Source organism: Argiope bruennichi, chromosome X1 (assembly GCF_947563725.1).
Source record: "Argiope bruennichi chromosome X1, qqArgBrue1.1, whole genome shotgun sequence".
Taxonomy (NCBI): Eukaryota; Metazoa; Arthropoda; class Arachnida; order Araneae; family Araneidae; genus Argiope; species Argiope bruennichi.
In genome coordinates, this window is record NC_079162.1 from 99,703,452 (window position 1) to 100,280,167 (window position 576,716).

At 29.1% G+C, this 576,716-nt stretch overlaps 6 protein-coding genes across 11 annotated transcripts; 3 read left to right on the plus strand and 3 right to left on the minus strand.

Annotated features, from left to right (window-relative positions):
* The first annotated feature begins 14,056 nt into the window (after nucleotides 1-14,056).
* LOC129958848 (jouberin-like) lies at nucleotides 14,057-61,455 on the plus strand. Its single transcript, XM_056071569.1, has 21 exons — nucleotides 14,057-14,328; nucleotides 18,212-18,371; nucleotides 32,383-32,478; nucleotides 33,880-33,973; nucleotides 35,760-35,852; nucleotides 36,037-36,135; nucleotides 36,849-36,971; nucleotides 38,222-38,301; nucleotides 39,227-39,361; nucleotides 42,426-42,480; nucleotides 44,068-44,183; nucleotides 45,109-45,404; nucleotides 46,665-46,714; nucleotides 50,765-50,859; nucleotides 53,513-53,646; nucleotides 55,989-56,129; nucleotides 58,004-58,236; nucleotides 58,720-58,807; nucleotides 59,486-59,544; nucleotides 60,722-60,807; nucleotides 61,132-61,455. Exons 1-21 carry the CDS (start codon nucleotides 14,316-14,318, stop codon nucleotides 61,232-61,234), a joined length of 2,349 nt encoding a protein of 782 aa, XP_055927544.1. The 5' UTR covers nucleotides 14,057-14,315; the 3' UTR covers nucleotides 61,235-61,455.
* A 26,575-nt stretch (nucleotides 61,456-88,030) lies between these two features.
* LOC129958976 (microtubule-actin cross-linking factor 1-like) lies at nucleotides 88,031-408,825 on the plus strand. Of its 6 annotated transcripts, XM_056071738.1 has the most exons (93): nucleotides 88,031-88,241; nucleotides 165,665-165,726; nucleotides 211,734-211,751; nucleotides 213,858-213,911; nucleotides 215,960-216,049; nucleotides 217,701-217,778; nucleotides 221,007-221,099; nucleotides 286,831-286,997; nucleotides 290,332-290,447; nucleotides 292,863-292,966; nucleotides 294,423-294,542; nucleotides 295,524-295,619; nucleotides 295,932-296,062; nucleotides 296,350-296,443; nucleotides 298,589-298,752; nucleotides 299,935-300,139; nucleotides 300,232-300,360; nucleotides 300,525-300,590; nucleotides 301,042-301,203; nucleotides 304,303-304,407; nucleotides 305,072-305,167; nucleotides 306,487-306,756; nucleotides 307,349-307,411; nucleotides 308,074-308,165; nucleotides 309,015-309,129; nucleotides 309,236-309,413; nucleotides 312,265-312,428; nucleotides 312,511-312,671; nucleotides 314,150-314,288; nucleotides 314,924-315,114; nucleotides 315,860-316,022; nucleotides 318,237-318,320; nucleotides 319,153-319,371; nucleotides 320,609-331,303; nucleotides 335,808-335,954; nucleotides 336,699-336,923; nucleotides 337,553-337,666; nucleotides 337,904-337,987; nucleotides 338,512-339,150; nucleotides 339,282-339,482; nucleotides 341,061-341,522; nucleotides 342,255-342,408; nucleotides 342,769-342,900; nucleotides 345,011-345,243; nucleotides 345,353-345,479; nucleotides 347,562-347,749; nucleotides 349,298-349,621; nucleotides 350,605-350,767; nucleotides 350,992-351,158; nucleotides 351,921-352,087; nucleotides 353,524-353,683; nucleotides 356,946-357,096; nucleotides 359,987-360,156; nucleotides 361,326-361,541; nucleotides 361,967-362,080; nucleotides 362,604-362,717; nucleotides 363,579-363,791; nucleotides 363,919-364,080; nucleotides 364,577-364,747; nucleotides 365,280-365,606; nucleotides 366,978-367,304; nucleotides 368,387-368,471; nucleotides 372,211-372,437; nucleotides 373,004-373,210; nucleotides 373,507-373,626; nucleotides 374,358-374,684; nucleotides 375,680-375,886; nucleotides 377,370-377,598; nucleotides 378,468-378,694; nucleotides 378,843-379,067; nucleotides 379,172-379,273; nucleotides 379,883-380,053; nucleotides 380,149-380,304; nucleotides 381,421-381,621; nucleotides 383,469-383,597; nucleotides 383,769-383,939; nucleotides 384,021-384,176; nucleotides 384,955-385,161; nucleotides 385,355-385,641; nucleotides 388,082-388,241; nucleotides 388,540-388,737; nucleotides 389,858-390,130; nucleotides 390,439-390,627; nucleotides 391,794-391,969; nucleotides 392,550-392,679; nucleotides 393,458-393,502; nucleotides 393,585-393,702; nucleotides 393,796-393,908; nucleotides 394,059-394,172; nucleotides 395,241-395,358; nucleotides 398,244-398,404; nucleotides 406,180-406,336; nucleotides 407,641-408,825. In XM_056071738.1, the coding sequence occupies exons 1-93, from the start codon at nucleotides 88,145-88,147 to the stop codon at nucleotides 407,922-407,924; spliced, it is 26,103 nt and encodes an 8,700-aa protein (XP_055927713.1). In that variant the 5' UTR covers nucleotides 88,031-88,144; the 3' UTR covers nucleotides 407,925-408,825. The 6 variants fall into 6 exon arrangements, with proteins under 6 accessions (XP_055927713.1, XP_055927716.1, XP_055927717.1 ...); XM_056071741.1 differs by lacking the exon at nucleotides 213,858-213,911; XM_056071742.1 differs by lacking the exons at nucleotides 211,734-211,751; nucleotides 213,858-213,911.
* A 34,866-nt stretch (nucleotides 408,826-443,691) lies between these two features.
* Nucleotides 443,692-489,305, minus strand: LOC129958039 (U1 small nuclear ribonucleoprotein A-like). The gene is made up of 5 exons (XM_056070191.1): nucleotides 489,122-489,305; nucleotides 450,766-450,938; nucleotides 449,099-449,351; nucleotides 444,523-444,682; nucleotides 443,692-443,936 (listed from the first exon to the last, which is right to left on the minus strand). Exons 1-5 carry the CDS (start codon nucleotides 489,192-489,194, stop codon nucleotides 443,777-443,779), a joined length of 819 nt encoding a protein of 272 aa, XP_055926166.1. The 5' UTR covers nucleotides 489,195-489,305; the 3' UTR covers nucleotides 443,692-443,776.
* Nucleotides 489,306-530,300: 40,995 nt separating this feature from the next.
* On the plus strand, nucleotides 530,301-537,029 carry LOC129959333 (uncharacterized). Its single transcript, XM_056072151.1, has 4 exons — nucleotides 530,301-530,380; nucleotides 531,832-531,852; nucleotides 533,820-533,925; nucleotides 536,146-537,029. Exons 1-4 carry the CDS (start codon nucleotides 530,301-530,303, stop codon nucleotides 536,971-536,973), a joined length of 1,035 nt encoding a protein of 344 aa, XP_055928126.1. The 3' UTR covers nucleotides 536,974-537,029.
* Nucleotides 537,030-537,568: 539 nt separating this feature from the next.
* On the minus strand, nucleotides 537,569-550,469 carry LOC129959467 (uncharacterized). Its single transcript, XM_056072306.1, has 3 exons — nucleotides 550,307-550,469; nucleotides 546,677-546,774; nucleotides 537,569-538,030 (listed from the first exon to the last, which is right to left on the minus strand). The coding sequence occupies exons 1-3, from the start codon at nucleotides 550,347-550,349 to the stop codon at nucleotides 537,734-537,736; spliced, it is 438 nt and encodes a 145-aa protein (XP_055928281.1). The 5' UTR covers nucleotides 550,350-550,469; the 3' UTR covers nucleotides 537,569-537,733.
* Nucleotides 550,470-552,960: 2,491 nt separating this feature from the next.
* LOC129959068 (facilitated trehalose transporter Tret1-2 homolog) lies at nucleotides 552,961-563,124 on the minus strand. The gene is made up of 2 exons (XM_056071863.1): nucleotides 562,295-563,124; nucleotides 552,961-554,737 (listed from the first exon to the last, which is right to left on the minus strand). Exons 1-2 carry the CDS (start codon nucleotides 562,773-562,775, stop codon nucleotides 553,554-553,556), a joined length of 1,665 nt encoding a protein of 554 aa, XP_055927838.1. The 5' UTR covers nucleotides 562,776-563,124; the 3' UTR covers nucleotides 552,961-553,553.
* Between the last annotated feature and the right edge of the window lie 13,592 nt (nucleotides 563,125-576,716).

Consider the following 576,716-nt stretch of genomic DNA (forward strand, 5'->3'; position numbering starts at 1 on the left):
GTGTGTGTGTGTGTGTGTGTGTGTGTGTGTGTGTGTGTGTGTGTGTGTGTGTGTGTGTGTGTGTGTGTGTGTGTGTGTGTGTGTGTGTGTGTGTGTAAAAAACATATTTTTGCAGTTGCGTGTCCGAGTAGAAGAAACTTTTCAGATTTTCAAGCTTTGATTTATTTCACCACTGTAGACATAATTTACGCACAAAGAATAAGTGGCAAGAAGTACGTCAGTTTACATCGCGACACAAGAGCAGAAGAAGCCAAAATTTTTCTCTTCGGTGGTTTTGCTCTGAGATTTTGATAAAGATTTCTTTGGTACGTGTCCGCAAGGGAATTTTAAGTATATATAAAAGAATGCTGAAAGCATTAACAATTTTTGTACCTTCACTCAGAACGAGAGAACCTGCTCAATTCTGCAGTTTTACAGAGCGCGTGCAGAATTAAATAAATAAAAAGTGGGAAAATTAATAAAATAAAAGTAAATAAGTAATAGATAGATAGATAGATAGATAAATATATTTTTTGTATTTGCGTCTTTCAAAATCTAAATAATGTAACTTTCATTGTATGAGCTGGATTGGTGATCTAGACAGTCATCACTAGCACTCTCAAAAATACCAAGCCAGCACTTCATTCGAGAGTTCCCCGTTGCTGAAGTGTAAAACTTCAACTATTTTTTATGTGTTTTTGTTACGATTTGATACATAATAATAAGTACCGCCATGGCGCATAACATTTCCACAGTGGTAATGACATGGAATCGTTTAAAATATCTTTTTAAATTATTCGACATCATTTATATAGTCTCGCCGATTAAGAAATATGTCAAAACTAAAAAAAATTAATCGGAACGACTGCCAAGACTTTGAAAGACTTAACTTTGATAACTGAACTCCATTAATTTTACTTGTGTATTTACATATTTTTTACAAAAACGACAGGTTGATGCTAAAACTTTTAAAACATAAAACAGTAATTTTTTAACTATTTACGATCATTTAAAAAATGCGAACTAGGCTTGTCAGTCTGACGCTTATTCAGTTTTTCATCAAGATAACTAAAAAAAAAATTTAATATCACTTCTATTTCTCTATATGAAAAGCTAAACGACACACACAAAAAGAACTAGTCGAACGATTTTAATTTTTCCCACGTCACAAAATCTCTTCAAATCATGAAAATGAAAGTGGCTCAAATTTTATCAACATGAATAATATGAAAAACCCATAGAAATATAAATTGAAAATATTTCAGCGCCCATAATTTGAAATCTAAAACATCATGTAAATGTATTACAGTATATTCCTTACAATCAATCATATTTTCTGTAAAATGCATGCTTAATGTAATTGATAATCTGTTATTCTTAATGAAGTAATGTAAAGAGATTTTTTTTAGTATAGCATTTTTATATAGATTTTTTTTTTCAAAACGTCTTGTTTTTTCACGCAGATAAGAAAAAGTTGTTTACATTTAAGACCAAACAGCGGTGTTTACCCCCTAAATAATATTCTTGTCCATTCAACATTCACGTTCAATTATTCTTTTCAAAACAATATGAAATAGAAACTGGACATTTCAGAAAAACATTCTGCCATTTCCGTCAACAAGATAATAAAATACCTTCATATTTTGCGTGATTGTTCTTACTGTAGTGTTTTCTACTGTCAAATAACGCGCAATAATAATAATAAATATTTGGAGTGTATCATTCATCGACGAATAGATATGTTATACTAAACAGAATAAAAGAAAAAGGGCAAATTGATGATGCAACGATATCTATCGAAAACATTCTATGATGTCTACGAATTAATATTTGCTTTACGAATGATTAGAGGATGGAGGAAGCGATTTCTGTTGAACGTTTTTTTTTTTTTTTTGATAATTTTGTAAATATACATAAGTATAAATAATTTTAGTTTTAGGACACTGATAACAACATAGCTTCGCACGAATATTTTTAGGAAGGTATCTCTTGAATATAGTTTTATTTCAATAAATATTGTTTTTTAGCATAATAAAATACTTGGCAGTCTAAAGTAATTTTAAATAATATATTTTTTAACAAAATGTGATATTCTTATAACAAATATCTCTTCATAAAAATTATCTGAGAAATCAGTAGGGAGTATTCTTCTTTCGACTATCTTTTATATATATATAAAATAAGGTTCATTTTACGTTTAACTTCGCTGTAAAGTGAAGAGATTCCAATGTGCCCTTTTCTATCAGATTTTATAAACTTCGTAACAAGATATTATTCTCATTAAATGGAATAAATAGCTCTAATGTAATTATCTGAAACAAAGCACTGCAAAAAAACATAATCAATTAAAAGCATTTTAAAAATTAGAAAAATAATTTAAATGTACGATTTTTTAACTTCTTAAAAAGATATTTTTTTAAAAATTCATCATTCAAAAAAAAGTAGTCATCCAGAGAAAAAAATGCATGTGTGCTATATAAAGGATTCTAGTGCAGTGGCGTACCTAGATAAAAGGGCATCCAGGGCAAATTCCAAAACTGCGCCCTTCCTTCTATCATTTTTTTTAAATGCAGCTTTATTTTTTTTACTTACTTTTTATACCGAGTGCAAAAACTGATAGAGCAAGTAAGCCTGAACAATAATACATAATATATTCAGGAACTGAAATGATTTAAATATTACAAACAACCTCACAATGATCCTATATATAGACTGCTATTGAATATAAAATGTTATTTTTATATTATTTTATATTATGTCACTTTTATATGTATAAGCATTTTTCGAATATCATAAGAATTCTTCAAAAAATGTTTGGAAAACAAATTTTATAAAATCAGTCCGAAAGTTTTAAACTAAACTTATTCACAGAATTTTCGGTATTCTGATTTTGATCATTCAAATAAAGCCCAAATAAAAAAATCAAATAGTTGTTATTGTGAAACTTTAAATTCATTAGCGGAAAACAAATCAAAAATATTTTATACTTATATTATACTTTAAAATATATATATGTTTTGTAAAAATTAATTAATCTATCAAAAAGGAATACATATACGAATAATTATAAAAAAGTTATAAATATTACTTTTTTGTCCGTAGGCATTATACAGAAATTAACTGAATATCGAAATAAATTCTTTGTTAACGCATATACAATCATTCATAAATCTTCGTAAGTAAGTTAATATTTATTATAATATGCAGAATTATTTCACACTTACCTTTAAATTTATCAGTCAAAATTTACAATTATTTACATTTAATAATGTATTTAGAATTTTGCGACAAAGTCAAGACGTGCAAGACAAAGTGCATGAATCGAAAATGTATGCTATTACACAAAAACTCAAAAATAAATTAAGATTAACACTATTTTAATGTGTAAATTTTGTGTGAAATAAAAAACGTGTGTCTAAGACATAAAATTGCATTTTATTATAATGTTAGTAAAAAATATTTACAGGCATATACAAACAAGAGATGCATTACTTCTGAAAAATATTTGGCATCGGAAATATTATAAATTCATCTTCCTCGCTTTTATCGATACGAAAGTGTTTATGATTTAGTTGAAGTCAGTGTATGCTCAAAAGAAGTTAATCAAAGTATTTTTTGTAGTACTGAAGCTATGAGGTATGGAAATATAAGTTTTGGTTAACTAAATGATCTTTCTCAATTTGCACTTGATTCTTTACTGATACTTTTGCTATCTTCAAAAATATCAGTATAGTTGCTTGGCATAATTTAAAAGTACAGAAATAAATTTAAAATATGTGGGTGTGAGATAAAAATATCCGATTGATATTTAGTTATTATATATAACATCTTAAATCATAATATAGATTTTTGTTGTTTATAATTTCCATGATAGGTCCTTTTACTTTTAATGAAAATTATTTCCATTTTTTTTTTTTTTTTCGTGCGAAAAAAAAAATCCAACTTCCAAAAGATCAGTCGTTTAGAATACCATTGATCTTTTCTAATTAATATAGGTTTCAATGAATAAAAATAAATGCGATCTTTCAGCATATTTACATCTAGCCTGGCGCTGAAGTCCCCCCCCCCGTATTCTTTTGATACTCCAAATAAGAAAATTGAAAAATTAATTTTATTATAAGTGATTTCCATTCATTATTTTACTTTGAGATATATGTCTCGACTACATCAATCAAAAAAATATATTTTTTTAATATTCATAATTCGATTTTCTGGAATGTGTTTCCAATAATCAGTTTTGCTGCCCAAATATTTGAAAAACGACTCTTTTCCGAAACACATATAATACTCTTATTAAAAGATTCTGAAAATTATTTAATCTCTTGTTATGCTGTTGTCACTGTTTTAATGACTCCATTGTATATAGATAAAGGAGTAGGAAATCATCTTTTCTATTACTCTTTCCGATTAAATTGTTCGATTTTTTAATAATTCTTCAACAATGTTAAAGTTTTCCTTGCATTCCAATATCACGAGATTTCAACCGGCTTCCTGGCATAGGGGTAGCGCGTCTTCCCCGTGATCTGCGCGTCCCGGGTTCGAGTCCCCGTTTGGGTATGGTTGTTCTTCCGTAGTTCTATCTGTGAGATGTGTGAATGTGCCCTCCTGTAAAAAGGGGTTGTGCAAGCGAATGAGTGATGCTTGAGAAGCAAAGTCGTACTTTTGGCCCTAGTTGGCACTACTATAAAAACAAGAGACTCACCCCGTCCGGCTTAAATCGCTGTCTTCGTAACAGCGGGCTTGCCCATGGCAAGTGCCATAAGAAACAACAACAAGATTTCAGAATTCCTGTCAGAAACTTCCGGAAATATTCGGAATTCTATCTGTCCAAGTATCGAGAAACTAGACATGGGCTAAATAAGTGTTTCCTGGCAACGTTAGATTAAATGGAGGTATGGAGATTGTAGTATGGAGGTTCTTCATTACTCTCTGCCATGAGAATAAGATGATACAATATGACTCCATTCAGCAATCACTAAATTAGCAATTAAAAATCAATATGACTACAATCAGCTTTTGTGTACTCTGACTACTCTTAAAGTTTGTACACATGATAAAGAAACAACTTACAGATATTTGAGAATTATTAATATTTTGGCCTCTGGATAGGAAAATTAGTGCATTTCAATTCATTCATGGTTAATTATATTAAAAGTGGAAATTTTATTATTACAACTGTTTTAGTGATTTATATACATTTTTTTATGATTTCAGTATTTCAAACATATGTCAATGGTTCACAAAACTATTAGAAAAGTAGTTAAAAATTAGTAAATTTCTACAGAGCATAATAAACTTCTATCGATTCTTGTTTTGAATGTCATACGAATATTCGAACGCAAAAAATATTTCTTACATGGCATTTATTAAATAAATAATGCTTGAATTTTAATTTTCATTAAATCATTTGCATAATTATTTGTAAGCGTAAAACTTTATTTAGTTGAGAAATTTAAGAATCAAATCATATATACTATGCATATGTCATATTCAAACCATATCGAATATTGATATGTCAGCAATCAATAACAGAAGCGAGCAGCCTTCTGGGTATATTTATCCCACAAAGGAAAAAAAATTCTTTCAATATTTTTGTTGCGTCGAGTCCAAATGATGATCAAAAATTCATTTCATTATCCAGAAAAATATTTGTGGTTTTGACAGTCACCAACTCAATTATTTTCATTTTCGGCGTTTGAAGCAGCTTTTTTCGAATTCTTTTTGTTGCTGATTTATATTTTTGTTTCAATAAGTGTATTTTCAAGAAATAACACTTCTGAATCCAACAAGTCATAATTAGTTTTACAGTGAATATGTTGAAGTATTTTTATACTTATTCCAATATTTCCAACAATTAATTTTTTATTTCATTGTGCATGATTCCATGAATCTTCTAAACTATATTTAATTACAATTTACTAATAATTAGTGGGTATTTTGGTATGTGTTTCAATTCCACAAACAGTAAACAGCCCGTTTCTTAGAATTCCATCTTCTGTCAGTAAAAGGCCTGTTAACAAGAAGTATGTTCTGTAAAAGCTATATTGAAAGGGGATTGGATAAAGTTAACTTTTAATGTATTCTAATGACATACTATTGCTATTCTTGCTTCGATAGGGTTTTTTAATGATTTAAAAATAGATTTTAGGTTGAAAAATAACTTTAGGTTTAAAGATAGCTTTTCTAGCAATTAATATGCAATGTGCCTTCAAAAATGGAGCAATTATAAATTTAAAATAAAATCAAAATGAATGAATATTACAAACGTTAAATATATAACTGAATCGTGTTCCTAAAGAAAAAAGTCATTCTCAAATAAAATATATTATTTCCAATTTCATGAACATTCATAACAGCATATAAAAGGATTTAGATCAATATCTGTTGTAATTACTTCCATTAAAGAAATTTAAATGTTTAACCATAATAAAAGTCGAAATTAATTATTACTGATTTCATACAAAAATGAAAATTAACTTTCAGCAAAGAAACAGAAGTTCGGATTTATTGCTGAAAGAGCAATCGTAGGTATTATTCCAATACTGGTTTTCTACCCACAATAGAAATTTAAACCAGACATCATAAGATCGAAAGCTGCGTATCTCGTTAAAAAAAAAAAAAAAAATTACTTCCACTTTTGTCACATGCTTACTCTTAAGAATAGTACACCCTTTGTAGGGTTTACTTGTTGATAAAAACAAGTTAATAACAATGGCAATATTAAAATGGATAAATATGGTGGGCTGCTAGTTGACAGAAAACAACACTGAAATCCTTTCTTCCCATCTAAATTTTCGAGGTAGCCCTTAGCATGAATTTGGAAAAGGCAATTAAGATTAATCCATCCATGAATCGCAAGACTGGGCACTGTGACAATTGCAAACTCTTGGCTCTTGCATCACCGTCTACCCACGGTTAATTCTTATTCATACGAAGCCATTTATTTTCTAACTCCGAATATCGATTTAAAAAAATGTAGAGAATAAAATGAATTTATTGCCAAAGTTATGAACTTTTAAGACTTTTAAGCAAAATCACCATAAAGATGTAGGCATTTGTCAGATCAATGAATCAGGTTTCCTTTCCCCTCTTCCAAATACGTTGTCGTCAGTAATGTATATGAGCCTTAACATGCCTTTGAAGCTCCTCATCAGTTTAGAATTATTATTTTGACGCCATGGCCAATTCTTCAATTCAAGGAAGAGATGAAAATCACTCAGCTATAACAAGAGATAATACAGGTCCATAAAGACATAAACTAGTTTTTTCATCCCCGGTTTAAAGCATGTGAATTGATTAAATGATCTGCATGACGCAACAACATTGTTGGAACTGTGGTTGAATCCGAAGGGCCATCACCGGCCATAATACAGCCCCTTCCGTAGGAGGCATGTTGAGCTATTGGCAGAAGGTAGCCACAACCCTACATTGTTATTATACCTACCAGAGCAGTGAGAGCAAATCGCCACTCCGGAAGCATCTCATCCCTACGTTTGAGGACCGTGGCGAGGGACAGAGGCGAAGGATTGTCGTTCAAAAGAAAAGAAGGATGCTGGAATCCCAAGCAACGAGCTAGCCGACCGCAATAACAAACTTGCAAACTTTGAAAGATGAATGTTTAGACATTACTGCTCCATATCCTTTCCGTCGAAGAAAATTGAAAGAGCTCCAAAGAACCATTAAGGCCCGTCCATATATCATTTGCAGCAACATTCTTTGAAAAGAAGATCGCCCACCGATATGATAGAACCTTATTTCCGTTTTTGATTTATCGCGTTCACGTGCATGTGGACTGAGGAGGTGAATTGGGTAGGATCGAACTCGTAACAAGACCACTAGACAAAAGTACACACTCCAGTCCGGAAGTTGTTATCTGGCTTATAAGCTTCACCATAGGACGGGGCAGCTAGTTTTCCTTTAGACGTATTAGGATCAAAAATTGAAAGGAATCTAATAATATGGGGTTTCATACAACTATTCATACAAAAGACAATTAGTCCTGCCTTATCAATCATATATATTATAACAGAGGTTTAAATATTTTGTTTGGTTACTCAGGGTATTATGCTATGTCCTTGTGAACACAAATTACTTGTATGATTCTGAGAAATTTTATATCATTGAGAAATTATTCATTTTATATTCTTTTAAGAATTTTGACCATCAGTTTTGCTTTTTAGATATTAAATGTAACTTTCCTGCATTCGTTTCAATAAAAAATTCAGTTCTATCTTGTGTGCGTGCGTGCGTGCGTGTGTGTGTGTGTGTGTGTGTGTGCGTGCGTGCGTGCGTGTGTGTGTGTGTGTGTGTGTGTGTGTGTGTGTGTGTGTGTGTGTGTGTGTGTGTGTGTGTGTGTGTGTGTGTGTGTGTGTGTGTGTGTGTGTGTGTGTGTGTGTTGAATTCAAGAAGGTTTGAATTGTAGAGATTGACAAGTTTTTAAACAATTGCTATACTGTTTTAAAAGATTCCTGTAAATTCCAATTTGTCGACCTTAGAAAATCAACCTGATGATAAAAAAATATATTCGTTATTTCGATGTTTTTCAGTGAATAATTCTTATGAAAAGAGAGGGAGTGATTATTCCCATTGTATATAATCTATCTCTCCATAGCACACTTTTTCTGCACCCATCTGTCAACTTCTGTATAGAAAAACTAAGAAGACCTCGAATCGTGTGATATAAGAATACATCCTTTATCAAACGCTATTGCGCTGAAAAATCAAAGAATGCAACATCTAAGTTTGAGATGTAAAAGAAAAGAATGATATATTAGAAATTCGGAGTAGGCAAGACACGATCGAATATATGCGATGTTATAACGTTTCTCTTTTATGTAGTATATAAGTACATATAAAATCGAGATGAATAGGAATAAACTGAGAACAAGACGAACGGCGTTATGAAGAGGACGGCACACTGAACAGTAACGCACTATTTCATTGTAATACCATTGTACTGTTGATGAAACAATATAATTTATTTCCAGAAGTGAAATATTCTAAGCGATAATTTTTGGGAAAAAAAATGTCCACAAATTAAATAATAAATATTAATTTAAAGTAATAAAATAAAAATGAATTTTATAAATTTTGAAAACTGTAGCATAAAGCAGTTCATATTTTCTTTTATGAATATGTATTTAATTTATATTTGTTTCAAATAATAGTTATAGTAACTATAAGTATTTCATTATTAATATTATTTTAGAAACCAATTCAAACGTGTCTCACGTCATTAACGAATCCTCTAAAATTAAAAATATCAGTTGTGCAATTAACATTCAAAAATTTGTTTCAATGAAAAAGCATTAAAAAATTATTCAAGAATTTATTTAACTTTCATGTCGTGTATAAGAAAAGATATTGAATTGTTTAGTAGGCTTTAAATATAATTAGATTTTTGTATATCCAAGCCCTTTTTGAGTTTCACATATTGAAAAGCATTACGTAAGGTTTATAAAATAAAACAAAAATAAGTACATATTAATTTGAAAACAAATAAAATAATATTTTAGATATTAGACAAATATGGAGACAATTTATCCGAATGAAATCACATTTCGCCCAATTATGATAATAAAGCAGGGTTTTTTTTTAATAGGTTGATTTATTTTGTTCTTGCTGTTCATTGACAATCATACAGATAATATTTTCTTTGCGACTAAACATTATGTTTGCAACAGTTGCGATAGAAAGTTTATTCAATTACGGACGAAGTTATCTATCTATGATTGCAAATTACATAATGCGCATACATTCTAACAATGTCGCTGAATATTTGTGAATAGATAAAGCATTGAAAATATCTTCAGAGCACATGAGTTTAACGTAGTTTCATTCTGACGATAGCAAATGCTATGCTATTTACTATAGCAAAAGCTACCTTTTGTTAAAACAGGGTAGCAAGATATATAAATAAATAGTATTGTCCTGGTCGATTTAAAATCAATGGGATCTAGGATGGAAGTTGATCTAAAAAGCCTCCGGAAAACCACATAAACAATATGATATATTAGTTTAGTGTTCATTTTTTGAGTTTACATGAAATGATCAGACAATTGGATACATTTATAGATATCATGGTTTTCATTCTCTGTTCTAGTTTTAAAAAATGTCTAATTTTTAATAAAATATTTTAACTTACTCTTTATTTATTCATTTAAAGTAAAATAAATTAATGTTTAAAAAAAACTAACCAAAACAGATATTAAAATTGGGCTTTTGAAAAATTCACCAGCGCTTAAGTGAACGTATTACTTTTAATTATGCATCAAGCGAATTTATTATCTTTAAGAAAACTATTAAGAACTTGAATAAGCAACTCCTATTTTACAGATAATCTTATTTTACCTTTTTCTTACTATTAAAATTTTAATTTTCATTAAATAAGTCAAAAATCCGTAAATGTTATTATTTAGGGAAAATAATAACTTTCCTTACGTCCTCATTTTTAAAAGCGATTACTTTGACGCTAACTTTCATAATTTATTCCAAAAGCAAATCCGAGTTGCGAGCTAAAAATCACATTCTCTTGGACATCAATTTACTTACAAACTCGAAACAGTAAAAATAATAATTATTATAATAATATTTAAAGGAAAAGTTCAAAATTATATGCAACAGTGTATGATACCTCCTACAAAGCCAAACACTCCATTACCGTAATTTACACTTTCAGTGTCATGTCTCACTCGATCCAGTGAACAAGATAGCAATAACAAAAAATCTCAAAGGAAGTAGGAAAAAGGAAATATAATGAACATGGATTGAAAATTAATCAAGAGATACTCTAAAAACTTTAATTATATTTTATATATTATAATAGGTATTTAGATTTATCTTTGGTAATATTTATAATATTGAGAACTTTATTTTAAAACCCAATATTGACAGATATAACAAAAATCATACTTTACACTGTTTCAATATTGTAAAACCACAATATACAATATTATTTTTCCGAATCTAGTGTGGTGATTGATAATGTTAAAAAATGTTATTCCAGAAATATTTTTACAGCCAAAAATTTCATGCTTTTATATTTTACACTGTACATAATACATTTTTCTCTTTGTGCATGTTATTATGAGAATATAATTTGTGTTTCAGAACCCTTTACTGAACATGTATCTTGATATCCAGATAATGACTTAGATGGTTTCTAGACATATTTTATTGTCTAAGAATACTATTAAGTCGCTTTTCACATAAGAAGTAATTTTGCTTGATCTGTCTAGGCAACAACTGCTATGCGGAAGCATTACAAAATGTGTGTGTGTTTTTGTCAATGAGTTTATATCGCAATGAACCTCAACATTGTATGTTAAAAAGCTTTAAATATTTCAAGTTTCATTCATTTCACAGCATGGGGAACAGATTTTGAAGCTTCTCTTCTTTTTTTTTTTTTTTTTTTTTTTTTTTTCAGCTCTGCTGACACCATTTTTAATATGTTCTCCCCCACATTTACCTGTCGCCCCCTTTTGGGAGAGGCCTTTTCCAGAAGACCTTGATTTAAAATTTCTGGTGCAGCAGATCTTTTGTAGCATTCAGTGCTTGCCGAAGACTCTGGAACAAAATCTGCTGTACATCTAGGAACAAAATTGTCCAAAGACTCCGACCCCAAGTTTTCATCAATTTCCTACATAGAAATCTAAAAAAATTAGATTTTCACTATACAATGGAATATTATTAATCAATGGATATATTTAAATAGGCATAAATATGCCCATGCTAAGAATAAAGGTACCACTTAACTCCTTCAAGAGATTAAATGCTGAACCCTTTTCTAATATTAATCTATTGATTGATATACTGTAAATTAATGATAATATGATTACTAATGATGTATTTAAAAAAATTCAGTTACATTAGGTGTTAATTAGTTATACATTTTATTTCAATTCCCTCTCTTGGCCAGCTTTTTTATCATTCAATTTTAAAAATTAAAACTCAATAATTAAGCCTAATTATGACTAAATATACATATATAATATATAAGTTATTCATAACTAATAACATATGAACATAACTAATGACATACAAGTTATTCATTAACTAAATAATAAAAGCATGATATAAGAATTAAAAATATTTTTGCAAAATATACCATTGGTTCTGCGCACCCTGCATCAGTCGTAAAAGACTCGTCCAAATTGGACTCCAAAGAGCCTACAAAAATTGTATCTTTCAGGAGCAGCAGTCTTTGATAATGCACCCATTTTGGTGCTATATCAAATCTGCTGAGCCTGAAGGTAATCAGTACTTTGTCTTCTCGCTGAAAACAGGACCTCAACCCACAGAATTTCTTACGAAGTATTTCTGGAATAAATTAAAAAGAATTTAGTATTAAATATATATATATATTTCTTTATATAAATGTGTGTGTGTGTGCATCATAATAATGTAGTTTTACGTAGCGAAATAACTAACTCAAAAAATTATTTTAAGCAACGCCAAATTTAATTTTGTATAATTTGACCTGTAAATGAATATAGAATAAATTCTTCAAAATTTTGCTTTTAGTTTCATGAATAATAGGCTATATTTGTAAGAAAAAGTATTGCTGCATGTTAATACACATTTACATAAGTGAAACACAATAATCACAAATGAAAATCAATAATGAATAAGGAAGTAATAAGTTAAGAGCTAACTGGCCACATTATCATCTTGTCTACTCTAATAAATTATGCGATTATATAACCTGTGTATGGCTCAATATAGAGTTAATAAATTGCATCCCAATATTTAAATAATTTATAACCTTCTTTATGTGTTTCGTATTTTTCAACTATTTCAGTTAGGATTAAAAGAAATTCAAGATAAAATAATTCAGCAAAATTAATGAGATGCTTATAATATGTTTGACATATACAAACTTTTTTGTACATATTTAAAATAATTTTAAATTGATTAAATCCCCTCTTTTGGCATTGTAAAGTTCTCTCATAAAATGTATGCGCATAAAACGTTTTTTGATCACAACGTCATACCGAGAAACATAGAATATTTCACCTACCTGATGTTAAGAGGTCCTCATCTTCGGACCATCTCGATTTTAATTCCCTCATACAAGGTTTTTTTTTTAATAGTGGGTACCCAATGGATTCTGAAGAGCCGGCTTCTCGTGAACAAGGTCAAAAAGAGCCGACTCTTTATCGGAAAACCATAGAATTATTAATATATATATATATTTTTTTTTTCACAAAGCGAAGTTTCACAGCAAGGAAGGAGGAAGGAATGAAGATGTGTTCTCCGGCGTATGGTCCAGAATCGTTGTTCTTAGCTTTTGCCGGGTTAACAATAATCAAAATTCACTAATACTACAAAAGTTGCTTAAACTCTATCTGATACCACCAAGGTGCCAAGTTACCTATAAACCTTTCACAGCAAAGTACAGAAGAAGCGGCGGAAATAAACAAACTAGTTGGCGTCAATGGCGCCATTCTTGGCAAACTACGTCACTGTCAAAGTCTCACATGAATGGTTGAATTTCATTTGCAAACGATATTTCCGACACTGTCGTCTACGTTTTCAAGCTGGTTGAAAAAAGCTCGCGATGACGAACATCTTGCTTGATCGGTTTTCTGCTGGCATAAACGGAAAACTGTCCACAAAAGTGTAGACGGTATTTGTCCTTGAAGGTAAGGCCTTTACATGGACTAAAGCTAAATGCTATATTGTCTAGCAGTACTGTGGAAAGTGCAAGACATTCACTCGATTGAAATTTTGTTTGGAAAATTAAAAACTATTCAGTTATGTTAAATTATAACGTATTAACAAACATTTGAATGACCATTCTCTATGATACATGAAGTTATTCAAAAATATAGGAATAACAAAAAATTTCTTATCAATATTTTAGAAGTTAAGACCAGGAAAAAGTTCAAAAGTACAGTACAAAAAATGTTTTTTTTTATAAAAACTAATTTAAAATTCTGTCTAAATAAATAATCATTTCACTAAAATCAATTTTTATCTGGATTTCAAGCTTCGTCACTTTTATTTATGGCGTGCAAAAATTTGAATACAATACAACAACTCAACTCCTTTCAATTTTCTTAACAACGGTTGCGGAGTAAACAATCGCAAACGTGATCGTTGTTTACGTTCCAATAACAGCCATTATTGCTTCAAATCCCTAACTAATCAAACTTTTAAATTCAAGTTGATAGTAGTCTTTGTTGTCTTTTAGCCATCCACAATCTTTATCTTCAAAATGTTTACAATTTTTATTTCTTCTCCTAACCAATGTGTCATTAAATTTGTTCAATTAATGGCTGTACTCTTATGATGAAAGAAGTCCTTAATTACAGCAGTATTCTTCACAAATTGACATGGAAAATAAAGGTTTGTTTTTAAATTTATGTAATAAAATTCAATCATCATGAAATTTCTTCGCAAGTCTCCTGCAGTAATGAAAAATATCCTAAATATAGTTCATCTTGATTATCTAAAATATGCATTTTCTGAACTGATAAATCTAAGTTATTCAAAAAATTCATCAATTCTGTATGGATTTTTTCTTATCTTCTGGGAAAAATTTGAATAAATAAGCTTTTCAGCACTTATGGGAATGTTAAGGTGTATGTTTTAGCTTGTATACAACAAAGGACAAGAAACATTTATTAACTGGAATTAGATTATAAATAATGATATAAATATTTGTGCTAGTATCAAAAAATTAATGCTAAACAATGGTGCTAAAAATGCAATTTTCTCCCTAACTTAAGAATTTTTTTTTTTTTTTTTTTAAATTTTTGAAAGGCAATGAGTTATTCAGTATTAATCACATAAAATTTTGTTCTGTATATTATTATAGAAGATATAATTGTTTTGTTTGGTTACTCAGTGTATTGTATTATGCCCTTGTGAAAAATTATGTGCATGATTTGAGAAATTTTATATCAATAAAATTTATCCATTTTATATTCTTTTTTATAATTTTTTACTATCAGTTTTAATTTTTAGATATTAAATATAACTTTCTATCATTCATTTCATTATAAACTTGATGTTATATATAACAATTTGCTTAACTGATTGAACTAAAATTGAGTTCAATAAATATTAAAAGTAGACTTAATAATTTAATATTACTATATCAAAAATTCAAAATAGATATTGTGATAGTTTAAGCTGTAGTGTCACTAAACAGTATGAACCCCATCACAAATGTTTGGAGTGGGGACCTTGAAACATTTTGTAAACAAAAGACTTTTCATCAGTTTAGCAAATATCGATAGTTTTAGCAAATAAGAACTCAAACTATTGATTAATGCTATTAATTGTAAATGCTGATAAGCTTATATTCATTTATTTTGTTTGTTAATTTTGCTTAAATTTGAAATGTTTATTAAAAACATTTATTTTTTTTAATCCATCTGATTGTAGGACTCAACTTAGCTGCTAACTCACAGTTTAACAATTTATTTTAAAAAACTAATGGTTAAATTATTTTAATCTTATGATTATTTGTAGGCTACAATATCAAAAATGTTATCAAGTACTATGGAACATTTTGCGATAATTTAGACACTAATGTAAGTAAGCAATATGGACCGCATCGCAAGAGTTAAAAGTGGAGCCTTAAAATATTGAACTCATTTTTATCACTAATTATATAAGTATATCATTTTTTGATATTTTTAATCATTTCTTATAGAATTTGGTTTTATCAACTTTTGCTTGAAGTGCTAGTTCCACATTATGTTGTTATCTTTAATGATTACATTTTAGCCAAACCCTGACTATAAGCATGTAATACAAAACTGTAATTTAATTTTGTGCTGTTCATCATAGCTTTGATTGTATTAATACATTTATATATATATAAATTCTGGAAAGTTGAACAGTTCAAGTACCATTTCAGGTTAGGGCCCCATGCATTTTGTCTATCCTGCCACCCTATAGTTATGCTAGCGAATCCAGGTTATATACTCTATGAAATATATTACAATGTGTTAGAAAAGATTTAAAAAAGACACTTATTACCAATTGCTTAAGCTGAATATAAAATTGAGTTGTAGTTGCTTAATTAAAATTTTTGTATTAAGGATTACCTCAAAGCTAATCAAAATTTGTTTATATTTTCCATTTTAATAGCAGAATGAGAGTGTGTTGATGAAAATACAAATAAAAATATATTATTAAACAGAACATGTAACAAAATAATTGCAAATGGAAGATTTATTTTGATTGTTTATATATATATAAGTAACTATGATTATAATTTAAATGAGAAACCTACAATAAAATGGGTGATTAAACATAAATAATTTAATAACATTAAAGTGGAACTTTCAATATGAAACATTTAATGATTTGTAAGCAGTCTTTTAATAATCAACCTCGTAACATAAAATCCATTGCAAATTTCTTTACCTGGCCTATTACAGATAGTAAATTGTTAAAGCAATGAAATAGTATGACCAATTCCTTATCAAAAATGTTAATCCAGTTGCATCTGATTATGTACACATATATTTGTGAAACACACATTACTATCAGAATAATGAAATTCTGTATGCTTTAAATTTTATTTCGAAGTATCTGCTTTTAATTTCAAAAAGCTGAAAAGCCATTGCCGTAGAGGCTTGATTAAATATCCAGAGGAAGAATATAAATGGGTTAAATCATAGCCATACATATTTAAATATTTGTATATTAACCTATTAACATGGTGTCTGAGTGTAGTTCATGCATCAAATAACCATATTTTTCAAGTACTAAGCAAAAATTGTCATTCACGGGCATTATAATTCAATATATATATATTATATGGAATCTATAAACATCTCAAGTGAATCAATGCAACATATCTTTCCAAATCCACATATATTATTTAATTAGATTGTGGATAAAATTAGATTGCTAATGGGTTGCATTCTTGTGAATTCTTTCTGAATTGGAAGTATTTTGCATTCCAAACTTCTTAATAAGTCTGTGATTTAATATTAGTATACATCTCAGGTTTTGTCATGCGTACTTTATATTTTGCTCAATCTATATTAATTCAAAAATTTCATTGATTTTTTTTTTTTTATTTTGTTCTAAAGAACTGCAAAGAGTTTTGAAAATTAGTATTTTCTGCTTTTAAAAAGTAGTAATTTTTAAATAAGTTCAAATCCATATGTTCATTTCATATGAAAAATATTGCTGTGCAAAGCATAGTTTAGCCTTACAATCATATTGCAGGTATATTATACAATATTAGGATATTGTATTCTGTCTACTCTTTTTACGAAGGCAGTTGATATGATGTATCACTCACCAAATAAAGAAACTATGCATGATATCTAACATTGATTGTATTTTAACTTAACTGTGTTCTGATGTAACATCCCTTCCAACTGATAAGATATATATAAAATACCAGAATTAGATTCACATATTGCATTTATTATGAATTTATGCGAGCATGAATTCACTCTATTCCGTTAATATTAAGTTAATTTTTAATTCATATCATGTATTCATTCTTTAAAATTTCAAACATGAGTGTAAATCTTTGTGCTTCAAAAACAATAATTTTTTTTTTTTTTCAGATATAATATTATTCATGTAAATGTAATCAGAAGGAAATATTATTACTTGAATGATAACAGGGATTATTTTGCAGTTATTTGTTACACAATCAATACAAAGGTTGTAGTATTTAAAATAGTTTTCATTTAAATTAAATTCTTTCTTGGCATAATAATTATAATTTTGTTGATAACGAAATCAAATATTTTGATGGAAAGTCAAAGAAATTAGAATTTGTGTTTTTTATGATGCTCCATTAGACTGACTAATGGAGCTCTTCCATTCTGTATTATGTCTGGTATCTGTCATATTCTAGATGTCTTATAGAAAGCCTGAAAATAGAATGAAATAAGAAAATTTATTCAGAAATAATGATGAATCTTCAAATTTAAAAATCTTAAGAAATATGATAATGATAGTTCATAGATTTCTTGAACATTATAAATAACTATTTGCTATCATAAATTTATCATTAGATTTTGTTTTATATTAAAATATCTTAAATGTGTTGTTAATATAAATATTTTAAATGTAATATCAAAGCTTTTTTTGCTCAAATGGCTATCCCAGAGTGTTATTTTAGATCATGGCTATGAACCGAAAATTCCATATCAAAGAAAAATGACCATTGAGAAGAGTGGCTGATAAAAATGTTTTAGTCTGATACATTACCTGTGTTTAATTGCTGTTATTCTTTTCTGTATAGGAGATCAATCATCAAACACAGACATGCATTCAAATGATGGTGTGGTGAAAATAACTGTGCATCACTGTGAGCTGAAATTAGAGAAATTACTAGTGCAGCCTGTTGTATGTATGCATGTTGTCGATTCTAGTCATGGATGCTATGTTAAAAAGCAAGATAGGTAAATTATTTAATATTCGTTTGTTTATTATGCTATTCTTGTAAATGATTTTCTAAACAACATATTTCCAAAATATAATTTAATTCTGTAATTTTTTTTAATTTATTTTATATATTTCTGTAATTTATTTTGAATCCATTAATTCAGTCCAGATCTACTTTTTCTTGTTATTTTAAATGTATTTATTTTTGTTTTAAGAAAACTGTGCAAAATTAGAAACGTGTGGTGTCATTTACATTATATAGAATATCCATTCTAACCTTAGCCCAATAACTAAATTCTAATGTGTTAATCAACATACTATCCTAATAGAAAAACATTATTTAAAGCCTTTTTTTTTTTTCGGCTTTAAATGATATAAAGAATTTGTTTTATGTTTTATATTATTTGAGTCAATAAATATGTTTAGAAATTCAATATAATAAACAGAAAGTCAATAAATATTCTTGAATATGTTTAGATATTTAAATTTTTATACAGTTCTCTGGTTCTATTAATCATATTTAGTAAAATATTCTTGGCACACTATTTCAAATAATTAGGTACCACTTTTGGGGGATTAAAGCTAATTGAGTTACAAAGCTTTGAATTTCCTTATTTTAAACCAATCAACGTCCGCCTCAGACCATGCTCGATTCTACCATTGTTGCAAAAAATAGAAAGCAGCCAAACATAAAATGCGACTGCCTTCACCAAGACGCATTTATTATTTTGAAAATGTCGTATTTATTTATTTGAAAAGGTGTACCACATAAAAGATTCAATCGCAGTATCGCATGATCAATATATATGTAAATGTGGCTTATTCGAAAAGTAAAATCCGAATCGCGAGTTTCAATGTTGCGCGAACATTGAAACGTGTATGCACACGGGTTCCCTGCATGCCTTGCTCGTCAAACGATGCCATTTGCCTTAGTATTGTTGCAGTGTACTATTTGCAAAACCGAAGCAAATCTTTTTTTTTTTTTTTTTTTTTAATTTTGAAATAGTTTTTTGTCTAAAGCTCTGTTCAACGTCCTATTTTATTTCCCAAGCTAATCCCATCAATAAAAGCAACGGTGATTTTAGTGGAAAAGGACATGCGCGCTACAAACACCAGAAATCGATGACTAATGGAAATGATTTTGGTATCAGATTATTGAACGATTTCCATTGATTTAATGGGAATAGTTTGATAATTCCAATGAAAATGAAGTATTAAATCCATGAAATTTATTTTTCTTGGTTCCTAATCAAGAGCATAATTCATCACATTTGAAAGATAAAATATTACTTCTTTTGAAAAAAGCATGTGTAGGTATTAAATTTTGTAGAGAACAAAGTTACACATTACATCAAACATATCTCGGAAGTTCCCGTGCGATTTAGAGAACACATCCCAAATACGAGTTTTATTCCTTGTGTTGCCCATTCTTTAAATTTAGTCGGCATCTTTTCTGCGGATAGCTGTAATTCAGCAGTTTAAAAATTTATGTTTGTACAAAAATTATTTGTCATTTTGTCTGCATTCACTTATTGCTGGCAAATATTAAATAAAAATCTGGAGAATTGGCTTTAAAAATTGCTATCTCTAGATGGTCGGCTAGGGCTGATCCAGTGCTTGCTTTAATAATTAGTTTTAAAACATAATAGAAGCTTTGTCAGAAAAATAATAATCGCTAGCAAAAAAAAAAAAATCCTGTTGCAGCTGAAACTGTAGATTTATTTAAGAAAATGTTTAAGTATGAAACGGTACTCATGGCAGCAATTTGGAATGCCATTTTTAGAAGAATGAATGAAACATTCTTACAATTCGTTGAAAGTACACTTTTTCAAGAATTTCCCTTATTAAAATCATTAGAAAACTTTATTAGACAGTTTCAAAATGAATTTTCAAATGTATAAGAACAAGCCAATTCCATAACAGTGTTAACTTATAAGGATCATATTCATTAAAAACATGCACGGAAAATTTTTTTTTTACTGAAAATTCGTTTTTCTGCATGAAAAATTTATTTATAATATTTTTATTGTTATTTGTGACAATTTAACTGCAGAAGCTTCTAGAAGAAACAAAAATTAGGGGAATAATTTAGAAATATTCAGAATATTTTTTTTTTTTTTATGTTAATACATCTAGAGCAGAAAAGAACACTTGTCTTGATAAACTTAAATCTATTTAGATGTAGATACTATCTATATCAGCCGCAAAACCACTAAATTTTGTACGGGGACTATTGACGACATGGGCAAAAGGGATCCGCAAAGAAAAAAAAAATAGTTCGAAAAGTTACCGATTGGGGAAATGTGGCGCTTTTGATCTAAATTTTAATTATAACTGCACGATAAAATTTTAAAAAGATACAGTAAACAGATAAACGAACAACAAAAAATTAATTTATTTTTTCACAAATGTGCTTTATTCGAAAAAATAACTTCTGTAAATGGTTACAAATTTAAAAAAAAAGAGGAGATTCTATTTGACTCCTAATTTTTCTTTGTTCTTTTGTTTTTATTAAGTAGAATCGCTTTCCCGGGTAAGACATCGGCTATTTTCGATATGACCTCTATTTTCTTGGACTAAGCATTGCATTCTGTACACCATACTCTCTACGGCTGAATGCAACATTTCAGGAGGCATGTTCATAACAGTCCGTGTTATGTTTTCCTTTAAAGCTGGTAAGTTCGGGACTCCACAAGATAAACCTTCGATTTTAAATAACCCCAGAAAAAAAGTCACATGGGGTTAGATCCGGGGTGCGAGGTGGCCATGCAACACGAAAACAGCGACTAATGATTCTTCCTTCTGTAAAGTGATGGCGCAACAGTTGCTGTACGTGTGTACCAATATGTGGGTGTGCTCCATCCTGCATAAAGACAATTTTATCAAAGCATTGCCTTTGTTGAAGTTGTGGCATTGCAAAACTGCTCAGCATATCATGATATCTTTGAGCGCTTACAGGTCTGCGATCCTGCTTGAGTAATAGTCTCAAAAAAAGTATGGTCCGATGATAAAATCTGCTGTAAAACCACACCAAACTGTTATTTTTTGAGAATGGAGTGAGATTTCTTGAAATGCATGGGGTTGTTCAGATTCCCAAATTCTAGAATTCTGTTAACAGTCTCATTCAAATAAAAATGGGCCTCATCTCTCTAGAGAATTGCCCAAGGCCAATCCTCGTTGACCTCCATCTTGGCAAGAAATGTCAAAGCAAAGGTTAAGGCTGTAGGTTTTAATTCATGCAAAAGGCTAATTTTATATGGATAAAAGTGAAGAATTTTTCTTAAAACTTTCCTTACTGTTGAAGCACTAACATCCAGTTGTCGGGCAACTCCACGTGTACTGCTATTACCAGCAGTGCTCGTCTGATTTCTTTCAACGATGGCAGTCGCAACATCTGTCATCGTATCCTCCGATACCGGTTTTCGTCCTCTACCAGGCCGAGTTGCGAGAGAACCTGTTTTTTTTTTTTTTTTTTTTTTCCAAATTTTTTAATCATTGCTTTCACTGCATTAAGATAGAGGTCTTTTACATAAATTGTTTCCACTTCTAAATTCGCGAAGAGCGGCCGCTGCCGCTGCATTGGACTGATTAAGATAAAAGAGCCTCACAAGTAATGCACGCTGTGCTAAAGTGAGACACATTTTACAAATCAACTGATACTTGAAATGATTTTCAATGCCCCACTTCTTTTTTATAACTCAAAATACTGGCGCTGGTGTCGACTACGTAATAGGGATATTGCATTTTACAATTTTTCCCTGTGTTTTGTGCGAAATTTTAGCTGTCTTAAAGTGTAAAGCGCCACATTCCCCCCTATCGGCATTTTTTTTTTTTTTTTTTTTTTTTTTAGGATTTTTTTTCCCATGGCGTCAATAGTCCTCGTACAAAATTTGGTGGCTTTGCGGCTGACAGTTCAAGCTACAGAGGTCTCTGAGTACCATTAGTTTAAAAAAGATCACCCTGTATATGTGATATAGCTAGTACAGTATTTTATGGTGGATTACAGCAGTTCTTATTGCTTGTAAAAAACAATAGAGAAAAATTTAGTAACCCAACTGAAATGTGTAAAACCTCAAAAGTGCTATCGTCAAGATTTCTGAAAATTTTGTTGACTCTCCTCTGAACGATCTCATCAGCCGTGAGATAATTTTCTATTTTGAAAAGAGTTAATTATTATTGCAGAAGTTCAGTGTCAGAAGACAGATTAAATACCACGTCTTTACTGTGCATAGAACAAGAATGGTGAAATAGCATTAACATATCTAAAATAATTAAAGTATTTTCTAGAGAAAAATTTATTTTGATTCCTTATTTTATTTATAATTAGCTTATAAACACTTATAATAGCTTTTTTTCAAGGCATTGTGCATTTCCTTTACATGATTTTGAATCTTATTACTTAGAATCACTTTCTAAAGAGTGCTTGAAAAACGGAAAAACAATTTTTGTATTGATCATAACTAATAATTTTTTCTTATATTCATTAATTAAAAGGATGGAAGGTTTGAAATATATGTTCTCATGTAACAGAACCTAATTTCATTTATCATATTCTATTCAAATTATTCCTTTTGGTATTTTCGAAGGAAATATTTTAGGTATTTAAAAATGTATTAATTTATCATGATTGTCTGAACAAAGTAATCTAGTTTCATTTTCTTTTTGGTAATAATCTAAGCCATTTTCAGAATGATCCGAATTTGCTTTCAGTCTTCAGTTTACTTTAAAGTACTTTATGGATTACTTTTTCTAAACACTTTTGTACTGTTCGTTTCAGTATCCTGAGACTACCACGTTTCGACGGTTCTATCTCATTAAGGAGTGAGGCGCGGAAGGATGAGCGCATTTCCGGAATTTAGCTTTGACCTTGAATTGCCCCTATCAGATACTTTTTTTTTTCACGTGTATCTGAGTGTTGTGTCTTTCGGACCGTATTTTAACTCAAAACTGTGTATTGATTGCTTTATGGCTAGTTCAAGTGGCAAAAGGCTTTCAGGAGTAGTACGAAGAAATTTGATATAATATCATTAAATATTGTGACCAAGAAACAGAAAACAGAGAATTATTTATTCCTATCACACATTCTTCGGAACGAGCCAGCCAAGATACCGGCGTTTCTCTTAGTGCCATTAAGAAGATTGGACGGGAAGCAAGAGATGAACTTCATCCAAATTTTGCTTCACCTAAAAGAAAAGTGAAGTTCTTGAAAAAACATTAGTTGATGAATTCGACTGTGGCATTATATGACAAATTATGCATGACTTTTATGTCAAGGAACGAAAAAGCCCTTGTTTGAATAAACTGCTTCCAATTTTGATAGAAACAATGAACTTTATGTGGAATAAGGAAACTAGAAAACATTCTACATAAAATTGGCTTTAAACGGAAACGATTTCAGAATAAACGAAAAATAATAGTTAAACGAAAGGACATAATTTTAAAGAGCAAGAGATGAACTTCATCCAAATTTTGCTTCACTTAAAAGAAAAGTGAAGTTCTTGAAAAAACATTAGTTGATGAATTCGACTGCAGCATTATATGACAAATTGTGCATGACTTTTATGTCAAGGAACGAAAAAGCCCTTGTTTGAATAAACTGCTTCCAATTTTGATAGAAACAATGAACTTTATGTGGAATAAGGAAACTAGAAAACATTCTACATAAAATTGGCTTTAAACGGAAAAGATTTCAGAATAAACGGAAAATAATAGTTAAACGAAAGGACATAATTTTAAAGAGCAAGAGATGAACTTCATCCAAATTTTGATTCACTTAAAAGAAAAGTGAAGTTCTTGAAAAAACATTAGTTGATGAATTCGACTGTAGCATTATATGACAAATTGTGCATGACTTTTATGTCAAGGAATGAAAAAGCCCTTGTTTGAATAAACTGCTTCCAATTTTGATAGAAACAATGAACTTTATGTGGAATAAGGAAACTAGAAAACATTCTACATAAAATTGGCTTTAAACGGAAAAGATTTCAGAATAAACGGAAAATAATAGTTAAACGAAAGGACATAATTTTAAAGAGAATTCAATTTTTGAGAACCAAAAAAAGATATCGTATAGAAAATAGACCAATAATTTATGTTGATGAAACTTGGGTCGATAGTAACTTGACTTTTAATATATATTGGCAGTCGGAAAATGTAGATGGCATATTCCAAACAGGAAATGCTTCACGTCGCATTATTGTGCTGTATGCTGAGGGCTTCATGAGATTTTGCATAAAGCAAATCTTATCTATAAAGCCAATGATACGAACCACCAATGATTCTAACACAGAAAGCCAATGATTCTAACACAGACAGATGAACTGGCAAATTTTTGGAAGTGGGCAAAAGAAAAATTTATCCTTAATTTGCCAGAAAATGCTGGGGTTGTTATTGATAATGCTCCATATCATACTGTACAGATTTTAATAAAAGTTCTAAATTCTAATAGCCGCAAAAGAGAAATTTTAATTGGCTGGCAGCAACTTCTATCATTCATTCGCCTGAGTTCTTAAAACTAGAATTATTACTACTTATAAAATTAAATGATCCCAAATTTAAGACTTAAAAATTTGATATTATGTTACAAGAACACGGTTTTCAAGTACTTCGCCTTCCACCATACCATTGCGACATCAATGCAATCGAATACATTTGGGCAGATATAAAAAGACAAATTAGAGATATCAACCCCATAGAAGACATGGATATGAGTAAATTACTCTGAGAAATGGAAAAGACCATACATGAAACGTCCAATAATAGGTGGCAGTCTCATTGTAAGCACATTGAAAAACTTGCAATGAAATAGTGGGAAAAGGACGTTATTAATGAAGAAATGTGCGAAACCCTTCAAATTTATTTAATGAAAGAAGAAGAAAGTGATACCGAAGCCACCCTTTCAGCGGAAAGTGAAGAGACGATATTTAAAGGTAAAATTTTGCTAATTATTTCAAATAATATATTTAAAAATAATAATATTCTTAAGTTGAAAAATCATTAATAATAATGTTTTTTTAATTTCAAAATATATAAAATATCATATATTTTAAAAATAATATTTTTTTAAAACGTTTCGTATTTACAGCAATTCCTTAAATGAAAATAAAATGTTTTAAATAGAATAAACTCTCGATTATCGATTGTTGTTAATCTGAAAATATCGTCACAAAATTCAATAGCATAAAAGAAAAGCATTTTAACATAAAAAAGATCATTATTATTTTGTAATAAAGTGAATTACCAAATTTTAAGAACAGAATTTTTTTATTTATTCATTATAATTTAATGTTTATGCCCCTTACACTAAATAAAAATTACTCTGAAATATTTTATTGTGCATTAGTACCTTTTTTCATCAGTATTAAAAATTATTTGCAATGTTTACGCCTCATAAATTCGCGAGCAATCCGAGTTTACTTTATTGCTGAATGTAAATATCTCCTCATTTCATCTTTCCTCTCCCCTCTATTTTGACGAATTAAACCCAACCTAACGCATGCACAAAAACGCGGAGGATTTTAAAATCCGTTGTCAAACAGTATATAATTTTATGCCTCTAAAACTTCTACATTTTTGAAAAAGGAAGAAATAAAATGATTTATAATAGATTGTGGCACATTAAGAAGAAGAACGGAGGGGGGGGCACACCAGTATACGGATATGAAGATTTAAATCTTGTCATTCTTGTTTTTATCATTATCGTATTTAAGTTCTTAGAATTATATTATTATTTTTTATCTTAATTATTTGTTGAATATAATATTCGTTTATTCGGCAATTGTAATCAAAGTAATTTTGGTAGGAAATCGCCTTTCTTTTATACAATGGATTATAAGTTGTTTCGGTGATACTTAATATAAATATTTTTATATGCGAATTACAGATATAATGCCGTAAATATATATGATTCCAAAATATATTACTTATTAACAAAGATTAATTAAGCTAATTACTAGGCAGTTAAAATAAAATAATATATAAATTGTAAAACGAAATTATTATTAATAGAAATGTTATTATGAATTAAAATATGTGAATTAATTTAAAATATTATATCTTAGAAATCGAAATTTATAAGTTATATGTGTGATTCTTTTAGAGGGCCCCCAAGAACTTTAGCGCCAAAAAACCCCAGTATGCTTGATACGTCCCTGCCATATAATAAGAAAGGTCATCAATTGTTTGAGAACATTGTCACAGGGGACGAGATGTGGATTTCTCACATGACTCCATAGTCAATACACCAGTCAACGGAATGGCGACATGCAGCATCACTCAAGTCAAGGCCAAGCAGACAATCTCAGTACGCAAGGTTACGGCAACCGTATTTTGGGATAGGCATGGAGTCTTGTTAGTCGAGTGCGTGCAGCAAAGGCTAACAATTAATGCAGCCACTTACTACACTATCCTGACTAAACTTCGACGTCCGGTACAGAATAAGCGACTTGGCTTTCTGGAGTTTTGTTGCTGCATAATAGTGCTAGATCCTATTCCGCCCTTCACTTCCAAAATCTGATAAGATCTTTTGGATGGGAACGGATTGTCCACCAGTCGTACAGTAAAGACTTGGTGTCGAGCGACTTTCATTTGTTCTGCTATCTCAAGGAGTTTCTCATTGGCAAGTACTTTTCCACAGATGATGAGATGAAAGAAACAGCTAAAGATTGGTTATCCTTACAGGAGGCAGACTTCTATGATTTGGGCTTACAAAAGCTTATAGGAAGTTATAACAAATATTTACACAAATATGAACACTATGTAGAAAAATAGATAAACATGTAAGGAATTTAATAAAAAAAAAATAACTTTTGAAAAAAATCTGTGATGGTTTATATTTTATAAGAAATTGGATCTTATATATATATATATATACACACACACAATAATAAAGCACAAATACACACAAAAAAAAACATTTGCATTTCACAGAACAATATAAGAATATACCAATAAATTAACCTCAAAAAATTTGAATGCTATATAAAAAACATCTTATTTAAAAATTCATTAAAAGCTTATAAAATTTATATAAAAAAGTTGTCAGTCTAATTAAATTTAATAAAACATCCAGAAATAGTAATTTGTTTTTGAAAGTTCTATGAGCGCAGCAAAACGTCTGCAATTGAATATTTTTGGACAGCCAGCCATGTTATTAATAATTTTATAGAAAAATAACTTGCAATGAATACCACTTCAGAATTTTAAACTATGAGTATTATAACTGTTATACAAATAAGTAAAAGCTGTAACCAACGAAAAATACTGTTAATTACTGATCCCAAATTCCATATTTCAGCAGATAATACAGAAATATCAAACCTTTGAGAATATTCAATAGAAAACGATTAGTTTCAAGTTTAAAAAATTGAAATTATTTTATGAGTTTGAAATAACACTATTACTATACGGTCAGAACGTTTTGCATCGAAAATAGCACCAAAATCAGTAACTTTATTATTATTGTTATTATATCTTTTTACACTCAAGATGATAATCAGACGCTTAATTCACTGATAAAAAAAAGTTTCTATCAATTAAAAAAATACTTAAATCTTATTTAAGACCATCGCTGTGGCAAGAAAAATGGGGTAATTCAGGTTTAATTGCATTAGGGAAAGATTTTTTAATAGATATCACCCTTTGATGGTATTATTTACGAGTTCGTAAATAAGAAAACAAGGAGAGTGCAATCTTAATATATTCAGTGGAATAATTATATTAAATGAGCTTGATAATACTTTTTAACTTTTTTACAATATCTACGTTTTTATATTTTGTTCCTCTATATATATTTTAAATTCAAAGAATGCTGATTTAAAAAAACAAAGATTTAAGATGATTTATAATCGCTCGATTAAATTTCTCGTTTCAATGGACTATGAATGCAATGCCGTTGTTCAAGTCTTTAGAATTCCCAAAAGTTTGCAAAACTAGGAAAAGAGCGAGGAATTAAAATTTTTGCCTTAATCTGAATCTAATATCATAGATGCAGCATTACGCAAAATCCGGCTTCGAACAAGTTTCTCGGCTACAGTCGAGGCTTCCCGAATTGTTTCTGGCCACTTAATAAAATAGTTCAGCGACACTTGGACATATCGATTGGCCTTTGAAGTTGCCGAAAGAGGTCCTAGAATATTCAAAACCATTCTCTCGAATAATACATCCGCATTATAGCGCTGCAAATGGCCTTTAATTCATTTGTTTCGTGTCCTTTTCTAAAACTTTGATGTCGTTCTCTGCATCACATTTTAAAGTGACGCGAAATCAATCCCAGTAAAATGGCTCCAAAGTTTTACTTAACGTTCTCCGTTTGCGCTTTCATAAGTTTGTTGCAGACCTTGTGGGACTCTGCTCATCGGGAATCACTTGTTATCGTCAAGAGCTTCCATCCTCAATTTCCCACTTATGGAACACCATTCTTAAGATGTAAAGTGTCCCAAAAAGCCCAGTATTTTTGGGCCTACCCAGACATGATGCTTTGAAAACAGACATACCCAGATAGGATTTTTTGAAGCTATTTCTTTCTAAAATGGTCGATCCACTAAATTTAATTTTTTCTCCAATATTAATCTAATGCTAGGATCTTCTATCTGCGCTTTTTGGATTTCTCTTGAAGACCAGAGTTCCATAGCTGTCGTTGTTAAAGCTTTCACGGATGTATCTTCCATTCCGAGCTTCTCTTCGAATCGTATAACGTTTGAAACTTTCAATTATTGGCCTTTTAGAGAGAGCATTTGCATTTCCTTGAGATGGTCCTTTGCTACGCTGTGTCCAGAAACAAAAGAATCACCTCTTCGGCTTTTCGTATATTTTTCTTTAGGTCTGAAATGAAACTAAATTTCTAGAAGAAATCCAAGCCGGAAATGCAGGGATCGTCAATTTCAGTCACTTAAACTATTCATATATTGAAATCTACTGGATCCATATTCGATTGATGCATTCATCTTATCTTGTATCTTTCCTTTTCCTCCAGCACCAGTCTTCAAGGAAATGCTTTAAGGCATGCAAATGTGCTGTTCCTTAAATTTTTAGGTCAAGTTTGCATTTAATAGAATTACATTAACACTAATAAAATTACATGTTGCTAATAGATCTTTCCAAATAGAATCCATTTTCGCCTCCGCGAAGTACGGAAACTTTCAGTACTTTTTTAAAAGTTTTATTCTTAGAAGACAGTTTCATTCCATAAGGCAGCCGAAAAATGGTTTCCTTGTAATTACTTGTATTTTATGTATATGTGTTTCTTTTCATAGCACTTGATTCATTCTCAGTTTCACGGTCATTTTCTATGATGTTAAATTCCCTTTTGAACTTGGCCCTTAAAGTTTTCATACTCGACTTTTACTACTTCAGTCTCGCCTTTTGCAGCTTGCATACTTCCATTCTTTTTACGCATTTAGCTTTCATTTCTTTATTCCCAAAACCCAAATACTCACGTATATGTTTAACCAAAACAGTTAGCTCGCTGCTCTGAGCCATCTTTTCTCGAGTTATCATCATCATTATACAATGTGGAATGCCACTTCTGTCATCAATATTACGGAAAAAAACCGAGTAGTGAAAAGTTCAACAGCCTCAATTACAAAAAATGACACTTTATTCTACAAGAATACACAGTAGGGAAACACAGCCGAAGCGTACACAAGAATGGCACTTGCAGTGAAAAACTGCATACATGTAACAGATCACTATTAAAAAATCGCAGCAGCACAAAGCGCTCAGAGAGAACTCAATTACTCTCAAGTAAACCACTGACTGCTGATCCAGCTCCAGCTCCTGGCTTCTTTTTGTTTCAGATCAAAGAAACTTTTAAAAGGATATCACATAATTTCTTCTGATTGATATCTCGCCAAAATTCTTGAATATTCTTTCAATTTTATCGCCAAAGTCGAGAGTCATTAACTCAGCATCTGTTCAACATCTGCTAGAGCTATCTGTAAATCTCTCTTCCTTATTAGGAATGGCGCAATATGACCAAGGCCAATGCGCTAAAAAACCCAATCACCCAACCAATCCTTATTAGGAAACAAACTGCACAAGGAAGCAATGTTAAAACAAATCGTAACAATGTACTTTTTGTATGCACACTATTGCTGCTGTATAATTAACAGTAAATTTTTAAAAGAAAATAAAAAAAAAATGAAGTAGGCATGATTCTCATGCTAAAATGAATTTGAGGTTTGAATCTCTTTTAAATTTTTTGATGATCTACCATCGGCAATCGCGTTATATTCGGAATTTTGCTGAGGAATTGATTTTTAACCGATTCTCAAATACATAATGATACGATTTTCTACTGATTTTTTTAACTGTTAAAAAATTGCATAGTTTTTTACTTTTAAATATATCGGGTTGGAAAACAAATGAAAGTATAATTGCGTGTGGAGGTGGCTGAAATTAAATGTTACTATAGAAATTTGAACCAGGCTTGCCTTGAAGAAACACTGCTGGTTGGTAGATCTTCGACCATTGAAATATCCTAAAATAAAGATGCTCAAAGCTTCTTTATTCAATCAATTTTAATAACAGAAGATTTGAACCTTTTTGTTTGAAATGTTAGTGGGTCAAGGTCATTTTACTAATTATGACTAATGGTGCTATGGGGCTCTAAAAATATCGCTTTCATAATCTTTTCATTGGTATATTTAGTGGCACAAATAGAAAACGTAATTCTTTACAGGGCATTTAAACTATTTTTCTAATTGAAAATATATACCTATTTGTAACTGTTTAGAAATCAGTTATTAGACCACAATTAAATCGAGCATCCTATGTAATGTTTCATGGGGTAAATTGGGCATGGAGTACATGACTGTATTCCTAATTCTACGTTGATAATCTTTCTTGCATTTTTATTCCAGTATTACATGTGGAAATCTGCTTAGTGTTATGTTTATTTTTATCAATTTCTGAATGTCATTGAAATCTTTCTCTTTTAATTTTTTAACTTTATTGTTAACCCTTTTCAAATCAATATTTACTTAATTTTAATCATATTTTAGCTAGCTCATTCAGTTATGAAATACGAACCTGAAAAATACTCTAATTTACTTGTATATATTAATTCACTGATATCCAGAAATCTAAAATTACTAGATGTTAGTGCAGTGAATCTTGCTTCTAAGTTGTTTAACCGTTTAACAACTTCGACGAATTTTAAGCTCGTAGGCCATTTGCCCCTTTTACTTAATACAAACTACTAATCCTATTAGCATAAAATATTATGCGATATTTCCACCATGTTATTCGATATTTTGAATGCTGGCTAGTGTCATAAAAATATCGAAATAATGTTGGGCATTTTGTGCTATTAGGGAACAGTTACCTCTTTTTAGGAACATTTTTAACTGTATTTTTAAAAAAGAAATGCAACTTAAGCAGAACATAAATTAAAACATTCTTTTTTATTATTTTGCTTCTTTAGTTTATTTGTTATTATTATGGTTGTTATTTAATTTCATAACTTCATACTTGGAGATATCTTTTCTTTATTCAGATATCTTTGTTCATTCAGATAAGTTTATATTTCAGAATGCTACATTTTGCTTTTTACTGTACTAACATTGATAAAAGAGTTTTGGTTATTATTTACATACTGAAAAAATAAAAGGACAATCACTTCATCATGAATATCAGGTTTCAATGATGGAGTTTCTGATTTAAATGACAAAAGATAGATTCGGTTATAATGAAATCAATAGTACAAAGGCAAAAGCTCTTTTTCTGGAAAATATTTTTATTTAACCAATAAGCTATTTCTGTTTATTAGCTTTTCACTGAAATTTTGTTGAGAATTACATTTTAAAATTGGAAGATAAAATACCAAGTTCCAAGCATCAATATGCACTTAACTTATCCGATGAAATCTGTAATGCATAAATTTTTTTTATCTGTTAGTTTTGGATGTCATTTGGGATTTTCCTGTTTAATAAAATTCTAAAATTTGGACAAAAATATGTTTAAATGCAATTTTTATTATCATTTATTATTATTATTATTACAAAAGAAATTATTTATTTATATTTTTAGCAAAAGAGCTGTTACATCTTTTTATGAAAACCAACGAGGCGATATTGATTATATTTTACCCATAATGACTCAACCATGTACAATTCAAGGAAAAAAGTAAGAATAGAAAGTACTTTCTGAATTTTAGTACTTAGAATTTTCATACATATCACTTATCTAGAAAAAAAATCATTGATTAAAATTTTTTTTAAACATTTTGATTGCTTTATATTTTACGAAAATCACTTTCTGATATCTAGTCAAATTTGATAATTTGTTTTTTCAAAAAATTCTAGTTCTAGTTTTCCCCTTCATATAACATTTGGCAAAACTTTTTAATTTCTGTTAAAATAAAGTTGTTTAGCTTGGTCTTTTTTAAGAACTTATAATAAGATATATAGCAACACGATAATGATTTTCAGTATTTAAGCTATGAAACTTCTTTAAAATTGGCATCCTAGTTCAAGTTACAATAAAACATTTTGTTTTTCATATGTAGTTGATAAATGAAGATTTCATGAGATAGGATAAATATTTTAAATATATATTAAATGAGATTGTTTACATTTATATAAAAAAAATCTAATAATTTAATAAACATTTTGCTGATAAGAGCAACTAACCGATGCTCAGCATCATCCTAGTATATTTTAGAATACAAAATTTCTTGTTAAATAACCCTGGTATAAGGAAGCCATGGCCATCTGGAGACTTGGAAGATAATTATAAACATTATTTATTTTAGATTATATTAGTTATACAACACTTTATCCATTTTAAGTTTATATCTTTTCTTTTTTAGAGTTGATTTTCTATTTTAATGCACAGTGCATTACAAGAATGTAAAATTAGGTTTAAAAAATATGAATAGATAATTTTCTATAGATTATTGTAGTGATCATTAGAATTTTTAATGGGAATGGACAAAATTTTGTATTTTCAGAATTTTAAGTTGATTATTTTTAGTTAGTTACTACTTAAATAATTTTTTTAATTATTTGAAAACTAAGATTATTTATGAGGAAAAAGTGAAAGAAGTAAGCCGAATTTTCAAAATTTTACTGCAGACAATTATTTCTCGCCAAAATGTGAACACATTACTGTGAAGTCCACTATAATATTATGTGGTGAATTTCTTTCCCCCCACCTCACTTTTTGTATAGATATAAAGAGCTCATAATATGAATTTCTAGCTTATTTTGTTAATTATATTGCAATTTCTTTATTTCAAAATTATGTTGGTTTTTTTTTTATTTATTTTAATGAAATACAAAACGTGAATTACTTACTTTTCAAAATAATATTTTCAAGCTTTTATTTGGACCATAATAATAGAATCGTTGAATGATGATTCTTATTAGGGTTTTTATTGAATATTCTGAAACTATTGGAATCACCATTTAAAACTTACTAAGACAAGCATTATATCACAGAAACTTAAAGATATTCATATGAAATATATTAACATAGCTACTAACTTATAAGTTTCATTATTTGTTTTTTTTTTGTTTTTTTTAGATTACAACTACTGCAGTGGGAAGAATCTTTCATTTTAAATGAAAATATGGAACACCTATTGAAAAAAGAAATAAGCACTATCTTATTTTTTGAGGTAATGCTAATAATATCATACAAGCCTGAGTACATATACAAGTAACCTATATATGTACTATATACTAATAAGTTCTGCATTTTTAACTTCATTTGAAAAAGATTTCTTAAAGCAAAGTTTATTTATATATAAGATATCCCCCAAAAAAAGGGAAACAAACGTTTATTTCCCAACATTTGCATTTATACATATATTTCTAGTTACAAATTATCATTAAATAAGATGGATAATTGTATGAAAACGCTTTGGTTTTTTTTCGGAAAATGATAATAAAAAGTTTTAAAAAATTAAATTTTACACAGCACCCATAGTATAAAAAAGTCAATTAGTAAAATGTTTCTTTTATATTCATCTCTGCACACCACAGTTTCATGCTTCTATTTAAAACATTAACAGAGATATGCTTATTTTTAAATTTAGAAGGTTTAATCATAAATTTAGATGAAAACATTTGTTTCAGGTATGCAAATTTATTCATTACAGAAAATTTTTTATATATAAATATTTATGTAGTAACACATTATATAATCATCATGACTTGAAAGACCTTTGCTAATTATGCATATTGTACTTCGCTATGATTAGTTGGGGTTGGAAAAAAGAATGGAAATTTGAACAGTTAAAATATCTCAGAGAAGTTATGGAATACTGGACAATAAAATAACATAAATTATTTGATAACAATTGTGCATGAGACATTAAGCTTTCTTAAAGAATGTCGTATATTTTAGTAACACGGAACATTTTGAAATGCTAAAGATTTAGGCATTTTGAATCATAATACTGCCTTAGTTACAGAAAATAAAGGAGATAAATATTGTGGAGGTGATAAAAGAATTAGTACAAAAACAATTTAAAAAGGAAAAGATAAAAAATATAATATGGTAATTTTTTCCTTTATAAGAAATTAAAAAAATGTATATTATTGTTGCATTTTATATAAAAAGATAGAATTTGGTAATTTAACTAATCTAATATATGGTGGGAAAAAAAAAGGTTTTCTTGTTATAATTGCCAGAATTGTAACAAATACTTTTCAATTGTGAGTTTTTTCTGTGTCACACAAAATGTAAATTTGTTTATTTATTCTGTTTCAGTTAAATAATCCAGTCCTTCTTTTTCTCTGCTTTACGTATTAATTGTTATTTCAAAGACCGAAAAGAATTAAAAAGAATGATTATTTCAATTTTTTTTTCTTTATTAACTAATTCGGTTAGAAGTTTATGGAAGCTATTAAAATTTACATATTTATTTTGATTTTATCATGTTCTTGAGTGCAATGTAAACCTCGTCTCTTTGGTACATTCCATTCAATTAAGAAATATCACTAAAATTTTCTGTTCTTTAACCACTCAGTAATAATAAAACGAAAAAAAAAAACAATGCTGTATTAAAAATCTGCAAATTTTAAATACTGAATTATTCTGTATTTTTCAATATAGCCCAGCCTTTCTGGCAAGATTAAATAAAATCTTGTTATGCATTATGTAGTTTTGGTTTATATCTGCAATTGGAAATGTTTATTGATTTACTTATTTATTTCTTTGTTATAGTTTCTTAAACAAAATTTATATTTTAACAAACAATAACATGGCTCTAATTCCCCCCCCCCCATAATTTTGATCTCCTACCTTACCTATATGAATTTCGAGTGCTTAGGTTTTGTTTAACTCTGTGCTGCAATTTGCAGTGTATTGTATGCATTCATTATCACCATTGTCATTTAAAATTAAAACAATTTTCTTTTAGAATTTATAGTTGTGTTACTGAAAATCAACTTTTTTAGGTCATAGATTTAGTACCTTTGACCTTCACAAAATATCACTATGAAAGATTAAATGAAAATGGTATGCAAAAGTTAGGATGGGCATTTTTAAAGGTGTGTATGGTTTTGTGTTTGAACTAAATTAAATTTAAATATTTCATTCAAAGTACTTAAATGTACTTTTAATTTTCTTAAAAATCGTGATGTGCATTAAAAAATAGAAATATTTTTATAACATTTACTGTTTATTAAGAAATTAATATTTGGTTGCTAAAATAGTTTTCAAAATTTATTACAGGTTTTAGGATCAAATGATGCAGTTAATATTGGGAATAAACTGCGTCTTCAGTTATACAAGCCTCACATTTCGCGTAAAAAGAAAACTAGTCAACTTGAAGTGAGTAGTATGTTGATCACTTATTTATATCCAATAAAGTGACTATCATCTGTTTAAAAGTATTTTTTTTTCAATTTGAGATGTTACAAATAGAAATCCTTCATAATATAGATTGATGTAAAAAAAGAATGCAAAATTCGCTCATAGAGAGAAGTACTGAAGAAAACTCACCGATAGTGCCGAATTTTATAAATATAAGCGAGAAAGCTCATTATTTTGTTAGTTGAAGTGCATTCTTTAGGATACAAGATTAATATTTTTCTCTATTTTTATATGCACTGTCATATAATCAATGATTAATATTTCATTGTTTATCATTTTCTAATATAGTGTAAATAGGATATATAATCATATACTACACTGCTATGGCTTTAAAATATGGAATCCTTAGGCAAAATTAATTTTTTTAAACCCTGTTTTGGACATTGCTTAGTTCATGAATTTCTTTAACTAAACTGAATTTAGAACTTGTGATTATAATCTTCATTTGATTTATTATTTTCATGATTTGACAAGTTTATTTGAACGTTTGAATTTGAATTTCAGCGCAGGTTATGTTTCTGTATCAGTAAAATGTGAAAATTTATATTACTTATTAATATATTTTTTGATGTAATTCGTTTCCTTTTTTTATTTTATTATTTATGTACATGTCAAAATGGCTTATTTCTGTATTGTTTTATAGTTAAAATATATTATATCTTTTTTTCAAGGTATTTAAATGGTGGTCCTCGAAACCCAGAATTCCTCTTCCAGCATCTCTTTATATTTCTTTTGAAAGACATAACATATCTACTATTGAACCAGCTCTCCGTTCTATGTTACCACTGCAAGAGGTTTTAATAGCATTTTTTTAATTATTTTATTCGTTATTTAATCTTTCTCTAGTTTGTAGTAACGGTAAAAATGCTATTGATTGAAAATTATCAAAAACAACAGAGAAACTGACATCATTTCAATGTAAATAATTTCCAAAAATGAAAAAATGGTGGGTGCTTTTATAATATCTTAACTCCGTCTTTTAATGTAATTGTTAATAGTATAATTGATTTTGGAAATGTTTCTGACGTGAGACTTTTTTTTATAATCATGTTTTGTAGTTAAGTAAATTCATTGTGTTTTTGTATTATTTAAATTAAAAATACATTATTATCATTTTTTAAATTTTAAACTGATCCTTCAGTTTAATTTATTTTCTTTTTCCTTTTTCCTTTATTTCCTTCAGTTTAATGAGAAATATAATTACTATAATACCGTGTATGTTTTCCTTACTTCTGTTAATACTGATTATAAATTATCTATATAGAGAATTTGTTCTTACATATTTTACATATTACTTTTAGATGTTTTTCTTATTTCTGATTTTTTTACTGATTATAAATTATCTCATGTAAAAAAATTGTTTTCCTTCATCTTAAATATTTTCACAAAAAATCCATAACTTTGGTTTCAAGAATGATTTTCTTAATATTTCAGAGTAAAAGATAGCAATTAATTTTTGCTTAAATGTTTTTTGAGTATTTCGCCAGCATGTTGTTATATTTCATTTACATTAATTAGAAAAAATTTATCCCTATTGTGTATGTGATGAATGATTTATTATTTGAAGCAGTAATAGAGAGATAGAATCATATCTCTGAAAATATGTTTGAAACTTCGATTTTTCTATCGGATTAGTTTTATTTTTACTTCATAGCTATAAAAGTTCTTAATTTTGATTATAATAATAATTTATATGTCACTGAGTTGTTTTTCTGCTGTACATCAAAATTATCATTATCTTCAATATCAATACTAGCATATGTATCTAAAGAACTTCAATTCTGTGAAAAAACTTTTTTTTTTTTTTTGCATGATATTGTGCCAGTAAAGTTAGATGGCATGCGATAACTTTCAATATTGGGCTTGCTGTGTTAAGATTTGAAGCAAATTTATTTTTCGATCTTTAGGAAACAACTTTAATTTTGGGCATGGGATTTAAAAATTTTGAATAAAAATTCCGAACAAATTTTTGTTTTATTGATAAATTTCGTTATTAATTATATAAATTTTGTGTCTTATATTTTATCGTGCGATAATTTTATAGGAAACTGGCTCATCTGTTGGAGGAAAAGGGTTGGGAGCATCTAATGAATCTGCTGTTCCCTCCCCGAATGACAATGCTAGGTGAAGGATTTTCTTTCTGCTATAGGAATTTCAATTTTTTTTTCGTTTGTTCATATTTTTGGAAGTTTATTCATAATTTGTTTCATAATTTTTATGAACTTGCTTTTTTTAAATGGATAACTTTCTGTGTTAAAAAAAATGACATCTAAAATTATTATTCTACTTGATATTCTTTAATAAAGCAGATAGCAATTTTTTAATTGAAACTTTCTGCATAGTTTTGTTATTTCATGTACGGTTATAGATACAAAACATTTAAACTTTTTCGAACCCTATTTTAGTGATGAAAAAAAAAACCTGTTGTTTTTTATATATGCAATGGTTATATTTATAATTTAAGAATTGTCATGATATAATGTTTTAAAGCAGCTAAACCTTCCATATTTGCTGTGGAAACAAAATTAAACCTTTGAAGCAAGTAGTGTTTTCTTTTTATTCATATATCTATATGCTGTTAACAAAACTTTTGATTGATTTATAAATTCTGTTATACCATTGATTTATTTTTTAAAGTGTTAGTAGCTTCTAAGTGAATATTTTTCAAATAATTGATGTAGACTAATTTAAATATAAATTTTATGATATCTTTATATGCTACAATTTTATCCAAAGATCCGTCTTATCTCTGAAAAAAAAACATTATTATTGTTGTTTTTTTTTATGATATTCTTCAACTTTTCAAAGGCGTCGATTAAAAAATTGGCAGATTGCATTTTGCAGAATCACTTGTATGCCGTTATGGGTCCTATTTCATTACAAGCTTCTAACATTTTTGAAAATGTTATTTAAGATAATTAGAGACTACCTATTTAGATTTATAGAAAATCTGCATCTTCATATGTCAATACTTCTTAAATATTTGATATAAAACTCATTTTCACTTCTTGCTTTTGCTGTTGCTTTTTACATTGTTTCCTTTTTACAGTGTTTCAGGCAATAATAATAGTGAAGTTAAATGGTCCAGAAAGATGGGTGAACCTTTTAAAATACCATTCCATCATACTCTAATGCTTGAATCTGCAACCAAGTGCCAAATACTAAAATTCAGCTCCTTGGGCCGGTAATATAAGTTTTTTGTTTTGCACTTTGATCTTTTGATACCTCACTGATCATTTCCTGTGTTAAAATGTCTTCATTTATTGGTTTAGAATGAATTATTGTTTGTTAATTATCATCCCATTTATTCTTCTTTGTCAGAATTTCATGCATATCCTGGTACTAAGTTAAATTTGTCTTGTAGCTTCCTCCAAAATTCTTGAACCATAGATGTATTTATTTATTTATGATTGTTGTATAAAATAAACAGTTTATAAAAAATGTTGTTTTTCTGTAAAAAAAGACGAATTTTTTATTGATTTTATGATGTGATAAACTAAGATATTTGAAGTTATGTAATGCTTTTACTATAAAACCATGTAAATTAGCATGTCTAATAATGTATCCTTTCCTTTAAAAACAAAAAATAATAATAAACCTGGTTAAGAATTTACTTTAAAAATGATATTTTAAATTAACATATGTAAAATAAAAAACATTGTTATTTGTAATACAATAGAATTCCTGTTATCCTGATTAATTGGAAGTGGACTCGATCTGGATAATAAGATAATCAATGAAAACAGATTGTTTCTAAAAGGAAAAAGTGAAACTTAATTAAAAAGTATTAATTTCATGATTCTGAAAAGGATGTTGCCTATAATTTGTATACTTACATAAATGTATTAAAGTAGCAATGCTTGAACATATCAGTCAAAATCAATTGTTTTACCGTTTTCACTCAAAAAGATTTTGATTGTGGCTTGCTTTGTTCCTAAAAGCTTTGTAGATATTTGGAGTTCTCTTGTTATTGATGGACTTGAAAGTGTACTAATATGAAATTCCTACTTTGGCTTAACAGCTATATAATATATAAACATCTTTAAGGTATCAACTACAAACCTGTTTCTCTTATTTTTATTGTGGCGTTTAGTTTCACATTCTTTTTAATTAAAATAGCCTAGTAAATTTCATGTATGTTTTGTAATAAACTGAAATATCTTTATAAATTTTATGTGCATTATGTAATAGATTGAAGTAGCGTGATAAATTGCATGTACATTTTATAATAGATTAAAATAGATAGAATTTGATAAGTTTATGTCCATTTTCTAAACTTAACGATATTTTTTCTTAGTACAAAAAAATAATGTGCTTTTTTAAATTTCGAAGCAACTGCTTACCTTAATGGAATTTTCCCTCTAATTTTATAATCAAAAGAAGAATAGACTGATATTTATTCCTGCATCCTATTAGCTATAATATTGACATTGAACAATATTTAATACCGAAAAAATATCTAATCGTTATTTGAAACTGAAGTCTTACAGTTTTTAAAATACTTGTGACTTTACCACATTTACAATAATAAAATTTTTGAAAATTGCCAATTTCTTACAATTTGTTTACAATAAATTTTATTTGAATTAAAATAAATATATGGGAGTGGTAGACTTGAAGTTTGCATTATTCATTTTTCATCTATGGTTGTCAGTTATATTTGCTTGGTTTTAGATTTTAGTATTGTAAAATTAACAAATGAGTTTCAGTTTCACTAGGAAAAACTACATTTACTTTCTTATCTGTATGCTTTCAAAAATATAATTGTGTAGCGTTATGTTTCCTCATGCAATGAAATAATAAGAAAACATTTTTATAATTCCTATCCCATATTTTTTATTAATTAAATATTTATTAAATAATCATATTTTTAATAATCGCCTTTCATGACCAGTTAGATCGCCTGAATTAAGGGTTGCAAAAAAAAGATCAATTAAATTTTATGTTTAGTTATATTATGCGTAGGATTATTCTTCAGCAAAATATTTTTAGACTTCAAATTTTGATGGACATATATTCATAGTATTCCGAAGCCTTATACGTTTCTGGAGCTTTCTGTGTATATTTTTATACATCCAGTTATATTACAAGAATGAGCAGTAATATTTAAAGATGAATGCATTATAAAATTTTGATTTTAAAAATAAACCTTAATTGTAAATGCAAGTAACACACATTCCTCTTTATTATTTGTAGAAATTGATGGATTATTCAAACTGAATCAGATGAACTTTCAAATATCCATTTCTTCAGTTTGTTGTACTGGAGCCTACTGAAGATGGAAAAATAAGCTTAATTTCATTTCTTGATCATCAACAATCGGAGAAATCCAGGATTAAATAATAGTAGCAAGAATGAAAACGGATGCAGTTTCACCTCAAAAATGAAATATATTGTTATAAAATACGCTTAAATAATTTTAGTTGAAAAATCGTTACCATTGAATCGAGAATAACGATAGCTTTGAAAATATGTTTTAAAAATTTAAATATGATGTAAAAATCATTTTTGTGCTGTAATAGTTTCGGAAATTACTATGAAAAACGTCAAAATTTGGTTTAATTTTAATTAATTACAATTCAATTAAAATTTCAAAATCTTTGCTCCGAACTCCTCATTTCCGCTTTCCAAAATATATACGAACCAAATTTGATAGTTCTATTTTGAAAGGTCTGGCCATAGAGCGCCAACACACATACAGACGCGCATATTCCTCTTTGTTATTAGTTGAGATTGATGGATTTCTCAAAATGTATCAAATGAGCATTCAAATTTCCATTTCTTGAAGTTGTCTTGTCATGAATTTTTTTCTGTCATTTTTTTTTATTATTATTTTTTTATTATAGGTTTAAGGTTTTGTGTACACTGACATACTTACTCGTGATCTTTTCTTATTTACTCCACATCATTAAGAAATAAATAGAAACTTTTTATTTGTTCTGTCCTCTGATTCTTTATTAGCTCGCATAATTCGAATAGTAATTTCTAATTTTCTAAACGGTTTATTGCATTTAAAACAGGCACTTTCTTTCCCATTTTGATATTTTAAAATTTGTTTGCAAATTTGTACCATTTCATTAACTTCTTACTATTTATAATAATGCCTTCATGATTAAATTCTTATGGTAATGATGAAGAATATGGTAAATAAAACTGAAAAATGAAAGTGTGTAAATAAAACTGATGACTACTTTAAAGTTATTTTATTGTTTTTAACTGATGATTTTAATTTGAATATGATTTTATAGTTTATTAATTGCTGGCTGTGGTACAACGGGGCAGCATTCTCTCTTCATTTATGAAGTAAGTTCGCTACACCTCATTTTCTAGTAGTGAAGAATTCGCATGCTATATATTTATATTTATGAAAATTTAAATAATCTTTGTTCACCCAACTTAGATGCTGTGACTTAGATACCCTTTATCTTCATTTGCATTAATTAAAATCTGTTATGCTAATATATGTAAAATCAGTAGCAGAATGTGTATCGTACATTATATAAGTGACAAATTGTTTCTCATCTAAACATGCTAATTTAATTCTTTCATTTCTGAGTCATCATATTCTTAGTGTTGAAATATAGAATCAAGTAAGATTGATTCTATTTTTGACCACATGGGATTTATTATTAGTAGTATTATTATTACTTATATTTCAAGCCCATTGCCACCTTCCATAATCCTTTTTAAATTCGAGGCTTATTTTCTGGAGTATGGGTTTGATTCAAATATAACTGTTGAGAGACAAGGATATTATTTGTGTTGTTGGACTAAGAATTTATTCAATAATATTGCAACTTTTAAAGATATGTTTCGTTATAAATTCTGCAATGAAAGCCATATTTTGTACTTAAACTGCTTTTGGAATAATTTAAATCATTTGAGAACCATGTTTAAATGAAAGACTGCAACATTAATATGCTGGATGTTTTTTTCTATTACTTAATATATGTATGATATTTAATGTATTTGAATAACATTTTTAATTATTTAATTTTTTCTGTTTATCAAATTAATCTTTAAAACAACTATTGTATTCCGATTTAAATTTATTTTATTATAACTGAAAATAGTTTCAAGATGAATTCATAATAAAACTGTCTGCAGAAATTTTATTTTAAATGTAGATTGTCTTTCAGAATGATCATGGATAATGTCAAAATATTTCTTGAAACTATATATTAAATATTTCAAATTTATCATAGATTTAAATCATTATTTCAAATAAGTGTAAATTAATTATAATTCAGAAGTCGACTTTTAATTTAAGTTTAATAAAATATCATAAAACATTGCATTAATAAAACAGAAATTGATGACTGCTTATACTTGATATTTTCATATTTAATACCTGTATTGAACTTTAAAAATTTAGCATTTGATTCAAATGTTGTCGGTAGTGTCCAGAAAATTAAATTTGCTGTTCCTTATGAAAGATTACTTCATCAACTGCCGCTCCATATGAAAAAATTTCAGATTATTGATAATCCTTTCTCTTTTTGTTTCGCTCTCAGATTAATAATTTGCTCTGAACTCTTATTCCAATTTAAATTCGAGGTTCTTGTTTGTTTTTAACCATAATTTTACCTTCGAATACAAAGAAATACCAATATTTGGGAAGCAAAAAATATCTATAAAGAAATGGTTTGTAAAATGGCATTATGTTGCAATAAAAATAACTTTTTGATAATTGAACAAGATCTGTTTCCTACCAAAATAGTTATCATATTGTGATTATATTTGCTTTGCAATGCAAATGATAGCAGAAGTAAAGAAAATGAAAGGCGCTCTATTGTTTAAATGACGTGAATTAATTTTTAAAGTCAGTACATTCTTTGCATTTATTTAATTTTATCATCTTGATGTAATTACTTCTGAGGTTCATTTTAGATTCCATCTGGTAAATTTTTACGAAAAATGTTTGCCCATTCTGATGTAATTTATGATTTTGATTGGTCTGAAAATGATGAACGGCTTTTAAGTGCCTCTGCTGACTATTCTGTGAAGTAAGATATTGCTTTCATGAATTTGTTTAACTGGTGCTTTAAACTGATTATTAATGTTAACAGCCTTCTAAAAATTAGAATTCAATGCTATTTTTTAACACTGCATTTGTAAAAGAATTTCTCAATTTTTAGTGCTCTAGAAAACTATACTGTAAGTTTTAAAAAATTCATCATCTTTATTTGTTTGATATTATGTTAATTTCCTTCTTGTATAAATGGGATCAGTTTTCACGATTTAGAATTATTTTTTATGTTTTAGAAAATTTATGAAAGAAAAAAAAAAACTAATTTACATCAGCAACAAAAAATTAAGTGTTTATATTCTTTGTGTGTTTTTGTACTATTATGTAATTTTTTTTTCAATCTGTCTTTGTTTGAAATTTTACTTTCAACAATGTCATCATACCATTTATTTTCAGTTAACCCCTTCCTATATTTAGACTACGGTTTTAAATGAATTTATTTGTGTATCACGTTAGAATTATGTTAATGCTTTTTAAAAGTTTTTTCAGTCTTGCTTGTTTTTTATCCATATTTTTATTGCATTTTATTATTAGTGCTTCTTTTTAAATTTGCCTCTAGCTGATTTAGAAAAAAAGGAGAGGGAGAAGCTAAACTGAAATTGTTGAAAGTAATTTTTATATATTACACTTTTTAAATTGATAAAGGAAGTTTTAACAGGAAAACTTCGTTTAACTTTAACATTTTTTTATTATTGTTTTATTAATTTTACTTCAATTTGCAGCCTACCTTAATTGTAAAATTTTATGCTTCCTATTTATATAAAGAATTTTTGTTGTATTTGAATTTTTTTTAATTATAATGAATTTATATATACAAGATCTTCTTGTTATTTATAATAGATTCAAATTGATGAAGGATTAAGATATTATTTTTGTTGATGTGCATGTTAATATCATTTCAGATTATGGAATGCCAAATCATGGAATCTAATATCTCCATTCCCTCATCCATCTTTTGTATATACTGCAAAATTCCAGCCTTCTATGAAGAATAATATAGTTACTGGATGTTATGATCATGTCATTCGTATTTGGACATTTCATAAATCTCCTCAACTACTTCAAGAGCTAGAAGAACATAATTCGGCTGTGAATGCTCTTTGCTGGCATAATAAAAGCATGAAGTTATTTTCTGCTGATAGTAATGGTGAAATAAAAATGTGGAGGATTCCATCTTATCAAAGAAATTCTAATAAAGGTAATTTTATCTTTCTGATTATTCTTATACAAGCATAATTTGTGTTCTTTTAAAAAAATGGATATGGGGCATATACTGTGGAGGAGATTTATGGCCCTGTAACTGTCGGGAAAAAAAACTCTGGAAGTTTTAAATGTAAGCATTCTTCAGGGATGTTTTTATTACTTGTTTACCTGTATAGTTTTCTTTTATATAAACCTGTTGTTTATATGAATTTTATATATTTGTCTGTTCATGTGAATTTATTAAGAATATCAGGTTTTTTTTAACCAACTAATCTTTATTACCAAAGCATTGCTTTTATTTAGAAATAAAATGTATTTAAAATGTTAAATTTTCTACAGTCTTTTATTGAATAACGGTGAAAATCATATTTGGAAAGTGTTTATAGTAATAATTTTAATAGTTGCCTTTCATATATTCCTTTTTATAAATTAACATCAATGATGAGAGTATGGTAGTTAATGAAGTGCACAAGCTCATGATGCAAAACCTCTGAAACAAAATCTTAATTTCTATAACAAGAATCGATTTAAGATCATTTTAATGAACTTGATGGAAAAGAAAATTTAGATTGTCTGCAATAATGATATAACTAAAACTTGAAGGCGTTTACTTTAGATGCTTCAATATATTCACCTTTTCACCATACAGTTATTTACATTCAATCTTTTATCCTTTCACTCCAGTAATAATGATAAACAAAATAGAAGACCATATATTACTATTGATGTAGTTTTTCCTATCTGCATAACTTCCTTTAGTATTGTTATGAACTAGTTTTTTTTTTTTTTTTTAATGTTTCAAACACGTTTTGCAAATAACAAAAAAGTACACAAAATGGATTTATTAATGAGTTATTTTCGTCATTGTTCGCATTTAAAATTCATTATTCAGGTCTTTTAAAACTTATACCACTAAGAAAATAAGGGACGGTTTTCTTGTGCATTTGCTGTAAAACATGAAACGTTATTTACTTTTTTATAGAGATTATTGTACTTTAAAATGACTACAGCAAAATATTACTTATGTGGGTTATCTCTTTAAAAATGAAAAAAAAAATTAAAGTATGCATTTTGTTAAACATTTTTCCTATTCTTACTATTTCTATTTTAATTTAAAATTGGTTTATTCTGTTTTATTTTCCCCTCTTTTTCATACATGTACTTCATTTCTGGCTTCTATATAATTTCAATTTTTTTCTACAGCTTATGTATATCGGAAAAGACAAATGTAAGATCCTACGATTTCTCTTTTCAGATTTTAATAATTATGTACTGGATAAAGAGCTCTGTTTCCATGAAGTAAAGGTAAAAAAATTTTTTCTTTTGTTAAGTGTATTCAATGTTGAATATTAGAACTGTAATAAACCGTAAATTTTATTATTGTGAAACACATTAAAGGTGGAAATTGTGATTTAACTGCTTTTTGGTTGTTTTCGGCGCTTAAAAGCAAAATTTTAACTGTGATAAAAAAAAAAAAAAAAAAAAAACCTTCGAATTTATTTACTCCCAAAATAGGGCAATGAGTAACACGCATTTTGACTTTATGATGTGCTTACGTATGTGTTTATTGGATACGCTTATGAGCAGACTTCCTTATTTAAAAACTGAAGAAGTAGCTGTATGTTAAGTGTCAGTAATGAATAACCCTTAAGAATGTCTCGTTTCTGATTACAACAGAATGCACATTTCTAATTGTAGCCCATGATTTTATATTATTTCCTTGTGTAAAGCAATTTCATATAATATCAAATTTTTAGCATTGTATACTGAGAAGATATGATAGTTAGTTATATTGCACACTATGTGACTTTTTAGTCCTCTTTCTAAAAATTTAATACAAAACTTGCCTGTTCCTCACGTACTTTAAATGGTAAAAATAATGGTGCTTTTTCTGTGTTATTTTTTCGAGCTAGATTACGCGGTTTTCTAAAAAGAATGACAATGATGAATTCAGCTGGTCCTTCAAAAGTGTTAAACTATTTGAAATTTGGTTTGTAAATGCAATATTTCATAAATCTTGTAAAATATTCTCTCACCATGACTAAGCTGATGATCTTGCTTGTGTGGAAAATAACCTGAATTTGTGACAAGGATATTGTAGTAAAATAGCATAAACAGTGGACTCTGTTTAATGTGATCGCAGTTAATGTTATTATTTTGATTATATTGACAAAATCGTCAGGTTCCAAACCCCGCTATTCAATTGTACATAAAAATATTCTAGTTTTAAAATAGATAATTAACTGATCCTTCATTTTCAAGAAGCATTAACAACTGACGTTCATGAAATTTCTTACTCCCCTTGCAAAGAAACAGCTGGGAGTTATCTTTCTTAAATGATGGTGTTCACATTCTTTGGTCTGGACTAGTCCAGCATAGATTGGTTTAAACGGATAACTTAGCTTCCGGATATGGCTTGAAATTTGTTGAAATATCACAAATCACTATCGCTTGCGATTGAATTATAATAGCAAAATGGATTTTAAACAAGGAACTGATCTGGGTTTGTAAGATGGTCGTTCAGTAAATTTTTAAAAAAATTCAAGTACAAACAATATATAAGTAAACTGTTAAGGAATAATTCTTGATAGCAACAATTAATAATTTTTTTCTATTTTTGAAATAATTTATTCATAGATCTGAAGTTAGTGGAGTTTTTTATTTTGATGTGATAAAAAGATAGTTGATTTTATCCTATTCGGTTATTGTTATCAATCTGTTAATGTTATCAAAATTCTTGCGTTCGGAAATGGTCATATAAAGCGACATTTACTATACTTTTAAAATTATTCCTATTGATTTTCAGTATATTGGGTGTTTTAGAAAACTTTTGAAAGATGACAAATCAGAATTTTATAGGATTTTTTTTTTTTTTTTTTTTTTTTTTTTGTCGTCGTCTAGGGTGGCAGCATTTATATTATATGCATTGTAATGTTTTAAATGTGTTTCAATAAAGTTAATTCTTTTATTAAATCGTTTCAACCTCCATAATAATCCATTCTGTCATTCATATAACATCGTTAATATTGATGTATAATTCTTTCTTGCAAAAAGCATACTTGTTATAGAGACATACTGTGGACAAAACTACAATTAGATAAGCAAGATAATATTTCTTTAAAAAAACTTTCTGGGTAAAATAATTTTAAATAAAGCCAATCTCCCAATTTCTCTTCAAGTATTGAAGCCCTTCAATATCTACTAATTTCGGCAATCTCAACCATCAAGCATTTTGTATTCGCTTTTTAAACCAAATCTTCTCTCCTTGTTGCTTCAACTCGTCGATCTATTGTACCTCTTCTTCTGGTTTAAAACTGTTAATTGACTGAAACTTCCTTTTTGTTGTGATTTTTTTACGTTCGTGCGTGCGTGCGTGCGTGCTTACACGTTTCTGTGTGTGGATGAACTTACTCAGTGTTTACGTCTGAAAATCAAGGAATTGTATCCATTGTTGCTACACATCCCAAACTTTCAAACTTCAAAGTTAATTCTTGTCTTGCCCCCGGTGTGTAATGTGTTTTCTGACTCCCTCCCTATATGTAGCTATTCTCAGATATGTGTTCTGATTTTGTAATTTATAGCAACGTGGAGTTTAGAATGTGATCTTTATGTGCTTGTGTGCTAAGAACTTGTGAAATGGACATTTGAGTGCACAGCAAGTAGGCTATTAATAACAATGGGAATGCATTTTCAAAATGCATAGATGTTACAGAGGAATTTGAAGTTGTAATATATACCTGGTACTTGTTACGCCTTTTCCCTTAAAAAAGACTCGTATTTAGCACTTGGAAATCTTAAACATTCTGAAAGACGGAGCGTACTTTGTATGAATGCAACTTCTATGGACGACTATGGAATGATCTGGTCTATCCAGTGTATTATACATAAAAGATTTTAGGTGATTCCAGAAAAAGTAATAAAGGCAGGATTGATCTGTTAAATTTGCTGGCCAATACTATCAACCTTTGTGAGTTATAAGCAACGTTCAACCGTCTCTTTTAAGAGTTATTGGAATTGGGTTGGCCCTCACTATGCTGCAATCACATTTTCTGAGTGGATTTAACACAGAGACCGTTGAATCTGTTTTTCATCCAAAAATTCTGAAATTACTTGTACAATAACATCCGATAAAACTACCGATCCAAATGTTCAGATATGAGATATGGGTTTACTAAGTAATCCCTGACAATCCTATGACAAACATTTATTGCCAGTCTTAGCGTAGCATCTCCAATATCATTTATATCATGAAGATGGCGTTTCTGACGCCATTGGACTATGTATTTCGGATTTGTCTTTTAACAATCTGCCTAGACATTATGATATAATGGGAAAAAGAAGCAACTGCAACTCTTTTATAGGAAAAATATTTTATTTGTAAAGAATATAGCAATCAGAATTAATTTGATACTGATTATTCTGCTCTGTAGTGACATTCCTTTTTGAAACATCATTAGAGTTGTTTATCAAAGAAAGTTCAGAAATTTGTACATGCTGAAACTCCTTGTAGTGAAGCACAAGGTTAAAATTATCATTTACAAAACCTTAAAGAATAACTTATTTCAAAGAAGTCCTCTTTAACTGAAACCTTGTTTAAAATGAAATAGATTTGTTTACTAAACTGACTTAAGAAGAAAATTGTTAGTGTTTTTCTCCCCCTCTAATTTAAAGTAATGTGTAATAAAATGTAAACAATATATAATAAAATTTGATATAGTTGTGTTAAACTTTCTGATTTCAATCTAAATCAGTGCTGTAATTTATTTTAAAATGTTTTTGAAATTAAGCGCTTCTGCTTTTTCGCAAAATTGAGTGTTTTATTATTATTTTTATTTTTGCATAATTATTGAAATTTAAATGATTTCAACATAGAAGTTATTTTTTCAAATTATTTTATTGTTTTTTTTATGATTCTGATTTAACTATATCTCATAATAGACAAATTCAATTAATTTTCTTACTTTTAGTATATCATATCATATTAAATGTAACATTTCATTATATGGCGTATTATTTTTTTGAAGAAAGATATTTTAAATTTAATGAAATGCTTATGCCGTTTTCCTCATAATGTGCTGTTTCACAGTCCAGTATAAACAAGGATTTGTCCATAATTATTTTTCTATGTAATGATATTAAATGAAATTCTCATATTATCGTAAGTTACTCTCGTTCCTCTGTTCTTCGGTATTAAGTTACTGTTTTATAAATTCTACAGTATCATCAAGTTAATCAATAGGATGTTTTAACTTTGTGGTCTGGAATATTTGAATTGACAGATTATAGTGATTTTATTTTGATGCTTTACTATTGTGATTTTTATAGTTTTTTATAAAATTTCTTTCACATGGATAGGGAGTATCAGTCAACAGATTGGTTACTAATACTAATGAAGATATTCTTTTCCTCTTTTGTGGTGATGGTAGCATTAGGCTTATAGATGTATCTATGTAAGTATTTTAAATTTTTATAAGTGTGTCCTTTTTATAATTTTAGATTTTCTAGGTATTTAAGACAGGTATTATTTTATTAATTCTGCTTAATTTTATTAGTCAAATTATTGTAAGGGCTGTAGAATCTTACTTAACAAGTATGACTTACTCCCGAATCGCACTCGTAATGCGAAATACTCATTAAGTGAAAACATTTTTTTCTGCAAGATCAATGTAAAATAGGATAATTCATTCCATTCCGAAAAAAATTATGATAACATTATTCATTATTTATAATATGAACAAAATGTTGTTTGTTAAAAAGTGTTGTATTCATTTGTTTTTGCCTAAGTTTCAAAATTAGGCGAAAACTGGACACAGCATTAAATAAATTTGTAGCGCACATAGCTTCTGCCTTATTAGGATGATGCTTCTCAACATACTAAGCAACATTTTCCCATGCTTTCAGTATTCGCCTTATTTCACTGGAAGTTGTTTCTGTGCTGGAACTGTTATCTGCTCTACTCCTGACGAAATTTCCTCCATATCTGCTTTTTGTGGCACAAAATGCAGTTTCATAAACTTCGATTATCAGCTCCTGGCTATCTATGTCTGCATTTGAATTTGCATATTATTAAAATAGTTCTCTCTCATAGCACAGTGTAAAACCATGACACTTACCGAAGTGTCTCACTTCGGTAAGTGTCATAGCTATCTGAGATCACTCGGCTATCAGTATTTCTTTTTTCACCGTTGAATTAAATATTTTACAGTTCCACTTTTAATTTGAAAAAGTATCAGCAAATAAACATTAAACACAGATTGATAGCCGAGATATGGGCAATAGTCTGCACGTGACGTCACGATGTCTCCACATCTGTCGTTTAACGAAATGTCGCTGGTTACAGGAATCATTTTTTTATATTGTCTTCTTAATATGTGAGGTAAGCAGTAAACAAAGTTTGACTATAGTTTCATGTTTTGGGTATGCCTCATTTTTTTTTATCTGACATTAATAAATGGGACAAATATATAACAAATTGTTGTAACATTAATTGTAACAGCAATTCATTTGTTACTTTAGTGTTATACTAACAAATTCTTACAGCAAGCAAAAAGTTTTGCAAAGTATGAGTAAATGGGTTTTATCCTTTTTTTCATTTGAGAGAAAGAAATTGAACTTTTCAAATATTGGGTGATTTTTTTACACTCTCCTTTTGTCAATTCTTGATAAATTTTTCCCTTCCAGATATCTAATTCTAAAGAAAAATGTACTATTTTCCGGCTGTTATTTAATAGGAGAATGCATGCAAATTCTAATAAGAAACTAGAAACTGCTTTCAGCGATATTTTTTCTTTCTGCAAATAATAAATAACTTTCATTCATTAACTCATTTTCTAAATTTCTGTACGGTTGAGAATTGGAAGTGAAAGTTGCTTTGAAAGTGTTCATTAAAAATTTCCTAGGTTAAAAATTTGTTAGAAAACTATATATATAAACTATAATTCCTTCACATAAAAATGGAATTTCACCGACATTCATTCGGCACAGTTTTGGTGGAAAAAAATTACGTGCTTACCAGCATAAAAGCTTTAATGATGGTGAATGATCTGTAGGTAACAAGTAAATAGATATTGACCATAATAAATGAAGGTTATCAAATGATGTTGAATTTCAATAAAGGAAATTTCGAAGATATATTTCACTTCGTTTATAAGAGTTTTAAGCTTCGGTTCTATGTGCTTGAAACTGATTATCACTCAACAATGTAACAGAAAGAAAAAGTGTGAGAAAAGCAACTCTTTGATAGGAGAAAGAATTATAATGTTATTAGAGAACATAAGAACAATCAGTATTCGCTTAGAATTGGTTTGGTTTTAACATCACATTCTGAAGGAATGCAAAAGCTATTTTGGCATTGCCCTCGTAATTTTGAACCACTGCCAGATTGTGAGGATTGTAACATAGCCAGTATATACTAATATTCAACACCTTTGTAACTACTGATTTAACTTTTTAAATATTTAGAGTTAACTTCTGTCTAATTATATCACATATTTTCTTTTAGGAATGCCCATACAGCTTTTAGAACACTTTATAGGTTTATGGATTTCACGTAAATTTTGCATCGAATCACAACTTTGATTAGAAGTCTAAAGATGTTTTTCAAAGCATTTGGTATATTGTAGCTTATAAATGGTGTTTGTTTTGGATTTAGTTGGAGAAAATTAATAATTCTATTAATGATACGGATTTCGCCCTCTTTATCTTCGTGTTGACTAACGAATGAGAGGTCTAATTTAAAACTTAATCAGTGAATGAATAAAATATATTCTCATTATACATTTAAGAAAAACTTAACACGAAAATGATAACCGCAAGTGAGATTTTGAATTTGTTTTTAATACCCACAGCTCTGTAAAATTATATTCCTTCTGGCTTTCAAATTTTTATTGGGATCTGTATATTTTTTGAATCAACATTTGTTTTAGACTGTATTATTTGAGATTAATTGTAAATGGGATGCATCTATCATCTGAATGAAAAATGAACATTTTATGGAATTTTTTTCCCATAATCTTCATTAAGTATGTTCATATGTGATTGCTGCAATGATTCTTGAATTTTTTTTTCATTTTTTTTTTATATTGTTGTATATTGCATTTCTAGTGGAAGAATTTCTATCTGCTTCTTAAGTTTCTCAAAATATCAAAACATTACCGTTGGATGCTGTTCGCCATGTGGAAATTTGCTATTTCTGTGCAATGAAAATGGATGTGTGCAAGTTTGGACTCGAAAATCTTGTAAATATTTTTTCAAATTTCTTACTTTTTATTTTTATGTATTTTATTTTTAATCCTTTAAATCTTGTTTTTACTTAACATATATATATGGATAGATGATGATTACAATGAAACGAACACCTGCGTTGTAAAAGAAAATCTTCCATTATAGAGAGTTGTACCGCTAGTTTTCTGAATACCCACTATATGTTATTTAGGTTAATTCATAGAGGTGATGTTCAGCATTAAAATGTATATCAAACCATTTTTCTTGCAGAAAAATATCATGCTTATGTTGAAAGATTAATAGGGAATTAATTCGAAAAGTAAGATTTTAGTCATATGTGTTAAATTTTATTTCCAGAGGACTAAGAGAACTAAAATAGATACACAACCTCATTTTCATGCTTTTCAAACCATTCTAGAAAGCATCTAGTTATGTGAATAGACATGTTATATTGAAAAACAGTTGTTCACATGGAATAAAATTTAAAAGGATAGATATATCCCTCAAAACCCTCCTAGTCATCGGCTTTAATTTTCCCATTTAGAAATATTATTAGGACAAGTCGCTTTCCGAAATCGCAGCCCGTACCAACTAGGTGACATCTGTTTGCTTTACTGATTACCAGTCTGTGGTAAACAATTTTCTTGGCATTTTACAAATTTAGATGCACTTTTTGGTCTGAATTCTGATTCTTCAGACCAAATTAATTCCACTAGTATGAGTGGCAGTTTTCCGCACAGACACCGGACCCAGTCGCCTGGAGACCTGAAGCCCTCAAAATCTTTTCGATGTCTACCGCAATGCTTGGCCGATGGAAAATTTTCTACATTGAACTTTGTTAACAGCAAATGTTCTCTCCTTGCTTTTTCTTAGTGAAAGATAGAAAAGAAGGAAATAAATGGATGAAAGGAGCCAAATTAAAAATAGGTTGAAATAATCCCAAACACTTGTAAGATTTTCTTGAAGACGAATTTCCCTATTAAAATTGATCCCAGAATCTTTGGACACACTGCGATGCATAGTAAGCTATTTAGCAACAATGTTTTATATCAAACTTATTTCTCTCCACCCAGTTTTTCTTCATTTTGATGAATTAATGATATAATTCTCTGAGATATTACTATGAATATCTTCGTAAATAAAATTAAAGACTAGCCAGAATTCATAGAAATTGTTCACAAATTAAGAAAACAAGATATTTATAGATTTCTCTGGCATCTATGAAAATACCATACTTTAAAAAATATAACTGCTTTTAATACTTCTTTCATATAATGAAAATACCATACTTTAAAAAATATAACTGCTTTTAATACTTCTTTCATATAATTGACTTACTATTATCCAGCATCCTTCATATAAATCATATTTACTATCTTCATTTGTTTCAATAAACGTATTGTATCTGAAATTTTGAAGGCCAGTGGGTAAAAGCTCAGACTATCTCAGAAAACCGTTTACAAATTTTAGAGTAAGTCAGGCATACAAGAATAAGTCGTTTTAAAAATAAAATCTATAGATGATATGATTAAACATTATTTTTCTCTAAACGTAAATTGGAGAAGCATTCATTATGTATTAAATAGTGGCTGAGAGTAAATTATCAATGAAGATATAACTCACAGTAATAGTCTGTAAAACTGTTGATAATGGAAATCTCAGCTTTATTGAATAATTGCACTAATTTTTGATCTTAAAATATCGAATATCTCGTATAAAATTAATTTAATTTGCAAAATTTTCTAATTTTTTTAGGTTGAATTTATTAATGACATCATAATAGATGGGGGAAATATTGTAGCCGAAACTTAATGAAGTATATAAGCAGTACCCCATGAAAACCTTTAGGAGGAAGTAGTTTTATTTTTGAAATGGCGTTTGCTGTTTTGGATATGTAATGAAGAATCTAGAATAATGCCCGTCATACATGATTGTATCATTAAGTATTCCCTTTTTCAGCCAACGTTTTTCTGAAAGTAAATGAATAAAAGAATTCAAATTGATGTATTCTTGTGGAATATTAAACTGAAATGAGGTGAATGATAAAATATGGGAAGTGTCAAAATCGGTTACCCTCTCAGGAACTTACATTTATGCAATTCATTACATATTCAAACCTTTATCTTCCTGATATCAAGATGCATTAAACTTACTTAATCTGTTCTCTTTAAAAAAAATATTAATAATAATGATAATTCTTCCATTTTAAATAAAATGTGGCGAACGAAGGGCTTTTCTCCCATATTCATTATTTAAAAAGATTTAGAATTTGTTATTCATGATAAAAACATTGTTAGATAGCTAATGCTTAATTCTGCTTTTTTAATTACCTAATAGCAATTTCTTTTATTTGCAGCTAAAATTACAGAAAGTTTATCCAACACTTATCATCGTTGTCAGTTAACTTCAATTGATTACCACCCTCTGGACCATATCTTAGCTTTAAGTACGTCTGAAGATGGTGGGCCTATACATGTGTATACTTATAAAGAATCAGGTATGTTTATACTTTTAGGATTACCGGAAAAGCATAGTTTTAGATCTTAATAGTAATGCATGATATTGTTTTTCCTTTTGTTTCCTGCTCTATGTCACATAATAAGGACTAAAAGTGGCAAACGTAATAAGTGCCAAAAAGAAATTGTTGGGAAATCACACATACACACACTAACAAAAAAAATTACATTAGCCACAGGAACGAAATTTGTATGAAATTCTTAAGTCCCCTTGAGTCAACTTTGCACCCTTTAAACCCCGTTTTTTACACACCGGCCTAGTCGATAGGAATATAGGAATGTCATTTTTTCTTATTTATATGCCATTTTCCCATGCACATTTAGCGGCTTATTCACAGTTCCGAACTGCAGCAAAAATTTGGCATTCATCTGGGTTTCGTTGTTGCACTAAAATTTTCATTCACATGTTATGGTTGTAGAATGTGATAAGGAATTCTTTTTATTTGTATTTGAATCAGATCATTAATTTTTAGTAAAGATAAGTAGACAAATAATTCGAAAAAACAGTTAAATTGTTGAAATAATTCCTTATTTCTGCTGCCTCTCTGCTGTCCGAACAAACGTGCTGACACTAATTTTGCAGCTCAATTAATTTATCGGAATTAATTTTTTAAAGTAAGAACGAAATTATTATAAATCAAGAATTGTAATTCAGTTTCTTATATATCACTTTTATTAATATTGTTTTACAAATGACGATAAAATATTTCTTCATAAGTCTTACTTTTTGTACAATTACATACTTTTTGACAATATTTGACTTACATACTTTTGTACAATTACATACTTTTTGTACAATTACTGAAAAAAAAATTTGTTATCTGATAAAGGCTTGGTTTCATTGGATGTTATAAAACGAGTGAAACTACAGCAACTCAAACTTTCTGAAAGTGAAATCCACCAATAATCTAACGGAATTGAGAGGAAGAAAGAGAGGAATAGTAATTTGCTATAAATTTATTTAAGATTTGCTTTTACTTTTCTTCTTAGAGGGAGAAAAATTTTATTTTTTAGCAATTTCAGCTGCTTCGCACTTGCAGTAACATTTCCAAAGATGAATCGGTGTTTTAAATGTTTTTTCCGCTGAGAAATTTTATTCGTGTTTTTTTAAATATATAAACAGAGCTAATTAATCAATAAATACAAGGATAATATCCATGCAGTTGTATTTATATGTATGTGTGCTACTTACGTGTGCATGATTTTTTGGGTTCTTTTTCCAATGTTCAACCGCAATTCTATTAACTTTTATGAATAAACATACTGATTGGCGAAAATATAGTTAAGAAAATTAAGTTTTTAATTAAATTTAAATACAATTCAAAATGAGAATTATTTTGTTACAGCTTATTTATGAGTAAAACTTATCTGTTTCAAGTCTGTACTTTTTTGATAGTTGAAATATCAGTGTAAGTTATTAATTTTGAAAAACATTAGCGATACTTTGCATTATTTAGAGGCTAATATGACGCTTAGTGTTGATTCTTTATATTTTAAATGAACGTTTATTTTGCTCTTATGCAAAATTGTTTTGCTTGTTTAATTGTTTGCTACAAATACACATCTAGAGAAAATGTTTTATTCCAGAAAAAAGGACATACAGTTTTCTTGGTTGAAAAAAAAAGTTGTCGGAATGTTAAAGAAAAAAACTGAAACCTCTGTTTTATTAATTACTTAACTGCTTGATATTTTATTTTCATTATATAGTGCTATTTCTTACAAATGTTTCATAAACTACAAAAGTCTTTAACAAATTGCATTAGAACACTTTAGTTTTTCAGTGAGTGTAAAGATTCAAATTATAAAATTCCCATATTGTATTCCTTTAATGACAATGAATATACTTTTTTTACAGACGAATCGTGTGAAGCCAAAGAATTAAATACTTCAGAAAAAGACCGCAAGACAAACAGTCCCGATTCAAGCAGTTCTCATAAAGAAAGCAAAATTGAAAGAAAAGGTTCAAAAATAATGAGCCCTAATGCTCTGGCTCCCAGTGGTACTCCAATGAAAAATAAGAATGAGTTGAAAAATTACCTGATGACATCACCTGAAAAACCAAGGATTATATCAAAGCGAAATCCTCCTGTAATACTTTTACTTAACAATTTTGCATAATTTCTTATTTTCATTAAAAAAAATATATATATTATGATTTTTTTTTATCACATATTGTTTCATAATATCCTGCTCTCATCGAATAATATTTTGATTGTTTTGGCAGAAAAATAATCCATAATCTATAAATCTATAAGTGGAAGCATCTTAAAAGCGTACAATAATTTCATTTCAAATGTAATTTATATGCACATGATTTCAGAAATTTATTAATTATTGGTACTGAAATATTTATTCAAAATGTTAGTGGATTTTAGGTAAATTTCAAATTGTGGTTTTACTTAAATAAATTAATATTAATATGCATTTTTTAAATGCTTTTCAATTTTATTGTCTATTAATTTCTTTGTTTTTTTCGCTTTGTTCTTCCTATTTTCTTACTTTCTTTAATATTATCTTATTTACAGTTGTTTATTTTGTGTTTGCTTATATAATTTATATATTTTTTTTCAGAAAAGTTATTTTTATAATACTGAAACTAGCAGTGATGAAGGATTTGCCAGATTATCTTTAAGTGCTAAGAAAGATTCTTCAGAATGTGGTAATTTATGATTCTTTAATCTTTCTTTTGCTGCTCTTTTAACTTTGTGGAAATTTGGTAGAATAGATTTGTTCATTGAAATAAAAATTAGTCACAAAATTTTCTTCGCATTCTTTTTAACGTATCTGAATTTAACCTTTGTATATATTATTATTAATTTCATCAAATTATAATAACATGCTTACACACAACGAATTGCATATGAAGATATACATGATTTTTCCCCTGAACCGATTTTGCTAATAAAACACTTTATGTAAAATTCAGCCTTCTTATTTGTTTCTGTATTTTTTTTTCTATCTCTCTCTCTTCTTTAGAAATATTAATTACAATCGATATAATGTTTCATGAAAAGTATTCACTTTCATAATGCCTAATCACTTGCTAAATAACCTTAATGCCATGTCTTTAAGAACCTTGAATTCAAGAACTCCATAACACAACCTTCAAAGTGGGAAAAACCCTAACCTGGTTCTTATATTTTTGAATTCTGGGATAGTTAATATCCTCTAAAAACATATGAAAGGAATTAAATTTGATTAGTGAAATTCCAATTGATTGGATTTCTTTTCTTTGATACTTGGTCTTATATCATTAATTGCTATATAAGCTGTTGATTGTATTTTTATTCATTTTTTTTTTCTTAAATAATATACAAGTTTACTTATATTTTTATAGAATCAGCTGAATATGAAAAATCTGAAAAATACTCTAAAGAAAGTAGACATTTTGAATCTGTAAGTAAATAAAAGTGTCTTTTTAACCATAGAATTCTCATTTGAATGTGTTTTCATTGAGTAATTTTATTTATCTAATGGAATAAAAAAGTTGATGTGTTCTTAATTCATGTCATTCTACTCTGAATTTGTTTATTTCTATTTAATTATTTCATGTATTTTAAGTTCCTCGAACTTTCTTTCTTACTTTTTTTCCCTTATCCTTATTAATCTATAGTTTATTGGAATTTTAAATTAGCTGCTGTGCAACAGCTAAGAAAATCAGGCTTATCTATAATTGAAATATCCTCATTTTTTGCAAATTCTTAAAGAGTTAATCTTTTAAAACTTCAGTCGTTATTCAGGCATCTGTACTACACGAAAGATAATTATAAGAATAAATAAATACTTGCCATCTTTCACTCGACCACTCACTATACATAAGTGAAGTGCAAACACTAAAAATCTGGTACTAAAACATTTTGGCATAAAAAGTTATTAATTTTATATTTTCTTAATAAGGAATTGGACTCCTTCTTTAATGATTTTCAACGCAAGTTGATTGGTAAATTGCAAAATATTTCGTGATAATAGTATATTTTTAGTGCATTGTATTTTAATCTGATTTTGGTTTAGTTTTCATGATATTTGTTTCATGAATTGGATTCTTATGAATTTTAGTTATAAAATTTGTACTGTCATTTATTATATATGTGAGATAGCCATGAACTAGTTATGCCTTTGATTGCATGAAGTTTATTTTATATGGATTAATATATCAGATAGAATTAATACAATTAATATACCAGGCGAAACGTTTCTATTATACATACTATGGGAAAGGGCATCATTACATTGTAAAAATATCTGTAAATTGTATCTAGTATTTGCTTGGATCTTGAATATTTGCCGAGGTGATTAATATGGTAAGATTCGAATGATATTGGATTCAGTATATATTAATGAAATGACAACAAGAAAGGATGGGTATTATTTTGAATATGGCAATCATGTCCTCTTTATAATTATAGTTATTCGTAAAATCTCATTTTGGAAAATTTTACTATTAAATACATTCTGAAAATAGGATTATACATATATTCTAACATTTTTGTATATTAATGAAGAAATAAATACATGAATGATGTTTTTTGTTGGCCTTTTAAAAAATGATATAAAATATTTTGCTTATTGACAGTTTACCACAAATGCAGTAAAATCTGGACATTTAAATGTAGTTCCAGCTCCTGACAAGTATATTGTATCAGATAGCCATGCTTCTGGGTAAGCTTCTTAAATCAGTTCTGTAAATCATGCTTAAATATATATGTAATTTCACTTCACTTACACATTTTTGATGGATTTATAGTACTCTATAACTACCCTAGTATTAGTGATTTTTATGTATTTTTTTTAAATCAACAATCTAATTGTAATTTTTAAAATATTGTCAGTTTTTATCACATTTATGCATTATTTATCAAAAAAAAAACTTATCTTAAATAAATACCATTGTTCTTTTCAAGCATTAGATAATAATCTTATTCATTTACAAAATTGACAGATATGTAAACAGTTTTCTAATTATATGTTGAATTTCATACTTAGGAGCCAAATTTCTGACTCTGGATATCCAGATTCGTTTCAAAGAAGCTCTAAAAGATCTCAGAGACGTAGAAAGCTGAGAGAAATGAACAAATCTGACTATTAGTTTTCAAATGCATCAAAAATTATTTTTGAAAGAAAATGTTATTTCTTAGGATGCCATATAATTATATTAAAATTTATTTAAATAAACATGTCATGAGAAATTTCTTATATTTCTGAAGTATAAATGTGTAATTTTGAATCAGTAGTTTGAAGTATTCGTAATTATTTTTACTTTTAACAATCAATATGTATATAAATTAGGTTAGAAAGCAAATTTACTTTTAAACTGTGCATTTTTCCATGTGTAAATTTTTATTTACCTGTACATTAATAATGTGTAAAATTTGATTGCATTATTGAAACGAGTTTCTATGTTTTGTATTTTATAACTGTAACATCAGATTTTTTTTTTATCATTGTACATAACATATTGCATTTTTTAAAATTTTCCAAACATATTTTTAGTTAAATAGCAAATTTAAAATGCCTTTTTAAATAACATTTTCAGCAATATTGTATTTGTTTGATTCATTAAACGATATAACTTTTAAATTATGCTGTTTGTAAGTTTTATAAACATATTTCTGAATGAAATGGCGAGCAAAAATGTTCAAATATCGAAAATTTCGAAGTGGACTTACTTTATCAACCGTTAGATATTAATATTTGATAATAATTATAATCACAAATGATAAGAAAATGCATTATTAAGCAAAATAATGATTACAGTATCACTAAAAGAATGGAAATAGACTGAATATTAAAATAAGAAAATAACTGTTTGGGAATTATCAGATTTTCTTCTATTCCTTATTCTTATAATTACAAAAATACATATACATTATATTTCATACAGAACACTTTTTATCAAGGAACAAAGTAGAAGAATGAACATTTATTATCTTATCTTACTATTTATAATTAATAAGATGTGAATAATTTATACAAGCTTTGTTATACAACTTTTCGTAAGGCGGAGTTGCTTTCAGGTTATGCAACCTGATCAATGAAAGTGAGAATAAACTAAAATAATTTACTTCACTATTAGTTACCATTTCATGTGATTGAGAAGCTTTACAAAAGTGCTTACTTTCTGAATGTAGAATTTGTAAGTTCTCTTAATTTGAAAGTGTGATTTTAATGGCGGAGAATGATTTTATCATTTTATTTCCTTTTTTTTTTTTTTTTTTTCTCCATCATTACAAGTGCTCCATCAAACAGATTTGAAGATTTAATATAAGGTTTGAAGAATTTCTGCAAAAATTTACATATATCTATGCTGAGCATAGTATTTAAAACATCAATCAATGATTGGCATTTAAGTCGAGAGTTTCGTTCCAAATTACATTTATTAATTTAATCTAAAAATTAAAACCACTATTTTAAATCGTTAATAACATGGCTGTTGAAAATTATATCAGGAATGAAAATCTAAAAAATCACTGTATTCAGGTCTGGTACAAAATTAACTTGAAGGGCTTTGAAATAAATTTCAAACAACAAAATAATATTTCGTAGCATTTTACTACTTTTTTATTGGCATATATTATTAAATATTAAGGACTTAAAGAATACGTGAGAATGATAATTAAATTACTTTAATAAAATTAACATTTTAATCACAAAAATAAGCTTTTAATAAAGAAAATCGCAAAAATAATTATTTCATAAACTTGTAAAATATAACTTCGCATGCGATTTGCGAATTATAATAATAGAATAAAGTTACAATATTTGATTTTTGTTTCAGTTCAGTTCAGTTGTTTTACAATATGTGATTTTGTTTTCTGTTATTTCTTAAATGTTTCAATTTCTTTTAATTATAGATTAGTATAATTGTAACATCATCAAAAAGAATAAATATAAAAGTACTATTTGAAATTAGGTTAATATTAACCTTTTATGCATGCCTGCTTTTTTTAATAAGCAAACAAATGACAATAACGCAATTTTGATAATTTAATACTTCTTCTGTAAGTTTAAATGTAATCTAACTAGCGGGAACTCTGAACTGTGATGCAGAGAAATATTACCCATAGCCTTTTCTCCATTTTGTTGATTACTTAGTTAATTTTATTATCAAATCTTGATGTCACTCTCAATTAAGAGCCGAATACAATTACACATTTTTCAACTAATTACTCATGAAAGTCAGTAACAAATATCCTTTATGGAATATATGTGAAGAAAGGTGCAGAGATGGAAGGAAGAAGGTGAGGGAACCCTGTGGTTCAATCAAAAGTGCTTCATTTGCTTTTGCTTTTAAACCATTAATGTTTTGTTATTTGTGTATCTGTCAGTAGTTCATTATAAAAGAGTATGAAACAGGTAAATTAAAAACTAAGATTTACTTATGTAAAAAATTTTGTATTTAAAATTTCTACCTCCCTTTTTTTTCAATTAAACTGATTAAAATAATTTTACATTTTCACACACATTCATAAATAAATATTTGCTCAAAAATACAGTAATATGAAAAAGCTTAGAAGGCCTAATCAGAGGTATACAGTATTATTGAAAATGGGGTTTCTGTAAATAAACATGACTGTTTATAAAATATAGCTCTATCTTTTCCAAAAATCGCATTGCTGATGAATTGTGAGACTTTGGAGAGGGGGGGAAGGGGGCTCTTGGCACAGGTGATATTTCCGTCATCTAACCATGAATCTAAATTACAAATTCTTTTCAAAACAGCCCTTATCTAGCTCCGAAACCGGATGTAAATTTAAACAAGCTGATCTTAAAATGTAAATAAAACAATCGAAGGTGATTTTATTTTATTTTTTAAATTTATGTATTTCCTAGTTATGCAAAATAATAATGAATTTTAAAACTTAAAAAAATAGAAAATATAAATATAGTTTTATCAAGCAGCATTATTTCACATTACTTATTTTTAGCGAGCAACGATAATTTTCAATTAAAATCTCCTATCAGATTTCAAATTAACGCAAAGATGAGAATGAAAACAAAGATAACTTGGTTTAGTAATAATTTGTGACCAAAATATGCAAAATAATTAATATTAGAGATATAATAATAAGGCTATTTTTAATCCCAAGAAAGTAATTTTTTTTGTTGCATAATTATTAGTGGATCATTATTTAAAACAGAATGTCATGCTATTTACATTGCAACTATATTGTTACTGACTTTATATACAGGGTGATCAAGAAATAACAGGTGTTCGGAGCCCTATAGCGTATTATGTACTGGACGAAATATAACAAAATTTGGCCACCATACACATTAAAGTATGCGGATGCGATTTATCAAAAAAAAAAAAAATAGTACCATAAAACGCCGATAGGGGAAATCCTGGCACTGCAAGCGCATAATGGTGAAAAAAATATATATAATTGCCAATGGAAATAGTAAATAGCAACTCACCAAATAACAATGAAAAACGTTTATTATAGCAATTTACAAATTTGGCTCTAGGTGACCACCAAATTGACGTTCCAATAATTGCATGCGGTACACGAGATATTCGACGGTGGCTCGCAGCATATCGGCATTTATTCGTCTGACTGATTTATTTGATCTTTTAAAGTAGGAATGTCAGGAACATGTCCTTGATACACAATGCCTTTCAAGTAGCCCTACAACCAGAAATTGCCAAGATTCAGATCAGTGTTATCATTAATAGGTGTTATCTTATACGGATAAAATTTCAAGATCTAACGCAATATCTTCTGCACCATCGAGAAAGGGATATCTGTTTGTCATGATATTGAACGTCCACCGCTAATACCCTGCTTATTAGCTATCGTCTGATCCATAACGGCAGTTGCAACTTCTTCAATTTGTTTCTGCTTGATACTTTTACGTCCTCGATCTGGTTGCACACCAAGAATCCCTGTTGTTTCAAATCTTTCAACCCTTCTTCGTAAGTTAGTTATGGTCATCTGTCCTCTACGTAACTATTTTAACCACAGATATTCACGAAGAGCAGCACTGGCATTTCCATCTCGCTGATAAAATAGCTTGACTAATAAGCCACATTCACGTAGTGACAACGCAATAGACGGGCGAATTCTTGCAGAATGACTTAAATTCTCGCAACCCTTCTTTTTATCTTCGATGTCATGTCACAAAGTACCCGTAAAAACAAATTACATAATAAAGTTTTCGATCGCAGCGCCAAGATTTCTCCTATCGGCGTTTTTTGGTACCAATTTTTTTTTTTTTTTTTTTTTTTTTTCTTGATAAATCGAAACCGCATACTTTAATATGTGTTTGGTGGCCAAATTTTGTTATATTTCGTCCAATACATAACACTCTACAGGGCTCCGAACACCTCCTGTTATTTCTTGATCACCCTGTAAATATGTTTTATTTTATAATGATACTATTTAAATGTAAAGAAAGTTGTCTCCTTTTTATAAAGCTTTTTAGTTTCGTGCGTGAGCTAAGTGTAATGTTAAGTTGTATGTTGTCTAAGTTGTATGTTATTATAAAGAATAATTTTAATACAACGCGACAATTTTTAATTGCTGATGTGGACCCTAGTTTTATCAGTATTTTTCAAAAAACTGTAAGCAATTTATCAGAGACATCTTGATTATCATTTCTCAGTTTTTTCTTTTTCTTTTTTTTTTCTACTAAAAAATGGAGATAAGTGATGACATTTATTAAGTGACAATATATACATATATTATTATCTACTGTATTTAAAAAAAAAAGCTTTCATAAGTCACTGAACTGTAGAAGAAGTTTTGTTGTATTACAAATAAGTCGAATTTGTGTTTTTTCAAGGTATTGTGTATTGATGCTTCGAGAAACGAGGGTTACTGAATACGCTGATGTCAAATTTGCTTAAAATTTATTTTAGAAATATTAGAAATAGCGTAATTTTTATATTTGATTTCTATTTAATTGTCAATGGTTTTAGTAAAAGGCCATTGTTTACTTAATTTATCTTTTAATTTTTTACTAAAATCTACTAACACTACTCTCTTCTCAAAAAAATCACTATCTCCGTTTAATGTTCAAATGATGTGTGATGAGTTTGGAGCAACTTTAGCCTACTCAAAATATATTTTACAAAAAATCTTATTAGCCGTAATTTTATAATGATCATTTTTTATTTTATTATTATTTATTTCGAATCTTCTAATTTTTGAATTAACTTGAAAACGTGACGACAAGCACATATATTCTCCAGCTCTGCTTTCATAATTAAAGAATAGAAAATATCGATTTGGCTATTTTTAATAGGGGTGGGGACTTTGCGATTATTTCGGCGAAGAAAGAGAAAAATACTTAATGATCATGAAGTTCTAAAGAAAGCGATATTCTTGAAGTAGATTTTTGAAATCGTTTAATACTATGAGCGGGGTACATACTTATTAAGCCATTTATTTGCTGCATGAAAAAAAGAGAACGGAAATATTTTATGATCATCTTTTCATTTGCATGAAGGAATAAAAAGGGATGTAAATAATAAATTTATACTAGCTGAGATAGATCATGTTGTTTTAGTTATATTAATCATTTTCTCAATATAACTTGCAAGGTACTACGCACTTTTCTATTTTTACTGATGACCTAGATACAGCTGTTTTTTGTTTTAAAACGGTAATTCACTCTTCGAAATTTTAATTTTCGTCTTTGATTTTACCAAAAATTAATCATGGCTTAGTTTAGTTGTGTTGACAACCTATTTCAAAGCAACCCAAGGATTATTCTGAGAGGACTTACAAATTCTGAACAGTGGTTAAATGTCGAGGCCAGTACAATCCTTTCATAATCACCTCTGCGAAAGAAATGCTTACACTGGGTATCTGATTTGTCAGATCCTCAGTGTAACGGGAGTTTCAAACAAGGGACCCTGCAATTCTGAAGCTGAGACCTTCCCACTGGACCATGCCGAAGGCCCAAGAAATTAACCATGACCATTTAGCTGTGTGGTCATGATAGGCCCTTTCTAAAAAGAAGTGAATGTTTATCACTAGTTTTGTTCTCCTGATTATTAAAATGTGCGTGTTACTTAATTTTAGGTCTCCTGGAATCGCAACAGTTAAAAATTTAAAATCATATATGCGAATTTTATATTCCTTTATATATTGAGTAAGTGCTTGGATTTTATAGTACAAAATCTAGAAATCACAATACTTCATCTTTTAAATCTGGAATATGAGTAATCCCTAACATTTTATTAGAAAAAAAATAGATAATTAAAATTATTAATCCTATAACATTTATTGTCTGTATCATTTTTTTTTTGATTATCTAAATTATGTGTAGAATAGAAATAAATTTTTTTTAAAAAAAAAGCGAAAAATAGTAGAAAAACTAATAAAATAGTAGAAAGATAAATAGTAAACGAAATTTAGAAGGAATAGTGAAGCATTTTAAGTTCTTACTTTCCTTTTAAATTGGCATTCAGTTTATTTATTTTTCTTTACTTCTGGGTGAATTTTTCCGTTTTATGTACTGGAAAAGTGGCGATCAGACTTTCAGTTCCTCAGCATAGACTTCAGTAGGTTTCTGAGAGTTACTGAAACTAAGTATTTTATGTTGAGTGAATTATGTATAAGATTTAATCCTGAAACAGAGTGATATATCTATATCGTTTCTGATCTTATACTGCTGGGACAAATTTCAAAATTTTGAACCAGTTTTGAGATGATGAAAGCATATGAGCTGAAAATTCCATTCTTCATCACTTTACACTATTTTAAAGATAGATCAAGGATTAGATGTGATGTACATCAGACCCACATACATAAGGAATATATTCGATGTTTTGAGAACTCGAGAGCAGAATCTTTCAGTCATGAAAAGAAGGCTGAATCACATTATCGCAGAATCTCCAATATTTTTGAATATAAGATACAAATTATAGACCTCTTAAAAGCGTGTTTATTTTTTTTTATTACAGTTTATTGAAATACCAGATATGAATAACATTAAAGCTTTAATTTTCATTTAGAGATTTTATACTCAAAGAAAAAATTAGTTTAAGGACATTTCTTTATTTAATACATTACACTTTTATTGCGGCTGTTGAAATTTTTGTGCTTTTTAATGTAAATGGAGTTTATTTAACAGCAATATTGTTTCTTAAGAACAGCCATATGCAGTTGTGTCGTTTTCACTGAATTCCTTATCCATTTTTCGCCTACTATGGACAAATGCGGGGGGGGGGAATTAAGTGTGTTAAAACGAAAGTGAAGTAAGAATATATGATCATAAACAAGTAAGATCCCCCAACAACCTTGGTCGTGTCTGCAACAGGAAGAATCTGTGAGATAAGCTTGCGGTTTTCCACTAATACTGATAGCCATGTGTCTGCTACAGCTGTTCCTAATTCATATAGATTTAGCAATGATGAAAGACGTGTCGTCTCATCATTTTCTGTATCATACAGATACCCTACGTGATTAAGGCTGTGGTTTTTTGATGGTCAAATGAGTACAAAAAAATGTCAAAACAATATTTTTCAGACCAGATAGTTGTAGTTACAACTGATGATTAATTATTTTGAACGTTTAATGATTTTGAAAATAAAGAAAGATTATTTTTTTTAATTGACTTCGATCGTTTTAGTCACTTATTTTGTTTGTACAAATTACATTCTGTCTTTCGATAAACGTCAATTAATCTTTTAAAGAAAAGCTAAATATGGAAAATCCACTAGCATAAAATATTTTGTAAAACATTTTTTTTTTTCGATACAATAGCTCAATTTTCAGTATAAAATTAATAACAGAACTAAACAATTGTTGTTCTATTGAATTGAATTCAACCAAATGACTTCGTTACTTTATTAGAAAAATAAAAAAAAAGTATACTATATATTTTCTCAGTTGACTTTTTAAAACTTATCGTTATTTCAATAGAATTAATAATATATTTTAAAGAGCTCTGTTTTTTTTTTTTTGTTTGTTTGTTCCCTTCAAATGAGACTTGCAGAATGAATGATCAAAATTTCCAGTTACAACAAACCTAGATGGTTTGATTTCGCTTCTCTGAAGCAATGTAAATTCCTCAGCAAACCTAGTTCAACGAATTCCTCCTTACAAGTAACTAAGCTATTTTTACCTATCTTAGTTTTAAACCGCAAACTGCGACTGAGAATTCCCAGTGCAAACAGTTGTATAAAAGATGCCACTAGATTTTTTTTTTTAATTCTACAGAAAACAATCTATTTGTCTATTTTTTCAATTATATTTGTTTTTACGAAATAATTCTCCTTTTTATCGGATAACATCGTTTTTCTACTGAATGGCAAAATATACCATTAACTGTAACCATTTAGAATTCGTAGTAACAGCAATTGTATTTTTACAGCTCTCTGTTTCCATTGAGATGCAAGACTTGGTGAATGTGTTGAAATAATTGGCCATTCTGTCCACATACAGTAGAGAATATAGAATGTTAGAAGATGCTTCCGACAGAAAAAAAAAAAAAATCAACACTGATCCTTTGAATCATTCCAAGCCGATTCATTACGTCTTGACTCTAATAAAACATTTTCAGTTTCCATCGGTGTAACTGTAAATGAAAGCTTTACAGTTAACTTTTCTGTAAATGAAATTTATAGTTTATACTATTAATTTTCAATTTTATTGATTCATCTTCCTAGATAAGTTATATAGCTATATAACTTATTGATACTCATACCATATGCATATACTCATCACCATAGCTCTCATTTCCAAAATGTATATAGCTGTGACAGTTTCTATTCCATCCATCTTTTGATCAGATATTGGACCATTCATTTTCCTGGTTAATATACTGAACTAATGTCTGCTTTTCCAGGAACTATGCGATACAGCACTACATTCTTCGAACATGAGGATTCAAGATTATTTGATCTTCGTTTTAGTTCCTCTTTACCAAACTCGTTTATTCAATGCATAATTAATGATTTGAACGTTATAATAATTTTCCAACAACCTGATAATATATTCTTCGTGTACTATTATCTGTTTACTATTAAAGCCATTTATATTACACTTTCTTCAAATACTATTGACTTCGAATCAGAGTGTCAAAAGAATGATTCAGAAAAATATAAAAATATCTGCTTTTTGAAATGTAATAATATAATCAGAGTACTAAAGTTACATGTATTAAAAATTAGTCAGGAAATATATAAACTAAACTGCGATAATTTTGAAGGAAAAACTAAGACAAAGGAAGGCAAAATTCAGAGAAGTTGTAGTATCTGAATTTTATAAATATTATTCATCTTAGTTCATGAACATTTGAAAATGTACATGAAAAATCATTTTCATGTTTTGGTGCTAACACTTATTTACACTTACTGCATTGGTGCTAACACTTATTTACATTTATAAAAGAAAATAAATTTTCCAAAAGATATCAAATCATTGATATTCATTTTGTATTATTTTTTGAAATAAATTATTATGAACAAAGCGTTTCTCAAAGCAAAAAAAGAAGGTAGCAGAGAAGGGAGTCAAATATCAGAAAGAAACATTAACGGTTGTATTAGTTGTTTTATTTATAATACTCTTCAAAATAACATATTTAAAAAAAATCAGAGATGTTTTCAATTTACATAGATCTATAATTATAGGATGCCTACTGACATTTTTGTTCAGCAGATGATTTTAAAAAAGCTGCTTGGTTTAGAAAGAATGATCCGAAATGGCAAAAGTGCATAATAGAAATCGGATTTAAAAAATTTTAACGCTAACAATGACAATGGCGATTGAATGAAAAAAAACTTTAATATTTTTACATTTCATTGAACAGATAACCGGATGCCATGAGTTCGTGCGAATATTTTAAAAGGAATAAAAAAGCGTCAATAAATGCTTTGCAACTTTCAAATAGAATACTAATAATTTTTATGAGACTCTAATTAAACTTCCGGGAATGAAAAAAAAATTAAGAAGCAAATTGAAAATATTATGCGTCATAAAAAACTGTAACCAAATGAGGTTGAACTCGACTTAGTAGTTCTGTTATACATTTGAAATTATAAATTGAAATTAAAAATATTATGAATTTTTATTTTTAATTTAAGAGATTGACTGAAAACTGCAGAAGGCTTCATTTTAATTACAAAATTTGACTTTTTATACTGTTACCATTCGTACAAATAACGTACATTGAGTAAAATGTTTCTCGACGTTAATGAGTAAAATTTCAGTATTGTCTTAAAAAGGTCTCTTAGATATAAAAAAACACAAAAGATATCGACTTCTTTATTTATCGATATTTCGCCAATATTAAAATTCATACATCAGGGTTATGCTCCAAATGCAAAAAGAGATAATGATTTTGTATAGAAATAACAATATCTTAAATACGTAAACTTTATATGAATATTTTTACACAGATTTAATAAAGTTAGTTCAAAATGTTTTATGTACATGTCAGAGCAGAAATGATCGTTTGTCGTTTTCCGATCATATTTAATAATATTTTTGTGCCCTCGATCCAGATCATTTTTGGAATTTTTAAAAATATTTATCGAAACGACTGTTTAAAGCACTAATCACAGGCAGACATTATTTGTAGGTGCTTTAAGTTTTGTACTTCTTTATTGAGTTTTTGATATTCAGTCTCCACATCTTATTTTGAAGCAATCCTGTAAAATATAATAAATTTTTCCAAGAAGTATATTTTTTTTAAAATCTTATATGAATAATGAAACTGAGGATCACAAGCAGATATCATTTGTATATGCATGCATTTCCAAAACTGGTATTTATTTTTATGCACAAAATGCTTCAATTTTAATTTTTGATTATTCAGTAAAAAAATCTGACTGCACGTATCTCGAAGGTTTTTTTTAATAAAATTTTGCTTATCTCCTAAGCCGTATCTGGAAAATTCTTTACTTATTATAAGCTTTTGTGAATAAAAATTGGGATTTTGTATTTGTAAAATATAATGCTTTGCATATTTCCACAGATTTTATAAAATTCTACATTTTTTTTTTTTTCTGCACAAGTAAATTTTGAATCATATTATACATGTCTAGGATCAATGTTTAAAAAATGAAACTGAATTCAAACTTAACTAGGTTCATTACATATTCTATAATTTTATTTAATTAAATAGATATGTAACAAAACTGTTTAGTAAGACTATCAAACGACTCCTTAAATTCTTCAAATATAAAATCTTTTAAATTTCCAAATATAAAAATTCGACAAAATATTTTTGATTCGTTTGTTCATTCTGTGTAACGTCTAAAACTTCGAATAATCATTCATTTTGAAGATTCAAAATCCAATCAGGATATATAATTATCCACTGCCCTCTGTAACGCTGGGCTGTTAAAAATATCCTCGCCCTTTTAGTGTGTGTCTTTTTTGGATACAAAATCTTGTTTAGATGTCTAGTAACTGAGAGATCTTTTTTTTATGTTTAAATTTATTGATTTATCGATGTAGGAATAAAACTAAGGCTGAAAAAAATTAATTATGGAATCCTAAACTTTACATTTTCTTTTGCTGGGTTGTAGCAAAGATTAATGAGCTAAGGTCTACAATTTTTATAATTTTGTACTCAAACCTATTTTAGTGATTATTTTTTGTTTGAGGTACGTGCATATTAAGGATAAAGAAGATTCCACTATAAGTAAATAAAACTTTTATATTACTATACATTTACAACTAAAGTGTACTACAAATAATAAGCATTCTACCAATGTGCATGAAATTTTCTTTTATTAGTTAATCTGTGAAAATCATAACTGAGATATTATTAACACGATAACAGCCCGTCTAGAAGAGTACATTTTCTAATAATATAGATTTGACAAAGAATGAGAGTCGTGTCATGTCTCACGCATATCCAGCGAACGGCAGAAATGTTTCAAAAGCCAGGACGGAAAGAATAGGCTTTTCAAGTGGTGGGGAAAGGTTTCGAGTTTCTAAAAGAGATGACAGCTGTTCCATATTCAGTGGAACGCCATTACCAATGAATTACCTAAATATGTTATCGAGCAAATGCATCAGTCGAATATATTGAGAGTAGCTCGGAAACGTGAACTTTTAGATACTTGCTATCCTTTTTTTTTCGGTGTTTTAATGAGGTAAGCTGAGGAAAGTGTCATAAAAGGTGAAAAGAGAAACGCATTTCTATGAACAGATTATTATTTTGCAGATTACCATCTTCAAATCCTCTTTAGTTGTGGAATGATAAAATGATTCAGAATAGATCTGCTTAGAAGACATATAATTATCAATAACTGATAATTATAATTATCAATTGATAATTATTAATTGGTATCATAATATAATTATTAATAAGGTAAATATTAGGTTTGTGTTCGATACATACAGTATTTTAAATATACGTCTTGAAAACATTTAAAACGTCTTGCTTTATTGATTCTTCACCCTTTCCAATTTGTTTTAACAAGAACATAAATGATTTTTATGCCATTTATATATGACAGTTAAGAAATATATACCCCAACATTAAACTTGATTGAATAGTTTTGCTTTTGCTTCTGTAATAATAGTATCAATAACTTTTGCCATTCAAATGTTTAAATAAAACCCTTACTTGAATGATTAAATGAATATGATTCAAATTAAATTTAATCACTCATAATTAAAATATTTCTCCATTTATCGAAAATATCGCCGTATATATAAACTGAAATATATAACGTATAAAACATTTTTAATTCATATAATAACTGTATTTTTAATGAGTCAGCTTCATCATTTTTGGACTATGTAAATTACGTATCAAATAAATCATTTACCAGATATTTTCTAGCATTTATCAAATATTTTTAAAGAACCGTGCAATAAAAATCATTTTGAAAAATATACTAACTTGGTATAGAGTTTAGAAATATAAATAATAATCTTACAGTTGGGGAAAATGATAGCAAAGAAATTTTTTACAATTATCGATGCCAGCTATTTTTAAGTAACCTTTGACTACATAAAGAGTCTTATAAAAGTTTTGAATATATTCTTTTTATCCTTTTTAATAACATAACACATATATTACGCATTATTAGAGCATTTTTCTAATTGATAGGTTTCTTGATTTCATGTTTAAAAAATAGAATGTATATTTTCCGTCATAAATTTGTCTTTATTGTATATTTTTTAAATTTATCTGCAATTTAACATTTTATTTGTCGTTTTCTTTGCCGATTTATACTACTTCAAAATATTAAAAATTGCTTTTTAATACTTTTTTGTTCAAACACTCTATTCAGCTTATTATCTAAACAATATGAAGGATATTCTGACGTACAATTATTTTCAAACACTATGGATACATTCTTTTGGCTTAAAATCAAATTAATATATTCCAATCAAATTTTTAAATTCTTTATTTTACTGTTCAGCATCATTTAGAGATCTATCATAACATGAATTAGAATACAGTTTATATAATAAATATCAATTCTGTCACTTAAATTTTTCATAATTGCTTTTATAAATAATATAACATCTGATGTGGGCAATTTTTTAAAGTTTGATGTTTAGTTTATCGCATTGCTTTCAGAAATTCAGTTGCAAAAATCGAAAGTTAAATTTCGATGAGATTTAAATTCGAAGTTAGATATCAAACATGTTTCAAATAACGTTTGTACTATTTTTACTTTCAACATGATCAGTACGTATAGTTTTAGCCACCCATCTTTCTTTCGTAATACATTCTCAAAAACTTTTATTTCAAATGTATATCCAACTAAAATCTCAGACTTCAACTTTACTTTTAATTTATTTCGTTTTATTCTTATTAATAAACGAATATAAACATTTATTCTAAAATGAATTGTTAACATTTATTCTTAAATAAATAAATGTTAAAAATTAAAAATTCTTAGGAGTTTAAATGACAGTTAGTTTTTTTTCTTTCAGTATTTGTTGGCATTTCTCAGTAATATGTAAGAAAGCAAATAGAACAATGGCCCAAACATTATCATTTAAAGCTTAAGGATAAAGAAATACCTTATAGTAACTTTATTAGTAATAATTTTATTAATACTTATAATATAATGTTTTTAAATTTTTTAAAAAAAAGAATTTGCATGGAAATTTGTTGAATTTTAGTGCTTAAATTATTTAAGGGACTTTCAAATTCCTTATCCTTCCTTAAAATAAATCTACTTGAAATTGTTTCAATTTTGCGTTTATAATATTTCAAATTAAGCTAAATATTTCTAAAAAAAAAAAAATCTTTTTTTAAATTTTTTTTATATTTACAAGGAAGTTTTAGTCTTCCTTGAAAAATTATTAATCATTAAAGAAAAAAAAATTACTACTTTCTTAAGAATTACCGGACTCCATATGCAATATTTGTTTGCTGACATTCTATTTGACCTTTCTTTGTGTTGGTAGGTTTGATTTGTTTTAGAAAAAAATTTCTAAAAGATTTTGAAATTTTATTTACATTACAGTTTTTTACTGAAATTCTCATGATTTAGAATTTTATTTCTTTAACCGAATGCGCCCATTCACTGTAGGGTCGCAATCACATGACAAATAATACAATGTAACATACGACTGCATGGTATCTTCAGCTCTACCGGGACATCATGTTCTATTTCCTTTTTCAAAAATTCACAATGGATTTCAAAATTTCGCTGATGCGACGCGTTCGACGTACATCATATGAGCATGATTTGCCTGTATTATTTCTAGATATTTTAGAACTATTTTAACATTCGTTTTTAGCACAGAACAAATTCTGTCCGATAAACTAGATAAAGAAAATGGCTATTCTATGCCTCTAAAAAACAACTCAAGCTCTATAATAAGTCTCTATGAGTTTCTACCAAAAATAAACATTTCATATAATAAATTGCTGTAAATCTCAGAAATTTTCACAGCGAATTCTTTTCAATATTAACAGAATGTCTGCAAAGCCTTCTGAAGAGTTTATCATCATCTTTATAAATAATCTTCAAAATCTTGATTCACAAGTTATTAGCACACATACCATTTAATCCCGAGATCAAATATCAACAGAGCTCTTATATATAACATTTCTTTTCATTATCAATAGAATGTCTGCAAAGCCTTCTGAAGGGTTTATCATCATCTTTATATTTAACTTTCGGAATCATGATTCACTAATTATTAGTGCAATTACCGTTTAATCGCGAGATCAAATATCAACAGAGCTCTTATATACAACATCAACATATAATTAAGCAGCCCACCTTCGTAGTTCAATGTTGCATAGCTGCACTGATATCAACTTCGGGTTGAGATCTGCTCTTAATTTTACTTATATTATGTACACCCACACGTGAGCATAGATTCCATCTGTTAAGAATTCGTAATACTTTTCACGCAAGAATTGTTAAGCTCACCCATAAAATTAAAATATTCAAATTATCAGCTAAGTTTATACAATAATTTTTTCATCATTAACATATAACACCAAATATACATAGATTACACTGTCAGTGTAATTAATATCAATTACTTTATAAGAAATAATGCGACAAAACAGCAGATGCTACAATAAAGCTTGCAATTTTTTAAATTTCAAATTTTCTTTTTAATTTTAACCCAAGAAAAAAATTTGTTTAAACACAATTTACTTTTCTAAACTCAAATTTCATAAATGAAAAAAAAAAATAATTATGAAGTGGAATAAGAAAAAAATTATATTTTCACTAAGTTATTAGAAAATACTAATAATTGAATTCAGTACAATAATTACTAATGTTTGAATTGATAATTAGTAGGTAGTTTCTTTTAGATTTAATACACTATTAATATCATGAATGTAGGTAGGGCTCCAAATATTTTTATAAATATGGCTGTTATGATTCTCAAAAGTTATTCCTTTCCGCTTTAGAAAAGTAGCAACGCCTACAGTCGAAATTATCCCATTAAGAAAGCAATTTTACTTCGGGTATGGACATCTTACATTCCGTTTCGGTCTGTGCCAGTTACAATTTTTTGCAGACCTGATTATCTGATTCCTGTCTCACCCCCCTCGCCATCCTTCTTCACCATCTTCCCCTCCCCTTTGTTATTTTTAAATTTGGAAGGGTAAAAGGACCCGCTAGACAAACAGAACCATGAAACAACAGAAAAATTGTCCGAAGACGATTAACCTCTAAGTCTTGATCTTCTCTTTCCACCAAAGTTTAATGAAATAGACTAAAGGAAAAGAGCTAGTTCCGATAGTTGAACTAGTCCTTGAAAACTTTTCCTTTTTTTAATGTTATTATTTCTCGCAATTTACCAAGAACTTGAGGTTTGCTTGAATTCCACTCAAGATTTCGGAGCAGTTTTTGGCCTCATAATCTCTAGCTTTCTAAAAGCAATTTTTTTATAAAGCTCTATCATTCAAGGACATAGATCTATTGTTGACAATGTTAGTGAGTAAAGAGAGAGTCATTACATTAAGCGAATCATGTTTGAAGTGAATCCTTTAAAGAAGTGTAATCTTCAGAAGTGTTAGCCAGCATTTTTTTATCGCATGAGAAGACGCCTAGTTTGTTATTAAGCTTAATTCGCCCTTCCTTTTGACTTTGAAAAATATCACTGGATCCTCCTTTTGTTTGTTCACTGGTATTTCTTGTCATATGAAACAACTCTATAAAGTTTAGCTCTCTGCACAAATATCCGTCTTAAATGTTTGTAGAATTCATCAGAGTGGCCATGTGCCTAGATGAGATTATTCTTAATACACCATTATTTCCATTTAAGATAAGCACAATGACGAGATTTTTTCCTTACAATAACTTTTCAGTTTCCTCTATTTTACGAAGATTATTATTTATTATACAATGACGGCTGGTAACATAAAATTTTGTTTCTCAAATATGCAAAAGTTCTGATCTATTTTCGAAATTTATAAATGTTTAGGAAAACTTTTTAATATAAAACAGACGGCCACAGACATTTAATGCTTATTTGCTATCCCTCGGAACTCACCGACCCATCCTATAATTTATTCAAAATTTTCCATTAGAAAATAGTAAAACAGAAAACACATCGAAAAAAAAATGAAATATAATAGATAATTTTCTATATAGTATGGATATCTAACAGTGACGGAGAATTGCTTGGTGAAAGAAAGTGCTGAATTTCTAAGAATCTTAAGAACCCGAAGCTCTATATATTCTGAACCCGAGCTAGAAATCTTCCAGAACATATTTACAGCAAATATTTATTGCTCATTAATTTTCAGAATTTAGCAATTGAAAAAATCATCTACACTTCAAAAATAATTTCATTCAATTGATAGTTTATAAAAATATTTTTTTTTATCTTTAGCTTATTCTTCATTCATATTTTTACATTCTTATATCTGTGCATGATTATTGCAAAAAAATGTTTTTGAAAAAAAAGTCTTGGTTGAAACTGCAGGAGTTTTTATTGTATATTACAGTATTTAAAGTGCTTCTCTTATAGGAGTTTCTGCTTAGTTAAAATTGTTAGTAAAATGTACGTTCCACTGAGATGTATATAATATGCGTTAAAACAGTTAATTTAATTTAACGAACTCGACAGAGTAAAAAAGGCGAAACGAAAGATCCAGCTTTCCTTTTAATTTTTTATAGGTAAAAAAAAAAATATTTCTGTTTTAGAGATTACTTTTGAAGAGAACATTGCAAACCGACGCTGTTAACTTGGAAAGTAATTAATACATTTTTACTGTATTTTTTATAAAAACAATTTTTTAAATAAAAAGCTAAATTTTAAAATTTTACAAAATGGTACTTTTTTATGAACTTTAACAAATGCATTATTCTTTAATTAATTGCGCATTCAAATTAGAATATTAAAAATGAGTCTAAGAATGTAAAATAATGCATGTTGATAAAATCTGATATGGATAAATTAATTATTAAAAAGTGTCAAAATAACGGGAATTTTGGGAAACAAAAAGAGAAAAAAAAAAATGTTTTTTTTCCAACGAACTGCAGGGTTTGTTATTTTTGTTTACTGTTTGGCACATCGTAATTCAGTATTAACTAAACTAAAAAAAACAACAACTGTATTTCAATAATATTAAGCAAATTTGATAAAAATGCAAATTGAAATATAATATTAAGCCGTTAAGTTCCTTTTGATAAAAATACAAGTTGAAATTAATTTTAAATCTTATTTTTTTTTTATTTCTGCTAATTTTCTTTTTAATGCTTCTTTTAGTGAAAGATCGGTTCCGTCAATAATTTAATTCCGAAAAAAAAAAAAAAAAAGGAAATGGAATGATTTATCGAATGAACTTAACCGCTTGACAGCGGGAATGGCTGTAGCAAGCTTGTAGCATCAACTTACACTGAAAACTTCCGCATATGATAGGCATGCATATTTTCTTTGTAGGAAATGAAAGTCAAAATTTCAACCAAGGATCATTTGATAACATTGAAATGATCCTTAACAAAAAAAAAATATATATATATATATATATAAAAGAACTCTAATATCTTGTTGAAAGAGATTATGTGAGAATGAACGAGATTTGTACTCAAACGCTTAATTGTTCGCAGAATAGTTTACAGTAGTTTATGTGACAGAATAAAAATATATATTCTGTAGTGCAGAGATTTCCCATTAACATCTAAGTAAAATTAACTTTTCTATCTACAAGAAAGATTAACAACCATTCTGTTCAGACTCCTGTTGTCTGGTTCGTCTCATTCATTTGTTTTATGTTTATCGAATAACAGAACTAAGAGCTTTGTTTTGTAGTTGTCAACGGATAAATAATTTTTTGATGACATCTACGTTTACTACAGTGTTTAATAATTGTAAATAGTATATTCATGACCTTAATAATAATAAACATGTTTCTATTATTCAAACAAATCCTATGCTTATATGAATTTTACCTGATATCAACTGTTCAATCAATTAACACGAATTGATATTTCTTGTTTTATTTCTTTTTATTTTTTTCATTTTATTAAATGTCAGCTTCTAGTATTTTTAGCTGATGGATCTTCTGATTTAATTATTCATATTTCTGGAAAACTGCAGAAATTGCCTCAAACAAAAATCATTTTCATTTAAAATAATGAATACAATTTTATAACTTTTATTATTAACTTCTTCTTACCGTTTTTAAAAGAAAAAAATTGTATTTATGAATTAAACTAATGTTTCATGAAATATTGAATTATTTTGCAAGGAAAAAAAAATCATATTTATATTTTAATTTTCTGTTCACAAGAGTATATTACTAATATATTTTAAATTATTTCCATTTTCCTATCCAGACAGAACATACTAAGAGAATTAATTGGTATTAAGCTTATTTATTGGAGGTAAACAAAGCCGGATGTCATTTATATGAAAATATTTGATTTTCAAACTGTTTGGATTTTATTTTAAACTAGCCGCCTTTGGCGACCAGCCGGTTCGCCAATCTTAATGCACGTTAAAATTTTAATAATTAAATATTTTATGGAACTCCCATTTTAATTGCTTCTTCATTAAAATATTTTAAAACTTCAAATTTTAATAGTCATATAATTCACTCATAATATTATAAAGGCCTTCAGCCATACCGTAATATGTATCTCTCTAATTTTCTGTTAGCTCCAGTAGAATTTATGCTTTAAATTAAAGTGGAAATGATTAAACTGCAATAAATATAATAATATTTTTTTTTACTGAAACGAAACATTTTTTTAAATATGAGTACTGAAAACAGAGTCGCTGAGTATTTAAAGCTTATGGGCACTAAAGAATATTTTTCTTATTTTATATAATATCGTAAGAAGTTTTCAACAAAATTTTCTCGGATTCATCATGAACAGATCGATTCATTAACAATGTTTAGTTTTAAATGCATCAAACAATAAAAAAAAACAAAAACAGAATCGTTTGAAATAATCTGTCGAAAACATATTAAACCATCAAAACCAAGTCCGTATCCGTTGAAAATAGTTGTCAACAATCAGAACACAATGCGCATGCCTGAATTTTCAACGCCAATTATGGCAACGCAAATGCGTGAATTTTCTACTCCAGTTGGGGTAACGCTACGCATATTAGAAATTTTTAATTTCCTTTATTATGTTTTATTTTAATTCAACTTCAGAATGAATGTGAAAGATCGATTAATTAACAATGTTTAATTTTAAATGCATCAAACATTAAGAAAATAAACAGAATCCTTTGAAATAATCTGCCGAAAATTTCTTAAGCCTATCCTCTTTAGCGTGGGAAAAAAAACTGAAGCCTTACTCATTTGGCGGTGGGAAAATGAAAAGATTTTTTTGGCGGGAAAGTTAGTTTTTAATTAATAATTAAAATTCTAATTAAGAATTCAAAAAAAGGGACCCCAGATGCACATTCCCGACCTCCAAGGTATGCATGTGCCAAATTTGGTAGCTGTAGGTAGAACGGTCTGGCCTGTAGAGCGCCAACACACACACACACACACACACACACATTGAACTTTATATAAGTATAGATCAAGTTTTGCAAACAAAATAATAAAATTCGGTTTACTTAAAGAAGAAATAGATAAATGTAACTGCATTTTCCCTTTCTCATATACGAAGTATAAAGAAAGTATTGTAATCGTTAAAAAATTTGAACACGAGATTTTGAAGAATCTTCGCATTTGAGACCTCTTTGAGTTCGAAAAAAACATTTGTGGCATTATGTCTGTATGTCTGTTTGTTTGTGACAAAGATAACTTATAACGTTTTGAGCTAGACACATGAAACTTGGCATACGATCTTTACACTAAATTTATATATTTCTATTAAATTTTGAGCAAACTCCTTTCAGAGGAAGTCTGATTGTTCGGTTTCTCAAATATAAGTTAACATTTTAACTATAAAATGAAGAGAGCTAGATAGATACAATTCGGTATGCGCATTTAGTATCTATAGTGTAGACATCTATCAAATTTTGAGCCAAATCCAACATGGGGTTGATCATCTGTCTGTTTGTACTTTCAAGAATATATAAACGCGATAATTCAAAATCACAACGATTTAAATGCATCAAATTTGGCATGCAATTTTGTGATTACAAGTGTAGATCTTTGTTTCAATCGATGAGGAAAAATGCGTCTAAAACGCAAATTCAATTTTCAGATACTATTAACTGCATTTCAGAGATTAATCGCCAAAATATTCGCCAAGTATCACATAATATATTCAGTAAAAATGCTAAATTCACGCCGAAGGTTAATATTGTCCGTCAGTGCCATCAAGGCGTTCTCTTGGGTTAGCACCTTTATTAGAGAGTATACGAGAAAGTTTTAGGGAGACTACTTCAGCTAGTTAGTACATAATATTGTCACTTTTTATAATCGATTCAATCATTTGCCATTCTGATTTACAATGTAATGCACACAATCCTGCTCTGATTGAAAGAAAGGCTTATGATTATGGATGTGGTGTTTGAGAATGAATTATAATATGAATGCTTTTATCCAATAATTTTTTCCCACCACCAGTTTGAATTAAAATTATGGATTATGTCAATTATGCCACTTAATTGCAATGTTAATTGATTTAAAATCGGAAGTGTTCAATCAAACAAATATTTTCATACACAATCTGAGAAAAGCACCTTTTTTTAACCCTCTGACCGGAATATCTGCCACAACCACCTCTAAAGAGCGTGTTAAGCAAATGAATATTCAAAGGGAATTCATTCTGGTTAGAGTTAAATTGAAAAAGTTAGTAAGTGCATAGTCAATCACTTAAGAATTATATTCAAGGTATGAAAATTCTGGGTAGTTCTTGAATTTGAATTAGGTTCAAGCACTGAATGTTGTTATAGAGCAATCAATCTCTGGAAATATCGTATAGCAACAGATGCGTTAATTTCTTCAACTAAATTATTTCTTTTAAAAGCAATAAATAAAATATAGAGTTTTCAATTTATTAAAATTTTCGAATAGCCTCTGTAAGTCCAGATATACTGTTTGTTTGTTTGTTTCTTATGGCACTTGCCACTGACAAGCCCGCTGTTACGAAGACAGCGATTTAAGCCTGAGGGGGAACGTCTCTTATTTTTTATAGCAGCGCCAACTAGGGCCAAGAGTACGACTTTGCCACTCACGCATCACTCATTCGCTTGCACAACCCCTTTTTACAGGAGGGCACATTCACACATCTCACAGATAGAACAACAGAAGAACAACCATGCCCAAACCGGGACGCCCAGATCACGGGGAAGACGCGCTACCCCTATGCCAGGACGCCGGCAGATATACTGTAGATGAAACATGGATATTGAGTAATTCGAAATAATATGCAAACATTCTCATCCCTTTAGTAAAGTATTAATAAATCAATTTAAAACAGTTTTTAAAAATATTTTTATTTGTATTCTAAAATATAAGTTTTTACAGCATAAATTCTTTTTTATTTTAATTATTTTCTATTTTTTTATACCGATATTTATAATTAATTATGCTACATATTACAAGACTTGAAACAAAATGTTTCTCAAATTCGTTACCAAATAGTGTCACTTGTAATCATCAAGATTTAATTAAATGAATTAATTAGCTTATAACTTAGATCTAAAAAATGATTAAACAGTATATTGTCATCGGGAATACAAAAGAGAACTTAATTTCAAAACTTTAGCACATTTATTAGGGAATGAAAAATCGATTATAAAATTCCATCTTTACAAACATGCTAGATGTTTAAAAATAGAATTTTTCTCTAAAACCTAGTTTACAGTTCTTTCCTAGAAAATGCAATCCGCATACTATTGTACATAAGTTTTATGCTAAAATTTGTATTCACTTTTCAAAATGTTAGAAGTGTATTGGAGTCTTTTAAACTTTTTATTCAAGCTCAAATTGCTTAATTGATGATCAAAGTAAAAAATAAAAAAAGTCAGGAAATTGTTTGTTTTATTACAGTCAATAGACTTCTATAAGGTTATTTAACTCTTTGGATCAGAATTTTTAAAAATTATTCAGCTGTAGGAGACACAATTCAACAGTTTATTTTAAAAAATCTGTAAGACGTTATTTAAACTTGTGAAATTTCCTCAAAGTTCAACAACACGTCCTTCGGCTTTAAAATCTGTGAAGTAATAAATCCCGCCAATGTCAGTATCTTGGCACCCGTATTTCTACTCTTGTTTATACAACGAAACAAAAGTTTCCTGCCAGACAGAATAATGCAATTTATTTAGATAGAATATTTTATTACTGTATGGGATAATTTGGAGCAAAATTAGATACAAAAATCTGCTTGTAGTATGATTTTGAAAATTTGCACACATAAATAATATAAAAAGGTATGAAGGATTACTTTTTTTGATTAACTACTTTCAATAGAATTTGTGCATATGAAAAATACTCTGGTTTGTTGGAACAGAATATTAAAAAATGGCTGCTCGATTTATCTGATTATTTCTATGGATTATTAGAATTAATGCAAAGGGTATTTAAAATAAAATCGCACTATTTGATTTATCTTGGTTATGGTAAAAATATTAAAATATATTCCATATTCTTTTTGTAGCTTTGCATTGCAGTAATACTTCAAGAAAACAGCATTTGAAGTGATAATTTCTGTTACTTCTTTATTAGACTTATTTAATTTTGGAAACTTATTTTTTTTATATCGGTCTGTCGAAGAATGTAAAGGTTATTTGAAGTGCTTGGCTTATCCAGTGATTTCTGTATGTAAACCAATTAACTGTGGAATTTATTTTTTCAAAATCCCTCAAATCCTCCCCACTTTTAAAGTCAAGCGATGGCGTATATGCACGTCGAACGCAATACAAATGGCTGCATAGAAAATTTTGCAAAAAAATCATAATAAAATGAATAATTTTTTTTTTTTTTTTGATTAGATAAAAAATTACGCATCGACTGTCTCAAAATGAAAATTAGGATTGACGTGTATACACGTCGAACGCACTTAACTAGTCGAATTTACTACTATTAATTTTGCTACAACTTTCAACGTCAAAAATTCTGTACTACGATGTAGATGAGTCTGAATCAATAGACGAAGCAGTGGCGTAGCGACTGGTGGCCAGTGTGCAATTGGCGATTTCATTTTCATAACCACATGACTCTGCACTGAATGTCATTATAATGTATTTTATATGGATATTTGATATTGTAACCTATAGGGATACACCTTTTAAGAGTAATTTTCACAGATGTAAAATTATAATATACATCAGCACCACGTCGCCTATATGTGAACGATATGAAAATAAGCTAAAAATCAAAACAATTTAACCATTTAATACATCACACAACATATTTGATGTAAAAAACAAAAAAACAAAAACCCATGTCGTAGTCCTTGACCGTGGCACGCAACGTGTTAAAAATTTTTTTAATTGACTTTAATCCTATTTGAGAAATTTTGAAGTCAGGGTGTCATCAATTTGATATTTTTTTATTTTTTCCTTTGATTTATTTCAGTGAAAGTGACGGAAAGTATTCGAAAACAATGTTTATTTTCTAATATTTTACTATATTTTAAAAAAAATCACTATACAAATATAAATACATTTCTTTTAAAAGGATTTTCTATCGAATTTTCCATAATTTTTCTTGAAAACAGAAATATTAAAAAAAAAAAAAAAAAAAAAAAAATCTCGGTGTTTTTAGTAGAATTTTTAAAATATTTACTGAAATTTATGCTTTAAATTAATGTGGGCTTTAATAAATTAAATTTAACCAGATTCAAATATCCTCACTTTGGAAAGTGCAGTGCCGTTTCAAGTGTCGTTCTTGCCATGCATCTCCAGATGGATTAATTAGTTCAAGGAGAGTTGTTAATCAAATAGATTAAAGTCATTGAGGCAAATTGTTCGCATTATTAAAATCAATTCTACAAATATATTTTCTTTTTCAGTACTGAGTAAGTTATTGTCATAAATTAGAAAAATTATATCTTAAATGCATCTTCTGTTCAATCCAAATCCCTTTCTGAGATTAGTTTTTACTTTACTTTTGGATCAATTTTACATAGTTTAGACCTTTATAACTATTCATGTCGCTATTTCTACCAAAGAAAGATGAAAAATAAAAAATTTGGCAGTACAAAATGTTTAATAATGGTTTTCAGAAAATTGTGTTTGTGGTTAACATAGGGAAAACCAATCCTTTAGGAATGATTGACAGCTAAAATTGTGTAACTACATTACTTAACACATGACATCATTCTACTAAAACCATGATATATGCATTTTTGTAGATAAGAAAAGCAGATATTTTAGATACAAATTTTAAAAAATATTATTTATATGTGGTTTTCTTTTTGAAAATTGATTAATACACAGTTTGAGCGGGGGGGGGATCCCTAGAATTTTCTTCCTACTCGCAGAATTACACGTAACTTTTACAAGCTGTCAAATACAGCTTAAAAAAATGTTATACGAAATTAAAACTCTTTAGAAGCGATACGAGAGAGATTATGAGACGGATTTCAGTATTTTGAACCGTGATCGTACGACGAGGGAGGCATTTGAGCTGATACACAATTCTTCAAGCAAATGTCAGATCATTTGATTCTCGATGAAGCGTACTAAGGTAGGCGTAACTAACTCTAAAGGCAGGTTGCGATTTTCTGGTAATTATAATCAATATATGAAACACTTGAGTACGTGGCACAAGAATCACTGTTATTACTTATTACCAAATGGCAACTATGAAATGTAAACAAACCAATATACAAATTTCAGACTACTTCATTAAACGTTTTTTCAGCTGCATTGAATTGAACTCTTCGCTTAGTTAATTTATGGGGCATTAAAGTGTTATTTGAAATGTTGTGACGAATGTTCATCTTGTCACCAAAAAGTCAGAGAGAAGAATATACATATATCAAGATATAGGCTTCAAATAAAGTTTAAACTAGCGCAAAAATAGGATTAACCAACGCTTAATATGTAATCGTTTTGCCTTGCTTATGGAAATTGGTGTTCATATCTATCTCCCAAAACAATTATCTTGCAAAAATGGTCTTCGTATTATCTTAAGACTCAAAAAAATGATCTTTTTAATGATATCAATTCCATCTCCGTAAATTCACCCATTAATTTTTATAATATTTTTCAATTCAGTTTGTTACTGAATCTAAACAATATCCTTAAATGATGATGAAATTCAAGTATATTCATCAAAACATTTACCCGAGTGCCATTTACTCCATAGTAGAAATTTCACTTCCTCTGTTATTTCGCAATATATACACTCTTTAATTTGCAGTAAATTGATTTAATCGAATTCCTATTTTTCTTTTGTATCACATAACAAGACGAAATTTTTAAAAAATGCATCCCATATTAATCATTTAGCAGTCTAAAAAGTCAATAATTTGGGTGAACAAGCTGGTCGCCAAAGGCGGCTAGTTGTCTTACGTAGAAAGATTTGGTTCAAGTACTCGTAGCATAAATTGTGCTGCATTTCATTTTTTTGTCTAATTATTCTTTTTTTTTTTTTCTTGTGGAGAGTTTAATCTCATTTTTAATGAGTAATTTGTTGATAAAATTTATATTTTTCAAATTCAATGACGTATTTGAGAAAGTGTGGTTAAATTACACAGATCCATTTGAAACTGTTGTTTATGAAAAAGAGGAGGAGGGCAACATTTTTAGTTGAGATTGCTTACCAAACCATTGTTTTATGATTACAATATATGGTACATGAATGAGAGTGTTTTTGTTAATTCCATGTCGCTTCAAGATATTAGCAAGGTAACTAAAAGGAACAGTGTATTTTTTCACACCAAAGAAGCTGAAGCCTGGTCTAAATTCGCCGAGTCGAAGATTTAAAACTCTCAACTTGAATCATCTTACAACATATACGTCTTCTGCTCTTCCTTTTTACTTTTTTAAAGATTTACGAGAGCTGGGAGTGTAAATAAAGAATTGGCGAGCGTTTTGGCGACAGATGAGTGCAACCCTCCGTCGACACAGAGACTCGTTCGCCGTCGTGTTTTGTTAGGCTTAATGGAGTACCAAAATAGAGTAGCTTGCGCTAGTGGCAAGAACAGGCTCATGGTTGTCTGTCGCTTTTAAAAGGAAAACCGGCTTCGTCTCCGCTCTGGGAGAGAACTCAGGAGGCAATGGATTTCACTCAGAGTCTATCCGAATGGGCCAAGGATAAACCTTTGAGTATCTTACAACTTGACCCTGCCGATCGAGCCGTATTAAAAATCGCAGGTAAGAGTGAATTCTCTTTTTACGCCGTTAGGGTTAAAGACCGGCCGGAAGTCACTTTGATCGGGGCATCCCTTTGCAGTCTTTTCCGCAGATCCTTTCCAAAATTAGTCACGTAAAATGCCGGAAGGGTTTTCCGACTTATTTCGCCCCTCGCTTCGGGGATCTGCAGAAATTAAAGTATAATTTCTCAGGATTTATTTGATTAAAATTTATTTATTTTTATTCAACATACATCCTTCTAGGATTTATTTTTATTAAACATTCAATAGGATTGCTCATATGATCTCTATTATTTAATACTTTTTGTTTCATTTATTTTTTTTACTAACAACATTAATATTTTTTTTTTTTAAATTTAGTAATGGGGAACTTTCAGATCCTAACTAGGATTTGTTTTCTTTTAATAAACGTAGCAAACGTAATTGAATGATCGTGTCTATGTTTGTTTACCTCTAACTTGATCGGAAGATCAAATCCGAATATATATATTTATGAGCGCGTCAAATAGTCCTTGATTTAATTTTAAATAAAGCTTTACTCTTCAGTTTAAAATTATTTTTATTATGTGAAAAGCATTTTATGTAATTTTTTGTGCATTGTTATTATTTTGAAAATATATAGATTGAATATTGTGTCAGTGATATAAATGTGTATTTTGATTCCATAATTTTTGTTTTTAATTCATGTATCATAAAAATCAAAAGCTGCTACACCACATTTTATTTTACAGTATTACAACATATAGAAACTCTCTATATCTATTCATAGATCCTCATTTAATTGCATAAAAAATCAGAATCATTGCATCAAAAAAAATTTTTTTTATAAGGATTTAAAAACAAAAACAAACATCATCATTGAATTATTTTTCATTTGTTGTAGTTTTTTATGTATTATTTTTAGTAGAAATAAAAGAAATCCATATAAATATCATGTATAAAATATTTGTTTTTGTAGTCTTATTAGTTTCTAAGAATAATAAAATTTTAATGTAATTTATCTATTTTGAGAATTTATTTGTATTTTTTATTGGTTATTTCTATATATATATATTCTAGAATTAAAATATATTTTTTATGATAATTCATAAATGAAGTTTCTTTCTAAAGTTTAAATTATTGTTACCAATAGTAATAATTTTTTTTTTATTGCTGCCTCTCTTATTTTTTGTAATATTACTTTATATTTCTACTGTTTAATTTAAATTTTTTAGTTCTGCTCTTCTGTATTATTTTTATTACTGGAAAGTTCTGTTTTCAGAAAAGCATGAAATTTAAATATTTTAATCTTGGTATTATATCAAAAGAATAAATTCATCTTTTGTGCTACATGTTGCAATGGTATTTATTAGGAAGTTTACATTGCTTTTGATAATTTGTGTTTATCTATTGACTTGAAAACTTTTTGAATGAAAGGAGAAACAGGTCATTAAAAAAAGCATATTTTTGTATAATTTTATGCAAGTATGAAGGAACTTATAACAATTCTATTAATATAATTTGAAATACTTCTTTAGAAAACAAAAATTTGTTATTTTTTCTCAAAACAGTTTGTGAACTTACCGAGAGACTATGATTTCTTCCCCTTCAAATAAACTTAATTTTTTTGTTGTTTTGATTTGTGAATTGTTCTAGTTAAAAAAAATAATATTTTAAGCAAGTTATTACATAAATTATAAGCATAAATTACTATTTTTTAGTTTGACTTTTAAATTGAAACATCATAGGCAATATCTTTTTATTTTAACTATTGTTTAAACAATGTCTAGATAATAAAGTTTTAGTTTAGATTGTTTCTCATTTAATAACTTGTATAATTTATTGTGTAAAACATTCAGGCAAAGAAACCTTTCTATGCTAAATATTGATGTGCATGAGGATTTAAATGTTCTCGCATATACTTTATTATTGTTTCTATTCAAGATGGGTAAGTTAAAGCGTGATAAGAAATTTGAAATGAAACTGTGATTGTGACAGTTAATTTATCAATAAAAAATATTTTTGAATTGAAAGACTCAGAAGTATTGCTGCATGTATATAGTTCACTTTTAATCACTATACACAATAATTTTTTTTTGTTACAATTTAAAGTTATGATAGGATTTTAAAGTGTTTTGTTCTGAACCATCAAGTGTTTGATGACAAATCCAGACAAATATGTTAAAAATAACCTGACTAGGAATTCATGATATATTATCTTTTTAATTTTATCTTATTTTTATGCATTTATAAGTAAATATTGAATAAAGGAAATTTATGAATAGAAATGAAATCAATACAGTTACTTCATATAATATCAGTGTTGCATCAACCAAAATGTGCGTGCTATATAATGTTTAATTGAATCTTGTGCTATCTTGTTTTATAATGTCTCTTTTCCTCATGAGAGATGTGAAATATTAAATTATTATTATGAATATTAAATTATCAACATACAATGAGCATTGCATGAGCATGAATTAATTCTATTGTAAAGAATTATTTTTAGAGAACAGGCTGAATTTGAACTTTTTTTAAATTTTAAAGCAGGGTGTATCTGTATTTTCTTGTGATTGAAAACCTTTGCCAGTTCTTTTATGATATCAATTAATGCCTGAATTATGTATTTCTGAAGTTTATGTTTAAAAACATTTATTTTGAAATGAAACTGCTCTATTTACTGGTTTTTACTACTGAGTTCCAAATTTAGATTTTTCTATCCTCATTAGTAAAGGCATATTATTATTTCATAATGAAGGAGATTATTTTTTGGATTTTGAGAAATTGCTGATTTGCTCATTATAAACTTGATTCCAAGTATATATAGAATATCAAGTATATTTTCAGAGATAAGTTGAGATATATTATTTTATATATTATTATTATTATTACTTGAATAGTTTAATAGAAATGGTTATTTTATAGAAAAGAATATTTAAATGAAAGCTTATTGCTATAATATAATATTCTGCTGCCTTGTAATTGAATACTATCCAATGTTTAAGCTTAGCTTGAAAGAAATGATGGATTCAACGTATATCCATCAGTGCTCGGTGTTTTGTTCCTCCTTACAGTGTGGAAATGTGCCAGAAAGCCAAGAATGAATACAATCATAGAAAGTATAAATTTTCTTCCTTTCTATGCTTTTCATTCTGTTTGTCTTATTTCAGTTGTGGCCAGTGGAAAAATTCATTTCAAGATTTATTATCCCATTCACTTTTTTCAGTTAATAGTTTTCTGGAAAGTGTAGGAACTTTATACTTGTAAGAACTATTCTAGAATGCATGCTATTTCGTAAAATCTTTTTAATATCTCCCCTCTTATTTTTTAACATATATTTGAAATACTGCTAAGTGAGTACACATTTTAAATGTCAATTTCTGAGACTAAAATTGTGTCGTAAAAAAGCTTAAAAGAATTCTGTAATTCTCTTTTCTAAATACCATTGGATATTTAAATGACTGTTAAGTAAAATAGTAATTAAAATGTAAATAATTAATTATTTGTGTTGTTATATAACTTCTATTTAGATTCCAGGAAAGGCTTTCATTTTTATGTAATTCATTTTTTGAAAGTTAATGTCCAATTCAGAAATTTCTTTTATGTTCATCAAATGAAAATAAATGTTTGTTTTAAAATATAAACAGAGTTTTAAGTTGGTAAATTAAATATTTTAATAATATCAATCAATAGGTAATATATCATTTTAGTCAAGGCCCATTTTGGATCTAACAGAATGAAATAGTTATTTTGTGAAATATTAGTTATTATTAGTTTGAATTATTAGTTATTTATCAATGAAATATTATTTTATTGTTGTTATCAAATAAATGATTTAGCATGGAAATAGTGAATATGAACTAAATTTGAGTTGTTCCTTCCATTTGTAATTTTTACATTGCTTAATGAAATAGTGTTCATTTTTATTGCTTTTGTGAAAATGAGAAAGATTGATATTTATTTCAAATTCATTTTTAATTATATTACTATATTTTTAGAAATATTTCTGTCGCTTAATTTTTATGTGTTTTTGAGGTTTTTCCTTTCCGTGAATTTTGCTGATCATGAAGTAAATACCCATTCCATTTGTTTTTGTAATAATGACGACCTTACGGTGAGAACAGGTGAAGGCTCAAAGATGTGTTGCAAGTCCGATTTCTTAGTAATCGTAATTTTTGTAGTTTCAGCATGTTCCGTTTCCTGTTACTTTGATAATAATCATGCCTGGACATATATCTCAGGTCCCTTCGTGTATTTTATGGCTTAGATCAATGGGATTTTCACATAGCTATTTCTAGGTCAGTTTAATCACTGGTAGCTCTTCTTTAATCACTGGCAGTTTTAAGTTTGCATTTTTGCGTGACATTGCCTCACGCAACGATGTTTTTGAAAGTTTTGTTATTTAAATTTCGGGGCGAAGAATTTTTTATCATCGGATAAAAATCATTAAAAAGTTTTCATTGAAATAATTTCTGTAATAGGAACTAACTTTTGAACTAAGTAGAAACAATATTTATTATTTTCGCTTTATGATCATAGCAATTTTAAATCATGTTGGATGGGGCGCTTAAGTAGCATTCTAAAAATTTTCTCTTGGTTGCTTCTGCGTCAGAATTTTCGAAATTATTAATTTTACGACAGCACGAACGTCTAACAATCGATTAACCGTTTTAATGTTAAACGTCACGCTCGTATCTTTGTTATATTAATTTCATACGTGAATGCTGCAATTTTATCGATTTAATGGGGCGATGGATTTATGTTCCCTAGTGAAATAGTAGCCAGAATGTCTGCACGTTGCAATTCGAATTGACATTTTATTATTATTTCCCATTTTTTTTAAATATTTAAATAATAAATTATCTAACAAATGAAAATCTCACCCTTGAGATCGGAATAACCATCTTCTGTTCAATGTTTTGGCTGGTGGATAAAAAAGTAAAACTACGACAGTTTTGGTTTATTGCGCCATTTTCGAAAGCAATGCTTTTAAATCCGATCTCATTCTTTTTAATATTTATGCTGATCGTTTTAAAGTTTGAGAATAATCAAGTGCAATTTCAAATCTAAAACGATTAATAAATATAGTTGAATTGAAAATTCGTATAATCCTTGTTGTAGTTGTCACAGTATATTCTCTGGCAAACATGACTCTTTAAAATAGATAGTATTTGTATGATTTTGCATTTGCGTTTCTTGATTCTGAGACTTGAATATACATAAAATGTCCTTTCTGCTTTACGAAACAAAATATTTGCAGATATATAATCTTTTATTGAGTTCCGTTTGAAATGAGTAGAATTATTTAATTTTTTACATTTTATTATTTTAACTGTTAAGACTAATCTTTTAAAATAATATTCTGTATTCATCTATATATCCTTACGTGATTTTGACATTCACCTTCAGTTCTTACTCGCTTTTGTTACCGGTAAGGATTGTTAAGAAGAGGGAAAAAGCAATAAAGATTGCATACTTTCCAACATTCTATGTAAAACGAAAAGCGCCCAACAAACGCTTATTTAATAGGATATGATGTATGAAAAGTGAACGATCTTTTGTTTGATTTGTTTAGTTTCTGCTCTCCTTTTGTTGTTCTGAAATCGTGATGCATTGTAGTCACGGTTCTCCCAACCCGTCAGAAAGCGAAACTGGCTTTGACCTTCAACCTGAATGATTACGTTTCCCTCATTAATAAAACTTACTTCTTCATTCATCCTAGTTCCTTTACTCTCACGAGGCTTTACCAATGCTCATTGATTAACCGAAAAGTTTCTTCGCCAAACCAGATTGGTAGATTTCTGGGCAGTCATTTTTTTCTCTTTCTGGTTTCCAAAAAGTCGAAAGATTTATCAAGCATGGGAGAAGCATATGAGAGGTAGTAACAATATCTTCCGAATTCCAACGTAACGAGTGTACTATTCTAAAATTAGAATTTTCTCTCTTCACTTGGAAGCGCGCTAATCCGTCTGAGTAGTCTAATTCGTTAAGTACTGTCGATTTTAATTGCCTGAAAGCTGGTAACTGTAGAACTTAACGATCAGTCGTTAAACCAACGGCAATCGTTTTGGTTTCCTATCTCACCAATTTTTTTCTCCGTTCTTTTGAACTCATGAATTATCTAGACGTTAAAGAATTTAAAAGGTGGTTTAGTCATTAACATATGCATGAGTGCAACGATATTTTCAGACATTTGTTCGAATAGGAACGGCAGTTTTCTGAAGTAGCATGGAATGCGTAGGATGAATATTGGTCATCGTTATTTCAATTAAGGGGAAGGGTTATCTGAACTCGACAGTTTATTGTTGAATTAGAATGAATTGAATGCTTTTAGAATAAAATTCTTTTTCGTTAGCGTTTGCAAGTGATAAATTGTTTTTAAATTAAACACAATTGTTGAATACTTGTTTTGAACCATCCATATGCAATTGTTTTAATCTTTTCTATCAAATGAAAATTCATCCTGCTTTTCGAATCAGAATTAGAGAAGATTTTTTTCTCCCCATTCTGAAAATTCTTTAATATATTTCTCCGCTCAGGCAAATGATGTGATAATTTTTTTCTTTTGTTTCGACAAAAATGGGCATGGTTGTAGCGATAACTGTGGAGTTCTGCGAAATCTTTATATTAAACTTAAGCTAAAACAACTACAACAACGAAAAAAGAACTGTTTGAAATACTGGATTCCACTCTTTCACATGAAGTTTATCTTTCATAAATTCTTCTATTGACTGCGTTGGATGTACTGAATTATTTTAAATTGTTTGCTGAATAGATAAAGATCAATTATCAAGACAATTGATTCATTTTTTAAAATTTCAAGTTTTGAGTAATGCTTATAGTTTTATTTGTAAAGCAAATTAATAATTGAGAGAAGATAAACTATATGTTTGATTGGAAAAATCAAAAATCATGGAGATTGATTAAAATGAAACAATTGTTATAATTTTCGTAGAATTGTTGAATGATTGGATTGAAGCTCTTCACGTATTATTTTTGTATTTGTAAAAAGGCTCAGTGCAAGTTAATTCATAAATGACGTGTAATATATGAGGAAAACTCTTTTATAAGTATTTATTCAAACAAATTGTGTAGATCGTAGAAACATTTTGGCCTTGTTAGTAATCAAATGTTATATAAAGAACTAAAACATGTGAAGGCTCTCTTTAAGTTGAAATCTTGTCAGTGAATCATTGCAGATAAAGAATTCAGTATTCTTAACAGAAGTATAGATGCATTGAGATGCTGATTTAAAAAAAACAAAAAATTATGTTTACTGACCTCAAAATTTTTTATAGTTTTTCAACCCAGGAAAAAATTAGGAATTTTGTTGCATAGTTTTATTTTACAGGATGTATAGAAGTTATTTTTTGTAGCTGTGATTCTCGGTTATCTGATGAAATAAAACAGAAAATATGTGTTTTGTTTCGTTCTATAGTGACATTTCGTAAAATTAACTTTTGAGGGATAAACTCATTTTGTTTAAAGCATTTGCATTTTGAGGAAGATCTAATTAAAGTTTGCAGAGTTATTCACTGCTTATTTGCTCTTAATTTAACTTTTATTTCCGAATCGAGTGGTAGTCAAATATATTTAGACTTGAAAATTAAACCTCCAACTCTTGCATTCTCAATGTACAGTGAATCAGTTACTCCCGACTTCTTTCTTTTTCTTTTTAATTACTGAAAGAATTTTTTCGAGTATTCTCGTTTATAGATGGAGATATCTTGACCTGATTATACACATTTCTCCTTAAAAATATTAATTTGATTCTCCATTTCCAATTTAATGTCTTCATCTCTCTCTCTTTATGAAAGAAATATCATGATACTGTCAGTATGAGTTTTTTTTTTTTTTTCTTTCAATAATTCGTCGATAAGTCGCTTTCCGGATTTTTTTTTTTTCTCTTTCGAATTTTTTTGAATACTGTTTTTAACAGACATTACCTGATCTTGCGTATCTTAATAAAGAAAAAAAGGGGGGAAAACCCCCTGCAACTTTGCTTCCATTCATTTAAATTTTACTTCAAATGCTTGTGAAATAATTTTTCCACATGATTAAAATAATTGATAAAACCTAAGAACCTGTCCCCCAGGCCCTACCACTGTACCGATTTTGCCAATTTTTACTTCAAATCAAACTTTTTGTTCCATAGATATGTCATCAACGAACTCTTGCTCACCACCAACCTCCATTTTCAAGAGAAATCTCAAAAAGAAAATATATTAATACAAATGTAGTTTCATCCCAAACTTGGTAAATAACCATATACAACATAGTTGCTTAATGAATTTAGGCTTTTTTTTATTAACCTGATTTTTCAGCAATCTATTATTTAATTTTTTAAGCTTGAAGACATGATTAATTTCTAATTTATACATAGTGAAAGAACTAATAACCTTATCACTATGAACTGCCTAACTGAAGATTATTTAACATTCGAGTGAATTTAAACCAAGTCTTCAAAAAGATAGATAATTTAATTGAATTTTTTAGTTGGTCGTCTTATTATTTAAGGTGCGGTAATAATTGAATATACTAATTGAAATATAATATTATAATAGCGATGAAACCCAACTGTATTCATATAATAATTTTGTTGGGAAACATAATGGTTATTCTTCATTAAAATAGTTTTATTTTTACAAATAAATTAACTGTAGCTGTAGAAATCTCTCTCTCCTTTTTTTATTGTGGAAGCTGTTATTGTATAACATTTTCGGATTCATCTGTTATAAAATTTCTTATATACCGTCCCCTTTTTTATATTATTAATTTGTTTCTTGCTTGCTTATTGGATATCAGAAAATGCTCCAAGCAAGTTGCTGATATCCTATTGTCTTTTGATATAAAAGTAATTAAAAAAAGCGGGATTAACTCGAAATTGATATTTGGCTTTATTTATTTTTATTATGATTAGGTTTTTTTTTTATTATTAAAATGTATTTGAGATTGAAGTAATCTTTTGGAACAATATTTTTATACTTTTGATTGCTGAATGGAAAAAAAAAATTGTGCCATGTTCTTCATTGAAAACATTTATCCCATTCGGTTAATGAAGGCAGTCCGTGGCCTGGATCTCAGGAAGTGCAATGCGTAATTTGTATCTTAGGGCCTTCTTACGCAATTAGTATTCAGCCCCAGATATAATATAGAATAAAAATGCGCTCCTGATTTTTTTCTTTTTTTCCTTTCCTTTTTTGTTTAGATTTTGTTTGCTTCGTACTTCCTGTTTATTGTCCTTTGTGATTGACTATTGAGAAACTCACTTTTCTTGCTTTTGATGTACTTCGATTCATTTTTTTTTTTTCTTTTTCCACTACAGGCCGCAATTATTGACAAAATAATGATCAATAGATTTATTGCTATTTGCCAATATTTTAATGAAGGTTAGCAACTAAGGTTAAATAATATACATTTTTTTTTCTTTGTGGAAATCTTACTAAACTATATAAAAATTGTGCATTTAGGAGTGGGGGTAAATGATAAGAAGAGAGAGATCGCGAGGAATGTCAGTTCAAGTGTTTGCCAGTTAAGTTATGTTATTTGTTATAAAATGCTGATCTTATGTCGCACATATCTGAAAAATATGCTCGGAATTTGCGTACCTCTCGAATATATGAAAGAAACTGTTACTTGGCAATGAGAATTAATCATTTAATGTTTGTAATAGCAATCAATTTACTTATATGGATGATTTCAAATCGCTTTCAGTTTTGGGCGACATATTTTTATCAAGGTGTATGCATCAATTGATGTTACGTGAATCACGAAGATGTTTCCGAAGTATCCTAATTCCATTTGGAAGCCTTACTACGCAACATGATTGCAAATCACATACTAAAAAGGATCGCTTTCAGTTTTATATCTATGAATACGCATCAATTGATATTACGTGAATCACGAAGATGTTTCCAAAGTATCCTAATGCAGTTTGGAAGCCTTAGTACACAACGTGACAAAATTTAATTCATCCAAGAGCACCATTTCTTAACAGATGTAGTAATTATTTCATTTCAATTAGCATTTCTTTTTATTTGGGGGGCAATTTATTCGAGTTTTTCTGAAACTGTTTTCGAATTCATCTTGCAAAATCAAATTCATGTTTTGTTCTTTCAAATTTCTGCAAAGAGTACCTTTTGGTCATCCTCCAACTGAAAACAACACCCGTGACGTCTGAAAATCGGATGCTGGAAACAACACTTTCAGTTTTATGGAAAAGATTTTCATCACGTATGGGCGTGTCAACTGATGTTGCTTGAATCACGAAGATATTTCCGAAATATCTAGATGCTGTCTGCGATCCTTATTTCTGTAGTCTCGTAGAAAAGTGCGTCGTCACGCAATAAGCTACGGATATCCGCATCATTTTACTTATCCCTTTTCCTACCATGTATCTTTTACCTGTAACAAATGCATATACATTTTTATTGATGTATATTGCTTGATAACCTGGGCTAGAATCAAACCGAAAGAATAAAAATAATTGATTGTGTGTGTTTTTAACACTTTCCCCGATCCAAATCTTTTATGAGCTTAACCAATCTACCATACATCTGCTTAATTTTTGAATCTATGTGCATCCTGAGGCCAAAAGTTCATCAGTAGTTAAAATCTGTCTTGAATTTGAAATATTTTTAACATGATTTCGCTTGCGTCATCTGAAAACTTAAATGCCAACTCGAATCATTTAGTTTATCTTTTATAAGCAATTAAAAGACAAACTTTCAAAATACAGAATTTGTTTTTATCTTCATTTAGATTTGGAAGCTTTTGGAATCTGCAGCATCCTAGGAATTTTCATTGAGTTTTGATTAATTTCGTCATGCTTTTTTTTCTGAATAAATATGTGTTATCTTATTTCTTTACCTTATGTATGAAAGTTAATGACGGTAAAAAGTATGTAAATCCAAAGTTAATTCGACTAGCTGCATTCATTCATATTTTCAGTTCGATTTATTCGCAGCTGTTGTGTGTAGAATATTCTGAGTAGTCTATTTATTAAGTGTTTCAAACTGAGAAATTTTATGAGACCTTTTTATTCTTATTAACGTAAAATTTTTTATTTATATTTTTACAATTGTTAAATGTAAAAATATGAATAAATATTTTCATTTTTACTTTTCCGAGGATTGTTAAGGTTGTACTTTGTCAACTAACGCCATGTTCATTTATTTAACTTGGATTTTAACAGACATCTCTGGTGGAATAAGATAAGGCCGAATTTCAAACGAAAAATATTGATATCTGTCTTCATAAGTTCTAAAACTTTGATACTCGCAAGATCGTATATAAACAAGATGCGGAAAGCGACATTTGTCTTTTCGATCAGACAGATTGCTACTCGATGTTTATGAGATAAGTCTTAAAAAATGATTTGAAGTTTTTCCTTCTATTGGCTTTAAAGAGAAAGAAAAAATTAAATATATACAAACATTTACTCTCTTTTTAATATTACTTTTATTTTTTACGTTAAATAAGCCAGAGTTGAACTAACTGAAATATATCGAAACTATGCAAGTGTATCGAAAATTGATAATTCTTGTAACGGGCTGAGTCATTCCTGTATTTCCGAGTCATTTTGTTTAGTCCTTTTTTTTTTTTTTTTAAATTTAATTTTCGGATATCTTTGGGGGATTAATTTAAACCCTACTACACTTAAATATTTATATTATTCTATAATGGATAAGTTATAATTAATATAATGTTACAAAAATGCCACACTGGATCTTCAAGGGTTATTTAGGCTTAAAGTGACTGAGCGTCCCGGATTAGTTGGGACTGTTCTGAATTTTAATTGCTTGTTCCTATTTGTACGGACATAGTTGATTTGCTTTGCTTCATTTTGCATATTATATAGTCAGAAAAAAATTAGTTTTCATTTTTAAAATATTAACTTCTGAAGAATTTTCCTTCCCAACTTTAATTATACGTAGAATATTCTCACCTTCATGAAACCAATGTGGATGATTCAATCTTCAGAAACAGTTATCGAAGTAATAGTAAAGTATATTTTTTAATGTTTCTTCATTTCTTTCAGCTTTCTTTCAATTTTTATTGTTTTTTTTCATTGTTTTAGTTGATAAAGTTTTTGTATTGTCTAGCTCCATAATCTGTATCACCTACAGATTATGATATGACAAATGTCTGACCCGGTTTGATATTAAGAAAATATAGTGACGGGAAATTTTATTCAAAATTAATAACAATGATTTTTACATATTTCACTGTCAATATCTTTACTATCGGCAAGTGATTCAATATTGTTTGAATTGTGTGGGTTTAGCTTATGATTATGCAGAGATTTTGCAGTTCAAAATGTAAATTTATCTCATTGCTTTTGCATGCATTCGTAGAAACGTATGTATATATTTATTAATGCTCGCAATGCTTATGAACTAATTATCTGAATTAAACATATGAAAATGAACTTGAAAAGTGCACAATCCACTTATCAGTATTTCATGAATAATACTTAGTGCCAGTAGGATGAGTATTAGTTTAGAATTATTATTATTCAATCATTATCATACTTATTACTGATATCTGTAATTTTTAAGTTATGGACTCGATCCCATTAAAGATTTACATTATATGTGTTCTACGTTACGTACACGTTAAATCTGCTCAACGTACACGTTAAGGCTCAAACATACTCATGCTTGTGTATAAGTAAAGTACATTGAGTAGGGTGTAAGCGTAAGTGCAGTCCTGGTCAACTAACCGTGTTGCAGAATTATGATGTCCGTCATAGAGTAGCGTTAAAAGGGGACTTTAATTCAATGGCGTAGCAAGTGTGCACCAGGCATAATTTTTCTACCCTCCCCCCCAGTCGTTATAAGAAATAGCTTAACAAGCATAAATCATGCCCAGGCCAATGCATTATTATTATTTTTTTCACTTTGTGATCAAATTTGGCTTTAAAAGCGACGTATAAACACTAACGTTTTGCTTTCAAGATTTCTCATTAGTGAGGACTAGCAGCGGGAAAATATATAAGTCGGACACTACATCATCGCTTTAGTGTTACTAAACCGAACCAAACTGTACCTAAAATTTCTCATCGCTTCGATATGAAAATGTTTGATTTGCAACTAGATTAGCATTCAGTAGATCACGTACATTATATTTTATTTGATTAGTGTTTATACTCGATTACATTATCAAACTTGTCACTTTCAGTCATAAATCTAAAAAAAAAATCTTTCCTCCGTTTTATAGCAGTTTTAATTTAGGTACAAGAATGTCTAATTTAAATCTGTTTATCCTTCTCCTTCCCCAGTTACTGACCAATTGTGAAGAAACTTTTTATTGATGGCTTGACTTGCCAAATTAATTTCAGATAAAGTATAATATTAAATTAATTTTAGAAAAAAAGGAGTGAAAAAACAAACTAATGAAAACACTCAGTTCTGTATTTATTTATTCGAATGAACATACGAAGTGGATTTATTTCTAATTTAATTAAATTTATTCTTTTTACATTGAATTCATATTATATTTCCACGTCTGTTATTATTATCACTAAATCCAAACCAAACTTGTCTAATTTAAATCTGTTTTGTTATGTGTTCCTATAAAATTTTCATCCTTCCCCTTCCCCAGTTACTGACCAATTGTGAAGAAACGTTTTATTGATGGCTTGACTTGCCAAATTAATTTCAGATAAGGTATAATATTAAATTAATTTTGGAAAAAAAGGAATGAAAAAACAAGCTAATGAAAACACTCAGTTCTGTATTTATTTATTGGAATGAACATACGAAGTGAATTTATTTCTAATTTAATTAAATTTATTCTTTTTACATTGAATTCGTATTATATTTCCACGTCTGTTATTATTATTATTATTATCACTAAATCCAAACCAAACTTATGATTTCGACTATAAGGAAGTGACTTGTTTTTAAGTGTAAAGAATTTCTTTTAACCGAATGATATAGCAAGTCATATTACATTTAATTTATACTCGAGAATCATTTTTATAGTATTTATTTATGTAATTGAATGGAGTATATCCAATTAGGTATGCCACCGAGGAAAAGATACCCGAGCTTTTAGAAAATAATAAAATCCAAATGCTTACTGGATTGAGAAAAAGGATCCGAGTATGTTTAGTTTTTGATTATATATTTTTCATTTACCGCTGATTAACAAAGTATGGAGTCTATCATTTATGTGTCCGGTATGCAGAATTGATAAATGTGATGTAACATTTGGATATATTTCCGCTAGTAAAAAAAAAACCTGTTTGATCGCTTCCGCCTTACATTTCGGTGGTTTTGTATTCAATGGCTTGTTTCTTGCTTAACCCGAAGAAATAGTCCGAAACAATGTATAAGATTTGACATCTCGGCATATTGTGTCAAGGGCGATAAAGTGACAGCAAAATATTTATGTAAATGAATGAAAATACAGCATTGTCCCGCTTTTACGTACCCTTCTTTAACGTTTTCCTGTTGTTTACAACACTTTTTATTAGCCCTTTCAGATTATGTTTAAATGTTTCCCCGGGATTAACGTTTTTAGCTATTTAGTTTTTTTACTATAGTCCCTTGAAAAGTGTGAAAGCGACAGACTGTACAGTGTGCAGTTAATATAGTCCCTTGAAAAGTACAGAAGCGACATACAAGTACAATACAGTGTATGCTCTAAAGCTGATCCATGAATGAGATTCTTTATTGGATTTATATTTAGATTTATGATCAAATCTACGTACAGTTTAGGATTATAGTTTTTGCTTTAGCGAATAAGCAAATTTAAATAAATGAGATTTTCATTCATTTATATGAAGTCTGTGAAATATAGAATGGAAGATGGCTTCTCGAACCTGTTTAGTCTAGTTTTTTCTCTTATCTTTGAATTTCGTCATATTCATTTAATATTGAGATATTGTCTATAATTAAATTTATTTTGGTTGATTCGATGTCAATATTAGCAAGAATAAAAATTATTTTTATTTCTAATTTTTTTTGAATTAGTTAAATTTTCACATCTTTGCTAAAATTTGATTGTACGATTGTTGTATATTGTTACATAGTGTTTATTTATTAAAGTTATGTACTTAAAAATTATCATTTTTGAATTATAATTATTATTACTTTATTTATTAACACTTATTTTGTAATGTTTATGAATACTCTTAAATACTAAAAATAAATCAACTGCCATTTAGAACTTTAAAATTGGGGTTTTCTTTTGCTGTGCTCGTTTCTAGACCCAGTTTTTCTTAATTCAATTTTTTGGATAATTTTAATTTTTATTGTGGTCCTTTCAGCCTTGAATTAGCTAAATTGTGCAGTATTAACAAGTTGGTAGCTTTTATTCATTAATTATCATGATCGATTCATTATTAGCGAAGTTGCTCAGTATTAACAAGTTGGTAGCTTATATTGATTAATTATCATGATCGATTCATTATATTATTGCAGTTTAGTCCGTTTATTACTAATTATGATTTTTGAGCTGACATTCATAATATGATAACAAATCATATTATATCTGCCACATTTGTATTTTCACCTGTCTGTCAATTTTACGCTTCTATGGAACTGCTATGTATCTGTTTCGTATTCGTACAAGTTGGTAGCTTATATTGATTAATTATCATGATCGATTCATTATATTAGTGCAGTTTAGTCCGTTTACTACTAATTATGATTTTTGAGCTGGCATTCATAATATGATAACAAATCATATTATATCTGCCACATTTGTATTTTCACCTGTCTGTCAATTTTACGCTTCTATGGAACTGCTATGTATCTGTTTCGTATCTTTTGTCTGCTGTAGTAGAACGTAGTGAAAAAATAGCTATTTTTAAGACTTCAGCCGGATTTCCTGTTTTGTTAAAGGTAGTTAGAAAGAGGTTGCATTTTGCTAGAGAGTTAAAGAACCTTCTCTGTCTATTTTTAAACAGAGACATATATTATTGATTCTGAATTAGTGTATATATACATATGCATCGCGAAAATTTTTTTTTAACTTGTACAGTTGCCAACTTTCTAACATCGAGGCGAAATGTAAGCTCTGAGCTTTGAGTTAAGCGGAAGAACTACGTGACATTTCATATATCTGAAGAGTTTATCACGTTATTTTGCACTGTTAAAGAATCGAAAAATATTATATATATATATATATATATATATATATATATATATATATATATATATATATATGTTTTCATCTTCATGAAAGTCATGTATTGAAAGCTGATTTTTTTTCTCCGCCATGTATTGAAAGCTTGCGTTTTTTCTCGTAGTTTCTCGTAGTGCAGTGTTTCTTAAATACTGTTTTTGTTTTTTGAACATTGTAACTGTTCGGGCTTTTCTTTATTCGTTATTACTATTAAACAAATTTAATGAAAAAATAATTTAATTCATTAAATTTCATAAAATATCTTTTAACACTTTTAGGTTCAAATTATTAGTTACTTTTTTTTTTAATTAGAAAACAACTCTTTAATATATTTCATGTTTAAAACCATTCATTTATTATCGATTAATTAGTTAATTGCATCCAGTTTAATTTATTAAAATTACTCATGTGTATTCAGATCACATAGCCATCTTGGTCCTATCAAATCTTCTTTGAATCAAATTAAAAGCCGAAATGCTTATAAAACTATATTAATCTGGTGATGCGAAATAACTAACTGGCCTGCATAAGCTTAAAAAAGACATTTAAGTTAATAATCATTAATTAATTTTTTATTTCTTAGATTAAGTGTATATTTTGGATTTACAGAAAATTCTTTACACGAAAATAATTTTTCAATTCTTATTTATAATCTCCCCCCCCTCTCCTTATAGAAATGGGATCAGAAGGGGGTTAAGTTTTAGGAGAAGAGATAATACATTAATTATAAGTGAAATACGAATTTAATGATTATCTGAAACTTTTTTGTTAATTTGACTTCTGAAGATTATTTTTCTTACCGGCATTTAGACAAATTTAGCAAAAACCTTCAGAGAATTACATTATTATTGCACGAAATTTTGCGAAGACAAATAATAGCAGTGGATATCGAGTCTGAGGGCAGTTTTTTAAAACTTTTCGTTTGCGAGATTTCATTTATATATTGTTCTTTATTGTTTAGTTAGATTTGTCTTCAAATGAAAGGCTCAAAAATATCAGAGCGTAAATGAGAATTAAAAATTCTTATGTTAACAAATTGATGTTAACTTAGAACTAGTTTGAAAGTTAACAAAGCTTTTTCATGATCTGTAATTGTGAGTTAAAATGTTATTTTATAATTCAAGATAGGGTGCATTATATGCCAACATGTATAAATTTTAACTTTTAAGACATTAAGACAGCCAGATGCTAGCTGAATCAGTACATGTGTTTTCGAAAATAAGTTATTGATTATTATAATCAAAAATGTAAGTGAAAATAACTTTAGAGCCATTTATTAATGCAATTTAGTTTTTTTTTAAACTGGTCTATTAGTCAAATTCATGAGATAAAACTATTATTGAGTATTTCAAAAAGAGCTGCTTTATCCATCTGCCGTTAACCATGTACTTATATTCTTGTGCTTTCAATCATTTGAAGTATGCGTTGTTTTATGATATTTCATAGAAGGATATATAAAAACGGCTCTTTAAAATTAAAAAAAAAAGTTAATTGTATCTTGTCAATTTTATGCGAAAGACAAACTTCATATTCTGTATTTGTTCTCCATCGAAACTATTGGGCTGATCACTTGTAAAATGATATACATTGTTTTGAATTTTCTGATATGATTTCCCGTGATCCAATTATTATTGAAATTTCGATTAAATTAACTGGAAAGAAGATTAATAACAGTATTATGAGATGTTTTGAAAAAAAGAGAATGTTTGCTCAATTCTTTAGAAAGGATTTCCATTTTGAGAAGAGCCGGAAAGTAATGGTTCTGTGGCAGATTTCCAGTCGTTTAGATCTACTGTTGACAATTTCTTCTGAAAGCACCCACCAACCGGCTCTCACCGAAACTTGGTGTAAATCGTTCGCGAACTCAGAGATCATTTCTTTGAAGTTCAGCTGGAACAGTTTCAACGGGAGCACCAAAATATAAATAAATGAATAAAGAATAGTTTCACACATTCGAGAACTCGAATAAACGTTTAGTTTGTTGGCTTATGAACATGCGTTTGTTTTTCTTATGTAGTGGTTGAATGTACTTTCTAAATTTGCTGTATTGCTTTGTTTTCAAAGATAATTGCGCTTTGGAAACCATGAAAGTCACTTGCGTCTTATGAAGTTTGTTCGCACAACTTTTTGATATTGTTATTAATTTAGTGAAATTGGGGGGGGGGGGTAGCAAAATTGGAAATAAAACAGTTACTGAAATGCCGCATTTTATGAAGGAATGTCTCAAATTTTGTTATGGAAGACAATGTTTTAAAATATTGGATTTGATTTGTATTTAAATTATTATATGTTAGTGTTATATAATATATTTGTTATCGACATACTATGAAATGAAGCATTTTTGTAATAAAAATGATAAACCACCGCACAAAGAAGAACATGGGAAAACAAGAGAAATCCATTTGAGTGGATTTACCGATGTTATGGAGAGTGTTATTTCGTTTTCTTTTTTTATTTTAATCTTTCATCTTTTTTAATGTATAGTTATTATAATTTCCTCTTACCTGTAGTTGCTTGAAATTTCATGGTTTCCTTTTCCTTTTCTTGTCTATGAAATAATTGTAATTGTCTAAAAATTGGGATTTTGACGTATCTCCCTCATTCGGACGTTGACTATCATATTTTTGCCAAATTTATCAAAGGTGGGCCGATTGGTCCGTTTGCAAATGAACGTGATAATTCAAAAACTCAAAGATGAAATTCTGTAAATAATCATTTGATCAAAATTGTTGATCTTGATTAAATTTTGGGTCAAAATTGTCAGCTGAGAGACATTCTGTTTATCAACACGTTTAAACACGATAACTTAAAAATATATCACACTTTGGTGAAAATCCGTCTGTAGGTAAAATAATTTTGGATATTTTTATGAAATATTTAGTGATGCCAGTTGACATATTTGATTAAGTAGTTGCCATAAGGTATAAGTAGCACCTTTTTGTAGAAGTTTATGAGAAAGTTACTTCTGATATTTTTCAGCAATCAGTATTTCGTCTACGCTTTGTTGAAATGGAACATCAATTCAGTTGATACTTTTTTAAACGATATTCAAGATACATTGTTGCACATTTCGAAACATACGATTCATAATATTTTTTGTCAAGGGACTTTTTGAATTTCGCGAAACAGTTAAATTTTATATGCTTATGTGATAAGGTATTTGAAAGTCATTTTCAGTTTATGAAAATAGCTGTTGCTTATAATTCTCAGAGTTTGGGGAAAATAATTTTTTTTTTTGTTGCGATCCATTAAAATAGATGATATATTGGGATATTTATAATATTTTTTTATAATTATTTCCAGAAGCATTATAAAATTAATTTTGATTTCTCTTGTTTTGTTTGTCTCTCTTCGTTATTTATAGCTCATTTATTATTTATAGCATTTAATAAAACAAATTTAAACAAAAAACTTATTATCCGTGTTCGATAAAAGTTTTCATTACGATAGTTGCTCATATTTCAATTTACCAGATATATAATGTATATTATTGAAAAAAATATCATATACGGAAATTTTAGGCCTCTGGGGGAAAAGATAAAACATTATCTATGAAGTTGAAGTAGATATTTAGCTTTGGATTTATGTTTTTCAATATTATTCAACTAATGATAAAAAAAATCTATGGAGGAAGTTCGGAATGTGAAATATGATAAGACAGATCGGAACTTTCTTAAAGGTTATTGTGTCTGATAAAAGCCCTGACATTGCAAATTTATTGATTATCATGGAATTGAAATCCCTTTATATGTAATACATTGCATATTTGAGGAAGATATTAAACTCAATCTTATTCAAAGATATTACAGAACAAAAAACTCAGTAATAATAAAAGACGAGTTCGGGAATATGGGAAATCTAATATGTCATAATAATTAAAGTAAAGAAATTGCAGGATTTTTTTTTTGTATTAAATCAAAGAATGTGAATGAGAAACAAATTGAATTTATGTTATCAAAAGAAACAAAAACAGAAGTGCCGTTGAGGACAATATAATCAATTGGTTCATTTAATATTTCTTTTTTTTAATATATCACCATTTTTTCTTCGATTATTAAAATTGAAACTGAACACACATATTATTGACATTTTATTTCACAATTTATCATTGATAGAAATTTATTTGTTGGCTGAAAAATTGAGTTTCGGACCGTTTGGGTTTCTCGAGATCACATGATGCGTATTTGGTTGCTTGCAAAGTTTATTCATATTTTGATTACTATTCTAAATCATACAGTTTTATGCATCGTTTCTAAAGAAATTAACTGTTCAAATTAAAATTATTTAATTACTTGCAGACAATTTATCTGCGTTTTATAATGATTATAATAGTAATAAGCATTTGAAAAATATTTTTACATTCCATGAAAGAAAGGTAGTTTTGTTTTATTGGCTTAATCATAAAATAGTAAATATTGAAGACAAATATGATGATGATTTTAAAGATGAATATTTAGATATCTGCTTCCAAAAGCTTTCTCTTCTTTTGACTCTCTTTCACCATTGAAAATGGTGCTTTTTTCCATATAAAAGATGTACACGTGCGTATCTTGGAAACAATGACCGTTGTTCAACTTGAATCGGATGAAGAATTAGAATGAAAACTTCTTTTCTTATTTTAATTAAAACGGTTTTAGCTTACAGTTATTCTATTTGCCCTCATTTATTTCATTGCAAAAAAAAAAAAAAAAAAAAAAAAAACCACACTTTTGAGAATTTCGTTTAGTGATGGAAATTTCAAAATATTTAAGAGCAATAATTTTGATAAAGTTTTGACAATGATACATTAATGTAATTATTTCTGAAGAAATTATTAATTATTTGTTTACAAAAATCTTATAAAATGACGGAATCCTTGGTATCCAAAATTCGACTTCACAATATAAATAAATTTTGTGAAAAATTTGAATGTTTTTTTTTTTATTATTTTGTTCTCAGTGAAAGAAATTTTATATTAACTCGGGAAATAACAGTAAATGCCACCCATTAGTATGCTTCATTAGTTTCCAGATTAGTAGAAATAGCGACAGTGCATACAATATGACCCAAAAGATTTTACCCTTTGTCCTTTAATTAGTTGATTTTAGATATTAGTGCAGAATATTAAATTATTGTTTATTTATAAAATAAAACAAAATTAATTTTAAAAATCGCTCGATTATAAATGATTTAATAATTTTTAGAGCTTATGTAAATAAGTATAGCTTTAAACCAGGAACATAAAGTAAATAATGTAAAGATTAGAAATAAACGTGAATGGCTATTTCTTTAAATTTAAATTTTGTTCATTAAGTTGTTGTTAGTTAAAATAAAAAATATATAAGCTTTATATAAGTAAATTTATGTAAAGTTTCAGCATCACTAGAACAGAACACTCTTATATTACGAACACTGACTTAGTTTTTAACATAATGTTTTTAGGCTGGCGTGACAACTGTAAATTGCATGTTGCAAAATTCGTTTAAAATGCACTACAGAGAGACAGACCCATAGACTAAGAGTTACAGAATTTGGAATTGATCTGCTACTTGAATATTAGGAGCTCACTAGGAATGGGTTTTTAAAAATTTATTTTATTTTTTAATTAATTAAAAATAATCGAAAATTGTAGCGTTTTTCCTCAATCGGAGCATATTATCACACAAGAACCTTTTTTATATCATTTAAACACACACACACACACACACACACACACACACACACACACACACACACACACACACACACACACACCAGCTTTCTATGGTTACCAATTTTATTTCTGTGCAATTTTTTCCTTTGATTTTAATTAATTCTTCAAAAAATATTATACTACGATTATGCCATAGATTTTTACTTTCCTTTTGCTATTGAAAAGCTTCGTAATATGTTTAAATGTGAAGTCGGTTTTCGTTGTATAGCCTTTTAATTAAAAAATGTGATAAATTATCATTTTAATTAAAAAATGTGATGAATTAACATTTCAAAAATATTTAATTTTCAGCATTTACTTGCGTATTTCTTGTTTAAAATTTAATGGAAGTATCTTGCTTTTTGCGTTATATTGATATTGATATAATTGTATAAATTTGTTAAATTCATTTAGAAACGGTGGTGAAATAGTATTATAAAGTCGATTAAAATAAAATAAATAATACTTTTAAACGTACCTTTATTATACGATATTTCAGACTAGAGGTTCGAATTTCCTTTGTTTTATGTTTAGGAACATAAAATTAGAATATGAAGCACTGTTTCAGAACTGAGAGTAGAGGCTAAGAGACATAAATTTTCGTTTGACTATTGAAGAGCCTGTGGCTTTCTTACGAATATGAGTCACCAGAAACAATTACTTCGGAAAAAAGAAAGCGTTTGAAGTAAAATGGGATATGAACTGGCCCGTTAGCAGGTTCAGTGAATTTAATGAGAGAGTAGATCGTTTTTCTGATCAAGGTCACTTTTGGCCGTCGGTTAGATGAGTAATTTAGCGACTTTTCCCACTATTTTCAAGATGTTTTCCCGCTCAGTGGGTAAGATGAAATACATTTGTATATACAGTTCTTTTTTGCTGCTCGTATCAAAAGAGAGCTCTGCTTTATATCAATGCCAAAAGTATCATAGTCAGAAATTTGTAAACTCTCTAATTAATTAATAATAATGATGAAATCTAGTTGGTCTGAGATCAACTCTAATGTGATGCCTGGCATTAATGTTTTCCGTGCCTCAAATACATGGGTTCATCTGTAAGCAAGATGAAATATATTTGTAAATAGAACAATTCTTTTCTGCTGATTGTATCAAAAGAGAGCTCTGCTTTATATCAATGCCAAAAGTATCATAGTCAGAAATTTGTAAACTCTCTAATTAATTAATAATAATGATGAAATCTAGTTGGTGTAAGATCAACTTTAATGTGATGCCTGGCATTAATGATTTCCGTGCCTCATGTGCATAAATTCATTGACAGTTGAGAAGAAAAAAAAAAGTATCTTTCTGGTAAACACTGGCAGATTGGTTTGAAAAATCTGAGAGTGTCATGACACTGTGTTGCAAACGCTTTTATCATAATACTAGTGTAGAGAAGTAGTTAAAAAATGTATATGCATTTTTCATATCATATTTTTCTAGGTACTTAAAATGTGGAACACTTACAAAAACACCAGTCTGAATATTATTAGAGTTTGCAGGTATTTCCATCATATTCTGCCACATTAGCCCACACACATACGTACATACGCCTGCATTCACACACTCACACACAAATTATTCGTACAATCTCATTAATAAGGTTCATTTATTTTGTTTGTATCACATTTTAAATTGATATGAGGGTAATTTCGAGAGAGACACCCGGAATTTCAAGCTCGGACATATAAACCCCCTCTGCAATTTTCAAAGCAATTTCAACTGGAAGTTTGAGCTCCAAACGTGTTTATATACTGGAAGTCATATATAAGCATATATCAATCAAATCAGTCACTATTATCGATATATTCAGTTAAAAAATTTTGTAATCAGAAATCGATAAACGTGTCTGTTCGGAGTAATTAAAACCATTTTCGAATAAGAAATAATTGGCATTTACAGTATCCGCGGCAAAGAAAATCGTATACATCAGTTATATGAAGCCAACAACTTTGTAATAATATCAATCAAACTACATTTTTCATGAATTCATTGTATTTTTCCTAAAAAATAAATAAAGGAGAGCCTCTACTCCGAAACAACATAGCATAATAATGTTTGAGGCTTGATTCATCCTTTTTTATATTGTTTCAAAAAAAAAATTACTTAATTATAACAATGGTAACATGCGCATAAAAAAAGGGGAGGGGAGATGAATATAGTCGCTACGCGCGTTTTCATGAACGCAATAGCTAAAACAATGAAACGCATTGTTATGAAATATACTTGAAAATAATTTTAAAAACTGGAGAAACAATTGTGTGGAAATGAAATTGGTATCATTGAAAAGATACTTTTTAAAATTTTGAAATGTTTAGGCCAATTTAATTGATTTTGGGCGATAATATACTTAAAAGCTACTGCCGAAAAGATTTAAAATTTTGATTGATTTTTAACTAGAGTTTTTCAAAATTTTAATAACATTTGTATCTTAGTGAGCACTTTACTATCCAAGAAGTAACCACATGCCAATCATGTTCGTATTCGGTAGCATTTTATTGTTCTCAGTCTACAAATGTTAAAATAAGCAAAATTTGCAATTTGATTTAATTATGTACCTTATTTAAATATCATAAATAGTATTTGCGTAAGGGGTTATCTTTTTATTTATTATCATATTATTTTCAAATTTCACAATGGCAGCCCTTAATTTCTTTTTAAAATTATATCTCACTGTGCGTCTGATTGTAAAATTTTATGTAATATGGCCCAAAATAATTAGCTATATACAAGGAAAAGCTTCTAAAAGACTATTTTAGTATATATAAGTAGAGAAAATGGGTTGTTCTAATAGTCTTTTCCTTACATTTTACGTTTCATTAATTGACTCGATCATTTGGCTTAGAACCTTATAACCATTCTTAAAAAGATATGCGCCAAAAGAAATAGTCCAAAACATTTTTATAAATATGGAAACAAAATTTAAAAAAAAATAAATAACAGTAACAAAAACTTTATTTTCATTTCTTAAACAGTAAATAAATCTTGAATACACCGATTTGAAGTTTATTTCTTTAGTCTTTTATATGAAACTGATTTGCTAGATTCATATTATTATTCGATGTTTCATTATGCTGTTCTATATTCATTGTTTAGATTTTCTAAAAACATTATCGAATATTCTGAAAAACTTAAATCGTTGATATGAAATAAAATATATTTCTTCAGAACTATTTTTAGAATTGCTGAAAAACAATAATTAAGTTGTTGTTATGAGAATCATTTTTATAAATGTAATTTAATTTTCACCACACAAAAATTAACATAATTTACGAATATCTTTTTGAAAAACCATTTGTGAAAATCGAATTATTAGGAATTTTAATCTATATTATTTTATATCACTTGCAGAAACAAAATCTAAATATTCTTGTAGACACTTTCTTTATATTCACATAATTTTTCTAGGACGACAGAACATTTAGGTTTTAATGTGCGATAATTAATTTCTGAATAATGAGCAGCTTTCGGATACCGTTTTGACGGATTAAACAACGATCTGTCTTGTAGGGTGTTTTGAACGATTTTTGCGCCGTTCATGTGGTAATTTACCGATAATATCCAACCTATAAAACATTATCTTATTAAAAGACGAAGCATGAATAAAAGAATTAATCTAATAAGCCGTTTACCTGCAGCTAAGGCTTCTTTGACTTGTTTTTTCCTCTTCCTTATTATTAATTACTCCTAAAATTTCTTTCCTCCTGTCTGTTGAAGTTAAGAATAGAAAAAGTTTACGAATCCATACAAATGTTTCATATTTTTTTCTTCCTTTCTATTCTTTTACCCTTACTTCGAACAGAGGTTTAAAAACGCTTTCTCAAATATTAGCCAATAAATTTAATACAAAATATATGTTTAGTATAATTATCTTATTATTCTTGGCCTTTTGAAAACAAAAGACGATTTGTCTTTAAATTAAACGATTTGCTTTTCGTTTATTATAGAAATCTGTGTCATCGTCTCGTCTCTCTGAATTTTATTTGAGCCTCACGTTTTTTTATTTTAGTGATATATAAGTTTGTATCCAACACTGAATTTCAGAAGCGTTTTTTTTTTAAAGGAGAGTTGTATTTTTTGCTGATCTCAACCATATAAACATATCGTTATGATTTTTATAATTAAGCTTCGTTGAACAAAATTAATATCAGTAATTTCTTCTAGCACGCTACAAAATCAGTAGTATTGCTAGAAGTAATTATTGGAACAGTTTTCATAAACTAGAATTTCTAGTGAAAATTTCAAGTCATTACTCGTGATGAAAAAAAAATTCGAAATTTTTTTTAGACTTTAAACAAAATATGAATTGAATGCTGAAAAATCCGATATTTATTATTTTTTTTTTTCAGAATAAGTTCATTACGGAATTTGGTATGTTTGCTGTTATCTTAGTTTCTGTTTGAGTGAAATTGAAAAACCATGCATTATCTTAGTACATACAAAATTTTAAAAATTATTTGCTGTAATTTTTACTCTTTTGCTGTGAAAGCTATTTTCTTGAATTTATCTTTCTCTCGATCGAATCTGAGGATGTATCTTCTTGCAAATAATTTTTATTGAAATTCCCTTTTTATCTGCCAGTTTTTAAGCTTATTTTTTACCATCAAGCTATTACTGAAATTTCAATCTTAGTATGGACCTTTTTTTAAGCTGTTCACTCTAAAAAATCTTGAGTAATTATAAAAATATGGTGTAAAAATAGACGACCTTAGAATCTATGAATTGTTTTTAACACGTTTAACAGGAGAAAGAAATATAAAACAAAATGAAACTTCTCAAATACCTGTAAATTAAAAAAATGGAGAATAATTTCAAAAATTCAGGCGTTATAATTATTATGTAATAAAGTCGTTTATAAATTTGAATGTTATATCATTCATGTCTTGCATTACTATAAAAATGAATGCATTTATGTAAGGTAAAGATAGGTAGTAAAGGTAAAAATTTTATTTTTTCAGTAATATTCAACACCTCGTCCTTGTTTTTAAAAAAATTAAACTGAAAATTTAATCCAATATTTAACTTACATTTCTTTAAAATTTTGTTTCTGTTTTCTGAATAAAGTTGATTACCATAAATACATATTTAAATTTTTTTGTCATTATGATGAAATTATGTATAACAAAGCATAGCTGGAGTATATAATTGCCTTAAAAACCTGATAATCAGTTTCTGTTATGTTTCTTTTGAAAAATTCAGTTGTCAAAATTTTCCTTAATTAGAAATTTATTAATAGGAAATGCAAATATTCAAAGTTCATATCTTTCGCCATTACTAATTAAAGCTGTGCCAACAGCTCATCGTGTGAGATAAACTTCGAAGATGCTTTGACTCAGAAATGAAACTCGATCTTAGCCGTGTCAAGGGATTATGGTTTATTTTTTAATAAACTAATGAATACATGTCTTGTTTATTAAATACACATTTATCTTCTGAACATACGATTTTTTTGTTATTGTAATGAAAGAGGTACTTCTTGTTTTCGTTCTATTTATTCCCGAGAAGCAGTCTACAGTCGTAATAATTTGTCGAATGAGCAATGGACATGTATTTATGAGAAATGCATGAGTAACACTGGGTGCTTGGCCTGCGTCGTGACAATTTAGAGAAAAACAGGCGTCTCTGTTGCGGGCGTCGTAAAATGTCGTTGTAATGAACAATGGATGAATTCTAATTCTAGTCATGCAAGACGAGTTTCTCAACCCTTTTTCATCCAACAACGGTCCAAAAGTCACTAAATCTTTTTCTTCAGAGAGCGTACGACCATTTGCGTACTGGTCATGCGGGTATAAATTCTACAATGGTATTTTGTTACTTAAGATAGAACATCGTATCTAGTTAATAGTTATCCTCTACTTATCAATAATTATTAAAATGTCCCTTCTCAGAGTTTTTACTAAAAATTCAGATTGCGTTTTTTTTTTTTTTTTTTTTTTTTTTTTGGCGGAATATTTTTAGAAGATGATTAGCAATTGTTTTCCCAAACTGAGTTCAACAAATTTCAGATCGAGTTTTAAAAACTGTACTTGTATAATATTGGCTTCCTAATATCGAACCAGCTTCAATACGGTGCATAATATTGTAATAACTAATTTAGGGAAAATATACCATTAAAACATTTCTGTGTTGCTAGCAAAACTAACATTTTTTTTTTTTAAATGAATCCTTATTACTTAGTTATTTAATTCAAAGATGTGGTCAAAATTGTGGCAGCATTTTAGGAAGGAGCAGTTTTGAGGTTTGATGGCTTGCGGTTGTTATAAGTTTTACTAATATTATTTAATTATATATCTGTAGAAAAGTAATTTTTACCAATCATAATATTTTCCAATTGAATAAGGCTGTCTCCATTAATTTTTTTTTTTTTATTGACTTTAACATGACCCTTTTTTTAGGTTGCAGTGGTTTGGTAGCAGAACTGGATGGTTTGAGAACCCAATTCTATCAAAAATTTGCTATGTCGGATGCCAATTCGTTGGAATCGAACTTTTTCTTGCTGTTATGGAAATAGTGTTTGCCGGCTTCTTAAGATTTGTTATCGTCACCTGACTTAGGTACAAAATCACAATTTGTCCCAAAATAGTTTATTTGCAGCTAAAAAACGGAGCTAACTTAACTAAACTAAACTAAACTAAACTAAACTAAACATTGTCTTTTTGACTGTTCTCTTAATCGTTGGGCTGTTTCTGTGCCATATGTCTGCCATTCAATGAATCGTCTTTAAAATATAACTTCTGAGTCTCTTAATTCCGTTGCTTTTGCAAAAGATTAATTGCTTTTGGAATTCTTGAAAAACAGTTCATCGTAAGACTAAAAAAAATGTTAAAACTTTTTAGAAAGGGCTTAAGAATATTGAAGCTTCTTCTGTAATATTAATTAATAATTATTGAACGACGAATACTTTGCGCCAAATAAATACGTCATTTGTTAATTGCTGCGTTTCTCTTTAATTAAAGTGAGAATTAATGATGCAGAATGACATATCGAATCCATTGATCAACAAACTTAATAAATATGAAGCGATAAACTACTACATTTTGGTTAGAAATAATTATCATGTCGTCTTTAATGATATGCACAACACTCGCAAATGTTACTTCCTGACTTCTATTTTGCTGAAGAATAAGAATGGGTGTCCTTTCAAGATGTGTTAAGAATTCATCTGAAGAATATTAAATATATACAAGGTTCATTTAAATCTTGTTGAAGTGAAGTTCATTGAACCGAATTTTGATTTTGTTTCTCTCCCATGGAGGGAAGGAACCGTCTACTTCCTACCCGATTAGCGAATAGGATGATCTTCGCCTGGAGATTAGAATACTGGTTAGGATTATCACACCTGTCAAGTGATGTAAATATTAATTCCTATTCCGAAAATAAATGATGTCACTTGATTACAGTGATTGTATGCAATTATTAAACGCTTATTACTTTTTTTTTCGATTTTGTTACTCGGTAATAACTATGTACAGTCACCTATTTAACATAATAATCTTGATTCTGGTCCTGTTGTCAATATCTCTTTCTAAAAACATGTTTGTTATTCCAAAAGTTATCTAATGAATTGACAAAATTCTTCTTTCAAACTTAATTAAAGTTGCTCTTGCTTTGCAGTTTTTGCAAAAAATAATCGAGTATGAAGATGTAATGTAATGTAAATTTGTATTATTGTCATGTTAGTTTAAGTTCAGTGAATGCTCTTCAGTGTGTCTTTTTGCCTTGGTTTCGATTCTTTCCTATTCATTCCAATATCAATAAAATTATTTTTAGCTGCGCAGGTAATTTATAGTGCGTCATTTATTCTGAACTTCCAACAAATCGATCTTGGATGAAAACAATTGCATTATTTTATACATTTTTATTTAACTCGACTTATTTCATGTAGGTAAAAATGGAATTGTGTTATTGATTTTTTACATCCTTGCTGATATGCTAGAGTTTCTCAATGACAATATTTAAATATTTTAAAATTTTAATTTATCTTTTAATCGATGTCTTTAACTAAGTCTTGATTCTATACTTATTGCACCACCTGGTTATGTACGGATTGATAAAAATTGATTTCAGAGTTCTAGAATATTTACAATATTAAATAAAAGTAGATTTTTGGCCATATATCTCCATTTTATTTTAAAACATATAATTTCGAGTTGGTTCCATTTATGATTATTAAATCAAAATGGATTTTAAAAGGGCATGCAACAGTAAAATATTCAATTGTGGGAACTCTGCAAATACACCAATGATAAAAATTCGAGTAAATATATTTTAAGCGTCGGTAACTAAAATTGTTTTCAATGACTCACTGACTCGCGATTCATCGTGGGACATGATTAATCGTCATGATATCGATAATTCAGTTTTTTTTTTCAAAAATCGATATTTTTGAAATACTGATTTTTTTCCCCCGATTTATCAAGAATAGGCACAGTCATAATAATAAGTTATAGTTTAAAAAAAAAGACTAAAAATTATTAAAATAAAAAAAATTATACTTTTTAGTAAATCAATAAAATTGTATTTTAAAATCTGGTTTTAATACATTGCAATTGATTACGTAATAACATAATTTTTCAGCTATTCTAAACGAAAATGACTGGAAGTAGCTGTTAGCAAGCACTGTATTTGGCGATTTTACGACAGTGGCTTGAATTTAATTATGTTAAAATGTGTGCAATTGAAATTATTTATTTATTTATTTTTAATTCTGGAGATTTTACTTGATGAGGGTGAAGGCGGTAGAAATGACAAAAAAAGATGAATCAGTCTTTTCATCTTCTATGTTAAAAATGTACCGAAACTTGAAGTATTTCTTAGTATGTCGTTTTAACATTGTGAAATTTTTTTTAAGGATATGAACTCAAATATGGTGATTTAAGTAAAATCCAAAATCAAACAGCACGGCAATCACAACTAATAGAATTTTTTCAAAACAATTCAGAATTTCTTGTGAACTTCCCGAAAATAATGTAAAAACAAGAATCACTATTACAGTAAGGGAAATAATTTTAATTTTTATCTCTTGTAATATATTTGACTTGAATATCGAAATATATGTAGTGACGAGAATTGCATTTGTGAATATAATTCAAGAAAGAAGGAATATTATGTATGTTAAGGGTTATTGAAATAAAAGTGCCGTAGTCATCATTTAATTTTGTGAATTTCTTAATTTCCTGAATAAATAAAATAATAATTCCATAACTTAATTTTATTATAATTAAAACTTTAATATGTTTTAAAATCTATTATTATTATCTGATCTTATTAATGTAAAATTATATTAAAATAATTATGGAATCGTTAAAATGGACCTTGTAAGATAATGTTATATAGCTAAAGTGAACTGTTCGTCACATGTTGAATAAAATTCGATTTTACATCATTTTAAACAGGTTCCTTAAAAGGTGTTTTGGAAAGTTTTTTTTCTATTAAATTCCCTCTACAAAATGCAATAAATGTCAAAATCCAGATTAAATGTGAAGGGGAAAATAGATAATATTCAACAGATTAAATGTGATAATTCCAACTGCCATATAAATCCCCCCCCTTTTGCATAAAAAGTGGAATGGGACGCACAGTTCTATTCGTCAAATCTATCGGTTTGTTAAGTGATAGTATCGCATCAGTGAGGATTTCACTGTATTTTTGTATCTTCAGAATGCCGTAAAAAGTGTTACCTTTCCTTTACACGTAAAGTTAGTGTGGCTATTATCAGTTCTTTTAAAATCCATTAAAATAAAAGCTATATATCATTAAGAAAAGTTTTTTAGCCAAATGAGGAATGTTGAGAGCACGAGTTGAAATATTGTTCGGTAAATACAAATGGCTCAAGACGTGTTGCTGAATTTAACGAACTGTTTGGCAATTCAGATGATGGTTTCGCTTCAGACAAATTTTAAAATGACAGGTTCTTTAAGTAGCCAATTAAATTTGATTTTGAAATAAGCATAAAAGTTTTTCTAAATGTATTCAATTTTTTTATTATAATTATTGCAACCAAAGTTCTTGAAGAGTTCGACTAATTTATGGCTTCAATTTTTGATGCGACTTTTAAAATCAAATCTTTACGTATATCGTGTATCAGTTTAATTTATCTGTATATTCTCAATTTGTTTTTCATCACATATGGTATTCATTTTTTAATATGTAAGATTTTTATTTTTATTACAGCGAAAATGATTTTTCTAGATAAATCGCGTAGACATTTTATCTTAAGAAAGGGGTTTTTAATAATGTGTTAATAGACGTCTGATGGTTATTTTTGACTTAACTATAAGTCCAAACATGGCCAGCTGTATCTAATGATACTTTGTGGGATTAACAAATGCCAATGTATGTGAAAGGCTTTTTTAAAAGTTTTAAATTATTTTGTTTATAAACCTAATTTAAGAACGATAATCGTATTACTTTTCAACGACACTTAATTTAAATTTCCTAACTTCAAAATCGGGTTGTAAACGATGTTTCTTAAACTTGTATAAATCGGTGCATTTATCGGAAGATTTTCTTTTTTTTTCATTCTTAAAAATACTTGCAACTAACAATTCAAGGCTTTTCAAATACTTGTGGATCGTGACTTTTTTTTTTGTGCTTGAATTCTGTTAAAATGTTGTTATCGTGTAATTGCATATTTTTAGATAACTTCTGTTTCAGATTTTTTTTAAAGCTTTGTAGAATAAGTAAATAAAATGCCGATTTAGTATTTATATACATGTTTGATTTATTTTTATATTTCATAATTATTGAAGAACTCATCACAATTTTTTTACCATTTACTATGAAAGTCGATTTCTTGGACTCTTTGCACATATAGAGATAGATCAAATAAAAAATTCGCGAAATGATGGAATAGTATGATTCTCAGAGTGGTAGCATTATTAATATTTCTTTTATGCAAGTTCTGCCAATGGAGTAATATCTCAGTAAAATTCATTCATCTTCGAAACGAGTTCTCATGTTTCAGTATAAGTTGGGTCCACTCTGGTTGCAACATTACATATATAAGTTCTGTATGCCTATCTTTTGTGAAAGCTTCATCTGACATAGAATACCATCTTTGTGTGATTTAACCGATTAATTTGGAGTTTTTTATTCATTAGAAATTTTTACGTTATGTTTTCCTTCAAACTATCGCAAATACGAAAGCCGAGCTTTCAGTCAACAAAGACTGCAAGAAACGACATATTTTGTCTTATTAAGCCATATTGGTTCCTTCTGAAAGAAAAAGAGGGAGCTGGGGAGTGAACTTAAGCCATATATAATTTTTTAATTTATTAGACATTTTTAACATCTGTATCATATTTAAATATAACTAACAATGTTATATATTTTTAAATTTTTATTTTTATAACAATTAAAACGCTTTTATTGAAACCTCTTTTATGTGTTTTTATATATAATTTTGGAAATAATTATTGAACGTAGTAACGGTTTTTGTTTCCCATACCATAATGAGGTTTTGGAATCTTTATTAAGAGAGAGAATATGCTGTGGAAAAAATTAGCGAATTCTTTTATGTGTAAATTTTATTTGTTTCAACAAAGTCTTTATTGCTAGATTTTGGGAAAACTGCTGGTATTTCCAGAATCTAAATAAAAGTAGTCTTAAAAACAATGTTTTATTTACTCTATTCCTTTTCTTTTGTATTTTCCGGAATTTCTTTAAGTTCAAAATGCATAAATTAAAGCAATATTTATAAACTTTTATATTGAATTTTAAGGACCGATCATCATTTAACTTTCACTTTATTTAATACTAGCCGCCTTTGGCGACCAGCCGGTTCGCCAATCTTAATGTTCGTTTAAATTTTAATAATTAAATAGGTTGAACCGGAGTTTAACCCCTTCTTCGCCAAGTTGCGATAACGACCCAAAGCTGGCAATCTTTATTATGCACTATAATTGAACATCTGCTCCTTTGCTTTTGAACATTTCGCAAGGCCGTTGTTGGCGATTTTTAAAAATTGCGCAAGCAGGAGGTTAAACTCCGGTCGTACCATTAAATATTTTACGCAATTCCAACTTTAATAGATTCTTCAGCAAAATATTTTAAAACTTCAAATTTTGATAGACATATAATTCACTCATAATATTATAAAGGCCTTCAGTTATAGCGTGATATGTATCTCTCTAATGTTCTGTTACCCCTCGTAGAAATTATGCTTTAAATTAAAGTGTAAATGATTAATCTGCAATTAATATAATAATATTTTTTACTGAAACAAAGCATTTTTTTAATAATATGATTACTGATAATAGAGTCACTGAGCGTTTAAACTTTATGGTCACTAAAGAATATCTTTCTTAATTTATGTAATATCTCACGAATTTGTCAACAAAAATTTCTCAGATTCATCATGAACAGATCGATTCATTAACAATGTTTAATTTTAAATGCATCAAACACTAAGAAAATAAAATGAATCGTTTAAAATAATCGGTCGAAAACAGGTTTAAAAAAAACTACTTAAAAAAACGATGTACTTAAAACTATAAGCATATACAAAAAATATATAACTAACATAAATACATTTTACTTACAAAAGCATGCAACTAACCTAAAAATAATTTAAATCGTCCGTTGGTTGTCATGCCAACAATCAGAACAATGCGCATGCGTGGATTTTCTTCGCCAGTTACGGTAACGCAAATGCGTGAATTTTTCTACGCCAGTTGGGGTAACGCTATGCAGATTATACATTTTTAATTTCCTTTATTCTGTGTTATTTTAATTCGAAAGTACTTCAGAATGAATCTGAAACATGGATTAATTAACAATGTTTAATTTTAAACGCATAAAACATTAAGAAAATAAACAGAATCGTTTGAAATAATCCGCCGTAAAATGTTAACCCTAGCCTTATTACTGTTGGGAGAAAAAAAACAACTAAATCCTTACTCATTTGGCGGTGGGAAAAATGGAAGATTTTTTTTGGCGGAAAAGTTGGCGGTGGGGAAAATGGAAGATTTTTTTGGCGGGAAAGTTAGTTTTTAATTAATAATTAAAATTCTAATTAAAATTTCAAAAAAAGGGACCCCAGGTGCACATTCCCGACCTCTAAGGTATACATGTACCAAATTTGATAGCTGTATGTCAAATGACCTGGCCTGGTCAAATGACACACACACACACACACACACACACACACACACACACACACACACACACACACACACACACACACACACACACACATTGAGCTTTATTATAAGTATAGATATAGATATCAGACCAGGATGTTTAACTGAATAAAAAAGAAGGTTCGTTTTTGTGCAGATTAAAGAAACAATCCATTTGAAGAATCCAACATCTTTTTTTTTCTCCAGCGTCATTGTCTTATTTCTTTGTCCACTTAGTGTAGTGATAATTCAACATAAACTTATCTCAACTAACTTATCTTTGCGCTAACGTCATGTATTGATAATATGTTGAGACATATGTTTGCTTCTGTTCTGTGAAAAGCTAAATGATGGAACATTTTACTTTTATTTATTTCTAGATATTGGTTTAATATTGTCTTTGATCTATTTATGTGAAATTGATCAACAATTTTATATAAATAGCTTATAAATTTATTAAAATAAAATTAAATAAACTTGCATTTAATTTTATATTAGAAATTTTGTTAATCTAGAAATACGAAATTATAGTCAATAAATTTCTCTAATTTAATAAAATCTATTGGTACAAAGATGTTGAATTCACAATGTTCACCATATAACTTTAAAACTTAGACGATATTTACCTGATCTATTCAAAATTAATAATGAAGTTCTGAACCACTACTTCTAAGGAACTGGCAATAATTTGAATACCATTTCTGTTTATCTTTTTTCTCGAGCAAGGCCGATTTTTTTTTTTTTTTAAATCATGAGAAGAATTGAAATGCATAATATTATTTCAGAGAGTTGAGTTTACATCCTTTAAGTGATTCCATAATTCATAACAATCTCTTATACCTTTAAATTCTTTCTTTTAAATATTACTTTGCAACCTATTTTATTTGCATTTCATTATAATAATCCGTCAGGATCTGTTGTTTTATCTCTTTTGTTATGAATTACAATTGTTTGATCATGATTATTTGCTTTTAAAAGGTGTTTTATTTTTTCTGCAACTTTATATCTGAAAATCTGCTGCTCAGCTTCAGATACTTTCTTGATCAAAAGATTCATATATAGAGTTAAACTATTTGTAGTATTTTAAAGAATATGTGGCAATCAGTTTTGTACCCACCATTATTTTTTAGGGCTTTTTACTATAATCGTGATAATCGTGAATTATAATTAATTAACCATTTTTATGTCATAACTGTTTAACTCGACCTTTTTTATTGAAATATTTTATTAAAAGATTTCAGAACCGCTCATAGAGGATTCGCATACATTGTAGGCATAATTATTTTTGTGAATACTAATTTTTTTATTTAATTATCTATTTTTTAAAAGAAGTGAACAATAAGGTGTTTTTTTTTTGGCTTACAACCTAGATATGTTCCAACTGACAAGTTGTAGGTCAGATTTATAATTTCTCAAATTATTTTCTTTTGTACATATTATAAAAACTATGCATAAAACAAAAACAAAAAATATTCAGTCGATGTACGTATAAGTATTTTACATTATGTGAAAAATGCTTAATATATACTCTCTTGTACGTACTGTAAACAAAAATATGATCTAAAACTATGTTTTATTTTGAAATAGTTGATATATCAAGAATTGCTCGGGGTGAAATTATTTTTATGAGGTTTTTTTCACTAATGAAATATTACTAATTAATTGAATATTACAAAATCTTCATTAAAACCTTACTTATACTACATTATTTTTGAGAAAATTTTATAGTAGTTTTAAATAATATTTTTGATAAAAGTTAAAATGAATACTTCAAATCTGTTGTTGAAAGCTATATGTCGTAACTGAACGAGAAAATAAAATATATTTAATGTTAGCTTTTGCCGGAATCCTACTGCGCATGTAAACAAATATTTTTTAAATATAAATAAAAATTTTAATATAAACTTTTTATATAAAATATAATATACAAAATATATCTATCATTTGTAATTTTATTTTTAATAATTATGAAAAAATCTGTCGCATCAAAAAATTTTAATATCTCACAGTTTCTGAAAAAATTAAGATTCTGGGAAAAAGCACCATTTTTAAAATCCTTAAATATTATTAATTTTTAGAGAAACATGCAAAGTTTAATTAAAGATTGAGAGTTCACTCGAAATATTAAGACAATCATTCTCAACGAAGAATTTAAATCCTCATTCATTTTAACCGCCGATTAGTACTCAAGTTTTTAATTAGATTTAAGGAACAGGAATACTCAAAAGAATTTTTAAGTTAAAGAGTTTTGAAATTTTGTGAAAACAGCAACATGTAATTTCTTTAAAAAGTTTTGCCTCATTTGTTTAATTTTATTCTGTATTTTAATTAATAGTTTTAATTTTTGTAAATATTTGACAACAGTTTTGATTAAAAAAAGCTTTTAAATTTTGTTTGCTTGGAGATGCAAATGTATGTATTTAATTTTTTGTCGTTGTTAGTTTATTGTCGTTTTCTGTAATTAACATTTCAAGTCCAAGTGTATGTTGCTTTATTTAATTTTTTGACTTCCATGTGGGTGAAAGTGCACTGGCAATATTTTTAAGCAACCAGTAATTAAATTCTGGTATACTTTTTGAAGCCATCGTCTTTTTTCTGCTCTACATAAATTTGAAAAGAATTATCAAGTTCTCACCAATTTCTTAATTTTTTACCGTTTTAGACATATTATTAGAGAATTTTAATTGTTCTTAAAAGGATCAAAGATTCAAAGTACATCCAATTCGAAAAGTGTTAACTAGAAATGATATCAAGAAAATTTATATTATAAATTTTCATTGAAGCTTTCCCATATTTAAAGCTAAGATGTCATTCTATTGAACGGTTTTACGAATACTAAACACTGTTTACGAATACTTAATGTAATAATCAGTACAATATTTACTAAATTCTAAATCTTGAAATTCATATTCTCTATCAGCGCGATTGTTTTTAAGGTTTAAAGCAGATTTATGTTAAAGTAGAAAAAATGAGTGTAAGATATTTAGCTAAAAAATGAGCATATTAAAACCAACACATTGGACGTTTTAATCTGTATAAATAAAATTAGTAACCAAGAAAAAAGTTTTAGAAGCAGCGTGAGAATTCGTCTAGAAAACCGAGTAGTAAGAGAAAGATAATAAAATAAAATGACATTTATTTAAACATATTAATTTCTATACTTCTAAAATTTTTACTTATTCATTAATTTAAGTTCCTTATACCGATAAAACCAATCAATGTGTTGATTTTATAACGCATTTTAATTGCATGGCATTTATTAATTTAATGTCATTTTACGTTAATAATGCATTAATTTAATATCATTTAATTTTATTTCCCGCACTGCGAATAAATCTATAATTCCTGGTTAGTATTCCGCTTTCCGTGCATATTCGAAGAAAATTCACTACTTACGAACTTCGACTACTAACTAAACGGCTTGGGATTTTCCAGCACTGTTGCTTTCCGTGGAAAATTTTTACATGAATGTTTGTTCACATGCATAAGTCCGACAATCGTCTTCCGCTCGTGGTGATTATTGTTTTTATTGCTTGTCCTACTGTCGCTCAGCTGCTTAAGTTAATTTATTAGGATTTTTTTCTCGGATGAAAAAGCTTTATTTCACTCAAAAAGGATTATAATTGCAGATGTTAAGTTTGGAATTTAAGTACTAAAAATCCATTAATTTGTGGAGCATTGCGAAATTATATGGATGTTTCAGGCATGGAAATTACTGTATAACTAACCCTAAGACGGGGAAAGAAAAGAAAGGTAATTTATTTATTATTGTTATTTTTATTTTATATTTTTATGAGTGAATTTCTTTTTTGTGATTTCTTTAAAATATGTGTACTTGTTGACGGATTCATTGGAAAAATGAAAAAGTAATTTTTTTTCTTCATTTTAATTACATTTTTATTTGAATTTAAATAAAGCTTGCGGAATATTCTCATTATCCACGCTAAAACCTATGAATATGCCGTTTTTTTATACCAAAATCTCTATCGTTATTGGGGCCGCGGTGGCCTGGTGGTAAGATCTCTGTTCGTGAGGCGTAGTGTTTCAGGTTCGAGACCCGATTCTACCGAAGAACCGTCGTGTAAGGGGGTCTGTTGCACGTTAAATCTGTCAAGGCCGAACGTCCTCCTGATGATGTGGTGTGGAGAGGGGCGTGCCAGCTCAGATGTCGTCCTCGTCATCTGACCGCGGTTCAAAATTACGAGTTCCGCCCCAAAATAGCCCTAGTGTTGCTTTACAACGGGACGTTAATATAAATAAACTCTATCGTTGTTAAAAAAAATCCTTAAATCCTTAAATTTAATTTATAATCATGAAATTATAAATTAAAATAATTAAAGGATGAATAATAACTTCTTGAATAAAATATATAGGCTTTCTCTATTAACATTAGAAACTGTCGATTATTATGGGTATTCAGTGTTTTTTAATCGGTTCCCATTATAATTTGGGAAAATTTAAACATTATCAATAACAATAAAGAAGGAAAAAAAATCTTATTTAAAAAGAATCTTCTAAATTTATTTTAAATCTAAACATATGTAACAAGTGTAAAAATAGAATTATCAAAACACTCCCTTTCTCAGAATAATATGAAAAATGCTTCATATCTTGAAAAAGAAGTTTGACACCAATATATAGAAATATTGAAGTTAATGAAATAATTTTTTTTCTGTGTATTCTTCGCCCTGTTACTCGATCATATTTAAACCCACCACTTAATTCCTGAAGCAGAATCTTGCCATTGATTACGAGACTTCATTTGTAACCTTCACTTTGAAACATTTTGTGGACAATTCCTCCAAATCGAAATACCATATTTTACAATGAGAGAAAATCTCTTAACCTAAAAATCTACTCGTTAGAAATTTCGAAAACAAGTGTTGAAAGTTGTTTATCCGCAAGATTCTACTGTACAGTTTTTAGTGGTAAAATGAGCAGTGTCAAAGATTGGTGTTCCATATTTGCTGCACATGGAACTTAAGTGAATAGATTCAAAATTTGGGAAAGGCGATATGGCTTTATTTGTAAGATTAATGTACTATTCTGAAGCCACGTTAGAGATGAATAATTTAATTTTGGAAACAATATTTAGACCACTATCCTTTCCTCTTAACGTACATATTACACGAGTTTGAGAACGTGTGATCATTGCAAGAATGTAGGCTACAATTTACTGTATGCCATCTTGTCCTTTGAAGGCATCGCAACGGTAAGGGATGAAGAAACTGTTTTGTGTGGATAATGGCTTCAAATGTTCGATAGCTCTATAAAGGTATGACATTGAATATAGTTGACTTAGTTGAGTGAAAAAACCTGGTACTTCTTTCAGTATGCTTGAGTAGTCCTCCCTTCTTTTAATAATATCATGCTTTTCAGAAAGTACCTAAAGATTTCATCAATAAAACTTAAAATCTGGAATATCTTGGAATTAAAAATCTGTTGGTATCAAATGTAATGAGATCCTCATGATTGGTATCAAATGTTGACTTCATTTGGTCCACTATCCGTTTAAAATTAAACAACAGGCTTGTGAATATTAAGCAAGCCTGTATCACTGCCTATTGATTATACTTTCCCAGTATACATTTTAATCAAACGCGTCGATGGTGTTTAGGGTTTGTAATATGAGAGATTGTTTTGAATAAGGGTTGCCATGGGTAACGGAACAATATGTTCGGAGTCTGTGAACATTTACCATAGAGCTGATATATAAATGGAGGAGCTAGTCGCATGTTTCTTGTCTAAACAAGTGTACCCAACATGAGTCACGTGACTTAGGGGAAATCTGGGAGTAAGAATACCTTTTTTGGCGCCATGTCGCAAATCTTGGCAAACTCAAAAACTCCGCGCAACATTTTGCTTCCCGGCATTGGGCCCGGCCGGTTTTCATTTCCGGTTAACATTTCCTAAACAGTTATATTCATTCTTTGAAAACTGAGCAAAGTGGTTTCGAGAATAATGTTTTCTTTTTTACATAAATAGCCGAGTTTGTTGATTTAAATTATGTTTAGTTTTTTACTTTATTTTTGTGCATTAATTAAAAGTGATTATTTTTCTTCTCTGGGTAAACATATAATTTCCATTCTTCCTTTTTATATAGAATGTAATTAATTTATATATAAAATGCCAACCTGTGGTGTAGGGATTGCAATACCGGTATACCGGGATACCGAATACCGGTATTTTGAGCCATTTGTACAATTTTGTAATACCGGTATTCACAAGCTTAAATACCGGTTTTTCGGTATTTACTAGAAATTTTTAAAATGGTCTCCACTATATATTCAGGTATCGCCAACATAGCAAAATAGTATAGGTTTTTGTTTTTATGTCTCCCTAACGGGCGAAATTAATTAACAAATTAATGGCTTAATTAATTGTTTAAATATAAATTAGCGAAACATGGATTATCCCTGAAAGAAGAAATTGTATCCATAATGACTGATGAAGCAACAGTTATTAAGAATATTTGGAAAGTTGATTGGTGCAAATCAGTAATTGTGCTATGCTCATGGAATTCTGTTAGGAATAATAGATGTATTATACCAAAAAAATAAAGAGTAGAAGAATCCAAATACTGTGGATATAGAAACTTCGGATTCCAACTTTGAAAAGAGTAAGAGTGAGAGTGATATTGACAATGAAGATAATAACAATGTAATTGTTGAAGAAGTTAGGAGGATGAGGATGAAATATTAACCCATCAAGTATTGCTTCCTATAATTTATAAAGTTCGGAAAATTGTTAAGATATTTCAACGTTCCTCTATAAAAGATGACATATTATTAAAATACATACTAACTGAAAATAAAACAGAATATATGTTAATATTAGATTTTAAAACACGTTGGCACCGTTTACTCCTAACAGCACACATCACTACCTGAAGATTATATATTACATTCAAAAATCACACAGAAGAAAGGCATATCAAAATGGAAAATGTCTTATGGTATTTACATAATTATAATGATTTTTAAAATAAAAATGAAAAAGAAGAAAAGTAAATAACCAATTCAAATCTGATTAAGTTTAGAGTAAATTTTCTTAAAATTTTTTACCCATAAACCTATCCACATTCAAAAGAATTCTGTTCAGTTATCGAAGATTATGATGACACTCATGTCGATAGTGAAAAGGAATTGTCTCTTGAACAAAAATTAGAATTAGCGATAAATAAAAAAATTTCAACGAACCAAAATACAATACAGAAATCAGCTATATCCAAAACCATCCGATAAGCGATTTGAAGATGAGGGATTTAGAGGTAAATACTTGGACAGCTAGTTTTCGACAGCTAGTAATTTTTGCACAAAATTACTTTTCAGGTTTAATGATACTACAATCGATGCATTATGTTTTTTAAGATCACATTTCAAAAATTTGTATTAGTACCACAGATTGAATAGTGATATTTTCAATTTTTTGTGATTTAAATAAATAACTTGTTCCTTTACTTTTTTGTAATTCTTTAGATACTGTTATAATTTATAAGTTACAAATTATTTTTGTAATATTTACCCTTTCTAATAAAACTGGCAAATAAAACAAAGAAACACGTGTGTTTTCTTTCTTTTTCTAAAATTTTTAATACCGGTATTAAAACCGGTATCCCGGTATTAAGATCTAAAATATACCGAATACCGGTATTGTAATTTTGGTCCGGTATTGCAATCCCTACTGTGGTGTGATCGTCCAGATCTTCACGAATAAAGATGTTATTCCCATTTCACCCGCATAAATATTGGACATTCGGCAAGGCTGTGAACGCCGCGAGTACTCAGATTTTCATTTTCAGTATCCCGCACATGAGCGTTTTGTGCTTCGCAATGTAATAAAAAATACGAGGTGTGCTTTTTGGACGCCATTTTTCAACCATTGAAAACAAAATTATAATTTTAATTACCATATCATATTTCATATATCTAAATCATTACACCCATACAAATATATTGACAGCCAGCCTTTGATGGATTGATTTAAAATTGGATACGCATATATTCATTAGATTCTTAATCCATATACGAAATTTTATTCATCTAGTTCTTTACATTTTGTAATTACCACTTTCCATTATACTTAAACAAGCATAAAAATTTCCTGTTAATGAATGTCATTCAAAATTCGATAGAAATCTACTAATTTTTTCTAAAGAACACATGCCATATTTTATCCTTCTTGCTTAAAACGTTTTTGAGATATCGTCTTTCTTGACAGACAAATAGAATGACAGATAGACAAACAGACATAATTCCCAAAAATGTAATTTTCCGACTCGTTGTTGTCTGAAGCGTGGAGATTAGTCAGAATCTCTTGGTCGAATTATTTGACGATTACAAGACTTTTCTTTTTGTATATTTCGTTTACAAAAAAGTAAAAAAAGAAAAAAGTATTCCGAGTCGATTTACATCTGAAATATTCCTGTAGCCACGTTGTCGGCTGCTAAATTTTCTTGAGCAATTAACGATCGATTCGTGCTAAGGAACTTATTCTGCGTAGATGTATATTTTGTTTTACCAGGTGAAGAAATCTTCACACACTCTTATCTTATTGGGCATCTTTGACGCAAAACACTCAGTAAGAATAACTGCTTGTAAGATACTGTTTGATTTTCCTTCTTTTTCTGCTATCCTTTAGGCTTCATTTTTTTTCTGTGTGTTTCGCATAGATTAGGATCTATTTATTAAGTTAAATATTTCCTAAAATTCTGAATTATTATTACTCTGATTATTATATTTAATGCATAGATCAACTAGTTTAAAAAATATGCATTAAATATTGTATTTTCATTTTTCTCTCACAGCACTATGCAGTTTGACTTATGAATTAGTTATTCCTATTCCAAAGAGAAATCTTATAATCTTTATTAAATTGTTAGTTTTGTTTATTTGCTTTGATAACAAAGAAATGGTAAAATTAATAAGTTTTAACTTTTTAATTTCATTTTAAAAAATCAGATTTTATGGTTAAATATTTCCTAAAAGCACAACTTCATTCTGATCATTATATTTAATGCATTGATCTACTAGTATAAAAATATCCGTTAAATATGGTGTTTTTGTTTTTCTTTCGCAACACTATGAAGTTTGACTTATCAATTAGTCATTCCTATTTCTACAAAGTGTATGAAATGATTAATACTTCATGACTAACTTGCCTACTAATTATTATTTTTAATTTGTCTATCAGAAATGGTTTAGACTTAGAGCTTGTTTTCGTCTGTTACTATAAAAACTAAACTTAATCTATTTCATGTGGGTAATAATTAGAAGTAATTTATTCAACATTGATGTAATTAGCATCACAAAATGACACTTTTGTTACATCCCTTTATATTTAATAATACCCTGCCTGCTTCTGAGACTAGTTTCTATACAGTCTTTGCTATTAAAAGATCTTTCATGATAATGTATGTTTGCAGACGCCTGCGAATATAGCATTCATCAGTATTCATTCAATAAAGTTTATAAAATTCTGCTCAATCCTTTAACCCTTTCTAAGGCCGTGGGAAGTATGCTTCCCACCAAATTTATCAATCTTTGTATGAAATTATGTATGTTGGCATAAGTTCTGACAAATTTTTTTAGAAAGACAGAAACTTAGAGGCTTCAGTTCTTTATCTCACACAAAATGATGTGTCTTGGTTTGTCACTTAATTATTAATTAATCAAATTAAATGTATCTTCTAATAAGCTAAATGAATCCCTTTTCTTAATCTAATTTTAAGCCTAAAAATATTTTAACATAATATGACTAGAAAAAAATGGCCCTTTAAAGGGTTAAAGGGCCATTTTTTTTCTGGTAATGATATATTAAATAATTTTTTGGGAGAAAGATTGCTTTTATGAAAAACAATTCATTTAGATAAAATTATTTTAATTAATTCATAATTAATTATCAAATTAAGACACTTCTTAATAGCTGGATATAAGCAATCGAAACATTTGAGCTTTTGAAGAATTTATGCCAATCTTATTTTCAGCAATAGATGTTGGCGCATTATTATTTCAGAATAATAGTAATAAATTGATAATTTATTCGTTAATTAACACGTTTTGTGCTCTGTGGTGAATAGTAGTTTTTGTGACTTTTGAATTTTTTTAAGAAATGTCAACTTTAACAGAGATGTTAAAGTAGCTTACTATGGACATTTAAAAATTAACAGATTTACTTCCTACATCTTCAGAGAAAGTTAAAAGCACATTTAAAATGTTGTTTATAATAAAAAAGAGTTATTTTAAATTGATTGTGTTATCGGCATGTAAAAATATAAAGTTCATTAATCCTATATGGTAATCTTCTGAGAGTGCAACAGTAATTTATAACCAATGAATATTCATCCATCTTAAGTGCTCTCTCAAACAATTTGCTGTAATATTTTTATTCAGTTCTTTGTCAGTGGCATGCTCATTAGTTACATAGAAGTTTTCGATTATTACAACCAAACTTTGGTTAATTTTTGTAATGTTCCTTTCACAGAAAGCTGTGTTAAAATTGAAGTCTGTTAAGTACTGCATTTGAAATAAACGTCCTATTTCAAAAAAATATAATGCATAAGAATTCCAATAGTTGTATTTCGGCCAAATGTTTTCACTATTATTAGTGTATTATGTATGTGTGAAATGCCTTCTTCAGCTGAGCTTACCCGAATGAATGAGTACAAAGCACAGTAGAGAGATATCAAACACGTTGATAAATAAGTTTTTGCAAGTCCAATAATACTATGTACTATATTGATATACCAATCCATCTTGTTTCATTTGCGTAAATTTAAGTAGCGAGGATAACATCATGAACTATCAACATTTCTTTCCTCTTCATCAGACTAGCTTTCTAAAATCGATGTTTACCCCGAGGAATGCGAGGAATTTTGTTTTGAGCAATTCTAACCAATAGCTATTTCGTAATAACTAATTTTCACAATGAAATGCGTTTAGGCTCGAAGATTTTCTATAAAATGTGATGTGAAAGTACAATCGGAGGTCAAACTTTAATTCCCTCTCATTCTTAATAAAAAGTGCTCAGATAAAATTGTCAAAACTGTCAAGCTGTCATCACCTTTTCCTTTCTGCTACATTGTTTTCTCATCACTCGCCTTATCCGATTTATCCATACTCTCTTGTTAGAGGTCAAATAGAACAAGGTGTGGTTCAGAAGATTGTGCATGTATATACGAAGAGGTGACGCATGTATTTACTTTACTTTTATGATCTGGGATGCTATCTGAATGTGTACATATGACATACACTCATACATACAGTTCTGCTCTTCGATTAACATTTCACCCGTTTTTTCCGTGACTGTGCTTAACGTAAGAATGAAATTGGCGAATTATCTGACTCACTTCAGAACTGAAGGTTGTTAGTCAAATACTGAAATCATCTCTTCAAAGGAAAATCAATGGAAGAAAGAGATGCGAATTTCAGTCATTTTTTTTTTTTTTTTTTTTTTTTGTAAGATCACCTTTTTTGGTCACGAAAGGTTCTCTGAAAATTCAGATCTGGAAGAAAAAAAAAAAGTCCTCTATTACTGACAAAAGAAAGGCTTAATCGAATATACTTCAAGTATTTTAGTTGTCAGGTTTAATAGGAAAGATGACAATCTAACTAAAATTCTCTATATATTCACTTAAATCTTTAAATCGAATGCGCATCTTGTTATGTTTGAAGTTTCTGCGTTTAGTTTGAGGATATTTGAAATCAGTTTAAGAAAATTCGTATTTTTTTAGAATATTTTTCTGTAAACAATAAAAAAATTAAAGGGATTTGAAATGCAGCTGCACTTTTTGAGTTTAAGATATTTTAAACAAAATATTACGCAAATTTCGTTGATTCATTCGTTAATTAAAGTTTAATATTTGGGGCTTACGAGCAATGTATTTCTTTTGTATCCGTCTCTGAATGAGTTTAAGAAATTTAATTATATTTAATTGTATTTTAATTAATTAAATTAAAACATTGATTCGATTAGCTTTAAAGCCTAAAATCTGTGAGAAAATTAAAATTGTGTATTCCCTCCCTCTTTGCAATAAAGTAACAATCTGTTATATGAATCCTAAAGGGGAAAGAGTAGATTTTGTGTTTAACAAATGAAAATAATTTTACCGTGTTGTATTCTATTCTATTCTATTTTATTGCATTGACTCTCTGAGGTTCACCCCCCCCCCCCTTATAGAGTCCTTGAATTAACTTTTAAAGTCTTTTAAGCAATTTTTTCCTTTAACTAAATATTAAAAGGAAAGAAAAGAAAAGAAAAGAAAAAAATGTCGATTCGCCACGCAGAGGTTTGAAAAATGCTTCCCGATATTTTTAGAATTCTCTTTATTGATCTTCCTAAGAAGGACTACATCTTGATTCAGCTATAAGACGAAATGACCGCGAAGTCACTTTATATTGTAATAAAATACTTTTAAGTAAGAATGAATGTTCTAGTTTTCTTCATTCGATCATTTATACATTTAAGAAATAATATTTTTCTACTTATTAATAAAACTACGTATATATTTAGTACCATGATTTCGCTCTAACTTAATTAATAAAATAGCATTTATTTGGTTTCCGTTTCCAAATTCTAATTATTTTATAATTGAATTGGCTCCGAATTCCAAAAATATTCTGACAAATATCTATTTAATGCATTTTTATATGAACTTATTCATAAATCGCTTGTGTTTTATATCCCTTCCCCTTTTTTTTAATTCATATATCTAGACTCTTTTCTTTGTTCTGGCTTACTTCGGTTTTCACTTCGTTTTATTTTTCTTGTTATATTCTTACTCTGATTTTCTCTTTAGTTTGTATATTATTTTATGTATTTGAACTTATTCATATCTATATAGGGTTATTTGGATATGATTGTCGCATTCAATTCAGTTCTTTGAAGAGACTAAACGCTTTCCTTCGGAAAACTGAATTTTTTCACGGGCCTTTGTAAATTTAGGCAAAATGCGCGATGAAAGAGCGAGACAATTGATGTTTGATTTGTATTTGGTGAGTCAACAAGTTAAGCACTCCGTTTAAACCTTGTCATACCTATAAGACAGCTGAAAGCTCTTCTTGTGACCTCTGCATGCGCCGTTATGATATTTTAACACGAGATTTGTGTTTTTGCTGAAGGATTCCTACGAAATTCGCATCAAAAAATGGAACACATTATGTAAATGTGTTAGTTTGTATTGTTATTTGATTAAGATCCTTTCCAGGTCAAGGACCATTCTCTTGTTCAGTTTCATTCCTTTTTGTAGCTGGACAAGAGCTAATGGGGATAGACTACGTAAATCTGAACCACATAATCGAATGGTAAAGACGATGCCTGGCCATTCTAGTTTCCTATGTTTCACACCTCACCAACTAATGAATATTTTATCCACGACGGCAGTTTCAACAAAAATCATACCTACTTACTCTGCAAATATTTGGTTGAATCTGTGTTTAAATTATGACAGATACCATCGCTTTGGCTTCATGTCAAAGGTTAAAAAGCTTAATATTAAATAATTGATTTAAAATATTTGGAAGTTAGTGGACACATACTTCACTATTGCATCAAATCTATATATATTTGTTGGAATCTTTCTTGCACAACATTATAATGCAGATACCGAGATGTCTGCTTAATGTCAAACAATATTAGATAATTTTATCTGACTTTAAACTCAAGCAATAGGGTATCGATGACTGGATCTGTAGATATACCACACTGAGTGAAAAAACGACTTTAGATGATATTAAAAAAGAGATGCAATCTGTTTCTATTTATGCTTTAATTTTGATGCTATGCAAATAAGTTTTTGGGGCATTTTCATTAACATCAACCGAAAAAAAAAGTGTGCTCTAAAAATATTTTTTATTCACTTATGGTGCTTAATTTCCCATGATTTTTGTTAATTGTTTTCCTTTCACTTTTTTTAAAGCAAATTTTGTAAAATAATCTCTAAAACGTCGTTTCACGCCTCATCAATATTTCTTGCGGGGGGATACCCGATTAAAAAAAGAAAACAAGAGGTTTGGGGGACATATGGATTAAAATTCTAACAAAATACTTTTTTCTCAAAGTTGATTTTTTTATCTTAAACTTCCAGTATATAATCATTTAAAAATAATTAAATAATTAGTAAAGATCTTCACACTCTCTTCCTTTAATTTATTTTTTATGTCCCAAATTGCTGAAATTTTTCTGTACAATCATTATCATGAATGCAACATAGTTATTTAAGTAGTCTCTGTATTAATGTTTGTCTTCCAGTCGAATGACTCACAAACTTTTATTAAGTAAAAATAAATAAATTGCGGGGTAACATAAATAGAACGAATTTGCAGTATAATGATTTGCATTTTCTCCTCATCTTTAAATATTGATGTTAAATTATCGTTAGAATTTATAAACATTTATGAATACCCCAAGAAAAATAGAATACCCATGAGGAATGTCTCGGAAAATTTTACATATAATTGAAAACTATCGTCTGTCATTTCAAACAAAGTAAATAAGGAGGAAAGGAAACGAGAGAACGAGGTCACTCGAAAGATTCGAAACATCTGCTTGCGAGCTTTTAATGAATATTTATTGTTTGATTAAATAAGCAACATTTTCATCAAACATGTTAATCAGTTATCAAAGAGTTCAGATAACGAAAGTATCATTTATAATCATAACAGTGAATGTATGTCGTTTGGCACCCCACAGGCTGATCGTTAGTTACTAGATTTGGCACAAACATATTTAAAAGAGTGTAGAAATGCACATCTCTAATTCTTTTTCCCAAAATTTTTATTTAATTGAAGATAACCGATTTTATGGCGTTCCCTGCAATAACTTTCGAAAACACGATTGCACAAAATTTTTTGTTAATATTTTAAAATTCAAAATATTATCTTTTTAAAAATACCAATTTAATTGTCGTGATATTCCGAATCCCCTAAGTGTAACAAATATTTAATTTTTTTTTCTAATGATGCGATACAATACTTTCCATTGTTGTAAAGAAATTCAACCTAATTTCAAATAATTCTAATTTCTAATGATCAAATAATTAAAAGTTGTTTTTTGTTAAGGGAATGGTTAACAAAATTTAAATGTTTGAAACAATAATTGCCTTAATTCCTATGGAAAATTTACCTTTCTCATAAATTTGTTATAGTGATATTTTATGTATTGAATTAACTTTAAAACTTTTTTTCAATGAATCTTTTCGCATATACTTATTTAGTTGACAGAAAATCCTAGAGGTTCCGTAGTCGGGGGTATACTGTGGTGAAAAGGACAAAAATAAAAGATTTTTTAAAAATATTTTTCAATATGATAATAAAGGCAAAATTTTAAATAGTTATTAATTATAGAAATTTTTAATAGTTAACTTCTTGTTGATAATTTAATAGACAAGAAATGCAATATTCTTGTCGAGAAAGCTGACCGCTAAAGGCTTCTTTCAAATATATAAAGGACGCTTCACAAAATAAGCATGAGAAAAAGCACCTCTATGTGAAGCAAATGTTGAACACAAAGAAAGTTGAAATCTATTTGGCGTAAATTGTGTCTAGGGAGATAATATAAGGGAGATTATGTCATAAATTTATGACAGCAATAGGAAGTTAGAAATGGCGGTGAATAAGGAAGATTTCGAGGAGATTATAATGAAAAAGGAAGTTCAAAAACGTTCCTAATATTATACTCATATCACTGTGAAGTGAATTGGCTTTCAGATCTGAAAGACCCACAAAGGGGAAAAGTTGGGACTTGTTAAATGAGGATGCATAAATGTGTAGATATGTATTGTTTGTATTATCCATAATTTAGTAATAATAAGCGGGCTGTAATTGAATTATTATTGGTGGACGAAACTTCTTCATTTTAGCTTAAATAATCGAGCCTTTTGTTGAACATAAATAAAAAAGCACCTTTTTTCGATGAGTTCCACAACTCATCTGACTAAACACAATAAACAAATGATGAAAAAGTTTAGGATTCTAAAGACATTGTCGTCAGGCATATTCAATTGTTTATAACTGTCTTTCGAATCATATACTTAGCCGCCACCCCATTGAGAAGTCAAATGCTGTTTGCATGCCGTCAGATATTATTTGTAAATAGCGCAATGATACATTATATAAATACACTAAAGTACCATTTATACGTTTCTCATTATTATAATTATATGTCGTTTTATTATAATTTAATTTCATTCCTAGCCATTGCAGTGTTAAATTATTTAGTTAAGTCGATTCAAAGGACACAAAGCTTTCGTTATACATCGTTTTCATAATTAAAGAAGATTCAAAACTGCTTAAAATAATTATTATTTTCAAAGAGCATTTGGATTGTAATACCGATATCACGACTTCGGACAAATTAACTGATGCTAATTGAAACGATGTTGATAAAAAGTTATACTAATTTTCTTCAATGGAGCTTATTACATCTTTAAAGACATAATGAGCTCCATTGAAAAAAATCGAGTTTATTTTGTTTGTCGAAGCATTAGTGAAAAAGCATTCAGTGAATTTAATTTTATTCATTATACTGAATTTAATGCTCTCACACTTAAAGTACGTCAGGCGATAATTAAAGTTTTTTTTTTTAAAAAAACTAAACACTTGTTTGCCTATAAATTTATAAAATAAGAAATATATAATTCGCACCTAGGATATGCAATGAAACTACGAATTTCTTCACTTTTAAGATAAATGTTTAAAATTTAATTCTTATTTACAACATTTAATATAATTATACTAGCACTCTTTTATAAAACTTCAAAAATATTAACTATAAAGGCATTTGTGTTTGTGATTTAAATTTTTAGAGAACAAAGTTAATTATTAAAATTTTGATTATGTGGTTTTTCTTTCATTTATATGCCATTTACATCAATCCCATGAAAAGCCTATAAATAGTGCTTTACTGCTTTTATTTATTGGAAAGAGATCTCCAAAATGAATTAATCTTGTCTCAGATATCAATGGTAAATCAATTATTGGTTAACAGAATATTCGGTAAGGGAGCTACGTCTTTTAAATTCTTAACTGAATGTATTTATATTTTAATTATTTCAATTTAACTGGTCTCTGAGTATATTCATTTTTAAGAGCAGATCACAGTGGCATGATGACAATTCTTCAGTTTCATTATTAAAAGCCTATGGATTTAATTTCTTATTTTACCAAACCTACGTCATGTGCACATAGCTGGTTCTTATTAAATCAGTAGGAGCTCAGGGTTTACTAAAGCTCTTAAATAAAGCATTTTTTTTTTTTTTTCAATTTTTTCACCGAGTATTCTTTAAGCGTCTTTCGATGTAATAATAATAAAAAAAATGTATCATCGCAAAATTACGAGATTCCTTCTGAAAATATTATCAAAAGTATCGCGAATCCACTTGTTTTAATAATCTTATAAAAGAATGTCTTTGTGTTTGGGATTTCGAAGTATAACTATGTTCGTATGAGGATTTAAATTTCTTAATAGTTTCTAAAATTGGACAAACATTAATTTCTTAAGTCAAACTAAAAAAATAATTTTCAGAATTTTAAGGTGGTTAAATGAATAGGACTAATATCCAAGGCTGGATTATTAAATAGATAGTAATCTCCTTAGGGGTCCCACAATTTGGACGGTCTTCGAGATTTTTTTTTTAATGTTTTTTTCAGAACAATTAATTTTTGCTCGTTTTTACGATATATATATTTAATATTTACTAGTATCTTGCACTCGAACTTACTCGAATTAAAATCATTTTCCGTTTGAATTTCAGAACATATATCCTTCGAATTGCTTTCCAAGTTTTCAAATTTCCTTGCAGCTCAGTGTATTTCAAATGCTTTGAAGCTGATGAACATAGAAGTCAAAAGCTCTGCCAAAATTTATGTTAAAACATTTAAATTATTTGGCAAATTGTCTGTTAGAACATTTAAATTCTATTAAAGAAGTTTTGTAATTTTTTTACTCATTTCTTTGAAATTTTTTCTAACTTCAATTCATTTTTTTTTTTTTTTTTCGCACGCGAGCTAGTGGAACCAGTTCTCTTGAACGTGATCCACAATTAAATATTTTATTCGAACTTATCTTAATGTTTTTCACTTAAAAACGGCTTAAATAGAGATTAAATTAAAATAGATGAAATAATATTTAGTTGTGGAAGCTAGGAAGGGGAAACTTGCATTGCCTAAAGATCCCTACAGGGCTGAATACAGCTCTGCTTTTACTTGCATGTTACCCATATTTATTATAAAATAGTCAATAAGTAACTAATTTTAATTAGATTTAAAACTTTTTTAATATGAGTTATTAACGAATCATAATTCCCATATCATTTTTATGCCAAGATTCGGGGATTTTTTTTTTCTTTTTAAATTGTTAAAATCGTTCTTGGATGTTGTGTTTTAGTCAAAGTACCTGCATAGAAATTGGACGACAATAGATCTAATAATCTCTGAGACAGCTCTTAAGTTTCCTCATTGTTTAAAAGTAGATTGCATAAAAAATTTGGGGAATATTCAGTATGGTTCCAATTCATATTTTATATTAACATTTTTGCTTAAAAATCTGTAGTGAAAATAATTTTGTCCTTCATTGATAAATCTCATTGGAATATAGCCATGAGAGAAATAAATTCCGTTTGCATTTAAGTTTTTCTCCAGCATTTTGGCTAACAAGGTATAATAACCGGCGAAGTTTGAAACCCCGTATTTTACAGAATACCTTGGCATTTTACAGAGTGCTTGGTGGTTTTAGGCAAAGTTTGAAATATAAGAATTATTCTGTACTTTTCCTAAGCATTGTGTTGTAGAATGTCAAATGCTATTTAGGCAAAGTATTAAAAAAAAAAAAAAAAAAAAAAAAAAAAGGTCATGCATCGAAAGGCGTGCGTTTCTCAAAAATACATAAGCTATTTTGTGAAAATAATGAAAGAGTGTCATTAGAAAAATTTCATTCAAGACTTGTAAAAAAAGAAAAAAGAAAGAAAAGAAAAAAAAAAGTTGTATAAAATAACATTTTTCATTTCTTTTGAAGGAAAATAAAAGTTTTGTATAAAAATAATTAGTTAAAACTAACCTACTTGTTGCAACATGGTAGGTTTGAATGACAGTTTTGAGCCATACTTCATTATTTTCGTTTTCACTCAAAGACATTTTATGATTTTTTATTTTGCACGTACACTTCACGGATCCTTGGTTGCTTCCACTGGAATGAGCATTTTAAACTGACTTGAGATGAATTTCTTAGTTAAATATATCTTTAATTCTAAGCAAATTCTTAGAGCATAAAGTGAATTGTGATCTCGCTTATAGTTGTTTCAAAATTCCTGCAGAAATTCTAAATATGTTGAAACCATCTTATGTCATACTGATCATAACTACAAGTAATTGCGAGAATCATCTTGACCTTTGTAAACATCAGGAATAAGAACTTTTACAGTAGTTTCTAAAAAGGCAGTGGGACTTTCATTTTGGGGGAGAAGGGGAAGGTGTTTTCAGATTAATTTTATAATTAATTATGTCTTCGATAGCATTTTGAATTTTGAAACAACTAGCCGCCTTTGGCGACCAGCCGGTTCGCCAATCTTAATGTTCGTTAAAATTTTAATAATTAAATATTTTATGCAATTCCAACTTTAATAGATTCTTCAGCAAAATATTTTAAAACTTCAAATTTTGATAGTCATATAATTCACTCATAATATTATAAAGGCCTTCAGTCATAACGTGATATGTATCTCTCTAATTTTCTGTTACCCCTCGTAGAATTTATGCTTTAAATTAAAGTGTAAAGGATTAATCTGCAATTAATATAATAATATTTTTTTACTGAAACAAAGCATTTTTTTTTAATAATATGATTACTGATAATAGAGTCACTGAGCGTTTAAACTTTATGGGCACTAAAGAATATCTTTCTTAATTTATGTAATATTTCAAGAATTTGCAACAAAATTTTCTCAGATTCATCATGAACACATCGATTTATTAACAATGTTTCATTTTAAATGCATCAAACACTAAGAAAATAAAATGAATCGTTTAAAATAATCGGTCGAAAACAGGTTTAAAAAAACTACTTAAAAAACGATGTACTTAAAACTGTAAGCATATATAAAAAAAATATATAACTAACATAAATACAATTTAATTACAAAAGCATGCAACTAACCTAAAAATAATTTAAATCATTGAAAACAGGTTAAAAAAAACTACTTAAAAAACGATGTACTTAAAACTATAAGCATATACAAAAAATATATAACTAATATAAATACAATTTACTTACAAAAGCATACAACTATCCTAAAAGTAATTTAAATCGTCCGTTGATAATGGTTGCCATGCCAACAGTCAGAACACAGTGCGCATGCGTGAATTTTCTTCGCCTTTTACGGTAACGCAAATGCGTGAATTTTTCTACACCAGTTGGGGTAACGCTATGCAGATTATACATTTTTAATTTCCTTTATTCTGTGTTATTTTAATTCAAAAGTACTTCAGAATGAATCTGAAACATGGATTAATTAACAATGTTTAATTTTAAATGCATAAAACATTAAGAAAATAAACAGAATCGTTTGAAATAATCCGCCGTAAAATGTTAACCCTAGCCTTATTACTGTTGGGAGAAAAAAAAAACTAAATTCTTACTCATTTGGCGGTGGGAAAAATGGAAGATTTTTTTGGCGGAAAAGTTGGAGGTGGGGAAAATGGAAGATTTTTTTGGCGGGAAAGTTAGTTTTTAATTAATAATTAAAATTCTAATTAAAATTTCAAAAAAGGGACCCCAGGTGCACATTCCCGACCTCTAAGGTATACATGTACCAAATTTGGTAGCTTTATGTCAAATGACCTGGCATGTAGAGCGCCAACACACACACACACACACACACACACACATTGAGCTTTATTATAAGTATATAGAAGAATGATCAAAATATTTATTTCATCATCTTTAGTATTATGTCCGCAGAAGGTATTTCTGATGAAACTTTGTGCACGCATGTACATCACTGTTTTCCTTTAAACACACACAGCAGCTAGCAGAAACGATAATCTCTTCGGTAAGCAAGTTATCATCATGTTAATTTAAACCATTATCGATTATAATCTTATTAATTTTTTGAATGAGATGTATTTATGGCCGATTTATCATTTGACATTCTACAGAATGCCTAGCAAGTATGTGAAGTGACGTTTCATACTTTTCCGGACAGTTTTCAGCATTTTTAAAATACATAGTTATTCTATAGAATGTCGTCTTTTATATGTTACTGATAAGATATAGATAATACCACTGTAGCCCCATTGAAGTGCCAATCGGTGGAAGAGTGTTAATCCTATTTTTTCTGTTTAAGTTATTTTTAAAATTCAAATGAATTCGTCAACGTTTTAGAAAGCTTTGTGTGTATCATCCGAAGATTTCTACTGGCAGTGGTATCCTACCAGCAGAGTTCCGACACCTGGATTGGAGGATTGCCTGTTCAACGATTCCCCGAATTGCCATAGTCTTACGTTTGATCCCTGCGGATTTGTTGAGCACTAGGCTGTAATAGTGAGTATAGTGATTGACAAATCCACTGGGGTCAAATGTCCTCTCGCTGTTTTGATGTGTGAAATTTAAAGAAGAGTGCGCCGTCATCTTTATCGCCTGATTCCTGTTCATAATCATCATCTCGAAATAACCCTCATGTTGCTTCAAAACAGAATGCTCATTCAGCTAAACTTGATCAAACGAACGAAGCCTAAGAAGACTGCAAATAGAAGTTTTATTTTAAATCTAACAGAGTGGTAGCACTTTGTCATTTACATGAATATTATGAAGTTACTCGCTTATACACCGATTATTGCCATTTTAAAAAAAATTATTTTAGGATTTTGGAACAAAAAATCACGTAGGATCTTTTTAATTTTTTGTTTTTTTGAATACTGTAACTAGTCTTTAAATAGAAATGAATATCAATATTGTATCAATTTATACGAGGGGTGATCCAAAAAAAGTTTACAAGGCAAAGGAAAAATACTTTATTAACAATAGACACAGGTTACAGATGGTAATTAAGAGACATATGTGGCGGTCACTTCTCTACATAATCACCAAACCTGTTGAGGCATTTATCACACCGCTGGACCAATTTGCTTAACCCGCCTTGGTAACAACAGGTCTCTGGCTATTGAGCCAGTTCTCGGCACCTTTGTGAACGTCTGATATGAACCTTGTTTCGGATAAGTTGTTCTTCAATGCCAGGAAAAGGAAATAGTCACTGGGAGCCAAATAGGGGCTGTATGGAGGGTGGTTCCAGACCTCCCACCTAAACGTTTTCCACCAATCTATATGGCCGCTTCAAAAGAACGACACCATTTCGCCACCTGTTATCTAGTCGTTGCTTCGACCCCCATACACTTCAACGATCTGTCTATGAACATCCGATGGGGACACATTCTTGGCCCATAGAAATCGTATCACGGCTCGCACCTCTGTGTGAGACCACTTCTCTAGACGCCTTGCCATTACTGTCGCTGTTTCAGGTCTCAGTACTAACACTATCTGCTCGAACGACCGGTCTAAGACAACTAGTGTCAATTGTCTCCACTCTGGGTAACAATATTTCCATCAACAATTTCTACTTTCCAAATATTGCTGCTTGTAAACTTTTTTTTGGATCACCTCTCGTATTTAATTCCGTTCCCTAAGTTTGAACTCTCGCGGATTGATGTCGAAGAACGTTACGAAAAGGATAAATTCATTTGAAATCGAGAATGGATTGTTATTTCGCGGCCGGATTTTATTATTATTATTATTTGCGATTTATTTTATACCAAACTAATCTAAAGGCATATCTTAAAATGAGCGAGACGGGTGTGTTATTCATGGGACTGGTTTTATGGTATTTAAAATTATTATTCTAAGTCCTTTTACTTCAGTCATATATATCTTCATTTTATTTGCATTTATGGGCAGCTACTTGAGTCATATAATCGGGTCAAATTTGAAATATAAAGTTTAAAGAAAAACAAATGCGCGGAGCATAACAATAAAACTAGTGCTTTTAAAAATAACTAGAATGGAATATTATTTGGAATGTCTTCTGGTAATCATAAATTATCGCTGGTTTTTCAACTTGGTTTTGAAGTATTTAAAGCGATTATTCACATCCTTTCTACTTAAAAGTCAAATATATCTTCATTTTATTTATATTGATGAGTCAGAATGCACTTGCAATGTGAAATAAAAGCAAACACAAGTCCAAAAGCATAAAACTAATGTTCCGAGGAATAACTGAATAAAAAATATATTTAAGATGTCTTCTAGGAAAGGAATGATTGTTAATGAATAATCATCGGAATGATGGTATTCGAATAGTAATGCCTTCGTTATCCTAACGAAATAATCGTTGGGTGTTAAATCTTTAAATCATGAAGCAAGCAGACTTATTAAAAGGGGATGGGCATTGAATATTTGATGCATGAAAGAATTATCTCAGTGAGCAGGTGAACGAAAGAGATATAAAAAGGTAGAATTTTGAAACTGAAAAAGATTAATTAAAACGCTGCGAAGTTTGATCCGAGAAATTTTCCTGCAGTTTTATCTTATTGAATAATATAAATATTTTGAGCTAAATTTAGCCATAAAAGAAATTTAAAAAAAAGCTCATAGAATTCAAGATACTATAATGAACTGTAAAATAGTAATTTGAATGATTATTTCATAACGAAGGCCTGGCGATTAATAACAAAACTTTTTATCTTTATTTATGATGAAGTTCAATGTGCAGAGAGAATAAATTAATCATCCGTTGGAGTATCTTTAAATAGTAATTTATTTCTATGTGAAACAAACAATAAATTTAATTACTCAAAGTTTTAAAAAATATTAGTGTACTAAACTGCAGAATTTGTTTATTTTAATTATTTTCTGCTTTTTAATCTTGAGGGTTTTTTTTTTGTTTTTGTTTCTCGAATTGCTTTTCAGATGGCGCCACTTGTGTGAAATCATATTTTAATTTTAACCAATGATTAATTGATAATTAGGCTCCTCGAATTTTAAAATAGTGTGTTGTCACGAAGAATCCACTAGTGTATTAAATTTCATAACTCTAGCACTTCAAGGAATGAATGAAAATCGATTACAATATTCTATATTTACAAACATGAAAAAAAGATATAGTTAAAAAAAAGTATTTAAAAATTGTAAACTGAAAACGAAAAACAAAATAAAATTCGTGAAATTATGTTCAAATTTTTTTTATTTGTGCGTCAATCTTTTTTATGCAACTTAGCTATTTAATAGCTCTTATTATGAGAAGGTAGAATACATTTCCAAGATTATATTACATTTACCTTGATTAAAAAAAAAAAAAAAAAAAAAAAACCCTAATGATTTGTTTATGCTTAGATGGATATTCAATATTAGAATTTTCATTAGAATATGTTTTTTATGATTAATGAATATTAATGAATCTGCTGAGCAAATAGCTTGTTTATGTTTAAATGGATATTCGATATTATAATTCTCATTAGAATACGCTTTTCTTAATTACTGAATATAAATCAGTCTGCTAAGCAAATAGCTTGCTTCTAATAGAATTCTTTAGAGAATAAAGCAAAATGGGGGAGGGGGACTGTTATAAAAGTAGTATAAATTGCTCTATTTATAATAAAGTGTTATTGCGCCTAAATGATCGGTTTGCATTTTTAATAGAGATCACATGTTGAATTAGAAACATATGTAAAAAAAGAAGAAGACAAAACCCCTTAAAAGTTATAGTTACCGTATTATTTAAAAATTTGAAAATAATAATAAACTTTTAATTTTAAAATAGTTTGTGTATTTGAACACTGAAGATTTTAGAATGACATTTTCCTCTCCCACTTCCCGAAAGATATGCAGAATAATTATTGGCACTAATCTTTCATATTTTTCAATAAAACATAATTCAGCCCAATGAAAAGTTGTATATTTTGTAAACAAAACCTGAATAGGTTTTTATAACTGACCAAAGATTATAATAAGTATAAATTCAAATTGTTTCATTGCATTACGAGGTGAGTGTACGCACATTAATTGAAAACATATTTTGGATGATTAATATTTACTGAAGAAAATTTAGAAGTTTCTGTTGTAATCGCTTACCTTTTAGATGAAGAGAAGGGAATACAGATTTTCTCTCTGGTGTAACATGAAAACCGTAGCATGAATTAAAATGTTAATTTACATAAGAATTTTTGGAACTTTTTCCTTCAAAATCGGAATATACAAAGAAAAAGTATTGTAATCGACGAAAAATTCAATTTCAAGAATTTAGTCATTGTTATATATATTATAACATAATTTTGCAAATGAGTGGCCGACAAGTTGGAAAATTTGGAATTAATTTAAATTTATTTTTCCACGAGGGGGGGGGGCTTGATTTGTACATGAGGTTGATCGATGCAATGCATTCGTTTACATCAGACTAAAAGAGAAAAGTGTGGGAAATTTTTCATTCGAACCTCTCTGCCGAAGGATTCTTATAGGAATTTCTTTGGGACGTTTCCATTTAGGAGAAGGAATCTTAGGTATCTTTAAAAAAAATGCTGTGGATATTAGAGATCAGTTCCTTCCCTTCGCTTGCACCGTGAGAATTGCAGAGTTAGCAATTTTTTAAAGCGAGTGTTAGAAATAATTAAATAGAAGAGAGGGATTTGAGTCAAGAAATAAGAGAAAATAAAATACTATGGACTAATTTAAGATAATAATAGGAAATTAATTAGTTTTTAAATTATATTAAGATATATATAATATTAAATGTTGGATCTAATCAGTGGCAAGGTAAAGATCTAAAATATGTACTCTATTTTTATCTCTATGTTATGAAGCTCAATACGAAACACACCATATTGTATAAATATACTAAAAAGTGGAGGGAAGAACATTCCTGCAGCTCACACATAAAAATTTTATATAGAAAGACTAGAGAGAAGTTACAAAATGAGCATTTTAACAGTTTAACTTTTTTCTTTTTCTTTTTTCTTTCTTATTCTGCCATCTAATGAGATGATACCTTTCATTTCGGAAATATTAATTATATCGCTCCATTTTGAAATCCATAAAATACTTAAAATGTTTATGGATTATTGGTGACTTTTATCTCATATTATAGTGTCTTTGAAAGATTTTATTTCAGCTTATAAGAAGAGATAATTCGATGCACGTATGACACAGAAGCACGACGGTTAAGAGGTTTATAAGCTGTTATTTTTGCTACATGTATAGTATGTAATAAATTCAATTTATCCATATATTAGTAAAATTTTACGATTTTCTAAACCACTTGGATTCAAACTTCACTTTAACATTTGAGTTGCGTAAGGTGTTAACTTTACCACATGTTCTTAAGACCTAATTTTTCTTAACTTTAGCTGTTTAACAGTACGTAAAAATCACGTGGCTAAAATAAATGCTTGCTCAGTTAAATTTTGTTAAAATTCTTTGGAGGTTATAAACTCTGAATACTTTCACGTTCCTCTTTTATGTCGCTGTGGTGAGGATGCCAAATTCCGAAACATTATTTATTATTATTAATTATTAACTTAATTTATAATAATTTTAAAGACTGCTAAAATATTGCTTTTGCTTCCTTATCAGGAGTTTTATTTCATATATAGATATTGCTTTGTAATTCAATAAGGAATGTTTTTATTTTTTCAACTAAGCTTTTTTATTTTATTTATTTCTGTACATTGAGAACATTACTTCAATCTGATCGTTCTGATATGAATATTTGTGTGCGATTTCACGGTTGGATCATTGTTTTACAGTTATTTAATTCTTCCTGATTTAAATCTGATTGCATAAACTGGAAATAATCAATCAAATTTAAATGATTCTTTTTTTTAAAAGCCTTCAGTTTTTGTTTTATGATTTGACTTTGATAACTTACAATATATAACTTCGTGAGCATGTACGGGATGCATAGGATACTGCCTTACGATGTTCATCCATACTATTCATTTTAATGCGTTTATAGCAAAATTTCCACATTATTTGAGGGGGGGGGGTCTTTTGTCAATGGATTTCGCGAAGTCATTACTATAATGTGCGGTACTTTCTAAGTGGTTCAACTCATTTATCTATTGTTTATTTGTTCATGCATTTAAAAATATAAAACGATTCATTTATTATTACTTAAATGCAAATTAAAAATATTTAAAGAATGTAAATGGTGGAGAATTTTGTTATTTTGAATGTAAATTTTTAATGGATTGCTAAACTTGCGAAGCGAAATTTAAAATTCTTAATGCCCTTCACTTAATTTAATTTCTTATTACTTTTGTTATGGCAATGAAATATATATATATATATATATATATATATATATATATATATATATATATATATATATATGGGGATCCCATTTTTAAATTTAACTGAAATGCTTTGAACTCACAAAATAAATAAAAAGATGATTTCTCGTAATTGTCATTCTTATAATGAATGGTATTTTATAAGTATGTATACATGGCATACGTGTTTATTAATTTAATATTGAAGCACTTTTCAAAAAGTAATATGCTTTGCTTTTCCTGTTGGAAAACTTCAAATGTCCTGCTTCAATTATTTATGAATTTTTTTTTTTTTCTCACGAACTTGAAAACAATTTTTAGATAGATTTTACTAATATATTAATTTCGCGAAGCTCTTAATTCTTATTTTGTGTTTCGTTATTTACAATAATTTTTGCCATTAAAATTTTTTTTTTCTTGAAAAACAGAAAAGCAGTATATTGCTTCACTATAACGCATGAGAGCGAGAGGGACATTTTATATGAAATCTACTGAATTTTTGTCTGTTCAGCAATATTATTTTAAATTTTCAGAATATCATTTTAAAATTTTTTTGCACCAAATAATCAAAAAGTTAGTAAACATTTCAAAAGAATCATAAAAAAATTCGAAAAATGATCAAATTAGGAAACGATATGCGAGGAGGGATTTTCGGAAGTTTGACGTGAAGAGAATGCAAGATTCTCCAATCGAATGAATAAGTACACAAAAGGAATGACACTTTGCACATTTTTATCTGAACGTCAAGTACTGAATTCAGCCTGCAAAACAAGGGACGAGGCAGACGATTTACAACAGCCGCAGAAATCCAGCATGTCCGGACGCACTGACAACACCACTCGGCGAAGCGCATCTTCGAATTCCGACCTAGTCGATGTCCATGATCGATACGCGTGCATTTGATGTATCTTTACAACTAGAATTCTTGCGAAGTTAGAACTGTCGATAAAAGGGGTTACGGGAGCTTGGAGTCAATGATATTTTCTTCCTGAAAGTTCCTATTAAAAAGATTTTACCAGATTTGTTGCTTGATTTGCCAGATTTGTTACCAGATTTATTACCAGTGACTTGTTGCTTTAGTCTGCATAATTTTGTTGAAGAGAGCAACTGTTTTCATTTAATACGAGACCATAACATTTTTTAGACTCCTCATACGTTATATTGAATAAGAAATCATGCAATTGAATTTGAGAACGTTTTGGTATTTATATAATTATCTCATTTTGCTTATTTCCAATGTAGTTACTGTGTTTGGCGCTATCTACCGGTGAATTTTTGGACTAATTTTAATGCGAGAAGGAAAAAAAAAAACAAAACATGCAACGTTTATTTCGCAAACCGTTTCACAATCCAATTATTTTTCGATTATTTTTATTTTCACGATTTGTTGAAATGTTTACAGACTTCTTGTTCTATCTTAATAGCTAATAAGCACATAGCTATTATGGCAGAACTACTACTTATTAGCTAGTACATTATTAGTACTAGCTAATAAGTAATATAGTAGCTAATAAGTACACTCACAGAAAATGTATTTGTGAGAACGGAAGGGAGAGCTTATTATAGCAGCATAAGATTGGGAAGAAGCGTGTCACGTTAAGTCGAAACGCTTATTTTCCAGTTAGGCAAGTACTCAAGAGAACTGGAAGCTTGATAAATGATCCGTAAGAGGTTTTTAGTGACTTTGTGTGAGATTTTAGGAATCCGTGCTTGTAAGGAGGACATGACGCAGGAATGGTGAATTTCTGGGTAGTCTTTATGAAACATCAAACCAATTGTGTTCTAAAATTATACTTTTTTTTTTTTTTTTTGACGCGAGGAAAATATTTTGGTTGTATTAAAAATGCTAAAAAAATAATAATAATGTTTTGAGATAAAACTTTTACAAACGATCTTCTCCGAATGAAATAAAAAGAATGATAAAAGTTACTGTGAGCCCAGATAAACATTGATCTTAGGAAAAGAGCCGAAAAAAGATTTTATTAGCTCACATAAAAAAAAAAAAAGTATTGCAATAATAAATGTTTCAGAGCTTCATTTCAGCTGTATGTCCTGTATTAATATAAATTTTTCTTTGAACTATTTCCTTTAGTTTATATAAGTATCAACTGAATTTTTTTGCAATATAATTAATTCTGTGGCGGTTTCTTGAAACATAAAAGAAATAAGAGAACAAATAATAGCTTTAGGGAGTTTTCTTTGTAATATCGCTTAAAATTTAGGGTCTAATGCGTCTGTGTGTAGAGGCGTAAATAACTTTTTCTTATATATTAACTAGGTAGAATATTCTTACGCAATGCGCAAAATTGCCATAATAAAGTTTTTAATCATTTACATTTCCTGGAAAGTGTATTCAATATCTATTTTAAGGCACCGGAAAGCTTTCATTTCTTTTCACTTTTATATTACATTTTTCTTCTGCATCGTTTAGTAGCTTTAGCGATATCTTTGGCTTTGTTTTCTGCGTAGTAGTTAAATCTAGCCTTGAGCCATTGAGTTCGATCAATATCGTCCATTCTGTTAAACTATGGCTGACTTTGTTATTCACCTACGCACTCGCTCAGAATAAAATCTTTGGATCTTTTTGTAAAGCTCTCGTTTTATAGAAAGATCCTAATGTGATGATGATTTTGTTTTGTTAAGGCGAGGACTCCTGAAGGTCATTATATGTATACAGCGGGATATAATTCTCTAGAAAAAAAGTCAAGCGTAAAATGCAACTTTTTATTTTTTAACTGATAGAGAATTTATCATTGTGGGGAAAAAAATGAATGAGATTTTAACGATATACAAACAGGTAATTATGATAAATAGCTTACTCAGTTTATATACTATTTTTAATATCATTTAAAAAATTATTTTAATTTTCGATTTTATCTCCTTTACGTAAGAAAAATAGATATACACAGAAAGTGTTACACTATTAAAATTTCAAATTACTTTTCAGATTAACCCCAAAATATTATTAACATAAAGTGTGTTTTATGTGTTTGTGTCACACATGTCTGTAAAAAAAAACCCATTCGGTTACTATGGTAAAGTTATGGCACAGTGCCATAGACAAAATGAAAAATGGACATACTCATATATTTTTTTCCCCATGAAAACATCATTGGCTACAGTTCTGGTAAAATGCGGTGTTTCGAATTTTTTATTATCTATGCAGTTATAATGTCATTAAATATGGGATTGTATTAGTTTAATAATTGATTATTATAGATTTTATTGTGATTACGAGGTACGCAGCCCTTTTTACCACCATATAATGTAATTGAATTTTTGTTAAATATGGCAAGATTCGCCATTTTGCTAGTTTTGTTTCTTTAATTTTATGTTAAAGAGGGGACATCTTTTTCTTATAGTTAAAGTATAGAAAACAAAATAAATGTGTATCTCTCTCCCTTTCTGCGAATATGAAAATAAATTTTCGAGAATTTCCTATTCTTTTCGTATTCTATAAGAATTCGTGAACTAGTTAAAAAAGATCAAAATTTTCAGTAATGATATCTTTCAAGATTATTATAAAACGGCTTAATTTTTAAATCATTTCCGCGAATTAATTACGTATAGATAATACAGAAATGCTTTTTATTTTTCATTTTTAGGTCTATAACTTGCTTTAAATATCAATATTCCAATACGATAATGTTTCGAAGTATTATTTACAAAATATAAATTGGTTTTTTTTCTTTTCTTTTTCAAAAATATTATTTGTTGAAATAAAAAAAAATCCTTATTTATTTTTGTAATATTATATTACATTTTAATGATCAGCATATCGGAGGGAAGTTCCTTTTATGCGCAATAACAGAAAACGTGCTGCTACAATATTTTATATCTTAATGCAAATGCCTCTTAGGAATCTAGGAAATAGACTATAAATTGGAAAAAATTAGTTAACTGAGAAACTGGATTCAATTTTAAAAAAAAATCATTTTAAAAAATTTCGATTTTTACTTTTTTCAAAATTAAAATTTTTTGCATCAAGTTTACTAAATCCATAATTCATTTGGTAAACTTATGATGGTTTGTAATCTTGGGGAAAAATCTATGATTCAAGCGTATGAGGTGTTGAGAGTTAAAATGAATGAGCCATAATTTTCGTTAAATTGAATACTGTTGATTGATCTGTGTGAATGCAGTTTTGCAGCTTGAATTATTTTTTTTCTATTAGATATTAATAAATAATGTTTTTATTGTATAAAAATATTTAAATGTTATTTCTTAAAATAGTATTTCCACGGTTATTTTTGGAATATTTTGCCTTGAATCATAAAAAATAAGAAGGTCAGCTCTCCTTATTTATAATATTTTTGCTTTCTTATTACTATAATAATCTGAATTGCACGAAAATAACAGGAAAGAATAATATTTTGTTGTGGAATGAAATGCAATGATCTTATACGCAAACGCAATCTACTTGATTGATTAATTGTTTCCAGTTTTGATAGACGAGCTGCTCTGTTTGCCAGAGAGATTCCCTCCCCTCATTATGTTTGCCCTTGAAAACGCGTCGTTCCCTGTAGATTAGCATGCCTGTCGAAAGAAAATCAAAAGCGTAGACCTTGAAATTTCGATCAGGTTTCATTTAGATGTCACGTAGATGTCCTAATAAATTAGGGCTATAGTTTTGGATGACACAAGGCTGTGTTGCTCTACGCGATAATTTTTTCTAAATTTAATAATTGTCGTGCTTGAGATCTACAGAAGATTGTCTAATGACATCCCTTCCTATCTTAGAGATAACTGTTAATGACCGCCGGTATAGTTATTACTATAGTCAAAATAATTTCTGAGTTCGAAATATAGAATTAAGAAAAGAGATCTGTAGATTTGCCTGAGATCTACAGAATATTTTGATTAATGTATCATGCTGTCTTGTGAGAATTTTATCCTTTGATTTAAGCAGAAAGATTTTCTATATATGCATAAATTTTGTAATGTATAATCATATTATATTTCATGGAATAAAGGAAGCCTCTTGATGGGTGATATGTTTACTGTCCTTTCTATTTTTAATACATTGATGACGGTATTCTGTAAAAGATATTTGGTCTTAATTCTCACGTGTTTTCAATTATAAAATAAAATGATATCATTAATAATATTCTGCGACCCTGAATGTTGAACAATATATAAAGATTCTGATATAATCCATTGTTATACAAGGGTTTGGAGATTTGTTCGACATGTAAAGGCCAAGTCCCATGGTGCAGTTGCATTCTGATGTGCCATTAAAAATGGGATCTAGAATGGCTACCTCAATCGCCGAATCTGTCACCAGAATGAGGCGAAAAAAGTGTTCATAAAAAATATTTCACTATCGCGACTTATTCTATGTTCATTTTGAGCATTATTAGGCATGTGTGATAGTGCGTCTGTATAAATTACTGTTTTGTTTTTCTAGAATGGCCTTCTATTTTTAGTGTATTTTTAAAAAATTATAGCCTTACTAATCTCTGTTGAAATAATAATATTTCGGAATTAACAAAAATATCTATTTCAGTTTTAAAGCATATTTATAATACAATATAAGCGTTGTTACTACACCTTATTACGGAGTCCAAAACATTGAAATCAATTTTTATTTGTTTTAAAAGTTATTGCATGAGCTGGCAAAAAACGTAAACTGAGTCTCTCCTGCCAGACAAATGAATAACGAAAAATACTAACTCCCAACATCAATAGACGAGATTTTTACCCTGAGATTCATCTAAATATTCCTCACGCCTGCTACCGATAAAACTTAATTTTTATGAATAAAATACTTATAAGAGCAATCTTGGGCATGAGAAATAGTGAAAATGGATGAAAAACTTTAATCTGTTTACGTGTACCTGTAACATTTAGGGAAAAAAAAAAAAAAAAAAAAAAAAAAACTGAAATTCACTGAGCAAGCAGAATTAAAAAAAAAAAAAAATGAATGTGTGATTCGCTGAGCAAGCAGAATCTGTCAGTGGAGGCAACAATGACAGCGTAAGTTTTAGTTTAAAATATTCTTCTAATATTTGTAAATTACCAGGGTTTGAGAGCAATATGAGGATACGAGGAAGGGGTAAAGCCTTCTGATTTTGAATGAAAATTGCTGAAACTTCGAAGTCATTATTTTCTAACTATGCCTGTATGTTCGCTTATATAAGCGTCCTCTAGTATCGATATCATAAATTTTTCCTGAATTCTTATTATTTGTTTTACATCATTATCATCAGCTGCCCTTTGTTTGACCTCGTGGCAACAAATTAGTACATCACCCAATCAGATATAATCACTTCCGAAAACTTTGTATTTTTCATTTAAGTTCTCTAAATTCCATTAGGTTTTGTATAGGTAAGAGGAATAGGGAATCTGTTGTTTAGAATGAAAAATATGTTTTTTATGTTCTGTGTTAAGGGTTTATCACCAAAAAAACTTTTTTCAGTTAAATTTTCATTTTTTTAAAAATCAGGTTCCGGTTCTCCGGTTTAATTGCTGAGATAATAGAAAAGATAGTTCGTATTTCAACAACGCTTCTTGCACAGTATTAGTGTTTGGCTTTATTCCTTGTTTTCATCATTCAGTTGCAGTGCCATTTGATATGCCAAATGCAAGGAACAGTGCAGTTGGAAATTTGTTTTTATGATTATCTCTTATTCAGGCTGCTCGCTAAAATCCTATACCCCCCCCCCCTCGCTCTTAACTAAAGAAGACTGTAGCTATAGTCATAGAAATCGTATGTAAGTGTAATAAAATGGTTATGCGATATAAGACGAAACTGCTTACAGCCCCATCTTGCGATAAGCTGCTGAGTGAACGTTATTATTATCTCGAAAATGGTATCAAAATGGGGGGGGGCAGTTACAGAGTTTTAGAGCATTATCAATTTAGTACAATAAGATACCTTGCGGACATGAAAGTTAAAAACAGAAACTTAAAATGCACATTTGCTTGCTCGCGATTTCAACACTGTTACTTGACGAAACTTGTTCGAGGGGGGGGGGACTGGTTATCGCAAGATACTTTTCTCTTTGGTGTTTAAACTGCTCTTTGTCAGCTACGTTCCTTTAGTGAATTTCACTTTGTTCACTTTTTACCATGTTAAGTGACACGGCTGGCACAAAGCAGTGGCTGATTTCCGACTGGGTAGACAAGGCAACTACCTAGAGCTGTTTAGCTGTAGGGGAGCCAGAGTACAGCTCGATTTAAAAAGTAGTTATTAGTTTAGTTGCCTAATAAATTTATAAAAAATGCAAACTTAATTAGTTTCAAAACATATAAAGGCATTATTAGTACTTCGTCATGTAGAATTGACCCGGTTCTAGTTTGTTTCATTACGGTCACATAGTTATTTCAATATAAACACTGAACATCTGCTTAAATGATTTTAGATAGAGACGTAGATGTCACGCAGTCACGAGTCATAATAAAATTTAAAAAAATAAGCATGAATATTCTTACAAAGTTACTAAAAATAATTTAAAATAAATTATAAACATGGGTAATAATTTAAAAAATATTAAAAATGTGAAACTTAATTGTTAAAAAAGGATTTAAAAAAAAAAAAAAAAAAAAAAAAAAACGGAGCTTCATAACCTGTGCTGCTCAGGCCCGCAAAATACCTAAATTCGCCATTGCACAAGCTTTAGTAATATGTCGTCGAAAATCCCGTAATTTTGGCGGAGAAAGCGCATACTCCTTCTGCTTGAAAAATCTTCCCAGGGAAAAGTCTATTGGTGCCAGGTCAGGTAATTACTGAGGCAGCTCTTCGAAATCACCATATCCGATTATTTGTTGTTAGAATGTCTTTACTAGTTACAGTTTTAAGTTTGTTGTTTTATGCTCCCGTTATGTTGGAACTATATGTTCGTCGAAAAAGTAGTATTTTCTTCTTTCTTCACAAAATCGCAATTTCGGAAATCGGAAAAAAAAAGAAGAGTATGTTTAATTTATTCTTTTCTTAATGCTTAATATCTTAGTGGTGCTTATTATTATTTTTGAAACTGCTTTAAGATTTTGTAATTTACTTTTTTTCCATACATTTGGCCGTTTTCGAGATAAGATCGCTAATTCCATAGTTTGCCGCCTGGTGGCGCTAAAAATGGTGCTGGTATTGTCAGGTGTGCTTTCTTTACAAGACATGCCGTAATTCCATCTTCAGAGAATTCTGCCGAATATTTCAGCCTTCATAAGGCGGTTTGAAACGGTATACCGTCTCCTGCCTTGGGTGGTGCAGCCGAACAAGCTGATTTCGAGTTTCATTAGATTTTGCGTGATAAGAAACAGCTCACGCCTCAGGGAAATATTACTCATCTTTGTGATATCCGTTTCGCACAAAGGGATTTAAAATTGTAAGGAAAGATATTCATTGCCTGAAGATGAGATGGTGTTTTTTATCCCTTTGTTGCATCGTATTTCTTTCAACATTTTACATTAAAAAAATTCAAACGAATTACTAATAAATATTTTTCTTGGATATTTGGATGGAAAATAAAAGCGGAATGATATAGCATAACTAAAAGCATTCATACTCATTTTAGTTTTACAAAAGATAAAGGTCGTGCGAAAGTTGATTTTTGCATCCATACTGAGAGATCATTACGCAATTTTGTTTTTTCGATTTGTCTCAAAAATGGAAGGAGGAGGAAAATAAGCAATATTTGGTGGCGTATCTAGAGGTCAAGAGTAAACATATGAAACTAAAATTATCGAAATAGGTTCAGTGAGCTTGGCTGGCGAACTGTGTCGCAAGATTTCTCCATTGCAGTTTTCCTTTTTTTCGATTTGTCTCAAAAATGAAATGAGGAGGAGAACATGTAATGACATATCTAGGGGTCAAGAGCTTTCATATGAAACCAAAATTTTCAAATTTGGATCAGTGGGTTTGGTGGGTAAACTGTTTCGCAAAATTTCTTCATAGAAGTTTTGTTATTATTATTATTATTTGGCTCTAAAATTCAGCGAGAAAGAGGGCAGGAGATCTTTGATGACATATCTAGGAGCCATGAACTTTCACATGAAGGAAAAATGATCGAAATCGGTTCAATGGGTTTGGCTGGCGAACTGTCTCGGAAGATTTTTCTATAGAGAATGCTTTACGCAGAATTGTTTTTTCCATTTGTCTCATAAATTGAAAGATGGAGGAGAGCAGGCGATCCTTCATGACATATTTAGGGGAAATGAGCTTTCATGTGAAGCCAAAATGATCGAAATCGGTTCCGTGGGTTTGACTGGTTACTGTTACATTAGTTTTTCTTATTATTTTTGATATGTAAATTAGCAATCGTTTCGAAAACAATTTTTTTTTTTTAATTCTGCAAATAATTTTTAAAAATCAATGAAAAATTATGGAAGATTCGATTCCATTTCTAGATGTTATTTTAGGTGGTTTCAACCTACGCCCATTTGGTAATGTTGCGCATTAAGGCATGTTATTTTCGGGATGAATTTTTTGAAAAACGTTCGAAAATAGCGATATTTTTGAATATTTGCTTGATAAAAAATTGAAAGAACGTATATGAAACCGAAGTATACCAGTTAAGTGGCATTAAAAAAAAAATTTTTTTTTGTCTAATAATAGGTATAAAACAAAAGAGAGTTGTATCAAATGATTTGTTTAAAATTTTGCGGATGGCTAAAGAAATATATTATCTAGTTCCTGAACTATTAAATAAGCTGTATTTCTATCCATTCTTTAAATATTGGGGTTCAACTGACGAATATCATGGAATTTTCAGGGTTTTTTTTTTTTTTTTTTTTCCCACATCGTGAAAAACTAAAACAGCTATAAAATATTTATAAATGAATGGATTACTTATTCTCTAGTTCATGAACTGCAGAACATATTGAGAAATTATATCAAATTCAAACAAAAAATATGCATTAAAATTTTAATTTATAAAGTTTTTCGTAAAAAAAATTCTACCAAAGATTAGAATTTGAGAAAATAGCATCAAAAGATGTAAAATAGCATTAAAACATATGTAGATGCAAATATAAAAATCAGTGTAACCTCCCCAAAAATAGATTTGGAAACAAAATTTTAACGGTTTTATAAAGAAAATCGTTTAAACATTAAGAGTATTAAATGAAATGAAAATTCTTAATTTCGCAAAAAATCGTATTTTCAACGTTTTCACCAACCTTGATCGACGTTAATTTGGGAAATGACAAGTCACAAAGAAAGAGATCCAAATGGATACATATATATATTTTTAACCACACGGTTTAAAATGAAAATATTCATGTAAAAAGTAAGACGTACATCTCTTTTTTTTTTTATTTTAACTTAATCTTGACGATTTATATGTAAGCATCTGTTTTTCTTTTCCTGGGAATTTTAAATTCACGGAAATCATTCATTTTGTTTCATCTAAACATTTAAATGTTGCGCATTAACATTTAAATGTGCGCATCTGTATTAATGCTTTTCTGTAGAATAGTTCGCTATTTATTATGTTTTGAAATGAAGCAAATTTAAGAACAAGTTTTCTTGTTTATAATATTCTTGTGGAAGAATTTTTATACAATTTTGAATTGTAAGAATTAAGTATAGCGTAATTGGGTATATCCAAAATTAGAAACGTAATTTCGTTAGGAATTGTTGACTTGGTATTTTGAAGAGGTCCGAGAAGCTTATCGGGAACTGCCAATCAAACTGAAATCGTGAAAATTAAAGAAATTATATTTTAAAGTGGACATAAAAACAATTTATTATATATATGCTAGAAATTTTTTTAAGTAATTGCAGTTGTTGAAATCAGAAATTAGTTTATTGTTGTCCTCACTTATTTTTTTAATACTTGGAAAATGTTTTTAATTTTCAGAAGGTATTTTACAAAAATGCAGCTGATGACCATTCAGGAAATTTTGCACGCAAAATGGCACGGAAGATTTCCTGCCAAACCCTAAAAAGAGACAATTAAAAACATTTTCACAGCTAATGCTTTCACAGTTGGAAAATTTCTGGAAAAATTAGTTTTTTTTTAGAGTTTTATGGGGTTCTCGATGATAACCGTTGCGAAAATTATAGTAATTAAGTTTTGAGAACTGTGGGAAAAACTATAAAGTATTCGCGCACTCCTTGAGTAGAAATACTTTTTTTTTCTTTCTGAAATTCACACGGTGTTAAAAGAAATGATTCCAGAGAATAAATAAAATGAAAGAAGAAATTTTCATTTTATTGCAAACTAATCCTATCGATTCGTAAGTGAGCATCTGCTCCCCCCCCCCCGGAGAAATATTAAATTCATATAGAAACTATTCTGTGTTTTCATTAGATCTGAACTTTTGAATACTTTTCTATATAAACTTCTCTATAGAATAGTTCATTATTAATTATGCATCAAAGTGAAAACCAAGTTAAGAACAAGGTTTCTCGTTTGTAATATTCTTGTGTTAATATTTTATATAATTTTGAAATTTAATCTTAAATATAGAGTAAAAGGCAGATAATAACTTGGAATGGTAGAGTAAAATTTGTCTCATTGTAAATGGAATTCTTTGAATTCCCTATTACGCTGGTATAGGTATGCATTATAAAATGGGAATTGTTTAAAACATTGAATTTATCCATTGTTTTAATTCTTTTCCATATCCAACAACTGAAAAGCCATCGAATATGTATGAATTATCAGATTACGAATTCGATTACTTGTCGACAGTCAGCTGTCGTCCTCATCATCTGATAACAGTTCAAAATTATAAGGCCACACAACTGCTGAAGTCTTGCCACAAAACGCAGTGTTAATGTAGCGAAACATTTTCAAGCTGTCTGTACCGAATCATACATTTTCTCTTACTCATTCATTTAAAGATCCTCTCCGTAATCGGAATCGAATCTCAGATCGTGTCCATTGACTTATCTGATTGGACATTTTTTTAAAATTACAACCAGTCACACCGTTACCACAGAACTAAGCCATATAAAAAGGATATCGAATTGGACTATCAGGACTGACGTTTTTTTAAAAATCTATTTGAATAGATCTTAATATCTTTTATTAATAAAAGGAATGTTTGTTCGGAACTCTGTGTATCAGATCATTTTACCAAGATCAGATCATTCATCAGTTACCAAATTTGGCACATAAAATTTTAAAGGGTGGGAATGGGAATCTTGGAGCGATTTTTTCTCGATTTTAATTAGATTTTTAACTAAGACATAATGGCGTTTATGTGCGGAGACTTTTTTGAATATTATCGAAAATATACTTTTCATTTTCTTTCTTTCTTTTTTTTTTGTGATGAAAATCAAATCCTTTTTGTTGTGTTGTCAAATCTTTAGTTTTTCCCTCTGTTATTATTATTTTTTTTTAAATTTCTCTGATACTTTGTTTCGTCAGGAATTTCCGTTTACAATTAAGGGAATAGGAGATAAGAGTGAAGAAAGCAGATAAATACTTTTACGGCTTTAGGATCTTAACCTTTTTCTCTATCTGTTTTTTTGGATCTTAAACATAAGAATGCATATGAATTATTCTGATGCATTTCTTCTGAATCTGTTGATGCATTTAGTTGCACATTTCATTTTCCATGTTTTAAGAGTGAAAATATATATAGCTCTTCTGATACTCATTTGTGTGTAATAATTAATTTTAAGTATATATTTTCCAATCGGTTAAATAATACTGTAATTGTGTGACTTCTGTACTAAAAACGGTTGGGGGGGGGTACTTCTATCTGAATTAAATTTTTGGTCAAGAATTTTTAAAATTTTTTTTTTGTAAAGTTTATTGATGATGCATTTATTTCTTGTTTGCTTTGGTGAGCATGTGATAGTTACACTTTGAAGTTATATTTAATTTGCAATATATTTTGAATGTAAGTGAAAAGTGATTACTATTACGTTAGTTATATTAATTTTATTTCTGGTTATATTAAATTATGCATTTTAGATATATTAAATGTTAATTTTGCTTATTTTTAGGATTAAAAACATCTGTAGCCGTTAATTTGTTATAGTTAGCTTCAATGTTTACTTTCTTTATAATCAGTTGAGTAATATGTAATTATTGTATTTTAAATTAAAATCACTCATGATTAAAATAAAATAGTCATAAATAATTCTCTGCGTTTTTAGAAATTCGTTCTTCCAAACATTTTTTAAAAGCTGAATGTACGATCCTTAATTCATTTAATTCGTTGGTTACAAAACATTCTGTGTAGTTTCAATCTTTGTATACACCAAAATGTAATTTAAATTCTAATACAAATTCTGTGCATTCTATTCCTTTTTATTTTTTATTTCTTAGTTCATTTTTTGATTAGTTTCTGGAAATGAATGCTTTCAACTTATCAAAAGTGAAATACATTATATAAACGATTAGAAATTGGTTGAAATTATCGAATTAATGCTATTAATATGATAGACGAACCAGTTGATCGCCCAAGACGTCTAGTTATTTTATAAGGAGCATATTAAAAAAAAAACAAAAAAAAACAGTATTTATTTTATCTGTTTTGATTTCTAATTTCAAAAATAATCCTCGATTTGAAAATATTTTAACTGTTAATTCAAATAATAAAAAAAAGAGATTCATTTGTTAAGAAATATAATACATTATAAAACATGTAATTTTTATTATGTTATTTAATAATAAAAATTTTGGAACATAATTTTTAATCACTTCAAACTCGAAAGTCTTATATATATATATAATTTTCAACACGAAAATTCAGATAACGATTTTGAGAACCTTTTCCTATTGCATTTGTTTATAGTAAAACATTATTATCTCCACCCATTTTATAATTAAATCACTGGCTTTTTCTTTATTCATGTGCAAATTAAACTTTTATGCATTCGTTTAATTTAAGCATATCAGTGATTTTGTTTTCTTGCTTATGTGCAATAACACATTAATTGTATGCAAAGTCCAAAAATGAAAAACACGTGTTACATATTAAAGTGGTTATATATAAATTTTTGTATTTTATTTTTAGTTTTTGTGTTTAACCATTTAAAAGGCTATTTTTTTTCTTCTAGCCATTGTATATTAAAATATTTTTAGGATTGAAATTTGCTTTTTAGGAATGAAAAGAAAAGTGATCCATTTAGCTTACATTTAATTTCATTTATTGATAAATTTAGTTAATTAATAACTAAGTAACAAATCAATTCATCTTGTGTGAGATAAGGAACTGAAAAGTGTAGGATTCTGTCTTATTGCAAAAATTGTGAGAACTTATGCCAACTCATATACTTCCATTCAAAATTTGATGAATTTGGTGGTAAGCATACGTCCTATGGCCTTAGAAAAGGTTAAAAGATTTGATAGATTTTTTAGGAGCCATACTAATGTTTTTGTATTTTATAATTAATCCAATTCTCTTCCTCCTCCTGTAAATACACGCACAGACACACATACACAAAGAGGCACAAGCAATAGAGATGTATATTTATATAAAATATGTAATCGAAATCCCCCCCCCCCAAAAAAAAAAAGACAAGTAGGAGATCCCATGCTTGATAGATACCGGAAATAATAATAAGAACTCCTTTGATACCCTATTTATTGCAAGTTTATTATAGGTATCCATTTTAGGACGCGAGTTCCTCTTCGAGCACTTTCTCCGGAAACTCTTCGCGAAGCTATCTGAAGAGCTCAAGATTTATTTTTAATTGCTGTCAGAATATCAGTAACAGAGTTGCCGACTTGTAAAGTCCAATTCGAACATTTTATTTGCCAATCCATCCTAACTTTGATTATATAAAGTTAATAGAAAGATAAAGTGTAGCAGAAAGAGAGAGGCAGAGATAAGTCTTGCTTACTTTCTTTATCTCCCAGCTTTCACGTCTTGCCGCGAAAGACGAGTGTTGCGTCTTCTGAGATTCCAATTGGAATTCTGATGCAGAACTGACAGCTGATGACAGGCTTCTGTAACTACCCATTGTGTTCTCGCTGTATATGACATGACCTGTTGAACAAAACACGGGGAAGGTCACAAACTATAGAACACATGAGGGAGGATTAGAGGAAGTGTAGAAATCGGTGAAAAGCAAAACGTTTTGTACACGGGAAGCAAACCGCTGTGCGATTCCTGTTTAATGAATTCATTGAGAACTCTGTTGCAATTTACGGCGAGAATAATAATACTAATAAAAAAAAAAGTGTGACGGTAGTAGAATAACGAGTTCACCAACGCTCATTAAGAGAAGTGTGCTCTTCTGGTGTGTAGCTTTTGATTTTTAGCGTCACTTCTCGTCGCACTTTCTAACATGTGGAAATCTCTTTTTAAATTTACAGATGAGCGGGATGCCATACAGAAGAAAACTTTTACCAAGTGGCTCAACAAACATCTTAAGAAGGTAAGTTGTCTTTTGTATTGTCTTTTGTGTTTCCCTCCTGTAATGAATCTTTTTCCCCGCGCAGTATTTATCTTGTTGACCGTGCGTGTTCGATATCACCTCTCTAAATCTTTCTTTTTGTTAGAATGCAAAGTAAGGTGGAGTCCCGGCTTGTGACATGAAAGGGATGAGGTCGTTTGTTGTTAAATAATTCAAATTATAGCGACAGAAAACTGGTTCAGTTGCCCTCCAGCTGTACTAACTTATTCTAATGGCATTGAAAAATAACAGAGCTCAAAAGAAGCAGTTTTCTGATCACCCTAGAACATTCCTTTTTGTTTTTACATTGCGATGGACTGATTTATCGCTGAGATCACCCAGTAGATTCTCCGTTCAACAAATCAGAGTTTTTTTCGGTTTGAATTGTGCAATATCGATGGCGCTTAATTTTTTCCATTCTGTTTTGAATTTCAAATGTGAAATTTTTAAATTCTGATTTATAACGTATCAAGAATATTTATCTATATTTTTATTACGCACCTTTTAATGATGTTTCGTATAATATTCACGGGATAATGTTAGTATTAATGTTGTTCATATTATAACATTTCATAATTTGCATATTGTAGCATAGCCCTTAACAAGTTTTCTATGCAACTTTATTAGCGACCTACTACTTACTGGATATAGAACTAATGCATTAGTTCTATAAGTGAACGGTGCTAGACATAAAACAGTAAAAGTTTTTACGTAACAAAATGCATATTCATATGGATTTTGAGCATAATAAAATATTGTTTTACTTAAAGAATGTGGACTAGTATTTTTTTTTAAAATTATTTACAGTGAAAAAATATGTTTTATTATTGCATTTAAGCAAATTTAAAAGTGATTCAGTGAATCAGTGAAATTAACTAAAGTTTATACCTTTTTCCTTCTTCAATAAATAAATAAATTTATTAAATTATAATTAAATAAATTTAAAAAAAGAGAGAAACAAAACTCCTCTCGGACGATATTTTTGCAAAATGTTGTAGCGGCAATACTGTATCAAAAATTGGATTCAGAAAATCCAGGAATGTATTTAACATATTTTAAAGCTATTTATTAAAGTCCTATAATAAATAAAGATTAAAGTATCTGTAAATAATACGCAAAATAGATTGAAGTTGATTTTGGAATTCGCAAATATATATAATTTTCCCTCCATTTTAGAATTTTTTTGTATTAAGTAATCACATATTTTTTGAGTATCTTAATTACTCTAACAGTTCTTAGTTTGAAACATTTTAAGAAGGTTGAGAAGACATCCAATTTGTCTCAGATTTTTCGGAAAAACTCCAAGATTAGAAAGATTCTTGGCTCCGAAAAGAAATTACATTTACTGAATTATTTAATCCTATCGGCATTCCGTATTTCTATAACGTACCAACAACAGATAAGATATTCCAGATTTTGATTTGAAAAGTTATTTTCTCTGCTCTTTAATATTAACTTTAACCACCTGTACCAACTTGCATATTTACGTCACGTATATTTTAATCTTGTTTCATTCTGAATACGTTAATTGTTAATTAATTAAATAATTTATTTAACAATTTTTACCCTAAAGTGAGGTTTCTAAATTACTTAATGTAAGAGCTGTCTTTCTAATTAATTAATTAAAAATTTAACTAATTTTTTTTATTATATTCTTGAGACTTTTTTATGCAGCATTACACGACTTTAAGAATTGATAATTTTACAGTTTACAACCTTGTTCTGGGCATAAAATCCTTATTAGAACAAAATTTTGAGTGTTTCGGAATAAAATATCCGAATTAAACAACAATTCGGATATGCAAAAATTCGAATGATTTAACAAACATCAGAAATTACGTAAAAAAAGATCTACATTTCTTAGTAAAAAACAAAAAAGAGTTGGCCTTTTAATTAATTAAAAATTTAACTTAAATAAGTCTAGTAAATATAATAAAAAAATTTTATGTAGAATTACACGACTTTAATTAGTAACTGTACAGTTTACTCCTTGTTCTATGTATAAAATCCTTATAATAGAAAAACATTAAAAAAAACTTTTGAATGTAATAAAATAAATTGAGCGGAATAAAATAAGATTAACCGAATTAAACAGAAATTCGGATTTGAAGGAATTGGGATGGTTAGACAAACAGAAATTACGTAAAAATGATGGCAGATAAAGATTTCTGACTGAGACGTCACAGTAAAGCATAACTTTAATTCACGAAATTAAGTTTAGCAAATGCAATACACATAAAACTATTATTAGTATTATTTAAATAAAATAGAAATTGCAATTAAAATTACGCTTGAAGATTCAAATATCTGTATTTTATATCTGTTTTCCCCCAAATTAGATTCAGGCTCAAATTTCTAATAAAAAAATTCATCATTCTGGAAATATATACCGGATTTCTTAGAAAAATAAATATAGAATATCTCGACTGGCAAATTTTTGATGTCTCTGCCTTCTGTTTCAATAAAGTTGTTTATTTATTATTTTTCTTTCGTCACATTTTCAACATTCATTGAATGCATTTCGGCGTTGTATGTCCTACCTTAACAATCACGAATCACTCTCAGAAGTCACAAAAATTCAAATTGTTGTCGTTTACTATCACGATTCAAAAATGCTACGTGACTCAGGATTCGTTTTCTGTAACAAAATGCCAGTGAATGCACTCCTCTCCCCCTCTATAATAACAAAATTTGACTGATAGAGAGTGTTGAGAGTTCAGTTTTGTGTATAAATCAATAAGTGTGTCCATATTTTAATTGAGGAGCATACCGAACTAGTTAACCGTCATTTTCGGAATCATAAATCAGTTTTGAAGGAAATTCTGAAAGATTTGTTTTAGTGACAGAATAAATAATTTTGTTTTCTGTTAACGAAAACTTTCACGGTAATTTAACGATGTTGGTCTTCAATCATTCCCAGAATTCTCACGGAAACAGAATTTATGTTTGTTGTAGTTGCTCATTTTTTTATCCAGAAAATATAATATTTTATGAGTCTGTCAAAAACGTGAGTTGCACTGGATATTTGTTGTTTATTTGAAATAAATATTGTTAAGAATTTTTTTTTTATAGATGGGATACCAAACGGCGTGTGTTATTGTTTCACCAAACTCATGATTGATTACGTGCTAGTAATCAATCATGAGTTTGGAAAAAAGAAAATAATATTGATCATTTCTTGCAATGAAACTCAGTGATTTTGAAATGCAGGCAATGACTTGAAAAGCAGCTTTCTCATGAAATTGGATAACATGAACCGAGGATTTGAAAAACCTGAACGATTTTCTATAAAATCGTTTTTTGCAGAGCAGCTGAAATTTCTACTGATAGAGTGAAATAAGGGAATGCTTTTAAAAATAAGGGTAAGAGAAGTGAAAGAGAGAAGGAAAGATCTTAGTGTTCGGATATTGGGAAATTTTGTCAGTTTCCTTATAACAATGGCATGTGGGTATTAAAGATTTCCAGTATATGCTATTGACTTTTAATGAACCAGGTATGGTGGTAAAAGCAAAATACATTAAGCATTGTCGCGGTAATATACACCACTAAACATTTTGGCTAAATTTGGGAGGGGTGGGGATATGCCGGTACGGATTAGTCCCCCCCCCCCCTTCAAATGACAGGGTAGATGTTTCCGACTCCAAAGTGGTTTAGAATACCACTGAAATGGTCTTATGGTTTCATTATCATACTTATGTCATGGTTTGATGATTAGGGGGGGGGGGTAGACTTTTACCCACCTTCTGTGAGAAATCCGTGAAAATATCTCTCCAACTTATCAAGATAAACGCTGACTTATCACGCTAAAGTACTTTAGGATAAAAGGTTTGATCAGTTTTAGTTCAATAATTGGCTTCAGCGCTTCCGACAGGATTCTGTGTTTGTCTGTCCACTTGAAAGTAACTTGACACGAATAGGTCCCTCTTGAACTTGTACCTGTCTGGCTTCACGTAGACAGTGTCCCATACTCTGACCAGAATTTTTAATGAGTTTTTTTTTAAATCTTCATTCCGGCTTTAAAAGTTAGAAACTCTTTTGTATGAGCAACAGCATATTTTTAGAGTTGACTGCATAGAATTACAAATAAATGAACTCAGGTTTAAGGAGTGCACGAAACTGATGGATTTGTTTTAACATTTTCCAATCTATTGCTCACGCACGCGGTATTACTGAGATTTCTCTTGGGATATGCATGTTTTATTATGATATTACGATTATTATAATATTCATTTAAAGTTGTCTTTAGAATTATTTTTTATTTATTTATTCTTTCCAAATACTGCTCTGATGCAATAAATAAAAATAAACTATAAAGTTGATTTCAAAATTTTTAAGGAAAAGCTATCCAAGTGCTTATCTAAATAAAAGATAATTATGTATAATAAAACCTAAATCTCTTTAAAGTTATGTTGAGCTTGTAAATAGAAATTGAACAAAAATATATAAATATCCTTTTGTACAAAATGTTCAGCTTTATTTTTGAATAAAATTTGCTACTAATAAAAAAAAAAAAACCTTAGTTCGTTATCCTTTAAAAAATATTCATATGTATGCTATTCAAAGCAAATTGAATTTTTTGTCATCTACTTTTTATCAACGAAATTTTAATTTCGGTACTAATTTAATATCTTCCTTTTTCTTCCAGAATTTTATATTCGTCAATATGTTATAATTGTTTAAAACATAAAAAATAATAATAATAAAAAAACAATTTAATTGCAAAAATTTTTCCATTTTAAGATTTTTTAAGAAATCATATCATCGAAAAATTTACTTCCAATCTATTGTAAAGGGCGGAAATATGGCTTTTTATTTGACATTTCTTTTTCAATAAAAAATATGTGACTTAAAAAGTTAGTCGTAGGGAAAGGACAAAAAAAAAAAAAAAAGTCTCTTTCGGGATTTTGTCCTTGATATCGGATGACCTGAAATCTCCATCGGATTTCCATTCCCGTTTTCATGCGGATTGCGTGCTTCCTGAGATTTATTGTGTACTTTCTCTTTGTGACTGCTTTATTTACGAAATCACATGTTGCCGGCGCTGATAAATCTTCTCATCTTTGTAGTTTCTCATTTCGCACAAAGGAAACACCCTTTCTGACATTTGAAAGAAAGCGGTTATTTATTCTGTTCGAAAGCTGCATTCCGAACAAAAACAAATAATAAAGTGTCGCTATAAATTAAAATGCTTCGAATCCTGGTGATATTTCTGCGCATGTATAATGAGCGGTAGCCTTGATTACTCAACACGCACTACTTCTTACGTGAGCACTCCGCTTCGAGAAATTTTGATGGCTGATTTGAAATTTTGATTTTTGGAAATAATGTGGTTGTGAAAGTTGATGGAAATTATTAATCACTGGACGAATCCGGTGTCATGTAGTAATCCAGAATTGTATCTTGTAATTGTCTCATTTGAATTTGACATCGCATTCTTATAACTATAAAATCGTTTTGACCTTCTCACCTTGGTACAGTGTTGCATTTTTCCAATTTTTCCCAAAATGAACCAACCTCTTTAGCTTAGTAATTAAGGAAGCTGTAGTGGCGTAGCAATCGCGTGCAGGGGGGGGGGAGGTGGTATGTACGCTTTGAAGACAAAACGTTAGTGCATTTATGCGAATTTTTTAAGCTAAACGATTTATGAGTGAACGATTAATATTATGTTCCTGGCGGCATATTTCATAAGCGCACATTCGTCTTGCAACCGGGTGCGGTGTTCTAAATTTCATTCGATCACATCTGTATTTTCATATGACAAAGAAATGTAAACAAATGATGCATTTCAAGATCTTTACGATATTTGTTCAAGATTTGTTGTCACCTGATTTATAAAGTTTTAGAAGTGAGGTAGCGTTATTGAAATTAGGAAACACAACAGTTTATTACATTAACATTAAAGAAAATATTTTGATTTTATTTTTCACCTAATAACTTGAGAAATTCTAATCTTTAGTTTTTAGATCAATGAATTAAAACTTTTGTCTTTGTGAAAATTAAAAAAATAATTAAATAAATAAAAGGTAATATTTTTGTTGGTACGAAATTTTAAAAGAATTGGGTTATAAATAAAGCTTAGAGGCTGAAGTACGTTAATTTATCTGTTCTATCTTCTTTAAGTTGACATAAAAGATAAAACTTTCTCGCATCAATTTTTTAATCATCATCTTGAGTGTTAATCAATCTTAAATTAATGTCTTGTCTTAGTTTATATAGATTTGTTACTCGATTTACTTATGCTTACCTTAAAATTAAAAATATAATTTATCATGATTTAACAAACTTGATTATTCGGCCTGTAGGGGAAAGACTTAGCTTTTTAATTAGAAGGTAGTATCGATTTTAACCAATAAAATGCGTTAATACTGCGCTATAGAATCAGCGATCCGATGAAATATGATATCTTAAATGAAATTCATCATTGACGACAATATTGTAATCAGATTAAGATCGGCATTTAGGATTTCATTCACAAAAAATCCGTGAAAAAACGACTGTAACACCAACAATACCTTTGTAGTATTTATTTACGTTTGCTCTTTCAAATTGCGTTCGTCCTTCTGATCATTTATGTGTAACGTGATTGGTTGAAACTAAGAATCCCGATACTTGGTTGCAAAATGAATGAGCGCATATGTAATAAGCCTCCAGGCGCCATTTACCTCGCTATGCCACTGGGGAGTTGCGACGTTCTCAACTGTGAAAATAATCTAAATTTGAGTTTCAAATAAAGGAGACCTTTTCCTTTTTGCAAGTAAATATATATTTGATGTAGAATTTAATATTTATAGGGACGAATAAATGGTTATTGTTATAAGGCAACATAAAATTAATCTTAATGCATTAATTAATTAATTTTTTTTTTACTGCAAATTGAAATTATGTTGCGATATGATGATCTTCACACTCATAACCTCCAATTGGTACGCTCATAAAAAAGAATTCTGTATTATAAAATCATTTCAAAATAAGCATAATATGATTACTGATTCAATATTACAGTAAAGTTATTTTCATTTTAATGTATTTAAAAAATTAAATATTGATGCTTATGTAATTTGGAAATATAAAATATACATGATATTTTTTTTATTATAAGTGGCTCCTTAAAAATATATTACCAGACAGAAATTAAATTTAAAAAAATGCATTAAACAGATACATTGTCCTTGTAAATACAGTAGTATTAGATTTCATTCGATTGCAATGAAAAGAATTTTATATATGCTTACCCAAATTTGGGGGGGAAAAAACCATTTTGAGAGAAGAAACAAAATATTGTATCTTTCTGTCATAAAAGCTTGTGTTAATAATGTTGTTTAAATTTATGAGCTTTCAGTTTTCAAACCTATACACATTATACCTTTCTATTACCAGTGAAATGTCCCTAATTTATGAAGCTTTAAAAAATAGTTTTTTTTTAAGGTACAAAACTTCTCAGTTCCCTCGCACTTATTTTACAATGCCAAAATGCAATGCTAATATTGAAAGATTACCTGACGAAAGTTAAAAGCCTCCTAGCACTTGTAGTACACTAGGAAATATTTTATTTTTTCGAATCGTGCTGCTGGACCACAGGAAATCATTGAAAAGTTTTCATTTCTTGAAATAACAACACCAACAACAAAAAGCAAGTATATTGTGATACAATAATACGTTTTACACTGAATTTTTGTTTATATGTATTCTTGTGTAGATGAGAGAGAGTCGGAAGTCAAAAAAAGAGGTTCTACAAGATATGCTATCATTGTATCAACATTTGTTTCTAGTTGTAAGGGAGATTCGATTCGACCATATTTATAACACGTGCTATAATTCATTCATTCAAACCAAATTCAGCTTTTTCTTATGAAAAGAACTTCATTTAGAATAATACCTTTCATTTTTGATCGCGTCAAAAGCTTTGTAACAATCTTAACAATTTCTACAACTGACTCTCTTTCTTTCTTTTTTTTTTTTTTTTAATCCAAATCGATTACTAAACTTTTTTTAACAGATGTATTTAATTTTTGTTTATATCTGAATTTCTTAAGCTGTGAGTTGAGATCGAAGGGGGAGGGGCTATTCTTTCAAAGTTTTTGCTTTTTCAGATTAACTGTGTAACCAAAAATAATTAAGATGTCAGTTTTAATTCAAAAAAGTTCGTTAAAATTTTCTAAATTATTGGTTTTGATTAGATATCTTTTTAGTTTAAATTTAATAATTCTACATTTTTTATTTAATTTTCAACTTTGTGGTCACACACACACACACACACACACACACACACACACACACACACACACACACACACACACACACACACACAATGGTATCGCGGAAGTTTTACTCAGCCAAATAAGGATCACGAATTTAAAAAAAAAAAAAAAAAGCGGGAAAGTCTGATTTAAAGGAAAAGTCGTGTTATTATTAAATAAAATTTTCATAAAAAGTAAATACCGCATTCCCTTTTTTTCTTTAATTCAATAAATATAATTTTGGAGATAAAATATATCTCATTTCGGCAATAATTTTTGGAACCGTCCACATTATATTGTCGTTTTCTTTTTTCATGATCATTAGGTAACTTGGAAATTTGAGATGGATCCTATGCTTTGTCTTTTGCCGGCCTTCCTATAGTCACGCTAACTAGTAATAGCAACCAAGTACGTGCGGGAAGTCTGACGAAATCTGCCAAGGATCGATTCGTCGACGGTTTTATCGAATGACGACGGAAGGAGCAATCCCTTCTTACTCACACAATGTACTAACAAAAATAACCCTTTTCGCCGGTTCATTGGAGCCATATTAAATACCTCACCATCGACCGCCCTTCTTTTAAATTATCTTCTCATAATAAATTCGTGTGTTCTCTAAGTCAGAAGATGAAATGATCTTATGCCATGTGGTGGTTTTCTTTTTCTTTTTCCCCCTAAGTTTTTTTTTTTTTTTTTTTTGGCTTTGTTTGTTTGTGGGTTTTTTTTTTTTTGCTAAGTTTTTGGCTTTTTTTCCCCCCCTAAGGTTTTTTTTTTTTTTTTTTTTTTTTTAAAGCATGGAAATGTTGACATGCTATCTGTAAATTGCATGATGCAAAAATCTTTCATAACGCTGTACATAGCGGACCATTGGGCAAGAAATGCCAAATTCGGCCTTTGGATAAGACGGTCTTAACACCATGCGGATGTTATCTCTCAAAACTTTTTTTTTACAAAAAGCATGGTGATATTTAAAAGCTGACATGCCATCTGTAAATTGCATGATGCAAAAATCTGTCAAAACACGTTACAGAAGGTGCCATTGGGCAAGAACTACTAAATTCGACACTTAGTTACTTATTAGATAGTAAATGCTCTGCAAGAAAAAATTTCTAAAATTTTAATTTGATTTATAATTAAAAACTAGTTGAAATTTTATTGTTTTCCCCAGTAACTTTGGGCCATATTAATGCACAAAAACTAATTTTCACTACATTTTAAAATTTAAAAAAGTAGGTTGTCAATCATAACATTTTTATTTCCATGTATTTTCTCTAATTCAGTATATTTTTTAAAAAAATTATTAAGTATATTTTACAAAATATTTTATTATTATTTTAGTTGTTACATTTTTGCATATCCTTGTTGTGACAATATTAAATTCGTTTTTTTTTTTTTGTGTGTGTGTGTGTGTGTGCGTGCGTGCGCACGTTGTTGTTGCTGTATAATTAATCCCTTCACTTTTTTGGATTTTTTCATAATATTATTAAATGACTCATTCTATTCCGGGAATATGCTATTTTATTGATTCATTTAAGATTTTATAGAATATTTGAGATGTTTGTGGATTATGTGTAATTTTTGTATCGAATTGTAACTTCTTTGAATGAAATAATTTTAGCTTAAAAGTTTAAAAAGTGATAATTCCATGTCCATATGATTAACCAACATCAATTATTAGTTGGCTTTCGTTCAAATTTAAAACTAGTTTTTTCAAAATTAGTGCTTAAGAATTGCTAAGAATCTAAAAATCGTGGACAACATGAAAAGGGACAGAAATGTTCACTGTTATTGGATATGCATTGAATTGCTCCATGTTTAATTTTCCTAAATCCTGTATGATGAGATGAGAATCATATCGTTTTAGATTTTTCTTAATGACAGGAATAAGCTTAGTACATTTAAACTTTAAATTACATATTTTATGGCTACAACGATGATAATTATCGGAAATTTGATCATGATCTCTATAACCTTTTGGTGGTTTCTTGGAAGTATGATAACTTAACAGCTTTTTTTAATTCTTCCTTGTCCATTGGAATACAATTCACAGGTTTGCAGGATATCTGGAATTGGCATAAAAATCGCTTCTTCTTTTGATAAATTTGATATTTCTTCGCGATTTGTAAAAGTTGCCTTCAAGATCTACGATGACATAGGCATAATCACAGGAAAAATTGTTCACAATAGGTACGGAACAGAATTTCGCTGGAATTATTTACATATGCTGGAATATTCACTGGAATTGTTTACTGAATAATTTACATACATCAGTTTTAGAAAGAATGCATTCAAAGTGAACAAGTAATATATTATGGTAGTATTTAAATTGTAACATTTTTTTTTCAAGATTTCGCATTTTAATTTTTTGAATGGAATGATTTTTAAATGCTTCTCCAAAAGTGCTTTGTGTCGAAAATCAATGCAATCAATAATTACGATAAAATGATTGCTGTTTTCAATTTGTTAAATTTAGCAATGGTCTACGCATATTTTTAAAGAGAAATTAGCTGTAAATTTACATGATGGTTGTAAGTAGCTTTTGTTAATCGAAGTGGACGTATTTCATATTCAGATAGAAGAGGATGAAAATGGATGACAGTTTAGTTTAATCTACCAGCATGGGATAGATAATTTAAAACTATTAAGCATGATTTTGGCGATCTATTTCAGGCAATCAGCCTAAGCAGATGACATGAAATATCTATTGACATGATTATTTTCATTAATTATAACTTCTTATTCTTTTTGTGCCTGAGCCTCTGGCAAAGGGATATAATATGGAGCAGTTAAAAGTTGATATTTTAATATTTTAATTTCTGTGTAAAGAATTCCGTCAAGAATCTAACCTGATCTTTTAGCATCAAATGCGATGAAAAAATCATATTCATATTCTCTAAAGAATGAGCTGATTGTGTATTGTTTCGCAAACTTGACCAATGAGAAAAGGATTTATTGCATACTTTCGCTCTTTTGGTTATGAAAGAAAGTCCAATCGTCCAAGTTTCACAGAGCAATAAACTCGCCACTTAGTGGTATATCGACTTCAAACTCTCTTTCGAGAGCCCCAATTTTTCTCGGCGAGCTGAAATTTGAATGAAAACGAGAATTGGTTCATCTTTTATATAGTCCACAGATTGCTTTCCATATTTTTCGACGGATGAAATAATAAAAAATCTTTTGATAATTTATAACATCATCAGAAGTAATGTCGTCTTTCGTATTTTATTGGCAAATTTAATCTACTTGTTTTATCACTGCTTAAAAGTTTGTTTACACCTTAGACACAAAAGAAGCCACGCACACAAAAGCAAGTTCAATTTCCCCCTTATTTTATTACTCCTTTCTACCTTTTTTCACTTGTACTGTGAGTAAAAGATAAAAGGTCATATTTTGGACGTTGCTTTGAGAAAGCTGGCCAACTCATCTAATGACCGCCCGTTGATCACGCACCGTATTCGATGAATATTTATTGCTATGAAATTCAAAAGATTTAGTACTATAAATCTGCTGAAGTTTTATTTTCTGACCATTGTCCATTTCTTCTCCCATTGTAGTGACTAATAATTTATTTTCAATAAATCTATTGATTGATTTCGAATACAATCAAACGTGTTTTTGTGCGGGCCTTTTTTATATGATTGCATTTTTGTGCGATTTTTTATGCAGTATATGAATTCTAGCAGTGTTGGCATTATAGCACGGTTGTAATGTTTTCTTCCAGTGTACATATGTACAGTAATACAATGTGTATGGTATACTATGTATGTACATATCACGTCAACTAATTCCAGTATTCCAAAATAAAATAAATAATATATTCCAAAAATAAACCCTCTAATATCTTTAAGTGGTGAAAGTGATTTTGAACCAATTCATCATAAGAAGATACGAGTTTTGGATCACGACGAGTAGTATTAAAATATCTGGAAAATCGAGCTTCTCTCGGCAGTTTTTTTTTTTTTTGTGTGTGTGTGTAAAATCGTGTTTTTGTGGAGAAAATATTTAGATACGAATCACATACTGATTACCCATGAATATTTGTCAATCTTACCATATGAACTTGTCATTTAAATAAATAAAAAAAAATCAGGAATGCACTTAGTTTAACTTGCCATTCGAAACAATCTGCTATATTACAGTATTCATTTTACAGTTTATCTATCATTACTTATATTTTTTAACTTACACTCAGTTTTACCAATCGGGTGAAATCGGGTCCAAGATGGCACTATATGACATTGTCAGCATGAAAGCTGATGACTAATAGTTATAAAAAAAATTCTTTTTTTTTTTTTTTTGCGTGTGTGTGTGTGTGTAAAATCGCGTTTTTTTTCCAGAAAGATAGTTTCATATAGATAAACGTAAAAAGTTTCTTTTAAGTTTATCTATATGAATTATGATATATGATTAAGTAAAAGTAACTTTTCAGTTTCATATAGACAAACTTAAAAAGAAACGTCTTATCTAAATATACAATTTGATCCAAATCGTTAGAGCCGTTTCCGAGACGCACGAAATAAATTTAAATACATACAAGAATTGCTCGTTTAAAGTTATAAGATGTAGATATATATGAGATATTTAAAATAAAATCTGTTTACGGAAAGAATTCCCTATTTATATGAATATGTTAACTCCAAATACTGTGAAGTTTAACTTTCCGATCTTAACCTTAAAATTGTTTGACAGATTTCTTCCAAAGTTTCATATAGAAAAAGAGTAAATTTTTAGATTTTCTATGAGTATGGCAGCTCTATAACCCCAAAATGAAACTAGCTAGAGTCGTGAAATTCGGTATGCGATCTTTACACCAAATTTTTAGGCTAGTATCAAAGGTATTTTAACCTGTCCCAAGGTGAGTTTCAACTAAATCCAAATCGTGCCAAAACCAAAAATATTTTTTTTAAATATTTCAAAGGTCAATATAGTATTTATTTTTTATCTACACATGTTTTGATAACTAGAACGAATAATGTACCTAAATATATTTTTACCTGAGGCATTGGGATCATTTGCGCCTCCATCTTTTGTGAAAAGATCGCGATATCGTTCCAAACTTTTCACAGGTGTAAATGTAATATCATTTGTTATTATGATTTGCTTTTTATTAGCATTTGGCGCTATTTCCAATTATGCATGCGAGAATATACATCATTTGCCTCACCCTTTCTCTGACCCTGGTTAGAGTACATGAATGGTTTAGATTACTTTTGCTCAACCAACTTTAATGAAGGCGTATCTCTAAAATGATAAAAATATTCGACGTGCTTAGAGGAGACATACCTCTGTAAAGAATTAAATGTACTTACAGCCGCTTAAATGACCTTTGAACTGACTCGCAATGCTTTCGTTTCATAATTATATCAAGTTCATTTAAAAGCAGTCTTTAAAGGTAGACTGATTCTTTGATAAAGAGATTCGTAACCTGCCTGCTTTTATACTTGACGATGAAGTACCCTCTTTGTGAATGAAAATGGGCTTGACATAGAATAACAATCATTTGTGGCAATTAAGTTCTGTCAGCTTGCAATTATTGCAAAATTTGTTTGTTCTTTTTCTTTCTTTCTTTTTTGTGCTGTATGTTCGGTAATGAAGGGAATAAACAACAATTCAGGTCTGTTCTTCTTTTGTAAACATGATTACATTCTGCACCTGCATGATACAGTTTATTTTTGATTGTTACTTTTGCATTTGACTGAGAGATTCTATTATAATTTATGTATAATTTTATTCCGATAAAAGGTAACAGAATACAAGGCGTTTGATATATCTTATTCTATTCAGTATATTGAAAATTTATTACGTCAGACTATTTAAACGACAATCATATTTAAAATGATTCTCTTACGTATTTGGATTATTTTAAAGTAAAGATTTGAGTCCGTTATAATTTGATTAAGAAACCGAAATTTTTTTGAAAATTTTGCGCAATCGAAGTTATTGAGTAGAAGATTTCTTAATATTTGATTACAGAGAATTTTGAAGAAATTATTAGACTTCAACTCAAAGGTAACGAAAACTAACAGAAAAATTTGCAAAGTTGAATAGCCGAACAGAAAGGCCATTTATTTGATAATTAATTAACAGAAGAATTGAAAGTGATCCTTTGGTTCATCAACAAAAAATCATTAGATTATTACTATTGAATTGTCTCTCTTGCTTTTTATGTGTTTTTGAAAAATGCAATTTCGTAAATGGGAAGGAATAAAGTTCATTTAAATGACATAGGTTTATACTGTGATTTGCACGTGGTATGAAAGGGGTATCAGCTTAGGTATCGTCCTCACCATCTGAACATTTTGCAAATTTCGCAAAATAGACCTCGTCTATCTTCGAAATGGGGTATTAATGTTACAAATTTCTACACTGTCATTATTATAATCAGCGTATGTGTATTATTTCATTAAACTCTTTTATTTTGTGGCTACTGACATCTTTAAATACATAATTTCGTATTAATAAGCTTTTTTTTTTTACCTATATTGCAAAGCAGTTTCTATAAATTTTTTCTGCATTTATTTAACAAGTATCAGTAAAACAGAATTTTCCCCCATCTATTTAAATGATTTTCAGGTTCAGTCTCATAATGTGAAATATTTCTTCGCCATTAGTTTTTGGTAATTTCTTGAATTATGTCACGTAAACTTACTTATTGAAGTTTGATTTTATAGACATATGTCTTTCAAATGTATGTAACGATGTGATGTATTTTAAATTTATACTTATTTATTTACATCTTACTAACAAATTTATTATGGTATAATCATCTAGTGAAATAATTTGTTTTGGAACTTCAAAGCAGCTTAAAACAAATTTTTGATGCAACTACAACTATTAGCTAATCATAATTCATAATTCTCTTCCCGCTATGCAAATTATTATTTATGAACGAAAGATAGCGTATTGAAATATATTGGATAGTCCGTGACAAGTAAAATAATTTTCAATACTATTCTCTGTTCACTTTCTTTCTAATTGCTAAGATTTTTTTTTTTAACTTAAGAAACATAACCCTATGACCGAGTCCAGTATATGCTTTATTTTAGACCCATCAAAAAATAATTTCGAGAGATTTCTGATTTCTTGGTGTTAAGGAAAGAATTAAAAATAAAATAAATTAAAAACTTTATTATTCGTTATCATTCTGGACCTGGATTCAAATTATTTAATGAACTCGAATCTGTCAAAATTAAAAAAGAGTATTTTGCATCGAAGACTCACCAGACTTTTGAACCTTAAACTCAGTGTTTTACCCATCTTATCTTACGAGGCGGAGACGTTGAGGATAGATTTTTGATAGATATCGAATCATCAACATTTTAAAGAATTTATCATTTTAGACAGTAGTAATTCATTCACACTTATAAATGTATGTTTTATTTAATGTTAATTATATATTTTTTAGAATGGGCGCATAAAAATTTTAGACTTTAATAGTTAACGGAAAAAGCGTAACTTAATGGAAAGATCGGTTTTATTTGTTGGATTGCTTTAATTTCTAAAAGTATTTACATAGTTTAATCAACATGACTGCGTACATTTAAGTCTCTAATTTTTAGCAGATTGCCGAAAGTTACAGACGCTAAACACTGATTGACAAAAAAAAAAAAAAAAAGTTAGCGAGAAAGGAGGAGACCGAATTTAATCTTTAGCATATTTCACTTTTACAGAACTAGATAGAAAGAATTTTTTTTTTTTTTTTAAATTAACTTAGAATAAGTCTTCCTTATTCTTGCTTTTACTTTTCCCCCCGTGTTTCATTATGCCAGTTTAATTAAAACATTTTTAAAATCGCATTTTTATGTTGCAAAAAATAGATTTTTTTTGTTTTAATTATTTATTTTTTTATTTTTTGTCTTTAATTTATATTTCATTATTATTAACATTATCCCTATTATATCAGGAAAACCACGCATCAAAACATATGAAATTTTAATATAACAACCAACCAAAAACTAAACCGACTAGCTAAAACCAACTGTGACATATAGCATTTTGTGACAACATTTCAACAATTATGTATTGCACATAACAATTTGAGAACAGACAGATAAATGTTTTATCAAATTTGTCATAAAGCATTTTGCTCTAACAGTGACGATATAATGGATTTTAGAATTCAGATTTTATATAAATTCACTACTTTAAATTTAATTTTATTAATTTACTAAATGATGATGAAATTCTTCGAAAATATTAAAATAAATTATTGTCATCTAGAACAAACAATTGTACATCAGATGTCGCGAACACATCAGAAAGTGAATAAAAAATCGAATCCAAATTTCCATCTTTTCAAGTATGAAATATGTCAAATTAAATAAAAATGTGTGCAATACATAAGTTGGACTAAAGTAGGCTATTTAAAAATTAAGTACTGGCTATTGGAAACGAATTTAATTTTCTTGTAAAATCCAATATTTTGGAAATGAAGAATCTAAACAAAAATTCGTAAATAAAATATTTTAAAACTACTCTGTGGAACATTAGAAATCGATCGACTTTTCTTTCTCAAAAATGGGGGGGGGGGGGAATTTTTTTTTTTTTTTTGATGCTTAAGTTTCCAAAATTTTTATGTAGAATTATTAGCACTCTACATTAGCTTCTTATAGCACCATTTCCTTTGGTCTTGCTGCGGCAGATAATCTTGTATTAAGTATGAAATTTTTTTTAAAAAAAAAATTACAGATTCATGGATTAGCGCATGTTAGAAGGGAATCACACAAGAACGAAAACTTATTATTATTGTTGTTTATAATTTATGAGTGTTATGCAACATTAATTTTCTCAAGAAATTTATTAATATTTGCGTGTTTTACTTTTATTTTTTTAAAAACTAGTCACTCTATGATGTAAATGTTGTGTGCAATTCAAATCTGAATATTTATATTATAATTTTATCAATTTGCAAGATATTTCGGATTAATGTATATTATAATCAAAGCTTCCTGTTTTTTTAAAACAACTTTTTACCATATTTGACTTGTTTAGTGTTAAATTATGCAGACAATATTTATGGATAAAGAATGGTAGTGGTAATGGGATAAAGTAGAGCTTGTAAAAGGATGCCGTAAAGTGCTTATTTTCCTAAGTGTGATGATCTTACATCTGCCAGCGTCGAACTAGAGGAATAAATGCAGCAGATTTTATTCTGTCTAAGCTTGTATGAATGATTCTGCCTACGGATTCTAGCGAATTAAGGCAGGTGCATCATCCCCACTCATTGAATAATTGCTTGATGAATTGTTCCTTGAGGATAGTTGAAGACAACACGGATGTTGCACATTGATGTTTGTTGAGACGATGGGGCTATGACCGCATGATCATAAAACTGATTACATTGCTCTCATATCTCTTTTTTCGGCATCATTTTTATACTTTTTTTCCCCTGCTCTGAAATTCTTGCATACTTATATCGATGACACTCGTGTAGAATGTTTTCCATGCATCAAATCCTGAATATGATTTCTTTCTATAGCATTATTCAAAGTAGCCATGATAAAAATAATGCGTGAAGCGTTTGCTTTTTTTTTTTTCTTCATACATATATAACATGAAATGCATTATGATCTTCAACAATTAAACTTCGAGATTTTGCTGAATCTTTATATTCTCTCTTTGGTTTGGAAAATACATTTTTGGAATTCAGCCCGTGTCTGTTTGTCCATGAGTATGTTTGTGATGAAGAAATTTGAATTTAATTTTTACACCAAAATTGTAAATCTGTATAAAATATAGGACAATATCCGTCGCCTGGAAATCTGTACTTTTCCAAAAACACTCCGATTAACTTCACCATGATTGTAAGATAAACAAACAACCTCATATTTTCAAAGCAGAATGGCCAAGGAAAATACCGTGTACACTTTTATTTATTGTGTTTATACAAACGCACGTTCCTGTTCTTTCTCAGTGAAAATGTCAATTCATTTTTTCCGAGAACATTACGATGACTATGGTTATAAGCGAGCTTATATAAATAATATGGTAATCAGAGAAAAAGCTACTTAAACTACCAATTGGTATCACTCAGTATATAATTTTATAAAATGACGTAAGAAAGTTTTTTTTTTTTTTTTCTAAAGACACATATGTAGCGTGTTTTATTTCATGTTTGTAATTACGGAACTTTCTGACCGATATCGCCCTTAATGCATTTGAAGTTTGAAATTTAGTACATTTATGTATTCAATTATCGTGCATTATGTATTATCATGTATTATGTATTCAATGTCAATTATCATTTAATCTTAAATTTAATAAATTTTAATTTAAAACTTAATAGTGATTTTTTGAAAAAAATTAATATTAACTTTAAAGAGTAGAAAATTACTAAAATAAAATTTAAAAAAAATTCTTCTATTGAATGCACTGATAAAAGTGTGATTTTAAAAATTGTTTTGAATTGTATTTATTCAGACATAATTTTCTAAGATGTCGCCGAAGACTTTATGAATCACGAAATCGTCTTCGGCATCATCTAAATATTTTTATCGATGCTAAAAGTGAATATTAGTCATTATTAACCTTATGTATAAATAAGTGTAAAAGCATGCTATTCTTAAAAAGTGAATATTAGTCATTATTAACCTTATGTATAAATAAGTGTAAAAGCATGCTATTCTTAAAAAGCGAATATTAGTCATTATTAACTTTATGTATAAATGTGTAAAAGCATGCTATTCTTAAAAAGTCAAGGAGAGAGTACTCTTTTTTTTTTTTTTTGTTACGATTCTAGCAACCAAGCGCTCAATTTTGCTCTGAAATTTGTCGGTGCCAAATAATTCATAATAACAATAATAAAAAAGGAAATGGGTTTCCTGCCCCCCGCGAGATAGCTATTTGGAAGGCTTTAGTTAATGAAATACTCGGAAAACCTTTCAAGGATTTTCTAATTAATGAGTAGCATGGACAGTCGGGCTCCCTTCCTGTACTCTGGAATCTTCAGAACAGATTGTTTTGTTTTTGACTCCACCTCCGCGGTTCTTTTCAACGAGAGGGAGAGGAAGCGCACTTTTTTTTTCCCAAATGGCCTTGTATTGCAACGGTGCATGTGTGGTTAAAAAGAATAAATGGGAAAATAAACGAATGGCAGTTTACATAATAGGGAAATATCAGATGCGAAATACCCAAAGTGCGGATATTAATAAGGAAACGGTTTAGCTGCCCACGAAATATGGGTGAGATCATATGAATACTTAAAAACATTCATCTTTGTGACACAGAATTAATTATAAAATCTTTCTTTATTATTATTATAATTAGAAATTCAAAATGTATTGCCCTAATGATTTATCGCTTCATCGTTTTCACACGTGCACAGTTACATACATTTGATAGTTTAGTAATGGGAAAAGTATTCCGTTATGAAGTATAACTAGTGGATGTATACTCTTCTCAGCTTTATAGTATTCTTCCAAAATAAGGTTCATTTTGTGTTTTAACTTCATTGAATAGTAAGGATAATCGAGTAGGTATTTCGGAGCTCTTCTGGGCCACTTTAATCTAAAACTGTATACTATCTTCAATTTGGTGATAAAACAATATATTGAATCTCACCCGTGTAGTCTATCGCGGTTTTGACTCGCCATGATCATATACTGGAACGGACAAATAGACAGCTTCTTTTTATCAGATTTTGGTAAAAACTTGCTTCAAACCTACAAGTTAGGTATAAAAGCCATATACCAAATTCCATTAATTTAATCTTTTCTGTTTTTGAGTTATTGTTTTCATTGAAAGATTTACTTAATTTGAAGTCTAAAGTACGGAAATTCATCGAAATATAGCTGTCGATTTTTTATTTTTTATTTTCATTGATTGAATAATTTCTTTTTTTAAATTTCATTTTCGAGCAACAGCAACAAAAACAACAACAAAAAGCCGCTCAAAGTTATTTGACGTGTAATAAATGAATTCTTAAAATTTGCGAGAATACCGTTCCGATCAAACTTGAAATTATGTTATGAGATTGGATGTGAGAAGCAGGCAGCGGTTTTTTAAAGACAAAGGAAACTTATAGTATTTTTTGACCCCCCTCCGTCACATTTGGCTTATACAAATATTTGTTTCTTCCGATTCCTTTTCTCGAAATATTGTTGTTATGCTCTATTTTTGAATGTAAGAGCCAACAAACAGCAGACAACATGCCCAATAACTCGGAATCAATGTTTGGCTATACTGCGCCAAACAAATTATGAAATCTTAGAATAGATTATAAAAAATACGCCTTTCAAAATCTCTATCTCAAGAGTAGTGCCTAATTCGAAATTTTTGTTAAGCGTTTTTTTTTTTTTTTTCATAGGAATTTGTGTAAAATAGGGCAATGGGTTCCATTTCGAAAAAGTAATCAAACAAATTTATAAATATGTAATTTATTATAATGCATATTTTACAAGAAAATTATCTGAAGACATTTGTCTTTTACCACGCATAAAAATTTGGTGAAAATAAGGCACGGCATTATCGTTAAATGAATTTGTAATACGTATAGCTACTGTCTTATCAGGGTGATGATTTTCAACGTAGGATGCACTAATTTCCCTTGCTTTTAGCATATCTCTTATTTCACTGAAAGATTGTTACTCTGTTGCTTCTATTAGTTCTTTCTCTCCTGATCAAATCTGCTTCCCAATTTTTTGCTGTGCCACAGAATGCAGCTTCATAAGCTCTTCAGTGGTTTCTTCTATGTTCTTCCCACAGGTCATCGACATCGTTGCTATCCATCTCTAGCTCCATAATCTTGGCCATAAACTAAAACTTGTCGGTTAAGGCTCTACAGACTCTTACTGAAACCCATCAAAGTCGCGTTCTACAACTCTCTCCGGCCACAACTTCTTCTATAGAAATATAAGAGTTTTCTTTAAACAAGCGCTGAACACGTACTGATACAGGCCAATGCAGCCTGTCATATCAAGATGTCTCCTTTCCACTAGTTCTGCGAAATATCGTTCGTTACGCGAATCATGTTTTTACATTTTGCTTCATTTGTTATGCGGGTTCTCGTTAAACGATGTTTGACTATGTTAAATAATTTGAATTCGTTATTGCTTATTTTTCATAGATAATAAATTAGTATACCACAGGTTCTTTTCTGTAAAATAAATTTAAGAAATATGGTATTATTTTTGCATGTTATATTTAAGAAAAAATATCCTCTGATTTAAAAAAATCTAATAAAAAACAACAAAAGATTCGAAATTTTATGCCCGAAAACCTGTAAAATAATCATTATTTAAAAAGAATTTTTTTTTAAATTCTCTCATTAGCAAACTAAATCATAGAATAAAAGTGTTTTGTATTCTGACATTCAGTCTCCGTACGTTAATTTAAAATTTAAATGGAAAAATTTAAATTTTGCTTGTTTTCAAGAAACATGGTCACCTTGGAAATATGTAACTGTTTCAACTTTATACTCTAGACACTCGTTTTATACCCAGATCCATATTCGCATACATATCTTTGCATTATTTCACTTAACTATATTTAACATTATTAAAAACACGCGTATATAGAAGCATTCCTTCTTTAAGTTAATGGAAAGCTTCAGAATTTTCGTCCTTTTACGTATATATCAGTATTGTCTTAAAAAATTTTGTGGTCAAAAGAGTCAAATTGCTTATATGTTAATCAATGTGACATATTCTTAATATTTAATTGATGCATTTTGAAATCCATTTCATGTAATGAAATTCCCCAAAATTTTGAACGGGCATATTATTATTCTAAAGCATCAGTTTTAAATTATTTTTAAATTTGACAAAGAATTATGGAATGACCAAATCATTAAGTATTTATTAGCAGGCACATCAAGATTTATTGTGTTGTTTTCTGCCTCTGCTAAGCGTGGACCAAATAAAAAGCAACCTTATTTCATAATTTTATGCCCACAAAGTTTTTCCGTTGCGTATGATACATAAGTGATATAAATATCATGTTCTTTGATTTTATTGATTTATCCCTCATTATTAACGTATCTGCACTTGTAGCTTCTTGATGACATGCTACTCTGAAAGGCTCAACAAGTCAATCGTTCCATCCCTGTTGAAAATCTTTTCTCTCCTCTTCGTATTTTCTTTTCTGCCTCAATTCTATTTGATTTGAATCCTTTGAAATCTCGCCTCATTGAACGAATTGGAATGAATGGCCTTGATACTTTAACTATTATAAATATGTCTGCGAGCTGTGGGATCGATAGTTTGCGACTCTATCTCACTAAGTGTTTTAATGGTCTTTGGTCACAGCTAATCAAAACGCTTTATCCGCAATATATCTTCCTTCATACTGATGATTCGCAGACATTTTTCCAAGACCTCATGATGTGTTGGATGGATGCCAGTGATTTTTCAATCTTTTTACATGCTTCCCGTCTTTGACGCCTTCTGAATTTTGCCGCGGGCACTTATGACTACTTCAGCTGTGATCGTTGTGAAATGAATCTTCTTCAACAGAATTTAAAGGTTATTAACGTGAAGGAAAAGAAGACAGTATTTTCTATGCATAGTGAAGTAGTTACTGATGCATTTTTCTTTCAAAACATACGTCGTTTCTTTGAGTGTTTGATTAATGAAATGTCATCTTCTATATATACATTTGCAGTAGATGTATTTCAACTTTATTTATTCTTACACAAATTTTTGTCCACATCTTTACTTAATGAGGGTTTGAAGCGTCGCTTATATAGATAATTAAAGTTATTTTATTCTAAATAACTAGGGACCTTTGCCCCCTTCTCGATTTCCTCGCCAATCTTGATGTTATCCGATATTATACGCTATGTTCTTCAATTCCAGTTAGCGAGTTTTGAAACTCCACTGACTATTCGTTCAATGCTCGAAGCTTAATCTTTTCATGGCGAGAACATACAATTTTGGATTGGCTTACTTCCGGTTAAAACTCAAAGACCCACAATGTGAACATTATTTGCTTATATTTCCAATATTTAGATATTGGAAATCAAATTTTCACATTTTACCGCAAACTTAACAACTTCATGGTCAGCTTTTCTTTTCAAATTATCTTTCTTTTAAATCTTATTTTTTCTTTATCTGATATCACTCAGTAGTATCATTTAAGAAAACAATGCAGGGTATTGCTTAGGTATTGAGACGATTGCTAGCTGAGAGACGAAAAATTCCCGTTATTTGAAAAAGTTAAACAAACCGAAGGCTTTTCATTAGTATTGCCACAAACGGTATGTCTGAAAGTAGAATTAACAAATAATATTGTTTTAAATACAATGTCTGTTGATTTGTTAATTAAAGCTTTGCTTTACCTTTTTTTGTCACCATTTCACCGTTAGGCGCAATATAAATACTTACTACGACGTAATAATAATTTTCATTAAATATTTCCAACAATACTAACAAAACAAACCTCAACTGTCTAATAATCACAAAGCTGATAAAATGCAATGTTTGCATAATTTTTTTTTATATATAATATAGATAACAAAAAAAATGTTTTGAATCTCATTAAATTATTTTCTAATTTTTACAAAACTACAGAAAAGCAATTTACTCTAAAATAATCGAAATTTCTTTTTAAATAATTATAATTCGAGCCATCTCACAATTTTTCATTTTTGAATTTTGTAAGTATTTTATTTTAATTCATCGGTTTGGATTCGAGCTTAGTAAGTCGTGTAGTGTGCTAATATTTCTTGGTGAACATTTTAGTTTGAGATTTCAAATATTGTATGTTAATTTTAACTGTCATATGCCAACTTTTCTTCCAAAACCATCTTTAAACCGTGTTATAGTAAGGCAAAGAATGATATGAATAACAGAATATCATTCTCGCTATTTGATTCGGACTTTAAATTACAAGATCCATTATCCTTTGTCTTGTGTGATTTCGAACCGACATTACATTCAACAGGACATTAATCAAATAGCACTTCCATTTACGAGACTTTTTTTTCTGTAAATTATGTACAACTGTGTACAACATATGAAACAACAACATATGAAATTTAATTAACGACAATTTTTGCATTTCAACATCAATATTTCTTTCTTTCTTCTTCTTCTTTTTTTTTCCCCCCTTCTTCGTATGCAGTAAATTTTCTCCATTACATTCACGAAAATTGATGTAACAAATCCCATTTAGGTAGGCGCAAAGTTACTGAAGCAAACAATAGACTAGAGTTGTGCAAGTTGTGTGTGATTTTATCGAATATTGCATCTTGACGAAGGAAACTTCTTAAATTAATTCATTGATCTGTTTGTTAGCATTCTACCCATCAAGCAGAAATGTATTATATGCTTTGAGTTGCTGTCTCATTTCCAGTCCAAACAAAAACCGAATCTGTTTTATTATTATTTACCTATTAATGACATTAGAATTTTTCAAACGGATGTATGGTTCTTTGCAGATGACATGGCAGTATTTAGCAAATCACTCCGAAGGAAAAAAAAAAAAAAAAAAAACATTTTTCCTACAAAGCAGTCTGATTCAACTCAAACCACCTTAAAATCTGAAATCAAAATGCCGAGGTGTTTATTTCAGCAGAAAGTAATGTCATATTTTCCAGCGAAACTTCACAATAGTGTAACAGATCAAAACCCCCTTTTTAGGATTTATTCTGTATAATAAATCTATTGTCTCTGATATGCTTTATCTGTTTAGGTGACATTTTAGAAGTTGAATAATAAATCCTTACTTAAAACATTTACGATCGGGCTACCTAGTTATGCAGTAACGCGATCCCAACAATCCCAAAAATTAAATTTTTTGCAAAATATCATTCTCGAACAAATTTTGTTGATGACAGAAAATTTATAAACCTTTTTTGAATAGCAATTTTATATCATGGAGAATTTGAAAGTTAAAATGTCATTTTAATTTTTCAAAAACCGTCAATTCCTTTTTTTTTTTAATACATAAATTGTCAAATGCCGATACCTAATACCGATAGCCTCTACAGCCGAAGTCTCCTTTAAAAAAATAGATGAAGTCTCTTGAACAAAATAATGAGTGTAATATTTGTTTGTTTGTTTAACCAGTTAATTGTTTCAAATTCTTCGGAAAATGCGTATCTAAATTGTGTCGCACAAATTTAGCGATGGCGAGTATAATGGTCAAACACAGAGTATGTGTGATATGAAATTATGATGTAGTGAAATGACTTTTATTTTTTTTATTCCAATAATCACATTTATTTATTTAATTAAACTAACATACGCTGTATGTTTATGAACGAAAGGAAACATAAAACATTAATTTATTATTTTAATTTGTTGTTAGAGGATAGTATTGAGCAAAGCATTGTATAACGCTTAATAATCTTTTATTTTTCCTTTGATTTCGACTTGGCCTCAAAATACTTTAAACATCTTGAAATTTGCGAATATGTTTGAGTTTTTACTAAAATTGTAATTCAAACTGCAAATTGTCACTACTTATTAGTCCTGACGAATATGTTTGAGTTTTTACTAAAATTGTAATTCAAACTGCAAATTGCCACTACTTATTAGTCCTGACGAATAAACTCGTCATAAGGCAAAATGCTGTACTTTTTTCATGACGAGTATACTCGTCATGGAAAAAAAAACAGTTAAAAAAACAAACTGGTTAATTGACTCCCTCAAAAACAGTTAACTGGTTAATTGACGCCCTCAGTGTTTAATTGATGAGGACACATGCTTGAAAACATTTTTCTGGCGATACAGAATTGTTTTGGATGATCCTAAAAGTATAAGTCCGTTGCTAACAAATTATCAAAATTAGAAACAATATATATGATAGTCGCTGTGAATATGTGTTGTATGCTGTAAATTTGCATATCTTTTATGATTTAAAATTATTTTTAATTCATGCAATTTCTTAGAAAAACTTTCGAAAATTTGCATTACTTACATGCAAGGTAACATTATGAATTTCTTCCTTTCCGGTGCCGAAGGAAGGATGTCGGCGCAAGAAAAGAATTAATAAATAAACTTTTAAAAAGAACTGATAAATTAAATGCATTTCTTGCTTAGTTTGATAACAGTTCTTCGAATTCATTGTGCTTTTATTCTCCTTATTCGATTTGAGTGGTATCATTGTTTTCAGCATTCAAATGTAGTTCCTTGTTGAAATGCAGACAGTTATTTTAACTGTTACAGCTACCGGAGGAAATAAATTTTTCTTAATAAATTATTTTAAAAGAGAAATTATTCTTGCACATTCTCAGCCGAGTAATCACTGCTTCGCTGTAAGGAAACCACTTATCATATTTTAATTTCTAGGCTTCCTTTAAGCCATGAAGGTATGAAGTGAATGAAATGCTGCACTATCAAATAAAAAATTATGTATTCATGAGGAAGAAAAATGAATATTTTTGGCGCATGAATGAACAGTTCGCGATTGTTTCTTTTGTTTTCGAATTTCAAAGAGTTTCGTCGATATTGATTTAAAAACTCAACTTTTTTTTGTTGTTGTTGAAACTCTTAATTAATGCAATGGAACCTCGCTTATCGAGTATAATTCGTTTTCAATTCGTTTCATAATACGAAACACTCAGTAAGCAAAATAGTTCTTTCCATAAGAAACCACGTAAAATAGGATAATGCTATTCATTCCGAAAAAATAAAACAAAACAAAAAAAATAATAATACTCGAACAAATTTATAATGATGCAATTTATTATTTATAATACTGGCTTCTTTTTCCATGAAAATTGTCTTTAGACTTTTGGCTTAGACTACGCTTCGAAATTTGGCGGGAACGAGACACTTCATTATTATTAAATGAATTTATAGCGCGGATAGTTACTGCCTTAGGATAATGATGCTTCTCAATATACGATAACAACATACTTTCAGCGTCTCTTATTTCTCTGAAAGGCTATAGCTCCACTGCAGCTTTTTAACCCTTTCGCCATCCTCACCTGTTCACGAAAATTTCTGTTTTTCCTTTGTTTTTCGCCGCATTAGAACAAACAAACAAACAAAACTCAAACAAATAAATATTTACAAAGCGTTTTAAACGTTTAAACGTTTTAAAATGTAGAAGAACGCTTGAAGCGTGTTACGGCGCCCTGCAAAAGTTTCACTTGAACGCGCTAGACGCGTTACGGACGACGAAGAGGTTAATGTGACACAGAATGCAGCACCATAAATTCTTCGGTATTTCTGGCTATGTTCTTACCCCAGCTCATCGATGTTGCTATCCACCTCTAACCCCTAATCTTGACCCCTCGGACTTTCGTTCGACCACGCTATCCGGTCAAAACTAATTCCATGTAAATATAAGGATTCTCTTCAAGTGCTCAACACAGACTATAGTCTATGTATTTTCTGTAGGCGGTTCAAGGTCACATTTTCTACCTCGTATTGGTTGTCTGGTACCATTTACGTGCAGAAAATGTGACCTTGAACCGCCTATGGCAAATACACAGACTATAATACAAGCCAATCCGTCATGTGATTCTTCGCATTCTCGGTCTTCGAAATATTGCACGTTAAGCGAGGTTTGACTGTATCATACATTTCGGTAATTTCTGTGGTCTTATTGATCCCCAAATAACTTGGAATCTTTTCATTCTTTAGCAATCGAATGTAATTCGATTTTTTTAAATTTTTTTAAATTTTTTTTTTTTTTTTTTGTCGGTTGTGGCTTTAATAATTGCACAACGTTGATTGAATATTTACAATGAAGCGGTTATTGAACCAATTTTGGGAATAGCCAACGTGAAATATACTCGAGAAAAGTGTAACATTAAACTAGTATGATGTGTGTGTTCTCAAAATGACGTATTCATTGAGATAAAGTATACTTTATTTTATACCACTTTCAAGAACAATCGTAACCACAAGAAAGGACAAATAATGTGTAAACGCATTATAGAACGATTACTTTTCGGTTTTTTTTTTTTTTTTTTTGCGGTGTCTGCACAGTTTCTGTTTGCCGTTAACCTCAGGCGACTACTTTTGTTTGTTCCAAAGCATTAAAATTCTTACAGCAGATTTTTTTCTTCTTCTCTTTTTTATGAAAATAGTGTTTTCAGATATCTCAGTAAATATTTTTCAGAAGATTGTAAACCAATCCACCTTAATGAGCTTATCATTTTATAATTTATTTTTCTTTGTAGAAAAATACTTTTCTGTTTTGCAGCGTCAATAACCCAAGGCACTGCTTTGCTGTTTAACAAATGCTTCGTTTCTTAAAAATGTTTAAATATTTCTACAATGAAAGTACATATTGTTGAGATTTTCGTAATAAGTTTATTTTTCCATTGACAGGAATTTATTTGCCTTCTCTCTGAAATGTTCCGATAATAACTGATATTAAAAGTAATAACACACTTCTTTGTTTCCTGTTTTTTCTAGTTCTGTAGTGTCGTCGCAGTTTTTCGTAATATAGAATTTCTTCCTTTCAATATTTGCGGTTCCGTTTTATTTTCACATGAACGCTTCATAAGATCTATTGATACTCCATACAAAAGAAATTTCTATGAAAGAGTGTAAGAAGACAATAATGCCATCAGACCTTAAAATATGAAGAATACAAAGCGGAACCACAATAGTATTATGGATAAGTTATAATCTAATATCTTTTGACACGTTATACATAGCATTTCTGAAATGGTGTTTACTTAAACTAATTATGTGACTTGAGAGAAAAATTAAATGTAGTCCCTTTTCTTAAATTTCAATTGAAAATGTTCCTTTGTTAAATATAAATTTGCTATGTTTGACTGGTTTGTAATTAAAAAAAAAAAATTCATCGTAAGAAAAGTTTTTAACAAAACGAGGATTATTTTAAGGATATGAGATATGCTTTGAATATTAAAAAATCTAACAAATTATTAGAAGCTCGTTTAATTTTCAATAACATTTTTATAAATGTATTCTGCCGTAAACAATAAATAATTGTTAAATTTGTCGTTTGAAGTAAACTATTGTAAGATTGGATTTTCTATGAGGGTATAAACCTAATGCTGTTTATTTATTCAATTTAATAAGTTCACAAATATCTTTTTGAACTGTGGGTTGATTAAAAGAAAACCAAGAAAATTTCGGTATTTACTTTCCATGAATGATTCAGTTGCTTTATGGAATAATTTAGCAACCTATCTTATCCGAAACATTTCTTTAAAATTTATCAAATGAGGATATTAATCTTCATTTTTTTTTTTAATTTATCGCTATTTTTAGTTTCCATATAAATTTTTTCATATGTTTATTAGAGAGACTTACACTAATGTTTATTTGAGGGGCTAAAAAGGAGTCGTGAAAAATTATTTTCCTCCAAGAGAGGTTCCTATGTAACTGACAAAAACGTTCCTTCCCTTCGATTTTTTTTTTTTTTTTTTTTTTTTGTGAATGATGAAATATGGTTAATAGTTGATTTACACGTTAATTGATTTCATAAATTGCATGGTATTAATTACCATGATTTATGAAAACAATAATAAACGAGTATTTTTTATTAGTCACTTTATTCTGATTTTTAAAAAAATCTAAAACATCTGTGAATTTTAGCAGTTATAAAGTCGCTGAGATACCTAATTGAACTTATAAACGCTGCAAAATCGTATTGATTTTATGAAACAAAAGAAAATTCTGCCTTTCCTTAAGAAATACCCAAATTAGCACTGATAAAATCAAATCAATATAATGTAGGTTTTTTTTTTTTTTTTTTTTTTTTGTAAGTACAATTAGCAAGGACTGGTTTCTGATACTAAAGATTTTCGACTGACTAATTACCTTCTGCAAATATTTGTAAATGAAAAATCCACCTTTCATTAATTAAACTGGTAAAAAAAGATTAATAGACGTTCAGTTTATTGCAAATGTGATGGGACTTTTGTAACAAAGCATGGCTCAAATGACAGTGCTTGTGACATCTGAGAGCAACATGGATAGTGACAACCATCACAGCTTTGAGCTATCTGCCATTCATCTAGACGACAGAATATAGGTGTCTAGATGGATGGGAAGTACTTCAAGCGGAACCATGTAAAGCGCTTTCTGTTGGATAGCATTTTTCAACTAACACAATGTGAAAAGCCGCTTTAGATCCTATAGTCACGTTTCTAAATAAATATGCTTAGTCATCTGCCCTTCCCCTCTTAAAATTCTAGAAGGTATATTCTGCTCAAAGAATTCACATATTAACTCAATCTTTTTATTTTTTTTATTGTGCCAAAAGGTCGATAAGGGAATATAAAAATGAAATGCTTAACATACCTGTTTAGGAACTTGCTGACACTTTTCATGACAGCATATTAAAATGCCGAAAACAAATATAGAATTACTTATTATTTTCCCCCTGAACTTTTCTTTTGACAGCAATTATATTAACGTTTGATATTGGTATTTTATCGTAGAACCTGTTTCGTACATTAATACAATTAAGTGTAATGGACTTTGTCTGTGTACTGGCTGCGTGATTCCTATTTATTTAATTCATCGACTGTCAAACTTTTATCTAGATTCATTGAAGATTTCTTAAATTTTTAAACTAATTCTGGGAAGCTTTAATTGCCTTATAGTCAGTCAACTTAAAGAGTATTAATTCTCCTAAAAAATTTGATTACCATTCTCGTAACTCAAGATTTACTTTTCTTAAAATGAAAATTATCAAATTAATTAAAAGTAGGATTGATAAAAATCAATTTCTAAATAAATAACAATCGTATCGGTAAACCGTTAAATGCGTGAGTGCTATTACAGTCAAAAGCATTCTATGCCTTGTTGATCACATTTCGAGACACTGTTCTTTTATTTTTTTTTTTCTTTTCTTTCTTTGAATCTTTGTTCTTTCTTTTGTTTATAAATTTCAACAGATTTTACCCACATGTGACTCATCCTCTATTCTTGCTATCTTTTTCGGAGCCCCCAGGAGCATCCTCATAAAGATCTAAATAAAGTTACTTTCAGTCAGCTCCTTGAGATCAGAGCAATCATTTTGCCATTTGCATGCCTCTTTTCCCTACCTTTCTTGAAACGTCAACCGTTACTCTGCCGCAGTTTTGTTTTGCTTTTTTTTTAACTACATAGAAAAAAAAAACGTAAATACCTCATCCCCACTTTACGTGCTGCAGTGGTTTTTCTTTCGATCGGATTTTAATGTATGACATTTAAATGGGTGTCACCTTGACTGTGTAGGAGGCGTCCATCGAAAGCAGCCTTGACTGCCAAACAATAGTCTGTGGATTGCTCCACACGGAATGCGCTAGAAAGAGAGGAAAAGCATTTTTGGCTGCTTCTCTCTCTCTCTCTCACTCTCCTCCTCCCTTCCTTTTATCTGTGTGATCTTTGAGGGCTATTTTTAGACCTCTGCCAACTCCTACTCTTAGATTTCATTATCATTTATCTGTATTATCGCAGAATTGATTCATAGAAGTCATGTTTGTTGTGAAAGTCAAACGTGTGGCCTCTCGAATTCTTAAGGATTGCACTTAGACGTACTTCGAAGGGTCTTTTCCTCAATCCTCACTTTATTTCTGTGATGAGGTGTGGAAGAGGCTTCTTCTCTACGCAAAGCTTTTGTTTGTGTATTTTGAATTTTATTTATTTTGTAACATTTGATTGCCCCACTTTTGACGCCTTGATTGCTGCTAAAAATTCTGTTTAACAGTCGCATGAGACAAAGGAAAACAGTTTATTTCCATTGATATAGGAGAATTAAATTATAGTGGAAGTATTATTCTATAGGATTTCCCACAGCTGTACCACGAATATGTTTGTCGCACATAAAAATGCTAAATTTATAGTTTTGTCTTTTCCTCAATTCTCACTTTATTTTTATGTTGAGCCGCGGAAAAGGCACCTTTCTCTTCGCAAAGTGTTTGTTTATTTTTTATTTCATTTCATTTATTTATTTTGTAGCATTCGATGCCCTCCTTTTTTCTTCCTTTGGCGCTTTGCTTTGATTGCTGCGAAAAAATTCTGCTTAACTTTTGCATGAGACAAATCAAAACAGTTTCTTTCCATTGATTTAGGAGAATTAAATTAAATTGGAAGTAATTATTCTGCAGGATTTCCCAAGCTGTACCACGAATTTCTTTGTTGCTTTTAAAAATATTTAATTTATAATTTTGTCTTTTCCTCAATTCTCAGTGTATTTTTATGTTGAGCTGCGGAAGAGGTCTCTTTCTCTTCTCAAAGTGTTTGTTTATATTTGTATTTCATTTTATTTATTTATTTTGTAACATCCGATGTCCGCTTTTTTTTTTTTTTTTTCTTTCTTTCTTTCACGCTTGGAATGGTACGAAAAAAATCTTATTTAGTTACATGAGAAGAATGAAAATATTTATTTTTGATTGATTTAGGAGAATTAAATTAAAAGAGAAGTATTAAGCTATAGGATTTTCTACAGCTTTTTTACCACGAATTTGTTTATTGCATATAAAAATGCTAAATTTATAGTTTTGTCTTTTCCTCCCTTCTCCCTTTATTTTTGTGTTGAGCTGCGGAAGAGACCTCTTTTTCTACGCAGAATGTTTATTTTTGTATTTCATTTTATTTATTTTGTAGCATTCCTTGCCCTCCTTTTTTTCTTTCCTTTGACACCTTGGTTGCTGCCGAAAAATTCTGTTTAACAGTCGCATGAGATAAATGAAAACAGTTTCTTTTCATTGGTTTAGGATAATTAAATTAAAATAGAAGTATTAATCAAGGATTTTCCATATCTCTATCACAAATTTGTTTGTAGCTTTTAAAAATGTTAAATTTATACTTTTGTCTTTTCTTTAATTCTCACTATTTTTATGTTGAGCTACGGAAGAGGTCTCTTTCTCTTCGCAAAATATTTGTTTATTTTTGTATTTTATTTTATTTATTTATTTTGTAGCATTCGATTCTCTTCTTTTTTCTTCCTTTGACGCTTTGATTGTTGCGAAAAAATTCTGTTTAACAGTCGCATGAGACAAATAAAAACAGTTTCTTTGTAACAAATGAAAGCAGTTTCTTTTTATTGGTTTAGGATAATTAAATTAAAATAGAAGTATTAATCTGTAGGATTTTCCACAGTTCTACCACGAATTTGTTTGTTGCTTTTGAAAATGTTAAATTTATAGCCCCCCCCCCCTCAATTCTCACTTTATTTTTGTGTTGAGCTGCTGGAAGAGGCATCTTTCTCTTTGCAAAGCATTTGTTTATTTTTGTATTTCATTTTATTTATTTATTTATTATGTAACATCCGATGTCCGTTTTTCCCCCCTTCCTTCCTTTGACGCCTGGAAAGCTACGAAAAAAAATCTTATATAGTTACATGAAAAGAATGAAAATATTCATTTTTCATTGATTTTGTAGAATTAAATTAAAAGAAAAGTATTAATTGTAGGATCTATATAGCTCTCTACAAGCTTCTTTAACCAGTTAATTGTTTCGGCCTCTTCGGAAAATGCGTATCTAAATTGTGTGTCCTGATTAATTATTTATTAATTGTAAGTCCTGTGTAAAATATACTTTTGTCTCCTGATTAATTATTACTCCTGACGAATAAACTCGTCATAATGCAAAATGTTGTAGTTTTTCCATGACGTGTATATTGTTGAAAACTGTTAACTGGTTAATGTATATAATTGTATAAATTGCATGATCTTGTCTTTTCTTCAACACTGAATTTATTTTTGTGACGAAGTTGAAAAGAAGCATCTTTACACGTTTATTTATTATTTATGTGTTATTATTTTTTTAAATTTATTGCAGCGTTCATTGTCCGTGGTTTTTTAAGGCATTTATTTTTCATTGATCGATTAAGAGTCTTGATCTGTAGGATTTTATATAAATTAAATTATTAGTCCTTAATTTTTTTGTTACATATAAAAACGTAATGGCTGTTTACTATATGTTTAGTACCTAAAGTTTTACATCATATGCATCGTAATTTACATGTGCTCTGTTGCAAGTTGCCTAAACACTGCAAATGATTAAATATAAGAAATATTCATCAAAAACAAATATTAATCCTACAGCTTATAAATAATAGCCGTTTCGCAAATTTCGCTGCTGCTTTATTATTTCAGACGGTAACATTGAATTCGTGACTTCTAAACAGGATTTGTTTTAGCCCTTAATTATGTCTAACACTATATCAATGCCGGCCTAGAACCTTAATCTTTTTTCACGATTGTTTCTCTATCATGGTGACGCAAAATTTTTTATGCAATATTTCGTAGCATTTTCTGCAAATGGATTACTTTAGAAGATTTAAATGTGAATAGTTATCTAAAGTGGCTTAAAATTAGTCTCTAATTAGCTCTTTAAAAAGCTTGGAGAATGCACTATATTTGATATTAAATCGTGGTTTTTTTTAAAAAGTTATTTTAGTATTTAAATGTCTGAAGCATCATATATACAAGGGGAATTTTTTATCAGTTTTGATAATCTAAAACTTCTAAAAGAAACATATTTTTTCAAAGGAACTGGAGTGCACTTTTATTTGTTCTTTCTACGAATCGATTTGTAATATATTTTTAGTAAAAAATAAGTAAATACACGATTCGAAATTAAATTTAATAATTTTGGTGGAATAAAATCAAAATTATGAGAATTGTTTTTTAATCACTTATCAATTCTATCACAAAAAAGATAATTAAACAAGATTTGTGAGGACGAAATATTTTCAAAATTGAACTTTTGACTGCTAAAATATTGGTTTTGTTTAATGATCGTAAAATTCCTTATTCTTTTATAGAAAAATTCTAATTTGCAAAAAAAAAAAAAAAAAAGTTCCAGATATTAAAATTTCTGCATGTTATGAATAACTATTGCTTAAACTATTTATAACGTACATTTAAATTACATAACTCGAATTGTTAACCGTTATATTCCTAGCCCTGCGAAGAAAATCGCCTGACGGGTTTGCAAAAGACACCAAGCATGTTACCTAGGATTTAAGTACAATCTCTTTCAGCAGATGATCTGAATCGTTGATATTAATTTATATTGAGATATAATCACGAGATCTGGCCTCGCAATAGTAGAATGGCGGTAAGAAGAAATCCACTTGCCAACAAGCTACCTGAATCACTTAAAACCTGACAAGTTCTCATGGTGTCCACTGTTAAACAAGGATTGTCAGTCGTCTAATAGCTGGCATTATGGCGATTGATTGAGTCATTATTGTTTTTGTAATTGTTATTTGAAATGCATTTACAATTTTGTGTCATTCTGCTGAAGATTTCGCCTTATGAAAATCAAAACATTCTACTCGAGTTAATATGTGAGGCTTGTCCACCTCCAAATGTGCTATGAACTTATGGTGTTGCAGTCATTAGAAATTCGATAAAGAATTAAAAAACACATCGTTTTAGAATATACTTTAAAAAATGCAGAATTTCTGAGGAAATCGGAACGTTCACGAAGTAAAGCTGCATCACTAGAAATTATGTTGTTGAATATAAATTTTTTTCTATTAACTTTTTTAAAAAAAATTTATTTTTGAGTTTATGAAATACTTTTTGTTTATCTTGACTTGTTTCATATTTGTAAAATTAGATTATAGTGTATTTTATACTAGCTTCTTGGTTTGCTAGAGTTTTGAGTTTTGTAACATTGTATGTTATCAATTGCAGTGCTTTTTTTTTTTTTTTTTTAATGTTTTCAGAGCTTACTTATGAGTTCATCGATTAATTTAAATGCATTTTGATTCTGTTCTGGGTTTGTCATTTAGTAATTAATTTAAAAGATAAGAATTTTCAAAATTCCACTTTATTTATTATAATGAGGCATAAATTAAAGATTAAAAATTAGAAAAAAGAATCAATAAAAAAAGTCTTACTTTTTAGCACATTAATGTCAAAGTGTTTTTAAAAACAGTTTATGCAAATTTTATATTTATTTATATGATTTTAAAATATTGTGAAAAAGAGGAATTATCTTCTTTGAAATATCATCTGCATCCTCTTTTGAATAAATGCTTTATGAAATTTGAATTAAAAAGCATTTGCTGTGAAATGGCTGTAAGCAAATTTTCGCAAGTGCGCTATTTTCTCCCGTGATTTCTATTTCTGAACAGAATTGTAGTTTAAAACTACACACATTGGAGAAAAAAACATTTTAATTTCATTTCTTTTGGAAATGGATTTGAATTGAATCCGAATTAATTCTATTTCAATTTGGAATAATTAAATAAAAAAAATATGAAAAGGAGCGCATTAGAAAGCAGTTTTCACAAGCATTTTAAAGTATAGTACTAAGCATTTGAGACTTTTCGACTGTTATCTAATAAGGTTTGTTTATTCAATCTTTTGATAACGATGCAGCATGGAAATCGACATTTTGTCACTTCAGTTCATATTTCTCATTCATCTAAATAACTGATTACAACTTGTCTGCATGAAAAGGAACGTTTGTCTTGAAAATACATAAAAGGAACTTGTCTACATGTGACGTTTATCAGTGCCAGCTTTGTGGGAAACTGATACATCCCGATTAACATTTCAGACGATATCAAAAATATTTCCAAAATCCTGTTTGTTTCCTTTCAGAGAATCACTTATTATTCTTGGGCTAACCACTTCTATATTCTTTATTGTTTTTCGATTTCTGAGAATTTTGAAGCAGTTTATTATATATTTTTAGTATTTACCTATGTTGTTTATAACAGAAAAACAAAAAGGTCAGCATTCGAAGCCCTAGAAATAAATTAAATTACTATTATTTTGTTTTTATTCGAGAATTTATTAAGCAACCATATACTGGCCGCTTTTAAATAGGAATAATTGACACTTTTAACTGACATTACATTGAGGCTTTCAGGTCTTTATCTATTGTTAGCGAATGAGCTTTTACAATTCTTTCATATTTCATTCTCTCTTAACTCAGTTTTTTCATAATTTAATTTCAATAATTTCTATCCAAAAAGTAAACATTTTTTTTTTTATCTCTTCTTCCCAGATAGGAACTATTTGCATATTAGTCATATTTTGTGAAGTGAGATTGTGCATATTGAAGGAAAAATGATGAATTTGTTTTTTATCTAGATTTACTGGCGCAAGAACCAGACGTAATTATGCTGCGCAGAGGAAAGAATATTTTTCTAGCGATGAGATAGGCTATCAATATTCACTGCATAGGAATCTAGATATCCAGACGCAGTAATTGCTATCCATATCAAATGTTTATCTGAAGCGTATTTTCATATTAGTTTGGTGTCTAGGATGCATCGACATTTCATTAGGTACTTCTTTAAAAGAATAACACATTGTTATTGCATATAATTGTGACATTCTTCATTTTTTTTTGTAATTCTGATTAGTATTCCGAACATTAGCCATCGTCTTGATGCTCCCTTTGTTTATTTCAAATGACAGATTCTTCAACGAGATTTGTTTTCTAAATAATTCTAAAAAGGGGAGGGATTAGTTAAAATTAAATGACATAGATAAAGTAAGTTTTATAAACTGTTGAAATTGCTTTAAGCTAGTTTGTGGTGGAATGAAGATCATTATGATCCGTGCAGTGGAAGCAAGAGGACGTATGTTTTCAGGAACATTTCTTTAATGATCACTTTTCACACAAACAAACACAAAACACAAGACATTAACGCGCGCACACCTTACCAGAGCAGCATCTCATCTCATTTTAATTACAATCGCAATGCACTGTGGGATGCGTACCTAATCAGGCATCGCTATCTATTATCCAGAAGAGAAGATAGAGTAATGTAACTGCTACAAGTTTATAATAAAGGTACTTTTCCCATTTAGATGTTACTTCTAATAAATCTTTTTATATATTACAACCCCACTAGATGCCATCTATATTAATCTAACTTCAGAAAAATATTTCACAAATAAATTTTGAACGAACTTTTGCTGCATATTTGGAAAAGACTAATTTTATTTATTTATTTTTAGGAATTTGTTTCCAATCATGGCATTGTATCTAACAAAAAGTTTTAGACTTATTACAAAAAGATTAAAAAAAAACAACAACAATTTCTAAGAAAATCAGAAATACTTTTGGTTTCAGGTAAAGCATTAGATAATTATTCTCGAATTAATAAATGCCTAAATTATGTTCCTAAGTGCACACGAAACATATGCATTACCGATTTATTCTATCAGGAGAAGAAAAGCTTGTCTTGTTAGATAATGAAGAAAAGAATTATTTAGTATATTGAGAAATAGTATTTATATTTTTAGCTAGCCTTCGACAGTCAACCTTTGTTCCTTTAACTATTTATTACTCATGCTCAAAATTGCATCCGTAAGGATCGTCAATAGTTACGCCGACCGTTTGTAACAGGAAACATTAAGAATTCAAAATGAATGTTCGACTTAAATAAGTTTCCTCTTGAAAACACTATTAGCGTCATTCAAATAAACAGTTGTGCTCATTGTTGAATCTAGTATATATTTTGCTATTTAATCGAAGAATAGTTGATATCTGTGAAGAGATTTCTTATTTTCAATTTCAATATTTTGTGTTAGTTTTTCTTGTTTTATTTCTAAGCCTTACTTTGAGGATTCGTTCTTAATAGTGTTCTTCATGGATAAGAATGTGCAACTTCAAAGTAAACTTAACCTCATGATTAAATTGGAGTCAATGGCTGCTTAAGTTGGTGTTACAGGAAAAGTTTACGCGCATTTAAACATGCCTATTATAATTCTAATGTATTTGGAAATAATTTATAAACTAAACAGGAGTCTGTTTTAAACAACGTTAATAAAGGGAGGTTTTTCAGTTCAGAAACCAGCTGTGTTGCAAAAATATATTTCACAATTAAAATACAATTCTTAAAAAAACAACTTTATCTCGAAACAGCACAGGGGTTTTAATTGTAATTATCTTAATTGTATTTTAGAAAATTATCGACGTATCGTTTTTCGATGAGTGACTTTTCACTAAGGAAAACAGATGTATATTAAAGAAAATAAGTTTCCCTCGGAGTAACGTGAAATCGAAGTCAGAGCCAAACAATAGCTAACAAGAAGAAAAATAAATCTAAAGAAAAAAGGCGTGGGAAAGATGAGGAAATGGAGAGCATTATACATTTGTTATGCGCCAGACCTGGTCTGCTCTTAGAGCAGCCGAGATGCCGCAAAACTTGATGGGAGAAATCTTAGCTTTTCGAATTTCTCCCTATTATTCAGCTACTGCAGAGTGAGAAATTGACCTGCCTTCTGAGGCAGGTTTTCTGACGATGCCAAATTGTGCATTTCCTATTTATTGACTGATTTTTTAGTTTCTATCTCCGTTGTTATTATTAGTAGTACTCCACTTTTCGTTGTACATCAAGCGCATAGTGTGGAAAAACAACCAAACTGGCTTTAAAAAGAAAAAACAAAATTTCCGTGCTGCTGCAGCTCTAATAAGCGAGACGCCGTTACATTAATAATATATATACTGTAAGGGGAAACTATACATTTTAAATAAGAATTGTTTTGTATTAATGAAGTATTTTGTTGTTACTAAGGCGCTTATTAAGCAAGTCTTATGACGTCATTCATTAGTGATTTGTTATATCTATTAAGTAGTAATAACTGACAGTAGTCAATATTTGATAATCACCTTTTGGATTTTTCGAAGATATTGGCATCCCTTTTGGCTATTTTGATATTGATATATTAATTTTTTTCCTCGGCATTCCTTCGACTCGAGTAAAAACGGATGCTTAAACATGCATTTGCCATCTGCGAAAAATGAAAGACATATTATTAGAAGTTTAAGGAAAAATAAACGAGTGATGGAATTGCATTGCATTTGCTCTTTTTTTATTATTTCCCAAATTTCCTAAATATTTAGTACCCTTCTTATTTTTCGAAAACTTCACTCCTTGCCTTTGGATTTAGTTTCTGATAAAAGACCATCTAATAATTATTTGATGAATTTTTAATTTTTGTATATTAGAATGAAATTTTTGATATTATTATGATGCTTTGCTAATTTTCGTTGAAAAATTTCGAAATATTTATCTTCGACATTTTTTTTTCTTGTAATTATGTATGAGAATTGTTTTGGGGTCTTTAATTTCTTTTTTATGCCCAAGTTTGGTTGTAGAAATTTTGCGATCACCTTAATCGTATGGCCCTTTTTTCTTTTGCATCTGACATCTTCCTATGTATTGTGCTGTTGCAAATGTGCACACCAGTAGTAGCATCGTGTTGTGTGAACTGAAACGAGTCGGTCTGATCTGAGAGACGAGCCAGTGAGCATGTAACCAAATCCCGAGATCACGATTTTGTTACGGATTAATTCGTAATCTGATTGCTTGCCTCTTTTAAGTGTTCTGTGTCAGTTTTATGCGAATGTCTAGTGTTAATGTTATAAATTAATTATTTAAAAATAACTAATCGTTATCTTTACTTTTGATTGTGGTCTCCTTCAAAATCGATTGAAATAATAAAAAATACTTTTGTCTGCTCTTAAAAAACTTGGTAGGTTTATTTTAAAAACTAATATTCCGTTTTAGATTTAATTTGTGTGTCACTGTTACGTGAAATTAAAGATATTTTTTGATTAAAAATTTGTCAAATAATTACTACTGCGCAAATTTAGATTATCCTCTGAAACTTTTTTTGGTTAATTGCTTTCAGTTCAATACAAATTTCTCTGTAGTTCGGGCTTTGTTCTAAACTATCTAGGATGATTGAAGTCTTACTTTCTTTAGTCTTTAAGCGTTGCAGTGAACTAATTACAGATCGTGTCTTGATCCTCCTTGGCTTGGTGGTATATTCCCAGCTTCAAAACGTATAGATCGCGAGTTCTAGATCCAATTCCACTAAGATCCACTTGGGATGTTCCTAGTGCATGTTAGACCATTTGGAATCAAACGTTCCCACGAAAGATTGGATGGCAGTTTGGAAAACACGATACTGATTCTGGTGCTGCACTCGTCATGTACGGACGGCTCACAATTACGTGACAGTCAAAATATACCTCTGTTATACCTTGGCAGTGGAAGGGAAATCTTGTTAAATTAAAACAAGCTTTAATATTAAGCAGCGGCAGAGCAATAAGCAGTGTAGAATTTCTAGAATTAAATGTTAGTTTTGAGTTAGAAAAGGGTCTTTTCCCTCATTTAAAAAAAAAAACATTTAATGTTAGATTAAATAGATGAAGAAAAAGCAATGAATTCCTTAACATTTTCTCTCCTCTTTAAAAACTTGATTTTAAGTGAGTAATTAGGATTTGTTAAAAATGGACTCGCGGATTTTTTTTTAATTTCAAGTATTAAAATATGAAAAAAAAAAAAAAAAAAAAAAAAATCCTACCATGTAAAACTTTGCTTCCTCATTTTTTTTTAACTGAGAAAGAATAAATTATATTACTATTTTATAATTGCAGTTTTGTTTTTGTACATTTGATACGCATTTCTTATGCATTTATTTAGTTTCAATTTTGTTACTGCGTCAAGATCTAAACGCTGAAGGCGATGTTTATGTTTTGACTATCTTAGAAAAATTTAAATATTATATGACTTTTTGTGTATATTTCTAGATAAACAAAATGCAATTCAACCATGTACGAATGAATTGCTATAAAGGAAAACATTGCGAAGTCATTTACAATCATGCAGAACCTTCAATTTAAAATTTGTAATCATGTTTAAAATACATAATGCTGAGAATTTTTCGTTAAATCTCATATCTATAAACAAGTAGGTAACTTAAAATTTCTAATTCATGGTAGTTCATTTTTTTTTTTGATTTAATAGCGTTATCACAATTATTAGGATCTTGTTGGTTTTCAATATGAAAAGTTATTTTTTAAAATATTAAAAGTAATTTTCTTTTCAGAATTTCATTAAAATTTTATTGAATTTGGTTCTTTTAAAGAAAGCATATCCTCTTCGAACATATGAAAAAGTTCAAAACATTACTATTCAGTTGTTTAAATTTTTTATTCCAAAATTTCCCTAGGAAACTTTTTATTTAGAAAAGATAAATTAGTATTCTAATCTAATTAGTTCCTAACATACTAATCCTAAATTAGTATGCTAGTCTAATATAGTGATGGCATACTAAATCCCGCATAAAGGCTCTTCCAGCCTGCTGCAGATCTTAAGATAATATTATAATAATTTAAAATAATAATGTCATCAATACATCCCGATTCGAATAAAACGTTGAAGAATCCATTCATAGCTTCATTAATGGCATTAGTATAAAAGTATTTTTGAAATATATTTTTTATTCCTCATTGAATTTGTTAATATTATATTGGCCCACCAAATAATAAACGGGGGTGGGGCGGTGCATTTAAAAAAATGTTTGCACTTTCCGGATCTAATAGTTGTTGCGATTGCATTCCACGACACAGACACCACTTGTTACGAACGTATAAGTGAAATTAAAAATGAAAAAATATTTTACTTGAAAGTTAATTTTGTATCTTATAAATCTTTAATCTTTTGACACTTTTTATAATTGTCACGCCTTCTACTGTCTTTTAATCTTTAGAATGCAAATGAGTCTAAAATAATCTTAACCGGTTTTGAATTTATTTCAATGCACTACTAGATGTTGAACATGGAAAGTTACTCTTAAGTGCAAAATGCTTCGCTTTTGTAGATTTATGGACATGCTTAAGTTGTAACGCACTTTATTTTGTGCAACTCTTGTATCTAAAAACGTCGTAGGGTTTTTTGTAATTTTTACGTTTGTCTTTTAAATAATTTTTTCTTCTATAAAAATGAGAAAGGAAGGAAGGGGAAGAAAAAACGTCGCCAAGAGATTTGCTCATATTTTATTTATATATTTTAACTTTTGTTATCGCAAATTTACTATCAGAAATATAAATTCATTTACCAGAAACCTTTGAATTTTATTTTGGCATCATTTAATAACTGCAGGAAAGTGGAAATTTTTTAATTTATCGAAGTTACAATTGATGTGATTAATAATTTGAAAAATTAGTGTCTACTTTCAGCTGCCAGTCATCTACTGCATGCTGTTGGAACTACTTCATATTCTTGTGCATATTGTCTAGAAAAAACGATCATATTACGAATATATAGGCTTGATTAACAGGGTACTTTTAAAGTATATAAAACGTATGTTAAGAGTTATATCTTGTCTTTAAGATCTTCAAAAGCTGCTGTATTTAAAGCTGCAATAATTGAATTTTTGGTACCCGTTATTTAGTGAGATAGCTCGACTAATATCCTGCTTTAGGTAAGAACATATCACCTTCTTGTAAAACTGAGAATTTTAAAATAAATTTATGGCATACTGATTAACGAATCAAAACATCAATCCAACCATATGGCGTACTGGTTAACCTATCAATTTTTTACAATTATTCTCATTTCGTAATTGTATAATAATTTCGTTTCTACTTTGAGATGCATAATTTTTTACACATAGATTTATTTTTCTGGCATTTACTCTTTAAACCCGCTATAACCGTGTCTTTTAAGATATTAATCTCAATATAGTTTTTAAACTGTATATCCAACGAAATTTCTAGTCTAATGGCACGGCTAAAGCTAAATAAAAGTGATATTGATCATTTTTTATGCATACTTTTTTAATGTGCCTTTCGTTGTAATTACTTTAAAAAGTGAAATAAATGCAGTTATATTTTTTTGTCTTTGCTTTGCCTCTAAGATTAACCGCACTACCCAGCCAACCAGATTAGTTGGTTGGTTAGTGCGGTTTATTAGTTTATTGGCGCAAGTGCCATGTTTGGCTATGTTGCACCAAGAAATGATAAAACCATAGAGTATTACCACTTTGAGCATCGAAATTTCACTTGCTATAATTTAAATTTCTATATCCAAGAAATATCTTCCTAAGTTAAATTTATTCATTCAGTAGTTTTCGTAAATAAAAATATATTTAGAATACCCCATATGATGTGTACATAGACTTAAATATATGACGTAAGTGATTGCATTAAATGAAACATTTTTTTAATCAGGTTTTCACACGTTTTTTTATGCTTTTTGTTTAACTTAATAAAATACCAACTAATATTACATATACTATTCTAATGTCTGAAAACGTTCGTGGTTGTTTTAATGTCGCTTGTTTTATAATTTTTTGCTATCTGAGTGAAAAAATGCAAATTTAATCTTTATTTTAATAAAATAACACTTGCTTTTGATGGATAAACTCTTATATCCGATATACATAAGTAACTACATTTGCTGCATTACTTTTTCAAATATCTTTCTTGAAAATAAGGATTTTTTTTTATCTTATGCGAATAAAAATATTTATAATATTATTCTTTTACAAAAGAATTCCTATTGTAACTTCTTACGTAACATTTATACCGAAATTCCTAATCCAACAGATAGTAGTAAATTATTGATTATCTGTCTGACATGTCATTTTATTTTCATCACAATAATCTTAGATGGTGATGAAACAATGAATTATATATTTTCTTGACGCTAGCTCATTTCTAAACCTCCTTTGTCACAAAGAATTAATTGAGAACGTTGCGCAAATTCTTGTATTGTGTATGTTCAAGTGTCAGGGAAAATGCAGAATGTGTATATTAATATGCAGTTCTTTCTGCTAATTTTATTTCCTGGTGTAGGATTACGAATAGTATTTTGTAAAATTTGCACCAAACATGTAATTTATTTGAACAAAAAAAGGGGGGGAGGGAATGTTTCCTTTAACTTGAAATCCATTTGAACAATCTTAGCGTTTCGAACTCACCTGCAAGAATACAAGATCGAATCTATGAGATAAGCAAAATCGAATATTCGATTTTTTCAAGCTGCCATCTGTTTGGCGCGCGATCAAGTCTTTTCCTCAAATGTACTTTATGATGAATCTTATTATTTATGTTCGAAATTCTCTTTAAAAAATGTTGTCTAAAACTATTGATGTTATTCCATGCAACATTTAATGTGGTTGCATTAAGACGTATTTCTTATGGTATTTACATTAATAGAGAGATTTAGCGATTTCAGATAAACTTTAAATTAGATTATAATGAATATGGTATCGTGCTTTTGTATATACTTTTCGTCAATTCATATTGTTGTTGAAAGTCATTATATTGGTAAATATATTAAAAAATTGGAGAAATAATGTGATATAAACTATTCTAAAACTGATTAAATAGCTCATTTTATTCGGGAAATTATTCATAATGTGGAAAATAATGTATTCGTTACAATTTATTGATCATTGACCAGAAACCTTATAATAATGCGTTGTTTTTCTTCTGACGTCAGTGGAAGAATTTTCATAATCCAGTGCAGCTCTTGATTTTTTAATGCGTTGTTAGCTGTTTACAATCATTCTACAATGGTTAAAAATTTCTTTACTTTTTTTTCTTCTTATGTTTAATACAATTGTGCGTTTAAAATAGCTGTCTTATATTCGTAATCTTACAGATATGAAAATTTCTAGTTATGCCACTCATAGCTATAAATTTTCATGAAAATTTAAAATTGTAGGGAGGGAAAAATGCTTGGATTTTTATTTATTAATTATAATATTTTTAATGTCAAAGCCAAAAATAAAACATTATTTATTCATATGAACTGAACGTTACGTACATTAAAAAAGTCTACTCTGTCTTAAGAATTTCTTTTTCACTTTTAATTTAGAGTTATTTACGGTAAATGGAATGAAAGTATCATGAAATAAATAAAAAGTATTTTGAATTATATAACTATGTATGAAACATAACTTTTAAAATTGTTATGTATAAATTATATATTTTTTCTTTTTATAATCTGTCTTTATAATTAATGCAAAATTCTTATTTGTATTAAATGTAATAATAAGAATACTTTGTTACGTTTTATTTGTATTCATATTTAGTAATGCTAAGTATTGTATTTTTATATACAATTTCTGACTGAGTATTTTTCTTTCTATCTCTTACCATGTTCCAGCACTGGAGATATCTTGAGGTTGGTGCTTGCTTCTTTTACGCATGTGCCTGCCTTTTTTGCATGCATTTTTATCTCATTTTGATAATTCTAATCTTTGAGAGAAAAATTTGTCACTAACTTAAATGATAGGAGTTACTTCCTTCACTTTTATTTATCAAATATTTTATTGCATCTATATTTATTAAAATATTGTATTTAAGTATGTGTACTAAGGATATAAAATGTTTGTGAGATTTTCAACTAAAATGATTTTATCTATAGAATCTCATTATTTTTATGTATTTTCTTTTTATAACTTTTATTTTCCATATTAAAAGAAATCAAATTAGCTGTAGGATTTTATTGGAAAATCTGTCAAACCAGACTTTAATTATAAATCGAATATCGATTTTATTACCTTTCTAATTTGAATTTTTTGATGAGATTCTCTGTATAATATTAGGTTTAAAGCAAATTTTTAATTCTTTTTGTTTCTACTTCTTTTCGTGTTTTCTCTTTGCTTTAACTTTATTACAATTTAGTGGCTATAGATGGCGACACTATCGAGAATACTCACGCTCTTAATTTGAATCCTGTATAAACTATTTTATCTTGCAACTTTTTCCGCCACTGAATTTCACCTTAAATCTGGAGTTGCTGTGGAACATAACTTATTTGCATGCAAATCGGTACAAATCATAATTTTTTATTGAGCAAAACGAAAGAAAACTTATCTTCTAGAAATTTAAGGTTGGAAATGTTTTTATCCGATCCAATGGAACTTAGTATATATAAACTTGATTTACAATTATGTGTAATTAAATGTTTTAAAAATACAGTATAAAGCACAAACATTTTGTAAAACTTTTTGGTGCATACTAATATGTCGCTTGTGTCGCAAAGAATTTAATTTGGACAACATGTGTTCAACTGTTAATTGATTGGACATTTGATATTTGATGAATGCTTAATTTAGCAGATTTTAATGATCAAAAGCTAGAAATAGAAAGATGTTTGAAGTGTATCTCTACCAATGTATCTAGCAAAAACCGTAAATTCTACGCTGGGTGGGCCGAGGCGGCACTAGTATCCATTTACCGAGTATTGACGTCATTCCATTGAGAGGTATAGAACTTAAATCGTTTCGCTTGCTCTAATGATGACTAAGCGACAATTAATGGTGATTCCATGCCTTGGAAGTGATCATCTCCAAACTAAAACAGTTATTACAAATAACTGTGTAGCAGTTTCAATATCTCGTAGCTTGCATTAATCAAATCACTTTCAGTCTGTCTTCAACTACAAGCTAAAAGCTTTAAAGCTAGACATCCAGCACATTAGTGAATTATTTGACAGCTTGAGTTTTTTCAATTCCAAGAATGACTTTGCTTACGCATATAGTACGTAGAGATTCAAATAATGACAATAATAATCAATATTGCTCTAGTCTTCACCTTTCACGAGACTTTATAAATTCATAACACAAAGTTTCATTATGGAGTAATAGTACTGCAATTATTCCACAATACTGCTAGTACTGCTTCTTGCTAGATGCGCAGTCTTTATAAATTCGAAACCTATGTTTCAAAATTTTTAACATTTTCTATTTTTGAAGTCTAGGTCACCAGGGCTCTTGTTAAGATAGGAATAATCTAGTGGTTATAAATTTTTTGAATGATGTCTTATTTCTCTACAAATTTGAAGTTATTTGTGATTGTTGAAATTTTTTCAAAATCTTTGTATCTGGCTCTGCTTTAAAGAATCAAAATTCAGAAAGCAGATAACCAAATTTTACCATATTAAATCACTGCTACTTTAGAATAAATTTGTGCATGCTGAATGGATTATTAAAATGTATAAATATTGTTTGCTAATTCATTTTTAAATATGTGCAGAATTCATTTATACAAAATTACTTAAAATTTAGTAAGTTTCACTGTAAACTTATGAAATATTGCAAAACTTCAACTTGTTGTATTCAAAAATAGTTTTATTTTTAGTTACTTGTAAAATGTTCATATATATTTAATTAGTTTACTTATAATGATGTATATTAAAAAGAAATTTTCCTTATATCTTTATATTAAGTGAAAACCCTATTTTTACCTTGAATCTAATCATATCAACTAACTTTTGTTCTTTCAGACTTATACATGCTTACATGTCTGTTATTCCTGCCGATCTTGTTGTACCCCTGGTGTAAGTTTTCTTGCCCCTGCCTACTACTTTATGCTTCTATTTCACTGCATTCTCCTGCTCATTTGCTAAAAATAATATTCTTTCCATTTGAGATTAACATGCTTTTTTTTCAGTAATGAGTGTTTTTAATGATTAACAATTTTTCTTGTGTATTTATACTTGCTAAAAATTAAGTTTTTTTTTTAAAGCAAAATTTGATACAATTAAGGTATGTCACCATACTAATCGCATTTAGTTTTCCATATCGCTTTAATAAACTCATATATGATATTTTGATTTGTGTAGTTCATGATTTAAAATATTTCATAACCGTTTTGTTAATTTTTGGTATTTATTATAGTGAAAAATCAGTAGTTAATTGCACCAACTACAAGCTTTTAACTATGCATAAAAGAGTGGCGCCCAATATTCTGGAAAACTATTTGCGAATTATTTATGAGCAATGTATATGTATAATATTATTTATATCTAAGTTATTTAGGCGGCTAGAAAGCCATGATTTCGCCAAAGATAGAGAAGCGTCTGTTAACTGTTAAGATATTTACGACAGACGTTTTCAGCAAAATGTGTGTTAATTTTTGGTTTTATTTATTTTTTCCTTTTTGTCTCTTTTCCTTTCTTCCTTCTGCGATTCTTTTCTATCCCGAAGGAAGATTGTTAATTTTGAACCTCATCGGGTATGCGCCCGATGGGTGCATACAAGATATCCCCCGCCCCAGTACAACAGTGCAAGGCTATTAACTTTTTGATCTACGCCTCATTATACTCATTTAATTCACTTCTCTTCCAAAACTTGCAAAATCATGACTTTCATATTTTTAACATTTTGATTTTATATACATGTGAAAATGAATTTTAGATGTTTTTTTATGGTAAGTGAATGAAATTTTCTTTTATGGTATAAAAGGATCACTAAAAAGAAAATAATACCGGTGCTACTGTTTCCTTTCAGCCAATATACCTAATTTTTAACATTATTTTTAATGTATTTGCTCACATTGTAGAAAATAAGGAATGTTTTAGTGGAGATTTCCTTATTATTAATTGAATAGTTATTATTATTATTATTTTTTTTTTTTGTGAATAAAATCTGTCTCCATGCGTATGTTACTTGTGCACCCCTTAATCAAAGTATTTATTTAAAGAGTGCTCTCATGATATGAGATGGATACAAATATAAGTAAATGCTAATTTACTTAGAAAATTCGGGGGAGTATGCCAGTATTTATCAGAATAGAGCATCAAAGATGTACGTTAGCATGATACAGTAAGAAAGATTGCTCTTATTTTCCAGATATTATTTACGAAGTTTAATATGCAAAGTAAGACCTGTCAATTTAAATTTTTGTGTTTTCATACATTTCGATATAAATGAAGGAATTCTTAATTTTTTGAAAAATCAAACTTCGAATTTTGTGCAACAAAAGAAAGGAATAGGAGTGTAAAATCGAACTAGAAAATCCACACGGAGTATACATCTCTACATGATGCCATTCATAAACTATTGGAATTCTTTGTTTTACTTTCTATAATATATAAAATTTGGGAAATAAATTTTTTATTCTTAAATCATATTTAAATAATTTTTTCCATTTGAAATTTGTATTGAGATGTCTAGAGGCATTAAGAAAGAATTGGAAGCCAATGAAATGAATTTTTCTTCAATATTAATTTTTTTCTCTATTAGACAGGATATTTGCATACATATAAACTGCTGGGAAAATACAATTAATTAGAATTCCTTTTATTTTATAGCTCTTAAATTGTTTCCAATCCATTATTAGAAATTATAAGAAGGGTAACCGTATAATCCATTTTTCATATTTGCGGAGTGCTCTTTAAAATGTGGTAAAAAGCTTTTGAATGATAGAATACAATTCTTAAACATAATTTTGTTTTGTTATTTTACTTATTTCTAATATTTATGTATTATTTATTTATTTCTCAAATTATTGACGTTTTATAAGTGAATTTTTATTTTGTTCATTTTTGTAAACAATATTAGCCGACTATTTCACTAAATTTCCTGTGTTTTTTGTTTTTTTTAGGTTAATCGTCACGTGGATGATCTGTTTGAGGATCTACGTGATGGACATAACTTAATATCATTATTAGAAGTTCTTTCTGGAGAATTATTGGTAATTTTTGAATTGATCATATGATTTACTGTCACATTTAATTATCTGAAACTGCTGTCAGTAAATAAAATCATACATTTTACTGGTTTGTATTAGGCTGCAAGGCAGCAATTATGTATAGAAACTAATATTATTGGGATTTGAATACTTAATAATTTTATGCTTATATATGGGGGAAATGATAATATTGCTGTAAAGTTGTGCCGTCGGAAATTACCTTTTAATGCTATTATTACTACTTAAATGTTATTCACTTTTATTTGCAAAAATGCGATATTCATTTCCCATTTCTAGATGCTAATTTTTTGTATCAAACTCAACAGAAAACATCAATTTAAAAGGAAGGATGAATGTTCAGAATGAAACATTGTAGAAAATAAAAGTTGCAATGCTCTTTATTTCTACTTTATAAATTATATATGCATTTCGAAGCAAGACATCTCTTTGTGCCGCATTCTGTTGCATATTTATTTGGAAAAGTTAAATAAATATAATTATTGATAAAATCTTAATTTCTAAGACATGCTTCATATATTTATATATTTGTCTGTAAAATTAATTTATGTGCTATGTAGATAGAACTGCATTTCATATTCTGAGTGATATATATTGAACATAAAATGCAATTTTTATTTTTGATATTGTATTCATTTTTTCTTTTAATATCTAGTATGTTTAATTATATCCATTATGCATCAGTTTTCTTGTTTATAGTGGGATTTCAAAAATAGTTAAATCTAGAAGATGGTTTCTGTTTAAATATTTGATATTTTATTAAAGAGAACATTTCATCTCCTATTGTAATTGACAAAAGCTGCTTTTTTATATTATTATAGATGAATTTATTGAAACTGGTAATTGTTTCCTAAAAAGATCCTATCCTAAAATTATTATTGTTGATGCTACATATTTCATTTCGGAAAATCGGACTTTTATTGTTTTAAAAATATAAGATTTCGTATATATATATATATATATATATATATATATATATATAATTGAAAATAGCATGCTTTGTAAGTAAATTAAAGACGATATGTTTTAAAATACGATGAATAATTCAAAATCTTACAGTTTAATCAAGTGTTGATTTTGTTAGTCCAGTATTTCTCAATATATAAGCAGATCACTCAAGATGAAATTCTATATTTATAAACAATTTGGATTGCTTATCGAGAAAGTGAGATCATAAAATTTATCTGGCGATTGATGCCTTCGGCAATAGCAATTATAAAAAAAATACCTTATTCATTCAATCACCCATCTATCTCGTTTCTTATTGTGTTTCTGAAAGGAAACCTTTGTGATGTCGTCTACACGCGAAATTTAAGAAGGGTGCTTGCTTGTGAAAAGTAAACAATCTCTAAACGAATTTCGGTAACTAAGTAGCATTCCTAATATATCTTGTGAATAATTATGAAACAAAAATTATTGTTTGCATTGTTTGATTTCAGAAACAGGTTTTTATTTAATACCTAGTTTAATGTTTTGTGAACAAACTTTTTCTTATTTTAGAATATGTAAAAGTGTATTTACAATTAAATTTTAAAATTACTTTAATGGTCTAACATTGAAATTTTAATGAAATAATGAATTTTTCATGCATTTTAAAACTATAAAAATAATTATAAAATTAATTTTTCTGTTACAGCCCAGAGAAAGAGGTCGCATGAGGTTTCATCAGTTACAAAATGTTCAAGTAGCATTAGATTTCTTAAAAAATCGCAATGTAAGTCCTGTTTAATTTAAATTTCTTTGCCGTAGTTTCTTATACATCTTTGCGTTCTGAATATGAATATGATTTCTAAAAATTATTTTGTATATGATACAAAATTTTAGTTAGTTATTTTTTATTTTATCCTAATTAAATGTTATGTTTGATTATATATTATTGCTGCTTGTTTGTATCCTTTGAAATTGTTTGTTGAATACAAAATTGCGAGTGATTTTAAATATATTTATTTATCTGTTTGCAAAAATGTTGCATATTACTCTCATACCTATAAATTAGATTCCAAATATTGGCAATTTCTTATCAGTGTTCGATTTTTGTTCAAAAGTGTATGCATATTCACTTCCATACTTTATCCTTTTATGATTCCAGTGCCAATGAGCCTTGAACCTGTAAAAATTTCCCAACTATTAAATACTTTATTAAATATCTTGTAATTAATTCTCTTATATTAGACTCAAAGATTAATCTACCAATTTCTTTCTGAAAATTTAGCAGTTTTATCTTCCATTTATTTTTTTTTTTTTGCTCACTTTCGAATCATGCAAAGAAGAATGGCAGATATTAATTATAGATTATTTTATATTGAAATGGATAGTTTTTGTTGTTAATTCATAATCTTTTCCCAATACTTTTTTGCTTCGAATACGAATTTTTTTAAACAGTTATTAAAAAAATTACCCATCTTTTTATAGAAAAATAAAAGATGGGTTAAAAATTACACATTTTGTAATGGAAAAATCGGAATCTTTTTATGGATTGTGATTTTAGGATTCAGAATAATTACTTGATCGCTTTCAAAGTTGTTGAATTGAGAATTTAATTTCAAAAAACTTTTTCTGAAATAAACTAATTTGTTAAATTATATTCAGCTTTTGTTGAATTAAACCCATATATTTTTGCCTCCAAACTATGAATCAAAATTTAGAAGATCCATTTTAGATCATAGTTTACTGGAAAATATTTCGGTTAATATATTAAAAGACCCCGCCGCTGAAATAATATATATTTTAAGCAGCATTTAAGAAAGCATGAAACTACATACATATGTTTACAATTTATGTATGTCTGGGGAAACGATGTATTCTATTTTGTACTTATCATGATCAGGACAGATAAATTTTTACATTGTAATATATAATCATATTTATGTTTAATTTACAACAAGGAACCTGTCTAATTTTATAAAGAGCAAGAAGTCGTTTTTTGATTACATTACCGTATCAACTTATCCTAAATCTGCAACATCCGAATTGAAGCAAGATCTTGATATAGAATTGTTGCTCTGTTCATTAATGGAGTTGACTAATGATCATCAAAATATATTAGTCGCTTTTTAATGTTCTAAACTAAAAAGTGGAGTCAATTTTTAATGTACTTAAAGTCAGTGGAGCCATTTTAAACACTTTTAATGCATTTTGTCCTTGTTATTATATTTGGTTCTGTTTTTTGTTTCTCTTTAATTTCATTTCTTCTATACCTTCAATCTGTAATCAGAGAATTATTTAGAGTTTCCTTATTTATTAAAAGCAATCTTCAGTTTGCATTATTTGAAAGCTAAATTTGCTTCTACAATTCTACTTAGAATTCTCTGAAGTATCTCATGTTTGTGAAAGGGAAATGTTAAATGTCATCAAATTTCTGTTAAATTTCCTCTCTGTTCATCATATCTTGTCATATAAAATGCAGAATTTGTCTGTAGACATTTGCGATTTCTTTCTGTATATGTTGTCTGATAGGTTCTTGCAAATATTCGTGAGCAGTAAATAAATGAAACCGAAATAAAATGAATTACTTTAGACTATTCAGTAATATGTGTAAAATGTCGATTTGAGACTATAAAAATCATTGCCTTTTAATCATCAATTATTTTTATATTTAGAGAATTACAATTATATAGTTCTAGAATTAATTTTAACCATCTTTCGTGTATTATAAAAATTATTAAATAGTTGTCGAGTACAGTTTTGTTATTTTAGAAATATATTATGGTTTTTTGCTTTGAAATTGTAATATCAGTAATTTGCATCGTCAGAAACTGAAAAATTTAAATTCATATGATATTCAGATAGTATGATAGTATTCAGCATAGTCAAAGGAAATCCTGATTTTGCATTTGTGAAGTTTGCCTTCATTTTTTTCACTTAATTTCACTTTCAATATTTTTAATCATAACACTCGATTTGATGCAAGTAGAAATTGTATATTTGCCAAGGTTGAAGTACTTTCTGAATTCGTTTTTATATTTTTAACTCCTTTTACTTAGAAATTCGATTCGAAAGTTTTTTCAGTTCACTAGAAATATATCTAAAATTACACTGAATGCCTGCCTGTCTTGTCAAGTAATGAAAGGGTTAAATAATTGTGAATAAATCTAATTTTGCTTAATGTTTTTCTTTTCTTAATTGTATTTCTACTTCATGCTGAGATTAAAGTATTCAGTTTAGAGATATGTTTATAGCTTCTGTTTTTAATTAAATAAATAACAGGTATTTCACTTAGTAGTTATTGTTCTTTTCATAAGTTTTTCCATTATTGTGATATTAAAGGTACCTTTCATATTTATATATTCCATATCTTGACTCTCATAATTCCTCTTTAAAGGTTCTTTCTCATTTCCATATAGATATACAAAATTGTTTCCTGAGTTACATTTTTCTTATTATTTTGACTCATGATAATCGGTGATGGAGTTTCTTGTGGTCATAAAATTATTTATAACTCCCAAAATGAAATTTATTTTGCAACTATTGCTCATTGATTTTTCTTGTGCTTTATAATTATACCTTTCGGCAACATTCATTGTAGTTTGGCATTTTATAATAACCCTCTTGTTATTCACTCTGCTTAAACTCTTATATTACCTTATTTCAAATAATTGTGCATACTAGATTTCTAAATTATAGAATGAAAATTTTATGGAATAAGTATTGATTTACTCTGCCGTTAATATAATCACAACATTCATTTATAGAATACGGCTGTCTCATATTCGATTTTATTATACCTCTGAGAGGGGAATATATGTTCTCTATAACAAATGGACAAAACCTGTTTATTTACTTTTTAGTGAGCATTTATCTCTACCATTCTTTAATAACCCCATGTAACTTCAAATTGGAAGTTAAACTAAGTTAAATTAATCATTCTGCTTGCAAATTAGAAAATTCAATGGTCTCCATTAAGAAGTATAATAATTTCATATTATTTAATATCTGTTTTCAGATCAGACTTGTAAATATTCGCCCAGAAGATATTGTGGATGGAAATCCGAAACTTACTTTAGGTTTAATATGGACGATAATTCTTCATTTCCAGGTATGTTTTTTTAATGAAATTTCTTTTATGAACTCTTTTTATGTTAACTGTATATTTTATATATTATTTAATAAAATTAATAAAATAGCAGAAATAGAGTTTATAGAGAATGTGTGTAATAATAAATACACATACAAGAAGAAAAAAATATCATATACACTCGTATGCAACATTGGAGTACAAGATTAACATTAGATACTATACAGTATCTCCACGCAATAATATTTTTGAGAATTTTGTGGTAACAGTGTTATGAGGAAAAAAATGCCTAAGGATTTTGAAGGGCTTGGAATTCCTGTCCAGTCACGACGAAAGTATTTAACAAATAGCTGGAGATGAAGGCTTGCTGCATGGTATTATGTCTTATGAGATTTATTTATCATGGCGCTTATAGTTATTATTATCTATACAATAATAGTCTTAAATATTTATATATGTAGCTAATAATAAAAATTGGGTGAAATGGGAGGGCTGTTTTTTTTTCGTTTTTTTTTTTTTCCCCCATCTTATCCATACTTTATCTTTTGAAACTATACAATAAACCTGAAAAAGAGAACACAAATTAATCGATAAATCTCATGCCATGATATGTGCTTAAGTATGAATATTAGTTATCACGGTAATTATTGGATCTAATCGTCGTAAATTTTTGACTGAGAAACAAGGAGCTGCCTATTACTACTGAGTTGAGGAGGTTTGCAGGCAGATCAATTAAAAAAAATGTTAATAAGCTTAGTTATCAAATAAATAAATTTGTAAAAAATACATATTCTATGAATTATAGAAATATTTGAATAGCATTAATATTTTATCTTCTATAATTGGTCAAATTCATATTCCTATTGGTCAGTTTTATTATGTAATTACAGTATTTATGATTACCGAATATCTGTTTAAGCATAAATATACAAGTGTAAATACTACCCAGACATCAGTCATAATAACCAAACAGCCATCAGTTATTAAACATATAAGTATACATATTTCACAAAATTACTAAAATAAAAAAGTAACCTAAAATAAATCATTAACATGCTAATTAAGTTGAAAATCTAAAACTGAATCGAACTGTTTACTGCAAGAGGCGTCTTAATCTAGGGTCTCAAAATCTCCAAATCCACAACTGAATACATTGTTTTAAATATTACATTGTTTTAAAAGAAAATAGATTGTATATAGGATTAAATTACAGTCATTGGGGAAAAAAAAAAGGTTAAACAGCTCTTGTGAATTTGGCTTCACTGATCGCACATTAATTTGAAAGGTGAGATGAAATACAGCTGCATCTTGTAAAAAAATATTGAACCAAAAATTTTAATAATATCTATCAGATTAAATGTTTCATATTTCAATAATTAATTTTAATACCATAAATTAATTTGGTATTCCTCAGATTAGCATCAGAAATTTTTAAAAAATATTCGGGATTAGATAGAGACAATTCATTATTTCCATTTAGAGAACAAGTTTATAATCATTTGAAATCAAGAGCGTTTAAAGCATACTTGAAAATCTTATAACATTATATTATTAGATGTTTTTTTTTTTTTTCCTTCATGAAAATTGCATTTGCAAATTTAAACTGGTGTAAAACTTCAAATGCTATACTTGAAACAAACACCTTAAAATTATGTTTTGCCAAAAACATAATTGGTATAATAAGATGCTCAATGTATTGAAGCTAAAGAACAAATGCAAATACAAATGCATTCAAAATATCTGATGGAAATTTGTTTCTGTTGGCGAACCATTTTGCTTTAATTGTGAGAAGAAATTTATTTTTTGTAATCAGATATTATTCATGAAAAACAGATGATATCGTCTCAGTATGAAATATTAAAGTATATTAATTAATACTGGGATATTTCAAACTATTTGTGTATGTAAAATGATTTTCTATTGATAAAACACTTCGTAAATATATCTCACTTTTACAAAGATAAGCCAAGTAAATAGTGTATAAACCTAAATTAAAAATCACAAAGTTTCTGAAGTTTGCTTAGGGATTTTTTTATGTAGGGGTGGGAAATTTAGAAAATATCTTTACTGAAAATTATAGCTATAATATTTAATACTTAATTACAAATAAAATCAGTGTATTTTTAATCGTGTAACAATTGAATTGCCGGGATATTCAGAATAAAATGTACAGTAATAATTTTTTTTTATGCGGATTTTTTCCCTCTTAAACCAGTTAAGTTAGGAAAGAAATGATTGTAAATGAAGCGAATATAGTAGATATATACTAATTGCCTGAAATCTTATATATAATTTTGGATTATGAAAAATGAGTTCAGAGATAAAAAAAATTTTAAATGCAATAGCTTTATTAGTAAGATTTAGCCTGCAAATAACTGTGATTGTTTCTCAGTGTCTTTATGCCTTGCTTAATTATTTAGTGTGGATATTATGACTTTATTCGTTTTCATTTTATTGAGATTTTATTCTTGTTTTAATATCTCTATTTCCATAAATTTTTAATTTCTCACTAGGAAGTAGTGTTGTTAGCTCAAAGTAAATGTTTAGTTTATTTTGTAATTGTTATTTTGGAAAATACGTTTTTATGTTTGCATAATTTTCTAAGATGAGTTCCGTGTAACCAACCAAGGATGAGAATAACAATAAAAAACGTCTATGCATAAAAATAAAATTAGTTCTTGCCCGAACCAAAAAAAAAAAAAAAAAACGATTTTTTTTTTCTTAACTTGACTATAGAGCAATTCAAGTTTTGTGTAATGTTTATTTTTGTTTTTGATATTTTGTATTAAAATTTATTTTCAAACCAAAATCCTTTTTGGTAACTTTATATTTGGATTATATAATATGCCACTCTAATTGTGAATGGATGACCCATCTGAAGGTTTCAATTAGCCCCAATTCAAAATAAAATATGTACTGATATTGGACCTCCAGATGAAAACATAGATCACTACACTAGAATTAATGTATTAAGTTATCCAATATTTTGGATATATATGCATTTTGATTAAATATTATTTTGAGAAAAATTAACTTCGCGTAATTATTAAATGTTCAAAACTATTCTTGAAGTCTCAAAATTGCTGAACCTCAGCTGAAGGAACTGGTTTTCATATAATAAATTTTGATGCAGTATTAAAATTTTGTGAATTCTGAAATCGGTTGTACCCACGGTACCCCTTGCAATAATTTATTATCTGTAAATTTTTGTCACCACTTTAAGTGTTACTTTTGAATTAGTTATAAAATGAATAGGGACAAAAAAATGGTTATTTAATTTTTATTTTTCCATTGTACATTCTGTTTAGCATTTATTATTTTTTATATTAATGATATATGTTCTATGATACTCGTAATGCACATTAAAAAATATATTTAAGTTGTTATTGTTTTTATTATTTAATGATGAACTTTTATTCATTCTTTACCTGTGAAAAGATCCCACAGATTATTATGGGATGAGTTTTAAAGTGCTAATTAACATACCATTTATATAACAATCAAGTTTGGTTTATTTTACCGTGGTTCGTTTAAAGAGATTTGAAATCAATATGTACACATATATGATGCAATGTAATTTCTCTGAAGAGTTCAATTAAAATATGATCTTGCAGCAGTGATGTAGATAGTTGATGATCCAGTTGTAAGATAGTTGGCGTCCTGCACATATTTTTTCACTCCTAGACATTATCACTGTTCTAGGAAGTAAATGTAAAAAGCGCCAGTTGCACAGTATTATTTTTCACGCCCTCTTTATATTTGGTATTAAAAACTGATATAAATACTCTGACGTTTTGACCTTAATCCGTTTTAATCGAGAAATGTATAACCCCTTTCCCACTTTGCTGTAGCTCTACTTTGCAAAACAATCATATCTCAGTTCAAATGAGAGAAAATTTATCACAACTGCTGTATTGTTTTCAAAAAATACATTTTTAAAAAAAATAATCCCTTCATTTCTCTTGCTTATTCTCAGTTAGTACTCTTTATTTTTATATATTGGAGAGAAGTAAATATTCATATTATTACATCAATTTTCATGCTACTTGAAATAGAGTGTAAACTATCTGAAGATAACCATTCTTAATTAGCAGCATCTTTGGATGTTTAATGTATTTTTCCCTGCAGTTCACATAAGACATTTGAAATAAAGATAATATCCCATATAAGCCATATATTGTATTATTCATGATATGAACAATATATTTCTATTTTCAAAAACATATTTTTTACTTCTAGAACGTTAATAAATGTACTAGCATTGTGTAGAACCTTTTATTAAAAAAATAATACATGCAAGTTCTCTCTATTTAGACAACTAAAAGAAAACCAACCTAAAACTGCATTGACAAAATTTTCTTTATTAATGATTAATCTGCGAAATCTACAGAATATTTAAAAAAACCAAGGACAAATTTGAACAGATGGTATTATATAGGATTTTCTCAAAGAAATGCGAGATCTTTTGCAAAATTGATTAATATAACTTTGAAAGAAATTTCAGGTTATAAAATGGCAACTTGATGCATTTTACTGTTTACTGCATTGCACAAATTGATGTAATAAGGAGTTAAGGAATTAATAATAATTAAATAATTTAATTATAATTAATAATAATTATTATTAATTATAATTAATTAATAATAATAATTATTATTAATTATAATTAATTAAGGAATTATAAATAATTAAATAATTTATAAAAACCGTGTTTCAATCTCTTGGATAACCATTGATAAATCAAATGGCAAAAATAATTGCTTTGTGAACTGATAAAATATAATTTGGTATGAAAATTACTGTAGTAGGATTATACTTAGTACTTATTATTTCATTTTCTTGCAAAATGTATAGCAAATTCATTTATAATGTATTACTTTGCCCAGTATGGATCAGATAGATAAAATATCTAAGGAGATTAAATCATTTTTGACTGATGTTAGAAGTAAATTTTTTTTATTATTATTTTCAGTCTTATGAAGGATCTTTCTGTAAATGCGACAATAATCAGTCGGTCAAATTAAATTTTCAGAATAATAGCAAAATAAAGATATAATTCAACTAAAATATTTTTAATCGATCATTGTAATATTTGATACTGGGAGACTAAACTCCATTACAGTTTTTATTATTATTATTATTATTATTATTTCATTAAATAATTCAAAGCAGTCAGTATCATCTTGTGAAATAACATTTAAGTCTTTGTAGTATTTGAGAAAAAATTCGTCTTCAGTCTATGAATATTATCCGAATTACTTAAAAGTGCTCTGGTACTCATGATACTTTTCGAATTTTTTCTTCTTTCGAATCTTTCTTAAAATACTTGATGGCAGTATCGATTATGTCTAGAATCATGTTGTCGACACTAGCTATCTACAATCTTAGTGAGATGTAAAGCTCCTGACCTTGTTTTGAATTGGTGAACGTGAAATGTGCACAAAGCACGTGTTAATATAAAATATATATAGTTAGTCTTGGATAGCGAAATGTGCCTGAAAAGAGAGACAAGAGCAAAGACATAATGCTAAATCTCTTTTCTCTTACAATAGTTTAAACTTTGAAATCTTTATTATTTACCTCTAAACTTGAGAATGCAGTTCTCTCATCAAGTTAAATGATCAAATAAATTTTGTTCACTTAACGAAACTTACAAATCAAATGCCCTAATTCAGCATTTGGATGTGGACGATTTTTCACAGGCAGAATACCATTCTGAGACATCATTGTCAATTGTAACCACATGCCCTCCGTATTTTAAAACCACCAAAATCAGCCATACTAAGCACTTCCAGAAACACCTGTAAATTGCAATTTTAATGTGTGTGGATACAAAGTAATTTGCTATTATGGAATGCTGATATGCATTTCATTTATGGAGATACTAACTACAGCAGAGAAACAACATGAGAACGGGACACGAGGCAAACTTTTTTCTTACATCATTGGACGCTAAATCTTAAAACAACTTCGTGCTTCCATCGACAGCTATTTTCAAACGGATTACTTGCGTAAGGCATAGCCTGAATGGCTGTTATGGAAGAGACGATTCTTGATACGGTGCTACATCAGTCTTGTATAAGCACACAATATAGATTGTTTTGCTGTATCACATTCCATGCCATAGAAGTGCCGAATCATGGTTTACTGATCTATGACCAAGAAATCCACTAAATAATCATAATGTATTGTCTTTGTCATGTGGACTTCTGCTGAATCTTGCCGCAGATAAGCTGTTTGTCCAGATTTTGAATGGGATGTTATTTTCAAGAATTTCTTCACATGATAATACATATCCACGATGAATTTGCATGTAGGGATGTAAATCTGTATGCCGCTAATCTATGTGCGCATCAGTGGCAGTATTTGTGCAGGAATTTATTATTATTATCATCCCATTTTTCGGGAATCGGTGATCATCTAATTGAACCATATCTTCTGCCTTAACACGTGTTAAGGCAGAAGATATGGTTCCATGGCAGAAGAAGAAAGAAGGCTTGCATTTCTTTTGGAGATGTCGGAGGATGTTTCAACAAAAATTTCATGGCACATGTGGTTTCAGAACGATGAAAACTTTTTGGGCGCGAAATGCTTCACCATCTGGACGTGTCCTTTCCTGGACGATAGACCGAGTGAGTTGTCTGGTTACTACAGTTGTACTTTTTCTACTTATGTTTTGAAGAGGTAGCCATTTCAAGCCTCTTGTTGTGTGATTACCCATGAATTTGACTAGGAACTCATCAAGAATTTAGACTGCTGCTAGGAAAGCGCGCAATATATTTAGAGAATTCTCTAATCTCTACTTCGCCCTCTTAATTGGCTGCTCTCTGGAATAGTTGTTTGCTATTCCTTCTCATTAAAAGTTATTTTGTGTGTGTGTCTTACACACACATTATTTTATTTGTTTATTATTCATACGTCATTCTTGTCTTGCCCTTTAGTGCCTTTGTGTTTTCTTTGAGACTAAGTTGAAATAATGATACGAAAATACATAATTTTGTCATACGTGGCTCCTTTAGGTGAAGGAAAAATGTCCTAAAATGACAGGCTTGAAAAACTCTACCTGACCCCGATAATTATTTTTAACTGGCCATTCGATGACTAATGGATTTAGAGGAAAGAGTGGTATTTTTCAAGGTAACTGAGCTGTTATTAACACTTCTCTAAAGACGATGATACTCCCCCCTCGATATTTAACCCTTTTTCTTCTTAACTACCGTGCGAAATCGAGTTTTAAACTGACTAGTTCCAAATACTATTAAGAATTCAAGGCCTGTAATAGACGGGGAGTGAATATTAAGTACTTTTTAATGGATTAGAGGTGCAAATTGCTACTGACACCTGTTTCTCGCAGAATCTCGTGATTGTTTTCATATAGAAATATCCAATTCATGTGCTTCATGTAAAATATCCCAGCTAATATCTGATAAAAATTTGTTTTATGTTTTAATTAAAAACGTCAAAAGTTTTTTCGGGTTCATATGTTGGCTGCGTGTGAAGTCTAATCAAAACATTTTTTTTTTTTTTTTTTTTTTTTTTTGCCGTGACTGGGTGTTACTTTCTTGGTAAATTGGGTAGATTAATTTTATAGAGCATTGAAAAACCTTTAGAAATTTTAATTGATTGCAGAATATTCTTGTGGGGTTATATGATTTGTGAAAGAAAATCCAAATTTTTCGTTTTAATAAAAAGAGGAAGTCCATCTCCACAATGTCATAGCTTAACTTGATTTAAATAGATTAGCTATTATGTTCAAGGGTTAATTTTGAAGAGGCATCCAATGACATTAACGGTATCAGAGCTGGCATCTGCCTTTCTAAATTTCCACGTCTCACTAGTAGAGGCCGCTGACATATTTAACATTTGTGGAGCTGTGTTTTGAATCCGCTACCCTGTGTTTACATAAATGTCTATATGTAACGATATTTCTCATTTAGTTAATGTGTTCAATGCATATGGGTCTGTTTAATGATTCCTTGATGTAGGATTCTCTAAATAAAATGCAGGCACAATTAACAATTTAAGCTAACTGTCCGGAATTTTTTCATTTAACTTTCTTTTACAGAGAACCAGAATGAAACAAAGCACAACTAGTATCATTGGCCAACAGGCTACCCGCCAAAAATTTCTACCATTGTTTCACCATTTTTTTTTAATCACATGTTTTCTTCCATTGTTAAGGCCAAGGCAACAGAAGTTTTTATTTATTTTTCTGACAAGATTATTCAAAAGCAGGTTTTTAGTTTAACCTTAACTTTGCAGGAGCTCCAATAACACTACACACACGCTTTAACTTTCTTCTTTTTGACTATATTTTCAAGATTTCTTATCATAGTGAAAATTAACGTGTTTTCCAGCGTCGGTCGCAAAATTAATAACTTGTAAAACGTGACGTCAAACATTCACTTTTGAGTTTGATTTCTATCTCGGTGTTTTTACTTTAATTTTTTAACTTCGCAGACGTTACGCTTCGAAGACGTATTTAATATTCGTCATTGTAAAAAAGAAGTGAAGAGTTGACAGTTTATTATTTAGAAAAGATATGATAATTCGGCATTTTAATAATATATAATCGATTTTCTTCCCAAAAAATATTATGGATTTTTTTTTTTCAGTTCTTACCTCTCCCTTTTAAAAATTATACTCTCGATTAAAATTTTCACCTCTCTTTTTGTATTCGTAACTCTTTTTTTTTTTGTTAATATTTGGTCGTTTCAGCCAGCCAGTTATTATTATGATTAATATTCATTTTATTTATTTATGAAAATATGCCAAAACGCAAGTAAACATCTCAGCAATCACTGCAACTTATTATTACTCTCGTTTCCATGAAGTAATAATAAAAATTTAGTTTTATCTAATTAAAGCACATCCAATTATTTCGACAGCAAGATGGCTGAGAATTATCTAGATACATCGTCGTAAATTTGTTAGCGCCGTAAATTAGTTGTAGCTTGTTTTTGTTGTTTCTTCTTGACCATACATTCAGATGCAGTGGAACTATTTTCTTGTTTTACTTGACTTCCTTAAATTCTACGTTTGGATTATTATTTTATACTTCAATTTATAGAGATTAATTAATGCAGATCAAAGATATTTAAGTGGTGAAATGAAACATGAAGAAGATTGAAAAATAAAATAACATGCCCTTGAATCTACAAATTAAAACTGCACTGAAATGTAAGTAAGATTTTATAACTCTGAAAGCACAAGTAGCAAAAATATGGCAATTTAATCAAATAGAAATAAATAAAGCAGGCAGGTTTACCTAGCAAACAATCTAGTCATCGAAGGCTACTGGAATTTGTACTGATTCGTGCCGATGTGTGTTTGTCTGTTGGCATCCTGAAGGAGAAACTGCTGAACATAGAATATGTGTGTTTGACCCAGATATACATGGTATACAAAAAAGTAGCAAAAGTCACCGATATGAGAGATCTTGGTGCCGTTTGAGCGAAACATTTAACATTGATCATGAGGAAAATGGATTATGCAAAATTTCGTTAATGTTTGATTGATACAAAATGAATATGCAGAAATAAACAGTACAATACGAAATTCACAAAAAATAATTTTTTAGTAATCGGCATTATTGTCTGTTGGTCACATGAAACATTTACAACGTTAATCTTCCCTGTGTACACGCGCGCGCGTGTGTGTTTTACCACAGAATACTTTGTACACGAGATATATCGACAACAAAGAGTTGTATCTGTTTACATCGCGACACAAGAGCAAAGTGAAAATTATTTTTCCCCTTGAGTGTTTTTACTTAAAGATTCTGATAGGGATTTTTTTGATACGTGTTGACTTAAGAAAAGGAATCTTAAGTATCTCTTTAAGGAATGAATAGGTGTTAAGGATTTTATTCCTTCTCTTGGAGCTTGAGAAATTGCAGTGAGCATCAATTTTCTAGAGCGCGTGTTAAAAGTAATTAAATAAAAAAGTAGGATTTGGATTAGGAAATAAGAGACCATTTTAGAATGAAGTAACATGGGCTAATTATCTAAGCTATTTAATATAGCTATAGTAAATTTTTATGCATTTTCTTCGTTATGTAATGTAATATATCTTTTTTATAATATGCAATGATATCTTTATATATCCGAAGAAAAAATACGATATATAAAATCTGTAATTATACAAGAATATATATTGCTTTTTTTTTTCTTTTTTCATTTTCTTTCTAGAAACAGTTATGTATTCTTAATCATCTAATTTTTAAAAAATTAAATTATCATAGAAATTATAACGATGTAAATAATGCACAAACAAAAAGACTTAAAAAAATTATTGATATTGTACTTGTTAAAATGTCATCTTTTTTTTCTTTCCAGTTTTTTTATTGCTTTTTCGTTAACTGTATTCATCTGCTTGAGAATTTCTGAGGTAATCGGAATCAATAAAACCATGTTTTTTTTTTTTTTTTTTAATGAAGGAAATCAATAGCGGCTTTTTTATTACAATAAGTGTGTATAATTTTTTAATGCTCTAATTATTGCTTTAATTTTAAAAACAACGTGAAGAATTTTACGTTTATGGTTTTTGTATTTGTAATTTTTATATCTTAAAAATAAATTTGTGACGGTTCTTATCAATTTTTTTCATTTATTTTTATATTTATTTTGTTATTAATCATATAGTGATTCTCACATTTCCTCTTTATCTGTACGGGTTTTTCACGTAATTTCCAGACAGTCAGACAGATGGAAATCTGCAATTATTGCCTCGAGACATCGTTTCGATTTCATCTTAATTTTGAACACACCTTGACAAGCTTAACTACCTGGTTTCCTGCTGTTTCCATTTGAATAAAACTCATATTAACGGAACTTTACGGTAGAAAGATTTTATGTTAAAAGAACAGTATGACAGACGAACATCCCTTATTATGACACTTTTTCCCTCTTCCATCTCCGCATATATACTCTGTAGCTTGATATTTTGGAACTGACATTGTTTTATGTACTATAATTATTATAATAGCGATTCAAAAAAAAAATCTGGCTTCATTCCTTTCCTTTTAACGTTCTTTTATATTAAGATTGTTTGTCAAGGTTCTAATTTCGAATACTTATAAAAATTATCATTTCTCAGAATCTCTCATGCATTTACAAATATTCTAAAGCGTGAAGTGTATAAAATATTATAATTGAAATTTATTCAGTATTTTTTCGCGGTCGAAAATAATATTTATTTTTTGATGTGAAGATTACTCCAAAATATTTAATTAATCACGCAATTTTCAAAAATTAATTGAAAACTAGAAATAAATCAGTGCTTTATTAATTATTATTTCCCTGATATACTAATAAAACTTTGTCGATAATTCTGTTAATTTCAAATTAATATGAACTCGGATCAACAACCTGCAGAATGCACTTTATTTTAACCAAAAAAGAAAAAAAAAAAAAAAAAAAGAAAAGAAAGAAAGAAAGAAAGAAAGAAGAAAAAAAAGCATTGTTTTGGAAAATATAATTTTCAATACATTTTTTTGTTATAATTGTTCAAAATAAATAACTTTTGGTTCCCGAACATTTAATTTAAAAATTTTAATTTTATAATTTTTAAAGGAAGGCAATTAGATAGAGGCAATAAACAATTCTTGGTTGTTACTATATTATTAGTATTTGGAACCTGATTGTGACCGGAACCGTTTAATTTCAACCTGAAACCTTTTAATTTCAATTTTTGAGCGCTTTAATTTAAAAATAATGAATTTCACTTGTTACAGAGCGAGCGCCATCTATCGTTAGGTAATCGAGTTAATTGCTCGATATATTCAATCTAATTTGCCAATATTTTACAAGCTACCCTTTTTGTTTAAGGCCCTACTTTTAATTCTCAAAATTTTATTAAAATAACACTGGTTTTTTATTTTATCTATTCCTGTTATTGTTTCAGACTAACATTTAAGATAATTATTTTGTTGGTTAGCACATTCTCCCCCCCCCCCTTCCCTGAGCACAGTTATCGATTCGAGTGCATGTAGATTGTTAAAAGAATAATCAAAGTGTAAGAAATAACGATTATCTCTAAGAGAAGAAAAATATGTATGACAACATGAAGTTATTTAACTTTTCTGAAGAGCAAAATGTAACGAAATTTTTCTCTATTTTATATAAATTTTTTGAAGATAGATAATTTAACATTTTTCTCATCTTATTTGAAATATTAAAAGTAAGCATTCTTTTATGGCACAAAATAAAAGTTCTCACCGGTTAGTATAACCTCAGTTTCCCGATTTGTGTCCTGTCGGGTTGGAGGAAATGCCGGCTGAATGCGATATACCGGGAAATTATTTAGTGAGAATTAAAAAAAAAAAAAAAAAAAGTTTCAACGTGTTTTTTTTTTTTTTAAATAAAATTATAATACTTACCCGGAGATGTTATTGAGTTATAGTTTATAATGAATGCTTTGAAGCTGGATGATTAGATCCTGGATTAAAATGAAATTGAAATTTAGTCTTCCCGGTTAAGTAGGTAAAAGTTTGTTTAAAAGCGTCGACTGTTAATGTGCTCTCCAGTCTTTCAAAATATTGAACTTCTGAGAATCGTAGACGCTCCTTTGTACTTATGTCGTAAAATTATGCATAATGATCTCGAACTTATTTTAGACTTAAAAAAAAAAAAAAAAAATCGGATTTTTTTTTTTTTTTTTTGAAAATTTCATCCGTTTCGCAAAGAATTGCTTCAACTACTAGACTTCCATCCTAGTTTCTATTTCTCATTTAAAAAAAAATCCAGAACTATTCTCAATCAAGTGTTTGAGAACTTTCCAGTTTTCAAAAAACACCGAGATTTGAAAACAGTTGAAAAAAATAATAAAGCGCCCTTGACTGTATTTGAGTTAATATTTATATTATAAATATGAATTGGTGGTAATTTTTTTATTCGTTACTTGATGAAACGTGTAATTTAAATATAATTAATCCTTTATTTAGTTCCAAATAATTTTTGTAGAGCTACTCGTAAGGCTGATCAAATCTGATTTCTTCTATTGTAAATTATAATTATTTTTAAAAAAATGAATAAATAAACTATAAAAAATTATTAGATGATAAAAGAAACATCCAGTACAAATGGGACATTTATTTTAGTTAACATACATATGAAATAGTGAATATGTAGGGTAAAGGCCATTTTGAAATAAATTTAAATTATTATACAGCAAGTATAACGAACGACATATTTTAAAGAATTTGAAACTGACAAGCAACCTCTTTTTACTTGTAACTTATATTTATTTTGTATGTCTTGATTTCTCTCAAAAAAGCTCACAAGCTGCATTTGCTTGTTAAAAAGAAATCGGAGCTTTAGGAATCGATTCTATCGAAGTTCTGAGAATTTGGACCACATTGATAATCGGATGCACACATTCGATTTTTTTTTTCTTGTTATTGCTAATTTCTTGTCTAATACTGCTCCTGCTTCGGAAATGCAATTTTATTGGTATTAGTGCACCACCTGATTTTCGATATTTCACTCTGCACTTCCGATACCAATGAGGTATTTCTACCAAAAATCAGATGGATTTAAATCAGGGCCGTTCGGGTTAAACGCTAACTCTGGTGAGATATGGAAAATATGAAAAGATTTGCTTTCCGTGATGTCATTCTTCCCATCTGTTTCCGATTCCGATTTACAACGTCTCTGTATCGGATATTTAATCTAAATAGAACAAACTTAAAGGATTCGCAAAATAAAATAATGATAATAATCTGCTAAATTAAAATAAATGTTAAACTCATAACATTACAACCTTAGAGAATCTAAGAATCTATGAATATAATAATTGGAGAGCAGATGTAGGTCTAAGAAAAGAACTTGGTATGCACATTTTTTCCCCCTACGGTTAAACAGAATCGACATTTTCAGCATATTGAGGCCACGTGCTGATGACTTTCGAGAAGACGATTCTGTCTGTTTTTGATTGCATTTTTTCACCTACTCCACCTCTCACTTTTTCAGATGAATCATGAAGTCAAATAAAAAATATCGCCAAGGCCTTGATTTTTTCTTTATATAACAAATATCGTTACGAGAATTCTGAAAAAGTTTTTGAAAACTTTCTTGTCCATAAAGAGAATTTCCCTTTCGTTTTTTGAATTTAGATGGGGAATTTTTCTGCATTCTTAAGCAAAAGAAAACGATTGAAGCAACGGTAGAATAATGATGACACTATTATTCCTATGGAATTGGAACTTCTAATGGCATTCATTTTCCACAAGTTTAAAAAGGTCTTAAGGGAACTGAGACGTTTCCGACAGTGGAAATTACCGAAATTTCAGCTATGAATAAAAGAGATTTTTTTTTCGCAAGTAAAGTTTGATATCAGATGGAAAATTTTAGGACATACGGAATGATTTATTTATTTTAATTATTAAAACAGTAGAAAAAAATTTGTTTCTTAAAGTATTTGTTTTTTAATGGCAAATCGAACATGTGTTGTGATGCGATAGTTTTCAAGTTTATAGCCACAAATTGGTACGCTCATAAAAAAAATAATTCCGATTAAAATCACTCTAAAATTAATATCTTAGCATACGTTTAATAATTAGAGTGAACTTATTTTCATTTAAATATGCTATTGACAAAAAAAAATGAATGGTATGTAACATAAAAATCTAAAAAGAATTATATATTACATGTTAATTAACCTTTAAAGAATAACACCATTGCGCAGAAGAAAAAAAATAGATTTAGCAGATGTATAAGGTTTATAAATATTGTTGTATAAAATTTCATACGATTGTAATGAATAGATTGCATTCTATGCGTATCGAAATTCGAAAAAAACTTGTTTCGAGAAAAAGGCAAAAAATTCTTTTTATCCTAGGAGCTCCTGTTAGATCCATTGTTAAAGCTAATTTATAAACTTTTCACTTTTCAAACCTATGCAAATTGCACAATTTTGTAATGGATAATGGAGAGCAGGGGCATTTAGTCAATGAAATGCCCCTTATTTTATTACTCAAAAATTGAAGAATCATTTTTTTATGGTGCAAATGTTTTCAGTTTCCTTAAATTCAATTAAGAATAAAGTATCGGATAATAAATATTCCATAATTAATAAACCTGGTACCTTAAATAAATAGATGCAAATAAATATTGCAACGAAATTTTTTTTATGCCTGTATAATAATATAATTAATAAAAAAATGATAGATTAATTTATAATATTCTACAAATAAGTCATTTCTACTCACAAAAAAAAATGCCATGAAGTAGAAAGTATTAATTAGTGCATTTATTTATTTTACCAATCGAATTAAGAATTTCTTCAGCGAATGGACTTTGAAAAATGGAGGATCTTTTATTATTGTCAACGGATATCACTTAAATATTCTTGGTGATAAATGAAAAATTGTAAAATTCATGGTGATGTTTAAAAATGTGTTTAAAAAGTTTGTTTTTTCAGTAAATGAAATGTTGGTCGATACTATAATAATTTGAATCATAAATGAAAATTCTAACGATAAAAAGTAATTTAGTTAGTGATGTTTAAAAATGTGTTTAAAAAGTTTGTTTTTTCAGTAAATGAAATGTTGGTCGATACTATAATAATTTGAATCATAAATGAAAATTCTGACGATAAAAAGTTAGGATGTTTCATCACCTTTAGTATTTCTTCTACTTTATTCAAAAAAATTTAGGATCTTTGTAATGTTAACTCTTCATTGCTGGGATTTGTTCAGTTTTTTTAGGATATATTTTCATTGTGTTAACCATATTGTGATGAATGTTAAATTCAGAGCAGTGACGGATCAGCAATGATTATTTGAATGTTTCTCATGTCACAAAATATTATATCCATGCGTAAATATCCGCGTCTCTAATTCACAATTAAACAAGTTCGATGCCATTATGTGTACATTCCAGTTTTCTCAATGTTATACCAAGCAGACTGTCAATTTTACCTTTTCTGTACACGATTCCACCGAATATTGTTATGTGAACCTGGTGCACGCTAAATCTGCTGTTGAGGATCAAATGTCCTGCTGCTAGTATAGCGTAGAATTTTGGAGAGGAAACTTCCCAGGTGTCACTCTCGTTTACTTACCACGATTAAATATACGTTTCAAAATACCTAACGTGTTATTTCAGAACAAGGTCTTTAATTTAACTTAATTACACTTCCCCTTTCCTTGCCATTACTTATAAATAATGATACTATTGTAAATTTTTTGGTCAATTTGAAAATTACGCATTTGACATAGAACCGCTAACTCAGCCTTCATTAACATTTATTTGACTCAGCTTAGCCAAATATGGCTTTTACTCCTTTATACATTCATCCATTCATCAGTCTGATCTGGGAGCGGCATAATGAGATGTACGAATTGTGCTAACTAAACTCATTATTGTACTAATTATCAAAAAACACGCTTACCCATACACACCCTACAAGCACAATTAAAGACTGATCAAATATAAAATTACCTCTTCTACAATTTAATTTGTTAAAAAAAGAAAAAAGTATGTCCTTTACGAAAAGAAAACGCAAGTAGATTGTTAACATATATGGACTAAGGACTCATTTGTTTTGATAAATATGCATTAGAACGCCATATTGATTTCGTTCGAAATCGGTGCGAAATATATGTGTTATTTTTTTCTCTTTTTACCTTTATCAGTGGTTGGGATGAGATGATGTGGTGGGCTGCTGCGATCCGAGGGTGGATGGCGTGGGTCGCGTACGTGGGCCTACATGCTCTGAGTCAGGGTGAAGGTTTTGCTGGGCCTCGAAACAGACAACGCCTCGTCCTTTCGCAAAGTGTCGCGACTTTCGGAATTTGCCCTCTCTTGCATTTTGACCAAATGCCTTTGAACAGTTCAAGAGCTCTCATCGTATTTGAGCTTATCACATCTGTTGCGCTTAGATGGATATTTATACATTTCTTATTTAAATTAATTTATTAATTGAATTACATTTCACATTATTTCGGATGTATCTGATCGTTTCCTCGATGCCTGCCTCTTTCTTATTTTTCGAATTTTTAAATTTTGTAGGATTGCATCCGCAGATGGTTTCATGAGTGAATGAACCCTCTTCTTATCTGTGAATGCAAATATTAGTTGTTTAGCTGGTCGCTTACTGTGTTACGCAAAGAAATCCTGATAATTTTTGGCTCTGGTTTCGTGGATGGTTTCTTTATTTAATTCGCTTTGGCCTTTCTTAAAATATGCAGTTGCTAACTTCTCAGTATATTATCATCGCATACTTATGCTCGCGGTATTGCATTGCCCTTCTAACCGCATTGTTCTTTACCAGATTTTTTTAATTTAATTCTCGCTTAGAAGAAGTTTTATGAACACCAATTTTATCATAAAATTTTGTCTTAGCCTAACAAAGGAAAGCAAATAAGAATGGACAATGGTAATTAATAATAAAGAAAAACGTCGATTTGTACTGATTATTTTGCTGATGTGGATAGCATTTAAGGCTCTAGTTATTAGGCTCTAGTTTCAGATATTTTAATTACAAATATTGAAAATTCTAGAAGAAAGTGATGTGGAAATTTTCCTTGACTTGAATATTGTTCTGTTCACCATAGTGTTATTATGACGGGAAAGGGAGTAGATAGTCTTGTGGAGGGCCGCTTTTAAAACTTTAAGTCTCATCTTGAAGAGGGGAATTGAAAAAATGTGCTATCTTCCAGGTACAATTTATCCTTACTAAGCCACTGATTTGATTCGCTTAGGGTTGCTATCAATTAGAGTAGCAGATTTTAATCTATTCTTTTTTCATGTTTTCGTCGCTTGAATATTGTTCTCATCATTATAGTAATATTGCTATGAGAAAAATATAGTAATATTGCTACGAGAATAATATAGTAATATTGCTATGAGAGTAATATAGTAATTTTACTACGAGAGTAATATAGTAATATTGCTACGAGAGTAATATAGTAATATTGCTACGAGAGTAATATAGTAATATTGCTACGAGAGTAATATAGCCTTCTTTAGTGACAGTCAAGGAGAGCTGTGAAGACAAAGCTTTTTAAATCTCTGTACGATGGTTGGAAACGGAAAACAGATCGATTCTCTTGATGCCATTTAACTTTATTGTAGCACTAGTTCGACTTTACTTAGAGTTTCAATCCTAATGTTGACCAATTTTTGATTTCACATTTTCAACTTTTAAATATTGTTCTGTTCTTAGTAATAAAGTAGATATATGAAGTTTATATAAATGCCCCGAATGGCACTTTTGAACGCCACTGACACATTTTTTAAAACCAGCCATAATGAATAAAGGCTAGAAAAACTGCTATCCCCAAGATTTTATTTGCTCCGACTACGCCATTGCTTCAGTCTCCCTTATAGTCATGATCTATAATCAGAGAAGTTTTGTTCTAATCAATTCTTATTTCATATATCGGCTGACGGAATTTAAAATAAGGCTTTCATGATGCTACTGCTAACAGTTCAACTTCTTTTTTGTAGATGAGAAATTGTCTGGGAGTCATTTGACAACGCAACATAAATTGTCAGTGAGAAATAAATTATCCACAACAAATACTGAAAATAACAATGGTATTGGATTTACTGCCTGCATCATACAGTGAAGCCCATTTCTAATATTGTTTTTTGTGTTATTTTTGAGGCATTTAATTAGCTTATGTTCGTCATGAGAAGTGTTATTTATATTGAAAATAAGGGTAATCAAAGTCCCCTTTCCTTGCAGAATGTAATTAATGCGATTTATTGCTCTTTTTAAGTGTGATCAACACTGTGCGATTTTCGCAGTGTTTAGATGAAGAATAACGAAGAATTTCTGAGCTAATTATCATTGTTTTAGAACTTGTATAGCTTCTTTCATTTTGGGTTTTAACATGGAATAATTTTGTTGGGTTTGTTAACAAGATATATTTTTTTTAAAAATGTTAATTTTGATAAGTATCTGAAATGCTTTATTCCCATATTAAACGTAAACCTAACGCATTAGAAACATAATGCTTTGGCCTTGCAGCTACACTTTGCTTTATTGCTGTGGTGTACTCTTGCGCCATTTTTAATCTTGGAAATCCTGCATGAACTTTCGAAATCACGTTGATTTTGATATAATTACTGTTGAAGTGAGCATAGATTAACTGCCTTTCTTAAATATGAGTGGAATCCTTACAAAATCTGTAGTTTAATTTTTTAAGGCAAAAGAAGAAAAGAAATGATACCGTATGTGGTTTTTAAAACATCTGCTTACTTTAAAACTTTGTCGAACACTGGTGCTATGAATGAAATTTTAACCACCTGTTTAGATTTAAATGAAAGTGAACAGTGGATGAAATATAAATGATTATTGACTCATCTTTTGAGAAGACTCGATCAAGTGGGTGCAGTTAAGTGGGTCATGACTCGCGTAGGCGTTGAGGTTTCTTCTGTGTACTAAACTTTATCAGAACCTTTGAGATGTTGGTAAAGAAAAATGACAACAAATTTTCAAGATGTAGCTGTAATGAATTTAAATGGTTATTATTATGTAGACTTTTCAATATTCCATATGAGATTGCGTTATGTAATACATTATAACTAATGATTACCTATGAAAATCATATGGATATGATGTTCTAATAAATTAATAGTCAATAGAACAATGGTGAATATAAAAAAAGCAAATAAATAATAAACTGATACCAATTACTGTTCCTTTCTTTTTAAGCTGTAATTTAAATGTGATAAAATGCATTCAAATTTTATCGCTCAACCTTTAACTGTAAATAACATGTGACTGGTAGGATAGGTGAATGTATCTAGAAAGCATGAATAAGTGTAACATATTTCCGAGTTTTATCGCTTTAGTTGATTTTGAACGCATTTTAAAGGAGGTTACAAATGTTAAATTATTTATTAATAATTTTTGATGTCTGTGTGCATTAATTCAAAACCTATATTTTCTATTAATCTTTAAATCAATTTACATTGTACTAGTGATAAATCGGTTTCAGGCCTTGTCTGTTTCAAAACTTACTCAATATTACTTAAAGTTTCATTCGGTTAAACTAAAATTTAGCTGAAAATAATACTTTATTTTCTTGATAAAATCATTAATTGCGAATGTATTTTCAAAAGTAACTGGTGCGTTGTTAGATTTGTCCTTTTCTTTCTTATAATATTAATTTCATTATTATATTTTTCAATATTATTAAATGAAATATGTTAACAATTCGTTTTTTTTTTTTTTTTTACTTTCCTCAAATACTTCTTTACGAAGTTTTATTGAAATTAGGTAATTAGAAAGGAATGGTACAGTTAAGATCTAGTTACTATTCAAAAGATCAGAGATTAGAATATTGTTTAAAGCAAAAATATTTCATCTCCCCTTCTTCCCCTATTCGTTCATTGTGTAAATTTTTCGTTTCCCCCTTTCTTTTGCAATTTTTATTTTTTTACTGTCACCTGCCATTTCAGCAGTGTTCGTTGCCTTTTAATTGTTTGCCATTGAAAATAGTAAATTACTAAGTAATTCGCATGATTTCTTACGTCCATTTTTGATTATTTATGAGGCAAAGCATACTGACACTTACATTTTCAGTTCCTGTTTTCAACCGTTAAGTGTTTTACAAAAAGAATAAAAAAGCGTTATTTATCACTGTTATTAAGGAATTCTAAATGTTAGCACTAATTTGGAATTTAGATTAAGTATACAAAGGAACGTTTCGATGAAAACATCTAAGAAAATTCTCTCTTTTGTTCGTCGCATATAAATGCACTTGAAATAAACCACTTACTTGAGAATATTTATGTAGTGGTGTCTGTAAAATGTATTTCCTTTTAACATTGTAATTTATTTTATCTCCTATTTGAATGAAAATTAATTTCCATGCTTTTGTTATTGCAATTGCCTTTATCATTTATTTATTACCCTGTTAGGACAAATGAGCATTTTAACACTTTGTTCAGTTCTCTGTAAAAAAATATTCTATGCTACTGGTGAAGATTTTATCGTGTTCTTATAGCACAGACGTGTTTTGCATACTTAATAATATCAATCGTAATGAATATTTCTCTTTCTCTAATAATTCGTTATTTTAAGAAGTGTATTAAGGAAATGTGTGGAAAAAAAACTTTTCTAAACCTTTTTGACATTTTATTCTATTTTATTTTTATATTATTCATCACTATACCATTTACTTTGTCCTTTGAAAGTGTACTACTATTTTAAAATAAAAGTATGACTCAAGTCTTCTAAAAGTTTAATCCATTCGCTGTTTCACCTGTAAAAATATATCATCACCCGATATATTTATTAAATGTACCTATAAAGTCTACGAATGTATTGGTAAGTAGGAAAAATAGGATTGAAAAATATATTAACAAGTAATGATAAACAAAAAGAATCTTAATTTTAATCATTATTGTGATATTTAAATTAATTGTTCTTGGATCAAGATGACTTTCTGAATTAGTTTTGGTTCCTCGGGTTAAAGAAACTGACGGAAAGACTCATTATTTGAGTTTTTGGAACCCCTAATTTATGTGATTCCCACTTAAAGATGAACTTATAGTTAAAGATGTACTAGTATAGTTAATTTTTATACGCTTTTATCTAACTTGAAGTATTTCATATTTGGAGAGACGGAATTTTGAAAATAATCTTTCACTCTGTTTTTGGTATGCTGCAGTTTTAAAATTTTATCTTCTTGTGAATTTTCAATGGCAAAACTCAATTTTTAATATATTTGAGCTTAATTATCAATTAATCGATTAATTTAATTTTGCTTCAGTGCGCGTGGCGCCACCTAATAAGGAATTTGAGAAATAATTGTTTTCAAGATTTTCTATAATATTTATAATAATAAATTACTCACTAAAAAGTAAAACATAATTAAAATAAAATCTTCTTCCGAGTGCATTAATAAAAGTATATTTTCAAAATTTTTGTATCAAATGCATTCCTAATATTTTTTAAATGTATGTAAATATAATTCATATTTTATTTTCTTCTCCTGCATTATGAGAAATTTTATGCTTCCTGAAGTTATATAAACAAACATCAAAATAATAAACATCAATTATAGAGCTTTTCATTCTAAATATCCGATTTCTTCAAAGTAGTCACACTGCTGAGAACCCTGTTATTTCCTTTTCGAAGATCTGCTTTAAACACGAGTTTGACTGAGTCTCTGCATGCTTCCCTGATTAGCATATCCTATCATCTGACTCACGATCCTACACCCGAGACCGATTTCCTGCGAAGGTTTAGATATCACTGAAACAAATGCATAGGCGAAATCGGAGATGGTCGATTCGGAAGACAAAGAGGGGTATGTCACACGCATGGAGAGAATCGTTGTTTCGCAACGTTCGTGTCTTTTAGAGCCTTTCCCTCGTTAATTAAATTACTCGTTTTGGTTGTATTTTCTGTTTTTTACCTGATGAAGTACTTACTCGTTGCGCAGTTTGTGAAATTGCTTCGTTACAATGAATGTTGGAGATTTTTCTAAGTTTAAAAAATTAGAATGTGTAATGTTTTTAAGATTTTTCTATTAAACTCTCTCTTTTTTAAAAAAATATTCTGACTGAGAGACATTATTAGGCATCACCAGAGAAATTGATTTTTAATAATCAATGGTCGTTATCATTTGCACTCATATTGCAATTTCATGGTCCTGGGTGGCAACAAAATCTGGATGTGAATGTATAATTTTAATTAATTAAATAATATGGATAAAATGAATGATTTTTAAATGAGACACGTTTCTAAATTGTCTTTTTATTGGTAAATAATAATTTAAACTAAAGAGAGTTAATCTTAAAGATGGCCGATTTTTTTTTTCTGGAAAAATAGGTGTATAAATTCCCAGGAGACATACAACTACAGGGGTTATAAAATTCAGTTATTGCCCATGCATATTGATGCCAGTTCATGTTCATATGACATTTACATGAAATGCGTCTCATGAATTTAATTTGAAAATCCGCTACACACCTTGCTGTTTCTTTTGTCATGTGACCATGACGCTGTACGAGTTTATGCCTTTAGAATTGTAGAGAAAGTTATGCTCGTATATTAAAACTGTTTTTATTTTTAGCAGCTGTTTGTTTCTCGGATCGAGTGTTAAGCTATTTCCATTCGTTTAATACCATAAAAATGCCCTATTTTTAATATAATTGTGTAAAATATCGTATTTTCAAAAGAAATTCGTTTATTAAATAACCATGAAGACTGGGAAAATAATACAAAGATTCGAGCAATATATGTTTATTTTAGCAATCTGAATATGTATGCTTGTTAATAAAAATCTTTCGAGTAATAAAAGGCATGAAACAATATGATGTGGCATTAAGCATCATAAAATGTATATAATAAAATTATAACAGCTTCAAAGCTATGAAAAAGGATATTTTTTTCCCACAAAGGAAAATCATATAAATCTGGGAAGAAAAAAAAAGAATTTAGTAAAAGCAGAATTTCAGGTTTTAAACAAAAAGAAAATAAGAATACAATGAGCGCTCAGTTAAATAAACACAAAATAATTGAAATGCGGTTGAAAAAAAAAAAAATCTCAATTCAGGTCCTAAAGGCATTTAGGTCCTTCATTCTTATTTTAATCGATCAGTTAAATTCTATTTATATCTAGAGGGGGGGGCATTAAACACAAATTTGCTGGACGTTCACTGAAAAACTTAACAAAGATTCAGCTTTATATAAGAAATAATAGATAATTTCTTCCCTCCATTGATATTCATCTTAACACTTCCTAACTGTAATCTTTATTTATTTATTTAATTTATATATACATTCTTAGTAATTCTATTTTCTTATTAATTTTTGTTACTCTATATTAATAATAGTTAATGCACAAAAATCAAAACTTTGCTTAGTACTTTTTATGAATACCTTCGCAATATTATTTGATAATAACTCATTCTGCTCCATTTACATGATTTTTTTTTTATTTTCAGAAAATTAAATTATTCTGAAAATTTCCTTATGAAATATATATATTTCCATCAAAACAGTGGTATAAAAGTATGAATTCACATATCGGCATAGGATATGCACAGCTTAATATAAAACATAAAAAATTCTTCTTATAATTAAGTGATGAATTAATTATAATTATCCAACATTTTTCCTGCGCTTTAATGTCTGTTTATAACTTATGTACATTGTGAAAACACTGATATTAATGCATTGTAGGATTTTTTAATCATTTTGAACGAATTTAAGTGAAGACAAAAATCACGCCTTAATGATGCCACTAAATTTCAAATAAAGAACTGATTTCAATTAACCATGAGGATATCTAATATTTAACACCTCGCAAATCTGTTCATGTGCATTTATTATTAATTAACGCACCGTCACTTTTTACAATACGACATTCCTTTTCTATATATTTTTATTTAAAAATACATAATGTAAATACATAGTAATATACTGAATATTTTTTTTTCTCTTGAGCTTTTATTTCCAATGTTATGTACTTAATGAAGTCAAGAGTGCTGCAAATTAAAAATTATGTAGTTGCCTGCGGTTTTACCTCTTGTGTTTCCACTTTTGACAAAAGCTTCCGCATAATGCCAAGTGTCAAATATCAGATGTGCTTCTTCCTAAAAAAACTGAAGCTTCCGCACGAAATTAGTCAAACTCTTTATTATTATTTTTTTCCCTCTCCTCCTTAGTTGTTTTTCTTCTCTTTCCTGTCTGCTACACGAGTTTGGTTTGTCGAAAGTCCATATAAAGAGCGACTGGCGTGGGTTGAAACCTGTTCTGTGTCAGACTTTGTGGTTTGGACGTAGGCTGGCTTACCACCCCGCCGCCTAAATAAGCTGCTTCATTTACGATACTCGTCTGAAATATTTTATATTGTAATGCTCTCGAAAACGGTAATCAGTTTGAAACGCATTCGTTTGAGCAGGTGTTTAGATGCACCTCCAGATGGGGGTGTGGCTACTAACATACCCCCCCTCACTTCTTAAAATTAGATTTTATTAAAAACCTTAATTATCACCTTTTCAGTGAATTCAAATTTAAAAATTATGTATTTGCTGTAAAATATTTAAGAAAATTATGACAGTGCTAACTAGCTACCTACATAGGCTGCCACAAAACAACTGTCAATGGCGTTCCTATTTCCGAACATCGCTGTCTGGTGACTTAACAATTATGTAGGCGTGCAATTTAACTCATTAGCATACTATGGAGGAAGTTTCGAGGCATTTAAGTAAAGAAAGAGAAATTTGATAAGAAATAACGATATTTCACCATCCAGATTTAAAGTGAATTCACTATCTTTGTCAATATCACATTTTTTCGGCACCTCCTTATAGCACTTGCCTTCACAAAAGAATTTAAGAAGACAATGCTTAGAAATGGTGATAAAGGATGCTTTTGTGTGTTAAAAAAATATTTTCAGGAGTATACTTTCGACACTGATAGTCGTTTGGAGACAGCCTACATATCTATATGTTTATATCATAGATAAGCTCTCTCAACTTTCCTATTCATATTAATGTGTTGTTATCACTCCTCTCAAAAATATCAAGATTTTAATTTATATTTAAAAGAAATTTTTAACTCCTATCAGCCGAGCGGATATATTTTGCAAAAGAAATATGCAAACATTTCAGTGATAAAAAAAATAATAATAACTCACTTCGCATTGTCTGTCTATTGATAATCTTTCTGCAATCGAAATATTTACTAACCAAAATATTTATTTTTTATAACTTAGTGATAAAATTATGAATTTTTAAAATGGAAAAAGATACATTTTATATATACAAATCGAATTCAATGCACTAGAAGAATAGAATAAAAATACTGGACAGGGAAGAATCAAAAGAATGATTTCAACTGTCGCATTTTGCTTTAAAAAATAATTTTTCATCATTTAAATTCTGAGGATACTTGAAAATACAATAATTTGAGATTGAACTGTAAATAAGATTTCAGCGTTTATCCGTTGTTTAGTTAAGACTGATATTGTGCGACCTCTTGTGCTGTTTGTGTTAATAGAGATCGATTACAAATTTTCACGTCCCCATTTTGGTATCGGAATTGGCATTTTGGTATCGGAATTTACTGAACGGCATTTAGTCTTATGTAACTGATATCTTTCCTTAATGATCAAAAGTTTTAATTTGAAATAAATGTGCCCAATATGAACGTTTTCAAAACAGTATAAGCGTAAGATTTAACCACTAAACTGAACTATCTAGATAGATTTTTTTTAAATTGGTTTTAAGGATAAAATGCATATATTTTAAATTTTTGTCGTGTATGCTCTTAGTTAAAGCAGTCAACTGGAAGTTGAGAAGAGTTGAAAGGTCAACTCTAAGATGACATCACGCGACTGGTCAAAATGGGCCGTTGCGAAATATGCAAATTATGTATCGTTATAGCAGACAGTTCCTTAAGGTTGTTATATATAGCGATGAAAAAGGTGAAATGTATTCTTAAAATGCAGTTACAACGGCTTTAAAGTTTTTGTAGTTTGACAACTATCTTTTGGTGGCATATATCTTCATGAAAAAAATTCATTCAAAAAGGCAATTCATGAATATATATATATATATTATTTTGGAATTTACGGAAATTATATTAAATGTCTAGAAGCCTTTATATTATTTCCAAAAAAGGCTTTTTCTTTTGCATTTTTTAATGTTAGTTAATATTTTTCATAGGGATTTTTGTTATTAACATATTTTATTCTATTTATTATTGAATTTTATCACAATTTAATTTAAAAATAAGTTAGTAAAACTTATACTTTTAATTACTAATACTTTTCTAATTATTAATTAGTAGTTTAAATGCTAACTCCTTTCGTTTATTAAATTCTTTTGAGAGTTAAATTACAATTATTCTGTAAATAAATAAAACTCGAAACTAAAGTAAGAACTATCAGTTTAAATCAAAGCTTTTGCAAACCGCATATGCAAAAATTCTGTTGTAAAAAGAATAATAATAATAAATAAATAAACATACGCTTTGCACCATCTATTTTGCGTTGCTTTTATCAACTACTTATCCTTTTAATCCCATTTTAACAGAAATGAAATAGTTTCAAAAGCAAAAGTTACAAAAAAAAGAAAAAATCATTTTGTTAAGTACGCATTTTTTATTTCTAAGGTGTTTATAGAGTTCTTTTTATAACTAAATCGTGATTATTGATTTTTAAAGCAAGCTAGGAATGTGAATAATTGTCTAAAGACAAAAATAGTATCGAATATATTAAGAAAACTCCTCGCAAATATTTCCTTCTTCAAATTTTAAAATCAAATTTAAGGTAAAAATATATTAATGAATTATAACAATGGATATTTTGTTCCTTTCTATATTTCAAAGTTTGCAAAATTCGTATTTGAGTTATGTAACGCTTAATACATTATATAAAAGCCAAATTTTAAACTGACTCAATTATCTTATTTTAACCGGTCATAATATTAATAAATAAATTTTTAAAAACTACTGTGTGTAAATAATATAATAAACAGAGAGAGAGGCAAATTTTTAAATTTATCAAAAAACGATTTTAAGAATTTTGTTCTCATGTAGAATTTGTAAATCTTGTTCAAAATTTTGTATTGATGACTTGAATTTTAATAATCAAATATTTTTGTTGAATTTTTAATTGATCAATCATTTAAAACATGATAGGAAACATTTCAAATAAAATGCAAAAATCAGCTATGGTTGTCAAATTCATTCAAATGCATTTATTCATAATGGATATTATTCGAAATTGACAAATTAGATGCACAAATTATTAATGAGAAACGCCTTTCTATGATGTAAAACATCGTCGAATTTTATTTGGATTGACCTATATCCTTTTTTTTTCTTTCATTTTTTATTCGGAAGCCAGAATTCGTTACGACAAAATATTTCTTTATTTGGTTTTTTTTTCTGCTGGCGTCTCTTTGTTTTCAGGAAAGAACTTGACTTCCACTCGATTCGAATTTAAATTTGGTTGTGTTTTTTGGTGGCTTCATTAGGAAATTTGTGAGTGTTACAGTCGTCAAATCAAAATTGTTACCTTGCGCATAGGCTTGTCGAATATATTTCCAAATTTTAGCATAATGATTGTAGATGTTCATTAGTGTCTCTGTGAAAAGACCTTCAGGTAACTTAGCTAGTCTCTGATAATGTAGTTGAACGTTAGATACTTCTTCACAAATTAGGACTTCTGAGTTTGTCACTTCTGAAATTGTGTTATTTGTGACCATCAGAAACTGTTATTCGTTTCACCATACATGAGTAACTGAATTGTTGTATTTGGCCCAGACCATGTGGGATTGCTAACTTTGTACCCATCCTACATGTTTAATATTTTAATGCCAACAGTAGTAATAATATCTATTGCGTGGTATTAACTGTGTGATTTTTCGGTTTCATCTATTCATTATGAATTCTGGCAAAGTTTCTATATGCCATAAATGGGAAATAGAAAGGGGGGGATTGATATCTGGAGGAATGTTCTTTTGTGCTTCAAAATATACAAAATATATGAAGTATAAGTAATTTTGTAACATTAAATTAATAATTTAACTGAAGTGCAATGTTAAACAATTTAATAAATATTCCTTAGATTTCTTATTTGTGAAGAAAAAAATTCATGCTAATATAGTCATTGCTAAACTATCTTTTATTTATTTATTCTCTACTTTAATAATTTTTCACATCTTATTATGCCAGTGAAAATACTTAATTGAAATCATATTCTATTTGTGCTTTTTTGCATTTTCTATTTATGTATCAAAGACGTTTCGCAACTTCTCATAATTATTTTTAAAAGTATGATTCATGAAGAAAGTTTCCGCCCATTGCAAGAAATATTACATTTCTCTTGTTATTCACATTGAATATTTATTCAATATAAACAATTTTTTCAGCTTTGCTTAGTGTTTGCAACCTTATCATTTCGATGATGAAAGCTTCTCTCATTTGATTGATTTAAATTTTGTGTTACGCTGTAACGTAATTTTTAAAAACGCAATTAAGAAAGTTGCCTCTTAAATAGATTTTTTTTTATTAATCAGCATTTCAAGAGATATTTCATTTATATTTTGATTTTGGCAGTGCTCATGAAATTAATTATGTTAATGATATATAGAGCTTTGCCCTTTTTTTTTCTTAATTAATCAATACCAACATGATACTCGGCTTTGCTCATTTGATGTTGCATTAAAATCCGATGATGAAAGCATCTCTCATATGAACGATTTAAATTACGTTTCCTTTTCTTTTTTGTTAATGAAGCCAGTTAATAGCTTTTTCGATGAAGTATCAATTAGTTGTTTTCTTTAAGAATGGAAAGATAAGAAAGTTGATTTTGTATGGCCATATATGGCTCGTTCGTTAGGTAATCTTGAGTTGGCGTTGTGTGAAAGTTATGTTCGCGATTAATGCCAGTTATCGACTTCCTGCTGTGTACGTGATTCACTACAGTATCTCACCAGTTCGGAACAGAAGAGTGAATCTGAAACCCAAATTTAGGGAATATTGTGAAGCAATTGAATGATATTTAATTTCCGTCTTTATCTTTATAATGAAATTCTTTAGATTGCGGATTAATTAAAATTCTTTACTAGAGAAAAAAAGATGTTTCTTTTTTATAAATGCCACTATTTATTGTATCTGAAATTATGAATTAGGCGAAAAATTTTTTTAAAATTTCTTTCTGATTTTAGTATATGAATACTTTTAGTACTCTAATTATTAATTCATTAATCTTAATAATTTAATTATAACATTCATTAATCGACATTTATGTAGGTGTGAATTAAATACACAGCGAATCAATGTGGTTTTAAAAATATTCCAAATTATGAGAGTAATATCAAGTAACTTTTTAATTCGTTAAACTATACACATTGCATATTCTAATATCATTTCTTGTAAGATTCTCTAATAAAAAATATCTAGAAATTAATTTACTCTTCAGTCAGCGGTTTATGTGAGTAAATAGTCCTTTTCATGGATTGTATAGATTCTAATGTAAATAAATAAATCTTTCCGGGATTTTATGTAGCATGACAAGTGAAAATTTTGACTTTTATTTGTTCATTAACCCGAATGTGTTGATTTATATACGTTTCGATGCGTTAAGATATTTTTTGTTGCATGTGTTCTTCATTAGAGGACGTTTTGAAATAATGTTCTTTCCCTTTCCATATTTGTGAATATATTAAAAATTTACATGAAAATGACTAAACTTTTCTTTATCATTTTATTTTGAAATTCAAATAAGCTCGTCTCCTACGTACTTCACCATTACACTTGTCTATTCATCATATAAATAGAAATTATAGTTAAGTGGAAGTCTTTCGTAACTATTTTGCCATGCGCAGTTGTTGCGCAACTTTTTATTTTCAGAATTGTAGACTTTCAAGTAAAACTTGGTTACGTAATTGAGTTAAACATAATTAGCGAAATTTTTAATTGATTCGTCATTTGTTGACTTTTTCTTTGCGAGCTACCTCCCCCTCCCCCACCCGATTCATTTTCTTATATGATAGAGGACATTTTTTCTTTTGGTTGGAATTGGTGATTGCCCCACAACCAACCAGAAATAATGTAATGACCCAGGAGATAAAAAGCTCTGTTATGTGTTAAACTGTATTTAATTGGCGTTCAGTTCTTTTTAAACAATCTCATTGAAGCGATAAAAATGGTCTCGACCTTGTGTCGCTTGGGTCTTGTTAAGTGGCGTTTAATTCTTACGGCCGTCAGAAGAATAAGACGAATGTCAAATGAAGGTCTAATTGAAGCAGGTGGATGTGCAGATGTTTTCTACACGACTTGCCCCCATTCCACCTCTTCGCTTTCCTTACAATCGGTAGCCATCAACACTAGGAAGTGAATTCACACGACAAAAGGGGCTTATTTCATGCACTTCTCAAATCGTTTACCTCTTAAAAATGCCAAATCTCAAATCATTTACCTTGAGTAAGGGATTAAAACTCGGTCTCTTGGATGTTGTCATTCAGCTGCACAGTCCTGCGGTTTGAATTGTCTTTAAGAAAATAAACACTGACTTTATAAATATTGCAAGTGATTGACATTGATGATTGAAATTGGAGACTGCTATTGAGGTGAACTTGAGTTGTTCATGTTTGTGTTCTGCAGAATTTGAGGAAATCGTAGATATTCAATATTATTGCTGGAATGTGTTTGATTTCATTTCTAAAGATGTCAGCAGTTTAAAAAATTTATGTGGAAAAAGGCCACTGAATGTTAAAAACATTGGATCATAAAAACATTTCATTCGCCTTCCATGATCGAATATCATCCAATTTATCAAAATGTCTTACGTCATATTGGCCAAAACATTTTAACACTTGAATAGATTTGTTACTTCTACTATCAGATTGCTGTATGTAAAACGTGATTGTTGTATATTATCACAAAATGTCGTATGTCGGTAGTGGTATTGTCTGTTACATTAAAATTTCTTATTTCTCAATATATGCGATTTTTGATATGGTATTTTAATATGAAATTGACGATTTACTATTCTGGCTGGTGAGAAAACCTCTACAAAAGTTTTATGAAAAATAACTCAGTTGACTTTATTTTGATATTTTTCAATCTCATTTCTTTTCAATTCTGTTTTATAAGAAACTATTAATGCTAGATTTATTTTCAAATGTTAAAGTTAACCATCATAGAACTTTTATAGTTCAGATATAAGGAGTATTCATTCCATTAGTGTCATAAGTATTTGATTGCGCAGTATTGTACCACTTAATGTATTTTAGTTAATTACAGAACTTTGTCTTCTCGACTTTTTGTTCGAATGTATAAGAATATAATAAAAAATGCAGCATTTCACCAGTGAATATTGACACACTCTAATTTCAGTCTTTCACAATAATTTATATAACCCCCCCCCCCCCCACCAAAAAAAAAAGGCATTCGTAGAGGTCTAAAACAGGAGTCATCAAAATTTGAGTCAAATTTATGAACAACTACTACTACTTATTATTATTATTTTTTTTTTTTCATACTGATAAGAGCAAGTAAAAGCATCTCTATATCATCCGCATAGATCTGTCAGTAACGATGTAGAAGAAACATTATTTCACCCTTTTTGTATTTGTAATTTGCTAAATTAAACTGTCAATGCATTGAACATTTAACATTTTTCTTTATTAAAAAATGAGTTTAAAAAAACAAATACTTGAACCTAAATGAAACTTGCATTTTCCCAATAAATTTAAATCTAAAGTAAATTATGAATGAACCCTCTTCCATCTGCCTCATAGGAAGAAAGGGAGAAAGTCGGATCTATGCGATAACGCTGAGTTATCTAATATTTTCCCCCTTTGCTGTTGATATGACCTATTAAATGACTTCTAATTATTCTTCTTCCTTCTCTTCGAAATTCTCAGTGATCTGTTCAATTCAGGTCGAACTGCTTTCTCCTGCATGCAATTAATTACGTCTTTAAAACGTGTTTTTATGTTTTTATTCAAACTCAAGATAATTATTTTATTTTTTATTCGCGTGTTAATCTCACCACAGGGAGATAACTATATAATTTTAAGAACGACAGTATAATTTATCAAAATTTTATTGGTATTTTATTATGAGATCCTTTGTGGATTTTTATGGTACATAAGGCAGATTTGGTCATGCTGTGATAATTCATTATTTGCATTTCTGTTCATATTTCTTATATATGTAGGATTTTTGGGATTTCAAGCGTTTCTGGATTTAGCTTAGCTTAATAAAGTTAGATTAATGCTCCTTTTTGAAGCTAATTATTTTAAGATGGATCTCGTAATTTAAAACCGTGGTCAAAAGACAGGACACATATCCAAACTTTTGTTATACAAGTGGGTGGATGGTTAACCCTCGATAGATTTAGCCTCGTTTATTTAGTGGACTTTCTATAAAACCTGGTCACTACTCCAAGGTCGTGAAACCGATATCCCGCTACAAGGACAAGAGTTTCTATAAGTTTTATTTCCATTATGCAACATAATTTTTACAGGAACTGGAGTGTTTTTAAGGCTTGTTTATATGTGAGATAATTGTGATTAAAAGTGTTAGTGTGTGTGTGTGTGTGTGTGTGTGTGTGTGTGTGTGTGTGTGTGTGTGTGTGTGTGTGTGTGTGTGTGTGTGTGTGTGTGTGTGTGTGTGTGTGTGTGTGTGTGTGTGTGTGTGTGTTTAATATGATAGTGTCATCGGTCTATCTCTGTTGTGTAGGCCTGTCCAATAGTACAAAAATTGCAATGTTTAGTTCAGACTATTATTAGTTCATCGACGTTGATAACATTTTGCACTATACTCAAGTAATTGCTTTAGTTATTACTGGTATATTATATTCAATTTCAGTTATATTCAGTCTTTTAAGAGAAATAAGTACTTGGCTGTGCAAGTCTTTTGGAAAATCTAGAAATGTTTTATTCATCTCTTACTTCAGCTTCCCAAATTCACTTCATTTAGCATATCCCATTTCATATCAAGCTGCCATTTGACAAATTTTTTTAACTATTCTATTATAGCAAAACCTTTAGTTAGTTACATCTGCACTCAAATTTTGCGCTTGATATGTGATTATGTGTTGTCACAAAATATCATACCGCTAATGGTTCTAACTGTTACTTCAAATTTTGAAGAAACAGCGACGATATGAATAAGAGTTCTGGAATTGGAATATTGGAATTTTTTTTTTTGTAATTTTTTTCTTTTCTTTATCTTATTATAAATTTATGAAATATATGCTATTCACTGCTTTGATTTCAAAGAATTTTGCAACATAACTTTCAAATTCTTTTGATTAAATCTCGTTTCTGAAGCAACAGTATCCATTTTTTTTTTTTTTTCGACATACATTTAGTAGTTTGTTTAGAAGCGAAGATTCATAATAAAATATTTCAAAAAATCCCGTTTTGAATCGATTTAATCACCCAGCTTGATAACTTCACTTCCTGCTTCGTTCATTTTACAGTGAAAAAGCAACCCTTCTGGAATTCATTTTCTACCAATTTGGTTTACAAACATTGATTTGTTTCGTCATCTGTTATCCATGAGCAAACATTAACTCATCATCACATTTTCGCTTGTAATGCAACTCTCGAAGAATCAATTCTAACAATTCTCTCATATGTTACATTATTTATGAAAAAGTTTGTGTTCTATTTCTCATCGTGCCTAAAACGCTGACAAAACTAGTTTCCTAGTTTTTTTTATACATACGGAGAAAGATCAATACTAAATAAATCATTTTAATTATTTAGCTGGTCGTCATCTGATTGATAAGTACATAGAATATTCAATACAGACAAAGAAGCACCAACAAAAATCTCCTTTAAAATGTTCTCTTTTTTTTTTTTTTTTTTTTTTAAATACTTTTCTGGTTTTTATTTTGTTGGAAACTCTTCTTTTCTTAGTATTCAAACACATACACAAAAAGAAAAATTACTTCTAATATATATATTAGATAATTGTTTTCTGAAGAAGGGAAAATAAAGGGAAGGGGATATTATGTTTTGAAATTCAATTTTACTAGCTAAAATATTTTAAATACTCCTAGAAATTTGTTCTCTTTTTGGAAAAGGGCGCAGTGCCAAATTTACTTTTAATCTTCTAAAGCTATAGTTCAGAGACTCAACTTTCTTGCCCCCCCCTCCCAAAAAAAATGTTGTCCTAGTGAGCGAGTGTCTTATACACTAATTGTTCTACTTAAATAGACTTAAAAAAGGCGTCATATCTTAAATAATTTAGAGCCTCATGAAATTTTAATCTGGCACTGATTGGGTTTGATGAATTAAAGTAGTTTAACTTTTTAGCTTCTGCACTAACTTGTAATACTTTTAGCACTAACTTGTAACACTTTTAGGCTTTCTGCACTAACTTGTAATAACTTGTAACACTTTTAGCACTAACTTGTAACACTTTTAGGCTTTCTGCACTAACTTGTAATAACTTGTAACACTTTTAGCACTAACTTGTAACACTTTTAGGCTTTCTGCACTAACTTGTAATAACTTGTAACACTTTTAGCACTAACTTGTAACACTTTTAGACTTTCTGCACTAACTTGTAATAACTTGTAATTAAATATTGGTAGAAAAAAAGATGCCTAATTTGGAGTTTAACTTCATTCGAAACTTATCTTAAAGCTACAACATGATACAGATTTTAGCAATTTTTGCAGCTTGTTAAGAATTTACAATCATCAAAACATCACTAATACGTCCTTATACTACCATAAATTTCGAAAAGTCAAACCTTTCTTTCCTGTGGATATTATTATAAAACCGGACCGAGTAAAAAGCAGATTTCGAAATTTTTTTAAAAAAAGTATGCTAAAAAAGTTACTGTAATTCTTTAATAAAAGAAGTGAAAGATGAATATGTATTTTTGCTTTGAGTTAAATATATGTGAAGATTTCTGATTATATTTGATCGTACCTATGAATTCTTCTGTGAAAAATCACAATAAATTGTGAAGCATTTTCAAAGCAATATAAGAATAGAAAACAACCAAATATAGACAATCTACAACAACAAAGGTAACAGAAACATTAATATTGAAACATAAACTAAATCAGATCACTCAAGAGCCATAAAAAAATTTTTCATCCCAAAACAAATAGTCCGCAAAGACATTTTGCAATAAAACAAAAAGCGCCTTCTTATATAATTTTGATTGATCTTTCTAACATAATTGTTTTACTCCGTATATGATTAGTATATGATTACTCAACGTCTTGCGATAATATCAGTAGAATATTAGTAATCTCTGCAATGGTTTCTTTTTATACTTTCCTGTCTGGTTTTGCAAAATGAATTTCATATTTTTAAAGCTAATTGAAGTGTATGCACCGAAATCAAATCCTAAAATATATTTTCTATTCTCTCCTTTGTTTTTATACGAGCAATGATGTAATGATGGCTTTACAGCTTGCGTTTCTTTTTTTTTTTATTTCATTGCTATTGAGTGTTTATATCAAGTTGATTTTGGCAGCTGCATCATCAGACAAACTCCATCAAAAATGGAAGAAAAAATTGGAATAGTAGTCTTCAAAAATTTCTTTTGTAATTTCATTGTACAACATGACCTTGCAGAACCAGATTTCCTAATTAATCGTTTTAAATCCGCAAAAGCCATTTGATGAATGGTTTATTGTGCTTAATTTCTCGTCTGCACTTGCCTAGTTCGTAATATCTCCTTTTTTGGAGCTAAAATGAAACCTTTTTCTCATTTTTCTTTCTTATAACTTCACAAGAGTTTATCTAAGTTCTTTTGAGTTTCTGACATTCTATTAAACAATATATATTCTATTTTAAACATTCTGTTGACAATAAACTATTAATCATTTTCGCATACTTTTCTAGCAGATGTAGTCTGCAGATATGCTGCTAAACCATTTCGTCTGATTTGTTGTTTAAGCGTTTGAGATGTACATTTAACATCTGGCGATTCAACAAATTCCTTTCACTGTTGCTTGTCTGGTGATTCAATCTCCGTTATCGGGAAGTTTGTTATTTATTCAAGTTATATTTCTTTCATCTAATCAACAAATAGTAGTGAATAATTTTACCAAGTTATCAAAAATAACGATTAAAATTTCTGAGACATTTGCTGATATCAGATATGATTGTCATAACCACACACGCCGTATTTTGATGTGTGGATACAAGTGTTTCAAAGAAATGATAGAATCTATCTGTCATACTATGATGAAGTAATACCCTTTGCAAATAATATTAAATAAAAAGAAAATAAACAAAGTGGCGTGCGTAACACGTTTCTTTTCTTCGTCTCCTAATTGTCTATTTTCGTATCTGAGGGGAATTTGAGGATTTAACATCTATTTTCATTTAATTATTTTTATTATAACTGTTTGCATTTGAAAAATGGCTTCTACAAATAAATGTAAATCAGATATGTATGAATTGAAAACAGTTTTATTCTTACAGTTCTTACATTTTATTCTTTATTTTTTTAAACATATTTAATCCCTTAAAAATTTTATGGGTGTTTAAATTTATTCTTTAGTGCTTTTCTATCAAATATGTACCATGTTTTCATTATTATGTTTAAATGAGAGATGACAGCGATTAGTAAAATTTCAAATTGTTATGCATTCATAAATTATCCGTTTGAATGCAGTAACTATCAACATCAAAAACGTATTTTTTAAAGAGCAGGGATTCCAATTCCGTAAGGGGCTGTGTAAAAGAATTTGGAACAAAAATTATATTACATGCATCTGTCAATATTTTCTCTCTATAAATGAAATAAAGGCAGCTTTCTGAAACACACTTTTATTAGTATTTAGAAGAAAAATAGAATTTTTTTCCTTTTTGTCATTAATTTATAATTTCTTATTATTAATTTATTTATATTATTATAGTAAATGTTATGGAATTTTGTATTCAATTTTTTCTCAAATTCATTACTGTGTACTATTACTAATATGAGATCAAATTTAATAAAATTATTCGATTTACTTATAATAAACTTCTGAAAATAGTGAAGTAGTTGCCATCGAGGACATATGTGTTAAAAATCGAATGAAAACCTCTATTTTTGTACTTACTAAACAGTCAAGTTATATATATATATAAACAAAGACAATTTTCTTTATTTAAAGCATTTTCCATGTTACCATAAATTAATTTTTAGTTCTTTTTCATAATTCTTCTGTGAAAAGCTGAGCGATTATGGTCATTTTTATGGTAGCGTGTTAAAAAAATGAATATATTCAACTAGACTTCTTTTATATTTAACTTTGATCATTTGTCATTTCATTTGCTTATGCATATTTCAGTTTATTATTGTTTAGGGTTTTAAAAAAAAATTCCCTGGACACAAATGGGGAGCTCGTTTAATTTTTTGCACATTTACAATGTTCACAAGCACTTTGAGATTAAAAAAAGCCCTTTTGGATACTCTTGATTCATGGTGTTTACATTGTATAAGCCAAAAGGGAAAAAAAAACAGATTGGAGGAGTTCACTATTCCAAAGTTGTTTTCAGCTGTATTTTTATGTGTTAGTCTCTTAGCCTTTTTTTTTTTTTTTTATGAACACAGAATTATTTAAATAGAAAATATAGAGAAACGTTTTTGGAAACTCACGCTAAGGCAATTTCTGGCTTTAGTATTTGAATCTAATTCATTCTTTTAGCTCTAATTACCATTTTTGATAAAAAAGAAAAGTATTGAAAAAAAAATTTAGAAATGTTTCTCTATTGAAAATATGACTCGGGTGGTGCCAGATGATATCATCATAGAAGAATGGTTTAAGTCTGAAATTTTATAGGAGTGATTAAACAAGATGGAACTGCTTCGGATTTGTTTTTATGTATAGATCTTAGTTCACTTGAAAACTTACCTTGATGATTTATAACTTCCCTCCAGATACACGCATTTTTTTTTTCTTTCTTTCCTAATATTTAGCTAAAATTTTTGATTTTTTTTTTTTGGTAAATCATTTTAAAAAATTAAAATTTTTAAATTTAATGAGCTAGATCGAGGAAAGCAAGAATCGAGAAATGCCCCCCCCCACCTTTAGTAAACTAGGACAGTGGTAGTCTAGTGGCAGAGTTGTGTATAAGTTTGTGTGTTCGACACCAAATTCCATCGTTTACGGGTGCCTGGTACACCTTTAATCTACCTTGAATCAAACGTTCTCTCTGGTATTATTTTGAAGTTTGAAGCGGTACTGCCAGTTCAGTTACCATTCTCAGCATCTAACCACTATTCGGAAATAACAAAATGTATCCCAAACTAATCTTTACATGAATTCGAAAATTAAACTTATCTGAAGTCCTTAGTACTAACATTCGTAACACTTGTAAGTAACACACGTAATTCTTGGGAGACTAGGAAGCTAAGCTAGATATTTTACATGCTGGATTTATAATTTTGTAACGCATAAATAATAGCCATTACTAAAGATTGGTTTGGAACCTTTTATGAGTTCTTCCTCCCCCATTGTGACAAAATTCAAATTGAACGTTAAACAAACATCTTAAAAAGGGACTGCTATAAAATAGTATTGATATTGATATTAATGATTATTTTCGCTTTGTTTGAAACATCGTAGCACATAATCTAGATTAGTTGGAACCAAATGTCTGTATGTTTAAAAAAAAAAAAAGTTATTTTTAAGAGTGGAGGGGGGAAAACAAAGTTTGTTTATAATGTATTAATGAATAAAAAAACGGTGCTGTTAAATTTACAGATTGTTTATATTGTTTACAGTTCAAATTTCATTTGAGCATATTAAATTCAGTTATTCACTTCTTTTTATTCAGAATTTTGTTTCCGTTGATTTTTATTTATTTATATATATTTTTTTTTCATTTCTTTTCACTTGAAGTAATCCGGATAACTGGAGTTCAACAGTATATAAATCTACATCCCCTCAAAAAAAAAAAAGAGAGAGAGAGAGAGAGGGGGGGGGAATATTGAAATACAATAAAGTTTTTGGACTATGTTAAATTAGGTCTTAAAACGGTATTAAAAGAATTTAATTATTTTTGCTTCATTTTTCGTGTAGTTTATTTTTTTAAAGTTTAAAGCAATTCTTTTTTGATTTTGAAACTGAAGACTTGCAGTTTTTCTAAATGCAGATTTTATTGCTGAATCAGGAAAACCTTAATAAAGGCTGAAAATTGTTAGTTTTTAGCTTTGGTTTATCATATTTATATCATCTTTTATCTACTTTTTGCTTACATCACATGATTCCATTGAAAGCATGTGGCAAAAAGTAGCTATTAGTGAATATACTATTTTCTTCTTTAATTCTTTCAATTATTTATGTTTTTTGTAAATCATAGCGCCTTTTTTTTAAAAAAATAATAACTCTTTGATTCAGATAGTGAATCGCATGTTACATAGCAGCTTGGCATACAAGATAAAGCGTTTGCTGCAGCGTTTCTAACTTAAGAGCTCGGAAAATTAAAGTATGTCTGAGATCTTGTCACGTCTTTACTTCGTTTAGTGTCTTAATGTAGCATTACATTAAAACAAATCGGTCTTAAAGGCCAGGGAATCTGTGAAATGAAAACAAATGAGTGTCCATTGAAGTTTAAAGCGATAGAAATATTTTTTTACCCCTTTGTGGACGATGATTAACTTAGCATTTCTGTAAACACACGCCAGTGCTTCATGCTTATTTTCGAATAAAATGATAGTTGTCATCTTATTTGCTAGAAAGTAATGTTATGTTTAACGCAGCTGGATATGCGAACTGAAAGAATGAAGATTAATGCCTGTAGACAAAAACCCACCACAGCTCTGCATTGTGGAACACTTTTTAATAAATATGTCCATATATGTTGTGTTCTATCTCACATTTAGAATACTTTCACCGTTCATATTTTCATTTTCTCTGTACCCCACGTGTGTATAAATCTATAATTTTAAGTATTAATAATATATAAAAGTCTATTTAGAAATTTTATAATTAGTATAATTTAATAATCAGTGATTTTTATTTTCATAATTGAAACAAAAATGTAATGAGTAAATTATTGCGTTGATTAATTATTCAAAATTAATATAAAGTAAAAATGTAATCCATGCAAATACAGTTTTAAATCTGCTATAACAAAAAAAAAAATGCGTGAATGTTGTTGCTCTAATTGATCTTATTATAAGTGAATCGTAATAGAGTAAAATATAATAAAGAAACAGTGTTTGCATGTTTCAGAATCAAAAACTTAACTCCAAATTTTGTTATTATAATGATATAATCAGTTTCTGATGAGTGTAATTTTGTAGGAATTTTTTCAGACTTATTCTCCTTGAAAATTCTGAAAACTTGAAGCATACCACCGTATGTTTTCCATACATATGTTATGCATGCAATAATATTCCACTTCAAAATTTTGTCATTTTTTCCACACTTTAATTCTTCTTATGAGATCATTGATAAAAATGGCACGAAATTTCCGCCCCCCCCCCTCAATTTCAAAGTTTATCCTATAAGAAAGCTTACTTAATTTTTACTCACTATAAACATTTTTGTATCTTTAATGTGAGCTCGTTGATGGTGTTTTGCTCACATTAAAGATACAAACTCATTCATAATAGCTGGATTCTGATCCTAAACTGTACTCATTATATTGTAACCAAACATTATCTTGTAACCAAGATATAGAGTTAAAATACTGATTTATGTTTCCTTAAATACTGCTCTGTATGTTCAATGTTACTTTTATTTAACAGTGTTTCGTTAACAAAAATTTCTCGTTTAAAAAAACTAATTTTTTAAATTTACTCTCGAATTCTGTTTTTGAAATGTTCTTTTATTAATCACGATAAATAAATACCTAGTTTGACCTGAATTTTGACATTTTCCCTCCTACTATATAAAATTTATCTAATTAAAACTTTATAATCTTTTATTCGCATTCATTTCATTGGCAATTTAGAATCTCTTTTTATATTAGTTAATAAATTTATTCAATGAAAAGAAAATTCTGGAAATTTTCTAAGCTAGTTGCAAATATTTTTATATGCATTACAATTAAATTATATCAAAAGCAAAAAATGCAGATACAGTTATGAAAATAAATTGTTAATCAGATTTAGGTATATGTAAAATTATTAATACCGAAACGGAAGAAAGACCTGAGTTTCGTATAGCAGCAACATCCATCTGTGCAATAAAAATTTGCTCAATTGTAATTATCTAATTTGAGTATACTTATTTTATGTAATTCATATATATTTGAGCATTGAAGTTTTTATCCTTTCATAACAGTTACAAGTAATGTTGACCTATATATAGTTAAAATTCCGATAATTTTGCTACCAAGTATTCGATATCCTTTAACTTTTAAGTCGCTAAATAAATCAAAAGTTATCGTTGATTCAACTTCATCACTTTTACTTAACCTTTAATATTAGGCAAAAATTGGAACTTATGAAAATCTTAAATTCTATTAATTTATTTTAAAATATGAGGATAAATAAGTAACAACATAGTCTTTACAAATTAAAATGTTGTTAAGTATTGGAAAATTGAGGATCCCCCCCCCCCGCTTTGATTTTTTTTTAAAAAATTAAATCTAGTTCGAAACATTGCAGCATGGTAATGTTTTGGGTTATATTCGTCTGGCGTGTCTTTTTTGCTTGATTGCATCAGGCGGAGCATTCTGTGCGTAACGATTTTTACATCGAGCTATTTACAGAAAAAAATGTCAGTCTGAAAACATTATCGTCCTGCAAAGAAATATTCAATGTTTTGACATAAGTTAAAGCTTTAGTTCATAAATAATGAACTGAAAACTCTAATATTTATTTTTGTTTAGTCGTAAAATGGCTATTAAAATATTCATTGCGGTTATTCACCATCTTGTTATTTTGTTCACACTGTTATATGCAGGAAAAAGCTATTTCCTGCATATAACAGCACAAATAAAGCTTTAAGCAATCATTTTTGCATATAAAGTTTTAAGCAAAATTTTGCCTAAAGCTAATTTTGAAAAAAAAAATGAAATTAAAGAAAAAAAAGTACTTTAAAATGAATTTAGTTTCAGTTATTGGTTATATCTTCATTTTCTTAATTATTTTCAGTCTTTGGGATTGCGCAAAAAATTTTCATGGAATACAGAGCACCAAATGAAAAAGTTGATTAAATTTTGTATTGGGAGATATGATATATGAAATAGAAAAATTTTCTTCGTGGGAGAAGTAATTTTTGAAAATAAATTTTCCAACACGAGTCAATTTTTGCTTTTCTAAATTCATTTGCAAAAATTATAAAATGCTAAATTTAATTAACTGACTATATTGAAAAGTAATTTTTGTCGAAATTACCGAATTTTTTTAAAACTCTATAATCTTAAATGCTAAACGGTTTTCATTACAAAACCGTTTGAATTTTGTTTCTGCGTTTATTCTTTGGAAAGTTACATTCTTTTTTATATTTGCGTAATTTACTTTGTTAATACTATCTTGCATCTTTAAATGCTATTTTCTTAAATTTTAAATTTTGGTAAAATCTTACAAAAAACTCATAAATTAAAATCTATTGCATATTTTTTTGTTCAAATTTGATATAATAATTTCTCAATATGTTCTGCAGTTCCTGTATTACAAAATAAACGATCTCTTCATTAAAAAAAAAGGGGATTTTAATGTTCTTTTAATGCTTTATAATCCGAAGGAATTGAAAATTTCATGTTATTTATCAGTTATTATTTTATGACTAGATAGAAAGAAAGCTTATTTTTTAGTTCTGTAGCTAGGTAAAAATTTCTTATCTGCGAAATTTTGATAAATTTCTAACTAGAAGGTTTTTGTTTTATACCACATTTTAGACTCCCCCTACAAAAGCATATTTCTTCCCATTTTCGAAAAACTTTTGTTCTCTTACTGTTATATTTTCATGTCATTGATGTTCTTTTATTCCCCTATTTATTTTAATCAAAAATTCAAAACCGAAAGTACTTTAAAACATTTTTCAAAAGATTAATTTTAAGCGTATATGTCTTAAAAATGGATATTTCTCCTGATAAATCAAAAATTCAAAAATGTAAATATTTTAAAACATTTTCCAAAAGATTAATTTTAAACGCAAATACTTTTAAAATGCATATTTCTCCTAATAAATTAAAAATTCAAAAATATAAGTACCTTTAAAACATTGTTTAATTCCAAACGCAGACATCTTAAAAATGCATATTTCTCCTAATAGTTCGAAAATTCAAAAATATAAGTACTTTAAAACATTGTTTAATTCCAAACGCAGACATCTTAAAAAATGCATATTTCTCCTAACAGTTCGAAAATTCAAAAATGTAAATACTTTAAAACATTGTTTAATTCCAAACGCAGACATCTTAAAAATGCATATTTCTCCTAATAGTTCGAAAATTCAAACATAAAAGTAGTTTAAAATGTATTTCAAACGATTAATTCCAAACACAGGTATCTTAAAAAGGCATATTTCTCCTAATGAATATATAGGTATATTTTATTAAAATAGATATAATTTGATCTGTCTCTTAGGCTCATGCCGCACGACGATTCCGATATCTAATCGTGAACTATCTTTACGTTTAAAAGTACCATTTGACCCTGCCCCTTTCTATAAAAGGCAAACTATCTCTTTATCCTTACTTCTGTTTCCAAATGATCCGAACGCTCTGACAGTTCAAAAAGAGAAACCGATATCAGTGGCGAGTGATTCGAGAGAGAAGTGTGTGGGCCGGTTTCACTTCGCCGTAGGCCGGCGAGTTTCCTTGAGAGACGCTCGTGCGCCTTCTGTCAGTCTCAGATTCGTTACCCTCCGTGAAGGGTCATGCAATCCTCGAGCAGCGATCGCCGCAGCCGTGTCATGTCCTCCCAGCCGGGAGAATCAACAGTTCGAACCCGAGTCGTTTCTTCCCGTGTGGAATCGGGGGATCCGTCCGGTCGGACCCGTGTTATGACCACACGAGAAGAGTCAAGCGAGCCCATTGTCCGCACCACTCGGGTTGTCACTTCCCGAGAGGGGTCGGGCCCTACTGTCCGAACGACCCGTGTTACAACATCCCGTGAGGGATCGAGTGAGCCCGTCGTTCGAACGACGACCCGTACTACAACGTCCCGAGATGAGCCTAGTGAACCTATAGTTCGCACGACTATGACCCGTACCATAACGTCCCGAGAAGAATCCAGTGAACCTATAGTCCAGACCCGAATTATAACATCCGGCGAACCAGTAGTGAGAACCCGTGTCGTAACAAGTAGAGAAGAATCCAGTGAACCTATTGTCCAAACCCGTATCATAACTTCGGAACAGAAATCTGGCGAGCCGATTGTTCGAACCCGAGTTGTCACATCACGCCAGGAATCTGGTGAGCCCGTGGTTCGAACCCGTATCGTAACGTCAGAGGAGAAGTCTGGAGAACCTATAGTTCGAACCCGTGTCATTACGTCAGAGGAGAAGTCCGGGGAGCCTATAGTTCGAACCCGTGTCATTACGTCAGAGGAGAAGCCCGGGGAGCCTATAGTTCGAACCCGAGTAGTGACATCGCGCCAGGAATTTGGAGAGCCGTTGGTTCGAACCCGCGTCGTAACCCGGGAAGAATCTGATGGTGTTGCATCCCCCGAGAAGACAACTAAAAGTTCAGGAGAATCTCGCACTGTTCACACCACTCGTGTGGTCAAGCAAGTGAGCTCCTCTTCACCTGGTAATAATAAAACGGTCACCGAAACTACGGTCACCTCCTCCAAGGCTGCCCCACAGGTGCGAACTGTCACTCGAACCACTACAAAACTGGTCTCTTCACCCTCCAAGAAAACGAAGGTAGTGATCATTTTTATTAATTTTGCTTTCATAATAATGATGTACTTTATATCAGCTACAAAGAATTAATTGATAATTTTAAAAATATCATAAAAAAACTTTTTTCGTACTCCTCATGCTTATGAATTCCAAAAATGAAAAATAATTGTATATAAATAAATTTTTCCTTTATGAAATGTGATAAATAATGTTAATAACGGGAATAGATAGATAGAATTATAAAAAAAAAATATGTATAATACTTACTTAGTGTGGAATATTTTCTACATAAAATTTAAATTTCTTAAAGATCATTTCACTATTTTTTCAAAATGAATTAAGAATATACGTAGTATATATATTAAATATCTAAGAATTTGAAAATCTAAAACTGTATCAAAATATCTCTCCGTCTCCCAACCTCCTCTAGAAAAAAAAAAAAAAAAAAAAAAACATTCATCGCAAAAATTATTTAAAACTATTGGGCTGTCATACTGTTTGATTTCTCATTCTGTTGTGGTTGCATATTCAAAACAACGTTAACCGGCGATTTCAGCTGCTGAGATGTTTTGAAATGCATTTCCGTGAATTACTGCAGTGAAATCATTTTTAAAGATACTACTGTCTGCATGTGGTTTTCAACCGCAAAGCAATCCTCATTTGCATTAACCCCAATACGCTTTACTTCAAAATATTTTGATTTCTGTAATGGAATGTTTCTGGTATAAATTCGATTGTTTCATCGTTTTGCAGCTTACTTCTTTTAATTTATTATCTGTAGAATACTTAATTTTAAATAAGGGCAGATCAGTTTCCAGTAAGAATTGAATTTAAAATAAAAAATGAACTGTTTGCCAGTTTTCTCTTTATTATTGTTATTATTCAATTTTGAATCATAAAAATAACTAATTCACAAAATCGCAGCTCTTTGAATAATGTGGAAAATATTTTATTGCTTTGAGACAGCATAAATGTCATTTTCAGTTTTACGATCGTTATGAGGCTGCGAAATCTTTAGCATATATCTTCGTTTCTTTTCTGTGCCTTATATTTACTCTGACGGCAACAATTTCTTCAGTCTCGTTGTAATGTTTTGAAAAATTTAGTTTCATAAAAGGCACTTCTTTTTATCCATTATGAATTCTCGGGAATATATTAAATGTCATAAAATATGCTTTTATTGACTGAGATTTCTCATTTGTTATTTCATCTCCATTCGTTCATATTTCCACCTTCATTCCTGAACATTTTTTTGCCATTCTTTACTGCAATGTTAAAAATCTTGCATAAGCAGTTTGAACAGCTGGTGAAGGTGTCTATAAAGTGGTGCAATGTGTAAGGTAAAACGTGGGTGTTCCTTGGAAGTTTCTTTTCCTTTTTTTTTAAGTGCCCTCATTTCTTCTCGTGTTGGATGTCCTCGCGAAATTGAGTCGGTCAAGTCCAGCTCGTGCGTGGGGTGTCTGAGTCATCAATAAACCCTTGGTTATAACTCCCTTCAATAGCGGCTGTTCAGAAATTGAAACTTTACACTTTCAGACTGTGAAGATTTTATTAGATAATGCTATTAACCTATATATGTATCTTCTTTTATTGTAATGAAATGTTAAGTAACTCTGTTTTTCAATGATAAGTGCCTCATTAACGTAATGATGCCAGCATGTGTCACACATGAAAGCGCAGTCGGTACATAAGTGGCTTACAAATATATGCATACCTCTCGGTTTTATTAGCAAAAAATCTTTAATAAGCTGAAATTTACTTTTTATAAGGTTTAGCTTTTAAGTTTAATTTATGAAATATATTGTACTTATATTCTATTGACTGTCAAAGAAACATTTGACATTAGTCATCATTGGTACACGCCTACGTTAATATTTAAACATTTTTGATGATCAGCCATGTATAAGGTATCATATAAAATAATTTCACCGGCATAGAATTTTCTTTACAAATTCATAGCTTAAAAGGCCTCCTTGATATTTCATTTTTTAACTAATATTTATTTGGTTTCCAAAGACTCTCATTTTTGGAAAAATACTTTACTGTAAATTATTTTTCCAAAATTTAATAACTCCGAATTTAGTTTTAGTAAATTCAGTATTCTCGTAACTTTTTCTTGAATTCCAAATTTTCTGTTCATTTTATAGGTATAATGAAAATTCTTTAAAATCTTTGTCATTGATTGTCACATGAATTACTTTAATAATTACTAAATAAAAACAATCTGCATTTATAAATTCATACTTTAAAAAAAATTATTAAATTATTTTTAAATGGTTTCTCAATGTCATTTGCATTGCATGCAAGATTTTTACTTTGAAGTGCATCTTTGCTTACCTTCAACTAGCTCTTGAAAAAAATGACAGCACTTTTTCTGAATACATAAATAAATAAATTTCTAAAATATGTGAATAAAACATGCAATCCAAGAATATGTAAATTTTAACGGCAGATTTAACATTTTTATTTTTGTAGCAAATGGTAATCATTTCTTTTGAAATTTATACTATAATTTTCTTTACGCTTTTAATTTTGCAAAGTGTTATGTAAGAAAATAATCAATTATTAGCTTGCAGCTTCTTACAAAGTCTTCGGGAAACTTAGCCTTTGCGTAGAAATGTGTGTTTGTATTCAATAGTATAGAATAAATTTCATAAACTTAAATAGCGAATTCTGACATATTCTGCCACTACTGTCCTAACATTTGTTTTAATTAGCTACAGTCGTGTGGATGTTTCTTTAAATAATAACTGGGATTTATTTCATGGCGTTTTCTCCCTAATATTTGGTTAGTTTTTGGTTTCATTTGTTATGAATTGCAGAATGTTAAGTAAATCATTTAATGACATTTCATTAAACTTTTTCATACGAAAACTTACTTGAGTTTTCAGATTTGCCCTCTAATGTAGTTAAAACCTACAATTTTCTGAACTGCAGACTATTGCTGTAATGGTTTATTTACTTTCGTAGTGATGGAAGTGACACATTAGTTATTTCATGATAGTGAATAAAAAAATCCAAATTTCTGCATCATTGAAATTTTGAATTACAACCTGAAAATGAATAATTAATCATTCGCCCCTAAATTTTTGCATTATGTGGATACCATCAGTTCACTCGAGTTGAATTTTGCGATATGCTTGCCGAGTTGTAGCATTTTGATCAAAGTGAAGAACTAAACAGTCCTTGCATGCTTTTATTTCTCCAGTAACATTCACTTTTATTTTGATCGCTGTAATACTGTGTGTTAAGATTTCTTTTCTTTTCTTTTCTTTCTTCTCTATAAGATGAAATTGTGTAAGAACGTAAAACGCTTCTTTTCTGAAGCGAAGAATTGGGATTGAATGTAGCTTTCAGGGGAATTTTCTCGTCGTCGTGACAGAGCTGCTACAAGGCATTGTTTCAGAATGAAAAACGGACGAATACCTAAACACCCAAGGTCAGGAACAACTGTCTGAGAAATTTCAAGGGAATGCCGTGCTAGATTGTAAAGATTCTGAAATTTAATTTTGTCCCGGATTATTTTTTGATAAAGCCTTATTTATTCCAATCACGCTTTTATTTTACTTTTAAAAAAATTGTTCTTGATGAAAAGACTGTTGTAGATATATTCGATAACATTTTACATTGCTTTTGCTTGGATTTGAGTATATCATATCAGTTTGTAAATTTTGGTATTAAAATGGTAACTTTTTCTTAAACCGTTAATCTCTTGTTTAAGATTTCTGAATACAGTCTTAATTTTTAAAACTTGATTCTTTTAAATAAAATATTTCTACTTATAATAGTGTTGAGAGAGAAAGTTGATCCTTAGAACGTCAAATAAAATTATTATTATTATTATTTTAATTTTACCTTAAAGTTCTTAAACATTTTATTTTATATGCGGAAATTAAATTAAAATTTGTATGTTTGTGATAATTATCATTTCATTCTCATATCACGTACTATTCTAATTAATATACATCACGATTGTGGTCGAATTTTTACAAGAGGACGATAACATCATGTTTGTATTAGGGACTATTGCCTTTCTTTCATTGTCTGTCTCTCTTTTTTATTCACCCGTTTTCCTATATCGTCACTGTTATGTCAAAACGTCGAATATCAAATTAGTCAAATAATTTTATTGATGCAAAACACTTGCTACATTTTGTTGTCACAAAATGCATTGCATAGCTTGTGTTTCCAGCTGTTATTTCAAAAAAGTGTTTTGCTGTATGTATTTTTAACATACGTCATTTTGCTAGGATACTCTGATAACATACAGCGAATATTTGTCATTCATATTACCTTTTCATCAATATATTGCGCGGGATATAAATATTTGAGTTCTAATCACCCCATGTAACTCATTTCAGCTTTTGTCTCATATACATGGCGTGTATAAATCAAAGCCAATTGAATATATATAATATATATTCAAAACTATTCTTTGCCTTAGTTTCATCCCTGCAAAAAAAAAAAAAATGTTGATTAAAAACTTTTTTTATTTTATTTAATATTCTTAATTCAATCATATAGGTTAAAACGAAATTACTTCCAAATGTAATTTTAAATTTTATTGAAAACAGATAATAAATGGAAAATTTGCTAACGCGAAGCTGAATTTAGATTTGAAACTGAATTTCCGACGAAAATAATGTTAAATATCTATTCTTATGAATTAATTTAATTTTCTTATGAATACCTTGAACTCAAAAATTAATTTTAGCTTTGCTTTGTACCTTAATTATTTTTTTCATCAATATTCTGCGAATTCTAATGATGTGAAACGTATACATAATCAAATTTTTAATTTTTACTATTTCAAGACAATTTTGCTTCATGTTTGAGCAAACAGATTTCTTTTTTTCTCAGAAGGTGCGCAAATTCAAGTGGTAATTGTCTGTTTATATGCAAGATTCTAGAAAAGTTAGACTATCATAAGGCTATAGCTTCATGTAAATAATGTCCGATTTATTTACCTTTTAGTAAAGTAGTCATTATATTCCTGCAAGTGCGTCAACTTAAACCTGTTGAGCAAACGTAGACAAATATTTGCATTCTAACAAGAGTATTTAAAGGTTTTCCTGGAAAGGATTTTTTATATCTGCCGAAAGTACACATACTTTACCTTTTTACTAAAAATGTCCTTAAAGTGCTCTTGGTGGGTTTAGGTTAAACACTCCTCATGGCTTCAGTTTGATGCTTGAAACTGCAATGCGTGTGTTAATTCGTGTGCTCTTTTTCTTAATTGATTTTATTTGTTCATTCTTACTTTTTATTCGTATTATTAAATGCAATGAAATGTGTCCAGTTGATTAAAGTCGTATATTCTTCAAATGTTAAGAAATTTGCGGCATAGCTTAGATTTCGTTATTGCGAAATCAAGACTTTTACGATGAATTCATCCTTATTATCATAAAATGCACCTTCTATGATTCATTGTAACACATGTTTAGGATATAAAATTATTTCATTTCATTTTCCGAATTAAGATGGAAAAGTTGTTCGACAAAAACAAAAAAAAAGTATGCTTAAAAAACTGTTTAGATTATCATGGGAAGAAAAGTGCGTAAATAGCCAAATCTTGTCAGACTGAGTATTTTCGCTTCATTTACATTTTTCATTGTCCTTTTTCGCATTTCAAACTGATTTCTGCGAAAATGAAAAGTGTTTGGCTTTGTATGTGTAGTATGCAACTGAGCTATATCTTTCGTAATCATTGTAGAGGCAAAAATTATAACAATTATTTTTTTACTACATCGTTTGGATTTTTGTATAATTACTTATTCTTTTATTCTTGTTCTTTGGTTTTATCAAGAATTTTTTATTTGTTTATATTTGGCCCAGCATGTTCAAACAATAGTCGTGCGCCATAAACCTCAAGTAAACCATACTAAGAAACCAAATCTGTTATCTGTTTCTATCAAAATATTCTTTGGTAGGTGGTGAAAAAAAAAAAAAACCCTTAATGAATGTAAAGGAAGGACGTGGAAAAAATATTATTAACTAGCATAGTCAAATGATGGCCTTTGCGCCTTAAACTCTAAATAAACCAAATCAAACCGGCTTCTGTAAAAAGATCAATCCCAGAAATACAAAAATTCTTAACGATTGTAAAAGAAGGATGTGGAAAACAAGTTATTAGCTGTCATGGCATAGCCAAATAATGGCCCTTGCGCCATAAACCCTAAATAAACCAAATCAAACCGGCTTCTGTAAAAAGATTAATCCGAAAAATATGAAAATTCTTCAATAGATGTGCGAGAATCGTTTAACGCATCACACATTCGGTGTAATTTTTATACTTATCCAGCTTTTCAAACGCGTAAAGCCCATCTTTCCATTTGTAGCAAATATCTATCACGGATGTTCATTCATCGATTTTTGTGCGTTTCGTAATGTAATCACTTATCTGTGTATTTTGGAGGAGGAACTGTCTGAATGAATTATTATTAACTAGCATAGCATAGCCAAATGATGGCCCTTGCGCCATAAATTCTAAATAAACCAAATCAAACCTTCTTTTGTAAAAAGATCAATCCGAGAAATATGAAAATACTTGAATAGATGTGCGATAATCGTTTAACGCATCACACATGCGGTGTAATTCTTATACTTATCCAGCTTTTCAAATGCGTAAAGCTCATCTTTCCATTTTCAGTAAATATCTATCACGGATGCTGATTCATCGATTTTTTTTTGTGTGTGTTTCGTAATGTAGTCACTTATCTGTGTATTTTGGAGGAGGAACTGCAATCTGAATGGACCGCTACCTGTAGAGAAGCAAGAGAACAATCTTGCCTTATAAGGCTGTGCGTTTCTGCCGGCCGCCCTACTTTTCTTTTTCTCACTGTCCTTTTCGGCTAATTCAGTCGCCAGGTTTTCTGTCTCTAACAGATCGACGGCTTAAATTGCTAGATACTCAATGTTCATTTAAGAAGAAATGAAGTAATGCTGTCATTCGTTTAATAAGAGGCTTATTATTTTTTAAAAATATAGTCTTATGTATTAGGAAATGTTGCATTTAAAATGCAAGCCATTATTTATAAAATGATTGGTTATCTCAAGGTTGGGCAAGAATTATGTCTCGATTGGAAATTTGCTGTTCTGTTAAAGAACAATTTCTTGTGAAGCCTATCATTTAAGTCGCTTTAAAATTAATATTATTGAAGTAAAATTTTGGTATTTAGTTCTTGCATAGTTATTGGAAAGTCAGTGTTTATTGTTTGATATGATTATATGAAAGACAAGAACCAGATTGCACTAGACAGAACCAGTGTGGACTGAATATTTCAATAAGCAATTTTAGAAACTTAGAGAGCTATTTATAATTAAAATAAAAAATTTAGCTCTCGTTATCACTACTTCGAGTTTTTCTTCATGACATGTCCTATATTTCCCTTTGAAATGTGCTCGGTTATTTCTTTTTCTAGTTCGCATCCTTTACATTCTCCAGTATTTTATACCATCTTGTTTCCGAGTCAATCCTGTTGCTAACATTGAATGTTGTTTTGAGGTCTCGTGAGCCAGACAGATGCCGACTGTTAATTTAGTTCTTATCTAACCGCAATTCATCTTCCATGAACTTTAAAACGAGACGTTATTTTAATAATTTAATTAACCTAAAATTATTATTAGGTAATGATATGTCTGCATAAATTCATTAGTTATGCACAAAGAAATAGCGCCAATTCACATTACTTAATTTATGCGTCGTCAATTTCTTTGATAATTTGAAAAATTATCATCAGTAATGTACGTATAACTGCAGGGTTATTTAATGTTTTAGTCATTAAGCTGAACAACTGTACAGTTGTTCAGTTATGACACGCTACTTCATTCCCCTTCATCACAAACAAGGTTAATCAATACGAAATTTGTTAAAAGCGGAATATATTTTTTATTGCGGCTCTTGAACAAAGTTTATTAAAATAATAATTATTTATTATTGTTTCTTAATTTCTAGAAGAAAATACAAAACTTTTTATCTTTTATTTTCGTATTATTATTTTTTTTTTCGTATTTCGTAACTTTTTATCTTTTATATCATAATTTTTTTTTATCTTCTGACAATTTTAGTATTACTGGGGAGGGGGATTGCCATTGTTATCTTTGCAAACTTCTCTGAAATTTCACCACTTTACTGAATATGTTTTTAACCGTTGAGGGCAAACTTTTTAAGTATGTATCTAAACACATTTCTCGAATATTTATCTCTGAACGCACTGTGTATGTCCATGCGATTTGAACTTCTTATAAATCTGACAAGATTTCGAAATGTAAATTTTGATGACTCGATGACTTGGCATTTTTGACTCTTCTGATTCCAGTCAAAAATTTGCGATAAATAGTAATCTAATCAAATTCGTCCTACGTCTCGTCCAGTTTGTTGATAGTTTAACGAGTGATTTATTAACTGTTCCGGGCGTTCTCGAAATAGATATTTCATCACATAACTTTTAGATGAAAAGAAGCTCAACTTTAAAACGAATACATAGTAACAAACCCTTTATTATACAAAAGAAATGATATAATTATATTTGTGAACATGTCTCTGTTGAACTTTCTTCCCCTTCAGTAAGAAAGTGGACCTCTTTGTTTCTCAGCGACTGGATTTTCTCTTTTTTTCCTCTCAGTGAAATCTAACTCCTTACAGATTTTTTTTTTAATAATTATTCGTGTTTTTTTTTTTTTTTTTTTTTTTTTTTTTTTTTTTCCATTCACATACAGAAACTTTCAGGTCAAAGAAAGTTATAATTCGTGTCAATATATTATCTTGGACTGCTGGAATAGGACTTTCGGCGTTTTATGTTCTTATAAAAATTCTGTTTTTTGTTTCTTTTAACACAAGCAACATTATATCGTTTACACAATATTGCATCGATTCAGAAATAGTTTCATTTAGCCCTAGTTTAGTTTAGTTATATTAGCGTCCCGTTTTAAAGCAACACTAGGGCTATTTTGGGACAGACCTCGTAATTTTCAATCGTCGTCAGATGACAAGAACGCCACCTGAGCTGGTACTTCCCTCTCCAAACTTCCACACCACATCAGCGGGAGGACATTTAGCCCCGACGGAATTAGATGTACCAGACACGCTTACACAATGGTTCTTAGATGGAATTGGGTCACGAACCTGAAACCCTTCGGTTCCGAAGCCGGGACCTTACCAGCAGGCCACCGCGGCCCTTTCATTTAGACCTAATCAGATTAGCATCTCATTTTGAAGTCACAAAAGAGCAATTTTAGAATGGACCTCATTATATTGAAGCAACTCATTTCTCCTGACCCCTTAACTTTTGAAACTTCCTCGCCGCATTCTCAGGAGTATTTTAATCGTAACGAAAACTTTGACAGACTCCTGTCGTGAATTTGCTGCACTTAGGTCCTACAGCCGAAACACTATGACTAGACCACAATGAGGGATGAAATGGCCTGGTGGTAAGGTCTCGGGTTCGAAACTCGATTCCACCGAAGAACCGTCGTGTAAGCAGATCTGGTGCACGTTAAATCCGTCGGAGCCAAATGTCCTCCCGCTAGTGTGGTATGGAGGTTTGGTTAGGGGAGTGCCAGCTCAAGTGTCACCCTCGTCATCTAACCGCAGTTTAAAAGTACGAGGTCCATCCCAAAATAGCCCTAGTGTTGCTTTAAAACGGGACGTTAGTATAACTAAACTATGACTAGATCACTCAGGTGCTGTGTTTAGTTGGAAATAGCTTGACCTTAGCCACTGGACCACCACTGTTTCGTTTTCAGTTGGAAATAACCCTACTCTAGATGTATATTCTTTCCTATGCATATAAACTTTTTTTTAAATATTAATCTGTTGCACGAGAAAAAATAACTCGATTCATAATTATTCGCATAGTAAAAGCACTTGTTTATTTGCTCCAAAAAATAAATGTATGTTATTGTTTTGAATTGATTTTCCCCGAAAAATTAATCTACATCTAATCACTCTGTAGTTATTACCTTTTAACAATGAAAATTTAAAAAAATAATCGAATGAAACATTAATAGGATGCACCATATTGAATGGTGCTTGAAAGGAGTCATCCGAATGTAAAGGGCTTTGGCAGGTTTATTGTCTATCAACTATATCAAGTGTCTATCTACTATATCAAGTTTTTGTATAGCCGCATATGGAAGTCGTATTGGCTATACTTTGCGCTTTTGAATACGCTATAAACAATACTATATATTCTGAGCAGCATTATAAGTAAATTATATAATGTAAAAAGTGTATGTAAATAATGCTTAATGCAATCCTAACTCTTCGCTATCGCAAAACGAATATACATTCCACAGATTATGTTTCTTAGTCGGTCACGCACTGTGCTAGGTGAACGAGATAATTCGTCGGTGGGTATTTGTATTGCATGAGCAATTCTTATTAAAATGTGTTTTTTTTTTCTTTTTGAAAGGAATGAAATTTCCTATTACATCCGTTGTAATATCCTTCTCTGGTTTTCGTCCTACTCTTCCGAAAAAATATATTTTCCGTCTTATCAAATTAAAAATTCATTTCATTAAATTGTTACTGGAGTTCCTAAAAATCGGGTAGAGTCAGTTTACTATTTGAAAATAATTTGTGAATGAACCCTTTTATAGAAAGAAATTATAAACCTTCATATACTTTTATCTGTCACATACTTCTGTCTGTAATAAACCTTCATATACTTTTGTATGTCAGATACTTCTGTCTGTAATAAACCTTCATATACTTTTGTCGGTTGTTGCACAATAATACATTAGATCATAGAGATATGGAATCTAGCAGGATGATTACTAATAATCTAAAATTCGTACATCGGAATATTTGGCTAAGATATGTTTTGCTGATTGATTAATTTTTCTGTGAAGTGAGAATTTAGGTATTTCAAACCGGTCGCCAACATATGAGGCACTTTTCTTGTATTTTTAACCCTTTGCACTCAGATGGTGCCTCTCACTCACCATTCAAGACGGTGCATCATTTTGACGTTTTATTTATTTTTCAATTATGAATGTTAAAAATACCTAGAGAGGGATAAGAAGATGTAGATTAATTTTGGGGGAAATTCAAACTTAAAACAATTATATATATTTTTATTTTTTGGAGCAATAAACAAGCCCTTGTATCAGGTGATTAATTTTGCATTCAATTACTTTTTCGAGTGAAAAGGGTTAGAATCAGTCGTTTTTATACATTTTTGTGATATAAATGATGTAGTAAATTGGTATCCATTTTCTGAATTTTTATTAGTTTAGATATATTTTACTGCCATTTAATTTGCGTGATGTAAATTCCAGCATGTGTATTTTTTCTGGTGTTGTAATGATATCATTATCGTTAATTTTATAATTTACTTTTACTGAATTTACAAATTTTGTTAAATCATCACAATGCTTGAAACATTCAACCTCATTTATATATATATATATATATATATATATATATATATATATATATAATGTGTGTGTGTGTGTAATGATATTTTAAAACTTAATTTAATCCTAATTAATTTCCTAAGTTTTTAACCTAATTCAGCCCATGTCAAAGTCATTCTAAAATATTCTCTTACTTCCTGATCTTATTCCACTTTTTCTTTCTAATTAATTCAAATGAAGCTTTGTAAAAATGACTGCGCATCGGTTCCACGTGTCGAGTGAAGTCCCTTGTTTCTCTTGTCAAGGTCGACCCGTGTAAGAAATTCCAATTAGAAATGACACGTGTCAGAAATCTCATATTATATTAGACCAGGTATAAAATGTTCATCAGTTTTCCATCAATTCTTCTTTTCGCTTTGTGTCGTTCTGTGTGTTCGTCGTTCCTGCTTGTAAATAATGCGTGCTTCTCCGAGATGAAATAAAACGATGACAAGAAATCGAAAGTCTCTTCACTGTCTTCGAAACTGCCTTCTGGTTAGAAAATTATATATATAATATATAAATAAATAATATGCCATGGTTCAAAAACTATGGACCCCAAATTAAGTCGAATAGAATAATATACAGATCTGAAAACTTCCGCATGAATTATTTCTGACATAATCTTCAATATCGCATTAAATATGTTTAGTTTAAAACTTACTTTTTAAATATTTAGAATTAAGAAATAATCTAGGTAATCTTATTGTAAAACGTTTTATTGAAATTTGACAAATGACTGATTGCATTGAAATGAAATTATTTCATTAATTGCTTAGTAACAGAATTTCATTATCAATTGATTAATAACAGAATTTCAGTTCACTTTGTTATTAATTGGTACGTTATTCTTTTATTGTCCCATTTTGAGGTTGCGGAAGGAATGTTGGGGTGAAAATGGGACCATGAAATCATTGTTATGAAAAAAGGAGTCGTGTATGAGAACGAAAAACTTTCAGTCATGCCCTACAATTTCTGAATGTTAATTTCGCATTAGTGAATGAGATGCCCCCCCCCTAAAATTTTAAATCGTTTAAATGTTCTGAGAATTATTTCGTCTGCAAATTGGAGTATTTGACGAAATTTATTATTATTATTATTTGAAAAATTAAAGAAAAACTCTACTTTGTATAATTCTTCCTCTTACATTAAAAAATAAGTGTTCTTGAGTTTTTATTACAGATGTTTTATTCTCTTTTATTCTGTGAATTCAAAATATTTATCATTTTTCATTCATGATAGCGGGATTTTCGTTCTGTTTTCCCACGGTAGTCAAATTCATAAACCTCACTCTTGTTTTTTCTTTTTTTTGGGGGGGGGGAGGTAAAATACTGCCATAGATATGAATTTCTTAAATTTGAGCCATCTGATTTCTAAAATCTTTTGCATTTATATTTATTTAGATATATCCTTTGTTTTTGTAGTATGTGATATTCCTGACCAGTTCAAAGTGGGCATAATTTTGTACACATTTTTCTTTCATTAAAAAATCAGTGCTATATTCAAGGAACAAACTGGAAAAAAAAATATTTTTTTTTATTTGTTGCATAAATATTTAAATTAAGTGATATAAATGTTAGCCCAAAACAATAATTTTATTAATGATAGAAATATAAGCAGATTTGGTACTTTTTATTTTGAACTTCACATTTATTGAGCATTACACTATTTGGGGGGAGGGGAGTATTTAACTACTCGTGGTTAATATAGCTTGAAGTTTATAAGCACACTAATGCATTTTTAGGAGTTTTAACTTATCCTTTGATTTAAAATTAAATAACTACTGGAAATAATACATCCAAATAATGAATTTCAGTTGCCAAAAATAAATTGAGCATTAGTTCTGTGATTTTGTTAAATGTTATTAAAAATATTAAACTTTATATCAACAATTGAAAATTGTGAAAAATTTATGAATTTTTTTATTGATTTAAGATATGCCTTTGAAATACCATTGTGGAAGATGATATACTTTCATTCTTGAAAGTAGAGAAGACCATTATCAAATACACAAATCAATTATCTACGTTTAATTTGAAATTCATTTTTCTGATTCAAGTTCAGACGAAGATTCGTCTCAAGATACTGAAACTGTTGTAACTTGGCTGATAAATATTTACTAAAACATTACAGACCTCTCTTAATAATTGGTTCGCTTGGGGATAGTTTTTAAGAAAGCAGTTCACCTTGAACAATCAAGCGCTTCATTTATCATGCATTATTCTGTGGTAGAAACTACATTCTGGCGATATGTTATCTGAAGAAAGGCAATTTATAGCGCCACTTAACCCTTCCCTAAATTTAAATACCTTCGCTTCAAATTCTTTTAATCTTTTTGACGATCTTGGAAATGATTCTCGTTTAAAAACAATTGTTGCGGGCGTCACACTTATTCGTTTTTTGCGGTTTGAAGCATTTTATGTTATTCTATTTGTGCATAATACTGTATAATTTTCATATATATATTTATTTCTATTTTTTTTTTTTTTTTTTTGTCTTCAATGTGAGAAATCACCACGCCTTGTTAGCTAGAAATAGTTAAAAGACCGGTTCTAAAATCCTCTGATCAAAAGATATTTCAACTTTTTCTTTGTACAGGTTAAAAGTTACGAAATTGAAAAATGTTATTAAAGGAATGCTAATAAGGTAATTTAAGAACTTTTCTTCCTTGTTTTGACATTTTGGTAATTAAGTTTTTGCATTCAGAAAAAAAAAAGTAAATTGTTTTGAAAGTGACGTCGTAAATCATATCTTGATCTGGGATTTAAAAAAAAAAAAAAAAAAAAAAACTTTATTTCTTAAACATACGTAGCTCACGAAAATTCCTCAAATTGAAAAGTCTAATCCCCTTCTTATTCCCTGTAAATTTTTTATGAGAATTTCTTATGTAAATTGCGTTATTTCAAATTTTAGGGGGCTTTGAAAAAAAGTTTGTACCAATTTACTTCATTTGCGATGTAATTTAATCCTTACTTACACAGGTGGTGTACAAAATGCTCCAATCTTTGAGAAACCCTTCGCGTATTCCATGGAAAACATGTTATAGAATAATGTAAAAATATGACTTTATAACTTAAAAATTAATGGCGCATAATGTGCGCCAACAGTGTAACAACGTAAGTTTTCCCTACCTGTGTAACGAAGGGTTAAACCTTTACTATACTTCGCTTTATCATGTGTAAAATGAAAACATATATATGTAAACATATTTTAGCAGTTGCGTGGCCTAAAAGAAGAAACTTTTAAAATTCTAAAACTTTGATTTATTTCACTACGGGAGGCATAATTTACGTACAAAGAATAAGAGGTAAGAAATACGTCAGTCTACATCGCGACACAAGACCAGAAGAGACAGAAATTTTTCCTTTCGACCATATTTTATTCTGGTATTTTGATTGGGATTTCTTTGACACACATCGATTTCGGCAAGGGACATTAAGGATTTTTATCCCTTCGCTCGGAGCGTGAGAAAATGCTAAAGTGAGCAGTTTTATGGAGCGCGTGTATAATTAATTAAATAAAAAGTGGGAATTGGATCAAGAAATAAGAGTTTATTTTAGAATGAAGTTAATATGAACCAAATTAAGATAAAATTTGGAAATTAATCAAAATTTAGATTGAGATATCATTATATACGTATATCGGAAATCGCAAAATTGTGGATAGCTGGACGGTTAGACACGGCCTTGAAATTAACACGACTAAATCGGTATAATTGTCTTCCCAAAGAAGGTTTCAATAAAGACACTATTTCTGTTACAAGGTAAGAACATAAATTACAGAGATTAAATATCTTAGTCTGGGTTTAGATTTTTAACTGTCTTAGTCACAACATCTGGATTTTATTTAAGATAAAGTTATATATAGTGCAACTTGGGGAGTTATATTGAAAGTTTTAAACGAAATATATCTCAGAGGCACCTTACGGATTATTTATGGAATTCAGATCTGGTATAAAGATATTGTACACATGAAAGAAAAGATTGATGCAGATTCGAAAATAAGATTTACATGGCATCACTAAGTATTACCGAACTACTTTTTTTATACCTGCTTTGCAGATTTTAGCAGGATATCTTCCTATCAACTTCGTCTCAAAAATCCAAGTAACTAAGTAAGAACTGAAAACTTTTTATTTTACGTTAGAAGAAAATGGTATAGGTTAAATTCGGGTGGATATATAGGTTTAATTTTCAAACAAAATTATCATGACATTTCTAGTAATTTGGTATAAATTCGTTCAAAACACTCATTATCTTCTCCTCATTAAGCATTTTTTTTTTCTAATATTTGTTAAAAACTTTTATTTATTTTGACTTGTTTTATACTGTCTATAACTGAAGTTGTTTGAAAACTGGAAGTTTGCAATCATTTTTTAGTCACTAAAGGGTTTAAAGTTTGTATCCTTATGCATTTTTGAAGATTTGCACTATTTTAATATTTCAAAACTCACGGAATCAATCACGGAAGAAATTAAATTTAGATTCCGTTTCCGTGCTGCCATCTAGTTGTGAGTTTGAGAAACAATGAATCTCAAGCTGAAAATGAAGCAAATAATTAAAATAAAAAGATTCTGCTGTTTAATGAATTTATAAAAATGCGTTTTTTAAAATTTTTCTTTTAATTCAGTTTTTTAATCATTATTAATAATGTAATTTTCATTTAGCAAATTTTTTATAAAACCGTATTTGTAACATAATTTTAATCCTGATACAAAGTTTTGATTTTAAAGTTTCATTGGATTCTATTGAGTTAGAAATTAAAGTGCTTCCCAAATCGCAATAAAAATTTCAAAAAGCCTATCAAACATTAAATTATTTTATTGTTAGAAATTTTGTTTAGTTTCTGCATTTTGTTGGGAATATAACTTATCTGTTCCAGCCTGGTCATTTTAGAGATGTTGCTGGGATTTCCATTGATTTTTTTTTTATCGTCTTAGTTGATTTTCACTAGCATAAAAGCAATCTCATATATAAAGAAAACATCTTATTTACATTCATTTTTATTGGTGTTTTCATAGTCCGTAGCGTTTAAATACTTTCGAATCACGTTACTTTTTCAACCTTCTTATATGGATTCCTTTTAGCTCCGTGTTATTCTCGACTTCGTGTGTCAGAGGATCACTGGTTTGAATCCCCATTCATTAAAAATTTGCCATGTGTTTAAACCTAGGTAGGTTCGATGTAATAACAGGTTACACTTGATGTTTATTTTACGAATTTTGAAAAATGGGGAGACAGGAGACATTTATTTTTCGTTATCCAGTCAATTAGAAAGGTTCTGTTATGGTACTCCTAATATAGCACCGAAACGAAATATAACTAGTGTGCCTCTAATCAAATGAGTATTACTTTACGCAATTATCATTCAAATTAAGTGAAGCATTAGATGCGTGCTAAAAATCTTGAAAGTATTTTTTAAAAAAACGAATCCTGCAGCTGAGTATTTTTATGATTTAGGGAATGAAACTTTATCACATGTTTTTATTTAACTTTGCTTATTTCATGTATGTATAGGTGGAATTTCGAATTGGTTTTGCACTCTCTTCCTGACGTGTTAAGATTCTGTAAATTTATAATATTTTGATAATTATCAATTAATAATTGATTGATTTGGTTTAGTTTTGATTCATTAGAAGAGGCTTTATATGTTGATGGATTTCAGTACAGTTGTTAAGTTACATTAATGTGCCGTTTTAAAGCAAAATATGGATATTTTGGGACAGATCTCGTAATTTTGAACCGTGGTCAGATGACGAGGCCGACACCTGAGACAGCACCTCTTCTCCAAACTTCCACGCCACACCAGCGGGAGAACGCACCAGGCCCACTTACACGATGGTTCTTCGGTGGAATTGGGTCTCGAACCTGACCGGTTTCAAAGCCGAGACCTTACCACCAAGCCACCGCGGCCTTCTGAACTGTTGATTGCAAGATTGCATAATAATTTTAATAATGAATTCTGTAACATGTTAAAGAATAAAAGGCAGGAAATAATAAAAATAAAGTTTTTAAAAAGCATCTTTCGTAAGTGCTTTATTTGGGGAAAAATAATTTTATTGAAAAATCTGAAGGTCAAAGCAAGAATCGCAAAAGCGTGCGACGCTGATATAAATATTGTACTTAAATTAGAATCTTGTTTTTCGTTTAATATCCATTGTTATTCAATTTCCTTGTCCTACTGTTTTCTTGTTACTCCTCGTGATTTTTGGTTTGACCGCCAAATTTTTTATTTAAAAAACTATTTTCTACATTTTTGTAATACACCAATTAAAGCTATGCAGTTCACCTCATGTTTTCTATTAGTAAAACGGTTTCAGAAAGATTATTCCTTTCCTGTAATTTCGATCAATTAGATGCAATACTAATAATAAATTCTGTTTTCTTTAAAATCAAAATTATTTTATGATTGCAAAGTTGTGCTCCTGTGTACTTGCTGAGGAAAATACTTTAACCAACTGCATTTTCATGCAATTATGTCGTAAGTGGGATCTTACGAGTTATTTTCAGACAAATAGTGTAGGGAATCTGTTTTTCACTTTCAAAAGGCTTCATTTATGCCATAAGCGTAAAGACTTATTTACAAAAAATAAATAAATAAAATAGCTAATGGCATTATTAGGAATTGAAATGGCTATAATCATATTCAAGAAAATGATTCACAGGTGACAAATACTATTTAGTCTGTAATATCAGTTTGAAATTAAATTGATTCCTGGTGGCATCGTTTATAATGAATCAGACGGGAGTGTCTTGATAGTAAAGAGTCATCTTCAGGATTAGAAATCACAGATTCGAAACACAATTTCATCGAAGATCCGTCGAGCATTTGGGTCTGGTCTGGTCTGGTCTGCCGTTTTAGGTCAAATGTCTTCACGTTAATGTGATGTGGAAATTTGAGAAATGAGCTGCTAGCTTAAAATATAAAATACTAATGAGATTGAATCTTATATAAGCATCTGGGCTTATAATTATAAGCGAAATCTGACCTGCAGTGACCTAGTGGCAAAAACTAGGGTTTGAATTGGAATGTTACATATTTGAGACACAATTTCATGAAAGATCCCCCCCCCCCTGTATGTGTATTTATTTAACATTGTTCATTCATTCCGTTGATAGTTTCTACTTTTTCTAAAGAATTTTCTTCAGTTTATAGTAATTCCAAAATTGCTTACTCGCCAAATTAAGTAATGCTTTAAAACCTTTGTGTGATACTGCGCTGTAATAAATCCTATTCTACAAATTGTTTCAATAGAATGCTTAATAGGTGTTGCTAATTTGTTTGTTTATCACAAATTCCAACATTAAATGAAAATAAGAATGTTGCAACTTTTGCATTCCCTTTCATTGGGAGGGAGGTTTCAACGTCTTCGTTCAACGGAAGGAAGTAATTCTGTAAAGAATTTATTATAAATTGTTTGTTATCCATCAGCATTTGTTCATCATTTACTGAGCGTCTGGAAGCCAAAAATTTTGCATCATCTGAGGAATTATTTTTGTTTAATATAAACTTTAGTGGACATAATGGCCGATATTCTTATTAATATTCCTGTTATAGGGTTAATGTGATGTTTCGGACCCTTTATCTTGAAACTTTCTGGGAAAGGGATTCGTTATATAAAAGCTTAAAGCTTTCGATGATTCTTTTTAATTGGTTTGATTAACAACATACTTTGAAGTTCCAGAAGAATTTTGGGAATAATCTGAATTTTAACCATTGTACTTCTTAAGTCATGGATGAACACCAGGGAATCTTCATGGACTGTTAAACTTATTTTTATTCTGGGCGGACACTGACAACGCACGGGGAAAAGATCCAAAGACAGTGGAACAAAACGCTAAAATACGAATTTACAAATTAAACCAAGGGAAATGCTTTACTGGAAATCAGCCCAGCCACCAAACAAGGGCCACATTTTCTCTTTTATTTGCCGAATCTCACTGATGCTTCATGCTCAAATGGCGGTCATTCAAGCATCATAATTTTTGTTTTCTATGGTACATCAAGTTGGCATACACTACAGATCTGAAATGGAATTGTATCACATTCGTGAACCCCTAAAACTGAGTTCTGATACCAAGATGGGGTACGATAGCCTGATGACTGAGGTTCATTGTCATACCCAGAGAGTGGCGAATTCGAATCCCGATTCGAACAAAGAACGGCGGGTGTACACTAAATCCGTCGGGATCGAAGCCTTGCCACTAGTTTTCAGAAGGCATGCTTTCCCAGATTTTCCAGTATGATCCTCATGTAACTACAAAACTAGAAATTATAAATAAACTTCCGTCAAGTTGATGTAGCCCAAAATTAAAAAAAAAAAAAAAAAAAAAATGCTATTATGATATCTGAAAAGCATGCTGATAAAATTTGAAGGGTGAAATGTGGTGGGTTTTCTTTTTTTCATATATGAAGAAAATTACACCGAGTAATTTCTTTAATAAAAAAATAAAAACCTGTTTTTTTAATTTTACTTGTATTTTTTACGCTCATTTCAAAAGTGCAGATTTTGCCTAGTTTTGGAAACTATAATTTCCAAGTGAAATTTCATTGCTTTCGACTATTCTCTGCTAGTACAAAATAAATGGAACTTTTTGCTAATTTTAAGAGTAGTTTTTGACTTTGTTTTTCAAATCATGGAATACGAATCCAATAACTTTTCCTTAATTTCTTGTTAATTTTGGCTATACACATGCATACAAAAAAATAAATATATGTAGAACTGAAATTTAGGGTTTTTTTTACATGCCATGTTGAGCCAAATGTAAATGGCCTTTGCCTCATTAATCTTCAACTATCATTGCATGGTGTAATCATAAATTACTATTATTTTTGGTGAGAATAGGAAACTAGCTTATAATTTATGAGAGAAAGTCTCTCATAATTTATTAAAATATGAATTCGTTATAAAGAGATTTTCTTTAAAAAATCTTAATTTTTGAATTCCTTTTTGGAACATTACTCATTTACTATTTGCAGTTTAATGTGTTACAGAGGATAAAAAATGGCATATTGTTAATTTCGTGGATTATGTTGGTGACTGGACATAAATTATTACTATATGTGTTTAAATATTTAATAAATACTGCATTATTATATAACAGGAGGAACGAAATTTATTATATATGTATATGTGTTCCAATTTTTCAGATTTCTGACATTATTACTGGTGCATCTGATGCAACTGTCACTGCACGAGAAGCCCTTCTTAAATGGGCTCAGAGAACTACAGAACGTTATCCAGGTGTTAGGATTACTGACTTTACCAGCAGCTGGAGAGATGGTCTGGCATTCAATGCTATACTTCACAGAAACAGGTTTGTAGTCGATTTCAGATTACATTCAACCAAGATGCATTTTTAATGCAAGTCTGATGAATTAATTTTTCTTTGAATATAATTTTCTATGCTAAATTATCTGTTTTTTGTTGTTGTTTTGTTTTGTTTTCTTATCAAAGTGTCAAATCCGGACTGTAACTAAACTTATTTTAAAACTGTAGTGCTCTAGCTAGTTATCCTTTCCCTTGCTTTATAAGCAAGCTGAAACTATCAATTCTGTTGGTTTTGCTTGTTGTGTTAGCAATCGAGCAAAACAAAAGTGAACTTTTTTCCTTCTGATTGAGTTTCGTAGATGTACTTTTTTTATTTTTATTTTCTGAGACGATCATTATCTTGTGGAAACGATAAGCCAGAATGACAGAATAAGCAAAAAACTCTTTTCAAGAATTCCAGCAAATTATCAGTATTAAGGATTATAATTTTTAAATTCTTTGCTTCGAAATTGTTCTGCATTTTGACAGTGTGTTACAAAAGTCAGAAACCATATAACTAATCTTTAGTTCTTATTTTTATTTTTTGTTTCTATCATATACGTCGCTTTCCGAGCTATTATTTATTGAGTTTAATTATCTGTGCCATTTTGAATGGATTCGATAAATATTGTTGTTTTATTTTTATATTAATGATTAGGAATTTATTACACGTTCACATTATGAAGTAAAAAGCTATCATTTCTGTGAGAATCAGAGTAATGTAATGCTTCGTTTACCAGTGGAATTAGATTTTGGTCTTTCTATTTAAATATTTTCTTCAGTTTTTGAGTTAGAAAAGTAAAAAGCTCTTTCGAATTACTCTTAATTGTTAGAAATTTCCTTGTTAAGTTAGTTGACCAGGGTGGGGTGGGACGGACCTCAATTTCAAGGATGACACGTTGCGATTCAAGTAAACGGCTCCTTGACACTTCTATAGTGATAATGTGACTGGTTAACTGTCCCATCACTGGCGAAGGACTGTCCTTCTTTACGCCCGTAGTGGCGGCTGTTTTGCATATTTCTCAGTTTCCATGTTTATTATTTATGACAATTATTTTTTACCTATGGCAATCTTGTCTTTCAGATTTTCTAGAGGGCCTACTGCTGGTACGGATTCTTCCTTATGATTATTAGCCAACTAAAGTTATAGTACACATAAAGTTTTCATATGTGCATATATGCTTTTATAAATGGGCACCTACTGTGTTTCAGTTATGAATAAATTAGTTTTATTGGACGACATAAAATACGTTGATCAGTCACAAAAATAAACAAATCTGTTTTGAAAATCGTTCTATTTTTGATTTGCATGTACACTCATGTCCAAAATTAAGGTCACAAAAATGTTTTTCAAAATAATTCTAAATGGCTACCAGTAAAATTTAAACAAATTATATTTTATATATTGTGAAGGACCGGTAACACGATATTAACCTTTGTTGTAGGGCAAAATGTTGTTTAGCATTAGTTTTTGAGGAACTATTGAAATTAGACCGTTTAAGCATCTGGGGGTTTTTGCTTGCAATTTTGTGAATATTGCATTAAAACAAAAAATTTAACCTGTTTCCAATGGGAATGAGTTCTCATAATCGTTTAGACGAATTCTTGAGATGAAGAGCCTTTGGCAAGCTTGAAGCTGGGCACTGTCAAGCGGAGGTGGATCGATGGTTACAAGTGCCACCGAAAGTGGTGTCCAAGTTGTTGAATCAATTCCAAACAAGTGGTACTGTAAGCAGGAAGGCCGGTCAAGGCCGTCACAGAACAACAATGCCTGCACAGGATCGCTATTTGGCATTAAGCGCACGACGGCATAGGCTGACAACGGCTCCTCAACTTGCTCGTGACCTTGCTGCTGCGTCTGGAATAAGAATTTCCAGACAAACAGTATTCATACGTCTAGCACAGAGGACCCTTTATGCCCGGTGACCAGTTGAGTGCGTCCCTTTGACGGCATCCAACAGAAAAGTCCGGTTGTTGTGGTGCCGAACACATCAGTCTTGGGCATAGCAAGAATGCGGGCGTGTTCTTTACAGTGATGAGTCGAGATTTGCCACACAGAGTGCCACTCTTCGAAACTTCATCTGGAGAGAGCGATGAGCTCGCTATCATCCCTCCTATGTAAAAGAAATCGACAGATTTGGTGGCAAAGGAATCCTTGTCTGGGGTGGCATAATATTGGGCAGTCGTACACCACTACAAGTCTTCGATGCGGGTACTATCGATGCACATTGCTACAGGGATGAGATCCTTGAAGTCTATGTGAGGTTGTGCCGGGGTACTTTTGGCCCAGACTTCATGTTTATGGACGATAACGCGCGTCCACACAGAGCGCAGATCGTTGATGATTTTCTTGAGGAAGAGGATATTCAACGTATGGACTGGCCCTCGATGTCTCCGGATCACTATCCTATTGAACATATTTGGGATGGTCTCGGAAGAGCCATTGTATATCATAATCCCCCTCCTAATACCCTCCAAGAGTTAAAAGCCGCGCTTTTGGAAGAATGGGCTATATTGCCCCAAGCATTTATTGACACCCTCATAAACAGTATGAAAGCTCGTTGTGAAGCCTGCATAGCAGTGCACGGTGGTCACACTCCATATTAGACAGGCTTTACCCGAGATAAATGCTTTTTCTCTGATTCATAATGTAACACTTTTTGATATACTCTGTTTCTTAATTCCCAATTAAAATCTTTTCCATGTTGTTATGTGTCTATGTTCTTTCTTTCATTGTAGTGTACCTCTGTGCCAAATTTCGAGCCAACATTTTTCGCAGATTTTATGCTTGTGACCTTAATTTTGGACATGAGTGCACTATTTTTAGAAGAATCATTGTTGCTTCAAAAGTCATTTATATCAACAAAAAAAAAATCTTTATATTTAACACTAGAATTCTAATTGAAAGAACATGTTCACTTATTTTGGGTGACGGCAAAGTAATATTGAACAGCGTCTAATAAACATTTATGTTTGTAGTTTTTAAAAATTGTTTCATTAATATTGTATTTTGTTATCAAATAAAAGGTAGAAATTTTAGAGACTTAAATATTGATTGTTTCTGGAATGGACTGTTATATAAATCTCAAATTTTAATAAGATATTTCAAGTTTTCCGTTTATTTATTCAGTAGACTTTTATATTTCCACGACAAAATAGCATTGAGTAGAATTAGTGTACATTTGAAATTGGAATTTGATGTGATCATCTAAGAAAGTCATTTATAGTCAAATGGAACTTCCTTCTGCTGAAATTTTTATTGTTGATTAAGTAGAATGCATTTTAAAACAATGTAGATTGCTCACAGTATGATTGTAATTGTATACTGAAATTTTTTTTAGACCCGATATACTGGACTTCAAGTCATTGAGGTCAAGAAAGGCTAAAGACAATTTGGAACTGGCGTTTTCTTTAGCTGAAAAGGAATTTGGAATTACCAGATTGCTTGATGCCGAAGGTATTGTTGCGTAATAATCTATTTTTGTGAATTTTTATATCTAATTTGTCAGCTTTACATATTGACTACACATTTCGCACTTTCTCCTAACCAAAAATGGTTTGGGCCTCATTGCAAATATACTAGCAGACCTTCATCTCTGAAAATTACTGTATATACTGCAATATAATATATGCAAAGCTTTCGATAATACTGTTCGAGAAATGAATGCAGGTACGTATTAGGACTGTGCACTAATCGAACTCCATTAATATTTCGGTATTTATTTATAGCTATTATAAATAGCACATTTTAAGATACTTGCTATTATAGCAAAATTTTCATAACATGTTTGTTAATCAGGACAATTCCAAATAAAAGGAATTTTTATTTTATAAAATAAAAATATTCGGGTTTTTTTTTCAATACAAATAATTGGAAAATAATAAAGTGTGTCAATAATAATAATAAAGTGTGTCCCCTTCAATAAAGTGTGTCAATGTCAAAGCAATATTTGCATTTCATTATTTATTTGATTCCGTTTTTCAATAGTATTATAATTTTTAAAATTTTACCTTTTATACTACTGGTTTAGAAAACAACATTTTTTTTTTTCATTCTTCAGTTAAAAAAAAGACATATTAATGTCTTTAACTGATAAAATTAAGTATTTTAATAAAGCTCGAATTCGAAATCTGAAGTCAAATGTTTTGAAAAATTAATTATGTTTATGCATTACATACATTTTAATTCGTTTTTAAAAAATATTATTGGCAGATTAATTTAAATCTACAATAAATTTTAACAATAGTTAGATCAAATAATTAAGGATGCTTTCATATAATTTACTATTTTAAAAATCAAAGAGACGAAAAATAGTCGTTAATGTGTAAAACTTGAATAAGAAACATTATAGAGTATCGGTTTATTTCTGGAAAAATGATGAAGTATATTAAAAACTTTTAAAAAGGTCTTCCAATTTTCATTCAATTATGACACAATGTGGTGGGGAAAAAATGCCATTATATTATTATCATTAATATAAACTCAACAAAACAAATAGCCAACACTCAAATAGAAAAACTAGGTTTCTGAATATTAAAAATCATTAACAAATTTTAAAAAAAAGAATAGAATTTTCGTTTAAATTGAATTTTATATATAAAAAAAAAAGTTTTGTGCTTTACAATGTATATTTGTAAGTAATTTTTGAAATGCATTAAGAAGTTTAGACTTATAAAAAAAACCCGAATAGAAAGAATTAAACAAAAAAAAAATGCTTTGAAAATCATGATAACGCTCGAATATTTCATTGAGCATATCTATTTTAAATTTAAATAAGTTTATTTATTAAAGACTGTAATAAATAATATCTTACTTATTAATATCTTAATTGGGTAACATCTGACTTAATCAATTGGTCAAAAATGCTATAAAATGTAGTTAAAATTAAAGAATGTTCAGCATTTATTGGCGAACTGATGCATTTGGAGTTCAATTATTTCTATGATTTTTAAACTTGATTCAAAAAGCTATTAAAAAACTGTTTTACCATTATTTCTGGAAGATATTGCGAATGTTTAAAATAAATAAAATGTAAAAAATTTGCTTGAATTTTAAGTATATCTAAAAGTAAAATATGCATCATTTTTTATATTTACATAGAGAACTGTTGCTGGTATCATTCAGTTTAGGGAATAGACAACAATTTATTACAAAATGACCTGCTTAAAGCAAATATTTTTATGTATTAAAATATTACAGTATTTATTGAAATATTAACAAAAACTAGGTATGAAGGTGGGGGAAAAAATGAAGAACAACAAAATTAAACACTAACCCAAAACGAAAATGAATTTTGATTGTCGTAACTCATCGTGAACCATGATGCATGGTCATGATACCGATAAATCGATATTTCTCAAAAGCTGATATCGAAAAACTGAATTTTCAAAAGTATCGATTTTTTTCGATAAATCGGAAAATCGGCACAGCCTGTTACCTATAATATGAGTTTTCTCATTATTGATTTCAAAGTAATAAATTTTTATTGAGATCCAACCTCATGATTTTTCGGATATTCTCTTTTTATATAGCAATTAAAAAGAAAGTTTTAGCAGTTCAAAATGGGCTGCAAGTGGATTTTATTTTCAGAAAACGAAAGTTAACTCTAACTTTTTCTAAAAATTGTGTTCATTTCCAGCGATTTTTTTTCATGATGATGATTTTTTTAAATTATATTTTATAAATTTTTCGTTATGTTTTATGGATTTTTTTTTGTTTGTGTATTTTTTTTCTGGAACTTTTATTGGCTCTATTGATCCAATGCAGTATCTATCGAGATAATAACTTATGTTTTCACAATAAACGAAATGTATGAAAAAATTCGTAAAATTATACTTAAGGACATATTTATTTTGTAAATTTCTTTTTCAGATGTAGACACTCCTGAACCAGATGAAAAATCTATAATTACATATATTTCGTCTATGTATGACGTTTTTCCTGAACCACCTGCTTATCACCCATTTGCTGATGATGTGAGTTTTGTTACCCTTTATAAACTTTCAATGACTAATATTTGTTTTCTTCTTTAATATTCAGTATTAGCATTAACTCGTGTCAATTCAATTATTACATCATTTGCCAAACATTTGCTGAGTTTTTAATAACAATTTATTGGGAGTTTTTTCACAAAAATTATCCTCATTTATAAAGCAACTGGTAAAAATAATTTTTCATTGCTTCTGATAAGCAAAACATCATTAAAGCAGCAACTTTTTGTTTATCTTTTTAATTGGGTAATATATGTTATATTTTTATATAATAAATATTATAATATCATGCAAATAAAATAATTTTAAAAACTTCTTAAATTGTGTTCGCTAGTTAAAATATACTGCGTTTTTATGTCATACTTTTTAATATAATCTTGTGATGTGGAGTTGCTCGTGACCACTTTTTCATACCACGAAACCCCGAAACATTGCGACATTATCATTGCGAATTATTAGGTATCTTAAATAACTTGTAATTGTAAAAGATATAGTATAACTTTTTTGTTGTCTTTATAACAGGGGTGTTTGTGCTCCGGGGAAACCCCGGAATTCCGGGGATTTTGAACTTCGATACCCGGAAATTCCGGGGATCGTCGTTCAAAAGGAAGTAGGAATAATAATGAATTATTTATTTTGATCTGGGTAATTTTGTTTGCTTTGAAAGCAGAAAACGCAAGGTCAGTGTGTGTGGTGAAAACTTTTCCTTTCTTTCTCCAAAGGCAGTGATAATGCGTGAAAAGGGGGAAAAAACTTCTTTTTTGTTCTTTCCTTATTGCGAGTTATGACTCATTCCCCCGGTTCTCAGACATTCTCTTCTGGATTCTTTTCGGCAAGTAGGCGCGGCAGAAAAAAAAGGGAGAGACTTCGTTCGACCAGATGTGCGATCACGTGACCTGGGTTCAAAGGTCTTAATTTTGCAAAAAAAGTAATTCATTGAACTTTTATAATTAGGTCATTCAATACTTCATAATCGTAATTTTTCATTTCTCCCCCCCCCCTTCTCGAAACTCCAAAATGTCGGTAGTAAGTCCGTAAAAGTTTCCGGGGATTTTTTGGGGTCCCACAAACACCCCTGTTTATAATTTAACTTAGAACATCTTGTTGCTCTATTTTGCTGAGTTTTTGTTGTTTAAATTATAAAATGTTACATTAGAATAAAGAGTCCATTATTCCTTTATTCCAAAAACAAGTATTGTTGAGAAATTTCGAAAAAGAAATAGCCAATAGTATTTTATTGCAATATTTCGTTTATGGTATTCAAGATAATGCTTCATATGTGTTTCCATTCAGTACTAATACATATAAGTATTATCTATAAGTTGCCATTATCATTGTTTTTGTGCGTGCATGCAATGGTTCTAATTCAAATATCATTTTTTAAAAAAGTTTGTAGCATATTTAAGAATTTTAACTGGGGTGCTTTTTCTCATTAATGCAGGAGAAAAATCGGAAAGTTGATGAATATAAGGATCTTGCTCAAAGTTTGTTAACATGGATGAAGGACACTCTAGACGCTTTCAAGAATCAGAAAATGTTTAAAACTTTGATAGATATGAAGGTTTGTCATCTTTAAATTATTATTATTTTTTTTTTGTAATTAAAGATTTAATAAATGATACTGTTCATATTTTGCCAAAAAAAGCATTTTTGCTGAAACTTAGTAGTAATATACTTAAATAGTAGTGATATTTTAATCACTTATATGTATGCTAATTTTCAGGCAACCGTATTTTGAAATGTTAATATGTTTACTTTTGCAAAATTGGAAGAAATAATTTCACATTTTCTTCCAAAATGAACTCATAAATTTTGTTGATTCCTTAAGTTACAAATTACTCTTAATTTCTTAAATATATTATTGTTCTTATTCTTGTTGCCGTCTGAGCGCTGTATATGCTCTGTTGTTTAAGTGCAAATATTTTGTAGATGTAGCAAATCACATTATCTTGCCATCAGAATTATTTATCTACATGCGAATTAAGCTTTCTTGTATATAAACATCATGTATTGTGTGTAAACATCTGACACTAAGATTCCTAAAATGCATTATAAAGAAACAAATTTGAAATTCATATAATATCTGCTGTGATTATATACGTTCAGATTTATAAATATGTCTCAATTAAATCTCTGATCCGTCGTTTTTTATTTAATTTATTTAGTGAGTGGACAAACAAAAACTTGTAAGTCGAAAAATTATTTCCTTTAGAATCGCATTTTATTTGCATTTCGGATAATTTCAGTTTTATTACAAATATATGCACAAAGGTTATTTTACTAATTAAATGAAAAGAAAAAATATCAATATTTTACAACTAATGCTAAAAAAATGTTTTCAAGCATTTTTTAGAACTAATTTGCTAAAAATTATTTGTTTCTATTGTCAAACACTTTCAGTAAAAACCACATTTCTATTGAAGATGGTTACACACAAAATAACCATTTTCAGTGTGTGTGTGTGTGTAATTTATGTATAAAAGAAAATTCTTAACTCGTATACAATAATATCACAATTTAAATATGAAAATGTTGATAATAGGGTTTGTTGTTGGAATCTTCCAAATTTCGATCTGACGAATTACCAAAACGACTACGTGACAAGCAAAGGCTCTCTCATTTGCACCGAGATATTCAGGTTCGTGTTTCATGCTTTGTTGTATTCTCTTATTAAAAACTTATTTCATTTTTTTGGTAGTTTTTCATTATATGTTATTGAAATGCAATCTTTCATCTTATATTATTCATTTCTGCAATCTATTCTATTATATTAAATATAATGTCATTTTTAATATGTACACCACCATGACATAAATTTATTGTTTGTGAACATATATTTTGATAAGTACACATTGAGTGTTATTATTAGAATTTAAGATTTATCCCGCATTCTGATTGATATTTGTCTTATCCCTTTACAGTACATTAATTAGCAATTAAATATTTTTAGAAACTTAGTCGTCATACTAGTCATGTTGACTTCCCAAAAGAATTAACTATTGAAGAATTAGAAAAAATATGGAATCAAGTTACTTCTGCATTACAAGAAAGGGACCAAAAAATTAAGGATGAAATATGCAGGTAATGCACAAATGATGTTGTGATTAATTTAACACTTTTAGAAATTGCTAATAACTCATCTTATTTTTGTAATTCGTTTATTTCAAGTTCGTTGTCTAGGGTATTAAAAATTTGCCTTTGTTGTAACAAATTTGTTTTTTTAGGCTATCATTTAATTATAATAACCTATATTTGTATTACATTATAGATGAAGGTGAATTCTAACTTCATTAAATATTTTGTTTCATAAATTTTTCTTGTTGAAATATAGTCTATGTTGTGTCATAAAATTCTGCTGTCCATTTTAGATTAGAGAAGTTGCAGCGGCTGGTTGACAAATATAACAGGGAGTGCAAAATCTGTGATGGAAAACTAGATGATGTAGAAAAACGCATATCAGAGGTAAAGAAAAAATATAATGGGAATGTTGTTTTCATGCACTTACAGCATGATACTCTAAGCATAACTCTCTTTTTTGTATTGTTGACATAAATAAATACAATTCTATAAACATGATTTTAACAAAACCTTCAGATAATTTATAAAAAATATAAATTATTTACGACTATTAAAAATTTATACTTTCTGTAATGTAATTTTTTGTGTAATGTAGCTTATATTTTAAAAGCATTTTTACTGTGTTGAACTTTATGTTGCATATTTTACAGTATTAAACAGAAATTCTTTCCTCATTTTAATTCAAATATATATCTTATTCATTGTTTACTTGTGCAATATATTCTTAAATGTTTTTATGTCTAAAAGTTAATGAAACATGTGAAATTTCTAATAATAATCAATGAAAAATTTTGTACATGCATGTTCAATACTATGAGACAGTCAAGAGAAAACTAGCAGAATAAAAAGGAATAATTCTTTCAAATAGTCAAATGAAAGTAAAATATGGCCAAAATATGATATTTGATACTTTTAGAATAATTTTGTTTAATCAAGATTATGTTCCCCGATATGAAACTTTATGAGTCTCTCAATGATAATTCTTGCTGAAATTAAGGTTGTTGATTAAGGTTGCTTGTGAACAAATATCATTCTTCAAACAGTTACAGTTTGAAATCCTCGAAAGTGATTGATGATGTGTAGCTCTTATACAATCCCAAACATGCTCGATAGAATTATTATACGATTATTTGGCTGACTTCCACATTTGGTAAATAACCCTTTCTACAGAAATCGTCCACTAGCTGAACTGTACTTGTCTTGCGTTTTCATCCATAAAACTAAAAATAAAAAATCAGCTGCCCATGAAAACTTCACATAATGTTCATGAACCTTACTTCTACACTGCTGTACGGTCACAGAATTCATATCTAAGACATGCAGAGGTGTACGCCTATTAAACCTAATTCCTCCTCGCGATTGTAAGGATTCTACTTCCACAGAAGTTATCGATTTCCTTATATTGAAGAGATGATTCTATGCTCCACTTTCTCGAGATAAACATTCTTCAAGAAACATTCTTTGTGCTAAGTTTTGACCCATGTGTAAGGATTCCATGATACCAATCTTGCTGTGCTCAAGAATGGTGTTTCTTGCATTACAAAAAAAATGCACTCGTTTCTGCATTGAATTAAAAGGAACATGTACCACTGGTAATGTTATATAAAGGCATTTCTCTGCTAATCATTTGTACGCAATTAGCCTAAATACTATTCTGATCGAAGCAAGCCCCAAAAAGTTCTCCAATCCATATCTCTCTGTGACTGGCTTAGTATATCTAATCTCATGTCTGAATTATTTGGAGTTGTCGTATCTTTTGGGCAGTACTTGGACAGTGCCCCTTATGAGATTTCCGGTATTTTTATATTAGTGTCATGATTTAAATACAATCATTTGGGACTCTTTAAATCATCTAGCAGCATTTGCTTGAAATATGCCTGCAGCAAACTTGCTGATTGTTCTACATCTCTCGTTCAAACGATTTTAATAACTCATTTTCCTCTAATCATTAAATCATGATATTTTATTTTATAAACGAAAATCCTCGATGCGAAAATTGTCGAGTTTCAAGTTTTCTTAAAGGCAGTTAATTTTAAAAATTTAAGGTACCAGATAACCAATTATAATACCTTCGTTATATTTGCCATTCTTCAGTTTTTAATAACATCCGGGTTTTTTTTATGTTAGTGTTTGTTATTTTAAATTGTTGCAAAAAAATGTATTTGTAACTTAAGATTCGTTATTTGAGCATGTTGTTTCTTTTATTTCTTTCATTTACTTATATCCATTAATTCTCTCTGAAGCATATTAATTGAAAGTTCTAATTATGAACCTTAGTGATGAAGGATTGATTTTAAAAATCCATTAATATAAAGGATAATAAAATTCGTTCATTTCTCTTCATAAAATGAAACAAATTTGTGTATTTTGTTCTTTATTAATCTTAATATAAGAGGTTAGCTTGGGTTTTTATAATTGGAGTGTATTAAAATCAGTGCTTCCATTTTTATAAATGCGATTTATGCGTTGAGTGATGCTGTTGAATTGTAATGCATTCATTTTATAAAAGTTTCATTTTTCTGCATTTAGGAAGAAAAAAGAATTCAAAGACTTCACTTCGTTGATGCAAAGCACAACTGTGACCAAATTGAAAATGACCTTAAATCTATCGATGAAATTTTGAAGTCATTACAAAAGGATTATATTGTATTTGAAGATAAAAATTATCACCAAACAGCCGATCTGAAACTCAAGTCAGTATTTTATGTTATTCGTTACTTTATTAATTTTTAAATAAAATTAAAAATCGTTATTGTCTAATTATATTGCATTATTTATACCCTTTATGTGAATTCAATGTATTGATTCTTCGTTTTAGTTTTATCTGTACGTATATAAATGTTGAATCTTGTAAGTTTATCGCTCCATAATAGTTTTACTATATGTCATATCATTTTATTTCTATTTATTTATTGCTTCTTTTCGGGATGTAGCAATAATGAGGGAAATGCTATTCTATCGATCAAAAGTTATGGTATTAAGTTTTTAAATGTAACATATGAAGGGCGTTATTTGATGGTGAGGTCTATAGAAAGTTTCCAGGTAGAGATACTTCTTGTTCGGTACTCGAATACACATAAGGTCTGCACTTTATTCAGACTTGATACACATCAAATCTTTCATCATAGGTCAGACGTTCTCAAGTTGTGCGACACGAATGTTTTAGAAAGTAAGGCGCTTGTTCATATGTCGCCCACTTCATTTCGTTGCAATTCAAAATTACGAGGTCTGAAGGAAATGGCCTTACGTAGCGATACATTAATCGTACTCAACTAAACTGAGCATGTCATTTTAAATGCATATTCTCTCTATCATTTTAATAATCACTCCAAATACTTTTGACCATTTTTTTCTTATTTCTACGTATGAGCTTCGTTAACTGCGAGTTCCAACCCTAGTGAAGTTCGCATATGTTAATTGAATGCGCGAGCTTTGCTGTTCTCAGAATCTTTAATGCTTGTTTGAGAAATAATAAAGGAAGTCGTCTTGATTTCCAATGTTTCATTAAAATGTTTCCTTTAATTGTATTTAATTGAAGCTGTTTTTCTTTACAATTGATTCATATTTTTTACGTTTTACCTCCTTTTCTTACTTATAATTATATTTGCTGAATATCTTTATAGCATCTTTTTATTGAACACTTTTATTGCAGAAATGGAGTCACTAAAGATAAAAAAAAGTTTTACTTGCTCATTTCTCTACTTATAATATTAAATTATTACAGTGTAGGTACATTTTATAAAATAATATTTTACAGCAGCAACCGTGTTTATTTTCCTTTGAAAGCCTTATTTTTTTCATGGGTGTTCACATAAAAAAATTTTACGACAGATTCTTAAATACTTTGTTTATTTTATGTATTTTTTTCCTTACAGGTTGGAAAATTTAAAAGAGAAATATCAACATTTGAAAACAGTTTATCAGACTAATTTGTTAGTATTACTTACAGACAGATCAGAGAAAAATATTAATATAAAAAAGAATGTCAAACAAAGGAATGTATCTCCTGAGAAATCAACTGAAACTAGTAAACAAGTTTCATTATTTAAAGAATACCTTGACTGGATTGAGAAAAAACAAGTAAAAAGTTTTTTTCATTATCTCTTATGTTTTAATTCTATTTCATGTTCTTCCAGTTCCCTTTTCTAACAAAAAACAAATACCTTTTTCAGAAACGTGTTGAAACAATAGAATTTGGGACAGATTTTCAGTCTGTTAAGAGCAATCTAGAACAAATGAAGGCAGAAACTAAAGCAATTGAGCAGTATAGGAAGAAAATTACCTCAATGTCGGCACAAAAGGTACTTATTTAATCTTTCATTGAATATGATTTTGAATGGAATCATTTGAGTGGAATGATTTTCATTGAAAATTATTTTGAATAACTGTCCGGCTTGAATATTTTATTGCAAATGACTGTCTATTTATACTTTGGCTAACTCATGTTTATTTTTTTCTTTTGTAGAGCTCTAAAGACACCGATAATGCCGAAGAAATATTTAAAATTGAAACCAAATTTGAAGCATTAGTTGTAAGTATAAAGTGAAGCATTCCCATTCTAATCGAAGTTTTTTCCATTGAAATATGAAGATTTTTATGTTGTTTATTTTGCTAATATACTTATATATTTTTTTTACTGTTTATATGATTAGAAAGTATTTAATTAAAATATTTTCATGTTAAATTTTTGTAATTTAATATTTTTATCCATTTTTAACATTTTATTTCAGAGATTAAAAGTTCCACTTTTCATATAATGTGCAGTTTTTCTTAGTTTTCATACACCTAGAAAAGTCTCTTTGCCTATTTTAAGTATAAAAAATCTGCATCATGAAATATTCGTGTATGAAACTACAAATACAATATCTGGGTTGAAGGAAATATAAACATTTATGGAATTCGAGTTTTTCTTAGCTAAATATCTTTCTTTTTTCTTCTTTTGATATTTCATAGTTATCTATATATGTCTTTTAATGTTTCAGAGCTATTCGTCTAAAAAGCAACAAGAATTGGAAACTTTACTAGATTTTGTACAGTCAGCTTCTAGGGAGCTGAAATGGATGGCTGATAAAGAAGAAGCTGAAATTATGCGTGACTGGAGTGCCAAGAATTTAAATCTTGCTGAATTGGAACTTCACCAGGAGGTAGTAGACTTGGATTTCATTTTCTTCTTTTATGCTGGAATAATGTTTAAAGTATGTTTGCTTAAGTATTTGTTCATTTAATTTTTTTAAATGGGATGCCATTTAATATTCTTACTTTTGATATTTGAGTATTGAAGTTTATTTGGGGTTGCCCATTAATTAAATTCATATTAAACTTCCAGTTCTAATTACAGATAGGAACTTTTTTGGAAAAAATGTAGGTTACTGTTAGTGTTAATGTAATATTGATTATAATAAAATAGCACTATATCTAACTGACCTTGTCAAATTCTTTCATCTCACTCAGTTGGAACAGAAATTGTGCAACTACTTCAAATTAAGTCTTAGGTTGAACAAGTAAAATCAAGGCAGTATATATATTAAAAAATTGAATTGGTTTTGAAATTGCATTCAGTCCTTTGTAAGTTCCTTTAACTTTGTTTACTGTGTATCCAAATGACCTCTGATTTACACGTATTCTTCATTTGTTTAAAAAACGCTAAATACGTGAATGTTCTTTGTGTGGTACCACATTAGAAAAATGATTTTTCTGGTTCCTGGAATATTGTTTTTAATGGATTTGATTTTTTTTCAACCTTTTTTTTTTTTTTTTTTCAATTCTGTGCAATTTTTTGTGCTGTTGAGTGCCAAAAATGTGATCTGAAAATAGTTGGGTATTAATTATTCCGGTTGTCCAGGTAAGAGGCAGAGGTATCTTTATACTGAAAATTTAATACCAGTTGCCAAAATTTACCATTATTTCCATTAAGTATTAAGTAAACCAAAGGACAAATACACTCTTGAATGAATGTGTTTGGGGGTTTTTTTCAATTCATCTAATGAAACAAATGCGTATTCGGCCAAGAATAAATGATTAAATATGAGAAAAACAAACAGCTTTTGAAATCGATTTGGGAACATTCATATGGTGAATTTCGTGGTATTTACTTCAATATTTGAAATAGCTTTCCATTTCAAAGCTCTCCGATTACATTTATTATTACCACTTTCTTCTTAAGGTATGTTTTGTCTTATTCTGTGCCTGAATACCTCTCTCTCTCTCTCTCTCTCTCTCTCTCTCTCTCTCTCTCTCTGTGTGTGTGTGTGTGTGTGTGTGTGTGTGTGTGTGTGTGTGTGTGTGTGTGTGCGTGTGTGTGTGTGTGTGCATGTGTGTGTGTGTGATATTTTTAAATCCTAATTAATTTTATAATTTTTATCTTAATTACCCCATATTAACTTCATTCTAAACTGTTCTCTTATTTCCTGACCCAATTCCACCTTTTTTATTTAATTAATGCTACACGCGCTCTAGAAAACTGCAAATTCAGCATTTTCCCACACTCCGAGTGAAGGGATAAAATTCCTTCATGTTTACCACATTCTTTTTTAAAGATACCTTAAGTTCCCTTACCTAAATTGACATGTGTCAAAGAAATCCCTATCAGAATATCGTAGTTTAAAATCACTGAGAAAAACATCTTGGTCTATTTTGCTCTTCTGCGCTTATATCGCGATGTGAACGGGCGTCAGTTTCATAATCGCTTCCTGTACATAAAATGCCTCCCGGTATTTAATATAGCGAAGTTTTAAAAGTTCAAAAGTGTCTTCTCTTTGGCCACGCAATTGTTAAAAAAAATGTGTTATATATAGTTAGTTACCAGAAGCTTATTTTTGTAATAAAATGGAAACAATTTAGAATCAGAAAAATTAGATTTCATGAGTTTTGAATTGTATTTTTAAACCTATTCGCATTATTTTTAATTAATCTTTTTATTTATTCCTTGAAGCCCATGGGTTCTTAAATTTACTACAGTTACTATATATCTAAGCATGGTCACAAGTCTGTTTCTATGATCGTCTATGCACAAATGCACATAAGATGTAACCAGTTTTAATATTTTATAAAGTAATTTTATGAATCACTTTGTTTTGTTTTAAGATTGAGTCTCAAAGTAGCTAAAATTTTTACAAAGAAAACAGTTCTTGGTTACACTTATTTTGGATGAGTGGGGCTGCTTAGAATGTAATTATCGTAACCCTCTAAATGTTGGCTAAGTAGTTGCCAAGAAGGTAATTTTTAGCATTATTACAAATTACTGCTGCTAATTATTATATAATCTCCTTGACTAAGTTGACTTAGTCTCAAGAGAGGTCCTTCAAAGTTTTTAATTTAGAAATTATATGAATTTCATTAATTCACACGAAATTTAAATTGTATATGATATTTATTATTATTATAATTGTATATATTTATTATTATAATTATATACAATTATAATAATATATTAATATTATATTTATTAATGAATACATTGTTGAATTGCTTTTTACTATTATTATTATCTATTTTTTTCTTCTTGTAAAGCAGTTGTAGCTTACTTAAAAATGTTCATTTTTCTCACAGTTAATAAAATATATGATGTTTCTCTCCGAATTATTTTTCACTCTGTAAAAATGTATTTTGCAGTAGTTATAAATACAAATACTTAAGCTATGTCATTTTAAAAGCGACATCACTTTTTGTGTGTAATGTTAAGAATTGGAATGATATATTATTAGGAATAGTTACAAGAAGAGTTAAGAATATTCTGACTTGATAGTTTGATAACTATCGCTTACTATTATTATTTCATTATTTAACTTCAATGTGTAAAATTTGTATTATTTTTAGGAATGCAGAAAATATATATCATTAACAGTTTTTATTACACAGTATATCATCTCTATATAAATATTAACATATGTGTCTTTCTACATGTTATAGTTCCTAAAGATTCAAAATTTTGATCTAAAATAGCTCAATGATTAATCTGGTATTGTTTGTTTTTGATTATTTATTAACTCCTTTTAGGTTACAAAAATCAACTCTTAATGACAGTTATGAACATTTTGTAGTAATTAGCTTTTAAATGGATAACATATTGTTATTTTTTTTATTTTTAGGTAAGATAAATTGCATAATGCTTCCTTAATTTCAAATCATATTATGTTTTAAAATAACATCATGGTTACTTAGTTTATGGTTTGCTATCATTTTTTGTTTGTATATCGAATTTTTTAATAAATTTTTTGTACTTTGGATTTATTATTTTTTTACAGACTTTGACTAGTGACTTAGAGAAACGAGAGATTCAGTTCAATGCTATTCAGAGTAGAGGAGAAAGTTTGTTGCTGCAAAACCATTCTGCTTCCAAAGTTATTGAAGTATGTCCGAACTGTATCATTAAATTAGCTTTTTTGTTACTGTATATATTTTTGCAAGTGATTAAGACTAGATATTTGTTACTGTAGATATAAGTGATTAAGTTAAATACTCAGTATAGAACATAAATATAAATTGGCTTTGCATTTAGAATAAAAACCAACTCCAGTTGTAGGATAAAATTAAATGGAATGCTTATACCAACATTTTATTTCGATGCCAAAATTAGTATTTATTAGAATGTGATGATTACATAAAGCCTTTAAAGTAAAATCTGAAAATGAAAAAGAAACTATTCTTCTACATCAAAAATATGTTGTGTTGTTTTATTAAAATACAGAATAGTGTGTTAAAATCCATTCTAGAGATTTCCAGATTTTAAAACTACGGGTAATTATTTTCTAGTTATCCTAGAATCCTAAATTTGCTCTAAATTCATAACTGAGAAGATTTAAAAATTGTTGGTTTTTTAGAAAATTATACTAAGCAACCTGTAAAGCATTAATTACATAAGCCATTTTGTTTTTTAATATTTTTCTATATTTACTTATTTTTGTGTTTACGAATATTTATGTATATAAATTGAAGTATTGCACAGTTATTAATTAGCGTTTTTTTAAATTTTAATATTAATTTTGTATCATTTTTTACTATTATATTTTATAGGGGTTTTTGAAAAACATGCAGAATCAGTGGTCATCACTCTTACAACTCGCATTTTGCTTAGAGATTCATTTGCGCTATGCTCAAACATATCATCAGGTATGTTCATTAGCTGTGATACATATTTAATTATAAGTAGCCTCTTTGTAAAAAAAATTGTTTTCCCTATTTGAATGCCAGGTACAGGCTTTATTTATTTCAAAAACTGAGTTTTTATGATAAAATCGCATTATTTTTGTATTATGCTTAGGGACGTGATAAAAATTCAAAGAGGAAATAAATTGTAATTGCACATAAATAAAATATATAAACAGAAATTATCATTTGAAGTCTGTGTATATGGCTATTGAGCTTAAAATCAAAATATGAATGAAGAGATTTAATATATTCTTACTTTTTTCCAAGAATAAGAAAATTAATTAAATATAAACTGAACAGAACATTTGAAATGCTTTATTTAAGATTATAAACCGTCTAATATGATTTCAGGTATAAATGTAATCTTATTTTTTCCCCCTTCTTTTCTTTTCCCACGATTCGCAGTCAGAGTTTGTATTTAGTGTTCTTTGTTCAGGATTTGAATGGTTGTTTTTATCATTTTGGGGCCTTTTCGCAACATACTGAAAGTCTGGCCATGAATACTGATTCATTTATATCAAATATATTCCGTAAACTAATGATCTCAAAGTTCTTTTCCATCTTTTAAACAGTGATCTAAAATGCTCTAATCAGAGGTTAGCATACTCATAGACTCTTAATCCCGATCACTTACCTCTTTCATCTGATTCCTTAAAGTTTGAGATTGTGTTATTCACTTATGCGAAATAAAATAATTTGAATCCTTTTTTTTTTTTTTTTTTTTTTTTTCCCATTTTTTAACTTCCACCTTAGCCAATTCTTCAGAAAAATTAATATCCCTTTTATCTCTAGAAATTCTGCAATCAAACTCAAGCCATGAAAAAACGATATTGTAGAAGGTAGTATTTTTGTTGAGATGTATGAAATTTTTTAATAGGAAAACAGAGCTGTTACAAAATTTGTTTCTAAATGAGCATTATTGTTTGAAATGCAATGTACATTACTTATTGGCATTGAATCTTTCTCGTGTAAACGATATCATTCGACTAAAAAAAAGTATTTCTTAATGTAGTACTTATGCTGCTTATTGCTAATACAGTTTGCGGTGAATAAATCTGCTACACTTTTTTTATCCCTAGCCGAATATTTATTTATAATTTAAAATATTAATCTGTGGAAATATTAAATAAATTTGCGTAAATGTTTATCTACATTGCTGAAATTCACTGCAAATATCTATGCATTTATCGATAGTTTTGTGGTTACTTTTAGGTTTGTTTTTGCTTTTTTTATATTGAAGAAATTCCATTCAGTTTTACCACCGCTATTTTTTATTGCAGTTTTTCAAAGAAGCCCGTGAATGTGAACAGTTTATTAAAAAGACCGAGGAAAGATTAAATACAACATTTAACAAATCTGTGAATTCAATCGACGAAGGAGAGCGATATTTGAAGCAAATGGATGTACTTAAGGAAGATCTTTCTAAGTACAATGACATAATTTGCAATTTGGTTCAACAATCCGGTGAGATTCTACCCTTAAAGCAAAGGAAATTACAACCGTCCAAACCATTATCCATTACAGCCATATGTAACTACAAATCGCCTGATGTAAGTGCAAATTAGTTTTAATTTGATGTTATTAGAAGTATTTCTAAATGCATATTATTACAAGTACCATTATTTTTGAAATAATTTCGCTTGTAAAGCGTGTTTATATTAGATATGGATTTTAAACATATGTTTCATTGTGCTGTTTCACAAATATAGTCATCATATATCTGATGCCGAAACCTACTTTAATATACTTCACCTCATTTTCATTAAACGAATTTCATGTTTGTACTGAAATATTTTTTAATATAATTAGCAGAAGAAAATATGTTTGGATATGATAGTTCTGCTGTCAGATTTTTCGTATTAAGGAATTAATTTTCCTTTTGTTTCAGGTTTTTATTTCTGTTTTTCCTAAGCTATTGAAAGTTTTTAAAAAAAATTTTTTTGATACTCCTAGGTTAGTTTATTGCATTCGTAGCATTTGTAGCTTTTTATGATAGCAGTAGAAGAAATCAAATTGTTTTAGTTGATAGTGAAAGCGTTTGACTTATAATATATCATGTTAATACTATGCGCCATCGTTATTGTTTTATTGTAATAGACTAAAATATTCATTGCTTTTCTTAACAAATTATATTTATTTCAGTTTCTCATTTCTAAAGATGACAAGTATCTATTGAAAGAAATATCGCATCGAATGACGTGGAAGGTAGGTTCCATATTTTTAACTTCCTAAATGTTTTATTCAAAATATTGTATGAATTAACATCTTGTACATATTATGTAGTTACAAAAATATGTTACATTTAGATTTATTTCTATATTATATAATGCCCACTTGAAGATATAAAGCAAATGTATCTTCGATTATTTGTGCAAATTTGAAGGAGAAGTAGTTTTAAATATACTTTCTAGTTAAGTACGTTTTTAGTTTTAATTGTGAAAAAAACACATTTAATCTGCAATTTATATTTGATTCTCTTCATATCGTTATTTCCTTTAACTATATTTGGCTCTCACTTGTTTTATGAAGTTCAGTCTAATGTGTTCAATAAGCTATTTGGCATAATACATTGTCATACATGTATATTTTAAGTTATTTGTATTACATTTGAAAGCGTTGCTTACGATTTTTTAAGTGTATGCTTTTTTCTGTTATTTTGTTCACACCAGTAATTATCAGCATTTATTAATTATATATTTAATAAAATATCATTTATTAAATATATAATTAATAAATGAAATCGTTTTATTCAATTTTTCTTGGCTTATATTTTTATGATTAGCAATTAAAATTTTAGTCATTAGTTGAAAGACATATTAGTAACACTATAATTCAGAATAACATTTTTTCCCCCTTTCTTTCTAAAGGTAACTTCATCAAATGGAAAAGATGGTACAGTTCCAAGTGTATGTTTTATTATACCACCACCAAATTCGGAAGCAATCGAGTTAGCACAAAGGTAACTGCATGCCTAACTTCATATGATAATGTTTTTTGAGTCATTGAAATTAAGTTATTTCAATTTTAGGAAGCTGTTATGCATTTTGTTCTGCGTATTTTTTTAAATGGTTGGTGAAACGTCATAAAAAAAAAAAGATAACAGTGAAGATATGATTTTTGTTGAAAACATTTTTCATACGAAAGAAAAAAGTAAAAAGATTTGTTTTTCACACCTGCTCCGGAAAATTTCAATAATATTGGTTTTATGAAAATTTTGTTGCCAAGATACCATAATCTCTTTTATCTTTTCATAACATATAAAAAAGATCTTGCAACATCGATATCTAAGTAACATATTAATAATTTAACTATCGGAATTTTCAGAATTTAAGTATAAACTTGTTAAAGTTACTTCAACATGAAGTGTGTGTGTGCGCGTGCGTGCGTACACTGAAAGACCATTTTAAATTAAGTTAACTAATGCCAAAAAAGTACGTCTGTTCACTTTTATGATTGTCATCAGGCAGTATCCTTAAAACGATAAAAGGTTACTCTGCTAATGCAATGTACTTCAAAAAATAAAGTAAAAATAATAAAAGTTAAAATAAAATATTTAAATAAATTATGCTTTATGCATTTAATAATCATCAGAATAAAGGGATTTACCAATGTGAGTAATTAATTTCATGATTGTAAAATTTGTCTTTGGTACTTTTATTAAACATTATCAGTTTATTTTTTTCAAACTAAGTACATCTTCCTTGGAACGATTTTTATAAATATTAGGAGTCTAGCTTTTCATCGTGAAAACTGCCGAAGTGTTGAATTTTTAATTTGTTTTTATATATTTTTGTAATTTTCTTTTCAGTCTGAAAAAACGTTATGATGACCTCTTATTAATATGGACTCAAAAAAAGAAGAAATTACGTCAAAATCTCATTTTAACGACCATTAAAGTCGTGAAAACTTGGGATATATCGCATGTAAGTGTTTAAGAATGTATTTAACCAAATTTTCTGTATTTTTAAGAATTGTCTGTTTATAAGTGGGAAATATGAATTGAGATTTTCTTGTATTGTATCTTTTCAGTTTCGCAGTATGGATGTGGCTCAGAGAGAATCAATAATGAATGCATTAAATGCAGATGCCCAAAAACTCATTAGCGAAGGTGCTGAATCAGAACCAGCATTAATGAAATTGAAGCAAGAGATGGAACAATGTAATGTCATGTTCGATTCGTTGGTGAAAAAACTCACTGAGGACGAAAGTAAGTATTGTTCTTATTGTTTTCTGCTTTGTAAAGGAAAATATATCTTTTAAATTCTTCCCATCGGTTTAATTGTTATATTAGAAGTGACATGTTGTTGACAGATGAAACCAAGCCAAAAGAAACAAAGTTGTTATATTTTTAACAGAATGGATTTTTCATTTACACTCCTCTACCATGATACTCTCTCCCCTTAGAATGTATACTAAATTTCCAATTTTCTTTTTTAAAATGAAACAAAAATAAGTCTTGCCAAACTAGCTTGTCCTTTTGAGAAGGGGGGATAGCCCAATTCTGCTGTGCCGGGCGTTCAAAGCGTGAATGCTCGAAGACAGTTGCTGTGAAAGCGACTGCTACTTCCCTACACAAAGTTCTGAATTCACCAGTTCCCTTCGAATGTCAGTTACTTACTTTAAAATAAGAAAAGGCAAGTCATAATGTGTTAATTACAGCTTGCAAACCTTCAAAGGTTTTTTAGTGTTAAATGTTTGTTCCTGGAACCTTTCTTATTGTTAAAAGCTTGGAAATAAGACATATCCGCTTCTGCCTTGTTTTTTCTTGTGAATTTTACTGATGAATTAATTAAAATTCTTACCAATTTATTTTGTGGGTATGTTAAGTTTGTTTCTGCCTATGAAGAAATTGTCTTTTGACATAAAGAAAATCGCGAAAGTTCTAATTTGAGATAGCTGGCAAGAAATGAGAGAAGTATTTATTGCAGGATAGTTCAATTATAATATATGTACCACTCATGGCACGTTGCATTATTTTTAGTAATTTAATTATTGTATAAAATATTTAAAATAAAATTTCGCTCCTTTTAACATTTGTTGTAATCTTTATTATTCAGAGATTTTCTTTCGTTTTTGTCCCTCCTCCTATCCTTAAGTTGCCGTTTATAGCTGTGATCACATTTATTATGTGCTAGTTACGATTCTAAGGTTACTACTTTCAGGAAAGTTTAGAAAATGATTGTGGAATATGAGATCCGTGTTCTATTTCGGATACTAGGCTATGCATATATTAGATCAGGAAAGGGACCTGCCTTTAGATATTTCATGTGACAGAATTGTCATGAATGAGTGTAAGAAAACATAATGTGTTCGAATTTTGGTTCAGAAGATGAGATGAATACAAAAATATTTCCGAAAAATCGCTTATATTTTTCTTGCCTTTCAACACATCATATCTTTGTGAAACTGAATTTTCAAACCATGTTATTAATTAAAAGTAAATATAGGACACGGTTACAACTTGAATCTGACATACGCTTGAAATAAATGAAGATACAGCCCAATTCATTGAAATTGGTTACAATAATACAATGTCATTCATTGCATAAATCTGCAGCAATAATAGATCCTAATATTTCCTATTATATTATTATCTGTTGTTTTCTACAATGTATAATATACTTTATTGAAATTTAAAAACTTCATTTACTAATATAATTATATAATTTTAAAATGTTTTATTTTTTATTATAAATACTTTATTTAGGTGGTATTGATTTTTGATTGGAAAATGCTTTTGTGATTTGATATTTATTTATGATGTTCAAAGTTTTAAAAATGTGTGGACCTCTGTGTTAAAGGGGGCATGACTGAAATTAAGTGGTATATTTGTATCTTCGCTTCTGAAACTGAGTTTGGGGCTAGGGAAGAAATTGTTGATCAATTGCAACATAGAAAAAGAGGATAAAAAAAGAAGGGAGTTGGGGGAAAAAAAACTCGACGATGTTCTTCTCAATCTGTCAAGACTTCATTCCATGCATTCTATGCTGTTGTAATAAAAAATGTGTATAAATGCATTAGAAAATAAACTGATATACTGCTGTCTTTATTGTAATTGCTGTCTTATGCTCTCTTTCTCCTGGCGCCATCTCAAATGCAAGAATAAAGAGTGATTGGCGAATGCTACGTTTACGTTTTTGTTTCTTTCCCTAAATTCAAGCATTTTGTAGGCCAAAATTAAATTTTAAAATTGTGTTTTAGATTGTGTTGTATTTCCGTAATATAAATGCTGGTTATAGAGAATTAAATATTTGTCTAACAGCATCCGATTGCTTCCAGGGGTGTAAATTTGAAATGTTTCTATAGCTTCTCACCACCTAACTCATAGTACTTTCATAGCTTGTGAAATGAGTTATCCAAGGGTGATAAGCACGGATATATACTTTTCATATATTTAGATTTTCTGTAATCGACGTATGACTCAAGTATTTATTAACAGCGGGCAGAAATTTACTGAATACCATAATCAGTCATGTAATTAATTTTGCATTTTTCCTGTATTCTTAAATGGGAGGGACTCGAGGAAATATCAATAAAAAATGCAGCAGTCCTTGAAGGAATTAAATGTTTAAAGAATATGAAGAGCAGTAGGTGTTGCAGTTTAGTTTCAAATGGAAAATAGGGAAAAAAAATTCTTATCCCCAGTTTTAAGAAGTACGGCAATCTTTTTTGCTTTTTGACCATCTAAAATACAGAATGACAAAATTCATTTGTACCTTTATAGAACAAGGCTATTTGTGAAGAAAAACCCTTTTCAATACTGCCCAAGCCGTGAATGTAGTTTTCACTATTTTCTATTCAGATGTAGTAAAGTTTCTCTTAAGTTAAACTGATTTTTTTTTTTTTTTTTTTTACTTCAATCAGCTAAATATTAAAATTTATATGCTTTTAGTTTGTACTCGAATGAATAGTCGGAATATAACACTGGTTGAAGTTTGTTATCTATGATTGAGTCTACCATTTTTCTTTGTTTATCACTATTTATTTTTCCTCTTAAAGTTTACTAATATTTATATTACTTTTCAAATTGTTAATTTTTTTTTTTTTTTTTTTTTTAGCTGTAGCTGAAAAATCTCCTAAAAGTTCAGGAAGAAAACTTTCTGATACAATTATGGGGCTACAAAATATCTTAAATGAGAAAGAGAAGTTTTTGAAAAATAAATTACATGCACCTATCGGATTGGATTTAGATACACTGGAAAATCTTGTGATCGAGCATAAAGTAAGCTATCTTTAATCGAATTCGGCATAGTACTAAATGCTTGTAGGCCAATTTTAATATATTCTGTTTGTTATTTTTGTAGGACTTTGATATTAACCTAAGAGCATTGGAAGATCAGATAAATGAAACCATTCAATCTTTTAAAAATACCAATAAAAAGACTACAGCCTTACAGATGAAATATGATACCCTGGTTCAAACCTGGGATAGAATATGGGAGCTTTCTAATTTGTATATTGAAAAGTATGTTTTCTTTTAGTTTTTAAGTTTTACAAAACAGTTTGTTTTTAATTTGGTATTTATTAACTAGTGATGCTTTTCTCTTTTTTATTTAATCCTTCCAAAAAATATATTTGATTTTTCAATGAAAATCTTTTTGATTAGATAATGAGATTATTTTAGACTACAATTATGGGTTTTGAATGTATTGGACTAATGCGTTCTTAATATACAACATAATCAGTGCATTTTTATTATTATTGATAAAAAGGCAAGCATGAAAATGCATATAAAGTAAATATAGGTTTGAGTGGATAATCTCATTTCTGTTGTTCTGAATTTACAGTCCAAGTATTAAAATATGGTAGATTTTTCATTTCTTTAATGGGTGCTATAAAGAAAGGTATGAAAAAGAAAATTATAGTAAAAATGCTCATTACACTTAGAATTTACTGAATTGTGAAATACAATATAATAAAGATTAACAGGTTAAGTTTTATGGCAAGAAAAGGCAGATCTATATTGTACCAGAAAACTATTTAATGAAATAAGCAGGAATTTTCTCTCTTCAATTGCGAAACATTTATCCAGTGTTTAAAATAGTGGAGAAATTTTAATATCATAAAATGAATTAAAGCATTTAATGTATTAATTTCTTGATTTGTGATTTATTTCCTAGATTTTCTTATTAAATTATTTCTTGTACTCTGCTCCTTGTCGATAAAAGGGGGTTTAAACTCCTTGCCATTAGGGCTGAAATCACTTCTCAATTATTCCATTCACCTTGGAGCTTGGTTTTGTTACCTTTATAAAGCATAATATGTTTCATTGTAAAAGTATTTAAGTTTTGTTAGCAAGTTTTGAAAATGAATAGCGGATCGAAATAATTCGGAAATTAATACAGAAAAAGTAAAAATAAATAAATAAATAATAAAATAACACCCGAAGTAGAATGATTAAAATGAGAGATAATGCAAATATTAACTTCATTTATTTCAACACTAGAATTAAAATAAACTTTCAATTTAGAGGACAGTTTTCTTTTTCTTCCGTCTCATTTTTATTTATTTTTTTATTGAAACTAATAATTTAAGAAGCAAATGTAAAAAATAACGACTTCACATAAAAGAATAAAATAGTTTTTGATATGTCATTATCAAATATGTAAATTACATTCAAATATTACTTCGAATAATTCGACCCGAGTCAATATTTTGAAATATAGTTGTGAAAATGAAATTTAAAAAGATCTTTATTGCCGGAGTACTTTATAAAAACAAGGGCTTTTTTGCGCATACTGATCAACTTCAAAAAGCATTGTCTTTATTGTTATTTAAATTCTTATAAGGAAATTCACAGAAATGTATTCATTTTGCTTTTTTTTTATTACTTTTAATAAAGTCATTATGTGTTTTTGCTATAGAATGAAGTTGCAATAACCGCATTTCTTCTTTTGTATTAAAATAACATAGAATTTAAATTAAAAAAATTTTTAATTACAGATTGAAAACTGTGGAAGTCTGCATTCATCGATTAAATGAAGCCACACAAACAGTGTCGAACATAGAAGTAAAATTAGCATCTTGCCATAATATGTCATCAGATTTAGTAGATTTACAAAAAGTCCACGATGATCTTCTAGTATGTCTCTTTATAACTTTTACATTCATTCTTTTTGCAATTTTTTAAAAAATATTTAATATTTATAAATTGTTTTTAAAAAAATGTTTTTAATGAATGCATGTGCTCTCTCTCTCTCTCTCTCTCTCTCTGGGGATTGTCCTGAATAAATTTATTTAATTTTGATTTTTAAAACACTTACTGCTATCATATTCTGAAAAAAGAAACCCTAGATTTCTTGCTTAGAAATATAAACTGATTATTTAATATGAATATGTTAAGAATAATTTTTATGCAAACTATTTTCAAGGTTTCTTTTTATCCTTTAAATAGAATAAACAAGTGATCATACTTTGACCACATAATGTATAGTTAATTTTTTGCTCTGGGATTTCAAATAAAGCGATACTATTTTATTAAGGATAAAAAGCAAATACCATACTCCCTCTGATTTATAAAAAGAAAAAAAACTGTTGAATTATCTCCTTTCATCTTTAATATTTCTGCTTTATATAGGAATTTGTGAATGCATCATGAAAATATGTTCCATTTAAATTATCGTGTGTATCATATTTCATTTTTCATTATTGTTGTTGTTTTCCATTATCTTGTATTCTGAAAAGAAAATTAAATTGATATTTTTGAATTTCATTTAGTCATTTCAAGAAGATATGCAAGCTTCCCAAAGTATCATTGATGATGCACAAGAATCATCTAGAAAACTGAGAGAATTAATGGTACGGATTAGAACAAAGCAAGCTAGTCATAGTGACGTAAACAAGTATGAAAACGATTTAAAGAAACTTGTAACTAGATGGGATAATGCCAAATCTCAGATTGTCGAAAGGTAATTCAAGTTAACCAAGCAAAAAAATCCTCCTCTCTCTCAATATCTGTATACAACATTTTTTCATGTTTCGTTTTTTTTTTTTTTTTTTTTTAATCCTTATTTTTGTTCTTAGGATACTATAATTTTGCAAGTTTCGAATTTGAATCAGATTTATTATAACTTATTTAATAATTCATTAGAATACTAGATCTGCGTTTACAGATATTGCAAAATGTAAGACAAAAGTTTTTAAAAAAAAAAATCATAGAAAATGGCTGTTAGAAATTTTTCGTGAAATTTCAAAGCATATTTGAATATATCTATTGAATCATCTAAATTTTTGTTAAAATGTTTTATATACAAAATTTTATATATTATGAATGAAATTTGTTAATTATTAAATCTTGCTATACATAGCAATCTTTTAATAATTTTTATATTGCAGGTGTTCTTCTGAATTTAATTCTTTTTAAAAAGAAAAATACTAGTTGGTAGTTTATTCTTTGTTAGTTCTTAATAAATACATGAAATTTGTTTAACTGTCTGTGATTATTATTATTATTATTTAGAATTGATAGAAATTCATGTAGCAGTTGTTTTAAGTAGTTATTAGTTAAAAATTAAAGGAAAAAAAGAGCTTACTTTTGTTAAAAGTCACTGTAGGACAGAAAACTGTACAATACTGATGCTTATTTTTCGTTTAGCTCTAGCATTTTTTTATACAGTTGAAAATATAATTTATTATTGCTTTGCATGATTCTAGATTAAGAAGTTGTGGCGCTTCCTCTGAATTACTTAGAACTTATCAAAGTAAAATTGAAAAAGATGGTGTTTGGATTTCTCAAACTACCGTAAAATTGAACAGCCTAAAGACAGTTAAGAAAATGACCACAAAAGAAATTGAATTGACTGTAGAACCCTCAATGGTAAGACTTTTTTAAATATGATTTATGTATGTATATAATTTATACACTGTTTAATTCTCGCCGCATATGCTTCACAAAAGTAGCTCTCTTTAATATTTTAGAAGAACAAATTAAATTAATTTTTGTAATTGTAAAGTAATCTCTCACTGATTTCATAAGAAAAATACATAAAAGAAATAAGTAAAGAAAGGGATGGGCAAAACAAAAGTATCATGAGAATGATTTCAGCTTTCTGATGTTTAAGAAGCCCATTTTCAATATGTAACTAGTATTTTATATTTCTACGGTATTTTATTAAAGATCTTTTACATTTATAAAGTGCATAAGATGTGACTGATGATAAAAATACACACATTTTTTTGTCCGTGCACACATTTTTTTCCTCCAACCTCATAAAAGATCTCATAGAACTCGGTAGTGGAGAAAAGTTTCATCAATATGGGAAGGGGCAATAACTGTGATTAGAAAGTTCTATAAATTGACTACATGGCAATTTTTTAAATGCATTTTTCAGCGTGTACCTTCGCTGGAAAAATTAATCATTACTGAAGTTTTTAGTCTCACCCAACATTTCATGTGACATTTTTCTAATTTCATTAGTTAAAATAAAGAGTTAGGAAATGTTGGTCGCATTTATATTTATTTATTTTTGAGTAGATTTTTCTTTTCCGAGTGACAAATGAAGAATATTTGGGGCATCTGTCACATTTATAGAGATATTACTGAAAAGCATTTCTGAGCTCAGTTATAAAAAGGATATCTGATTATTGTTGACAGTCATTTTTTAAGAATTATTCCTTTTTAAATGGAAAAAATTGAATGCCATTTTGGTCAGTTAAATAAAAATTTTGATAGCTAAATTACATTGATAATTTTAAACTCAGTGTGCTTCAAAAACAAAATTTATTTGTAAGTAGGTAGACTTCCTATATTATGTTTTTGTTTTATTTTTGTCTTCAAATGTGTTTTTCAATTTATTTTTTTTAATTAATGCTCTTTCTGTTTCTAAAAACACTGAATATGGTATAAATTATATAATTTTTTTCATAATAAAGAACAATCCATATCGATAAAATCAAAACTCTTGAAAAAATTTCGGTAACAGAAATATAAAAGCTAATAATACTTACTGCCTACAGAATTATATTAACAAATAGATTTTTAAAATTGTTCATCTTTCAAATTTACATCGATATAAATTAAGATAAACAGTTTATTTGGCAAATATTAGAGAAATTGATCATAAATCGTAATAAATGTTTTTGCTTTTTATGGTATATCGTATACTGGTTAATTCCATCGAAAATTTGACTTTTTTTTTACATATTGCAAAGTTTGATTCAAACCAGAAGCTGTCTTAGAAGGAGCGGGGCCTCATTTGAAAACAATGTCAGCCACTCTTATTTTTAGAAAACTTATATAATAGGATTCTCCTTCGCCTCCTCTCTCTTCTCTTTGCATTTTCAAACTTGAAATAGGAAGGAAAAAAAAATGAGGCGATCTTGTTAAAAAGAGCAGCGGGGCTAAAAATCTCTCCGGCATTTTTCATTATTTTTTTTATATGACACCAACTTTTTTCTTTGTTTTAGTTTTTGCATAAGATGTCTATGTAGGATCTTCCTTTTCTGCCAACGGTGAGAAAATAAATTTGAATTAAAAAAATTATCTGAAAGGTTAATCTAACCAGGACCATGATCAAGTTCTGTAAAAGAATATATTTTAATTTCTTCCAGATTTAGATGGAAGCATTTTTTTTTTTTTTTTTCCGAATCTTCTAAAAAAATTTCCGCTGAGAAACTATTCCACTTTGAGTTTTAAAAAAATCCTTCCTAAATTTTTAACAGTATGGAGTCTCTTATAATGTTAAAGAGCTTCTGCTTGTCTTCCCCTAATTGTACTACTGAAATGAAACAATAGTTGACTGCATTGTGGCGCGGAGTCCCTTAGAAGCTTTGCCAAAATGAGGATAATCTGTTTAATTCGCTAAAGTCTGGGTCTGATTGAAGCTATACTTCTTAAATGAATTTTATGTCATGTCTTTCTGTCTAATGTATTCATTATTCAATAGACATGATTATTCGTTACATTTCAATTTTATGTAGCAAATTCTGAATAAGGTATGACGTTTGTTAAGAAGTTTTATGATATTATTTGATTGATACTGAAAATCGTTGTTCTCTATTTTTTTTTTTTTTTTTTTTCCTTTAAATTTAGAATTTGTACTCCTCAATCGCTGAAAAAAGTTCCTCTTTTGAAGAGACAAATGCTCTTGGAGCTAGGTATATAAGGGAAGCAAAGGTAACTAATTTTTATTTATATATTTCTCATGCATGGTATATGTTAATTTTTGACTCTGTGTTTTTATTTATATTTATTTCCCATTGCATGATATCCTTTTTTGTGTTATCTTAATTTGAGATGTAATTTGTCATGTGTATGATTTATTTTATAAATATTCCATAATTCAGTGTCTGTGTTTTTGAAAGTGTGCTGCTTATGTAAAGCTGAGCTATTGTATTGTGTTATGGGCTTTTTGCTTGAGAATGATTTTGTCACTTCCAACTCTGCATGAAATTAGAAGCAAGTTTGCATTTTTCTTGAAAATCCTTGTGTTATATAATATGTTTTGCTGGGGGCAAGCCTAAGCATGCTGTCTTTGTCTTTATTCTGTGATATTGTGTTAAGTGTTATTTGTTCATATATATTTGTTGTGTAAAGAAAATTAAAGTTATACATCGAATTTAAATATTATCTGTTTTATTTCGATAATTATCCTATTGTTTGTTACATGAATCTTTTCATGATCTAAAAATAATGTAGAAAAAATGTTATAATGAGTAAATGTGTATTATAAATAGTGAAAATATATCTGAATTATTGACTCTGATTTTCTTCGGACCTGCTTTTATGTGATTCTGCTTATCAGTTTGTTCTTTATGTTAAAGGAAAAGCATGCATGTCACATTGGCTTGGCTTTTTTCCTTTCCCCATTTCTTCAGAATAAAACATAGCACCCATGCATCTGCTATTCGTGAGTGGATTTGTGCATGCTTCACTTTATGGTCTGTCTTCTCGCCCAAACATTGATTTATAATATATGTCTGGGCTACAAGTTAATTTGTCCCTTTAGATATATGACCTCAGACTGAAGCATTACAAAGAAAATTTAGAAGAGGAGCATCCTAGTCTGGATGCCAGCCTTCAAAAGAGTACTACTGTTATTTCTGGAGCTGATGCAGTTGAAAGAGAATTAGACCATTTGAATCATCAATATTCAACTTTAATGCAGACTATTTTAGATTATCTAGAAGAACTGAAAGAGGCTTTTACTGTGCAGCAGAGGGAAAAGGTAAGATATTTCGCTGTTGATTTTCAAATAATTTGTTTAGCAAAAGATGTATATAGATAGTATAAATTAAAATTGAAATGATTAAAATTGTTATGTTGTTTATGTTATGTTACATTACATTTATATTATTATTTGAAATATACTTTCACAATTGCCTTATTTTGTACATTTGGGAAGTTTACTAAAATTTATAATTGCTATATAATGAATATTTATAAGGAATCGATACTATTGTGGTTAATTAATTTCTTTCGCCAGAATTGTTCTTTTCTTTTTTCCTCACCCCTCAACTATGATAAATGAATTAGAATAATATCTGTTATTGTAATTCTCTACCACAATCGTATTCTTACTTGATTTAATAACTTCTTAATGAGTAAATGTTTGATGCATAATGAAGATTTTTTATTCTTAAATTATTTATAAACATATTTGGATTATTTTTAAAATTTCCCCTAATTAAGGCGAAAAGTAATCTAATTTTCGACACTTGCAGTATAATTATTACATGGCAATTTTTGCAGTTCAAGTGTTGAAATTTCGTGCTAGTAACCAAATGCATAGTTTGGAAATTATTCAATATTTAAAAATCCCATTAACTTCTTGACCCATTGGTAATTTCGTTTATCTAATATGTCCTCTATAAAACATTATAGTATGAAAGGAATTTTGAAAATTCAGATAGGGAATAATTCGAGTGCTCTGTTTAACTGAAGTTTCAAGAATGCTCAAAAGAATCGTTTAAAGAAATGCTATTTAATTCTATTCATAACTTTTATTAGGCTTCATCTGTTCTATATAAACTTAATTGTTTAAATTCCTAGTCTTAAATAAAAAATAATATTTAGTTTTCTAATTGTGCCTCTAATTTTATGAACAACATGTTAAATATCTGTGGACATGAAACATTTTTATTCTGAAGTACTGTGTGCACTATATTAAAACTTATTTTTATTTAAAATATTAATCTTTGCATTTTTGCTGCACATTATAAAATTTCAGTTTTAAAATTCTTACTCAAACACTCCCTTTCTCTATTATCCTTTTTAATAGTATGCATTGTAAGTTCATTCCACTGTATAAATCTGAAACTATATTTAAAAAAAAAAAAAAAAAAAAAAAAAAAAAACCCTTCAACTTTTTATTACTTGCTTGTTTTTGAATGTGCATGTTTGTTTACTTTTGGTTTGTGGTCTATTCTTTGACCTATTCTTTCCTTTTCTGAATTTCTATCTAGTGGCTCTCGATCATCTCCAATGCTGCACCAGTTTCTTTGAGGACATTTACATCTTTTATCAACCAAGTACCCTCTAGCGATCAGCTAGTTTCAGAATATGAGATTCACTTAAAACAGACAGAAATTCTACCAGTTCAATCCCAATATGGTGAAAAAACAGATACAGGTTTCTCGTTTCTTACTAAGGACGAAAATAATTTGCAGGAAATAGAAAAGACTGTGGATTCTAAGAGACGGATATCCAACGTCAGTGAGTCTCTTGAATATGAGTGTATATGTGAAATTAACGGAATTTATAATCCTATCTTGGAAAAAATGGTGTCTCTACATGAGGCAGTTGAGCAAAGTATTGTAAGTTGTGAAAATAAACAAATAACTGATTTAAGAACAGGAAGAAGAATGTCTCTTGATGAAGCAGTTGCAAAAGGCTTTATTGACAAAACACTTCATAACAATATAGTCACTAAATGTGGCATATATTTTCCTGGAACGAAAGAGGAACTATCTATAATTGAGGCTATGCAGAAAGGCTTGTATGATTGTAAAAAAGGAACACTTTTAAATCCTCAAGATAAGAGACCAGTCACTCTGACTGATGCATTTCATCTTGGTATTATAAAAAAATCAGGCATGAAAAATCTCTTAGATAAGAAAATAATTAAAACTAAAAACCTTTCTATTGCCGAGGCCATTGAAAGGGAATTTTTGGATCCTAAAAGTGGATTATTTCGCGAGCCTTTGACAAATCGCACTATTGATTTTAAGACCGCTGTCTCCAAAGGATGCATTAACTTAATTTCTGCTACTGATGTCGGTTGTGGAATAACTCTTGCTGATGCAGTTGACCGTAATATGGTACATAATCAATCTGGTCAAATTTTAGATCAAGATTCTGGCGAAAAATATACTACCGATGAAGCTATTTCGAAAGGTATTCTTAGGTGTGATGTTCCCGAAATTGTTGATGTTAAAAAATGCGAATTGTTAAATCTTAATCAAGCATTAAAGATTGGTATACTGAATGCACAAAGTGGAAGATTCATTGATAGTGATACTTTAAAGCAGTATTCTTTTACTGACGCTAGGAAACAAAACTTCATATGGAAACCTTTGACTCTTAAAGATGCATTTGAAAAAGGTTTAATTAAAAACGATTCTATTAAGAATCCTATTACTGGAGAATTTCTATCAATACTAGAAGCGTTATCGTGTGGAATTCTAGACAGTGAGCTGAAATGTATCGTAGATCCTGAATTAAATGAATTATTATCGCTTCCCGAGGCCTTATGCAGAGGCATCATTTTACCAAATGGCACATATTCTGAAATTGGATCAAATCGTTATTTGACACTTTCATCAGCTGTCGAAGACGGCTTAATTACTTCAGTTATGCATAAAACAATATTTGATGTTGAAGGAATCAAAGATGAGAAGACAAATGAAATGGTTAGTTTCAATATTGCATTGGACAGGAATATAATAGATTTAAATCAAGGAGTGTATAAAAATAACTTGACAGGGGTATGTTGCACTTTAGAAGAAGCTGTATCTAAAGGACTTATACAACATCAAATATATGACATGCTTACCAAACCTATTGGTATCATGGATGGGACTAAGGAGCTTAATCTTATTGAAGCCTGTAAAAAAGGTTATATTGATAGTAAGACTGGTCATTTGAGGGAACCTAAATCAAAAAAAGTGTTATATATGAAAGAGGCAATTGAAAAAGACATTATAACACATGAAGGAGCAGCTCTTTTAAAAGGATTGTTAAATATAACTGTGACAATGGCAAGTGTTACCCGAAGTATTACAAGATATGTCGATTCTTTAAATGGTATTGAACAGGATGTTGATTCTGCTGTTGCTCAAAATATTATTCATGATATATTGAAGAAAGACGCTGACACAATAACAAAGTTGTCAGAAGAATTAGAATCCACTCCTGAAATGGATATTTCTGTTAGAGGGAGTCAAGCAAAACAACCCTCTCTTTCAGATAACACTGTACTAGAAATCTCAGAAAGTCCCTCTTATACTAATTATTTCGACATGCATAAAGATGATGGTGCCGATTCTGACTATAATAATATTTCATTTTGTACAAAGAGGATTTCTTCGCCTATAAAAGTTTCTGAAAGCATCTCAACACAAATGAACGATACAGTTGTTACGAATCGTTGGATTGATTCTATTTCAGAAAAGGATGCAAAAGACGAAAATATTGACATGAAAAGCGGTTTGCAACAGAACCAAACTAGTCTAAGTGTTCAAGTCTTAGAATTGCCCCCAGATGGCTGGTATTTGCAAGATGCTATCAATAAAAAGCTTTTTGATCCTCAAACTGGATTATTTACGGTCCCTGGTACTGATCGCTTAGTTTCATTTGAAGAGACTGTAAAAATGGAAATTATAAATCCAAGATCGGCAAGTGTTGTTGTGCCTAAAACAAAACAAACTGTGTCTTTGGATTCTGCTTTGGAAATGAAGATCTTAGATTCCACTGGAAGTTATAATAATAAAACTGGTGGTAAAATATCGATGCAAAATGCCATTGATAAGAAACTTATAATTTTTATAGAACCAATGCAAAATCAAAGAGACGCTTTTATGTTCCTTGATGACATCAATATTGAAAATTCAGGATATCATATTTCAAACACAGTTAGTGAAACTTGCCCTTCTAAAATGATTAGTAAATTACCAGTTAAATCTGGATTCTGGCCAGAACAGAAGTGTATCATTTTACAAAAAATGCCTAAGAAGATAATATCTCCTAATGATGCTGCTATGGATGGACTAATTGATTTTGAAACTGCTAAACTTTTAAATGCCTTAAGCGTCAAAATAACACCTGAAAAACTTTCTCCAATACCTGATGATGAAAAATGTGGTAAAATCCCAGATTATAAGAAGGGGGAGTATGTATCTATTCGGGAGGCATTTGATCTTAGATTTATTGATAATGAATCAGGGAAATTGCTCGTACCAGTTGGACGCTCGTTAAGTATTAACGAAGCTTTTAATCAGGGATTAATCAATGATTTATCAGGCAAAGTTATTCATCCAGAAAGTGGTTCTGAGCTTACTATTGAGGAGGGTATTATGTGTGATATTATTAATCCATACTCTTTTTGTATTGATCCAGTTACTATGAATGAAATAACTCTTTCAAATGCATTGCAGAAAGGCATAATCGACTCTAGCACTGGTGAAATAATTTCTTTTGAAGGAAAAATTTCTCTTATTGAAGCTGTGAATAAAAATCTTTTTAAAGCCGTTGAATACCCTTTCAAATGCCCACCAATGTTAGCTCTTACTTTTCCTACTGCTCTACAATTAGGCTGCATTGATGTAGAAAAGAAGGAATTTATTCACCCACGTTCAAATAAAAGAATTCCTATTCAAAAGGCTTTTGAAAGTTCTGAACTTTTAGCAATTCCTGTACAACCGCAAAGAGAATACTTCCTATTAGATGATGCCTTGAATAAAAAGTTAATAAACCCTAAAAATTGTACTTTTCAGCACCCTGTTACTGGAATAATAACTGACGTGCGGGAAGCAGTTCAGTCTGGTCTTCTTGTTATGAAACCAGCTAGACTTACTAGTATTTCATCTTCAATATTAACTCAGATGGAGACTTCTGAGAAAGAGTTTTCTATCACAAAAGATGGTATAATGGATAATTATTCATTATCTCATTCAATAAATAATATGTGTGGTATGCCTTTCTATACCGCCATAGCTGAGGGCTGTGTAAATTTAGATTTAGGATTGTTTTTTGAGAAAACAACAGAGAAAACGTACACCATAACTGATGCTCTAAGACTACAACTGCTTCAGCCTTTTAGTATGGTTACAAATACTGATGATAAATACTCTCTTTCCCATGTATTCTTAGATTTATTTGATGATAATACAGAAAAAATAATTATACCGGATTCACGAGATCTTGTTTCTTTTGAATATCTTGTTAAAAATAATTATATAAATGTAGATACTCTTTTGTATATAATAAATGACAAGGCAGTTGTATCATTAAAAGATGCATTAAATAAGAATATCATTGATTTAAAAACTGGTTGCTATATTGGAGCGTCTAGTGGGAACTTGATAAACATTAAAAAAGCAGCTAAATTAGGATATGTGGCATTTATTGATGCACCAGTATTACCAATTGGTAATTTTCTTAGCGAAATTGAACCATTATCTGTTGATTCAATTTCTAAAAAGACTATTGTACATAGACCAACTTCATTGCCATTAGATTCCAGTATATTAGACCAAAAGACTCCAGATTCAGAAAATATTTCCCCAGATATGAAAAAAGAGAGTGACAATCGTGGAAAAACGACTACTGAATCGAAATATATGAAATATGATAATGATAAATCAAAAGGACAAAAAGATGCATCGGCACCGTATTCATCAAAGCGGCCAAAGGTAGATAGTAAATTACCTGATTCTGGTAGTCCTGTACCGAAAACGAAAGTAAATTCTATAGAATCTTCTGAAAGTCCAAATTTTGCTAAAGGGAATATTGATGCAAAATCAGTTATTCATAAAACTCGTTCATCTCCTTCACGATCGAAATCACCTATCAAAATCCAATCAAAAGCGCCAAGTAAAAGATCGATATCGCCTACTAAAATCGCTACAATCGACAAAACTCGAAATCTTCCAAGCGACAAAAATCTCTCGGAAAAAGAAGAATCTTCCAATCTAAGTAGTGAATACATTTCTAAATCTATAAAATTTGAATCAAAAGCATTTGTTACCTCTGTCACAGAAATGAGCTCAAATACAACCACTATAAACAATGACAAAATATCAACGATTACAAGAACTTCTAAAGAAATATCTTCAATTACTGACCAAAAGAGTCCATCTGAAGAATTAAGTTTTATCAGCAAACAGGATAAGACAGATAAAACTGTGTCTGGTTCTACTGATGACATTTCTGTTAAATCGGAACATGAACATGTGATGCATGATTCACCAGAAGTTGCCTTTGAAAACGTTTCAAGTAAATATAAAGATACCCCTGTACTTAAAGAAAAGCATTTTCAACCGGATCATACATTAAAAAATGAAGAGAAACGTGATCAACCACTTAAGAGAGATAATAAATCCCCTATCAAAGATAGAGAATCAGTATCCCTATCAACAGTTATGCATTTGACTAAGGATACTGATGAGAATGAAACACTATATAAGAGTTCGACTTTACTTGAAAGTGAATCACACATTGAGTGTTTAAAATTTTCTCCCGATAACGACTCTAATATATCAAAAGAGGAATATCAAGTATCTTATGAAAAAGTTTGTGTAGACTTAGATGAATATTCATATTCCAATGAGAGAATTGATGAATCAACTGAAAAAGAACCTGTATTTCAAAGTGAAGGAAATTTACCAAACGAAATTAAGTTAAAGCAAGCCGCAAATGAAAATGAATCTCTTTTAAAAGAGTTTAAATTGCCGAAAGGAAATGAATCATTAACGAAAGATGCTGGATCATTTAAAGATGATAAGTCAACATCCATAATTTTATCGGACAGGAAGGCTGAAATGTCCACAAAAGAGATGAAATTGCCATCGAAAGGCTTTCCAATGGAGCAGACTGAATTGCCAGTGAGAAAAACAAAATCTCCTTCAAAAGAATTACCTTTCAAAGAAACTCAATCAACATCTTCTAGAAAAGTATTTGTGGTAGAGTCTAAATCATTAAAAGACATTGATTCACCATCAGATATATCTGAATTGCCTCAGAGAGAAATTGTTACATTGTCGGAAGAGATACATTTCCGAGATAATGATTCATCTGTTCAAGAAACCGAACCAACATCAAATGATTTTAAGTCTTCAACCGTAGTTTTACCGAGAGAGACTGGTTCTCTAACATATGTGGATAAATCTCCCTCAAAAGAACTGCCATCAGATCCAACTCCTTCGTCGATAAAAGCATTACCAATAAAATCGCCCCTACAAGAATCGGCCGAATCACTACCAAATGAAATAAAGTTCACACCTGCCCCGTCTAAAGACTTACCAGTGATAAAACCTGGATCGCCTTTTAAACAGACAGAAATGCCATCAAATGATAAAATGCCAAAGGAAGAATTACAAAAGGAATCAACACCGCGAACAAGAGAAGTTAAATCCCCCTCCAAAGAAAGTAAATCTCCCGAAAAGGGAATCAAATCACAGATAAGCGAAAGAAAATCGCCAGATAACTCTATCGTATCTTTCCAAGAAGAAACTAAAACGCCAAGAGAAATAAAATTTGCAGAAAAAAATGGAAAGTCTACTCCGAAGAAAATAAAATCGCCTGAAAGAGAAAGTTCTAAATCGTCAGAACTAGAGAGCAAATCACCATCAAGAGAAGTCACATTGCCAGAAAAGAGAGGCAAATCACCAACGAAGGAAATCAAATCGCATGAAAAAGGAAGTAAATTGTCAGAAGGAGAAATCCAGATTCCAGAAAAGACAAGTAAATCACCTATAAGAGAAACCATATCCCCGGAGAAAGAAATCACACAAACAGCTAGAAACACTAAATCCCCTATAAAGGAAATTCAACCCCAAACGAGAGAAAAGAAACCCTCAGAAAAGGAAGTCGCACCACTTGCAAGAGGTACCAGATCTCCTGTAAAAGATATTCAGCTCCAAACAAGAGAAATCAAACCATCAGAAAAAGAAATTAAATCTCCTTTTGGTGATATTCAATCTCCAGAAAAAGTAAGTAGATCGCCAGTAAGAGATGTCGAATTTTCGAAGAAAAGAAGTAAATCACCAGTAAAAGATATCGAGTCTCCAGAGAAAGAAATTAGATCTCCAGTAAGTGATATCGGGCCTTCAGATAAAGGAAGTAAATCACCTGCAAGAGATAACAAATTTCCGAAGAAAGAAAGTAAATCGCCATTAAAGGATATTAAATCTGCGGAAGAAGAAATTGAATTTGATACTGTAAGTGATATTAAGTCTCCAGAAAAAGAAATTAAATCGCCTGTAAGTAGTATCGAGTCTTTAGAAGAAGAAATTAAATCACCTATAAGTAATATCGAGTCCCCAGACGAAGAAATTAAATCTCCTGTAAGTAATATTAAGTCTCCAACGAAAGGAAGTAGATCACCTGTAAGGGATATCAAATCTCCAATGAGAGGAAATAAATCACCAGTAAAAGATATTGAGTCTCCAGGAAAAGAAATTAAATTCCCTGCAAGTAATATCAAATCGCCACAAAAAGAAATTAGATCTCCAGCAAGTGATATTGAATCTCAAAGAAGAGAAAGTAAATCACCAATAAAGGAACTCAAATCATCACAAAACGAAAGCAAATCTATTGTCGATCATGAACCACCAACAAAGGAAAGTACATTACCAGCAAGAGATATCAAATCACTTGAAAAAGAAAGTCGATTGCCAATAAAAGAAATAAAATCACCTGAAAAAATAGAAAGTAAATCACCAGTAAAAGATATCAAATATCCAGAAACAGAAAGTAAATTACCAGGTCAAGGGAAAAGATCACCAATAAGAGAGACCATATTTCCAGAAAAGGAAAGTAATTTGCTATCTATAAAAACTAAATCCCCTGACAAAGAAGATAAACCCCCAATGATAGGAGTCAGACCTAAACATGAAACTAAATCCCCATCAAAAGAAGATAAAACGCCGGAAAGCGAAAGCAAATCTCCATCAAGAGAAATCATATCTCCAGAAAGAGGCAGTTATTCCCCAGTAAGAGATGTCACATCTCCAGTAAGAGAAAGAATGTCGCCTGTACGAGAGGTCAAATCGCAAGAAAGAGAAAGAGTATCGCCAGTAAGGGAGGTTAAATATTTGGAAAGAGAAAACACATCTTCAGGAAGAGAAATTAAATCTCCAGAAAGGGTTGGTATATTGTCATCGGCAGAAGTCAAATCTGCGGCAAGAGAAAGTAAATCACCAACAAAAGATATCAAATCTCCTGAAAGAGAAAGTAAATCACCAACAAAAGAAATCAAATCTCCGGAAAGAGAAAGTAAATCACCAACAGATGTCAAATCCCCAGAAAAAGAAAGTTATTCGTCTATAAAAAAAGCCCCATCATCAGTAAAAGAAAGTGTATCGCCAGTAAGAGAGGTCATATCTCCGGAAAGAGAAAATATATGGCCAATAAGAGAGGACAAATCTCCAGAAAAAGTTGGTAAAGCTCTAGTAAAGGAAATCGAATCACCAGAAAGAGAAAGTAAATCACCATCAGATGTCAAATCTCCAAAGAAAGAAAGTTATTCACCTGAAAGAAGAGTTTCATCTCCAGAAAAAGAAAGTAAATCACCTGAAAGAGAAGCCGAATCTCCAGAAGAAGAAAATAAATCACTCGTAAGAGAAATAAAATATCCAGAAAAAGAAAGTAAATCACCCGTAAGAGAAGTAAAATCTCCTGAAAAAGAAAGTAAATCATCCGTAAGAGAAGTAAAATCTCCAGAAAAAGAAAGTAAATCACCCGTAAGAGAAGTAAAATCTCCAGAAAAAGAAAGGAAATCACCCGTAAGAGAAGTAAAATCTCCAGAAAAAGAAAGTAAATCACCCGTAAGAGAAGTAAAATCTCCAGAAAAAGAAAGTAAATCACCCTTAAGAGAAGTAAAATCTCCAGAAAAAGAAAGTAAATCACCCATAAGAGAAGTAAAATCTCCAGAAAAAGAAAGTAAATCACCCATAAGAGAAGCAAAATCTCCAGAAAAAGAAAGTAAATCACCCATAAGAGAAGTAAAATCTCCAGAAAAAGAAAGTAAATCACCCGCAGGAGAAGTAAAATCTCCAGAAAAAGAAAGTAAATCACACGTAAGAGAAGTAAAATCTCCAGAAAAAGAAAGTAAATCACCCGTAAGAGAAGTAAAATCTCCAGAAAAAGAAAGTAAATCACCCGTAAGAGAAGTAAAATCTCCAGAAAAAGAAAGTAAATCACCCGTAAAAGAAGTAAAATCTCCAGAAAAAGAAAGTAAATCACCCGTAAGAGAAGTAAAATCTCCAGAAAAAGAAAGTAAATCACCCGTAAGAGAAGTAAAATCTCCAGAAAAAGAAAGTAAATCACCCGTAAGAGAAGTAAAATCTCCAGAAAAAGAAAGTAAATCACCCATAAGAGAAGTAAAATCTCCAGAAAAAGAAAGTAAATCACCCATAAGAGAAGTAAAATCTCCAGAAAAAGGAAGTAAATCTCCCGTTAGAGAAGCCAAATCTCCAGAAAAGGAAAGTAAATCACCAGTTAAAGAAATCGAATTTCCGTTAAGCAAATCACCAACAAAAGAAAGTAAATTGCTCGACAGAGAATTCGATACGCACGAGAAAGAGAGAAAGTTACCAGAGAGAGAAATTAGAGTGCCAGAAAAGATAAGTAAATCACCAGTTAGAGAAATCAAACCTACAGAAAAACAGAATAAGTCACCAGAAAGAGGAATAAAATTATCCTCAGGAGAAACTAAACCTGCAACCGACACTCAGTCACCAGTAAAAGAAAATAAATATCCTGTAAAGGAAGCCAAATCCCCAATTAAACAAGATAGGTCTCCATCAAAAGAAGTTAAAGCACCAGTAAAAGAGGCTAAAACTCCATCAAAAGAAATTAAATCTCAGACTAGAGAAGCAAAATTGCCTAAAGAATCACTCGTTGCGGATTCTGAACTGTCACCTGGAGACTCTAAGCTATCCCGTGGAAAAAATAAGCCAACAATGAGACATTCCCCATCAGAAATTAAAGAACCAATTAGAGAAAAATCATCACCAACAAGAACATTTAAATGTGACTCTAAATCACCAGTAGCAGAAACTAAAGAAATCCCAAGAGAAATTTGTTCTCCTGGGAAAGATGTTAAACCCTCATCAGGAGAAATTAAACCATTCGAAAGAGAAACCATAATATTTGAAAATAAAGTTAAATCTCCATTAAAAGCGACAGCAGAACCAACAACACAAACCAAATCTAAGAAAACTGCAAAAGAAGCAAAATCCTTTAATAAAGATGCTGAGCTACAAGAAACCGTTGAATCTCCTGTAAAAGGAACGAAATCACGAACGCCTGAACGCATAAGTACGAAAGAGACCATTATTATCGACCGAAATATTAAAGCTACTACATTAGAAAGAAAGACACCAGAAAAAGAGAACATATCTTTTGCCGGGAAGTCTGAGCAGACACTAAGAAAAATAAATGAAAATGTCACAGATGCTTCACATGCACCTGAAGGAATACCTGTGACTAATGTTAGTGAAAAGTTTCTCTATACTTCTAAAAATTCTATTTCTTTAACACTTTTTAAATCTCAAACAGTGCCTGAAGCCACTGAAAGAATAATCAAATCAGATAAAATTCCTGATTCCAGAGAATCTGAAAATCTCAGCAGTCCTGACAAAATTGATGATCAGAATTATCATGTATCTCACTCTGATTTTAACTTCAAAGAATACTACACAGAATTTACTGAAGAAATAGTGTCAAGCCTTCCTCGCATCTCCGTCAGAGAAGCTTTAGCAGCTGGTGTTGTTGAAACAGATACTTGCAGTATATTGATTAATAATAAAAAGATGCAGTTACAGAAAGCAATTGAAGACAACTTAATATCTTCTGATACTAATCTTTCGATCATTAGCAAAAACGAGGTCACTTTGTCAGATGATCAACCGATTAACATGCCTGCAGAACTCAATTCTGTAAGTATGCATTATTATTTTGTTGTAATTTCTCTTTATTTTCTCTCTTGGCACTTTTGATTTTATAATTCATTGCACTTTATTTGAAAACTGTTTACTTCCATTTATTTTTATATTTTTCACTGTTATTTTATTTTTGTATTGAAAGCAATGGAACTTATGTAATTGAAATCATTTGTAATCATTAGATTTACAAAAGTCTACAAAGTACTTTAAAATTCCTTTAAGAAAAGTGAAGAAAAGTTTTTTTCTTCCAAAAAATTTACGACTTAAAAACTTTGATTTCCTGATTTTTATCTTAAACTCCCAAGTATTTATTTCATTCTACTAAATATTAACTTATATTTTCCAAAGTACTTGAAGTTAATCATTGGCAGAGCATAGACTATATATATATATATATATATATATATATATATATATATATAATGAATCTGTGATGCCTATTTACTTATTCAACAAAGTTTTCCGCTTCCGTTATCATTTGTTATCATATCAAAACTTTATGAAAGTTAAATTTGCATATTTAAAATATTTCAATTATGAAATACGTGAATTGGAAAGAGTACCATTAATCTTTAAGTAATAAATATTTCTTATGTTTAACCACGCAGTATTAGCATACGTTCTATTACTTTTACTTTTCTTTAAGGACTGATTAATGTCATGATTCATTACAAGCTACAGATGACATAGTTTTATTTGTAATTTTTATTCTATTTTTCACATTATATCAATGATAATTTCAGTGCAACGTGTTTTTGTTTTATTTCTGGCATCTGTACTTCCCCATCTATGGTACCTACCTAGTTTCTGCATTGTTAATAATCATGGAGGTTTTAAATGACGAGGGTTTGATTTCAGTTGAGAAACGTAATTTTAGTACTTTTTTAATTGAATTAATGTTATAGTGCTGTTTTCAAAAAAGAACTGTGTTTTGGGATGTTAGATCGAGACACTCCGTATAATCTGCATGTATGCCAGAGTTGTTTACATTTATTTTTTTTCTTTCAAGACTCTGTGATGTAAGTATTATTATTTAACTTTCATAAAAAAAAAAGCTTTTGAATATTTTTAAATTTTGCTCTGATTGTATTTATTTAATCACATTATCATTCTATGCGTTGAAACCATTTAAATTTAACCATGTTTTCTTTTCAAATAATGTGATTAATATTTTGCTGCTAGCTATCAAATTAAGTACTCCTAAAAATTAAGCACGAGATTAAGTGAGGAATGTTTATAGATATTTTTCAAAAAAAGAAAATATTAATTGGATAAAATTAAGCAAGATTTTGAGTTCTCGAGTAATTACAAAATCTTACTTTATATACTTCTTATTACTATTGTCTATAGACATTAAAAATTTCAGCTTGAAATAAAAGGACGCCATTTAATAATAATTAGATGAATTATAATTAAAATGCAAGGCTTTTAATCTTGCTCATAATCGCGTTTTGAAATAAATTTATTTGCATGGTCTCTTAATGATTTCTTCCAAATAATTCTTGGAACTACCATTACTTCAGTATAAATTTTGCTAGTAAATGTGTAGCATAGAAATTTTCACATGAATATCTGAGTTCAGACAGGAGCATATTTTTAAAATTTTCCTGCAGTTGTGAACTATATATTATGATGTATTTCAGGTTATTCTTTTAGAAAACAGCCTATTCATGCAAGTAACTCCTTAATCAATAAAGAAATTATTTATCAATTTGAAAATGATATGTTTTGCTTTGAAATGAGAGTTTTTTTTGTTGAACACTTGATATTGAATGCTGTTGTTTCTTATATCTTTGATGTTTGATGTTGATGCTGAAAAAGAATTAATTTCTAAAATCAAAATAAGACATCGTCACCGATATTATTTTATTGTAGCATTTTCTTAATTGTTGTTTGTTGAAATTTTCATTTCGAAAGAATAATTTCGTGACGAAGAATATATTCTATCCATTGCTGAATATTGAGGGGAGAAAAAAGAAAAATTTCATTTCGTATCTGAGAATACGAATTCTTACAGTTTGATTAAATGAAAAATTCCTGAAATACTTGAAACTGTTTGAAATTCCAACAACTAATTGTTTTAATAAAGCTTAACTCTTCACTAGTCGATACGAGAGAGATTTATTGCAAAGGTAAGATGATGATTTGGCATGTACTATCCATTTCCTTTTTATTTATTCCCTTCTCCAAAAAAAAGTCTACTGTGAAATTTATCTCATTTTGTTTAACACTTATTTTAAATTATGCTTTTTTTTGTTTGGTTTTCATAAGCTAATGGATTTTCTGATATTAAACGATCAATTGTCCTTAAAACATTTATACTTTTCGACACCAACACCATATATAGCACTCTGCCGGTAACATCATCAGAGCCCTATACTACCTAATTACAGTCAAAGGCTTCACACTCACCATGTTCAGTGCAAATAAATGATGTGCGCATTTGATTAAAGTAATAACAGTTTTCTAAATTTTGCTAAAAGATGAATGTTATTATGTTTGTTAATATATATCGAGATAATTGAATGGAACATTAAAACAAAGGACTTAAGTGTCTATATAGAATGTAAGGCGGTCGTTCGTCATAAATATTCTTTGTTTAATTTTTTATATGAAATCGAATGATGCGCAATAATGAATTTTTACTTTCTACATAGGTAAGAATAATATAAATGAATTATGAATTATTGATAATATTTTCTTCATTAAAAAATATTGATTCATTAAACTGCAAAATAAAACATTCTGATACTTCCTATGGAGTGTTTTTTTTTCTTGTAATTTAATTTTTTAATTTGTTATTTTGGTAGGCTTTAAAGGTATTTTGATTTTATTAGAAATCGTTTTTATTTGAAGCTTGAATTTTTTGTTGTTGAAATTGACTTTGACTTAAATATGGATATAATTTTCAGAAAGCACGCTTTCGTACAGCATTTGGAATTTTATACTCATTTTCATTAAAGAATGAAGCCATTTTGAAATTTTAACTGTATTCTGCTTTTTGATGTTTGTCCATTTTTAATGTGATTATAAATCCGAATGGTATAAAGGTAAACAATGTTTAAATCATGCAAGCTTGTTCTAATTTCTTTGCAGAAGTGTATTTTCAATTTGTAAATATAAGCAAATATGTTTTGTTGACATATATTTACAGTTAAACATATGGTTTTTGTATTAGATCAAGTAAAAAGAAATAGTGTTCGCTTGATTTCTCTTGCATTTCTTATAATATTTATTTCTTTTCAATTTTTGTATTTGATTTACTTTCTGTAAAATTAGATTTCATTTTGTAATATGCTTGATATTTTTCATAGCTTGATTTCTCTTTTTTTTATCTCTCTTTATTTTTTGTGTTTTTATTGATGATAATTAAGTGTACATTTTGATTATAAACGTGTGAATTGCTCTTGTAATTTATGAGCTTAACTTGTTATCTCACTTAGAATACATTTATCAAATAACGGCAATTGAAAATTTAAATTCTTAACTTCGAATTTTTTTAAACTTTTATGAAAGGTTTAGAAATCTGTAAACCTTTTTAATGTTTTGTAAATTTTGTTATAAAGTCGTGTGGCATATTCCACTTATTACATTTAGTTATGTCATGCATCACTCTCAAATTACCAACAATCATCGTTGAAATCTTGAGTAGATTTGTGCCACATATTTGATTTATAAAAACTGCTTTGCCCTGTTGTTTTAAGAGAAAACTAAGGAAAGAATTATTTTCTAAAAAGCATTAGATTTTATTTTATGCCTGTAAGACTTTTTGAATCTTTATCAATATTCTGTAACTTGTTGTGAACATCTAGTTATTTAAACCGTGATGATATGCCACTTTTTATTGTTAGAATAAAGGCAGTGTTGTAATTGTCATCGGTTTTTTTTTGGGGAGGGGGTGTTAACGAATTCTCAGTACAAGCATGTTTTTGCTCTCTTTTTGAATTTATCTTTCAAATGGCTTAAAAATTTCATTGGTTAAGCAGTTATCGTTATGGGTAAAATCCCGGTATTCAAAAAAAAAAGTTATTTATGTACTTTTGTTTATATTTCTTTCGTGCTTTATGTGGCAATTAACCCTAAACGTTTTTTTAAAAAGATAATTGCATGTAACTTTTTAATCAACATGCAAAGGAATATATATATTTGGAAATAAGTTTCAAGCTTAATTTTCTTAGATTCCCTTGAAAATTTTATCTTTCTCTTATAATTGAAAAGTGTTGAATTAGAGAATAGCTTGATTTTATCTGTATCTACTCGAGCTTACTGTGCATTCAAAGATTTCTTAATATACAATAAGAGGTGTTTTCAAAATTAAATAAACTGATTGATTATATTGTTTAATTTTCTTATACACAATCTGAAATCTGGAGGATTTTTTTTTTATATAACTCAGTATTTTATCTTCTTATATGGGATTAATAAATTCGTTATTTCTTTGTTAGATCAAAATTCACTCCTTATGTATTTCTAAAATTTTCTCCATATAATCTTTAAGGCTGCTGTGGAAGAAAATTATAAAATATGCGAAGAAAATACCAGTAAACTTGAAGCGTGGATGAAAGATATTGAAGATAAACTTGCTGACCTTGGTGTGATTGAAGAACATCTTCCTGGTCTTCAGCTCCAAATATCTACTGTAAAGGTAGTTTTTCTAGTAATTAAATATTCAGAAGTTTTAAATAGTCATTTGGGTTTTTTAATTTTCCGTATTCCTCCATACCCAAATTAACAGATCAATAAGAATATTTTGGCTGTTAGTACATTTTTGTTTTTATAAGCTGTTGGGAATTTTTAGTTATGCCTTAAGTAAAAGAAAATTTTTCATTTATGTCTGTTATATGAAAGAGGAAAAAAAATATGCTAACTGTTTCGGAATTCAGCTCTATATTTTATAGATGTTTCTAAAAATCAAGTAATGATATTGCTGAGCAGCATTTCTTATGGATATTTTATTTTATTTTATGAAAATAAATTTTCTATACAGAGTAAAATTCATTGCACATGTCGAAAATTTTGGGGTATTATATTCACGAAACAATTTGTTTTTGACATCTCTGAGAAAGAATAAAATCCATGTTTAATAAATTAGTAAGCTAATAATATGTACAAATATATCACTCTTACTTATTGTTTTTTTTTTTTTTCATTTTTTAGATTTATATAAAAATATCATTGTAAATTTCAAATATTCAGCCTCAAAATAAAAATTCACAATTTTAACTACATCGAAATCCACTAAAGTATAAATATAAGAAAGAGGAAATTACCTGCTTATGCAATGAGTTTATTTATTTATTATTATTTATATGAAAAGGTGGCTTTTTTCCCCTTCATTGGTTTCATTTTCATTTATATGGTTTTAGTATGACTATATTTCTTAATTTAGGTGCTTAAAGAAGAACTTGAAAGTAAGCAAAATCTGATAACCACTTGTCTTGATCAAATGCGACAGTTAGCACAGAGAGGTCTTGAAGTTTTGACTAAAGAAGAAATAAATTATCTTCAGAAGAATTTAATCTCCCTTCGAAGGCATTATGATTCTTTAGTAAATGAATGTGATAGATTGCTGAAGCGTCTGACATCGGCTTTTGAAGAACTGCAGAAATATAAGGTATTTGTTTCTGTAACATGAGATATTTTTTAATAATTTTAATTAATTATTTAGATAGAAATATATTTTCTGGGTTTTGTTATGATATAAAATACTGGCTTATTACTGCCATCAACATGTGGAAGTTTGTTTGCTTTTATAGAAAATCACATGCATAAAAATTACATCAATTTTAATTTGGTTCCGAAGTTGAAATTTTAATGTATTAATTAAACGATATTGACTGAAAAGTAATATTTTAGAAAATATTATAGATTTTAAACATAAAAAGTATTATTTTTTTGTAATTGTATTTCCTTATTTTTCATTCTTAATAACTCTGGCTTGCTTATCAAAAATATAATATCTTTGGTTTTCCAAGTTATATTTCTATTGAAGGTATTAAATAAAATTTTTATTGTGAAATTTTTCTTTAAAACAGATTAACTAATTTTATTGAAATGTTCTTGATTTTATATATTTTATATTATATAATTCTCCCTATTCATTGAAAAAGAATAACAGAACAAGAAAAATAATAACAGAATAAATTGATTATGAGTAGCTGAAAACTGAATAAAAGTTAGGGCATATTTTTGTTTTATTTCCTGTAGTATAATTCAGTGAAATTGCGATTTTAAATTTTGCAGTCTGAAGTCAAAAGTCTGAAAGAATGGTTAAATGCAGCACAGCGAGAATTTTCCGTAATACAGTCTTCAATGGGGGCCTTAAATAAATTGGAAAGCAAATATGAACACATTCGTGTAAGTACCATAATTCAATAAAAACATTTATATAAAATGTGTTTTCATATGAAAATAATATTTGTATTTATGAAATGCTGATCTTTATTCTCTTCTGAATATTTTGTTTCTTTTTATGTTGTTTAAAAAATTCATATTTTAGCATACTTTTTGCTTCTAAAAGAACGAAAAATATGCACTTAAATGTTGAAAAAAAATGCACTTTTTAAATGTTGATATATTTTATATTTCTCTTAGTCTTTTACAAGTGATGTTATTGCACATCAAGCTGATCTCCGATTCATAACCATGGCTGCTCAAAAATTTATTGCCGAATCACAGGTATGAAATCTCTTTATTACTTTATACAATATTTTCTATTTTCTTAATAGCCCTAGTCCTTTTATAAAAATATTCTTGTTCACATTTTCAAAAAAAAAAAAAAAAAAACAGTGTTAGATGAGATATATAAAAAATTTTTATATTAGTATTTTTAGAATATCATGAAACGTGAAGTTTTCATTATAAATTAATTAATATTTCCAAGATTATGATTGCACATTTTATTGTTATTGTATAATACTGAAATTTTGAATGTGTACGATTGTTAGTTCTGCATTTTTAATATTATTGTAAATTACACACGATGACTTAGAAATGGGGAATGAAGATATCCTGATTCCCAGTCCAAGAGAAGTGTCTCAAAGGCGAAATAGTGCAATTTTTAAAAAAAATTTTAGAGACAAATATGACATGAAAACAAATTACACTTTTCTCCAGATGCCATTTATTTATGCTGTCCTTTGACGCATTTTAATATAAATTAAATGTATTTGTTATATTAATGTATAAATATCTTGTTTCAGGATTACTTGAAAGCTCTTAATACTCTTCGTGTAAATCTACCTGAGAAATTGCCTGCAATTAAAGCATCAGAAAGTGAAATAAAATCAGAGGTTCAAGAGGTTACTAATGTTTTTCGAAATTTTCTTAATGAAGTTACTAGATTAAGTGACAATTATGCTGTAATTTGTAGCAAGTACCGTTCCTATGTAGAAGTAGCTGAAAAGGCCAAAATTTGGATTTCTGATGTCAAAAAGTCCTCTAAAAAAGTTATTGAAGAACCTGTTGCTGACGAACCATCTGCTGTTCAAGATCAATTAGACAAAATAAAGCTTATTAATATGGAAGTTGTTGGACAAGGAAGAATAGTTGAAAATGTTTATCAGGTTGTAAAAATCCTTACAGATACTGCAGAAAATTGCAACATTGCTCCAGTTGAAGCAAAGGATATTGAAAATACTTTAAACAAACTCCAAGAGGATTACTCTGAACTTATTAATTCTATTGCATCACGCATTAAAGAATTACAGATTGCTCTTATTCATTCACAAGATATTCAAGGTGGTTTAGATAGAATTTTAAAATGGTTAGAAGAAACTGAAACTGCTCTGAAGCTCCATAACAAACCTGTCAGTTTGATAATTGAAAAATTGGAAGCACAGGTATTTATTCTTGTAATATTTGCTTGTCATTGAAATTTACTATTTAGGAAATAATTCTTTGGTACAAATATTGTTAATTTTGTATGTGTTATTTAAAATTATTTAAAAAAAAAAAATTGATTTTTTTATAGGTGCAAGAATATAAAATTTTGAAATCTGATATTGAAAACCAGAAGCAGAGCATAGAAATGTTGGCTTCAAGTGCCAAAGAAATTTCAAGTGATGCAAATCCAAAACTTGCTAAGAAAGTGGATACAAAATTAAGGGACATATCTCAGAGATTTGATAAGCTGTGTGAAAAGATTTCCAAGAGATGGGCTTTATTGGAAGAAGTAATTATGTACTCTATTTAATTACTTTTTTAATGATTCGAGGATGTTAGTGGTTTTTCCAAAAATATAATGTGAACAGGAATGTTTCCTTCTTGCTTTTATTTTATGAAGGCTATGTAAAAAGGGGATATAAATATTTTTTATCAATGTCATGATTAAATTATAAATATTATAAAGGCTAAATGCATCTTTATATAAGTATATCATAATTTGAAATTTAAATTTTATAATAGTTTAAACTTTTCTCAATAAAAAGAATGGCCATTAATATAAAGCATTTCTTTTCTTTCAATTGCCCTTGTTTTGTTTTTGTTTTCTTTTTTTCTTAAAAATTAATATTCTTTCTTGTTCTTCATAATTTATATTTTGGATTAATTAGGATAAGATATATAGGGGCCATATATTTTGATTCTGTTGCTTTAAAAAAATCTTACTTAAATTATTGCTTGTGATGTAAATTGTATTATAATGTTTATTATGTATAATTGATTAAATCCTTAAAATTCCTTGGAAAAGTGATTAATTATACATATAAAAAAACATTATAATACAATTTATATCTCAGGCAATTATTTAAGTACATGATCTTACTTAAAAGTAATTTAAGTAATGTTTTCCTATTTTTTTTCATGTCTTCTTTCAGAATTGTGTCACATTTTCTTTTCAGTTATTTTTCGTTTGGGAAAACTGCTTAAATATGTATCACAGAAGGGGAGGTGAAGATATTTTCTTTAAATTTAGCATCTCAGATTTTTCAAATTTCTTGTAATGAAATCTTTAGAGATTAGCAGTTTCCTTCTGTATAAATAAGTATTTATGTGTTTAAAATTTTCAGGATGTAATATGAAATGCAACTTTACATATCTATGTCTGTATGTTGTGCATTGGTTACATTACAGCATGTTATGCAACACTGTTATCAACTTAAAGTAATTGTGTGTAAAATGTTCTGTATGTGGTTTTAATACTGTATTTCTGTATTCTTCAACTTATGGATTTCATTTTAAGATCTTAATTTAATGAACAAATTTGCGAAGTTTTTTTTTTAATTAAAATTTAATAAGAAAATATCTTGAGTCAAATTCTTAATTTTCAGCCATGCCTAAATTCTACAGTTGTAAAAGATTTCTTTCTTTTTTTAAACCCCCATTTGTGTTGAAATTTTCTTCATATTTTCTTGACTACAACCATTGTTTGTAAAAGCTGAATGCATATCATGTTATTCCTTAGATATGAATTCAAATTTCATATATATAATATACACTACTGGGTTTAATCTACAATTGTATGCTCGGTTTTTTTGATTTTCCAGTTTACATATATACCGTATTAATTTCAAAATGAATCCAAATTCTTCTGTTACATCTTCAGAAGTATTATTTTTTTCACTGTTTAAATATATGTTGACTAAAAGTCGTTGAAGCTGCATTGGCTCTTTTCAGTATATTACCAAAGGGCATATCAATACTTTTGCAAAGAATTGAATTGTTGGATAATTTTATATTTCGACATTGAAGTATTTGAAAATTAACATTATTTTGTAAATAAGTCGTTATAATATTATGTATTTCAATACAGGTATCTGAGAGCGTCCATGCATTTCAAGAAATGAGTTTGCAGCTTGATGAATTTTTCTCTGCTACTATGGAACGCATTGAAAGTATCGACAATGTTCACCGAACTGATGTTGATGGATTTTCATCAATCATTGAGTATACTTTAAATCAACGTAATTCTAAAAAAGATGACTTCGATCAACTGTTAAAGGTTGGGAAAATGCTTGTTGAAAAGAAAGATGTATCTGATACAAGTTTAGTAAAAGATAAAATCAGAAGTTTGGAGGAACAATGGAAAAATATTGGAGATTTATTAAATGAAAAGAAACAGGTGGGCAAAGCTAGATCAGAACAGTTAGCAGCTTATGATACCCTACGTGTTAAGATTTTGGACTGGCTGCTAAAAATGGAAAGAGACGTTGAAAAGTTAGAGCCAGTAGCTCTGGATCAAACTGTTTTAAAGAAACAAGCCACAGAAACTCAGGTATGTAAATTTTGTTCAATTCATGAAACTGAATATTCTGTTATATTTGAACATTTCAAACTTTGTCATTTGAAACGCCATTTCAAATATAGAAATACTTTGAATTTTTATACATTAGTAAAAAAAATGTTTCTCACAACCCTAAGTGCACAAGTTGACGTTGAATTGTTAATCATAATTAAATAAAAATCAGTTAAATATGTCAAATTCTAAAATTGTAATGAAATAATTTTAATTTTCTAAATGAAGAAGACAGTTTTCACAAAAGTACTAGCTATAAGCTATCAAGCTATCTAGAGTCGTTGCTGACATATAAGTCACAGCCAGATTTTCATGACCCGATTTAGGAACAGAATCTATAATTTAAGTAGCCTTTTCTTAAGTAGATTTCATATTTTTGTTTTGTTTTTTTTAATTAAACTTTCAAAAATAATATTGCTGATATATTTGCATGAAATGCTGGAATGCAGAACGGAGAAGTTTTAATGCAAATTATCTATCAAACAATATTCATTTCGATTTTTAAATTTCTTTAAAAACTAAACTTTTTATTAATTTAAGTAGTTTCTTTGAGATTGAAACATTTCAAGAGTTAAAATGAATTATAGCGTTTGATACAAAATGAAACTATCTAATCATTGATATTTTATATGTCTGTCAAATTAAATATAAATGTATTGTGACAAGTTTTTAAATAATACTTATGGCTTTTATTCTTTTTGTATTTTGTAGCATCTATTAAAAGAACATACAGATTATTCATCGACTGTGGAAAAAATTAATGATTTAGGAGTTTCTTGTGAATCCGTGATGAAATTGGATAGTTCTAAAGGAAAATCCAGTCCAATGAAGAAAGCTCCGAGTCCTACTCGGAAATCTCCTTCAAGTAAGTTAAACTATAAATATAACTAAGATAGAGGATGTTATGTTGAGATAGGGGATGTTATTTTTACATTTAAAATTGAAACTACTATAAACCATTCGAAAATTGGTTAGGTTTTAGATATATTTTTGTTAAATTATCTGGCATTGAAGGCTTTGATGTAAGTAAATGACTTCTGAAATAATCAGAAAATTAAAAAATAATAATAATTTTTGTAGAAAAAAAATTTTTTTACTTATTTACATGCAGTCATATTTTTAAAAAAATACGATTTACCTAGTTGTTAAATGTTTATGTTTTTTGTTCATTTTCTATTTTAAACGTTTAAAAAAATTGTTTCTAATTGCTTATATTAATTTTTAGAATCTAGATCAAATGAAAACTTTTCAGTTTCTCCTGTTAAAAATCAAGTTACTACACAAAGTCCTTTATCAACAGTTTCAAGTGGATTTAGTAGTAGACGAAGTTCTACAGACAACATCGGTGTTTTTGATGGTATGGCTTTAATTTGTATTCACTGAACAGTTTTCATATTTCAATATATTAAAAATTAGATGAAAAATTATGTTGCATGAATGCAATTATCTGTGTATTTTTTTTTTTTTTTTATCTCTGTGAAAGTAACTGTTAGTAATGTGTCATATCAGTTATGGTAAAGAATCTCGAAAAACTGGAATCTTCAAAATCATTTTTAGATTAGACTATAATTTAAACCTTTTGCCATCATCATTTCCCATTGTTGCTCCTGCATTTTATAAAAGCTGCGAAAACGGAACAAAGTGAAAGGAAATCATTTTCAGAATTTACATAGGGTTGTTTTTTTTGTGTGTGTTTTTTTTTTTCCCTTGAATGGAATAAATTATATTTATATATTCTAATCCTGATTTTTTTTTCTTTGGAATTATATAAAAATATACAAAAACTTAGAACCGAAACAAATTTTTCATTACTTCTCTCTCATATATTTCAGTTGCGAATCTTGCAGCAAATTAGAATTAACTTGCAATGAATTAAATTTCTCTGAAAATTGTATTGCTTTAAAATAAATTTTTAAAAGCCATCATTTTGTTTATATTTTAAAATTTACAACATTATTAATTGTTACATGTTCCAGGGCAATTATATTTTTTCCTGCAAATAACTATATGATCAATTAATAATCAATATTTAAAATTTAGTTTAATGAATTAAATATATCTGTTAATGGTGAAAAATAGATATATATGGTATGTTAGATTCCAAATATAGTTGGATCTCGATGTTGGTTCCTATCTTTATTCTGTCTAATCGTTTGTAATATTAATCAGGCTTATTTAATGTATTGGGGATGAATTAAACTGTAAGTGTTTATTGATTACATGCTTGGCTCACTCAAAGCAATGTTAAGTAATTTTCATAAGTAATCAATCATAAAACTCTTGGAGAAGATATTGCTAAAGCAATATTTGCATTTAGCATGCACTGTATGTGTTAGTAATGCATCTTGTATATAAAAAAAATTTAAATCCATAAAAAATCCATACATTCATGAATCCATAAAAGGAAATTAATTCCATAAAAAAAGTGTTGCGAAAACTTCTAATCAGTGGACATTATTCTTCAGTAAATTAAAAAATGACCTTACAAACAAAGCATATCTGAAATGAAAAACAAAACGAACATCTAAACAAAAAGGCGGTAGCGCTGCCACAAAATTGAAGATTTTGTAGGTGTCTTGGGTATAATAATGACTGTAGTTTATACCATGCACCGCTTATCCGCAATAAAAAGTGCAGAGGTTCAATGCTAGCCAAAAGACAGTACTATTCCCGAAAATTTGCCAGTATGTAAATTGTATGGCTACCACTAATTTGTTTTAGAGCTGGATAAATGGTTCCAGTGACATAATTCATATAGATACTGCACTGTGATATGGTCAAAAGAATGACGCTTCTTGTATACGATATTGTTCTTTCCCATCCGTCTTTAAGAAATCCAGAAAGTCGTGTTATCTAGCCTGTGTCATTAAAATCTATGCAAAGCGGGGAGAGAGCAGTTTGAGAATCGTATTTTTGCTGGTGGTTTTGGACCACTCGTACATGTCAACAATTGGGTAAAATATTGTGACGTGCTTCCATCCTGTATATTAATGTCTTCACTTATTCTGATATTCTACTTGAGAAGATCCTGTAACACAATATGTCTACTGAGAGAACAGTTATACTATACATCACGCCTGGTACATTCAAAACTGAATTATAGAACCTGAAGTTGATGTCCCACACCTTCATTCTCTAATCAATTTTTCTGCGCTTAAATCATTAGGAAAATATGAAACATTTTGAAATTATTTTGCTTAAAGCTTCGCATCATTTGCAGAAGAGATAAGTGGACGAAAATTGCTGCAATTGTAGAACAACTGCATATGGAGAGCCACCACCTTTAATAGCTATGATAAGGGTTCCTGGAGACGCAACCAAGTGTTATTACTGTAAAATCTGATTTTATAAAAACAAATAAGATGCTTATGATACATTTAAAATATCAAGATCCATTTAGCAAGTTATATCATGTTTAAAAAAATTTTGTTATTGTATATTTATTCTTCTTCTGTCTTCCTTCACAGATATTACTCCCATTCAACAACAGTTATCTGAAATCAACGACCGATACAACTGCTTGGGTGTTAAAATTTCTGAACGTAGCCAAGAAATATCCACTGTAACGGAAGAAATTCATTCATTTTACACTATTATAAAAGAATTAGCAACTTTTATAGAAGGAAGGCAGAAGCGTCTTCCAAAAGAAAACGTACTGCTTACAAAAGGAAGCATTGACAATCATATTGCTAACTTGAAAGTAAGTTGAATAACGGTCTTGTTATAATTATCCATTTAGTTATCTGTCCTTCTGAAAATTTATATTTGTATATGTATTTAAGTATGTATATTTTTATTGATTTTCGCAGGAAATTCAGAGAGAAGTTCTTGAAAAGCAGCCTGACATGGACAATCTTAAAATGAACATTCTTTGCACTTTGAGTAGAAGAAAAGCAGCAAAAGCTACAGATCTGCAAGAAGAGTTGCTTAATATTGGTATTTAATTACAAATTTTTTCAATTAAATTATATACTACTGGTCAAAAGTATTATAAGTTTTAGAAATTTCACGTTTTTTCAATAATAAGTCACCAAAGAGCAATATTTTTTCATTTAAAATGGTATTTGTTTATGTCAGTATATTAAATTAGTCTAAAGGCAAGATACAATTAAGTTATTGAACAAAAAAATTATTTAATTTCAAAAGGAATAAAATACAAACAAAATGTACAGGGTATCAGTATCGGAATTTATTTTTGTTCCTCAGAATAAAACGAAGTAAAGAAAAAATTTCTTTTTGTCAGAAAAAATAATAAAAGAGTCAAATTAACTGAAAAGCATTTAATATTTGATTGGGCCACCTCTGGCTTCGATCACAGCAACCACTCTGTTAGGCTTGGAATCCACAAGGTTTTGCAACACTTCCTTCGGTATTTCATGGTGCCAAACTTTAATTATTGTTTCCTGAGTTCTCGTTTTCTTCTGGGATGATTCTCAGTAATTTTATTTCCCATTATAATCCATAAAATCTCAATAGGGTTTTAACCTGGTGGGTTTCCTAGCCATTCGAGAACATTAATAGCATGTTTTGCAAATGCAGCCTTAACCTAAAATAACGAATGTTTCAAATTAGAGGTCAGAACTGAACTGAAATTTAAAATTAATTGTAAAGTTTGTCTTGCATTTTTCGATGTATGACAGGATGCCAGCCAGATCTTGCTGAAATATCCATTTCTGCCTTACGAACATGTCATGAGCACTGCGAAGCAACTGATCCTTCAGCACACCAACATACTTGTCACCATTCATTGCTCCCTGTACAAAATGAAGTTGTCCAATTGACTAATATGACATGCACCCATACACCATTACGATTTCTAGGGGTTTTTATGTACGAACCAGGCATTCTGGCCTCATGCTGTCCTTTGCTTTACGCCAAACATAACCATGCTTGTCAGACATTAAAGAAAAGCGACTTTCTTCGCTGAATATAACTTGTCTTCATTCCGAAATACTCCAACTTCTGTGCACCTTGGCCCACTCCATTTTTTTCCGCATTGTTTTTGTCAATACTGGTTCTTTTCCTAGGTACTTGTGCCTTGTAATCAGCTTGACAGAGCCTCCTGCGAACTGTTCTGTGACTGGCAATGACAGACGTGGACTCATTCCATTCTCTTGCAAGTGTAACAGAACTTACAAATCTATTTTTTACGGCATAATAGTGTCAATGTAACATCAACACGTTTAGAAGATAACCTTGGCCGGCCACTTCTAGGCTTTTGATCTACGACTCCTACGCTTTGAATCTCTTTATAAGATGTAAATCAGTTGACTCACTGCAGTCGCACTGATGAGCAATCCTAACATTTGAAATGTTTTCTCGGTGTATTAAAATAATAGCTTGACGCTTCTCACGAGTTAATTCACACATTTTGAAAAGAAACGAACAGTTTAAGCTGAAAAGCAATGCACAGCGAAACGCACTTCGACAGCGCAACAAACGACATGAAATCCTTCGCAATTGGAGCGATTTTATAATGAACTACCGGGACAACGCAATCATTACAGTCTATTACTTCAGAATAGCTTGAAACTTCTCCACCACATTTATACAAGAAAATATCACTTTAAATGAAACAAATATTACTTTTGAGGGGCTTATTCTTGAAAAAACGTGAAATTTCTCAAACTTGCAATACTTTTGACCAGTAGTGTGTGTGTGCATATATATATATATATATATATATATATATATATATATATATATATATATATATATAATATAGTTTCCTATTTTGCATATCTTTTTTTCTCTAAAGTTGACAGGTGGATATTTTCTTTTTAAAAACTAGAATTAATGCATTCTCATTTGATTGAAAAATATTTAAAACAAATTAAATGTTGGTGATGTTTCTCTCATATATATTTGTATTTATATAGTTAATGTGTATTATATGAGTTTCTGTATCATATTTACATGTCCTTTTATTTATTTATTTGTTAAATTGGGTAAAATTTGTGGGAAAGTAATCAGTTTATTATCTTTTCTTAAGCTGTGATTTAATCTTTTTAATTATAGAGAAAAAGTGGAATTCTCTTTCAAACAATATCAAACAAATTCTTACCTTCCTGCAAGATTTAAAAGAATTTCAGGACTCTCAGCAATTGATGCAGAATTGGTTAACACAAAAAGAGAAAATGTTTCAAGTATTAGGGCCTATTGCATCAGAGCCACGAATGGTTACATCTCAGGTTCAGCAAGTACAGGTATTTAAATAAATTACTTTCTTTCAAATATATACTTATTTTGAAATATTTTGCTGTAATTTAATCAAATGTTTTAATTAATAATTTAATGTAATAATAGATGACAAAGGATGTAGTTGGAGGAAACATTCCAACATAGTGCTATACGTTTAGGTTTAAAAGCAGTTGCAAGTCACTTTTCAGTTCCTTTCTTAAAAATTGTAGTTATTGCAAAAACTTTCAATACAGAAGTTGTTCGTCATGATGAAACTGTAATTCGCCTAATTTGAAATTTTCTTATCACCCATGAAGGTGAGGTGAAATGCTTATAAGCCAGATAATAGCTACGAAACACGGGCAATTGCTTTTGTGTTGTGGTCTTGTTACTCGGCTGCGAACCACAAGGTCCCAGGTTCTATCCTCGCTCATAACAAACCGCTACAAAGGCTTGCCTTCCCAGAAGAATGGAAGAGTCCATCCAAATTATTTATTAGAACAAACAGATAAGTCTACATACTACACTGGAACTTTGGAGTCAAACTCAGTATAAATAATTTTTTTCCTTTTGTATTTTTAAAATGAAATTAATGATATAATCATTCAACTCGGCCAATGAGGAAGTCAGGAATTAATTACTTCGAGATTAAAAATTCAATAATAAACATGCACACAAAAAATTATATTTGTGTTATGTGCGCATCAAATGTGGGCAATTTCTATGCGTCAATTGTTCATTAAATAGCACATGAAAATAATTCACTTGAATTTGACACTTTGATACTTCAACCGAATAAAACTGAAAGTAGAAAATCAAACATACCTTCCTTCATGTTAATGGATGTTTATTTAGCCTGAAACGAGAAACATTAAGTGACTAATTAACTGAATAAGTAATTTAGAATGAAGTAGTTTCAAAATAAAGTTAAGGTTAGAAAGAAGTTATTGAATAAATTAAAACAATGCAAACAAAACAAAAAGAAGAAAATGCCAAAAGAAAAAGAACGGAGGGAAAAGCATATTTTTAAAAAAGTAATTTTATCAATGCACTGCAGCCTTGTTTACGAGATCCCCTTATATGTATATTGGTCTATGTAGAACATGAAAAAGATTTAGGTATTCATTTAGGGTAAGCACCATACTCGAAATGGAAATTTAGTGTTTCTTTATTATATATTGGTAGTTTATTTTTAGTTCTTGGAATATACCTTTTGTCTCTGACACTTGCGGCAAAGTCTGCAATATAACTGCCATTTTTCTGAGGTAATTTTTTATTGCAGAGTTTCAGGTATTTCTTGAAAAAAATTATATGCATTTATTACACTAATCTGAAATCTGTTTCATTTATTTTGTTAAAATGTATAGCATGATGAAAGTTAAGATTTTCAAATATTTATATCATGTTTAAAATTATACTATCCTGTCCTATCTGCCAGAACAAGCACATTCTAAGACACATTTAGTAAAATTAAAAAATGCTACTGCTTTTGAATTTTCTAGTTTAACACTGTTTAAAACAATAATTTTATTATGGGATAAGTTGAAGTAAAGAGATTTTTATCTTTTTTTTAGGTTATGAGGGATGAGTTTACATCACAAAAGTATTTAATTGATCGTCTAAATGAGTTATCAAAGACAATTATATTGCATTTACAAAATACTGGATCAAGCACTGCAAAAATCAATGAACAAATGGATATAATTCAGCAACAGTGGAACGCTATGTCTGGAAGATTAATCGACAGAGAAAAGAGTTTAGAAGCGGCTAGTAGTATTGTTAAAGATTTCCACAAGAACTTATCTGAATTGCAAGGGAAAGTACAGCTTGTTAGTGATAAATTCGATGCTTTGGAAGAAAAAGAAGTGACCTTAGAAATTCTTCTCAAGAAACTTTCGGTATGATACCTTTATTTATGTTTTAATAAGATTTCATCTTGAATATTTGGTCATTGTTGTAGGTTGAATATCAGGTTATTGTAGGTTTGAATAAAAGTAAATGTAAATTATGAAACTAATCGTGAGGCCTTTTTGTGTAACCTTTTCAGTATTTTAATTAGAACTGAACATGGAAATTCGCAAATTTGACTTATTTAATATGTGTACTGGTTCCTTTTGTAAGTTATGAAACGTTTGATAATTTTGCACATCTTAATTTAAATAAATCCCTTATCATGTCACTTCTATAATTTATACTATATACTCTTTGTATATAGCACACATGTTGCTGGCATCTATTCATTCATTTATGTTTAAAGATAAATTAAAAGTTAATTTTTCTATATAATTCTGATTGAATGATTTTATTCTTATGTTTTTGTACAGATAATGTTTGGCCAGGTAGAGAAGCTAGTTAGAATTTTAACTTTTATTATTTATTTAAATTGTGTTTAAAAATATTTTTTACTAAATGCAATTTGAAATATCTATGTTGTCACCTTATTATTATTTAGACAATTTCATAATTATATTGTAATTTATTTCTTGCACTGATTTGGAAAAACACTAAGTCTGAAATTTTCTGAAAATTCCTTAAATGTTAGTGCCTAAATATTGGTCATGTTTTGCTTCATGCTCAAGCTTTCTTTTGTGTCTTGCAATTTTTTTAACTTGAAATTCATCATACTGACTTTATACTTTACATCTTAGTCTGTAACTTATAACAGAATTATGAGTTGTTGTTTTTTAAATTTATTGATATAAAATGAAGTTACTATGTTTAAAACTGTTCACTTGTTATTTTATATACTTATAACATGGTATATGTTAATATAATAATAGGTTATATTATTTACTGATTTCTGTTAATATTACTGAAACTTTTTTCCTTATTTGAGACATCTGCAATGTTACACATTGCATTATAATTTTCTTTTATATAGGAAATGGAAGAAGAACTAGATAAACAAAGGCCTTTACTTGCTGATGCACAAAGTTTCTGTGAACAACTTTGTGATGTACTAACAGATTCGGCATCAAAAACTGAGATCAAGTACAAAATCAGTCTGATAGAGAAATCTTATGGCAATCTCAAGAAAAAAATCGGTACTTGAATATTTATTTGATCGTTATTGATTCTGTAATATATACTTAAATAAATATTATGCTGTAAAATTTACTTTAAAAATTAATTGAAGACTCTTGAGAACCTCAGTATATAATTTATACTCAGTTTTGTGCTTCAAATATTAAAAACGTTTATATGATGTAAAGATTAGCTTTGCATTTATAAATGCTAAAAAAATAAATTGCTTTATTTTTATATGCAGATAATAAAAAAGCTGAAGTTGAATCATCTTTAAAAGAAGATAAAGTATTTTTCAAAGTATGCGAGGAAATATGTTCATGGTTGAAGACTATTGAAACATCATTTTCTCATTCTGGTCCAATCTCAGCAGATTTATCAAAGTTATTAAAGGAGAAAGAAAATTATGAGGTATGAAGTATGATGTAAAATGTCAAATAATCAATTACATAAGAAGTGAAAAATTATACATTATATATAATGTTATGCAGTATTTTAAATAAAATAAAAAGAATTATTTCTTGTATATTGATTATATGAATATGATAAAAGTAATATTTTTCAATATGATGTAGTAATTTACCTAATGTTAAAATAAGGTAATTTACTGAAAAATATTTTAAAAATTTGGTTGTAAATCATGTATAATTGTTTAATAATTTGCTTTGGTGATCCCGGGAATTATAATTTCATTGTATTCATTTGTAATTTTTTAAAAATTCTTAAATATGAAATCAAAGATGTTTATTGAAATTGTTTTCTCAAGTGATTACTTTGCTGTGATGTATGTTGCAGGGGGGGGGAGGCTTGGTGACCGAGCGCCAATCTTTATTGCACCATGAAGATAGTATTTCTGCATTTATATTTTTGAAAACAGAAGTAAAAGAATGAGGTCAGGGAAGGAGTTGAATTTTGTTTTACGCACCTCTAACTTTTTCTTATGAAACTATATTTGTGAAATTATCAATTTCAATTTATCATGAAAAATATCCGAATTTTATATCAAGAATGTTTTTAATTAGCGAAGGAATGCTGTAAAGCAAAAGGAGTAGAATTGAGATTGTATTAATAAGGCTGTTTTGCAACCTATTATAAAATATATGAAAATACATTTGAGTGCGTTATTTAATTAGTTCTTGTATTCATGTAAGATCATAAATGTTCTTTTTTCAGAGCTTCTATAAGGATATTATGAATAAAGAACACGAAGTTTATTTGTGTTTGAGCAAAGGGTCTGATATGGTAAATAAACTGTCAGGCAAACAAGAATCTTCCTTAAGAGCAAAATTGGATTCCATTAAAAAGCAGTTTGAAAAGATAAAGAAGAATGCCATTGACAGGTCTGGTGATCTTATTAATTATTTTCTTTGGTATCTGTAATTAATGAAATATTCCAAGTTTTGTTTATGCAGTTAAGTCGTTTAATATAAAGGTAATTTATAATTACATAAATTTTTCTGTTGCCATTATTTTACCTGTATATCAAATATTTTGTTTTCTTATATATTCATAGATGTAGTTAATCTTTGCAGTGAAACGCTGCAGTTTCAACTCTTATGTTTGTATATGTATTAATCAACTCGCGCTATTAGATTTAATACATTTGATGACGCAGAGTGCATTTATTTAGGTGGTAAAAAAATTAGAAGTTCAAGAGATTAAAAAATAACTAACCATTTATTAAGTATTTAAGATTTAGCAAATTCAACCTAAGATACCTAAAAACGAACAAACAAGACATATCAAATCCATTCCTCTTATATTGTAGAAAAATTTTAATAAATGTAAATTTTCATAAATATAAGAATGCACAAACGCATTATTGCGAAATATGCACGCGAAATATTTCTATTTTTGGAATGACCTTATTACAAAGAAACAATCAGAAATTAGTCATGATTCAGAAGCTATCTTGCTGCTACTTAACATAACATTGTTAGATGGATATTTATTTTTGTTTACAATTTTAGAATCAAAAAACCTTGGAAGTGAAACAAAAAGTAAATACAATATGTGAAGGCACAAAAATAAAGTTTTGTCAAACAATATTTAAAAAATAATTCTGTTGATGTTAATGAAAATATTTTGTAAGAAAGTGATAGTGCACTTATTAATATTTTTTCCGAACTCTTGCGGTTATTTTGCATGAAATTTTTATTTATTTTTGAAATTTGAATGGAACAACAGTTTGTTTTACAATATAATTATATTTTCCTTCATATTAAGGCAATTCGGACTAGTTTTAGTTTTCTTCATATGATTTTTAAAATTTTCATTCGTCTTAGAGTTGTTTTATTTATCGGTTTTATATTAAAAATTCATTGAATGATATAATATTGAAATATAGTATTAAATTGAAATGGGGTAATTCTGTTCTCTAGAAATTTAGGTGTTATTTTAAAATTATCAATTTTACACACCAACTGAATCGTCTTATATATATCAAATAAAAGTAATACATATACTCATAGGAGAAATTATTTTATTTTCATACGCGCCATAAGTTTTGTGTGGATATGAAGATGATTCAGATTCTAATTTACTTCAGCCGATCTATTGCATAAATTCATCTGTAATTTTTGTGAACAAGGATTAATAGTATTTTTATCATTAAAGGGTGTATGTATTAGCTTAAAATTGTAATGGGATGATAATTTCTTTATATTTTGAGAAAGAAGATATATTCTATTTGACATCCTTCTTGTTTAAATGTGAAAAAATATTCATTCATAATTTTTAACAGGCATTTTTATTTATATATTTTTGTTTGTTACAGGCACACTAGTCTTCGTAGTTGCTATGAAAACTGTAAAAGGTATCAGTCTGCTGTGGATACCTTTATTCCTTGGCTCCAAGATGTCGAGGAAAGATTTCATAATATAAAACCATCAAACTTAAGGCGTGAAACGTTAAGCAAACAGTTAAAAGAAACGCAGGTAATTATTTGTGAAATTAAAATTACAAGACATGTATAACTAATTTATACAGTCCTTTTACATTTCCATGCTGTAGATGTATTATTTGTGTTATGTTTCAAATCCTTATCAGCTACAATTATATATATATATGCTTATAACTTTCTCTTATCAGTGTCTCAAAATTCTTTTAGGTGGTTTAAACATTTGCGGAATGTTATATATAGTTAAACCTCATCAGGGCTAATTAATAAACATGTTTTTTAAAGCTGTTATTCTTTCGTGTTTATTTTAGTAAACTTTTCAAATCAATCATGACTGTTCCTTTTAAGATCCGGGGACTTAACATTTTTGGATAACACTAAAGGCTGGTGCGCTGAAAGATGAGCGGTTATTACGCCTCCTAAACCACGAATGATCTCACTTTTACTAAATATAAACTTCTTCTTTTTGCACCTTTCCTCTTACCCCTTTTTTGACGAAGTCTGCTGATGCATGTGCAAAAAGTGGAGGATTTCCGTATCCGAGAATTAACAGTAACTACTTTAATATAAAAACAAATTAAAAACTGCGAACAGCAGTAGCCTTTATGTAAGGAATTATCGTTATGTTAATTAGGTAAAAAATTTTATTATTTACATAAGCAGTTGTGGAATTGAAAATGTGACCATGCATTTTATCACTGAACTCTTGTATTTTCTAATTAGTTTAACTGTATGCGGTAAGTGACTGGATCTGAAAATGGTGGTTTTGATTCAACGATGGAATAAGGGGGGGGGAGGCTATTCACTGACACACACATGTATATATATAAAATTAAAATTGATAATTAACAATTTTTGCAAAATAAGTTTTAAAATATTTTTAAAAATTGATTAAAAATGGACAAACAATGTACAGCAATTAAACTGGTATCATTGAAAAGTTAATTTTTTGAATTTCAAGATGTTACAACATTTTTTTCTGTTTTTTAAGACTCAGCAGTTTTTGGAGAAAAAAGTCAAATTTTCATTTAATTTCTAATTAATTAAAATTTCAAAAAAAAATAGTTCTAAGGTGCACATATTTACTTTCCAGAGTCAAATTTGGTAGCTATAGGTACAATGCAGTTCCCATTCCTTTTGGATCATCATTTCAGTGCCTCTTTTTTAATGGTTAATCGTAACAAATATTAAATTATTATTGTCTCTGGATCCGCTGCTGCCCCCATGGAAGGCTTCCACTCTCAGTTGGGAATTATAACAACCCTACTGGAAACTTGTGGTCTAACCATATGTCTTTTAGAACAATAACACACACACATTTATCTCCATTAGCTACTAACTTTAGCTGAATAAATTATTTAATTGTTATTTAAATTTGTTTTATATATAATAAAAAGATAATAAAAGTCATTGAATATCATGATTTTTAGCATGCTTTATTCTGAATAAAAAAATTTAATTCTGAACGAATATATTTATTTGCTGATGTTTTTTTTTTCTTTGTGTGTATCTAACTAGTTCATTTCTTAGTCTTTTTTATGATTAATTCTTTGAAAGGTTACATTAAGTGTATGAATTTAAAGTTGATTAGTATATTTAAATCAATACAAATAATCAGATGTGCGACTCAGCTGATTGCAGAAGGTATCCAGTGTTTAATACAATAGAAGCAAACTAAATATTAAAAAAAATTCAGCTCACTTCTTTAAAAAAAAAAAAAAATGCTAGATACGCATGTCTTACTCTCTGCTCACTGAGAACAAGTGTACCATATATTCTTCCAACTGCTTGCTCCGAAAGAATATCCAGAAATCTGTTCTATAAGATTGAGGCAAAATTACCTTTCCAACAACTCTGTAAACATAATCAATTAAATGCCCCTAAACACATAAATCTAAGAAAAGGCTTGTGTATTTCTTTTTCACAAATGTGACTTTGGTCTTCAGAAACATCATTCTTGTACCACCTTGTAAGGATTTTAGAGGTCTGAGAAAGATTCTCTTTTGCTTTAGAAAGGCCAGTTAGCTTGTCCATCAGTTTTATAACCGTACAATGCAGTTTTAAAATATAACGGGGAAAAAAACACGTCATTTAGTAACTTCTCGTAAAGATCACATTCTTCCAAGAAAGAGGGATAACTTCCCTCCCATTCCACCGTAGGACATTGACAGTCATAAAAATGTAAGAGGTAATTCAGTGGAGTCAAAGCTTCAAAAAAAGAAATTGCGTGTCTGTACCAAGTTTACTTAGTTTCTAAAGGCAAAGCAAATTCTAAAAAATCTCTGCTAGAGCATGTCGTATTTTTTATTATTATTTTAGTATTATTTTATATGTAAAAGAGCCCGCTTGCCTTCTCCCGCTCGGAGAAGTTGGCAGCATGGTCAATTCGCTATAGTTTGTGCATGAATTGTTTACAAGCCTAAAATTTATCTGTCAGTTTGGAAAGTGCTGAATCATTTTCAATTAGCCTTGCTCATCCCATAGTAATGGTGCTGTTTTATTAAGTTGGTTTTTTTTTTTATTTACCTACAATATTTACTACTTACAGTATACATATTCAACTGTTTGTTGCATTATAACGATACAACATTAAAGCAAGATTTAGACATATTTTCAATTAAAAATGTGACAAGAATCTTACATTTTAAAAATAATTAGTCGAATTATATATATTTCGATTTATTATTTGGTAGATTATTGAATATCATGATGAATATTTACATGAAACATTGTTTATAAAAAGAAATACGCAGGTAGTTTCTTCATTACTCTGTTTTCAATTTTGATGAATAATTAATTTATTTAAGCTTTATTTTGTTATTTCAATATTTATTTGATGACAAGTTTAACATAGAGGTTTTAGTACTTGAATCTTGTAACATATCTTTTGACAGGAGAGAAAACAGTAACTTCTGAAAAATGCTCCTGTGCATGACAATTTGTATTATTGTAAAATGAGCCTATTGAGTACTGTTGTATATAGTCTCTAATTTTATTTATTTGAATCAAATTCTCATAATTTGAAGAAAGATATTTTTTTTTCTTTGTTATTGCATCGGAATTTGTAATGAATTTGATTTTTATGAATATTTTGTAAATATTAAATGAATTCTGGGCATTCAAATATCATATCTTGTACATTATAACTAAAATCCATTTTTTTAAATATTACATATTTATGCAACTTTTATTTTAATTGCCTCACCCCATGTTGCTTAAATTTTCATTTATTTGAAAAATATCTTTATTTTAGAGAAAAAAGATATTTCAAACCTTTAAATATGTTATTTTTTGTATAGGCATTGAAAAGCGAACTGTCTGTTCATTATCAAGAATTTCAAAATATTCAGCAAGTTGGAGAAGACATTATTTCATCTTGCGAGACTGACAAAGAACCAACAAAAAAGCAGCTGATAAGTTTGAAGAAAAAATGGAATGATCTTAACACAGGTATGGCAAAATGTATAAATTTGTCATCATTAGACATTCACTTTGGTAATATTAGGATGTATTTTTGGTCATAATTTTTTTCACAGTGAAATGAAAATCAGTTCGTAACAGACTTTGTCATAATTTCTTTCTTTATATCTAAATGTTTTTTTTAATTTAGATATCACTGATTTTTTATAGGTACAATGGACGCTGCTTTTGTGATCGCAGTTAATCGATCTCTTATCATTATTATCATTCTCTTCTCTCACACTCTTTTTGCATTATCAAAATTCTTTGGTGCCGAATCGTCGTGTTCAGGTCACATGAAAACATTCATTCAGTGTAATCACTACATCGTTTAATGCTATCAATTTTAAAATAAATAATTAACTGATCTTTCATTTTCACCCAGCGTTAATGATTGACTATTGTGGGAATATGTTGCTCTCATTGTAAAGAAACATTTGGAAATTATCTTTCTCTTGCGATAGAAGTTCACACAGGCGGCGGTAGTAGGGGGGCGATTTCCCCCCCCCCCTCGTCGGCCAGAGATTGAGAATTTCGTTGGCAGAAGTGTTCACTACTTCAAAATGGTTGTAGAAAGTTGCGTATTATCGAATATGATTATTTAAAATCCATCTTAAAGTTAGTATATTGTAAACAGTCGAAATATCCAAGTAATGGTTAAAGTGCTTTGACTATATTTGGCAAAATAATGGATAGGATGGTAGGTCAATATTATGCCGTATTCTGCGGTCGATTTCTGATAGACGGACTAAGAACTGAATGCAATGGATGTCGAAGACATTAAGTTCACAGATTTTCATACATCTGATTCAAATATCTTTCATTAAGCTTATAATTTGTAGTAGCAATATAACCGACAAGGTAACAAGTGAATAAGATATCGACAAGGTGATAGTCTCATTTTTCTGGCAATTTTGGACGGCCGACTATGAACTGAATGTAATGAATGTCGAATACTATATCCGCAGATTTTCAGACATTTGATTCAAATGTCATTCATGAAACTTTTAATTTGCACTACTTTTGGAAATATTACCGACAAGGCGACATGTGAATAAGACATAAGACATGTCGCATTTTGTCAAAAAATTTTGATCGGTCGACTAAGAATTCAATGCGATGGATGTCGACGACGTTAAGTCCAATTTCTCAGTCATCTGATTTAAGTCTTATAATGTTCGTTCAGCATATAATTTATACTATATTTAGCAGAATAATCAATAAGCTAGCAAGTGTATAAGACGTGACATTTTACCGACTAATCTTTGTCTTTCGGCTGAGTTTTTATCATAGATTATGGAAGAAAAAAAAATTGTTTTCATCGAGCACTTCGATTACCTGCCAATAGAATTATTAGAGAAATTGATGCTTTTATATTCATGAATAAGACGACAGAGTTGTTTTCCATAATTCGTCACTCAAATTCAAGTTCTAAAATTAATCGCCATCTTATTCATCTAATTGTTACTTTCTCGGTAACGAACTGATAAATTTATTTTATCCTTTTCACTGAGAATTGTCTGATTAAAATCTAGTAAATGGTTAAACTAAATTGAATAAAACACTCTTTTCTTTTGACACTCTTGTGAATATGCGTGCGAAAAAGAATTATTTTCCTGTAACCAAATAATGTAAATTCGTTATAAATCACTGGAGTAATTTAACTGTATAATTGTAAATTAAGTTTATGTAACAGTAAAATATCTGTTTCCTTTTGCAATCTAATTTATCAGGCTACCATTATTACACAAAATAAATATTATCGACTGCAATTGACGACAAAAAAAATAAGTATTTGTAGTATGGTAGCTTTTTAGCTACACTAAAAGAGTTTATCCAAGTATACACTAATTTGTTAAATAAATTACTACCTAAATTCTTCAGACTTTGCATTCAATACTATGTGATCGAGGAACGTATCGTTTATATATTTTTTTCTTTCATTTAATATTCGTAGCAAAAATTATATAATTTCAGATGCTCCTAAATTTTGAATAAACTTTGATTAAAGATGTCTTGATAAAAAGATGATTAAAATAGTTATTCATAGAATATTCATAAATAACACAGTAACCTCTTGACATACAAATTTACTTAACTTCCGAATTAGATGGCCGATCTTATTCATGACACAATTATTATTATTTTAATCCCTAGAATAATATAAGGGCATTTGAGGTAATGATGATAAATTTTTGAGGAAGGATAAATTTTTTGAAGAAAACCATCCAAATAAAAGCCATTAAAGCCAAAATGTATCAAGCACATGATATTTTAAAACCCGATGCACAGCATTATTCAGCAATTTTTTAAAAAAATAATACAGATACGAACAATATATCAGTGAACCCTTAAGGAATAATAGGGGATGAGCAACAATTATAGAATATTTTTAATTGTGATTTTTGAAAAAATAAAATTTATAGCCTGAAAGTCAATGCTTTTTTTCCTTCTTTACCTTTATTATGATAAAAAATTTAGTTGATTATATCCTCTTCGGTTAATTTTATCATAATTTTTAAGCTCCAAAATATCACATTAAGCGGCATGTACTATATCTAGAATTCTATGTAATCAAACAGTGACAGATTTCTAACTAGACAACTGTCTAAGGCAACTAACTTGAGGAGTGAGTACAAGCAGTTCAGTTACAACGAAGTTTTTAACATAATTGCTAAATAAATTTGTAAAAAACACAAATTTTATGAACTACAAAATATTAGGATGTTAACATTTTTCCCATCTAATTGGTCAAGTTCATCTGTTTCATTACATTAACTTCGTAGCTGAATAGAACTATGAATGTATTATGTTTTTCATCTATTATTGTATGAATGTATTATGTTTTTCATCTATCTATATATATAAATATCTATTTTAGATGTCAGTACCAAAGTTCAATCTCTTGAAGATTTGTTCCAAACAGTACTCGAATTTGAAGAAAACTTGCGTGATATTCAACATGGAGTCCAACGTCTGGAAGATAAAATGTGTTCTCATGATGCTTTAGGTGATGTTTCATGTGATCCTGTATTGCTGGATTGTCTAAAAGTAGGTCTCAAAATTTTTCTTTATTGAAAACCTTATAAATATTAATTCCCTATTTTTGTTGCTGTTTTTGCTAATAATGTTGCATATAATTGTGAAATTCTTTAAAATCTATTCTCGAATAATTAATAATAATAATAATCTCGAATACAGTTTTTTTTTTTTTGTCATTTTATTTTTCGAATTATTTCTAATATTTCCTCATTACTTTTTTAATTTTGTCTATATCATATAGTTTGTTTCATGTGTTACTTTTTCTTCATATGTAAGAATTATTTTTACTATTCATTATAAGCTTATAGAACTTTACTGAGGCTCTGTAACTATCATTCCTAGTTACTAGTCATCAATTCAGCAACAATTTGAATTAATATATTTTTTTTTCACTAAATACTGATATAAAGACTCTGAAAACTTTTCTTATTTTTACTACTTTGTCAAGCATTAATTTTCATTATGTGCCAGATTTTTATAAAATTTCTTTCAGTCTAAAATGGTTTTGTTGATATTGAATTTATGTTTTGTTACTTTATAGCCCAATTTGAATTGTAAATATGCCGATTTTTTATCATTGTTGTAATGTAAAAAGAGGCAGATTATATGAACTATATGAAGACATGTATATACAGATAAATATGCATATTAAATTTATTATAGGTACTTTCATATTATTATAAGAAATTTACTGAGATTTATATTCATAGTACTTTGGCCTTTTTAAACTGAAAATTTTTGTACAAATTGGTTCATATGCAAATTACAATTGAAAATTGGTTCATATGCAAAAATTGTATCATAATTTAATTATAATTCATTGATCAATCACTATTAACATGTATTGCATTTAATATAATGCTACATTAATTTAAAAGTGCTCCTTTTGACACAAAGAATTAATTGTATAGGAAAAGTCACCATGTGGTAATAATTTTTAAATTTTTGTTATATTTAATTTGATTTCCAAATTACTTCAAAATCAACAAGTTATTTAAAGATGTAATAGACTTGTGAAATTTTGTTTTGTATATTTTTAAATATCTGTAACTAGCAAATATACATTAATGTTCTTAGTTATCACTTGATAAAACGTGTATTGGTTGTTTTTGTGCATTGTTATTCCATATAAACGATTTCATTCACAATAACTTTTTTGCCACTTTTAATATTTTTAGGTTCTTTTAGAGGAGGCTGTTGGAATGAAAAATGAAATAACTAAATTGAAAAAATTTGCAAAAGTGGTCATACAAAAAGCCGGGGATGGGACTGATACCACAGAAATTTTGAAAAGTGTTGACGATATTGAAAAGCGATATACTACTATTACAAAGAATTTAGAAACTCGATGTGCAACTCTAAGTGCATCTCATAAAATTATTACGGTTTTTATGGTACGTGCATTTTTTTTATTACAATGTTTTATTTTTTATATTTCAGTTAGTATTTCATTTTTCTGTGAGAATTAAAAATATGGGATGAAAATTAATGTTCATTTTTCCTTCATTTTCATTAGAATTAAAAAGTAAGAAGTAAGAACTGCACTTACTTTCTAAATTATTTCTTTCACGATTTCTTAATGCTGCATATCGTAAAATAAGTTTTTATTATTGAAAACATTTTATTGATGACTGATTTTATAGATATGTTTCCTCTAAATTTTTGTATGTTGGCTTGATAATATGAAAAAATACATATATAGAACTGATGTGGCTTTAAGTATCATTTTCGTATATTAATATCCTCATTATTTAAGTTTTAAAAGTAAGTCGTAAATTTAAAAAAAAGTTTATTAATGTGATATTTATTACATTACTAGGAACACATAAAGTCTCTTCGTACCGAATTAAGCAACTTAGATGAAGCCTTCGACAATATGAGACCAATTGCCCGAGATCTCGCAAGTCTCAAGAATCAATTAAAAGACTTGAAAGTAAGACTGATATTCTAAATGTATTTCTTCTTCAAAAAGTACTTGTTATTCACGTCTTACATTTGTGATGCACTGACCAGTTCTTTGACTAAGCAATTCTGACAATGTATGCTTTTTCGTTATTTTTTGAATCTCGATTAAAAACATTTTAAATCAGTTTATAAATACCTTTTATTTTTGTTTAAGCATGGTGTTGCTTGTTTGATTACAATTAATTGTTGTGTGGTTGGTGCATATTTGAAGCTTATATTTCATTGTAATATGGCCTGAGCTATTTTTTATATAACATGATGCACTAAAAGCATAATGAAATAGGTAGTTAATATAGGTTTTTAAATGAAAAAATATCCTAGAGTCATTTAACTTATGAAGAATGACTGAATTTGTAACTGTTGCTTTAATAAGATTCGAGATGTATTAAATTAGAAAATATTGCTGATACGCATAATTCTTTTTGAGCAAGAATTCATGTCTAAATCTCAAGTGATTGTTCCTCTGTTTGATTATGATGTTAACTTTATAGGATATCAGATCTAATCTTTCTCAAACAAAGAAAAAGTATGTCGCCTCAGAGAAGATATACGATGATATTTCCAAGCAGGAGCATATCTCTGAAACTAAAAGTTATTTGGAGCAGGTGCGATTTTATTTCTATCTATACTAAGCTTACACTTTTTATGCAATTATATTGATATTTTTAAATGATCTGTTACCTTTGACATATTTATTTAAAGAATATGTATTTTATATTGCATTGTCTTAAAATCTGTGGAGCTTTCTTCCAGAATTATTCTAATTCTAAAAATTATAATGTATTAGTTAGCATAGTGTGTTAAATCGAATATATATTATCTGCATATTAATTAAAAATATGTGTATTTTAATGATTAGTATCCAGTCTATTTTTAATTTAAAGAATTTTCATTTGCTCATCAAAAAGTTAAGATTTAGAACAAACATTGATGCAAGTTTTTAAAAAATCTGTCTAATAAAATCACCATGAAGAACAGGCATGTCATTCATTATGTGTTTAGAAATCTTATAGGTTAAATCGTTATTAATAATATGCTCCTTATCAGATTAATTGTGCATGATATAATTGTTTTATTGAAGGAAAATAAATTTAATATTTATTATAGGAAACTTTTAAAGACGAAACAATCAAAAGTGATCATAATTGTGTAAAATATTTTTCAGTATTTTTTGTTTCTTTTATCGTTGCACAGATATGCAAACACATATAACTTTGTGTGTTTGCTACTATTAATGCAAAATCTGAATGAATGCAAAATCATCAAATTTTTTGTATGATTAAAGATATTATTTTTTATTTAAAAATTCCATTTAGTTTTTACAAATGCAGCCTTTTTGACCTGCTTTAAGTCTTAATTCCTAAATTTTACTTGAAGGATATTTACTTGATATTTTTTGGTTTTCTCCTTTAGTATCATTACCAAAAAAATGCAGTATTGTTTTAAGGATTTTTTTTAATTTATAGATAAATAATTTGAGCAAGCAAATTTCTCGACTTGAAGAACATATAAATGAAAGAGAAACAACTATCATTACTATGACAACCCGAATCGAGAATTTTTACACTATGTATTCAGAAACAGAGAAGGTTATAAAATCTTTACTTAAGAAAGAGGAAGAGTTTGAAGCCTCTGTTGGTGATGTAGAGACAATTCGCAAGCATCAACAAAAGTTTAAAGTAAGTATTTAACTCTTTGAATTTATGCTTTTAATAAGATTATATACTTTTAACTTTTTTCAACTTTTTATTTTAATTGTGTGATTATTCGTAATTCTGACTATTCAAAAAAAAATCTTTATTTTAGGAATTTCAATCTTCAGAAGTAGTGCCTTTGAGTAAACAAATAGTTGAAGTTAATAAAATTGGACAAGGACTTATTCAGTCTGCTACAAGTGGAGTTGATACTACAGATTTAGAGCAGAAATTGGAAATTCTTAATAATTCTTGGAATAGTTTACAGGAATCCGTAAGTAAATTACATTTTCATTGCATTTTTCGTGATTAACCGTGTCTTTCCCCATGTTATATTTAACGTCTCATTTTTAATTTAAACTAAATATTATCATAAAATAGTTTAAATAAAAACATTCAGGAGAGCCTGATATTGAAATAAGTTATACTTTTTATAAAAATAATTTGTAATTTTGAAGTATATCAGTATATATATATATATTTCTTTAAATGATCTTTATGTAGATTGTCATCATGCTAGCTTTAAAAAGTTGTGTTTTTCTTTGTCTGTTAAACATTTGATATTTTAATAAAGTTGCCAAAAATAAAGTTTTTGTATTTTAATCGATGTTTGGTGTTTGTTTCTACTTTCACTCAACAGCAAATTTAACTAGGAGTTTTAATTCAATACAATTTATTTTATTAAAATTCTTTTTTGGAAAACGCATTAATTGAATATTTTTATACTATACTAAAGTGGATATTAAAATATTGTCATTTTGTTATTTCAGATTAATGAAAAAGAGAAAAAATTGGACATAGCCCTACTTCAATCTGGAAAGTTCCAAGAAGCTCTAAGTGGTGTTCAAAAATGGCTTATCGATACCGAAGAAATGGTATCAAATCAAAAAGCTCCTTCACCAGATTTTAAAGTGTGCAAAGCTCAAGTCCAAGAACAAAAGGTTCATTATTTCAATGTTTTCCCTTCATTACATAATTTTTCTTGTTTATTTTTTAAATTCATTTGCAATTGTATTTAATTTTAATTGTTTTTAAATTCTCAGAGACGATATGTTATAAGTTTCCTAAATTAAAAAGCTTTCAAATAATAAAATTATACAACTTATGTGCAACTTCCATATGCTGTTTCCTAGCCGCATTAAAGTACATAGTTTGTAAGTATCTGTATTAAACTTCACATCTTTTTCCGTTGTATACATTTGAAATTTGGTTAGCATCGACTTAATAGTATGTAGGTTTTTTTTTTTTTTTTTTCGATAATAATTTCCCATCATAGCCAACCTTTTATTCTATAATTGTAGAATAGTTATTTACATATGAGAATTAACTAATATTTAAAAAGTTTAATTTCATTTCACTGAAGTATATTTTATATTGTAACCCTCCCCCTCCCGATTCTTTAGAACATTCATGTCAATATCTTATTTATTGCAAAATATAATTATTTTTTATTTTTTTTCTTATTCATTACAGTTCTTGAAGAAAATGTTACTTGATCGTCAAAATAGTGTCATGTCTTTGAAAGCTATAAGAACAGAAATCATTAGTAATACAAAAACCACTGAATTGGAGCAAGCTGAAACTTTGATGGAAAATATTAGTCATCGTTTCGATGAATTGATATCTACAGCTGAAGAGCGCATGACTGTTCTTGAGAAAATCATACCTCTAGCTCAAGAATTTCAAATTGTATCAACTCCTCTCGTCGAATGGCTTGAAAGTTGTGAAAAGAAATTGCTCTCTATGACTTCTGTTCCCGTGGAAGAAAATAAAATCAAAGCTATGGTGGCTGAACATGAAGTAATTAACTTTATTAATTGTTACCCTTTATATTGTTTTGATATAATTGTAAATAAATCTGCATTATTATAATAGGTGGTACGATATTTCCAGTAATATTTAATTATCTACTGTGTAATGCTTTTTCATAAAAAGACTATATTTTTTAATTAATTAAAAACTACATAATATGAAGCATTCTTAATGTTGAAAGTACAGATTACTTTTAATTCATTGAATCCTACTAATAATATATTCTAAATTATTCAGCATCTATCGCTTCACCAGCTTTAAGTTTCTGTGTCATTTCCGTTGAGTTAGATGTCCTGTCATAAATTACTGCATTTGACGAAAAAATTTAAAATGTATAAATATGGTTGGGAATAATCTTTTTAAACTAGAATCATTTTTTGACTCGCATTTATCTTTGGATATGTGATTGTTTAGATAGAATATTTCATTCAAAAGTTTTACATTGAAACAACCACTGATAAAATAGTAGAGCTTATTTAGTTTAATCTTTCTATATTGAGTCCATTTTAAGACATTACGAGGGCTACTTCAAGTCTGACCTTGTAAATGTGAAACATGGATAGATATTGAGAGCGACACCTGATACGGCACCATCTTCTCTAAGCATCCATGCTACACCTGAGGGAGAACATTTAATCTCGACAGATTTAACTGCTGTCAGAATCGGGTTTCAAAAATATAACCATTGATTTTGAAGCCGAGACTTTGCCACTGCAACTCCTGAATTCATTTCAAATGACACACTTTAAAATAGCTGTGTTTTATATTCTCTTGCTCTTTTTCTTTTCTAAATGATGTTGATGATTGGATGTTTTTATCTTTTCTATGTTTTTATTCCTTATTTTGTGAATATAAAGTATAACTAAAACAAAATATCAGTGGTTTGTAATCTGTGTATTAAAAGAATGTTCTGTTTCATTAAAACAAATTTTTGCATCTGTCCACAATTATTAGCATAAAAATTAGAACTATGGCTCCTGTTATAGATAAATAAAATGCCTTAAGAATTTCTACTTGAATTGATTTTTATTCTCAAAACTTTGAATTGATTTTTGCAAATTCTTTTAGTTTTATTAAAAGGGTGATTATAATTTAAACTGTTTATTTCTAGAATACTGCTTGGATTTTGTCATAATCACATTGAATTGAAAGATGTTAGCTTACCATTCTTATTATTCGCTATTATTTTTTAAAACTAAATTCCAGAAATTTCAGGGAAAGAAAAAGAAAGAGGGGAGGGGGGAAATAAAAGTGTATTATTTTTGGAATATTATAGTTTTAAAAATATAAAAAAGAATATTTATGTTTAAATGTATTCACTCACTTTCTAAATATGTTTTTCCAATTTCATTTATTTAGAAAGTTTCAAAGGATATTCTTCAACACAAGAAACCTGTTGAGCAGTTGAATACCATTTATGAAAAGCTTAAAACAATTACTACAACCAGTGAATCAGATTCTTTGTGCCAGAAAATCAGCACAATTAATGAAAAATTCAACGAAATTAAAAACTCAAGTGAAAATGTGGGTTCACTTCTTAAGGATGCTCAAAAAGGAATCGGACAGTTTTCCACAACTTACATCAAAGTTATAACTTTTATAGAAGAGACAACAGTTCAACTGACACACTTTCAAGTTTTAAGTGTTTACTCTGACAAACTACAAAATCAGCTGAAGGAATTGAAGGTAATTATTTATTTCTTAGGCACTTATTTTTAAGTCCCACTACTTAACTGACTCTTGAAAAAACTAGTTAGATGCTACTTGCTCTTTGGGTATGAATTTAGTATGAAAAAGAGTATGAAATTTAAACAACTTTATAAAGAAGGGATGCGAAAGTATTTTAGTAAAAAAAAAGTATTGATATGTGTGACAGAATTTAGAGTATTTAATAACCATCTAATTACGAAATTTCTATAATATAGCCTGTCTGTGACTAGAGAATTTAAAAACTAAGAATATATTGTTTTCTCTTCAAAATAATACTATATTTGAATTATATTTTTCTTCAAAATATCATCCAAATTAAAGTTTATGAGATGACTTTTACCTTTAATAGTCTACAGCCAAAAACTGCTAGGTTATACATTTTTTGTTATCAGAAATATTTGTAAAATGTGTTGAAAATTTTGTTATTAATTGTTAGATCGATTTTTAGGGAAGTCTGTAGATTACAGATTTCATGTGCTTGATAATCCTTTCTTAGCTACCATATTGATAATTTTCCTGGAACACTTGGGAAAATTTCCTTGGTTTAAATCATATAGCAACAGATCTAATAAAATGAAGTTCATGATGTTAATAAAATGAAGCTAATGAAATAAACTAATAATGTCTGCAGAACAGTTTTGTTATGAATTTAATTATTAGTCTTCAAATTGGCAAAATATATTAAAGGAAGAGCATTGAAAATTCACTTTGGTATTTGCTTCCTTGAAAAATAATTATTTGTATTAAAATCTCTTATTGTTATCTCCAAATGTTGCTTATTTTCCATTTAATGATATTCTGCCTTTAATGATCTCTGTGCCTTTGAATGTGAATGTGGGAATGCATTAATAAATGAATATTATAAACATATAAATTACGTTCATAGTAATAGGTTACTAATAATTAATGGTATTTTTATATTCATTTTATATATGTACAACAAATTGCCTTTATTACGTTTATGTTGGATAATATGCTAAATTGTTGAATGAAATTAGTCCTTGCTGATTTTATTGCATTTTTTTAGAATATATTAATTGTTTTTTCTTTTTCCACAGAAACTCAAAGAGAAATTAGATACTGAAGAATCTAATGTTCAGAGAGTAATAACATCGGGTGAAGAAATTATGAAAGTTGCTTCAGGTATATTTATATTTTATATTAAATAACATCAATTTTCACACTCTCTTAAAATTAATTACTTTTTTATTACTTAAGTTTACCTTCACTTTAATTTCTGAGTTTTATGGAATTTTGGTATTTCGAAACTTTTCAGGCTCTAATTTCTGTAACTTTAATAGTCCAGTGTTAAGCTGCACTAATTTTGAACATCACATGACTAATATAGATTCTTATTCTCCTGAGTTTCGGTAATATCTCGTTTTTAACGTATATATGCATTAAATGCTTTCCCACTATCTCTTTTAATGTTTCCTGCCTTGTTTTGCTGCGTGTGGCATTTAAGTATTAACTACGATTGTCAAAGAAATTTTAAAAGCAGCTTAAAAATTAGAAAAAATCTACTGAATCCTGAAAAAAGATTAAAGCTGGCTTTTAGAGTTAATTGCCTTATTGTTCATATCCCAGAAATTTTATATATATATGATGCATAGTTTTGCAGATGAGTGTCCGAAAAGGAGACAATTTTGGAATTAACTTCAATTTACTTTTCCATGGGAGGGCTTGATTTGTATGGAGATGACTGACGAAACACATCCGTTCACATTGATCAAGAAGAGAAAAAATGCATGAAAATTTTCCCTCAGTTCTTTTTACTGTGAGATTCTTATAGGGATTTCTTTGGCTCGATTTAAGAAAGGAAATTTTGATTATTTTTGGAACAGGGTTGCCACGCTACCAAGATAACTTAAAAACCGGGAAAATACAGATCGTAGTCATCGCTTCGAAAAACGAAACAATACCATTCGCGATTGTGTAAGGTGGAAACTCGCTCCATTTCTACGCCCCCCCCCCCTTTTGTATAAATCAATCCAGTTTCGATTTTTGAGACGGTTGTTCTTTTTCCATAAGATTCCCGAATTGCAGCCAATGAGCATGTGTGGGACTTTGGTAATTGTGTGAAAGATTAGAATACATTTCTCTGGGAGGGAATTAGTCACCCGCACGTGAGTTTATTGAATAGTTTGTATATTATTTGAGAAATTGTGAGCTTTTTCAGAGTAGATTATAGATTTTTTTTAAACAATGAGCTGCTCAAAATCCGTATTTAATAGAAATAGACGGATAAATATAATCAATCCTGATTTTGCTGAAAGGGTTCAAAAAGTCTCACAAAATCCATTTGTTGCCTACTGCTTGCTTTGCAAGAAAATAATAAGCCCTAGTAATATGAGAAAACAGGCACTTATTAGTCATTCAAAAAAAAAAAGAGAAACAAAATTCGTATCAATTCGAAAAAAAGTCATAATTAACATTAAACTTTTTATCTAGAGGAATGGAAGGTGATATGTCAAGCCCGAAAAGGTCAAATTTAATGCCCAAAAATATACCGATCTCGAACTTTTTAGTTTAAGAACAATCATTTAAAGCTGAATTTGTATGAGTATTGAAACTTGTTGCTTCACTTTCGGCCCTTAATGCATTCATTGTTATATCGGAAATAATTTCACACGTCTTCACTGGAAATGAAATAGCTAAAAAATGTACGTTAGGCCGTACAAAAATGTATTTTATTTGATAAGGCTTAGCACTATAAAACTGATACCTGAAAAATCTGCAGAAATTGATGTCCATATACATGAATTGGCAAAAATGAATAAATAAAAAAATAATTTTGCTTTGTAATGTTTGTTTGTTAAGTAATTAAATGATTTGTATCATGATAAACAAAAAAAGTTTTGCACTTTATTTCACCCAAACCCTTAATTTTGTGTGACGTACAATTAAAGAGCATGAGAGGTAATATATCCCCTCTCCCTTAATATATAAATTTTGTCTTGCTAAATTGCAGATAATAAATAAAGATAAATTGTTTCTTTCTTCTTTTTTTTTTTTTTTTTGTTTGTTTGTAAATTTCAAAATTCTTTTAATATGCTATTATTTCAAATAATGTTAAATTGTTTCTTCCTTTGCTTGCTTTTTCCACACCTTAAAATCATATTGCATTATAACTAGCATGTGAATGCTAGTTTTCCATTTCCTCATATCTTGAATATACATACAGGAAAAACATAGGGAATTTTTTTCTAGATTTGAGTGGCAACCGTGTTGGAAGCTATACCGTGAGCGTTTGGGACTTTTATAACTTTGCTTGCAGCTTGAGAATTGCAGAATCTGCAATTTTTCAGATTGCATATCTTTGAGTAATTAAATAAAAAAGTGGGATATGAGTCAGAAAGTAAGAGAAAATTTTAGAATAAAGTAGTATGGGCTAGTTTAAGATTAAGAAAATAGGATTTAATTAAAATTTAAATTAGATTAAGAGATATCGTTATACACACACACATAGATACACACATATATATTAAGAAGATTATTATGTGATATTTTCCCTACTTTCATGAGTAATGCAAGCTTTTATATGTATTCAGATGAATCATAAGGAGTAGTGTGGGGACAGGCAACAAAAGCACATATAACCCTGATCACCAGTTTTAGTGGGAGAGTACTACTAAGACGAAATAATGGTAGATTCATTTTTCCGTTTAAAGCAAATTGCGAAGGGGAATCGTACAAAAATTTTATTTTCCTCTGTGCCCCATTACACTTATTATGGCACGAATTGGATATTAAGTATGTATATATGGACTTAATATATTATAATTTGATACTGCTGACCATTATTCTTATTATGGCAGTGAAAGGTATTTTATTCTCTTTTTCTATAACTTTACCTGACTAATGGAAAGCTAGCCCCTTTGTTTTCTTTATAAGTGGAAAATATCCGTTATTGACATTAAAAAAATGTTTGCTTCAACATTTTAACTCAATTTTCATTCAACATTTTTTATGCAATATAAAATAATCATCCTCCCCTCCCCCCAAAAATAAAGCCTACCAGCATATACCAGCAATGGTTTGGCAACTGTTCGGAGTGCATAAACTAGGGCTACCGAATAGTTTCTACCAAATTTCTTATGCATGCACTAATAGACATAATATGCACCAAGTTCTTGTTGCATGAGGCATCCAGCGGTAGAGTATTACCCGAAAACTTAAATGAATGTTTTTGCAAATAATACATGATACATATTATACTTTTCATGAATTATAAGGCATTCAAAGTGATACAGTGTTTCGTTTTGTTTGTACAATTTTTTCAGAATAATAATTTCCAATTTTTGCGATTTATATTATGTCTATAATTAAACAATAAAGGATTAAATTTGGGATGGGAATAATTTTTAAAGTAAAGTAATATTTTGCATTCATATACTGATAATTTAGATTGTAATTTTAATTAACGACGATAAATAATTAAAACATTTTAGTTCTTAATTGTTAGCTGGACCTAGATACATAAGTTACATAGTACACAAAGGATAAAATACAAATTTTAGAAGCACTGGGCAGTTTAAGAGATACATTTTAGACATGCTGGTCAGTCTAAAGGATACATTTCAATCCTTCATGATTGAGATAAATTGATGTATGCATTTGGATTTGGATGAATAAAAATATTGCTATTAATTAAAAGTGAGTGAATACCTTTAGAAAGTATCTAGATGTTAATTCGGGTCGAAATGTGTGAATAAAGAAAATGTTATCTAATTAGAAATTTCTTTCCTAATTAAAAGACAATTAGAACTGGGAGTTTTAGATTTGCATACTTTTAACGCTACAAATATTCAGTTTTTTGACGCTACAAATATTCAGTTATATAAACAAGTGTTCATTTAATTTGAACTTTTTTTTTTTACAGGAGAGGATTCCATTCAAATGAAAGAAAAATTGGATTCTCTCAACATCAAACTTTCTGAGATTTCAAACAAAATTAAGGAAAGACTGAAGACAGCAGAAGAATCTTTACCTTTGGTTGAAACATTTTATACCGCCATCAATAAATTATCTACCTGGCTAGATTCTTTAGAGAAATCTCTGAAAATTCTGGATAGTAGTACTCTGGATGTTCAGAGAGAAAGCATAAAAGTAAATATTCTTGTTTAATTCATGATGTACTATAGTTTTCATTTTTAAGAATTTGAAATTATAATAATTCATGAACATTGTTTTCTTTGTTTCAGATTTTTTCAAATTTTTTTTTTTAAATATTATTGAGAAAACTTGTGAACTACAAAATAGCATCAACTACTGTTTTGTTTTTGTACGAATTGTAAACTGTTGTTTTAAAAATTATCTTTATTATGTTAGTTATACTGAAGTTACATTTAATTTTTTATTCATACATAATTGCTTTTGTTAGCAGCTTAGAAATTTCCTGATAATTTTCATTCAGATTTAGATTTTGAATGTCTAAATTCTAAAATCTGAATTTTTATTCATTGATTACAGCAATTATATTTTTATAAGATACTTTCTGATTTTTTTATAAATTAAATTTCGCACTGTTTAAAGAGTATTGACTTTTGGCTAAATACATTTAAATATTTTGATTTATTATTTTAAAAAATATTGAAAATTTTCAGCATAATGTTGACTTTGAAGATATTTATACTAAATTAATATATATTCTAATTTTTTTTAATATGTTACAGAAAATGGAAGAAAGCATTCCTGAGTACCGAAGTGTTTTGGAAACTATTAATAATACTGGCCCGCGTCTGTGCCAACTAGCTGCTGGAGAAGGATCTGTAGTAATAGAAAATCAAATGTCTCGGGCTAATCAGAGATTTGAGAAGGCGTCTGAACAAATTCAAAGAAAGGCTGAACGTATTCAACTAACACTCCAACGGAAATATGATGTAATTCTTGCATTTTATTATCAAAATTTGTAAAATTTTGACATAAATCTGCATTTTTACATTAATACCTTAATAAAGTATTTAAAACAAATGTTTTCTTAATGCTTTTACATAAAGTAAATTTCTAATTAGTGCTAAAAATTATGAGAAATTTCTCAGTTTTTAAAAATTACGATTAATATTAAATAAAATTTGTTGGTATTGATATATGTCTATGATGTCATTTAATACCTCGTTATTGAATCATCTAGTATGAGAGTTTTAAACATAATATATATTTTTTTTTTTAATAATAGGTTATTAGCGATATGGACGAACTTTCTGAATGGTTCCAAGAAACAGAAAAGCGAGTTATCGAAGATGAAGGACTTTCGTCTGAACCTAATGTTTTAACAGTTCTTTTGAAAGAACAAAAGGTGTGTTATTTATCTATGCTTATTATTTGCTTATTATATTAAAGCATTAAGTCCGCACTCTAATATCAACTATGCAGTTATCGTATGAAGTTCAGAAAAAAAAATTATTTTTACATATATTATAAATGTCATCTAACTTTATAATTTTATATCATTTAGCACAGGAAAACGAAAGGAACGAAATCATAAAACTTTATGTAGACTCTTATTATTGAACTATGTCACTTATTGCATGCTGCCTAGTATATTAAAAGAAATTCCATACTTTCATTTTTGTTTCATTATCAAATAGTTTTAATCTTCTATATTCAAATATTTTTATTATCCGGTTAGTTATAAAAATGTCATTTATCAATATATAAACTGTAAATTATTTAACTAAATATATTTAAAATCATTGAACTATTATGTAAATAAAAAAATATGAACATTCAGTTAATATAAATAAGTATACATTATGTGCTCCAAGTTTCGTTTGGAATTTAGCTGTGAAATCTGAGGTATCCATAACAAAACAATGTCAGTATTTGGAGATTGATAGTGCATATTTTGGGAAATCGCCTTGTAAGAAAGAATATAACAGATGTACCAAATATGTCTTCTCTTTCTTTAAGTACTACTTGTTTGCATATTTTTTTTAAGCAAAATGATTCTTGTATTTTAATGTAATATGATTCTGATGTTTTTATACATCAACTGATTTTAAATAGCATATTTCTATTATTTTTTAGTCTTTATGTGAAGAGTTGAATGCACAAAAGAACAGAGTTCGTGATGTCATTACAACAGCCAAAAAACTGATGAGAGAATCTTCTTCAGAAGACTTATCCTACTTTCATGAAAAAATGGAAGCACTGAAAACATATTCAAATAATGTATCTATTGTTTGTCAAGAAAGATTGAGTGCACTTGAACAAGCCCTTCCTCTTGCCCAACACTTCTTTGAGACTCATTCTGATTTAGGACAGTGGTTGGATGAAGTGGAAGGAGAAGCAGAACTTTTAGAAGCTCCTGCATTAAATTCCGTACAGATTAAAAAACAGCAGGACAGAAATAAAGTAATTAAAATCATTATTTTTTTCCTTTTACATATTGTTTCACAATATTTATTTTACTTTGCAGTTTCACTGACACATAATTTGATCATTTTAAAAGAGTTAGAAAAACATGTGAAAAAAGCAAGCATGAAAGTACTATTATCCAAGACATCTGTATACAAGGTGGCATTAAGTTATTCCACTGGCAAAATGAAGATAAAGCATATTTTGAAAAATACGTTTCTTAATTCTCTGTATTGCTGTTTTTTCTCTATATTTCCTTTCCTTGCCTCTTTTATTTTTCTATTTCATTCAGTTTGTTATTATAGACAAAAATTATTGCCAATTCATAGGTCATTTTTAGATAATGACTCTTCATAAATGCCTGCATTGATAGCTGAAGATTTCTTTCTCTTAAATATTTGCAAACCCATAAATTACTAGTAATTAATTATTAGCATATTAAGGTTATTTCTCTTTTCATAAATGAATTTTCCTCTGTCTTGTAAAGCTTTCCTTTAATAAGAAGCTTGAAAAATTTTAACCCCTGCACTTATCAGCCTTGTTAACTGTTTAATCATCGGTTAATAGTTAAAAAATATTCTATGATTAAATTTGACAATATTCGCAATTTTTTCTGAAAAAAAAATTTTTTTCAGCGAAAATCGAAAAAAAATGCAGTGTTTTATTTAAGGATAATGTTTTCCCTTTGTTCTAATAATTAAACTTTTGTTCACAGTTTAAATTATATGAATTCTCTTTTATATATGTAGTAAAATAAGAAAAGTTTATGTTGTTGATAGAACATTATTTACTGCTTAAATGAATTCTTACTTTAGTGGAACTCCTAATATTTCTGATACTTATGAGCTTTGTGTATATAAAAAAAATTGTTTATTCAAATTATAAGTATTCTGAAATCATATATTTATTGTTGAAAAATAATACTGGGTCATAGGCATTTGAAACATTATTTTTGTCAAATGTTTTGAATTATTTTTAAATTCTTTTTCCAGGATTTGACACAATCCGTTCAGGAGCATAAACCGTTGGTTGACAAACTTAATAAAACCGGATCTGCTCTAACTAAACTTTGCAAAGATGACGAATCTAGCAAACTAGAAGTTATTCTTGAGTCTGATAACAGTAGGTACAATGCTCTTCGAAAAATTCTTCGTGAACACCAGAATGCTTTAGAAGAAGCTTTACAAGCAACATCACAAGTATGCTATTTGTTGCTTTTGATTAATCACTTTTCCTGTTAAAAATTTTCTCTCTTAATTATTTATTTGGTAAAAAGAATGCTTAAAAATTACTCATTAGAAAAAAAATCAGTACTTTTTTTCACTATCCATATTTTATGTTTTTAGAAGAATTTCCATATTCTTAGATTAATAAGATATGTGTATGTTCAAAATATACTTGCATAAAAAAGAGTTATTCACCTCATGAAACTCTGATTACAAATCTAGTGATCAATATGCTGACAATTAAATAAAAATTTCAATAAAATAAATTGTGCAACGGATATATTAAAACTAACGAATTAGTTGTCTAGTATAATATTTATTCTCTGAGCAAAAATTAAATACCCAAATGCTAGTTGCGTATATCTAAAATTATGTAATCATTATAGACATTTTTCTTGTTTTTTTTTTTTTCTAAATAAAATGTATTTCATTAATGAAAAAGTAATATGATTAATATTTCATAATTTCTGCTTGATTCTTGCATTAATAGTATTTAAGGCACAGATTGATTGGAATTATTCAGATCATTCACTATCAAAGTCCTATAGATATTTATTTTCTTTAAGATTTTCAACCTTGTGTGATAAAATAGAAAGATGTCTTTCACTATTACATCATTCTGCCTAAAATATAAAATTATCAAATTAACACAACTTAAGCGAACAGGTTGACGCATTTATAAGAGCAAAAGCAATACAAGATGTCAGCAGGGATCTTCACTAATTGGTTGCCTGGCTATATAACCAAAAATTTACATTCTTGTTTTGTGTTTTGAAAAATCAGAATATATATTAATTTTCAATTATTCAATCAATTACACTAACAGCATTTTTTTAATATTGCATAATCAGTGATTTGAAGTTTTTATTCATAAAATAAATTTCATACAGCGTAGATCACATAGCAGCATGTTATAAGGAATGCTTAACTTGTGTATTTGTGTGCATCAAAAGTTCTATAATCTTAAATAATGATATGACATCATAAATCAATGAATTTAATACTTTATATGCCATAAAATGCACCATTTGTCATAATAAACGAAATAATTAACATCCAAATTTTATAAATTAGTGTTATGTGTGTGAAAGAAATAGACATACATTAAAGAGTTAATATTTGTGTGTTACGTTGATTTAGAAACACATTCGACGATTAGTGGAACGCATAGCAACTGTTAGATATAAATAGTCCAACTTACATCTTCTTTGCTATACCAAAAGTGGTTTAAAAAACTGGATACTTCTTTAGATGTAATTAGTATGTCCATTAATATTAACATTCTTTCATTGTAAAAAGAAATATAGCGAACTGTCTGTTCATTTTACTTAAAATTCCTATTATTCTGTAGATTATTTTTTGTTATTAAAAAACAGTTCTTTTCAAAATTTTATTCTTTATTTTTGAAAATGGCCCATGCTTATTGAGTAAAATCTTGCTTTTGATTATTTTCAAGTTTTCGGATAAATTGGAAGGTATCTTGAATGCACTGACTTCAACTGCTGATCAGCTTCATAATGCTGAACCAATTTCAGCACATCCTGATAGAATACAAGAGCAAATAAATGACAACAAAGCTGTTCTGCAAGATCTTGATAAACGAACTATAACTCTAGAAGCTGTTAAAAAAGCGGCAGATGATGTAATAGGAAAAGCCAGTACGATAGATGAACCAGCTGTAAGAGGTCTGTATATGTCTTACTTTTCATGAAGTTGTTTGTATGAATTTCCTTTTCTGTTTTACTAATTTTTGTTAATTTGATTTTACTATCACGGATTATGTGCTCTAAATTTGATTCAACCAAATTCTCTTCACTTCATGAATTTAGTCACTTCATTAAGTAACAATGTTTCTTTTGTTGATAATAATGCCATAATTGTTTATGCGCAAGTTTCAATAATGTGGATACTTGTATATCATATTAAAGTTTTTATTCTAAAATTAGTCTAGTTTTATTACCTAATTTTTGAAATTCCTTAATATCTATGTCTATATAAACATATGTTTAATTAACTCTGACATTGGAAAGAAATATATATTGCTGTCGTAAATATTTATTACGGGATGAATATTTTAAGGTCATGTGTCAAAAGCTTGAATTGAATTGACGTTTATATAATACTTTAGAATACTATGCATAAGGCAGAGGAATTTTAAGATTTGTTAACCATTTCAGAAAGGTAATTTGAAATTGATGTATTTTCAGTGTAGGAGTTGGTCTGGATGAATGGGTTATAAAATGATACAAATTATGTGTTATTGTATAAAATGAGCTCTAATAAATAAGATAAGTTATTTTAAGTACTGTGAATCTTTGTGAATATATGTGGAAGAATTAAATTTATGATGAAGCGGAATTTGATTTATGAAAATCCCATTCCATTTCTCTTTATCTGTAAATAAAAATTATTTGAAGGCGATAAATAAACTTCGTGTTTAAATGTGCATTTTTTTATTCAAGAAAATTAATTTAATTTATTTTCTAATAATTTGAATATCTTATGATATATAGGCTGGTGACGAAGTCAGTCATATATTTATATATTTTTACAGACATAAAAATGAAATTGGATAGATTGAATGATTTGTGGGTGACAATTCAGACAGCTGCTCATAATCGTGGGAAGTCCTTGGAAGAAGCTTTAGTAGCTGCTGAAAAATTCTGGGATGAACTAACTGCTGTTATGAAAGCATTGAAAGAACTTCAGAGCAATCTTAATTGTCAGGAACCCCCAGCTGTAGAACCTGCTGCTGTTCAACAACAACAAGAAGTCTTACAAGTTAGTGATTTTCTTTTTATTTCTTTCTTTTTAACTTGTTCTGGAGAGGGATAAAAGCATATGTGTAATATTAACGATGTTTTACGGGATTTTTTTTTTATACATTTTGCCGACTTTTCTAAATATTAATATTGGTATTTATTTAAAGGAAATTAAGCAAGAAATCACTCAGACCAAACCAGAGGTAGATCACTGTCGTCAAGCAGGCCAAAATTTGATGCAATTATGTGGCGAGCCTGATAAACCAGATGTGAAGAAGCATATTGAAGATTTAGATTCAGTATGGGAAAACGTTACTACTCTGTATGCTAAACGAGAGCAGAATCTGGTAGATGCTATGGAGAAAGCAATGGTCTTCCATAATACTATGCAGGTATTTAAATTATGGTGTTGTGAATTCTGAATGGTGTGTTTTTATTCTCCAATCTGCTTTAAAATTTTGAACATATAAAACCCTATTGTATGCTCATTTTTCAGAATTTGTTAGAATTCTTGGATACTTTTGAAGATAAATTCAGCAATTTTGGAGCTGTATCTTCTGATATAGATGCAGTAAAAAGTCAAATTAATGAACTAAAGGTATATTTCATTTTCTGTTTATTAGTTTTAAGTAATAATAACCAGTGTAATGTTGTGTGATGTAAACATTCTTTTATGGCAATTTTTTTGGGGGGCGGGGGATAATAATTCCTTGGTTGTTCCTTGCACTTCTTTTCAGACCTTTAGGAATTAGGTCTGTCCTAGCAACAGCTGTAATATTTCCCTATATTAGAATTTTTAAAATTCTGTCATTACACTCTCTTGATGTAAAACTATCCTTTGAATTAAAAATTACCTTACTATTATGTTAAATTATTTCATTTAAAGCTATATTTATATTATGCTTAATTTTTAATTATCAAAATCGTAAATCTACTTTTCCCCAGTATTTCAGTCACATATGTATTAATGTATATATACAAAAGTATGTTTGTATTAACTACTTGAAGCAATAACAATTTTTAATTAAAATTTTAATAATATATTTTTAAATGAACTCTAGAAAGTTTCTAGAAATTATTTAATGATTTATAGAAATTTTCTAGAAACTATTTGAATGAAATTGGTCATTTTTGAGCAACATCAGATAATGCTCATTAATTTTACTACTGAATAATGAAAATTTTAATATGAAATTTTTACAATCAGAATTTCAAATCTCAAGTTGATCCACATATGGTAGAGGTTGAAGCACTGAATCGCCAAGCTCAGGAACTAATGGAGCGTACTTCTTCTGATCAAGCTATCTCTATTCGAGAGCCTCTTATTGATATCAATAAGCGTTGGGATGATTTATTGAAAAGCATTGTTGAGAGACAGGTTAGATACTAGTGAATAATGTTATTAATTTTTTATACAATATGCATTGTTTAAAGAATATTCATCTAACTTTTTGTATTTTTCTTTAAATTTAGCGTGAAATGGAGAATACACTTTTGAAACTTGGGCAGTTTCAACATGCTTTAGAAGAACATCTGATATGGATGACAAAAACTGAAAAAACATTGGATGAATTAAAACCAGTATTTGGAGATCCACAAGTTATAGAAGTTGTCCTTGCCAAGCATAAGGTTTTTTTTATTCACTTTTGATATTCTTATATATATAATATATATATTAAATTTTATTTTAACTGGAATGAGCTTTTATACATGCTACAGCATGGAGAATAAGAAATTCCAAAATATGCAAAATATTCCAAAGTTCACTTGTGCTCTACTTTATTATAAAATCAAGAAATTATTTACATAAAACTGATTGAATTTAAAGTCTAGAAGAAACTTCAGATACAAAATATAATCGAATTCGAAAAATCTGTAACTGAATTAAAAAATTTAATTTAATTAATATGAAAAAGAAATTTTTATAAGAAACAGAATGAAAGAAATGTTATGAGTGTCTTTAAAATTTCCTTGGCATCTTTTCTATCTACAATCTTTAAAAAATTTAATGGTCTTCTTTGTTAGTGCCCTTGACTCTGAAAAAGTTTTAAAAACATATAAAGCTTCACTCAGAAATTGAACTAATTTTCCAAACAATATTAAAATAAGAGAGACAATATTAAATAGAGTGAACAAATCAAAAAATAATAATAATAATGCATTGCCATTCAGAGAAATTTTTAGGTCATATAATTAATTAATCATCTAGTAATAAATCATATAATATCATTTATTTCTTTTCGATTTTTCAATTTTATTACATAGCGTAGTTATTGGCTTAAATATACCAATTTTAGAAGGCTGTATTTAGAATGAATTTCAAGATTTCGGAAACATTTGAATCATGAAAGAATATGTTGACTAAAATTATATAGAAATACCCTTCTGTAGTACTGATGCCATTTTTATGCAATATTTTTGAATGATTCAAACTGTTTATTAGAAAGTTTTTCTTTTTAATGCTCCTATATTATCAATATAATAATCTGTTTTTTAAAATTTATTTATTGGACTGAAATAAATCGAAGAGAGTAAAATGTATGCGTATGGGTCTTTGGAATATTTTATTGACAGAATTTCATTTTTATATTAATGTTTTATTTAATACAAGATTGTTGAATTCGTATGATTTTTTCACAATTTGATTGAAATAGTGAAACAAATTAATTTAATCTTTCCATTTTAACTAGTGTTAAAATAAATTAATCAAATGGGTGAACCTTGAATATATTTATATTTTTACAGGTTATTTCAAATGATATTCAAGCACATCAGTCTAGCATTGATGCTATCAACAGAGCTGGACATGAATTTGTAGATTCTGATCGAGGCAGTGAGGATGCTAAATCTACACACAATAAATTGCAGAATTTACAAATACGGTGGCAGCATTTGCAGAATAAATCGGCTGAACGCTATCAGGAACTGGAAGAAGCTCTCAAAGAGGTAACCTTCAAAATTATTTCCGTGACAGTAAAGATTTTTGCACAAACTTAATGTTCTCGGTTGCTACCGAAATTAGAATAATTACTTTCATGTTTTTTAACCAATTGCATTTATAACAGATTTATTAAATTTCGATAGAAACTTTATGTAGTGGAAATAATCATTATAAAAATAAAGTCAATGGATTTAAAGACGGATTATATCCAACATTTAATAATAGCTTTATTTTGAATTTGTTTTCTGAAGCAGATTATCAAAAAGTTTGTGTGAAAGTTTCTGAAATCTGTTATTTAGTTTTTGGTGTTAGATAAATATTCCTGAAATGTTAAATAAATACTCAAGAATGTTGGATATAAATTTAAAAAGAAATAAAATGAGCATAAAATACTAAAACATTGAATTAAAACAATACAGAAGACCATTTGAAAGCTTTATTTCTTCAATGTTTTCTTAATTTTCTTATGATCTATCATTATAATACTATTACATATAAAATGCGTTAATTTTAAATAACATTTGTAATTTGAAATATTGGAAGAAAATTTTCGAATCTATTTTTCTATTGCTTTTTTTTTTTTTGTTGTTGTTTTACTGTTGTACATAATTATTATTGCAAATGATGTGTTAATGTTAAATTTGAATTTTTATAGTGATTTTAAAAGCTTTGTAATTAATATAAATACAAATTTTTAAACCTGGACTTTTTGAAAATATGATTATACATATTATCAAACAAGAGGAAGAAAAAATTGCTGGATTCAATTTATAATGCAGTTTTAAAACCTGATGTGACAGTCTGAATTTTTTTCTCAAATCAGTAATCAGACAACGAGTATTTTCATATTCTTTGTCTATTGATAAATAATTATTTAAGTTTTGAAGAATTATTTCTTGATATCATCTGTCAACGATTGGTGTGACCGTTTTGAGTTTTCATAGTAATTTCATAATTTTGAACTCTCATACGCACCATCTTTTGAAGTATCCTTTAAAACCGATTGATTAATTTAACTATAGGAGTTTCAGGGTAATGAAAATAAGTATACTATGCTTTGTAAAACAGTATACTATTCGCAGTCCTGTATGAGTTTGATGTTTTTATTTTTCTAACTTTGTTTATTTATTTAACATGCGAAATATTTTTTGTGAAAAGTCTGCCGTAATTTGTTTCTTACTACTCTTTTTGATGACTGATAAATCTAAACTTAGAATTGCCGATTTTAAAAGTTTCAGTTTAAATTCGAATTGGATAGTGTATTTTTAAAAAAATTAATAGCTTTAAGAATTAGACAGGGAAAAAATTGGTAAATGAAAGGCGAAAGAATGCATTGTTTTCTGTAATAGAAACAAAACTAATTCGAATGCGCGAATGAAGTAATAGCCAAGTCAATATGGCTATTGCTTAAAAGATAATGTGGGTGACTATTTGTTACGAAATTGAAATTATCATTTGAGTGAAGCAGCGACTGAGGTAAGGAGGTGTTGACTGTCTTAGCTTATGGTGTGCCATTGGAACAAAACATTAGCCACTTATATTATATTTTGAGATGAAACATTGTGAAGAGGCGGAAAGATAATAGCATGCTCAGACTTCATCCATATTTTCCTAAATATCAAACAATGACTGAGAGTGAAAAAGTTATGTTATGCGCCCGGCACATGTTACTCTCGCTATATCATTTTTTCATCGATATGAGAATGATTTGAATTATATCTATCGACATGAACTATAACTTTTTAATATTATTTTACTAATAAATATGTGCCGCTTCATATAAATTTATTGCCTGAAAATTTATTTAATTCCGCAAACAAAAAGTGTAATTTTTAAAATTTTTCTTCATTAGGCTCAGCAATTTCATCAAGACATTCAAGATCTCCTTATGTGGTTAAATGACATAGATGGGCAATTGGTGACATCTAAACCAGTCGGAGGCCTGCCAGAGACAGCAAGGGAACAGCTAAATAAATTTATGGTATTTGCTAATAAACTTTTCTTATCGTTTTACATAGACTTTTATAGAATTCAATAACAATAATGACAAGGTATTCAATTATATAACATTGCTTTAAATCAACTAATTGTTAAGCTGCAAAATGATTCATATTTTAGTACAACTTACTCATCTTTTCTTCCTCACTTTTAGGATTTATATAATGAGCTCGATACAAATCGGTATAAAGTGGAAAATATAATTCAACAAGGTCAAAATTATTTGAAGAAGTCTGGTGAAAGTAATACAAAAGCTCTTCAGCATAGCTTGCGTACTCTGAAGCAAAGATCAGATAATGTTTTAAACAAAGCAAATGACAGGAAGGTATGTTGAAAATGGTATTTTAAGGCTATAATCTGAATGTTATTCCCAATACAACCTATCTAATTTTTAATGTCCTTTTAGATAAAACTAGAAATTGCCCTTCGTGAAGCTACAGAATTTCATGAAGCATTGCAACAATTTGTAGAGTGGTTAACAAATGCTGAAAAATACCTTACTAGTCTGAAACCTGTGAGTCGTCATATGAAAGCAGTATTAGAGCAAATTGAAGAGCATAGGGTAAGCTTATTCCCTTTTTTATTGTTGTTATATGAGGGAAAAAAATGTTCATCTCAGTAGGCTACATTTTTCTACCATGAAACATAGCCATTGCAAAAAAACAGGGTGTTTTTTTTTTTGAATTCATAAGCATTTTAGTGCTTGGCGCAGAAAGTAGAGGTTGCACAAATGACAATAAAGAAGGCAGCTAACATAGTGAAGTTCGACAGCTGTACACCAAATTTGATTTGAAAATGCTTGCATCTTTCGAGTATTTATAAAGATTATAGTTGGGATTTCATCACATAATATTTGAAAACCTCTTAACCTCAGGCATGGCAGATATATGGTTTGAACATTGTCAAAACCAGAATCAGTTAAACATTCGAAAACTATTCGCAGAATTGAGAGTTTCTTACAATGCGAATTTAAAAGTTAAACTTTTATACCTTTTATTTGCATTTTCTGTTTATTTCTGTGGTTAATTCATGTGATTAAAGTTTGAGATTACGAAGTTTCATTCCAATTTTTCCATATGTTAATTGGCAGCAAGTTACAGGACCAGGCGATGAGGAAATACTAGTGCAGTTACTATGAGTGTTGTAACTGTTAAAGGTAGAATAGATGATATTCTACCAATATACTCTAATTAGTGAGAGAAAAATATTTCCTTTTATATAAAACCTAATCGCTGAATTTAAATGATAAGTCTTAAATGTCGATATTTAATTCAAGTAAATTCTTCGATTAGTTTTCTTTAATTATTTAAAGTTATGCTATCTTTTTTCTTTTAATATAGAATTTCCAGAAAGACTTGAGTGCACATCGAGAAGTTATGCTGAATTTAGACAAGAAAGGAACTCATCTCAAATATTTTAGTCAAAAGCAAGATGTCATATTAATTAAGAACTTGCTTATTAGTGTGCAGCATCGATGGGAAAAGGTAGTTTCAAAGGCAGCAGAAAGAACTAGAGCACTGGATCATGGATATAAAGAAGCTAAAGAAGTAGGAACATATGGATTTTATTTATTTTTGTGCTTGTTTTAAAATATTAATTATCAAAATTTTAAAAAATATATATATTATTGTGCATTTTTCTTTTGGGAAAGTATTTTTTTTAATCTGTTAATAATTTGAAGGGATAGTTTGTATCATTTTGTATGCGTATTCCTATTTTTGAGTAAATATTCTTGTCTAGTTTCATGATGCTTGGACATCACTCTCAGCATGGCTAGACGAAGCAGAGAAAATCTTGGATGCAACTACTCCAATTGGAAATGACCCACTCAAAATAAAGAAGCTTTTATCGAAGCATAAAGAATTCCAGCGAAGTTTGGGTTCAAAACAGATAACATATGATTCAACAATGAAAATTGGCCGAATTTTGAAAGATAAATGTCCAAAACAAGATGTTCAACTCATTCAAGATATGATTGATGAATTGAAAGTTCGTTGGAATAAAGTGTGTTCGAAATCTGTTGATAAGTAAGTATCAATTTCCAAATATATATTTAATATTATAATTAAAATTTCCCGTGCTCTGTTAATAAATGCATGGTAAATAGTTAGCACACATTTATTTTGGTTTAGTTTTTAGCACAATAAGACTTGTATTAAATACATTCTAGGTAATGAAATTATAAACAACAATTACTAACCCTATTAACACAAGACATTTCACACAATATTGTTCGACATTCTGAATACCGTACAATATCAAACAAATATCGTTGGGCATTTTGATTTAATATGAAATCTATTAATTCTTTTATGTACTTGGATTGCTTAAAATAATGTTAGCGAAGTAAATGAACTATTAATTATTTTATCAATTTTTATTACAAACAATCGAAAAAAAATGTAAAAAATAGCGGGTTTTTTTAAAATGTCTGTCACTATTCTACCAATAAGCTTTTGGACATCCATGTAAATGAGGATATTTGCTGTCCTGATCTATGTCATGCCTTCTGTACATAAATACTGTGTAGGAAACAACTTTCGCATTAATCGCATATAAGATACCACGAAATTCAGAGCTGTTTGATTTCGAGAAAGGCGTAATTGCCGGATATCATAGAAATGGCCGACATTCCAAAATTGACAGTGGCTTTTGTTATTAAGAAGTGGAAGGTATGTGGTGATTTCCGGAATGTGCTTTGATCCGGCAGACCCACGAAACTTAAGAGATTGAAACCGACAAGTTGTGTCCAAAGAAATTCGGAAAAACCGCACCAAAACAGATGGCCCACATACTCCAGGAATTCCAACAAGCATCAGGGACTGTTGTTTCGATAAATGCCATACGCAAGGAAGCACATTTGCTTGGATTCCATGGTTGTGCTGCCACCCTTAGTCCTTTCCTTACAATATCCAACAGCGCTGTTCTCGGTTGAGGTGGTGCAAGGGACGCCGAAATTGAACCGTAGGTGAGTGGATATAGGTTCTCTGGAGTCATGAATCAAGGTTCAATCTTTACCAGTCAGATTGCTGAATCTGGATTTGGCATATGTATGGAGAATGCCTACAGTAAAGTTTGGCGGAGGTGGAATTATAGTCAGATTGATGTTTCTCGTGGTATGGACTGGGACCCTTGATCCCAATTCGTGGTAAGCTTAACGCCGACTCCTACTCAACTGTTCTAAACAACAATGTACTTCTTACGCTGTGCCAATTTTACTGGTTGGATCATTGTTATTTCTTGGAAGACAACGCCACTTGTCATGTTGCGAGGTCCTCTGTGGATTGATATGATGATAATGAGGTGAACTGACTGGTCTGGTTCTGTAGAAAATCTCGGTGATGAGTTGGATCGCCGCATTAAAAGGTACAACAACCTTCCAGAATCTGTGAAGGAACTTACATATCTCCTTCAAGCCGAGTGGAAGAAAATACTACTGTCCATCATGCAAACACTTGTGGAAAGCATACCCCAGATGTTTAATGATGTGTAAGAGATGTCTCAGGTGGAGGCTATGCCGACTATTAAGTATGAATAAATTGTGTTTATCTCTTTTATCACAGGTGTCCAATTACTTACTGGTAAATAAGGTATATATAGAAGAACGTTTCTGCTCAACATGAGAAAGGGAAAGCGTTTTAAGATGAAAAAAGTGGCTGTATAAACATTAAATAATAAATTTTGAGGAAACTTAATGATTGGAAAATTGTTGCTCAGTTCCAGATTGTTTATTACTGGCTGCTAGTTAGTGCACATCAAAATGCTCATTCACTAAAATTTAAAAAAGTTTTATGCTGCATATCCAAGCCTTCCATTACACATTATGTATTTAAATGTTTATAGATTTACAAACTGCTTGAAACGTGAATATTCTAAAGAATTTTCTAGATAAATGCCTCATGAAATGTTAGTGAAAGTTTAATGACTCATTTTTGAATTAGCACATTTAATTCTTTAGTTACTCGCTGCTGCATAATTTATTTAAAATCCTACTGTTATTTATCTCCCATTCTATTCTTCTTACAATATAAAACCAAAAATTACATATAATGCATTGATAATGTGATAATATAATGATATAATACGATTTTGTACTTTATTCTAAAATGCAATTGAAATATTTACTATAATCAGTTCAAATATGTACTATATGCTTAAGAGCTAAATCAGACATTTAATAAAAACTTATTTTATGAGAAAAAATCCTCTTGTCCTAATGAATTTAAAGATAGATGTCTTTGAATGATTATTTTAACATTTTTTAATTTGTGTTCTTTATTGCAGTGCTATAAGGTTACTTTTCATTAATTACAGATTTGAGTAACTAATTAAATATTTTACAATGTTATATACATAAATATAATTGTGTGTGTGTGTGTGTTTTGTTGCAACCGGAGCATTATATTTGCTTTATATTAAACTTTATGCTTATATTTTTCACTTTCTAATTAAATATTTTTTACTTAGACAAAGGAAACTAGAAGAAGCGTTGCTGTATTCTGGACAATTCAAAGACGCTGTTTTGGCTTTGATGGATTGGTTTGATAAAGCAATCACATCGTTGTCCGAGACAAAACCATACCATGGTGATTTGGATACTGTTACTTCTTTGATAGAACAACACAAAGTAAGGACGCTTAATGAAACTCTTTGCCGCATGCTATGTTAATAAATGATGGTATTATAAATAAGAAAAAATTCATCAAATGATAAATAACTCATTGTTTAAACATTTGGTAAATTATTTTTTATAAAAATGTAAAGCATGTGTAAATTTTTTCTGTAAATATTTTTAAATTTTGCATTAAGTTATCATTATTTAGTAATTGATAAAACTTAAATGTTATCATAAGAAGTTAGCTGGTTTTGATTTTTGCAATAGTTATTTCAATAATGAGTGTTAACGTTTTACTTTTATTTTTTAGTCCTTTGAAGAAGAATTGAAAAACAGAGGCTTAAGTATGGAATCTGTTTGTAAAACTTCTATTGATCTCAAAAAGCAAGCTAGTGCTACTGATGTTGAAAGCATATCAACTCAAGTGGACGAATTAAAAGCAAAATGGAAAATAGTTTCTGATTTAAGTGAAAAGAAAAAACAAAACCTTTCTCAAGCTCTTCAGCTGGTAATTTATTTTAAAAGAATTTTATTTATAGAATTAATATTTTTAACAAATCATGTTTTCTTTAAAAAAAAACAAAAAAAACCCTCAAATGGTTTATTTGCATATAATTGATAACATAAGAGTTAAATTAATTTTTTTTTTCTTTTTGGAAATGGATTTAATTCATTGTATTAATGCCATGTTGTTTCTGTTTTTTCAAATACTAGTGGAAAAGACACATTAAAATTAAATTTATTGGAACTTTTGTGCATTTAATTGTGAGTCTTTTTAAATGGATTAATCGATATATATATAAAACTAAATATTAACATGTCTTTCTTATATTTATGATAATTTTCTGAACTTGAAGATTTTGGAACTCATTCAAATTATATTGTTTATGGTTTGAATTTTGGTAAAAGAATTAATTTGCTTATATGACCCTACTAGACCTTGATATTTTATGATATCCCCATGATGTTGTTCAATATTAATGCTAAGCATTATCCAGAAGATGTAAAAATGTTGATTACCATTCTGTGCTAATAGGTGTATTATATTTTTAAGATAAAAAATTTGGGGAATTTTTTTTTCTGTGTTCAAGTAAGAGATTTGGATCTTTTATATTGAAAATTATTAGTGTTTATAACATGGTTATAAAAATACTTATTGAGAATTTTCTGTTTAAAATTTCTCACTATACAGCAATGTGATGTTTGCAGGTATTTATAAGCATTATAATAATGTCAATTCAACAGCAAATATTTAATTTGGTATATGTTTTTAAGGGGTTTTAAACTTTGCATAGTACCTGCAATTTCTTGTGTTAAAAGGGATTAAAATTCAAATCATAATTATTTATTATCAATAGTATAATGAACATCATCAGTTTTTCTAATATATTAGTGAGTAAACCCTATTATACCTCCAATATGAATGATTTAATTAAACTTTATCTATTAAAAAAGATAACTTGATTTTTTAGGGTTTTCTTTCTGTTCGGTTTGAATAATAATTTAAATTTGCATTTGCTATTTTCAAATAGTTTGGTTGATAAATGATTACTTGGCAATTTTAGATTCTGTATTTTTATTTTTTGTATGCTTAAATTTAACAATGTCACATTCAATTTTTCTCATAGGCTGAAAAACTGTATAAGATGGTACATATATTATTGGAGTGGTTATCAGACGCCGAAATGAAATTGCGTTTCTTCGGATCTCTTCCTGAAGATGAGGAGTCAACAAGAAAGCAAATTGCTGATCATGAAAATTTCTTGAGTGAGATGAGAGACAAAGAAAATATTAAAAATGACACGTTGACACTGGCTCAAGATATACTTGAGAAATGTCATCCTGATGGTATATCAGTTATTCGACACTGGATTACCATAATTCAATCTAGGTGGGATGAGGTAAAATGCTAGTTTTGTGTTCTTTTCTTACTTTTTTGTTAATTTTTGTGTCTGAACAAATAAGCATTTATTTGGTAATTTAACGTAAATATCTAATTTTATTTTCAGATTTGATGCTTTCTTTTTTCTGCATCTATGACTTTTTTGTATAGATTTATTACCTTTTATTATCTTTGTTTATTTTTGTATAATAGGCATAACCATAATTCATGACATTTTTATATGACTGATTATAGTGTGTATTTTTTAGAGAATCGAGCTATTTTTAAATGTAAAAGAATATAAATGCTTATTTAATTCAATTTCAGATATCTGCTTGGGCTAAACAGCGTGATCAGCGACTTCGAGATCATTTGCTGTCTCTACGAGATATTAACAGCTTATTAGAAGAACTTCTTGCGTGGTTGATTAAAGCAGAATCTTCATTAACCGAGTTGGAAGCGCAACCTCTTCCTGATGATTTGCCTACATTAGATGAGCTTATTAAAGAGCACCAGGTAGCTGAACCATTAAAATTGCGATATCATTTTTTAAAACTGCATCAAAAATTGTATTCCATATTATAAATATTATGATGTGGAAATATCGCTCAAGTTTATAATTATTAAGGACAATACAGTGCAGTTAAAAACAGCATGTACTGTTTTAGAACATTGATTCTTTTATATGCGCGTCACCTAATTTGAATTACAAATATATTTTATTGTGTGTGTTTTTAATTTTCATTTATTATATATAAGTATTTTAATACATTTAAAATAGCATACAATGATTATTCCATGTATTTAGTTTTCTCATAATAATTATAAATTATTTATTATGCCCTTCGGATTGATAATATAGGAAAGCATCTTTCTCCTGTTTTAGATGTCTTAAAATTTGTACTGCAAATATTTAATTTTCTAAAAAATATTTACACAATAAAATCCCGAAATGTTTAATTAAATATAAATGGTTTAAAATTTTAGGTTTAAAAATATATATGGAGACTATGCACCACTGTCTATTTTTAGGAATACATTTCAACAAATATGTTCTTTTAATGTACCAATTTTCTATATTGTATCAGAAACTCGGATCATTCTTATACTGGAACTTATGTAAAGAAAGTAGTGGTGCTTTGAAATCTAAAACAGATAAAAATTTTTACCCTTCTTTTGACCATATGATTTAAACTTGGGTGGACTTTGCGTTTCTTCTTATCCTTCTTTTGAATCGGATTGCCCATAAAGCACATTTCTGCGTATTGTTTCATTCCATTGGCTTAAGACAAATAAAATTGTTAAAGAAGCAAGATGGAAATTTTATTTTCTTAATAAATTTAAATAGTTTATAAACTTTCTATTTTCTTCTCGTTTCTGCATTCTGAGATATTGTTTATGGACAATTGTTTATGCTGCCCTTGCCCTTTACAAAATAGATAATTTTTTTCGTTGCTTTGTTGTAATTTCTACTTAGTGATCAATAGCATCCTCAGATAATATTAAAGTATGAAGTAAAAATCATGCACTTCAAATTGCTGAGACTTTCAAGTATTTACATTTTCTTGGCAAAATATATTGACTATTGAATTTGTGCAAATCTGTTGATTTAAAAATTGTTACTCATTTATGTTGGCTGTTTACATCAAATGCTTTGCATTAAATTATATTAAATTCTTTAGGTTTTCATGACAGATATGTCAAAAAAGCAAACTGATGTTGAGAAGATATCAAAAGCATTTTCTTCTAAGCGTCATCAAGCAAAAACATTAGTACCGCCATCGCAGTTAAAGGAGAAATCGAAGGATAAATCGTCTCGTTCTGGAACTCCTACTCCTCTGAAGACCTCAACTCCATTGTGAGTAAACTGATTATATCTTCCTAAAACCCTTTGTAACTCAATTTTTTAAAAAAATTGACTGGATTGATTTATTAATATGTAATTAATTTAATGTTGATTCATCTTCAGTGCTTTGAAAACAAGTGCCTATTAATAATCACTGAAATATCTTTCTGTCAGTATTACAATCACAATAGTTTTTCATATGTTTAAGTATGTATTACACATAACTGTTATTGTGAATATACGTTGCTCCAATATTTTGTAAATAAATAACCTAACTCGCACGTTTTAATATATAGTTGTGTAACATTTCAAACGGTTTTTTTCCTCGTTTGTGTTACTTTTATTTATCACATTTTAATATATTTGGGCAACTTAAGCATAAAAAATGTTTGCTGCTATTGGATTCAGAAATATAAAAAAAATTATTAGAATGTATTATTATTAAACATTTTTATTATAATTTAGAATTTAAAATCTCATTCTTTTGTTATTAAATACAATAGCTTCTCCTGTTCAATATGTCTTGTGATACATAATACTTAATTATGATTGCTGATTCTAATGGTTTGAATTTTTCCCTCTTAAACCATAGGCGACCACAAACTGATTCTGATATCAAACATCCTAGGGCTAGGCTACTTCTAGAAAAGTGGAGAATTGTATGGCTTCTTGCAATGGAAAGACAAAGAAGACTACAAGATAGGCGTAACTATTTGCTTGAGGTATCTTTACTGTTCTTATGAAATCTTTAGTTCAATTTAGTTTATTCAAATACAGATCAAAAGAACTTACTCTTAGATGATCACTCTTTTGAGGCTTAGATCAAAAGAGTGCTAATGGAATCCGTTAATATAAACAAGATCGTGACATATTTTGCATGATATCCCTTTTTCATGGAAGTTATATTAATGAAATACTTTGTATTTTTGATGTGATAGTTGAAAGGAAGTTATTTTTTTTATAAGTGTGCATGCTAGTATATTTGAAAATCATATGCAATAAGAAGCATTGAAATAGAATGCCTTATGACACCCAGGTGTTTTCTTACAAATGAAGCAAAATTCTACAAACATCAAACATTAACGTTGGTTGATAATGAAGGATTGACGAATTGTCTACTCCAAAACTGGTAACATTAAACGATTTAGTGACTACATTAAACTAATACGTCTTTGTAATTTGAATACGTCGATTCGGGTCCAGATGTTTTTGATGATAACATTAACTGTGATTACATTAAGCATCATTCACTGTATTTTCTAATTATCAAAATTTTACTTCCCTTCTATATGTACATTATTTTCATTTTGATCTTTCATATGAAGTGTAGTTGAACGTGTGAAAAAAGACGTCGCTTTGTTTCATTTTGAGTTGAGAACATACTATTTAGAAAGTTATGATTACCGAAATTTAGGAGGAATACCTCTTCCTCGAGAAGTTATACTTATTACTTTATTGAAACTACTGACAGAAATTTAATAATATTCTTATATTTTTCAGCTTGATCGAATAAAGCATTTTGATTTCAATGATTGGCGGAGCAGGGTAAGTTTTAATGCAAACATCAAATTATGTCTTTGATTAACGTTTTGTTTCATTTTTTTTAAATATTACTGGGCATTTTCAGTATCTTGGTTGGCTGAATAATAAGAAATCTCGCATTATGGATCAGTTTAAAAAGATTGACAAAAACAATCACGGAAAAGTGACTAAACAAGAATTTATTGATGGAATTCTTAAATCAAGTAAGCATTAATTATTTTGCCTGGTCGGTTTGTAAAATAAAATTAAAATTTCTATTTAATACTAATTCATTGAAAATAAATATTTTGTTATAGAATTTACAACAAGTCGCTTAGAAATGGAAAGAGTAGCAGATATTTTTGACAGAAATGGTGATGGTTTTATTGACACTAAAGAATATATTGAGACTTTACGTCCAGAACGGGAGGTTAGTATTAATTGTGTGTGTGTGTGTGTGTGTGTGTGTGTGTGTGTGTGTGTGTGTGTGTGTGTGTGTGTGTGTGCAAAGTATATTTTTTTAATATATTTTATTTCTCTTTATTTTTATACTATTTTATTCTGTTTGGACGTTTTTTAGGATCGTCCAAAAACAGAAGCAGAAAAGATTCAAGATGAAGTTCAACGTCAAGTATCGAAATGTACTTGTGTCCATCGTTTTAAAGTTTATCAAGTGGGAGAAGGAAAATATAGGGTTAGTGGATAAGTTTTGTAAATATTAATACTGTCTAATCACTTAAAAATTCCATATAGAAGAAAATTATAAATTTCATTTAGCCACTCACTTTAAGATAGTTAAGAATTCTAAAATGTAGTAACTTCCCAGAAATAAACTCATAATAAATGAATATAGTTAAAAAATTAAAATTTTTATAAGTTATATGTATGTATGTATAGTATAGTGTGTGTATGCACATATATATATATATACACTCCAAATATATCCCTTCCCTCTAAAATTGAGCATTTTATTACTGTATTGGTTTCCATAATTTCATTTGCAATTTCCTGCCATTCATTGGATGTTGGAATGACAGATATAATTTTAATAAGGAGTAACAAGGGGCCCTTTTTTCCTACTGATCGTCCCTGAAGTTTTTCTTAAAAATGTGGTGTTTTAAAACTCAGTGAGAGAGGTAATTCAGAATAAAATGAAATTCTGATTTTGTGATGCAGTACAACAACATTCTAATGATGATAATTTACAACATTCTAATGATGATTTTTAATTCTTAAAAATGATAAATGATAGTACTAAACTGAACAAAATAAAATGAAGTAAAGAAGTAAAAATATGAGGACTGAAGTTATAATCTATTAAATTTTAAAAATCTATTAAAAGTATTTAAAAATAGCCTAAAATAGAAATGTAATAATATATTGAATTTAAAATAAGCATTTCATTCTTAGCTATGTATAGTAATTAAAAGTAAATTCGGTTTCATTTCTTAACCATAATAATGACAAATTTACTGATATCTTTTTTCCTTGCATCTGGAATTGAAATCCAAATCAAACATTTTTTGTCAACTTTCATTGAACTTATTGTTCTAAATGATGTCATTCTATTTTCTTAAATCTATGTTTAATATTTTCCAGCTCTGATATTAACGGTTTGTGTTTTTGTACTTAATATATAACTTGGGCTGCTTATTAAATATATCAATGAATGAGCTTTTATATTCAAAACCTTATTTCCCTTCATGTATCTTATTAAATTTTTGTTCTTTTAAATTTACATGAATATACATTTTTTTATTAGTTCGGTGATTCTCAAAAATTAAGATTGGTGAGAATTTTAAGGAGCACAGTTATGGTGCGTGTTGGTGGAGGCTGGGTAGCTCTTGATGAATTTTTGGTGAAAAATGATCCTTGCCGAGGTATGTATTTTTTGTAAACAGTTTTTAATCGCATATATTAATTTTCCCATTTGATCTTGATTTCACTAGAATAAAATACCATTTAAATTCATCTTTTTATCAAATCTTTAGGCAAAATACTGATTTTACCAATAGTAAGATTTCCTTACTGTCTCTAGGTTATAAAGAATTTGAAGGCTTTTATGATTTGCATTTAAAAGTTAATATAGTTATAATTTACTTAAAATCCGTATTTTTAAAATGCTTTTAAAGTTTATGGAATTAGCCACTGTTCGATTCATAAACGTCTTTTGTAACTCGTACTACACTTTCACATTTCTAATCGTATGTACTACTGACAAAAAAGATAATAAGCTTTCTTTTATACTTAATAGAAACGCAGATTTTAAATGCTAAAACTGAAATATAGAGAATTATAAAGTGAATTATATAGAGAATTATTTGAAAGCTATCCGAATCATGGTAATTATTTAAGCATGGACTGCTTTTAAAGTACTTAAGATCTGCAATTATTCTGCTATATTACTTTATGATAAATTTTTAAAAATTGCATAGAATCTTTTATATTAATTTGATTCTGCTATCATTAAAGACAATTAATTTAAATAAACACAGAAATCTGTCTCAAATATCCAAAAAAAAAAAAATCGCCATAAAATGCCTTAATAGTAAATGTCTCATTTCTTTTGTGCTTGAAAGAATTCATTACTTCAAAGTAAATTCAGATACATTTTTTTCTTGATAACTGATTATTACATTCTTAATTTGCACTAACGTAAAAACTATTATATCGATGTATATAAAGTTTTTTGAAATATAGATTTTGCTTTATTAGACATGCCTAGAGAAAATTTAAAAAAAAAAAAAAAAAAAAAAAAATTGCCGAAATTTGTCGAATACGAACAGACTGCAAATTAGCTTGCTTTAGTTTTTTTATTTTATTTCTATGTATTCTTTAATAATAATAGATACCTCAATATATCATATACACTATCTACTAATCAGTATTGGACACCTGTGATAAGAGAGATAAACATAATTTATTCATATTAAATAGTTGGTTGAGCCTCCACTTGAGGCAATTACAGTCTTAACCCTCCGAGGCATGCTTTTCACATGTGTTTGGATGATGAACAGTGGTATTTTCTTCCACTCGGCTTGTAGAAGACATGCCAGTTCTTCCACCGATTTTGGAAAGCTGCTGCACCCCCTTAATTCTGCGATCCAACTCATCCCAGAGGTTTCCAATAGGATTCAAGCCTGAAGTCTGTGTACGGCAGTCCAGTCCAGTTGGTTCACCCAATTGTCTTCATACCAATCCATGGTAGACCTCGCAATATGACAAGTGACGTTGCATTACAGGCAATAACAATGATCCAACCAGTAAAATTGCCACAGCGTAGAAAGTACATTGTTGCCTAGAATAGTTGAATAGGAGTTGGCGTTGAGCTTACCATGAATTGGGATCAAGGGTCCCAGTCCATACCACGAGAAACATCACCAAACCATAATTCTACTGTCACCAAACTTTACTGTAGGCACACTGCTTTCTGGAAAAAGGCATTTTTCATGCATATGCCAAAACCAGATTTTGCAATCTAACTGGTAAAGATTGAACCTTGATTCATCACTCCAGAGAACCTAGATCCACTCACCTATGGTTGAATTTCGACGTGCCTTGCACCACCTCAACCAAGAGCAGCGCTGTTAGATATTGTAAAGAAAGTACTACTGGTGACAGTACGACCATGGACTTACCTTGCGGATGCTTGTTGGAATTCCTGGAGTATGTGGACAATCGGTTTTGGGGTGGTTTTTCTGAATTTCTTTGGACACAACTTGTCAGTCTTCATCTCTTAGTTTCGTGTGTCTGTCGGGTCGAAGCACATTCCGGAAATCACCACGCACTTCTTAATAACAAAAGTCACTGTCTATTTTGGAATGTTTAACTCACTAGATATGTCCTTTAGGAATCTTTCATTTCTATGATATCCGATAATTACGCCTTTCTCGAAGTCAGACAGCTCTGAGTTTGTGAAAGCTCTGAATTTCGTGGCATCTTGTTTGCGGCGGATGGCAGTGCTGTTTTCTACACGATATTTAAGTGCAGAAAGCTTGACGTAGATCAGGACCTTAGATATCGTCATGTGAATGGGTGTGCAAATACTGATTGGTGGATAGTGTATATTACTTATGTATCTGGCGGTTTAAATTATTTCCTGAGTGCCTTGAAAATTATTTAAATTATTAGTATTACATTTGTTGTCATGTATTTTGGTTTTTTAAAAGTTTAATTAATAGTATTTGAATTTTTAATTCTGATGTTTGATACTTTTATGTGTGATTTGTTAATTTATGAATTTATAATTATGTATTATATTTTTAAATGGTTCAGGATTTCATTGATGAGTATGTAATCTTTATTTTCTATTTACTTGTATTCTGAATTTTCTGAACTTTTAAATTCTGATTTCTTTCTGCTTTCATAGGCTGCAGGGAAGAAGCATTAAAACTAACTAAACTTTTAATCCAACATTCAAAGAAAGATAACTCTGTGTAGATATAACAAATAAAATTTTCATACAACTCACTACGCAACTTGTTATTCCTCTGTTTTCCCTTCCTTAGTTCTAATGATACTTGTTACAGTGGTAGATTTCTCCATATGCTAAATGATTGACTTCTCTAGCCTGTCTTTACTTCTTGTAACTCTTCATTTGATTTCGACTAACTTTCTTGTACTACTACATAGTTCACTAATTGATTCAATATAAATTATTAATTCGGATTATTCGTCCGAATATGAAAGACTGATGCCTTAGATTTGTATTACTGCATGATTTTAATATGATATATCCTGCATGTAAATATTTACTATCATACAGCAAAAGGAAGAACCAACCTCGAATTAAGAGAACAGTTTATACTAGCTGATGGAGTAAGCCAGTCAATGGCTCCTTTTAAGCCGAAGCCAAGTCCTAATTCTTCAGTTTCATCTCAGAGTGGCACAACAAACTCCATGCCTTCAGCTGGCCCAATAACTAAGGTTCGGAAACAAAGAGTATATATTATTTATTCATGTGAGGAATTATGCATATGAAGAAATCAAAACACTGTTTTGTTTTTCTCTGTAATGATTGTTTTGCTGTTTTATTTATTTATGTGTTTCTGTTTTTGTTTTAAGAGATGCTATTTAGCATGCTAATTTATTATTTTCATTTTCTTTATTGTGAAATTTTTTTAGTTGCAATATTGAATTACAATGTAGGAAAAGGAAATAATCTCAAAATATTCGAATTATTTGAGTTATGTTGCTTATTATGAGTTTCTTATAAAAAAATAGGAATAGATTTTTGATAATAATATTGAATTTTACTTAAAATAGGATGTAACAAATTCTGAAGAAACTTATATATGAGTAATATATGCTTAAATTTACTTCCAAAACTACGAGGTAATACATCGCGCATTTCTGTCCCTTCCTTTCATTTATTTCATGTATCTTAGTATCGGTAATTAAAATATTTATGAAAGAATGATAGAGATGGAAATCTGTATGGTACATTGTCAGAATTTTAAATCTCTCTATTTTTTTTTTCTTTCGAAATAGTATGGGATTGGAGATTTAAACATTATTGATTAATTCAATTTTTTAGTCAGTCAGGATTTATTAAGTTTCTTGTAAGATGTTAATAACTCGACGATTTTTAAAAAAAAATAATAATCTTTCTATTCGGTGATTTTTTTCCCTTCTTATAAACATCTATTTAATGCTCTACATTTTAGTGAGAATAAACAAAGTAAATTTCTGAATATATTTTTTGAAATTAATTTCTTTTAGAAAATTTATGATATGTTGTCATGTTTTAATGGCAATACTTTTCTAGATGAGGAAGAAATTTATTGTTTAAGATATTTGAAGAAATTAATAATGAAGTAACTGTAATTAAAGAAGTACTTTTTATATGCTCAGATAATTGTTTGGGACTTACAGAAATAAATGTTTTAATTACTTTCATTCATTTTCATTGCATTACACTGAAATTCTGTTCAATAAAAATGTCTACTTTACAATTCTATGAAATTTCTGTCATTCTTAATATAATTTTGTTTCAACTAATTTTTGTTATAAATGAACACACATATTAATAATCTGCATATTGATCTAGTTAATTTTTACTTGTCAAATTCATGTATTCAAGAAAAAATATTGTGTTAAGAGAATCTGATCACATTGATTTGCATTGTCAGTGTCAAAAGTGTGATCGTTTTTACTAAACTGAATAGGAAATTTTAATACTTAAGAATTAAAATGTATAGACTTAAAAGATCATTTTAAACTTTTAATTTGTATTATATAAAAAAAATGAAGGATATTAGTTCGTTTCGGAAAATACGAAATGCAATGCTGTTTACGCTTGTCGTATAACCCTTCCCTTTCCATTTGTTCTATTTTTTTATTTGAAATGTGTAGTTCATCTCAATTTTTATTACAAAGTGCAGTCCCTTTCTATTTGCTAATCAAGTTCTTTGCTTGTTTTTCTTCTTTTTTTTATTTTATGCGTATTTTGTTTTGTTCCCAATGTTGATTTGCTGTTTTTTCTAATTTTGGCGTTTCATGGTTTTGTTGTTGCGAAACTCGGTCTTTTGCCATTAAATGGGGGTTGTTGTTTTTTTAATACAAGGAAAAGAGTTTTGTATCTCGTGCATTACTCTTTTTATCCCAAGGAGAGTCTGGTGCGTAGGTATTCGAACATTGCTAACTAGCCTTTTGATGCTTCTTCGTTGCCTATAATTCATTTTCTGATTGCAAGGTTATTCAGTTTCCTTGCCCTTTACATTCCAGCCCCCTTTTTATTAATGAGATGCATTCCAGTGCAAGAATTGAGGCCTATTTTCTACAGGCCTGTGAATTCTGAATTAGGATCAAGAATTCCTGTCTACTGTTGGGTAACATGTTTTTTCCTTTATCTACAATTTTAATGTATGAGTTTACTTTCGAAAATCTACGCATAACTATAAATAATCTCTTTATTTTAAGTAATTTAATTTCAAATGGATTTGGTAAGTATAAGTTTAATACATTTATTATTGGAAGTAATAATGAAAATACATTATTGTGAATACAGTAAAAGATAATTAAACAATATTTTTGTTTCCACAACATTTTGTACATAGTATAAATTTATAAAAATTTATTAATATTTTTGTCTTGTGTTCTAATTTTATAATTTCTGATAGTTTCCTAACAATTTCTTCCCTGAGTTTTCCATAGCTTGCTTGGTTTTGCCAAACGGTTCTAGGACACAGAACTTGAAATTTTACCTTATGGTTTCTATTTCAGTGGTTCATATGAATATCTTGCTTATGATTATTATGTGTTCATAAGATTTTACCTTTAAAATTAATTCTTTAAAAAAAGCCATTTAACTGTGAATGTGTTTGATGTTTTTGAAATGTGACAAGCCAATATCATGACTATCTGATTTCATTTCAGTGAAGTCTTTTGATGGGATACTAAAAGAATAAGATTTCTCCCCAAGTGTCATTTTCTTCAGCCGTTTATAGTTTAATCGTTTGCATCGCAATGATACTTAAGAGTACTTTAATCGTGTTTATATTTTTGTAATATGACTGTTTTTCCTGGCGGTATTCGTAAAACTGCGAAGAATGCAGCTTGACAGCAAGCAGTCGATGACAGAAGTTAATAAGTAAAATAAATTACGTTATTTTAATCAATTAAAAATGCTCTTTTAGCTCTGTCCTGGGGTTATTCTGTATCAAAAATTTATTCGAATATGCATAAATGAAATTATAAAGTTGTTGATAAACTAAAGTGGAATTTAAAAGCTTAAATTTGAGAATTTCTTGCTTAACACAGGGTTGTCACGCCACCTGGAAAACCGGGAAAACACATGGAATTTAAAAATAGACATAAAAAAAACAGGGAAAATGCAGGCAAATTTGAAAATGTTTATAAAAAACCTGGAAAATACCGAGAATTTTATTTTTTGCCTATCAAAAAAAAAAAAAATGCCAATATCTAAAGATTGCAAGATTAAAATATCGTAGTCATAAACTTCCAAAAACGTACATACTATTTGGGATAGTGTAATGCGGAAACTCGCCCCTTTTTTTCTTTATCGAACAGCCCAGTTTTGATTTGTGAGACAGCTCTTTTTCCATAAGTTTCCCAAATTGTAGCTGATGAGCATGCGCGGGACTTAAGTAACTGCGTGAAAGAATAGAATACATGTCTCTGCAGGAACATTCAATCGCGGAAGCAGCGCGGTGGTGTTTAATCTACTGTGAGTTTTTTTAATGGTTTATTTAATATTTGAGAAACTGTCATCTTATTCAAAGTAGATAGAAAAAAAATTTAAACAATGAATTGCTCAAAATCGTTATTTAATATGAATTGCTCGGATAAAAAAAATCAACCCTGATTTTTCTGAATGGGTTCGAGGAGTTTTACAAAGTCCATTTGTTGCTTACTACTAGCTTTTTAAGAATAAGCCTAAGTAATATGGAAAATGAATTATTTACTAGTCTAGATAAAAGAGTCAAACATAAGTGATTGCCCGCCAGTTCAAAAGAGTCATCATTAATAGTGAAGAATTTAGTATCTAAAAAGAATACAGGAAAAGATGACATGTCATATCCGAAAATGTCAAACTGAATTTCCGAAAATAAACCGATTTCGAACTTTTTAGTTAAAATACAATAATTTAAATCTGAATTTTCTATGGAGATGAAATTTGGAGTTCCATATTCGTTCCTTAATGCATTCAATAATGTATCGGAAATATTTTCGCAAATCTTCACTAAAAGCGAAATATCTAAAAAATGTATGTTAGGCCGTACAAAAATGTCGTACCTTATTTGTCAAGTATTAGCTTCATGAAATCGATGGCTGAAAAATCTGCAAAAATTGATGCCCCAAAACATGAATTCGCAAAAATGAATAAATAAAAAAAGTTTTGCTTTGTAATGTTTGTTTGTTAAATAATCATTAAATCATTTGTATCACGATAACAAAAAAAGTTTTGTGTTTTATTTCACCCAAGCCCTTAATTTTATGTGACTTACAATTAAAGAGCATTAGAGGTAATATATCCCCCCCCTTAGTATATAAATTTTGTCTTGCTAAATTCTAGATAGTAAATGAAAAGATTTTTGTAAATATCAAAATTCTTTTTATACGCTATTATTTCAAATAATGTTAAATTCTTGCTTCCTTTTACCACTCTTTAAAATCATATTGCATTATAACTAGCATGTGAGTTCTAGTTTTGCATTTCCTCGTATCTTGAATATAGATACAGAGAAAACACAAGGAATTTTTTTTCCACATTTGAGTGGCAATCCCGTTAATAATCACTCATAGCTTAGAAATGAGACATTAATTAGGTAAATGAAATAACGATACATTTAATAGTACATCATCTACAGTGGCATTTTATTAATTGGCTTCGTTTTTCAAATGGTAGCAAATTTAAGATTAAATTTCCTCCTAAGCTTAGTTCATCATTTTTGTGTGGTTTTCATGGAATTAAATGTTTTAAAGAAGCAAAAGATGTTAGTACTAATATTCTGATAAATAATGGTGTTTAATTCTTTGCTTTTTAGAAATTTTTTTCTTCTTTTTAACAGTTTTAAAGCTAGATAAAAAAAAAAGTGTTGTGAAATGAATAAAAATCCTTTACTATATTCTCTGTTATTTATTACATTTCTTAAAAGTGTTTCTCTAATAATAATCATATAATGTTTTTTCCCCGTGATTCATTTAGTTTTCTGTGATCTAGATCTCCTGTAATTGAATTTTATGGTAACATATATTCAATATGAAAAACTATACAGGTTCATTCTAGCTATAATGGTTCACAGAAAGGGATAATAACAAAAAAAAAATCTTATTGAAATAAAGTAATTGTGTGCTATGTGACTTTTGTTAGGAATTACAATTGCTCTGCGAATAGATGTGTTTCTTCACTTGTAAACTTCAAGAAAAAATTATGTTTTGAAACTGTGTATTCTGGCGATAGACAGGATGTGAAATATAGAATGAATGCCACTCCTCACAAGCTATTTCATTTTACAATCAAGATTGTAAACTATAATTTTAGATTTCAATGTGATATTCTACAACTCGAAAAAGTTAAAGCTGACATGCCATTTTCATAACTTTTTTTTTCTATTTAGCATTTTGAACTTCCTTTATTGTAGAGAGCGTTTCTGGAATATTGAAAATTAATTCATTTGAAAAATCCGTGTTTCTTGAAAGATTTAATAATGGAATACAACACTTACTACTGTCCATTGAATGTCGAATGATTGCAATTAATCAGTGTAAAAGAACTTGAGAACTTGAAGGAAGATGATCGAATGGGATTTGTAAACTAGAGCTTTTAATAAAAGGAAGTAGTAGGAAATATTTAATTGGGCGATTTTTAATATTTTCCAAAGCTCTATCCTAATAGCTGATACTTAAGTTGAATTTATACATTTGGCTTTGAATAATAACCACTTTACTCATTAAGCACGCTACGATTCTGTTCTTTCCTCTGTTGCGTAATCAGTTTGTGATGGGAAATAATAAAATAATAGCTGAGATGCTTTCAAACGAATTTTAGTATTTGCTTCTCTGGCAATTTTCAAAAGTAATGTGGAATGAGCGCTTTTTCATACTAGATACAATATCATCTGGAGAAATCCAGTCTTGTGGATGCAGTTTCGAGAGAATCTGCTTCTTCTTCTATTCCTGATTTTATTCTTTTTATTCCTTTTAAGATTCCGGAATTTCCGGGAACTTATAAAAATGATATCTGATACGTTAATAATTTTAGGCTTAGTCATTTTTTATGTAAATGTTTAAAGCGAGACGTTCAATGATTTTAAGCAAATGGAAAGTGATTTTTTTTTTTTTTTTTTTTTTTAAATATAGTAAGGACCGAATAACTGTACGAAAGATTAAACTGTCTTTGTCTGAAACTGTTATCTCATCTAAAGCTTGACAGATAGTTAAGATTTTAATTATCAAAACAGAATTTAATGAGTGGATACAAGAATTACCTGCAGTTGAAACTGTGTGATTTCGAATCATCAGAAACGATGATGAAGTGATTTGGAAATGTGGTTTGAATGCATTCAGAGAAACCTGTCGCAAAGATGAAAATTGGGGACTCTATGTTTTGGAGACTGACTCTTTCAGAAAAATTTCGAAAATGTTTGGATTAGAGTGGAGGAAAACTGGTAGATTTATTAGATGCTTTTATTCAGATTTTGAAATGTAACTGAAAATTTCAGCTATTTAATTCAATTGAATTTTTAACTAATTGGTATTGTTGATTAATGATGAAAACAAATAACTATCTATTTGTTTAATTACAAATTTGAATTGCTAGAAGTTTAATATATCCGAAAGTATTTCTTTCCTTAGTAATTTTAATAAAATATTAGGAATCTTAAATTGATTTCCCAAGAATCATTATTAATATAGCGTTGCAAGATTTGAGTGTGATATCAGCAAAATTATTAATAATTGGGGAATTGCGATGAAAAAGAATGAGAATGTTGGTATTGACGATTGTGATTAAATTTTTCTAACCATTTCTTTTGCAGCGTAAAATTTTTAGACCACTGAATTTTTTAAGAACCTTAATATTTAGATTTTTTAAAAATACTTTCATTTTTATAAGTGAATTCTAAGATATTTCATTGATTCACTCTATGTAACTGGAGTCCCAGCTTAGATTATACGAGAAAATGTTGTAAATATTATATATTTATTTATTTTAATATTTTATAGTATTGCTTTTGACTATCCCGATGAACTAGTTCATTAACAGATTTATTGCTCTTATGATAAATGTTGTTGAAAAGAATTCACTTATTTATTTATTTTAATTTATTCTTGGATATATAATCTTCTATGAAAAGAAACCATAAAGTTAGAATTCGTTCTAACTTTATGGTTAATAGGAGGGAAAATTTCTATGCTGACGTAAAAGAAAAAAGTGGACAGATAACCATCCCTATTTTCTAAAAGAATGATAAAATAAGACACAAATTGAAATGTAGTCCAAAATTAAAGCACACAAAAAAATAGCCATTACTGATGAAGGCATTAGCTGAACTCCTGGGATAATCATATTACGAGTAGACAATATATATATTATAAAAAGATTTATTGTTCGAATTGTTTTATGACATATTAACTGTTCATTCATATAAAATCTGGTCTGTAAATATAATATCTTTTCAGTTTTTTAATTAAATTTGAAGGACTTTTTAATATTTAGTTAATTTCCGAAGTGTTTGGCGAAAACAAAAGTTTCGAATTAATGCTTTTTATAATATTCAAAAAATAGCAGCCTTAAATCATTTTCCAAATATTTTTTTTTCTAGTTTATTCGATGATATTGTCATATTCTTCATACTCTTGATTAAGTAGTTTACTTTCTTCGAACATGATCAAAAGTGAAATCTCAATATAGAGTTTTTATATTATTTCATATTCTTTTGATATTACTTTTAGATTCTATTTTAATTTTGATAGGCAGCTTTCTTTCCCCATTTTATCAACATACATTGAGCTGATATGAACGTTATAGTGTTTTTGTTAAGCTTCCAATCCTTCTTGTGTCTTGGAAAACTGAAATTCTTTTTATAAATTTTTGAAATTAAAGCATTTATCTGAAGCATATTGTAGCTTTGAATTCTTTATTCCGATTGTTATTTTAAAATTTTAGGCATTTGATAATTACTGTTTACGAATATTATTTATCATGAATTGTTGCTGATAATTATTATTCTTTCAAGATTCGAGAAAAAAGTGAAAGAAGTACGCCTATGAGACAAAGCCGTTCTTCTGCTGAAAACAGTAGTGACATTAGTGGACCCAGTTTCAGTGAAACAGACAGCTTTAGTAACAGATCTGGTTTTTCTAGAACAACTCCATCTCGTTTAAGTCCACGAAGTATGTATAAATTTTAACTATAATCTTTTTAAGACATTTAAATTATTTCATCTTTTATAAATATTTGCTATAATAATTTTTTTGAATTATATTACAACCAAATCTGGTAAGCCATTTGCTATTATGGTTTTAAAAATTGTTTTTAAATTTCTACTCTTTTCATGCTGTTAATAATCTTGTTATCGAGTTTTATTGCTCAGATCTTGCATCAGATTGACAGATTTTATTTTCTTAATCAGGAATATAATGGAGCTGGAGCATCGTCAGTTGTTGTTTTTTTACGAGAAATGAATTTTAAAAAATTCGTAATGTACCTATTTAAAGCAGTACGATCTTTGTCTAATTCATATTCCCCTAAATATGATTGGAATTTCTAATTAATAAAAGTTAGAAGGTGCTGGAAAAAACTTGGCAGGGAGTGGTTAAAACATTACGGTTGCAAACATGTAAATGTGATTGATTCTAAAGACCGAAGATATTTTCATGTTAATTACCAAGCCATGATTTTATATTAAACTTTTATTGAAAATAAAATTTGATTGAAAAAATGAATTGATTTTAAATTGAAATTGCTAAAATTAACATAAATTTTAAAGGAACATTTTTTAAATATTTTCTTTATATTTTATTTTTGATCAAATATTAATGTAAAGTTATAATTTCAAAATATTCATGATTTCATTGATGACATTTTATTATCGCACTATTTCAATGCCTAAATGAAATAATTATACATTTATTATGTAAAAAAAACCTCACTACTTTATAGTGAATAGATCACCTTCCAGCAATAATACCTGAATTAATTAATTCCTTAATTTACGGTTACACTATTGTTTCTGAACTTGTAATTTCATCACCCGCAACTGCTGGAAGATTCCTTTCATTTATGAATAAAGAAACTGGGCTGCTAAAAAGAAAATGCATTGCTGCAATATTATTTTATGTTAATTTATCACTTGATAATTTAGTGAAAAAGAAATTAAATTAATTTCTAAAATTATGAATTTGACCAATTATTGAAATGTTTGAAATAAAATATTTCAGGCTCAAGCAAGACTTAGTTGAAAGTTAAATTTCTTTCTCGAGTCGTTAAGATTAAGAAAGCTGAGTAAGTTAATCTTCTGCAAAAGCGGTTCAACCACTCTCTTTATTCCTGCTTAATTTTGCTTGATATATCCTAATTTTTTTTTTATTTCGAAGTAGATTTGTCTAGAACATTATATTATATTATATAATTTTACAATGGATCTTTTTTTCAATGTAAGTTCTGGACTTACGTTTGTTAATATTATATTCCTTAGCTGCATGTGGTAAACCATCAAGTAGGCCTTCAAGTAGGCCGTCAAGCCGTCAAGGTAGTCGACCGCCAAGCAGAGCCCCTAGTGACCTTTCCCAGGATGGAATAGAAGATTTTAAAACAAATAGAAAACAAACTATAACTGGAAATGGTGTTGCTCAAAAAGTGCCTGTTCTTGGGAAAGCTAAATCAGCATCAGAATCTTCAAAAATTCCATCTGTTCAGAAATCTACAAAGCAACCTTTAAATAGAGACACTTCTCGAAAAATTGAATCGCGAAAGGAATAATAAAGAAATCATTCCAGACATAGTGATATTGCATACTAGCAGTTTTATTTTATTCAGTCCTTTTTATTCTGCTCAATAATGCAAGTTATCAAAAGCTATTAACCACTCGCAAAATCAGTACTTGTAGTACTGGGAATTAATATTGCAAAAGTTGTTTATCAGCTCACATTTAGTTATTGCTGTTAAAGGAATATATATTTGTATATATTTAATGCAGAGTTTATACTTTGTATCAGCTGGTGTCGCTGATGAAGCTTTTTATATTACTACTGTAAACAAACAGTGCTTTGCAGTTAATCACAATGCATTTGCTAGTCTTATTTGCCAAATATATTTTTGTGGTGATGGATAATGAACGTTGAGCAGATATGACATTCCATTGTACATGTTTCTAATATCTGTATAAATTTCTTAAGTATGCTTCATATCTGTAAAAGTTGAAATGGAATCCTGTTTAGTCAGTTGCTATAAAACTGATAAGGTTAACAGCCATGTTTTAAATTGAAAAGTTATGATAAATGTGTAATATTTGTCAATATTTTTGCACAAAATTCAGATTTTTTTAAGATTTCATATTCATATAAATAATGTAAAGGAACATTTGTTTATGAATTTAAAGTGTGCCAAGGAAACGTTCGTTATTTAAAGAGTGTTAAATATAGTTAAAGAGAACAAATTAATTTTATTTAGGAAGAGTTCTTAAGGAACTAGGGACATTTTCAATTGACATTCCTCTTGTACAACTTTTTTATCGTCTATTTACAAATTACGGTAGCATGTTAAAATTAGTTAATGTAATATGTGAATTCATATTTTTAGAATCTTATCTTCAATGCTGAAAACTAAGCTGAATATTGTAAAACAATTATCTTGCCTATTTCATAATAAATAAATATATATATTTATTGTTCGTGTTTCTTTTATATAATTTGTCAAAGTATCTGGACACTGCTCGTTTTTCCGAAACTAATTAATGCATAATAAAACTGTAAATGCCTGTCGCTGTAGAATTATGTTCTCCAAGAGTGTAAGAAATAATTTTTCATGCAAGAGGTCATCTTCATATTTATATTTAGAAAGCTCAATACCCAATTTTAAATATATATCCAAGTTTTCCAGAATAAAATAGAATGAATGCACATAACATTTTATAATTGTGAGCAAATGATTGATAAATTATAAACAATTGAAATTTTTAATGTTAAATTGGAGTTACCATATTTTCAAGATATAGTGTTTCCTGGTTAATACTTATTTTACATTAAAATACTCGTTTAAAGAGGCAAAAGTCATGACTTATTAATATCTAATATATATTTAAAAAGTTTTAAAGTTTTGAATACAAATTTACTAAAATTTTGATATAAATCAAAAGTGCAAGAACTAAAATATCAGTTTCAAATTTTATCTTATTCCACAAAATAGATTTAAGTTATATAGCAATGACCAAAAGTTTTCAGAACAGTATAATTTCAGCTTTCTTTGAGAGCCATCTTAATATTACAAAAATATTTTCTGGCAGGAATTTTTTAAAAAATTGGTAAAATGCAACGGAAAGCGAATTTGTCTTTCAACCTTGCTTAATGTTTATAGTCTTTTTGAAATCCATATACAGATGAAGGAGAAAAAAAAATCGATACAGGAAATAAATAGCGATAGAATAAATTGTACTTTGTTAACATTCTTAGCAAAGTTATTTATTTAGGTCGAATGGGAGCCGATTGCAGCTATACACATGAGTTGTGAGGAGTTTGATTAATGGGAAAAAAAAAAGCACAGAAGCAGGATTTTGTACAAAGTACGAATTTATACAACATTAACTGTATGACTGAATAGAAAATAATTGAATAAAATACAAAAGCAACTCATTCTGTATGGATAATGCATTATTTCTGACAAAGGCTCCGACTTCAATAAAGCAACTTTCTAAAAAAATGAAACCGATTTAAAATGTTTCAGTAAATTAATTGTTCTTATGTGATATCTTGATAAAAAGAAAAGTATAACAAATTCTTAAAATTAATATAAAACATCATGTGGTAGGAACTGCAACATATAAATCAACAGCATTATGGTATTTATGTTTCAATTTTAAAGAAAAGTTGCAGGATCTTTTGTTTTTCAGCTACTTCAAAAAATTTTATTTAAGCTTATTTTTACTAACATTAATTGCTAAACTTATCCAAAATTTTTAATTCATTTAAACAACATGTCTCACAAATACTATTAAGCTATTCTCTCTTTTTCTTTTTTTGTAATTAATTATACAAATGAAAGTATTCATTTCAAATTCTTATTTGGTCTTGTTTCATTGTTCTAATGGTGAATATTAAAAACACACACATGCACTAATATTTATTAGAACAAAGTACCGCATTTGCGATTGAAATGAAAACTTAAATGAAGAAAAGTATTAATAATAAAAGTAATACCTATTTGTTACGTTTGCGTATGTTGAAACTGTCCATAAATCTTTTTTCTTGTATATAGTTAGTGGTTTTTGAATAAATATGTTTAAAATTTTATATCTGAGAATTTTATATTATTTAAAATCATTCGAGTAATAACCAGAAAAAAACCCACCTGGGACTGCAATTGAAAAATATGAAGACCATGCAAGTAGAAATATGTGGGGGGAAATGAAATGAACCCTCCCCCTTCATAATTGAATTCCATTTACCTATTTTGAAAGAGGGCATACTTTCAAGTTGAATGGCATGTTTTCCACTAATTTAGTTTCCATAGATTGCGAGCAATAAGAAGTGCCCAGATGCTTTTTTTTGACAGACTGTATCAATATTAATACACGGTGCTCTACATTATTATTGCGATATTTTCATGATATTTTGCGATATTCAAACAGTGCCTATGAGATATTGCGCAATATAATATGCTTATTGAGAAAGTAATTTGCATGAATTTCTGGTTGCAAATATAAATATAATTTAATATAAAAAGTAACATTAAATGGATTCACAATTTTAAATATGATGATGCAGTACTATATGACGGAGAAAGTTAATCAAAATTCTTCCATTTCCTTTTCCATCAATTTTCTTCTTCATTTCTGTATAATGAAGTGACTTTTTTTTTTTTTTTTTTTTTGCGAACATATATTCATAATCTTTGTATTTGAGCTCCTGTTAGTTAAAAATAAGTACTACTCACAACTTCTTCTATTGTCTAAAATTATTGAATTAAATTTATTAACTATTCAATTAATTACCAAAATAGAGAGTTTGCTCATAATTTTTGGATACCTGTTAATAATCAACAAAGTACCGCCTACAATTTTGTTTTAAATCCTGTTGATTTTTTTATTATAATTATTCTGTTTCCTTCCTGGCATCTTAGATTATTTTCTTACCAAGAAACATTCTAGATCAAAAGGATATTGTTCATTATTTTCATTTTTCACTATCTTTCTAATCATATTTTTACTCTTCCTGTTTAAAGCAAATGCTTGGTAACCAAACCATTATTGTTTTTTTTAACTTAATTTTCTTAAAAGTTGCTCCATTTCACCTTTCCTTACGGTCATTTCGAATTCTGTAACAAACTATTTTTCTCTGCTTACGGATAATTTTAGGTTTAATAATTATAATTTCATCACTCATATATGGATAGGTGGGATGGGAATTTATAACCCTATACACAGTTTTAATGCTTACTATTGTCTCCATCGACCAACTGGTATGCCTCTAAAATGGAGTTATAATTCAATTAAGCTGAAGATATAGAAATTTTCCCAAGTATTTTTAAATTGTTAAGATTGCAGTTCGTTAATTTTGAATTCAATCCATCCAATGAAATTATATAACTTAACAAATAAATAGTTATTTTTAATAGGATAAAAATGATGAAAATTTATCAGCATAATGATATATAAACCATAAATGTAAAAGAAAGAATGTTTTTGAGACATCCTCTATATAACATTCAGATGTTGAAACAGTGTTTAATGCTAGGTAATTAAGTTTGCATTTAGAAATTACATGAAAGACACGATGGTTTATCAATAAATAATATACATAATTTTGAGCACAGTAATGAAAAATGCAATTAATAATAATATTAAACAATAATTAAAATGTTGCTAATTTACTACTTTTCGACATAACCCTCATTCATGCTGAGGCAGCGCTAGATCAGTTTCAAAATCTCAGTCAGAACGCCATCAGCTGCGAGTAAAGCCGATGTTTGAGGTCATCGTCTGAGTCAAACTTCTGACCACTGAGGAATCTCTTTATGGGTCTGAACAGATGAAAACTTGAGGGTCCCAAGTCCAGGTATGGTGGTTGCTCCCAAACTCCCCAACCAAATCTTTGCAGTTAGGCACGAACGGGAAAAAGTATGCGGGAAATTATCGGAAAACAGCTCGAACTTAGAACCCTCAGGTTTTCATCTGTTTAGATTCATGAAGAGGTTCCTCGGCTGTCAGAAGCTTGACCGACGATGAGCTCAAATGGGTCTTGCGACGGCTGTACTAACTGTTGACGATATTCTACGAGATCGGGGTTTTCAAACCGATCCATCGTAACTAAGTAATGCAGGCAGGGCACGTGCACTTGACGTATTTGCCAGGGGAATCAAAATTAAGGAATCAATTCGTTGTATTTAAAAGAAAATTGTTTTTATTAAGCTCTTATTCCCAAGATTTTTAAAAATTAAAACGGTTTGAACAAAATGAGAGAAAATTAAAAGCTTTTCAAAGGCAATAGATTTTCCTAATTGGGAATAAAAGTTTATTAGAAACTTAATTCTTATTAGCTTATCGCTATTTAATGTTTCATAGAATAAATTATAACAAAACTTATATTAGAAAACTTCTGTTATTTTTATTTATTTATTTGCATGGAAAGCAAGAAATAGAGATTTTAAATCTTTCGGATTTATATGGAAAGAAATAGTTTAACTTTTCTATTTTTACGAAAGGAACCAACACTCGATAACAGTATAAATAGAAATTGTATAAATTTTAAAATCTTTCAATAAGAGCATCATATGTGTTTCAAAAATGAGTCTTTTTTTTCAAATATTTGGGCAGTAAAACAGATTATCTGAAATTACGTTACTAAAAATCGAATTATGAATAATAAAAAGTATATTTATGATTGATATAATCTAGAGATATAACTCAAGATAAAATAATGAATGGAAAGTATTCACAATAAAACTAAATTTCCAAACTTTTTTTACTTGGAGTATCAATAGAAGAAGGGGGAAAATCCGAGAATCCAAAGGATTATATTTATCCAAATCCAAAGGATTATATTTATCCTTTGGATTTTATATTAAGGATTATATTATATTACAGAAAATCCAAAGGATTATATTTATCTTCATTCATAGAAACGTTTATTAATCGAAAAAAGCCCATCAGTATTCTAAATAACTGATCTTTTGGAATTTGGATTAATGCTTTTGAGTGCCAAAAACCGGAAATAATTTTCATTAAAAATAGGACTCATCATGGAAATTATAAGCAAGAAAAATTTATACTATAATTTAAGATGATGTATTTGTAAACACACACATTTTAAGCAGTTTCGTGGACGAAAAGTGAGAGGGAAAATTTTAAAACTTCGTTTTATTCCTTCCTGGGAAGCATAATTTAAGTACAAGCAAGAGCAAGAAACGACGCGATAAGTCAATCTACAGTGCGATACAATAACAAAAGAGCGAAAAAAGTGAGAAATTATAGATTTAATACTATGAGAAAAAATAATTTAATTAAAGGTTTTATACTATGAGATTCTGATAGGGATTTCTTTACAGGTGTCGATTTATGAAAGGGAATCACAGGTATCTTTTATAAGAATTTGCGTAGCTTTTCATATTAATATCCCTTTACTCGGTGTGGGAACTTGCCGATTTCAGCAATTTTACAGAGCATTAATTAAGTGTAAATTAAACAAAAAAAGGTGGAATTGGATTAGAAAATAGGAAAACATTAGAATTAAAATAATATGGGTTAAATTAAGATAAAAATTAGGAAATTAATTAGGATTTAATTTAAATTTAGAGACATCATTACATCCCCCTACATACACCATTTCCTTCACATTAATATAAAAATCCATTTCAATAAGGAAATTAAATATAAACATATTATATATTTGTGAAAACATTAGATAAAAAATAATCAACAATACTAACAAAATAATAATTATAAAATGTGTAATGTAAAAATGAAACTCAGCTGATTGTCTTTATTAGGTAAGGAAAGTCTCTAGGGAATGCTTGCACACAGTGTCCTTTAATAGTAGAAGGCTCACCAAAATGATCAACATAGTTATGATTTTATATAAAACACTCGAATATGAAAAGAATAAGCATGAGATTCAGACTATTCTTATTATAAACATTAATACTGAAACAAATAGCATAAAACTGTGTAAGTTTGAAAGAAAAAAAAACATTTGTATTTAGAAACTTGGGAGTATTTTGACACAAGAGATCAATCACAGAAGATAGCTTAATCACAATCAGAGGACTAAAAATTTCCCCTGAGGTATTTACTATTATATACTGATTAACATGTGTCATTATGAAGTATAAAAGGACATTGGTCCATTATTTTTCTTCATTCACAAGGTATGTATGCACACTAAAATATGAAAGTATGTTCAATAATTTTGGAGTCTTTATACTCAGTAGTTCGATGTATACAGAAATCAGAATAGAGGAGTTTTAATTTTGACCACCTTGTATACATATAACTTTTTTATCATTATTCATAAATATATATATTCAAAAATGATATAAATAGAAATAATTTTTGATTTGTATTTTTCTAATGTATTAAAAGTTTCATGTAACAACTATTTAATTTTTTTTATTTTATTTGAGCCTTATTTAAATTAGAATGGAGGAAATTCTCTGTGTAATTTTAGCATAAATTTTGCAAACTGGTTTTATAAAATTTGCTTTCCAAACAACTTTTGAAATATTCTTCTAATACATTTTATTTCCAAGCGCTGTATATACAGTGGTGGCCAAAATTGTGGATATATTTGGAAATTTTTACGTTTTCTAACTTTGTATGCTTATAGAAAATGTCACGTTACACAAAATGCAAACACTTATGCGTCATTTTAAAGAGAATTTAATAATGATTTTAATATAAAAGCAAAATTCAAATATTTCAACACAAAAAACTTACTTAATCTGAAAAACAAACAGAGCGATGAAGTGGATTGTAAATTCTAACTTTCCTGGCCTATCACTCTTCTTGTTCTGGGAACCAATCAAATCTTAGTAACTGCTAGAAGTTTAGTTTAGTTATATTAACGCTCCATTTTTAAAGCAACACTAGGGTTATTTGGGGACGAACCTCGTACTTTTGAACCGCGGTCAGATGACGAGACTTTTGGCCCCCGGCGGATTTAATGTGCACCAGACCCGATTACACGACGGTTCTTCAGTGGAATCCGGTCTCGAACTTAAAACTCTCCGGTTCCGAGGCCGAGACCTTACCACCATGGCCCAGCTTTTAGAAGAAGCTGATTTCATATTTAAAATTGGAACAAGCCATTATTGTATTTTATTCTGTTGCAGGAAGACTTTTTTCTTAATGTAATCAAATTACAAATAGGAATTTTTGTTAAACTTTTTTAATATTTAGTAGGAGTTTTTGTAAATATTTTTAATATTTAGTCAAGAAACAATAATCTATATCTATATACTTATAATAAAGCTCAATGTGTGTGTGTGTGTTGACGCTCTACAGGCCAGGTCATTTGACATACAGCTACCAAATTTGGTACATGTATACCTTAGAGGTCGGGAATAAGCACCTGGGGTCCCTTTTTTTGAAATTTTAATTAATTAAAAACTAACTTTCCCGCCAAAAAATCTTCCATTTTCCCCACCGCCAACTTTTCCGCCAAAAAAATCTTCCATTTTCCCCACCGCCAAATGAGTAAGGCTTCAGTTTTTTTTTCTCCCAACAGTAATGAGGCTAGGGTTAACATTTTTCGACCGATTATTTTAAACGATTCATTTTATTTTCTTAGTGTTTGATGCATTTAAAATTAAACATTGTTAATTAATCGATCTGTTCATGATGAATCTGAGAAAATTTTGTTGACAAATTCTTGAGATATTACATAAGTTAAGAAAGATATTCTTTAGTGCCCATAAAGTTTAAACGCTCAGTGACTCTATTATCAGTGATCATATTATTAAAAAAATGCTTTGTTTCAGTAAAAAATATTATTATATTAATTGCAGATTAATCATTTACACTTTAATTTGAAGCATAAATTCTACGAGGGGTAAAAAAAAATTAGAGAGATACATATCACGTTATGACTGAAGGCCTTTATAATATTATGAGTGAATTATATGACTATCAAAATTTGAAGTTTTAAAATATTTTGCTGAAGAATCTATTAAAGTTGGAATTGCGTAAAATATTTAATGGTACGACCGGAGTTTAACCCCCTGCTTTGTGAAATTTTTAAAAATCGCCAACAACGGCCTTGCGAAATGTTCAAAAGCAAAAGAGCAGATGTTCAATTATAGTGCATAATAAAGATTGCCAGCTTTGGCGCGTTATCGCAACTTGGCGAAGAAGGGGGTTAAACTCCGGTTCAACCTATTTAATTATTAAAATTTAAACGAACATTAAGATTGGCGAACCGGCTGGTAGCCAAAGGCGGCTAGTAACAAATAAAAGAGTAAATTGGACACCTAACAAGAGAACTAAGAGTATTGTGTTACAAGAATAAGGCCTTTCTTATGCTGAAATTGCAAGACAGATGGGTGGCTCAGTGATTACATCTGGAGTCCGAAAGTTTTGTTTACGATTTCAAGAGACAATTCAATAAAAAACAAAGCGGGAAAAGGCCATAAAATTTGCACCTCATCTGTTGATGACAGAAAAATAAAAAGAATATATATATAAAAATAAAAGAATATTATCAGCGGCTATCAGAAGTGTACTGAATGATACTGTTGTTTCTGTCAGTTCAAGAACAATCAGGAGAAGATTATCAGATGTTGGACTAAAAGGTAGAATTCCCAAGAAAACACGAAAAGTCTTCTCTTAATTTGCAGCAGAGTAAAAAAAAAAAAAAAAAAGACTAGAGCGCGCAAAGGAATACATTAATTGGATAGATGATTAGTGGTCACAAACTATTATAGTCTCCAATTTTGACCATCACTGTGTATATATATAAAGATAAATTGTGAAGTTATTTGTAATGCTTGGATCATATCGATTCCAAAATATTTTATACATTCTTATTTAGGTTGAATTGTATTTTCATTCCTTGAACTCTTTGGTATAAAGGGTGAAAAATTCAGAAAAAAAAAATAATAATAAGGGTTGAATTTGAAAAAAAAAAAAAAAAAAAAGAATAGAGGAAGGGAAGAGCGCAGTATTGGTAGGAGCCCTGGGCGTCATTTTGTGTAGGTACGCTATTGGCGCTGGAACAACTGCCTCAACATGAACGTCAATTGTGTCAAAAAATAGTAAATTGACAGTACTTGCATTTCCGTTTCATATTGTCATTAATTGCATTTTTTATTATTACATGCAAAATTATGTGTGTTACTAATTGATATCCCCTCATATTTTGACATGGACCTCATAATTTTCAACCCTTGTGAATTAAACAAGGCGAAACTAGCTCGAACTCCTTTTCCACTAGCGCTCTGGTTTTGCTGTACCAACATATTCAAATATTCACATTAAACATTTAACATTCAACTCGAGACAATCACATACAAGTCCAACGACACTATTGTTGAAGCAAATAAAATTGTTAATTATGCAACAGAATCTTTAAATTCATTTGATTTACCAGGAATGCCATTACACGTACTGCAATTCAAAATCGGCGTACCAATTATCATTTGCGAAATATCAATCATCCAAAGTGGTGATTGATATTGGTGACCGCGGTTTGTAGTAGCAAAATTAATGAACGATGTCGCAGAAATACCATCTTGACAGTACCTTTTAGTGATGAAGATGTCCTCCCTTTTCTCATTCCTGTGATTCCAATAAATATGCCATTTCAATTTAAGAGATTGCAATTCCCAACGCAAATGGCGTTGACAAATTTGTGGACATCTTCATCTTTCAATGGTGAAGATGTCCTTATTCTTCGCATTCCTGCGATTCCACCAAATCTGCCATTCCAATTGTGCAGATATAAATTATAATAGTGTTTTCTCTGTGATAAGAGCAAAATATCAAAGATGGTGGATATGAGTATTGCTGAATTAAATTATTATTATGTTGGGCGAACGACGGGTTTAAACTTAATTTCTAAAAAATCTTAGTTAAATTTAATTTTAAAATTAAACAGTCGAAACTTAAAAAATATTTTTGGGACTTCTCTGAAATTCTAAAACATTCAGCTGAATATGATCTTCTTTCATTGGAGAAATTGTGAAGACCTTGGTTTTCCTATTTTGGTATTTATAGAAACATTTATTGAAATTTATAGTGAAAAGTCTTTAAAGACAGTAGGTCCAGAAAACAAACTCATTAGTCTAAATAATAACATCTTTTCTTGTATAAAGGCCATTGAATTCAGAGTATCATTTCTATAAATATTCTCAAGAATTTGAAGATCCTAGATCAAAGCCGCAGTTAAGCTTCCACGCGGTTCTTGAGTAATGCAAGTTTGAGGCATCCTCCTTAATAATTCCTATATAAACTGTTTTTAAAAAAATTTGACAAATTTTGAAATATATATTCATGGCTATATATTGAAATTCTGAAAAACTTCGATATACCGTCATGGAAAATTAAAATTAAAGAGTAATTTTATATAAAATAGTACAAAAAATATACCTTTTTAAGGTGATCTAAATACTATTTCATAAAAGGATCGGACATTTTTTTAAATTATAAAGTTAAATATTCTTTTTAATATCATAAAACAATATAAAACTTTCAGAAATTAAATATGAATGTTGTTAGAAGAATATCGCAAAATCAATTTAAACATAATCGATTCTAATTTAAGTAAGTTCACGAGCACGGTGTTTTTAAATTAAATGGAAGCACACAATTATATTACCCTGAAAGTAAAGCAAAAGAAAAAAAAATCTGATGACATCTAAGTAGTTGTTTATTAAATAATCCGGCCTTGTTCAGACATTACAAAATTTTATTGAAATTTTGACATATTCACTACTGAGCATATTTAATTAAAAATACAATTCTTATAATTATCAATTTATTAAGTCGGAAAAAAATAATGCAAAGAACCCAAGTCTCTAACCTATCAGATACAAATAATTTTTTTAAAGAAATATATGTGCAATTATTTCAATAAAAATAAAATTCATTTCATATTTCACTCTCAAACTGTTTCATCGCTCAGTTAGATAAATGAAGGGAAAATCTTCAATATTTAACCAGATATTAAAATATTTGCTAAAAAAAAAAGTTATGAAATTCTTAACTCTCCAGAAAAACTCTTTAAATCACAAATTTAGAGGAGAAAAACTGGTCCAAACTATATGAAAACTATGTTCCATATTTATAGAAAAGATCTTTTAATTATTACTTATTTTTTTCTACAAGTAAGGCTCAATATGTTTCTTAGAAATTGAGTTTTTGACCCCCCCTCCCCTCCTAAGTCAAACTATTTTCCCACGCTGAAACTTAAAAACGGGAAGCAAGACCATAAAAACTAGAGTTATTCCACCTCCCTTTCTCCCGCAGGAAAAATCACCCAATGACATCCTTTGGCCGAAAAGTCTGTACTACAAAATAATATTATATATATATATATATATATATATATATATTAATGATTACTTTGTAGCCTCATATTACTTGAGATGACAGCATTAAAATTGTTTATTTTTTATGAAACACTCACATAGCTATTATATTATGAAAAAAGATCTGTAAAGGGGGAGGTCTCGTTTTTTAAGCAAAAAGGCATGGTTTTTTTATGTTGCATGGTGATGAAAAATTCAACACCTTTAGTTAGAGAAAAGTAAATCATTAGAGTTCCAATACACTGCAGGAAGATGCTGTGTATAAGAAACACATCTTTATAAAAACAGATGCTTTTATAAAAAGCATAGAATTAGGATATAGACTATTTGACAATATAAAAAGAGCTGAATACCACTGCAGTTACCTTTAAAAAAATCATCCACATCATTAATATTTTGCTTTTTGTTAAACCTAGAACTTGTTTCAAATTTACTTCTACCATTTATTTTATTTTTGTTTTGTAATGACAGTTACTTGGATGTTCTCTCAATGCAATGAGTACCATTGAATTAAATGAATGTCATTAAAACTACCACTTTTAAAAACCAAGCATTCATAGGTTTAATTTGTTTCATCTACAATGTTTTAAAACAAATCAGGAAATGAAGAATCCAGAAGATTTTTTTAAAAAAAATATATTGATATCCAAAAGATCAAGATTGGATTAAACTTATAGCAAAACAATTAAGATTTAAAATTACACTTATAGTTAAGAAGTAAATATTAATGAAAAAATTGAATAACTTGGAATCATTAAAGGTCTGGTAAATACTTTTTGTAATAAAGTACCAAACAAGATTGCAATTCATTCTTATGGTTATGTTTTAGTGAACAGTGTGAGAAAACTCTATAGAAAGTATTAGTTGCATGGACAAAAAGAAAGAAAAAAAAGTAAAGAATTGTCTTTTAAGAGCTTTTTAACAAGCATCAAATATTAACAAATATACAGACCATGAAAAGATGAAACATAAAAAATAAAACACTGTAAATTTCTATAAAATATTTCAAGCATTTGCAGTTAAACAATTTTTACAAATTTTATTTGCTATCTTCTTTATAAGAATATATATTAAATAAATGAAAATTTCAAGTACTTCTTGCATTAAGTGACTCAATTTCATTCTTTTTAATCCAGAAAAGTTAGAGCATAGAAAATGCTCCAAATTCTCTACTTTCCATTCCTACCTTGTTGATTCCTTGATTTGTATATTTATATAGATACTAAAATTTTTAATAAAAGAGTTTCCTAGAAGTTTAAAGAGAAAGGCAGTAAAATCCATACAATCTTTTTTAAGACAAACCACAGGAAATATTGTTCTTTTATTTCCAAATTAAAAATTCTAATAAGAAAGATATTACATGAAAAAAAATACAACTCAAATAAAATTTTAGCTCACTTTATTCCACACAAAAATATGTATTACACTTATCAAAATTTAAAGCAACATTTTTTTAAAATTATAGTTACACTGATTCAAATTACATTTATTAAACTACATTTAATAAACAAATTAACAATTCAAATAAACTTTTTTATATATTTATACATATACACTCAATTCTTTTAATAATTTTTTCACTTGGCGATCTATTGCTTCAACCATAAACCAGTTTCTCTCCAGTTAAATACTTCGAAACTATGGCAAGCTTCAGTTTATCAATATAATTTTACAGTACTCACTTTTCGAGTCTCCACTTCCATTGAAATGCAGCAATATAATTGTATCTTCAATGAAACAACTCTCAAAACAGAATTCCATAAAGGCTAAGCTTAAAGAAAATGAGAAACCTCTAGAGAATAACTCAAAGTTAACCACTAGGGAATTTTATCCGTTTACAGTGGTGATTTAAATTTAAAAAGGATTAGGGTCCAATTCTCATTATAAATAATAAACAGATTCACTGTTTATTTTATGTAAAATAGACCAAAATGTTACAAAAATTAAGAATTTTCACAATAAAGTACCGGGCGCGGCATAAATTCGCGCAAACTTCAAAAAATCATAATAAAAAATAATAATGCTCGAAAAAAACTGTGGTTTGCGGGAATATGTTCAGAGAGACTTTGGATTTTGTTATTTCCATTAAAAAATGTATTTAAAAAATGACCGATAAATGGCGCTCACAAGTCATACCGAGACAGTTTATGAAAATCAGGAAAACAGAGCCCATTAACATTATAGTACATTTTATTTTAAAGCAAAAGATGCTCAACATGACCGTCACCACCAGGTATTAAGCAACTGAAGCGCGTAACTACGCCTATTACAGTTGCGTGTAACATGTCGGCATGGATGCCACCAACGACCAATTGAATGGCATCTTTCAGTTACATCAAAGTGGCAGGAGAGCCCCGGTAGACACGAGACTTCAGGTATCCCCACAACCGAAAGTCCGCTGGGGTAAGATCTGGCGATCGTGAGGGCCATTCATTCTTACATCCTCGGCTTATCACTCTGTCCTCAGTGAATGTGTCTAGAAGGAACGTCTTAACGGAAATAGCAACGTCAGGCACCATCCTGCATGAAGGTGACGAAGATAGCGCACGTCTTTGCTGCAAAGCAGGCATAACGTGGTCTCGCAAAAGCCTAAGTAGCGTTCTGCTGTGACGGAACAGGTATTCCAACCGGATACAGGACAACGCTCTTCAAAAAAGAAATGGCCCAGAATGAAGGACGCAGTTCAATTTCATAAAAATCATCAGTCATGCGTATTTTAAATTCAGAATGTAATAAGTGAACTTTGTGAATATGCTTACAAAGGTTACTGCTATCTTCACAAGAGCACATGCACAGATGACTACAAAGTTCTGCACAGTTATTATTAGAACATTTAAAATAATAAAATTTAATAAATGGCGAACATCTGTAACTTTTTTTACTGTGTATACATTTCCCTATTTTGCCTGCGAGTTTAACTAACCAATGATCTTTGTGCTCAATTATATCATTATTGGAAAGCTTAACTCCCATGTCATGGTTTCTTTTAACAGTCATACTGAAATCTGATTTTGTTGGAACATTATTTACAACATTAAAACTTTAAAAATCAAATTTCAAATTTCTTTATCAAATCAGTTCATTCATTTTCTTTCCATCTTCAAAAGAGTTTAAATTAATTCATCTGTGCGCCATTTACGTTCAAAATATATAGTTTTTAATTGATTAAGAAATTATTCACAATCATTATTTGTATTGGTATTACCATGCAGAAACTGTTTGTAACAGACAGCCCATAATGCTTTCCTAGCTGAATAATTTTTCTGGAAATAATCAACAAAGTTTTGATATGCATTTCAATATTTGCTAATAAAAGTAGAGAATTTTTAAAATCTTAAAAAAAAATTTTTTTCATTATATTCAATAATTCATATGACTTCTTTAGATGGAGATATTTATCATATACTTTTGAAGTCAACTGCCTTTTCCAAGAACAATAAATATGCCATAACAGATACTTAGTATTAGGTTCACATACTGAATTCAATTTTTTAAAAGAGAATCTGTCATCATCGGTCATAATAGTATTTATTTTCAGATCACGAATTCGACATTTTAAACTAGAAAATAGAGCAATTAATGTACAATCAAGTCTAAATTATTGGTAACAAAATGAGCACCGGGATATCTCCAACCGTATTCATCCTGTATATGAATGAAAGAAGAAGAAATCGTAACGTATGGTAGCATCAAGGCAAAGGATTTGAAGCAAGCTCAGTTTGAACACCTAATGAAAAATAACTTCCATGATTTGCTGAGGTATCCACATATGAAGGACCAAAAATAGTAACTGATTTTTATAATTTCAAAATTAAGATTGTGTTATATTTTCCATTTTTTTAATTTCTCCACAGAGCAAGAAACAGACATTGCATCATTAATTAGCTTTACTGAATTATTAAGATGTCTTGAATAAGATAGTATAGCTTTCTGAGAAATAAAAGATTCTTTTATAGGATAGAAGTTTCTGATATTTAGACATACTGCATCACCACGAATCAAACCATCCATTTTTGAGATAGGAAATGACAACAATAAAAACAATTTAATTAAATTGCAAGTACTTTCTTTAATTGGGCGATATTTTATATTCTCATATCCAACATTATGATTATGAAGTGGATAATATGTGACAGGAATTAATTTTTTGTTCTCAAACAAATGTTAATAACAAATTGGAGCAGTCAAATAATTCACAATGTTTAACAATCTCAAAAATTCGTAACCGAAAAAATCACAAAGACTTACATTATGTAATAACAAAATTTCGCAATACGTAATTAATTATCACAAAAATTCACACTAAATAATCAATAAAAAAATTAACAATAAAAAATGAAGCATTCATTGTGGTTGCATTACCATTATATTACGCCAAAAGTCCCTGAAGCAATAGATTTAAAAATGTGCAACATTTTAAACAGGCAATCCAAAATTCACTTATAATCTTTCATTTGTTGTGCAAGGAGCTAAAGCTGAAGAGACTTCTCAAACTTCTGAGAAGTGATAATAAAAACAGCACACAAGGGATGAATGTAGCTCAGGAGAAAAATGCTGGGCTGAACAGGGAACTTGAGTTTTGTATGGCACAGGGTACTCCATCAACAGATTATCCACAAAAAAATTTCATTATAGACCTTTTCGAGAGAGTAAATTTCAGTACTTCTCATTATATTTACATACATATATAAGTTCAAATTAAAATAATTAAAAATGAAGCTTAAAAAATAATTTCTTGGAGCAACCATTAAGATCAAGTTACATAAAATATTTAGTTAAAAATTTTTAATAACAAGCTAGACACCTATTGTATATTATATATATATATAATTGAAACACAGTAAACATATCATTTCTTACTAATGAAAAGCAAATATCCAGCAGTTCACTGCTTATAGAATAATGTGAAGTTAAGAAGAATCAAAATTTTCTTTCATATCATAAAATACGACCCAAAATGGCAACTGAAATTCATATAGATGTAATTTTTTTTAGTTAAAAATTTTTTTAAAAGATCAAATTCACTTATGTGGCACATCATTTTAGGAAGACTATAAAATAACAAAAATTAGGCATGAGAAAAAGATAAATAATAATGATAATAGAATAATAAAAACCAAAATAAGAAAAGATTCAAGTATTTTTTCCTGTCATATCATTATGCTTGCAATCTAATACAGGGATATGAATATTTGATTTAACATCATAAAAGATTTGCATATCAAGGCTTCTACATTTTAATTTTTATAATACAACAGATATGAATATGATTTATAAAACTTGTACCATGCTAAATATAATTCCAAAATAAATAAAAGCAAACAAATTTTCTAAAAATATGCTTATTTATATACACAATGGTATTCTTCAACTCGTATGTTGCATTTTACTCTATGGAAATTATTTATTTACATACTGTCTGAATTGTATTTGCTGGAATTCTGTTTTTAGCAGCAGTTGATTTTAACACATATATGTGTGTTATTAAATCATGCGTAAATTCATGGACTATTATTTGACACCAAAGAGCCTTTAGGTTGCTTTTTCTTGATGTTGTTAAAAAAATAAAATTTAATCTCTTTAAAAACCTAAGACATATCTACAAACTCAACATTTCTCCAATGGCCAATAAAATATTGTTAAATTTCAGATATGGAGCTCAAATCAGACTACAAATATGCACCAAATTTGAGATTAAAAATATCACTTATCTGAAATCCTTTGATTAGTAATTAATAACAACTGAGGGCCTTTAAAGAATTGAATATAAAATTCATACAACATAAAAATATATCCTTCTGTTTTCCTTATCTAACTTAAGAATAGATGAAATGAAGATATGTGTACAGTTGTTAGTAGATGATAAATGTTTCCTCTGAAGAACTGTTTCAAATTTCAATACAGTTCACTTTGCTTTCTTTCAATTGATTTTATTGGAAACATTTCAGAGGGTCTGACTTTAAACCAATTCTTTCTTAAAAATGCTAAATAAACTACATTACATTATAGAATAAGGGACTTCTTTCTTTTAGTCAGTTCCTAGTGCAGCAGAAGGATGCCAACATGTTGTGATGCTTAATAAAATAGTTTTTACAAGATTTGTATTCCCGTTTTTATTATAACACATTATATATAATAAACAGATGATGCAATTTATTTATATATATTTCTATTAGCAATAAAAATATAAGATACAATAATTTTAAAATAAATTCTAAATAATTTTGTGATGAAATAAAATATAATAAAAGTGTAAAATTACATTATATAAAAATATTCTATATAATAAGGTATTATACATTGATGTTTCTACAGAAATTGAAATTTTTGAAATTTAAACTACAAAAATATAATTTGTAATTTAAACTACAATTCAAAGAACATGATAGAAATATTCATTTAATTATTGTTACAAAGTATTGGGAAAAATCAATTTACCAATGAGTAAAAAGTATTATTATAGTTTAATAATGACACTCTAATAGTTTTCTCTGGCAAAAGGTAAATAAAAGGAAATACTGCCTGTTTGATTATTCAGGTTTTTAGAATGTAAAATAAGAACTTAATAAAAGATCCTGTTTATTAGATTTAAAAAATCTTTTGTATATATATAATTAAATTGAAGCACACTGACATTTAATATTGTCTATCACTACAATATACATAATAGTTTCTTTATTTTCATAATTCTCATTTTGATTTTAGCTCAGTATATCAATAATTTAACAACAGAATAATTTGTACCGAGTATGTAACTGTCTTTATAATGTAATTTTTTTTCAGGTAAAAATAAAAAAAAGTTTTGTCAACTGAACAGAATATTAAACTTGTTGAATACTAATGAGGAAAAACCAGTATATGACAACTGTCAATGTTTAGTTCCCACAGATAAGGTTGAGTATAAAAAAGAAAATTAAAAAAAGATGAGTAATTTATAAAGTTCCCACAATAAGCAATTAGTTGAGAAGATATTGCGATTGGTAGAAGATGTGAATACTTCCTTTGATGGAGTATTGAAATCGTGCAACTTTTGCATGCCCTGATAGCAAAATTTGCTCTTGATTACTGATAATCTATCATTATTCAACATGAAAGTAAAACATTTGCAAAAAGTTTTTGCTTTAACTATAAAAAAGTTGATGAAAATTTCTCGATACATATTTACTGTCAAGACATCTGTGGTCATCAGTAAGCAAGAGAAACAGAATATATGCAATAAAATTTCTTATATAAAATACTTTAGAATAAAAAATATACATTACAATAAAAGGCAACTTTTGTTTATGTATTTACTATTTTCAGCATACATACATCTGCTCAAGAATTGTATCATATGTCATTATAAACCAAGGTAAAAGAGAGATTTAGAAAAAAAAAAAAAAAAAAAACAGAATGCAGATATATATTTATTGACAGTACAAAGTTGCAAAGTTTTACTACAAACAAAATTTGATATCAGTATCATAATTAGATTAAATAAATATATTAACTTTTTGCATCTAACGCTCGAAAATAATAATTTTTTTAAATTCTAAAAGTACTTTCTGGAAAAATATTTAAAACAAATAAAGATTACGATTAAACATTTGGTTAGCATTTGTATCTCCAAAGAATAAATATGAACAATATTTCATGCGAACTAGTGATGACTTTTTGTGATGAGAAATCACTAAAAAGTTCACATGAGCCTAATGGTTTCCCACCTGATTATTTATATTTAGAAATGATAGAGCATTTACAAATTTTAAAAAAAAACAATGTTCGAAAGGAATATTTGATCTTATCAAAGGACTGTTACATAGGGACATTTGCTTACTTCAATGCAAACCACGACAATTAAAATTAATATTTTAATAATTCTCCATATTCTATACAAATAATAAAATAATATACCAGAAAAACGTGAAGAATCGCTTACCGCTTTCAAAAATCAAAAACGCATTCTGCTGCTGAGCTTCGAAATCGACATGCATACCACAATAGCGTTACTAAAAAGCAGCAAAGAAAATAATAATAATAAATGGTTAATTTTTCACATTAACCCAGAAATGTACTCAGCTGCGTGTTATAAATTTTCAATTCACTAAACGTATAAACACAAAATTACAAATGAAAGATGTAGATAGGAAGGAAGGAATGAGGTTTGTTTTCCGGCGTATGCTCCTGAACGGGTTTACAAAAAACCAAAACTCGAATATCACAAAAAGATGTAGATAATAGTATAATTTGGATTTGCTTATAAATATTATCTCAAACAAGGATATGAAAATACGGAACTCTGTAACAAAATTTAGATACTTTGACAGGCGGACGAGTTGTTAATATAATTTTCAAGATTCGGTATTTTCGTTCAGAATTCATATTTCGAGTCCGAAACAAACGTTTAAATACAGTCTTCACAGCTTCCTTCCGCATGTGCGCCAGAGCCTGGAGAAACTCATCGAATATATATTAGACGCCCAATTGGCATATTGAAACGATTCAAGTAATGATGCTCTAGTGCGACGTTTTTGAAAATGTAATGATAAGATATGTAATTTTTTTCCTATTCAATCAACCAATCAGGCTACTTTTATCGACATGTTATGCCAGGACTAAGGTTGTTTTCTATCCTTACTCACTAAATATCTAGGTTTGCCACAATAATGGTTACGGGATGCTCTTTCATTGCAGTTTATCTATTTCTTAATTGTTGTGAATTTTTAAATTTTTCGAAAAAAGTTATTTGACTCGGGAATCGGCAATAAACACTTCAGATTTTCTGCATGTGTCTCAAAATACAGATTATTGAAAGAGCCTGTCTTTTAATTTCATTATTTATGTGATAAAAACAGGGGAAAGCATTTCTTAATTAGACTAATAAGTTTCGCTTCTGAAATAGAAGGCAACAATAAAAAATGTAACGATTCATATTGCTTAAAATTAAGTTCATGATTCTTAGGAGCTGACGGACTATTTCAAATTACTAAAAAATATTATTTCTCTGATTTTTTTTTTTTTTTTTTTTTTTTTTTTACATTAATGTTTCACACTGAAATTAATCATTATAGTTTTAAAATTCAATGAATATTTAATTCATTCTCAATATTTCGAAATTAAAAATATTTATTTATATGATGACTTACAAATTTAAAAATTATTTATCAGATGCCTAACTTATAATGTTTTATCAGTATTTTCAAGTTTTATTGCCTGAATAACTATACTGATTTTGTAGTAGCATTTAGAGAAAAATATAGTTTTTTCGTTGCAGTTGAATAAAAAATCTTAATTATTTCTTTAAATTTTCTGTTGATGATGAGAGATATCTGATATCTTATCTCTCATTGGCTGCTTAAATTCATAGTTACATTTGATAAATTCAATCGTGTTTGCAAATTAGTATCACAAGAAGCTTTTTTTTTTTTTTTTTTTGAAATTATCTTTGATTAAGTATAAGTGTTTAGAAAATTTTTGAAATCATTTCTTCTCTGTAGAAAGTCCCATAAAGGTGAAAATGTTTGAACAAAAACTGCTCAGTAATCACAAAGAATTAAAGGAAAACAGGTTATATAAAAAAAATTTTGAGTGATAAAAACAAATAGTGGTGAATTATATACAATATGAAACTCCAAGGCAATCATTTTGTTTCACCAATTGAGTTTCTAGTTAACGTGCATGATTTTCAATGAGCTGATCATTCCAGAATATAAAATATAACATCTAAATATTCAGTTTTTTTTTTTTTTTTTTTTTTTTTTCTTTTTTTTTCCATATTTCATCTCCCTATGTTTTTCCGAATTTCCATATGAAATTTGGATTGATTCTGTTCGTTAATTTTAAATGCCGATACCTACAAACACAGAGCCTGTATCATTTCTTAACAAAAATAAAAGTATTTTTTTAGTCTAATATTCATTAAACGTTAAATTTCCATTCATAAAAAAATCACTCAGTAGCAAAGAAATGTTAAAACATTATTGATCAAAAGTTAGAACTTCTGGAGTATCACTTATTGCTGACTCCTTAATACGCTTTGTAATGCAAACAGATCAACCACTGAAAGCCAAATAATGGGTTTTTGTACATTCTTTTCGAACAGGCAGCATTATATCTTGTTTTTCCAACAGGTATTTCTTCCTTCTTTGAATGATTGTTTTTTAATTACTTCCGCTGAATTATAATTTTTTTGTCATTTCGGTTATAATAAATTTTTATGCTTAGATTTATTTTGATAAACTACAGATTAATTGAAAAACAGAATAGTACATTATTCAATAATTTTCTGTTGTGTATTATATTTCTTATAGGGAATTAATCATATAAGTCATGGTCCTTAGGATAAAAAAATCCCGACTGACTGAAAAAAAAAAAAATCTGACATTTGTTCTAATAATGAGCAGTTTTGTTTCCTGAGGTTGAGATAACACAGATGGGGAAATCAATCTTCTGTTTAATTCTTCAGACGTATTCTGTTCAGCTTCACCTAAGGTCAATTCTTTATTCTTTTTTGATAAGTCACTAAGGTCCTAGCAGTTTCGGAAAAGGGGGGGGGGCATATCTTCGGGACTAAGAACAAGTCTATAAAAAGGATTGAAATTCCTTAACACATAGAAACCTTAAATTCCTTAACACATAGGAATTTCCTGAATGGGAGATACTTTGTACCTCCCGTTGATTAGCTTAGGAGGCAAATGATTGAAAGATATTGGTGGAACTATTCAAGTAAAGACCACAACAGATATTATTCAAAGCATATATATCATTTCTCAGTAAGCTGAGAAGGAAAATATCAGAAATATGTTTTTTGAAATTTAGATTTTGCAAGATCTACAAGGTGTCTCAAAAAGATTGAAACACGTTTTAATTCTTTAACCATTAGAGATAAGTAGACAATATAAATTTCAAAATAAGTTACAGAATAAGACTACGTTAACAAAAAAATTTTGCGGTTATTTTTCAAAAAGTTACTTTTTAAAATTTTTATTCAGTCCCTCTAGATATTTAAAGTTTTTCTTTCCCATCCAACAAGATGATTAGAGAAATCCGCATAACTCTGTCTTTAAAATTAAATGAATTATGGTACAGAAAAAGAAATTGACTTATGCCATTTTTCACATCATTTAAAAAGCTGTATTTTCGGTGAAAATAGAAGCAATATACAAATTGATAGTAGAAATATTTAGATCTAAAATTCAATAGCATGTGTCAAAAAAAAAAAAAAATCCGAATGCCCTTAGCTTAATAGACAGAGATAAACTGTGGTCTGCTTATATGGGTATGCGACTCTCAATTTCATTTTATGGAGTCTCGCAGTTGGCACATATAATAAAATTATCATGCATACAAATAGATGGACATTTTCTGAAACTTATTTTAGGAAAATCTTATGATAAAAGAAAATCCTCTACATTTTCATATAACTTAAAAAGATGTTTCTTTCCCCCTTTTTAAAAATTATGATAAAGCTGACAATAAATTGCTTGCATGTATTTATTTTGTATTTTAATTTTTACAAATAAAAATAACAGTTTGAACATTAAAAAAATCTTAATAACTGGTTACACACTCAGCAGATTTTTCCGACGCGATTAATCCATCGCCGCCGCCATTACAACAGTAATGTATTGAATTATATTAGAGCTTACACATTTGGCGAAAAAATAAAGGCGCGGCCAATTTGTCACTGACGGATGCTGAGCCAAAGGCACTTTGATAAGTCGCAGTCCAAGTACTGGCGCACATAATCAAATGCAAGCTTACACACACAGAGGTTTTTAACGTCTAGAGTTGCTTTTTCACAGTGAGTTTTACTGTACTGCGTGAAACACAACTTTTCTTTTAGCATCAATAGTTTTTCATCTATTATGAACATGAGTAAGTTAAAATAGATAATGAAATTTTAATTGCTTTAATTCAAGACATACCTGTTTTATGGGTTTTTAAAGACAGAAACGCAGCGGTTGGCATGCAATTTATAAAGAAATTTGTAACGACTTTGATTTATTGGAAGAAAAACAGAGAAGCGATTTATAGGAAATCCACACTTTCTCATATGTATTTACTAAATAATAGACGGATTCGTAAAAAATTTCTAATTTTGGGAGTCTAGAAATGACAGTAGTAATAATCTCTAGTTCTAAAGAATTTTATTTACATTGCACTATTGTTTCTGGATTTAATTATCAATTCTTTTTTATTTCTAAGCTGACTATTATTAACAAACTTTTTTTGTAAAAATATAAACATTATTGGAAAATTAGTAACGTATTAAGTTTATTAACAAGTTTTATTATGCTTTTAACTTAATTTCTAATAAATCAGAAATATTTTACAAGTAAATAAAAATAATGCGAAGAAAAAAGTATTTTTGCAATACTTGTTTCAAATAAGAAAGCCACATATTTTACAATTATATGTCGCTAATATCATGTCGATCAGAATATTTTTATATTGTAGGATTATGCCAGGAAACCGTGCCTGCATTGAAATAAAATATCTGTAGAGAATGTTTCTCATATTGTTTGCTTCGAAGTCTTCTCTTGTAATATTCTCACCGTGAATATCATCCAGTTCTATAACTAACATTGTATCCTCAATCATGTATCCATCTCTATCCCTAACATAATTATGAAGAATAATACAGGCTTTAATAATATCATGCGCAAACTGTGATAGAACATTAAAAGGATGAAGGAATATTCTCCATTTATTGCTGAGAATATCAAAAGCGCATTTCCTGTATCTTCTTGACAAATCGATAGTTGAATATTTTATTTTCAACTGTCAAATGTGTTTCAGCATATAACATTAGCAAATTTTTATGCAGCCGAAATGCTGCATCACATACAAAAAAGTATGAAAGTTCTGGACTTCATGTGCCTGACAAGCACAAAATAAAACGATATTTACTGTCGGCAATGTCCATTAGCACAACGGAATGGTAATATTAATTATATAATTAATATATATTAATATTAATTGTATATTAATTTCTAATTGTATATTTATGTGTATAAATAGTATCTAACTTTCTGTGCATATTTTTATGTTTTTATGGAATTGCATCAATAAATAAAGTTTCCATCAAAACTTTATAATAACAATGTACGAAAATAATTGTAAGCAAAACATTTATTTTACACAATGCAATTTAATACTCTAATATATTTCAAAAGTTAGTTCTTATAGATTTCAAAAGTTTTTGCGATCATTTCTACAGGCTGAATGGAATTCTTCATTTTGGTATTTTTGTTCTAATATCTTTTAGCAGCCCATGTAATTCCCAAAAGAAGTCTTCATTCTGAAATAATTGAAGAATTTCAATATCAATTTTCTTTTGCCTCAAATCTTCAAATAACGTGAAAAAAGCTTCTAAATCCTCGTTTTTCATTAATTGAATAAATCCAAATAAGCCAATTTATTTCCTTTTTCTCTTCATTCGATGACAAAATAATAATAAAGATGGAATCTGCACTCTATTCATTTCAAATTACACTTAAACAGTAAATAGTTTAAATAACACGGTGAAAGTAAATTTGTTTGTTGAAGAAATTACGCCGATTCTTACGACGGTTCGGAAATTTTACCGCCGTGTATGTGTAAACCTTCGATTACTGTGAGCGGTAACGGTAAAATATCCGCAGGGCAAAAAATGCTGTGTGTGTAACCAGCCTGATGGTATGAGAAATTCCATATTATGATGGTTCACTAAGAGAGAGAGAGAGAGAAAGCCCCAGAGTGGTACTCATCAAATAAACAATAACTCCTCTTCTGCACCTTCTTTAACCAGGCCCGATTCACACATTTTGTTTTGTAACTATTTTTCTCAACCACTTCCACATCATTCATGACACGGTCAATTTGTATCCATCCTTCCAAATTTTCTTCTTATGTTTGATCCTTGCTACAGTTTTGCTATCGCCGGACTCAAAAAGCCCCTCTTCTCTTTATTTAAAATTTTCTTAATTCAACGTTTTACTCTTAGCTTCACATTTTAAAATAAATTTTATACTACTTTTATTTATTTATTATTATTATTTTCTGTTATTATTACTATTCTATTATTATAATTCCTATTAGTATAATCATCATTCGCTTTATTTCAATTTAACCTCTACATTCCACATTATTCATGTTTTTCTTCACTCCACGGAATTTCACTCACCTAAAGCCAAAACTCATCCTTGAATGATCGGTGACCAATGAAGTGCAATAAACCTCCAAAATGACAAAACCGTATGGGAATCGAAAAGGGAAATTACTATTTCCTTTATAAAAAGAATAGATAAAATGGAAATAACCATGAAACCATCCCCCGTTGCTATCCTATTGACACATTTTTCAAGAAACGTCCAGAAGTCTTCTAACGTAACAAGCCTGTGTTCAAAGACAAACGCATCATTCACAGCTGACTCCAAAACTAACTGTCAAGCTCCCACCTACCTGTTCTTAGGAAACATGTCCATCAGCTAATAAGAACTTCTCCTACAACCCTGCCTGCCACCTGAATGTTATCGGCACTGTGTGCAGCTAAATTGTTGATTAGCGAACTTTATCCAAACCGCTCTCCGATAAAAGAAAAAGATGAACAGCTAACTGTTTTCTGTAATTTATCTCTGTCGCAAACCCAGACTAAGATATTTCCGGCTTCGTGTTACCTTTTTACTGCAAATTACCCCCCCCCCCGATTACCTCTTAAAGCTGCGGTCCCACGACCGGAGAAATCTTCAGACGGACACGCGTTCCCCTCTCGACCCCTCTTGCGGTTTTCTAGGGTACTTTGATGTTTGTCCAGTTTACCGACAATTTGTCGGTAAAGACAGGCATCAAAGCACCCCAGCAAACCGCAAGAGGGGCTCAAGGGGGAATGCGTGGCCCGCTGCCGTCTGGACCGGTCGTGGGATCGCCGACTAAGAGTGCCATATACAGAGAAAGAAACCCGATGTCGACGAAAGCGCCTTCTAGTGATGGGTGGTTTAATGCGTTGACCAAATTATCGAAGGAAGAGGTTTAAAAGATTTGACTGACAAGCCGAATAACACCCAACAAGAAAAGAATTCCTAGTCCTCTAGGGATATTGCTGCGAGGGTCAGTAACCTCACAACAATACCGAGAAGGACAAACGACCCACAATAAAACTTTTCCTTTCTCTTTGAAAAGGTCTTTCGAAAACCGACACTGCCTTTAGTTCAGAAATCACGACAGGGGTGGGGTGGTGGGGGTAATGAGCTATCCAAACTTGTTTAGAAACGATACTCTTTGAGTTACTAAGTTCTACTAAACTACTACTACCACTATATCTACTAAAAGTTTAGTAGATATTTTAAATTTTCTCAGCTTGCACAGAAAATCGTACTAAGCGCCGCGTGAATGTTAGAAGGGCTCTTAGAACATGAAACTCATCACTGATTAATTCTTGACTTTTTGGACATTTAATTGTTCTTCATAATTCTGTTAGTTAATGTTAGAGAATCCTGTAATTTAGAAGGAGTAGGCGAATAATTCACTATTTATAGTATTTCGTTTGACAGAGCTTTAATTTTTAACAATAATTGTGTTTATTAATTTTTCAATCCAGGAGGATCGGGCAAGCTCTATGTGCCTATAAAATTGTAACTACTAAATTTTCTGATGCATTTTTTATAAAAATGTTAGCCGTATTCTCAAATCAAAACACAATCTATATTTTTAAAATTTTATTGATACTTTGTGAAGTCATACGAGCGTACTTTGAAATATGATATGCCTAGTGATTTTTGCTTCATTGAAAATTATATATATATATATATATATATATATATATAACGTTAGCACTGAAGTGCAGAAATCAGTTAATCTACAGATTATTTAGATAATCTGCACATTAACCAGGGTTATCCGTTAAAATGCGGAAAATTGTTTCATTTCTCAAAATACGTAGGTAATCTACGAATTACTTAGATGATCTCACATTACCAACTAGGCACCCGTTAAAATGAAAATAACATCTTTGCTGGAATAATAGCAACGTTTCTGTTTGCTTAAATTAAATGTTGATTTATTTTTTGATATCTAAAGAATCAAGTTAACAAAGTCGAATAATAACACATTAGTTGATAGAATCAATCACCAGTGAATGGAAAATCTTCCAAACAAAGAATCAAGCAGTTTAAAATATTATTGCAATTAAGGAAATGGACATAATGTTATTTATTTATTTTTCGACATCTAAGGAATCACGTTAATACAATTGAGTAAACATCAACGTTGATAGAATCAATCATCAATCAGTTGAAAAACTATAATACAAAAAATCAAACGGTTTAACATATTATTACATGCGAAACATATGATTATATTATGCGATTTCTTGTTAGAGCAATCTAAAAACTGATGACACTTTGAGTCGCGTACCAATTGGTTTTTGCGACAAGCACACCTGATTGCGATACATTTAGATTTGGAGTCACATGTTATGAAACCCTGCCTGAGAAGGAGTAGGGAAAGAAAATTAAAGAAACAAACTTTTGAACTTTAACGATATGGAAGCCACTAATGTGCACATTACCTATTTAAACGGCAAAAAACTCTTGATTCCACATTTTAACGGAGTAAATCAGTTAATCTGCGGATTAGCTAGGTAATCTGGACATTAACGACTTCGAGCTTTAACGGCAACGTATATACTATCTATATTTAATACAATAATTGGCATTTAAGCCTTTGGCAATCAAATATCAGAAAATCGATCTAAATCAAAATTTGACAGAGAATACAATTGCAGTCACAAGATCGGGCCAAATTTTATATATTTAAATTATTCTATTTTTGAGTCCGCGCTCATATGTCTGCAAAAGGATAGAAAGAAAAACAGTCAACCTATGTATTGATATCTTTCAAAATTCGATGCGGATCTAAATTTGATATCATATTTAGGTGCTAAATTTTAACTAACTCTTCACGTTTTGTAGTTATCATATTCAATTGTAATCGGGCAGTCGGACTGATAGACTTCTGAATGGATTTCGTTTAACATTTGATTATATATCGTACACAAATTTTATATCAAAGTTTCATACTAAACTTTATCCGACTAGCTCATTTTTACTCGTCCCAGACACAGCGACAGACAGACAGAGAGGCAGACATGATTCTTAATATTTGTCTTTTAGACTTGGAAAAATTCGAAACGTGGACAAAAAAAAAAAAAAAAAAAAAAAAAATTGAATTTGGATTTTCTGTAAATTGCAAAACTTTCTCTTCCTTTACTGCATTTGATAGTAAAAATGAAGATTTAATCTTAAATATGCTTTGCCTTCATGCAACATATTGAATTTTGGCGTCTAAAATATTATAAAATTAAGGTTGAAGCACTGATGCTTGTTGTTTCTAACAGGATACAATAATGAGTATGTTATGAAATCAATTTACAACATATGCATGGTTGCGCGACTGCTGACGAGAAATAGTTTTTAAAATGATTCCATAGGTTAAATTAGTTACAGTACACATATTTAAAAGAATACACATAATAAAAATTACACATTTTTATTTGATTATTTATAATGATTACTCTAATGCGTTCTGAAGAATTCATTGCATTGATAGAGAAAAAAATAACGAGGCACTCTTGATCGCAATAAAGCATTAAGCACTGTAATTTTTTAAAATATTGTATTCGTTAAGAATTGTAGGAAACTGCAACTTGCTAATTTTGTCGAGCAGTGCAAAGGAAACTTTTTATTTTGTTTCCCCATGCACTGCGTACAATAAATCGTAATCATGTTCGTAAAGGTTTATTTATTGGATGTATCAAATAAGAAAACCAATGGAAGAGAAGAATTCGGAGATGGAATGCAGGGCGAAATAGATCCGAAGATATTAAGCATTCAAGGCTATTTCCAATATGTATTAAAATAACACGTAATGACTTTTTTTTTTCTACTGTCTCTTTTTTCAACAATGTGTATTGTTTGTTACAATACTGGGGAAGCTATCCCAAAGGTACTTTCTTTCTCATACTTGAATCGTACTATTTCATTTATGAAAATATGTTACTATGACTTTCATGAAAATGCTTTGACAAATATTCAGACTTCAGGCGAATTCAAAGGTGCTGAGGAATTTGTTTCAGTTATACATGATTAAATATATGTTTAATCTTTCTATGTGTTGAAGAAAAATAGGATTTATTTGTCCGACAAATAGAAAATAAGAATACAGAATGATAAATCGGTGCTATTAAGGGAAATATCTAACAAGGGTAAAAGCACAATGAAGTCTCTTTAGACAGCTACACATTCGATTATTGTTCTCAGTAATATGTCGTTTTGAAACAATCTTTCGAACAACCTACTAAAAGGATTTTACAGTATCATGCTGAATTGTAATCCATTGCAATGTGTAATTACATTGGTGATTGTATGAAATCCAGTACGATGAAATTTTAACTTGAAGCCGTAAGCTTTCATTGATCACTGTTTCTGTATCGTGTTTTTAGTTCCGATATTTGTGACTTTGTCCATATTTGATTGAACAAAATCCACATTTCAACATCTTTGCATTTTTAAAAGAAGCGTTTTGTTTTACATGATATTTGATTTTACTCACTTATACTTTCTTAGCTTCTGCCATTTCTAGTTTTATTCCGTGTACATGGTTTTTTAATTTAATTTCTGAACAAAATTACTATTATGTTTCGAAACTTAAGTTTCGGCACAATTTATCCTACAAAAGGATCTTGCGCCAGAATAATACCCAAATCATCATCATCTTTTACAGGGTTTTTTTTTTATATGAACCCCATCCAGTTAAAAAATTATTTGTTGGACCAATCTCGTTAAATTTTAGTGTTTGTATATAAAAAATTCTGCTAGATCTGGTACTTAAAATCTTTAAAGAAATAATTAAAAAAAATGTTCAACACTTTTATTCATAAGGGTTCATATTTTATTCCGATTCTTGCTTTTTCTCTTTTAGTAACTCCTACAACCTCCCACATCAAAATCTCTCTATAAATATAGAGGTTTGTCCTGAATGACAGAGCAAACCATTCACGTTAAGAACATGAAATTTGGCAGGAATGTGCTTTTTGGATATTTGGAGGCCCAATAAGAATGGAATTTTCAAAATTTAAATTAGAAGTTTAATTAAAAAATAAAAATAGAATTTTAATGTTTTGACCATAACATCAAACCATATTATCATACAAAAAATTTTTTGCACTGTTTTGTAGGTTTAAAATGGTAGCTTTTCAATTATATCAAGTTAGTTTGAATAAATACACTTAGTTTTAGTAATTCTTGTAAAATTACTTTTGAACATAATGCGTATCAATAATTTTTATTGTAATGAAATTCAAAACAATGCCATTGTTTCATCGAATCATTGAGTCACTTTAAATATCGTGTTAAATTTTTTTTTTTTTTTTTTTGCTTTAATTTAAAATTTAATTTTCAAGCACTTCATTGAATAAGATACTTCGTTTGATGAGTTTTGTTAAATTTTGAAGCAATATGATATATTGCCCAGTGCTGCTTCAAAAAATACTTTAAAAAAATGCTTTATCTGGCTTTTTTTTTTAAATTTTCATTTTGCTTCTAACTAAGGAGCTGGCTCTTTTTTCATCTTTATAAGTAAAAAATTTTCCTTATAGGTTAAAAGGTAGGTTTTTATTAAATTTTCAGAACATTAAATGTTTTAACAAGGCCTTTACTAAACTTCAGAAGTAAGAAGAGACAAAATTATTTTTTTATAGTCTGACCATTTCTGAATACGGCTATTCTTTTCTATTAAAAAAAATGACCTAAAAAGCTCGTTTAGCATATGAATTTGTATTAATGTCAATTCCGTGGCAGTTTTGCCAGTCATACGATGGTAGCCATTCCAAAATGCTTTAGTTCTTAGCTTTTTAAGATTGCAAATAAAATTACTAAATATAATGAGTTGGTGCTGGAAGAAATTTACACTTTCCCTCCTAGGCATGTCGAATTTAATTTGTTGTTGCTGCATATATAAAAATCACATACAAATTTTTTTGTCTTAGTTTGCATTTATATCACTATCGACAATTGCAGAAATAATGTATTTATTCATCTAAATGAACTGGTAATTTGTTAATTTTAAGAAGTGTTGAAAAAGATACTGTTAATCACATAGAAGTTGAATTATTTTTTTTTAGTATTGATTATTTTTTTGTTAAAACTTAAAAGACATTATTTTTACAATAGAAAGTGATGCAAATTTGTATTATTGTCAAATACAGAAATAAATATTAAAATCTGTATTTTTTTTCAATAAAAGCCGTGCATCATTATAAAACAGAAAATATGCAGATTTATGTACGCATAAACGTGCAAAGTTACTTAATTTTTTCAGCAGTTCCTCACTACATACCCTGTAGATAAGATGAATGAGGCCTTATAGTAAATTTTTTATCAAAAATATTGTATCTTTTAGGTAATTGCGTACACGGATATTCTTGTAACAGACTACCAGTCTGTGGGTGAATTTGGCACAAATTTTGATAGCTACTAGCCTACAACTCTTGTAATAAAAACCTATGCCTAAAAAGTCATTCGTTTCACATGCATGCAGATTTCATCCAAGACTTTGGTGGTGTAAAATCCCAATATTTCCTAGCCATTCAATGTTTGTGCTATTGTGTTCACAGAGAGAGACTGATGGTAGATATAATTCAAAATATGGTTTTTCTCAGGCTGAAATGTGAAGATTTATCAAAGTGTTGTGATTGAATGTTTTCAGTATTACAAAACTTTTTCGTCGTATTCTTCTTATACGACATCTTCGCACAAAAAGCGTTCGCTTCGCTTCTTCTTCGCACATGAAACATTATGGAGTTTTTTAAGTCATTGAACGTCACAACAAGATACCGTCATCATTATAGCCGGAAGCATCGACATAAAACATGACAACGACTGGAAACGTTTCTTACTCTAACCTGCTTTGTATAATGCTACCTCTTCTTCGCAAGCATGCAAACTCGTCATTTTTTTCCTAGAATTGATAGCTTTTCCATTTTATTACTCATAATTCTTGTTCTGGATTGTTAATATTATTTCTGCATTCCATTTTAGTAGTTTATTTTGTAAAATTTAATGTTTTTCCGGAAAAAGCGCCCTCTGGTGAACATTTTGGAATTTAAAATTTTTTTTGAAATTCTGTGAGCGCATCTTGTGTATATACCAAATTTCGCCGCAATCCGTTTGCATTGTATGATGCTGTTTATAGGGGAAATTTAATTATAACCACCCTGTATATATAGATAGATATATATAATAGTTTAATAATACATTATTGTTGAAAAGTTAAATAAATGTTTTGTTGTTTTGTCTGCACTTTAATTTCACAAATTTTTAAGATTGTTTTTGCAAAGCATCAGATTAATGTAAGAACCCAGTTTAGTATTTCAGAAAACAAATCAATTGCGCTTAAAAAAATATTGCATCATGAAGCAAATTTTACTAAAGAAATTTGTAGCTGCTTGTGGAATTTAACTATATTTAGTTAATCAATGTGTTCTACTAATTTTGCCAAAGTTTAGGTATGGAAAATATGAGTTTTTTTACAAAAAAAAATTAAGTTTTTCAAGAAATGTATTTTATTTGAATAAAAAAGTCTATGAAATTTTTTATGTCTAATTTTATACACAATTTTTTACTTTGATCAGCTTATCTGAGCACATGCATGTTAATAGGAACATTCATTTTTTAAATAATGTATGCATTCAATTTCACAAAAGTTACGTTTTTTGAAAAATGAAATAAATATTTTGCCATGTATTACTGTTTTTTTTATTTCTTTAAAATTGGTAGTTTTTGTAATTTAATGAGAAATTAGGTTGGATGAAAATGATGCTATTCCTTCTATTTCTATATCTTGTACTATATATTTTACATATTGATAGTCGGCTGTTGCTTATGAATTGGAAAAACATGAAAAAAAATTATTTCAGTTGACTTATTATTTTGATAATCAAAATATATTTATTTATCTAACTGAAAAAAATTTTTTTTTCAGTTATTCTATTGATTTGGGTAAAATTTATCTAGGAAGTATGGAAGGAAGGCAATTAAAAATCTAAAGTATGAAAATTGAACTAATAAACAGCCTTAACTTTTCCCAAATCCTTAACCTATCACTTCATTAAATAGTCCACACACAAAAAAAATTGTTGCTTCGAAATATTGATATGAAAATGCAAAGCACAGTTCACAAGTGTACACTGACAGAGGACTGTGCAGATTCATCTACGTAGTCCTTATCTGCCAATGATTATTATTTGTCTTTCGTCTGGGATGCGAGTTTGACGAGAATTCGGATGTTAATAATAATGGATTCCCATCTTTAGAAAGTATTAAGGATAATAACTGTTGTGCATCAGCGTGTACGCACCAACTTTGATTCATTAAAATGTCATCGGAGATTTGGGAGTGAATTAATTAAAGAAAAGAAGTAAAAATAAGTTCTAAATAATTTTTAGGCAGAAGATACTTTAAAATAAAAACCGATGTTTACTTTTTATTGAGGTGAACAATAAATCTTGAGCGTTTCTCAAAAGATGTTTAAATTCCTCAAATCATTTGACCTGGACTTTTGTATTGGAGTTAGGTGGATTCATATCTTTCTTTTTGTTGAGTCAGTAATTTGATGAGATATTGCTTCAGTTGGATTCCGTAATTTTTTTTTTTTTCGTTAAGTCAATAATTTGACATATGTTTCTTAGTACACGACATGTATCTCGCGAGTAATTGCAGCGGCTTTAACGTCTCGATTAAATGCTATGGTGTCAAAAATGCTCACTCACTTCTGCTTGCCATTTTATTTTAATGATGTAGAAATACTCAAAATACTCCATATAATCACAATACAGAACATTGAATTCCCTTTCAAATCATATGAATAATTTTGTCAATATGCTTAAATTGAGTTATTTTTCTTTGTTCGAATTTTAAGGACATAACTTCTGGATGTCTACAAATTATTATTTTTTAATTACTTCTTAATAAAAAAATTTACTTGTTAGCTAATCATTTTATGAAATTAAGAGCAGTAAATTTAATTGCCAATGACCATTCAGCCAAGCAAACTTAATGATATAAGGAGTAAAAATATCTTTAAATTTTCACTGATAGGTGCACTTCATTTTAAGCAAATTTAGACATTTAAGTGGCATTTTTTTTAACACAAAACAACGGACTATTTAATTATTGAACATCACTGTTTAATTAAATGACATACTAGATTTCATTTTGCATTTAATGGGATAGAAAAACGAAAGATAATAATACAAAAGTAAATACGTTTGTAGCCGATCACATTTTAATTAATGACAATATCCATTTGCTTTCTTGAGAAACAAATTAAAAATTTTTAAATACATAAAAGTTGAATTTTTTACACTTAATGGAGTCGAAATATACGCACAAGTGCAAGACCTCGAATTTATAAGGAAGGCCAACTGCATCAATCGTATACGTGGGTCTGTAATTAAAATTGAATTTAAAATAAATACAATTTTCAGTAATTTGAATGAAATATATGCAAAAAATATTTTAGATATAAGGAATCGAATATATATATTTACTGGAAAAAAAAATCTTCACAAGTTGAAATTTAAAGACAACAGTCGTATTTGAACTTTTGGTCGTATGCTACTAGAATTTTCTAATGTATTCGTCTGTGAATATTCGATGAAGAATGTGGAAGAATAATTTAAACCATCATCGAATAAGAATACACAATTAGAAGTTTTCAGCTGAGATAAATCATTTGAAATAAATATTACTGATACTTATTTCAAATTAGCAAAATTATTTACAATAATCGCATTTTCAATATTTCTATTTGTAAAGAATGTTTGTAGTGTTTCACATCTTGTTGTTTACTGTAAAAGTTTATTATTTTTCCATTACTGTTGCATACAAACTGAATATCCGTTTAAAATTTTACGTGAATACTCAAACCAATTAAAAAAAAAGTTACAATGTCATTTTTCAAGTCCTATTGAAAAAGAATGAAAAGAAAGGCAGCCTTGTATAAGCATTATTTTATTTAATATGATAATGGAAGTGATTTCGTTGGTCACATATTATGAATATGTACACATAAAAAATCTATTACTTATTGGCGAAAGTGATATTAATGGGATTAGTAGGAGTAAGTTTGAAACCCTGTAACGAGTCTTTGGCAGTGGAAGCAAGAATCTCATTTTCAAACTCCACAAAGGCAATATCATGCCTCCCAGGTGCCAATCGCACTTCTTTAAAGCCAGGAAATCTGAAATTCAGAAGAAGAAAAAAATGAGATCAAATGATTCATTCAACACAAAAATAGCTGCCAATCATTATAAATGTCAGTTATGACGATTGGCAATAACATTTTAGGTATTAAATTCTAACTTCAATTGCCTTTTAATTATAATATAATCTAAGCTAAAACCTTCAACTACAATTTAACTTTACATTCAGAAAATTAATTTTGTTAAACAATTTTAAAAATCAAATGAATAATATACGCTTTTAAAACCCTGAATTATTAGGCAGATACATATTTTTCATAGTATGTTAATGAAAATAACTGTCATACATACATAAACATCTGGTTATAAAAATTAATTTCTTTTAAATATAGGATGAAAAATTTTGAATAAAATGATATTTAGCATTTTAGTACATTCAATCACATCTCAATATCATGCCCTCTGTGTTAAGAAATATACCAGACTTATAAAACACATTTCTTAACTAGATTTCTCTTCATAAACATTTTTTGTTGGTTAACACAAAGAATAAAACAAAATTAATAAAGAGTACAAAACAAGAGAGTATAAAACAGAAATCAAATTATATGAATATATACTTACTGACTGAAAAGAATAGTTAGCATAGCATCAGTTGCCTCTTTAGGTACATTTGTCACAAACAAAATCTGGTTAGGTGGTTGATCTGATACTACAGATGTAGACGTAGTAGTCGTAGTTCCTGCTGTCATAGCTGCAGTTTGAGCTTGTGGCATGGTTTGAACTATAAAAGTGCATAAAAATATAATAACTTTTGAATAAGGTAAATAATACAAAATTTTAAAATATAAATAAGGCAATGTTACTTGAAACAGAAATACCATAGAGTAAAAGAATATAAGATTAGTAAAAATATAGTTGCATCAACCACTTTCTGGAAAAGGAAACATAGAATGCTTAAATTATATCAAATCAGATGAGAGGATTCAACATCTGATAAAAAAAAAAGACATATATCATTAGCTAGAGTTTAAATGTCACTTGATCTCCATACAACAAACAATAAAAAATATTTTAAATTAAATTCCAGAAAACTGCAATACAACAAATACAGAATGCACAGAAAAACTTACAGTAAAGCAATTTAATGAATTTTAAATAATACGAATTCCGATTAATGATTTAATCAAACATAAAAGCCTATTTTTTAAATTTTACTTGAACTTTATGAAAAGTCAAATTGATCATGCATTATTTAACTTAACTAATCAAATACACATCAGTTGAACAAGATATTTTACATTGATTATTCTATACTAGGACTTAGTTTTCCTTCTATTTAGTATTTTTTAAAATATAAATTGATCATGGAAAACTCAGATGAGTCCTCCTCTTCCACAAATGTTTAAAACAGACAAGGTTTTTAATTAATTATGAGATGAAAAAATCAGGGTTGCCACTCAAATCTGGGAAAAAATTATATACATATGCAATATGAGAGAAAATGTGTGAACAGCACTAGTGTAGTTATAATGGAATAACAATACTCCATACTTTAAATGAGTGGAAAAAGCATTCAATAAATATGTGCTATAATTTGCTATAACAACGAATAATTAGAGCGAAAACGAGCTTTTAAACCATAAAATTAACAAAAAATATCAATAAAACAGTATTACAAATAGATACTGTTTAATATTTCGAGAGCGAATAAGAATAGAAAAAATAATTAATTCTGATAAAAATGCAAAGTGAGATGCAGATTTCAAAACACTAAAATTTTTGGACATGCATTCAAATATTTTTTTATAGTATTCTTCAAAAAATATAAAATTCTCTGCTAAAAATCTTTTCCTTTTCAGTTTCAGTAGCTCCAATAGTAATCAAGTATTTTGTAGTCACTATTGTAATATCGACATTCATTCTCAGACTTAAATTTTTAGAATCATCAAACTCTATCAAAAATAGCCGTTGAATGTTTTTGTTTCTTCGATTATGCTTCTTTTGACAATGTTTTTCATTAAATGTTTAACAAAAATGTTTTCATATCAGAAAGGCACCACTGATTCAAATGTCTAATTTTTTTTTTAAAGAAATGTCTGAAGAATATTAACATTGCAAGAGAAGATAATTTATACAGAATCCATTTATCCCGCCAAGCACTTATAATATTATCACTCGAGGCAGATCCTGAAAACGTTTTTTAAAAATTGAAATCTATGTATTCTTTTGCTGTCAAAAACTTTTATTAGAGTACTTTCGCAAACTGATATTTTCTACCCTACGGAAAGAACAAAACTTCCATGAAAATTCAGAAGAACGAATAATTTCCAGGAAAACGGAACTTTTAGCTGAACTATCAATAAATATTCTATACATTGGTCTTAGAATAACATCTACTTTCCATTCGGTAGATTTATATTCATACCGAAACTCTCAATGGATTTTGTGTACTTCACAAGCACCTACATCTAAAATGTTAGTCATTTTTGCGCAGTTTTTTTTACATGTTTTTAAATTTTTTAATATATTTGGTCCATCCGTACTAATTTGTAAGAGTATACGTCCAAACTTGATCTAACTTCTATAAAATTCTCAAACATTTCTTGAGCAAAGGTATGCCTTAAAACATTAAATTCCAATATCGTGTAATCGTGTAGAGATTCTATTGGTTAATTCACACTAATATCTTAAATATTTTTGTGAAAAGCGGTTTAAAGCTTAGTCAAAGCATACTATAAAATTTTTTACTGCTTAAACACTTCTTAAGACATAGTTGAAAAAGCGGAACTAATTCGTAACAAATAATATACATTTTTGTACGATCTAAAGTACACTTTTAGGCTATTTCACAATCAGTGAACATATGCGAAAATATTTCCGATATATCCTTGAATGCATTAAAGAACGAACGTGACGCAACAAGTTTTCATGCCCATAAAAGTTCAGCTTTAAATGATTTTTCTTGAACTAAAGAGTTCGAAATCGACTTATTTTCGAACATCCTATTTTAAGTGCCCTCTTATACTTTATTCATTTTAGATACAAAGTCTAATATCAACTATGACTTTTTTGAACAGGTGCGCAATTTTGCATGTTTTTCTCTTCTAGCATAGCTAATGAGTGCATTTTCCCCATATTGCTTAAACTTGTTATTTTCTTACATAGCGAGTAGTACGCAGGAAACGGATTTTGCAGAACTTTTCTAACCCATTCACCAAAGTCAGGATTCATATTTTTATCCGTCCAACCTGTCTTAAATACGGATTTTGAAACGCTCATTGTTTCTTTTAAAAAAATTATCGTATTTACTCGGAATAAGCTCACAATTTTTGAAGTAATAAACAAACTTTTCAATAAACTCACGTGCGTGATTAAACACCACCGCGATGCTTCTGCAGATTGAATGTTGCTATTCCTGTCAGAGAAATTAATTCTATTATCTCGCACATCTTCATTATCTGCAATTCGGGAATTTCATGGAAAGAAAACAACCGCCTCTGAGATCGAAATTAGACTGATCTATACAGAATAAAAAAGAGGCGAGTTCCCACGATTACATAGTTGTATCATTTTTGGCGCTATGGCTACGATTTTTTATTCTCACAATGTTCTCTTTAAAGAGGGGGGAGAAAAAGAAATTAAGAAAAATTTCAATTATTTTCCTGTTTTTTATGGACATTTTCAAATTTCCCTGTTTTTACAGATGATTTTTAAATTCCATGCATTTTCCCAGTGCTGTGGCAACTCTAAAAATATTCAATTTTTGCAGAATGTGGCTTCTTGAATTTTGGGTAGTGAGATGCAATCATGCTTTCTGGCATGAAGAAATAAACTTCAAAAATTGACAATTGGCCATATCTTATTCAATAAGTATTTACAGGGTGACCAGGAATAAGCGCCCTAAGAAGGAACAGTAATATTTAAACAGATCTTTTTCTGTAATTGAAATATAAATCTTGAGTGAGAGAGAGAGAGAGATTTTTTCCAATTTTGTGACTCTTCTCACTTTCTCATACACAAAGTGTATAAAGAGAAAACACTGTAATTATCAAACAATCGAACCTCGCGGTTTGAATAAGCCAAAAATTAGATGCCTAGAAATTAAAAATAAAACCTTTCTTAAAATTCTGCTGCTCTATTCATGCATAAAAAAAGAATAACTCAAAACAACATTAGGAACATGAAATTCTTTCACAAATGAGTATAAGAAATTTTTGAAATGATAATTGGAAAATATCCATACATAGCCAAAATTATCTTCATTTAATTTTTTATTATACTACTTCACTTCAGAATTTCAGGAAAACCAACTCTAGTTATTTAGCTAAAAATCTACTTTCTAGTTATAAATTAATATCCGTTAAACCTATTATTCCAAAAACTATATTAATCAAAAGAAATATTAGATTCTGAGAATGAGATAATAGTTAATTTTCGAATATTGCAAGCTTATGACTAAAGCATGTTCAATTCTCCCTCAGAAAAAGATCCATTTTTTTAAAAAAATTTAATACAATATAACAACTGCAAATTCATGTCTAATTAATACTAACACAGAAAAACGACAAAAAAAAAACATTTAATATTTAACCTTTAAAATTATCTAATATTTTATTTAATAATTAAAATTAATTATGCATATAGAAAAGATTTTTTTTACAATTCTGCTGACAATAATTTAATTAAATATCACTACTCAAATACATGTTGCAATGAAGTATTAAGAGATCAAGTTATTTATAATTAACAAGTATTATATGTAAAATACTTCTGAATGAATTTAATTATCTGTAGTTAAAATATTTGCATTAAAAATTTAAACAGGCAAAATATGGTATATTTACATTGAATTCAAATGAGTAAAAGAGGAGAATTGAACATGCTTGTTTATTTTTACAATTGCTACATAAAGACACAGCCACTTCCTTTGTTTCCATCAATGTTAAGGAATATATTAAAAATGAATTGTTGTTTATACACTGAATCCTAGGTCATATCATCAGAGAAAATATACAAAGGGTCTTAAAGCATACATTCAATTTAATATGAAGTGATGCATTCAGAACCACAGAAGTTCAATCAACATGACAGCTACATGTATTAAAAAAACACATTTGTGATGTACATTGTAAATTTTATAAGCCAATCACAATATCAATCAACTGAATTACGTATTATTCAGAAAATTATTACTTACGAGGAATGCTTTGGTGACCACTAAATAATGTTGGGATTAGAGTTGGGACCATTGCCCCGGCAGGAATACCAGGTAACAGAGGCTGCAGTAATTGCATCTGCATTTCTTTTGCTTTTTTCCTTTTGATTTCTTTAAGATCTCCGCGATGCCTTTTCTTCTCACCAGGCTCTGGTCGTGGTTCCTTAACACGTTCAATATAAGTTCCTTTCCTTTTAGCTATAACATCAGAATCCGTTTTCGCATACTGTATTCTCTAAGAAAGTGCAAAAAAATATATCTTAGCCTTACATGAATGTTACTTATAACTTTCATACCTTAAAAATTTAAGATGAGAAAAAATACCAATACAAAATATTATTTTATATGAAATATTTAGGATATGAATGGTAGCTCATGACCAAAACAAAAGCTGTAGGGTAGAGTAATATATTTCTTTCAGTGATATCAATACAAATTAAGAAATTACTATGTACTGATATGCTCAAAAAACTTAGTTTAATTTGCTAACTCTCTTATGTATCACCAGTTATTTTATTTTCAACCATTTTCAGAAAAAGGTATATGTACATTCTGGAGTATGTTACTCCGCTATTTAAACCATAATGAATACCAGAGTGAGAGAGAGATTATCCTCTGTTTCTGGATAATATTTATCATATTATCTTTTTCAGTACATTGATTATTCAAATGGTTAACATAACTTTTATAATTGTAGATATATTTAATTGAGCATTTTATAAGAAAATCAGTTTTTCTGAGGAAGACTATCCACGTCTGCAATCTCTATCTCTGCTAAAATTAGTTTGCACAAATACAGTAATAACTATAAAAACATAAGCAATAGTTTATGAATTTAATGTTACAAAAATGTTATCATATCTCATACATTTTTTTTATCTCAGAAAAAGGACTATAAAAACATAAGCAATACCTTATGATTTTAATGTTATAAAAATGTTATCATATCTCATACATTTTTTTTTATCTAAGAATTTAATTTTTAACTTCTTTAAAAAAAAATAACTAATGATTGTTGGGTGTTTTCTTCTTGTGTGCCTGTAAGCATTAATTGCTTTTCAGGATTAAATTCTGTATGATACATTTTGTCAGCGTGTGATTGAGATGGTTGCCTTAATTTATATTTACTGATATATTGAAACACATTTCATAAGAAAATAGTAACTGTGTTTATTTTTAAAGTAGAAACATTTCTACCAATTACTTTCCTGGGTCCATTCACATGGCATAGTTAGTTAAAATATGTACTTAATTAGCCAAATAATGTGTATTTACTGTAATTTAAATAAAAATCATATATGACCAGAACAAAAAGAAAGTTCATTAACTATCATACTTTCTTTAGATATTTTTGCTAATACCTGAAGGTTATTATTATTTACACTTTATGCAAATTTTTACAGCTTTTTCACTCTGGATATACATTAAAATTCAGTGTAAATATTAATGCATTTCTAGCGTATTATTTTCCATTTTCTCAATATAATTTTCAGTGCAGCTTACTAACAACTATAAGAGTAGCAAATTTTAAAATAAACAACACAGAAAAATGTTTGCTATTATTATGATGAGTAAATCAAACATTTACTCAAACTAACTAGTTTGACAATGAAATAAAACATTTTAGAAAGAAATTATAAAGTACAAACCATTGGCTTGTCATAAAACGGAAAGGATTGCATCGTAGTAAGAGCAGCAGTCGCGCTTTTTATATCATCGAACACCACAAAGGCTTGTCCCCGCATTTTTAAAGTTTGCATAGCAACAATATCAAGAATTTTGCCAAATTGAGAAAATACTGCAGTTAGAGATCTCTTCAACTCTGAAAGATAAAATTATATTATTTTATATTAAAAAACCACACTTTTTCATTTACAGCAACCTGCTCTTACAAATATAAAAACAAAGTAAAAAAGAAACATTATAATCATTACAAATTAAAACTCGAAATTTTTTTTCCCTTCATTAAATATGAAAAAAATAAATAAATACTTATATATCTTTATATAGTAGATGTTATGAATAATGAATTTGAATGGTATAGAATAATTCAAATTCAATGTTTTAGCTTTCTAATTAAATCTTTAATTTTTTAAAAAAGAAAAAAAATTATTAGAATTGTTGCCCTGATTTTCAACTTTTAAAGAATGATTTTTGCAATTGTTGACTTTGGATGAAATGGGAGTTTTTCAAATCTACAGGAATGTTTGTTGTCTACAGGAATGTTGATTTTTTGTCTTTCTGTGCTATTCTCATTAATGCTCTATAACTGAAATGGCAGTTTTCCAGTACATGAAGATTTCAGTGAAGAACAAGAAATCGTAAAGAAAAAGAGTGATGTTATATGTTACAAATATTTTTCCACATACTTGTTTCCTGTTATTTTCATTGTAGATTGTTTTATGGTACAAGATTGGTCTGAGATTTTACTTGAATATCATTTATTATATTTATATAATGATTTATGAATGAAAACTTCAAAGTAATTCATATACAACTGTAAAGTATAAAAAAAAAATACACTGTATAAAAAATGCCATTTAAAATTATTTCGATGTAGCCCATTCTACAAACAAACAAAAGAAATTGTAAGTAACATTATAGATTTAATAACTTTGTATTAAAAAGTATTCATTAAATAAAAAAATTGAAGACAAATGAGCTTACTTAAGACATTTAGATAATGGATGTGAAAATATATTTTATAATAATACAGGCACTGTTATCCTGTTCAAATCTATCCTACAATATTATATTAACATACAATTCAAATTTATGTAAATTATTTTCATTTCATTTCATTTTGCTTTTGGGAAAGTTACATACAAACTTACATTATCTTTTAAAATTATATAAAAACAGATGATAGACAGGCATTAAATTGATTGCACATAAAAAATTACAAATGACCCAATTACCACTGGTTGAACAACTAAGCAGTTTTATGTATCATTCATCACTGTTTGTCGAGATTCACTGATGGTTAGAAGTTAAGAAATAAATTTTTGTAACTTCCAAATAGCTAAATTTGTTGTGTAATATTTTGCTTTAAAATAATAATAATAATAAACAGAAATGACAGTTGGATCAATTTTATAGTTAAAACAAAATTATAGAAAAATTTAATTACACTTTACATAACTTTTTCTAAGCATGAAGCTTCTTAGATGCAGAAATACTATTGAATAGCCTTTTTGTAAGGGACAGGGGCATTATTATAAAAAGAATAATTTTAAAAAAATATATGTTAAAATAAAAGCTCATAAATAACTACTAAAATTAACTATAATGTATTTATATAAATGGTTTGCTTGTTCATTAAATTGTTCAATTTTTAAGCTTATATACTACACTAAGATATAAATAAGCTATTATTCGTAGATATTAAAAATATAAAAAATCCATGAATATCCATAAACGTAAAATATTTTGTGGATTCACAGTCAAATCAAAATGCTGCTAAATAAAATTTAAAAAAGTGACACTGAATTAAATAATAGCGAAGGCAGTTAAGTGACTACATATCAGATGGCTAAAACCTTTGGGAGGAAAAAAAAAAAAAAAAAAAAAAAAAGTTTACATTGATTTTTTGTTGCTATAAGTAACAAGGATTATATCAAATTATAATTTTAATAAAAAGGATGGATTAAAATTGTCAATGATTAATACTGCCAATTTTATGAAATTAAACTACACACAATACAAGTTGTAAATAACAGATCAAAATAAATATTAGAATTCCATTATTTAAAATAGAAAATGATACACTGTTGATTAAAAAATGATCTGATGTTGTGAAGCATGTATTATAACATGTTAATATGTTACATATACATAATGATGGGAATTGCAAAGATTAATTATCATTACAAATATTTTTTCCATTCATCACATTCAAAGATATTTGAATCAAAACAAATAACACCTCTTCATTCCTCAGGGCTTACATTTATATTCATGTTATGTTCTAATTTGCATAATGTATTTTGAATTTAAAGTTATACATTGGGTAAATTGTGGAAATTGCTTCAAAATTTAGGCATTTTTTTTTAAAGCACTTTAGCGCAAAAAAAAAAAAAAAAAAAAAAAAAAACATGCAAGAGTAAAATTATGTATTTTCTAAGCATAGAATGTTTTCTGCTTTATTATACAATCTTCATTGAAAAATTTTAAAAACACACACAAATAAATTTTAAAAATGTATTTTTTAAATATTAATTTTTATTTCTGTATTTACCTAATGTCTTCTATTGTAAAATAAAGTATGCTTTTTTTTGTTAGACAAAAAATTAAAATAATGGAAATAGTCAACAAAACATTAAGCCAACTTTCATAAGATTCAAAATAAAAATCTATGCCCCTTCTTCATATTTCTTAACAAATTACCAGTTAATTTGGACGGATGCATCATTTTTGAAAATGCTGTCACTGATGTAGAAATCTAGCAAGCCCATAAAAATCTAAGGAGAGGAATAGCAATTTTTTTGAAGTTTACTGCAAATTAGAGGTTATACTTTAAAAAATCAATATTTTACTCTTCTTTAAAAATGTGTCAAGAAATTTTTAATTTAATTCGTTTTTTAAAATTTTATTAATACTGATATAATGATTTCAATAAATATAATATATAGATATGAATGGATTCAAATCGACAGTGGTAGTAATCTTTGAAAAACCTTTGATTGAAAAAAAAAACTTTTCATATTTTAATTGAAATATCGTATTATGTAAGGCAAATCTAAAAATGATTATAATTTTGTTAATATGTTTATTTGAGACTCAAAATTTATTGATAACATTATCTTTAAGTAAAAATTGAAATTTGATTGATGAGATATTGATAAGAATACATATCTCTCAATGTATATATATGTGTGGGTATATACTATAATTACATATAGTAGTAGTATAGTTTATACTATATATATCCAGTGTTTATACTATAAATACTGGAAGTTTACATTATTGATATAATTTTATGGAATATGGGATAAAAAATTAATTGCTCAAGATGGAAGTCGAATGATCTATGTTGGAACTTGTTTCATTCCCTCACTCAAACATTTATGTAAATTATACAAAACAAACAAACACATACCCAATTACCAATTTCATATTAGCTCTGAAAACTTAACTTTCCAATAACTGATAATGCTTACAGATTCTTTTCACCATAATTAAAAAATTCAAGTTTAGAATTATAAATAATTCAACAATTTTTGAAATAATTTTTAGAAACTTAAAAATTCATGAAGTTGAATTAACTCATGTGCTGATGGTTATGCCCTTTCTTTCCCATCAGAGTAAACAATACTTACGGGGAAATTTCCTTCAAGAAGATAATTGCAATTTTCAATCCTATGGCAATTTTTCTTTATTCCTTCAGATACACAACAAGACTTACTGTTTACATATGGACAGCAGAATTCCTGATGTTTTTAAGTACTACAGTACCAACATTTTCAAAGACAGGAGATATAGTCGCTTTTGGTCGAAAGCATTACAGTATAAAAATGAATAAATTAATTAAAATTGCATATACTCTACTTATGTCAACATGTGCATGTAAAAGAAACTTCAGCACATTTCAAATTCTTAAAAATCATATGCACACTACAATAATTAAGAACAGGCTTCAAAGCCACATGAACTTTGGAATACTTAGTAACAGGTTAAGAAAATTAAATTTGTATTAAAAAGTAAAACTTGCTAAAATGTATTCAAAAGACGCAACTCAGTAACAGTAATAACATCAGGACTTACTATCACTGAGTATCTTTTCCAATAATGCATAACAAGTTTGTCCTATGTGGTTAGTCTGTTTTGAGAAATCATATTTATTTATCATCACCGAAAAGCTCTTTTTCTGTAATGTGAAATGCATCATTGGATATTTGAGAATAAACACAACTATTCATTTGAAAATATTTACATTAAATATCTTCTTCATGTTTAAATATATGTAGAAGCTATAATATTCTTACAAATAAAAACCTTTAAGTAAGTTGCCAAGATATAATAACACGTTATTCCAATTAAATTCAATTATTTATAATTTGGTCACATATTATTTCTGTGTTTTGTTTGATTCTGTGCAAAATTTAAAATAGTACTAATTAAGGAAGCAGAATTACATGATTTAGGACTAAACTTTTCATTGGTGGGGGTAATTATTTCTTTTAAAACCAAACTTTTATTTTGAACCAGAATAAGCTACATAGCAAAAAAAATTCTTTTAGAAATTTTGACAATATTTTTATACCTCCTTCATAAAATACACCCTTCAACTAGAAAAATATTTTGCAAAAATTCGAGAGGATTATCATTACACTCCTTCCTCCATTGGGCAGACCATGCCTCCTCCCCTATTGGGAAGAGCACGACTCTCTTTATGAGGCATACTCATATGCCAAACCTTTTAACAACCCATAAAAAAAGTTCAACACATTCAACACACATAAATAAAATAAATTCACCATATGAAATCTTAAAAGAAGTTTGCAAGTTTTTTAAGTTGCAACAAATTTGGCACAATTCATACTTTCTTTTATTAATAACCCTTGCAGTATTTCATTAAATGAAAGTTCCTCTTGTTGAAGAAAGAGGGTAATTAATGTGGTCTTTCAAAGGATTTTAGGTTTACCTTAGCATGTATTAATATCCCTTGTTCTACCTTGCCCTGGATTCCTTCTCTTTCATCAGCTTTTGTTCTTGATACAAGGGACAAATAGTGTCACTGCTATGCTTTCAATTTATTATATTAAATATTTGAGGGAGGATGTTTCCTTTGCATTTCATGAGAAAATTAAGCATATTTTAAGGACATTTTTTTTTTAAACTAAGCACTTTCAAAGTTATTTTAAAACAATTTTCGAATTTAAGCACTTTTAATGAAACTATCTATCATGTAAGAGGTATACATACAGAAGTCATGATATTAAGTTGTCAGGAAATATAAATGATATGAAGAATATTAAAGGATGTACGAAATGACTGTTTCTAGGAAGCACATCAAGGTGGAATTTCTATTTGTTCTTTTTACCACTACTTCATTAACATTTCAAATTCTTGATACAAAAGGATCCAAAAATAAGTATATAAAATTTGGATACAAAAATCATGCTAATTTTATTTTTTATTAAATATGTAAATAAAAATGTGTTCTGTTTACAATTTTACTAAAATCACTAAAAATTATTATTCCCAATTCATTAGATTGTGTAAGTAATTAAAATCTCTGCTTGTTGAACAAATACATTAGTTTTATATATTTAACTGCACTATTTCCTTTCACAAAGGAATTTCATTTTTCATAAAGATAACAAGAAATCAGACTCTAGCTTTGTTTATGTTAATGGCAGCTAATTCTTTAGTTATCTGTTCCTCCCAAAAAATGAAATATTTTAATAAATGCTGCATCCTGCTCCATCAGATGTTGGTTCATGAGAAACAATAAAAATAATTTTCAAAACTGCAGTTTTGTAAATTTATTGTCTTGAAATAAAAGGGGGGGGGGGACCATCATCCAATCTAATTTTCTTGACATTGAGTGAAAATGATTTGACTGTCATCAATACACTCCATGAAATTTATATATTCTAAGAAAACAGCGTCACACTGATCTTCATCATTTTATCCATTCTAATTTAAGAACAACATAGAACTTGTTTAATTTTTTTCACACCTACCAGTTTTTTTAGCAAAAACATTTCTTACTGATACATAGTTTATTAAAGATCTCCTCATTACGTATTCTAAAATTTGTAAAACAAGCAATAAATAATCATGCTTGAAAAGAATAGAACTTTATATCAGATACTTCTTCCATGGAATGTAAAACTTTCAATATTATGTCTCCTCTTATACATGCAATCATTTTATCAATTGCAGAACATGATGCAATGTTAGGAAAAAAAAAAAAAAGGTATTAACTATTCAGAGGAAAACTAATTTAACCTGAGAAATTTTCTTACAAAACTTTTTTATTAGCTTATATATATATTGTAAAAAGGCAAAATTGGAGCATGACTCTGAAACGCTACCAGAAATGGCTGGCATAATATGCTCTGCAACCCATGTGAAACCAGTGGAAAATATCTCCCCTTTTTGCATACTTCTTCATAGAGTATCACCATCCCTCCTTCTTGCGTAAAATTTATAGTATTTGAACAAGGCTATGAAAATCATGAGCACCCAAATTTTTATTTTCAGAATCCCACACATGAGCATTCTGTGTCTTGTATTATAATAAAGTAAACCAAGCAGATAATTTGGAAGGTTTCTGACCAGCTAACTAAAACCAAAATTTGACACACAGTTATAATTTTAGTACAAAGATTATGAACCAAATATCATTTATTTATAATTCTGCGGTATGTTTATATGCATGTGCATGTATACAGAAATGATAGATTTGTTTCAAAAGTTCATACTTCTCTTTACTTTAAATTCTAAAACCATGAGCCAAATTTTAATGATATAGCTCTTTGCATTTTGAAATTATCGTTTTTCATTTGCATTCTTCAACTTCCTGTAATGGATTCTATTCATTGATAGAAATTGCAAATTTTGTGTTAAAAAACGATACAAAATTTCATCACTTTGTCTCATAGCATTTCTAAGTTATTGAGTTCACAGATATATACACATAATTCCAAAACTTTGTTTTATACAGATCTGAATCTTGGAGATAAAATCATACCATCAAAAAATTTGAGGTTGAAATTTTGCTCTTCCTCTTTGAACACGAGAAAGTAAAAAAGGAATTTTTATTGGCATTAATCCATTTTTACAATCTTGGGCAAGAGTAACCGATTATTTTTATGTAACATTGAAACAGCATGAACCTTTTTCTTTACATTTTATATTTAGAAATTTCAACCATTCAGTGTATGCACTTTTGAAAATTCACAGTAAATTAACTACACATTTTTTAAACGTACTATAAAAAAGTTCTAAAAACTTTTCTTTGGGGAGGAGACAAAAATTTCTGGTAGAAAAATATTTAAATAAACCATTATTGGTGATTGGTGAATGATGGTGAAATACAACCAACAAATGTGTTACAAAACACACACTATAAAAAGCCCACAAGAATGAGATAAAGTCATTTTTAAAAACCAAAGTAAATTGTTTTACATGAATACATAAAATTATTCTTTAAAAATGCAGACACCCCCATTTAAGCAAGCAAAAGGAGATGAAAAAAAAAAGAGTCAAGTAAATTAAAGAAATATATTTTCCCCATATTATCAGTAGTTTCCTAAAATGAGATAAAACTCATTCCACACATTTCTGAATTCATTAAGATCCATGAAGAGATAAAAGATCAGACACTTCCAAGAAAATACAGTCACATAGACAAGCAGATCTAGTGTGGTTCTGTAATGAGATAAAATTGCCCTCCCTTACCATCTCAAAAAGAAAAATAAGCACCTGGACAAAAATGTAATCACTTTTGGAGCCCTTAAATAAGGACTACTAAATACAAGTAGTTTTTAAAGACATTCAATGATGCTATACACCTTGGACACTAATATAATAATTTCATACGATCGAAAATCAAAATAAATTTAGTTTAGGTCAAAGTATGGAAAGGTATAAAAAAAAACAGCTAAGTCAGAAAGTGGAGTATTAATTCAGCAACTTGCAATTTATCTATCACTGTGATCTCATATTATTTTACTATGGCAGCATAATACTAAAATAACTTACAAAATGTAAATATAATTTAATAAGGATATTCTAATATAATTTAGGATATTTAAGCAAATTATCTTTGTGTCTATTAATTAGAAAAGGGGGAAAACATTTCATAAGTAATATGAGAAATCAGTTAACAAGTAATTTACAAGCAAAAACTAGATATATTTTGTTATGTTTAGGTTGTAAAATTCTATGGAATTTCCTTACTTTTATATCAAATTTTGCTGGGAGGACATATATTATATGTATACAAATTTTGATCTATATTTGTACACTTTTTGTTCAATTTGAACATTTATTTCAGAAAAGTCATATTTTTGAAAGATTAAACATATCACTATTTTATCAATGAAGGTTTAACATTTAATTGTAATATATTTTGAACAACATTCAATATTAGAATGCAGAGGTTGGTGTTCATGAGTGTACATTTTCTATTTCAGAACACTGTTTTCTTTTTTTTTTTTTTTTTTTAAAGACCTGGAAGAACAATTTAACATAAAATGTAAAATACTATGGCAACTTAAAAAAAATAATAATCTATCTTGATTTCAGTTTTTAAAAAAAGAAATATGCAAGGATAAGACTGTGTTTATAATCTGGCATGGGGAGTTGGCACTGTCTGCCTTTCTCAAGTAGGATGAAGTAATGGGAAAAGGGATGTTGACTCAATAGTGATCTTGGCCTCCTTCTGTTAAGTGCCAAAGATAAAAGGAAGAGGTGTTGATCTTCCAGGACTTTCAAGGAAAGACTCATATATTCTTGAGATTTTTTTTATAAACTTGGAATACCTTTAAGCATATAGCAAATTTAATCTGTCAGGTTAGCATTTAGAAATGGATATAGTTAATATGCCAATTTATCATATAGATCTAATATCAATCAATTCCTTAATTGATTGATATTAACTTACTATTTACTTTACCTAATAGTGAGAATCAGTGACTTATAATCCTTTCTGAAGATTTCTTGGATAGGAAACAAAAAATGATGCCTTTGTTTTATTAGAAATAACTAATGAAAAAGGAATAAAATGAGCAAAACAATTAGTAATGGAAAAAGCCAAAAACAAACACAAAGGAATAAAAAATGCTCATATTATATCTATAAACAAATTTCGGATAAAAAAGTATTTGTAGTACTGGAGCATTATGATATTATCTATTGTCATTAAACTAAAATTTTGCATATTTCATTTGCAAATATTTATTGAAATGAAACTAAACTAAATCGCAAACAAGAAAAGAATGTTTTGAATCATCGTGTTAGAACGATCCCTCACTAAAGGAGCAATAAATTTTACTAAGAACTTATCTTTCATCACTGTTATTGTTTTCGAATAAAAACGCTTGTAAGTGACAATCCAACTTAACAAAATATTTTTTACATTAAAAAAGTAATGGGAGCTTATTCAGATACACTTCATCCAGTTACCAACTTTTTGAAAAATAGATAGGCTAACTTAACAGAACTGTTTCCAGAGCCTCCTAAGTTTCCAAAAAAATGGCGTAACATTATAGAATTTCAAAAAGAGCACTTACTATCTTTTGTAATCTTCTCATTAAGATTATTGATATAAATAGTATTATTTGGACGATGGACGGGAATAATCACGTTGAACGGTCCAATACTTAAATATTCCATTTTTAAAAACTTGGAACTTTTTAACATTTATAACGGTCGATCGATCATTTTATAAATGATTGAAGGAGTTGAGATGTTTCGTAGTTTTAAAAAACTTTTGCTACTTTGTTCAGATTATTTGTTATACAATGTGTTGCCGAATTCGACCTACAAATTCAGGAGGAGTGATAGTAGGCATCAAGAGGATAAAGAATCATCATACAACATAAGGTCCCAAACAATGTTTAGTAGGTGAAAATCGCAAAAATATAGGGAGTCCGAAAATTGTAAAAAAAATTAATAAAAAACAACAAATGTTGTTTTAGCTATGAATTTCTTTTAAGTAAAAGCACCTTCTTAAATGTTTTCTTTCATGCGGGTAACATGCGGATTTCATGATCTAAGGTGTTGTAAATTACTGAAAACGAAAAAGTAGTTTAGGACCCATATTAGCAAAAATATTGAAATTTGAAGAGAAATAAAAGCTTGTAAATGTAAGTAATTTTATATCCTATAATTTGATATCAGAGTGCAATGTGAAAACTGGGGAGTTTTAAAGACATCCATGAAAAATTAAAATGGGAATCGGAAAACAACATATGCAACATCAGTACCGATGTTCACAGAGGACGTTGTCAAATTCGAATGATAAATTCAGAACAAGGGTAGTATGCATTAAGTAGATTAAAAATTACAAGAAAACACAGAGTCGCAGGTAACGTTTATTCAGAGAAAATCGCAAAAACAGACGTTGAAAGAGAATGAGCCAGGCGAAGAGAGTGGCCCTATGAACGCGAGGATTAGGAACTAGATAATCGAGAAGAAGCCTTCTTGTGTGTAACATTATCTTGCATTCGAGAACAATAAAAGCAGCGAGCAAGATAAATATTGCAAAATTGATGGCCGTTAAACTTTATTCACAAACAACAAATCAGATTTCACGAATGTAGCTAAAATGCGCTGATGCTCCATAATGCATTAACCAAATGTTCTGGTGTACAATTGTCGGCGCTCCCTGCAATAAATCCGGTGGCACGTGCTGGAAGAAAATGAAGTCCTTTGTGTAGATGAGGCATTCGGGCTGAAGATACGGTCTAAATAGATGATTCTGCCCAGATGTCAATATCAAACTCGTGACGTGATCTCGTTCGACGAAATAGTGAAATGGGGATTTTCGAATGACCAAATATTCACATTGTGCGTGTTGAAGACGCCTTCTCTCGTAAAGCAGGCTTCGTCTGAGAATAAAGCTGCAGCAGAAAAGTGTGTATCTTCCTGTGTGGAATACAGCGTGCAAACTCCACCCGATTTGCGATTTTTCATTGAAAAACATTACCTGCGACCCTGTGTTTACTGGCAATTTTTCATCTACTTAATGCCTACTATCCTTGCTCAGAATTTATCTTTCGAATTTGACAACGCTCTCTGCGAACAGCGGTACTGATGTTGCAGTGATGTTTTCTGGTTCCATTTTAGTTTTTAATATCTTGAAAACTCCCCAGTTCTCACACTACACGCTTATATCAAATTATGAAATATAAAATTCCTAATATTTTCAAGCTTTTATTTTTCTTCAAGTTTTAATATTTGTGCAAATATGGGTTCTAAACTACTTTTTCGTTTTCAGTAATTTACGACCCCCTAATCTGCATGTTACCAGCGTGGAAAAAAAAAAGTTTTAAAATAGGCTTTCACTTTAAAAATATTCATATCTCAAACAGCGTTTGTTATTTTTTTATTAATTTTTTACAGTTTCCTACAATTTGCCGACTCTCTTTATTTTTGCGATTTTCACCTACTAAATGTCGTTTGGGGCCCCATGTTAAATGGCGATTCTCTATCCTTTTGATGCCTAATATCACCTCTATGAATTTGTCGGTCGGATTAGGCAACATCCTGTATATAGTTCAAATACGGAAGAAAAAAATATCTAAAAATTTGGAAGGTTTAATGCACAATTCATAAAACTTTGTAATCATTGATCGGATGATCTACTGTTTTTCGGACGCAGTTGACGACTTGTCATGATTTCGAGATGGAGAAGTTAGTATTGTTTAGTCTAATAAAGAATCTAATTTCATTGTTTTCCTATATTTAAACTGAAATTCATCGTCTTTGTTCATGACAAGAAAAGCATTAAAATAGTATTTTGAAGAAAATAAAAATTATATTTGCAATATTTGGGATATAATCTAAGGTAATCTATTAAACATTCTCTCTTTGAAGAGAAATTCAGAATTTTATTATCAGTATATTGTCAGTTATAGTATGATTTTTTTTAAAAGTAAGATTGATCCATAAATGCAAGTTTTGTTCAATTCTACAAAATCTTGCTGTTACGTTTTAATTTAAAATTAATTTAACTATCTATCACAAAGGTTGAGTTGAATATAAGTAATTTGAATAATTATATAAGTAATCTTCGCAGATTGATTATCAATAACTGAAATGTTGTTTCGTAAACTAATTCTGTCGGAACACAAAAGGATCGAACTCCTTGGAAAACATTCAGCTCATCAGATAAAGCATTTGCCAGTTAATAAATAAATAACTGGATATTTTGTGCTTAAGATATAAAAAAGATTTAAAACTTTTTTTAGTAAAAACATTTTTCCTATTATTTTTTTTATTAATTATTTATTGACATTGACTAAATCGGAGATTTGAGGTGTAGAAATATTTCAGATGATACTCTTTTTCTGTTGTTAAGTTAAATTAAATTATTGACAAATTTATTATTTTTGTTTGAATAGCTTTCAATTTTTAATAATTTGCATAGGAACAACAAATATAGATAATATTAACCTATTTAACTCATCGGATTTGTTTAAAAAGTTTTCTTAATACCATATAAGTACCAAATCGGGGAAATAATTTTTAATTTTAATTTTCAAAAAGTACCTGAATTTTTTTTAAAAAAAATCCTAATTCAGTTTTTCCGGGGAAACATTAATGTGAATTTTATTAAATGCACATTTGGCTCAATTGAAATAAAGAATTATATATTTAAAAACGTTTTAAGACTTTGGATTTTCAAATACTAATTTTGCTCAAATTGAAACTGCTTCCTGAAATTAAATATAATATAAAAATTATAATAAGAACCCATTTAAGGAAAATTCAACAGAAGATTAAATATATTTTTTATAAAAATCTAAATTTATAAGGAATATTATAAACTTATAGTTTTCATCCATTTTTTTATAACAGTAGATATCCTGGAAAAAGCAGAGGTTACTTATATACAGCCAAGTTTCCATGTAATAATCCTTACATAATTCTGCACAAATGCAGAAACATGGATAACAAGGGATTGAGAAACTTTCTATTTACAGTGATTTTAACAAATTATAACAAACAAAAGACTACGCACTTACTGTAACAGTTAAGCCAAGAAGTTGTTTAATATTATATATATATATATATATATATATATATATATATATATATATATATACACACACACACACACACACACACAAAGTGTCCAAAAAGGTATGCAGTGTCTAATTTTTACAGATTCGGATAGAACTCGTCAAGAGTATTTTGATGATAACATGTGGGGTCTCCGTATATAGCATCACAGTCTAATTAAAGTGTGAAGCTTGTGTCATGAAAACTTCAAGAAATGAGAACAAAACCAAAGGAAAATAAATATTTATTGAGAACTTCAATACAATAGATTTTCGACATGTTGGCAGTTCGAACAAATAAAATGGCGAAGTTTGGAATTGAAGTTCTCAATTATTTTTCTGCAAAACATCTTTCCATTTTCCTTGACCTCGATTTCCATTGCTGCTCTCAAGTCATCCAATGCTGAGGGCTGTATGAGATACACTGTGTCTTTCAAACGTCCCTATAAAAAATCGCACGGGTTAAGATCTGGGGAGGAAAGTGGCCATTCTCTACCATTATTTGCTTCGTAATGGAATCCAACTCGATCAGTCTATCGTGAAAATGTTCAGCTAAGAGATTGAAGTTTTGAGAGTGCGTTGAGGTCTAGCCCTATCTTGCATAAACCAATAATCGCTTATCTTCTTATGTCATGCAAGAATGAGATGTCACTGTCATTCAAAAACATTCACTTACTGAGCATTAGGTTCTGTTCTTGCACGCATCTCTTTTTTCCTTCATATTTTAGCTAGCGCATTGCTCAACACAGTGCCGGTTTCCTAAAATCTTTCGTACGTTGTTTTGATCGTCGTTCCATTTATGTTGTGGTGATTGCCGAATTTTTTCACCACACAGCGATATGATTGCAATTCATGATAATTCAGTACCATGAAAATACATTCAATCGAATATTTGCTCATTTCAGAACCACAACGAATACGCACGTTACACAGAAAATATTTTAGTGAATAACGCGCGTTTCATTCCTGTTTTCTAGTCTTATATTCTGCTGTAGAAATTTGAATATTCACTTGCAGACATGCTTTTCCTCTAATTAGCTGCCACAAATCTGTATAACCACCTGGAGAAGCTTCCATATTGCGCAACCGTATGCATTGTAATTTGAAATACAAACTGTCGGATACATAATTAATGTTTTTCGTGTAGTCAGACTATGGCGCTATATTCGTGGATCCGGATCCCACATGTTGTATATCAAAACACTCGTCTTAACAAGTTCTATCCCAATCTGAAAAAATTAGGCACTGTATATCTTGTGGGACACTCTGTATGTGCGTGTGTACACACACACGCACAGGGTGTTGCCGAATTCGACCGACAAATTCAGAGGGGTGATAGTAGGCATCAAGAGGGTAAAGAATCACCATTCAACATGGGGCACCGCACGACATTTAGTAGGCGAAAATCCCCAAAATTTAGAGAGTCGGAGAACTGTTGGAAATTGTAAAAAATTAATAAAAAAAATAACAAATGGAGTTTCAACTAAGAATTTTCTTTTAAATGAAAACCCATTTTAAAAGTTTTTTTTTTTTCTTTCATGCTGATAACATGCGGGTTTCATGATGTAAGGAGTCGTAAATTACTGAAAACGAAAAAGTAGTTTAGAACCCATATTTGCACAAATATTAAAACTGGAAGAAAAATAAAAGCTTGAAAATATAAGGAATTTTATATTCCATAATTTGATATAAGCGTGAGAACTGGAGAGTTTTAAAGATATTCAAGAAAAACTAAAATGGAATCAGAAAACATCGCTGCAACATTAGTACCGATGTTCGCAGAGAGCGTTGTCAAATTCGAAAGATAAATTCTGAGCAAGGATAGTAGACCTTAATTAGATGAAAAAGTACCAGTAAACATAGGGCATCAAGAGGGTAAAGAATCACCATTCAACATGGGGCACCGCACGACATTTAGTAGGCGAAAATCCCCAAAATTTAGAGAGTCGGAGAACTGTTGGAAATTGTAAAAAATTAATAAAAAAAATAACAAATGGAGTTTCAACTAAGAATTTTCTTTTAAATGAAAACCCATTTTAAAAGTTTTTTTTTTTTTCTTTCATGCTGATAACATGCGGGTTTCATGATGTAAGGAGTCGTAAATTACTGAAAACGAAAAAGTAGTTTAGAACCCATATTTGCACAAATATTAAAACTGGAAGAAAAATAAAAGCTTGAAAATATAAGGAATTTTATATTCCATAATTTGATATAAGCGTGAGAACTGGAGAGTTTTAAAGATATTCAAGAAAAACTAAAATGGAATCAGAAAACATCGCTGCAACATTAGTACCGATGTTCGCAGAGAGCGTTGTCAAATTCGAAAGATAAATTCTGAGCAAGGATAGTAGACCTTAATTAGATGAAAAAGTACCAGTAAACATAGGGTCGCAGATAATGTTTTTCAATGAAAAATCGCAAATCGGGTGGAGTTTGCACGCTGGATTCCACACAGGAAGATACACACTTTTCTGCTACAGCTTTATTCTCAGATGCAGCCTGCTTTACGAGAGAAGACGTCTTCAATAGGCACAATGCGAATATTTGGTCGTTCGAAAATCCCCGTATCACTATTTCGTCGAACGAAATCACGTCACATGTTCGATATTAACATCTGGGCAGTCACCTATTTGGACCGTATCTTCTACCCGAATGCCTCATCTACACAAAGGACTTCGTTTTCTTCCAGCACGTTCCACCGGATTTACTGCAGGGAGTACCGACAATCGTACGCCAGAACATTTGGTTAATGCATTATGGCGCATCAGCGCATTTTAGCTACATTCGTGAAATCTGATTTGTTGTTTGTGAATAAAGTTTAACGACCATCAATTTTGCAATGTTCATTAATGAATATTTGCTCGCTGCTTTTATTTTTCTCGAACGCATAAAAATGTTACACACAACAAGGCGTCTTCTCGATTATCTTGTTCCTAATCCGCGCATTCATAGGGCCCATTCTCTTCGTCAGCCTCATTGTCTTTTCTACGTCTGCTTTTGTGATTTTCATTAAATAAACGTTACCTGCGACTCTTATGTTTTCCAATAATTTTTCATCCATTTAATGCTTATTATAATTGTTCTGAATTTATCTTTCGAACTTGACAACGTCCTCTGCGAACATCGGTACTGACGTTGCAGCGATGTTTTCTGGTTCCCATTTTATTTTTTCTTGAATATCTTAAAAATTCCCCAATTTTCATACTTCACGCTTATATCAAATTATGGAATATAAAATTCCTTACATTTTCAAGCTTTTATTTTTCTTCCAGATTTAATATTTGTGCAAATATGGGTTCTACATTACTTTTGCGTTTTCAGTAATTTAAGACTCCCTAGATCATCAAACCTGCATGTTATCAGCAAGAAAGGGGAGGGAAAAAAAAAAAAAAAACCCTCCATTTTTTTAAAAATTATTAATTTAAGAAAACTCTGAGTTGAAACGCCATTTGTTATTTTTTTTATTAATTTTTTACAATTTCCAACAGTTCTCCGACTCTCGAAATTTTTGCGATTTTCACCTACTAAACGTCGTTTGAAACTCGTGTTGTATGATGATTCTCTATCCCCTTGATGCCTAATATCACCCCTCTGAATTTGTCGGTCGAATTCGGCAACATCCTGTATTACATATATATATCACTTTTGAGAGATAAGACATAAGATTTAAGTATTAATTCTTCACTTAATACAGTTCTACAGTACAGTATATTAATTCTTTTTTTAGTTTATCACATTTTTTCACCAAATACAGGTCTACAATACAGAACAGTACAGTAATTCTTCACTTAGTTCATCATATTTCCATTTTCAAAAATAAAACGCAAGTTTTAGATACTCATAACACTAGCAAGCTTATTAGAAGGACTAACGATATTGGAAAATCGTGATTAGCATCAAATCAGCATTCATAAATCAAAGCAATTAACTTCACCTTTTGATTGTTTTTCTCTATTTTAACATCGAAATATTTGATATAATCCTAATATTTATATCCTCATTATTCGTAGTACTCTTCTTCAACAATGAGGATGAAGACTATTCAATGCAAAACTTTTACTGGCAATCGAAAAAATCTTTTGCCAGTAAAAGTTTTTTATTTCAGAAACCAATTTACTTTGGCGAGAGAACAGCACAAATATGATGAACATGAAATAACAGTGAATGCGAAATTACATATATATGTTTTCAAAATGTTGTCATAATGCATCAGTACAACTGCTGATCTGCTCCAGAGCATTCCTCTGAATATGAAAAACAACTTTTTTTTTTCTTTTCAAAATCGGAATCAGAATCATCTTTATCAATGACAAAAAAAGCTTCATTTGCTGCATTATAGCTTTTATTTTCATTGGCATCATCAAAATTCTCCATACTCAGGAGTTTCTCTTCTTAAAGTTGGTGGATAACACTCATTTGCAGCACCAAGGCTTACATTTTCACTAGCTTTATCAATATGCTCCATACTCAGAGGAATCTAGGGACAGTGGATTACACTCAGGACTCGCATCATATGTAACTTCTTTCAGTGCATTTTTTATACCTGCGTGCTCATTACTGTCAGTTAACTGAAATGAAATACATTCCATTTCTGTCACTGTAGTCAGAGGACATTTTACTGGCAATCGATATTGCAGACTTTCACATGGTTTAGAACTTACATAGGATAATGCATCATTATCATCATTTTGCATTATTCCAGTCTCAATGTCTTGCTGGCTGTCAAAGTTAAGTAGCTGCTTTCCAGTATGATTTTTTTTTTACCATCACCATTTAAGTCCTAAAGTTTTTCATCCATCTTTAATGGAAATTTAAACATTTGGGTATGATCGGATTCCTTTTCACTATGACATTCTTTATAATTATTACAGTTAGGTTATTGAAACTTTTCATGGTCAATTTTATTCTGTTGAGCAAGTTTTCTGACTAAAAAGGCAGCTTCTTCATTTCTTTCTGCTAGAACTAAGGGGTGCTTTATAGTTTTCGAAAGTTTCCGCATTGGACAATTATTATATCATATCTTTCTTTTCGTCCCTTGTGCTTTCAATATTTCCTCATTTCTAGCAATAATTCCACACCTCTTTTTAAAGGATACATCGCGTCCACATATGCGATTTACGAATTTCTTTATCTCACGATCAAACTTTTCTCGGCTTAGACTTGAGAACTGACCGAGTTCTGCCTCCGTATACACTCTAAGTCTTCAACGGCATTTCCAGCTGGTGGGCAAATTCTTTGAGCAATTTCTTCCAAAAATTGTTGATCGTAATGGACGTGGAAGGGTTGAGGTTGTGGCAATTCGGGGATTTCAGGAGAAAGGCGTGGTATAGCAACAAAACAGTTTTGTTTTCTTAAAATATGATCAATTTCTCCTTCTTTCTCAATTTCATTATTTACAGCTTGCGCAGCTCTATTTTGCAAATTTCTTTTACGGCACTTCCTCTGCCTTTCCAAAATCCAATTTGCGCTTTCATATCATTCTCATTGTTACTTCTTTTTCTCTTTAAAACTTTAGAATTTGATCCATTTCTATTGTTCAAATGGAGTTGAGAAGTTTTAGTTTGAGAAGGTGATTGGTGCTTTGCATATCTCCATCATTTATAGCTTGCACAGCTATATTTTGCTTTTCCCAAATGCCATTTTATATTGTTCATGTCACATCTTTTTAAAACTTTAGAATTTGATAGGCTCTTTGTACTTTTATTTCCCAAATTCAGCATACATCTCTATAAGTTTACCACGGAATAAAAGCTCCCAAGGATCGCTTTTACCTATACGATATCCCCCCTGCCAAACTTCTTTTTCTGACTCAAAACTTACTTAACTAATGGCTCCCTATCTATTATGATATTTGGACTTATTTCATAACATGGTAATCTTTTGGTATCGCAACCTGGATTGATTCTAACTTCAAGCTCATTTTGCGTTCCTGAAAAATGTGATCCTTGAAATTGTTTATTCAAACAAAAATGTCTATTAGATCCTATTATTTTCTGAGAAGATGGTTTGATGACTGCTGCATCATATTCATCAGACTTCAAATGGTCAAGTCTTAGATAACAGTTTTTTATGGCAAATTTTTTCAAAAGTTGTGCATCAGATAGTTTGATACTGCTGCTTTAGAAAGAATTTCAATCTTTGTCCCAGTGTCTGAATTCGTATTTCGGATGCAAAGAAAACGATATATGTTTTGGGTCAGATCAGGTTCATAAACAGTTTTTTTACAGCAAATTTTTCCAAAAGTTGTGCATCAGATAGTTTGTCTGACACTTGTCTTTTTCTATATTTCAGATTCATTTTGAATTTCTTTAAAAACACTACGAAGTAATAGAAATAATTCATATGCTTCCAAATTCACATATCTGTTTAAACTTATAATCGAAACCAAAAACGATAGAACGCGTACATTTTATTGCAACAACAGCGCTTTTACACATATCATTGGTCTGAGGCGATTTCAGATTTTCAACAGATGTTCTCTGTGGAATTCCAAGTTTCTTCGCAGTGATGGATTATCAATCATTGAAATGCCGTTTCGTAAACCAATTTTGTCGGAACTCAGAGGGATTGAACTCGTTGGAATATATTCTGCTAATCAGATAAAGCATTTGCCAGCAAATAAATAAATAACTCGCTATTTTGTGCTTATTATGATAGCCATCAGGAATGATTTATTTTGTGCTTAAGATTTAAAAAAGATCTTTAGCTGTTTTTAATAATAATAATTTTAAAAAAAACCCGAGAAAAAAAACTTTTTTTCAATTAATTTTTTCTATTAATCATTTATTGATAGATACTGACTAAGTCGGATATTTGAGGGGTGTCAATATTTCACATGATACTCTTTTTCTGTTGCTAAATTAAATTAAATTATTGACCGATTTATTATTTTTGTTTGAATAGCTTTCAATTTTTAATAATCTGCACACGAACAACAAATAGACAATATTAACATTCTTAATATTTAATTTGGTTCTTAATACCATATAAGAACCAAATATGGGAAATGCTTTTGCTATTTAATTTATATATTAAATAAGGGTAATTTTATTTGCTATGCGAATCATAAGAGTATCTTACAAAATCAGCTAGTTATTACACTCTTAATGAAAAAGATAAACTATAGATGGTGTCATGTTTACAATACTGTTATAAAATTGTTTTTGAATCAGGGGGAAAAAATCCCATAGAAGGCAGGTTTTTTTTTTTTTTTTTTTTTTTTTGAAAATTATGTAGACGCACTGAGATTTATGGAGATCCCAATTGGATTACTTTGTTAAAGGGTAAAATACATAAAAATAAAAGGGAATTTTCATAAATTACAATCTTTAAAATCTTTATAATTATAATATTTATATTAGCGAAATAATGCATTAATTTTACTGTTTTTTTTTATTTTTTATTATTCCCTAAAAGTGTATAGTTTTGCGAGACACAAACGCCGCATTTAGCTATGTTCTACACAATACCGATTTAGCCTGTGTGAATAAATGATTAATAAAAAAATTTATAGGAAAAATGAGTTTCCTTCAGGGTTTTTTTTTTACTAAAAAAGTTTAAAGTTTTTTTTATATCTTATGCACAAAAAGTAAAACATTCCTAATGGCAATAAACACATACACACAATATTATGGGGTTTTTTTACTGGCTAATGTTCTATCTAGTCGGTTGAACGTTAACCCATTAAACGCCAAAACTCAAAATCATTATTTGTTTTCGATGCAAACAATACAAGTTATTATTTTGACTACTTATAATAGTAATTTAATGTAAAAATAAGGAAATTACACTTAGCTTTAAAAATATGGGGTGTTGCGTTGGCGCAACGTCAGCGGAAAAGAAGTACGAATGTTGATCGTTTTCACCGAGCACAACGCCGCATTTTCTTCCCGTTTTAAAAACTAGACATTTTTGTGAGCTTATTAATGTCTGTAAAATAGTCAAAACACTTCTTTGAAAATTTTAATCTATTAAAAACTAACAAATAAATGTAATTGACAAGCTTATTATGTAAGAATAAGGTGATATTAATTTCAAGTATGATATGCTTCACTACAATTGTGGTGTAAAGCAACTTCACAAACATTGCAGCGATAAACAGTTTGGCTACGGCAATACTTGCAACGTAGTCTTCTACTGTCTGTAGGCTTAACAATAAAATGTCCTTAGAATATTGGTTTTGTAAGGCTGAATTTGCTCGGACGTCCTGTAGCTGATCGTTTCTTATTTATCTCTCTATCCAAGGGCGTCTGTAACAGATGAAGCACAACCTCTCGTCTAAAATCCAACAGTGACTTTTTACTTCCTTCATCAGAAAATCTTGATATTCCCCGAGCATTTGTTAGTGCAACATCGATGAAATTGGAAAATATCGGTCACCACCATCTTTTGCCACGGACCCTAATTCTGTAATTGGAAACAAAATTGTCACACAAATCCACACCACCTGTTTTATGATTATATTGCTCAATGCAGTGAGGTTGGGTTACTAATATTTTCTTCTTCTGATTTTTAGAGTATCGAGAAACATTTTTTAGTGGTTCAGTTTTTCCAAACGTTGATCCTATTATCACAGCAGAGTTGTCGTTCCCCCGAACAACAAGTATCTTTTTTTTTTTTTTTCAGTATGAAGAAAACAAAAGATTGAAAATATCTGCACTAGTTTTATCTTCTATGATTTGTTTGAGGCCTATCAATTGGTTCCTTTCTTGACCATCGTAATTCTTCCCTTTCAGGGTTTTTTTTTTTTTTTTCTTTTTCTTTAGCAGAACTGTTGGGAAGATTTAACTTCTTCTTCACATGAATTTCAACTTCCCCTGCAATATCTCTAGGTAAAGCTTCATTATCTACTTCATTACCTTCATTATCACTAGCAATATTTTCATTACCTTCTTCATCACTAGCATCTGCTGTTTCTGGAGATACAACAATATCGGTCTCATTTGCATTTTCGTCATCGGAATTTTGTTCGAAAATTTTTTCCAAAGCTTCTTCTAACGTAAGATATCTTATTCTACGGCTTTTAAACCACAGAGAATAAAAAAGTTGCTACGAATAAGACGCACAGTACTGAAATGAAATCTTTCAAGAAGGATAACAGTATATCCCCTTTCCGCTGACGTTGCGCGAACGCAACACCTGTTTTTACTTCCCCCTCCTCATCCACAGAAACACCTGCTTTGTGGAATGTACTGTCAAAGAGTGACCTTGACTAATGTATTTCACAGCCAAACCCCAATTTGTTTTCAATTTTTATTTTTTCTAAGAAAAAATGAGTTTGGAAATTTTAACAAAAAAATTGCTAAAAGTAAAACATCGATTATTAGGTGTAAAATAATTTATTTAAGTCAATTTTTTCACTGATTTGTTAGTAGTGCTATTCTTTAACATAAAACTGTAATTTATTCAAAATTTGTTTAATCGTTATTATTTTATATTTATGTATATTGACCGTTGCGTCAACGCAACACCAGCGGTTAATGGGATAATAGTTCAATCCTTCTGCGTTCCGATAGAACTATAGTTATTGGTTGTCTGGTATCAGTAACGCGGTAGAAAATGTGACCTTGAACCGCCTATAGAAAATACACAGACTATAGTTGGCGAAAGGGCATATCAACCATTGTCGAGGCTCGAGAACCCGACAGAATATATTTGTTGAAAATCCGAAATCGCTTCAGACCAGTAATATAAGTAGACTCCCTCAATTTTTGCTGTTGTTGCAATAACATTTACGCGTTCTACCACTTTTGTTTTCGTTTATAAGTTTTAGCAGAAAGGTGAATTTTCAAGCCTATGAATTATTTTTGTTACTTCATACTATTCTTAAAGAATTCAAAATAAATCTGAAATGAAGTAAAATATGACATTTCTTTTATACGACACCGCACGGAAAAAAAAAGAAGTCGCATTAGGATTTAGCATATTAATTAACCCTTTCTAGGACCGTGGGAAGTATGCTTCCCACCAAAATAATCAATCTTTGTATGAAATTATGTAGGTTGGCATAAGTTCTGACAAATGTTTTTAGAAAGACAGAAACGTAGATGCTTCAGTTCTTTATCTTACACAAAATGATGTGTCTTGATTTGTTACTTAATTATTAATTAACCAAATTAAATTTGTCTAATAAGCTAAATGAATCCCTTTTCTTATTCTAATTTCAAGCCTCAAAATATTTTAACATAATATGACTAGAAAAAAATGGCTTTTTAAAGGGTTAATGAAGATTTTAAGAGATTAAAAGCAAAACAATAGCGTTGGAATTCTTTTTTTTATGCTAAGTTAGATTCTTAAGATGTTTGGAAATTATTTTGTGCAAATGGAATGCTTTGAAATGTTATATTCTAAACTTATAGCCGATAAAAAATGTCACATAAAGAAAATAAAATTAAAATGTACGATTTTAAATGGAACAATTTCTTACCAGTTTAAAAAAAGTATATACCTGAAACATATTTAGTGAGCCAAAGGACAAATATTCTGAATATCTTTTACTGAGAACTGCGCTTCGAAAAAAAAAAAAAAAAAAAAAAAGAGGCTTTTTTTGGCCGATTATTTCAAACGATTTTGTTTATTTTCTTAATGTTTTATGCATTTAAAATAAAACATTGTTAATTAATCGATCTTTCAGATTCATTCTGAAGTACTTTTGAATTAAAATAAAACAGATTAAAGGAAATTAAAAATTTCCAATCTACATAGCGTTACCCCAACTGGCGTAGAAAAATTCACGCATTTGCGTTACCGTAACTGGCGTTGAAAATTCACGCTTGCGCATTGTATTCTGATTGTTTACATTTCAAAGGAAGCGGACTCGATTTAAATTATTTTTAGGTTAGTTGCATGCTTTTGTAATTAAATTGCATTTATGTTAGTTTAAGTTCATCGTTTTTTAAGCAATTTTTTTAACCTGTTTTCGACCGATTATTTTAAACGATTCTATTCATTTTCTTAATGTTTGATGCATTAATATACCTGTTCAAGATGAATCTGAAAAAATTTTGTTGACAAATTTTTGAGATATTACCTAAATTAAGAAAGATATTCTTTAGTGCCCATAAGGTTTAAATGCTCAGTGACTCTGTTTTCAGTAATCATATTACAATATTATATATATATATATATATATATATATATATATATGCTTTGTTTCAGTAAAAAATATTATTATATTAGTTGCAGATTAATCATTTCCACTTTAATTTAAAGCATAAATTCTACGGGAGCTAACAGAAAATTGGAGAGATACAGATTACGCTATGACTGAAGGCCTTTATAATATTCTGAGTGAATTGAAATTTGAAGTTTTAAAATATTTTAATGAAGAAGCTATTAAAGTAGGAATTACATAAAATAGTTAATTATTAAAATTTTAACGAGCATTAAGATTGGCGAACCGGCTGGTTGCCAAAGGCGGCTAGTTTCAAATAAAATTTCATTCAGATACTTTCCCCTTTATTTTGCGAAGTGTGTTAAATATGAAACAACGCATCATTCTTAAAATGCCGATTCACAGAAATTGGCGGGTAGGCAAAAGAATTACGGAAAATGAGCAGTTGTTTTGTATCTGGGAAGTTCGTCTTTTATTTGTTGTCGGCCTTTTGGCTAAGATCAAAGTGTAGTATCTGCTCTTATCAGCTTATTTGTTGTCTTCCTGAGTTTAATTGGCCTTTTACCATCTTTATGACTCGACTTCTGGGGGAGGGATTGATCTATGAAAGAGAATCAATATCTTTAATTCAAACTAAACAATTACTAAACACATGCGGAAAGATTTGAATTCAAAAATTTATCAAATTAAATGCTGATAAAAATTTTCTTATTTTACAATTATTTACTAACTTGCAAGCTGATCTATTGATTTATGATGATTTTACTTTAGATTTGACTATTTCGCATTTTTTTGCGATTTTTCCTCTTGTTTGTTTTCACAATTTCGAAACTACATCGAAAATGTCGAACTGAAATATACAGTGAAATTATTATCCTCAAGAACGTCCAATAGCAGTTAAAACAAATTAACGATTTTCTTAGGAAACTACAAATGATAATTTATAAGTGAATATTTCATTCCACATAAATTAGCATTATAGCTTGCATAGAACTTATGTCATCGTAAAAAATAATTGAAGCTTTATGTTTTATTAATTTTGAAATTTAATATTCTTTTTTTTCTTCTTTGATTCTAACAACAACAATTTATTTCTATATTTGCAAAATTTTAAATTGGTATACGACCAAAGTTTCACATAAATTGACTTCTTTTTCTTGAAATAAATATTTAAAGCATGTTTTGTATACATATAAATTCACGTCATCCTATTTTGCATGCTATCGATAAGTGAAATTAATTGCCTACATCGATAAATACTTCTAAACATAGAATAATTCTTTACGCCAATTTTCGAGAGTTTTCAAGAAGATTGGCAAGCATTTGTATAACTCACGCATCCCAATTTCACTGAAATCTAAACAGTACTAACTCCATTTGTTTATATAATTTGGTACTCCTTCTTATGTAGGAAAATAAACTTCAAAAATAATGAAAACTTTTCTTTTAAGTATTTAAGATTTTTCAGCTTATTTTTTCAAATTCAGTTCAGTTCATTCCAGAGTTATTTTATTGCCTTCTAAAACATTTACCGATGTTAAAATAGTACGTCGACATAACATGATTAATAAATGATCATTGGGCGAATATTATGGTTTATTTTAAAGCAAAACAGCTTTTCTTCATTGAATCCATAATTACAAACTATAATAATAATACAGATTTCGGTTCATTGTTATTTCCATTCCAAGCAGTTCCTAATTAGAGGAAGAAAGTGAAATGATGCGAAATTTTTATAGCATAAATGTTTACATATTTAATTCATCAAATTAAAAAAAACAACAGATCTAATTGAAACTAAAACTTTTGTCAATTACGTGTTGATAAAGCCAGCAAATGTAGCAATAAATAATGTTTTTTCGAAAGGAAGAAAATTAGAATTTACTTCATTCCTTCAATTCCATCGCATTTTTTATAAAAAGAGTGTATGCATTAGAAACTTATATTTCAATTAAAATTTAAATAATAATATTTAGCTAATCAGAATTTGGGAGGAAAATATATTCTTATGTATAAGATCTTAAGAGTATCGTTTATCTATTCTAATTGCCTTTTTGAGGGTGACTACTTCATTAAAATCGATTACAAATAGTTGACGCAGAAGGGGGGGGGGAATTTATATTTTTGTTAAATTTCACAAATGCATTAAATAAGAGCAGTTTAAAAATTCGAAAATAAGTTCTTAATAAAAACCCTTTATAGATGTTTAACATGACGTAGTTCATAAAGTTTTAAACTGAAAAATTATTTTGAAGCATTTAAGGGCGAAGATGTCATCATTTTTCAATAAAATAAATAAATAATGCTCAAAAAGAGATAGCGAATTTTTGAAAAAAATGGGATGGGATATTTTTGCCTATGGATCAATAGTACTTCAGTAACAAATTATGTGGCTCTAGAATAGTTTTTTTCCCAGCTATCCAGTCATTTTACTAAAAATTCTGTTTTATTATTCCAGATGACGATGCTACTGCTTCTAAAATTTAATACGTGCTATTATTTGTACGTACGAGATTACTATAATTATTTAGTTCCTGCTCTGAACAAATACTAATATATTGCAAATGTTAATTGCTCAACAGAAAAATATTATAAATGAGGATATATTTAAAAGAAAAATAAGTGAATGTAAAGACAATTTTAATCCTTCATAAATCCTAAAGATTTTAATAATTTAATTCTTCATAAAGTATTTGGAAGTGCATTATCACTCGACGATCGAAGTTTAAATGTTGCGGAACTTTCGTCCAGTACAGTATTCCTAAAAACATCTGACTTTGTGTAACCACGCACAATAAACAAAAGCAATAAAATCTGATTTGAATGAATGGTAATTTGTATCTAGCCTGGAGACGGATGACTGCACAAAACTTAGAGAGGGGTAGAAAAAATCCAGCTAGCACTTTCGGTGCATCTCTCTATTGAAAAACTCATGCGGTTTTACTAGAGTTTTTTGGTCCCACTGCTGTCGATTTTCGAAAAGTTTTACACACAGAATGAAACCACCCAGAGGGTTAAATCTTTAATATTTTAATAAAGAAAAAATTATTAGAACTGTTGCCCTGATTATCAATTTTTAAAGAATGGGAATTTTTCAAAGTTACAGCAATGTTTTTACATGTTAATTTTTTTAATCTTCGTGTGTCATTCTCATTAATGTTCTATAACTGAAATAGCAGTTTTCCAGCACATGAAGATTTCAGTAAAGAACAAGAAATCGTAAAGAAAAAGAGCGATGTCATATGTTTCAAATATTTTTCCATATAGTTGTTTCCTGTTACTTTCTTTGTAGATTGTTTTATGGTACAAGATTGGTTTGAGATTTTATCTGAATATCATTTATTACATTTATATAATGATTTCTGAATGAACAAAGTAATTCATATTATGAATTTGCAATGGTTTTAATTCATAGACAACTGTAAACTATAAAAGAAAATACAGTCAGAGCCGGCCATCTGAGGGGTGCAGCGGATGCTATGCACCAGGGCCCCCAACACGATCAAGAATTAAAATAGTGTTCTGAATAATAATAGCGGGACGGAAAGAAGAGAGGAAGATATTTACCTCACCTGCTAAGTTAAATTGCTTATAATACGTTGAAAACCCAAACTATAAAATGCTTAATATTGTTTGATCTAATCACATCCATGCCTAGGAAATAACCCCCTGGGTGTCAAAATGGAAAATTAGCAGTGAAGAAAAAAAGAAATTTCAAGAATTCACAAATAGATCTGTTTTCTTGCCAACGAAGTAATTCTGGCAATGAAATTGATTCGACTTCAGAAGTTACAATTCAAGCTTCAACTGGAGAAGAAAGTTCCGCACAAACTACACAATCTTGCAACGGAAGTATAGAAACTATGAAGAACCACATTTTATACAAATATGATAGAATTAGAAAATAACGACGAAAATGACAATAACAAATGTGATCAAGTGCATATAAGTGATTCAGGTTTACGATCAAGTATTTTAACTGTTAAGTTTAAAATGTTTTGTGTTTATAACAGACTTGTACAACACAAAGGAGTTTTTGCTAAGAATGCTGAAGGCAGATCATTTTCAACTACGAACTACTTTTTATATATATATATATATATATATATATATATATATATATATATATATATATATATATATATATATATATATATATATATATATATATATATATATATGCGCAACTGGTTGATTTATTCAAAAACGCAAAACTCGGTATTTTATTTTTGATGTACAGAGTTTTCCAGAGGAAATGAAAAATATACACGATTTACAGGTGTTTACAATAACTTAAGAAAGTTATCAACTGTAATTCAAGATCAGGAGCGTTCTATTTGTTACTTAATTCATTTATAGCTTAGAATGAATTACTGAAACGACTACATTTATATTCGACTGTTGATAAAACAAATCAAGTTAATATAAATACGGAAACGGAACGACTTAAATTACTATTTCAAATAATTGTAGATGTGATTCTATTTTTACCGTGTAATAATCTTCCCCATCGAGGAACCCATGAAATAACAGGTACATCCAATAATGGAAATTTTTTAAGTTAAATCGAATTATTAAGTAAACATGACTGCGCTAATGGATCATATAAACAGAATAAAAAAAAAATCGAAAAATAGAATTGTGCATAATTTAGCATACACATAACGGAAACAAATTATTCCTGCGTTAGAAAATGAAGTTCTTAATAAAATTAAAGACGATATAAAAGCAGCTACATACTACAGTTATAAATGGACACTACTCCTGATATTTCCCATATGAAACAAACTTCAGTCCTATTCAGTAAATTTTGAACAGAAAAGATGAACTATACATGATTAATTTATAGGGTTTATTGAAGTCACTGATGGGACTGGAGAAGGACAAGAAAGCTATATTGGAAATATTCAATGAGCTTGATTTAGATATCATGGATTACAGAGGACAGGTATACGACAACAGTAGCAACATGAAAGGGAAATTAAAAGGTGTACAATCTAGAATAATTGCTCTAAGCCCTCATGCAATTCAGGTGCTTTGCCTATCACACACTTTTAATTTATTAATTTGTGATCTGCTTCCAATAACTAGTGATAATGCTTCCATTGTAAAAATATATTTGGATATTGCAACATTTATATTGCTTCTTTTTGCACCTATAAAATAAATAAATAAGCTACAAAAGGATGGAAAATTCTGCAAAAGCACTTAAACATTACTTTTAAACCATTGTACGACACTCGTTGGGAAGCCGAAATAGATTCGGATAGAGCAGTGTATATATAGTTTGAACAAATTGATATACTGTTATTGTACAGATAAAAGTTGGATCTAAAAGTATTTCAAATTAATCACTGATATAAAAACTTTAGAAAAACATGAATTTGAAAAATGTTTTGTTCATGAAATTGTTTTGCTACGAGATATGATTTTGAATGAAAGGGATGTAAATAACGCGCAAGACGTACTGCAATATATATTAAATAATTATAATAATGAGTTATTTCTAAATATATTAACTGTGCCAAAACTTTTCATGTTGCCAGTTACTTTTATAAACGATAAGAACTTTTTTAGCAAATTAAAATTAATAGAGAATTATCTTCGGTCAAACAGGGATGCAGTACACTTAAATGCATTTGCTATCCTAAGTATCGAAAAAGAAATAAATAATAATAATAATAATTTTTCTGAAGTAATTAATAGCGAAAAAAATCGCGCATTAAATAAATATGCAATAGTAATATGCTCTCGTGTTTGTAATGTACAAAATATTTAGGCTCACAAAAGCTTTTTTGCACTTGGGGCCTTATGTACAGAAGGTCGGCTCTAAATACAGTGTATAAAAAATGCAATTTAAAATTATTTTGCTGTAGCCCACCCTACAAACATACAAAAGAAATTGTAAGTAACATTATAGATTTAATAACTTTCTGTTAAAATGCATTCATTAAAGAAAAAAAATTGAAGACAAATGAGCTTAATTAAGACATTTAGATAATGGATGTAAAAATACTTTTATAATAATACAGGCACTGCCATCCTGTTCACATCCATCCTAAAATATTACTTATACTAACAGAACAATTCAAATTTATGTAAATTATTTTCATTTCATTTTGCTTTTGAGAAGGTTACATACAAACTTACATTACGTATTTAAAATTATATAAAAACAGATGATAGACAGAGATTAAGTTGATTGCACATAAAAAATTACAAATGACCTAATTACCACAAATTGAACAACTAAGCAGTTTTATGTATCATTCATCACTGTTTGTCGAGATTCACTGATGGTTAGAAGTTAAGAAATAAATTTTTGTAACTTCCAAATAGCTAAATTTGTTGTGTAATATTTTAAATAATAATAATAATAAAATAATAAATAATAATAATAATAAACAGAAATGACAGTTGGATCAATTTTATAGTTAAAACAAAATTATAGAAAAATTTAATTACACTTCACATAACTTTTTCTAAGCATGAAGCTTCTTAGATGCAGAAATACTATTGAATAGCCTTTTTGTAAGGGACAGGAGCATTATTATAAAAATAATTTTTTAAAAATATATGTTAAAATAAAGCTCATAAATAACTACTAAAAATATGCTTGTTCACTGAATTGTCCAATTTTTAAGATTATGAAATTAAAATATGAAAAACATATGAATATTCATAAACATCAAAAATTCTGTAGATTTCACAGTAAAATCAAACTGCTGGCAAGTTAAATAAACAAAAAAGTGTCTCTAAATTAGATAATAATGAAAACAGTTAAGTGGCTAATTATCAGATGGCTAAAACCATCGAGAGAAAAAAAAAAAAGTTTAAATCAATTCCTTGTTGCTATAAGTAACAAGGATTCTTTCAAATTATAATTTTAACAAAAAGGATGAATTAAAACTGCCAATGATTATTTGAAATTTAATACATCCAATTTTATAAAATTAACCAATACACAATACAAGCTGTAAATAATAGATCAAAATAAATATCAGAATTTCATTATTTAAAATAGAAAATGATACACTGTTGATTAAAAAATGGTTTGATGTTATGAAGCATGTATTATAACGTGTTAATATGTTACATATACATATTAAAATGGCAATTGCATAACTAAAGGATTAATTATCCTTACAAATATTTTTTCCCATTCATCACATTCAAAGATATTTGAATCAAAACAAAAAACACCTCTTCATTCCTCAGGGCTTATATTTATATTCATGTATGTTCTAATTTGCATAATATATTTTGAATTTAAAGTTATACATTGGGTGAATTGAGGAAATTGCTTCAAAATTTAGGCAATTTTTAAAGCACTTCAGCACAGACAAAAAAAAAAAAAAAAACTTTTTACAAACATGCACAAGTAAAATGATGTATTTTATAAGCATAGAATGTTTTCTACTTTACAATACATAGTCTTTATTGAAAAATTTAAAACACACACACACAAATTTTAAATATGTATTTTTTAAAATTTTCTTTAAAAATCTTTATTTCTGTATTTACCTAATGTATTCTATTGTAAAATAAAAGATGCTTTTTTTTTGTTAAACAAAAAATTAAAATAATGGAAATTGTCAACAAAAGATTAAGCCACCTTTTATAAGATTAAATATAAAAATCTATGCCCCTTCTTCATATTTCTTAAAATTAACAAATTACCAGTTAATTTGAATGAATGCATCATTTTTGAAAATATTGTCACTGATGTAGAAATCTAGCATGACCATAAAAATCTAAGGAGAGGAGCAGCAAAATTTTTGAAATTTATTGCAAATAAGAGAATATACTTTAAAAAAATTATTTTATCCTGCTTTAAAAATGTATCACAAAATTTTTTAATAAAATGTATGTTTTTTATAATTTTATTTATATTGATATTATGATCTCAATAAATATAAATATTAATGGATTCAAATCGACAGTGAAAGTAATCTTTGAAAACCCTTCGTTTAAAAAAAAAAATCATATTTTAATTAAAATATTCTATTATGAAAGGCAAATCTAAAAATGGTTATAATTTTGTTTATATGTTTATTTCAGACTTAACATTTATTGAGAACATTATCTTTAAATAATATTTAATGTAAAAAACTGAAATTTTGATTGATGAGATATTGATAAGAGTACATCTCTCTCTATGTATGTATGAGAGTATGTATACCATAAACACTGGAAATTTACATAACTGATATAAACTACATAATTTTATGGAAAATGGGATAAAAAAATTAATTGCTCAAGAAGGAAGTCAAATGGTCTGTGTTGGAACTTGTTCTATTCCCTCACTCAAACATTTATGTAAATTATACAAAACAAACAAACACATACACAATTACCAATTTCATATTAGCTCTGAAAACTTAAATTTCCAATAATTGACAATGCTTATAGATTCTTCTCACCATAATTTTAAAATTGAAGTATAGAATTAGAAATAATTAAACAATTTCTGAAATAATTTTTGATTTAATTTTTAGAAACTTAAAAATTCATGAAGCTGAATTCACTCATGCACTGATGATTATGCCTTTTCCTTCCCATCAGGGTAACAATACTTAAGGGGAAATTCCTTTCAAGAAGATAATTGCGATTTTCAATCCTATGGCAAATTTTCTCTATTCCTTCAGATATACTACAAGAATTACTGTTCACATATGGATAGCAGAGTTCCGTATGGTGTTAAGTACCACAGTACCAACAATTTCAAAGACAGGAGATATTGCTGCTTTTGATCGACAGCAATACAGTAAATCACAAGATTTAAAAATCAATAGAGAGAAAATGCAACTTGTTTTGGGAAATAAGCAAGATGCATCTAAACTTGTAACATTATTATAGATTCAACAGTACATTTTTCAAGTAGCTGACCCATTATGAAATTAATAGATTAATTAAAATTGCATACATTCTACTTATGACAACATGAGCATGTAAAAGAAATTTCAGCACATTTCAAATTCTTAAAAATCATCATATGCATGCTAAAATAATTAAGAACAGGTTTCAAAGCTTTGAGCTTTGGAATGCAAAGTAACAGGCTAAGAAAATTAAATTTGTATTAAAAAGTAAAATTTGCTAAAATGTATTCAAAAGGCTGAATTCAATGGCAGTAATAACATCAGGACTTACTAACCTGAGCTGATATGTTAAATTTTTTTCCAATAATGAATAACAAGTTTGTCTTCTGTGGCAAGTCTGTTTTGAGATATATTTATTTACCATCACTTAAGAGCTCTTTTTCTGTAATGTAAACTGCAACACTGGATATTTAAGAATGAACACAACATTGAGCTATTTATTTGAAAATATTTAAATTAAATGCCTTTTTCATGTTTAAATATATGTATACGCTATAATATTCTTGCAAGTAAAAACCTTTAAAATAATTATAGAAAGAAAAATGCTTTTTTAGGTAAATTGCTGAGATATAATAACATGCTTTTCTAATAGAATTCAAGGATTTATAATTTGGTTACATCTTATTTCTGTTTTGTTTCATTCTGTGCATAATTTAAAATAACACTAATTAAGGAAGTAGAATTACATGATTTATGACTAACTTTTTCAGTAGTAGGGGCAATTATTTCTTTTCAAACCAAACCTTTAATTTGAACCAGAATAAGCTACATAGCAAAAAAAAAAAAAAAAAATTCTTTTAGAAATTTTAACAATATTTTTCTACCTCATTCATAAAATACATCATTCAACTGGAAAAATATTTTGCAAAAAGTTAAGAGGATTATCTCATTACACTCCTTCCTCCATTGGGTAGACCATGTCTCCTCCCCTATTGGGAAGAGCATGACTCTCTCTATGAGGCATACTCATGTGCCAAACCTTTTAACAACCCATAAAAAAAGTTTAAGCACACATTCAACAAACATAAGTAAAATAAATTCACCATATGAAATCTTAAAGAAGTTCATGTTTTTTAAGTTGCAACAAATTTGGCACAATCCATACTTTCTCTTAGGAAAAACCCTTGCAGTATTTCAATAAATGAAAGTTCCTCTTGTTGAAGAAAGAGGAAGCAGAAAAAGGAAATTAACGTGGTCTTTCAAGGGTTTTTAGGTCTACCTTAGCATGTATTAATCCCTTGTTCCCTTTTAGTATCCCTTGTTCTATCTGGCCCTGGATTCCTTCTCTTTCATCAGCTCTTCCTTCTTGACACTTCCAGTATTTTGTTCTTTATACAAGCAGCAAAATTTATTTTATTACACCACAATTAGTAATATAAAGAAAAAACATTATACCCCTACTTCATTAACATTTCAAATCCTTGATAGAAAAGGATCTAAACATAAGTATATAAAATTTGGATATAAAAATCATGCTAATTTTACCAAACATGTAAATAAAAATTTGTTCTGTTTACAATTTTTTTACAAAATCTTTCAATTTTCTCACAAAAAATTGTTTTTTCTCCAATTCATTAAACTGTGTTAATAATTAAAATCTCTGCTTATTGAACAAGTACATAAGTTTTATATTTAATAGCAATATTTCCTTTTATAAAAGGAATTTATTTTTCATAAAGACTCCAAGAAATCGGATTCTAGCTTTATTTATGTCAATGACAGCTAATTCTTTAGTCATCTGTTCCTCCTAAAACATGAATAATTTTAATAAATGCTGCATCCTGTTTCATCAGATGCTGGTTCATGAGAAATAATAAAAATAATTTTCAAAACTGCAGTTTTGTAAAGTGATAGTCTTGAAATAAAAGGGGAAAAAAAACCCTTATCCAATCTCATTTTTTTGACATTGACTGAAGATAATCTGACTTTCAACAATACACTCCATGAAATTTATATATTCCATGAGAACAGCATCATATTTATCTTCATCTTTTTATCTATTCTAATGTAAGAACAACACAGAACATGATTAATTTTTGTCACATCTACCAGTTTTCTCGGCAAAAACATTTTTTACTGATATATAGTTTATCAAATATCTACTCATTATGCATTCTAATATTTGTAAAATAAGCAATAGACAATCATGCTTGAAAAGAATATAACTTTATATCAGATACTTCTTTCATGGAACGTAAAATTTCAATAATGTATCTCCTCTTATACATACAATCATTTTATCAATTGCAGAACATGATGCAATGATAGGAAAAAAAAAAAAGATATTAACTATTCAGAGAAAAAATAATTTAACCCAAGAAATTTTCTTTCAAAATTTAAAAGACTATTTTACCAGCTTATATATATCATAAAAAGACAAAACTGGACCATGACTCTGAAACGTTGCGAGAAATGTCATAACATGCTACGAAACACATGTGAAACCAGGGGAAAATATCTCCCCTTTTCATAGACTTCTTTATATAGGTATCATCATCCCTCCTTCCCGCATAAAATTTAGGGAACTTGAACAAGGCCGTGAAAGCCATGAGCATTAAAATTTATATTTTCAGGATCCAACACATGAGCATTTTGTACCTTGTATTAAAGTAAAGTAAAGGAAATAGGTACTTTGGAAGGTTTCTGATCAGCCAACTGAAACCAAAATTTGACACATAGCTACAATTTTAGTAAAAAGATAATGAACCAAATATCATTTACTTAAATTTCTGCATTATGTTAATACACATTTGCATGTATACAGAAATGATAGATTTGTTTCAAACCACGAGCCAAGTTTCACAGATATAGCTCTTTGCATTTTGAAATTATCATTTTTCATTTGTACTTTTTAATTTCCTGTAATGGATTCTATTCGTTGATAGAAATTGCAAATTTTGTGTTAAGAAACAATAGAAAATTTCATCACTTCATCTCATAGCATTTCTAAGTTATTGTATTCACAGATAGATACACACAACTCCAAAACTTTGTTTTACGGCAATCTGAATTTTGGAGATAAAATCATACCCATAAAAAAATTTGTGGTTGAAATTTTGCTCTTCCTCTTAGAATACGAGAAAGTAAAAAAGGAATTTTTATTGGCATTAATCCATTTTTGCTATCATGGGCAAGAGTAACTGATAATTTTTAAGTAACTTTGAAACAGATGAATTTTTTGCTTTACTTTTTATATATGGAAGTCTTGAACCATTCAGTATATGAACTTTTGAAAATTCACAGTAAATTAACTACATGTTTCCCAATATATTATTAAAAAGTTACAAAAACTTGTCATTGGGAAGGGTGGGTGGGGAGGAGACAAAAAGTTCCGACAATAAAAATATTTAAATAAACTACTATTGGTGATTTACTAAATGATGTTGAAATACAACTAACAAATGTGTTACAACAGACACACACTGTAGAAGAGCATACAACAAGGTAAAATCATTTTAAAAAACCAATACAATTTTTTTTTTACATGAATACATAAAATTATTCTTTAAAAAAGTAGACCCCCTCCCCCACCATTTAAGCAAGTAAAAGGAGATGAAAAAAGAGTCAAGTAAATGAAAGAAATATATTTTCCCCATATCATGAGTAGTTTCCTAAACTGAGATAAAACTTATGCCACAAACTTCTGGATTCAATAAGATCCACGAAGAGATAAAAGATCAGACACTGCTAAGAAGACCTGCTCCTAGTAAGGCAGATCTAATGTGGTTCTGTAATCAGATAAAATTGCCAAAATTTACAAGTAAAAACTAGATATGTTTAGGTTGTAAATCAAATTCTATGCAATTTCCTTACTTACTTCTATATCAAATTCTGCTGGGAGGACATTTATTATATGTATACAAATTTTGATCCATGTTTGTACACTTGTTGTTCAGTTTGCACATTTATTTCAGAACGTTCGTATATTTTTGAAAGATTAAACATATCACTATTTTATCAATGTAGGTTTAACATTTAATTAATTGTAATATATTTTGAACAACATTTAATATTAGAATGTAGAGGTTGGGTTTTGTGAGTTTATATCTTCTATTCCTCGACACTTTTTATTTAAAGACCTGGAAGAGCAACCTAACATAAAATGTAAAACGTCAACTTTAAAAGAAGGAATCAAGACTTCAGTTAAATATATATTCAATTTGTTATGTAATGTTATACAAGGCAAAGATGAGACCTTGTTTATAATCTTACATGGGGAGTTGGCACTGTCTGCCTTTTTTAATGTAGAATGAAGTAATGGGAAAAAGGATGTTGGCTCAATAGTGATCTTGGCCTCCACTTGTTAAGTGCCAAAGATAAAAAGTAGCAGGTGTTGATCTGCCAGGACTTTCAAGGAAAGACTCTTATATATTCTTGACATCTTTTAAAAACATGGAATACCTTTAAGCATATAGCAATTAAGTTAATTTTATATAATTTATCAATAGAAAATTTAATCTGTCAGGTTAGCATTTAGAAATGGATTTAGTTAATATGCCAATATATCACATGGATTTAAAATCAAACAATTTCTTAACTGATTGATATTAACTTACTATTTATCTTCAATAAATAAATTTAATCTTTTTATTCAGCATTCAAAAGTATTTAACCATCTTTATAACATAAGTAATTACCTAATAGTGAGAATCAATGACTTATAATCTTTTCTGAAAATTTCTTAGATAGGAAACAAAAAATGGTGCCTTTGTTTTATTAGAAATAACTAATAAAATAGGAATAAAATAACAACAAAAAAAAAAGCAATGGAAAAAAAAATCAAAAATAAACACAATGGAATAAAAAATGCTCATATTATATCTATAAACAAATTTCGGATAATAAAGTATTTTTAGAACTGCAGCTTTATATTATTTATATTCATTAAACTAAAATTTGTGATATTTCTTTTGTAAATTTTTATTTAAATAAAACTAATTTATAACGCAAACAAGAAAAGAATAATAAAAAGCAGAATGGACCGAAAATCATATTTACATCGCGAAATAAAAGAATGCTTAGAATCATCGAGTCAGAACGATCGCTCACTAAGAAAGCAATAAATTTTACTAAGAACATATCTTTCATCACTCTTATTGTTTTGTAATAAAAAGTTGGTTAGTGACACTCTAACTTCACGCAAAATATTTTTTACGTTAAAAAAAACAACACCATTTCCAGAAAGAACTACTTCCTACTAAAAGAATTATTTCCAGAGCCATCTAGGTTTACAAAAAAAAACAACATCGTATAATTTCAAAATTGCACTTACCATCTTTTTTAATTTTCTCATTAAGATTATTGATATAAATGGTGTGATTTGGCGCGACAACTTGATCTAGCATGCTGAATTTATACGATAGAATAATTAGAATAAAACATTAAAACCGATTTTTACCCAACTTATCGTTGCCAGGGTGCACTTGATGCAGTTGGTAATGATCGAAGGAGTTGAGATGTTTCATAGTTATACAAAACTTCTTTGCCACTTTCTTCAAATAGGAAATAAATAATTTAAAAGGTTTTTGATCAGATGATCTTCTTATCAACTATTTTTCGGACGCAGTTGCCGACTTGTCATGATTTCGAGATGGAGATGTTAGTAATGTTTAGACTAATAAAGAATCTAATATCATTGTTTTCCTTTATTTAAACTGAAATTGATCTTTTTTGTTCATTATAAGAAAAGTATTAAAATAGTATTTTGAAGAAAATAAAAATTATATTTGCAATGTTTAGATATTATCTAAGATAATCTTTTAAAAATTCTTGCTTTGAAGAGATATCCAGAATTTTATTATCAGTATATTGTCAGTTATAGTATGATATTTTTTTAAAAGTAAGATTGATCCATAAATGCAAGTTTCGTTCAATTCTACAAAATCTTGCTGTTACGTTTTATTTAAAATTAATTTATTTATATATCACAAAGGTAGAGTTGAATATTTTTGAATTATATATATGTAATTGGTCATAAATTTCAGTTATATATCATCATTAAAAACTGATATACATGGAATGTATGTGTTATAAAGTTGTTATACAAAAACAAATCATCAATTGTTATATATAACCAAAACATGAAGTCACATTTATTTATTCAAAACTTTTAAAATTGGTATTTTGTAGTACTGTATACTTCAACTATAAAATTAAATAGTTATATTACTTTAAGTATAATTTTTAATTTATCAATAGCAAATTTTGTTCATTTCCATTGTTTTGGAAGGGATAAATGAATTTTCTGCTGATTGGTTAACATGACTGATTGTTGCATTATAAAAACTTGTGTTGTGTTGTGTAGTGCCTTATGGCACTTTACAAGCCCACTGACACTATAAAAACTTTCCTGTATGATCTGTTTCCATGGCTACCTCTAATTATAAATTTTGACTTTAATGAATAAGTTCTTTGAATTAAATATCATATTACATCATAGTGCATTTCATTGATTAGTGTTCTAAAAAATTATAAAGGTCATTTTATGGAAAACCAGTTTTTGTAACAGCTTTATTATTTATTTTTCATTTCTAGTTCTTATGAAATTGCAGAAATTTTTATTTATTTTCAACTTTGGTGCTACATGGAATTTTAGCAAAGCTTTTTTCTATGATGTATTACTAAGACCATATACTGTGTCATCATATATCAAATATATTGTATTCATTATACTCTTTACTGTGGGAATTCGATAGTTTAAATGTTGCTTCAGAGGAAAAAATATGCTTATTATTTATACTTATAACATTATGAATATGCAAAAGAAAAGAAGGGAGTCTGACATCTGATAAACCAGCTATGCCCAAATACAGATCTCATAATTAAAAGCTTCTGCAGTGGAAGGAGGAGACAAATTGAAAGAAACAAATTTAAATTTAATGAATGAGAAAAGATAAAAATACAACTCAAGAAAATGTTTAATCATTTACTATTGAAGAAGTTAGCCTAGGAAAAGTTAATTCATGTAAGTCATCTGAAATTCAAACTCTTGCCTGCTGATTGTGAAATGGGAATTTCATTCAGATTAATATTTAAACCAGCGATTCTCAACCTGTGGGACGCGCCTCCGTAGGGGGGGGGAGGCACGAGCACACTAGAGGAGTGATGGTGGAGAATATCCAAGAGAAAATATTATTTTGAAAAATTGATTAACTGTCTGAAAGGAAAGCACACATACGCATAGAAAACAAAATCCATTTCGACATATTTAATAACTTATTAAAGTAAAACAACTTACTAAATCAAAACATAATAAATTAAAACAAACTTAATAGTTATAAGTGACTTCCTGGGGCCTGTCTTGCAGAGGAAAGTTTTTCGAAGGAAGGCTTAACATTAGAAATAGCCACTCTTAGTTCTGTCGAGATCTGTATTTTGTATTCAAAGAAGACACAGCAGAAAATCCAGTTTCACAAAGGTAGGATGTTGAAAATGGTAATAGAATGTGAAATGCCCTTGTTTTTAGTGCTGAAAAATCATCCTCTATTCCGGCCCAAAATTCAAATAGTGATTTATTACTAAATTGTCTTTTAGTTTCGCCACTTGTCGTGAAGTTTATGAATTTTTTTCTTCCTCATCAATTGAGAGTCCCTCAGGAGTCTTATGAAATGGATCCCTAACTCACTCGTAACTAGCTATCAGTTTGTCGTCAGCAAAAAAATACTTTTAAAATTCTTTTCCAGCATGGCTAAATGATTTTCAGTGGTTACAAAAACAACTTTTACATGTTCTTCTTCAGCCTTGTAAGTTTTAGTACAATCATCCACATTTGCAAACATTGTTAGATTTCTTTGCTTTAAATTTATGCTCCACAATTCCAATTTTCTACAAAAAGCATTAACTTTATCACTCGTATCCAACATATGTGTATTTGCTCCTTGAAGTTGAAGATTAAAGTTATTTAATTTCTCGAATATGTCGACCAAGTAGCACAATTTCGTCACAAATAAACCGTCGCGAAAATTCTCTGCCTCCGGTCTGTTTTCTTCTTTTAGGAAAATGGCGATTTTTTCTCTTAATTCATAAACACGTTGAAATTTCCCACGTGATAACCATCTTGCCCCGCAATAAAATAGTAACGCTGAATGTACTGAACCCATGTCTTTACAAAGTGCGGAAAAGATTCTCGATTTCAGCGGTCTCATTTTTATATAATTTACTATGGTTACAACCGTAGTTAACACAATATTCAGACCAGAAATTATTTCTTTCGAAGCCAAAGCTTCTCTGTGGATCATACAATGTGTCCAAACGCACTAGAGCGATTTTTGTTTTACAAGTGCTTGTATACCTTGGAATCTTCCGGATATTGAACGAGCACCATTGAAGCAATTTTTCCATTCTATGTTTGCCTCGTTCATAAAATCATTTAAAATAGCAAATATTGCGAGGGTCGTTGTTTTGAGTTCTATTAGTTTGCAGAAAAGTAGTTCTTTTGCTACTGACATATAACAAAATCGAACACAGGCAATTAAATGAGTATCTTTATTACTGTTGCTTCATCAAGCTGTATTGAAAACAATTTGTCATGCAACTTCAAGCAAAGCTGACACTGTACATCTTCAGCTATATCACCAATTCGATGAGCAACAGTCTTCTTCTTCTTGCGTACAGCCGACCACCCTGCCACCACTGTCACGGTTTGACATCGAATCAGATAATATTCTTATTCCGATACTTTCATTAAAGACTCTGCTTTGGATTTCTTGGATGAAAGGGCATTTGTTTATGGCGTAAATATAAAACTCAAAACCATTCTCAAAAGTAAAACACAACCTTTTTTAATGAATTCCAAACTACATATACATCTTTTTTAACACCGTTGCATTCGGAACAAAACAAAAGCTGAAACATAGACAATATTAATAGATATAGAGAATCAACGCGACATCCTCCCACCTAAGTTAACATTTTACATTAAAATTTTAACTTACACATAGTTGCAAGAAAGATATATAAAATTAACAAAATTAAAATTGTTCACAAGTCCAGTCTTTTAGGTATTTTGACTGTACGACCTGTTCTAGTCTTTTGAAACTGTGGCTCAAAGCTTACATCACACACATCGTTAGAACCAGACTCTTTACAAGTTTCCAACTTCTTAGTTGAAAAGTTCTCAACAATAAGATCATCATTAGAGACTTCTAGTGGATACAGTCTCTGAGTCGGTCTTAGTAATTCTCCATTTGCCGTTTTAAGTCTCACAAGTCTTGTTACTCCATCTTGACCTGGAATAATCTCTATTATTTTTCCCAGTGGCCAATTCAGTCGCTTGGTGTTGTCACTTCCTATGAATACAACATCACCGATATTCACTTTCACTGATCTTGTCTTATCCGATTTTTGAATTAGTGCTCCTAGATATTCGGATCGAAATCTTTTTCGCAGATCCTTTTGTAAGTTTTCTCTGTATTTGACTCGTTTATTCAGACTTCTGTGTCCAATATCATCAAGATCAGAAACACCACTTGTTTGAATGTCTTGAAGAAATAGAGATGGACTTAAATGCATCAAAGTAACATCATTTTCAGTAACATAGGTCAATGGACGGGAGTTGATCACTGCTTCACAGTCGCAGAGAATGGTGATCATTTCTTCGGAAGTTAAAGAAGCTCTTCCTAGTACTCGCCTCAGTAAACTCTTGAGAATACCTATTAATCTCTCCCACCAACCTCCCCACCATGAGGCAGTTGGTGGATTAAACTTCCATTGAATTGGTGATATAGATGTATCATCAATAATCTGCTTCCAGTTTAGATCTCGTAGCGCATTTGAAGCTCCTACAAAGTTAGTTCCGTTGTCACAGTAAATTATTTTACTTCTTCCTCTGCGGGATACAAATCTTCTAAGGGCTAGTAAAACACTCTCAGTAGACATGGACTCAACCAATTCTAGATGCACTGCCCTGTATACGGCGCAACTGAATAAGCAAATGCAGGATTTGGTGTTACCTTTTAAGATCACTGGACCAGCAAAATCAATGCCATAAATTTCAAACACGGCCGCTTCTCGGAGTCTGTCGTTTGGAGGGGTTGCTGTGCAAACTTGCACGCTTTTTGCAGAAAATCTTCTACATACGGTGCACTTATTAATCAGAGATCTCACCGTTTTTCGAGCATTAAGAAGCCAAAATCTCTCTCGAAGAATATTTATTAAAATTTGGGTACCAGCATGTGCATTTTTCTCGTGATAATATCGTATTAATCTCTTGACCACCTCATGATCGGACGGAAGAATAGCTGGAGTTTTAAACTCTTCTGAATCCTGTCGAAAGGTAAGTTTCGTTTTCAATCTGAGGATTCCACTCTGATCCTTAAATACTCCTAAAGTTTTTAATTTATTATCTCTCTCGTCTACAAAGCAATTCTCTTGAACCATTTTGATTAATAATTTCTCGGCTTCAAAAATTTCATCAAAATCAAGGTCTCCATGTCTTTTCTTAATTTTTTCAGCTCGACAATTAAAGGTAAACCGTAGAATCCAGGCAATTAGATGAACTATTTTCTGGTATTTCGAAAAATATTTATAATACCGGTCTTCCTTAGGAAAAAAACTTGTAGAAATCAAACTTCTTGTCACAGATGAAACTATGGTCTTTATCTTTTCCCGAACAATCTCGTTTTCATTTAAGCTTAGATTTCCTTTTGGCCAATCCTCTTTAGGCAAGTAAAGCCAACTTGGTCCTAACCACCAGTTAGATTTCAATAAAGTTTGAGCTGAACAACCTCTACTCGGGAGATCAGCAGGATTCATGGAACCAGGGATATGTCTCCAAGAACTTTTATTTGTTAACGCTCTAATTTCCTTCACTCTATTCTGGACAAAGACATTCCAGGCTTCTTCTCTCATAATCCATGTCAAGACAGTCGAAGAATCAGTCCAGAAGTAAACTTCTTCACTCTGTATCTGTGACAAAATAGAAGTTGAAAGTCTTGCTGAGACAGTAGCTGCAAGTAACTCAAGTCTAGAGATAGTAATCCCTTCCTTTCCTGTTGGTGAAACTCTACTCCTGGCTTGTATAAGTTGTACTTTAACTGAATCACAAGTCTGTATTCGGATGAAAGCAGCGACAGCATAAGCATGCTTACTAGCATCACAGAAAATATGTACTGAAATATCTCCACTTGCAATCTCTGAACCAAAATATCTTGGAAAACGGATTTTCTCTAAACAGTCAATATCTTTTAGCCATTTTAAAAATGTATTTTTTGTAATTTTATCAACTTCTTCATCCCATGTTATTTTCTGCTTCCACGTTTCTTGAAGCAATAATTTAGGAATTAGGATGACAGGACAACATATACCAAGAGGATCAAACAATCTATGAGCTGTAGATAAGATTGATCGCTTAGTTACCTTTTCAAAGCATAATTCTTTTACATTGCAGTATTAATTCGTAAAGTGTCAGATTTTTTTTCCATACCAGGCTGAGCACATTTGTATCGGCAGAAGTATCAGCATTGACATCACTGAACTCCCACCCTCTAAGCTCGAATTTTTTCTCGACCATTACCTCAGTCGAAACGTTAATAAAACGATGTAGTTCTTATTCATTTTTAACGCAACTAACACAATTGTCGACATAAAAACTATGCGCAAGTTTTTGAATGACATCTTTTGGATACGAAGATTCTCCAGTTCCTATTTTTTCCAAAACAGTTTGTAAATGAAGCTGAATAGTAGAATTTAGAAGAAAAGGGCTACTCGATACATCAAAAACTACTCGGCAATGTCTGTACTCTTTCAGCTGACCATCATTACCAATCCACAAAAACCTCAAGCAATCTCTATCCGTGGGTGAAACACCTATTTGTAGAAAGGCTTTTCGGATGTCAGCAATAACACCGATCTTCTCTTTTCGAAATCGGGTTAAAATATTCGAAATCTGCTCCATTAGATTCGGCCCCTTCTCAAGACAATCATTATGACTAGGAAATCCCTTTGCCTTGGCCGAAGCGTCAAAGACAGGCCGGATTTTTGTAGTGCTATTCTCCTTGATAACTTCTCGATGAGGCAGATAATGTACTGAAGCCTGATCATTTTTGGCAACTTCCTCAATTACTCCCTCCTCAAGCCATTCTCTAAAAACATTCTCATAAGCTTCATAATTAGACTCGGTTTTTAGACGTTTAACAGTCTTGTTCAGTCTTCCCTTTGCTAAATCAAAATAATCTGGGAGTGGTGGATGATCTTCCAACCAAGGCAAATCTACTTCAAAACGATCATCTACCAAATGAACTGTATTTAGAAAATGCATTCGAGCAGCTTCTTGTAACTCGATCTGGCTTTTCTTCACAGATGGGTCAGTTATGCCAAGAGTATCCAAGGACCATAAGTCTGTTATTGTCTCTGCTGTAGATAACATGGACTTAACTAATAAAGATGAACATTCACTTTTCGCAGTATCAGTTATTCGTCCCATTACAGACCACCCAAGTTTTGTTTCAATCGCTAAGAGTCCACAAGACATTTCACGATAACCTCCTGTCATGAGCTTCCCAGCTACATAAGTTCCGATAAGGATTTCAATAGGATCTTCACAATTATTCACAATATTTACATTATAAGCAGCTAACTCCTTCACGCAAAACTCATTCACAGTAGGTGGCACAGTTTTACAAATAATTTGTTGACTGAGAACTTTAAAATTACAATTATAATTCTCATGTACACTCGATAAATACAAAGTATATACATCATGTTTACATACCCCAGTACGCTTGCCGCCAAATAGGGAGTGCTGCAAATATTCACAGCTGGTAGGCTCATAGCTCATTTCTTCAGCTGTAGCTCGTAGTAAATATGACAGCTGTGAACCAGTATCGATAATAGCTCTTGCTGCACGTTTTTTCCCGTTGCCTCTAATTACAACTTTGAATGTCTGCAGGACTACGTTTGGATTGGTAGACAAGTTGGAAAGAGCTTGATCCATTTCAGAAATACTATCAGTTCTCTTATCAACTTCAAGCGATTCTTTGTCTTTAGACTCACATATCGGATTCATTTTTCTACACAGAAGAATGTGGTGTTTTTTGCCACAACACAAACAACTAGCTCTGACATTACAATCTCTGACAGAATGTCCAGTTTTTAAGCATAAAAAACAATTATGAGATTGTTGAACAATTGCCTCTCTTTGCTTCAAGGGCATTTTTCTTACTTTAAAACAATCTCCAGAATAGTGTGCATTAGAACAAAATATGCACTGTTTTGACACTTGCGACGAAGTCAAAAGATCAGTTGCACTAGGTGCCTCATAAAACTTTACATTCCTAGTTTTATTTTCACTCATTTTTTTATCACCAGAAAATTTATTATATTTCACTTCCGCTTTCGGTTTAGAAGCGTTGAAACTTCTAGAAGCAAGAAGAATGCGTTCTTCTGATTCAACCTCATCTTGTAAAAATTCTAAACTAAATTCTAAATCACTTTTTTCTATTTTAGTTGAATTTTGATCGGAATCATTCGTGTTCGTTTCACGAACTCTACGATGAACCGATCTATAACGCTCCCAAGCAATCAAAGTTTTCTCGGGTAGCGATGACTCAACTAGAGGAAATAACATATCAGCATATTTCTCCTTAGTAACTCCTAATAGTTCAAGTGAACGTAGTTTACTCTCGAGTTGATCAAACAACTTTCTTAATGAATTTTTTGAACAGTTCTGTTTTGGAAGAACTAATGCTAGTAAATCTCTAACGTATACTTGAATTAATAATTCTTCTCTGCCAAAACGCAATTTTAATTGTTTTAAAGCTTTTTCATAGCTATTACCACCTGGAGGAAAACTCTTAATTAATTCTTCGGCAGGACTACCTCGTTCCATTGCTTGAGATAGATATGAAAATTTATCGTGAGAATCGATATTAATGTCCTCATCAATTTTTTGAAACTGTCCCCAAAAATATAACCAATTGCGTACATTACCGTCAAAAGTAGGTAATTTTATTTTTGGATAATTTAATAAGGTATTCGTACCAATATTAAAACTTTCATTTTTAGAGGATAACTGTTCAATCACAAATGATTCTAACTTTTGTTTTAAAGATCTCCAGCGATCAATGTAAGTTTCCCACTCATCTACTTCTCTCTCGATTTCAGTATCGGAAGTCTTCTCTGAATACAACCACTGTTTAAATTTTTCTTCACATGCCATCATTAATAAAGCTTTCTCCTCAATTAGCTTTAATTTATTGATTTTATCGGCACAACTCAGTTGATTTTCTGCCTTGTCAAAGGAATTGCATGCTATAGTAAACAGTCTTCTCAGTTGCTTCCTATCTTTCAAAACAGTTCCCATAATGAAATAAATGCTGAAATGTTTCGTACTTACTCTTAAAAAGCAACTGAGTCCTGTCGCGGACGCCAGATGTCACGGTTTGACATCGAATCAGATAATATTCTTATTCAGATACTTTCATTAAAGACTCTGCTTTGGATTTCTTGGATAAAAGGGCATTTGTTTATGGCGTAAATATAAAACTCAAAGCCATTCTCAAAAGTAAAACACAACCTTTTTTAATGAATTCCAAACTACATATACATCTTTTTTCACACCGTTGCATTCGGAACAAAACAAAAGCTGAAACATAGACAATATTAATAGATATAGAGAATCAACGCGACAACCACTGAACGTAGCAGTATCGACAGGATTTGTTGTGGCCGACTGCTATCTTGAGCATTGTCCATCCTTGCATTGACCGATTTGTCAAACTGACATTCTCCTCGAGGTAATTGGCCACATCAATTACTGTCCTTCTTCCCGATGAGCAACAGTATCATTTAAAACAGGTACGGACTGCAATTGTTTTGAAAAATTATCTCCAAACATAGTTCTACAATCTCAATTGTTGCTGGCAAAATAAGCTCTTCACCAATGGCGTGAAGTTTTTTACATCTGGCTATTTTATATGAAATTTTGTAGGATGCAATTAAAACTTTTTTATTCACAAAGTTTCTTTAAAAAATGATTTTTGCTTTTTATATGATTTTAATTTTAATTCGAAGGATTCTCTGGGTTTGTTGACGTACTCACTATGAAGCGTTTTCAAATGTCGTTTAAGTTTATTAGGTTTCATGCTGCCTGCGGCCAACATTTTTGAGCAAATGATACACAGAGGCCTTTCTTCTTCATTTTCTTCAGTACTGGTAAACCCAAAATTTAAGTATACTTGAGAATATTTTCTTGATTTTATTATTGGAACCACGCTCGTCTGTGTACTTGTTGATGCTTGACTGTCGTCTAATGCTGCCTGCTTAATATGGTGAATTGCAATTAACACGAAAACATATATAACATACACATTCAGGATTATTCAATAGCGATAGAAGGATCGACTCGAATGAGACTGGCTAGAATTGAAACTTGTGTTATCGAACATTTTCCTTCTTCCTATGAGAAAACATTTGCGCATGCGCGAGACGGCATCGGTCGTGTGGATTCTCTTCCACAAATATTACTTATTTTTTTTCTCTTTTGTTTAGTCATTTAGTTAGTGTTATTTCTTTTATTATTCGAACAAATGTATTTCCAGTTTCTGAATTTAGCTCACCCCCTCTAGGTTAACTTTCATTAATGAATTTTTCTACTTTCATATTTCTTTAACTTTATTTCCCTGTCTGGCTTACATTTCAAATATAATATTTAAATTTTCCCGCTTTAATTCACTTCATCTGTTCACTGCCCGCTTGGTAAAATGCTAGAGTGGGTTTCTCGCCAATGTTGGCTCGCTTTTACTCTTTTTTTTTTGGCAGTGAGTTAAAAATAATTTAAAAACAGAATACAAAATACTCAATATACATTATTGTTGTATACATTTTATTGTAAGCAGGGGTGGGGGGAGGGGCGAGATGAAAATTATGAGTGAAAACTGGACCGCGAATACTGAAAGGTTGATAAACGCTGATTTAAACCCTAACCTGAGAACCCCAAAAGAATTGTGAGCAATTCTTTGATTTTAGTTTTTATTATCAGCTCTTTATTATTTTAAAACCAAACTCAACATTTTCTTTCTTTAATTTAATTAAAATGATTCATTTCTTTACAAAATCAGCAACTACATTATTATTGATTTAATCTTTGTAAACTAAAAGGATTAATATTTCAATAAAATTTTGTATGAAAAATACATAGTTACACTTATTTTCGCTAGTTAATTTTGTAAAACTTTTCATAAAATTAAAATTGCATAGCTGCTTATTTTTCCTTACCTCATTTTTTATGCTCAATGTATATAAGAATCTCATACTACACACCCATACAAGCATTTTATATAAATATATTTATTTTTATAAAATCAATATTATATTTTTATAAATTGAAAAATAAACTCATTACAAATAAATATCCAAGTACAACATTATTACTATTGTTACTTACATTACTGTTTATTATTGTTTTTAAAATGGTTATTTTTTACAGTAGTTTCATTGTCAATCTAAGCAGCTTATATTAATATTTGAAAGTCTTCATTTACCAATGTTGCATTGTTATTATATGTGAACCATTCACAAAATATTTTAATCTATTTAAGGGTAGGAAAATTTTAGCTTAAATTAAATTGTATGTGATAATTTTGTTAATATGCTTGGTTGTAAATTTTTTAATCCATTTGCTCTGGCAAATTTATTTTTAATAAAGCTGAACTACAAACATATTTGTATTAGGATTTAAAAAATTCAGATAGAAATGATACTCATATAATCTAAATTTTCATAGATATTCTATGGAATGAGGCCATAATCATTTATTGTCTCTCGGAACATATGTTTCAAAGTTTGTCAAAAATATCAAAAGATCATTATGAAGTTTAAGAATTATGTTTTATATATTTTTTTTAATTGCCTATTACTTTTTTAAAAGGAAGTAATAAATTTCCATAGAGTTAGTTACAATACAAATGCATGAGCAAAAGTTTTCAAAAACAGCAAAAAATTCCCTATATTAATTAATAGTATCTTAAATTAAAAATCAGAAATAAATATTTCACAAACACATTCATGATCTGAAATATAATTGTTTTATTTGTGGAAATTCATATGAAATAAAATGTCTTCATTTGAAATAAATAAATGAAAATGATATTAGAAAACTGACAGGAGAAAAAATTTTGATATAGTTCTGTTCAAAACAATTTACTGTCTTAAGTTGGTTTAATTTACAAACAAGACTTCTTTCCCTCTAGTATTTTAAATGCAGGTTTCTAATTCATTGTTAAGTACATAAACATTCTAAATTAAAAATTTTTCTAAACATTCTAAGAATTTGTTGGTAAAACCAAGAGAATCAGTTTACTTAATAATTTGGAAGATGTAAAATTTATTATGAATTCTTGAAAAACGTAGATCTTGAGAATGAACAAATATGAAATACAACTGTTTTGATAATATTATGAAACAGAAGGTTTTAATGTTAACATGTATAATGATATTTTAAGCACTTAATTTAAACCAAATTAATTTCCAAAGCTTTATCTTAATTTAGCCCATAGTAATTTCATTCTCTTCTTTCTTGATACAATTCCACTTTCTGTTTAATTAATTCAATTGAAACTGTGTAAAAATTACTGCACAATCAATCTATGTATCAAATGAAAGTGATTCCTTCGGTACCCTTGCCAAGGTATCAAAGGTCACCACGTGTATTGAATTGGTGCATGGCCAGAAGTCCCATGTTATATAAGATTAGTGATCATTTGTTTCATTCCTTTCTCTCTTCTTTTTTACTTCTGCTTTTGTGCCGCACTGCGCTTTCTTGTAAATAAATCATGCCTGCCTTCCCGAGATGGATATTAAAGAGAATTAAAAATACAACGTCTGTTTATGTCTTCAAACCTGCCTTTTGCTGCAACCAAAATAACCATTACACACACACACACACACACACGCGCACACACACACACACACACACACGCGCACACACACACACACACACACACACACACACACACACATGAATCAAAAATATTAATTTAAATATGTCAATCATTTTGTCCGCCAACACATGTTTGAGTATGTGTGTAATTCTTAGCTTTCTTATTTGTACAAACATTTACACTCTAAATTATTGCTTACACATGAGAGTTTTTGGAGAAAAACTGAAATTACTTTTTATATTAAATGGATTTCCGTTTTGGAGAATTGATGCCGTTTTCAAAACATGTCAATTTTTATATAGGAATTAGGATTTAAAAGTTGAAAGCATTAGAAAAATATTATTTTAAATGAAATTTCGTCCAAATGCTTTCCCCACTATTTTACAAAGTGTGTTAAATAAGAAACAACGCATCGTTCTTAAAATGCCGATTGACAGAAATTGGCAGGTGGGCAAAAAAATTACTGAAAATGAGCAATCGTTTTGTGCCTGGGAGGTTCGTTCTTCATTCGTTGTCTTCCTGAGTTTACTCGGCGCTTTTCCATCTTTTATGACCGACTTCTGGGGAAAAATACTATGTAAGAAAGATCATCAATGTCTTTAATTTAAACTAGGCAATTACTAAACACATGTGGAGAAACTTGAATATGTTTTTTCTATACTACTCTTTCTGACATTTGCAATTTTATTTTGTTTTAGTCTTATTGCCTCTTTACAGTTCTTGTATAAATCCTCTAGGTGGTTTCATTCTACGTGTAAAAGCTTTTAAAAAGTGAAATCAGTGAAACCAGTAAGCTGTTGTAAAAGCACATGGGTTTTGCAATAAAGTAACCAGGCATTGAAAATGTTAGAGGGAATTTTTCCTACCCCTCCTCTGCTTAACGGGCGATCAGCAATCCTTTGAGTAGATAAACATTATTGCTTTTTCAAGTCAGATTCTATTGCTTTCGTCTGTAGTCCATGGTTACAAAAGTCAGATGTTTCTAGGAATATTATATGGAAAGACTGACAGCTCAGCTGTGATAATATTAATACTATATAAGTTGTTGCACAGCATAAATATAAACAGCGAGATTTTCTCTTAATTTCTAATAAGAATTGCATGTACAAAAATTTTCTTTACATTATTAGCTTAAAAGTATGTATATATTTCAAAATACTTTATGAATGATTAAAAGGAATAAATTTACTTTATATAATTCACTTATTATTCTTTTAAATATATCATTATTTGTAATGTTTTTGTCCTGACTAATCAACATTTGCAATGCAATATATTAGCATTTGTCCGGAGCATGAATTTCCTCCCGCTGGTGTGGAGAGGGGGGTGCCAGCTCAGGTGTCGTCCTCGTCATCTGACCGCGGTTCAAAATTACGAGGTCCGTCCCAAAAGAGCCCTAGTGTTGCTTTACAACGGGACGTTAATATGACTAAACTAAACCGGAGCATGAATTAATCAAAAACAATTATATAAATCTCATACGTACAAATAATAGCATATATTAAATTTTAAAAGCAGTAGCATCATCTTCCATTATAATAAAACAGAATTTTTGAGTGCGAGTCAACAAAATGCTTCGATAACTGAAAAAATTAACTATTCTAAAGCCACATACATATATTTTCTACTTAGCTAATATTGATCCATGCTCTAAAGTATCTTGTCGCAATTTTTTCAAAATTTTGATATAGCTTTTTGAGCATTTTTTTTTATTGAAAAGTGATGACATCTTCACTCTTAAATGCTTCAAAATAACGTTTAGTGCATTCAATAATTCTTAAAGGATTAATTGCAAAATAACGCTTCAAAATAAGTTCCAGTTAAAATCTTTATGAACTATTACATGTTAAAGATGTATAAAACATTACATGTACATGGCATTTTAAACATGCCTTTATTTTCAAATTTCTGAACAGTTCTACTTATTTAATGCATTTATGAATAACAAAATTATTGACATATTTTGCGATTTTCCCCCATCTACTTCATTCATTTGTAATCATTTTTAATAAAGTAATCATTCTTAGGAACATTCAAAGGCAGATAGAATATATAGACCATGCTGTTATATATATATATATATATATATATATATATATATATATATATATATATATATATATATATATATATATATATATATGAATATTTTATTCCTTCCAAATTCTGATTAGCTATGCACTATTATTTGCATTTCAATTCAAATATAAGTTTCTGATGTATAAACTCTTTAAAAAGAATACAACCCAAAGGAAGATACTGAAGTAAATTCTAATTTTCTTCCATTCTTAAAAAACGCTGTTTATTGATACATTTGTTAGCTTTATTAAACAAATAATTGACAAATTTTCAGTTACAATTAGGTTTACTTTTTTTAATTTGATGAATTAAATATGTAAAACACGTGTGTTATAAAAATAATTTCGCATCTGTCTACTTTTTTTTTCTTTTATTAGTGACCGCTTGTCCTGGATATAACAATGAATTAAATTTTTTTTAATTATAGTTTGTAATAATTGATTCAACGAAGAAAACCTGTTTTGCTTTAAAATGAACCACAATATTTGCCCAATGATCATTTATTAATTTTGTTTTGTAGACGTGCAATTTTAGTATCAGTAAATGTTTTAGAAGACATTAAAATAACGCTACATTTTATGTAACAACGAATATTTTAAGCGTCGCACAAATAAAAAAATAGAATTAAAAAGTTTTACATTTTAGAATTGAGTTTGAAATAAATTTTGAAAATCTCAAAGGCTTACGAGAAAAGGTTTCTTTGCTTTCGTTGATTATTTCCTTATATATAAAAGGGGAGCCAAACTATATAAACAAATGGATCTAGTACTCTTTAGATTTCCAATTACATCTCATTGCGGTTTTAACAAAAATTCAGTTTAGTTTTTAACTTTATTTTTTTTTATAAAAAGTAAGTGTTGCGTTTAAACGATTACAATAACTGACTTAATTTCATAAATTTATCAAATTAAATATTGATAAAAATGTCCTTATTTTACAATTTGTTTCTAATTTGGAAGGTGATCTACTGATTTATGATGATTTTACTTCAGATATGACTATTCCGCACTTTTTGATGTTTTTTTTTTCTTTTCCAGTTTGCTTTCAAAATTTCGAAAACGCATTGAAAATGTCAAATTGAAACAGAGAGCGAAATTTTTATCTCCAAGAACTTTCAATAGCAACTAAAATCAATTAATAACTCTCTTAAGAAATTACAAATGATCAATTATAAATGAATATTTTATTCCACATAAATTTCAGCTTGCTTAGCACTTATGTCATCATAAAAATAATTGAAATTAAACATATTTTATTAATTTAGAAATGTACGAATGTTTAGCTGCTGTTATTTTTATTTTGTGCCACGACTTAAGAGAAAAGTTAATAATTTGCATTATAAATAAATGAATTATAATATGAAACACACAGAATTTGGTTAAATATAGTATACAGATTAATAATCATTTTTTTTTCTTTCTTCAGTTTTAACAAAGGGCAATTTTATTTGTAAAACTATAAATTTGTATACGACAAAAATTTCACATAAAGTGATTTCTTTTTCCTGAAATAAATATCTCAAACATGTTTTGTATACATATAAATTTTCGTCATCCTAGTCTGCCTGATATCGGGAAAATAATGTTCAAATAAGACCTCAACAAAACAGCATTTAAATCTTACATTCTGAGCTGAATTTCAAATTTATTTTATTTTTAACGAGGATGTGAATACCCCCCCCCCCTGTTATTTATAAATATAACAATTTGAAGTATTAATTATGAACTGATGCATTCGAATAATTCACAATATTTAAAAATCTCAAAATTTCTTAACAAACAAACAAATCGCTAACATTCACAATACATAATAATATATAAAAAAATTCACAATATTTAATACACCCATAAATATAACAATTTGAAGTATTAATTATGAACTGATGCATCCGAATAATTCACAATATTTAAAAATATCAAAATTTCTTAATAAACAAACAAATCGCTAACATTCACAATACATAATAATATATAAAAAAATTCACAATATTTAATACACCCACCCCCTGTTATTTATAAATATAACAATTTGAAGTATCAATTATGAACTTATGCATCCGAATAATTCACAATATTTAAAAATCTCAAAATTTCTTAACAAACAAACAAATCGCTAACATTCACAATGCATAATAATATATAAAAAAAATTCACAATATTTAATAATCACAACTCACACTAAATAATTATCAAAAAATAATTCATAATATAAATTGCAGGACGCATTTAAGAAAATCAGAACAGTCTAAATTTCAGGGAATATTTAAAAATATATTGTTATATTGCTTCTGTCTTCATATTTAAATTCATTCTTTCAATTTATAGTAGTTGTTTCGTTTAATATCGTGTTGATAAAAATAAACTTTCTGATTTTTGAACATTCGTGCAAATACGTGGGTGTTTGTGTTCATTTTTTAAATGTAACGATTTTTTAAACTTCTTTAATGAATTGAAGAAAATAATTTCTTTTAAATTCATAAAAAACAAATTAGAAAATTTATTTTTAAAGCTATTTTTATTTGGAAACTTATTTATATTTGGTACGCACATCTATGTACCTCAAAGTAAATGAAAACAAAGAGTAAAATAGACAAAATGAAATGTTTGAGTAAATTTATTAAGAATATAAAGAGCCTGCTAACATCTGTCATTTAACTACCTTAAGATATTTCTTCAATAGTTGACAAAAATAGTAATGTATTTCTTGGGTAAAAATATAGAGCTAAAAAACATTAAAAATTTTTTTAAATATGAACGTCAAAAATTATCTATTTATTCCATATTTATTTTAAGCAAGATATTTTTGGCATGCTGTTGTACATTTTTTATAAATGATAAAATTTGAATGGGTAAATTTAATAGCTTTTAATGAATCTTTTATGAAGTACATGCAAATTTGAACTAAATGCTTTTATGGAAGTCTAGGGCAAATTAATCTAGAAAATTGTTTCAGCGGTTGTGAGCAACAAATTATTTTTTAATATTGAGAAGTTTTGGATTCATAGCTATCTCAGAAAATCTCAACATTTTATTATTTTCGTTGCTACTTCCACATTATGAGAAAATTGTATCCAGAAGCTTATATATATACCTTACAATAAAACATCTTAAAATACTCTCTAATTAATATATTAGTGTGTTCCAAAAGTTTCTTTCTCATCGCGCTACGAATGGCCTTATCTGGCTCTGCTTGTGCAAACATGCAGGGTTGTCTATTAGCCGTCTATGTCATCGGTTTCAGTCGTACCAGAGCACTTTTACAGCACGTTTCGTTTGTGCCACAGTCTCATTTAAGACTTTCATCCACAGCGTTAAACATAGGTAACGAAAGGCGACATTTATGGCATGTTATGCTTCATTGTTTAAACAGGCTTGTCACTGGGGACGAAACTTGGATTTTATATGAAAATGTGCATAGAAAACATATAGGCCTTCAACTGTCGCAAGCCGGGATTACACCCCAGAAAGGTTCTTTTATCCATTTGGTGGTATTGGAAAGGCGTAATTTTCTACGAGCTCCTTCCTCTAGGTGAAACAATAAATTCTATGAAAAACTGTCATCAATTGGATCAACTAAAAGCTGCCATAGCAAAAAAAAAAAAAAAAAAAAAAAAAGGTTAGAATTAATGAACCGATTAGGCGTTGTTTTCCATCATGACAACGCGCGAGACCACATATTGCATCAGTTGTAAGAAAGAAGCTCTTACAGTTTGATTGGGATGTTTTACAGCATCCTTCACACTCTCCAGATCTCTCTCCAACTGATAATTATTTCTTTCTGTGTTTAAAAAAAATCTCTTCGAGATAAGCTCTTTAAATCCATCAACGAAATAAAACTCTCCTCGAGGATTATTTCTTGTCTAAAACACAACAATTTTGGGAAGAAGGCATCATGAGTCTTCCTGAGAGATGGAAGGGAATAGAACAAAAGGTTTCTTAAATAACAAAATAAATAATATCTTAAACAGTAAATATTGTGTATTCATTTCATATTAGAAACAGGAAAGTAACTAATGGGACACCCTACTATATAAGTTACAGTCTTATTAGAATGTTATGTGTTGCTTTAAGAACAAGTGGAGAAATATCAGGGCGGGTGCTATTAAAAGGGTGCAGTTATGTTTCTTTATGCAATTTTATTTCTTTTCCACTTATAATAAATTTGCTTATTGTAAATTTTTAGATTTTACATTAATATTGTGTATAAAATAGAAATCGACTGCGTTTCCTCCGGTGACTTAAAGCTGTTACATTAATCTGAAAATGATCGATTTTATATTAATTTTTAAGCGTTATGAATACAATGCATTTTGTTTTTCAATGTTTAAAATAAAAATATCAGTGGCGATAAAATTTAAAATTCCTTTCTATTGAATTTGAATTTGTAGTTAGAGCTTTCAATAATTCTTCCTCACTATTGCAATTTTTGACAACAAATCATTATCTGGTGTTTATCATGAGATTTCACGCGATATCAATATTTTTTTTAAACCGCATTTTCTTTTCGACGATGTTTATTTTCCATGCAATGTACCACAAAAAAGTTATATAGCCTTTTTTTATGCCTTCATGTGAAAATTTCTATAAAATAAATAAATAAAACCAGTGGCAGTGGTCTCGCCGAAATTTTCTCTCATACTCCTTTATAAAGGTATTATTACCCTTACCCTTGCATAAAAATTGTGTATCATGAATGACACCATGTATGCCATGAGTGTTCAGATTTTTATTTTGAGCCTATGAGCGTTTTGTGCTCGTTGAGTAAATAAAATAGACTTTGCATTTTAGAAGTTTTTTCCAAACGATTGAAATCAAAATTTAACGCAGAACAAGATGAGTTATCCCATTTACATGCAAAAGTAGAGAAAGACAGATGGTCAACTCCTTGACGAATTTGGTACCAATTCTGATGCTTATTTTAGATGCAAAGTCTGTGTAACAATTTTATCAGTCTAACTCTTTACGTTTTGTAATCATAGTGTTCACTTGTGCTCGGATAACCGCACAGACAGACTTCTCTGAAGGAATGTCTTTCATATATTTAATAGAAATTTACACATTTGATGTAAAAACTATTTACTAAATTTCCACAATTAACAAAAGACTTCTAATTTAAAGCGTTTTTGTGTTATTTTGTTCATAGACAGGCAGAATTCCAAAAACGTATTTTTCGGTCTCGGTTCGGTCTGAAATGTGGAGATTCTTCAAAATATCGCGTTCCAGTTTTTTGAAGATTACAATACTTTCTCTTGGTATACCTACTTCATATGGGAGGTTTTTAAAATTAACCAAAAAATGAATCAGGAAGTAATAAAATGCAGAAACTAACATTCATCGACCAGAAATTTTTTTATACTTAAGCTGAATCATTTCTATTCTGCAATCTATATTTCTATATCTGCAATCTATTCTATATCTAAGAAGAGAATGTCACCTTCTATATATAGAGTAACCTAGAATTCATGGTGCAAACTTTAAGACTTGGAGCAAGACACTGAAACAATAATTTATTGTATAGGAATGCATGGACGCGAGTGATGCGATGAGGCTAAAACACAGGAAATAAGAGATGAAAGGAAAGATAAATGGAATTAATGGAAAGGAAAGACAATAGAGAATTTTTGGGAGCAATGAATTTAGCCTGGTAAATGAGTCCTTTGGCCACCTTGATCTCCTGATTTATACAGCCATATATATTCAAATCCATCTGAATCAGATGAGAATCTCGTTGCTCGAATATCCTCAAGTTCTTCATATGTAAGTGAAATATCTGGCATCTTTGAACCCATACACAAATCCCTTCACCAACTCTGTCAAACATGTATCACTTTCGGTGGGCGCAGTTTTGAGCAGTTATTGTAAATATTGCACTTGTTAACAACTCAGTCAATGAACACTTCGTCTTTTCTTTCACCTCTTATTTCCTCTATTTACCCAACATGTGTCACTTGCGGCCATACATTCCTGTACAATAAATGCTTGTTATAGTGTCTTGCCCCAGATCTTAAAGTTGCAACCATGAATTCATAATCATCCATTCTGTATTGCATTCTACATCATATATTTAGATAATTTGCTGACAGCTCTTAGCTGGACTTCCAAAATCCCAAGCACTGCTCCTTTTATAAATTCATACATTCTTACTCTAGTTGACTGAAATTCCGTGGTAATCGATTTTGATAGATTACTTGATTTTGTGGTTATAAGATTTGATTTTGATATTTACATTATTTAATCTATGTTTGCCCCTGCTTCTTAGTATGTTTTGATACACTTCTATAATTGCAACATCCTTTTGAAGGAGTGTTAGAGTAACCTTGCAATGTTGAAAATATCATGTAAGCGGTAGTAGAAATAGCAGAAGAGCAACGCTTCTGAACGGTTGCCTGCTCTTCATATTTACTAAATACAAAAAAAGGGGGAGGGAGAGAGTTTGCTCCTCTATTACGGATCAACGAACAGGAGCTCAATATACGCGGTAATCTTCAGTAGCATCGTGATTTTTATTTAAAATTCAATAACTCCCAGACTAAAAGATAAAAAAAGTTTTTTTTAAAAAATTTTTATATTATTATTGATATAATTAGGGAAACTTCTTAATTTCATATTGCTGTGATCTGTTATTAACCGACTGAAGAAATCTTCTCGAATTTTTATTTAAAATCATCGCATTGTCTGAATAAGCAGAACTTGAAAGCAGTTACTTTATTTTGGCAAAATTAGCACTTTAATAGAATATAGAAAATTAGCACAATAATTAGAATATAGAATTAATACATAAACTGAAAGTGGAAGAATTAATTTATGAAAAATTAAAAATCAAAATGTTATTTTTTTCAAAAAAAGAAAAGATGAAAATTTTGCCATGCTCGGAGTATTTCCTTAAAAATATCACGATGACTTTTTTTTTGTTTTATTCATCAACAAACCATCAATGGATGGAATAGTATTATTCCACAAATATTCCATGTTAGTATTATTCCACAAATATTCCATGTTAGTATTATTCCACAAATATTCCATGTTAGTATTATTCCATAAATATCAAAATACTATAAAATATTTTGATACAAATATTTTAGCTTAAAAATTTGAATTTAAAAAATATCTTCGAGCAAAAGTTTTGCCACCAACGCAGAATAAAGATAAAAATTCCCTATAAAAGATCAAACATTCAGGATTAAACAAAAGACTAGGACAAAAAAAGACAAATCTCCCAGACAGATACGTTTTTACTCGATAATCTGAATGACATTTCAGATATTTATAGCATTGTCTTCCCAAAGAAAATGCACCCACAGAAAGTATGAATTTGGGGAGGCAGGCCAGATTGAATCAGGAAGTTCCCAATGAAGTTAGGCATCGGCTTGCTTTGTCCAAACACTTTCCTCTTTACCAATCAGCTTTGTCTTAGAAATGTCCCTGGAATCCATTACGAAAGGACGAAATACAGTGACCCACGGCCTTTGAACTTACTTTGCTGAATGCTAAATGAATGGGATGGAGTTTATAAGAACAGTGCCCCAACTTTGATGGAGGGAAAGCAAGTTCTCCTTTCGAAAGACTGGACGTGCTGCTGGAGGCAAGTTGACACTTTTTTTTATATACCTCTCCGTTATGTTGGATTTGCTTTAATTGGACATTATGAGGTTTTTCAATAATTAGTGTATTAGCAAACATTTAAAACATTTCATGTGAGAAATCTTCAGATAACACGAATTAAATTAAATTTATCTGCATATAATATCAGTTTTAAAAAATGCTCGAATTTTAGTTTTTATTTATGGTGCTTCTTAACCCTTTAACCGGTTTGTCCATAAGTTGTGCAAGCTTCGATATATAGCATTTTTGTCATTTAATTCAAAAATTACTCGGAATACATAAATATCTTAAGCATTTTATGGGTCCCCATTCGAATCAAAATGATTAAATATTTTAACCCTTTAAAGGGCCATTTTTTTCTAGTCATATTATGTTAAAATATTTTTAGGCTTGAAATTAGAATAAAAAAAGGGATTCATTTAGCTTATTAGATAAAATTAATTTGATTAATTAATTAATTTGGTTAATTAATAATTAAGTAACAAATCAAGACACATCATTTTGTCTGAGATAAAGAACTGAAGCATCTAAGTTTCTGTCTAAAAAAATTTGTCAGAACTTATGCCAACCTACATAATTTCATACACAAAATTGATAAATTTGGTGGGAAGCATACTTCCCACGGCCTTAGAAAGGGTTAAAAATGGAAGGTGTCATATAATTTGACAGAGAAGAAAATAAATCATTTAAGGGGTTAATAATTCTTTTGCGTAAATAGATTAATACAAATTATATACAATTATATATATAAGATATTTAGTACATACAAGATGATATATAATAAGTCGTACTGTTGTGATTAGAAGGTATCGTGAATGCTTCATTTTAAATATACATACTTGAAATCATCTCCAAATTATTAAGGTATATTTTCACCACTTATATAAATATTCGGCAATACTTAGTATTTGATCGTCTGAAAATAAATTTGTTTTTACCAAGATTTTTTAAATTTGTTTTTACTGAATAAGTCGTACTGTTGTGATTAGAAGGTATCGGGAATGCTTCATTTTAAATATACATACTTGAAATCATTTCCAAATTATTAAGGTATATTATCACCACTTATATAAATATTTGGCAATACTCTTACTATTTGATCGTCTGAAAAAAAATTTGTTTTTACTGAGATTAAAATTTTAAATGTATCGATATTTTTTTAAATGACGAATGTAATTGAGCATTAAAGTTTGTTTCCACAATGCTATTATTGATGCAAAAATATTTGAATTGTTCAAAAAAAAAAAGCCTTTAACCCTTAACTGGGGACGTGCTGTCTGTGAGACCGCTAGCGATGGATTTTCTGTCACCCCTACACCCCTATTCTATTTTTAGCTCAATTGAATATATTGGCCCTGTAGCTTCCTGTTTTGTGAACTTCAATAGACGTGCACTTTTTGAACCGATTTCAGCAAATGCTTTTTAAAAATAATTCAGTTATTTCTTCGAGCGTAGTCACTGAGACCACATCTCCCTTTTAGTGTCCCAATGATAAACAAGGCTTAGCAGATGGCGCTAAAACTTGGGCCCCGAAATATCATCCAGTTTACTGATCCTAATATGAAGCAATGCTCCAGACACTTTTAAATGAAGCAGAAAGTAATTTTAGTGATAAGGATAATTGTACAGAAGAATTTTTCGATGAAAGTTCGCATTCAACTGATTTTGATATGTATGTTCAATCATAATTAATTTTTCTAGTGATAATGTATTTTGAAAAATTTATAAAATATATTAATGTACCAAGAAATATATATACAGATTTTATAGGATGATTTTTATATTAGTTCTTAACCTGTATGATTAAAATGCCCTAGAAAACCGTGCTATGAATGTCACACAAGCCGATAAAAAAAGGGTCAATTTTACCCATTGTCATTTTTTTTTTTAATTTTTCGTATAATTGTTGAATTTTACATCATATGCCTTCTATATACCTTCATATACTGTAAAAATAAATATGATTTAAAAAATAAAAAGTAATATGCTTTTTCAAGAATATTATTTATTGTAACATGTAATTTGAGAAGAAAATGCATTCCAAAGCATTTACTTATTTCAATATAATATAATTAGAAAAATTTCTAAAACATATCTATATAACAAGAAAAATATCTGCAAAATATATTGACAGTTTTTCATACTAATACATTCATTAAAAAATTTAATTTGAGTGTAAATGAAATTCGGTCTCATAGACCGCACCTCCCCAGATAAGTCCTAAAATTTCACCTCCACAGTTAAGGGTTAACGACTACTGTTTTTTTTTTTTTTAAGCATATTTGAGTGGGATAAAATGTTTAAAGTGGGCTGAGAATCTTCCGTAGATGAATTACGCTCTGGTAGATCAGGCGCTTCCCATAATCATTAATATAGTGATAATATATATAAAAAAAAGAGGTGCTTGGTGATTGTCGTTTAAAAATTAGAGTTATTATTGGACAAGTTCGTATATCGTTAACGCCTTGAATTGAGGCGAGACATCTCATGGATTCTGCTCCTTTATATTATATGTTTTCACAATGCTATTATTATTTGCGATTTTTTGACAAAAAATTCAGCATATACACTACACATAAGCCCTATAATCATCAATTATTCTCCTTTTCTTATTTCCAGTAACGCTTGAAGCTGTTCTTTTATTCTGACAGTAAAACACTTCTCAGAAGCTAACCTTCTTTAAGTGTGTATAAGCATCTCAATCTCGAGGTATTCTTGGATCTTGTCTTTTTTTCGCGCCGCGGTATCCTGGTGGTAAGTTCTCGACTTTTGAGCCGTAGGGTTTCAGGTTCGAGACCCGATTCCACCGAAGAACCGTCGTGTAAGGGGGTCAGTTGCACATTAAATACGTCCAGGCCAAACATCCTAACGCTAGTGTGGCGTGGTGTGGAGAGGGGTGCCAGCTCAGGTGTCGTCCTCGTCACCTGACAGCGGTTCAAAATTACGAGGTCCTTCCCAAAATAGCCCTAGTATTGCTTAAAACGGGACTTTAATTTAGCTAATTAATATAGCTAGTCTCTTTTTCCAGTGCCTTGAGCTCCTACTTTCAGCCTTGTCTCTTTTTTCTCAGCGTTGGTTGTCACTCAAGGCCAATAATCTTCGTACTGGCCACATGCGGAATCCCTTTGGTCAATAGGTACATTGTCATGTCTAATGCATATATTTGTTTCGTAGCTTAATCTCTTAAGTAGTTAGCCATCTTGGGATGAACTTAAAATTTATCCGTTATTATTAGGAAAAAGAATGTCACACCTAGTCGCTCAACTTGTTACTAAATTTTGCTTATATATGGCGTAAAATGAGGATCAATGTTTCCTGAAAATGGAACAATAAAAAATATGCAAGTTATTGCTATTTTGTATATAATATTTAAAGATCCACATCGGTGAAACATTATATTACAGTTTGCCATGAGTTATGAATTCCATATATAAGTTATTTTCGGTCAGTAACATTACTTTTTAAACTTTTCTAAAAACATGCTTCTGATACAATTCAAATCAAAGTTTGTAAAAATTGAACAATTATATACTTCTAAAGAGTGATTAAGTAACTGTCATGAACTGTGATCTACTGCTAAATAGTGATTAAGAGACAGCCAGGAACAATGATCTATTGTTAGACAGTGATTAAGAGACAGTTATGAACAATAATTTATTCTTAAATATAGATTAAGAGACAACGTTGAACAATTACCTACTGATAAATGATGATTAATACGTCTAAACTAACAATCTTTTCTTAAACAGTAATTAAGAGGAATTCCTAATTGTAATTTTAGACATTTTTCCTTAATGACCTTTTCTTAAATAGTGGTTTAGAGATATTCAATTTTTATTTTAGCCTTTTAAAGGACCATTTTTTTTTCTAGTCATATTATGTTAAAATATTTTTAGGCTTGAAATTAGAATAAGGAAAGGTATTCATTTAACTTATTAGATAAATTTAATTTTATTAATTGATTAATTTGGTTGATTAATTGGTTAATTAATTTGGTTAATTATAATTACTTTCTTTAATTAAGTAACAAATCAAGACATCATTTTGTGTAAGATGTGAACTGAAGATGTGAATTGTGTAAGAGGTGAATTTTGTGAACTGAAGCATCTAAGTTTGTCTTTGTAAAAAAAATTGTCAGAACATATGCCAACCTACATAATTTTATACAAATATTGATAAATTTGGTGGGAAGCATACTTCCCACGGCAGAAGAAAGGATTAAAGAATGTTGAAAACCAGAAAGGGTAAAAGAATGTGGAATTTCTCGTTCATAACAAATCTATCTTTAACAATGAATAAGAGATTTTTGAAATTTTTTCCCTAACGATACCCCCCCCCCCCCCAAACAGATTTTACAATTTTGACAGATTTTTTAGAATGAAATAAAATTGCAGTATCATATGGGAGTTTCTTTAAATGAATAATTCAGCAAATAAAATTATTAAGTTAAAAGTAAAAACAAATTTTGTTTTGTTAGATGTTGCAAAAACATACTAAAATGGAATAAATTCACACTCACATGATAGAGTCAAAATCAGATTTTATTGAAATTTTGAATTTATTTTGAAATTCACTGAACATCCTTCAGAAGAAGAGGAGACAACACGTAGTTTGATGTTGGATGGTATGTGCACTTTTATGGATTCAATTTACTATAACGTCATCTGAACAGTTTAGTTCAATTACATTAACATCCCGTTTTTGAAGAAACATGAGAGCATTTGGGGATGAACCTCATAACTTGAACTGAGATTAGTTGCGAATACGGCATTTGAACCGATGTCCTATCTCCAAGTTTTCGTCCCACGCCAATAGTAAGATATTTATTCATCGAGGTTAGTGGAGGTTAGAGACCCGCGATGTTGGACAATCAACTTTCGAACCTGGAACTCTCCAGTTCCGACGTCATTACAAGAAATAATTCAAATAACAGAAATTCAAATTATAGCAGATTAAAAGAAACATCGCCGTTTGCGCCGAGCTCCAAAAAGTCCATGAAAAAACTTATTTAATTCTTTTGATTATTGGTTCTGTCGAAGACATTGTACATATATTTAATGCTGTTAATTTCTTTATAAATCAGGCAATGACATTGGTATATTAAACAAATATAAATACTTAGGTCTTTGTTAGAAGTCGCTCTCCATTGCAATTAATTCACTTAACAATGCTTAAAAATATGATTTTAAAAATTAGTTTAGGGTAAATCTGTAAAATAACTCTTCAGTCGGATTTTTTTAAAAAGTAAATAATCGCTACTTTAAACTGTTGTATTGATAAAAAAGTATAATTTTTTAATTCAAATTATCAACATATCGATAAAATAAGGTTAATTAAACTGGACCTAGTGGCCAATTATTTAAGGACATTACTTTAACCCTTTCTAGGGCCGTGAGAAGTATGCTTCCCACCAAATTTATCAATCTTTTTATGAATTTATGTAGGTTGGCATAAGTTATGACAATTTTTTTTAGAAAGACAGAAACTTAGATGCTTTAGTTCTTTATTTTACACAAAATGATGTGTTTTGATTTGATACTTAATTATTAATTAATCAAATTAATTAATTAATCAAATTAAATTTATCTAATAAGCTAAATGAATTCCTTTTCTTATTTTAATTTCAAGCCTCAAAATATTTTAACATAATATGACTAGAAAAAAATGACCCTTTAAAGGGTTAAATAAAAAGAAGATTTATAAAATAATTATTCCATTTTTTGTAATTCGTAAACATTGCATTATATTTCAAATTAATAAGAAAAGGAATGCTGCTTTTAAAAGTATCTCTTACTGAAAATTCTTTAAATTTCTTGACAATTGATACTCTAAGAGGATTTTCTATTTATGTATTTAAAATATTTAAGGAGAACCAAAGCACCTGTCCTCCTCTAGCCACAGTGACTGGTTCTAGTTCGCCAGTTTTTGTTTCATATGATCAAGCCAGTTTTTGTTTCATATGATTCATAGGATTAAGTTAACTAGATATTTCATCAGGGGTCGCCTACACTCCTCCATTTCGTCTGTCTACCCTTCATTTCCTCAGAAGTTTCAAAAACCCTGATTTAGTCTACTAATTAAATAATTCATTCTCTATGGAGAAAAACCGTCACTAAGTTCCCCAGTCGTAGACCACAGTACCGACATCGATTTTTTTCTTTTCATATGTCCCTTAGATACATCATCAACGGCCGCCTGCCATCCAGCAACCGTCATTTTCATGAAGAATCTCAAAAACTTTAGCTTATTTCACATTCTTTTGAGAAAATAATTATGACGGAGTTTCCCAATTCCAATCATAATACTGATTTTGCAAATTTAGTTTCATTATCACTAGAAACGTCATCAATGGTTGCCCACTCAACTCTACCCTTCATTTTCTAGAGATATGGCAAAATAAATCTTTGACAGAGCTTCAAGCATAATTTAAAATAATATTTCATTTGTTGTGATAAAATGTAGTTTATCAAAGTTGGTTGATATTTCTAAATAAATGTTATTAATGTCATGGGTGAACAGCTGGTCGCCGAAGTCAGCTAATTATAATTGAATTTAGAAATTCTTCCATTAGGTGATCATGAATAAAATATGTTTGATCGTTCCCTTCAAAAATTAAAGTGTTGAGCCTTTATGTGTTTATTAAAGTGTTTACCTTCAAAAATTAAAGTGGAAGAGTGTCGTGCCTTTGACTAATTTTCAATATTAATTTTTTTATTGACTTCGCATGTAAGCTCATAATTCTTTTGGAATGCTGATCGTAAATTTGCCCAGTTTTATATTCATTACATATTTTGAAAGACTAAAAATTTCCTTTTTAACATTTTTAATTATTTTTTAGGGCATAACCTGGTTGTCAAAGGTACAACAGAATATTATAACATTGACCTACATTTCTAGTAAAAGAAAACATAAATGTGAAAATGCGTATAAATTATTAATAAGATAGTTATTTTTGATTGACTTTCAATTTTCTTACATAAAAACAAGCTATTTATAAGAGTTTCTCCGTTTCTCAAATGGTTCCTTCCTTTTAAGTTTAATTAATTATTTTAGAATTTAATGAATAGAAAAAATCTTCTTTTAATTTTATAATTTGAAAAAAAAATCACAAACCAAAAGTTTCATTTTTAACATTTTAAATTATTCTTTTAAAAATGACCCGGTGGTCAAAGGTATAACATTATATTGCACCTTTGATCTGCACTTGTTACAAAAGCAAACATAAAAGAGAAAATGAGTTTGAATTATTAATATTAAAATAGTTATTTAACCATCAAATTTTTATATATAAAAACAAGCTATTTACAAGAGTTCTTTGTTTCTTAAATGGTTCATTCCTTTCGAACTATATTCATTGTGTGATGACTAAAGCAAAACTGAAGAAGTCGTGCTGTGTCATACATTTAAGTGTGCTCATGTTAAAATAATTCAATCCAAAGTGAGACGAAATAAATGTTTAGTATTTGAAATTAATTTGCATTTTTAACATTTAAATATAACTCTCGTCGAGGTAACAGAGGTAACGCTAATGCGTATTTCAAATCTCTCGAACGTACGTAAATCAACACAGAGTTGAGTTTTCACACAACTTCTAAGTTCAATAACAAATTGTTTTAAGTTGCGCGTGAGTTTATTTTTGCTTCTTCGTTGCACCCCAATTGTATTAAAATTTAACGAATGAGAAAAATCTTCACTAAATTTTATAATCTGAAAAAAAAAAAAAAAAAAAAAAGCACAACTTTCAAATTTTTTTTTTTCAAGTAGCAGTGTTTCTTTTGAGTCCTTTTCTAGATGTTTTTCGTTTTGAGTCCATCATTTTATTTCAGAGCCCGTAAGACTAGATTTTCGGGATTATCAATGATAAGCTTTGATTTAAAGTTTGTAACTTTGTATATAAAGTTTTGAATAGTCTAAATATATCCTTGTCTAACAGATGCGTTCGATGATTGTTATGAGGATAAAAACTCATGACAATCACACCATTTTTTTTTTTCTTTTTTGCAATCTCAATAAAAGGAATAGTTACATGAGTTTCGTGGTGCTCAAGAAATAATAGCGCGGATTTTTCAGTTCAGATATTTTCGGTAAAGTGCTTAAATAATTGAAAAAACGCAGTCTTACAAAGTAATCTAAGAATCGAAAAATATTCTAAAATCTGAAAAGTTATCTCGCCAGAAAAAAAATCTTAGATAAAAAGTTATCTAAAGATTAAGCTATGTAGAATTAAGATATTATGTAATATCAAGGATCAAATCATATATTGAAAAATGCTAAAAAATTATTTGATTAATATTTTTTTCGAAAAGAAACTTCCAATATATAGACGAAAAAACAAAAACAAACAAACACAACAACAACAAAAAAAAAAAAAAAAAAACCCGAAAAAAATATTTGGGATTTCTAAAATATTTTATCCTACCCCTCTTAAAATTTTTCGAAAGATTGGATTGAAGATTTCTTGCAATAGGCTATAAAATCAAGGACAAATAGAGATGGCATTCACAAATTGCCATTTTTCTCACAATCTGAGAAAATGATCTTGGATAAGGTATCCGTAACTTCCTCTAAATAAAAAAATGCTGTACTTTTACGAAATAACACACCATAGTGGCCAAAGGTACAACATGATGCAGTTTCGTACTTAAACCTCTAAAACTCTTCTTTGGTTAGGAATAGAATAATAACAGTTCGTACAAAATAAGACTATTATTCTGTCTATAGTATTCGTACACAAATATTTCTTAATTGCATCAAAAAATGCTATGCCAAAATGTTATATTTGTAATACTTTTTAGTAGTGAAATCAGATAAATAATTTTATACATGAAATTAAGCATTTCATATTAAGTAATTAATGATTAATCTTTGCACTTAACACAACAACTTTCAAATTTTGTCACTCGTTGCCAAATTAGATAGAAATGGTCAAAGGCACAACACTCTTTTTCGTCTATTCTCATATAATTTGTTTTAATCTAAATTATTTTATCTAATATAAAAACATCTTTGAAATAATCTAGAACTAAGAAAATTCATCGTTACTGTATAACACTAAACTCTTACTATCTATAGCTTATTACCTATAACCAGTAAATACAAACAAAACCAGATAGTTATAAAGAGCATTCTTATTCTAAGAAAGGTCTTTACACGAAATTATTAAGGAAAATAATTTTTTACTATTATTTTAACTCGATATTGAAGTAATTTATTTTTCTTATTCATGACTATTGTTTGACACTGTCATATTCTTCATCCGCTGATTAAAGTAAGTATTGCCATTCTGCTGATGAAGCTTATAAATAAAAATGAAAATGGGGAAACGATGTAAGTTTAAAAACTCTCTGAGACCATTTTCATGTTAAAGTATCAGATGCACAATGCTATACAATATGATAAATTCGAAATGTGCCCGGTGGTCGTCAAAGTAGTTCAAAAGAAAGTGTAGAGCGGCTGCTAATGTGTAAGGTATCGCAACAAAACGATAATGTGTATGGAATAATGATAACGATAATGTGTATGGAACAACATACACATTTTTATATCAAATATGAAACACATTTATTGAGATGACTTCAAAATTTATTCACCATAATATTTATGAGAAATTCCATCATTGTATTGCATAGGAATTATGTCATTCATTTCTTAAACCCAAATGACAATGTAACATAAAATTGTGAAATCTACGTAAAAACATTGTTAGTCTAAATCCCGAATCAAATAATTTTATCTCAAATTGTGTTAGCCAAAATGAAAATATTTCCACTTCCTCTATAAAATGAAAAGAAAAAAAAAAGTCGGGGAAAAATTTCTGAGCGTCAAGAAGAACAAGGTAGGTTCTTTAAACTTTTACTAATTTCCTATAATTAAAAAAAAAAGAATCAACTCATCAAAACTGTGCTAAGTATACCACATTTTATGACTATAAAAAAGTTATTGAGGCAGTTTTCAGGACTAAGATTTAAGACTACGATTTTATAATCCAGAGTTTATTGGCAATCATCTCTACTAATAACGAAGATAAATGTATATGTATATATGTTGGCACTCTACAGACCAGAGAGTCGACTTACAGTTACGAAATGTGGCACATGTATACCTAGAAGGGTGGGAATATGCATCTCGGAGTAATTAGCTAATTAAAAATGAAGCAGGTTTTTAGAGTTTTTCCGCGCTAACTTTCGAAAATATTATAACACAAAAATAAATTTCACACCATTTGAAAATTTTAAAAATTGTCTTTTAATGCTTCCAATATAATAGTCTTGCAAATTTTTGCCGAATTTTGGCATTAAAATTTTTTTTACCTAATTTCCATCATTAAATTACATTGATGCTTTGAAATTCATTATCTTATCCCATTTTTAATAGCGTGTTTTTCTTCCATTGTTGAAAGCCAAAGAAGGATTCTGTTAAATACGTATGTAGTTTACAAAACGTATAACAAAGTGAAGCTACAATATCGCAATATTCAGAAGATAGATGAAGCAGATAATCACCTTTTTAACAGTGCTTTGATGTTATGGGACTGGTCTCTATTAAAAAGATTCATATATGCAATAAAAGAAATCAAGTAAGACAATTAAAATAACAACTTTAATCTCTAGCCATTTGCATGATATTATATTCAATTGATTTAATTAACTTCAAATATAAATAGTATCAACCACGGGTCAGCTGATCGCCAAATTGATTAGCACTCACTAAAATATTTTTAGTTCAAAAATTTTTAGTATAAAACATAAATAACATACAAGAACAAAGTGGTTATTTTTATTTGCAATTTGTGATGTTTTTATATTTTTGTACAGTTTTAAAAATGAAATTGAACAGAACCGAGGTATTCTTTCTCCAAACTCTGAAATACTATTTGTTTTGTAATGCTACAAGGCTTTAAGTTTTAATTTAAAAGTCAGTGAAAGTTTACATATTGTTAAGAATCTGTTATATTGTTTCCCTTCCCAGTTAGTCTCACAGTAAGAAAGATAGTTTTACACATTTGGAAGACTACAAACTTGCCGACCGTTCAGCGTCTTGGTGACGGATTTAGCGATTTAGCTACAAAAATGAAAGCTCTAGAAGATACAAAAATTAGGACGATATCTCTAGAAAAGATCCGTTGATTCTTCTAAAAAATTCCACAGTCTGTCAGAAATCCTACATAGTGGTGAATCAGTCTAGTAAACTCACTCTTTGGAATTTAATTTTAGAGTGTACTCTGAAGCTGTACTTTTGTTGTTTAATAATGATTTATTGTTTGCGTGTGTGTTGTTGATTTCTGAAAGTATTATTTTTGTACACACTTCGACTGTGTTTGCTTCCTGTGTTTCGTGTTTTGAATAAAGCGTCATTATCCTTTATCGGCCTTGTTGAACATCTCACCGAACACTCATTGGATGATTTCTATAGCAATATTATTGCTATAGTAATGCTTTTAACCTGAGTGTTGTCATTAATACACCTCATACTTTTATATTTTTGTGGAACACTTTAATTTTGATTTCCAACTCTATTTTTCATGCAAGTCACCAATATTTCATATAGTTTTCAGTATTTTTACAATATTCTGTAAACTTTAAATATTAAGATTTGGCATTCACAATACCTGCTTTAGAATTTCTCCTTACCAATGGCTCTACCTTTAAAGCACATTTTATTTCTTTAATAAGTCTAGTCATGGAAGTTTTATTATATCAATTAACCATAGAGAAAGACTATGTATTTTTTACTCTGTTGCACACGAGTCTCACAAAGAGACAGTATTATAATAGTCAAAAATATTCAATCGTGAGAGTTTCGAGAATCATCATTTTTACACCTTCCTGGGGCAGAAAAAAAGGAACGTTTTTGGAATTATGTCTATCTGTCAGCAGGATAATTCAAAGATGCAGAAAGCTAGTAAGATGAAATTTGATACGTGGGGTTTTTTAAAAAAATTGTTGATTATTATCACCTTTTGGACGAAATCCATCTTTGAAAACCGTTGAAAACTATTTCAAAAGCCAAAAGTGCTGTGTGGATGAAATTTAGTATTTATCGCTAGAATTGCGGATCTGTTTCAATTTTGGTCTTAATTCATCAAATAGTAGACAATCTATTAATTTGTACATTCCCTTGCAAGTGAAGGAGATAGTAGAAAAACGCAATGATTTAGACAAATGAAATTTTTTTATGTAGTCTTGTCACCAAAATTGTAAATTAGTATCAAATTTGGGTCTCGACTGATCTAAAGAATGACATCCAAAATGCAAACTGGTTTTCTTGATAAAGCATGCCATATTATGATATTATTCGAAAAGGTAGAGTGGAGAGCATTTTTCGTTGATTTTTTGAAGAATAATTATCCAGTTCTTAAATTATATTCGATTAGATTTCCACTATTTTCATAATTTTTGTTTAAAATTAAGAATGGCTTGAAATTCCGCATAACCATATTATAATTTCCCGATTTGGCATTTCTTCATTTTGAAGCATGCTTGACAAACATGAAAAGCAGTTTTATTTGGGGAAATCCCCATTTACTAGTTTCCCTTCTCTGTCTTTCCACAAAATGGGAGATTTAAAGAGAGAGAGAGAGAAAGAAAGAGGGAAATCTGAATGTTCTTCTTTTACTAATGTTTGAGCATTTCAGAAATAACTTTCTCAAACTTCAAAGATGATCTTTTAATGATATATTTCTTGAGCCTTGTTATCGCGGCAAGTGGCTTGGTTAGTTTGATGCGAAATTATTCAAAGTTCGAGTCACGTGAATCTAAAGATTCGTTATTCGTTCGTCGAGCCACCCAGGTAACTCTGGGTGACTCGACCTTTCCTTGCAATGTACATGAACACTTCGACACCAAAGGTTTGTTGAAAGACGGATGACCGTTCTTAGTAAACCAATGCACAAAATGCCAAAATACGCGCTTTGAAATGACACATTTAATCTGAATTTGGCCAATCGAAACCCAAAGTTCGAATTTCAAGCAACTCGGGATTTGTCTAGCCATGCTTTGCGGACTCAAGATTTTACCTGACATTCTAGTATATACGAGTATCTGAATAAATATTTAAAATTAATTAGCCTAAACAGACTTAATTTAAAGTCTTAAAGTATATCTAGAACATATATTGAGTTTCTCAATAAAATAGTTAAATAAAAAGATTCAGAAATAAGCTTAAAAACTCCTAGGTGTGTTCTTTCCTTTTTTTTTAGTAATGTACATTAATAAATGTTGCTGTCTAGATAAATTGAGAAACACGATAATAACGAGTAAATTTATTTAACCTTATGTAATAACGAATATTTAAATATCCACGGCTCGAAGTACGAACAACTTCACACTAGGCTAGCCAATCCGTACACCGCAGATACAAGGCTCAAGAAATTATCTTATTAAGAAATAATCTTCTTTGATATTTGAGAGGGTTGTTTCCGGAGTGCTCAAACAATGCTGAATCTTTTTGTTCCTACGAATCGCAAGAGAAACATTTGCAGATTCCTCTTTGTTTTTCATCTCTCCTTTTATGAAGTATAGATAATAAAAATTACATAAGTGTAAGAAACAACTGATATTAACAGGAGAGTTCTTAGAGATTACAATTGATCATGCATAGTTTGACAATAATCAATACAGACATGGCCGACTTCAGTGGCCTAGCGAATATGGGGGGTACAGATGTTTCGAGCACCAATCTTAAGAAGGACAAAGAAGACAAATGTTAAAATGTTAATGCCACTTTTTAAAGAAAATAGTGAAAAAGTAGTACTGTACCCCGAGGACAGCTTATCTTTGCAAGTTCACTAGTAGTTTATGGAATGATTTTCAAATTGATTCATGTGGAGCAAACCAACCAACAAAATTGTCATAGATGTTTCAAAACTCGTTGGAAACAAAATAAACTTCTTTTTTAGCATGTTAAATATCCCATTTATGTTCGAGGATAGCCTCAAGTTAAAGTGAAAGACAGAGATAAGCATTTTGGTTTTTAGATTTCATATGTGCTTTACCAGTTCCTTATAATCAGATGTCCTGTAGAAGGCGAATCGAATAGAATGTACTTACTGTTATTCCACAAACAATTTTACTCAAGCTGGTACAGGATGCTTTTGCAATTAAAACTTTATAAATATAGTTTCTCACAAATTACAGAAAAAAAAATTGCTGTTTTCGAAAGATCACGAGTTACATTTATATTTGCTGGAAATGCTGAAGCATTGCCTGTATTGCTCTAGATAGTGCTGTTTATTGAAAAAAAAATCGATATACTGATGAATTGTCTTTGTAACATAGATCACTCAATGTGATTTCTATTTTTACGCAAATTGTTGAAGAATACTGCAAACATAGTAAAAAAATATATCACCTTCTTATGCGACAAGTGACTATTTTATAATTTTGATTTGATTATTACTACATGCAAAAACTTAAAGAACATCAAAAAGTTTTAAGATTAACTGTAAATTTGAAATCAGTGGTTATAAATTGTATTTCAGTATTGTTATGAAATTAGACGATTAGTAAAGAGTCAAAAAATTTTCTGACTATTTTATCAAGAAAATAAGCAAGTATGCAATAAAGAATGTCACTTGGGTTTCTGTAAAAGCTTTAAGGCTATCCCTGTAAATTTTATGCAGTTATTCTTGTAACTTTGGTAGATTAGGGATGCTGAAGCTATTGAAGCGTGACTTTTTTGTGTTTTTATTTTGAGAACTTTGTCACTCCAAAACAAACAAACAAAAAAACAACACCCCGCGATATTCTAGATTTTGTTATATTTTTAAACATGAGGTTGATATAATCACTTAAAGAATACGCGAAAGCAGAAATGATACTACAATCATGCGATTTCCTTGTGATCCGACTAAAATTATCGTTTTTGCAGCAGTATTAATTGTCCAATTTAAATTCATAATACTTTATTAACAAAAAAAAAAAAGGAAAATAGTAGTTTTTCACTGATTATTACTGTATAATACAGCAAAGGTAAATAAAGTAAATGAACTTGAACAAGCTGGAATGGTCTCCTCGAAATTTTCTCACATACCATTCAATAAAGGTCTTATCCTTTTTCCTCCGCATACAATTGGGGATCTTGCATGAGGCCAATCTTGCATGGCATTGGTGAACAATAGTTACGAAATATCTGTGACATGAATCTAGAATTTTTACTGTATCTATATTTATGTATTTTGCCGGCTTTTTTGCCGGCTGATTAATACTAAAATTTGACACAAAACTACAATTGTAATCACAAGATAACATACCAATTTTCATTGATTTAAGTCATTGCGGTTACGTGCATGCGAAAGTACAGGCTGACAGACGTTCAGCTGTGTGTCAAATTTGGTTGAAGATTTGTTAAGTATCTATATTTTAGATACTAAACTTATATACCAAATCTTATAGATCTAGATCTTTGCGTTTTGTAGATACCGAGTTCTCTTGCACTCGAACAGCCAGATTTCTTATGAATGGATTTCATTTAAAATTTGAAAGAAATATACAAATTTCATATACTAAATTTTAGCCGTCTAGCTTTAGCGTTTTTGAGTAAACGTGCTCACAGACTAAATTTTAGCTTTCTAGCTTAGCGTTTTTGAGTAAATGTGCTCACAGACTAAATTTTAGCCGGCTAGCTTAGCGTTTTTGAGTTAACGTGCTCACAGACTGTCCGACAAAGAAATATAGTTCCAAAAATGTGTTTTTCGGACTCAGGGAAGTCTGAAACATAGACATTCGTCAAAAGCTCAAATTTGAATTTTTTCGACGATTATTGAATTTGTCGACAATATTTCCTTTATATTTCTTGTACGAGAAAGTAAAAAACAGAAATCGATTTCTGAAATTCTAATTAAAATTGAGCTTGTCTGTTTATCAGTTAAATATTTATTTTACTTCACAAGATATTTATATAAAAATTTTATTGGCTGATTAATTCATAAAAGACTGCGATATTATTTCTTTGCGGTTTTTTTTTTTTTTTTTTTTTTTTTTTGTAAATTTAGATATAGGTGGTTTAAATAACTTTTCTGCGTTCAGATACTGGAAGCTGAAATTTTCATTTTTCATTTGGGAAAGAAAGCTAAATAAATTAACCACGTTATTTATGCTCTTTTTTTAAAGCAAAATAATAAATTTTTAAAATAGTACAACGTAATTAAAGCTTGTATGAAAATTTAGAATTTTCAGAGGGTGTTTTTGTTATTATTGTAGTTAAAATAAAAATCGTTTTGAAGTGAAACATGATATTTTTAAAAAATCATCGGGGCCTTGGTCAACACATATACGATACTTAAGTGATTAAATTAAGTTATTAATTTGAAATGTAATTAGAAATAGTTAAGTTCCATAAATGAATTGAAAAATTTTCCCGTACTTGATAAAATTTGGGATTTAATTTATCTTTCCTAAGGCAGAACAAGATATATTTAACAACGAATCAATTGGTAAATGTCCATCGTGAGTTATTTGACCATCTTTCGTCAGAGCTGTTGTCCCTTCATATGTTAAAAAAACTTCATAAATTATTAATAAATACTTGACCAAACAATATGGCCTTCTCAATCAAATTAATCACCTTTATTATTCAGAGATTGTAACATGTTAATATTTCTACCTGAAAAGAAAATTGTCTTAAGCTCTTAGCAAATTTTTGATGAAAAAAATCCAGAAATTCCGATTTCTTATCTCAAACCTCATCGAAATGTTATGGTTTATTAATTAAATATTAACTTAACAAATTAAGATGCTTTAATGTGTATTTGTTTTTCGTAAAGAGGTTGATCCTTTAACCGTTAGACAGAAATCAGAGAAAGACAGGGTAATAATATTAAAGTAATAATATTATAGTAAATTTTTATTCAATATAGTGTCTTATGAAGATGGTCGATAATGATGTGTTTCAAGGTTTTAAATTCACGACTTCGTTCTCTGTTTTTAATGAAAATTGGAACAATGTTTTTGAGGAAATAAAGGTCTGTTTCTATTGTTTCTTTATGAGCTCATTTACTTTAGGGTTTTATTATAAGATAATTTTTATCATTATAATAATACAAACTATATTATAACATACTTTATATCACTGCAATGATATAAACTATTTTATAGTATACTTTGTATCATTATAATGGTACAAAGTATCTTATTAAAAGGATACTTTGTAATTCAAATACCTGACGAAAGAGGAGAGGTTTTGTTATGTTGCACAGGCATAGTATACTACATAGGATGATGGTTGTGTAAGTGGCAGAACGTAGTTGAAATGTTTTAATGTGTGTGTGAGAGAGTGATCCACACCTATGTTGAATGACTTTAAATCCGCATACGTTCAACTTTAACAATACGAAGCGTTTTTCTTTCTTTCTAAACAACTATTAAAAAAAAGAGCTCCAGGGCTCTAATCGCTGACAATCTCCTCAAATTCTTTGTTTGCTGATGCCCATGGTACTTTGATGGTTGAGACTTGGTCATCAAATAACAGCTGAGAGTCTCAAATTCGAGAACCGGTTTCCCAAAAGTCGCGCTATTTACAAAGGCTTGGTACAGAATAAAATCACCGGGAGGCAAATATTCTCCTGTTGGGTTGAAGAGTCAGTTTGAATATGAACTTCTGTGATGGTTTAAAGATGGGTCCAGATGGTTTAAAGGAACATAATGAGAGGATGTGTTTTCATAGTATTTATAACTATGTATGAATTTCCTTTAAGTAGGAATCATAGTTGTTGATATACATGCTAGAAGGGCAATTAGACACTGTGACTCGTGTAAAAAAATATATCACGGATTGAAGAGAATAATATACTTGAGTACTGCTTTCAATATTTTAAATAGTTATTTGCCTACATTATATTATATCTCATTGCAATTAAGTATTGATAGTTATCTAACTTTATTTCTCAGCGAAATTTGAAATTTAAGTTTATATAAAATAATTTAGATCTAAATTTAATTATAGATATCAGAAACATTATAATATAAGTTTTCATTTTTATAATGCCAGCTGGAGGTCTTACCAAAATTTTCTCTAATAAAGGTGTTGTCCCAGAGAACGTCTTACATGGCACTGGCGTTTTACTGAATCTATCATATGATCCTTGATGAGATTTTTGGCTATTATTTCTTAGCATGTGATTAATAGTATCCGAAAATCAAATTTGTGTTTTAGACATCTTTTTAACCACCGATTAAAACCAAACTTTGAGCAATTATACTCACAAAACTGCATACCAAATGTAGTATATTTAAGTCATAAGCTTTTACGTGTTTTTGAAAGTACAGACCGACAGACATCCAATCCTTTGTTGGATTTGGCTCAAAATTTGATAGGTGTCTATACTATAGATGTTAAATCTGTATTGAATTTTATTCATTCTAGTTCTCTTCGTTTTGTAAGTATCGTGTTAACTTGTAATCGAACAGCAGGATGGACAGACTTCCTCTGAATAGATTTTGCTCCAAATATGACAGAAATTTACAAATTTGGTTTAGAGACTATATGCCAAATTTCATTCTTCTAGCTCAAAATGCTTTTGAGTTATCTTTGTCACAGGCAGATAGATAGACGTAATGTTAAAAATGGTTTTTTAATAATTCAGAAAGGTTTAGAACGTGGAGATTCGACAAAATCTCGAGGTTTTTTTTTTTTTTAATTTTTTTTTTTACGATTTTAGTACTTTTTTTGTACTTCGTATTTTAGAAAGTAAGAAGGGGAGTTTTAAGCTTTTGTCATATTAGATATTTATCGGAATCAGAAAGGATCTATGGATCATTTTATCCCAAGAGAAATAGGAATCAATATATTTTTAATGCTAAAGGGAAATGCGGCAGGAAAATAATAAACAGAGACAAACGGAAAGCCTTGTAAAGATATCACGAATTGACTACACCCTGATGCAAATGGATAAATCTGAATGACTGGACCGCCACGACAGCATTGGGCCATTACCTCCACAGTACAACCATGGGAAGTACGTCCAGTCATCAGTAGGAGGTAACCGACCCCACACTATTTTTGTACCCCCCCCCCGAGTGGCGGGAATCAGCCACCATGTCAGAAATTCTCATTCTAACATTTGAGCCCCCCCCCCCTCTTTGGTGGGAGTGTCGCCAAGATATGTAAGAAGAGTCTTGGAATTAGCTTTAGCCATCCGTCACTTAAAGAAATTATGTGAGTATTTGATTTAAATGTTTGAAAGAATCTGCAATAAAATTACTCATCACGGAAGTTCCAGTTCAAAATAAAGATCTATAATATCTAATTTACTTATTAAACTTAAACATAAAATAAATAATTTGTAATTGAATTAATGACTTGAGTCAATCAATGCCTGCAGGTTACGTATGGAACATTGATGTTCCTGATGGTTGAAAGTTATATCGGTAAGATAAGGAATGAGCGAAAAAACCTTTTTCAAAATTTGTAGCAGGTGAAAGGTCTGTTTTGACACTGAACTGCTATTTGTTTACAGGCATGCAGACTTTTGCATTCGTTGCTTGAATAATGAATTTAGCAGTATACACAGTCACTGTATACTGCTAAACAGTACAGTATACACAGTCACTACATTTAAGATGTTGCAATACTTTTGGAAAGGGAAAATAGTGCATTTATCCACAACGGTTGTACAACAAAACTCTGGGTTCAGACAAATAATACTAAAATCCTATAGAGAATCTATGAATTGATCTAAAAAAAATAAATTTATCAAAATGAGATGAATTTTTTCTAAGCTGTAAAACTGAGATCCGCTCTTAAAGATGAATGAAGCAAAGTCAGTACTGAAATGAGTTAAAGATTTATATTATTCTGAAAAGTACGAAGAATTGAAGTCTTTATGGCCTATAAAAAATGAAATGTATTTTTTTGTGTTGTTATATATATACATAATATATATATTGGTAATAAAATAACCTCAGATACAGTTTAAAGACTTTTTTCATTTACAGTTAGATTTAACAATAACACTAAAATACAATTTCTATCTTCTAATCTAAATGTATAGATTATCTTAAAAGCTTTTGCTGGCCTGAACACTGATCTGAAAGGAAAAAATTTAAGAAACTACAAAAAAGATAAGAGATGTATTAATTTTTTTGTGATAACCAAGTTTTGATTTTTCATATTTTGTTCAAATGGTCAAAATATCACATTTTAATAATTATATACAGTGAATATTACTACATTCACTTCGATACAGATAGAATTAATCTACCAGGATGACTTGAATACTATAGCGTTTATATATTGCCATATGATTGGTAGAAAATTAAAGTCAAATTCACTGAATTATTTACTTATTGACAGATACTTATTCTTTGATACATAAAAATCAAAGCAATTAAATTCAAAGATTCATAAAATTTGTATATAAAAAAGCTAAACTTAGCGGTTCGTTATTAGAATTATGCATTTGTTTATGAATTGCTCATACTCTGTTTCAGACTTGCTGGAGTCCGCAGGAAGTAAATGCCATTGTTGAAAGGTCACAATGGAGTTTCCTTTTTTACAGTCTCGACATCGGAATGATATAAACTTGAAAACTTTCTTTCTTACCTATAGCAATATTTGAAGAAGATAACGTAACTTATCAGTCAAAGAAAAACAATGAGATTATCTTTTTTAATCTCAACATGCTGTGATTAGTTTACTGAGTGCGGACGTAAAGGCATTCAGGGCAAGTGTTGCGCATTTAATCTGTATATTATGCCATCTACCGAAATTTTTAAACACACAAATAAAAGACAAAACGAATTGAATTTATTTTATAAATCAGTATGACATTACTTTCATAATAATAATTATTAAAAATTAAAGCTATATGGATTTAATTAATTTATAGCTTAGAAATTCAATTCTCATTGCATTCATATCATTTTGAATCACACTGAAAATGAGCATTATGTCATTCAAATCTATGAGCATGTTATGGAGTTTGCACTCGCTCTAATTATTCATTATATTATGTATGAAGGTTTTGCTTGTCTGTGATAATCAGTTACGTTTAATCATACAAGTTTTATCTGATAACTGCAATCATTTCAAGGGACTGAAACTGCTTATATCAATACATCTCTTTTTTTTAGAGATCATCAATTGTTATAAAACTCGTTTTGGTGCAAGATGTATCTATAAACCAGTCATATGCGATATTTGCTATTTAGATCTCAGATATATTCAATTTCAAACTATAATAAGAGCTAATCTTGCTTGCAATTATTGTAATTAATAACTTTTCTGCCAACTTTAAGAGTTGCTATGTATGGATATTGCAGTTTTTATATCGTATCGATTTCTTTAGAGTTAATAGTGTGTTTGAGTCACAAATGTATAATATCCACTTGGAAAATTACATGCATGTATTTAGGAAAATGCTTTTATTTTCATTACATAAAAAAATCAAGATAAAAATTTAATATTTTTTTTGTTTTATATCTGCGCTTAATTTTCACTTGATTCTGAGACATTCGGAAGCGACATTTCTGGATTCCAATTGGATGCAATGCTACAATTGAAAGTCAAACACTGTTTTATGAATCTTGGGTCGTCTTCAGTAAACTGCATCTATGTTTGATATTTATTATGCAATATTCCGCTCTCTGAGGTCTTGCGCAGTAGAAAATTTACTACACAGTAACTAATGCAGGAAAAAGATAACATTAGAATGTTTTCAGTAATGTTCTGGGAAAACAGCCACAACACAAGATTCATATTTTGAGATTAGTCTCTCATTTCGTAACTAATTTTTCTCGAATTTTGTTTGAATGTATTTTTTGTTGTTGAAATCATCTACTTTTTGAAGTAAAGCATAATATATTGTTTATTTTTTACAAAGTGTTCATAACGCGAAAATGATGCCGCATTACAAACAACGTTATATCCTAGATTTCGACTAGTTTATGCATGCATTTTATGGCGGGTAGAGAGATTGGGAAAGACTGGAAGATTATAGCTGCCAGTTTTATTCTACCTGAGAATGACTCTATTTATTTTTAAAACTTATTTAAATTTGCGGTCAAATAAACTTAATTTTCATATAGAATAAAAATCTGAAAAGGATGAAAATTCTTGTTTGTCTGTGTACGAACATACCTTAGAGCTTTGAAAGTGGAAAGTCAATATAAGAATTAACTACTCGAAATAATTCGTGGAAACCGATTATCTATCTTACATAAATCTTTTGTAATAACCTTCGTGTATGTTATTCATTGCGACTTGTTGGAGGCATATACTATCATAGCCAAAATCTGTCAATATTCTCGTTTCATTAGTTTTGTTAAAATTTGTAAAGCGAGCTTTTGATAACAGTTTGGATTCAGTTTAGTTTTCTGTATCCTGATGGAAGTTACTTATATACATAAAATTGAATGACTGTTTGTTGGTTTGTGTGCTTGTTTGTTTTAATCTTATACAATTCTTAACCCCTTGACAGATTTGGCCATAATTTGGTACACATGCTAGGATACATAGATAGAAGGATTAACTGTGCAATTAAAAAGTTGCTACGCCTTTCTAAAGATGATGAAAAAGGAGAAAAAGTATTTTATGGTTTTTCGCCATAACCTCGAAACTTATCATAGAAAAAAGCGTTTTTTATATTATCCTAAAATTTGAAAAAATAGTTTTTCTTTGTTACTAATATTATTTACTGTCTTTATAATGTCTATCAATTTTTCAAAATAAATTTAGACACAATTTGTTAAAATTATTTATCTTGTTCAAACATTAAACCTGTTTTAATGCTTAATCGCATCTATCATCCTGACGCTTTTGCCAATATTCAACTTAAGTTGCTTTCTTTAGACATTTTCAATTTTGCTTCAGACACTTTTATTTTTGTTTACTCTATTAAATAGAATAAGCATCTCTCAGTATGTGCGCCCCTCAGTAGTTAGCTTTAAATACTGTCTTTTAAACGTGTTGTGTTTTATTGCTTGATATGATTTTGTTCCATATTGTAGAAATTTGAAATTATCAACGCGCTTTCTTGATATATACTATGTCTTAAAAATTTTCTTTAGTCTGAGTTTATTAAATTAAATTTTATTTCACTTATTAAATATACTATTTTTTTTACTGCATTTTTATATTTTTTATTGCATTTGTACCTAAGTCATATTTTTTTAAAATGTGTCAATGGAAATGCAACAAAAAAAAATCCCTAAAATTTTTGTATTTTCTAATTAAAATTGTTAATATAATTTTAGCTTCGTGAATATCTAAAATCCAGAAATTGTTAACCAATACTATCTTACCATCAAAGCTCAAATGCCAAATACCAGGAGTTTGAATATTTGATTATAAATTACAGAAAATTTCAAATCAAATCTTCTAAAACAGAATAGATGTAAATGTGGATCACAAAATCTGTAGTAAGTCTAATAAATTTCTAATAGAAAATAATAAACCAATAAATAAATAGATAAAACCGAAATCTCTTTCTTTCATCGCATATGTTTATTTATATGCGCATTGGCAAAATGCCAACTAGCACTTTGCAAGTTGCACCAAGAAAATGATTTACTTGTGCGTTATTTGAATATTGTAATTATTGCAAATGACCTCCTCTGCTGCCATCTTGTATAGCATTAATTAAAAATATTTTTTTAAAATTATACTTGCACATTATGCATAGAACATTCTGATTGGTTTGCTATGTAAGCAAAGTAGCGAAATTACTTGGCGAATAGAATTTGAGAAATCGGTCCACTTTTGAGGTTGGGGACTGTGCCATTTTTCGATACTTCACGAAAATGGAGGGTGGAGGGGGAAGGGAAGCAAACAACCATTGATGATGTATCTAAAGTTCAAGAACTTTCACATGAAATAAAAATTGACAAAATAAATACCGTGATTTGAGCTAGGAAACTCTGTCGCGTTTTCGTTTTCCATAGAAAATGGACAGTGAAGTAACGTTTTGAAAATGCGTTGGGAATTGACTATCATGGATGATATATATAGGAGATATGTAATTCATATGAAATAAAAATTGTCGAAATTGGTACTGTGGTTGAGATCGGTGTATTGGTTCTTTAGTTTTCCTATTTATTTTAAATATGTGGATTCTGTTTTTAGCAGTAACGATATTGAGAGGGTTATGTATCTTATTATATTAGTTATTAAATTAAGAATGTATCAAACATTTCAGTTCAAAAAGCGTTTCAAGTGTTTTTCTCTTAAAATTTTTAATATTTCAATTTAATCTTTTAAAAACACCAAAATGCACTTAGAAACTTCACGCTTCTCTCACGACCGATAATACGTTACCAAGCTCTAAAATGGGAATTCCAGGAAACTTTATATATATATATATGTGCTAAACGTTGAGATTAAAAATGTCATTTATCCGAAAGTTTTAGAATAATAATTAATTAAGTATAATTAATCAAGACTGAAAGTCTTAAAATTTATTAAGGGGTTAAATACAAAAATTCGAAAAAAAAAAAAAATGCGACGTAAACTTATATGTGTTTTGCGCTTTTTTAAATACATATAGAGCAGATAAACGCAGGGGAGAAAAGTTAAATAAAAAGGAAACAAATAACTTATATTCATTTACTCATTTCTGTTCAAAGCTCTGCATTACACACATCAGATTCACCGAAGAAGTGAAAAAAAATTACCTAGCCAATATTATTTAGCAATTGAAATCCGATTGCATTGCAGCTCTAGCTTTGAAAATAACATCGGTCAGTAGTCTTTAAAATGATATATAATTTTGAGTAATAATGTTATATAATTGTTCTTTGTCTTTCCAGATGATGTCAGCCAGTGGCATTGCATTAGTGGCCCTCATAACTTCTGTCGTGAAATACGCATTTTGTAACAGTCAATATTTCCCTTCATCGGCTCTTAGAGTTCACAACGATTATGAAATTACCACTCCAGGTATAGACAGTGATGCAAAAATAATAGTGACATTACAGCTGCCACATCTGTCTGACAATACTCCAAATTTCGACCTTGGCCATGGAAGAAAAAAACGAAACTATCAAGACAAGAGACAATTCAGTCCTTGGGGTGGCAAGAGATCAAAGCCAGAGACCACTGAAGGAGGTACCAAGGCCTTGACTCAGAAACGCAGTATCATTCCTGTGAGCATTCGAAGTTTCAGCTCTTGGGGCGGGAAGAGAAATTTTAATGCTCGTGGTGAAAAAAGATCTCCTCTTTCTCGAAAGAGCAACATTTTGATTTTAAGCAAATTTGATAGAAATCCAAAAAGGTGGCACAAAAAATCCAAATTTTTTATGCCTCGGGATGGAAAGAGGTCTTTTAATTCGTGGGGTGGAAAGAGATCGTTCAATTCTTGGGGAGGAAAGAAATCCTTTAACTCTTGGGGTGGAAAAAGAGCTTTCAATTCTTGGGGTGGAAAAAGATCTTTCAATTCTTGGGGTGGAAAAAGATCTTTCAGTTCTTGGGGTGGAAAGAAATCTTTCAATTCATGGGGTGGAAAAAGGGCTTCTAATTCCTTGTTGGAAAAGGAAGTTTTAACTCCTGAGGAAGAAAACGTGTACAATAAGTGGAAGAGGCTCCATGAAAGCATTTACAGAAATTTACAGAAATTACAGAATTTAGTAACATTATAAAAATTTAAATTGTTTGGAAACTTCACACAGTATCGAATTGCTTGGATTCAGGGATTTAGCGGACTTAAAATATGAAAAGATATAAATGAATAAACTTCTTTGACAACTCAAGCAATAATAAAAAACTTAGAGTTCTTGTGAACGAAGAAAAAAATTCTTCAACTGGAACACATTTGTCTTATGATAATGTATAATAAAATGGTTTTTGGACATTGGCTTTGATTTTCATTTAAAAAAAATTCGATGTTCAATTGTTGAATATGTATTTTTAAAATTTTACAACGATTACTTTTTAACAATTTGTGTTTGTTTTCTCTTTGTCAAATACGTATTTCAAAATTTTTTTCCTATACCTTAAATAGCATGATTTTACTTTTTATGCTATAAATGATAATGAATGAATTTAGAAAAATAATTTTTAAAAATCACAATAATGATATATTCTACACTTAACAATGAGTTTATAACGATTTAATTTCAATCAAAATATTAAATCTGTTTCAAAATCAAACTTTTTTAATATGTCAAAAGACAAATTTCCTCAGATGAGTAATAATTGTATCTACAAAGTTCTTAATTCAAATTGCGATGAAAATCAGTCCGAGATTTGAAGAAAAAAATTCAATAGCCTTGAAAAGTTTTCTCTGTATTTTGTATGAAATAATTACAGAATACTTTCGTTCAGTAGGATAAAATTATTAACATTCATAATGCATTCTCACTAGTTCTTCACATTATCAGCAAAAAACAGAATCAAAATCTACACCTTAAACTTCGAAAATTCTCTTTGAATATATCTAGCAATATTATTGCTGGGATGATAATTTCTATGATTATGCAGCTGAGAGTCCTTTTTTCCGCGGACGCCTAAAAATCCAGGAACAGGATCTTTGGATTTGCTTTTTTCCTTCTTTCCTCGTACCCCTACAAATCCAGGCGGAAACTGCTCAAATCTACGAACATGAGCTCGTTTGGGATCGGCTTCCCTGCTGTCTTCCATGATTCTTGGTTGAAACATACGCTGCATCAGCAGTTCACGCATTGCATTACCTTCGATCTGAAATGGAAAAACATGTTCATTTTTCAAATAATACCTTTTTAATACTCCTAAAAAAATTATGCTGCATCAGCAGCTCACGCATTTAATTAATTACCTTGGACCTGAAACTAAAAAACACGTGTAATTTTTCAAATATTCCATTTTTAATACTGTTACAAAAATTAAACCATCCTTATGAGGGAAGAAGGTGAAAAAAATAGATCTTTTATTTTAAATATTTTTTATTTTTGCTGGTTCTTTAATTTGTAATTTTTATCATAAATATTAGCAAAATCTTGAAAGTAATTTGTTTCGAAATTCATTGCTAGATGGAGCCACGTGCAAGGAATTAAAAATAATGAAATTTTATCGATCCATCTATAGTTCTGACAATATTAGAATATTGTGTCAGAAAATGCATAAGTATATAAATTTTAAAAACCTTAGTACATCAAGAATTCAGTGTTTAATCTTTTACAAAATTCCATCTTTGCAAATAAGAAACCATTCTTCATACAATTCTATACAATGAACAGCATAAACAGTCTATATTATAAATGCAACACTAAAGTGAATTAAAAAAAACTCTCTAAAATATAGCAGTGTTTCCTAAAATCATTAGCTGCCAAAATTCTAATAATATATCTTCTCCCTTAAATTCATATTCTTTCTAGGATATGTTAATCAATCTAATAGCATAGCTAGTTTTAATTATTTACAAATTATTTCGCCCTGCTGGGCAATATTATGAGAAATTTTATGTATAATTGGTCAAAAACGTTTCCAGTAATTCTTATTATTCATGGACTAATTACTGGGCATTAAAAATATAAACATTCTATCCTCCCCCTCCCCCCACCCACAAAAGACTTCCACAGGATGTTCCCATAAAATCTCTTACAAATTCCAAAGGTCGGCCAGGTAATCAGGGACAAGACATTTTTACTATAGAACATATAGTCACAAGTACAAAGGGTTACAGCAATGGAGCATTGCGAAACTATTAGCAAATTAAATTTAAAAAAAAAAAGGATACTCAGATTTAAAAGAATATAAATTTACAAGAGAGTACAGCAATACAGCTGCCAGAATAACAACATAAAGAGAGTGCATATCTTTAGAAGGCGAGAAATTTAATCATTTGCTTTCAGCATTCCAAACGGTTCTTTTTTTTTTTTTTTGTTGTTGTTGTTGTTAATGCTTTTTACTTGTCATTGTATTAGTCAAGCTGATACGTTTGTGGTGTCATTATTTGTGCAATTCTTAAGTTTAACTTTTGTAAATGCTTTACATTTTATATCTAATGTATATATATATATTTTATTTAAATCACTGAAAAAGATCTTCTCGTAGCGTTTCTCCTTTGCGTTTGCAACCCGATGTTTTATTATAAAAACCAGCGGGAGTGGTTTAATAAACTCATAATGCCAAAGAATGCCTTACAGAGCAATGGCGCACAATATTTTCGAAATATTAACTTTTGACATGAATTTAGTACTTTTACTGAATCTATTGTGTCATCCTTGGCGAGTTTTTTGACGATTAATACCTGGCATACCATTAATAGTATCCGAAAATTGAATTTATGCTTTAGACACGTTTTTCTCAACTGATTGAAACAAAGATTTAACACACAACTGCATCTGTAGTCACAAAATCTCATACAAAATTTGAGATATTTAAGTCGATGCGTTTTATAATCGTACTGACATACTGACAATCGCTTTTTTAGTTATCGCTAGCTGAATTATCGCGTATAGACAATCAACCTTTTATTGGATTTGGCTCAAACTTAAACAGTGTTTGCACTATAGATGTTAAATTTGTGTACTGAATCTTATTTATCTAGCTTTTTCGTTTTGTAGTTATTGTGTTAATTTATATTCAAACAGCCGGACAGATGAACTTCCTCTGAAATGACTTTACTTAAAATGTAACAGAAATCTGAAAATTAGGTGTAAAGACCTTATTCCAAATTTCAACTGTCTAGTTCTGAGTGGTTTTGAGTTACTTTTATTACATACGGACATACAAATCTGCATTTACCAGAAATGTGTTTTGTGTACTCAGGGTTGTCTAAAACATGGATATATGTCAAAATCTTGAGTTTCAATTTTTTGACGATTACTATGCTTTTTCTATACTACGTATATGTGAAAGTAATAACTAGTTTTGTATATATCTCCTTCAATACCTCTTTATATACTTATTCTTAAAGCTTGTAAATGGCTTTTAGGGATATTCTAAATAAGTGTATAAAATGTTTGCTTATACAATTGACAATCTATTCATACAAATTTGCGTTTACTCAGTTTTTTCGAACAACACAAAATATTTAACGAAACTTCTTTGAATAGTAACCATGATTTTTACAATGAATGGTTTATGAATAAAGAGAAATTGAAATTTGAACATCGTAATATTTTAAATAGCGGCCATTGTTCTTTCGACATATTAGTCGATAATACTGTTTTTTTATTTTCGATTGTAATGCCGAACGATAAAAAATGATTGTATATTTATTTAAAATTTAATTTAATATTATAAAATTTTTTAAAAATAGGAGGGCGTAAAAAATGTTATTCCCAATAGATTCTGCAACATTTGAAATATTATTACGTAGAATTTAGACTGTTTCAGTGCTGTGGCTTCTAAAAAATACAGAACATAGTATATAAAAATAAAATGTATAAAATATAATATATAAAAATGTTCTGAATAGCATCATTTTGTGTGTCGATTCGCTCTCCAAAAATAAAGTTTAAATATATCTTCCGATGTTACTTCTGATCAAAACACTTTTATGTTGTTTAATAATTTCAAATAACTTTAATGCAAAGTGAAAAATCATTATTTGTAAAATGTTTGTTTGCATTTATGTTTGAAACAAAATATGTTTCACTCTAAGAAACTATAACATAGCAAAAATAAGAGTATATTATGGTTTTTGAAATGTTTTGCGAAATCTTGAACTTTTCAAGTAAAATTATATAGTTATATTCCGCGTAATCCACGAATTTGTGCAACCTGTTAAAAAAATGCGCCAATTTAGTCTGTAGGGTGAAGTTGAAATAGTGTTTGCTTAATTGCATTATCGGCTCTATTTTTGATAGGCCTTCTGGAACAAGGTGTAAAACATGGAAACGTAGGCATATTTACATAGTATAAAAAACAAAGTATAAAACAAAAGCAATTACAATGATCAAGTCAATGTTTTCTTCCTGATCTTTTTATTCCTTCTCTGCATTTGGTAAATTATACTATCGACTCTGTTTTTGAAACCTTGTTTAAATAAAATTTAGAGCATCACTAAATTCTTTCTGTCTTTCTTTTATCTATTTCTATGTTACCCATTTCCAGCTTTTTGCATACAAATTAAAAATAAATATTTTGTATCAATAATATTTGTCATCCATATAAACTGCACAAATGATATCATTTTTCAAAAAAAAGAAAGTTTAAAAAGAACTATCCAAGATAATAATCCATAATTTTTTTCTAATTAGGCTTCAGTTGTTATGTATTAACTTCTTTAAATATGTAAATTAATTAAATTTTTAAAAAAAAATGCTTCTAAGCTGATTTCGAAGCATGAGATTATTTGTAAACATTAGTCTCTTTCCTAAAATCATTTTGACACCAATAACTTAATAAATCTTGTGTTGGCTAGATTTCTATGACACTTTTGTCCGTTGAAAATATAAAGTTTCAAATTTTAATCAAAAATTTTGGATGTCAGCTGCATTTTGTTAAAAACTTTTTTTCCAAATTAATTTTCTTTATATTCTACTCCAATAATTTTTCTGCTTTATTTACTTGAAAATAATAAGAAAAAGACCTCTTTTTACTTTTACGATGTCTGACCATTTTCAATAGGGTTTTGTTTTTGTAATGAGGTCCAAATAATTTAAAAAAAAACTACAACCTACAGATGCTTCAATCATTACATAATTAGTTAATTTTTTAGTAAACAGTGAGACGCGTTCTCTGCATTGCAACGGTGCATGACCGTTAAATTGTACATATTTCATATAGCAAAATTTAAGTCAAAACTATTTACTTATATTTGCAAAATATAATAAAATAAATATTTTTATGTTTTCAGTGTTGCGTTAGGATATACAAATGGATTTAGAAAAATAAATTATTTGCGCGAAAGATTTAATTTTCAACACTATTTAAGCTACTTTCACAATTTTAAATGATAAATACCTTTTTAAATTATAAAATATTTCTTTCAATTTTTCTAACTTTAAACACATTATTAATCTGCACATTATTTAATTTCTTAATTTGTAAAGTGTATTTCTTCAATATCTGCTTCATATTACATACTGAATTAAATGCAAGTTATTTTTTGAAAAAAAATTAATTCTACATGCCCGCATTGAGAAATATAGGGTGTTCATTAATTATTGTCGGGGTTTCCGTACCTCATAACTTTCGAATAAAAAATATTACGCATAAACCGATTACATATTCGTAAATTACAACTCAAAGAATTTTATTAATGATATTAAAGTGTAAAGCTTGCATAATTTGCACTTTGTAGGCATTCAGTTGAAGGCGGTTATGGAGAACGTTCCATATCGTCGTATGTGCTCGGTCTTCCCGCTCCCTTTCGGTGTAGAACGCTACCAGTTTCCTGAAATTGTGTTAACCAGCGTCTGATAGAATTATCCGAAGGAGGATCTTTCTTGTACGTGGTCCTGAGGCGACGTTGAGTAGTTATGACTGATTTAGTTTCGAAAAACCACAATACACACATTGCTTTTTCTTGCACGGTCGCCATTTTTACTAATGACGTCATAATTACCCAGACTGCAAATGCGCTAAGATCGCATTGTTGCCACGTAAAATTCTTTGAGTTGTAATTTACGAATACGTAATCGGTTTTTGTGTAATATTTTTTATTTGAAAGTTATGAGGTACGGAAACCCCGACAATAATTAATGAACACCCTATATATTAATGGCCTGTTTATCAGTTCCAAGATTTTTACATCAATATGTAAAGGCGATTAACTTTATTTGTGCTATAAAATAAAGCCTTAGAAGCTGAAGAATGAATTTATTCGTTATGATTATAGCATAATCTGTAAGAACCATTATATATTTTAATATCAACATCGATAGAAAAATGATGATACATTCGTTGTTTTCAGCCAAAATTGAGGAATTTGTGATTCACTAATGGAAAAAAAATCTTTACTTTTATTTTAAAACAGCACTAAAATGTGCTGGAATTGTTTTTCTTAAAGAATATATAGCCAAATAAGAGGAAAATAGATGGAAATCATGTGTACATCTTGGTATAAATTAAAATCATTGTGGCTATGTGTGTTTATATGTAGGTAAGTTTTACACCTCCTATAAAAACGAGGCCGAATTCAGCCATATTAATAAATAATAATTAAGACAAAAGAAAGATATTGTTAACTTTCCAAACTGCAAAAGATATTTAAATATTCAATTAATTAAATATCAAGGGAAATTGTGCAGTTTTTCTCCAGTAAATTCAAAGCAATTTATTCAAATAATAATAAAAAAATAATATTTCATTAAAATTTAGAATTTTATCCTTTTAAAGATACCAGTTTCATTTTCACTTTAATTTACAACAATTTTTCGAAATTTAATAGGTAATTGAAAATATGCAAATGATTTTAAAATAAAGAAACTTATAAATGTTGCTTTGTTAAGCAATGGTGAGAGATTGAACTACTCTACCTTCATTTTTAAATATCTTTGTTTTATTCTTCTAAATATTTTTGGCAACATTTTAAACAGGTTTAAAAAGAATTCTACGGTTTATTCATTTGTTCATAAGAATTTGTGCATTATTATATTTTATATAAAATAAGTACTTCTATTTAAAATAAGTTATTTTAAAAGCGTTTGATTATGAGCTCTTTGGAATTCTTTCAAGTACTTGTATTAAATGGATTCTTACTTTTTCATACACGACATATTGTTAAAATCTTACTCAAAAATATTGAAGTTAAAGTCTGTTTTTGATTTAATTTTTGTGGCAATGAATTAAACCGTAAATCTTTCATTAGTAAAACGCATGAAATACATTTAAATCTCGAGTAACGCAGGGTTTTCAAGTAGTTTAATATAAAAAGATATGAAACCTCTTTCATTTGATGATTCATATCTAATTTTGAAATATTATAGGTAGAGCAGAAAATTATTACTGCTGTGTAAAATATCCGAGAAACAATACCTTTCAAATTCTGTAACATTCGTAAGGAAAATATTTTTTTCTTTAAGAAAGAAATTTGTTTAAATTTTTAAAATAATAATTTTTAATAACGTTTTTCTTTCATTATCACAAATAATGGCTTATCAAAAAAAAAATCTAAATTTGGAATGGCACAGTCTTTCTGTAGTAAACAAAGTCACGCAATCCCCTCTCTCATTCTGTAAAAAGTTTGAGAAAGAAACTTCTAGGAATCTCTAATCTAAATGGATTGAAATGCTTTTGACTCTAAAAGTGAAGACAATAACCTTTACGAAAAAGTCTAATATCATATATTGATGGATAAATATTCATTATTTAAAGAAAACAAATGCATATGATATCATACAAATAACAGGGTGTCCACTCTTATAGTGGGACAATATCTAATTTTTGCTTCTAAACTGCTGGAGACAGAAACAGAGATCCATTTGGAAAAATGCTTTCAATGGTGAGAAGAATTATATTTTAAGTTGTTTGAGTCAATAAATATATTTCTCAAACAGTTACAAAATGTAACTACTTATACGATGTTCTAGTGTTATTAATCAAGGTTATTAAAAATTATTGACATTCTAAATAAAAAAAAAAACCGACAAAAAGAGTCCCATCTTCCGAAATCCCATATTTTAAGAAACGATATGAACAAATAACGCAGCAGTAAATAATTTCAATTTGCAAATGATCCCTTAAAACTGCACTGGAGATTCCATATTATCTGTAAAATTCGTTTAAAATAATGATTTTCAATTTTTCATAAATCGATCAATTTTAGTTTCAGAAGAATGACTTTTTGCTTAGAATATTACAACCTGAAATAAGTTTTACTAAATATGATTGGTAGGACGGGGGACTATATAAAAATTTAGATTTCATAACTTTTTGAAGAATATATTAATTGACTTAAACAATATAAGTCATATTTTTAACTCTCCGACCCACCCGAGAGTACACGAATAATAAATACTGATTGACCAGACCGCTTCAACATCAACACTGGCGGGAACTGTGGTTGAGTCCTAAGGACCATCACCAGCCATCGTACAACCTTTCCCTAAGGAAGTATGTCCCGTCTTCGATGGGAGGAGCTAGACCCTTACCTTTTCGTGTACTCTCCAGGGTGGCGAGATCCAACTACCATGCCGGAAGCATTCTCATCCTCATTTCGAGGTGCCTCCCTCGGGGGGAGAGGAATTCAAACAATATAAAATATAATTCACTTAAAGCATTTTTCAAAATGGAACTATATGCATATCTGTATTGGTTTAGAAATTAGTTATTGGCCACAATAAACAGCTTCTGTATGTGCATATCTCTCTCTCGGAGGGTAAGGCAGCCGAGTTATTTATAGGGCATTGAAGATTTTTTGCAATTACTAAGATATTAGAATTGCCTGAATTGTTCATTCGACGTACCTTTCAAAGGATCTTGCAATTCTACCTCCATACACAGAGTAATTATTGAACCAGTTGTTTTTCTAGATATTTCCGATGAGGTATACTTGCCATGTGGGCTCTGGCAAAAAATGAACAAGAACCACAATGGCTATTTAACGTCTTGTGGACTGATAAAGCTCACTTTACATTGTATATGGCCTTCAACACATTGAGCACTCGCATATATAGACGTCGAATTCTCGTGAGTTTAAGACTAAGCCTAGCATTCATTCTTTCTGACGGTTGTGGTTTCACCGTATCTTTCAGAGTCAGCCCTTTCTTCTCTGCAGAACATTGTCCGGTCACAGGCTGGAAAACGAAAATTATGACTTTTGAATGATGTTTAATTCTTGTTGTGCTTATATTTCAAGAAGGAAATATGTTGTTCCTAGCGAACACCATGGAGGATGGTGCTCCCTCACGTTGTAAGCTCTGAAAAGGCATTTTGTTAAGACTAATGGAGTTGCAACATCAAATAGCCATTACAATTACCAAATAGTGGTTGATTTTTCGGTAGAATTTTGGGATATTTAGAGTTTCGTGCATATCAGTCCTTCCCTTTTCTCAATGGTGGAAGTCAAAAATGCCATTAGACTGAGCGTGAATGGAATTCACTTGTTCATGCTACTTTCATTTGTCACAGGTGTTGTAGTTAATTTTACTTATGCCAATTCATACAGTGATGGTCATGCTGAATACTTATTGCTCAAATAAATTTATGTAATAAGGAAAAGTACTGTTCCATTCCTTATTTTTCTGATTTTTGGAATTGCAAATTTTCTTGGCATGAAAAATATCTGATTTTTTCCTGGTGTCATTGCAATTGCAAATTGCAATTTTTTAAGAACAATTATTTTATATTAAAGATTTTTTTTAATTAACAAATCTTTTTTTATATAGCATATGCGTTGAGATTTATCTGATATCATGAGTTTAATAAGCTCATTAATACATATATAGATTGGTTTAATATAAAAACTTATACCTCTGAAGATGCATTCTCCTCTTCCATTAAAGTTGAGGAAACTAGGATTGCTAACAACCAAGCAGCAAACAGAAAGATCGGCAGTTTGGGAATTTTCACTGTACAGAAGAAATGGAAAAGATAAAGCATTTTAATTGATTTTCAGAACTAACAGATATTAATAGGTTTTTTTACGTGTACTTACATTTCTTTAAAAATACAATTGAAGTACAAGTTATTTTGTACAAACTTTTAGTATTACGTTTGGAGTAGAAACTCCTATCCTTATAGTTTTTTATCTAATTTTGTATTTTTGCACTTGGAATGACGTTTCAGAACATAAAATATGCAAAGTGAGTCAAAAGATATTAGACAAACTCTAAAGGTAAGCCATGCATACTCTAATGGTAAGTCATCATTTATACTTTGGAACATGTGGTCACAAAGTAAGATAACTAAAGGAGGCGTTATAATGGAATATTAACGAAAAGAATGAATTCAGATATTATAGAACACCACGTTTCTGCTAATATAAACGAGAGATAATTCTGGGAATATTTTATCCAAAAATATTGGACAAGTTCTTCTGTCGAGCCTTACAGAGAATAAGTAGGAGTATAGTAAAAACTCTTCTGTTATGCTACTCCAAACATTGCTACTGAAATGTTATTGTGCGTTTCGTTGCCTTGTACTTGTATCATGTACTGAGACATCGACAGATATTCGTTATGTATGTTTACCAAACTCTCCATCAAAATATAATTTCCATCTTATAACAAATGCAAACCAAAATATCCACCTACTTCCCAGCCATTACCTTCATTGTCAAAACGACCTCTATAGTGGTGGGGTGTTGCTTTTTCAATCATTTCCTCCAATTTAAAATTGATTCTTAGTTGTAAGCCTGAAGTTTGTCAAAGATCTTTTGACACATTCTGAATTATCTATAAGCTCTTCGCTTTGATCACTTTTCTTTTAGATGAATTCTGATTACCTTAACATGAATCAGAACAAGTGTGTGAGTATTCCGTAATCGAGAGGCTTAAGGAAATTTCGTTTACACCAAAATGTATTGAAAACAATGAATCCTAGAAAAAGTAAATGATTAGGCCTTGCCTCTGTATCTGCACTGAATAATGCTAATAAAAATGAAGACCATGTAGGTAATTGCTAATTTTCTCTTGGAAATGTGTACACATGTGATAATATTTACATTTTATAAATACAGCAGACTCCCGATTATCCGCGATTGCCTCACTAAGTTTTTTTTTTTTTTTTTTTTTGCTTACAAGCGAAAAGAAAATGCTTCCAAAGCAAGAAGCAAACACAAATGACTGATTTTTTCAAAAAGGTGTAATTTTACAGTTATGCTTTTGTAATTACATAATACATTATAGTATTAAAACAGTACATATGTATTAATTTTTCTGTGTATCCTTGATGCCTTTTGTAAGTACAAAGCACTTTTCTGTTTTCATTAACAAAATGCATTTTAGGTTAGTTTTGAATGATATACTAAAATATTAAGCGTTAGTTAAACATTTCCTGCTGTTTATTTTACGTTTTATTGTACATAAAACGATTTTTCAAAGTTGGAATGACTGTTTTCTCTTTTGCTATACCCGTTTTTAACTTTTTTCTGATTATCCGCGATGTTTGTTATCCGCGGTGGCCGCGCCACCCAATTCCGCGGATAATCGGGAGTAGCAAAAGATATTAAATATATACTTTTACTAAAGAAGAAAGTTGCAAAGATATTTTTCTAAATTACATATTTGAAAATGTAAGAATTCGTTTCTCTTTTTGGAAAAGTTTCATAACTGTCTGAAAAAATGAATCTGTAATCAACTCCTAAGTTGAAACTAATTTTTTAAAGGTTTTTTTAAAAATCTTTTTTCTCGTATCTTATTTTTAATTTTTGACTTAATAGTTAACAGTTTTTTATCAATCGTTTAGAAAAGTAATTTAATATTCATAATTTAATAAATTTTTGATAGTTGGATCCAAAAGCTTTAAAACCAAAAGATTTTCTTTAAGCTTTTCCATAGCTACAGAACTTGAAAAAATACTCTTTAAATCTACAAGAATGATTTTATCTCCATGCTATCTCAAAAGAGAGGGAAGTTCTAAGATAGGTACCTCTATCAATAAGAACGCAAAGAGCTGGGTTCTCTAAATTATTAATGGTGAGAGATGGATAAATAAGCTATTTTGTAGTAAACAGAATTCTAATATTTTGCAGGTTTGTTTGTTGCAGACTGCATTAATCTTGAGGAATGATTACATGAATGCTATCTTACACACCAGGTGATTTTAATAGAGGTTTGGAAAAAACTTGTTTTTCTGGAGAACTGAATCTTGTAATACCGAAAAGATTTAATTTAATTAAGTCACTGATTGTCACTCATTCTTTGTGAGTTCACTTGATTTAAATTTGAGTTATCAATGAACCAACAGAACATTGAAAATGTCATATTCATGTACCAGAGGATAAGCAATTAAGGAATCTCTGTAGCATTTGTAATTCAAAATAACTTAAATATGTAATTAATTGAGAATCAAGTAAAAAAAAAGGAGTGGAACATGGCTGAAAATGTGCCAACAGTTTGATAAAATTAATAAGAATGCAAACCGAATAATGTATAAAATTCAAAATATGTTAAACTTGAAATTCAGATATGTCTGTGAAAATTTCTGAAACAAACTACAGAAAATAGCGAGACAGTTCTAAAAGCGTGCAAAAGTTTTGGGGAAAATAATAAATATAAAATCTGAATATGCATAGTTAATACAAATATATATATGCATTCTGAAATTTAATTATGAATATTTTGAATAATGTATGGTTATTCTTCTGAAAGTTTTTTACTGTCGAAACACAAATAATTATATTTATTTATTTTGATAAAAATAACTTCTTGGCATATGATTAAGGCCAGTAACTATTTCTTATCAATTAAAGAAACTCCATATATATTTATTTATTTATTTTAATAAAAATAACTTCTTGGCATATGATTAAGGCCAGTAACTATTTCTTATCAATTAAAGAAACTCTTATGAATATTTTGAATAAATTATTATAATTTTGAAAGCTTTTTACTAATGAAACACAAATAATTATATTTATTTATTTATTTTAATAAAAATAACTTCTTGGCATATGATTAATTCCACTAACTATTTATTATCAATTAAAGAAATTCCTATGAATATTTTGAATAAATTATTATTATTGTGAAATCTTTTTACTTACGAAACACATATTTATTTATTTTAATAAAAATAACTTCTTGGCATATAATTAAAGCCAGTAACTATTTCTTATCAATTAAAGAAACTCCTATGAATATTTTGAATAAATTATTATTATTTTGAAAGCCTTTTACTAACGAAACACAAATAATTATATTTATTTATTTATTTTAATAAAAATAATTCTTGGCATAATTAGAAAGGAAAGTAAGTATTTCATATCAATTAAGAAAACTCCTACAAGTCTCTAGTCTTGGCAAATCGATATATGTAATTAAAAATGAATATTTAAATTTATTTGAATAAGATTATAAGAAATTTTTCAATCAAATCCACTTTGAAAGCATAATTAAAAATAATCTTTTTTTCATTAAATAATATTATCTTAAAACTCACTTTTGGTACTTGAATTCCTTGGAGGAAAAAAATATGAGTCCATTCGATGCAATTCTTTCCTTCCTGGAACTTCTCAGATCACTGATAGTCTCGAAGTCCAAGTCACGCTTTATATACCTGATTAAGTTCAATTCTTGAAATAGCATTAGTTTCTTGAGGAGGAATAAGAAAGTCTGAGAAATGTTCTTGCCACGGGATAGGACGAGCTGTTACAAATCAACCGCGCTTAATCATTGGATGAAGCGTTTTATTGCACTAATAGTCTTCTACAATCCGACAGACAACTAATGCTAGGTGACTCAATCAGATTAAAGGAATGGACTCTATCCCTCTAATTGGTGGATAAAAACTGTCTTTCTTAGAGGTCATTAATTAGATAAACATACTGCCTAGGCGCAAAATAGAAGATTTATTCCCGAATTATTTAAAAGAATCCAGAACACAATTCAAGATGCGATTTTTTTTTCCTGTTATCTAATATTTCATGTTCATTGAAAGTTCGTTTTTTTTAAGAAACACAATCCACAAAAGGATATTGAACTTTTCTTCAATCAATATAACAAGGCAATAGTTTATTTAAAAGAAACCCAGTACACAATTCATGATGCGAATTTTTTTTCTGTTATCAAATATTTCATGTTTATTAAAAGTTCGTTTTCTTAAGAAACACGATTCGCAACAGGATATTGAACTTTGATTTAATAATTATAATAGGATAATAGTTTATTTTAAAGATATTTTATATGTACTTTAAATTTTTTACGAAAATATGATGTTCTTACAACTGGTTCTTTTAAGCATTGAACTGTTTGAAGGAAGATGTTTTAAGGAATAAAATGTTTATTCTCAAATTTCCGTAATCTGAATTTATTTTTTTAAGATGCTAAATTGAAAGGGAATTCAAATGCAGTTTTGAATGTCGATCCTTACAGTTGAATTGTTTTTTTTAGCAATTTGTAGAAAAGTTTTTTGAAAGAATAAAATTTCTGCAATTTGAAGTTAATTCTTTCTTTTTAAGGTGCTAAGATTAAAATTAATTTAAACACAACTTTGAATTGTCAGCTATTTTTAAGTTTCATTGATGAAATTCAAGCGCAGTTGCTTTAGAATGAAATGATTTTTCTCATATTATACAAATATTTCCTACAGTAGATATTTTGAAGAAAGATTTTTGATTTTTTTTTCTTATTTTTCTAGGATATGTTCAATGATTGAAACCTTGAAAAATTTCAATAACTTTGAGCATTTTTTTTGGAATTTGAAATTTTTAAATTTTTTTTTAATTATAAAAATTACTAAGGAATTATTAGCACAGAAATACACATATATACACATATTTATAGCTTCTAATATAAAATCTACTTATATTGAAACTAAACAGTGAAAATGAAATTATAGATAGATGGAAGTGCGACAAAAAGTTTAAATAGACATTTATTGAATGTTTATTATACAAATAAAAGTATTAAAATACTAAATTTCCACCAAGCCTACATACATGAATAATCTCCGTTATAGAATCATAGAATTAGTTCTCAAACTCGCGATCCTCTGATTCAGAAGTAGAGACTGTTGCATAGCTACAACTGAACCGATTTGATTCATGTTCACATAGCACAGCTGGATATGTCTTTTGTACCATTAAAGCACAGAAAAGTCCCAATTGGTTCTTAAATTATTATTCGCTTTGAAATCGCATAGTGCTAGATCAGAGCTGTTATATTCAAACATATCTCAGACGACAAGAAAGACTATTTCTTTACAATAATATAATCTTACATAATATTTACCAAGTTATTAATTCAAAAAATAATTTTTCATTATTTACGTGATTGTACTTAAAATAATTTCCTGAAAAAATTATCGTTTTATGTATATGGTCACAACAATAAGGGGATGCAAAAATAGCTATATTTTTAAAAATGTGATTTAAAAATTTTTTTAGTGAATTCCTAGAAATAAGGCCTTTGTCTTTTTTAAAAGAAAGCATTTGTTACTAATCGTACTAAAAACAGTTAACAAATAAAATGAAAATCAAAGAAGCACAATTCAAAAGCGGCACAATGAAACAATAAAAACATATAATACAATATAAAATTGTAATACCCAATCATTTTTTGATAAGATGATTATAAAATCTAAAAGTTTGTTAAGATAAAATATAAAATACATTATGAAACCAATGCCAATTACAAATACCTTTCAGATTATATCGGAATCAGAAATAGCATTTACTAAAATTAAGAAGAGTGATATTTGCTTTAAAAGTTTTGTATGAACATTTTTAATTAAATATTGAATTTATTTAAAAACATCTGGGTTCATACTATCAGCAAAAAAAAAAAAAATGCCGTACGATGAGCAATGAAAAATTTAATACTTAGAGAGAAATACAAAAATATTTTTATTTCATTTTAAGTAAATGTATTTTTCCATTCAACTTTTCATAGCAGACAATGGTAAAAAAAAAAAAAAATTAAAAAAAATTGTCTAAAAAATATATATACATTTTAACATTTTATTTTGCTTCTGGAAAGCATATATATATTTTTTAAATTAACAAAATAGTAAACAGAATGAACAACTTTGTAAACAGTTATATTAAAAACATTGATAAACAGTTATCTAATGATGTATTTACAAATTAAGCGTTCAATGAACAATTAAAATTTTTAGACCATTCTTATCAACTTATAAAATGTTGAATTTTTATAGGTGAATAAATATAAAAGTTATATTAAAAAGCTATAAAAACAATCATTATAACTAATACAATAGAAACAACTAATATTTGTTTAATATAACAGAACGAACTAATATTTGTTTTTACATGCATATGTGCATTGAAGTTTATAACAAATAAAATAAAATATCTATGTAGAAATACAGAAAATACGAAAATATTATTAATAAGTAAAGTATGCGTAATGTTTTTTAAGGTATGCATGAACATGGCATATTTTAGTTATTAAAAAACATTGATGAGTAAAAAAATACTACAAGAGAAATACAAAGATGCTTGATTTACTGAATTCACCAGTAGTTCAACGATGTGATTTTACCAATATAATTTATTTCACCTTATTCTGGCGAATTAATACAACATTTTAACAGCACGACTAATTGCTAACACGGTCAAAATAAAATCTATATTAAACCACTGATAATGCATTCAAATGCTTATGGATTTGGACCTTTTTAAAGCACAAATTTACTTCTCGATAAAGAAACATGATACCAAGCGTTTTTAAAGGCTTTCTTTTTGTCCTGAAAAGCTTCGAGATTTCTTGCCTTCGAAAAATTCTTGTATTTCTTCTATGCTTTTTCCTTTGGTCTCTGGAAGGTACAAGAAAGTTACAACAAGACTAGCTAGGTGAAGCGATGCATACATCCAATATACTCCGTAACCATGCATGGACGCTTCTTCCATTTTGAAAGTTTTAGTAACAATGAATGCAAATGTCCAATTAAGTGCCGTTGCGATGCCACTGACAATACCTCTGAAACGTATTGGTGTCATTTCTGCCACCATTAGCCATGGTGTAGGCCCAAAACCCAGCGAGAAGGCAGCAATGAAGGACATAAGACAAACTAAAGGCAACCATCCGTATTTATCTGCAACTGCTGGATTATTTGTTCGAGCAAGATCAAAGCCTCCTAAAACAATGAAACTAACAGCCATACAAATACCAGAAAACAGAAGCAATGCTTTTCTTCCAGCTTTATCCATAAGGATACTGCTGATTAAAGTTGCAATAACTTGAATTATGTTGACATAAATTGTTGCTGTTATAGGGTTTACACTACTACCAGCTGATTTAAATATGTTTGCTGTGTAAAATAAAATTGCATTGACGCCACTGAATTGCTGGAAAAACATGAGTGCAATTGATAATATAAATGGCTTGTAAAGCGTTGGAGATTTAAATTCGCTTAGTTGAACATTTCCTTTAGGTTGAGATTGTATTTCGTCTTCCATTTTCACGCATTCGTCTTCAGCATCGTGAGATTTTCCTTGTAGAAATATTATAGCATTTTTAGCCTCACCTCGTCTTTTTTGACCCATCAACCATTTTGGAGATTCTGGCATTGGTATCATCAAAAATGCCGCAATCAAACTTGCCGAAGCGCCGGAAATGGCCAGATATTGCCAGCTCTGTTGCGAACCAAGAATAGATACGATGAGCACTCCTATGACCACAAATAATTGGAACGAAGCTCCCAAAAGTCCTCGAACTTCTGGTGTAGAAATCTCCACCAAATACATTGGAGTGGCAACTGAAACGATACCAGAACAAAATCCAGTGATCACACGTCCTGCGTAGATCATTCCAATCGTTTTTGCATAAGCAACACATAACCAGCCAATAACGAAAGGGGCTGTGTTAAGTACGAGAGTTCCTTTTCGTCCTAGACTGTTAGTTAAATAACCTGAAAAAGATATTAAAATATTTTATATGTAGTAAAATCTGACATATAAATCTCAAAAATTGGTGGAAATAATTATATAAAAATTTTATTATATAAGTATGAATTAAAAGTTTTTTTTTCTATTTTCTTCCGTTTGATATAAATATGTAAATATGTAATTAAAGAAAGCATTGATAAAATTATAGTGATAAAATGAATTTGATGATTCAGTTTATCGCTATTTATTTGTTGTTTTTATAGTTTAATCACCATAAATATTTGATAAAGACATTCCCTGTTTAAAAATTGTACCTGAACCTACGCCTACACTCTCCATCTTTCATACCACATACGTGCCGAAATATTTGATCAACAACGGCAAATTTAGACATACTTATTCATTTTTTATATAACATATTTAACTATTCGTGGTTATTTTTTAAATTAATTTCCTCTTTTTGTGAACAATACCAAGCACTAACTAAACTTACAATAAAATTGCATATTAGTTATATAATATTTTATATGCATGTGTATTATTTATTGGAATTGCGAAAAAATTTACTAGTATTCTTTAGAATTTTTACGCGTTCACTCTTAGTATCTTAATGGCACTCACTAGTAGTCTAGTTATGACTTCTGTTATTTACAGCATAACATTTATGAAGAATTCAATGGTGTACTGGAAAAAGATTAAATATGATCTTGTAGGAAAAACATGAACGCATATTATTATTCAACAGAAATACAAATCTTATTTGAAATCGAAAGGTGGACGCGAAATGTTTTCTTTTGAATTGACAGCTCAATGACTTTTGACTTGCACTAAAAGGTGATGAATACGCACTATGATGCTTACTGAATTACAGGATATGTTTTTGCCCTATAATACGAAATTTATACAGTATTTTGATAATTATCAAAGTATATTTTTTAACATTTTTGTTTAACTTGCCTGATATTAATACGGATTGAATTTCGTAAAGGATTTTTTACCCACTTCCAGGTTTATGCTAGTTTTGAAATTTTGTACATTTAGTCAATACATTTTTCTTAATATTTTTGAACTTCTCTATCAATTAATCTATAAAAGGATTAAATTTTTTATTTAAAATTAGTTGTACTATCTGATTGTAAATTTGAGATAATATACAGTTCCTGATTCTGTGATATAACAATGAATAATAAATTAAGATTTTAAATAGAAAACAATTAAAATAAAATCATTTAACTTTTGCAAAATTTTAAAAAAAATTATGTTTTAAAACTGTTTTTATAATGCATATTCCAAGAACTGTCGTATATTTGAAACAGAGAATGCGACAGTTTCTCTGTTTCAAATAATAATGTATTATCTATGTTGCACTATGTGCATTGTACAATGCAGTTGATAGTGTTTTTAAAGTCTGAAAGTGCTTCATATCGTTTTATTTGGTAGTCTTTTTAAGGTATGCAAGTTCTTCATTTCGTTGTATTTAATAATGTTTTTCAAGGCATGCTCGTGCTTCATATCGTGCTTCTAGGTGAATAATAATATGGCTTTTTATTTGTGAAATAATCTTAGAATATAAATGATTTAGAATGCATTAAAGGAAATCTTAGTTTGTCTAGCTCGTTTCTGAAAAAATGCACTTTCTATTTATCCGATTTTGATATTTGCTTTGGCGATACATATTATATTTAAAAAATAAAGCGTTAAAGATTAAAATAAAATTTATATCTTTCTTATGCTTCTTTCATATATTTATAAAAAGTTAATGTTAAAAATAACAAAATCTCTTAGTAATGGACCTAGCTTTGAATTTGACATTTTTAGACCTGATTTTAATATTCTTAGTCCTTGATCAATCTGCATTTATAATGAGATAAATCGCAAGTGTGCAGTTAATTCGAATCAGTTGATACCTTTTGTTCTGCAGTGTTGAAATTCAAAATTAAACATGTTAGTTGAAATATTTTTAAGCATTGTTGGCATCGGACATATTCCAAATAGTTAAGAACAAATTTTACTGTCGCCGCGTCTCTCTTTTTTGTCGAAATATAAACAAAATACTGTCTTATAAGTGAACAGAAGATTTTTTATTAGAATTTTACTTGGAAACACTACGACTTATTTCATTCAACTAATACATAAATTTGCTGGGATACAACTTATAAAATTATTATATGAGGGTTTGGTAAACAGTTTATTTTTTGATCATATTATTTAACCTAAATAAAATTATTAGACATGAACATCTGCTGTTGAGGATCCGATTTCAAACGACAAATCTATAATTTGCTCAAATCGTATAAATTAAGAGAAAAATATTTATTTTTTCCTCTTTATTTATCACAAAAGTTGTTTTCATAATTTCGAGAGATCTGTTAATGTATTTTACAAAACACCTGCCAGATATGAGCAAATTTTAAACAATCAGATAAGTTTACTTTTAGTCAAAACAAAACGTTGTCAGTTATATTTTTATAGTTATGATTTTATGACCTTTTCCTATTTGTGAGTGATAATACCGACAGTTTATCTCCATTTTATTTTGTGTTGATGCATATGATCTCTTAAATGTTTACTAGATTGAAGTACGGATGAAACAGAAAACAAATGTGGTCATTAGATAATAATTAGGCAATCATTTAACATTTTTTATCAGAATAATTCCGTACCTCCGTAAAAGTAAAAAAGAAAGCAACTGAGCCAGCAAGTAGATTTGATTAAGCATTCAAACAAAATTATTTTTAGCAAAATATGGAAGCTGAGAGGGAGATAAGTTATTTAAAAAATAAAATAATTATGAAAATTTGATTTTTTGTTTGTTTGTTTGTTATTCAGTAAAAAAAACGAATGAATGTAGATCTAAAGTATTGATTAAATAAAAATATGAAAGAATAAAGCAATGATAATTATATGAATGGATTATATAGAAAGAATCCATATAATCTACATTATCGTATTTTAATATAAAAATTCATCTTCAAAAATGAAATGGTAATTTATAGAGGTGTGAATCCTATTTTTATTAGAGACTCTTTAAAATAAAAAAACATTTGAATGCAAATATCATATCGAAAATTTTCACAGTTGATTTAAATTTTTGTTTAGTGAAAATTTTATCATGAAAATTATATTTCATTGACATGCATATCTCAAAACAACTTCTTAAAACCAGTTTTTAGCTTCTTCAAAAATAATTCTGAAACATGAAATATTTTTATTTTGTACTAAATATTTACGTTTTTCATAATGTTGCAATATTTTTTAAATATAAATAACATACAAAGAATAAGAAAATGAAATATCAAATCATTGGCCTTTATACATCTAGTTTACATATCTTCAATCCAGCAGCGAATTTCATTTATTGATAAGAGGATGACGAGAAAAAGTCTTTATTAACATTGTAGCTTTTGTTTTTATTTTATTTCCATAAATGTGCACGAAAAAAAAAAGAATACATGAGATTCCTATTACTATTTTTTTTTACTTCATTTTGAAGTACATTTTTTGAAAGCAGCAATTAGATCAAGTATGAAATTATGGAATCCATTAACAGAATATAAATCAATTAAAGGAAGAGTTATAAGTACGACCTATTTTCTACATTTTATATATTGAGAGATTCTTTAGATATCTTTCCTTGTATATTTCAGTTGTTTTGGATCGAATTGCTTAAAATTTCATATCCGGTGAGCTCTCAATATGTGAATTCTTTTAAAAGAAAAAGAAAAAATACGGGTTGTTGTAAGAAAATTTGAAGATGATATGAAAATAAACATGAAAACGCTACTCATTTAACGTGATTTACTTGTAACTAAAAGTGACTTTTTGCTTGATTTTAGAATTTTTTTAACAGAGAGTAAAAAAATACATAAAGAACAATTTTGTAAAATAAATGGGCATTAAATTCATTTACTTTTCTTATGTGTGACATTTATCTAGAAGAGGAAATAAGTAACTTCATACATTTAGGAATCGGTATAATCTTCATGTGTTTACGTTTCCGTTTCACAATGAGGTCAATATTTTGAAATATGGCATGGATGCTTGTATACAATAAAATGTTCTTTTAAATTTTTGAAAGCAATGGAGAATAATGTTTTCACAGTAAAGACTAGCTAACATTTTTCACTTTAAAATAATCAAATATATTTGAAAAGGAATGCTTCATAGACATGAATTTCTCAAAAATTAAGAAAAGAACAGAAGAATAGAAGGATTATCATATTTTCGAATTAAGAAGTAAGATTGTAATAATATATTTTAAGGAAAGAGGAAAAACGATGGCATCATAATTTATGCTTTCATTATAATCAAAATAACACCGCCTTTAATTTCTGTACCGCAAAAAGAAAAATATCAAAAATTATTGACGCAATATTTTGTATATAGACAAAGACAACATATTAAAAATGTTGCATACGGGACGGAGCACATAATTGTTTATTAATAAAAGATTATTTTCGATGTGTTGAATATTGTATATAATTCATTTCTCTATGTACATCTTTTGACATAGAGAAATTAATAAAATTTTGAATAATCAATTTTCCGTGCATTTATTAAGGTAAAATAATAACTTTAAGGGTAAGTAAAATATATATAAAGAAGCATTTTTTTATATATCAATGTGAGTTCTGTGATGAAAAGTGTAGTCGGAAAAAATAAGAAATGCAGAGAAAAATGTAAAAAAAAAAAGAGTTTTTTAATTATATAATATTTTTAAAGCAAACGATATTCAAGTTTACTGACGCAACTTAAATGAAGGGGAATTTTTGAGTTTACTGAATATGGAAGTTTATTTAGTTTGTACTATCGAATCGTTTGCAAAATAATTTATTGAGTTTTAATGGTATTACGCGAGCTTCAAACGATTTTTTGCTATGGTCAATGCGATAAATCGGTTATTATTAATAATAACCGTAAATAGTATTAATGATGAACATCTATTATTGATATTAAAAGGATTTTTAATAGGTTGTTATTAATACCTATTTATTATTTATTCAATTAATTTTATTATCATTCATTTTATTTTATAGGTTTTATTTTTCTCTTTTCATTTTCAGTTGTATTCTGTTCTTTTGAATTTTACTATTAAAATTTTTTTTGCTCAACAGACTTTCTTCACCCTAATTTTTTTTTGTCTCGATCATAACTACCTTATTATGGCTAACTGCAATGCTGGAACATTTCTTTATTTATATCATTATCTATTAAAAAATGACACAAAAGATGCACATTAATAATAACGGATGTGAAATAATATCTTTAATTTTATCGGTTTCATGAAAACGATTTTGTGTCATTTTTATATTTTGAAGCAACAGATTTGAATAAGGGACTAAAAAACAATTCACTTTTGTAATCTGTTAATTTTTTTTTCTTTTCAGTTCATTTTCTTTTGTTTCATTCTAAGATAAAAATCATAACCATTTACTATCGTATTCGGAAATAAAAACGGCATGATATAAGTGGAGAGTAATCAGCAGATGATGATGATAACAATCACGAGCGCGAGGAGTGAAAAATTCTTGAAAATGAATGAATGCTAAGATTCTTTGCACAAAGAAATGTCTACCCACAATGTAATACATTTCACGTTTAGAGACATATCTGTAAGGAATTTTATCTGATGTGGTCTGCTGTGATCTTTTGGTAATTTTTGTATTGGCCATTTATAAAACTGTTGTTTTATTGGAATCTTTAATCAAAAACCAGATAATCTCAAGCAATTTTAAAATTCTTCTTCTCTTATCGAGTTTTATTTTTATATTAAGTGTAAAAATTATTGCATTTGGTAATGAGGATTATCTAGAAAAGCTCTTTCTTGCTTCATTTTGTTCTTTCAAAAACAATAATTCGAGGTCAATTTCTTTAAGTACAATGGCTTTAGATACCGGTTGTTCTATAAATATATTACTTTAGCATTTTAAAAAGTGTAATAAATCATTTTCAAATACTTATCCATTTACTTATCCATATTTGCATTATTTGAAGAGCAAAACAAAACATTCAGTATTGCAGCAATTACATCATGGACACAATTATATGATTAGTATTAAAATAATTTTTTAAAAATTTGATTAAAAGATAAGACAATAAGAGGGCTATCACCTGATTATTCATTCTCCAATACAACAAGAAGCTGTTTGATGGCATATTCAACATGTATCAGGCTGATGTGTAATGTTCACCTATTTAGAATCAGATCCCAAAGCTCCCTCAATCTTGGTTATGAGATTTTGCTTTCAGAAAGCCATGGCCAATGAAATTCCATGGACAACCAATGAGGACTCGATGACTGAAACACGTTTAAAGTATGATAGTTTGTTGTCAAGTCCAAGAATTTCATTGGCTGCTTTCAAGATTCAGAATACTTCTTATCTTACCAATATATTGTAAATAGTGATCAAACCTCATATAAGAGTTAATTTATCTTCGATCTTGCCATTTTGATTTCTAACATCCATGCAAGAATAAGTCTTGCATTAATTGGTGAGTATCATGTATACATGCTTTTTCTCACACATGAATATACATTAAAATTCATTACAATATTTCTATTAATTTTTCAGAAATTAGACAATATGTGTATTTTTTAAAAATTTTGAATATAAGCATATGTTGATATAAATTTTCATAAAACCTTTAAAGCATTCACCGCAAATTCTAAGCTAAGAAATCTACGAAGTTTCTTTAATAGCATCCAGTCTAGTTTGAAATTGGGCGGTGGAGGGGGCTGTTTTATTTATCATTTAGATTAAAACATAAAATTCTTTCCATAATGGATGAACTCATAAAATCATATTCCATAATGAATGAACCATAATTCTTTCCATAATGTATGAACTCATATCATCCAAAGTGGACGATAATAAAGAAAAATTTAATGTTCTTTTGGATTTCTTTCACGTTTGTAAAATGGAGTTTATAATTGCTTTTTTATTACTTCCTGAAACACTGAAATTCTGAAATTTTAATTTGTTGTCATAATATCAATGTTATAGTTCAATATTTTCAGGATTTAGTGACTGAATTAATTAATTTTAGTTTAATTTTGATTCAGTAAAAGAGAAACCATAGGACGGTGACTTTGAAGATGAAAACTGATTTCAAGATTCAATAATATTCAATGTGACGAATAAGCATGAACGTTAAAGACTTCAAACAAAAAAAAGGATATAATAATAATAAAGTTTATGAAAGATATGTTTTTAGTATTGCATTGAAAATTAGAAAAAATTTATTATAAAAATATGCAAATTAAAACAAGGTTTGTTTAAATGTGAGGCATTGGAAAAAAAATATTGAAAAATTCAAAAATCTTGATTTAAAATTCAGAACTTGTAATACATATGATTAACTTTCCTTTTAACTAGATGTATTTCTATTAACCCCTGCATAGCAGATTCACGAACAAGGGCTAGTTGAGTAGTTTGTTTTCAGTACCTTAGTTTTGATTTAAAGAAAACTACTTTTTACTTTTTAGCAAAAGAATAATCACCTGTTTTTAAAAGCATTTTTATTCTTATATTTATAAGTAATATGTAGTAAAATTGATTTAACATCAATTTTTTTCTTACCTCCTGCTGTACCTCCAATCAATGCTCCGATTGCCATCAAGCTTCCAATCCATGTTACTTGGTCTCCATCTGGATGAATAGGACTCGAGGGTTTTTCCATGTCAGTTGTAGCAGTGGCCGAATAAGTTGCAGTTATTCCCATGTTAATTGCAAACAGAAGAACGATTAAAGCTGCTACAAACATCTTTCGAATGTTTTTAATGCTCGTCAAGAAACTCTTGTCGCCATCATCCGATTCTTCGCTGTCGTGCGAAAAACCGACCACATTTTCCATACCTTTACTCTGCGTGCTGTCATTTCGGACATCACTTAAAGGGTTTTTTATCCACTGGGTGTCATCTGTCACTTGAATGCTCACACCTCTACTCAGTTCAAGTTCTGACTCCGTGAAAACTTCATTCACGTATTCAGTCACGGAGCTAGTGGAACTTGCAGCTGAACTACTTCTCAGCTTCTTTACGTCACGATGCAAATCTTCCATCCTAAAAGTTGAAATTGATTTTAGTGACTTATTTTTTGCTCCTTCATATAGTTTATAAAAAAATCGCGCTGGAAACTGAAAACTCAGCAACTCAAGGAAATAATTTTCGAAGCAGGAATAATTTTGGGAAAATAGCGCTGAAAACTGAACACTCAGCAACTCAGCGAATTAATTTTCGAAACAGGAATAATATTTGAACAATATGAAAAAGCCTTCATAAAGAATTCGTTTTCTAGTTCATAAAAATCGCGCCGAAAATTAAACACTCAGCAACTTGGTTAAATGATTTTTGAAGCAGAACTTGATTTTGGAACAATATGAAAAGACGTTCGTTAAGAGTCTTCGTTAATATCATATTAGAGATCTGACTGCAGAGATAACTTTGATTTCTCCACGTTATCTGTGGTTTTTAAAGAATAGTTGATATAATCCTTTTGTGTCATTGAAAAGTGAATTGTTTGAAAAATTCATTTTGTTTTTGTTATCAGTGTAACAATCGCTTACCACAGCAAGCACTTTATCTTTGACATTCGAAGGTAATTATTTACTCTTCGATTCTTAAATCAGAAGTACTGCAACATTCCTCTTTAAACAGATTTACAGAATTTCATTCGTAAAGATGAAATACTGCAATAGATTTTTCATTTACTTCCTGACATACTAATGTGTGAATTTTTTTACATATACAGTACTTTAACATTTTCAGATTTTAATTATAAGTTGATAAATTAATTAAATAATTAAAATTTAATTGAACTCGTGAACCATCTGCAATATGTATAGACAACATTCCAAATTTCATTAGTTTAGTTTGTTGTTTTTTTCAATCATCACGATCACATGATCCATTAAGGAAGATAAACACAATATAGGTATTTGGTAAAACTTTGATACAGATCTAGTACTTAGATGAAAAACCAAGTGTCAAATCCCATCATTTTGGCGTGTTTCCTTTTTTGGTAATTGTGTTTACATACACACGGGGAGACACACACAGACAATCTTTCCATTAATGGATTTGACCCAAAATTTGGCACAGATCCAGATCTTGAGTCCGGAACAAGTATTCTGGAAAGTTTTTGAGTTCGCAGGTAAATAATCATAATTTTTACTTTCTCGTACAAGAAGTATAGATGTAGTATTGTAGTCATTAAGAAATTCGAATTCGAAATTTTGACGAATCTCCACGTTTCAGACCTACCTGGATCCTGAAAAAAAAACGGAACTACTTCTATCTGTCAGTAGTATATCTGTGAACACGATAGCTCAAAAATGCTGCAAGCTACACGGCCGAAATTTTGGTACATGGAATTACAATCAAATTTGTAGATTTCTATCAATTTTTGAACGAAGTCCAATCACAGTAAGTCTGTCTATCTGGTTGTTCGAGTACAAGTGAACTCGATAAATACAAAACGCTATAAGCTAGATAGTTAAAATTTGATAAACAGATTAGTATCTAAAATATAGATACTTATTAAATTTTGAACCAAATACATCAAACTGTTGACCATCTGTCGGTCAATACTTTCACATACATATAAATGCAATAACTTATAAACGCAACAACTTAATCAAAGAAATTCGATAGGTTATCTGATGACTACAACTATAATTTTGTGTCAAATATTGATGTCAATCTGGAGGGGGAAAAAACACGACCAAAATACATGTTATCGTGATACCCAAGTACACAATTACTCTTACCCAAGTTCACAATTTTAGACAAAGGATGGGAGATAAAACCTTTATTGGAAAGTATACGAGAAAGTTTCGGGGTGACCAGTCGTACCAGTGTTTTGTAATTCAAAACAGTAAGAACTACTACTCTCGATAATAGATTCAAAATTAAAGCACCATTTTAATTTTATTTCGCATTTTACATTTGTTCAATTTTTATCGTTTAATCATATCTTTGTCATACTATCAGTTTTCTGTAATTTAATTTCAATTCTGTGATGTGTCGAAGATTTTTTGCTCATGCATTTCTCTTCGTCTTTTTTTCTAGATATATGTTTAGCAAATAGAAAGTATTTCGTATTTGTAGTTGGTCAATACAAATGACCAATCACAATGAATTTTTAGACTTGGGGGGAGGGGTAGAACAAGCATGAGATTTAAATGCAAGTATTTAAATATGTAAGATAGTTGATTAAATCATTTATAATGCATAATTAAGATAAATAAGATATAACTCTTAGGAGGCAGGTGGTAAGTGATAAATAAAATCAATGAATTGCTGAAGCTATTATAAAAATATCGTAGCTTTGTACTGTATTGTGTAAAGAAATAACGTACTGAAAATATATACTTCGGTCAATTTTATACAGCTATTTTCAAATTCAGAATAAGAAAGAAATAATTGAACCCCTTCCTCCTTTCTTCTTTATAATATCGGCAGCATGACTAAATGAATTGAATTTTGTATTGCAACTTTTTCGAGATGGTTAAGGCGTCATGGTGGGATTATTTCACTTTCGAATCTGAGGGATTGGGGCGATTCCTTTAACCCTTTAAAGGGCCATTTTTTTCTAGTCATATTATGTTAAAATATTTTTAGGCTTGAAATTAGAATAAGAAAAGGGATTCATTTAGCTTATTAGATAAATTTAATTTGATTAATTAATTAATTTGGTTAATTAATAATTAAGTAACAAATCAAGACACATCATTTTATCTGAGATAAAGAACTGAAGCATCTAAGTTTCTGACTTACTAAAAAAATTTGTCAGAACTTACGCCAACCTACATAATTTCATACAAAGATTGATAAATTTGGTGGGAAGCATACTTCCCACTGCCCTAGAAAGGGTTAAAGATTCGGTATGTACGTGAACCTGCATCACGTTAAATCCATAATGGGAAATCTCACATTTAAGTGGCATAATGTGGAGGTTTGGAGAGGAGAAAGTAGGTTCAAGTACCATTTCATCTGAACACAGTTCAAAAGTCCATCCCAAAATAGCCCTCGTATGGCTACAACATAACGAAACTGAATTGAATCTTTTCCGAATTAATTTTCAGATCTAAATATTTCAATTGCTTAGGAAATTAATTTATCGGAAACATTAGCCATCATGTCCTGTTAATAACATCTCGGAAGGCCCCATTTTTGTAACTGGATTCAACCAAAGATCCGTACTTTGACATACTTTAAATCTCCAGGATCAATCACCTATAATTAAGGATAAAATGTCTTGCCACTGTTGTGGTTTGGCAATTTGGAGCCTCTCAGGTTTTGTCCTTGTTATCTGGTGAATGCCCTCGTATTGCTTCAAAATGAGATATTTATATATATAAACTAAACGAAGAAAATCGACCATGGTTTAAAATTATTTGGTCTTCATGTTGTTTCAAAACTGGGCATTGAAAAATTAATAAACTATAAAAATTTGAAACCTCTGGCTAAAGAAGAAACATTGTGTTGAATAATACACTTTCTTTGAAAATTTTAATAACGCACTTTCGCTCACCCGAGCAGGTATATTCATTGTTGAATGTTTTTGTGTAAGTTGAAATTAAGGTATTTAAGAATTATTAAATTCGTGTTCCTTTTCAGATTTAAAAAAGCTTGTTTTCTTCAGTTACAGTTCCTTTTTAGCATAATTCTGTCCTGGCCATCACTTTCTGCATGTTAGGTACTGTTCTGTAGTTCTATTTAAGAAGAAGGCATGGTTCTCCCAATTTAACGCTTCAACGCATGAGGTTAAACATATAATAAATATAGGATGAATTTTATAAAAAATAAATGCAGCTTTAATTTATAGTATTGAAAACATATAAGATAAATTTATCATATTATGAAGACAAGTAAATTTTGCTATGGAAGCATCGCAGGAACTCATCAAATGAAACTCTATTCTTGCAATCATCTTCTCTAAACTTTTCATTTTTAGTTTAGCCCTTTCACTTTTAACCCGGCTTAACCGGCCTTTCAAATTTTACACTGGCTTGCCAGTTACTGTTTCAAAAGATGGATGCATGGTGCAGAGCTAAGACATGCTTGATGATAACCTATTTTACATCCAGCATCCCTCGTTTGAAACAGAAACCGACTCGCCAGTACCGAATTGCATGGCCGTTCGGGCCGGGTTAGTAGTAAAAGGTTAAGCACTTTTTTTTTTGGGGGGGGGTAATGGCGAAAAATGAAAAATTTTAGTTCTATTATAAAATTTAATAATTAAATTACTTATTTAATTTTATCAACGGGAAAAGTAATAAAAATTATCTTAGATATATTTTAAAGTATTTATTTAAAAGAATGGATGGATCAAAGAATAAACATTTGAAATGACAAAAATAAAACCATCTTGTAGATTTTGGGAAATTATATTCATGTAATGGTTGAGTCAGGATAATTTTAACAACTTTTTTGTCTGTGGTCGAATTCTTGTTTCGCTTTAAATAACTTGCAAAACGCTTTAAGTTATTCGTTCTTATTGTAAAAAAAAAAAAAAAAATCTTTTCGATAAGCCGATCTTATTTTTCGTGATATAATACTCACATACACGATGTATCTAATATGGAATCGGGGCACGAGCCTACAACCCTTTGATCTTGAAGCTGAGACTCTACAATGAAACTTTCGTCGAATTAAGAACAGTAAAACTTATAGTTCGATGTCAATATTTACGAGTATAGTTAATGATTCTTAATTTCTAAGCGATTATAGCTATTAAAAATTTTAGCACAAAAACTGTTTTTTATGATGAGGCAATTATTTGCCTAATTTGAAAATATTTGTATCTTTAATAGTCAAGGAGTTACAAAGAAAAGAAATTTCAGCCTCACAACATTTCATCTCCATTTGAATTGGATATCCATATATGAACTCGTCTCAAATTTTCACATTCTCTGCAATATATTCTCACCTACTCTAACCCGACTCGAGAAGGTATTCAGAATTTTTTTAAAAGTCATGCCATGAGAATTATTGCAATATGCAATCTTTTTAAGAGGAATCTATTAAAAATATGGACTACAAATAGGAAATGGAATCTTGGACAAACTTTTTTCATATTGGCTTCTTGTACATAAATATGCATTATTTTGTCTTTCAACATAAGTACATTGTGAGAAACAATATGATACCTGAGTTACAATAATTCTTTTTCAAGGATTTTAAACCAGTTTTTCCTCCGTATATTTAACAAATACAATAAAAAGGTTTTTATAAAATAGTTAAATTATGAAGACGAACATTTTAGATTTAGAAAAGTGATGCTAACTTAGTAGCCTGGAAAAATCCTTTCTTTAGTGATGAGCTCTCAAATAAGATAATTGTGTCATGTACAAGATATTAAGATAGGAATAGACTTCATGAGATAAAAAAAAAGAAAAATAGATAAATATGAAAATGGTTCTAAGTTATAAAATGTCTGTTCTGATTTTACCGTAAGCTTGGCGCAGTATAGCCAAAAATGGTTCTTGCGCCAGTAAACCACACAACAACAACATCTAAGTTATAAAATGATATATGCAAAGAAAAGAATAATGCTTTCACCAAGATGAATCGAGATAAAGCGAGAAATCTAGTTACATTAAAAAATATCGTTGCCTCTAAAAAAATGCAAATAAATATGGATGAGCATTATTTTTTATCATAAATATGGATGAGTTTTATTTTTTATCATGTTTCTAATATTTTAACTTTGCCGCTGAAAACATTTACTCTTGAAAGGATGAAGTAAGAACATCCCTTTAATATTCAAATACTATTATTTAGAAGATAATAAATAGAATATATGTATTAAGTTATTGCGCTTACACGCATGCGAAAATACAGCGTGACAGATAGACCATTTTGATTAATTTGGATCAAAATTTTATAAGAATCTACGTTTTCGATGTTAAACCTATGTACAAAATTTTATCTTCTTAGCTCTTTGTGTTTTATAATTACTCTTTACATTTTTATAGTTAGCTCTTTACATTTCGTATTTATGAAATTCACTTGTATTCGGACAGCAGACAGACAGACTTCTTCTGTGAGTATTTCTATTAAAATTTGATGTAAATTTCCAAATTTGCTGAAAAGTTTACTCATCAAATTTCATCCGTCTAGCTCAAAGTGTTTTTGAGTTATCAAAGACAGATAGACATAATTCCAAAAATGCTTTTTTTTGGGGGGGGGGAGATTCGGGGATCTGAAACGTGGGATTTCGTTAAAATCTTTTATTCGAATTTTTTGACGATTGCAACATTTTCTTTTTGTAAACTTCTTATATGCGAAAATAAAAATTAAACCTAAATGAATAATGTGCTATTTTTTCCCCTATCATTACACGTTTATAAAGAAACTCTAAAAAAATTCAATCTATACTCCTGAATGGAGGATAAATGTTAGAAATATCATCAGTAAAATACGAATTTTAGCAACTCTAATGATAAGTAGCAAAATATGATAGGCCTGAAATACAGTTTTCAGAGCTGTTGCAACTTAATACCTTGCTGAATGGCAAAAAGGAGAGATGAAACATCTGTTTGACATGATATACAGATCTGATGTTTAAATAAATAGGAACGTTTAATTTTCTTTTTACGTTCTCGCGTGCAAAAAAAAAAAAAAAAAAAAAAAAGTCTAGAGAAAGTATTGTAACCGTCAAAAAACTTTAAACTCTCTCTCTTAACGAACCTTCAAATTTTAGACCTCCTAGATTTGAAAATTATATAATATAAATTATATATAAACTTATTATAATTATATAGAAAATTATATATAAACGAATAAATTGAAATTATGTGCGCCTGCCTGTGAGCGCAATGACTCAAAACAGCATTAAATAGATTTTGTATAGGTCTTTGACTGAAAAATTCTGATTTTTATCGAATTTTAAGCAAAATTTTTCAATCGGAAGTCTTCTGTCCTTCTGTGAGCATATGAACACGGTTAAGATTTAAATATTTTGGATGGAATTTAAATTGTAACCATAATCAAAGTAAAATCTGGAATGCTTTTTATTGTTTTTCTTTAATACAAATTTCATGCGTATAAGGATGAAATTTTGTAGATTGAGGAAAATTCACGCATTGCTCTATGCTCTGAGATTTATATAATTATTTGCTACCGAGGACAATACAATATATTTATGATTTTTAAGCTTATAATATCAATTAATGTGTTAATGAAAATTGCTCGCAGAAGTGGCCAAACAAGAATTCAATTTGAGAAGTATTAGTTTCATATTCCAAAATATGTCTAGCCATAAATATTAAACACCGAAAAGTAAAAAGCAATAAAAACGAAAAGATCATAAACACTATTTTATTGGTGTCACAAAAAGTACAATTTTTTAAAAATGGAAATCAAGCAATATTATAAAGAAATTAAGACGCTATATATTCATACGAAAAAAAAAAAAAAAGAATATTCATCAAAAGTCAAAATATAAAGCAATTGTGATTAAAATTCAAGTTTACTTAGAGCATTTCTATCAAAATATCATCTTTGAACAGTTGTGTTTTGAAATCCATATTTTTAATAAAAAATTAATTAAGGAGATAAATTGCGAATACTATCCGCGGTTTCATCTGAGTTCATTTTATATGCGCGTAAAATAAAGGAAAACACATGTACCTGTAAGTAGTACAGTTTATAGGGGTACAAAAAAGTGAATTGATAAATTCTTAAACTAATTTTGAAAAATTGATTAGAAATCAGAAAAATTAAACGATAAAAGAAATTGATGTTACTAAAAGGTGATTTTTTTCCTTGGGTGTTTTTTTGTTTGCTTGTTTTAAGGTGGCAAACATAATCTCTGTGGAGTGATTTTTTTCTGAAGTAATGGTGGAAACATCAAAAAACTTTTAACCCTCATTTCACATCCCTTTGAGGGGTGTAGAAACTGTTTAATAGTTTAATCTTTCTTTTAAGGAATATATGTATTCAGTATCATTTGTAATCTGTCAAGGAGTATAGAACTGCTCAGTCTTCAAGCAAATAAACTGATATTCAATTTTGGATATATACAGGACGGTTATAATTAAACTTCTCCTATAAACAGCATCATACAATGTAACTGGGTGAACGGATTGTAACGAAATTTAGTATATGGACTATACACGAGATGCGCTCGTGGAATTTGGAAAAAAACATTTAGTTCCAAAATGTCCACCAGACGGCGCCTTTTCCGGAAAAACATTAATTTAAACACAACAAACGACCAAAACGGAATACAGAAGCAATATTAACATTTATTGACTAGTTTCTGATCACCTTGCCATCGAGCCACATTAAGTAAAGGTAAGGGAAAAATAACAGTACGCTGCTTGAGACAAAGAAAAAATAGTTCAGTTGGCAGAAACAAGAACAGATTAGGACGAAATTGCATAAGATGAGCAGTTGTTAATTGTGTTTAGGACGATGCAGGAAAAAGTGCTCCATGTAACCATTCTCATTCTCCAGCAAAATTTCAAATAGATGGACAGTGTGTTCAACAGCAGATCGTAACTGATCAGTTGTGATGCTTCGCTCATTGGAGTTATGTACAGTTACGGTGTTCTTCAAGTCATTCAACTTCGCAACACCGTCTCAACAAGATACCGTCATCATTACAGCTGGAAACATCGACATAAAACATGACAACGACTGCAAACGTTTCTTACCCTAATCTTTTTTATATAAAGCTTCCTCTTCTTCGCAAGCATGCAAGTTTCGATATTTTTTCCTCGAAAAGTCAGATTTTCCCGGTTTCACATTTTATTACTCATAATTCTTGTTCTGGATTGTTAATATTGCTTCTGCATTCCGTTTATTGTGTTAAATTTAATGTTTTTCCGGAAAAGGTGCCCTCTGATGGACATTTTGGAACTAATTTTTTTTTCTCGAAACTCCGTGAGCGCATCTCCTGTATAGTCTATACACCAAATTTCGTTGCCATCCGTCCTGTTGGATGCCGTTTATAGGGGAACTTTAATTATAACCATCCTGTAGATTATAAAATAATCAAAATTAAATTTTTGTTTTTAAATAGAAATGTCACTAATGCAAACTAGGATATTTTTTGTGCTAGATATACCAAAGATACATAATATTTACAAATTGGAATATTTAGCTTTAGAAATCTAGGGTTGTAATAGAAAGTAATTTTGTTCAGAACGAAACTGTACATGAAGTTTAGAATATGGAGATATTTTTAGAAGAGCCGGTTGGCTTGGTGTATTAGTTTGAATGTGGCTTTGGATTATGTTATTTTTTAAAACTACAACGGATATCAGACAAAAAGAATAAAATCTAAAAAAATAATGTCATATATATATATATATATATATATATATATATATATATATATATATATATATATATAATCTTTAAAACACACTTCGTTCAGTATATCAAAAAATAATTTTTTTTTTTATCAAAAACCAAAATCTAAATATAAAAAGTATAAAACGCAAAAAAAAATGACTATAAAACCATAATAAATATCAGAAGAAATAAGAAATTTTAAATACATTTTATATAAAAATTAAAATACGTTTTAAATGTGATGACGTTTCCAATTTGGTAAAAGCCTTTCTCTGTTTCACTTTTTTACGATTTTTATCTCCAGAAGTTTGATGAAAAAATGTTTTCTTTTTAATGCGTTGATGAAAATATTTGTTGAAAAACGTTTTTCATATTTATTTTTTATTAGATTGATTTCTATCATTTAAAATTGACCACGTATAAGTACATGGATTTATGCACAGAGGTTTCAGCAAGGTTTCTATTTATCCCAAAAATATGAATTGTAATGAGAGCTCAAAAATGAATAAATTAATAAAAAGAATTGAGATTGAGTGATACAAATATCATAACTATCAATAAAAATGCTCTAAATCTTCATTGGTGATTATATCAGGGTAATATTCTTTAATTATTAGTCTTTCAGAAATGGTGACCGATAAAACTAATACATCTTCATGTGATACATGTTAAATGCACCGCTCAAATTTAATTTTGGAATCCATTGAATCCTTTCAAGAGATAAAAAGGACATGGCATCACAGCACAAAATACCCTTGTAAGATAGATACAGACAGGGAGCTTGGAAGTAGTACAACAAATAAAGCTTATTAGAGAATTTCAATAAATTTTCATAATTGATATTTGTTTCCTTTTGGTTCACAGATTAAGGGTCGGTTTATGTGTTCCAAATGTGGTAAATATAAAACAAATTATTTTAAGTGAATAACTACGTGAAACGATTGTTAATTGTACCTATTGAAATTACAATTTAACATATCTGGATACATATAGAAAATACAAATATACAACAATCAAACCATTTTTGATACATACAGAAAAAAATGAAATATAAAGGTAAAAGAAAAAAAAAAGGAAATATAGATAATGATGTTGAGCAAGGAAACATTTTCTTGGATGGATTAAAAAAAAAATAAGAAGAACTTGGGTTGGTTGCGTTTGAAAGGGGAAAAAAAAATAATGGAAATCCTCCAGCCGTTCACCTGACCTTAGCGAACAATTTGTTACTTATACATATTTCGATCAACTTGTTTTTGAATAATACTTGTCAGAGGATAAAGCTGATAACTTTCTTCTTCCAATATCCGCTTTTCACTCATGCAATACTTTAGTTCCCTACCGGGGGTACCTCAGATGTGGTGCTTAGAAATTACCATATAGGTAAGCAGCTGTTCGCTTCTCCTGTGGGTCAAGTTACCTCAACTTTGATGAGGGAACGCACCTTTTAAGTGAAGGGCGTTTTAATGGAACTCTAATAGAGACTATTTTGCAGCCATTACAATGCCTTATTGACAGTCATGACAGTCCGCTCATTCAGATTTTTTGGTGCTCTTATAACAGATCGCGGGGTAGCTCACTTGTGGTTTATATACTAAGCCTTAACTCGTTGACTAGTTGTTTTATGCTTTGTGTTTTATACATTGCCAATGACCAGTTATAAGTTAGTGTGTATTCCATCTCAGAATCCTTAGCGTATGACAGAATTGTGATCAATTTTGTCATATTTTTATTTGCATTAAATAACCGGCTATTTTTTCCCCTACGTTTTAATCAGCGCAAATAAATTCATGCAATTTTATTTTAATTTGTTATTTATATATGTAGCTCAAAAATAGCACAGTTTTGCAAATTGGATATAATAATTGAGGACTTTTATTTTATTCGGGGAAAAAGTTTTAAAAGATATGTCTTCAACAATAATGATTCTAATATCTTTCATTATCTCATTTGAAATTTGAATAAGAAATTTGAAATTAGCTTAAGAAAAAGAATCATAATTTTGTAAGAGAAATGCCAGTGAGAATATATTTAAATGCGTAGTCCCGTTATTCCGAGAGAAAAAATATTAATTCTCTGTTAAATAATTTTACGTCATATTTCCAATATCGGCTGAAGATAGAGGAGTATAAATGAGATCGAATAATGCAAAAGCACTGTAAGATACGCGCATGCTTGTGGAGAAAAATAAAAAAGAAAGTCTGATCAGATTTTGCGCTAAGTACAGGTGCAACTCTTGAATTATTTCTCTACTGAAACAAAAACATGTTTACGTTTTAAATGTGTAGCATGGGATTCCAGAATGATAGAGATAAAAACCAAAGAATATAAATGTATTCACTTTCAAATTGCAATGATTTTATGGAAATTGTTTTTTTAAAAAGAGATGAAAAGCAATTTCTTAGTGAAATTATTTTTCTGGAAATCAAGTCTTCATTTTGATTCGTTGTAGAAAAGCAAAGTGATTCGTTCTTGAAAAAAGTCAGTCATTCTTATTTGGATGAAGTTTCAATAATAACGAATTTCTGGTAATTGTTTGTTATATTTTTCTTTTATATTTAATGCTTTTGATATATCTCGATGTATTTAATAGGAAATCAATCAAATAGGTTTCAAAATGAGTTAAGCACATTTGAAATTTATAATTCAAATATGTTACTAATAAAATAATTAAATATGATTTCAATTCTATGCTGAATGTTCCATTAAATTTAAAAAGGAATATAAAAAATAAAACAATAAATTTATTTCAAACATGCAACTCAAAATAAAAAAAAATTACAAAGAAAATAATTTAAATATTTTTTTTATTTTATTCTAATTATTTATTTTTAATTAAGATTCTTAATTAGAAACTAAATCCGGGAAAGATTTTACAGTGGTAATTATTTTTCGCAGTTTTTTTTTATGTCATCAAATAATGCTGATAACTTTCAGTGTAAATATCTGTAGCATTAAATTAAAAATATATTTTTATTTTTCCTAATTAATAAAAAATGTTTAGAAGAGTAATCAGATGATGCACATCGGTATGTCACTACCGATTTGCTACGGAAGCGATTCTCAAGACAATTTCTTGATTATTGCTCTGAATTATTTAAAATACACTAGCTTAATGATGTGAAAAAATTCTGTTTAAAAAGCAATTTTTTAAAAAGAAAAGAAGAACAAATGTTTCTTCTTCGTCTATTTAGCTGGTTTCTGTTCCAAGACATTTAATTTTTTAATAAATGTGCAATATTATGGTTTACGCTTTTGCTATATTATGGCTTATAAAGCTATGCAAGTATTTTATTTCAATGACAACAGGAAAATGAGTGACACCAGGCATAATTTGATTTCTTTGAGCCTATCTTTATAAATTATCTTTATTCAATAGAAATATTTGATCTAGACCTTTAAATAAGACAATTTTTTATTAATTTCAATTTGAAATAACTCAGAAGTGGAAGTATCAAGCTTTTTTTATGTTTATGTTTCGGTCATAAAGAAAGAAAAAAAATTATATGGAAAATTAATAAAATGGAGAATATAATGCTATAATGATAAGATGAATCTATGTATAAATGTCCTTCAAATTGCTATTTAACTAGTAGTTGTAGTCTCCAAAAATTTTTTCACATATTCTCTAATAAAGGTATTATTGTGTCCTCTTGTATAAAATTGTAAATCATAGACAAGACCGTAAAAGCCACGAACATTCAGATTTTTATCATCAGAGTCCCCCCACATGAGAGTTATGTCCTTCGTAGTGAAGAAAACTAGTACTCGTTTATTAATTTCATAACATTAGAAAATAGTAGTTACAAAAAAAAAAAAAAAAAAAAAAAAAAAGGATCTTTGACCTGAATCTAGAGTTTTTTCTGAATTTAGTGGGAGATTTTTGGGGATGAATCGCTTAGATGCACAAGTGTCAGAAAATCGAATACTTATTTTGGATGTCTTTTTATAGACTGATCGAAACCAAATTTTGACATAGACCGACAGTTGTAGTCATAAGGTCACATTATAAATTTCATTTTCCAAAGTTGAAACATTTTTAAATTATAGAGTACGCATGCATGAGAAAGTATGTGGGGAAGCTTTATAAGCCAGATGGCAGCCCTTGGACAGGAGTGATCACTTTTGTCTAGTGGTCATGTTACGAGTTCGGTCCTCGCTATAACCCAATCGCTACAAGTACATATCGACAGACGATCAGCCTTCCGATAGATTTGATTCAAAATTTGATTTAAAAATATATATCTACACCTCAGATTCTATTTAATAACTCTCATTTATCTTTGATACATTATTCAATTATCGCGTTTACATTGACGCAAAAGTACAAAACAACATATGATTACCCTCTTGACGGATTTGGTTCCAAATTTTATATGGATCTACATTTTAGATACTAAACCTGTATACCTTATTTTATTTATCAAATTCGTTGCATTTTATAATTATCGTACTCGAATATTCGTACTTGCACTCGAATCGACAAAAAGATAAACTTCCTCAAAATTTGATAGAAATCTACAAATTAAATATGCAGTCAATATGCAACAAATTTAATCCATTAATTTCAGCGGTCTTTTCAAATGTTGTATATCAACTGTTCAACTATTGTTATTTTCGTTTCCAGAAAATATGCAACTTCAAAAGATGAATTCCTTCAACAAATTACCTTTGAATTATAAAAAGCAAATAGATAT

Coding starts and splice junctions, on each gene's coding strand:
- LOC129958848 (XM_056071569.1), top strand. Junction 36,972..38,221: donor CTATGTTACCACTGCAAGAG/GTTTTAATAGCA, acceptor ATAATTTTATAG/GAAACTGGCTCATCTGTTGG. Junction 59,545..60,721: donor AAAGTAGACATTTTGAATCT/GTAAGTAAATAA, acceptor GCTTATTGACAG/TTTACCACAAATGCAGTAAA.
- LOC129958976 (XM_056071736.1), top strand. CDS start 265,315: ATGCAATCCTCGAGCAGCGATCGCCGCAGCCGTGTCATGTCCTCCCAG. Junction 312,672..314,149: donor TCTAATTTGTATATTGAAAA/GTATGTTTTCTT, acceptor TTTTAATTACAG/ATTGAAAACTGTGGAAGTCT. Junction 365,607..366,977: donor CTATGGTGGCTGAACATGAA/GTAATTAACTTT, acceptor TCATTTATTTAG/AAAGTTTCAAAGGATATTCT.
- LOC129958039 (XM_056070191.1), bottom strand. CDS start 489,194: ATGCTAGATCAAGTTGTCGCGCCAAATCACACCATTTATATCAATAAT. Junction 450,939..489,121: donor TGAGAAAATTAAAAAAGATG/GTAAGTGCAATT, acceptor TTTATCTTTCAG/AGTTGAAGAGATCTCTAACT. Junction 444,683..449,098: donor TGGTCACCAAAGCATTCCTC/GTAAGTAATAAT, acceptor GCACTTTTATAG/TTCAAACCATGCCACAAGCT.
- LOC129959333 (XM_056072151.1), top strand. CDS start 530,301: ATGACTGGACCGCCACGACAGCATTGGGCCATTACCTCCACAGTACAA. Junction 531,853..533,819: donor CTTGCTGGAGTCCGCAGGAA/GTAAATGCCATT, acceptor ACCCCTTGACAG/ATTTGGCCATAATTTGGTAC. Junction 533,926..536,145: donor ATGATGAAAAAGGAGAAAAA/GTATTTTATGGT, acceptor TTGTCTTTCCAG/ATGATGTCAGCCAGTGGCAT.
- LOC129959467 (XM_056072306.1), bottom strand. CDS start 550,349: ATGGACTCATATTTTTTTCCTCCAAGGAATTCAAGTACCAAAA. Junction 546,775..550,306: donor AAGGAATTCAAGTACCAAAA/GTGAGTTTTAAG, acceptor TCTTCTGTACAG/TGAAAATTCCCAAACTGCCG. Junction 538,031..546,676: donor AGGAGAATGCATCTTCAGAG/GTATAAGTTTTT, acceptor TTTCCATTTCAG/ATCGAAGGTAATGCAATGCG.
- LOC129959068 (XM_056071863.1), bottom strand. CDS start 562,775: ATGGAAGATTTGCATCGTGACGTAAAGAAGCTGAGAAGTAGTTCAGCT. Junction 554,738..562,294: donor GATTGGAGGTACAGCAGGAG/GTAAGAAAAAAA, acceptor TATCTTTTTCAG/GTTATTTAACTAACAGTCTA.